Source organism: Phalacrocorax aristotelis, chromosome 3 (genome assembly GCF_949628215.1).
Source record: "Phalacrocorax aristotelis chromosome 3, bGulAri2.1, whole genome shotgun sequence".
NCBI lineage: Eukaryota > Metazoa > Chordata > Aves > Suliformes > Phalacrocoracidae > Phalacrocorax > Phalacrocorax aristotelis.
Window position 1 is genome coordinate 103,926,669 of NC_134278.1, and position 576,716 is coordinate 104,503,384.

General features: G+C 39.5%; 2 protein-coding genes and 2 long non-coding RNA genes across 37 annotated transcripts in view; 2 read left to right on the forward strand and 2 right to left on the reverse strand.

Annotated features, from left to right (window-relative positions):
* Positions 1 to 19,037: 19,037 nt before the first annotated feature.
* Positions 19,038 to 32,054, reverse strand: LOC142055227 (uncharacterized). Of its 4 annotated transcripts, XR_012659848.1 has the most exons (3): positions 31,571 to 31,914; positions 27,390 to 30,633; positions 19,038 to 25,710 (listed from the first exon to the last, which is right to left on the reverse strand). It is a non-coding gene; the product is annotated as an uncharacterized LOC142055227 (long non-coding RNA). The 4 variants fall into 4 exon arrangements; XR_012659849.1 differs by lacking the exon at positions 31,571 to 31,914 and adding an exon at positions 31,930 to 32,054 and having other exon boundaries at positions 19,038 to 30,633; XR_012659850.1 differs by lacking the exon at positions 27,390 to 30,633.
* On the forward strand, positions 32,028 to 436,987 carry ESRRG (estrogen related receptor gamma). 31 transcript variants are annotated; one of them, XM_075088873.1, is made up of 10 exons: positions 52,647 to 52,769; positions 85,691 to 85,736; positions 85,982 to 86,016; positions 201,191 to 201,344; positions 307,170 to 307,585; positions 319,811 to 319,927; positions 383,194 to 383,304; positions 387,763 to 387,924; positions 421,725 to 421,994; positions 433,261 to 436,987. In XM_075088873.1, exons 4-10 carry the CDS (start codon positions 201,310 to 201,312, stop codon positions 433,503 to 433,505), a joined length of 1,356 nt encoding a protein of 451 aa, XP_074944974.1. In that variant the 5' UTR covers positions 52,647 to 52,769; positions 85,691 to 85,736; positions 85,982 to 86,016; positions 201,191 to 201,309; the 3' UTR covers positions 433,506 to 436,987. The 31 variants fall into 31 exon arrangements, with proteins under 31 accessions (XP_074944980.1, XP_074944967.1, XP_074944965.1 ...); XM_075088883.1 differs by having other exon boundaries at positions 201,191 to 201,249; XM_075088866.1 differs by lacking the exons at positions 52,647 to 52,769; positions 201,191 to 201,344 and adding an exon at positions 32,042 to 32,118.
* LOC142055228 (uncharacterized) lies at positions 51,611 to 52,509 on the reverse strand. Its single transcript, XR_012659851.1, has 2 exons — positions 52,303 to 52,509; positions 51,611 to 52,094 (listed from the first exon to the last, which is right to left on the reverse strand). It is a non-coding gene; the product is annotated as an uncharacterized LOC142055228 (long non-coding RNA).
* Positions 436,988 to 466,286: 29,299 nt separating the features above from the next.
* USH2A (usherin) overlaps positions 466,287 to 576,716 on the forward strand; it is a 391,200-nt gene continuing 280,770 nt past the window's right edge. The window contains exons 1-20 of the mRNA XM_075088896.1: positions 466,287 to 466,771; positions 472,134 to 472,299; positions 500,996 to 501,131; positions 502,289 to 502,352; positions 504,709 to 505,003; positions 506,305 to 506,489; positions 509,581 to 509,802; positions 511,117 to 511,210; positions 520,023 to 520,218; positions 521,010 to 521,140; positions 532,642 to 532,837; positions 536,097 to 536,738; positions 542,381 to 542,564; positions 547,674 to 547,837; positions 551,923 to 552,081; positions 556,313 to 556,807; positions 558,512 to 558,784; positions 560,277 to 560,434; positions 561,692 to 561,836; positions 572,024 to 572,254. Coding sequence (XP_074944997.1) covers positions 466,287 to 466,771; positions 472,134 to 472,299; positions 500,996 to 501,131; positions 502,289 to 502,352; positions 504,709 to 505,003; positions 506,305 to 506,489; positions 509,581 to 509,802; positions 511,117 to 511,210; positions 520,023 to 520,218; positions 521,010 to 521,140; positions 532,642 to 532,837; positions 536,097 to 536,738; positions 542,381 to 542,564; positions 547,674 to 547,837; positions 551,923 to 552,081; positions 556,313 to 556,807; positions 558,512 to 558,784; positions 560,277 to 560,434; positions 561,692 to 561,836; positions 572,024 to 572,254 — 4,621 coding nt within the window. The remainder of the gene's footprint in view (positions 466,772 to 472,133; positions 472,300 to 500,995; positions 501,132 to 502,288; positions 502,353 to 504,708; positions 505,004 to 506,304; positions 506,490 to 509,580; positions 509,803 to 511,116; positions 511,211 to 520,022; positions 520,219 to 521,009; positions 521,141 to 532,641; positions 532,838 to 536,096; positions 536,739 to 542,380; positions 542,565 to 547,673; positions 547,838 to 551,922; positions 552,082 to 556,312; positions 556,808 to 558,511; positions 558,785 to 560,276; positions 560,435 to 561,691; positions 561,837 to 572,023; positions 572,255 to 576,716) is intronic.

Here is a 576,716-nt window from a genome sequence, read left to right on the forward strand (position 1 = left end):
TTGACTCTATTTGCAGCCTCTTATAAAAGCAAATAAAAATACACACATTAAAAAAAGTTGCCCCACCAGAAACTTAAACTTTAGGTGTCTCTGCAGTTACCTACAAAACAGATCTGGTTAACAGCTGTATGTTAGTTTCCTTATTTTTAAGGTAGGTCCCTGTCTTGGGGCCAGGATTTTTTTTGTGTTTATTTGCCAGCTCTTTTCTTTTTTTTCTCCTTCCCCTCGCCCCCCCCCCTTTTTTTTTTTTTCTTTTTTTTTTTTTTTCCTTTTTTTTACAATAAGTCTCCCTTTGGGACATGTCACTTGAAGCTTGTGTTTGTCATGCTCCTGGTGCAGGGCAAAAACACACACTAAATTCAATCTTTAAATTAAGCTGTAACCAAGCTTGTATATTCATTAGAGGAGAAAAATTCTCTTCTGAGAAGTTCAAATTGTTTATTGATTTTCATTTCTGTGTTCAAGTGAAGCTTGAGTAAGTCTGTCTCACTGCAGTCCCTCTGGGCAACACTGCCAACAAGTGCATCACACTTCAACCCAAGTGAGTAGTTAGCAACAAAAATCTAAGAATTCCTTTAAAACTATATTAATAAACAGTTAGAAGGTGAGATTTCCAGTCCAATATAGCTGGTTCTTTTGCAAAAGGAATAACAGGCTTGACTTGCAGCCTGGTAATGACAATCCTCTTGAAAAGCTTTAAAGTAAAATCAGGTGAGTGGAAAGTGCAGTAAGTGTGTGCTGTTTGGGGGGTCGGAGGAGCGGGGAAATACGGAGAGGAGGGGGCAGTTGCTACATTTTTCTTAAATTTTATAATTGACCAAATTCTGTCCAGCTGCAATCATCTTGTGAGTGTCTCAGCAAGGAGAAAAATACGCACAGTAGTAGTTACTGACACTTAATATCTCTCTCCTTTTAGTGCCTTCTTAAGAACATGTTTCAATGAACAAGCAACAACTTAGGAAAGCGTACAACTGGTATCACTTGGAGAAATCTAGAGCCCGTCTTGGAGGTGGACTTGAGTGACTGAGTCTTAGTTTTCATGGTACTGTTGTCTCTTACAAACCATGTAAATATCGCACTGCCTAGTAAAAAGTATGCTGAGCTATTTGTCTTCAGTTTCTCAAGGTTAATTTCAGTGAAGAAATCTAATTAAATGAATTTGAATTTATTAAACATGTCATCAGATTTTCACCAGGATGGGATTTTTTTTTACTCCTTTCCTTTCCAAGTTCCTATGTAGGTAGTAGGAGCTTTTATTTGAAAAATAACATTTGTACGTTCTGGTCTTGTCAGTGGTTAGGAACAGTTTGTGTCAGCAATGTGTGATAAGACAAGGAAAGATAATTCCAGCTTCTCTTCATAAAGATAAGCAAGCAGCATTTCATGCTAAACAGAGAAACATATTAATTCAAATACAAAGAGGATCTCCCTACTTTCTTTGACTAGACATGGGGCAAAACTGTGAATAAAATATTTGAAAATATTCCTGGTAGAAATTACCAGTCATGTTCTTCAAAATTCAGCAATTAATAGAGGATGTAGAAAAGAAGATGAAAAGCGTGGGAAATAAGCATCATCTGGGCATCTATTCGACTGCCTTGGATTTTGTGCAGGAGAGAAGGAAAATAATGACTGAAGTTTCTTTTTGAGTAAGGTTCATAGGTATCTGTGGGCATCTATTTCATCAGTTGTGCAGGCAGCTTATTAATGAAAAACTGGGGGGGAATCTAGCTTTATCCTACGATTTGTCCAGAGTAACCTCAACTTTTTATAAAACTCCTTTTCTGACTTTTTTGCACCGGATTCCACTGGCTCTGCTATGATGGGTTACCTCTATCATTGCTTTGCACAGCGTGCCTCAGCACATGCAGCTTTGGGCTGTATAGGCTCCAACTAGAGCTTATATTCCTGTGGTTACATACTGCTTTTCTTCCCTCTCCCACCTCCCATCACAGGCTGTGTGTATAAGTGGAGCCTGTGAAGCAATTCTTGGCCGATGGTAATGTAACAAATCAGCTGGCACAGAGGAAACTATGAGATGGTGTTTTAAAATATGGACTATGTGTTCAAACTTTCATAATTTCAAAGCATTCTGTGCTTCTTTTTTTCTCCTGAGATATTCATGTTGCATGTAGAATTTGAGGGTATGAAATATTCATTTCAAATGGCTGTTGATTAAATCATAATGGTAAAGTCATCTACTTCTGAAAGCTCTACTTCGGACAAGATTTATTCAAGAAAAATTAAAATAAGATTTTAAAAGTTGCTCTGAAGATTAATATTTTTTTGAAGAAGGGAACTTATGAAAAATGCCTGAGTGATGATTTTTAATTACTGAATGATTTTAAATGCCAAGTGATGGTTTTTAATTCCATTTAATTTTTCAGCCAAATTATTTAGGCATTTTTCAAAACCCTCAACTCCCCGTTGTTAATGCATAGGCCAGAAGAAGAAGCAGTTGGGCTGCTAGTACTGACTCCATGCCCATGGAGGCAGAGGCTCCGTTCCCAAGCTGAAGGAGATTCCCTCCTTCCTTTTATCCCACTCCTCCCTTTTACCCCAGCAGACAGACAGACTTTGGTCTGCCCGTTGGCTTCAGGTTCCATCTAGCTCCAACAGGGTTATTTCTTAGTCTGCTATCTTTGTTTCTTACTGACCCAGTGCTTCATCATTCTCTTGCATTGCTTTTTTTTTTTTTTTTCATGGATTGAGATGATTAAAAACCATGTGGACGCCCCTGCTTTCATATCTCTGCTGATGCTACAGCTACTGCTGGCTGCACTGGAGTTTCTTTCCATTCGATCTTTGGAGCTGTTCTGTTATATAAATATATACATATATGTGTGTGTATAAATGCTTCTTGGAAAAGACTGTTGAAAATATCTCCTACATCTTAAGTATTTGTCTGTTAGAATATTTGTTATAATGAAGAGTTGTGTATACACAAAAGATCAGCTGGGCTAATAGTTTGATGGTTATGGCTTTCAAGTAGTTTAGCCGAGGTACTTGCATGTTCCAGAAAATACTCCATATGTAAACACGGGGTGGTTCTGAAATAGCAAAGCTACACCCAAAGGAGCTGAAGGGGATGTTCAATCCCTCATCAGTCATTTGGGAACTTTGAAACTTTTCCAGGTAAAATGTTAGCCACAATGTTTACAGATCACCACGAACACTTCTGATAGGGGTAGCGTCTTACTTTCCAGTTCAAAACAAACAGCATTTTGCTGGAAAATTTCCAGAATAGGGCTAATTTTTTTCACAATGACAGACTGGTCAAATGAATCTGCAAATCCAAAAGTGAAGGAAAGAACTGAAATGAGACTGTGCATGTCCTCTATCTAGCAGGCAAAATAAAAAATTTCACTGAGGTGGTGACGATTGCTATAACTCGTTGTTTTATCTTTGTTGGTTATGACTTATTGGGCTCTGTATTTCTCTGCTCCTTTACATCAGTTGCCTGTCCCTTGATGTTTTTTACTTATTCCAGATCCTTCAGGTCTGTTGTTGGAACTCTTTGTTGATCTGCTGTAAATGTTGACATCTAAATTTTAAAGAATGTTATATGAACAAAGGCTCCAGTAACACTACTGCTTGTATCCAGCTTTAACGTGGGTTTTAAAAGTCCGGGCACAAGCATGCAGTATTACAAAGCACTAGTTCACTAAGCCTGAGGTCTCCTAAAGACACAGACTTCTCCAGAGGTTTTAAGAGAATCATGACTTGGAAAGAATGATCCAGATTGTTATCCCCTCCCTGCTGCTCCTTAATTTTCCTTATGGAACAAAATGTTCAGTGGCATTTTGGGCTCTCTTAGTTTGCTGCATACCAGAATTACTCTGCCAAGCTGGCCTATATCTGAAGGAAAACTTATAATTTCTTTAAATGGCAGGGTGGTTGGAATGGTAGATGGCCTGTTTAAACGAGATAATCCAACGTAGGAGGTAGCATATCCTTCCACTTTTTGGAACGATTGATCCAACCATATTAGGTGCACATGTGGAGAGTGTCAAATTACTCTTCTTTACATAAATGAAAACATTTATAGAAGAAGTTGCTTCTTTTTTTCCCTGAGTCCTCAAGAGAAGTGTTTCTTCTATCCACTTCGAGCAACGGCTTAGGTTCCACCAGCACATTAACACTCAGAGATGGAGCTTGGTGAGTGATGTTTTTCTCATAGGTCTCTCTTTCCTGTCCTTAACAGCCATTTTCTGCCATCAACCGGATGCTTCCAAACACCCCCAAAATCCTACAGCATCTGGTCCTTGGGCCAGACGCCATAAATACTAATTTGCGCTGGAGAGAGCCCCAAATCCAATTATTACTGCTTAAGGACAGATTTTTTTTTTTCCCCCTCCTCCAATGCTATTTGTTCCTTATGCTATGCTTTTTGGCCACATAAGACTAAACTGCTTTGAGTAACCTAGATGTGCAAAACACATCGGGGTTCACCCCACAGCACTTTGTTTAATGTTGTCAGTCAACTAGATGTAGGACTAGTGACCAAGATATAGGACATCTGGGTTTTCCTGTTGAATTGAGTGTTAAAAAATAATATCTGGATTCCTATTGTTTCATTTTGTTCTGGTCTTAGATGAGTAATGGATGGGTTTTGTTTATTTAGTGTAACTTAAAGTTTGCATTTTCCTGTTGAAGGGAAACATTTGTGCAACTCTGACTTCTGGATAATGATCTTTCAAAATATCTTATTGAAAGGCAGAGGACAAAAAGGGGAAGGAGAAGGATTCTGCTTAAAAGGCCTTTTCTGTGTTTCAGTAACTGGTTTCCAGATCCTCTGTTTCGAAGAACACCAGCTGACTTCTCTCTTTTATCACCTATGACTACTTTTTCAGTCCTTTTACATACATATGTCATTTAGTGTGGATGGCGGGGGGGGGGAAGTAATTTTATTCTCTCAGAATATTTAATTTTTTCTCCAAAACTTCTGTTCCTTTCAATGTATTGTCAATTGTCTTAGGAAAGTCTTGTGCTTATCTTTACTCATCCTCCTCATCAGCCCTGAACTTGTACGTGATGGTAATACTATCAAAGCACATTGTTCTTTGGTGCAAAGTACTGCACAATTCCCCACCTGCTGTCTGGTGTGTGAGGGCTTACTTGTCATTAAAAAGATTTTATTTTTTCAGAAATCAGTTTTTATAAGAGTCTGCCAGCCGAAAATTAATTCCATCACACACTGAAAACTCTTGCGCCTAATACTTGCTGATTTCCATGAAGGTTCTCTGATTTACACCCTGAGAGGTGAGACGAATCAGAATGCCAATATGGAATGTCTTTAATATTAGGGGAGTTACTGGGGATCTAGTTCCATCAATCTGAATTCTGCCAGGCAACTGTCTTGGAAGAAACTTTTTTTTAAAAAAAAAATAATAATTCTCAGAATCAAAGTCACCTTAGATTAGATGAAACCAGCAAGGATGTAAATTTTAAGTTTCCGTTTCCCAAGGAATCTTGTTTAGTTGCTTGGTATCAGAGGTTTCTAATTACTCTGGATATAAGTTTTTCACTGTTCCATACCTTAATACTTCTATTAGTACAAAAATCTGCAATATATTTTTACAGCAAACATGTTAATCTGAACACTGACCTTCACAGGATTGTCACTGGCTATGCTCAAAGCTGACTTTGTGGGAAGCGTTTTCATCAGTGGTGTCAAAAACCTTCAATAATTAAAGTTACTATCACATATGTACATTTTTTCTTTTCTTGTAATAAAAGAAGTCTCCTCTAGAGCAAACAAAGAGAGAAAAAATTAATTGATCTGACACTTGAGCTGAGAAGACATACTTTAAGGAATACCACTTAAAGGGAAAGGAAGTTTGGAGTCTCAAATAATTAAAATGAGAATTTGGCCAAGCAAATGAAAGCATTTTCTTTCAAATACTACTTCACATAGACTTGCAAAGTCTTTCCATATGTCTCATATTGCTGGACATAATTTCTGAACTTAAAAAAAGCAGGATTAAGCTCAGAGTACCTTTTTCTATGAGAGAGGCAATAAAAACACAATTAAAAACATGCAATTTTATTCAGGATGTGTGTGGTATAAAGACTTTTATTTCCACTTCAGCCTGCCTATGCTTGTCCTGTTTTCTGTAAATCTTTGGTGGACTTGGGTGCTACGCCGGTACCTTCTCATTTGCATCTTCAAAGTTAGATTGCCAATTACCAATACCTAAAATTCTTAATACAGCTCCTCCATAAGAGCAACCACTACATTGCCTAAGGAAATTATATGAATATGGGAGAATATATTCCAATAAATTAATAAACACTTAAGAAAATGCAGGTTAAGGGAAGAAAAAGGGGAGGGACAAAACAAAAAGCACCCTCTGCTTTGGCAATGGATTGACAGTGAAATGATGAAACCCTTGCTATTGAAACCTTTGGATATTCTTTTTATTTTTTTTAAAGTCCTAACTGATAGCAATTGTCTTTCTGAAAATTAAGACCCTAAAATACAGAGTTTGAGGTAATACGTGCTGTGTACATGATGTTGTGACAACGTGACAACAGTCACATTGTTCTAACAATTATTCTTATGTAGAAGGTATTTATATTCTTATTTCATCAGCTTGAAGCCCTTCATGTCCAGCTGTCAGTGGAGCATATTTCAAGGCCCCTGAAACTTTTTATAAAGGTAGAATAAGTCAACAATATTTAAGTAGGATTTTTTAGCTAAGCTCACAATTTTTTGAGTACCGTAAACTCCCTTTAAACAAATAAGACTTCTTGTCAATAAGAAACTACAAGATAAAGTATTTAACAGAGTATCATAGCCTGTCTTTATCTTTGCCCACAAGTTCCTTTGCAAGCAATGAAGTCATAGCAATATACTCTAACAATAGTGAATGTCGTCTTTGATTATATAAATAAATAAAACAAGACAGGCATATGAAACAAGATCACTCCAACAGTTTGTGGTGCTCCCATAAAAGGAATGGAGAAGACAAACATTTATAGGAAGGGAAGTTTCCTCCCTGTAACGGACACAATAAATATGTGTGGTGGAGAAAAACAAATGTGAGAGATGATGTGCACACCTGATGTTGAAGAAAAGACTGTTCATGCTTAATGTATTGAAGAAATTTTTCAAGAGCTGCTCATCCATGTTATAAAAAGAAATACTGCCCCTGTAATCCTGCCAAGGACAGTGAAACCTATTGTAGCTGACTAAATAAGTACTGGTTGTTCAAGCTGAAGTGTCATAGGGGCAGCTGTAATTTATACACCCAATTTTTCTAACACATCCAAAACATTTTTTTAAGAAACAGGCCAGATTCTTGGACAACATAAATTGGTACAGCTAATTAAAGCCAATGGGTCCATTCCAGGTTTTCTGAGCTGTGTCTCTTGTCTACCATGCATCACTTTGCCTATTTGCATGGGTCGTTCACTTCTAATTTTGCCTGAGATCTTGTGTGTTTAGATCTGCCAATTTTAAAAATCATGGCAGAGATTTGTTTAATTTTGAATAAGACTGGATTAAAAAAGTACTAGTCTCAACTTATATGAAAAGCTGAAATGCGTAAGAGGGTCACCAAGGGCAGGACAGAGCCTTTAGTCTGTGCAGGATTTATTGTGATTAGACAAGCTTTATGCCAATCACCATCATTATCAGGAATTGTATTGCGGGTCAGGAACCAACTTAGAAAGGAGATTGACCATATGGATGTGAACCTAATGGATTTGTGTTTTAATAAACAGGACAGGCTGACGTAAAAACAAACTTTTTTTTTTTTAAAGTGCAAATATACTTCATGATAAAGTACCTCATGCCAGCTCATAGGGCTCAGAAAAAAAAAAGAGGAGTTGTAAAAAAAAAAAAAAAAAAGTATGTTGGGGTGCAGAGGAGGAGGAAGGGAGATTCTGGCTGAAAAGGCATCAAGCCAAGAGAGAGCATATCAGGTCCACATCAGTAGATTGTGCAGGAGGGCTCTGCCAAGTAACTCTAGGTTTCAGCTGTAAAACCTGCCTGTCTAGGACTCTGGATGGCATGTGGGTCACTTTGCTTTTGCCTGCTCTCTACAGGGAGGCTGTCTCTCACCGTCTGATCCTGGTTAGCCCTGGGACAGCAAGCCATCAGATCAAGAAAGCAGTACCACAGCTTTTCTGCTACTCACCTATGCACTCTGGGTATCAGCACCTAACCTTATATTATGAATCATCTGCATTATAACAGCAACGGCAATTTAAATGATCCCTGTTCCCAACTGCTTTCCACCTTGCCAAAAAGTACTTCTGCCTCGTGTAAGCCTATTCAGGTGGCCTCTTTTTTTTGTGTGTGGGTCACAGTGTAAACCAGATCAAGAAAAATATACACTTTTAAAAACAAAATATTTTACCTTGATTATTCATTGTTTCCACAAAGCAGATGATGTAATCAATTTGGAGAAGGCGGCAGTAACTTATATGGGGAGGGAGTAAGTGATACAAGAAGACTGAAAGATCTCTTCATCACCAAAAAAAGTATAGCCTGGATCCAGAATTAAGACCTCGCAGCCTGGACTTGTTTGCAGAGGTCTGTATACGTCTCGGTGTCTGTAGTCGAGCAGATGTAGAAATCGGTCTAGAAACTCAGAGAAAGGAGCTGAGCTGAGGCATGTTGAACAATTAGGAGGAATTAGCAGGGAAGAAAAAAAAATCAGTTAAGTGATAGTTTTCTCATAGAAAGGCCCTCATTCAGGTTTTACTCTTTCACCTTTTAGACAAACTCCTATACAAAAGTCATGGGACTTGCATGTAAACATGAATAATTTTCTACCTGGCATCCCAGCTAGCAGAGTAAAGCCAAGTATCAGCCTTGGCTCCTGTGACTGAGCCAGAACCTAACAAGAACCAGCTACCTGCAGCTACCCCAGACCAGGGAGAGTAAGGGTAGGTCTGTCACAGATGTCAGAGATGCAAGGAGCTAATAAAGTCAAAAGAAGTAACATTTCTCTCCTTCAGTTTCTGAGGGTTAGACGTGGAAATGTTCAGCACTTTCCCTTGTGCCCTTTCATTGTCCCCTCTCTTAACTTGTTTAGGTCCCTTCCCTTTATTTTAAGACCAGTCTCCAAAGACTCGAGCAGAAAGGGGTGCTTCTGCTCTCATAATCACCAAATCCTTTTCTGTAATAGAAAAGTGTTAATACACAAAAGATCAATTCTGTACAGAAACTGGGGAAACACAGTTTACTCCCCATACTTTTCCAATCAAATAAATGTGAGTGCATCCACTTATCTAGTCAGCCAAACACAGAAAGTTTCCAGAACCTATATAACTGTTAGTAATGACAAAAAGGTTTCACATTATCTACCTCATCCACATTTCCTGAGATCAATATAGCTGAGCACGTCTTCTGCATACTTCCATAAGGAGACAAACACAAAACTTAGTTGCATCAAATCTATTTAGAGACCAGTTTTTAAATGGAAAAGAAGGGGGGGGGGAATCTAAAAGAATACCAATACAATGTTAGAATTACATTATTTGAAACAAGGATGAATGGGATAGTGCAAATTCAAAAGGATTAACTCAGCAACTTTCCAGAGGTGATAAATGATCTTTGTTAAAACGTGGTAGGCACAATGCATTTTGCTAACATGTAAAGTGTTTCAATTCGGTAATTTGAAAATGTCACAATGCTGAAATTCCTCAAATGTCTTTGCAGTGAGGGGAGGGAATATTAACACCTCATGCGGGATTTACTTTGCTAACTTCAGGCCAGTTTAGCCTCTTGAAGAGCCATAGTTATTTAGCAGATGTGGGCTTTCAGGGGTTTGCAGTAAGCACAGTAGGATTTCTGCCAATATCCTACAAGGTGGTTTTGTGGAGGTTTAGGACTGAAACTTCTGCAACTTCAGTTTAAAAGCCCTTTTGACCTTGAGCAAAATACTCTGTGGAAGAGGAACAGACCTCAAAACTACAAATAGATTTGGAGGCCCCAGGTGCCATTCACCTCCCTGGAAATGTACCCTGAGTTTCCTGGGTCTCAGTTCTCCCCTCTGCACACAGGGATTATAGCCCATCCCTACCATACAAGGGTACTGTGAGCCAGTTAATAATGTGTGACTTACTACAGTAACACTGCAGATGTTGCTTTTTGTTTCTGTGCAATCATGTATTTTCATGCCTATGAAATGGTGCTCATTTCTCTCTTCTCCTGCCTCACATTTAATATACAACTTGGGTCTATGTTCATTGACTGGTTTCAAGGCTATTGTAATAGCTGTGATCTGCACTGCCAAGCATCTTCATAGTCTTGCTGTGCTCAGCACCCTACTGAAGAGTTTAAAAGGTGGGATATGCAGGAACTATCTCCAGATAACCTCTGTCTTTACAAGCTGGGTTCATCTTATACATCCTCCATCACAAACAGTTCAGTTCTGTTTTGACCAGGCAGAGTTTGGTATATACTAAAGTACATAGGACAGCAAGAAATTCTGGTGCACAGAGAAATTGTGCCATGGCACATGTCTTGGTTTTTGCATGAGTAAGCACGTAAAGTTGAGCTGTTGAAAAAACCGCTGATCATTCTTCACAGCTTATCATCAAAATACTGTGAAAATTTCAGAGAATCTGCATTTTTCTATGCAAAGCAAGCAGTTAGCCCCCACCGCTATTGTTACTTGCATTTATTACATTACCTTAGCCTACTTTTGTCTGTGAGAGGTCATTCTGATATTAGTGCTCAGGCTGGCAACATATTGTCCCAAGGATCTCTATGACCAAAACCACATTCAAAGCCAGGGCAGCACTCAAGTTGATCTGCAGGATCCTACCTCTGTACTCCAGAGGCTACTAGCAAGCCTTTGTATTTGTTTCATATGCTAGTGCTAGTTTTGTTCATGGACTCCGGTAAGAACTTGTGACTCCATTTTTGAAGTTGCATTGTGGAGAGAGATGTCTAAATGTACCCTATGGTTGGTTAGCAATAGAGCTTTTAATTTAAAGCTATCTTTCCAAACCGTAACTGATATTGACTTCTGTGGACTCAGTTGTGGTATATTACCCAGCATAGTAGAACCTGGGCCAGAGTTATTAATGTCATGAGTTCACCTTGTCTACTCAGGCTGTTGCACATTTGTTGCTCCAAAGTCATGAGTATCTGTGCATACACGGAGGAGTAGTGAGAACCTTAACTGTCCCTTGGTTTGATTTTTTTTGTCCAGTGAGCAAAGTAAGCCACCAGGAACATATTGTTTTTCTACTGGACTACAGATGAGAGTAGTTGGATTATAAGGTCAAATGGGAGATACCAAACAACTGGGTGCCAACACTCTCACACACCTGCTACAGGAGATCTTCGCAGTGTGCTGTGAGCCAGCCACACTCTGCATGCCAGTCTTGCTATACTTGTCTGTGCTGTCCACTGTGTGTGATGCTTGCAGCATCCGATAGCTGACAGAGGAGAAAGCCTGGCGTGGATATCACATCAGGCTTCTCTTCCATTGGGTAATATTCCTCTTTCTGAACAACAAGCTGAGCCGTTGTACATGTGGACTGAATTAGTGTCTCTTGGAAAAAAAAGATGGATGAAAGAAAGCATTATGGTGCAATAAAAGGACTCGGGAATTTATCAGGTAGAAGATAAGGGAGCCCAGTGCCCCAAACACTATCGTAAGCTGCAGGCTCTACCACTAGATGAACTGGTCCATATCCATGCCCCTGAGAAAGAGTAGGTCACTTGGAAAACAGGGATTAATAAGGGAAATTATTTTTAAGATATAGTCCCCTGAAATTCACCTGAACATATTGTCCTGCAATGCTTAGTGCTATGGTGAAATTGTTCTGCTATCGGCCTCATAAGAGGCTCAAAATGTATCACCTGTCATGAAAAGTCTCTGCTGAGCTATAATAATTCCTTTCTTAAGAACCTCCTGAAGTAGTTACAAGCCTAAGCTATGTGTTAATTAGAGAAACGCTTCAGGAATCATATATCACTTTAAGTAAGAAACAAAACCAGAAGCCGTCTCTTGTAGCCATCTTCCAACCAATGTGTTTGGTGGGGTTGGGGTTTTCAAATTATTCTATATTTTCTCTATTTATAGCCACTAAGTTTTAAATATTGACATTCCTAAGTAGTACAAAAGACATTACACAGAATCAAAATAGTAAAACACCTTAAATCCCCAACATTTAAATCTCTACAGCCTCAGCTGACCCGTGTCCCCCTACCAGCCCACACAACATTGCAGAGCATACACAGAGTATGTTTTACCTATATGATTATCAGTCTGGTTTCCTGAAAAGGGAAGGAAGGTGCCCTCTCAACCAACCACCGAAGTAGGAGCAAACAGCACCGAAACCATGTAGCAGTAGACTCTCAAAATGCATTTCGTTAAAACTTCATTCATACAACAAATTCACATTGGGACAAAAGAAGGCTTGGAGTTTCTCCACGGTGCTCAAAGGAAAGCTCAAGAGCTCTTGTTGTCTACCAACTGCCCTAACCTCTCTGTAATACGTAAATGAAAGGAAATCATAGCAGGTTTGTTTCACTTCTTGAACTTGCAGCTACCAAGGGTACATATAAAATGAAAGTGGGAGTGCTTTATAGCCTCTGAAATAAATAAATTACTTGAAATAACAGGTGCAGGAATGTGAATCTTTCAGAACACAATGTGTCATTCTTCAGGCTACAAAACGTGTGGCCTCTTTATATTTATGGATGCCCTACCATTTATGATAATGGAGTGATGAGATAGAAGAGTAAAAGATTGCCCATTAACAGAAGAAAGTAATTTTTTAGCTATACTGCCTTTGTCTTCATGTCACAGTATGAAAATAACTAATAACATGATTTTTATGTATTGAAGTAAATGCATGGGCTTTTAAATATATTTCAGAAAGAAAAAAAAAATTATTTCCTATATCTTAGGAAATTAGTTTCAGTAAAGCCAAAATGACTTTTTGGACCCATTTCTGCCCCTCTCTGTGTTTTGATTTTTACAGGTTAAATGTGTCTTTAGAACAGGATAATCCCTGGAATGACTGTAAACAATGGAGCAGAAACTGACTCCTTATCTTATTTGTACAACATCCAGCACTACTGTAATAAAAATATTTAGTAATAGTAGCATGCATTCTCAGGAACACTCATGCAGCACAAGACTTTTCAATAAAGAGCAAAATATTAAATGTGAAACTTTTTTATCAACTTTGACTCGTCAAAGCAAAAACCCTTCATGAAAAGTGAATATTGATTAGATTTTCATTTACAGAGAATGTTCGAAACATTTTAGAACTGGTAGCTATCATGTTTTTGCCATGGCTTTTCATTTCACAGTGTGTGAATTCATAGTTAAAGAGAACTGAAAAAGAAAGAAAAAGTTTAAAAATAATTTAGAACTATCTAAATGAAACTGTATCATTTAGAGGTAGGGGAGGGATTGGGGTCTGTCAGTTCAATAAATCACTCTTGATTTTTAAGTTTACCTCCCTCCAAACCTGAGGAAAGTGTTAAAAATTTAATAATATACAGCTTAGGAAGAAATATTTTTTCTGTTTATATGCAGCGTGAAGAACTGTAGCAAAATAAGGCTTCAGTTGAAGTGAGCATACAATATATTGATTTTTACGAAGAAACCGTTTGATTTCTTTCTTTTAGGGAAATGCACTGTTAAGCTTAGTTAAAAGGGAGAGAAGTAAACCAAGTCCTGGGTTGTCTTTAATGCAGCTTTCTGAAAATGACTTTATAAAACCAGAAAGCCATTTTAAAGTGATTTGCAAGAAGGGTGTATAACTCTGCAGAAAAACCTTCATTTGGGTCGTTTGGATTTCTCTCTTTTTCCCTGGAAGCAGCTAGTCAAAACTGTCTGTATGCAACAGAAAGATAAAAATTTCAATTAGGTTGAGTGCTGTCATAAGCAGACTACATGAGAAGGCTTGAGATAATATGCATTACATATTGATGTCTATCAGCCCTGAGAACACAGCCATGTTTTATTCCATGCCCCTTTTGTAGGTTTGGCCGCAGTGGCACCCAATAAAGGCCTAATCATATTAATTTATGCCCCTATCAATTATGCATTCAGATTCCCCCGATAGCTTGTCAGTTTTTATTCACTATTTTCTGAAAAATACGCCTGTTACAGTTACTGAGCAAATAGGAGGACTGTCAGAAACTGAGGTTTAAAGAATATTACTTAAAAGGGGTGGGTTTCTTTAATTTATAAATCTTATATTACATGTCATGCATTTCTTAGTTTTAAAAGAGGTGACAGTGCAGGGACAGATGTCACATTAAGGACTTTCTGAAGACAAGGAGAGAAGTCTCCTTAAGAAAGCTCTGTGATTTATTCAACTTTTCTTGAAAGCAAAGTGTTCTGTGGTCTGTAGATGTAGTAAAAATGTATCAGCTTTGTTAGTTTAATATGAATTTGATTTTGTGTCTCTCAAATGATGTGTATCAATGAAGTACTTAATAAAAGTATTTTCCGTTTGTAAATTAGACTCTTTTCTGGTAGGGGAAACAGTTTCATATCCAGCAATATGTTGGTGCCTCAAACTGTGTTCTACATTCAGTGCCCACCTTAGAGCCATCATAAGCAGGATATAAGACAGATAAATAGATGTAGTGTGTGAAGTATATGAATTGCCCCGTTCAGTAACACCTACTGAGGAGCTGTGGAGTAGTCTGCACTAGCAGCTTAAAAATTACCTTGATGTTGATGTGGGACATTGAGGTAAGTCCAGCCTCCCTTTTTCAACCATGCTATACTGTTTGAATGTGCCTGTGAGAGTGCTTCGTTTAGGAGCAGAAGTGCTTTTTGGATGCAAGTCTCCCAGATTTCTCCACCTGCTGTGTTTGGTTCACTTCGCTGGGCGGTCTCGGAGATGACAGTCACGACTTTTTTCTGTGGGACTAACCTGGGAGATCCAAGCCGCAGGACAGGGCAACATTTTCCAACTAGTAATGGATGTTTAGAGCAGGATGATGGTAGAGGTGGTCTGGAGACAGAGCAGACTATTAGTCCTTTCCTTCCAAACCTGAAAAAAAGGACTGAAGTTTACCACCAAAAGTTGGAGGTCATGTCCAGATCACAGCCCACTCAAAGTCAGGCCATGCAACTTGTTTTGTCAGGTTTACTACAATACCAGAAGAATTACACCTAATGAAAAAATAGATCTTGGCACTACTTGTCCCAGTCCTCATTTCTTGATACTTGAAACCTGACTGCTGTTGTTTCACCCCCTCCCTGACACTGACCACTGCTCAGGAGAAGTCCCTTTTTTTTCCATCCTCTGGCTGCATCTCCCTCACCCGAAGAACATCCACTTCAGCTTCTCTTCTTCATTCAACTCGAGCCTCTCCCTCCTACTTTTAGAGCAGTTAACCTGATTTCACATCCTATCATACCACTCTCTATGCTACCAGGCTTCCCCTCACCCACCTTTTAAGAGTGCAGGGTTTTTTCACTAAGGCCCTAAGTATGGAAAAATACTTCACAGAAGGAAGTAAAAAAAACAAAGCGGGGGAAGAAAACCTCAGAAGTGCTAATGCTGCTCTATTATCTTATCTGATATTCTGTGTGTTGGATTTGCCTTTCTCCAGGTTAGCCCAGAAATGCATTCCTTCTGGTGTAAGTAGGGTTTAAAGACTTAAGGACATTGGTAGCAGGCCCAGAGCCTCCAGGCAGAGGTCTGGGGTCTCTTGCTTCTGACCTTACTGCAGATGAGTTCGATGTAGTCAACATACTAGGGGCTCTCTACTCAGAGACTTTACTGGGGCCCTTCTCTTTCACAGGCGTTTCAAGCCATCTCTCACCATGCCAGGACTACTTCTCCCCTGCTGGAAAGTTCCAGTCCTGGGGAGCCCTCAGAGCACCTCATGCTGTTTCAGAGAAGGGCATCTCCCATTTCTGTCAGGAGAGGAATGTCCAAACGAAGAGGATCTCTTTTGACAGTTGTGTTTTCACATTATATAGGAAACAGAAACAAACCCTCAGGTCTTACCTTGGCAAAGTCCTCCCTAGCTTCAATACAGGTGGGTACCTGAGGTTTTAGTTTTCTTCAGCCACTCCTGAGCACGTGTTGCTTTTCAGCTCTGCCCTATCACTTAAATAATTAATGAAGACTGAACTCTTGCCTATTAAACAAACTTGTTCTTCCTCCCCCACAAATTCACCCACCCTTTCAAAGTACTTTGGCTTTGCAATGGGTTGTACCTTCCCTTTCCTCTGGCTCTTTGAAGATTTTGCTCTTTGTTCAGTGAAGTTCCCTAGTTCCAGGAACATGTACCACATTACCTAAATCATCCCAGTGTTTATTTTAGCCTGACGGTGTTAATGAGGCTTAGCTATGTTACAGCGTTTAAAATCTTTGTAGTATCTTAAACATATTGTATCTTAAAATATCCCCTTCAGGTATGTAAGTATTATCCAAATCATATAAATGGAGAAGTAAAAACAAGTGTTTAGGGATTTGCCCAAGGCCATGCAATAATTCAAAGTCAGAGCCAAGAGTCAAATCCACCTATTTGTAGTGAGTCAGCCCAAGCTGGCATGATTTGGTGTGTTTCTACTATGGAAATCAGCCTGTTCATTGCGTGTAGCACTCATTTCCATCATTTCACAAACTGGCTCTAGCTGTTGCCTTCCCTTTAATAACAACTTTCCCAGAAATGCTTTTGCTTACTTAACTCCTTATACTTCCTACACATCTACGTAGGGAGTAGCGTATGGAATGTACAGCTTGCATAGCTGCTGGTTTGTCTTGTGTTCTGGGGTTTTTTTTTTTCTCAAAAAGGCCAGAAATTAAGCAGAACTAGAGGGGACTGTGTTCCTAAAGTGCTGGGAAGATTTCATGTGCCTGCCCTTGAAATTAAAAGGTATCTGGACACCCATTTACCTTGTGGGGTTGAAAAGTAGTTCACTCTCCATAATTTTCCTTTCCCTGCTCTTTAAGGATTCAGTAAGACTCTCAGGGAAGGAGGTGTGCATGAGAAAGGGAGAGAAACATACAGGCGGCAAATATGTTTGAGAACATTTATGCTGGGAATAGGTAATCCAAGAAGTGATGAAATAGTGAAGTGACAAGACCTGGCCTGAACACCTAAAACTTTGATCATGTTTGGCAGGGAAAATTAGACCAATTAAAGGGTGCCTCTGGGAAGCTTTACCTTACATGACCAGAGCTACACAACGTCTTGGTGCACTTGGCACTTTTACAGGAGTAATATTCATGTGAACATGAATGGTTTTGCCAGTATGTTAGTCATCTGCAGGATTTTAGTCCGCACTTGGTATGGCTGTGTTTCTGTATCACCTTTTGTCTCCTGGGCAGAACCTTGTGGGTAATGTGCAGTTCAGCTCAACCCTCTGCTATTGTCTCTGTTTCCCTTTTGCAGTATTTTGAGGTATTAGTGGAGTGAAGGATCCTCTCCTCACTTGCTTTCTCAAACTTCCCCATTTAAAACTGAAGTGCCGGGGGGACTATCGACTGGTGTTTAATAATGCTCTACACTAGCAGCTTTCTTTTCATTGTTACACTAGATTTTTAAACCTTAGTATATATGGCTCTTAAGTGCTTCCCTTGACCAGCAGCCTGAGCATTATAGAGTAGCAGTCATGAAAAAGAATAAAATTGGTATCTCTCTAAACTCCAGAGTCAAAGGCACAGAAAAACACTGTTGGGTGGTACTGAAATATTTTTTCCTCTTCCTGAAAAACAGTATAAACCAACCAGTAGCATGAAAGGACCTAGAAAGAATAGAAATGTAGTCAGATAATAAATTAATTAATCTGTTTGGAAAATGAAGCTGGTAATACCGCACTTGGGAGACAAAGACAAAAATTCAGCTCTTGGATGGGGAAAAAGAAATGCAGAGACCTCTTCAGACAGCCTCTCTACTGCGAGCCGTAAACTGTAGGGGGGAACAGAGCTTATTTGAGAGGCACTTGGAGAACTGCATGGTGAGACTGCAAAGCGATAGCGCCTCTGCCTATGATTTTAGAGTTGAGTCAGATTTTTTTTTCATACATCTCATCACCTAAATGGTTCAGGCACGAGGCATGGGTAAATTCAGAGATACTGATATGTGATACTGCAGTGGTTGATCATTTTGACCTATCTTAAGCTCACACCTTAAGGAGAAAAGCATTTGGAGAAGTTTAGAGGCTACAAACTTCACGCTGGAAACACACTTCATCTTCGTTTCTGGCTGATATGCACTGCTGCGTGTGCTGGCAGTCAGCTGTTTTTCCACATGACACTTGTTTTTAGGGAATCATATGAGTGCCTGACAGGCAAAGTCATCAGCATATTTTCAATTGATTACTTTTCTATTGCAAAACAGCATTTTGTATAAATGGAGATGCCGATGAAAAGACCTATTTCTATTCCACTTTCCATCCCCTTGAAAATTAAAAGCAATAATTAAAAAAAAAAAAAACAAAAGGGGGGTGGAATGGGAGTTCCTACGCACAGGTTTTGTCTGACAGGAAAGAATACACACAGGTAGTGTCATGTTCTATTATTGTCTTTATTGTTAATTTTATACAGTTGTTTTAGGGGACATAATTCCAAACCTGAATTACTCGAGAGGAATATTCATGATAACAATTCAAAGAGAGAAAAATGAAAAGAACTTATTAGAATGATGAAGAAAGTTAGCTGCTAGGAGAATCTGAAAAGTCTAAATATTTTCCAAAATATAATTAAAGAACACTTGGTAAGAATCTACAAATATCTGAAAACTTGAATTTCTGAAGGTTTAAAAACTAATGCAGCTTGGTGTCAAGGGGACAAAATTATATTAAATTAGAAGAGCTCATAGAAGTCTAAATTTCCTGAAACTCAACCCAAAATGTGCTTGAACAGTGAGACAGTTTCAAATATGAAATAATTTCTAAAAGAATTGGAGAAACTATATGGATTGCAGCACTTCTAAGAAAGAAAGTAGACTACCAGAATGAAGTATATTAAAGATGGTGAATGTACTATTCCTCATCTTTACACGCTGACCTTGTTTCTGTGTTCAGAAACCATATATAGAGTTGTTGAGTTGGTCAATAAACTAATCCAGCCATCAATAAAGCACACCTTCTTGTTTATTAATATGTGATTAAAAATGTATATGATAAAAAGATATTGACTGAGTAGAGTTTGGGTGACAAGAACAATTATAGCTTCAAGCCTAATCAGTACATGAGCTGTTGAACCCAGTGAAAGTCAATAGTCTATTTCTGAACAATTACACATTTTGTTTTAAATAAAGTATTTGGATTTTGCTAGTGCTCTCATTTTCTCTTCATGATTTAGATGTGTACACAGAAGCAGAAAAAAAAACAGCCACAAAATAAATCACCCAATACAATTCCACTTTATGGTCCCTGTATGATAAAGTTGTAAATATGCAGTGAATAGGGTTTGCGTTAATTATAACTTGCTAGCCACAAATAAATTAAACTCGGGATAAGTATGTCTCTCTTTTCAGTTGTATTACTAGTTGCACAGGTCTTAATATATCTACAACGTTCTACTTACATATTTCTGTTGTTGTTAAACAACAACCTAAAGTAATAATTTTACTGCATTCAAAGTGCTCCATCTTGATTTCATTAAGTAGTTTCTTAAATCTAATAAGAAATTATAACCAAAAGCCATTCAATTCCTCCCCGAGTGATCCTTAGTTTTTACAAATTTTTCTCACAGCTCAATGCACCTTCACTCCAAAGCAACAATATTCCACAGCGCTCGATATCTGATGAAAAGTCAATAGCACCACAGTAAAGTTTGTACAGGGTGCATCTTTAAACACCAAAATATTCCAGTATAGTGGACATTCAGTAGAAACTGGGAGCTGGTGAATGGTCAGACATTCCTGAGCAAGAACACAGGGTCACTGGCTTGTGCCCACAATGTTAAAAATTAACTGTGAGCCCAAAGCAAACAGCATCAAATGTCTGGGCTATCCACAAGCAGAACTTTTAGCATTTTTAGCACTGGTTTGTTGTGTCAACATTCAAGATTCTGTGAAATCAATGGTACTCCCCAAGATGTTTGCAAGTTGTAAATCTTTTAAGTGCAAGATCAGAAAGCTCCTTATGATCATTATACCTACGGAATAGATCAAACAGTTATAGTGACTAGCTTTTCCACAGATATTTTTCCTATCTGCTAATCATGTCATCTTCTTAATTCCTTTGCAGAATATAATGATAGAGACTTCAGAAACAAAATCTTTTGCATTAAAGCTAACACAATTCCGTCATTTATTTTCTCAAATTCATTTGTTTTAGGTGAATGTAAAATTCACCTTGTTGTTGATTACTAAATGACTGCTGTAGAAAGTTATTGTTTAATAAGGAAGAACAAATGAACTGAAAGAGAAATTTGCCGTTGCACTCACACAGTCTTGGAAGTTTTGGCTTCTTTGAAATCAATGTTGACACTATAAACACTCTTCTGATATTAATATACCAGTTCTGATCCAACAGTAAGTAAAAGTTGATCAGCTTTTCTTCCGACTGAAGCCAGAGTCACTGTTTGACGCTTAGAAACCAGAGTAAGTCCTCCAGGAGGTCATTTCCACTTGATTACAGTCTAGTTCCAACATTTTCATGGATATGTCTGATTCTGGCTAGTGCAAGAGGTGGCACACTGGTGTAGGTGCATCAACAGCATAATCCAGCATGGTATCTCCTGGTCAACAAGAAAAGTTTTCCTTTGGGCAGGGGAAAACATTCTCATGTCGTGTGAAAGAACACTCACAGGGTCGGCTTTGGTTTGTTTTGGATGGTGATGTCTGAAGCATAGAGAACATTTGTCCAGCAATTGAATTGTTCCCATTTAAAAAATGTCCTCTTTAAATAGATGGTACAGTCAGTGCCTCAGGAGTATGTGCAAGTACGCAGCAGCTGTGAGTAAAGGGATTGCCCCAGAAGACAAGTTGGGTCATCTAACGTAAGAGTCTTGCTCCAAGTTGCCTTCGGGAGAAGACAACTCTGAAGCTACAGAGTGGAGCTTAGGGAAGTCAGCCCTAGCAGCCTGACCATCCGGCAGGGCTTGCAGGTCGTAACATCTCCACAGGAGGAGCCAAGTACAGTAGGAAAGGTCTGAATCTCTTTTTATCTATGGCACTGATACACCTGGGCAATTTTGAATAGATCCTAATCTGAAGAAAGAGTTGCGTTTGATATCCATCTGTTTCAAGATAAATGAGAGTTTCTAAATCAAGGGTGGGGAAGGTATAAATATGCAGGCGAGAAAAATTATTCCTGAAGAGAGAACCCATTGCACTTTCCGCTTAAAAGGTGCAGCTCTCCCATCACAACAGCATACTGCCAAACAGTAAAAAGAGGCTGCGCAGCAGGTCCAAAATGTCTTCATCATCTTAAATTCACTTCCTCCGACAACTTTGCCTTTCACCTTCTATCTATTAGTGATACGGGTGAGTGAGTGGGGAGTTTTTGAGTGACAACTGTGACCAAGATGGACCAGACACTGTTAGCAGGAGGAGGCATCCTCACACCCAGAAAATATTAATAAACTTTTATTTTACTCTCCTCTCTAAATTTACGCTAGGACCATCCAAGTCAGTTATAACATCAGTGTATTTATGAATAAAACCTTTGCCTTTGAACATGTACCTATGAAATACTGCAGTGCTATCGCAATGAGCATTAAGCTTATACTCAAATGACTTACTGTGACCCCTACTGTTGTTTTGGAGCCTTCCGAGGTACACAGAGATACAGTCAGATTACTGTACATCAAAGTAGGTACATACTTTTATATAGTGATCTATTCATTCATGATTGAGATATAGTCACCTCAGGGGTGGGATGATACAGGATTATCATCACAAGCAATAGTAAAGCTGTATTGACATGAATACTAGATCTTTGACTTGGTCAGACACATTGAGAAAAGATTTTTTATTTTCCTATTCTATTATTGTTGGCCATGGTGAGAACAATCTAGCTCTGCAAAGACAATGTAGGGTATATAAGCGCAGCAGTGAATATACTGTTTTCCATCAACATGACTTTTGTACTACAGCCTGAAATTGTTTGCTTTGGTCTTATTAATGTTGCTCAATGGAGATGTAGATGTCACAGCTAAAACTTTTGTCTCTGATACAAAAACATTTGCTGTTATCTGGGTCAAAATCAGTTCCTAAGGAGCCAGATGGCCACCCTTGCATTGCATAATTGAGATTATATTACTTGTTCTGTCTTGTATATTGGTAGAAAAATTATGGACTTGGAAGCATACGTTGCTTTATTACTAAATATAAGCACAGCATCTAACACCAATGGGAAAAAGACAGAGGCTCTGTTCTCTAGCAGGTCAGTTTTGCTATGCTTGGTTTTGAAATAAGCTGTCTTTTTTATGCACTGGGTACTTCACGTATTTGAGGTCTCCAGACAGCATTAAGCAATTTACTCCGTAACGTTTCAATCAAGCTTGTGGTTTGTTAGAGAAGCAGAGAGTTAGGCTGTGGTGGCAAAAGCGATGCTGAAGTGGTCCTTGTCAGCGGAAATGGCACTTTATTTGTTACGAGTTACTACTCAAAGTAATGGTGAGCGCTGATTGCATCAGGACTCCTGAAGCTATCTTTATACTCTGCTGCCATACAGTCTCTGTGTTACTAAAAACTGGATCCATTTTCTCTTTTTACATTTGCATTTATTTATCCCATTTTTTCAAGTTATTACAGGTAGAATTCTACAATGCCACCATGGTTGTTTCTGGGCATAAAAACCGATGTTGAACTGCAGGTTTATTCTGGATGAGGATCTGCTGTGAAGCAAAGTGGGAGTAGCAAATTATTGTCTCACTTACCGTCTTGGATCAGTGGATGAATTTTAATCCCTGGCTAAGCAGACAGTTAATTTGGCTGTTTCAGTGAGTGAAGCCACTGCTTGACTCCAGGCCAAGGATCCTCCAACTGAGGTCAGGACCACATGCCTGGTGATGGCACTTCCTACCTCTAAAACGGAAAGGGACAGCGATTCTGGAGCTTCTCTGTGTTGTGACATAGAAAACAGAATTTTAAATGTTTAAGAGTCTTCTTTTTCCTGTCATTTGTTCAAATCCAGCCCCATGTAGAGCAATCTGGGTTGTTAATGTTAAATCCACCCACCTGAAATAATTTGAAGATTTTAGTCCAGTTCCCAACAGGTAGGTGCCAGTGTTACCAAATAAATAAGCAATTAATTACGTGCTAATTGAGAAAAAACGTCAGAGGGTACTTGGACTCTCTAGTTCAGTCATCCTTTTGCTTTTATGCTTGACTTCGGTAGGGCAGAGGTGTTACCTGTGTTGTACCTGATGAGCAGATGAGCTGAAATACTGCCTAAAAGCTATCAACCTCTCATAAGCACTCAAATCCCTAAAAATAAAAAACATTTGTTACAGTAAGTGAGATACCACTAAATACACCTAAACTTGCAGTGGGGCTGAATAAAATGAAAAATCAAGGAATCAGAATTGATAAGGAAAGAAAAATCAAAGAACCAATGCAAAAACCTGTATTTCAATGGAAATTAAAAAGAACAGCGGTAAATTAGGTACGGGATAAATCTTGCGTAGCCATATAATATTTTAGACGTACACAGGCACAACACAGTCAAATTAAACGAGCATTACAGACTCTATAAACATTTAAAGCCAGTAGGAGCAGTAGGAAGTGAGAGAATGGAAACTCATCACACCACTCAGTACCAATTCCTTGTGCAGATGCTTTATCATACAGCCTTTAATTACACCATCATGTACTTCGAGATGACCAAGAATTTTCCAGGAAAACTGTATTCCTCAAATTTCAGATCATATAATAGAAAAATGTGAGCTCTGACTGAAGCAACAGGGAGGACTTGAAAAAGCCAAGGGAAAGAGACTGTGCAGTAACCAAAGGCAAGTTGCTGTGGTGTATGCCTGAAATGGAAGTGTCCCAGATACCAATGCTTTCACAGGCAGAGACATGCGCTTTGGTCTTTTCTGGGGCAGCACCATACTTCCATGTTCTCTGATACCCTGGGCTTGTCCCGATGCTTTTTTCTTCCTCTCATTCCCCCCTTTTCAAGAGTAACTTTACAAAGCTTTTGTTTCATCTGTTCTCAGCACAATGGTGTATGAATGCAATTTGACAGGGCGGTGGGACTTTGGTGCTTGATCTCCTCCACAAGCACCCCTTTGGCATTCTGAGTAGTACGTGGGCAAAGCTTTCTTCAGGAGTTAGTTTCCACTGCCAAGCTTACCTGTGTGGGACTCTGCAGGTTTTATTTGGGGCACACAGCTTAAATCCTAATGTGAACCCAACACTGTTGGTTTTCTCTGTTCCTCTCCCCACCATGCAATAGTATCTGCGTGCTTAGAAAATGTCTTTTCTAACCTGAAACTGAAGCAATGAGATCATTCTATCCTTTTTAATAAATCTGTATTCCAAACAAATGAGATTAAAGTAAAAAATGCCTGCTGACTTGGGGTATCCAATAAGAGATACTGACTACTTGATATTTTCAATCTTCTTTGCACTCAGCATCACTTGGTGCAGTCAATGCACAGTCCCATGGATTTTGTCTGAGGCAGTGAGTGATTCACTTCAGCCTACCAGACCCCAAAATTTCAAGAAGGGCCCTCATAATACGAAAATGTCAGTGAATCATTACCTCTTGAGGCAACTTCCCCCACACTGTAGAAGCTTTGGGGTTAAAGGGGAATGGAAGCAAACTCAGCAGGCAAAATTCATCTATTGCCTTGCCACAAAGCCCTGCTTTCTCTTCTTGTGATTAGCTACCTCGTACATGAACCATCCCCAATTCTGTGACAAATTAGAGAGGAATCTAGTGAATAAAACCGACAAAGTTCTGATCTGTCCCCAGAGGAAGTGTACCTTGCAGGGCTTCATTTCTGCTTCAGGAAATTTGTGGAATAAGTGCTGCGTGGTTGTGTATCATAATGTATGGAGACTGCATCAAGGTGCTCTGAAACCCTCAGGTTAGTCATTTCCTTAACATCCCAGTGCCTGATGTTGCAGCTAGTGTTGACCATAGAACACATTTCCTTATTGTGGTGGCGACACACCAAAAAAAAATGTTTTGGATCAGCTCTGAAATACTTCTCTTTTGAAGGTCATTGAAGTCTTTTTTAGCATTAGAAAACAGATTCTATTCCAAATAAAAAACAATGATGATGCAGCCAAACTGCATCAGTTTAAAATACTGAAATAAAACATTTTGACTTTGAAAATCTCTACCATGTTTCAAATGAAATTCAGCCCAGCTACTCTGGACATTCTGCAATTAGGCTTCTTTGCTCTTGGCTGACGTTAGTCGGTTTTGCTATCCTTGCCCTCCTATCTCCCCTCCAGGCTCCTCAACCGAACGGTTTCTGTCGGCTTTCTCTGCACAACCTCTGTGTCTCCTTACCTAATCAGTCCCAGTCTCCTGCCTCCAAACACCAGTCCCAGTTTTCCTCTCTGGACTGCTTGGCTGCTTCTATCGCCTCCTCTGTCACAGGCTGGATGTTTTTTTCTCCCCATCATATTCGTGCAGAGACCTCATTCTTCTTGACACAACCTTCAAACCGTTCAGAGCTTAGAAGAGATAGGATTCCTACCTCTCAGATCCTGCGCCAAAGCTTGGGCTCACAGGGAAAATTTGGAGGTGGGGATTAAAGGGGAAATCTAGCCTCACCACTGTATCCTTAAGCTTCTCTTTGCAGCGAGGGCCAATCTTTAGCGATTCCTTTTTCCTGCTAGAATAAAAGAAATCATTCCTGAGAGTGTGTTCATCACAAAATTTCTAATATTTACAAGTTAGCCACATTTGGATAAATTTTCAGACAGGGAGGGAAAGGCATATTTTAAATAAAAAAAAAAAAGTCACATTTTGAGTCAGTGCTTCAAAGCCTGAGGGCAGCAGAGCATTTCAAAGGAAAAAGTTTCCATTTTTTTAGTATGAGCAAAACTGTTTATTTTTCCATAACCTTGTTCTTGGAAATGGACAAATTGTTTTGGCAGGTATTTTCAAAATAATCTGCCTGGTACAGACAGTCAGCATATCAGTTTTCAGCCTAAGTGATGATGTTTTTTCTAAAGCTACATGCAACAGAAAATATGGTCTCTGCTTAGAAATGTTTGCCAACCCCAACACAACGAATGGCAGCACATCCACCTTAGAATATGGTCACAGATTATGTCCTCTGAGGATTTCTGATTTTTTTCAGATGTCGACTGCCTCATGGAAAGGCAAGAGGGTCAGTGGCTATTACTTTCCTATTTTAGAGGAAGAGAAACTAAAATAGGAGGAAAGGAAGAAAAAATAAGGGATAGAATAAAAAAATCCTGGTCTGATTCTTAGTCCCCCATTTTTGTACCCATTGCTGCTGCCTCTGAGAGGCGTTACTTGTGCGATGGTCCTCTGGCCTGGAGTATTGCTGGTATTCATTATGCTACACAGGCCCTCACATCAGAGGTAACATCCCTTTTGTGTTTTCTAACTCTCTGTGATTGAAAGTTTTGGGGGGCTATGAGAGAGGGCACAGAAGGTGCAGGAGAGATCTGCAAATAAAAGTTTAATTCCGATCAGAACAAGCAGCCTCCCACATTCATCCCTGCGGCTTGTAGAAGTACATCTGTACAGTATTTAAAAAAAAAAAAACAAACCACAAAAATATCACATATTTCTGAGGTGCCTGATGCAACTCAGGGACAAGGCCCTGTGGAAAAGAGAAGTGTGAGGGGGAGAGCTGTGCTAGGGCTCTGCCGCAGACAGGGCAGTTCACTGGTGTGACCAGCTGGGTGATGGCCATTGCCTTTGCTGTTGCTCCAAGTACCCTGGCCAGGGTGAATCCCTGCAAAGGTGCGAGGTGGAGACGCCAAAGGCCTGAGGTGGACAAGCCGCATAGAAAAAGTTCATGCCACTGTCTGCCTCACTTAGGAGAGTAAGGAACACAGCTAAGTGTTAACAGTAAGTGATGAGCTAGCCCCATGCAGACAGAGAACCTCTTCTAAAAGCCACCCCAACAGCAATAACAAATTCCTTAGTGTAAACTGTGGTCCTCTTCAGAGAAAAAAAAAAAAAAAAGAAAGAATTGCCAAATCAAACTGCTGACTCCTTTTTTCTTATCAAAACACTGCAGCGTACAACTTAACAGCCCGAAGTAAATCAAATGCGGGACCAGCTGGAACTGGCCAGCTCCTGACCCTCCCTTGATATCAGGTGTGTGCCACACTTCTCTGGCAAGATTAATTTATGATCTCAAGCAACTGAGAGCCCCTAAAACTTTCCATACAGCTGTTAGGCCAAGGATGAAGGTTTTCTTTGGAAAGCATCACCACTAGAAAAAGTTGGAGGTCTTCCCGATCAACAGAGATACTCCCCTACTGATGGCAGTGACTTTGTTCCCTCTATATGTCTTATTTTTAAACTCACCCACAATGTGACTATGGGATGAAATTCAGCGGTATGGCCAAAGCCTGGATGTGTGCATCTGAGCGACTGTCAGTCCCCTTTTGCATGTGGAGCTTCCTCTTGAGGGGGGGATTTGGAAGCGTTCATAGAAATGCATTCCTGAAGAAACCTTTCAGTTAAAAAAAAAAGGGGGGGGGGAGGAAGGTCCAGGGGAGCGTGAGCGGAGCACACTGAATTGAGAGCAGCTCACAGGCAGCTCTACCTGCCGCATGTGATCGGCGGCGGCTCTGAGAGCGTGCCTGTGTGTGTGATCAATATAATCTATTGCAAAAGAAAGTCTCTGTGTTTCTGTGGGGGGAAGAGATTTAGAAAGGTCTTTAATTATTACCTGCGGACAAGTTAAACTATAACTCGGCAGTAACATACTCCAGTCCCTGGGGGCAGGGGAGGCAAGTCAGGCATCTAAACTGCCTGAAGTCTGTACTGGTATAAATTAAAAGAAAATTATTGAAAAAAATAAAATTAATTTTAAAAGGAGAGGAAAAAAAACCCCAAAGCTAGATATAAAGCATTGGCGAGGCAAAAGTAGAGAGAAAAGGAGTTAATATTTCAGGCCGCTGACCTCTCTTTGTGCTTGGCGGGGTGGGGGGTGGGGGCGCCGAACAGGCTCTGGAGCTGTAGCACCCACGCGTGAAGCTGTGTTCACCCCCCACTGGTGTTTATAACACACCTCCCGAAGAGCCCAAATCTTCCTCCTTGCTACCACGGCCATTTGCTCACACACGATGCTGAGCGACGCCGGCCACCCCCCTACCTCCCCATCCGCCCCCCCCGCCCGGGGTCGCCGCCGCCCGCGCATCTTGCGCGGGGGCCGCGGGGGGGGAGGGGGGGGCGCGCGGGCGCTTAAACCCAGCGCTACTTGCGCATCTCCTCGTCCCTTTCGGAAATCACCTGCCCCTAAAAATAAGGGGGGGAGGAGAGCCCTGGGGCTTCCAGGGTCACGCCGATCCGGCAATGTATGTAAAGGTATAAGGTATACCTGTATTTATTTATTTATTTTTAAAGGGAGTTTGCTTCTTCGGCAGGTCAACGTGTTAATTAAAAGTTAGTCCAGATGAGTTGCTTGCAGTCCCAGATGCGCGATTAACACATAAGGAAATTATTTTTAAAAAAATTTAAAGATATTAGAGTGTAAAAGCTCAGTTGAAAACCCCATTTCCTCCTTACTATTAACTAGTAGTCCGCGCAGAGGAAATCATTAGAGATATTATTAAATATGGGTCTATTTTTGAAGTGTCCTGCAAAATAGCCCCAAAATATTATGTAGTAATTTGATTTTTTTTTTTTTCCTTTGGCACTACAGGTGCTAGCTATGTTTTCCCTTCATTTCCCACACCATGTATATTAAACAGGGCGAGAACATCACTCCATTGTCGGTGATGACCCCAGACTTCGCCGGAATATTTTGCTTCTCGGTGTAAAATTGCGAAGCGGGTCTCTCTAAAATTCGCTATATTGGTTTTTATAATTACCTCGTGGTCTAAACATTTTCGCATGCCATTTCTTAAGGAAAAAAAAAAAAAAGAATATGAAAGGAAAAAGGAAAGACACTAACTCAGCTGTCACCGTATTAACATTTCTGTTTGTCTCAGTAACTTTGCCTGGATCGGGTCTGGTGTTTCTCTAGTCGCCCTGCTGAGGCATGCGTTTACCCCTGCCTGCAGCCTAGCCTGACACCGGCTCTTTGCAGGCCCCGGAGCGGCCGTTTGCAGCCGCTGACACCCCCACCCCCCGTGTCCGTCCCCCCCTCCCCGGGCCGGTCGCTGTCGCGCCGCGCCGCGTCCGGGCTCCGACCCCCGGTTCGCCGCAAGGCTCTTCCCCCCGCCGCATGGCACCGGGGAGCTTGTACTTCACACCCCGGGGTGCAATTTGTCAGATCTCAGTGGCCAACCAAATAACGCCTAATGTTATTTATTCCAGGGGGATAAAAAAAACAAACCACAACACACGGGCCGCGGCAGGCCGCCGTCCCCCCTCCTTTCATCTCCAAGATTTTATTCTTTTCTCCGGAATATTTTCTCCGCCTCCAGTCAAGCACAAACCACGGTGTTGCTTTGCCTCCTTACGAGGCTGACCCCCTCGGTGTCCCCCGCCGGGGCAGCAAGCGGCGGCGGGAGCGCAGCGGCGGCCGCACAAGCCCCGCGGAGGGGCGCGGAGCCCCCGCGGCCGCCAGCCCCGGGCCGGGCCCCCGCGGAGCGGCCGCCCCGCACGCCGAGGCGGCGGGAAGCCCTGCGGTTTAAACCCAGCCCGGCTCTCGTTGTCACCAGGAGCGTGGGGTTGTTTTTTTTTTTTTTTTTCCTCCTTTGTAGGATACAGAAGGTGAACAATGAAATCTCTTTGCTAATAGTTTATGAGCCATGAGATTGGAAATGTATATGGATAGACCAGCGCGCCAGGCTAAAAAAAAAAAAAAAAATCACCGAGAGGCTCCGGGAGCCGGGCGGAGCGCGGGGCAGCGAGGGGCTGCCGGGGCTCGCGTGGCTCCCTGCCGGGAGCGGGAGCCTTCACCGCGAGTGGGGCGGCGGGCGCACCCGGCGGGCTGCACCTATGTCCGCTATATGTCCGCGGCCTTGTGTCCGCCCCCCCGCCCCCGGCAGAGCTATACGAAGGGGAGCCGTGGAGCCCGCGAGGGGCTGCCGGTGGTGCACAAAGCGCGCCCACGCTGCCCGCGGCGCCGCTGTCTGCACGACAGGGGCACAAAGGCGGCGTGTCGCGCGTGGGGCCGGGCCGTGGGCCGGCCGGGGTGCCCGTCCGGCGTCCCGGGTGGGGCGGCTCAGCGACCGCCGCCTCCCCGGAGGGGAATGGGGGCGAGCGCGGAGCCACCTTTAGGGCCAGCTCGGGGGCAAGCGAGGCAACCGGCTGTAGAAAGGTGCTAAAATCCGCTTTCCTCGGCGCTTTTGCGGCAGGTCACGTATGCGTGGACGGGGCAGGAGCGGGCGCTGCCCCCCTGCCCTCTCGGCTCGTCTCGCCGCGGCACTCCCGCCTTCACAGGCGCGGACATTTCACGGAAAGTCCATGCCACGGGGAGCCTGAGGGCATCGCTACCTCCCTGCAGTAAAACAACTCATCAACTCCGCTCAGTGCATGCCAGCGAGAAAAGTCGCCACGGCGCGAACTGGCACCATCTGTCCTGCCATTCTGGGAGACAGAGATACATTTCTTTAGACAGGTCAGCAGTTCCTCCCCGGCCAGCCCTGTCAGGTACCTGTCAGGGGAGAAAACCTCTTCATAGTCACCGCGGTAGGACCCTGATCAGCGACAGTTCCTCTGCTGACAGGGACCCAGCCTTAAGCTTGCCGCAAATCCCTGTCCTCCAGAGAGAGGTAACTGCCGGGACGAGGGAAGGCCGAAAATCCCGACACCGCTCAGCCCGTTAACAAAAACCGGGGCGGGGGAGGACGTGGGGGACTCCCGGCCCCAAGAAGCCTGAGGGGCACTTTCCCAGGGGCTGCCCGGTGAGCGCCAGGCTGGGCCAGTGGCTCCCCCCGGCCCCCGTCGGGGACCGTCCTGGGGGCGGCCCTCCCGGCCGAGCCGTCGGACCGGCCCCGCCGCCGCTTCCGGTGGTGCCCACCGCGAAGGGCCGGGCCGGACGCCGCGGGAGGGGGCACTTGGCCCGGCTGCCCCCCCCAAAAAAAACCAAAAACAGAAGCAAAGCGCTGCTCTCCCTGCCCCGGCGGTGCTCGGGCCGGGCGCGCTCAAGGACGAGGCTCTTGCAACGCCCGCGCGTGCCCAGGCACCCACGCGTGCCCGGGGCTCCGCGGGGGCCGGGCGGGGAGCGGGGCTTGGGGCGGCCGCCGCCGTGGGGCCGCACGGCCGAAGCGCGGGAGCCCCACAGCCAAGTGTTCCTCGAGGCTTTCTCTCGAGTGGATCCATTGCTCCGTGGCTGACCCAGAGCTCCAGGCAAAGGTTTCCTCCCTACCAAAGGAACGCACCCGCCCCCCCAGTAACGCCGGCCTGTTGTCCTTCGGTTCCCCACTTGCTTTGAAAGTGGGGCACGTTCAGGGAAACCTGCCTGCCCGCCTCATTCACTTCCACCCGAGATCGCGTGGAGCCCCCCTATCCCACCCCCCACCCCTTACCCCACCCACCCCACCCCCCCAAAAAAAAAGGAGAACAAAAAAACACCCAAACCACAAACGCACCATATTTCCAGCTTGGAGTTAAAGTCGGTGCTAATCCGGGTCAGTTCTTGCCCCGGGCTGGGAAGGCAGGGAGGGAGGGAGGATGTAACGTATGGGGGGGGGGGGGGGGGGGGGGGAAGAAGAGGCCGATACGACAAAAACAAGCCCCAAAACAAACAAACAAACAAAAATCTAGCGCACAATCCCAATAAAGTGAAATTCCTTTCTACACACCCACAACTTCAGCTCTGTCCGCTGCCTGGGGGGTTTTAATCTTGCAAAGAGAAAGGGGGGCTCCCTGCGCAAAATTACGCCTTCTCCTCTCATTTGTTAGCTGATTCCATCAAAAAGTTCGCTATTTATAGGCTACACACACGAACCTGGAGTAATACAAACCCTCCCGTGTTGTTCCCCTCGCAAAGTGGCCGGTCCTGAAGCATCTGATCGGGTTTGTGTCTGTGTGAGTGAGAGAGAGACACACGCAGAGAGCGCTACCGTCAAAGAGGGGGAAAGAAGATCTCAAGCTGAGAGACTTATTAATTGCTAAGAGCTGCTCTGCCACCAGCCATGTGAGTACCTAACAACGATCACCTTTTGCACAGATGGTCAGCGATCAGGCACAGACACTTTCTGTCCTTTTCTTCCTCCCTCCCCTTCCTTAATTTTTTCCTTTGATTCCCCTCCTGCCTGCCTCCCACCCACCTTTGCTTTTTCTTTTTTCTTTTTTTTTTTTCTTTTTAGTTTGAGTTTGCACGGCTTATTCCTCCCGAAGAGGAGGAATGAAACGTGGGCGAGCGCGGGGGAGAAAATGTGCCGGAGAAGAGGAAGGAAGGAAGGAGTGGTGGAGGGAGAGGAGGAGGAGGAGGAGGAGGAGGAGGAGGAGGAGGAGGAGGAGGAGGAGGAGGAAGAGGAGGAGGGTTTGTTAAGCGATCGCCTTGTCCCCTGAGTCCGAGCCGGCTGGGAATTAGTAACAGGGAGATAACGGAGGTTGTATCCCTCCCTCTTCCTCCGTTTTTCTTTTCCTGGAGCGCTCATACCCCCTGACAGTTATTACCCCGGTATCAGCGCGGGTAACGAGCTGTGCGCATCGACCCTCACTTGGGGGAATTAAAAGAGAAATAAAAGAGAGCGCGCGGGGGGAAGGGGATTTGCTCGCCCCGCAGTGCCCGTCCGCCGGCTCCCAGCCTGCCGCACAGGAAGGTGGGAAGCGCTCGGGGGGCAGCCCGGTCCTTCGGGCTCTGCCCGCCGTTTTGGGGAGCTGGGGAGCGCCCCGGCCCCCGCCGCCCATTCCCCGGCGATGGCGCATCTACACCCGCGGGGTGCGAGGGTGGCTGCAGCGCGTCCCCCGCACGCCCGGCTCCTTCCCCCACGCGAGGTCTCGGTGCTTTGCAGGGCAGTTCCAGTCCTCGGCGTGGCACAAGTGTGTGAAATCAAGCCCCACGCAGCAGGCAGGGCACGGCACGTGGGTTTAGGAAATGGCACGGTTGATTCAAGGGGGGGGAATGCAATCTGTAATGGGAAGCGTGGCTCTCGAAAAGGTAGGTGTCCCGGGTTTGCGGAGGAATGCAGGGCTGGGAGACTCTTCGCGTGGGAAGGCGGGGTGTGGGCAGAGAAGGCGAATTTGCTTCCAGCATGGAGAGACGCTTTTCGAAACCAACACTTGAGCTCCAATCACACACTCTCAGGTTAGCGTAGCATTAAATTAACAGGGTCGGGGTTATCCAGGGCATTATACGGTGTGCCCGGGATATAACCTCTGCTCATTTATACACAAAGAAGAGGGAGAGACGGAGTTACACCTGGAAAGCCAAAGAGCGCGGTGAGTATCGGTATTTGTTCCTCTCTCCCTCACATGCCGGTGAACAAAGTTCAAAGGCAGGCGGTGCGTGTCCGGCCGTGGGTCCGCCGGAGCCCCTCGCTCCCGCCCCAAGGCCGCAGCGCAGCCGGGTCTGGCGCGGGGACCCCCGGCGCAGCCCCTCGGGGGAGGAGGGGGGCAGCCCGGGCAGAGCAGCAACAAGAACTTGTGGTTTCTTGGTTAGAACTTTGCTGCTTTACGTAGGGGGGAAAAAAACAGCCAGGAAAAAAAAAAAAGTGACTTGGATCCGGCGCTATTTATAGGTGGCAGTAAAGCCTCCTTTTCAGTAGGCAGCCGTGGAAAAGAAGCGTCGGAAAAACTGGCTGCTTTATTGATTCAAGGCGCCGGACGGTCACAGCCATGCTATAGCAGGGCTGGACCTCCGAAGTCACGGCTCCTCTCGGCTTAGGCAGCGACGAGTGGGATCCGTGTTTGCTGGCCCCTAGCTTGGACACGATCCCACTCCCAAGCGCAGGTACAGGGCACCAGGGTGTGAGATGGAAGACTTTCCCCTTTTCTTTCAGACACGCACACAATACAGGGCACCCGCAGGGCTGAAAGTGGGCCAGGGCTACACGGTAGGTATCAGATCACACAAAGCAGAGGAAAGAAACCCAGTTAAAAATACATTAGTTGAAATCAGAGGACGAGCTTGATTTTTTTTCCTTCCTTTTTAAATAAAGGTGCACGTTAGAACAAGCTGGAAGCACTTTGTGCCTGACGGTATCCCCCACGCCCACTGGAAATAAGGCGAGAAGCTTGCTCTTCCTTTGCATCTTTAAACCTTGTTTTAATTAGAATTCCTAAAGTAGGACAACCCGGTGGGAGATGTTTTCAAGTATCCACCTACCTCTCTGCTGTAAGCAGAATCGCTGCCTGCAAAATTGCTTGAAACGCAAAATTCTGCCCCACCCCCAGCTTGTTTTGGCACCTACTCACCCTTTCCCCCCAGAATTGCAATCGCTTATGAAGGGTTACTCCATTAGGAGGTAAAGAGAAACCCCAACCACCCAGCAGTAATGAGATGAGCTGGACTCCGAGAACCTCGCTTTGCTCAGTGCGGCACGAAAGGGTTTGGACAGAGAGCGTCCCTTAAAACTAATGCTGCTTTTTTTTTTTTTTTTTTTTTAAAAGTCCCAAACTGGGCGTATCCCTACCCTTCTCCTTTAATTTATTTGATTAAATCATAACAAAAACAGAGTCATCAGCTTCTTGTATTTCCTCACATGTAACCATACGCGAAACCTTTTATATGGAGGCAAGTAATTGGCTTTAGTTCACTACGGGCACAGGCTGCGCTGAAGTTGGGCTCCCGCTCCCAGGGCGGCGTTTCACGCAAACGCGCGTTACAGCTGCACTTCACGCTCCTCATTTGCGAACCCCGGGGCTTTTATTTTTTAAAACTGTTTATCTCATTCTCCATCTTTCTGTGATTTCCCTCACGAGGGCTGCTCCCGGCAGGGGCTTGCGGGACGCGGGTGGGTCTCTGACCCCCCGCGGGGTTTGGTGCGTGGCGAGGCCGGGGCAGGGCTGGGAGCGCTCCCCGTGGGCACCCACCTCCCGCCCCTGCACCGCGCTCGCCGCGTGCTTCCACCCCCGGGTTAGGGCGAGATTAATTTCGCCTTCAGGAAAGTGAGGTTCTGTTAGCTAACTTCTAGCTTAAATTAAAAAGAAAGGAAGAAAAAGAAAAGAACTCTGAAAGTTTCTCAGGTAAAGCTCGGAGTCCCTTTGGTTATTATTCAAATGAACAACCGCCTCAATTGACTCTTTAATTCAGAAATGCCTGCCCGAGAAGAATAAGGATAATTCCCCGGCCCCTCTAAAAGCTAGTCGCAGGACGGCGTTTGGTGCATGCGGTCCCCTGGTAACCCAATGACACAGTGACTCCCCCACCCCCCCCCCACCCCACCCCCCTCCTCGGCTCCTCTCTCAGGCTGGGCAGCGAGGCCGGGCACCGCGCACGGCTTCTGCAGGCGCTGCGCCTCCTGCCCCAACGCGCCCCCCGGGGTTTGCACCCCGGCTAAGGCTCTCACAGCCCGGTGCCGCCTGCCGCCGGCGCAGCGGGAGCGCCGTGCCAAAGGAATTACTGAATTACTAGCCGCCCCCGCCCCCCTAAAAGCGCAGGGGTCTGATAGCAACAGGTAACGAGGGCACCTGCAGCCCTTCGGGGGTGTTTAAGTGCTAATAGAGGGAGCAGGAGTTCTGCGAAAAGGATGGCATTCGGTAAGGGGGTGTGTGGGGGCAGAGGGCTATCTAAAAATAGGGCTTAGTGACACTTTAACAAAAGTTTAACGTTGCTGTGAGGCGAACGGGACCTCTGGAGCCAAGCGGAAAAGCTGCCTCGCCTTGGTTTCTTGCGGTCCCGAACAGCCCCGAGAGCCGCCCCGCAAAACCGCGGGTCTGGGGGTGGACACGTCTTGCTGTCCTGGGGGGCGGGGGTGTGGGTGTCCCCGTCCCGTCCCGTCCCCCCTCCGACCCCCCGCAGGCACCCGCCGAGGATGCTGCGGGGCCCGGGGCGGGGCCGGGGCGGGCGGAGAGGCGCGGCGCGGAGAGCGGGGCAGCCCCCCGCCCGCTCATTCCCCCCTTGCTCTCGGGGGGCACGGCGGGAGCGGCGCTTCGCCCTCGGCCGCAGGCCAGACCCCGAGCAAGCCCTCGCCGGGGTGTTGGGGGGGGTGTCTCATAGCCCGGGCAGGGCGCCCACGGCCACCTGGAGGCCCCCGCGGGGGTCCCCCACTGGGGACGCTGCCGGCCGGAGCGCCGTGGCGGGTGGGCCGGGCTGCCCCGGGGACGGCGGCGCCGGGAGGGGACCCCGGGCTGACCCGAAAGGGGGGAGCTGTCCCCTTCCCTCCCCTCCCTTCCTCTCCCCGCCCCGGCTCGGCTCTTTGTTCTTTGCCCCTTTGTTCTCCCTCTCCTCGGCGTTTGCCCTAAGTTTCCAGGGGGCTGGGGGTGCGGAGGAAAGTTGCTGAAAGCTGAGGGATTACAATACGTGAATGCCACGAGTCGGTGAAACGGGGCGGGGGTCCCTCCGCGGGGCTACGAGCCGCTCCCCAAATCCCGTCGCTTTGTCCGGCCTGCCCAAGGGATCGGTGCGTGGCGCCGGAGACGGGCCCCGCTCGCCCTGATGCGGAGGCAGGAGGGGGAGATGGGGCTCCCATGGCCCCAGCGCAGCCCTGAGGTACCCGGCGCCCCTTTTTCGCCATTTGAAAGCATTCTGGTGGACAACTGTCCTTTCTGGTGGAAAAGGGGGGGGGGGCGCGGAATAATAATCAGTGAACTTACTGTAATGAGATGAGGCGGCGGGTCACAGGGTTGAAGGATTTCTGAATGTTAGATTTTAGGGCACACGTACTCGTTTGAGTTGTGCAAACCCAGGACGGATTTGGCCTCATCGCTTTCTTTTCGGCGTTCTCCCTGCTTGCTTGACAGGACTATGGTAAAGCGTTGTCAGGAGTTAAACAAGTTGGCGCTTTCTTTCAAAGCAGACGGAGTATCCTCATGGAGCAACATCACAGCTTAAAAGACAGCTTCAGCATGGTTAATGGGAGATCATACAGCACGATTTGGTGTTGACAATAATAATAAGACGTTCTCGGAAACGGAAAACCTCTTTGCTCGGTACAGTGTGGTGTAGCCTTATCCTGCCTTGCTAATCATGATTAAATGCTAGAGAACTCCAAGCTTGTTTTACCTTGTGCTAAGAAATCACTAGTAACTTTGCAACTGTCAGTTATCACAGGATTCTTCCCTCTCCCCCGATATGTTACAGTAGGAAAACACTTTGTTTGGGTGAGTTAGGTATTAGGAAAGCTGATGTAAAAGGAAGTTTTAATAAGGTGTATTGGAGTAGGTCATAACAGGTTACGGACAGAGCCGGAGTTGAGCCCTGAACTCCAGGAGACTTCCCTAACAGCACTGTTATGCTCCCACCTTTATAACCAAGGATACAATGGACGAGCTAGGTTATATGCTCTATAGGCACGGAGAACATAATAGCTGTTTGGCGTTTCTTGAAAAGCTGCTTGAATGTAATTCTCATAGTTCTTGTAATCGAGAGAATGTCCATAAATATTTACAGCAGCATAACCTAAATCTACTATTTTTATATATGTAGAGATCCCAATAAATGATTTTTTTAAAAAAATTATTTTCACAGTACTTTTGTATTAAACAAAAAGGCTAAAATTGTCTATTAAGGTGAGAAAAATTTCCAGAATTTGTATACATTTTTCTGATATCAGACAAAACAAACAAAGTTTAGAAATAAGGTGAGATAAGATTGGAGTTGACTAAATAAACGTTTTAGATTGAGATTTTTTTAACATGCGTGTGCTAATAGGGATCATACCATCCTTCTGGCAGATGTTAAACCCCAGGATCAATTTTTTAAATTGAATGGATTTTGGTTTGAGGTGATGTGGGGCCTGTTCTGGCTTTGTTTTTTCCTGACGTTGAGGGGATACAGTCCCAGTGAGAAGTCTGGGAAACTCGCAACTGGAAAATCCAGCTTTAGGTATTTCAAGCTGGGAACTCAAACCCAGAAGCTGTCCTTGAAAACTTTGACCTTTATTATTTAGGACCGTGGTTCACAGCTGAACATAATGATTGGTCACTAGCAAAGGAGGGAAAGATACAGGCATGCTATCGGATGCTTTGGTGGTAGTTCGATTTTCTAGCTGAGCGTGTCTCCACACGCAAGTCTACTAGTTTATTGCTTAAATCCAGAGGCTGGCCACGTTACTTACTATTCTGTTTATATTCCATTGTTCTCAATGTGTTGTTGCAATATCCAGGTAAAAATGTTCAATGCCATCTACAACAAGGAGTCTGCCTTAAGCAATACTATAATCAGTAATAGCTATCGTTACCAAGAGCAACAGTTTCTGCAAATGACTTATCGCCACAGGAGTTTACAAAGGTATGGCTATAATTGTGTTCAAAAGCAAATAAAAGCAGACATCCAAGAAGGAGAATATAAATTTAATTGGAAAAATGGATCTTACAGAATGCTGTGTGTGATCAGTAACAGTTGCTTCTGTCTCGGTAATGACGACGATTAGAGGGCCAAGCAATGTTAGTGGGTACTTGTTCGAATAGAGGGTTTCTGCAGCAAGAGAAAAATTAATTTCTGGCTCAAAAGCATCCATGGAAGAAAGGGTGGTTGCACTTATTAATTAATCTTCCCTTTTTGCTCATGTTTTTTCCTGACGTACGTAGATTTCCTTTCAATAGATGAGAAATTTTTTTATATATATATATATTTAAAAAAAAAAAAAAAAAAAACTGACAACTCCCTAATACTTCCCTTGGAAACTCTGACATCGAATCCGAGTTACTAAATATCGTGCTGGATTTCAGAGGGCAAACCTAAATATGTAAGAATGGGTTGGGATTTTGTCATCCTGTTTTTTAGAGCAGGGGGAAAAGCTACTGAGTTGCAGTAGCTTGCTAAACTAAATGAGGTGTCAGGCAAGACCTTTTACCTCTGAATTTTTATTACCTTTATCTGTTGATAAACACTTGCAGCAAATGAGGGAAAAAATACATTGCTTTCATTTTTACTTGCTCTTTTTATATCGGAGCAGTTCCAAACAGCATCGGTGCAGAGGAATATGGCATAAAATCAGAATAAGGAGGAAATTAAAAATGAACACTGTATGCTTTATAATAGATACCTCTAGGTATAGGTGTGAATGAATATTGATTCATTCATACAGTTCTTAAGTGGAAAAGCCTGAAGTTTACAACAAAGGTAAACAGCATGCCGTACTGCATTTACCAGACGCTGGCATGCTAACTTTAGGAAAATGGAGAGCAGCCGTCCCCTTGACATCCCTGCAGAAAATTAGATCTTGCCAGAAGGGAAAGGAGAGTGTGTAGCTATAGGAGTTGTGTTAAGAATGGAGGGTTAACAACTTTAATATTGTATTTCTTTTCTTTCATTAGATTATCTCGGTCTTAACAAAATTAAAAGATTATTTTTTTCTTGTTAACGCCTGTGTTCTATTCTATCAGTATATAGTTAATAAAACTAAAAGAGTTTTCAGAATAATGCAGATCTTGGGCTTTCAAATGTTACAAAGGCCTCATGTGCTTACTACGTGTGTAAAATTGCCACTAACCGTGGTAAAGAGTGGTACATATTGGCTAAGATTCAGTTGCTGAATAAAAAGAAATTTAGATAATTATTTTTTTTTACGTCATGTATGGAAAGATCTGGAGCTCATTTCGTCATGCAGGTATACGATTATGCTTAGGATGTTGACTGAATGCGATAAATGCATTTGCAACAAAAACTGGTGATAATCACGTTTCCATCTAAGTATTTAATCTGTTTCAAAATTTGTCATTCCTCTTAAATAGAGGAGTAGTAGTCAACTTAGAAATTACTTCCCCATATTTATATTCTGTCACAAAAGACTTCTTATTCAAAGCACAAAAATAAGTATTCCTCTGTATTTTCTCAGTGACTCATGACCCTAAGGTACAGCGCTGGCATAATACATGCATTTTCCCTCCCTCAAAATACTTGCAAGAATAGTACATTATTGCCTGTGCATGGTTTTTTGGAACATACATCAGTAACGCATGAATGGCTCTGGCTTTTTGAGCACAGAGGGGAGAAAAGACGATAAATCAATATAAGTTCATTCTAAGTAACTGATTAAGATAAAGGCTTCGTTCTGTTTCCATTGTAGCTAACACCAAAACTCTCGTGACTTTGAACAGCTTCTTCTTACTGTTTGGATTGTGGAAAGGCTCAGAAATCCCAGCTAGCCTTTTGGTTTTGTTGTACAGAAATACATTGAAGTAGCATAATCTTCTTTGTTGAAAGCTATGGTTCCAGGCCTTAATTTTTACATAGACTTCTACTTAATATTTCTATATTTTTTATCATGTAGGAGGAGGTTTGCCCTCCACACCCTCCCCCACCCATGGAAACAGTTCTCATGTCCATGAGTGGCGTATTTGGTATTTTTGTGTTTAACTATTTCAAACCTTCATCCAAATACAGGATAACGATGATTTTTTTTTTTTCTTTTGTCACTTGTATCAGATACAAATCCTTACATTGATGCCAGTCTTGGGTAAGCTGCCAATGAACTGTTGCTAAGTTTAACATCCATTAATGACGACTGTTACAATGGAACGTACACATTTTCTTCCAGTTAGGAAAATGTTCAAGTAGAACTGAACTAGGTAATTCCATGCATATGCTTATCAGTCAATGCTTTCCGAACATATTATAGCATTATTTAACATCTTTTTTTAACCTTATTCTTTTGTATTTTTGCACTCACAAGAAAAGAGTGAGACATGTAAAATATGCTTGAAATTTATAATTAAAAATATAGATCTTTAACCAAGGAATGAAAATAGTGCAGACTCCTGGATTATGAATTAGTAAATATTTTTTCTGTTTCGAACTTGGGTTTTCCCTGTATAATTTTCTTCCCTCCTCTCTCTGTATCCATCTTGTCTACCTGAAAAATGTTGGAAGTAGTGTTTATTTTAGTAGGATACAGCGCAGTGACTCCTGCATGTTCAAAGGATACTTGGAGCTCTTCATATTATGTCTTTGCATCAGTAGAAACTGTTAAATGTTTTTTAGGCTGATTGAATATTTTACCTGTGGGGGAAAAAAATACAATAATCCAGTGATGGTTTCCAGTGACACATGGAAACCAAAAGATTTTGCAGCTGTACACATACGTACACTGCTGCTGACAGCAGGTACTTCTGGGGTAAGTGGTGGTGTATTCAGGGAAAAATAGAAATAAATGGAGCTTATACTTCTAACTTGGGTGATGCCAACTTCTCTTATACACTCAGTAGATAAATGTGTAATTTTTGTTTTTCTTTCTCTAGTCTGTAGTAAAATCTATCAAGTGGAAGAAGTGAGATAGATACAGATAGCTCTGACACATATAGATGGAGAGATGTGTGTGTGTATATATATATATGTATGTATCACATCACAGCCAGGGAAAAATTTACTCAAGGAGACAAACTTGCTTTAAAGGAAGTGCCACCTAAAAGAGGAACTTTATGGTTCTAAAGTTGTCAGTCTTAGTAGAAGGAAGAAATTCTTGAAACTGTGGCATCCCACCTTCCGTAAGCATAACTCCATTTATGTAAGGAAGGATCACCGATAATAGAACCATGTAAGTGAGAGTGACCATAGTGACTGAATTATTTCTCACTTCCTTTACCCATTACCTAGCAATAAATTTTTCATTAATATGTCAAAATTAAAATTCTCTAAGGGAAAAAACATGCAATGGATTCAACATTTAAATGCTGGGGTTTGGGGTTTCTCTGATTGTTTGTTTTGTAGCAAGCAGCATGCATCGAAAAATATTCAAAGTGGGGGGAAAATAACTGAGGGACTGTGATGGGACTGGCATAGATCTTTCCTGAACTAGTAGAAGATACAGACCAAGTCACTTGTCAGTGGAATGCTAATGTCTTTTGAATCACACTGAAGTTCATCTGATCTGTAAGTTTGGGATTGCACCTGTTGAAACCACTGAGATTCATGTTCCACAGTCTGGAACTTCTGCAACTGCGCCTAACTTTTATCAGTGGCTTATTTTGATATTATAGTTTAAAATGTGGGGGTAAACCAGAAATGGTAAACCTGTGATTGATTATGTTACTTGACATCTAATGAGTCAATTTGATCTATTCATCCAAGGGGTATCAAAGGCATAACCCTTGATTTCATGTAAGGAAACTGAGGCACAGAGAGAGAAGTAACTCTCAGAAGCCCAAGTTCCCAATGACGTGTTGGCGATGGATTTAGGAATGCGGAGCAGGTTGCAAACACCTGCTACATACATGGGGGTAGCTTCATAAAGCACATGCCTTTTGTGATGCTTTCACAAGCTCCTAAAACCTTGTTCCAACTGTTTCCTCAAGAGCTTTGTGACACTCTTTCTTTTCTTCATTCATCAAATGTTTTTAAAGCTTGTACCTTATGGTCACCTGTGTGAGACTGGAAGACCTGTTTGTCTTTCCAGTATGTTCTTGAATGTTAACTCCTGTATTTGTAAGTGTATCATCAGAATTACCTGAAATCAGTTGGAATTGCTCTTGCACAGCGATTTGTTGCACTGAGGCCATGGGGAGGAAAACTAGCACCCCACTATGCCACGAGGCATGGTGGAAAACAGTGAAGGGCCATTTTCATTGGGCTTGTACATAAAGAATTGTCCCAAGAAGCAGCATATATTGCTGGGATAGAAGAAACTGTTTCTGGATGTTAACTCTGGGTAGTATACCGCAATGGTAACTTAGACAGTAATGTGATATCCTATCCGCACAGGTAGAAATGTAGAGCAACAGTCTCCTAACAACTGGAAGTTAATATACCCATCTCTTAAAAAGTAATTATTTATACAACAGAGGCCAAAAAAAAAAATTGGTTTAGGCAAAATTGTGTATCCTGCTATGCATCTGGCTGTAACAAGGGTTAGGAACATTATTTTAATAGCTGTTAATATAAAACCATTGATTGTTGATTGTGGCAGTGTTTTTTCTTTTTCTGTAGTCTTAGCTGAACGCTCATGCCCCAGGGACTCAGAGCAGGGGCTGAGACTGTGCCTGTTCGGGTTGCACTCAAGCCTGATAAACACAGGGGGCCTAGTACAGGGATCACTAAAGCTCTCAGGATGGCTCCAGAGGGACTTGGATGGAGCATTCATGAGCTAGTGGCTCTTCTCAGCAGAACTTTAGTGGCAAAACATTATGATGAAGTCTCCTAACTAGTAAAAATTGCTCTAATGTAATGAACTGTACCATAGTATCCAGTTGTACAGTGCAAAAAATTGCCTAAGTAAAATTACCCTTGTTAAAATAAGTGAATAGAGAAAATAACGGATACATCTGAACTCTGGGCAGCGTATATAAAGAACAGTATTAGTCAGTTAGGAAAAGCTGCTTTGATATCAGAGTCAGTAATATCAGCCTCCCTGAGGTTTCTTTTAATTCGCCTGTAACTAAAATGAGAAGTGGCTTCAGTGTAAGGGATCTTCAAGAACATGCCCGGCAATGATGTTTTATGTACACCTTGTAGTGTGCTTGTGGATGCAGACTCTAATATACTCAACACCAGACTAAAAATTTTCAGCCAAATAAGAGGCATGCTTAGCCGACTCGTAGCAGAAGGCAAGTGGGGATAGAGAGGTGTTTGCAAGACAAGCAGTTCCCCAGCATCAGCTTCTCCATGCCTTCCCCCACGGAAGCCCGTTCGGAGGACATGCTCCAGCTCAGCAGCCTGGCTTGCGAGTTTTGCCGCACCTGACTGAACAGCAGCTCCCTCCTCCCCTGCTTGCTTCGTTCTGTGCAAGAAGGCAATGCCAGGTGGCTACGTCTGTCTTCTTTTCTTGTCTTTTTTTGGTCAGAGCTGCCATCTGAGCAGAGGGGTAACATGGGGAAGGCTGATCCCTTTCATGACCTGTTCGGGGCTATGATTGTCTTGCCCAAAATTGAAAAGACAGGACTCTGCAGTGGGTCTCCTTGTTTTGGTGAAAATGGTTGAAACTCTGCCATCCAACTACAGAGCAGATTAAATGACTGGCACTATTTTGAAACATCTTTTTAATCTTTTCTATTTATTTATCTACAAGTAGATGTGTTCAGATTTGGGGACTATCCTTTATAATCCTTCCTGAATCTTCTAAGACGACAAAAACAAGACCAAAACTTATTGCTCCTTTACTAAACTTATTTTAAAATAAACAAACAAAACCACAAACACCACCCCTCCCCCACCCCTGTTAGATGACACATTTTCATAGAGATTTAGGTAAATTGGGACATATTGTCTTAGATATGACAAGGTTTCTAAAGCTTTATAAACCTCGTGTTTGTAAGCTATTAATGAACTGTGATTCTGTAATGCAATGGAAATACCATATCCAAAAAGGAAATAAACAACTTGCCTTCTTGGCAAAATTATCATTACCTTGTGTGTAGGAAAAGGCTCTGTAGCTGGCTGCCTTTGCTGCAATTACTGGTGTACTTCCCAGGATATCCCGTTGTTTGCTACACTCCCTCCGCAATCATTTTTGTAGGGCTTTTGGATGCAGGAACCTTATCTCACTAAATGTTTTGTCCAGCACCTAACAAAACTACCTTCTTACCCCGAACAATGCTACTGTGCTATAAATGCCTAATGAGAACACATCCCTGGTAGTGTAAACCTGAAGCAGTTACCCTAATTTTTACCCTAATTAGAAATTGTTCTGCATTGACATTGGGGCAACTCGGTTGGACCCGATGGCAGCAGGTCTCTTGCCCTGCCTTTTGTAGTTTGAGATAAGGACCTGGTATTTTGGGACTTATTTCTGCAAAAAGTTGAGCATCTGTAATCCTGCTAACATCAGCAGGAGATGAGAGAAGACAGCTCCTGGCAGCAGCAAGCCCCCCCTAATTTCTGTGCTGTCCAGAAATTAACCTCAAGAGTCCCCAAATTGTCATTAAAATTCAATTGTTTCCCTTCACATTTAGACATCCGCCCATGGAAAAACACCCACCGTGTAACTTCTCCCCCTCTCCCTGGGGGTGGCACCAGGCAATTAACTCACATAGAGGATGGGAAGGTTGCAGCCCTAATGGTGACTGAAAAGACTAAGGCAAGAAAACAAGCTTACCTTGCTGCCCTAAAATTAAGCAGTAATCCACGTGGCTCCAACACTGAAATATGTAATAATGTGGTTGTAGGATTTCATTGCTAAAGATTTTGCTTTGTTTCTGCTTCTGTCTTGACTATATAAAAACTCATAGTTTTATTGCTGTTGCTGTATAATAGACCAAAATATCACAGAAAAAAAATGCAGTTTCTCAATTTTTTATTAGAAGATCAGATCCCTGGCTGGTATAGATTGGTATGGCTCCACTGATTTCATGAGAGCTATGTCGGCTTTCACTGGCTGCATATCTGGTTTCTAGTTTGTGGCTCTTACCAGGTAACTACTGAATAAGACATCACCATACCATGACATTCATATGCAGTAATGGCATTCAGGGTTCTGACTGGGGTTAAGTAGTTAAATATAAGTAAATGCATTGGTCTGTGGAATAAGATCTTTTCACTTTTCTCATCATTTTCCATCCTGAACAACTAGATTAAAACTTGTGTCCTCTCGTTCCCACCAGCCTCCTGGCCACCTGCTAGAAGCCCGCAGGTGTAAGAGCAAGGATGGGTTCAGTATCAGCACATTTCACTCAGGGCTCTAGAAATGAGCATCTTTAATGCACATGAAATGAGCTAAATTACAGGGGAGTGTTTCCAGCCGGCATTCCAGGGCTGTGAATGCAGCCCTGGAACCCGTGGTCCAACAGGCTTTGTCACCCTGACCAATGCTAAGAAAGGCCTTCCTACAAGCTTCTGTACACCATTTTCTACCTATATCTATCACGTCTTTGCAAGCACAGCTTTTTATGTGTGCCTGGGGATGTACTGACACATTTTGAGAAGTCAGAAGACTCACTGAACTTTTAAAAGTGGATACTGTCAATGTCCTTCAAGCAGGGTCTAGATGGAGTTGAGGTAGTTGAGGTCCTTCAGTCCAAAATGGTTTAAGATCCAGTATTAACCTATTTATCTTTTGACTGCATATGCCAGGTGAAGTTCTGCAACCTCAGGGAAGGCTTAATCCGTACAGTGTTGGGTTTCTGTAATGGAGTCTCACAGGTGCTTTCTTCTCAACTGCAATAGTATCAGTTCCTCTGTCTTTATATAAAACATAACACTTAAGAGAATTCAGGTTCATCGATGAAGGGTTTCATGTTCCTCCTTCTTCCAGTCTATAAACTATTCTATGCGTAGGCTTCTGCTCTTCCTTTTGAAGCTCTGCCATCACTGTTTAAGGTTATTCAGGCCAGGGAAAAGGAGCAGCAGGGAGTATGACTGTAGCCTCCTGTAAGAACACTGAATTATGTGGGGTAATCCTGGATCTCTGGCTTCCAGGACTCCTTTAGCACTTACATATTAAGAATAAAATACATTAATGGGCTTTTGAGAATCCCCGAGATGTAACCTGAATCATAGACAGAGCCTGTCTGCCATTAAACCTTCTTGGCAGCCATTCCTCTTCTGCAGCCTTTGCCTTTGAGATCTGTTTTGGAGAGGCATTTTGGAACTCTTGTCGTCAGCACCTGTACACCCAGGAATCAGGCCCATCACATACTGTTTTGTACTGGTACTTTCCCCAGTATGTCGTGTATACTTCGCATATACAGCATGGTTGCTTAAGTGCAGACTGCTAATCACTGGTTATTTTAATATTTGTGTAGCGTGTGAAAGGGGAAAGGGCTTAGATTCTGTTTGTATTTTAAGTAACTGTCTTGGCAGTTACACAATCCATAGTGTTTATATTTTCGTGGAATGCAATATTTCTGACTGATGTTAAAATGAGAGGAGCAGATATCAGATATGGCCAAGCAGGCTCTAGAGTTGGTCCGGACCTTGTACCGCAGCCGGCTGTCAAGGGCATCGGGGAAAGGTGCCGCTTAGCACTGTAGTTTGTCTGCTATGTGTAAGCAATATTATTACTTGCTGATGGCATCTTGGCAACTTTGGTCTCCATCAGGCAAGCCAAATTCTGACCCCTTTACTACTTCACAGAGTTAGTTCAAATTCCTATGACACCAGGCTCAACTCTTGTTAGGGGCCAGACTGCAGAAGCTAAGAGGTGAGCTTGCTTATTCTGAGTAGACTTGGATCTCGTATTAGGTGAGGGCCCCACCTTTTTAACATTGCATTACCAATAGTGTACAAGGCAAATGTCTATACAGATATTTACATTCCAACAGCCAAATGGAAGCTCATTTTTTCTTCTGATTTATGTTGTTTTACAGACATGAGTAACCCATGTGGGATATCTTTCCCACAGAGTAAAACCAATGTAAATTCACATGACTCAGGGCTTTGTTTCGATGCTCATGTATAAACTCTCATTAGAAATGATTATGCTTGAAGATCAAAAGAAAAGTACACTTGCTTGTATTAATGTTTAATGCATAATTGAGATTGTTAGAACAAAAAAACAACAGTCGGTGGTTGTTATGACAAATGCTAAACATTGGCACTACTAACCAGTTCTCATAGAGGATCCTTCATTTCATATCATTGGCTGTGCACTGAGATTTCCTCTTGTGCATGTTGTGCCATCGTCTCGGAGATTTAAAGACACCTTCCTCACAGAATGAGTAATTTCCTGGTAATGACAGGAGTGGGGGAGAGCCAGGATACCCCACCACTGCTGGTGGCTTCAATGCTCAGAGACCTCTCGGTGGAAGCAGAGTGTAAAATAATCTAATCCAATTGTTTGTACAAGCGGAATTTCAGATCAGGCATGCTCCTATATGGGCCAAAACTCTCCTTGCCTTCAATCTTAGTCTAGTTTCAGCCTTAATATCAAGTCTAGGCCCATGGTCAAAGTTACCCAGCACGACAGAATTAAAGAATAACTTTATTTCTTGTTCTATGTTTACCTGTGTTTTACCTTCTTTATTCAATGCGAACTTTCTTACCAGAAAGCCTCTCACTCAGGTAAGCAGGTTTGGCATGAGGGACGTGTACATGAAATTCCCTATTCCCTATGTCCTCAACCAAGACCAGCACAGGTGAGCAAAGCCATGCTCATGATCACAGATTGAGCTTTGGAACAAGAATCCTATGCGTGGCATCATCTGTGGCCTGTTACACAGAGTATCAGGGCTACTTCAGCTGCATACGGGAAGACCCTGGGTACCCTGTGCCTTCCCACATTACAGCCTTTCAGACAAAGTAGGAGTTGGGGTTTTTTTTATCTTCATAGCTGTTATTGGCTTTTCCCATGCCAATGTTTGAAGGGTCAGCAGTTTGTACCATCTTGGTTTTATATTTATGCTTCTTTCCAAAAAATTGGCTGTTTTACTTGCTGAGCTTACATAATTTCTTTCTTGTCCCTCGTCCCCCGTCGTGTGTCGTCCCCCCCCCGAAAAAAAAAATCCCAAACCGCAATAAACTGGAGATGAAAGTTTAGGAGTTTTAATTCATGTCAGAGTCACCTCTCTTCCCATGGAGGTCTGTGGCACAGAATGAGACTGAATGACATTTGACAAACTTTCTGCTTGGCACAAAGTTGCAAAAAAACTTGTATGTTCTGATTATCATTTTGGTAACTTTCCTGTAGGCCAGTAGAGATACAATACACCTGATTCAGAGCAGAGTAGCTGCCTGAGTTTCAGGTAGGTTCTTCCTGATTCAGATCCTTGTAAGCAAACAATAAATTAGAGCTCTATTCTTAAGGTGCCTTCTGAAGGCCCTGTTGTTCTGCAAACCCTTTGTTTCAGGAACTTCCTCGTTCAGGAACTGATATTGTTGAATTAGAATGGGTGCTATTGCTTTGAATAGTATGCAGTCAAAGTACAAATAGGTCATGGGTGCTTAAGGGGACAGAGCAGAGCTTTGGTTTTTGTTTTCCTTTTGTTTATAACAACCCGCTCAAAATATTTATGATTGAGAAGCTGATATTTTCTCCAGTAAAGAGCCTATTGTCCACTTTAAAGCAGTTGAGAAAGTACTCAGAGTATATACTGGTTAAATTGTTTATTTTTAGTGGTGTACACATGGCAGTGCTATCCTGGAATTGATCATAAATACATAGCTGTTGTGGGAGTTTTGTTGAGAAAGAAAAACCTGTAATGAATTAAATATGCTTCACGAGGAAAGAAGTAGGTCAAACATTGGGCTACATTAACCTCATCTTATACAGAAAGACTGTTGTTTTCACCTGTGGGACTTTGGACTTGTCTACACACAAAATTATTCCGAAACACTTATTAGGTACGCTGCCGTAATTACTCTCGATTAAAACCATGTGTAGACAAATCTTATGCCAGTGTAAGAATTCACTTTCTTGAATTCTCTTAATCCACTTTGAAAGTGGATTAAGTGAAACCAGGAAACAACTCGGCCATTCCGGAGTGAATGAACTATTTGAACACTGTTCTGCTTTGCATTCACATCTGACCTTATTCCGGCATAATTCTCCTGGGCTGAGAGGCTCTTAGGATATATCTACATAGCAAATAAATGTGTGATTATAGACATACCAACCTCTCCTTTACTCTCACTGGTATGAGTAACAGCAGTAATGAAAGACGGTAGCAGAGACTTCAGTACAGCCTATTAACTGGAGCATACACGCAGTGGGGCTGGGCACTGCCTCTGCTGAAATACACTTCATCACACCCTCGCTTCAGATAGAACTCGCGTCCCTTGGACTAATACCGGGGTTGGGAGTGCCTCTCTGCACCTCTGGTGTGGACGCACACCAAAAATTGCATATGCGATAGGACCGAGCAGCTGAGCTATATGGAAAACAGGTGAATTTAACTTCAGAGGTTAATCACATTGGAGAAGAAGCATGGCTCACACATTTTTAATATACACACCTTTGACAACCAAATAAAGCGTCAGCCATGCAACTGCAGAGGCCAAATTAAATATGCTGTAGAGAAGCACAACTCAGTTGATTTCAGGGCTGATTATGGCTCCATAGGTGAGATCTTGCTTATTTGACTAATACTACTTTTGTTGACTATCTGCTCATTTATTTCAATGAAATTAACGCATTTTAACACCCCTTTAAGTGCATTCCAAAAATAGCAATTTGATTAACTAATTCACTTTTAAAAGTGTAACAATCACAAGTAAAAATCTCCCTGTTAGCTGAGGTATGGCACAATTCCAAGTAGCGTCTTGGGTAGCTCTGCCATACCCTTCATCCTTTTAAACAAACTTCCCACATCAATCAGAAGAGCCTCACTTAAAAATGAACGGTGAAAGACAGGCAACAATCAAGTTGTATGCAACTCTTTTCAAGTCTACCAAAAAAATTTATCAGTAATGTACTCTGCTGAGACAGTATACTTAAGGCAGGTATGAATTTAGTCTAAAAGCAGTTCAAAACAATTCCAAAACAGAAACATGAAACAAACTTGTCTTTCTAGCCCAGCCAGAAAGCACCTTGAGTAGCTTGGGTTTAAAAAAAAAAAAAGAGGCAAAAAGCGCTTTCAGTTTCAGGCTCCTTAAAATGATGCTTGGACTGTACTATATTCTGAGAAGGATTTCTTTTCCCCAAACTCTTTTTCCACTTGCAACAGATTATCTCACCATTTAAAATAAGGTGCTGTTAGACAGCACAGAGTCCAGCAACAGAAAAGGTTGTACACTAACTTCTCCCTGAGTTTATCTCCTTATAAAAACTGGAATAGCAAAACCTGCTTAGTAATATTAAGCAAAGGCAATTTTCCCTTTTATTGTATTTAAATGAGGAAAACGGAAGTGTTAACACTAATATTAAGGCTGAATTGAGGCAGCTGCAAAAAGTAATTTTGTTTCAGCCCTGCTAGCGTGTCCCTTCAGGAGTTCCACCGTGCTAGTTACCTGTGCATTGGCAGTGCTGTATCTTGTTATTAAAATAGGCGGTGCAAAACGCAGCATGGAACAGGTAAACTTGACTTTGGGTGCTGCTGGGACGCTCTGTGGTCGCTGTGCAGGTGCTGTGGTGTTTCAGCAGCTTGGGATACCAACAGTGCGTGTATAACAACTGATCTTTAGCTGAAGAGGCACTTAAATCTGAGCTACCACGGATAGTTTCTCTTTAAGCGAGGCCTAGCTCTGGAAATACTTTTGCATGCGAGTTAAATCCAGCATGTAAAAGGTCCCCTGAATTCAGCAGGGCCATTCATGTAGACTTACAGGGTTTGCCTTTTGAAAGTACAAAAATCAAGGCAAGCAGATGCAGGTGGCCTGCCAGCCCCTACCATTACTGCTAACAGCACTCACGGCGTGCACGGCGGTCACGCTGTCTTCGGTGGTGGCTGCAGGCCTAAGCGCGCTCCCTATTTTAACGTAAAAACGCCCTGCTTTCACAAATAGATGCTCCGCAACCTTAGCAGCAGAGGCAGGGAGGAGAGATGGTTCGAACACCCGTGATTACACCCCGCCGGGGTTTGCGGCAGCCTCCTGCTCTCCGTAGCAGCGACGCCATTGTGCTAGCCCATTTCCAAACTACCGCCCTGCCTCCTCCGGCCCCGCAGCCCACGGGGAGCACGGGTGCACCCCAAATTCAGCCCGCTGCCATACGGGTCTGGCCGTCGGGGCCCTCTCCCCCCACCCCCAGCCTTCCATTGCAGAGGCTTGGAGGAGATTTGGGGGGGGGCGGGGGGGGCGGCGCGGCGCCGGGCCTGCACGGCACCAGCGGCTGCACCGCCGGCAGCGTTACTGTCGCCTACCTTCCTCTTGCATTTCGGGTAGTTTGGGTTGGGTTTTTTTGCTTTTTTCTTTGATTATTTTTTTTCCTGGTGCCCCCCCCGTCCCGCCCCCCCTCCTCCCCCCCGCGGTGGCTCGGCTAATGGCCTGCTGGCGGCTGGCGGCGTGTGCGTGCCTCCGTGTGTCCCCGCATCCCCGGGGCGAGGTGTCCCGGCCGCCGCCGCAGGACCCGGCCGCCCGCATCCGGGCTGGGCTGCCGGGGGCCGGCACCCCCTCCCGGCACACCGTGTTCCCTAGTTTTCTTTTTTTTCTTCTTCTTTGTTTTTTGGTTTTTTTTTTGGGGGGGTGGGGGGGTTGGTTTTTTTCTTTCCAGGTGGGACTTGGCGGTGACCGGCGAGGCTCGCCTGGCACTGAATGTCACCCTGAAGGTAAAATGAAAGACAAAAAGATGAACGCATGCCTGCTCCCCTCGGCCCCGCCGCCGCTCCCCCGCGCCCGCCGGCGAGCGGCCGCCACCATCGCGGGGCGGCAGCCCCCGCCGCGCCCCGGATTTCCTGTCCCGGCTTTTTATTATTAAAAAAAAAAAAAATAAAAAAAAAAAACCCGCATGCAGAAGAAACGTGCACGTACCCGGTAACGAGCCCAGGAAAAACCCGGCCGCTTTCCCCCTTCTCCTGCCAAGTTATCATTGAGAAAACAGACAGGCGGCGTGACGTCCCGGGTCAGGCCGAGTGCGGACCGGCGCTACCAAGGCGGCAGGGAGGCCCGGGGAGGCCGCCGGGGCCGGGGACGCGGGCCCGAGCCCGCCGCTCCCCGCCCGCCGCCGCCGCCGCCCGCCCGCCGGGCCGCGCCCGCCGCCCCGCCACCCCCCGCGCCCCCCGCCCCGCCGCCGCCGCCCCCACCGGCCTGCAGCCCGCCGGCGGCTCCCCCCTCGCCGGCGGAGGTCGCGGGAGCCCAGTTAAAGGAGGCGTGTGTAAAGATTTTGCAATGTCCCTGCATGGTGTTGTAGACTTTCCTAGCAAAGAAACCGGCTTCGGCTTCTTTAAAATCCCCGACGACTCACCTGATTAACCTGCCTGCGGTTCTGAGCTGACCAGGTAAAGCGAGCCCCCCCCTCCCCACCCCGCACCTCTGCGAGCTGACATTGCATCGGGGGCATGTTTTTGCTTGGAGACGAGCCGCTGCCAGAAGCGCTCCCCCCCCCCTTCCACCTTCAGACCTTGCCAATTGCACTTGCTCAGAGTCATTCCCCTCCTCCCCCCCGAAAAAAAAAAAAACAGCTTCGTAAAAAGCCGCACAACAGCACCGGCCACCCGGGGTTTAGTGGTTCTCGTCTCTCGGGCAATTATTTAAAATTATTGGGCCGGGGGGGTGGGGGGAGGGAGAATGATTTTAAAAATTATTTTTTCTGCTGACAGCTCCTACCCCAGGAGGTGTTTTGTGTGTGTGTGTGTGTGTGTGTGTGTGTCCCCTTGCCCAGGGTCAGGAGTGCCGGGGAAGTGACGAGGCTGGAGCCAGCAAGAGTTTGGGGCCGGGGTCCCGGGGTGGCTCTGGCAGTTGCGAGCGGGGACGGGGGACCGGACTCTCCAAGCCGGTGCCGGGGCGCGTGTGATTGTCGCGACGGCTGCCCGTGTCGCCCTGCCTCCCCCGGGGTGCCCTTTCGGGAGCCCCGAAGTGTCCCGGCTGCGGCGCGGTACGGGCCGCCCCGGCCGGGGGGGGGGGGGGGGCTCGTCCTCGCCCCCGTCCCTCCCCCGCCGCCCTCTCTTTCCTGAAACACTTCTGCGGGAGGAGAGCAGGCCTGGTGGGAGCCCTGCACGCCGGGCGGGGGGCATCCCTCCTGTTCCTGCTCCTGCTCCTGCTCCTGCTCCTGGGTGGTTCTTTATCGCTGTCCCCGGGTGGCTGGAGCGGCGGCGTGGCCGCGCCACGCGGGACGCGCTTTGCTCTGCCGCCGCCGCCGCGGTGTCAGGACCCGCGGCCGGGCGCTGAGGGACACGCACGCACAAAGGCAGCGGGGCAGCTCGCACCCCAAATCAGGAGGGGCGAAGGAAAGTGTGGAAAGTCAACCTACTCCTTGCTCCTCCCGATACTTCACCCTCCCAGCTCCGGCCGTGAGGGGTTAAGAGAAGTGGTTGCACGTGGGGGTCTGAATGTGTGACCCGGCTGCCAGGAATATTTTTTTTTTTTTTCCCCTTTTTAATTTTTTTTTTTATTTTCCCTTGGGCCGTTCGTGCTATGAAGGAGCGAGTGGTCTGGAGGTATATTTTGAAGAGCTGCAGGGGAAGCGCTCCAAGTACTTGGTCTAGTTAATATGTTTCTTGCGATAGCAAAGAAGAAAGGACTGCATTTAGGAGATGACTAAATAATGGGGGAGGCAAGTAAAAATGAGTGGAATATAAAGGAGAGGAAAATGAAGGTGAATGGTAGTGTGGGAAGGCAGGCGCTGAGCAGCTTGGGTTTCTCTCCTGTAATCGCCCCCCCCTTCCAATCCTTTTCATACTATGAAGGAGACCCTAACAGCAAACGTAACCCAACGGAAAACCAGATGACTCTCCCCCCCTTCCCCCCCCCCCCCCCGCCCATCTTTGTGGCTGGGGAGGAAATCTGAATGCCCTTTGTGTAAAACCACCAAAGTTTTAAGCATTTCTTGGCCACCCTGTCTTAAATACAAAGTGTGAAACTTACCTGATACATTTTGGTGTTACTTCCCTGTTTTATTTCAGAGGACAAAACGTTCTGGTGTAGCGTACCTACCGTCACTTTCAGAACGGGAGTAGTTTACAATATAACCTACATTAGATTATACATGGTGCATGCGTTGCTTTTCCACTGAAAACAGCCAAAGACTTAGCATGATGAAGCGACTCATGTGGTTATGATCTTCCTTGTCTTGAGACCATCAAGGTAGCTGCAGTTCTGCATGCTGGGGGGGGGGGGGGGGGGGGGGGCTGCCTGTGGTTGTGAGGGGTTTCATGTCTGTATGGGAACCCTGGCCAGGCCTCCTTTTAGCGGACTTTATGGTTTAAAAGTGCCAGGGGCAGGAGAAGGTAAACATGACATTCGGTGTGCTCATTATCAAAATAAGGAAAACAAATCGATTGCATTAACTCTGTGCGCAGTATCAGAGTTATTCCACAGTATTTTGTCAGAAATTAAAAGGTTACCACTAGAGTACTATATCCCTATCTCGAGCCTGGCACCACTTATTACTGCGACGGTATTTCAATATTAAGTGATTCTAGAGATATTTCATCTTTCATTTTGAATCCTGAATTTGAATCAGCATTAGGATGTCAGGGCTGCGAGATAAGGTATAACAAACTAAGTAGACAGCTGAAGGGCTCCTGGTGAAGGTGTTGCTGAGAAGGATATCTTGGGCCGTTCGCAGTAACCTTGTTTACAGGGACGTTTCAATTGCAACCTGAATTTCAGCGAGAGGCTGCCTGGACTAATGCCTGCGTGTCTGAAACCCATCACGAGTGTCTTTTGCACTCTAAACCTTCTCTCTGCCTTCCTTGCAGACTCGCAAAAACTTTTCTGGAAGGTTACGATGATTTTCTGATATGAAAATTAAGATGTTTTCCTAAGAGGAATGCTGCTCTTTGAACTCGTGTACATTAACAACAAAGTATTCATGAGGTTTGATTTTTTTTTTTTGGTTCTCTGATGTGTCAGGATCAGTAGTTACACTAATCTTTTTAACTTCATGTATACGGCTTTGATTTATTATATTTAAGTCTCGGTGGTTTCGAATGTATTTTGCAGCACATGAAGTCGGTTCAAGTCAGAATGTGAAGAGATGCATATTGTAACAAGGAACAGTTTTGTAGTGAGCTGCTAATTTTTTGTTTTCTTTTCCTAAAGCTGTTCCAGGAAAATCACGTGCATTTAGTGAGTGGGTGCTAAATGCCAGCAGCCACATTGATGAAGAAAAATGCTGTTGAAATACTTTGGAATAATAAATAGGATACGTAATGGTCAACCACAAGATAAAAATTTTACACAGTCTTTTTATGGCTCTAAATTGGCTGCATTGTAAACCAAGCTTACTACTCTATTAAGTCATCAGAGTTTTCAATTATTTAAGATTTCTAGTCAAGCTATCTAATATAGCCTTCATCGTCCATATCAGAAAATTATACATAAGGTTGTAATTCCTTGTTGTTGGTATGTGAGGGCTTTGTTGTGGATAGGGGGGCTTAATTTTGACTTACCAGGACAAAAATTACAAAGCATGCACACATTAAAATGATACAGAAATAGCCCCAGTCCTACGGAATGGGGATAGTTACAGCACTGAAATGTACCTAATACAATTTGAGATCCACTCACTAAGAAACCTTGACAGTATCTGCCTTGCAGGTACCGTGCGTTTGGAAATACTATATCTCCGTTTAAATGCAGATCTTCAGTTTTCTCCAGGGGGCAGTTGGCGAATCTTTCGATTGAAGCACTGGTACTGGAAAAACTAACGGAAGATTTACCCAAGAACAAGAGACCCTTTCAAGTCTGCCTTTTTGAAATAATGATTATAAAATTTCTTAATATTGCGATTTTGTATTGATTTCGAATACCTTTTCAAAAGTCACACGAAAGGAATAGTGTCTTTTGCTCAAGGTAGGCCAACAGTTTGCATGCTTGTTTAGCAATCTTAAGAGGGATAACCATTACAAATAAGTTCTTTGTTTTTACATGGGTATTGTGTTTGTGTGTGAGTTTCCTCAAACGGACAGAGCAGTCTTGCTTTGATTTTGACCTAGATTCCTCCTGATTATTCCTATACAGCTAGTACCTGCTTATTTCCCGCTGTGAAAATAGGAGAACAACTGTTGATGCTATCTAGCTGGAGCTGCATGGGCAATTGGCACGCTCGTCCAGTAATCTCCCCTCCTCCTCCAAGGCTTCATTAGTAACAGATAAAATAGTGCTGCAGTCCAAAGAGGGTGCAAGCCAATATTTTCTCTTCTGTGAATTTTCGTTCTTTGAGGGTTTGATTCAAAGAACGACAGGAAAAAAAAAAATGGGTAGAATGAGTGAATTTATTTCTGTTTCCAGATTTGGCACCCAAATTTTGCACACTTGCAGGGATGAACAGGGCTATGTTTTATCTGAAACAAGTCTCAGATCCAGCTAACTCTGTACTTGCTTGAAACTCAGTGCCAGTAGTCAGTCAGTCCTTCCCAGAGGGGGTTGTCCGATCCAGTCCAGTTTTCTATAGTTTTTGCAGCTGTCTGGTTTGCAGTGCAACCCAAGGCACTAAAAACCCGGGACGCAGGGAGCGGGACCTCCCTGTTTGGGATGAAGGCGGCTCAAACTACCTGGTGCAGAGGAGACAAAAGATCCTGACCTTTCCTAAGCCGGGTGCCGCGAGCTGCACGCATTCCCAGCCGCTCCGGTCTCCCCACCATGGGCAATGGTGCTGCCCGGGGATGCTCCCCTTGGCCCTGTGCCAGAGCCGTGAGGCTGTGGAGATGTCATCCGTATTAGGCTCACCTGTTAATGGCATATAACCCATTGGCCTCAATACCCTGGAGAAAACATGCACTTCAGCCTCTGCGTGGAGTTCAGGCAGATATGCAAAGTCCAATCTTACGTGCACCAGCGTTGATGGCAGAGCTCCCATTCGGCTTAATTGATATTCCTATAAACATCTGCAGGTTTCTGTTTCTAGTGGAAGCTACAGCTGGGTGGACTTCTTAAATGAATGTTTTGCATATTGAGGTTGAAAGGAAAGTCGAGCCTGATACATTAACTTATCATCTGTGTCATCCTCTTGACATCACTTGGATTATTACAAGCATATATGACAAGGAGATTAGGTGCAAGATCTTCACACACACATGCTTTTGTTAGCATGTTTATCAGTGGAGATGTTACTTCTCTGAAAACCTTAGTCTAAGTCAAGTCTAGGCAAGTACAAACCTGCGCATGCATATACAAGTCGAGCAGGGCCTATCCTTTATAATACATTTTTTTTCCCTTAATATCTGAGCAAGATCTCTTATTATAACTCAGCCATTAGGGGAAAGAAAATGGAACTTTTCTCAAACAGCTTTTCTGTTGGGGAATCTAGTGGCAGTTGCTTTGAAGCATGTGTAATTGATTATCATACATTTATTTTAAAAAGGAGACATAACAAGGAATCTAACATGATGTTTTGGAATATATCTTCTCCCCACAACGTTCTTGAGGGAGATGTAAGGTTGCAGGCATCATTTCATGCCCTGTATGTTTTTGAACATAAATCAAAGAAATTGTTGGAGAGTTATAGATGTTCATAGCAACTGTAGCTATAATAAACACATGCAGTATATATTTTCCAAGCTATTTTGTATGGGTGAAAAGCTGAAGCTGGCATTTTGTACGAACAATTCAACTTAATCACTGAAAATTTATTTCCTAGTTAGGGTGGATTACCAGTGTAGCGTGAAGTTGTACACCTTGGTTTAAGTTCATCTGGCTATGAAGCCTCACTTAAAATTGGGAAAGAATTTAAGTTGGATCTAGACACCTTAAATTAATTATTCCAAATGTCAAATTTATTGTGATGCCTCCATGGCAATATTTACATCTGTGTTTCAAAGTACGCTGGATACTTAGAGAGCAAATAAAAGACAAGAACGGTATGAAAAAACTAAGCAATCTTAATTGTACACATAGCACAAAACGTGACCATAGTAAATACAACAGGAAGGAGAACACTGAACGATCAGGTAGTGCAGAGCTGCTGATGGGAACAACACCTAGCTGAGGCATACAAATTTCTTGATGATTGTATTAGTTTTGGTTTAAAGTCTTAATAGATGAAAAGGGAGAAGTTACTTTTATGGATTAATTTCAATGAGAAGAGCATATCCACATGGTGTGTGAGGATGAGGAAGGCGTTCTATACGTTAGTGAGGCTCCAAATGCATTAAAATGCTAAAAAGAAAATCCAGTAATCACAGTGAGTATGTATATGGATAGACTGGAGATAGGACACATTCAGGATCCGTGCAGAGATCAGACAGGTCTAGATGAACAGAGTTTCAGACTCAATATTTAAGCAAAATCCTAAGTGTCTGAATATAACAGGTGTTTCTTGGGAGTCTGGCCTTCCTGGTGCTTTCAGGTGTAGCTCTCATAACTCTGTGTACTCCTATTGGGTTCAGAGATTGATAAATAAACCCGGTACTGCTTACTGGAAATTTTAAGACTAGCTAAAAGGTGTGACTTTTAAGAGTGTCACTGTGCCTCTGCTGGACTTCTGTTTTATTGTCGTTACTTTCAATCATTCCTCTTTTATTACAAGAGCTAGAAATCCCTTTTTAAAAGAGAAAGCTGTTCTCTTATTGCTTGACTCTTGGAAACGGAATTTTAAAATGTACAACAAATATCCCGAGATTGATGCTAAAACTGAGAATTTGCTCTGTTTTACTTGTTTGTAGTATTAGCCTTAAATGACTTCCTCTTGATGATGCCTTGAATTTTAAGACCCTCATGCATTAAACAAGAAGCTGTCTAAACTGTTAAAACTGATGGAGGTCAGGAAGGCAGAGCACGGCCCACCTTGGGCACCAGTACTAGTTCAGACTTCAGAAGAGCAGGCAGTGGGGTTGGTTTCCAAGGGCTACCCTTTCCACTGGGGACGGGTGGAGGACAGGTGGAGACATACAGCTTCTGACATTGCGTAAGCTCAGGGTTGGTTTCCTCTTCTTCATTTCTCGCCTAGCTCTTGCTCTCTATCCTCTCTGTACATTTTTTGTGGCCTCTCCTGAGTAGCCAGGCTACTTTACTCCATCCTCTGAAGGTTGGAAAACGAACTTGGAATTGTAACTCTGCTCCCTGCCGTATACAATGCTGTGAAAACAGAATTCAGTGAGAAAATCGGCAAGGAGGGGAGAGGGCAGGCAGAGTGGCACAGGTTGAGGTACACCTGGGAAGACAGGGAAGAGAAAGATTTGGCAACTCCTGTGTGTCCCGTGGTTGGGATCCACGTATACTTTTACAAAAGAAGGGAGTTAAAGGATCTGTGTTCCTGGTCCATATTGACCCAGCTGTGATGGATGGGACATGATTATAGGGGAGAGGTAAGGAGGAGTGTAACCTGGAGCGGACGTCCTCTAGCCGGCTGGGTTGTGTGGTGTAGGACTGCTCAGTACGGTTGGGTTACTGCTTTCATGCTGCATTTGGGAGTCTCAGCCTTTTTGCGCAGACACTTGGGTATTTAGAGGCTCTTGAGGAGGAAACTTCATTCACCGAAATTCCTGCTTCCACAGGGATTTTTTTTTTTTACTTGTCTTAAATTAGTATCTTGAGTTCCACCTGACGAAAAGAGCTTGTTTTACTCTGTGCTGAATTTGTAACAGAAAAAAACCCTCTCCTGCCGTATTCCAGTCAAAAGAGAGCAGGTGGACAAGGGTTGAGAGGGAGGGATGTGGAGTCTGGGCAGCAGGCTGGGCGCTGGAGCACGGAGAGCAGGCGGTCCAAGGTCACAGCCCTTCTTATGGCACAGCTGGGAGCTGAATGCACAACCTCAGGTTTTAGCCTTTTACCTTCCTCCGACATGCAATCCCTGTCTCGCAGCTTGAGCAACAGAGGAACAGAAACTGTGCTTTTGCAACACGCGTTGAATGTGATGGTGCTGGTTTAGGCATGGAAAGGTGATGTGTCGGAGGTGATGCAGCCACTCAGTGAGCCCAGCCTCCTAGCCAGGGCTTTGATTCCCTGCCTTGCACTGTCTCTCCCAGGAGAACAGCAAGATTGAAGTGTGCCACCACATGCTTTCACTTCTCTGGTGTGAAATGGTCCAGGCTGGACAGGATCCTTCTCCCAAAGGAGAGAGACAAATTTAGGTGGAAGTTCATGTTGAATCAGTATGGTTACCCTGCTATAAATGGTGCCTACCTTTTGTAAAGATTATTTTTAATGTTTTACTGATCAGATTTTGCTTGGTTTTACTTTTTTTTTTTTAATCAAAGGGAAGTGAGGAGATGAGCTATGAGTATCTCTGAAAATTGGGCCACAAAACCTTATACTTGTTTGTGCTTGTGAGTGTGCCTGTGTGCAACGTGCAGATGCACACTTGAATGTTGTGTATGTACAGGATCTCAATTGCTTTGCTGTTTGAATCATAAAGCATGCTGCCTTGATGTACTGTCAGTTTTGGCTTCTGCCCTTTGGAATAAAGTTCAAAATATTAAAGAAATAACACGCAATGTACTAGTAACTAGAATAGTCATAGCGCCCGAGGGGAAAAGAGGGTGGTGAATAATCTGTCTTACAAATGCCCAGAAAAAAACTCCTCCTAACCAAACTCTGCAATGTTGCACTTTTAAAAGGGACTTTTCTAAATTTTGTGTCTGAGGTTTGCTGGTTATCCGGGAGAGAAAAGTAGGTCCTGTTTGGGAAGAAGCATGCAAGCTCTACCGCCACGCTCTGACCGTGTGTGGGGGAATGTATGGTCCCAGTTACTCTTTGGAGAATCACCCTGGGCTAAATGGTGAAACAACTAAATCCGAATTAATTATTGATAGTTCTTTAACAACAAATGTGAGGATGTGTTTGGAATATTGCTTCCCAGTTTAAGAGTTGAAATAGCGCTGGCAGATGTATTATTTTAAAATGTTGCTCTTCTGGTCTTATTAGTTTACTTGGATAGCAGTAAGAACCGCAGAAGCTGATGCAGGTTCTGCCTATCCCTGGCTGGTTCTGGAGGGCCAAGGCAGGAGCTAAGGGGACACTAACAGATATTTGGAGTCACACTGGGACTTTGGTCAGAATATCAAACTTTACCGAATTGGGGGTGTTGTGCTCCACGGTTTTGGTCCAACAGGGACCATGTTAAAAGGCTCTAGCTAAGATATTAAATGAAAGAACCAGCCCCCTCCCACTCACAAAATCTTTTGACGTGTGCTCTGTATCAGAAAAAAAAGCGCTGAGAAGTGTGTGACTGATGCAAGGCAGGCTCGGGATGAATTTAGGATAAACAGGATGCCTATTGCACTTAATTTAGCAATTCTAAGGCAGAAAATGCTTTTGAGCACAGATAACAGCTTCTCATCTGCGAATGCCACAATTGAGACAAAGCAAAATATATTGTGGCGAATTCTGCAGCTCACAGTCGTGACACAGTCAAAACCTCCTATTACAGTGAGGGAGACTTCTGCTTGTATCATGACTGCCTAGGATGCAGGATTTCAGAGCGGCGTTAATAAAAATAATACAGTAAATATACAGTTTCAAAAGTCCTGCAGGACATGCAGCAAATGCCAGTGATTCGAACTGGGTGAAGTTGTCAAAGGTTGCTTTGCTCTCCAGAGCCTGGCAGTAGCTCCACTGAAATGTGATGCCATTGGTTTTCAGCAAAGGTTTCTTTCTGCAGGGCTGCAAACAGAGATCAGCTGCTACTGTGTATACACAACTAGGGAGCAAATCAAGCAGCACATTTAAGCAGCCTTTTTAACCCTGAGACTTTCCAAGATTTCTTCTTCACGCAGGAAGTTTCCTTTATATTGTCAGCTGTAGCACTTTGCTCATGTAATGAGATCAGAGCTAGGATCACTGCTGCACAGTAGAAAGACTTCCTTAAGACATTTGTCCTTGAAACTGCACCAAACTCTTGGAAGAACCCAGAACCTGTAAGTATGTATGATATAGGCAACAATAGCACGGTGCAAAGCTGCAATCAACCGTTATACGCTATCCGATTAGCAGGGCAGGAGGGATTTCTTTTTTTTTTTTCGGATGTTATGTTACATTCATTTTCAATTTGTTCTAAGGAAACAAATCAATTCGGGCTTCTGATACAGTGACTTTGCAGTAGATGAGCTGGTAGTAATATGTTTGATTTAACTATTTGTTGCTCTCATGTAGCTTGTGGGACAATTATTGTAGCCATCGAACTATAGAGAACTTTTCTTATGTTTTTAGGCATTTTAAAGGATTTGGGGGTCCATCTTGCAAATAAGTTTTTGCTTTGCTTTTTGATTTTGGCAACCCCACCCTACACCAAACTATAAATAACAGGGCAAACGGAATTAGTGTATATTGTTCTTAGGTAGCAGTAAAATATATTTGTTTGCAGGCTTAATTTAGTCATTAACAACGTTGCACTGTTTGGGGTGGGTTTTGTCTTAATTGAATTCTACTCAAGGCTCTCTATTTTGTGTTTTACTATCTTGTCTGTGTCTAAGTTACTTTGCCGGGACTGCAGTCTGGTTAAACCTGTATTTAAGCACTATTTATATTCCGAGCACATTTCTGGTAAATTAAGTGTTTGAGATATCTTTTTTTAAAGCCTTAAACAGTATAGTTTTATTAGCAGTGAGCGCCAGAGAAGGCACAACATGGATGAATGTCAGACATAGACCACATAACCTAAGTCTTCTGTGCACTAAGTCCGATCCGAACATGTCCACTTCTGTGACTGCAACTAATAAAAGCCTTGAGTTCCCTTTCAATAAATTTTTCATACGCAATGATACTTCTGTTTATCAGATTAATTTCTCCCAGGTTAGCCTGATTGATAGCTGGATTGTGGTTTCTTAAGAGCTTTCTCCATGAAACCCCACCGAAGAGCTGCATTCCATTTAACCAGTGAATGTAAAAACTGGTAACCATGGATTCAGCCACCACTAACTGTCGAGAGCAATGACTTGTTGTAAACAATACAAATGAGCCAGGATAGCAGAAGCAACCAGACATGAAATGATTTTAATAGAAATTACGGTAAAGGTCATGTGATTCTGTATTGGCTTGAATTCAGTGTTAAAGGGAAAGTATTTCAGTTTTTCAGGTTTGATTTAAATTGCACATCTCCACTGGCTTCACGTTTGCGTAAGACCCCCAGAAGGGAAAATGAAGCAGTTCTTTGGAAATGCCTCTGCTTAATTGCATGTTGTGACTTAGGCCCTGATCCTGAAAATGTGGGAATTACTCTAATCAGTGGGATTATTCATGTACTTAAAATTTAGTATTTGTAATTGTTTGTAGGATCGAGGCCTTTCTAGGTAAGTTAGTAGGAAAAAAAATTATATTCTAAGGAAATAATAACCTGTCACTAAAGATAAATCATGGAAATGCAAGTTTTAGTACTGTTGTATGGTTTAGTTGGAGATTTTTGTTTGCTTGTTTCGATAACATGAAAACAAGTTATATTTATCCTTTCGTTTTTAAATGTTATGACTTTCATTTCTCATCTACCATTCCTCAAATCCTCTTCCTAATTTATAACCTCTCTTTTGGAGAACTGGTAAACCATAGTGTCAGCTATTATAATACAGTGTGATGATAGGCACATGCAGATCGCATGAGCAGTCGTGTGTCCTATCTCAGGAATTTCCATCCCTACAAAATCTTTGCTGACTCCCAGCTGTCACATGGCTGTCACTCACAAATTCTAACCATAACCAAATCCTCCTCCCTGGGCATGCGCTCACCAAACCTCTCTACCTACATGTAGACGCAGGCATAAATGTCCCTGCTTAAGCACTTTCTCTGCGTAAATGGGTCTCTCCCCCAAGCCTGCTGCATTCCACTGATGTTTCTCCCTTAATTTGTTCCTGGGTGCTACTTCCCTGCTGTGCCTGTGCTTTGTAAGGAGGAACCTGGAATGGGAACGGTAGTCAGTAAGAAAGGCAAAGAAAAATAACTTTGCACATTATTTAATATAACAATTTAAATCAGTGTGATTCTAAATTCAGAACCTTCATGGCCCCCTCAACCTCTCAAAACAAAAATTAACCCTTACTGTTCTGTAGACAGCACTGTCACCTTGCAGTATACTGACCTACTGTTTTGTATATTTGCTTGTCATAACATTTATATTATTTGGAAAACTTAGATAGATTATAAGAGTCCTAGACTGGAACTTTGGTTATTTCTGTATTTCTAGGTTATTTCTGTATTTCATAGATGTCACATACATCTATGTTTTTTATCAGTAATTACGATTTATATATTTTTCAACCAGAAGTATTTAAAACAATTTCTCATCAATCAGCCAACCAGTCTCTGCCAAGCACAGGTTGCAACTAAAATGTATAGGCAGATACAGGACAAATCCTGCTTTCTCTATTCTTCTGAGTTGCCTTGCCAGACAGAGAGGGCGATTGCTTGTGTGAGTCAGGGAGGTAAGATTTAGCTTATACATAGATTAACAGCAGGCAAAAATAGACTGACTTCTACTGAAAATAAATACTTTTGAAGAGTAAGAGGAAAGCACTTACACAGGAATATTTGGGGGGAAAAAAAAGCTGAATTGCAAAATATTTTCTGTTGCTTGTCTGTATCAGTGTTAAGAGTGTATTGGTATTCCTGTAAATCAGACCTATAAGTATATTTACCAAAAGGGAGGAGGTGGCTAGACAGAAAAGATACCACCTTGATATTGTGTCCCAGTTTCCTGGGACGAATCCAGCACTGGAAGTAAAATGCAGGTAGAAGCACAGTGAGACTCGAGATCAATATCCAAGTAAATTGGGGAAACCGCACTGGCCTCCTTACCATGAGCTTATTACGAAGTATTAGTAATTCCTACACCCCTTGAAAACCAGGTGGGGGGACGTCTGAATCGTTGTGCCTGAAGAAACCAAGTTTCAATCTGGAGAGATAATGCAGCGTTTGGAAAGGAAGGAGTGCACCGTGGTCCTATTGACTTCACTGGCATGGGACAACAGGCAGTTTTCCTTTACTCCAAGTACCTTTGGCATCTTTACGATCTGTGACATATGTGCTTGTCTACTCCTCTGTATTTTGCATCACATACTGACTTTGTAATGCAAAACTTGCAGGAGTTAGTGGGTAAGCTGCCAGAACTCTTTGCCCATCTGCAAATAGGAAGAACTGGGAGGCAAGTCCCCTTGTTCCTCTCCCAGTTTATAAAGTTCAGGTGCTGGCTGACGGGCAGGAGACTTAGACCAGAATTCTCATTTGAAGCAGAGCTCTGTGAAGATGTATTTGAATTCCCTAAGTGGAGACCTCAGTATTTTACCCATAGAGAAATCTCAGTGTATGTGCAGTAAGGCAAATGTTGCAGTGCATACTTAGGAACCAGCAGAAATATTTAACATTAAAGTAATTAGTAATAACTGATGATATCTCCTTTGTAAGCACAGTAATATACAATCAATTGGATATTTTTTGTATATGAAAATACCATATTGGCAGTCCTGTCAACTAAATTCAAGTAGCTTAAGTACAGTCACCTTCTATTAAAAAAAAAAAAAAAAGTGCAGTCTTGATATTGAGGTACCAGGTATAGGGAATATAGGGTAAACTGGTGTCCACATCTACTCACACTTTACTTCATGGTTGAGACAGTCAACAGCACTGCAGGTAAGTGCTGCAGTAAATCAGTAGCGGTTGTCAGATGGACTCCTGGCTATCAGGAACTGGACTGAAACTACTTAATTTCATGGAGCATGGCAAACTAGTGGGTCACTGAATGACAGAATATTGTTCTCTGAATTATTAACTCTATGTAACCATTGCAGTGTTTTATAAATTTCTGTTCCTTTCTAGTTTTACCTCTTAGCTTGTTTGGGTAAGCGAGGTTTTTTTTGAGGACTCCTATAGTCATTTAGTCTTTGAACATTTCCAAATCTACTTCTTTCCGTGGGCTATTGAAGACCCATGATTTATGGGTTATAACGTTCTCCAGGTCAGCAAAACTGTCGTGGGGTCTAAAGACAGGACTGTGATCTGTATCAGCTGCATTAACTTTCTGTGACTAGAACGCGCCTTTGATTATTCTGCATTATTCCTTTGTACAAAATAAGGTCATTCACTGTGTATTTTAGTTTCAACAGAACCAGACTGTCACTGACCATAAGCTTTTGCATGCATAGACTCTCTTCTTTCTGGCAAGGCTTTAGGCCCAGATCCACAAAAGGATTAGATGCCTTAAGTGGGACTTAAGTGGGATTTAGGCATTGAAAGCCCAAACTGAGATCCTCAATATCCCCACTGAACTACCACCTAACCTTAGAAGCTGCCTAACCTGTGTGAGTGCCTACGTTTTCAATATCCGGCTTTCCCAGGTGGCCAAAGATCTGCTTTGGATCTTCTCAAGCACTTCCATCCTGACAAGGTTGAGCCTCTGTGCTCCCATCTTTCCCCCCATGTCCTGGCAGACTTCAGAAAGCACGAGCTCCCCTTGCAAAAGGGTGGCTTTCTGTGTGTGATGTATCCCACTTTCTCCAGATTGCGTCCTTGAAGGCAAGGACCTTCCAGTAGGCTTCTTTCAGGAGCAGCCTGGGAACCTTGAAAAAGATGTCAAAACTGAGAAATTTGAGTATCACTGCTTAAACATGTAGGTCCTAGAGAAGAAGTGGGGCTTCAGATGTGTGTGACCTTCGTTGTCTCCTACTGGCAGTATTGGACTGTTCACTGCTTGGCAATGGCCGCTCGTCAATTTGCTGGCAGTGCACAAGACACGGGGGCAACTAACAGGGCTGAGGGTGCCATCGCACAGGCAGAGCACCTGAAAGTTGGGTACTGTGTTGCGAAATTATTATTGCCCCTAGAGGTTTTCTTGGAGAATCCAAGGCCTGGTGTTTTCTAACAGCAGTTTTGGGGGGAAACACTCGGGTGGAAGAACTCTTTTCTGCAAGAAGTCATTTAGGGTTTCACCTGACTTGCTGATATATGAAGGATGTTTTGTTTTTTGAAAGCCAGACTTATTGGAGTGTTCCATGTGTGCACTCAGAAATACTAATCACTTTTTCAGGGCTTCAGTCTCAAGAATTTCTGGAGCTGTGGCTGGATTGATAGCTGTCTCACTCTGCAGAGGCCAAAGCAAATAATGTCTTGTTAGTAGCTGAGTAAGTGGTCCTGTGCCATCACTTATTTCTCAGCTGTACTCGTGACATTTCGTGTGTTCTCAGCCATGTCTGCTGTTTGTTTAAATCCCGCTCAGTTCCTTGATTTATCAGTTTTCTGTAGACTTTTGTTCGAGTAGTCCCAAATGCTATCCTATTTCAAATAGATGCATCCTTATCAGCAAATAGTCTTTCATCAATAACTTTAACTCTTTCACGTAACTCTGCATATGTTCACTTTGACCTTCTATTTTTTAAAATACTGGATTTTGTTTTTTTTTTTTTTTTAATGGGGGCAGTATTTAGGAAATCTGTTAGAATTTCTCCTGAATCATTCCCTCTTTTTATGCAAAAGTCGTGCAGGCATTTTCCTTTTTTTTTTTTCCCCCCTCCTGAAAGAGAGAACTTTTTCTCAGGGAATGCCTGCCTCTGTAATTTGTCAAAAATCGCTAGGCTGCGTGCAACCTTAATATTATTTATCGCTGGTTTTGATTTATGTACATGTGTACAAGCCTGAAAACAACAATATAAAACATAAAACATATTTGTATAGAGGTATAGCCTAGAAACTATACAAGCACAAAAAACCCCTACACTCTTTGAAAATTTAGAAACTGCAATAATAAAAAGCATATATATAGTGAATGAACTTAACATGTAGTAACAAGTGCTATGTGTGTTCCTTACAAAACCTAGTTGTGTTTATGTTGAGGTAGCTAAAATTTCTAGGACTTTATATAATAATGAGATCTTAATAGCTAAGAATATTATTAATGTATTTTAAAAACTGACACATGGAGATCCGTAATTAAATCCGTTATTTAATTTATGTTATAAATTAACCTGTAACTTTCAGTCCACTAACTTTGTGTTTTCAGAATAGCATGCTTGAATTACTGTACATTTATTTTGGTATTTTAATATATACAAACATTGGCTCCTAAGCACATCTTTCATAATTTCATTTGTACTTTTGAATTATTTGTCACATAATCCCACTGTGGCATTTCAAGGACAAACAGTTTCATAACATTTGTTAGGGGCAGTCTTGCGGGTGTTCCTATCTTGCTGTTTTACCTGTTTTACTGCAGAAGAGCTGCTCCTGGGCTTCCATGAAGACACTAACATGTTATACAGAGTGATAAAACTGAGAACAAATTAGGTATAGCACAGTAAGGTGACGTCAAGAAACCCATTGCTGGACAGTTGCAGGAGGGAGCTGGTATTGTGAGTGTTAAAGCATCATAGATAATGAATGTATGACTATTGTATGGAACCAATTTTAGGTATAGGAAGTTCAGCAAATATTGTGCCTCAGTGGTTGCCAGGTCACTTGCGTGCTTGCTAAATCCTATATACCGTGCTTCCGTTTGCTGGGTTACTCATTGAGCTTTTAATAGTCAACTTAATTTTAGTTAAGGTTCAGTTTAGGAACTCTTGCAATTAGTGGGAAATACTGCCAGCATTCATCTGGTAAACCATATTACATATGACATGCACATGCATGGTACATGCAGAGGTAAAAGATACAAGATGTATTCTGATGGATCCCATCGTGACTAGGTTTTAAGGATAAATTACAGAATCTTTTAATTATTGGGGGTAACCTTGCAGAAAATTGAATCTTGAATTTGCACATAGGAGGAAGCTTGGTCTCCCTTGCTCACCATCGCTTCCCAATACTGACAGTGGCTCCATGCACTGGGGTCCCCGGCTACCTGTCAGGCTGTGGACTTCATGTGAGTGCCGGTGACACGCTGCTTCTGAGGTGGGCTTAGAGCTGTTGTAAAAGCAAGAGGTCTTATTTTTGGGGCAAGCTTCGTCCTGCTTATTTGCTTTCTCTTTCTGAAAGCAGCTGAGTTACAGGAGGTAAGTCTGCTGCTTGACTCTTTTAGGCATTTTTATGGGTTGTTTTATGGGTACAGGTAAAGGACTACAGGTGAGATTTTTTTGCCCAGATATAAAATGGAGGTATGACTTCAGCCAGCCAGATAGCGTCCTGTGAAATGAAATACCAGGGACAATAACCATAACTAAGGATTAACTTGGAAATAAAGGCAAAGGTACAACAGCCAAATGCAGCAAGAGTGTGGTGTTGTTTTTTTTTTGCTGAGTGAATATATTAAAATGTGTGTGTCTAGCTGGCATTGCTGGAGAATTAAGGCCTGTATGTTCCCACAGGACAGACACTACAAGGACAGTTAGAGCAGTGTCTTGCCCGGTCAATGGGGTTCATGTCTGAATAGGGTTTCTCAGATCCATAAATACCCAAAACGCAGGTGTCTCTGACAAAGCAAGTAGAAATTGCATAACAGAGGAGGCACAAGGGCATATGCTGCCTTTACTGTAATTGTGTCCCTTGCTCAGAAGTAAATGCTGGTTACTTCTGTATAGAGTGAAATTCAGGAGCACATGTGCTGATCCAGACCATTGGGCTACAAGTCACTGTCTTGAAACTGTTTTGTGCGTGCAGGTCCTACACCGGTGGGAAATACACTGATTTTAGTAAAGGTAATAATATTTTTTTTGCCATAGAAACCTGATGTAGGAAAGGTGAGACTGGCACTAGGCCCCTATCGGTTTGGGTGAAGAGCAAGCAGCAGAGAGCTCTGATTTGTAGGAGGATGTAGGTTAGTGAGGATATTTGCACATGAAATCATTGTCCAGCTGTATGGAAAAGCATATGGGATAAAGTCTTGGTTTCGCTGAAATCAGTGGGAACCAGTATTAACAGCGCTGTAGATTCTGTATGCTCTTGTGGTGCTCTTCTTGCCAGTGACAAAAGCCCCAGTACAGACTTCAGCAGAATCCTCACCATCGTGTTAGGTTTGATCTTTACAGGAGAAGTATCGCTGGTAGTAATATTGCGGAATAAAAAAATACTGCCAAAGACAGGGGTTTAAAAGCTTTCTATTTTATATTTTGACCTGGTTGTTTTGAGTGATACCAGCATAGAAATTGAAATGTCTGTGGGCTTTTTGCAAGGCAGGTCAAGAATGTTTTTTTCCCAGTTGTTCCAGGATCAAGATTTTAGATGCTAATCATAAGATACCTCAAAAGAGGAAAGAGAGCAATACCTACCTTGTAGGAATATTTGTTTCATTGTAAAGTATTTGAACTCCTTGACAGAAAGGAGCCATAAGAAATTCCAGGCAGTTATTCCTCTGTGACGGGAGCCTGTATTTAGGCTTCTGTTAGTCTCCGTTATTTATAACAAAACCTTTGAATATCATTTCCAAGATGTTCGGCTATCAGAAATGATGTGATAATGAGGACAGAGTATAGGTCACGAGTTTGCCAATATGTGTGAGGAGATGGTGAGCTTAACCTACCAGGTGAAAGAAAGGTTAGTATAGCAACTGCATGAACACTTCAAAGCATGCAGCTAGTTCGCTGCACTAACTTAATTATCTCTGCTATAGATACGTTTGACAAACATATCTATAGCCCAGATACTGTTACTTCTCAGTGGGAAATAGCAGAAGGCTTCTGTTTGGTTGCCAGTTGACCAAATCCTTCCTTCTACTTCCTTGCATTACTCTTTTCAAGGACTTTCCCTGCCTCTTCACTCATTTGGTGAACAAAAACGTACCCCTTTCTTTTTAAGGGTGAAAAACATTGTAAGATGGGGCATGATGCAGGCTGATGGGATGGGCGTAAAATTATTTTTAAGCAAGTCTGATGAGGATTTAATCCTGTTTAATCAAATACTGCCTGAGCCAACCAAAAATAAGCTTTTTATCGCTCATGCTGAATCAACCATATTCCGGTGTCAGCACTATTTCTCAGCAAGCATCTTGCATTCTCCATGTAATACTCCAGGGTGTTTTTGAGCATCCCAGTGTTGTTGACTTTCTCCACAAACAGCGTGATCGGAAATGTAAAGAGGCAGGATTACCCCTGCACTCCCATTGCACAGAAACGCGAGCCGGTGCCCTGTTCTTTGACACTAAAGCGTGGCCTGCTCTTGGCAAGCTGTGGACTTTAATAGGCAAAGACCATGGGGAACTCTTCAGCTTTTTAGCCTTTCTGCTTCTGTTAAGTCTGTTACGCAGGGAGGTACAGTTTTTAAATGTGGTCATTTTTAATTCCTGTCCCTGGAGCCTGGCTGACATTGGGAGTGCGGAGGATAGCAATGGGCTGAAAAAGCAGGCTGAAAACACAGGATGTATACATACATTAGATGGAGGAAAACAAAAACGAACTTAGGTTGAACACAGAGGGGATCTGTTTTAGGGCCACTCTTAACGCCTCTTTTAGATGGCCTGTGGTGAAAATCATTAGCTTAAAAAGATACTATTTATGTTTCCTCTGAACTGAGTTTATGCAAACTCACTCATTAGCCAGCAGTTCTAACTGGAGAGAATGGGATAACATTTTGGTAGTTTTTTTCCTATTTATTCTGAACAATAGTATTTTCATTGCAAACCTTAAAAAAGTACCTTTGACATGCGTTCTTTTTCATGCACAGTTTATATTAACTACCTCCCTTGTTCAGAAGCCCGTAGGCATTGATATATGCTAAATATAATTTGTTCAACAGACTTAAAAATCAGAAATGTGGTTTCATAGGTGTAAATCTGGAATTTATCTGCTCTCTTTTGAAGTGTTACTGTGGATTCCCACTTTTGTAGCAAGGATCAAAACTTGTTTGTTGACAGAGTAGTTTTCTGATTTGAGAATGCAGGTGGATATCAGTACGTTTTATTGACCAACTTTGCTCTCCATACTGATTTTGACAGGTCATGCTGAAAGTAACACTTTGAGCTTTCCAATTTTTTATTTGTTCTATGTCGGCCATTTGAATTTTGTTATGAAAATCTACTTCTGTGATAATTTCTGCAAGCTTGTCTCTTTTGGAGGAAAGTATTGACTTTTCCCTATTTCTAGCAAACTCTTCATGGTTTTCTCTTTGTTTCATCTATCGTAATAATTTTTATTTTGTCTTGATCATTGTTAAACCTATTTTTTACTTTATATATGGAAGAGAATACAAGTTTGAGAAGAGGCGTTTGTGGTTTGATTATTGTCTGCTTTCCTACTGTAACTGAAAGGAGGATTGCATTTAACATGAAGTATTACTTAAACATGTAGCCGTAGCTACAGTAGCATAGGTGCATTGTGAGCTATTATTTTTAAACACAAGAGTGTTTGGAACAAGGTACTGAAAGCAACTGGTGTGCAGAAAATTAAGGAAAAACTATTCCTTTGATGCACATATGCATCTTTCCATGTCAACTGTATGAGAAGTGTGCTCATATCTGGAGGTAGTGATGTAGCCAAAGGGAAAGAGCAAATGCCTGGGAGTCAGGGGGTGGGTTGCATTCTGGCTCTTCCCCAGTCTGTACACCTTTGTAAAATATTTTGAGATTTCTGGATGAAAAGCATTATAAAAGACCTAACTGTTATTTAAACCTGCTTAGTTAGACAGTAAGTTTTAGTCTGTGTTATTTTCTGGTTTGTGTGTTACATGAATAGAGTGCGAAACTGCTAGGAGAGCCTTTTGTTCTTGCACGCTGGCTCTTTCTTTTGGCCTCTTTTTCCGGCTTAATCACATGTTATTGGGTAGAAAAGCATACAGCAGCTACTGGTGCAATAAGGAGGTGCATAAATAACAACTATCGAACTGTGAATAAGAACTGTTTTTTTGGATGCCTCTGGAAGAGCACTGACCCTCTCGGTGTGTTACTGTGGGGACATGTCGGGTACTCACTGTCCCATGATTGTCCATGTAGCTGGTACTTCTTTGGTGTCCTGCTTTGTGCTCCCTATCCTGTTCTGATAAAAGGCCACTCTCTCCTTTCTGAACGATGACAGGAGTCTAATGGGTAGCTTCAGAGCCCCATCAATTACAGATCTGTATTTATGGCTTTAGTAGTATATGTGCCACTTAAAAACGTAACCTCTAGGGCAGGACTTCCAAACAGTCACCATCACAGAAAGATCTTTCCTGCTGTGCAATGCAATGGCTGCAGCAGATCCCTCTTCTCTGCTGGACTACACATAGAAGACCTGTATTCAAGCAGCACATGCTGCCCAAACACTTGTTTTGCCCTTTCTTCTGGGATGAGGGCAGCAGGCTGGATTTCTCCATATCAGTATTTAATAGCTCACTTAGTACCAGAAACATGCAATGTAGCTAGAGAACCTTGCTCTAAAAAAAAGTCTGTAACTGCAAGTGAAGATTTCTAAAAGCAGATTGCTAATCTGGAAAAATTGTATGTATTGTGTTAAAGGAAGTCTCTGAGCCACAAATAGATGGATGTTGGGAAGAGTAGTCCGGGGAATTGTCACTATACGCCTGCCCCATGACCTTCACTAAGCATTTGCTCTTTGCCACTGTCCCAAACAAGCCTATATGCGTAAGGCCCTTTGGTTTCACCTGTTGTGGCTGTTCTAGATACAGATGACTGTGAATATGTATGTGTGCACATGCATGTGGATAGCTGAGTGGGCATTCACTGCGGAATATATAGAAGTGGGGACATTAACTACATCTCTTCGTAATCCCTTTGCTGACAGTTTCTCTTAGTTTTTTTCTGGCAGTGTATGAAAATGCTGTTGACTGCCTTGTGTTCGAGAGTCAAGCAAATTCAACCAGCTTATTCTGTCGTGTTGCTTTTTGGATGTCTTCTGTAGCGAGAACTTGAACTCCTGCAATTCTAGCCCTGTATTGTAATTCAGTGTGTATGGTCACCAGAATGCCATGGGGTGGTTGTTGTTATTATTATTTTGTTTGATTTACTTCTTGGCTAGTCCACAACTGTAAAAATAAGGCCAGGCTGTGACAAAAAAAGATGACCTAAAACTGATGTTAAATAAATAGTCTCCTATTACATCAGAAGTAGAGGCTGGACCCTTGCAGCTTTAATGTATCATAGAGGGGAGATGACACTTCCCTTTGATGTGGAATGTGAATGGCAGAATATATTATCCTGTAACACAGTGATTTCACCTGCTTGCTTTTAAGGGACTGTCCCACCTCTGAAGCCTAGGAGCTTCTCCAAAATATTATTTAGTTAATTCAAAACCATAATTGTCTCTAAAATATTCTTGCCTAGAGTTTCTACAAAGTCTATACAGGCTTGATGCATGATGGATTTTTTTTTATCAAGCACCTGCTTTCTTTGCCTAGCTCAGTTATGCAGCAAGGTTGGTTTTAAAGTACTAAGAAGTGAGCAATATATTCCATATGCCACCAAGCTTTGTAAAGAATCCTGCTGATGACAATTTCACAGCTGCTGAGAAACAGGCCAAGCCTTCCCCATAAAGTGACAGCAAGGAAAAGAATATCTCTTCTGTTGGGATTGGCCATGTGTCCTCCCCAGCTTCTTCCCACTTGAAGGAAAATGGTAGCACTTCCAACCTATGTAACAACAGATGGTGGCAGAAGCCAATTTCCACTGCAAAGCCATTTGGTCAGGAAGTATCAGAAAATGTTTTGGAATTGTGAAAATGAATTCTTAGCTGCTGCTGTACCAGCAGCCTACTAGATATGAGACATGAAGCAACTGCTTAACAAACCCAAGGGCCTACTTGGTCCTGAAAGAAATGGCTTTCATCAAACATTTTAGAAATTAAAAATTTTACATATGTAGGGTCTAGACTTCAGAAGTGTTCTGTGTATTATGGGTGTTATAAAAATCAGGTTCTTAATTTCTGGACATCAATTGCTTGACCAACTACCAAGAAAGCAGCCTTCAGAATATGCAGAATGACCTCCAGCTGAGACAAGCTTAATATAGCTCCTGCTGGCCTAGTCAGGTGGAACCTTCCCTTTTGGCTCAGCCGATTTGCTGCCCACAGACCATGAAAGTCCCAGGGCTCTGGTAACATACAGGGACACAAAATTAATGCAGAAACAGCACAGGCCACTCTACTGATGGGTTACGTCTAGTAAGTTGTGCGTGTCTGTGAGTTGCTGGACACAGCAGGTTCTTTTGGTGATTTCTGTAGCTGACCAAATGTGCCTCTTCAGAGAGCCCTTTATGAAATACAACATGTTTCTTTTTAGAAGTGTGCCATAGATGGATGTCTGTGCCATAACTCTCTGAAATAAACAGCAACATGTTTTTTCCCTCCAGCATTTCCATTGCAAGTGTTAGCTGCTCATGTAGCGCTGTACATTTAAAATGGTTTGAGAGAACTTCCCATAGATGTGGGACATAAATGATACTTGCTGAGCCATCTTGTTTTATCTAGTCTGTTAGAAATGTATACCAAATTATACGGTAATGTCATGTCACCAGAAACACAGAGCAGATGGAAGTATCTTTCCACATATTGACTCATGTTACTCTGATGAAAGGAATTTGTTTCTCCCCTTCTGTCAAGCCTGCTAGCCTCTGGCAAAGGATGCAACCCTCAGCGAGGAGAACTTTACCAATAATGTTCAAGTGACCATCTGATTTAAATATACTATCATTGGCCGATGCAGTTAATCTGCATCACCAACTGTTTGGAGTAGCCAGTCCTATTTGCTATGTTTGTGTAAGGTAACTTAAACTAAGTAGTGTTGTTCCAGGTTGAGGAGTCCTCAGGGAATTAACCCTTAAGGAAGCAGATATTCAGCTTTTACAAGGAAACCTTCAAGGCTCCAATACTGGGCCCTTTGGAGAATAATCCTAATAAAGCAAGTGCCAGGTCTCTGACCTGCACTTTTATATAGAAAAGTGACACACCCCCAATATGTGTTGTAAGTGCTGTGTGTTACTTACCAAAAATCTGGTTTGCAAACCACCAGTGAAATCCTGACAAATAACTACCGATGTGTTGTGAGCAACTGAAGAGCAGAAACCCTCCTTATTTCTGTTTGTTGCGAGTGGTATTTGAGTTGATGAGAGTGCAGTTCTTGGATTCAAGACACGTGAAACTGAAGTCAAAAGGGAGTCAGTGTAATCATTAACTGACTCACCTTCTGGATGTGACAAGTAATGAACCAGTCTAAACTTGCCTGGAGCTTTCTTTGGGACAATACCCACAGGGGAAGCCCTCTTACGCTCAAGTGAAGCGTTATCAAATGGGCCCTCTATTTCCCCCAAATGCCAGCCCTTTTCTGTCTTGTCTCTAACCACCTGAGGACATATAACTGCTGATCTCAGCATCCCAGCCAGCATTTGCATCTCGGGGCTTAAGTACACGATAGTAAAATCCCCAACACAACCTTTTTTACAGAAATTGTGGATGCTTTTTATTTGTTTCTTTTTTTTCTTACTAGCCTGCTCCCACGACCAGGGAAACATTTTTTCTGCCCGCGCTGGGATTTTCACGTTTGCAAACCTCTTTAACCAGCATTTGGCTCTTTCCACTTTCTTACTTTGATTTGGATGACTGCCTGAAGCACCTGCTAATGGCCTGAAGCATTCAAGCCGAAATTTGCAGTTTGTGTCCCCCACACACTCAGACTGTTTGTTACCTGCCTTCTGGAGCACCTGCTACATGGTTTGGGCTTGAGAGCCTGCTCTCTACCCGCTGACAGCAGCACTCCTCACAACACTGGCTCTCCTCAGCTTTGTCCTGCTCTCTCTCCTGCTCTCCATAGCCCGTACTTCAGCTTTGCCTTGGACTTCAAGGTAACATTGATGTTGTCCTGCTTGTTCTAATGCTTGAGTGAAGTACGGGGTTTTCCCTGGTACTTAGGAGCAAAGGTGATGATGCCAAGGTAAATCAGTCATTGTGGTCTTCTTAAAACCTTCACCATGGCATTCACGAGCAGACTTTTAAAATTTTTTAAAAAAGGTTTTAAAGGGAAACTGTGCACCTGGGCGGCTTGCTGAAACCAGCCTGTAGATCAGTGGTGGTCAGAAGCCGAACGGCAATTTGGTGATCAGGGAATGTAGGACACAGTATTGCCACTTTACAGAGAAGGACCAAAAGAAACCTAAGAGAGCTGAGGAGTGCTCCTTCCTTTCTCCTGCTCCTGCTGCCTTCTGGGGATCTTTCATATGCTTTCCCATGTGGTTGCCCCTCATACCTAAACATAGGGAAGGCTGTCAGAATTAGCTCTACAGGCCGCATTTCATGCATTGCCCTGGCAAGGGGGAATGCTAGAGGAGGCTTTCAGAGGTAACAACTTCCAACAGGGAATTTTCTTTCCATTCTGCCGTGGGAAGCATTAGCTTTTCCCAGAGTCTTGGTCTGTGCTGAGTGTATAATTTACATGGACCTTCCCTTTCTGAAAAGGTGTTTGTTTTCTCTGTTAGAAGGATGCCGTTAACAGCTGCAGAAGCAGCTTACATGTTGGCTTCCCGCCTGGGTATTTACACCTACGTTGCCTGCCGGTCCCTTTACAGGCAGGATCATCCTCTTCCCCAGTGAGCTATATTCCTTAATACAGCCACACTGTGCCCTCTACCCGCCTTCCACGTTAGTGCCATGTGGGGTTTTCCCCAGGAACCAAAGCATCTCCCTACATGCCTGGGCTGCAAACTGGGGCTTGTCCACACCAGCAGCATCTGCTCTTGCAGAGCTGGGCAAGGCAAGGGCTGATTTTTTTCCTCCTCACTTTCCTTTGGTTGCCTCAAAATAACCCTAATTAATTTTGTGGAGAGTTTAGTTTGCTCCCATGATGGGATTGCTCTTTGTGCGGATCTCTTGCCTGCTATATTTAGGCATGGTTTTTGGAACACCATGTGACCCGAATCAGATAACTTCTGAACTACTAATCATGTCTTTGACACTGACTCCCTCCGTGGCTTTGGGACATTTTATGGTTGTTTTCTTACATACAGAATGAAAACGGATATACTCATCTGCCTTCTAAAAGCTGCTGCCAGGGTTAACAAATATTGGTTTAAGCTAAATTTAATTTTATAATTTCTATTGTAGTCATAGTTTTATTGTTTCTTAGATGTTTAACTTCAGAAAACAATTCTTTACCATCTTAGTTTTTCTTAATGGATGACCCTGTTTCACCATTTTAAAGGAAAGAAACAAGATTCTTCTGTGTTTGTAGATGAAAATAGGGCAAAGAGAAAAAACCTAAATGCCCTCATTTCCTGCCCCACACAAACTTTCTTCCTTTGTTTACTAGTTGGTTGATCCATGTAGATGAAAAGCCCAATACATTGACCTGAACTACTTCCCCTTGTGCTAGCTATGTCCTTTTTCTTAACAGGGGAAGTTAGTTATCTGCTTGTTTTTTTCCTGATTCTTCAAGTTATGCAGCCTGACTTGTATCCTGTCAGCATCCACTGCTCGAGGCCACTCAAGCCCTGGAGGAAGCTGAGCTCCCTTGGGCTCTGCATCCAGCATGGAAGGGGTTTGGAGCCTGTCATCCATTCCAAGGCATCATCTCTTTGTTGCTCGTGTCCGTAACTGCCGCTTTCCGTGTCTTGGCTACTTCTGCAGGGAGCTGTGGTACTGTCATTTCTTTTGGCTTCACCTTTTTTTGTCCTGACCCTTTAAGACCTTTTGGTACGTAACTGGATCAAAAGGCCTTTTTGGCCTTCAGTAGTTGGAAGGAAGCTTGGTTTGACCGGTTAGCTAGATAAAGACTAAGAGAAATTAGGGGACTACTTCTCATCCTTTAGGCAGTAGCGGACAGAGAGAAAGAGAATCCTTCCTTATTGTAAGGCAAATTTATTAAGTCTAATTATAAATAGTAGCTTTTCCCCCTTTTTTCTTTTTTTTTTTTTAAGAATTTCTTCAGAATTCAATCCTTTGCTCAAGTGCTTATTCTTTCCCTCCTGTAACAGCAGTAAAAAGCAAAATATATAACAAAAATCAGCTCTGAGAAAAAGGCAGATAATGAAATATCTGCCAAAGAATCTGCAGTATGTGTCTGTCAGAGGAAAAAAAAACATTCTTATATTTGAATCTCTGAAATGTAACTGTACCAGACTAGTTGGGGAAAATTTGTTTGAAGATGTATTACGTTCCACGATCAAATGGAAAAAATGGCACCTGTCATCATATTTAGAAAACAGCTGGGTAACATGGCCAAATGCCATAGTCTCCTTTCACATGGCCTTTATGCTGAAACCATCCAAGCTCCGTTCTCAGCAACTGGAGAAACCCTGTGCCTTTAAATGGTTACAGAAACATCTACTTAGGGGGCAGCTCTTATTGCAGCAAAGCCTGCTTCTGATGCTTCTAATTAGCAGTTAATGGATTATACTTTACTTTTATATCCAACCCAGCAGGCACTCTTCTATAGTATTTTCCAGCTATTTTTGGTAGAAGATATATGCAATTGCACTGCTCTTCATGCTTTCATTTTGAACATGCAGAAAATATTAGAAATAAAATGCTATCTGAGATTATTTAAGCACTCAAATGCTTAATTTAAGTCTTATTAAGAATTTCCTAAATGCATTTTCTTTTACCTAATGTCTTAGAAAAACTGGAACAGGTTAATTGCCCTATCTGATCTAGATTTTGATGCAGAATCTTCTATATACATACATATTGTTAACTAAAATATTTATATGCCCAGTGAAAAGCCTGTGTTTTTTAAATTTGCAAATGCAGTGCCAATATGTATTCATTAAGGAAAAAATGTTTCTCCAGCTGAACACAGTATAGGTACATGCAGAAGCTTAGATGCTTAACAAGTCAGATGGGTTTGTAGAAACTGTCAATTTTTATACTTACTTTGAATCAAATAGCAATGAGATTAGTAGCATTGAAGATTCGCAATGCTATATGTGGTGTGTGCACATGTCTAAGTATATACACAATATATATAGTGTATATGTATTAGAGTATGTATAGAAACCTGTGCATGTGCACATGTATCTATGCTTAATAAAGAAATAGCTTTAAATAGGTTTTAATTGGAAGATTATACTATTTCCCCCTCAGAGAATTAATTTTGGTGCAGGAAACCTCGCTCACTGATACTGCCTTTGAACCTGCTCTCTTCACGCAGGCTACGGCTTCCAGTAGGGCAAGGTCTAACATTGGTTAGACTGGAACAGGAGGGGGAGCTCTCACTGCACCAGCCAGGAAAGGGGAGAACAAGGTACCCAAGCCAAGGAAAAGAGGGGGAGCAACCACCAGCTGCTGTCAGAAGCAGGTGAGATGTGCCTCACTCTGCTCCCACTTACAGTGGTCCCTTCACCGAAGTGGAGAACTGGGTTCCTCCAGCCCTCACTCACGTCAGTAACAAAAAAAACCCAAAACCACAACAACCCAAACCTTTGGCTCAAGTGATAAGCAATTCCAGGTTATATCCACTTGCAAGGCGCCGAGTTTGAAAGCACGTTTGTATTCTCATCCTGATGCAGCAGTGCGCTTGCTAGCTATAAGATAGGCACTAAGCTGGTGAGGTCATGTTTGTTGAAGGTAGTGAGTTCCAAAATGCTGTCCAGAAAAAAAAATGGAAACTGCTATTATTTTTACACAGTTAATACTAAAAAGAAAATGAAAGGAAGAAAAAGGAAGGGATGGATAGTGGTTATTATGTGAACTAGCTCCCTCAGTGTGATGGGACGAGGGCAATTTACTTTCAGTCCTGGTTTTCTTGGGGTTTGGATTTTAACCCTGTCATATAGCATCCTGGTAGAGGAGGAGGCTGGCTGTGCAGGAGCCAAAAAGCTGTCGTTCCCTTGTCCCTCACAGACCCTGCCTGTGCTGTAGGTGTGGAGCTGAGGGATGTCTGCTGGGCCAGGCCAGTCCCACCTTGTTCTGGAAGCAGATACTCACTGTTTAATCCAATTCCCATTCCAGCTTTCTCAGGACAGTGCAGAAAGAGACAACCCTTTGCATGAAGTGAGAACATCGTCAAGCCTCTCTGAAATGATTTCATGTTTGCTCACTTGTAATCAATCGATGCTATTCTGACATGCTCAAATGTGCTGTTACATTTCCCTTAAGAAATAATGTGAAGATCAAGAGATTCCAGTATTAATCTTTTTTTTTTTTTTTCGAAGAAGAGAGCCATCTCCCCCTGAGTCTGGTAAAAGCTCTGCTTTCTCCCAAAGTTTCCGCAGAGCTAAAGTCCATCGTTTTGTCTGTACTGTCTCATTGTAGTGCTTTATAAACTCAATTTGGGGAGGTACAAGGGCTGCAGTAATAGCTTCCCTCCAACCTCTGTCTGATGTTCCAGTATGTGGCTCCTTGGAGTTACATTTGACCTTCACAGCAGAGTGGTAGAAGCAAGACTGAGACACCACCGGTTCAGTGACAGCATCCCAAGATCTGCATCAACCAGAGCTCCGAGATGACTTTTGCCCTCCCCAGTTTTATCCCTCAGCAGTTTGTGCCAGGGCAGGGTAAGCCAAGCTTTGCAGTAGGTGAGGTTATCAGGGTCAATGTCATCCAGAAGAGTAAGGCTCCTTCAAGCGGTTTGGTTTGAGTTCTCAGAAGGTCAGCATGGGAAGTTCCCCACAAAAACTGACCTTGATGTTGGCAACCAAGAAAGATTCAAAAGTTTTGGAAACATTTTTCTTCTTCTTAATGGTATGAAATGCAGGAGACCTGTGAATATGGTCTTTTTAGACTGCACGTTCAAATATACAGTATCATAGTATGACAGAAAATTAAAAGTCTTATCAAATCCTTATCTTTTTCTTTTTAAAGAAATGTACTGTAACTTACAGTGGAAAGTTTGATGAAGAGCAGTATGCCACCCCGCACAGAAATTCTGCTCTTGCGACTAAATTAAACATCACTGGTTGCTCTCATTTAGATGAACCCTTTTGGAAGTTCTTTTTTTAAAGCTAGCGGATTGGACTTCTAATTTTAACTCTTACGGTTTATAATTAGAAACATTTCCAAACTTGTTTACAAACACCTGCACTTGACAGCGTGTGTCTGCAATTTTAGAAGGACTCACTTGTTACTTCCAGTGGGGGTTGAGAGGGCATCTGAGTTCTTTGTGTTGGTACAGTTAGTTTCAGGACACTGGAACAAAAGTGCATTTTTTAAAATAAGGCTATAAGTATGTGATGTTTTGTGAGGGGGTTGCATGCACCTAATCAGCAAATAGGTCTTATTGACTAGCTGTGGATTATTTCAAAGTCAGGAGGGTTGTTAGTTAGTGGTCTTTTGGAACCAGACTCAAACTGGCACCCAAAGGAGAAATTCCAGAGCTAATTTTAGTAGTTTGGTCTCTCAATTGGAGGAGATGATTTACAGGTTTTCTGTATTTATTTCTTCTTCAAACATACTACTTTCTTGTCAGCTACCCTTCAGAAGTTGTTCAGAAAGAGTTTAAAATGACTTTTGAAGAAATAGTTTTTTCATACAAAGTTAGAAGTTGCTGAACATACAGTGATGCAACAGGGCATGGTTCCCTTCAAGCTTGAGTGAGGTGGGTGTGTTACCCGAGTCTATATGCAACTTGTTTGCAATAGGGTTAATATCATACTATGTTACTCCTTGGTCAAGTATTGAATCATATTAGAGGTAATCAAAATACATTATTAAAAAGAAATCCTTTGGCTCCTCGTTATGCTCTTTACACCTGATTTTTAGCTGCATCACATGGGTTAACAATGTTGCTTATCAATTTCTATTATAATAGGGAAGATTATCCTCACTAAAAATTGGTGCTGTGTGGGAGGGTGGCAGGAAGAACCCTCCAAATATGCTTCAAGGGTATGGCTGAACAAGAGGTAGACTTAAGCAGTAGTGGCATAAGGTGTCCTATTGATTGCTTTATGCTCTTGTTGTTACTAATTAGTATGAAAACCTCCGGTTAATTAGCTCAGCCTGTTTGGCTGTTGTGTCCTCTACTGGGAACCATGGTCAACCTTAGAGAAACTCCAATATAGGTGAGGAGAAGGAGGCCACGGAACAGAATGGTTTTTATTTTCTGATGTTTTGTTGTCCAGAAAAGCACAGGCCTGGATCCAGATGAGGAATCCATACTAATGTCAAAGGATCATGTCCTCAGAGGTGCTTGCTCTCTGCCAGTTTCACTGAGAGTTGTGTAAGTGGAATTAGGCACCTAGATACCTTTGCGTATGCATGTTCTTTGAAGTTGAACCTGAAGTCCACAGCCTGTACGTTGTGCTTGACCCGTCTGCAGAGCATGTGACATATATTCACTGGGGGGCTCTTCCAAAGCAATTGCTTATAAGTAAACAAACAGATAATTATATAAAGCTTTTGGAGTACAGCGTACAGGTCTGAAGAATTAGTTTTTTCCATCTGTAAAACAGCTGTGCCTCATAGCTGTATTTCTGAATTCCTTTATCGCAATATGATTTTAACAAGCATTCACTATCTATGGCAAACAGGCTTTTTTTAAAAAAATTTTTTTTTAAACAAGTAGCCTAGCCAAAATGATGATGTTACGTAGACAGTCCACAGCATAAGTTCTTAGCAAGTCCAGCTGCAATTAATAAATTGCGTTGCAACCGCTTTAGGCTGCTACCATCTTTGAAAATAGCTTCAAACACAGTTTGAAATGTTGTCAGGGTTCCAGTTGATCCGAGTTGGGAATACCTGACACCTTAGAAATTGCTCATGATTCAAATATGACCATAGGAATTAGGGTCAAGTAGAATTTAATACAATGTCTCACTTAACCAGAAACTTCTATTTTATTGTGAATTCTATCTGGAGATAGCACTTTCCCAGCTGATGTACTGAGGGCAATGTTGCTTCATGACAGTGTTATCAGTTTTCCTCTATTTTTGTTTGCTTGTGTCAGCTTTATGCCCGCTTTCCTAAGTGTTAATAGGTAGAAATCTTTCCAAAAGGTTAAGGGAGGCTCAAAAGCAAGAACTCTGCAAGTGTGGAAAGATCCACCTATCTAGCAGAGCCTCAAAAACATGCAAAAACCTCTTTGATGTCAGGAGTCTCAACTGACCGTGAAGTTAGTGACAAGCTTTTTCAGATGTATGTGATAAGACAGGAGGACCACTATATGGAATATTTGGGTAGTTATCTAACCTGCGTAAGCCTGACCAATTCTTTGGTGTGAATCTTTGGGTGGAGTGTATGATGTATCCGTGAAGTTCTCAGGATAATCTGCCTGGCTCCTTTAGGGAAAAATCTCTCTTTTGGTGCATTTAAAGGGATAATGTCTTCCTCAGAAAGTGGCAATTAAGATAAATGGAGGAGTTGTGGAAAGAAGGAAAAAGGGCTTTGGAGCTCTGCCTTATTTCTTTGCACGGTAACTCTCACGCCAGGTAAAACTGTTACTCCCTGCAAAGAGTCCCATAGTATGATTGAATAGTTTGAGCCACAGCATGCACGGTATACCAGAGTGATTTAAGAATTGAATTAATATCCAGGTAGCTGGGCATATGAAGGTATATCGTATACCATCGCATATCATGAGAGATGACGCTCTGGGAGACAATATCTGGTTGCAGTTAGAAATCAGCCATGGATGTAAGGTGACTGCTTGTATATTGCCAAAGGGACTTAACATAGATTCCCAACCCATGAAGTCCCAGCATTGAAGTTATAGCTGCGCCCCCAGGGCTGGAACACATTGCAGATCCCTGAGATGCAGATCCTTTGCCCGCTTCTCCCATGGTACGTAGCTATAAACCAGTTTTTAAAAGTCCATAAATAGGTGTAAAACATGCATTCTCCGTAGAAATAATGAAGGTAAAGGGGACTGTGATGACATATTGCAAATTATCTGTAACTTAAATTTTTGCAGTTTCTTATTACTGGTACATATGCTTTATGTGAGCAGCTGTTTGATAATTCTGAAATAATCCCATGCCATAAATATGTGGTTTCCTTCCCAAAGAAACTGTTACATGCCAGTTGTACCCCACCTGAAAGGACCTAGAACAAATGTGTGAAGTGAAGCTGCTTCAGGATAACTTGCCTTGGTTTAGGGGACAGTTGATGGTAAATTTATTTTCATGACCTGTCTGCCAAGTATTTGTACGCTAATTATGTCCTATTTTGAGGGCAGAGCACGTGAGCTTGTAAGAAACCCCTTGTATAGGATGGGAAAAGAAGGGGATTTTTGCCCCTCGTGAGTGCAAAATTCACCTTCTTTATGTAGGATTGCCTAAATGTGTGCATTATTTCTAAGTAGCATATGAATCCCTTGACTCATATGGAGGCACTTTTAAGTTGGCTCACGGGAGTAGCTGTAGGCAGCTAAGGTGCTCAGGAGTAGAGCACTGGGGAAGAAACTGAACTGACTCAAAGCATAATCGTAGTTTTTAACTTCATATAATGTCTTTCGCAATACAGTAGAAAATTACCTTTATGACTAGTGGCAGGACCTGTTGTATAAGTAATCCAGCCATGGCACTGGTTGGTATCTCACTTTTCACTTGAACCTCTCTGCGATGCAGGTCTTGGAGGAGTGAGTGCCTGGTGCAGTCTCTGCCTGGCTCCTTGGTAAGTCATTTGAGTCTATCTTTCTGTACAGTCACTTTACAAACTGCTGAGCAAAATTAAGGAAATTTTTCACAGAGTGTTTTAAAAGAGAGCTGCTAATCAATTTTTTTTATTATTTTATGCCCTGTGATTTTTACACCTCCCCCACCAGCTGGTTAATCATGCAAAAGCTGAACACTTCATTAGCCAGAACATGTTTGCCCATGGGCATTTCTGTAGTAAATTAGTTCTTTCTATTTATACAGGTAAGTCATGGCCAAAAGTCTTTAAGGTGCCAAAGGTAAGGGCTCGAATTAATTTTTTTCTGAGTTTTCAAGAGAACTAGGTTTAACTTTGTGTGCTGTTGATTTGAAATTACTTTTGAATTAAAGATAGCACGGATAAAAAAGCATACTCAGGGTGTTCTGAAATACATTGCATCTTTCTGGATCTCAAATTTGGCCTTTGTAGTATAGCCTGCCTTAAAAAAGAAACAAAACCAAAAACACATGCGTGCATCCACACATGTGTGCGTGTATATATACACAGACAGAGTATCTACGTCTGCATGCAGAGACTGCTTTTTTTGAGTGGCATGTGGCATATTGACCAGTGTTTTTCCTTTCTTACTCTATCCCTTTTAAACTATTAATTGAAAATATGTGGTTTGTAGATGCTTTTTTCCCTCAAATCAAATGGTGCCCTCTGAAAGCCTAGTTTAGCTCGACAATGAATATAGCTTTTAGGCTTTGGCCATTGCAATATTGTCTGAATGCCACCATTTCCTGCAATCAATGTAATTTTATATCTACTTGGAATAGAAAGTCAAGATGGTGATTGCCTTAATTTAACTCAGTGTTGTATTCATTAAGGAGCTGATCCCAAATTCCTTTCAGATCAAAGTCTGTCTTGATTTCAGTGGAATGTTTCGGCGCACAAGGTGTGCGGTAGCCTTCTAAAATGTTGTCATTGTGACTAGTGAATAAAAACTAAATGTGTTGCTAAATTTAGGCTGTTGCTCATGTCAGCTTCCTTTTCTAAATGACGGTAAGTGCATTCCATAAATAGTATGCCTCTTATGTTGTCATATCTCTTTGGCTTGCTTTGCAGTATTTTACAGGATATTTGCAAATGAATTTTGTGTTCAGTAGGCAGGGGATGAAAATAACACTACTCATTGGGACTCCATTAACCCACAGCTAATGAGGAACCATTTCAAGGGCTGGATGAGTGTAATTCAGATTAGCTTGCGTGCCAGGCTGCTCTGCTCCTGCTCAGGCTCACGCCGTGCCACGCTCTTGCCGCGGTCTGGAGGGACAGAGCCCGGTGTGGCACAGCTGGCACTCCAGCACGGACTTTTGTCGGTTCAGTTTTCTGTGCTTCAGTTCCCCTTTTGGAAGGTAGGAGAGAAGAGTGAGTGAGTGAGTGAGTGTGCGCGCACACGTGCACGCACGTAAATAGGTAACAGTGATCTTGACCTCCAGAGTCAAGTGTTCTGAGATGTAATGAAATACTCTACAAACACTATACTTGTGCTCGCTGGTTGATAGCATTGTTACTTGTAGAAAAGGGTACTACATGATGACAGTAAAGGTGGTCCAGACTGGCCCTTAATTAATTTTATTTTCAAAATCCATATTAGTGACTGTCACGAGGGCACCTGGGCACTTTACATCAATAAAATAATCAATTTAAAAAATGTGTAGACCAGAACTCTGTGTTCACTAACAAAACTCCTGTTCCCCGTTACGACTAAAGGTCAGTCCAAGGCTGGCCAAACAAGCAGGACTTGCATTTCTGTGCCTCGGTGCTTGCCAGACGCGGCTCTGGCGGAACACCACCGGCAGCAGCTTCCAGATGCCCCCAGTCCCTGCAGAGAACATCTTGCTGCTGGCCAATGACTTGTTAACCCCCTGCAAGTCTCAAATTTTTTTCAGAACTGATGGAAAAGGTGGAGAAAGAATAGCTCAGAGGCCAGTCCCAATTAAAAACGCAACTTTGCCAGTTGCGAGCAGCCCGCTGAAGTCCAGGAAACGGATTCAATGGAGCTGTGCTGCTGGAGTAGAGAGAGAATGAAGGAGACCTCCTTCTGAAGAACAGGCTAGAGGTCTCTTAACTGAAGAACCTTTATTGATGATAAATGTTACATTATGCAAACTTTGCAAATTATCTAGGAATATAATGCTTCCCAGTTTTTTCTTAACATGTATTAATAATTTATGATACCTGTACATTAGGTTCCTACAATGTTTAAGTGAGTTTGGGCTGCTAAATTGCCTTTATGGACTTTTAAAAAAAACACTGCTGGTCACTGTGGATTAGCTAAATTCCCAATATTGCTTAACATGCTGATGATATAGAATCAGTTTGTTTCTGTTTTTCATGCATTAAGTGAGCATATGTAATTAAATTAAATGTTGTTGCAAAGCTGCATTTTATTTATTTGTATTTGTACATTTGGGCCAATAATCCCACTTTAATACATATCTAATTGTGCGAACAACACTGAAACTAGGAATTCCTGGACAGTAATGTAATTTTTAAAATGTGAAATTATAATATATTTTGATGTCTTGAAATCCAATTGAACTCAAGCTGAGCTTAAAAATCCAAGATCTGATTCAGGAGAATTCAGTCCCATCTGGCGGGTGGGTAGCAGGTGTGCGGTGTGTGTAAGGGAGGGAGGTGATTGCAGGGAGTGAAACATTTCTCTGTTCCTGTAAAGCTTTAATTCCAGTTTAATGCTGTGGTCTGAGGCTCTCTGCAGTTTAAGTTCTTGCATAATTACCATCATCTATTGCTGGTCTCCATTTCTAGACAACATAATGGTGATGGTGAATGGCAGAAGCAAGTAAGCATACACCATTGTGGAGAAATATGGTTTCTAATTCTTAAAGATTTGATTTAGCTTCTGATTACACCCAAACCTCTTCGTATGGGAGAGTGCATTTTTTCACTTGATTTTGTCTGTATCGATTTTGCGATTGATACATACATGATCCTTGAAGACCAAATGAGAAAAGTTTCATTGTGGCATTTGGTATCAAGTTCTTTTTGAGAGCTGTTGCATGTTCCCAAAGCAACATAGAGGAGGTTTGTTTCATCTATTTATTTTTATAAAAGCAAAGAAAATGTATTATGGAATTTCTGTTTTCAGCAGGTGATAGACATGTTCTACTTTTTTATTACTGCAGTTTTAATGAAGGAGTGTTTTTTAATCTTTAAAAGTATTTTAGCAATCTATTGGTTACTTCAGACAACTCTACTGGTCCCACTTCATACCTTGTAACCTTCAGAAAGTTGTCCCAGCCATTCTTATTTTCCTCTTTCTCCTTCCCTTTCTTCATCTTTTGATCAGACACTGCCAGTTACCCTCTGCCTCTGCCTGGGAGCCTTTTACTTAGGAGGTTTAAGAACCTGCTCTTCCTTGACTTTTGGCATTAGCTGTCAAGTCGGCTCCCTTTTACACTCCTATCAACTCTCCCTCTTCCAACTTTTAAATATTTCCCATTCCTTTTATTTGTCTTCACTGCTCTATAACTTTGTGCTGGAAAGTCTTTCAGCACATGTGGTTTTTATGGGAGTTGGCACGCAAAGCGCTACTTAACAAAATAAGTAAGCAAGCAGTCATACTTCTTTTCTGGTTTTTAACTTCACGCTACTACAGTAGATGACACTTTGCTACTGTATTTCACAAGTTTTTTTCATGGTGAACTGACAATTTCTAAGAGAGTGGAGCTGGTGCTGTGTTGCCAAGGGAAGTCCATCTGACTTCATTTTGACATTGACTGATAACATTTTGACAGACAAAATGATAAGTGTTTCTCTGGATATCCCTGTAAAGATCTCCCTTTTATTTGTTTGCTTTATGAAGTTAAATGGAAGAGGTCACCCCCTTTGACAGAGCAAGTTCTTTTTTTCTAGCAATAGGGCTTTGCATGAAAACATTTTTTATTAAGCAAGTCATCCATACTGCACCGTAGGCTGTTTGAGTGTAACAGTATGTTACAGTCTGCAAAGTTAATGCAGTTAATATTCAACTGAACTTTTGGGGGGTTGCTAATCCCTTAGGCGGGCTTAGCAGAAAGGGCAAACATATTTATAGCACTTTGAATCAGACTGCAGTGAACAAGTAAGAGTATGTGTTATACCATGCAAATGTTATACAATTTCAGGAAAGCTCAGTGCATAATCATCTTTTAATAGTACTTAAGTTGGTGAAATATCTTGTCTGTAAGCAACAGAGTTGTTGGTTCATGGACAACAGGTCTGTTAAAATGAGACTCTCTGAAAGGTCTTGAGATTCCTGTTCTGGTGACAAATTCTGTAAGTTCTGAACAGATTTATGGGCTGTTTAATTAGGAGCTAACTGTATTCTTTAAGCTCTGTCATTTGTATTATTCCCTAATAGGATTTCATTGGACTTTGTCACATATCTGACTATGACTGAGTGTGTGCAGGGTTGTCAGTAGCCTATTTCTTATAGACCGTGGTCTATTACTGTCTTTGTAGAAATAAAAAGATCTTGCCTGAATGATCTTTTTTCCGGAGTGGAAGTGTGACACTGCGTAGTGTTTGCTTTGGTTAGAGCTGTGGGCGCACTGGGGAAAAGAAACACGAGTTAAGTCACAAGTTGTGGGAAGTTCGTACAGAAGCTGAAGCGCTCAGACTGAGAATATGCAACAAGAAGGATCATGTTTCTGTGAGACAGAAACTCTCTGTATTTATGTCATGCACAAAACTTGCGTTGAGTGTAAGGTTATATGGGAAAGCACATGAAGGCCCTGTAACGCTACCAACCCATCAGGAGCCAGAGGAAAAGAAATTATGATCTTGGATTTTCCACAGAATTTGATTGTGTGGAGTTTTTTGTCTAATAAATAAGAGGTTCATCAACCGGTAGTCAACAACTTTTTATCCATAGTAAATGCCTAACTTCACAGAGGGTGTTAGTGAAGGTGTGCTGAATCTTAGCTATGCATCCTGCAGCCATCTTGAAGCTTAGAAATAAATGAAACCATCCGCAGGTTTATTGGGAAAACAAAGAGTTAACACCCCGGTGATGTTAATTGTGATAAAAGGTGTGGGTGTGGGAGCGTGGGTGTGTTACTGTGCTGTACTCCATACATTTATGAGCTCTTTTTATAGTAGCATTCCCAGCAGCATTCCCAGGAGCAGTCCAGGTCCAATCAGACCTGGTATGCCATTGTGCAAGGTGTTGTTCTAATTCATGTGTAAATGTGGAGTGGTTGCTAGCCTGGGGATATTACAGTGAAATTACAAACAGGATAAAAAATAGTAGGAGATGTGGAGAAGAAGGAGGGCCGCTGAAGAGAGGTGCACTTGTCTCATCAGGGTTGCGGTACGTACAGCCTGATACCCAGTGATGGGCGTTTTATTTATTTATAAGTCTGCTGCCTTCAAAACAATTAGCCTCATTGTCTTTCATTTGTGTCATAGCTATTTCAACAGAAATGTAGAAAGTATGAAATGAATCACTCCTGAGATCCTTCTAGCCTCCTGTTCTGTCTCTAGCAATGACCAACCTCAGGCGCCTCAAGGAAAGTTATAAGAGCCTCACAATCGGCAGACATGGGATAATCTTCTCTCTACACGTTCTCATCCTAATCTTTCATTATTAGGGATTAATTTAAGCTTTGAAGCATGAGGTTTAAAAAAAGTATATTTGTTGTTCCCCCTCCTCCATTGTCAACCTCGTTTAAAGTATGAAATATCCTCCCAAGCCTGTGATCTGAGCTGTTCTTGGGGTAATCCTGCCTGCTCCTTCGTGTGCTGACCAAATTTGCAGCTTGGGAACTACTGTGGTGGTTTTGCTTCCTGTGATGCCAGAAGGCACTGGTAGAGCCTTTTCTGCAGGGAGGTGGGCAAAGGCAGAAGCATCTTGAGCAGTTATGGCCTGGGTGTTCCCATGTCACTGTATGCCATAGCTGTGGTGCTGCGGCTGGATCTCGCCCCTTTCTTATAATATTTTAGTGGCTAATTTGCAGTAAAGCACAATAGGAAATAACCATAAATAAATCTGGGAACCTTTGTATTAATTTCTTTCGCTAGCTGTGTACATATGAGCAGCTTGCCATTTGCATATGTGAATCTTGTCATAACAATTTCGGGAAGTGATTTGTTAATAATCAAGTTCTCAGAACAGCTCTAAATCAGTAATTGATGTAGGTCTGGATAAAGCAAGCCTTCCGCCTGCCTATTTTGTGGAGCATTTTTGGCAAGTTTCAAGCTAGCGTGAAAACTAGCCATCAGAATAAAATTTAGGACAGCTGGGATGCTTTGCAGTGAAGACTTTTGGCTCCACAGTTCAAATAATCACAATAGCAGCTCAATTTAGCCTTTGGCTGGATAGGTTTGGCAGGGCACAATGAAAAATAATTATTTCATGGCCTGCTTATTTGTCCCTTAACAAATAAACTCTCTGACCTATGCAGTCTTATGTAAATATGCTGCCGTATGTGGGGTTGTAGTACACTGTCCTGTCCCCATTTGGAAATACGTTTTATTTCACCCTCATGTTACGAAGTTTTTTTTAGAGTTCTGTTTGGGAAGCAAAGAAAGGGATAGGAGGTATTGGATACTGAAGCCCAGACAGCCAGGCACAGAGTCTAAAAAGCCATCTAACAGTCTTCTTTCTGAAAACACATCCATTAGTATGCAGTGTTTTCACTGCTGTAATAATAAGAGCAATCATGATACGAACAAGTCCATCTCTTCACAGCCTTCCCACGCGGGATGGAGAATGACAGCTCCTAAAGCATTTGGATATTTGCCTGAATGTATGCTGCTTAGCTAACCACGGTTCAACTTGCTCTCCATCTTATGGCTTCCTGGATATCCTTCTCAATTGTTTCAGTGACAGCTTAAAATGTGAGACTTGGAGGGGGGAGATAAAAGCTTAGTGAAAGGCTTTTTGTGTGTGTATTTAAGGGGAAGTTTTATTACACTTGATGATGGAGAGATGTGCCACACTATTTTCTGTTCCTACGATTTTAGTATTTTCACTTTCTGTTGTACTGGCAGCAGCCAATCCATAACATTGTCTTTCTGTTTCCCACTCCGGAGGGGGAAAATACACAGAAGAATACAGATTGATGGTTTTGTCTTCTGCCACTACCATTTTGGTTCTGAAACAGTAAAAAGAAAAACCTTTCTCCCTATGATCCGAAAGATCTCTCTGGAACATCTGCCTTAACACACTCATGCACATACGCGCGCACACACGTGCATGCACACATGCACAGGCTCTTGCTAAGGTGGCTATGATCTGTTTTTAATAGTGGCACTTCTTCTCAAAGTGTCATTTAAAAAAACATCAGCAGTCATGTCATGCATCGGGATGAATTTCTAAATGTAAATGAGATTCTCTCAGTAATTTATTTACATTTGTTTTCAGCACAACAAATGAGACATCACGTAGCTTCATAATTTCCCATGACCGAGTCACCAGCATGAGGTGTGTAATTTACCCTGATTTAAGATGCTTATCTAGAGGTTCTTGCAACAATACCTGGTGGGCTTTTTTATGCTACTTTTTGCTGGCTTTTAACCCATCCACTTCACCACCTTCTCTGCTTTTTGGTTGAAAGAGAAGTATAAATATGTCTGCTTCCTGAGGCCTTTTTCACTAGAGCTAAGAGGCATGGCTTTGTTGCCTTGTTTTGTATATTATTTTCCCTGCCATTTCTTTCTCATTTGATAAAAATCGTAGGAGGCTTCCAGGACATATCTTGATTTACAGTCTGATCAAGCAGGAAGGAAATGTTGATTGTGGACATTTCTGATGGAAAAATGTTTGTCCAGATATGAAGCATGAATGGGAAGCATCCTGCAGTCATTGCGTCTCCCGTTTTTTCAGCTGAAGTAGTAAATCTTAGGCCTGGTCTTGGCTCTGCTACTGACTTCGAGTTTCTGATCTGCCTGTAGCTGAAGTGATACTTATGTCAAGAGGGGATGTGAACGCCAATTTTCAAATAATGTGGACACAGTCATGTACTACAAAACTCATTTATTTTAAGCCTGTAGTTGGAACATTTAGATGTCTAACTACCTGCTTGAGTATTTCAGGTAGGTAGATGATTAAAGGTGCAATGTACCATGCATACAATTTTGTACCTCTTATCTTGCAGTCTCAGTTAAGGCTTGACTAAAACTCAGGGCAACAGCTTTTGCTATTTTACAAGGGAACAACACAGGAGAACTGTGAGACTTGATGAAAGTTACTGGTAGTTCAGCAGCAGTACAAAATGCTATGCTATATAATTATGCTGTGGCAGTTGTTTGGGATGTTATTGTGCAAAAATACTGTACATCTTTACGGAGGTCTGCAGGGTTAACTGTATGTGGGTGCTCTTTTCCTCACTGACAGAAAGCATGACATTTCTTTGTGTTCATTCCCAAAGCAAAATTCAATGTCTTCCTTTAAACTGCATAAGCAGATTTCAAAAGAATAGATTTGGAGTGGTTTTTAATGGGCCTTGTACATACTAGGACCCGATTCAGATTTAAGTTTTGGCCTCCTGGCCATTTCTTTAATGTTGCATGGATCTAGCACCAAATTATGCTGATGGCCTGTCTATCACCAAATTATTTACAGAACTGCAGTTAAATTATAGAAGTCTTCCAGACAAGCAGTGCTCTGGGCAAATTATTTCATCAACGTTATTTTCCATGGTTTACTTAAGCAAAAGCTTACAGGAACAACATGAATCTTTTTTTGGTATGTGATTACGCATATGTGGTAACAGCCCCCTTTTTAGAAATAGCTAGCTTTCTACCTCGGAAAACAGAAGGAAACCATGATATGAAAATTAGTGATCTCTGTGTTTTCCTCAGTTTGAAGCAAAAGTTTTATGTTATGGAAGTGCAAGACTCGGACCAGCAGTAGGATGGCCTTTTCTGCACACTGACAGCTTGTTCCAGGTCTTGGGATGTTTTTTTTTCCATAGGCTTATAACTGCACACCTCTGTGCACTTGTAAAATCAGGTACTGCACAAGCACATCAGCCAGCTTTACTACTTCTTGGTCACATCTAGGCCCAGTGGTCACTGTCAGCTTTTACAGGGAAGTGTACTTGCATATCTGAAGGCTGTATAGGCTTTTACTGTGTTACCCCCACCTAGTAAAATTTGAGCTGCTGTATGATTATGGAATGTGCAAAGAGAATATAAATCCTAAAAGCAGCCCTAACTCCCTATTATAATTGGCATCCTTTCAAACTCTGTTCCAGGGTTTAGAAATATAGTCAGAGTAGAACATCTATATTTGGGTTTATATGTAATGGTCATACCTACCGGTTCACTTGGAAAAAAGTTGGCATAGATCACTATTTAAGGACTCTGGATTCAGTGTTTATGTTTAGCTCAGTGTTTTTTATCACTGCATATTTTCTTTTAGTATTCCATTTTAACACGTTTGCACTGTGAGGCAAGAATGCCTTCCTAGCCTCTGCATGGTTGTGTGCTTTTCGTCTAATGGATATAGAAATTCAGGTTTTAAACTGACTCCCATGCATAAATTCTACTGGGAACAGAGGTGCTTAAAATCTATGTTTTCCAGACCTCTTTCCACCCGTGTTTTCAGGGTAAAACCCAGCCACATGTAGATGGCAGACTCAAATGGGAGCTCCGCACTCAGAGCCCAGATGTTGAAAACTTTACACATGTGAGGAAGGACGGCAGGCCCAGAAACATGTGAGAGCTAACGGTCTTTGCAAACTGAACTTCCGATGTAACCTAATTTCCATCCGGCATTGGGCTGTGTTTGTTGTTATGCGAGGACTGTGCAGGGCATTGGGGCCAGACCTGGGGAACCCACGCTGCAGCTCAGCTGGGTGGACTCAATCCAGGCACACAAGTGTTGGGACTGCAAAAGCTGGAGTTTCATTACATTGTCTGAGGAATGTTTTTTTTTTTATTGGCAGGATGCAAATGTATTTGAAAGTTGGATCTCCTTTACTCATGATCCTTAGCATATGCAAGTCTGATTAAGAGCCCCCTTAATTTAGAAATGATCTTTAAGACAGGAAGATACTTAAAAAATGGCTTTGCCAACAAAATGGAGGAGCTATGCTCTTGGGGGCCGTTAACAGTGGTGCCAAGATGGCCACTGCTGCACAAATACTGGGAATTAAGTTTCTAAAAAACCCAAGAAGCTCTAAATTGTATATCTCACAAGTTCTGTACTTCCCCAGTTGTAATCCATATCTCACTTATTGCTAGAGTCAACAGTCTAATAGTAACAAAAAATACAACCTTTCATCATCTATTGATTTCCAGTCTTTAAAAACTGACAATAAGCTATTTTTTGTCCAATTTCTCAATAAATAGGAACATCTATTGGTTTTTCAGTTTTATTGTCCTACATTAGAATGTATTTTACTGCATATAGTTGTTAATGTAGCATCAGGAGACATGTTTACGTTCAGCAAGTAACTTTTGAAACTGCATAGCTCAACTGAGATATGTAAACAAATTTGTAATACTAGTTTAATTTAGATTACAAGGCAGAATACTCAGGCTTGAGCTCATTTTTCTATTTATTCCATTATGATCCTCTAACTAATGGAGGAGAATTGCCATAAAAAATAATTACAGTAGAACATCAGTAAAGGTGAAGATATACCTTCTTCCCTATCTGACGGAGAGGGAGGAGTTTTATAGTTAAGCAAGCGTCCCAATATCTGGGTTTATTTCCTAGAAATGTGCTACGTACAATGTTGTACAGGTTGGGCAAGTCATAAATTCTGTTTGATACTGTGTGTCAAATGATGCGGCATGAGCATCATCTTTGTCAGTGATCTCTGTTACCTTCTCTGTCCTTTTTAAAAAGGAGGCAAACTGGAATATGCTTTAGCCATGGTAGACCTTGCGATGTCGATCCCAAGTTGCCTCCCCACTGCCACCTGCCTTCGCAGTGGAAGATTACCTGGTGGGTTTTTTCCTTTCCAGAACCTGTCAGAAGACACTGAAAATCAAAAGTTGCCTCTCGCTTACTCTTGTGATGAGAAATGTCAATTTGACAATTTTTTTTTTAATTAAGAAGCAGTAAATTTTTTTTCTTGTGACATTCGGCCCCAGAGCCAAAGACAGTAAGGTCTCAGTTGTTTCAGTCCTACCACCAGAAAACCTGGGGTGGAGGTGCCGTTGCTGGGGTGGGGATGTACGAAACCACCTCTGATTTAAACCAGCTGTGCCGCTGCGCCTCCAGTACCAGCCTTTGTGGACCCAAGTGGTTCTCCTGCTTTGAGGCTCTCAGAGTGATCATCCTGACAGGCTTCTCAAATGAAAAATTTCACCTAGGTCATGAAACATTTTCCTGTGTGCTCTGAAGACAGAGATAGTTCTGGCTTGTGTTTCATAACCATTGCGCAGTAAGTGGAGAGAGAACCTTTTGGGCAGAAGACTTCATTTTTGGTGAATTGGGTGCAATTCTGCAAGGCATGGGCTCTTGCTCATAAGCTGCTGTGGACCTTGCTGTCATCTCTGCCTCATAAGATCTGACACACAAGGAGTTAATAGATACCCAATGGCCAAAGCCATTTATATTTCTCTTTGTGTACAGAAGTGAAGTGGAGCATGTAAAATTGGAAAGCAGAACCAAACCCGAAATTCTTTAACTTTATGACTTGTGTGTGTGTGTGTTATTTTCCCATGATCTTTAATTACATTCTTTTCTGGAGGGGGGGAGAGGAGGGTTGCTAATCTAGTGCACCAACTGGGAGAAAAACTAACTGTTTTATAGCGGGAGTCTAGATGACAGAACACAGCAAATGCAAAATTTGACATTCATATGAAAGTGAGCTAAGCAAGACCATTAGAAGAGAGCCAAAGTGACTGCAGCAAGAGCAATACAAGTGCTTTAAGGAAATGATGGTTTCTCTGCTTATTGAAATACCACAGCCAACCTTTAAGGTGGTGGTGATACAATATAGATTTTGTAGGGCAGCACCAAGAGAGATGGCTGTTATAAAGGGAATGCACGATTGAATTCAGGTTCATGAGAAGCTAGGTTTAGAAGAGGATTGCCCTTCCCTCTTTGAACATACAGTATAGTGGGGTACGTCTCATTGCACTGAATGAAACGATGCTATTTTCAGGACTGCTTTTGCTGTGCTTGCTAATGAATTTCCAAGGGGTGTTTGAGCCTGGGTATTTACTGTAGAGATGCTTGCAGTCAGTTGGAAGAGATGTGACTGAATTTGAAGCTTAGTTTTGTGTACATACAATCCTGCTCTCTGTGATTCTGCCTTAAGCTGTATATTCAATATCAGTCTGCGATAGTGAATAATTTGTAGGAGTCCAGCTGTGACTTAAGGCTTCTCTACAAACAGCACCCAGGGTGCAAAGTCATGTGATACCCTTTTTCCTCACTCACTGGATAAATTAGCCTTAAAAAAACTATTCCCACTTCCAGTCAAAACATTAAAGCCAATGAACTGCGTGGACATTTTTGCTGGGGTAGAGCAAAAATGACCTCTGTCCTGTTCTTGGGTTCTGATGTCATCTTCGTTCCCATGGCTGAGAGGTGGGTCACAGCGCAGAGCTGTGCTCTCCTACACTGCGAGGGCTGAGTTTCTGAGCAGCAGTGAACGACTTTACTAAACAGCTTGACTTAGCTGTACTATATGCTTGCAAGGTGTAACTATTTATTGGACAAAGGGGTGAGCAGGCTGTTTAAAAACAGAATGGCCAGTGCGTTCTAGCATCATGCTTGAAAGGCAACAGAGAGTCTTACCTAAAGGTATCCTGTGTAAATAAGAGTTTAGGCACAGGTCTTACCTTGGCTTTCCACTCTTCACACTCACACACACCCACACACACCCACACCCCCTCCCTGTTCATGTTCATTAGTCTACTGTTCGAATACCAGTGGCAAGTTTTGTCATGGTGGATAGCATGTTCCAAAGGCCCGAAGTTCTCCTCTGGCAGGAGGACCAGGGCAACTATGATGTGTGCCAGTTTAACACCTTTGAGTTGCGTGTGAGGACATCTCTCCTGCTCCGCAACAGCGCCAACCTGTGAATCATATAATCACGGAGCCAACAGGGCAGTATGTCTTCTACCTCTGTGTGCCAGCTGTGACTGGTGTGGATCCCTGGGGTGATATTGAGGGTGGAATGAACTCTTGTGTGCTCAGGTGTGTTGATTATGAGCAGATCATCACTCGACACCCACGTTGTCATCACATTCTGGGCAGTTTACCTCTATCCCCAGGAACAGTTATAACAGCGAGCTTTAATCTGGATTCCAATTTTAAATCTAACTTTTACATGAACCCTTAGAAAAAAAAGTTAAATTGTGCTTTGAAAAAGAAAATAGGTGAAAGGTGGAATGAGAGGGTACAGAATAATCATGATGCTTTTTTCTCTTTGGTAGATGCTAGGAAAGAAAAAGAACATACTGTGGATCCTCTCCTCTCACTCATTGTTTTTTGATCCAGCCCATTACACACACTGGTCCCAATACCTTCAATCATCTTCTATCAGCTCTGTTGCTCAGTGGCCAGACTTCACACCCATACCTTTTAGCACTGCACTGGCTCGGAGTGTTCCCGTGGGGCATCCTCTACAGTTGCTACTTCTTACCACTCTCAGCTGGAGAAAGCACACTGCACTGCACAAAGGCCACTTTAGATCATTTACATTTTTCATTAGCCTTCTAAAGTAGTTGCTCAAAAGGTACAGTGGCTTTCCTAGCTGTTTGAACTCCTTTGGAAGGCTGTCATTTTGGATCACTAGTCCACTAGTGGCCTATAATTGCTATGCAAAATGTTGCACAAACATAACATAACTAATTGTACAATTAAGATTGCTTTCTCTTCATCATCCCAGTCATCATACTCCTCATCCACACCTATAGTCAGCATCTGGCATTAACAAAGGCCATATTTGTCCCATTAATAGATTCCTTTTGTAGTGAAAATGCCTTTTGTATATCTCTTTGTTACTTAAGGGTCCCATCAACGTGTTCAGTAAGCCTGAAAATGGTGTTTAGAAAGCCTTGTAGTGGATATCTCTTTTTCAGATGTTTAATGGGAGTGTAATGCAGTGGTACTCCAAGATACAAACGTGGCAACTCTCAGAGGTCAGAAAAGGGACTTAATACAGATCAGCAAAAGACCCCCTCCTTTTCTTAACAATGTTGAAGTAAGTAATACAGTGTTTTGCTACTTTTTAAAATCTGAGGCACATAACGCAGGATAGCTTTTCTTCACAGTGGACATTTCAGGGTCATCAGTCCTGTTAGCCTGACATAAGATGCATAATCAGTTCATTCTGATAGTCCATACCAGAACCAAACAAACCAAACCCATGGTGAAAAGTGCAGGGGGTAGCAGGAAAAAGTCCAAGAATGTGAAGCAAAACATGAGAAACTGCCTGGTACCCTTACTTCCAGACCTAGGCAGAAGGTTTTGCGCTTGAAGGTATTGAGGCTGTGTTTGCCACTCATGTAAGGACAGGGTGAGAGTGTCTTGGGTTGGAAGCCTAGGGAGGGTGGCAGCACCATAATTCTTCTTGGGAAAAGGAAATGATGTAAGTTTCTACTTCTGGAATCTTTCCCCACAACTCTATAAATTTAAAGAAATAAAATACAAACAGAAAATTGATTTTTGAATGACAGTGAATTATTGTCATTAGAGGATATGTAGTTTTGTGTCAAGGGAAAAAAAAAACTCGCTGTGCTATGTGCTACTTTCTGAAGCATTACTTAATGTACCAGTCATTGCTGGGAACATGGAGTCCTTTTAATGCTAGTCAGGTAATATGTCATTCTCTCTACAGAAACTCTGTGCAGCAGAGACATGAGTTATATACTGATGTAGTTATCAGAAGATCATGTGGTAGCACTAATGTGAGTCACTACACCGGAGTTTGCTCTGTCTGAAATTTTTACATAATTAAATATAAGTGAGTCATTGTCCAAATTCTGCCAAAGTGCAGATGTCTTTAATTTAACATATGCAATTCAGCTTGCATATGCCTTCCATAGGGTGAGCATCTTTTCCTTTGTACGCAACTCCAGGTTAACTCTGGTCTTGGAGCCGCTTCCTTTCACCATTCAGCGTGCAACGCTCCCATTGAAATCTGTGGCAGCTTCGGTAAAAACAGCTGGAACACCCAGACCTTAAATAGACCTCTCTGCTTCATTTTATCTTCTGCTGGTAATTCTTGAAATACACATAGTTAGATCAAAACAAGCATATTTTTGTTTCTGTCATAACAAAGGATGTGGCCTATATATCCCGGTGAAATACGTTCCGTTTCCTTCTACAACATCTGTCTCTGTACCAAGGCAAAGACCAGACAGAGGATTAGAAAGGTAAGGCAAGTTTCTTTAAGGGAAAGCAACCTGGAGATGCTTACATAAATACTGGACTTTTTAAATTATAAAATTCAAGATGGTGGATGGCTTACTACTCAGGGGGAGTTAAACCAGGTTGTGTGACCTGAGATTAAAACCACCCTCCATGCAGTTAGCTACATCATCGACATTTCTGAAGATTTCACAAATCATTTGGTTTCTTAGGTCTGAAGATGATGATGTACCGTCTCTGAGTCATTTGGCTGAAGAGGCTGCTTTTCTTTCTTTCCTTTCTTTCTTTTCTTTCTTTTCTTTCTCTCTCTTTCTCTCTCTCTTTCTCTCTTTCTCTCTTTCTCTCTCTCTCTCTCTTTCTCTTTCTCTCTCTCTCTTTCTTTCTCTCTCTCCCTCCCTCTCTTTCTCCCTTCCTTCGTCTCTTTCTCCCTCCCCTCCCTCCCCTCCCTTCTTTCCTCCCTCCCCTCCCTTCTTTCCTCCCTCCCCTCCCTTCCTTCCTCCCTTCCCTCCCTCCCTTCCCTCCCTTCCTTCCTTTCCCTTCCTTCCCTTCCGTCCCTTCCGTCCCTTCCTTCCCTTCCTTCCCTTCCTTCCCTTCCCTCCCTTTCTTTCCTTCTCCCCCTCCCCCTTTTTCTCAGCTGCAAATCTAATTGTTCTCCATCTATTGCTGAAATGTAACAAAAATGTGATTAACCATCACATTCAGAAGTAGCTTGTAGTTTTGCTGGCCACAGAAGGAAAGAATAGGCATATATGGAAATGTTGGGAAAATGTCTGATTAACTCCTGAGAGATAATGAAAATGACTAAGGCTGCTCTGCTAATTTCTGAGTCACTGAGTAGATGCTGTTTTTTCTTATTTGTCAACGTCTCCCTTAACAGGGACATTAAATAATGTTTAATACTGTAAATTCTTTCCCAGGAAGGGAAGAGTTGGATTTAAATCCATTTCAGTTTCACCTGCAAGTTGGTCTGGATCATGTACCAAGTGTTTGATGAACTTGCACTGATTTTGAGATTCATTGCCAGGCAAGTTTTGCGTGCATTACTGATTTACATCAGATGTTTAGCACAAACTGTAAAGGGGGTGACTAGTTCATTTCTTTGGGAGTTTCGGCCTTTCTCTACAAGCTCTATACTTATAGCAATATTAGTAATATATGTAGGATCCTGTTCTTGAAAGGTAACCTTTGAGTCTTATGCCCACACTTTTCCTTCTGGAATATGAAATGGTGTGCTACCTGTCTCTGGAGCTCAGAATAGGAGGCAGTGTTATAGGAGAAACTTGTAGATTTTATTTAAAAAGGCAGTTCTCTTATAGAAAGACTGCAGCTTTACGCAAGAGGGCAGCACGTATGCTAGCCCATCCGGAGACTACCCAGCCAAAGGGGTATATGTTTCAAACACCCTCTGAGAGTCCTGAAAGCTGCCTTAGTAATTTATTGATGACAGAGATGAGAAATAAATTCCTCCTCTAGTCTGTCTCTGCACACTGCTCAGTTAATACTGCCAGCAAAGGAAGAAGGAAGTTCCCACACCTTCACCTTCACCTGCTGCAGAGAAAGGATTACGCAGATAAGCAGTCCTGCGTGCCAGGTAAATAAATAGTCAGACTCAGGAGCACGTGATTTTTGACACCCTCAGTGTCTACCCCCTATTTCTGTTATATGTAAGTGTTCTGCCTTGTTCATGATCTCTGAGCTTGTTCCTGTTAACTTTTTTCCCCCTCCCCAGTAAAAATCTTTGTTGCAAAAAATAAAGCTGCACAGATGTGCCTGAATAGTGAAGCACAGTGTCCTAAATGAGGTAACTCAGGTTTTGGGAGCAGGATAATTGCAGTAGTGTGAGGCTTCTTTTAGAATAATTAGTCTTGCTGAGAATCAGGGTATAAAAGCTTGTGCAGAGCACAGTAATAATGCAGTTACACCATTTCCAGTATTTGTGTGCCCCTGCATAGCACTGCAGATCAGAGCAGGCATGCCCACAATGATGGTCAAGGAATGATTTCATCGTAGCAGCCCTGTGCCAGGACTGTGATACAAAATACGTGGGATTCATTCTAAAGAAAACAGTGGCACTCATCTTCCATACTAAACCAGGAGGCCTTTGAGATGATTAAGAATCACTTTTACAAAGGAGAGGTTTATGTTTCCGTTCATGGAGCCAAAGCCTGTTCTCATGCCCTGTTACTACCTGGCACTTGCCCATCCAGGAGTGAACTCTACTTCAGCTGCATGCACTTGCAGATGTTGGGATTTCCATTTCAAAGTACAAACATTTCTAATATTAAAAAGGCTATTTCCCCAGTGGGAATATGGGCTGCATGAGCTTCTTGACTTTTCTTCCTCGTCTTTTGATCGTATATGATAACATCTTCAGATCTCTCTATCAACTTTTTTTTGTCAGCATCACAGTGGACAAAATGTCAGTAGAAGTTAAAGTGGAAAGCGTCCTTAGAGAGATGAAGGTTCTCTTCCACAGCCTGCTATGTGGTTGACTCTGCTGCTCTTTTCTGTTGGGGTTTAGTTTGCTGGGGCACTTCATTGCTTAACTTAAATTGACTTATCTGTTACATAACTAAGGGATACTCTTGGCCGTTAAGTAAATCTACTGGTGGAGGGAAGAGGGACTTTCTAGAGCGCCTGTGTGCCTTTCTGAGACACAGAGTTCAAAAACATCTGATAAGGTAACCTTCAGCAGGTTTTCTGCAATGACTTTTATCAATGAGCCCTAGAAGCATTGATATTTTCAGACATTACAGCTGGAAGAAAACTGCAATGTCCTTGAACTACCCACTAGCCAAAGGAATGAGATCGCCAAACTCAGCAGGTGAATTCCCATGTACCGTCACACGTAACTTTTGCCTTCCTCTCTGAGATGTCCAGCTGGTACCAGGACCTTGGCTCTACCCAGTATGCAACACTAGGTTATACCTCTCTCAGGTGCTGCCTGGATTTGCTGTTGCCCTCAGACTGTCTGTTCCTATATTGTATAGTGAGGATAATCCTTTGTTTAATTTTTTTTAACATTTTGAAATGAAAATAGGGGTCTCATTCAGGTCTTTCCATTTTTGCATGATAGTACAGTTGAACAACGTGTACATGTGTTAATTAAACATCCCGTCTTATCACTGTTTTGGTAAGTGTCCTGTAAATTTAATCACTACGACACCTCTGTACACATTGCAATCCTTTTAAAGATCTAGAGAAAAATCCTGGTGGATTATTCAAAGCACTAAATCACACAGAATTACAGTAGTTATTAGAGGCATTAAAACCTGTGATAAGAAGCTTTATCATGCATTTTTGGGGAGGCTTAGTCTTTATCAGAGATGACTGTAAATAGAAGTGAACAGTAAAAAAACTTGCTAACAGTTTATTTTACAGTATATCAGTAATCAGGTGCTGTAATTACAGTATAATTACATTATAATTATTGCATAGTAGGTAACTACAGTATATTAGTTTTCTTGGTTTTCTATTATCGCAACTACCTGCAAGACATGAGCCAACAAGGGGCCTTACTCTACTCCCCCTTACCCTGGGTTTACACACACATGCATACACACACATATTTACATTATATATGTGTTTCGACTGACTTCAGAGGAGATGAACCTGTTTACATTCAGGAGGAACAGGCAGTGTGACATGCTAAAGTAGATATGATCTCTTCCACATACACATTTATGTAGACTCAGGACTATAAAAGAAGGGAATCGGATTTTAGCTGTGGTTATATTTAGCTACCTAATTTATTTTTCCCCCCTTTTTGGCAGTGGAAAAGTTGTGGTATTCTTAATCACTTAGATAAACCTCTCAGTTACAGAACTACTCAGTGTGTGGGTGTTTATATTATATTTGTAGATTATTTATCTCTGTACATCCGCATCTGAACACAGATTAGATTAAGTCTCTGTTAATTGTACTTGGACTCTGTGCATGCCTGTGTTTACATATTTCCGGTAGTAACCCTGAAATGTTCTGTCATTTTGGGGTGTAGGCTAAGTGAAGATAACCAATTAAGTATGACTTCTTCTAATTTAATGCTGTCTACAATGTTAAAGGTTCCAGTTAATTAAGAATAGTTGTGAAGCTGGCAGAAGAAATGTTCATGTTGAAATTAAGAGCTTTTCTTGATAGCAAGTGCTGAAGATGTAATACAAAATACAGTCTGTAAGGAGTATGTGATGACTTCTGCTCCTCACAGCTTTGGTAAGAGCTCAGCTGTACCTCTAAGCACAGACTTGGGCAATGTATCCCAAATACGCTACAGAGAGTTTGGAGAAAGTCCAAAGGAAAAGCAATGAGGGTGATAAGAGAGCGAGGAAATGTGACCTGTCAGGAAATACTGACGATATTGGGGGTGTTTGGCCTGAAAAAGAGATGTCTGAGAGAGGACGTGGTGACAGGCTGTAAGAATACAAAAGACGGGTGGAAAAGAAAGTCATTAATTTATTCTCCATCTCCATGGTGAGAAATGGGAGGGTAGGGGAAGTGATTTGTTAAACAGAACCAAACAAAATTCAGATTAGGTATTAGGAATGACCTTCTAAGATGGATAAAACAAAACACCAGAAAAAGGCAACTCGGGATGTTGTGGCATTTCTTTTGTTGGAAATTTTTCAGTAACAGGTGAAGAGGTTCTGCCCAGAGTCAGAGAGGAGACAAAAGGCATCAAGACATCTTAGCAACACCCCTAGCCCCGCTTTCTGTGACTTGATTATGATCTGTTTAAGAATCATGCCTGTGAGAAGGTGGCATGTTCCCAGTTTGCTTACCAGTGGGTCAAAAGAAAAACAGATGGATTGCTCATCGGAAGTAAAAAATCTATGCAGTAAAAGGCTTTGGAAAGAATCAACATCCACATGGGTTTGGTGAACTATTGAAACTTAATTTCTATCAAGATTTGAGGGCAGATGTGACACTGGCCGAAGCTGGTGGCAAAACTTCCCCTGGCAGTAGTGGAACCAATGTTAATTTATACCATAAAATCCCTGTGTTTTGCTCATCGTTTTGAACTAGTGATTGCGCATGCCAGGTGTGGTTTATACTGTTTAACAATAAATTATACAGTGAGAATAATTGCATTTCCAAAAGTAATGACCCTACTGTTACCTGGAACTGCATAACCACCATGCAATTGCCATATCTAAAATTTAGTAGCAAGTGTAAATGTAGAGTTAACATACTCTAATTTCCTTTTCTCATTCTTTGGACTGAGTAAAATGTCAGGTAATATATTTACTATCCAATACTTGTCAATTAGGGGAGTCCATGTTTAATTTTTGGGTGAAATAACTTAGATTTTTTTTTCTCTTTCTTGTGTGAAACAACTCTTATTGAGATATTGGTATAACTTTTATAATGCTTCCTGTTTTTTTCTAGAAGAAATCTTGGTTTTATTTCTATAGTAGCTGACGTTTCTAGTAAACACTGAGAGGCAATGATCCAGTTGGAGAGCGCTTTGCTTGATACACCAAAAATTCTTCCTGCAGAAATTGATGGTACTGGGTTTTATTTAGGCTGGGTTTGTACAGTTCAGTACAGAGAGGTAGTTTTTTGTTTTCCTTGTTTTTTTGAACATATGACTGGTGAGTAAGTGCTGTATTTACAACTTTCTAACTGTACTACAAGAGGACCATGCTCTTGGGAACATGGAAATTATGTTGCATTAAGTGGTTCTCCTAAACCTGCAGATACTTCCCCTCTGGGAAATCCTTCAGACTGAGGTTTTTTGAAATTATAACTCCCTTTTAGGTACAGGTGATGCTCATAGCTCCTCTTCCACCGAGCCTATGATCAAATGATATGCAAAATTCCAAACTGATAAGTAACATGGAAGCGCTGCACTACTGGGACAGAAAGGTTCAAATTTTAAGGACTAATTTGGAGGTTGTTGGTTCCTTTGCAAGTATTTAGCAGGAAACATGAACGGAAAGATGCTGAGTTTGCTGTTTATGGCTGAGACCACTTTCATGCAGTCCACTGAGTGTATTTACAGTGCTCGTTATACTGCTGTGGGGTTTGGTCTCCATTTCAGAGAGAAAGGGGTCCCCAGTGATTATCGGAGCACAATGAAGGAAGGACTTTCTAAATTTCTTTTTAGATTCCCAGTATTTCTAATGCTTAGGATTGTAAGGATGTGGATTTCTAAAATTTTGTTCTAGTTTAGAAAACATTCTTTTTACAGAGGCACATTAGAGAGGAAAGGTTAGAATTATTTAAGGGAGGGGAATTAATCGTTTCAGTTCTGTGGGCATTAGGCAAATTGCCTTGCTTGGAGTTAAGAGGCAGCATGGGAGTATTTAAGTATAGGGTACCTGCAATGCACTCTATGATAGTCTTAGCTTACGACCTTATATCATTTTATTTCTCTATTAAAGCAAGACGTTCCACACTGAGACTTCGATTGTGCACGGTGCGGTAGTTAGCACCTCATGTCCTGAAGACAACGTGGCGTACTGTGATAAAACAGTGAAGGAAATGTTGGGTACTCAAGAAGTTTGTATGAAAATCCGAGAAATAAAAGGTGATATCTGATATGTGGTAGGACGGAAGATACGTAAATGAGATGGAAAATGTCTAACTCAGAATTATGTTCTGTGTGTTTTACCCATAAACTTATTTTAAATGGTACAGCAGATGCCACAGTAAAGAGAATAACTTAGAAAGTAATTGTGGGCCACCCAGAAATACTAGACCAAGTCCCTGACTCCAGAGGTAGTAAAGACCTTACAGGTCAGTCCAGGGATGGTGCTTAGCATTTATGCGCTAATTTGGCATTTCACAGAGGAGCGCTCAGATATTTAGAAACAGACTGTGCTGAGTGGGAGCAGCCTCCTGCCTTGGGGAGGAGGGAGAGCAACTAATGAAAGATATTGTTTCTGAGTTTTATTTTACATGAAATAAGTTCTCACAGGAGGAGGAAGAGGATGCCTTTGGACACTAGCAGTACTGAGTTGTTTTCTGCATGGGAGCAAATTCTGACCCTGCTGATGAGTGCTTGCTTTAGTCTGACACCATGGATATTGCTGCTCTAGGGTCTTAGGCAGAGGTAGTTTATGGCTGCTAGATAGGTTTTGGTGCATATTACATGGTCCAGTCTTTTGCAGAGAGATAATCTGGGCTCCGAGTAGAGGTGCAGGTCTAAGGGTCTGTGGACCTTCAAGTCAAAATTTAAAAGCATGTCCAGTTTAGACATTTTCAGGGTTGGGGAGCCACCGGATTCTTAAGATTACTGTTTATAACAGATGAATAAATTCTTCTCCAACTTTTAGGTATATAGATGCTTCCTTTGACTCCAGCCAAATCCTATGTTTTGTGGGATGGGTATTTCAAGTACAGGTGCCTTTGAATGAGAACAAAGCTATCATTGGTATTGTACTGCAAACCAAGCAGGGGCTCTTGAATAGACAACTTTGTGGAGCCAGCTGTTTTTCACAGTAAAGCTGTGGCATGTTCATGCAACAGCTAGGCCTATTGTCTCTATATGGAATAGTACAACAGCACTTTTTCCTCAGTAAGTTCTCCTTCACAAGAATTTAGAGCTTTGCGTAAGTGATGTAACATGAGGCCTAAGGTGACAAAGAGGTACAGGTCACCAAGGCTTTGTGTATTTTAGGCTACTTGGTGCGGTGAGATTCACCACTCTAAGATGTGCTTTTGGAAAGGTGTTACTGCCTCACTTCATCTAAATGGACATTGAGTTGCCTACCAGTGATGAGCCTTTATTTGTCAAGCTTGCTAATTATCTTTGTGATCAAAGTTATGTATAAAAGGAGAGGGAGGAAAGTCAAAAGGTCTTTATGAAAAGCTGCAAAGTCCAATGCAAGTAACAGCCAATATTTTTACAACAAACAGGAACGAACTGGGCTGTATGTCCATGCACATTCATTAAATTGGTAAAAGGCAAAGGCCAAGGAGACTGGCAAAGCTGAGGGTGGCATCAGGAGCCTCCAATGGGAGAGCCAAGCTCCCTAAGGCCAAAAGCAGGCAAGAGTCAGCCAAGCAAGAGCAGCCCAGCAGAGCCCATGGGTGTATGCATCCCTCTCTATAGGGCAGCTGAGGCAGGGAGCTAGAGAGGTTTTTAAACCACCTGTGCCTGCTTTTTTGTGAGTGGTGTGGAATGGATTTCCAATACATGGGATTTCCAGGATGAGTCTCTCTTTAATGGGACAGCTGATGCGTAACAACTGGTGCCCGCAGTTTGGCATGACTGTGAGCCCAATCTTGGTCTTGTCCCTGGAGCTGCATGGATGACTGTGCAGAGCAGGAGGTGGCGACACAGATATTGTGACCTGTGTCCCCTTTGTGGCAGCTATGTTAACACGTACACATTTTATGGGCATGAACTGTAGCTGGAAGAATGGCAGAGAGGGTCTTAGCACAGCCTGCAATGTGTGCAAACAAACAGCAAAAAAAAAAGGAACACTGGTTGGCATAGCTGAAATGTCCCTATGTGTGATTAGAAATTTATATCTTCGTTTGTTTTTCCTCATGCAGCCAAAGCATAGTAAAAGGAGTATCCCTGCTCAGGCACCCAGAGTTTCTTCCAGGAAGGTCAGCTCCCAGAAATGAAATGGAAAAATAAATTAGGTAAGAGTGATGACTGAGGAAAAAAGTGAACTTTATAACAAAACACCAAGAGTGAGATCTCAACGTATGAGATCTTTCTGCAGCACAGGATTCAACAAGTAGTAAGTTGTTAAGTTATCGTAGAAGAGGACACCATCTAAATATGTAGATATGTTAAAAAATGTTTCATTTCCTTCTCTCAACAGTAGCTGCTCTGTGGTTTTTGTTGTTACGACTTTTTACAAACATTGTTTACACAAAAATCACATTATTCTCCCGCTACTGACAGAGTTGATGACCTAAATGCACCTGCCCAGGACCTGTTCCTCAGAGAGGCAGAGCACGCAGGGTGCTCTGATCGACTCGGGTGGGTTGGCAGCTCTTGATGCCAGGATTTTGGGACCGGCTGCCTTTGTGTCGAGTTCTCTGAGCTCTGTCATGGGAAATGAGATTTGGTACTCAAGGAAAAAGGACCTCATTTGAGAACCACGGTGCAGGGTATATCTCCCATTTCCTTAAGCAAAGCATTGCGTACACTCTTTTCTGAAAAGAAGTACACTTCTTTGAGTGATAGTCAAGGAGGCTGCCTGGCAGGATGCAGAATATGGAAGCAAATTAAGCCTATCTCTGCCTTTAGCAAAAATATTACTTTCCCAGGCAGCGCCTACAATGCATGTCTGTTTGTTTGGGTTTTTTTAAGTGACATTAAACTATCTTCAAGGTAGATCTCTTGCAAAATCCATTCCAGACAGAGAAGAGGGATCGTGTGAAAGAAGCCGGCGGCAGCAGGACGGGCTAAATGCACGCTTCTCACGAGCAATGAGTGTTGCTCCAAGTAAGACATCAGGGAAGGACTTTGCGCAGGAAAATAATGAAAGCACTGACAGGATGAGACCACATGCAGAAAAGGGAAAGCTTATTTCCTTAAGAGGCACGATCATGCTTTGTTAAAAGAGCATTGTAAGGAAACAAATAAGATTTTTTTTAAATGACCTCTTGTAGAAGCAATAGAAAAGGAATTTCTCATAGGAAAGGAAGGCTAACTGAAGTGTTTTCATGAAATAAAAACATTCCAGTGTTGTGCCTGCAGCCTGTGAGGGAAAGGGAAAGAAAGAACTTGAAACTAACTGGGAACAGCTCAAACTAGCTTCACTGTATGGGCTGAGAGAAATGAGAGATTAAGAAACTAATTCAATTAATGGTGCATTAGATAACTTTATAAGTGTTTATATTAACGTGGAAAACATTTGTTCTTGTGTGTGTGAATGCAGCCTTTCTTTCTTTTTCCTCAGTTTTAATCTGCCTTACTTCTAACGGCAGGTTCTACTTCTAATGGTGGTTTGATCTGTTCTCAGCAGAGGAGACAGCCCACCAAGACCACCCATTTGTTACACACGTAGCTGGAGATTTTGGCAGATCTAGGTGTAAGGCCAGCGAAGCAGAATTTATACTATAGCTCTGCATTTCATTTCTAACACTTATTTGCTGGTTCTGAGCAAAGGTTCTGTATTTAGCCTTGTGCCAAAAATGGTTAGTGTTAAACCCATACCAGGCATTAAGCCTCTGGGCTAAGGGATGCAGATTTGCTACTTAATTTTTTTTCTCTCCTCCAACTGCTTTGTTGTGGCTTTCTAGTCTGTAGCTGTTTGTCCCAGCGATCTGAGTAATCTTTGTCCTTCCTGTGGCTCTTAAGTGTCCATGTTTTCATCAGGAAATGCGTAGTTCATTCCATCCTATACACAGGTAGTGGCAAAGAGCAAGAGCGTGGGTAGTGGGATGTGAGCTGGGACAGTATATTGGGGAAGATTCAATAAGATTAATAACACAAAACTTATGCAAGAGGGAGAGGAGAAGTCCTGACCCAGTGCCGAGTTCAGCCCACATGTTGTTTTCTGAGAGACAGTGGGGTGGAAGAGAACATGCCCAGCAGCACGTGGCGCGGAGACGCTGTCTCCAGCACGTCGCTGCGTGCCAAACGTAGCCGCAGGGAAGCAGACTTTGCTAGCAGCTTCTCACAGCTATGGCCATCCACTAGGTAACCTGTTCATGACTACCACAGTTTACCATGGTGTAGGTATAGATTGAATGGCCCCGGTTTTCGATTTGTTTAGGTGTGACTCAGTGGGCTGTAGGAGATGTACTTTTGATATGAAATGGCAGAAGTGGAGGTCTATGAGAGCCAAAATATAAAATGGTATAATTTGGGTCACATTTGGGTCTCTTGTATTGTCTCAGTGCCCAGGGACAACTTAGGCCATAACACCCATTAGCAATGTGGGAAGATAGGTGTGTAGTTCTCACTTTGGAGGAAAATACTTTCCTTAGTGTCCATGTGCCAGCTGCATCGACTCAGAACACTGTAAGGAGCTCCATTAAGTTCTATTGGGTCCATAATCTGCACATTAAGAAAAATTTACATGATAGATGGAGCTGTTAAAGTCTAATTGGGTAATCAAAAATTAGTTAATGTGCCAAAATATGTATTTAGCTGATAAACTCAAATGGTTCCAAAGGGTTCTAGTATTAATAGAAGGCATGCTTGCACATTAAGGAGTTGAGAGTACGATATTGCTTTTCTAACACTTGTTTCAAATAAAGATCCCAAAGCACTTGACAGATATTAAATCACTTATTGATTTGATTTTTCCAAAATATGTCCATCCAAGGCTCTGGGGGAATAGATGTTAACAATAATGTCAAATTTGCACATAAATAATAAATTATAATTTGCCCCCACTTCCCAAGTCTATCAAGTGCAATAATCACTCCTGCCCTCAAACCCAGTTAAAATCTCTCTAGGCTAGGTCTTCTTTAATTGAACCGTATTATGTCCCTGTGATATACTGTATCCACTTGAGTGATAAATGAGGTGAACCCCAGTGAAATGAACTGGTTTGAAAATGGTTAGAGGTAAAGTCAGTGGCAGTGTCAGAAAAAGAACATGGCATTGCTGGTTACTTCTCCTTTACCCTGCAGAGCAACCAACACAGCATTTGTGTCTTCACAGAGCCAAAAGGATGTTCTGGCATTCTGCAAATAGTTTCCTTACCTATTTGTTCAAATTTCATTCTTTTTTAAATGGAGGAAATGAATAAGAATTTAAAAATAACTCTTCTGCTTAATAGTTTCAAAATGTGTCCTAATGTATTATTAATAGTACGCCACTCCCACGTTATAATAGCGTGTGGTTCTGTGTTTGTACAGCATCTAGTGTAATAGGGACCTCATCCAAGAGACTTTTGTAGGCTCTTCTACAGTTCAAAGAGATAATGATAGCTTTATTTAACATGGAAAAAGGTTACCCTTGTTTTATGGAGGAAATGGAGGCAGAAAGGTAAAACCTGTCACAGAAGTAGAACTAGACTCCAGACTCAGATGCTGCTTTGCTGCTCTGACTATTGGACCACAGCACAGAGGCATTCCTAAACTTTCGCCTGTTAAAAACAACTTATGCTTTGCTTTATATATAATGTGCCTTTATTTCTTTATGGGTTTAATAACAATAACTATGCTGAGTGTATGGGACCTATTGTGATCTAAAAAAGCCTCTGGATGTCTGGAAGCGCCAGACAAATGGCCAAAGTCCCTTCTGTCGACTAGGCATGACATTGAGGAAGGAAAGAGAACATCTCCAAGAAAACTCAAACTTAGGGTAGCCTAATCCTATCTCCATACCATGTAAATATTTAAAGACAAAATGCAACAGCCACATTGTTGAATTTCCTGCTTTGGATGACTGTCACATTTTTAATGATAGTTGAATAGTTTTGTATTTTATTTATGTGGTGTCATTTGTTTTGCTGGGTAATATGAATTGAACGCTTTCCTTGCTTCTGAATTTGAAAATGTATTTTCCCAATATCATTAGTTGAAGGATGTTAGACAACTGCATGTTTTCTCTTCCACATAAATAAATAAATAAGCCAAGTGTTATGATTGTTTGCTGTCTAATATAGGTAGATCCAAATGTATACTGAAATGCTGTTCGAAACAGATGTGTCAGTGCGACATTTTCTGACATCTGCCTAGAAAGAGAGGAAAAAAAAACCCTCACAGAGAGAGAAAAAACAGGAACAGTCACTTGGCTTTTTCGGGAAGCTCTGGCCTGAGAAAGGAAGAAAAAAAAAAAGGTGGGGAATAATGAATTCATCAAGCTGAAAATGCACAGGCCAATGGAGCGCTTAGATTTCAATAGAAGGCAAATGGAAAGAGAACCCCCATTACTGTTGAGATGCACCGACACGGCTCCACTAATCGCTTGGTCATGCTTGGTAGACAGTAAGTCATCACGGGCCATGACATGGTGAGAACAGGTGCCAGGGTTTGTTGTAAGAAAAAAATTGTTTATTTAACATCGGCAACCAAGATCGTCCCCCTCCTTTACCTTGCATCCTTGTGCCCAAATCCAACCCTCCCTGCAGGGGAAGTGTACACCAGGCAGCGCGGTCGGGCTCCTGCTGCAGAGCAGACCTGGGCAACTGATATCAACGAGGGAGCGTTTTTGGCAGGGTGCGACTGAGGGGGCGACAGACGAAACTGGCCTATAGTGACATTAAGCATTGAGCATGGTAATGAGAGACGATGCTGCTGTGGTCTCTGTGGGATGAGCTGGTCGGTTCAGGTGTGGTTGTGCCACCTGGAGAAGGAGGGTTGGAGTACTTAATAGTTTTAGCGCAGGTAGCATGAGCGTGAAAATAAGCAGGGTGGTACTTCAAGAGCAGAACTGAAGTAAATTGCTGGATGTTTGTCCTCTGCTTCAGCCGTTGTTGTAAAATGTATTATGGGCCCCTTCAGCAGAGCTTCCTGTCCATTCACAACACTGCCATGCCAGACGAGCAGCTAGGTGTATTGCAGAGGCACTAATAAAAGTCCCCTATTTAATATAAATCAGGATTTACATCGGACAGGTCTTGAAATACTTGGCACCTTACGGGTGCACAGACCGAGATATCTAAGAGGCTGCTAGGGTATTTGGGTCATGAATTCATTTTTGAAAATAAAGGATTTAAATAGCATTTTTTCTAGATTTTGAACAGTCTGTCTCACCAAATTTGTCACCCCTTTGAACAAAATCTGTAGTACTTACTAGCTTCAAAATTCATAAAATTGTCGACATTGCTTTTATGTGAGATATGCCCCCTCCTTTTTAAAAAAAAAAACAAAAACCAACAAACCCCAAACTAAAATCTCTTAGGCTTTCTCTTTGAAAACTGACCATTTAATCTGAACGAAAGGAAAGATACTGAATTGAGTGATGCTGGGCTTGGAAAATAACAGTCTCTGGAAACTTGCTATCATAACATTGAGGAAAGTCTCCTCAGAGCCAGTAGGTAAGTTTTGTTACAGTTGTGCTCATTGATTAATGCAGTGGATTGGAGCTTGGACGAGCTGGGCTCTATTCTTGGCTTCTGCCACAGACTTCCTATGTGCTGCTGAACAAGTCTTTTAGACCAATGCTTTTTCTTTGTGAGAATTTCCTTGCATTTTAAATCTGTGGGGAATTAAATGGAACGGACATTTAGATTCACTTCCCCACCTCCTCCAGTAATAGATGAAATGGAGAGGATATAGAAACACGTTTAAAAGATCAAATCAATGCACTTATTTTGTAACCAGGAACTAAAGGGAACAAGCTGTTGTTTTTTTAAAAATATAAAACTGCTTTTTTCCCCCAACCTCCCTCTGAGACAAATCAAAATCAGTCTTTGAAAGATTAATTGAGGAGTCCATATCACAAAAATATAGCCAATGACTAGAAAAAAGGCATTGCGTTGACTAATAAAACTGTCTAGCTATACAAACCCTTAAAAACAAGAAATTGCTTGTCCACATGTTTTTTTCTGCCACATATCTTAATTAGCTCCACAACTAACACTACCTACTTTCACTTTCCCATCTATTAATTAGTCCCATACTACTGTGAAGTGAGCACTGAGAAAATAGCCATTCTTTGTTCTTTGTGTTATAATACGGGACATTACCTTCATTCTGACCTGAGGAGAAAGGAAGGCTCTTTATGAGACCATGGCTATCTCGTAAGGCCCCTGAATTAATTTACAGATTTGCATTATTTCTGTTTAAGAAAGAATTTAATGTTCTGAACACACACACACACACATTCACACAAAATTAGTAAATCTAGAATACTGAACTGTGATCTGCTCTAGGGTGTTCCTCTATGATTAAACTAATATTAGGGAAAGAAAGAGACTGGGAGACCAGAAGACAATTAAAAAAAAAAAATCTCATGCACTTAAGGGCAGAAATAAAGAGCTGAGTTTTTTTTGTCTGATTTCTCTTTCTCTGGTCAAAAAGGAGAAATAGCAATGAAGAAAGAAACACTAAATTGAACTCAGCCTGCTCTTTAAGAGCAACACCCAAAATTCCTTAAGTTAAAAATGGGTCAGGATAAGTAGCAGATTCATCTACAAAATCACCATTGTTCCTTCAGTCCTTATTCAGATAAGATAAGCTCTTTTTCTGATAAGGCATGCGTGTGAGCTTGTTAGCTGAAGCCATAACTAACAGACCTCTAACATCTAGAGCCCCAGCTACCTTGAAGTTGTAATATCTTGAGGGTGCTGACCTGTGAAAGCAGAGGTTTCAAAGGGTATTGCTCAAGCTTGTAAGCTTTCCGAGTGGCCGGGGTAACAAATATAGTTTGGATATTTTCTAGTCAGGTGAAAACTGTCTAACCTAGGATCAAAATTTCTGTTATTAGTGGCTTTAGTTTTATTCTTTGCAAACCATCTCCAAGGTGAGGGTATTGAGCTGAGACTGATGGACTTTCCTACTGTCTAAGTGTTTTCTACCACCAGAAGACTGCACACCACCTTGTTGTGAAAGGCAGTGTGCGTTCACAACAAAGCAGTTTGAAGGTGCTGGAAAAGTAAGAATTTACGGCATGGCATCAAAGTGCAGGTAGGTAACTGTGGCCATACCCACTCTGTAGAAAAATGTGATCCTGTGTAGTCCTGAGTTTCCACAAATCTAACTTCTTACGATATCGGTTATTCAACATCTCTCCAGTGCATAAAAATTCAGTCTGAGGATCTATTCATTGTTTCATCTTGATGAGGAAAAAATTACTGAGTTTAGGCCAGGCATAGTTAATTTATCTTAATATAGATGAAGCCTGTGTACCCCTCTTCAAGTTTAGATCATGTTTCCCATTGTGATATCTGAAAGTCTTTAATTATCTATCATGAGAACTTTCAGTTCCTCACTTAAAAAGGAATAATTAGAGAATTCAGTATGTCAATTTTATCTGATTAAAAAAGTATACCCTCTTCCCCCGTAGTTTGTCAAGCTTTACCCAACCAAAGTTGGGTAAAAAGATAGGTCATTCAAAGAAGACTATGTGGTGTAGTATGAAGGTTGTTCTTTCAGGTTCATAAAGTGATCTGATTTCATTTTGAGTTCCCAATTGATGTTTGTTTTTATTTAAAATGTCTGTAAAGTTAACTGTTCAGAATGTACTATCCAGGATAATAGCATTAACTGGCATGGCTGCAGAATCAATAATAGTAACAAAAATATACCTCTACTGATTGAGAGTGACACAAAATAAATTTGTTAACTAAAATGGATGTAGTCAACAGTTTAAACACGTGTCTTAAATACTGCAGTTCATAGTTCTTATTTTAACTTTTAGATAATTTTTTTAAAAAGAACTTTGAAAATGTGTGTTGTGTTTCTCTCCTTATAGAAAGGCAAGCAATACTAACCTCGATAGTATTTTGCTCCCTCTGTTAGAGCCCCCACCTGCAAAAATAAGCCTGATAACAAAACTGTAGTGGACTTCACCTGAAGAAAGTAATTGAAAATGGTAATTCAAAACCATAGACTTGCTTTGAAGGACAGGTCTTTGTCATCAGGCTTCATGAGAAACAGCAGAGCAGGAATAAAAATAGATCTTTGACCAAAAATATCCTTTTCTGGCTGGGTCATTTAAAGAACTGTCTTTTTTTAATCATACATACAGCTGATTCCAAAACTACCCCAAAAAGGGGTCTAACTCCAAGGTCAAACACTCCGGAGGGTTTTGTTGTTGTTTGCCTGCTGTGGATTTTTTTGAGAGCAAGAGTAGTTACAGGGGTGAAGAGGAGTGATTTGCAAAAATATGAAGCCTGGAATAGAGTCTTTGGGGTCAGGTATGCAAGTGTACGTTCATTGAGCTGTGACCAGCGCTGGGGCACGTGCATCCCAGTCATGTCACTTCCAAACCCAATAGATTCCTACTGCAGTTCTTTGAGGTATTCTCTGCACTGACTCATGGGTTTTGGACTTGGCATAGAAATCCAGATGCATGGGCCACATATGGGGATGGCACTGTGTTATCTGACCAAAGTTGATTATTAGTGTCCTTTGCAAAAGAAACCCAAAGGCTTCTGGGCACTGACTGGGAACACTGGGCACCCAACGTAGCATCATCATAAAGATCATCACAGGTCAACAGTGTGACAAGTTCATTTTTACCTTATTTTGAGGGAAAAATGAGGACACTTAGACATTAATTGCTTAGACATTAAGCTGTCTGAAGTTTGCTATTTGGAGACGCTGCAGTTGCAGTCAGATTCTTATATATCAGGGTTTTGTTGTGATATATATATGGTTGTGAAAGTCATGGAAATGCACTATCGATTATTTTTGTTTTCCATTTAACTGTGGGGATAAGACAGGTAAAAAGTACCTCTTCCCCATGTGGGTAGAGAATGCGCTGAGGAAGTGATTTTCACAGTGCAAGGGCAGCAAGAAGGCTGGAGGCTGGCAGTAAGGCTCCTCGGGTGCTGCGCAGGTATGTGTCACACGACTTCCTTGTATCTCAGTATGTCAAAAAAGGCTGAGGAGCAGAAGGATGAGTGGCATGCTCGACGGCAGACCTGCAACAGGGATTCACCAGCCACCCCTTGAATGTAATCAGAGGATTGAAAGGGGCTCCACTGCACTTCTGCACCTGTAGGAGGGGATTCCCCATGGTGTGCACTCTGATGTGCAGCTCCAAGCAAGGCACCGCGTGCACTGACTGCAGCTCTGCGGTGCTTTGTGCAGTGCCAAGGAAGCCTGACAAAAGCCTGATGTCTGAGCTAACTAGTTTAAAGTTATCTGTTGCAGTGTGAGTGCTCTGGCATTCGCAGAAGTCTCACCCTTTGAGACAGATCTTCAACTCTATAAACAATTTTTGCTCAAGTGGGTACCATCATTTCATACCAGCTACTTATTTTTGCTGCCAGCTAAAATGAAAGTTTGGCAAAGCTTTGCTTGCATCCCCTTCATGCAGTGGCATTTCACAGGAGAGACACGTTTGGGAGACTACTGTAGACACTTCAGACACTGTGTAAAGTGTTTATTCATCCTAGCTCTTCATTTTAATACATAAGCACAGCTTGAAGCAGAGATATAAAATAAAACTGAGTATTGACAGGAGATGCAAAAATATGAAGATTCTAGTTCAGGACTATCAGAGATAATGATACCTAAACACCTTAACCTCAAACTCATTAGTCTCACATATCTCAATCAATATGGATTCCTCAGAAATCAATTTTCAGCAGCAAATATGATTGTTAAATAATTCAGAAGTTACAGGCCTTTGGGCAAGACGAGGTTAGGAAGCAGAGGGAAAGTGGTGATCTCGACCTGAGATGTGATTTCAATTAAAAGAAGAGAGCATCTGTAAAACATAGTTTTATGTTCAAGGTGTCAAACTGTTTAAAGAAAAGAGGATTATAAATGTAAATTACAGTCTTAAGCAGTGTGGTATTTAAAACATGTTTGTATTTTTTGTATATCAGCAGAAAGAATCTGTTTGATTGATCAGAAAGGAATGTGTTGTTTTAAAAATCCCGGCCAGTGCTACTGCCATAATTTCTTTTGTTTATTTACTTTTGGCTTTTCCCTGTCTGTATTACACAGCTGATTTATTCTGAAGTCTCAGCGAAAGGCAGAAGTGGTACAAAACTTCAGGAGATTCTCTCAAATTATTTGAATATTTCTGACCAAAGGCATTAGAATTTATGCCTATTGTTAATTTTACTTTCTCATGTCTGCTTGGTTCCATACCCATATTTTCATAGTGACAGTGATGACAGTTCTTAGCAGAAACATTATTTTAGGGATAGAAGGGTCAAGCTGGGAGAAGTCTTATGAGGTGGGATGATGGTACTAGCGCTCCAGTACCTTTCTCAGGGCCTTATCATACCTACTGCAGCCCAGGGAAAGATTTGTATTGATCTGCTGGATCTTGGATCTGGCTCTAATTACGCTTGTGTAAATTTGGAATTACATCACTGAAGTTAATGGTATAATAACTATATTAGATTAATGCAAATATTCATATTCAGGCCCTGAATTCTTCAGAGGTGTAGTTTTGTTGTGATGTCCATAGATGCAAGTTGTAGTTTTAACACAATTTAAGGATCGTAATTTAATTAAAAATATTTACTAACCTAATTATTTCTATACCAGACATCTCATTGAAGTAATTATAATGAAACATTTTAATCTGATGTTATCTATATTCTGCCAGGGATTTTTCAATGGGCATAATTTGGATAAATATCAAGCACTCCAAATGCATTTGAATTCAGCCCAGGTCAATAATGGTATTACTGTCTGAAGGCCCTCAATGGGTTTAGTCAGATGAGCTGGTGAGCTTATTCCAGTTTTGATAGCACTTAGATGCTCTGATGTCAGATGCCAGTGTAACAATTCAAGCAGATGGAAGAGTTGCAGTGAAAAGGTACCTTTAACGAGGCACAGCCAAGGCTTTGGACAAAGACCTAACTACATTCCTAGTCTTTGAAGTGGTCTGAGCTAAGGCTCATTGGTTTGGGGTTACCATGCGTATGGCAAAACTTGAGTCCCACCCATGTTTTTAGTTTCTTTCCAGGGCACTCCATCCTTCATGGCTGGCTAGCAGCCTTTCACCTGCACAAAGTTTCAATTACATCGAAACTGGAAAAAAACAACCCAGAAATCCCAACAAAAAACCTCTCCCTCCAGAACTTAGAAACACCATGTAAGTTCACCATCTCTAAGATTGTTCAAAACATGGGAAAAAAAAACATTTAAAAAGACTTCTACTTTCTCTAAAATTACTTAAAACTTCTTCTCTGTTAGGAGACTAGAAGAGCCTTGGTTTTCTCAACTGTGAATAGTAACTGAATTGTGATCAGAAGTGAAAGGCAGCACCTGGCTACTGGTGAGAAGAGGGACAATACTAAGGAAGATCATAGAAATAGTTTTGTTGTGTAGTGATGGGAGAGTGGACTTGATCTTCTTTTCTGTTGTGGCTTACTGTGAAACAGAAAATCTGTATCTGTGAATAGGGTCACAGTATGAGCCCATGTCCCAGGAAAGCAAAAGAGGGGCAAGGGAGAGTGTTTATGTTTACTAGTATGGATTTACAGCTAACCATGTTAAAAATTATTTCAGTCAAAAATGGGATAAAGTAAGTGTAATAGGTGTAATATATGCCTATGGTACTCTTTTTCTAAACCTGGTTTTGTATTGAATGAACTTTGTTTTTAAAAATATATTTTGAAATGTGATTAGTGGTGAATGTCACAGAAATTTATTGTACTATTAAAATCCTATTGGGTCTTTGTTTATGAAATGTATTTTCCTGTATTTGAGGTTTAGGGAGGCTTGATAATGAGGCTGTGAAGATTCATGGCCCCTTTTCTGCAGCTTAATTTAGGCTCTATATCAAATATGTAAAAGAACATTATATCTTCCTGCAGCCTGTGTGTGAGATACATTTTTGTATTATTTCCCTGCCAATGTTATTTCTTTTACAAATGCAGAGCTGGAAAATGGTGACAAACTGACAAGCTTAGCTTTCTGTTATTTTCTAGGCTAGGAAGAGTAAATCTGAAAGGTGATGAGATTGTGTCCATGGCCACACATTCACCAAAGATCACATTATTCTTGATTTAAAGTAAATAATGGACAGCCAGCAGTGAAATTTGTGAGGAGGTGTTACAGAGGCCCGCTGTCTCCACTGCTGGCTGCGAACTTCCACCTTCCACTGTAGGGTACCTAAAGAGAAACGTTCCTGTTAGAAAGCAGCGTGGTGCCCCCATCCATATGCCAGTGACCTGGCAGTGAGCTTTAGCTTTAGAGATGTAGTTGCGGGACACTCTTGTCCTTAGCTGTAATGAACTTCAGAGGATTGTGATTAGAGCGGAAAGGTGTTATTTTGATTTTTACAGAGCTGGTCTGATCTCCTCCTTGATTCTGCTGGTGATCAGTGGCTGTGATCCATCAGTGCAGAGAGGCACGGGTATGGTAGAATTGGTCCCTGGGTGGTTTCAGTCTCTTGCTCCAACATGGTGTATCTCTTCCAGAGGTGTGTTACAGTGTGTGACTTAGGGGAGACAAAATGTATTGCTCTTTTCTGTAATTTAGGAAGATTCTTTCATTCCTGTCTTGTTTTGTACCATGGATTATTTACATATCCATGTTCAAATCCTCCCTGAGATCCCGGTTCACTGAGAGTGGTACATGGGTGTCTCTGGGCACAGTTGCTCTCAGTTCTGCAAATGTCCTTATTGCCAACTTGGTCAAATGGCTGCCTCCAACCACGGGCCGGAGAGAGATTTCTGGAGGATGGAGATACAGGAAGAATAAGGTACGGTGTTCCCATTTGTTATAGGTGTATCCTTAAGTACGAGAGAAGGGCATTTTTTCCCATGTATGTTGGCGTAATTGGAATTAGAACCCTGCCCCTGCAGTCTGTATGGAAACTGATAAAAGATCAATTTTGTTACCTTACCGAAACCTGAAATATCAGCAAATTGATCTCCTCTTGCTTATACTGATATAAACCCCAAGTAATCCCACTGAAGGCTGGGGAATGACATGTGTAAAACTCTTGTTCTCTGATCAAGCCCCAAAGTCTTTGGCAGCAAAAGCTTTTTGTTTGCTGGCGTCTTTCGGATTGGTAGGAGTGGTTGGGGAATGAAACCACTGGATCCACCTCTTAAGATCTCTACGAGCAGTACATCCCTGGTTTGAATTGTTCTGAGTAGTGTCTTTGAATCCTACCTCTGCTGTGTTCAAGACGTAGTTTAGCCAGAAAAACAAATCTTTAGGGCCAGGCTTTCCTTTCAGATGTGCCCTGGAATGTCAAGAGAACAAAGCTCTGTTAATTGTTCCTTGTTCAAGATGCGTAGCATGGTATTATAATACTCAAACAATATTCATTAGGCAAAACAATTGCAATAATTATCTTATAAAAAGTCAGGCAGGGTGATTTCTTTTAAAATGAGGATAATCTCCAGAGGAGGTTCTGCTCCAGTTTTGTTTTTGTTTGTTTATTTTTGGCTGAATGGTTTTTAATAGAAATTACTGAGGTGTCAATGACCTCTGGGTTCAATTGAATTAAGACATTTAAATGAAGTTTAAGCAATATTTGTATTTGCTGGGAGGTAGAAAATTGTGCCTGTGAAACATACTGTAAAAATGCCACCTACATAAATTTCATTTTGAAGCCATGGCTAAAAATCAGGTGGTAGAGGGTTTTTAGGTGTTTTTGTAAAGCCCTTAAAATGTGGAAGACCAGATCTCATCGTTAACCATCCTCAGGATGTTCTGGTTTTTGATGCTTTGAGACATGACTGCTTTTTGTGTGTGTCTATGGGGACTCATACAGGGGGTGAAAAATAGTAATAGCATTCCTTCTCTTGAATTTTCTTTTGCTTCTCAGCTCCTATGTTATTCCTGAGTATTAGCAAGACCCTGGACCTGGGTAGTATGCTTGATTGGCACAGAGGAGGAACATGCCAATAGCTAAGTATTTCAAAAATCAAGTAGTCATTTTTACTGGACACTGTGATAATTATCCATCAAAAATTAGGACTGTTTCTAGCAAGCCAAGATTCTCCTCCTTTGGATTCAGTACTCTAGTTTCCAGAAGATGCCAATAGTACTGTGAGATTAATTCAATACTAGGATGCATTTGCATTGATCTTTCTGATGTCATTGCCCTAAATTATTATAGGATACAACTAAAAAACAGGTCTAGAATACATATGAGCAAGGATGTTATCCAGGAGTATTAATTCTCATTCTAATAATGAGGTAGTACACCAAATCTTTACTCTGAGACATCCAAATGCATTTTAGTTTTCCTAAGATTTTTGGTTTTTTTTTTTTATTATTTTTAAAATCTGAAAAGGGAGCTGTAGCAAGAAGATTGATCACTGGCAGAGAAGGCTAGAAGCTGATCCTATACTCTTATTCAAATACATGAATAATTTTCACTTGTACGAATTGCCCGTTGAAGTCTGTAGTGCTTCTTATGAGAGACAGGATCACTCGTGCAAATAAAGGTTTACAGGACGAGGATCTAGGATGTGTTATTACAGGATCGTTTCCTGATGGTGTCTTGGCTTTTTTTACTTCTTAGTCACTGATTTTATAGGTTCTATTCTGCCAGAAGAGGTTTGTTACATCATAAATAATGGAGCTTATGATTGCTTTTAATATATGAATTATTATGAAAAAGCTTAAAGGTGTATTCACTTCCTTAGGAGCATTAAAATTAAAAGATGCTAGAGTCTTTTAGTTATACTATGTATAATTTTAAAATAATTTTGGCATTTTTCCCCCTCTGGCAACTGAAGCCTTTAACCTTATGGGACTCTGATTTACAGCGACACCACGGTATTTTCAAAGGCAACATTATTATGTCACCGATACTGAAATGGTACCATCAGAAATAAGCAGAAAGTAATTAAGGGACAAAATTATTGCAGTGGAGCAGACTTGACCCAGAGACCAAGGGCCATATCCTGCTTGCTTGACTCGAACAAATAGTCCCATTGCATCTCATTCAGATGTGCAGCACTAGCATAAACCCAGAAAAAAGCTCACATGAAGTCACCACTGTAACTGAGATTAGAATCTAACTGAGACAGAATTATGCATGTATGTGTAGAGGGAGGAAGAGATTGTCCAAAATATTCATTTAATTTGAATATGTATAGGAAGGGAATGAAAGTGTTGGGCCAAATCCTGCTCTCATTTACATTAATGCAGCCCCACGAAGTCTGTTGAGGGTAGAATTTGATGTGACATTAGCACAAACTAACTTTTACATTTGCCAGGTTCTTATTTGCTCACAGCATGTGGCCGGCCAGAAATATAAATAAATCAAATTTGTTTCTAGGAAGAATCCAACAATCCTTTGAAACTTTCCTCTTTGCATTACAAGAAAAGAAGGGGTAGAAAAAAGGGGAGAGGATGGAGGGTTACATAAATGAGAGCAGGTGCGGTCGTGCAGAAGTAACTATTCAGCATATGTAAGTGCAGTTGGAAAATCATTGTCTTGCAGAGAATACTTGAAATTGGTCCCTAATGGCCTTGGTTTTTGTCATATGGTCTTGATTATCAGGCTAAAATTGCATTGCCGATGCCTTTAGTGTGAACGAGATGGATGAATAATTATTACGTGCGCTGAATACCTTTCTGTAAGGAGGAACCAGGACATCCCCTGGTCACTGCAGCTACTATTTTCACCTTGCTGTCAAGAAAACTGCAAGTGGCCAATTCATCACTTCCTTACTGTTCTTAAAATATATGTTTATAATAATAAACGCTCATACCTGCACCAAGAATGGGCAATGCAAAACCTCAGCGATGTGAAGAATAATTGCGAGACCCAGTTATTTCTGGGACTAAGGGGGTGCAAACCCTAAGTGTCTTATCCTGTTTCTAAAGACCTTGCTTTATCTTTGTATTCATGCAGATCTCCATTACTACATTAAGGAGCAAAATGAGTTTCTAGTAAACAAAATAAGTACATACAAAATGTGCCAAACTAGTTTTGGCCTCTGTTCAGAAATGAATTACCATCTTTTTCCTTTTTAGCAGTTAAAAAAGGGCTCGCACGCTGCCTTACTTCCTTCTGCCTACCTTTGTCTCCATTGCCAGTTACCAATACAGTAACAAAAGTAGCAGTACTGAGGTTAACAAAAATCTTTTCGGTAGCACTAAGAATAAGTCTCTGTGGTATTGAAAAGATCACTCTAGCCCTCATCAGTGCCTCCACAGAAAGGAAAATGTGATGGTAAGGTTCAGAACCCCTCCACGATCCATGACCATGACCACACTGCTCGTTCGTCACCTAAATGTTTACATTAAATCATGGCTGGGCGTGACTGCCGCTTACTCTCTGTGCAATCCTTTGCAATACTGGCAATTAGTTACGGGATCCACCAGTTCCTAAGTGATGCAGGTTGAGCTTCCTTGTAGCCACAAATAGAGCACAACAGCCTGTGCTTACTCTTGGCATGTGATCAGAAGGATTGCATGTGTGCAGGGTACAAGTGTTTCAGGACAAGATTTTCAGTGTCTGCAGGTTTTTCTAATTAATTGCTTGATGCCAGTTGCCATTAAAACCCTAATGAAGTGCCTAAAACCAGTTTTGATTAAATAATCAGACAATCACCCCCAACTATTCAGGTGTACTGATTATCTTTTAGCAGTTGTTTTAGCAGTGACTGCCCGTTATGGACCTTAAAAGGTATATTTGTACATCTTAAATTTGAAGAAAAGAAAGACAAGGTAATAAAAAAATCACATTTAAGAGAACGTGTTTTAACCACATTTTAGTATCTTCCATCAAATTCTCCAAATATTCTTCCTGCATGAGTAAATTAATTGTTGTGAAATATTTCCCTTGAACTTAGGTATTGTTTTATACCTATTTTACAGATGGCTACACTGAAGCACACTGTATCTCTACACTCAAAACAAAACATGTAGCTAAGTCAGGTCAAATACGATCCTCTGGTCTGGGTGGTGACTGATCAAATTAACAATTGAAGTTAAACCTGAAGAGAAGCCTAAAATGAAGCACAAACTGCTAGTCTCAATTCTCAGTTTTCTCTTGTTAGCTCTCCCAGCTTATCTGGCTCAAAGTAAGGCAGCTTTCTTTTCCCTCAGAGTACCAAAGGTACCTAAGGAAAAGCCAGATGACCAAAAGTAAGTGCCAGAACAGGATGTGAGGATTCGGACTTCACCCAAGCTCCTGGGTAACCCATGAGTGCGCTTGTGGTAAAATTTGGGTAGCAGCCTGGCCCAGCTTGTCTTTTTAAACCCAATATGATAGGCATCACTCCAGTGCAACCAAACCATTGACTAATCAAATCACCTGAAGGAAAATCTGGTGGTGGACACTAGATGTTCTGTATTTTTTTGGAGACATAGTCTATATACTTAGGTAAGACTCAAGTGATCTGAATCTCCCCTGTAGTGCTTCATTCATTTCTGTTGATACTGTTTTGCATTGGAGCAGCCTCTGGCTTTTTTGAAGTACCCTTTTAAAAGGCTTAATCTGTTCAAATAGCGGACATTGGTCTTAATACGGGACTGTGGTGGGCTTCTTTGTGATTGGACTTTTTTGGATCTCACAAAGGTCTCGGACCCCCTTCTGTAAAACTCAGTGTTGTAAAAGGTCACGTATGTGTTTTTACCTTTCTCCGCTGCAATGACAGAGCTGCTGCAGGGTGTTGCCAAAGTTCGCAGCTACGAGGGCACAAAGAGTTACAGCCTTTCCATGCGTGTTGCTTCGTGATGAATGGTCTTTGGTAAATTCATACTGTGCCTCTTAGTAAAAATTAATGGAGTCATCTTGCTATGAATAAAATTCTAACTGAGACGTCAGGGATATTATCATGTAAAAGGATGCTATTGATATTAAGAAAACAAACAAACAAACAAAAAACCTAGAGGCTAAAATTCAGTAGTTTATCATGTCCTAGAGTTTTCTTTTAACTTTCTTTTCTAATTGAAAAAGCTAAATTGATTGAATCGTTTGAGCCCTGATTTATCTTTTAAAAAAAAGAAGCAAAAGCTAAAAATGGCTCAGCGAAGCAACTGAAATGCTATCACAAGCTAGTGAGATCGATAAGCTAGAAAAAAAAAGGAAGAAAAGTTTTTGAGTGACAGTGTAAAAATGGGAAATTTAAATACATCTGTATTGTTGCATTTTGCTCCATTGTGTATTGCATAAAATACACTTGGCACTGTGTTTCCGTGCAATCTAGGAGGTGATTTATTAGGAACACTGGGTTTATGTTTATGTTCCAAACTGTAAACTACATTTATAGCAATATTTCTGTATTAAGGTATTAATGCTAGAAGTGCTACCTAAGCTTAACTTTACCGATATAACTCAAAATGTAGTTTATAGTGCTATAAATAGTAACATTGTTATTGACACTTACAGCAGCATCTAAGTCCCTGGAAAGCTGTTTCTGATGCTGAGGGAAAATGCAGGGAGCTGACAGTGTGTTTATACATACCAGGGAGTACAAATATCACTTCATAGTTCTCATTGTTGAGGTTCCTTTGTGCTAAAAGAGTATTTAAATATTTAGTGGCGTTGCCAAATGTTCCAATTTAAAAGCCAATGTTTGCATGTGCTATTAGAGACATATTATTGTTCATAATAATCATGCTAACCTCATGCATAAAAATATTAAACAACAGGAATAATGCCTGTTACTTCTTGTTGGGGACTGATCATTCATGATGGTCTTTCACTTTGTTCCTTGCCTGTTTTTTCAGTCTTCTGGGTTTTCACTAGAGGTCTTCTCACATCTCTGAAACATCTGGAAATTACAGCCATGACTGTTGACTTCCACAAACCCTCCTTTAATTGAGGGTCTGTGATAGGGAGCTACTTAATGGCTTCGTCTCTCCTCCCGCAATACACATAGCAAACGTTGTACGCATAACTTTATATTGTTTAAAGAAAGGAGGAGTGAAGGGGGATCATCAGTTTGCCAAAACCTGATTATGACTATTCTGAAAGTATTAATCCAAACTTCTCCATACTTTTAATTTAGAAGAACATCTGACAGGTTAGGTATTTTTAAAAGCTTGTGATTGACTGTCGCTCCATTTTAGGCAGTAGCTCTAAGCACTCACTCATCAGAAACATAAATCCAATTCCTTTTGCTTTCTTGGATGTCTTGAGCTCCGTTCTCAAGAGAAGGCCCTGCGCACTGTGTGTCTGGAAAGGAACATTTCTGAGGGTTGCGTATAACAATCTGTCCAACATTCGACTGCTAAAAAAATTATCTGCTGAACTGCAAAATGAATTATTCTCACAGCCTTTCACGCTGACATTTTTACTTGCAGCTTGTGGCATAAAAGCGTTTATGTAATTTTTGGCTATATTACACATGCTGAGTATGGCAAGGATGATGTTTTGTGGTTTAGACTGCCAGGTTTTATTCTCAGTGCTCCTAGAGAATCACTGTTCAAGTATGAACAAGTTTATTTCCTGCCTTGTTTTCCTCATTTCTAAATTAAATATGATTGCTTCCTTTAATGAGTCCTTACACAAGTATTGTATATTTTGGATGACTGTGGGCATCATGAAAGGTGCTCAAAAGCATAAACTATTTTATCTAAGGTGGATATGTCTATTATGTGTATATGATGTGAATGTGTGCATATATGTATGGTTTGTATTAGAATCATATATGTATTATACATTCTTCTAGGTTTATGATGCATGAATACTATAGTGAAGAGTACCAAATGAAATGCCCTTACTTGGATAATGACTATCATGCATTAATATTCCCTTTTAAAAGGGTATTCTGTCCTCTTTAACTGAAGTTGAAGCTATTCATTATGTGGGCCGAATTATACCTTCATATACTATTTAGTGCTCATGTCAAACTGACTTGATGATTTTCTCAAACAAGTTTTGGTCCTTAGCGTATTTATTCCCTGGAAATGGGTTAGAATGGAAGGATCTGAATGTCCCGTGTAGACCTGAAAGGCATAGGTCTTTCAGGCCTATGATAAAGATTAAGAAAGGTGAGAGGATCCACTCTCTGTAGACCTCCTTAAGTTCTTGCACTTGACTTTTAAGCTCTTCTGCTCCTGCCAGAGCATGTTTTTAGCTGGGGAGCAATGGGGATGACTCAGTGGGGATGCTGCATATGAGCAAGACAGTGAAGGTGAACATGAGTGATCTAGCACAAAGATCAGGAAACAGCTGTGAAATCAGGGCTAGGAGCACATGTGGGTTTTTTTTTTTTCCAGTGCTGTGGTTGTGTCCAAATCCCCAAAGTCTCACTGAAGCCTACCCAGTTCACTTCTTTCTTTTGGCAAAACTTTTAAAACTTTTGGCTTTTTTTCTTCGTAAGAAGTTTTGAAGGAGTAGTAAGTAACTGGTTTTATCAAGCCTGATTCCTCACAATACATCTATCAGGAGATTGGCAGCTGCCATTGTAAAAAGAGTTTAGAGCAAACATTGCCTTTCTGCAGACTGGGTGAAAATGACAGGTGAGGTGTCAGTTTCATGATCTTTCATGGTTTCTAGCTGTTGGTATCTGCGATTCTAATTCAGTGCTTTATATTCTGGAATTAACTTCTCAGTTCAGTCCACCATAGCCCACGTTTGCTGTGTCTTGCCCAATGTAAGTTGTGGCTTTCTTAGGCTTTTTCCCAAGAAGGTGACTACAGGTTGGTAGATTTTTGTCTATTTTGGACACCAGTCAGTATACTTTATGCTGTGTTGGAACAGTATGTTAAAACAAACAGAAAGGTGGTCTGTAGTTTTTGTAGCTCTGTGCCTTTATCTGTCCAGGAAATAACAGATTAGTGTATTACAACAAGCTCTGAGAATGCACACTGGTTTTAGAGTATTGCACTTCGGCTTTGCGTTTCATTTAAAATACCTTTTAAAACCATTTCATACTGTATTCAAGAAACATCCTAGCAAATTCTCTCCCAACAAGACCAAGATCTTTCAGAAAGGTTAAGAATGTGCTTTTCAGATTATTATCTTGGGTTTATTTATTAATAATTTTTTATTTTCTTTTTTTTTTCTTTTCCTTTGTTCTGTATTCCCGAATTTAATTAGATGCTTCCTCCTCCTTTTCCCTCAGGATCCTTTATTTCTTTCTGTAGCAATTTGTGATTTACTGGCTCATTTGAACTCTAGTTTTCTTTACAGTTAAAAAAAAAACCCATGTATATTCAGATTTGTGACTGTGTGTTTAGTGTATGGGAGATAAGGCGGGAATATAAAACTAAAAAAGCAAGAGAAGAAGACTGGTCCCAGTATATATGGCAACTGTGTCATAGCTCTTTTATTTATTCGTCTGAATAACGGACAAATGGCAAAACTCACATTGATTTCAGTAGGAGCAGAAGTTAACTCAAAATGAGCAGCTTTCCTACATGTCTAATATTCTGAGGACTCAGGTGTTAATTTGCAAAGAAAGATCAACACAGATGGGAAAAGTTATAGCTTGTGGAAGAATAGCTGGTTGAAATGCAGATCCACACAGTAAGGGCCTAATCTGCTTGATGCCACATACTGACTCCAATAAAAACCAGGGCCCTTGCAGGAATCCAAGCTAAATGAAAGTAAAGAATCTAGATGGAGGCTAGACAAAGTCCCTCACTGGTGTGAAATCATGTGTGCATATAACCTTCCACATACAGATTTGTACGTATGTTTCCTTAGAATAAAACATTAATAAAAGGAAAATGGCATCCAGGAAGACAAAGCATCCAAGGCAACCCATCTGCACTCTTGTCATGTGATAGACTTGGACAAACCTAAAGCTGCCAATACAACTGCTCAAGAAGTATGCCAAGGGAGCAGATGCTACCTCTGCAAGGATATTTTCCAAACTTTGGCATTCAGGATCTTGTGATTACCATCCAGAGAGGAAGAGGTGAGGAAGAGAAGTGGAATGATGTTGCCTTGGCACCTCCCAGTGTCAGCTTGCCTTTCACAGTCACTTGAGTTAGGTCTTTTCAGTTCCTTCTTCTTCTGCCTAAGAGAGGCATCTGGTGTGGAAGTTAAAAAGGAAAACAGCTATGTATGAAAGTAGAATACTGTGAAACTTGATGCTACCTTTAAAATATTTATTCAAAGGCAAATTCATGAATGTATTTAGATTCATGATGCATAATCATGTTTGGGTTAGCAAAAGGCCCACAGAGGTACTGAATAAATCTATGAGATCAGAAGCCAGCAGGGTTTTTTGTGAACTCAAGTGGCTGGAATAGAAGATTGTTATGATTTTTAGAGAACAGCCTGAAAGCGATGCCTTTTGGAGAGGAGCAGGTCCTGCAGCACCTTTGTTCCTTCAGAAGGCTGGGGCATCTGTTCAGAGCACTGCATGGATCCTGCATGAGCCAGTGTGAGTACGGCAGGTACAGCGCACATCTGAGAACAAGGAACTGCTTATGTGCAAACTCTTGCACACCAGCAAGGCGAGGCCATCACAGTGAGCCGTCGCAGCATGTGCAGAGGCTCCTGTGGGACACAGTGTGAGAAGTGGGGAGAAGCCATCGCTAGCACCCGGTTTGGTAAGCTGGGATTAGTGTTCTGCCCCTGTGCTCGGGACCACACACAACCAAATATAGATATTTTCTTAAAAAAAAAAATAAAAAAATTATAGAATTGTTTAAATATTTATCATTGTTTTCATTCCCTCTATATTACTAATTGTAAAGGGGTAATGTGGCAGCCAGCAGGCCTGTGTTTAGGCTCTTGGCTTTTCCAGTGACCTTCAGCATCCATGTTGTTATGCCTGACACTAGGCTGTATCTGTGAAAACGTCCCTTCTCCGAGTTAATACAAGGAAACACAAACATATCCAGCCAGTAATAGTCTCTGTTTCCAAAGGTTTATGGTTTCATTCAGGCTCGTGCTGATAAATAATGTTCCAGTGATTTCTTTATCATGAGAAATTACTCCTTGAGGCCATGCTCACAGTTCTTGCCAAACTTATTTGGCTTTTGGACCAAGTACGCTTTTAATCGAACCCTACCAGCACAGCACAGGAACTAGTAAGTGATGACCATCTTTTTTGTTTTGGGGTTGGAAGAGGGGGAGAAAGAGGCAGGCTAAGACCCAACTCCTGAGGCTCATCCCTGCTGAGCCGTGACCACCCTGAGCTCTCCCTGTGCCGTGGAGAGTGTCTGAACCTTTGTTCCCAGCCCCTCTGAGGAGAAGAGGAGCAAGTGAGGGAGGCTCAGCCGAGCTTCCCAGCAGCTGGCGGCCATCCCAAGGAAGAGGGGAAGGAGCCCCAGCATCAGGAGGAGGGCCATGCCTTTCCTGCCCCGTCGAGCTCACACAAACTCGGTGTTTTCATAAAGCGGCGTTTGCCCTTTCCTGCTGCTGGGCACCACAAAAGGTCACCCGAAATGATCTAAATGCATTTCCGTGGTGTGAACGATGCAGTAGGGAACCTTTGAATGAAGGCGGTGCTTTTTTTTTGGTCCTGCGAGCATTGCCTTTGCTGTTATAGTTCCTGCAGAAGAGTATTGTCACCTGAGTTGAAATCAGCCTGACTGCTTTCTGTCCATGCAGCAGCCTCCCATGAGGCCGGGACCCTTGCTCACAGCCCTGGAGTGACTGTCTCAGGTGTGAATTGTCTGTCTTACCAGGTGCAGACCCAGGGAGTGAGACCTTGGTCTCACTGGCTCTATACATCCCTGGAGCGTCACAGAAACCCCAACCGACAGTCCGCCAAGAAAGAGGTTTTATACTGGTTTTGGCAGCATTTGTCTGACAGGGGGTTAGCAGTGTCCTGAGCAGAAAACCACAGTGCATGAATCTCATTTGCTAGGATTGAAATATAGCAGCCAAGGCAGATCATCCTGTCTCGCTGTTTTTATGTGTCCCTGAGTCTAAAGTCATTTTTAAAATGTGAGTGATGCAATTTCTTGCATCTTTCATTTAATATGCTGCTTGGTAAACAGTGTTTTAGATTAGTATATTTGTAATTTAAATGAAGACAATACATCAAGTCAAGTCAGAAAAGAAGGAAGAAGTTTAAGGGATGATTGATGCCTCTTTCAGCATTATGCCCTCTTCAAAAAGAAAAAAAAAAAAAACATAAGGAGAGGGAAGAGGTGGGATTGTTGCGGATCTAGTAGTGTAAGGGAGAAAGACAGAAACTATTGTTCATGAGCAGAAATACACTATTTTTAAAACCACAGTCAGCTCTCATAGCTGAATCTGTTTTCTTCAAGCGCACTAATAAATTCTGCCTAATTCATTTTTTATTCTCTCTTGGGGTCTGCTTGCAGATTCGCCTCAACAAAGGAAGCATCATGTTACTTCTTTTAAATAATTGATGGCTCATGGTCCAAGCCAGCTTGAAGGAAATTCAAAAATAGGTACTGATTGAGTAAATACCCTGCCTCCCCCCCGCCTGCCTCCCCATCCCTTATTTATTTTTGCTGCCTGGGTGACTGGCAGTTGCCGGTGATGTCATTGAAGCTTTGGGTACACCCAGCACTTAGCAGCTCTGATTTCATTTATGTATTTATTTATATTTAAGAAAAGGAGAAGCTGTTAATTGTAAACTGTCTGATGGAGCTAAGAGCTCTTAATAAATCATCAGCAGTCTTGCGCCGTAACAACCAGGCTTGGACTTTAACAGGCTGCGGTTGGAACGAGTACCAAGAAAGGTATTGGGGAGACTTGCATATATACACTCGTCTCTTCACTGGGGGATGTGGCCTTCTCAGGGTACCCGTGGGTCAGTGGTTTCCATTGTCTTGGTTGTTTGCAGGCTTTGTCATGCCGCCTCTGGCAGCAGCACTGTTTCCATGGGGTAAGTCATTTCACTGGGCAGCAAAGATTTGCCGAAGCTCTGTGATGTCAGTTTTAAAGACACACCCTTTTAAAATTTGCCCTTTAAATTGTTCAAAACTAGAGTGGCCTCAATTAACAACAACAAAACCCAGCAATAATTTTTTGTCATTTTTCTTTTTTAGCTAGCCTTGGAGAAGCAGCATGGTCTTTTTCTGCTGTCTTTACAACAAATATTGGCACAGTAACAGTTTTGGTCTAAAATACTGCGTAGAAGAAAACAGTGGAGGAGGTTGGATCTAGTGAATTTCAAATTCATACTCTGATTTGTAGTCCACCTGACTTCATGAATCCCCAGTTTTGATAGCAGTGAGCTAAAGGACCAAAGGAAAGTTAATGGAAGGTGGCTTCTGTGTGAAATTGTTATTCCTCTTAGGCTTTCTTTGTAAGGTATATCTTTTTCGAATGTTACTTACACAATGTTGCCGACGTAAGTGATGCTTAACCATAAAAGGGGCTGATGTTTGTGGAAGAAAATGGGGAGATTTTTCTTTCCCCCCAAACAGGCGAGTACTACAGTTCATCTCGATAAAATACTTTTATGCATGAAACCAGCACTCACCTAGCAAATAAGATAAGGTCTTTTTGACCTTGCAGCATTACGTGGGCACACATGCCATTCAGCTGAACTACTCTAATGTCCAATACATTGGAGAAATTGTCAAGTATTTCCTCTGATGCCATGCTTGTGTCACCCACGCTTGCTTGGTGTTCCTCTCTGCCTGCTAACGGCGCTCGGGCCATGGAGCAGTTTGAGAGCCGACAGCCATAGCGGGATCAGGCTGGGCCTTTCCAGCTGGGAGAGCAGAGCGCTGTCAGGGGCATGTCCACATGAGTAGGTGCAGATGGACCAGAGCGGACTGAACGTGGTTTGGCCTTGGTCTGGAAGCCATGGAGCTATTTAATGCGATGCTGTCATTGGACTAATACTCTTGTTGTGTATTATTGGTATGGCATTAGATCTAGAAGCTCCAGTATGAAGACTGATCTGTCAGTAATATGCCATATATTTTGCATATTTATTGTCCTCTCTTATCTCCCGTAAATTGAGTATCCTCTTCGGTAAAGTAAGCAGTGTAATGGCAGACAATCTGATTTTCAAAGAAAGCTTTAAGAAATGGAGCGATGGAGCTCGTTCTGTGTATTTCTCCTCTCCCCCTCCAGAAATGGACCTCTGGGGTCTGTGTTAGGGAAACCGTAGCGTTTAGGGAGGCAACGCAGAGACGTGAGCTCATTGTTTCTGAGGCATTACAATGTAGGCAGCAAGAGGACAATGCAAGAATGAAACTTGGAACAATAATACCAAAAAATGCCTGCCAAAGTGAGGCATACGATTGCATATTTGGAAATCTACAGTGTGTCACGTACTCTGAGTAGTTCTTCTGACCAGTGTGGTGCACACTGGTGCACAGCAATGTCTAAGAGGTTTTTCAAGTGATTGTGAATGCATACGTATTTTTATATACCTACTGCAGTATTTGGAAACTTTTCTTTTGTGTGGTGCAAGGTTAGCAAGCAGAATTTAGAGATTGTTCAAATTGTCTCTTTATCTGCCAGAACAGGTGAAAAATTAATTTGGTGATGGGAAAAGCTTAAAACCAGCATGCTAGCTCACTTTGCGTGTTAATACAGTCTTTTGTCACAGAGGGAAATCAAAGACTTGCTGAAGGCACAGCATACTAAGGTATTAGTGTGTGCTTAACTCTGTTGCCTGGGAGCTTTTATTAAATGCAATGGCCAGGAAAATTGACCTCACATTTTGGTTTTTTTTTTTTTTTCCTTTTGGGGTTGGATCCCAACTCACATCACATACATTTATAAAGCTGGCAATTTACTGATTTATTGATGAAAAAACCACTTAGTTAGAAAAAAGGGGAAAACCTTGTAAGAACATCACTGGCCTTTGAAATATAAGCTGCATCAGAAGATATGAGTATGTTACTGGCTGTAATAAGGACCCTTCAATGCGTGAACGTAATGCCATATAACAAATATCCTGAGACAAAGTAAAACCAGTTTCTCTGATGGCTGAACTTTCTGGTTATAAAATGCTATTGCAAGCATTTTGTTTAGGAAGGGAAGTTAAAGCCTCTCAAGGGTTTGTAAAAATGCTGATCCTGAATGTATAAATGGACACATTTTAATCCTTAAGTTATTAATTATTACTCATGATTAATTGTAATTATTTTATTACTCCAAACCCTTGGGTCAAATTGCACACCGAAGTCAGTGGGAAGTTTGCTGAAGAATCTCTAGATTTGGTATGTTATCATTATTATATTGAATATTGGACATTATCAGTTGCACTAAAAAGACCAACTGCTATCATGCCATCAAATTACAGGATATATTTGGGTTGCAGGCGTAACTCCATTTCTTTCAGTGTCATCAGATATAACTGTAAATTTAATGCACAAAGGGAAGGGGAAATAATCTCTTCACCCACGAAGACATAAATTAAATGTTACCCCACGCTAAAAAATGTAACCCTAAATGAACCTTACGTTCAGGAAAGTTCAGTGCATACATTCAATACATACGCTTTGCTCAAGGGGATGGCAAGTTCTTTCAGATTAGTCTGTTTTATTGAGGACTGTCCAGTGGAAAAGCTTGGCACCCCCCTCCCTCTGGTGGGCCCTACCTTCTGACTGCCTCTCTCTCCTCAAGTAACCAGAAGAATCTTTTTCTTCTGAACATATAGCTTGTAATATACATAAAAGCAGAGTTTGCTTTGATCCTGACAGCGAAACGTTTATTTTTAAACTCAAACTGGGCTGTTGTCCAGCAATGCTCTTTCCTTTGCATCATGCCCTGGGTTTCAGCTCTGCAGCCTGCCTGGGTGCAGCTGGACCTGCTGCAAGAGGGACCTGGCTTGATGGGTCCTGCTGAGCTCCCTCCCTCTCCCCCATTCCTCCTTCTCCTCTGGTTTTGAAATTCAAATTGAATGCAATTTTCAGCTCATTTGAGCCAGAATATACTCTTGCTGAGCTTCAGTGGCTCTTAAATTCAAACTAGCTGAAGAAAACAGATATCATCTGTCACTGAGGGTGGGAAAGGGTGTCCTCCCCACATTTTATTCATGGGAGGCAGGGCTGCACTGACTAATTCCAGTCTTTCTGACTAATCACTCACTGCCAAACTAATCAGCTAATCGATGTGACTGGTTTCTTGTAGTTTGGTCTTTTTTTTCAGGTTTTTTTTTTTATTTCTCCGGCCTGTTTAGTATTTCTATTTAATGTCCTAGAAGTGCCCTAGCTGGAGTGCCTGTGTTCGCATTTGACTGTATCTGCTCGTTTCTGGTCTCGTCTCCATCACAGACTATTCCCTTTAAAGAACTACAGATGGAAATGCCCAAAATCAGATAGTTGGCAGAGGAGAGGCGAGGGGAGGAAGATTTTCAAAAGAAGCTTAAAAAAGGGAAAGGGGTAAAGGAAGAAAATGCGTTAAATGCATTAGTTGCTATGTCAGCAGGTTTAGGACCGTCTACATCTATGGGGTACATACCGTAGCTCCTTACTCCATAAAATCTGTGTTGTATTAACACATGTGCCAATATCTCATGAGCCACCTTACGGGAGGTGGGAGTCCTGCTTGAAAGTAAAGAAGAAATGCAACTCCCTATGTCGCCTTACTGCTTTTTTTTAAAATACTATTTTTTAAATATAAAAAGACTCTTGCAAAGAGGACCAGCTCCTGCTTTTACTGCACTTCTTTACAAACCCCGCTTTCATTTGGTGAAAATAGCATTGGTTTGGAGATTGGCAGACTACCTTCAAAGGGAAATAATGCAAGAAACAGCAATTTGGTAGGTGTAAGGGCAAAACTAAAGTACAATCTGTGCTAGTAGAGAAAATAGGTTACTTAATCTGACAGCATGATAGCATTTTAATGCTGCTCTGAGCAACATCAGCTTGTTACTGGCAAAAATCCACAACCTGAATTTTTGTTGTCACAAAATCTACATGCCATAAAGGATGTCAGAAATAGATGGGACATCTGCAAATGGTGAGAACATATTAAAGTCAGACTGGAAATAATATCAAACACCAGGCTGGTCCCTCAATTGTTTTATATGGTCCAAAGCCTTAACTTATTACTAAACCTGGCTTACAGTTGGAAACCTGGTACTCTGCAGCTTTCTTGGTGCATGTTCTTTGTTCCATGTACCGGACAAGGGTTTGCATACAATTTGGGCCCAATCCTGCAAACGGTGTTGTATTTGGTATGCTAATGTCACCCAGGGAAAAGAAGCTGTAATTCCATCATTACTTTATCAGATGCTTGAGGATTTTTTCTGCTAGCACATTCCTTCCTTCTGTCTGATGGCATAAAACATTACTCAGCAAAATAAAGATGCTTAATAACCTTGTTACAAATAAACTGAAATGAAACTTTGTGCAATATTCAGTTGTCACTGTGGGTATATTAAATAATACCAATTTTAGTGTCTTGTAACCCTTAAAAAAATACATTTTTGACAAGGTCTTAGTCAAAGCAATGATGCTGGCCTGTGCAGTCAGCTGGCCAATTCACAATAGCCAGAGACAGAACACAGCACGCTGTTACAGCAGAACTTGTGTATTTTATATCAGTCAGTCACGGGCAAAAAGCAGGGATGAGAAAAGAGGGCACCATTAGTGCATGTTTGGAGTAGCCCAAGCTCACCTTTGGGGCTGGGACCTTCACAACACAGGCAGTGTTTAGGGACCTGAGTCTGGATCACCATGGGGTTTAGAGAGGTGACAGGCACATGACTGCCAGGGTAGCAGGAATTGATTTCCAGTGGCCTTTATCGTCCTAAATGTTAGCCCTGATGCATTTACAGTTTCTGAAGCGGGGGATTTTGGAATCTCTTTTTTAATTAGGTAATTAAATTCAGGTTAAGCCCCATTTTAGGCACCTCAGTGCCTCCCTGAATCTTCCCCTTTGTCTCCAGTGGCTCTGTTAGACATTGACACTGACCTGCAAAGCTGGTACTACAAGTCCTTATAAAGAAAGCTGATATTCCTGTGGAAGTTATGATGATGTATGTAAATCAGCTGCCATATCCACAGTCACCTCTTTGGCTGAAAAAGAAGGGCAAATCATGTCGTTGGTAGCTGCTGAAACCATCAGCTGCACTGTCATTAATACTCTACCCTCTTTCCTGGAAACTCAATATGTCAGCTACCTGATGTACCCTTCCTCTTCCAAGAATATATCTCTCCATTCCTTCAAATTCTTCTTGAGCTGGGACCTCCCATCTGTCAGTTTATTGTTCTTCCTCTGGCCCATTAGTTTTTCCTCCTGTTATTTTTTCATAGCCTCATGTGTTTTTGATAGAGTTTTATCCTGTGCTAATGACCAGAGTATCTGAGCTCCCTCCAGGAGCATATAAAGCGATGTGTCCAACTGCTATTATGCCTTTTTCTTTCCTCTTCTTTCTTGTGGGGAGAACAGTGTGGGGTAAAGCATTATGTTTTGAATTTTTTTATATTGCTGTGATATATACACCTACACTGTCACAACCCTGGTCACCCTCTGCCTGTAAAGCATCCTCTGGACTACCCTGTTTGGACTTTGGTGCTGGATCTGTTCCTCAGGGAAGTGCCCAGACTTATTTTGCTGTTCTCTGGGAAAAGACTGTCCATGTGGTATCACTTTTCTGAAGTAGGTCTTCCCGGTCCCTCTCCATAAATGCCATTGCTGAGCTTTCTTGTTACGTACCCCCTACTCTGTCTTGCTGCTTAACCCTGACGGTCCCAGAGATCTTCCATCATCAGTCCCCTCATCCATGATTTATCCTTCAGGGGCCACACAGCAGCTGAAGCACTTGCACACAAACTTCATGCTGGGGTTTGTATAATAAAAAGTATTTTGCTTTGCAGCACTACAAAAGCCGTAGAAATCTAGGTGAAATAAGAAGTGCCTACCTACTTGCTTTGTTGAATCTCCTGGATCTTGCCCCTCTCTGGCACTTGCTCTCCTTTCAGCCCACAGCTATGTGTCTTGATTTGTGCTTGGCCCATGTGAGAAGCTTTCCGTTGCAGAAGGAAGTAAAACTCAGGCTGATGTCCGTGGACATTGTCATGAATGGGCTTTTTACTTAAAATAAGTCTCTGCAACTTGCCTTTTTGTTGCAGTAGATATTCATGTACAACTGTCGTATTACTAAAAAGTAGCAGTTGCACCTCTAAGTTTTCCATGTGAGTAGATTTTTGTGCACCTGAGGAATCCTATTAAAGATAGAGATTTCCGTGTAAGGAAGAAATGACTGGACTGCGAATCACAAAACTCCTAAAATTGTTGTCCTGTCCTATTAAAAAGCTGTTGCTCTGTCTTTGTGAGTTTTGCATATGTAGATGTGTATCCACAGAGAAAGATATACGTTTTATGATGTTTCCTAAATAGCAGATTACTTGTTGCTATTGAGAGGTCACTGGGTGACCTGCAATTCCTGCTTGGTTATAACATGCTCAACAGAGACCACAGTTTCAAATGAATAAATAACTGCCAACAAAACTATGAGTGTTTGTGGTACTGAACCTATAAGCATGTTTTTGCATTTTATTTTCATATCTACTTTTAATATGACATATGTTAATCCTTCTGATTGGTGGTTGTTATTCTTCATCATTCTCTTTTTTTTTTTTTTCTTTCTTTATGGTGCTTTGAGAAATTTAGTAGTGTGGGATCAGAACTCTTCTCTTTGAAATTATCTTTAAAACTACTATTGACTTTCAGAGGATTAGTCGTCATGTTAGGGAGCCTGAGAAAGTGGTCTTACAGCACACGCAGCATCTGATGCCTAAATAACAAGTCTCGCCAAGCCAACTATTTCCCGAGTCATGTTTTGTTCCATCCTGGCACAAACTGGACTGGGACGACAAATTATATCATCAAAGAAGCCTTGCGTATATTTTCACTGGCCTTTGTATTGCCATGGCAACAATACTTTTAATTATGGAAAGCCAAAATGATAACTTGTATATCAGATGGGGCTCAGGTTTCCCTGTGGACAAAACTCTGATTAGCTATTGGAGAAGAGCTTTGTATCTCAGTTTTCCTCCCAGGCTGGATTTTATTCTCTGCTTTAACAGGCAGCTGTTGTGCTCACGGTCTGAACTTTGAGGGGCTGTAGCCAGCTGGAGGGCTGCTGGTCAGTGGCCTGGCGGGAGATGAACTGACCCTCCTGTCTCAGGGGCAGCCTGGCACTGTGGTGGTTCGTGTGCTTAAGAACAGTTCTCTCACTAAAGGACTGCTCTTGGCTTCCCTTTAAACCACTGAGGATCTGCATATTTGGAAAAGCCTGGTGTGAAGTGATGTCTAATAATCGGCCTTGACAATGTTCAAGATTGTGCTTGGGGGACAAACAAGAAGCTCCACTTCAGCAGTAGGCATGAAAATTCGCAAAGCAGATCCACATCCACATCCGGCTGTGACGTGGAAATAAATATGTCTGCGTGGTAGGATGCAGGTGAGGAGTAGCTTTCTTCACAGTGGCAAAGGTGGTGTTCAAGTCACTTTTCCAAGACAGGGAGTGTGAGAGCAGTGACCAAAAATGTGCACGTTACACAGGGAACTCACACTGAGAAAGAAAAAAATTGGTCGATGTAAATCAATGTCTTTTTGGTTTTTTTTAATATAATCAATTACAAGGACTTCTAATGCATTCATCTCCTATTTTGGATGAATGGTGGCCCTTGGTGGTTGTGGTAAGGCTGGCTCTGGGTTTGTGAACTTTCTGGCACTGTCTGAAGAGCAGAGAGGTCAGTGAGGAGATGGGACATCATGTAAGTTATGGGACAATATGTAACTTCCTCTGGATCTTCTCTGACACGCTGACATTCCTGCTGTATGAGTTCCTGATTGCAGGTCTGAGGCAGCGTCATCAGGAGATTATGGCCAGAGATCATGAAATCACTGAGAATAAGAGTTGTAAGATCACACTGTTAACTAGAAATTCAATTATTCAAATGTGGTTCCAGAATGCAGGGGGCTCAGCAAGCATGTAGGCTAATATTTAGGCTTGCTGAATCTCTAATCTCACTCCTTACAGTGTTACAACAGCTTTTTTTCACAACGCAACCCCCTGAGCAAGTATTTCACTGGTAATTGTACTGCTGATTCACTTATACTTTCTGAAATTTAAGAAGTCCTGCCTCTAAGATTGTGATTTTGGAATTTGGGATCATAAATTAAGCCCTCTTATGAAAGAAAATAAGAAGTTTGCCGTTGTTTTTAATAAGATTTTATGGTAAGTATGGCAACGGTAAGTCTGTCAGTCCCAGCTTTGCTGCACATGTGTAGCTCTGTGCTTTGAGACCCTTGAAATGTCTGTTTTTAGGACATCAGCAGGGGGCTAATGAAAAGGCTTTGTTGATTTTAACGAATTGCAAGCCACTGTAGCCAAAATAAATATAATCTGCTTTTTGGATTAGTTGTCACACATGATTTTACCTACTAACAGTGATTAAAGAACCCTGGTGGACCAGAAGCATAGTTGCTCTCTGGTGACTCTTGCTAAAATAGCAATAAGCAGAAGTAAATAAAGACTTAGGGCATTAGTTATCTTTAATAAACAGTGACACTGCGTATAATGTTGGGGGAAGACTTCAAAAACCTGCGTGGTGTACAGCAGTGTCACTCTTTCTGGCACAGAGAGTGTTGGTCATGTTAGGTGTCTGGAAATGATGGCATCACCGACCCGCTTTACTTGCATTACTGACTTGCAGTCCCTCATTGAGAGCTGCTGACCCAACTGAACACCTTGTGGAGACCGTCATCGCTCAGCCATTTTCACCCAGCAGCAGACATTGGAAACAAAGTTGAAAATGTCCGAAACTAGAGGGATTACAAGGGAAAAATGAAGGGAGCGTTAATTGCTTGTGTAATTATGCAACCTCCGAACCACTGTAATTCCATCCGGTTAATGAACGGAGGGCTGGGTGCTGGTCTCTCCTACCTTAGTCTTTGTAAGCTGATAAAAAGAATTACTTGCCCCTGCTGACATCATTTATCCCTGATATTTTCCCAGTAATCAAGGGTGGGTGTGTTTCCTGATCCCCTTCACGTTTGTTGTGAGAGGCAACAATTACAGTTGATGGTATCGTACTACTCCTTTGGACTCACTGTTTCTTTTAATCAGTGGGTAGAAGAAACAAAATAAATGAAAGCATGTTCTCTTTTCTGAGAGGGAATTATTGCTACAGTACTGAACGTGGGGAACAATTCTAGGCTCTGTAGTAGGTGGAAAAATCCTTTCTGGGAGTGGCAGGGAATGGAGGAGTTTCTCAACAGGAACACAGGAAGTTCAGGCTTTGTAAATTAAAAAAATCAGGGGATGGCAAAACATGAGAAAGATTACTTCAGGGAAAAATTTTACCTGAACAGGGAGAGGGTCTGAGCTTTCTAATGAGTCCTCAACTTGTATTCATCTATCCCTAATTGTAGACCCCTGGAAGGCACATGGCACTGTTTTAAGGGTTTATCCTTTACATGACAGCTAAAAATCTCCAGCTCTTTATTTAGAATTGTACAACTGTCTTTGATTCATGGAGTTAAATCTTGTTTGGTGTTTTTGGTGAAGTTGTGCAGCCGTTACAATACACTTCTTACTTTACAGTCTATGGAAAAAATACTTTGATATCATCTCAGGAAGGGAGTAAGACCCACCAAGGACCCATCCTTCTCTTGGCTGGCAGTCATTAGGAGTTTGGAGACTTGCCCGATGGTGTAATTCAAGTCTTGACTGCATATCTTATTGGTTAAAAATAGGAGCCAACTCCAGCTCATCAGTTTTGCTAAGAAACTATTGATTGTGATTAGCAAGCTTAAAAATAATTACCTTGTGTGTTCATTGCTATCTTTGGGCATACTCTCATATTCCTACTCTTATAGAATTTATTGAGCAGCACAATAGGTGATCTGATGACTAAGGTATTACATTGTGTGTGCAGGAGAAAAGTATTGAGCACTTCTTAATCGTTCCATCTCCTGGTGATTAAACAAACACACAACACCTATACAGGGGAGAAAACCCACTGGCTGTATTGAAGGGTACAAAATGAGCCATCCACCAGGGACTCGGCCACCTATCCAGTCCTTCACAGTTTCTGTCATCACTGTCACCACTCAGGTCTTCTTTGGCAGGAGCCACAAGCCCACCCAGCACCACAGGTGCTGAACCCGCGGGTGGGGCGGGGGAGTAAAACACTGATTTGCTTTAGCACTGGGGAAGGGGGATGAGTTGCACCTGGGTTTAAACACCTAATTTAAAAGCCTGATGGTGGTGATTTATCCCTGGTAGTGAGTTGACCCTGAATGACCGACTGACTCAGTTAACAATGCCTGAAAGTGTGTCTGTTTCTGGAAGTTGTTGTACCAGTAACAGGGACAGTTGCAGTAAGGAGCTGAATTTTGTTACTTACAGTACTATGTATTAAAGTGAACCAGCATCCGCATCTGTCTGCTCAAGCCCAGGCTGCCTGCTGAGCGTGTGAGAAGACTTACCTATACCTGTCAGACCTAATGCAGGTCAGCAGCCACTTCAGGGGGTCACCTCCCCCAGGCTTTAACTCTTGAGGACCCTTGGAAAAGCTGATTTTTTTTTTTTTTTTTTTTTCCTTGTTGCTTTTCTCTGTTGAGAGAGCCTAGGAAGAGTAACTTTTCCATTTACATTTGGTGTCAGAAGTTGGATGATGAGAATGCTATTGCAAGATACTATGCCTGCAGGATCTCCTCACTTTGCTCTTTAGGTTTCGTATCCCCGATAAATGCGTCAGTAATTTCAAATCATAATAATCCCTATTGCCTAGTTTGGTTTTGCATTTTGAATTTATATTTTCCTGTTGTATTGGTTTGGTGCATACCAGGGTTACCCTCAGTAAGCACCTGATCTGCTGGCAGGGATATGCACAAAAACATGGGTTTGAGTATAAAATATATAGGTGTTTTGCAACCATGGATGCTGCTTGTGGGGCTGTGCATATCAAAGTGAAGTCTCATTGCACAACCAGATAGAGATAGGTGGGTAGGGTGTGGGCAAGCTCTTCACGCCACTCCTAAGTCATGTGAAACTGAGTTTGTGTGTCCAGGAGAGGGATTTGTCCCAGTTTTTTGTCTGTTAATGGCAGCTTTTGAAATTCTGAGTTGGAATTTACTGGGGTGGGGAGGAAATCACTTCTTAAAGTATTTGCCTGTGTAGTGGTCTTCATGTCAGCACAGGTGGAAGAGGCAATTGCTGGGTCATACCAGCATTACAATGCCTCATGTAGGCTTTGGGTTTTGTGTTGTTTCAAGAATGTAGAAACAACAAAATGCGAAGCTTCAGTACATTAGCAAGGAAACTGTGGGCATGTTTGCTTTCCTTTGTGCCCTGGTCTGTGTCAGAAGAGGAGATGCAGATGGACTGCAGCTGCAGCTCTGAGCAGAAATGGGGCTGGAACAGGAGCCCTGTGGGGGTGGCTGAGGAGCCTGTGAACCTGGTGGGAAGGTGCAACTCTTCCTCTCACTGCCCTGCAAGGGATGCTACAACAGCCCCAAAGAAGGTCTGGGCTGCATGGACAGAGAGCAGGTGATGGTACGGGATAAAACTTCACTGACAGGAGTTTCTGACAGCGGCTTTACGCCCTAAAGGTATTGTCATATGCTTTTTAAGACTTTTTAAGTGACTCTAAACCTGTATACTGCGGTAGTTTCTCTATAAATACTTGTGTAAACTCTCAATGGGCTCATACATATAAGCCATGTATTTCCAAACAATTTGCTTCAAATATATTTGGGCTGAGTGAGAAATAATACTGGAAGAGCTTTTTTCCCCCCCTTGTATTAAAAGGGGCTTGAGTCCTTAAATTCAGCATCCTTTATTAGCATGATTCCAGGATCCGCAAAGACTTAAATAAATGTTTAAAACATTTACAATATTTTTCACATCTAAAAGCAAATGATACAACTGTAGAATTTTATCTATTGGGCTGTACCAGAGCTAGAAGTGAGTGTTGTCTCATTTCCCCATGGTTTGAGTACCTTCTCCTTCACCCAAGAGGCTGCAGCATATTTTTTCGTACTTGGCTGTCTCGGTCTCAGATACTTACATGGTTGCAGCTACTGCGGTTTCTGAATGTTTCACAACACTTCTGGGAGAATATTATTACCTTTAAACATATGACTGGCTCCTGAATACTGAGTGCCTTTCTTTAGCACTGATGAACTTTGACAAGGCTTTCGGTACTTTTTGGAAAGAAGGGCATGTTTTGGAGGAAGCTTGCTAACAAATATAACAAGAGCGACTGCAGATTTAGCACACCAACAGGCAACACTGGGCTGAAACCCGTCAGGTCTTGGCCATGGAGAAGCTGAGCTAGTCAGAAGTCCCTCATTTACTTTATTTGCCAGGTGAATATAACTGTTATACAGCCTGTTGGCTAAGCAAGCAACTTGTGATCTTACATAACCACTTTCTGCATTACCTTTAACTCTTTTCTTGACAGAAGCAGTGAGAAACACGGAGAAATACTGCTTGTGTGTAGTTGATGGCTCAGAGTCAACTAGCCTGGTAATAATATGAATTATTGCAAACACATGGGGAGAGGAAAAAGGAGGATGTTGGGGGGGGGAAAACCCACACTCAAGGGAGGTTTTTTGAGAATAATTTTATTAAAAGTTCATGTTTGAAGTGATGTCATCCTTTTAATTCTCTGTATTCAATTGCCTTTCTGAAGCTTGGCATAGCTATTCTGATGTGCAGCAAAAATATTACATGAAAGGTGAACGTTTGAATCCTGGCTGAAAAATAAAAAAAGAGGGCGGTGGGACATAGAGCAGGGGGGAAATAACCCCCAAATGACTCAGAGTTCTTAAAAGTAAAACACAAAAGAAAATAATCATTTTTTTCCCTTGACAAATAGTTCAAAAAGTAGCCAACAGTTTGGATCTGGTATGTCACATTGCATACAAATGAAGAAACTGTCACCATCAGTTTCCTTTGAAAGCTTTTGATCTTATCTTCTGTAGTAAAGGGCATGTGACTTGATCAGGGCTTCTCCTCTCTGATACATAGTCAGAGTCCTGATGTACTGAAATATCTGTGACAGGTTTCTCCATTCAATTGGTACGATTTTTTTTTTCCTTTCTCTTTGGTGCCTTTGTCTGCAGTGGGTAAGGTTCACCTTTCCCTCTCCATCCAGGAAAACCAGATTCCTAATGTGGCAATTTCCACCTAATCCTGTATATTACGGCTTAGTCAGTAGTAGTCTTATACCTGTTTTCTCTCCATTTGCGAGGCTGACTCTTTTTTTTGTAGTAGGAACAGGAAAGTGGAATTACAGTATTTTGTAAAGACATACTAGACACACAATTCTTCTGAAAAGTCAAGGGAAATATATTCTGATAATTAATTAAGGATTGTTTTGTTACAGAGCACCTTTAAATGGATGATTTGAATACACATGGTCAGTAGTGTCAGGAAAAGATGTTTTTTTTTTTAAACAGACCTCTAACACACTTAATCTTTAAAAAGCACTGTTTCTGTGATGAGTTTATATTTTTAATATGAGCTTTAGTTGATTGATGTTTTGGTTGAGAACTAGTGAAGTTGAGGAAACTTCTCCCAAAGGGCTAAATTCTGCTACTGTGGCAATGAATGGCAAAACTGGCTTTGACTTCTCTCCTGTGAGACTGTGCTGTGAGGGAGAGTTGAAGTAGGAACTCAGCCCCAGGAGGTCTTGCTGGGCTCCTTTTCACAGAGTAAAGGTCAGAATAAAATAACCTTGGGTCCACGTATTGTCGCCACTAGGCCTTGCTGTGGAGCTCCTGGTGGAGGACACTCTTGCTGGTGGTTTCTGCCCCTGTCAGGACCTTGCAGCTGGAGGAACTAGTTTGCAAAATTTGCGAGGCTTGCAGCAGAGACAAAGGAAGCTTACACTGATTTTTCTTTTTTCGTCTGTTTTTCTGAGGAAGGTAAGCAGTGATTGAGGTGTCTAGGAATCCTCTACCCAAACTTGCTAATTAATAGAAGTGCTTGAGTTACTGAGTGCAAAGCAGCATTTAAATGGGTGAAAGTTAATGGCCAGTGTTTGCACAGGAGGTTGGACTGGGTGATCTCTTTTAGCCTGCAGCCAATTAACCTGTGAGTATGTGATGCTGCCTTGCCCTGCAGCCGGGGAGTTGCCTAAGAGAAGCCCAAAGGTTTCCCGGTCTGTAGGAGTGACCAGCCTGGTTGCAGGCTGCCCGCCCGAGCGGGCTCTGCTCCGTTTGCTTCTCTGCTTAGCTTCTGCCACCGGTGTAGCCCTGTTATGAGTAATGAGCTGATAGAGACTGGAAGAAAGCCTGAAGTGTACCAGTTCGTCTGGGAGGTGCAGCTGGTTAAAGTGCAGCAGCAAGTCATTTGCATTGCTGGTTCTGAAAGCTGTTTCATAGAGCAATTTTGTTCTTCAGTGATTTTAACGCTGCTAGCAATTAGATGTTTTTACACGGTAAGTGTCCCTCTACATGCTAAGTTGGCTTGTGTGTGCTCTCCTTCAGAGCTGGGAAAAGGTGGTTGTTGGGCTGCTTGTACAGAAGGGTCTCCTCCAATCTTTCATCGTGTGAAAATTTTTTGGGAGAACCAGAATATGTGGGACCGGTCCAGCAGCATGCTTTGTTGCTGAAGTCCCTCAGCTCTTAACTCCTGGTTTAGCAGAGTAGGAGAGCATGTCAGGATGTCCTGCTGGGGCCCACGTATGTGCTTAGGATGTTTTGCTTCTTGACTAGCAAGAAAAGTTAGCAAAGCTAACTTGACTTTGTTTCATCTGAAGAATTTGGCTTTTCCTGTGTCTGTGCTTTTCCCCCTTATGTCATCTGTTGTGTGAGGAGAGCTGGCGCTGAATTAGTGGTGCCTGAAAAGCAATGGGTTGCGTTGCTGAGCGGAGCTGAGGGCCCTACTATTGGGATCTTTTAATGCAAATGGCATCCAAATCGAAATGGATTTACCTTTTGTCTGTTAACACAAAAATGCAGGTCAGATGTCTTAACTGTCAACATGGGTGAAAACTCAGCCTCCCTGATGCTCCACAGGACTATCAGTTCAATAAATTCTGGATGCTTCAGCCCTGGAGTGTAAATGGCCAGGGACAGAAACATCAGGGGATTGCTTCCTTCTGCACCATCTGGAGATGTTTGCCATCTCCCCAGCACCGTTCATCTGGATGGGGTAGGCAGCAGCCAGCTGCCAAGCAAGGAGGGCTGCTGGTGGTGCTGAGGGCTGGAAGAAAGACTCAGGTGTGGCTGGAGGTAACGGGCTGTCATTGTGAAATGCGACCCCTGCCCTCCCCTGGCTGGTGGGATGAGGACGGTGGGCACCTGACAGACTCACCATTTCCCCATTGAGGAGTGAGGATGTGGGGGAATGTGATGCTTAACCCTTGGTGGCAGGGCTTAGGAGATCCAGAAAACCACCCATTTGCTTTCACGGTTTTCTCTGCAATCAGCATAACTTCTCATGAGGAGGGGATTTTACTGTAGAACAGAAGGTTAGGGAATGGGGTGTTTGCAAAGGGAAAAATAATTATATTTATGGACTGGAAGTCTAAGACCTTTTTGGACCCAATCACCTATATCTGTCTGCTTTGCATACAGGAGGCAAGTTATTGGATAGTTTAAAATGTTGGCTATTTTATAATAATAATAACAACAATTTAAAGATTTTTCCCAGCTGTTGGAGGATGCAATTTTACTTTCATAGGCCATTATGTATGCAAGACCAATTGGTAAACTGCAATGTACTGTTCTGTAATTATTCTCCCCTGTAGCTTTAATGAGGAGATCTGCGTGCAGTTTGATGGGAGAATATACTCTGCCGACAGCTACACCGAAAATCAAGACAGGTGTAATCTGCTTACTGTAGTCTGTGAATCCTCACCATGTGGCTGTTATCTCTAGTGCATGTTTATAGAAAGATGCTTGTAAAAGGATTTAATTTAATGGAATAATGGTAACTGACACTATGAAAATGAAGGGGATCAAATAATATGGTGAGCAGATTCATATAAATACTGAAGTAGATGATTAAAAAATTGTGATATTACGTCTTTCAGTTAACATTTTATGAAAGGAAAATACGAATCAAGCCACGTTGTGTACTAAAAGAAAATGGATTCTTTATTACTACCCTGGTCTTAAAACAGACTTCAGAGAAAATATATCATTTTGCAGTAGGCACGTACAGATACGTGCCCAGTCCTGCAGTTGCACTTTTGTGGGCAGATGTGCATGGCTATCACTGGAGCTATGCATGGGCGCATTTCCAGGACTGGAGTCCTAAGAGCAGAATATCTTTTAGAAGGCAGATACTCTGCTGAGCCGTAGCCAAAAGCTGCAGCTTTCTCTCAGGTGGAAGAATAGTTGTGTGATGAAAGGACTGGTTCAGACCTTGTTTAGGAATCCACTCTGTTTCTGTTGGAGAGTCTTCATCAAGGCACTTACGCATGATGTGCCTCTGTTTCCTTACTTGTGCAGTGATCATAATAATAAACTATTTGTAGGAAAGCGGCCCAAATAACTTATTGTTTTGAAGCTTATTGACAAAACACAGCGTGTCCTTGCAAGCAGCAGTTACACAGGATTGTTCATTTGGAAAGATAAAATTATTTAGGAAGAACTGTGAATCTAGTTCTTCTTTTCAGAGGCTGAAAGAAGTAATACCTACTCACTCTCCATGGATGTGATTTATTAATTATCAGTCATTCTTAATCACCTAATACTGACATATATCTAACACACTGGAAAGTTTAATATCTGAAAGAATTCTTACCATGATTTTTCTCAACAGTGCATTGTTAAGCGCTGGGGAGGTAATGTGGTGCCAGTACTTTGGTATTTGGTTTCTGATCCTGTATGACTTCTGTCCTTGAACGTGGAGTGTGAGTAAACAGAGAATGGCAAAAAGAGCTATGTGAAGTGTTGCCATGGCCCTCACGGAATTACTTGTTGAATTGATGGTTGGACTTGATAATCCTAGGGGTCTTTTTCAATTAGAATAGAATCATTAAGGTTGGAAGCCTTTGCCTTACAGAATTTGGACATCTCGTGACACTTAAGTGTGTGTATGTGTGTGTATATATATATTTTTTTTTTTTTACTGTTTAACCTTTTTGGTGTTAAGGTAAATGGATCTGATGGTTTATCCATACCAAGTATAATGAAAGTGCATGATCTGACATATTATGTTACTGCATCAGGCAAAATGTATTTTAAAAAAATAATACTGAAAAGCACTTCTGTTGGGGAAAGATGGGGGCTGGATGGGAGTTGGGCATCGCTGTTAATTATCCTTATTATGCTGATCTTGCTCAGATTTTGAGTCTGGTGATTGCACTGACAAAGGAGCAGCCTTGATTTCTGCACATATGTTATAGTTACTTGTAAAACCGGGCTCACAGATTGCTCTGAAGCTTTTACCGTTCCTGCAGAACATTTCCGTAGTTCCAGCAGTTTGATCACAAATGCAGCATCTCTCTCCTAATGCTGTGTGCAGGTTGATAAAACAGTTGCCGAGCTGGAGTCCCTAAAGAAATTATTAATTATCTGGTTAATGTGCATCAGGCTGTGGGAGTGTGAGATTAATCACCAGTGCTGGGATGAGTTGCTGAAGCGGATTTTGGTTTTTCGTCTCCTGTCACTCGGTAATGGCTTTTCCTTCCTTCACCATCAGGTGAACAGGTGCGGAGATGCTGTATTTTCATTTTCCTGTAGTCGGTAACAGCCGGTGACCAGGAGATGCCTTTTTCTCAGTCCTGCTGCATGAGCAGTTTACAACATGGAGTGCTACCTGCTTTGGATGTTCCAGCTGCGGGAGATGCCCCTACAGCACAGGACTGACCTGAGCCTTCGCAGATAAACACATTTGAACACATGCACTTGGGAAGGGGTGCCAGGGAGGAGCGCTGAGTTGAGCTGGGGCTGGCTCTTCTGTATTCCCCAGGTATCAAAGGGGTTGACTTATATTTGGATGTGGAATCGCAACTTGACTCCTATTTTTGAACATATAGTACTCAGAATTTTTCAGTAAGTGAACACTCAGCATGTCTCCTTTGTTTAACCTTTGTTTAACGTAACAAAAGAAAAAAATGTGCTCCTTTATTGGAAAGATACAGAAGAAGGTGGTTCTATCTCAGTCTTTAGTAGTACCATCCTTAAAGCCAGTGGACTGCACAAAGATTCAGCCATGGGAGAATGAGTCAGACTCCTTTCCAGTGGAGGTGGATCAGTCAGGGCATTCAGGTGCAATACTGCAGCGTTTGTCCTGTCCCGTTAACTGCTGTTAATCATAATCAGCTGCATCAGAAATTGTTCAGTGAGGCCCTGATGTTCTCCCAGAGGTCCCTACTGGATTACACACACTCGCACCACCCAGTGCACTGATGAAAAAACTGAGTAATTTTGTCTTTTAAATTTTACAGTTGTGTTGCTACGTGGATCTTTTTGTATATGAAGCCATAACAGCTCTGCCTCAGGGTTAGGACCATTGGCTGGAAAAGTCTTTTGTTTTAGTGACTGCTAGTGAGGAGAGGAAGGAAGATGAGATGGAAGGAGCTATGTTGTATGCATCTAAAGCAGACGGTTTGCCTGAGGCCAGGGGAGCACCTTCCAGTTAAGAAGGGAAGAAGCTGTAGACAGCAAAACAACAATCATTCCAGTAATATGTGCTGAGGCAAATAAGTAGAGTGTGAACCTCTCCTTTTGTAAAGTCTAGTCATTTGGATTGCCCTGTCATCTCTAACACAAGTGTTGTTTCTCCCTGAGGAAGTTCTGTAAATGACCACAGCTATTGAGACAGAGGTGCATGGCACCTGAGACTGGAGTCCTGTTTTTAACCTTCCGCTTGACTATCAGGCTTTTTGTTAATGATGTGAATGTGTAGGCATTGGCCTTCATCAGCTTACGGGTTTTGTTTCTCCTTTGCTGAACTAGTGGGGTTTTTTTGTCTCTGATGAACTGAAAGTTTTTTATTACCTTCACACTTCAAGCAGGCAGAGCCATACTTGGATTTGAGATTGAATTGCAGTACTCCATTGTTGAGCTTTTGCTGTCCATCATGTACTATCCCAAATCCCTCTTCAGCTAAAGATGTTGCCTTGGGACAGGAGGAGTGAGGTGTGCCGTTTTCAGAGAATTTGCTTTTCATAATAGCTATGTGCTCCAGCCTGGAATCCCTGAACAGCCCCATGATGGCATAAACATCCATTTGTTTGGCAGGGTGTGTTATAACTCCACATTAAATGTAGATGACCCATTTGTGTTTGAAACCCCCTAGCCAGCTAGTCAGCGTGGCAGCAGTGGGGTTTTAAACATTAAGCAGGCTTCAGGTTGAGTATTTGCATCAGAGTTGTTTGGGTTTCTGCTCCTTGCAGAGCTTCCTGAGCTCGTTGTGATAAGTAAAACCAAGTTTACTTTGTTAAGCTCAGCAGTTCCCGGCACTGAAGAGAAAACAGGAGATTAAAATAAGACCTTTAGGAGACAAGTAGTAAATTTCTGTCTGTATTGGGGATGCAGGTGTATGACTTTATTCGCTAGTGATATGCACATTTCTTTATGCATGGTTGTGTGACCATGCATGCAGGTGTGCTGGCCCACAGTGGTGTACGGAAGTGATGCAAAAGGAGTGTAAAACTTGGTAAATGTGTGAACTGTAAAGACAGTAACTCAATACACTTTTCTATAGCTGTTGATCTCTGGTACTTAAAAATAAGTAGAATAGCAGATTTTTCAGATGAGTAAATTGTGCAAATCCATGCCTAATTTACATGTACGATCACCTTGACTGCTTGTACAAATCAGGTAATTGTGCATGCAAATAGCTAATTAACACAATTAGCTGATCTGCTGATGCAGTCTCAGGATCTCTAAGTGTATACTAGTCATGTAGTTGTCTTGTATCTGTAACCCAATTGTATGAAAAAAAATCTAAGCCCTGATAACCATTAGCAGGTGTGGAGAGTTGCTTATTTTTTAATATCACAGTTTTTTGGGCTTTGGGGTGGAGAAGTGTCTGATGGGGATCACAACTGTTATTGCAGTTGGGACCCAAGATCACTTAGGCTTATTAGAAAAACTTCACTTAGAAGTCACAAGCTGGCGTTGCTGCCGAAGCACGCTCCCAGCAGTGTGACTCTGGCGCTGGCAGGCTAGCTGGTCTGGTGGCATGAAGGCTGCAGTTGTGCCCATCTCCTATAAATTGTTCCGTGTGAGCTCAGGGCCACGCTAGTTTTGCCCTATGGCCTCACAAAAGTACCTGTGAACAATGCTTGTTAAATACCTACTTATAACTATTTTTGGATAAGCAAAATATTTCAAATTTTAAAGCTGCCTGCCTCCTTCCACCTTGGTAGAAAAGAATTTACTCAGGAAAGATTTAAAGGGCGAGTCTCCTGGTTTTATCTGTTTCTCCAGCTTGGAGATCTCCTCTTTAGCATTTGACTGCTAAGCAAAAATAGGGAAGTTTAAACATGCAAATTGTCAAAGTGTTGCAAGTGCATCAATGAACGGTAAATATGAGTCCAGGGGTTTCAGAAATGCGTTTCTCCCATCTTTGTTTCTTATTATTTTTATAGCTGTTATGGGGGGGATGGAAGCCCTTCGTCAGAGACATTAGTTATACTTTCAAAGCAAATGTAATGTGAACTTGCAATCGGTTCCTACAAATAACATCAGCACTTGTGGCTTCAGGTTGAGTCTACATAAATGTAAGTAAAGCATAATCTTCTGAAGGCATGTATTTCTTGAACGACCTTCTTAAAAATGTTTCCTAGTTAGAAAATTTGAACCTGTGTATTAGATTTGTGACCTACCTAATACGACAGTTGCCCTCTGAATTTCCTTTCTTACAGGTGTAGTTTTATTTTAAAACAAAGATGAAATATGCCAATACCACATAACTGCCAGGAGTCAAATCCTAGCAAGAGGTTTGTGTCCAAGACAGCACTGCTGTATTATCTTTTATATGCTTACTTTTCTCACATATCTATTTGTGGTATGTAGCATTTTCCTTACCCAGAGGACTTCAAAACCTGTTGAAAAGCAATGAGTTAGAGCCTGATTGTGCAGGGATTGTGTTGGCAAAAGGAGCACCTTCTTACATGCTCCATGGTAGCGCTCTCATGTCCTTAAAATCTGTTCTGTGAAGGGAATTAAATGTCGCCAGGAAAGCTGGGATACGTCTTTAAAAGAAATAAATGCTGTGAAATGTTTTACTGGCCACCTAGATGACACCAGACAAAGACCGGAGGGACTTCAGTGTAAGACTGCGCGTGAAAAGTCCTATTTCTGGTAGAGCAGTATCCATCTAGTGGTAGCTGGGTGCAGAGTCGGGGGAAGAGAAGAATGTCAGCCCTGATGCCATCACAAAGTCTTTCCCTTGAGGGTCCGGGTGTTTCTAAGCAGGTACAGAGGAAACCCCTCAAACATGGACAGAAAAATCTAATTAAAGGTGCATTTTTAATACAGCAGAATGAAAAGCAAAGTAGTGGAGACTTCCACAGTTCTTGTCTGCAAAGTACACTGTGAAGAAGCATAAAACCGACAGAGCGCCTCCTTTCTTTATCAAGCTGTGTAGTGGCATTATTTGAGGTGGGAATTTAAAAAAAACAAAACTCAACAACAAAAAAACCCCCAAACACCAAAAAAACATCCCCAAAACAAAAAACCCCCAACCAACCAAGTCAAGGCTTGGATGCTAGTTAGCGCGCTGATACTCGAGAGCACATCCAGCTCACAGCTTGCTCTTACCAGCTTCAGTGCCTGAGCCCTGAGAAGAGCTGGGGCCTTGCTAGTGTGTGCACAGGCTCTTCCCCAGCTTCCAGTGTGTGCTTTGCAATTTAAAGATGCAAAATTTATTGAACGAGAAATGACGATTAGTGAGGAGCTGAGGCCTATCTGCTGCAAAAGGGAGCTGGGGAGGATGCATGCTGGCTTTATTTCTGGCCATGTCAGGCTTTCACCTTTGCTGCCCACTTATTCTTTAAAGGAACAGTTGTTCCTTCAAAGTTGTTGTTAAACATCTTATTTAAGACACTGTTTTGACAAAAGCAACAGCTTTTATGATTTTATAACTCATTATTTCTCAATCTTAAAACTAAAAAAAAAAATAAAAATTGGTTGTTAACATATTTTCCATCATCGATCAGCCAAATTTCCCCATTGACTGTACTGGTGACCTGGAATTGAAGACTAATGGGAAAAGAGAAGAAAGCAACAAGAAAAAAAGAAGAACAGGCTGTTTTTAAGGGCCAAACTGAATGAGACTGGGGGATGAACAAGACTGAAATCCCACTTTTACCAAAAAAAGCCAAACTGCTTGCAGAGTTGGGGCAAAAGGCTATATGCTTAAGTCTCTTATAGGCGTGCGGTGTTTTTCCTTCTGACTCGACACTAGCAAGCCATTTATTGAGCTGTTTAGAAGTGGAAGGGCAGAGATTGTACTTAGTGATGGGGTGATGACGCTTACGCTTTCGGTTTGTTGAAATGCTGTTAATGAATACAGGCTTAAAGCCTTCTCTGAAACCTTAGGAATTACCTGTCTTTTATTTTAAGAGACAGCTCTTTTTTTTTTTTTAGATTGTTTATGCCCTCCTGGATTCAGTGGGAAAACTTCTAGCTGTGATGGGGTAAAATTCCCACTCCCTGCTATGTTTCTTTAAGGACAAAAGGAAAAGGCAGGGTTTATGTGCTCTAGAATGGCTTGTGTGCTTTTTTTCAGAAAGGATACACCTGCCAAGCAGTGAAGCAGCACCTCTGTTCCCAGGCCTCTCACTTGGATGGCCCTAAAAGTTGATGTTTTTTCTCGAGTTGCTCATAGACATTAAATAAACTGAAAACACAGCGTTGATGCAAGTGCCAAATTGCTGCAATATGCAGATGATTTCTGTGTCCTTTCCTGTCGAGGACTGTATTGCCAGTCGGTGAGGAGGCTGATTGCCTTTGCCTGATCAAGGGATGTTTGAGGAACAGCTGATGGCTTGAAATCCTCTAAAATAGAGTTCATGATTATGAAGAGGAGGAACGTGTGCTGAGAGTTGGTAGCCACTGTTTATCTAAAAATATGTGCCTGTAGTCACTCCCTCTAACCTGCAATTCAGGAGCCTGCTTGAAATCTCTCACATTGTGATGTCCACAAAACATCATCTCCATTATCTCTAGGTGATTAGAAGATAATATTCCCTTCTGGCAAAAGATGGCCTCTTCCTAGATATTTATGCCTTTGTCTTGCAGCCCATAGCCACTTGATGTCCCTGGACCTGAAGCCAGTAGCACTTAGGCTAATCTGTTTTGTACCACATGTAGGAGTATGCGGCCTCAGCAACGCAAGTCTCCATGAGCATCCTAGCCCTGGCTTCCAGGCAGTTTTAAATCCCATTTGAAATCCAGGGTGTTTATTTTTCAGTTTCTTTGTGATTGGGCCTTGCTTGGGTATTTTTATTAAAGCCCTGTGACAAAAACTGTGACAAGTGGCTTTGTGCCTCTAGCACAATGGAGTGCTCTGCAATAATGGTGTTAACTTTCCCACGCCCCCCAAAAAAATCTTCTAATGGAGTCATGGACAGCTATGCAGTGAGTTTAAGTGATAGTTTGTTCATCTCAGTCATTTCAGTTTTATTTGGACTCTGTCAATTGAAACCTGTCAAAATCCACTGCTCTGCAGCCAGCACAGAGTTAGTCTGTGCTCCAGGCAGGATTTTCTTGTGGCATGGTCTGAAAAGGTTACATGGACTTCCCCACAGCTTTCCAGTCACATGTCTGGTCTCGTGCACTGAGTGCATGTTTGGCTTCATTCTTGCCTTCCCTACCACAGCCACAGGGTCTCTGTTTACAATGCAAGCAAAATGCTGCTGGAGTTGTTTCCTTTGTGGGAGGGGATGAGAGAAGCAGTGACACGTGAGAGATGGTAATGATTCCTCATTATGATGGTACTGGGCACAATGTGGCGATACCCCCCCCCATCATTTCTTGACCCCTATTCCCATGAAATATAGGCTGTTACACCCTTCAGAAAGCAAAGGAAATGTGCCTTGGAACAAAGGAAAAAGAATTGTGTTTTGTGCCGCAGTGCCTTCATTTACAGAGTTTATCCTGGGAGCCTCAAGGCATCGCTAACTGTAACAGAAACTCGTACAGGGTGACTTAGTTTTCCTAGTGAATCAACAAGCATATTGTATTGACATTTAAGTTTTGAGGTCTTTGTATATCCCTGATGCAGGAACGAAGCTCCCAGATCAGCTGCTGCTGACGAGGAGACATAGATGCATTATTAGGGATAACTTGGTTTATCTCCTTTGACACTTTTCTGATATCTCTTGATCATTAAGGTCTGGATTAAGTGGGAAAAAACATTACTTGCACGGATGTTATGTAGCTTAGGCCTCAGATCTCTTATGAGAGAGTTTGGGTGCTTAATGTCTTTTAATTCAAAAAGAAAAATCAAAGTCTTGTGTACAGCTTCCTTCTGTCAGGTGTCTTGATGAGGGTTAGGTGAGCGCATAACAAACTTGGATATTTGAAAGTCACATTTCCAGCTGCATTTAATATGATTGTAGATAAAACACAGTGAAGAGGAAGGGATTGTTTGGGGGTGTTCTTGCATTTACTTAGTGGGTTTAATGAAGTTTAAGGTGTGCTACTCCGGGTTACTCTTGGGAGAGCTGTCACCTGTATCTTCTTTCCCATGAACTGACATCATGATGGTTTTTTGAAGCACTGCTGTGTCAGGAGCTTGCTGTACGTTCATCCCCGGCATCGGGAAGAGATGGCTCTCCGGCAGTGGCATCAGCAGTGTTGCACAGATGAGAGAAGGTGGTTGGCAGCTGGCAGGTATTGGTAGAGAGTAGGAAAAGTACGTCTTAATGTGTCTGACTGCCCCAAAAACATACTGATCTTTGGAGAAACGTGTTGGGTTTCAATATTTTGTTCCAAATTCCTACTCCACTGAAAACGTAGCTATTATTTATAATTAATAAATTAATGGCTTTCATCCTGAACCTGTAACAGAATGCAGAAATGAAATGTTTCTGTCTTTCAGCTTGGCAAGAAGTGCAGATTCATGTTTCACAGGAACTCAACAGGTGTTTCTGGTACTCCTGAGCTGATGAAAAATCAGGGAGTCTATCATATTGCTTCACTGTGATAGTAAAAACACCATGACAATATTGAAAGACCTGTTTGAGGCACTGATGTATTTAGCAGCCGGATGCCCCCTACCCATGGCAGTCCTTTATTTATCCTGGTTTGTTCCTTTTCAGTAGTTTTCATCTGAGCATTACGAAAAGTGGACTTCACCCTGTGAAGCTGTTACCATAACCATTTATGGATGGAGTACTGAGGCTCAGATAAATTGTGACTTTCCAAAGGTTACCTCGCATGCCGGTAGCACAAACAAGGGTCTGTGCATTGTTTCCCAGACTGCTACTTTTTCCATGCTTTCTTTAACCACGTGGGAAGAAATTAATCCCTACACAGGGTCTTGCACGACTTAGGTAAGAAAGGATCCCTTCAATTGTAAAGCGAGACCTTGTGCTGGTGCTGCACAGAGGGGTAAATTGGTCAAGAACTTTGTGGGCTGCTTTACAAAAGATAAATGACCAGGTGAAATTTGATTTGTGGAGAAGTCGCTTTCTCCTAGGAGAAAACAGAACTTCAGCATAAGCAGATCTTCAAACTAATGATGTAAAAATAACTTGGATAATAAAAAGCTGGTAAATAGACGTACGGCAGCAATCTGGATGTATGTGAGAGGCAAGCTAAACTGATCTGAGTCTGAAGGAACTTATTATCTTGCAAAGTTCCTCTGGTTTGACTCAGTCAGTGCTAGGTCACTTTTAGTTGAAGCAGGAAAGTATTTATTTGTAAAAGCCTGAAGTAATCTTCCTGTAAAACAATGCAAAAAAACTGCCCAACTGCAAGCTCAAGCTTGTTCAGAATAATCCAAATGTGTTTTGAAGGACTTTGGGGATATATTTCCTTCTGAAGATTCCCATTCTTCTGTATTTTCTTTGCCAAGTGAGTAATTAGTTATTCTTTGATTATTGCTTATCACTTTATACTTTTTCATGGAGGCAGCAAGGGACTGTGAGGCTGCTAATAGCTGTGCTCAGATCACCTTTCTTTCTCAAGCATGGTTTTGTTAGCTTAAAAATAACAGTGGGAGTAAAATATTTCTAAGTTCCTGTACATTTTTTTTTCTTACTGGTATCCTGAGTGCTATCCAGAGCATCCTCAGTGAATACCAGAAGTCTGTAGTCTCATCTTTCTTGCCTTGGATTGCTACACCCCAACAGTGTTGATCAACAGCATCGGACGTGAAAACTTGACTTAAGTGGTGTTAGTCTCTTCTTCATACCATAGTTGAGAATTTTCTTTCATCTTTTCAGATGTTTCTAAACATGGCAACAAGCGTGGCTCTGCAACAGATGCAATTCTTTCTAGGTCTCTAGGTAACATTTTAACCTGTGTAATGTTCACAGCATAGCATCGTAAGTAATATTCCAGGAAATACGCTGCCGCTTGTTAAAAAGGATAGGACCCCAGAGATGCCTTTAAATATGCCTGTAAAGTGAGAGGTGCCAAGAGAAAGATAATATGGCTGATTATAGTTATTTACCTTACATTTTCATTCGCCCTTAACTGGGTGTAATTTAGGGGCATGAAATCTCTTACTGGAAGTGTATTTGCATTAAACAGCTCTAAGCAACCATGAAAGTGCAGAAGCTGAAAAATTGACAGACTGGGTTCCTAGAATCCCAAAGTAGCATTTTTGTAATAGGCATACAAACAAATCAAATAAACATGTTTTGCTTCAACGATTTAAAGAATATGGTCTTTGGAGTAATTTGTCTCTCTTTTTTTTTTCTTTTTTTTTTTTTTTTTGAACTATCATTTCTAACCTTTTCATTGCCTATCTCTAGTTTGCAGCTCCTCCTAACAATCTGCAGCAATTTCCAACCCAGCTGTTGTGGTTGCAGAGCATTGCGCCTTTGTTTAGCTTTCCCTGAGCTATCAAATCGGCCTATAAAGGGGATTACCTGGCTGGTGGTGTTGCTTTTCAGGTCTGCACTTTTTAACAAATAATTGTTTCACAGTGGTTTCACCCCCACACCCCCCCCCCCAAAAAAAAGGCTCTGAAAACCAAACTTTACAGTTGGATGGAATCAAGTCTTGCAAACAGGTACTTTTTGGCTGGCTTTGATAATCCCCCTCTCTTCCTTTGCAAGTAATCATAAACAAGTTGAAACTAACTGCAAGGGTAGTGGATCTTTTCAATCAGGTCATGTTTTTGTAGCGAGACTTAAATTTTCCTGTGTGCTTTATTTTGAAAAATACCTTTTTCATCTACGTTGGTGTGTGCTAAGCCTGAGAAATCTATAATACAACTGTTTACTATTACATGGGTATGATCTTCCACCTCTACCTCCTAGTAGTCGGTCAGTTCTTTTATATCCATTGCCTCTCCCACAAGGCAGCTTAGCTGAAGTTTGTGAAATGTTGTGATCTTTGCATGAATGGAGTTATTGAAGTGAAAAGCATTTGCAATATTTATTTCAGCAGGTTGCGGAATTAATGACTAAGGAAGAAATACTGGTAAAACTTGCTTCTTATATGTACAATGGAGTCTTTAAGAAACTTAATTTGCATTTAAGAATGCAGACAGGTCTGAATTCATATTACAGTATGTATGCCCCGTATCATGCTGTGTTGAAAATTTTCTAATATATGTTATGAAAGATATTTTTAGTATTTTTTAGTGTTTTCTTATGTGGAGTGTTAAATGGAAGCTAGTGTCTGTCTTGCTCTGCTCAGTGCAAAAGATATATTTACCGTACTTGAGTGTCTTCAGTTTTGGTTCTCGTTTTGCAAACACAGTGCATTTTAATTAAGGCTTGTCACTCGACATCTAATGAATACATTTACTGTAATGTCTCCATCTTCAGGAGGTGAATTTGACTTAGAAATTGTCTCTCTCACAGAGGGGCTGATAATATCAGTTTAAAGATTTCTTCTTTTCCTGGGGAAGAGCAGTTCACGTGCTTTGTTTTGTTCTTGCTGGGTACTGGGTAGTAGCGCTTGCCTGAAGGATGGCAGAATGATACTTATTGCCAACATACAGACAGACAAGAAAAATCCCTAAAGACACACATGTACATTTAGCTCACAGAATGTACCTGCATGAGACTGTTTTTTTCCTTTTTTTTCTTTGACACAGTTTCAGAGGTGGTTTATTGATTATGTTTGGAAAGATTAAGAAACTCCTCTCCCCAAATCACACTTCTGTTAGCATATGAGAGGACTTTGATCAAATAAACAATGAATTGTCTAATACACACAGTAAAAAAAAAAAAAAATCCTATAGAAGCAGGTTTCAATCGACCTTTTACCTGTGCCTGTTTCTACCCTGGCGGGTGGGGTCTCTGCACAAGTAGGGTTGCTGTGCTCCTGTGTCTCCAACTCATGTTACCATTGGCGTTAAAACCCCTGCTTTTCATGTAAAATGAAAACCATAACTAATTTTACTGTCATGTAAATGCCATTTGATGTCCTGTTGTTGTTCAGGAGAGCACCAAACGTGAATTTGGAGTCTTCAAGAGGAAAAAAAACGAAGACTCCATTTTTTTGCTTTTCGGTGTTGCAGTATTTTGAACTGAAGTAATTTTCAGCTACTTAAATCAAGATTATATTATGGTGCTGTTTTCTGGTGTACTGTTATGAGGGAAAGGTTTTAGCCCCCAAGCTTCTTCTCCAGCCTCTTCTACCAGCAGCTTTTACTATCACCATATTCAAACTGTGTTATACCACCTTTGTTAGAAAATGCTGGGGTTTGCATGAAGGAAGGGCCCAGTGCAGAGTCAAGATAAAAGGGAGATGCTGGGGGGAACCCCCCAGGGCACAGGAAGGTGTCCTGCCCCAGCAGGGAGGCTACCCACCTCAGGGGTCTCCTCACCTTCCCAACCCTCTGCCAAGAGTGCCGAGCAGGGCTTTGTGCGACAGCGAAATGGCAGGGTCAGGCAGTGCTTGTGGCGTAAAGCGGTTGAGAACGGGACGTGCAGTAAGAGTGGGAGGAGGCTGGTGGGATCCCCTGAGAGCATCCCATGTGGTGTGCAGTGTGGGGATGCCCAAAAGAGAGGCTGACAGGGTGGCTGATTGCTCATTGTCCTCAGACATCCTGGTTGGGGACTGACTTGGCAGGTAGTATCTGATTCACTCGCAATCATCCAGTGCAAATGTTTGGAAAGTGCTATTGCATCTGTTTTGCGTGTGAGGAATCGCATCGTGCCGAGAGCAAAGACCAGATTTTCAGATGTACTTAGGCACTCATGCTCCGGTGTCCTCATCCAGGGTCCTGGAGGAGCTCGGTGATGGCAGGGGGAAGCGAGGCTGCCTCATCCACATCTCACCATGGGGCTTGTCCCTCCACCAGCCCACCCCTGACACAAAGGTGGTGGGAGCAGGTTGGCACCCAGATGCTCTGTCCTCTGGCTGCTGTGGAGGGGCAGGGAGTTAAGTGCTGTGAAGGGCCCTGAAAGGGCTGCCTGCAAGGTGCCAGGTTATGGCTAATGACAAACACGTGCCACTGATAGGTACATGCCTTTTTTGACCTGCCTTAATTCTTCTGGCCGGGCATTTAATTGCCAGGGAAAGGTATAGACAAATACAGTAAGAAAGCCAAACAAGTTGGAGATACAGCAAGGTTTACAAGGAAATACGTTTTAGAAAGATTTTTTTTTTTAATTAATCGGGATTTTGTTGTCAGGCTAAAACAGACTAAAAATAAACAGCTGTATAGTACTTCATTAAGCTGCCTGCTTGGAGTGATTTTCCCATTGATTAGTCTCAGGGCTAATGCTGGTTCATTCCTCATTTCATTGCTAATTAACATCAGCTCTGCTCCTGACCACTTGACCGCACTCTCTCCGTGAACATGTGCTGGTTTGGCAAGTAATAACTGCTCCCTCCTTCTTAAAAGAGAGAATTAAGGGAGAAAATAGCTATCGAGTGCAGATCTCTGGCTGCTCCTACTATAAGGAGAGCAAACTGTAAAACTGTATCGGCCTGTATGAAGGGTAATAAACATAGTTTACAGAGCGCAGGAGTTTGATTGAGGAACTATGTAAATACAGATGATGAGCTCAAGCTGCTGTATGAAACGACAGGCTTGGCTCCCCCCTCCATCAGCCGAGTTGATTCAGGCTCTTCTGGGATGCTTGCGGTGCAGATTACCTGACCCCAGGGTCTTACGGCCACCAACCATCAGGGAGAGAGCTGCTTTGGATGGGCAGCACTTACTTTTCCAAGTCTGCGGTGTTCTGGGAGTCCCAATAATGAAATGCATTGGCAATGGGTACTGCAAGAGCAGGAAACGTAACGCCACTATTATAGCTTTGTCAGGCCACTTCCACGCAAATGGAATATAGATGAAAATAGGGGAATGAAATACTAGAATTGGCATGGATGCACTCTGAGAAAATATCTAACAACGTTAATGAAATTAGCAGCCTCTGTTCTGGGTGAAAAGGTCAATTTTTCCATAAAACCCAAGTAAACTGGCATTTTGGAAAACATCTACTAAACTTGGCACAGAATAAATAACATTATCCCAAAGTCTTGGTTCAATTCCAGATCATAGCATTTTCTTTTAATTGAATTGGGTATCGCATTTCATTTTCAGAAAGTATTTTTTTTTATTCCTACATTTTGAAGCATTCATATCTCAGAACTAATTGGAAACTCAGCCTTATACAAATCTATCAATTGGGAACAGTCACTGGAGAGAGAGCTTGCCTGAGTGATAATCCTTTTTTACCTACTTTTGAGCAGAATCCTAATTCATTTGTTCATCAGTTATATACTTTGTATATTTCCACCGTTAATTTAATGGATTTAGGGCACAGTCTTGCAAACACTTCTGCACATGAGTAACTTTATTCATGCAAGCAGGCTGCTCATGTGAGTGAAATTAACCATGAGATATTTGTAGGATCAAGCTTTGCAGTTGTATGTATCCACACACAAAGCCACTGCCTTCCTCATTCCCCTTCTTTGAGCTGTAGTAACAAGAAGCATCTTTTACTCACATGAGTTAAAAAAAATAAATAAAATTTAGTAACTGTACTAATTATGATAAGAAAGATAGAGAAGTCACTCCTGTATTTAAGAAGGAAACCACTCTGGGTCAGGAAGGACTGCCTCCTCATTAAGTAATTACGTATTGTGTAATTGGTTACATCATGTAGCCTTCATGGATGGTTCTGGAATTGGCATCAGAGCAGAGACAGAAGTGTAGAAAATCCCATGTTATTGTCAACTAACTCTAGAGAAGGCTAAAACCTGATTGTGCGACAGACTCTTTGTTCAGCTGGAAAATGGTAAATGGAACCTTGCATCTTGTTCCCAAGATATATCCAGCATCTCCTCTTTTTAAAAAAAGATGCTTACAATATTTTTAACTCTTCTTATGATACTTCCATTTCCAGTCCTGGTGAAATACAAAACAGAACAACAAACAAATTTACATTAATAATAAAAATGAATAAACCCAAGAAAAAGATTTCCTTGGATGCTTCTGAACTATAAGGAGTCATGTTTGAGGACGTATCTTGGTTTGGTCTCTTTCTTTTGGTAGGTTGGTAGTTACACTCTCCTGCTTGCATTCAGGTATTTCATGTTTTGCTCTCCTGTGGGTAGGTATTAGGAGATGCTAAAATACCGGTTCATTGATAGCACAAAAATAACACCAAAGTTGTGTTTTCTTCCCTCTCATTTCTGTAGTGGAGTAAGCATATCCATGTAGTTATGCATGTATGTATTGGGAGCGAGCGTAGTTCTTCTGCAAGACAGTGTCAAAGCCACTTGCTGGTTGTCCCATGTTAAGCTGAGTTTTCTGGGCTGCTGTCCTGGGTGGCAGCTTCACAGGATGCATGATACAGGCTAACGCCTGTGGGCAGAATCCAGGGCACAGGAAGAGCTCTGGTGCCTTCCTTGCAGGGTTGGAGGGGACTCCAGTGGTGATGGGGAGAAAAGCAAGCAAATGAGCCAAGTGCTATGGGAAGGGCCATGGCTTGGAGGTGGTGAGTGCCTGGAGTATTGCAGTTTTGGCTAAAGCAGTAAATCTGTGGATGCTTCCTTACCTGGTACCAAAGTATTTAATAATGAAGTAGAAATCTGGATGTGTTCTGTTTTTTTTCTTCTCTGCCTCTTCATTCAAAAAATGTCAAAGGAAGGAACTAAGATGGCATATTTTAAATAAGATCTTAGTGGAGGCTGGTTTTGGGAGATTTTGTGATCCTGGCCTATTTAGGATCTAAGCCTTACAATAAAGATGCCTTTTCTGGAATATTTTCTTAAAAAGAAAACGACTCCTTGAGTTTTCAGATTTTAAAGTTACCATGAGGGCCTCAGTTGTTTGAACTGTAAGCTGGCATATCATATTAAACAAGCTTCAGTAGCTTCTTGAATCACTACAGGCTAGAGTTTGGTGAATAAAGTACGATTAATAGCTCTTTCAGACCTCTGGATGGACACCCAAAGGAGAAGAATAATACAGTTGCAGTATTACAAGTCAGCAGCATATTAAACATTTTTTTTTTCCTTAGGAAAGGATTTCCTGTAGAGGTCCTGAAGAAAAATAAGTTTCATTAGTCGAGCGTCGAGCAGAGATAGAGCAACAGGATTGATTGTAATAAGCCTCTCCTTTTTACCGAAATCCATTACTTTCTGAGCTATTAAGTGATGAAAGGGATTAAGAGAATAAAAAAACATAAGCGCGACTGTATTCGTAAATCTAATAAAGTTGATAACAGTAGAGCATTTTTGTGAAATTTGCAAGTGAATTTATAACATCCTAATCCATTGGCAGGCAGCGTTGTGCTGCAGAGGGAAGGGGGTGCACTGTGCATACAGGATAAAAATGCAAGAGCAGAATTTCTGGCCAAGAAACCTCTTTTTTTTTTTTTTTTTTCCATATGGATATCCATATGTTTTATCACAGATTCCATACTTGTGGTGCCAAGATCCATATGTTTAGCTTTTGCTCAAATAAAAGACTAAAATAATTCTTCATTATCTCTTTCTTCTTAGCTGGTGTTTTTGTAGACATAACCAAATGTGATGCTAGATGTTTGAGGAGTACCCATATAGGATGCAGTTGGATCTCATCAGAGGTATTTAAAACCAGTACCAAGGGTGTTCAAGGGGTGGATTATCTTCTAGGTATAATGCCCCTTGACATTACTCAAACAATGCAGGGGGTGCTGTCATCTGAATGCAAGATCCTGACAAGGCTTTTCCCCTATAAAAAAGAAGCTCCTTTGGGAGCAACAGTGAGAGTTTTCCTTTTTATTTTATTTAATTCTTGACCTGCACCTCTGCCTCTGTGCTTCTGCTGAGGGGTGTGTGATGCACAGCGATGACACAACAAAGCTTTATTTTGCTTCTGTCTTTTCTGCTTGCCCAAGGCCTACAGTTGGTATAATAGCAGCAGAATTTAGAAGTGCTGATATAGAGAATCTGGGGTTGGCGTAAGGATGGTGCATCCCCATCTCCTTGACATGACCCAGTCTGCTCTTTGCCAAGCAGATATCACTAACTGAGAATTGTGCCTAATAAGGTTTTATTTTTCCTTTTCTCTCTTCTCCCCCCTGCCTTTTGACAGAAAAGTTGATATAATGCTTGTAAAAGTGTAAAACTTAATTCAGTGTCCATGGTTAGCCCATGGAATAGGTGCCAAGTAACCATGAATAGTAAGAGCTGCATGTTGGCTCTCCAGTCGGATCCCAACCTCACTTGGTCTTCTAGTCCTTGACTCTGCTGGGACAGCACGCAGCAAAAAAGCAGCTCTGGGTGTGCGTTTACTTCTCTTGGCTGGTTGATTGCCTACCAGCAGGTTCTGGCTGTCCTATGGCTTTGGCACTTTTAACTTGTGTAAGGAATACACTGTAATTTTGAATAGGAGAAAATTAGGGTAGTCGTAACTGCAAACATTACAGCACACAGTTTCAGAATAAAGACAGCAATGTGAATATTTTATTCACAGTTCCTGCCTCTAGCCCGTGAAATGTAACCCTGAGGTAGACTTGGGGTTATGCTTTATCCTCTGCATTCCTGACAGTAATAGAAATTATTGTGAAAGGTTAATAACTCTTGTGCATCACAGATGTATTATCTTTCATGTGGAAGAAACAAAAGGCAGCTACCTCTCTGAATAAACCAAGCAGTAGCATCTTGACTTCAGAGAGGAGACAATCAATGCTGTAAGAGCCCCACAAAAGCAGCTACAACTTGGATAGCCTCATTATATTAATTTTCAAGCTAACCCCGTTCATCAGAGACAAAAGCAAAACTTAGCACTGATATCATTCAGAGCAGACATGGCTCCTGATATTATCTGTACATAAGCTGTAGAGTAACTTAACCTTTCTTTTGAGATATACTTGTAAAAGTATCATCCATTTGAGGTTGAATTTAGTTTGCATTTCAGTGGAAATAATCCATCAGTTCTCAGCTCTACCTTTGCTTCTTGGGGTTGTGGCTCTGGCAAGGTCCGTGGCAGCTTTGCAGTGAGTTGCCAGTTGTGAGCTACCTCATGGGTCTTGATTGACAGTGCAGTGAGCCACTAATCAAAAGAGATGGCTCGTGAGGCATGCCCCATGCATGGTGGCCTTCTGCGTGTGGCAGTTCCTGGGCACAATGGTCAGACATCCTAGTTCGACCTCCCTGGCCCATGTATGCCATCCCCACTGGAGATGTCTCAGTGTGAGGAGCTAGTATTTTCACCTTCAAGTTGGCAAGAGGTTGTCAGTCACTCGTTATATTCATACAGGGACCATAGACTCTAAATAAAATGTGCAACTCAAGCTAATTGTCCAGAGAAATTGAGTGACACCTTTCTTCCTTGCAGAAATTATTCTCTTGTGAAAATGCTGTGCTCTTTTTTTTTTTCCTTCTTTTCCTTCCCCCCTCCTCCTTCCCCCAGTGTTTGAATACCAGATTGAGCTAATTTTAAGATTCCTCAGGGCAGTGGCACTGCATTCCTTCCACTCCGCTATTCCTTACCACATTACCTCACTGCATCAGCACTTGTATCTCCTGCTGATGGCATCCAGTTTCCATTCCATTCACAGCAGCCAAGGATCATATCTCTGATCCACTTAGAAACACAATGATCTCTACCCCTGAGAATGCAAACGCTTTCTCAGTCAAATCTATTGATCTACAGGGCTCTATTTCTGGCTTTCCATTCACTCACTCGATGTTTGGGATGCTGCATATTCTTTCTGGGGAAAGAGTTAACTTGGCTACTAGGAACTCGGTGAAGAACATTTCTGCAGAATCCAAAGATAGATGTGATCTCTTATGTATTCTTGTGTCTGTACAAATACTACACTTCTTAACTGAGCAGAACGAAAACCTCCCAGCCAGCACTGTGACAATGATAGACCTGAGCGTGCAATCGCATTCTTATCTGAAGCTGATTCACTGGGCGTGCTAATGTTGAGTTGAGACAGGCAAGCACATGCTGACTTCTGCAAGGAAAGAGGTAAACAGTTTACATATGGTCTCCAGGCTAAGGGGACTTACAATCTAAAAAGAAAAGATGAGACCAACAGGCAAGAGCATTGGATGTGGAGAATGATGTGGTTTGACAAACACACAAAATCAGCGGAAGTACAGAAATTTTTCTGAAGAGCATTGCTGCTGAGGAGCTTGGCTCCGAAGGGCTTGACTCTGGGCGCTCTCAGAATTGTAATCATGAAGAAAAACATGGATTTGTGGGGTGAGTATTCTAGCTTCCCTGCTCAGATTATGTATTGAAATAGGCCCCTGCAGGAGGCGAGCCCAATGTATGCTTCAGATGGTCCTCAGGAAGTCCTTGTCTTCCATCACTGGTAGCACAGGCTATAAATACACCTATGTGCTTAACTTTGGCCTCATTGGTGTTCAGAAATGTTCACCATCACCCCCAGATGGGATTTAGGTTTTTAAAATGTAGGATTTTCAGGTATTTTTCAAGACTGACCTTGAACTCATGTTTAAAAGAAATCCAGGCACCATGATCTTGAGTGAGCTATGCCTCAGTTAATTTAATTATCTAAACCTTAGACAATTTTCAAAATATTACCCATAATTCATATCTTCCAGGTTCCAGCTGAGTGCCCAGTTTTTTCTTCTTGTACATGACAAATGAAACCACTGTTTCTGTGTCTTTTTTTTTTTTCCAAATCCAGGTGTTAGATTACCGCTTGGTCTAAGAGAAGACTTCTATTATTCAACACGTAGACTGCTGGGGGGCATAGTAGCTAACCTAGTTTGGCCTTGATTGTGTCACTGGCTCTATAGCTAAAGGTGTTCCCCACCTCTCATGGTGTTCAGTCTAACAACAGATCCTTTATATGTAAGTCAAACAGGCAGGGTGGGAAAAGTCCCAGATGAAATAATTCTGGGGTTGATAGCTGTGATTATATACAATGATAATCTTTCTTAGTATATCTGTGAAGAGTACTGGTGTATGAAAGAATTTGACTTGTGAAAGAGTATTACATTTTTACATGGAAACTTACACTGAAGTTAAACAGATACTGGATCCTGGTGTGCAGGATTAGTCTGCAGTCCAAGGTGAGCTACCTTACTTGACTTTCTCCTTTAGCCACAAAAGTTTTCTTCCGCTTCTTTTGTGAACTTTGCCTGCAAAGATGGGTAATAGGAAATAACTAGTGCACTTGGTAGCTTTTTCCCACGTAGTTAGCTCCTCTAACTGTTCAGCATGTTTGTCAGCATTTCCAAATTTAAACTGAGGGAGGGGCAGGAAATTTCTCTTTCCTAATCAAAAAATGCAGGAAGAATCGTATAAAAATATGAACACTGACATTAATATGCAATGAGATATAATGTCCTTGTCTGGACACTTCATTGCCTTGACAGTAATAATTTAATTTAATGATCTAAAACTTCAGGGGCATAATAGTGTATGGATGATCCTTCCCTGCTTACAGACATGAAATAGGCTTGTACACATACACGCCCCCACACACATGAAAGCTCTCCCTCTCTTCACCTTTCCAGCAGGTACAAACCATTGAACAACTTCAATTCCTGCAGAAATCGTGGGAGTGGGCGGGCATCTTTTAGGAAAAGCCCAGAGCTGCTTGCCCCAGTCTTTGATAAATCCAGTCCTCTTGACTCTAAATCCTGTACCTTAGCTGCCTTCTCTCACCAAATGATACAGATTGTAACTCTTTGGCATAAAATAAGAAAGACTAATTATAATTACTTTGAGGACTTTATTACTTTGATTTTCAGTCCTTGCTCCTAATACACTGTTTGCTAATCCCTTCCCCTCTGAAAGAAAAAACATGGAACCCTTTCCATCTACCTCCCTTCTCTGTATGTGCACGTAACACATCTATGCACACAGCACCCGTAGGTCTCACTAGGAGGGAATGTCTTCTCTAGCAGGTTATTGTGACATGCCTGCTGCCAAAAAGGTTTTTGTACAGGTCTGTGCAGCGGCTTTATAAGATTTCAAGCATCCTTCTTCCCACCCCCATCTCTCTCCCCTTTCCAAATAAAGAATTTCCAGCAGTGGCACATTTGCCCTCTGTAGACGTGTCACTACTGTTGTATTACAGGGTTTTGTTTTGTTTTTTTGCCAGCTACTTGACATTGTTTTACAGCTGGACTGTGTGGCTATTTCCAAAAGGCTCAGCTAATTCTGTTGTCCTTTTTTATCAAGGAAATTCTTGAGAAACCACAATAAAGCAGCTGTAACCCTGGCGATGGTTACAACTGCAGCCAAAAATAAAAATCGGTGCTTCATGCATTTTTCTTAATGAGGGTATAGGCTTTTTTTCAGTGTGGTCCTTGACACCTAGCCAAGTTAGGGCTTGGCTCTAAATGTTTAGAGCAAGTTTTATAAATAGCCCTAGATCGACGGGGCATTTCTCTTCCCAGCGGCGCACCCTCTCGGGGCTTGGCCCTTCTTGGGGCTGCTTGGAGCAACTGCTCTTGGGACATGATGGAATATCAGCAATGAGCCTCTTAGGCCACAGTAGCCAAATACTTGGCAGGAGGTGCTGATCACCTTGCGTTCCCATTGGCTTGGAGAAGGAGGCTCAGCATCTTGCAGAATTAGGCCCATAAGCTTTTGTTATTAATAACTGCATTTGTGTTCATTTTGCTTACAGACAGGATTTATTTGGCTTTTGACCGCCAGTGAAAGTGTCCCTATAACTGGATTTTTATGCTTTCTTTGTACAAATAGAAAACCTTGGTTTATTTGCCAACTCAAGAGTTTACAAATGTGATTTTTTTTTTTCTGTGGCACATAACATGACTAGTAAATGGGCATGAAACAGCTTGATGCTGGGATTTCACAATGTTCCCATAGGCAGAAGAGAGGGAGATGCGGGAAGATGAATTAAAACTTCGGGAAAGTTCAGTCAACAAAATAAGAAGTGCAGACACACTGATTTATAAAGATACTATAACTTTTCAACATGTACTTTCAAGCTGAAGGACTGCAGTAGGGATTTAAAATATGACTATTTAATTTTTTAAAATTACATAAATTAAGTGAACAGCCCATTAATGGGATGCCATCAGGATCACATGGCCAATTCAGTTCAAGTTATATTATCTTGCTGGCCGGATTTGAATAAGAATTAAGAAATTACTATTCAAAGTAGTATGGGACATTGATCCTCATTCACAATGAAATTCGTCACCATAACTACCTGGAATTCCACTGCTTTCACAGAGGTGTTCCACTGAATCTTCTTTATGGAGCAACTAGAAGGCAATTGTATTAGTCGGAGGAAAAAAGCTGCTAATTAGTTGTTCTGCCTACATACTAAATGAAGTCTCGTCTTGCAGAGAGTTCACAGATAAGCAGCGAGACATGTCTAATGAATGGTAACCCAGATCCAACAGACGGCGAACTTCCTCCAGTTGGTCCACCGCTTGACTAAAGGTTCACCTCAGGGGCTATTTATCTGTCCTAGTGAGAGCAGCTTGCCTCTTTTTAGCAGCTGATACTTCGTATTTGAACTTGGAAAATGGAAGCATGTGTGTTAGAGTTAATAAGCTAAGTGATGCACTTTAAGGATAAGTTGTTCTCGGTGAAATATCTTCCAGAGTCTCTGTTAACTGAATAATGAAAATTCACCATTACCTACAACTACTTAGTTATTTGTCACAATTTTGGAAATCTATTTGAAAACACCTAAAAATGCCAACTTAGTTCAGTGTTACACTACATCAAGAATGTGTAGAGAGTAAAACAAAAAGCTGCTATGAATAGTCAGGCAACACATGTTACAGTTTAAAGAAACAAAGTTAACATTATTAATCTTAACTATGTTCAGTTTATTTTATAAATATCAATTTTACCAAGCAACAGCATTTTTTCATTGACTTCACTGCAGTGCGTTTCGTCTAATTTCTGTGATAATTAAAATTTGATAATCAGAATGTAATTCTGCTTTTGCACCTTTTTTTTTTCCTCAAGTTTAACTCCATTGACTTGCTGCTAATTTACACTGCAAGACTGTTAGGCTTAGCGGGTCACCATGTTGAGATCAAAACCTTTTAAAACCTTTACTGACAGAGAACACTTGGAGTGGCAGATGCTGAGTATTTGCATTGTTAAGCATTTACAAAATGTGATAGTTGTATATAAATACTGAAAGGAACCAGTTAGTTATACGTCCGCACATCAATTGAAAAGAGCATTCTGGAGTTTGCAGTCCACAGAGAGAATTGCAGTAGATGGTCATGAATATTTGCGTTGCTGACTGTTACCTGATGTTTCATAAACTGGTACCGGTATCTGATGCAATACAGATGTGTTCCCTTCAAAAGACTGGCAAAAAAAATTTAACCATGTTATTTTTTTTATGAAGTCTTTTTAGCACCTGTGCTCCCCTAAGGTCACAAAACACTATCTTAGGCTTGTTTTCCTCTTTTTGCTTAAAATGAATAGCTACAGTAAGAGTGTGGTAGGAAGGAGTGATGTCAGGATGACTGTCGGTTTCAATAATCCATTTTAAATAATTGCAAACAAAACATAAAAAGTTTCTGTGTGATTAAGTTAAGCAAACTACCACTCACTGATGGTTACCTATGTTCTTAGATAAGAAATAAACCCACACTTTTTTCTTTTTTTATTCATTCTGTAGCATTTTCGCATATCTTTCACTGCCACCATCTCACCAGCAATGTAATGGGAAGGGTATTTCTCATAGGTTTCATAGCTATGACTAGAAGCAGAAGAGCCTGAAATCTCAGAGGAAAGGCTAGACTAGTAAGATCTGCATTCACATTTGCAGTCCTAGTTGGATCAGAGACACTTCTAGAGAAGCAGCTGGTGATGATCTGAATAACGATCTGAATTTGACCAAAATTCTAAACATTTTGATTTAGCTAATGTGCTGAAATTGATCTTGAATAATATTTGTTTTTGAAACACAATATTTAACTTCATTTTAGATGGTTACTTAGTATCAGTGTTCTGGTTTTGACATTTAAATTCCAAGTCAGTGAAGGTCGTAGATAAAGATGCCAACAAGGCTGTGCTCTGCTATCTTCAGAGGGTAATGAGAGAGGAAAATTATACTCTGAAAACTCACAGTTTTCCGATGGAGCATAAACTACAACCAAAGACTTAAAAAACAAACTTATTTTACTCATCTTTTTTGTAATCACTTAAGCTGTAAATGCAAGCTTGAATTTTACTTGATGAGCTGTTGCAGTACATGAATTGTTAATTCCTGTGCTGGCTGTACACTGGTATTGGTATATGCTTTGTGTGGTGGGACCCTGATTTGGAAAACCAGAACAAAATTATTTGGAAAGAAGCAAATCAAGGAGGATGATGTGGGAACTGACTATGAGCACAACATGCAATTATTTTTCGTGTGACTGTAAATGTTAGCTAGAGGAAATGAAATGCAGAGTCCATCGAGCTGGTCTTCTGACAGCAGCCTGGGACGATTTTTTCTTTTTAAAGGATATTGAAGTGCTATTTTGTGTAGTGTGGTAGCAAATACAGACTTCTGTCCCTTTGTTCTGAGCAAAATACAGGCATGTAACAAAATGACAGTTTCTACCACACAGTGACTCAGCTGAGACTGATTTTTAAAAGGAGGTTTTCTGAAATTCCCGTAGTTTGCTGCTCTGTTTTTTCTTCTTTAAAGGTTTCAGTTTTCACTGCCTTTTGAATACTTTTGCCCTGTCTACAGAGTTTTGTTCATCTGGCCAAGGAAGAGAAACCCTTCAGTGGGTTTTGTGTGGCTAAGGGCAATTAACCAACAAAATATGGAATAGATTTGTTGCAGGGTCAATAAAATTTATTTTACTTTATTAAAAATAAATCCAGCTAAAACTAAAGTAGTAAAAAACCCGAACAAACAAAAAACCCAACAAAACCAAAAACCCAGAAAAGGGGGCAAAGCACTTCGGGCAGGTGTGTGTTGGGGGATTTTTACAAACTAGCTGCTTAGAAGCTGGCTGGCAAGTCTTCTACCTGTGTGTCGGACCACTTTTTAATGGTTGTTTCATCTCCTTACTTGCCTCTCATTTTAATTTTGCTTGTCTAATGGAAACGTAAAATAAGTTTACATGACACCAGGATGGAAAACTTACGTAGTTCCCCAATTCACAAGTCTTCTGCTGCACATAGATCAAGGGGAGTACTTGACCTCCAGTGCCAGGAACTGTGAAAGGTCAAAAATTAGTATCTAAGCAAGGTGTGTGCTTTTGGTTTTTTGTGTTTGGTTGGATTTTTGTTTGCTTGTTCGTTGTTGTTTTGTCTGGTGTTTTTTCTTTTCTTCGTTTGGTTTAAATTCTTTTTCTTTTGAATACGCATAAATGCTTTTGTATGCAAGACCCATATTCATGCAACAATGGTGATTTGATCACAACTCCTGTTGAAAAATGCATAGTAAGCACCTCTTGTTTTGTTTTTTGTTTACTGCCAACCTGCATTGGATCACATAGCTCAGGAGAAGAAAAAATACTTTAATTGAAATTTGGCTTTGCATTTCTGTCTCTTCTGTTGTTTTGAGTTTTGGTTCAAGACAGTACTTCGGCTCATCCTTAGGGTGAGCTTGGTTCAGGCAGGCATGCAAGGCTATGCTCATCTTTAGTGCTACTCAGCAGGAGCTGAAATGTTGCCTAAATTCCAAGCATTTCCCTCCGGCATTGGCTGGGAGGGAAGCTGGGACCCTCCTTCCCAACCTACCTCCCATTTGCTGCAGAAGCTGGGGAAGAGTTGCAGCTCGGCCCCATTTTATTGCCCAGTAAAGCCTGTGGCAGGACTCCCAGTGCCTCGCTGGTGGTGGTGGTGTCATTGCAGGGGGAAGAAAGGGCCCGCAGTAAAAGAGGGATGGTGCCTTCCCTCTGCCGAGGCTGCATTAATGCAGCAGTGTAGCAGCAGCTGTCCTTTTTAAACAGCTTTATTTGTATTTTTTTTATCTCCCATAGAGTAAGCTGACCAGATTTGCAGTTTATAAAACTAGGACAGCCTAGCAGGGGATGGGGTTGTCCACGCACCATCTTCAGGGGATAATAATATCTGTCAGAGAATGACTGCCATGACAACTGCAGAGAAAGGTGAATTGCTGTGTGCGGGTACCCACAAAGCCCGCAACAAAACCAGTTTCCTTAATGAGAGAAAGATGGGGGAAGCTCCCAAATTAGGTGCTGGCTTTCGTTAGTGCTGGAGCAAAGCGTGTGCTGAACAGTTGAACTCATGACAATGTGCTCCTGTAAACTCTTCACCTCAGTATTGTTTAGAGAGAAGAAGGGTTGCAAGAAGTGGTTTAAATAAATAAACAGAGCTAGCAAGGATCCTTTCAAGCTCCAGGTTTGCAGCTAGAAGTAAAATATTGTGGATAACAGAAAGAAATTGCTCTCCTACAAGCAGTGTTTTTCTTCTTGCACTGTGGGTCTTTCTTTGTACCAGGCACCCAAGTGCGGCTCCTCCGATTTCCTCTGTCTCAGCTGTCAACTAACCCTGGCTCAGTGGGACGCTGGGGACACGCTCCAGGGGCTGCCTGTTTTATCTGGCTCTTCCCAAGGGGCTGAATTAGTGGGGTGCAGCAAGGGAAGGCAAAGCCATGGTACTGCGTTCGTTAATGTAGCTGCCGGACGAACAGCAACTGCTGGACAAACCTTCTGCTGGTTTGTACGCTCGCCTCAAGTTTTCAAGGGGAAAGATTTTTCCCTGTGTATTTTTAACTGATTTGTAGAGAAAATGAAACACAATTTGAAACAATCTTTGTTTCTTCTGTTCTGTCAGGGCCTCCAGGGCAAAGAAGAGCAAATAGCCCCAAGCTTACTCAGCGTGTTTGAAATCCAGCCGTGTTTAGAAACCTGCTGGTTCCACCAAGCCCTGTTTACTTGTTGCTTGCAGGACAGCTGATGCTCTGTTCCCTTACCTGGTTTGCTTGTTCCCAGAGGCATTAAAAGTAAGGATTACAAACTTGTGCATATAGAAGGGAGGACTGGATTACCTGGGGAAGATTCTAATAGCGTGGCTGTCACTTTTTCACTTTTTCTCAGCCTTTAAAACTGTAGTTTCAGTCTCACATCTTTGCTTCTGCAACAGTAGTATACGTACATGCATGTACATGCACATATACATATACACCTCTCTAACAGCCACCCAGACTTGGATTCTACTCTTTCAAAGTGCTTTCCAGTCTCTGAACTGAATCAGAGGTACTCAATAATATCCTTCGATTTGGTTGCTAATGCTGATTACCACCATGTACCCCTGGTGCTGCTACAAACCAAGCCATTTGGGTTTTTCCATCAACAATTAATGTTTCAAATAGTCAAATACAGACAAGTCACAGCTGTGTCATAACTTGGTGAATGTCACAAGGAGGTAGATTACTTAATCAGTATGTTTTAACCAAATCTTTTAAAGGAAACAGGAATATTTTTCTTTTTTTTTTTTTCTTCTTTTAATACAGCGATAGGACCAAATTTAATGAAAAACTGGGACAGTAACTCAGATGCTTTTTCCTCTTTAACTTGTAGAAGACAGAGAAGTGATAAAAGCAGGACGAAGATTGTATTTGTTAAAAGCCTCTGATATCTTGAAAGTGATATGCATCATTCCATTTCTTGGCTTTCACTTCTCTCTAAACAATTTAAAGACAAAAACTAGACCATCTGTTTTGTGTACACATGTGGTTATCTATTTACCCACACACATCAGTGTGTGCACATGTATATATAACCATGTACCTCACAGGTGTACTTTTGGAATGCTCCTTGGTGATTATGTTTTCTCCAACTCCTAGATTTCAGTGTTTGACCTCCTACTTCAAAAAACCAAGAGATTAAGCAGGACCCATTATTTTGACATCAGATGCAAGCCCTAAACGGTTGCTAGGATACAGGATGGTGCACTATGATATTACCTTTGTGTAAGGTTATATTGTCTTAAGTGTGGGGAGCGATTCATATTATAAATCTCAGTAAGTTGATAGAAGAGATAACGATTGCTGCTCTTACACTGTAATTAAAAGGAGAGGAATGTGTATAAAACAATTTGGTCATATGCTCTGCTTTTATTTGGACAGTAAGTGAAGCACTATCAATAAGCAATTTCATTACAGTCAGTACGGGTTTTGTCTACTTTCACTTTCCATCTACATTAATTTAGAGTAACTTTACGGGTTTATTATTGATTGACAGCAGTTTAAGCAGTGCTAAAATTTGGCTGTGATGTCAGACCTGTTAATTTTCTCTCTTTATTTTTCTTTTGTGATCATATTAATTGAAAGTTGGCTTCCAATTGCAATTCAGGGTTGTTATCTTACACTTTATATAGGGCTCAAATGAGCTGCAAACTTGGTATGTAGTGAATAAAAAAAGGTTGCCTTTTTTTTTTTTTTTGTAGACTTGGGAGAGTTGTATAATTGTCTCAGATGTCACATCTACATTGGCTCATATGCAGCATCTAAATGAGGCAAATCTAGTGCACGTGTGACTGTATGAAAAAGAAGTGGATGTTTTTATTACTTTTAATTTGTCTTCTGGGTGGGGGGGAGAAGGACAGAAAACCCTCCAGCAAAATTGATATTTTTAGATATTTTTTTTTAAAACGCCAGCAAGCTGTGTTGAGCAATGGCAGTGGTTTATATGCAGGCCCTGCACACAATTGCCACTCATAACGCAGCTGGCTCATGTGGAGTGAAAGCCTGCACTCTGCTGTAGAGCTGAAGTCTCTAACCCAGAGAAGAAAAGAAAGACCTTTGGCTACACAGGCAGCAGACAGGGGTAGGTGCAGGTGGGACATGAATGCAACGACCTCCTGGGTCGAGCTGTCCACTACGCGTGGAGTGGGCCAGATCAGCGCAGCAGCTTCTTCACTTATGAAAATTACCCAGTGATTCTTGGCTTTTTCACCAGCACCGGGGCAGACAGGTCGTAGGCTTCTCAGTAAGTCTTACTGAAATGCAAAAGGACCTTTCAGTGTACTTTAATGCAGGTGAGTTTGTCCTTATCACAAATGTGGAGTTGAAGGAACATCGCAGCTGGTAACTCAGAAAAACAGCGTAAGTTGGAGGATGACAGTAAGTGTGTTTATATGGGCCAAAGTAGTACGTGCTTGGATGGATCATAACCAACAAGCCACTGTGGGTCTAACTGGTGCAGTTAGAGAGGTTAGTGCCTTCACACAGAGAACGTGAGCTTTCCTGCTGTGTGAGTGGGCGCAGCGAGTGAAGCTGCTGAAGGTTGTACTGGAGCGCACTGGTAGTGCTCTTGTGAGCAGCTGGTGACGCCACACTGAGAGACCTCTGGTCAACAGCGGAGGACAACACCACCTTAAAGCAGCAGAGCTGCTTCTAGCACGTTTCTCTGTCCTTGTTCCCGCAGCTGCTGAGGTGCATCCAGTGGGAAGCACCACAGGCTTAATTCCTTGTGTTGCCAGAACAAAAAGCTGCCTTTTCCAGGAGTAACAGGCAAGGATAGTGTGCTCAGTGTTCACATAGTCCAGTCCACTGGTTAATGGCTAAGAAGGTATTTCAGGTTGTCTCACAGTTAATGATTTCAACGTCCTTGTAGTGTTGCACCACCTATACAAGATTGTGCTATTTGGTAGCAATTATTTTAGGGTAATTTTAGTCAAACGATGAAATACTTCCATACCTATTTAATCACATATGTGCGATTACTAGGTTAATTCTTGTGAAATCTTTTTCAAGATGTTAGCGTTATCTTCCCTGTGTTATGCATAAAGACATGTAGTTTCAGCCCCTAGGCTAAAAGACACTTGAAAAATCAGATTTCTGTGTCAGGTGTCTCCTAGTTCTCTGGTTTCAGGACACTGATTTTAGAAGTACAGCTATGAGCCTAATCAAAATGAAGTTGGATGTGCAACAACAGAAGTAGAAAATGGTCTACATATTTTGGCTATAAGAGCCTTCTCCAAGGTCAAAAAGAACCAGTATCAGAGCCAGGAATAGAACCGTTATCTCCCAGGCCTTTTTCTTTTGCTTCTGTCCCAAAAGACACTATGCAAGGTACAATATCCATTTGACAAATTGCACAGTTATGTGATGAATTGCATTTATAATGCACATTTTATGGCCTCTTTTGGCCACTTCCTACTAATCCATCTTTCCTGGGGTATGTTCTTAACACTCCACAGCTCTCAGTGGCTATTAAACAACAACAGAAAAACGTTCTTTTCTCCCAAATGTAGAATTTACTGCAACTTCTTTGGTCTGAAACAGGCCTGGAAATATTTAGGCCTGCTCAAGTGACAGGTTTAAAGCCTGACGTCCTTCACCCCAAGGCGGGGTGGGCAAAAGGGACATGGGAATTTCCCAATTTCCCATTAAGAATGTGAATTCCTTCTATCCCTGCACGTTTATAAGGTCTGATATTTGTACCTAATTCTATGTTTTGGTATTAAATGTAATTTGGACTTCTTTCATAAGACTTGTATTCTCCTGCCAAAGCTTTGCCTCTCGTTAGTCATGTCAAATCTGTATCAATCAGTAATTGCTTCTTAATCAACTGTAGTAACCACCAATTACTTCTTAATGTCATGTATGTAACCTGCACATACATACACTCGCTGACTTACCAGTAACATGAATATTTCAGAATATAAAATAGTTATTTATTGAGGTTTTAATTTCTTGAAGTTCTTGCGGTAACTATGTATGTACTGTGGTGTAGGATAAAGTGACTGGACCAGGGCCCAGGCTGCTGGGACATACACAGGCTTAGGCTGAGGAAGTACCTCTGATCAGGACAACTGGAATTGAATGAAAGCCAGCAGGACTTACAGGAGTCCTTGAAGTTAGGCAAGCAGGATCCTGAATAAGGATGCATCTTAAGAATATGCTTCAGCATTATGTTGAGCTGAAGAGTTGTCAAGGTTTCTGAGGCATCTTTGTGGTGACAGCTGAATTTTTGGAGCTGTACTTGTATTACTACCAGTAGTGCATCATTGTCTTGGAAACACCACTTAACCTTCTGTCACCTAGTATATATACCTGTAAAACAGGTATAAAAACACCTACTTGTCAAAGGTCTTGTGAGAATTAACGAATATCGAAGTGCCTTGAAACTTTTGGCTGAAAGTCATTTACAGAGGTACAAAGTAGTATAATTGTCCACGTCTGTATTATAGTTTCTAAATAAATGCATGTGGTTCAAAACCACAGTTCATTAGAAAAAAATACAGATGTGAATCTGAAAATATTGCTATAAACTTGAGTCTTAAGCTACATGACAGAGGGCATAAATGAAAACACCTTTAATAGAAGTTACCTTTATGCTAAATTAACATTGTGAATATACTTAATTTTCAGCAAACCTTATGACCCCTTTCACTCTCCATCCTTCTCCCCAGAAGACTGGGAGAAATAAACTTGTTCCTGCACAAGCTTTATCCTCCTGCCTTTGGCATTTTATGTTGTGTTTCAGAAAACATGGTGGGGGAGTGGGGAGGGGATTGTGCTTATTTTTAAATACAAAACTACGTGGACAATATTATTGTTGCATTTCTTGAAATGTGTCCAGTATTCAAACCTGGAGGCAATAGATGTGCAAGAGTGAAATTTGCCCTAGACAGTTAATAAATTCTGAGCAGAGATGCATAAATCAGCGAGGGTATTTTTCAAACTTTTTTTTTTTTTCTCCAAAGGGTGGGCATGGGGGAGGGAAACGTCTTTGGAGAATTGTTTTCTATCAGTTCAGAAAATAGAGAAAAGAATTCAGCAATACCCAGTGCTGGTTAGCAGATTGTCATTTTTGGGTTTGATGTTCCTAGGTTTAATTGTCTTTCATGTGAACAATGGCAGGAGCTCTCTAGTGTGCCATGTGAGCATGATAAAAGGGGGCCGTTCTTGCATAGCAATGCCTTTTTTTTATTATTAGCGTAAAAAATTAGCAAGCTGGAAGTCGTTAGAAGGAGTTCCATTGGCATTAATTGTAATGCAGCCTGAATTTGTTTGCAGACCGGTGCGGCAAGACAATAGCAGCAGGGAAAAAAAGCAATATTAATAGCCTTTTACTTATTGTATCATTTTAGTGAGCCTTAATAAGGTGTCTGCTGTCAACTGGAATTTATTAAAATAAAAAAAAGAAGACATGGTAATTGATGTATTGCAGTAAGTATGGATGAGGGCTCAACTTGATTAATGTATGAGTTGGCTTTTTAAGGCATTTTAAAAAGGCTTCTTAACTGGGTCTTAAGAGACTGGCACAAGCCCACTGTAAACTACCTCATCGCAGTTGGAAAACAGCCTGACAGCTGCTGATGTCTCCTGTGGCTTTGCTTTTTTTTCTGATCAGAGAAAACTGAAGTAATATAGTCCTCGTCAATAATTGCAGTGCTTAAAAATCTTATAAAGGGATTTCTATTCTTCCCTCCGGAGATAACTTTTCAAAGGTTAAATTAGTTTTACTTGTGTGTGCTTCAAATATCTCGGCTCCCAATAAGGATCAAGTTTTGTTTTAAAGAAACTGCTAGTTTGTGTGTTGCATTGGATTAGCACCTTGCTGAATGCCTTCTCTTTCCGTATGAGATGGACACTACAAAGCATTCGGTTTAAGTCTAGCTGCAGTCCCCCAAAAAAGCTTCAAGGTATTGACTCGCCTGGCTTGTTTAGTTCAGAGATGAGTACTCTGTTTGTACAGTTTTTTTCCTTGTTTCATACTGGTGAACTCCACTTGAATTCATCAGCTTTGCTGTGCCGTTTTACTACTCAACATAACTTTCAAGAAGTAGTGGTGGAAAGAATTGCATAGAGGCCTATGGGGAATTAGGGACCCTGATATCTTTTGACGTCTTCCTGAAACCAGGTGCACACTGGTTTCAGCCTAAATATTCTGTCTGTCTAGGTTTTTCTCATGCTGTCAAAATGCCAAAGGATATATCATAACAGGAAGGCCCTAACATATGTGAGGAGGCTGTTTTATGCAGATTATAAGGAAACAGTTTTGTAGGAGTACAGATTATAAAACAGTCGTATTTCTGCAACTATACATAGATTTTTGTCTTAAGCCACCTCTTTTGTCCCAGGTCAAACAAAAAATATTTGGCACATACATAGAGAAGTCGCTTGTGCTTACCTGGCATTTCAGTTGTATTTACCAGGTAGTCCGTGAGCACACAGGAAAATGCCCTGTGAAGAACAGATGGAGGTGTCACCTATAGAAATTTTTCAGTTAGCCTGCATAAATATATTCCGTATTTTCTGTTGGGTTCACCATGAGCCTAAGGTGTAAGGTGAAGCGACAGCATCTAGTTTTATTTAAAACTTCCAGATTTGTCTCCTAGGATAATAGGTGACTTTCTACTGGCTAGACAAATCAAGGTGGTTCTCTCCGTAACGTTGTCCCCATCAGTGCTGCAAATGTCATCCAAGTAGATATCAAAGTCAAAGGGAGAGAAACAGGCTTTTAATTTGTTACAGTACCATGTTGTCCTTTCTGATAGCTCCGGGCCTTTCCCAGAGGAAGTGCTCACGCTTCATTATGGATGTAAGCTTTATTAGTATAGACGTCATCAGGTTCAAGTGTTAGGAAAAGCCTCTGCTTGCTAACAAAGGCCGTGGCCTCGGATAATGCAACTGTTCTCCTTACTGAAGGTTGCAAGTCAGTGTGGATGATACTTTACTCCTTGTCATTTCATGGTTTTTTTGTTTGTTGTGGGGTTGTTTTTTTTTTTTAACATCCTGACCCTGCTTGGAGATCTTGTGTGATGCAATTATCCTTCCCTAAAGACTAAAAAGGAGAACTCAAGTGCTCTGTTTTCATACGTTCCTTTTGCTTTGGATCCAACCACTTACCAGAGGAAAAAAGCGTAGATTAAGCCATTTCAGAAATCTGTGTATCAACTCTAGTCAATTAATCCACAGACTACTGTATATGAATAATACTTCCTCCAAGATTTCTCCTTCGGGTTTCAGGTACCAGAAGTGCAGCAGCACAGTGTATGCACTTGTGAGATTCCCCCCCCCCCCCCCCGCCCCTTCTAGCAGGTTTGCTATTAAATGAAATTGTTGCATAGCACTAAATAAGAGTTTCAGCTTCTTTTACGCTCTGAACTTTAACTTCTTTATAGAAAGAAGGCTACGTTTTGCATGAGAGATAACAGCTGAGGGATGATTTTTCTAGGAACTTTCTTTGCCTGTCACCTTTATTTTATGCAACGACACCTCCTTCTCCAGTAGCTGTTAGGTAAAACCTTTCTTTCTCCTGTTCCCTGCCACCAGGTGAGAGGAAACTTGAATGCATCAATAGTGGTACAGCACTGCGTTAATTGCAGCTCCCTCCCCTTCTTCAGCCCGTTGGCTACTCAGGCTTTCCAGTTCCAAGCAATGCTCTAGTGGCTCTGATATGCCGTTGAGGATAACGTTTAAATATAGACATCTTAGATATTTACTCTTCTAGTTACACCGCTGTGGCAGATGCTGCAGTGGTCCAGCATTAATATCTCTGCAATCTATGCAAAAAAACATGCTGTCCCAATGGCTTCTTCATTTAGCCTAACTCACAGTTTACATAATAATTCACTTCAAGGTCTGATTCACCTCGAGTCATTTTCTCCTTCTTATTCCCTTCTCTCCTTCATTCTTAGGCATGGGCTCTCTAAAACCTGTTCCTGAATATACCCAAAGGTTGCAAGCATTTGAAAGCTAAGTGTGGATTCTGATCAAGATTTTACAAATGGTTTCCATTTTATTAAGGAGTCAGATTGAAGACCATTAATAAAATGGAAACTCTGCAGCTTAATCTAACCTTGATATATTTCCAGCCTAATGCATCTGCTTATAGCCCTGTCACCGCTGGATCTGAGCACCGAGAGCATTGTTGAATACATTTTCATACCTTTGCATTTCCTACCCCCCCTTTCCCAAGGTAGGCCAATTCTCAACTGTTCCAGACACCTTTCTCTCCCTGTCTTTGGCTAGGATTAGAAGAGCCATGCCAGCCTTTATCTGATACACTGTTTGCTGCTAAATGTACCATTTGTTTAGTAGAAGAAGAGTGATGCAGAAGGGAGGCTGAACTTGTTGCAGATTTTGGAGATAAATAAGACTGGGTGCTATGCAGCTTAATTATCTGCAAGAAATGCTATGCTGATGAGCAACCCCATAGCACAACCATATCCAAATAATAACTTGTGATGCTGACCATGCAGAAGTCGGTAGGCCTGACTCAAGATTTCACTTTCACAGAATTTGGGTTACCCATCACATTTAGCTCTGCTGAAACTTCTGCTTTACTATGAACTTTGTGTGGACCTTGTGCACCAGTGATGTTTCTTCTTAGCTCAAAAATTCACTTTCCTCAGTTGATGTATGGAGGTAACCTCATCTGCTTAGTTTGCAGGTCTGTTACTGATATGACTGAATGGATCTATCACTGAATTGTGGATTCCCCTGAGTGGTAACCACCACACAACTATAAAATATTATTAATTAATGTAATTATTTAATAGTTGTGATTAGAAGGTGGAGTTATGGGTGTTACAGAGCAGGTGTTTCTTTGGAAGTTCAAAACATGCTTCTCCCAGCTCTTAGACTGAAGCTGACCCAAGCAAATGGATTCAAAAACCGACTTTGCAACACGGATTAAAAATTTGGGGGTGATCATTAATTTCCGTGCACTCGCAATATTCAAGGTGCGTGCTTGAAAAAGCCCAGTTTCCTCTTTTGTTCAGGTACTCTTACAAAGCCTGGTGCAAACTTGTTTTGGTGGCAGTGAAAGAGGTCTCATCTCTCACCACATCAGAGCACAAATCTCAGATTCCCTCTTCTGAAAGTGGCCTCTAGTTATTGCATGAGTAAAAATACAGACGATCTCTGCCAGACACACACGGAGACTAGGTGTCTGTGCTGACACATCAATACAAAGGTCTGTTATCACAGGAAAATTTCTCCTTCTAAACCTGGGCTTAAACTAATATGAACAGACATATGAAGGCCCCGGTGGGTGACCTTTACTCACACGAGAATATGTCTGCTCAGGGATTTCTTAGTTCATGTTAATTGATTGCCTGATGGGATTGATTAACTAATTGATTTACTGTGGTTTGTGGTTTAATGCAAGGATTGGCCTAGGGTATACTTCAAAAGTTTTTGATGTGGAAGAGAAATTTGGGAAAAGCTGGCACTAGCAGTGATAGTCTGTTTTGAGTGTGACTCCAGCATCTTATGTTGGATGAATTCAATTGCTGAGAGTATTAGTAGTTAACATGAGTGACGCTTTATGGGCTGGGTTAGAGTGAGGTGAGCTGAGGATTGAATCAGCAGCGTTTTTGTTAACCCACAGTGATTTCGTGTAAGCCCATTTCAAGTGCATGTTAATAATGTCAGTGTGTGAGGTATCCATCTTCCCTCTTACCCTTTTGCAGGCACAGGGAGAGGGACTATAACAGGGTCTTTGCTCAAAATCATTGTCCCTTCCCTCTTTCTGCAGGAGTGGGCTCCTAATCGTCATTCTCTGTGTGCACCTACTCCCCCCACCTCCCGTGGTGCATGTATACTCGAGTGGTTCTTGCCATGGGGGTGCAGAGAAAGAAATTAAAACCCCTCACAAGAGACCAGCCTTTCAGCAAAGAGTACCCCCAGTTCTTTGGTTCGCACGTGTCTCTGCTTCCTGGCAAAGCATGCCATGTAGTGTGAGATACCAGAACCAAAATTCAGATCTGTATGACAATTTTGAAAGCATGTTCTAAGTGCCTGGAGGCTGCAGCTGAAACGGCTTTCCTGTTGCTTATATAAACTTGTTTGAAAGAAATCATGCTGTAGACCTACAGTGAGGGCGCAACAGACTTTCTGTTCACGCTCTTGGGTATTTCTTGGTACTTAGGAGACTCGAAAAAAACCCCATAAATTTCCTATTAACCTGTTTTGAAAATAGCCTTCCCATATCAAAGCATGTTTAAAAAGCAGATTGCATTTGATAGCAGTAACTAAAATGCAGTAAGAAGCAGCCTTTTGATCTGTTGCAAATAAACTCTTTTGCAGATAAATACGTTACAAGTGTATTTTTGTTCATTTGCTATCAAATTTAATAACAACCAGTGGAATTGAGTTCAACCAAAATGGTTTCATATCAGACTTCGAATACATACTTTTAAATATTAAAAGATAATGATTTGTATGGCATTGTTATATAATGCATTTCTTGTCTTCTCTTGTGTGCATGTGACGAATTCCAGTCGATAAGCCCAGGACTCTGGAGTCAGTTGTCTGGCTAGTTATTAAGATTAAGATAAGTACTGAGAAGGGAAAGATACAGCGCATTGTACTGCCCTGCTGGGACGGGGCCACCTCGGATTCCAAGTGTAAACAATGCATTAGTTCTCCCTGGCTTATTTCAAACCCGAGGTGTACACTGTAAATATTTGGGAAATATGATGGAAAGAGTGTGGAAAGACTTTTTAAATTTTTATCCTTTAAATTTTAGTACTAAAAATTGAACCTTAGCCCCACCCCCTCGGGTCCCAAATCATTACTCATCCGTACAAAGCCAAGACCAATTTCTGTTAATTACATATGAAAAATAACATTTTTTTTTTCCTTACCCAAGCCATAAAAAAGCAGACAGACATTTGGACGGCATTATCACCAAGCGCTTCGTGCTGAGTGTGCCACAACAATAACAACATAGTTAATGCCCGCACAGCAAAGCTCAATTAGGCTTTTTTGGGGAAAAGGGGGGGAATAGGACTGGAAGGCCTGAACTGTTGAATGCTGAAGCTAATGCAAAGTCTCCTGATGACTTCAGTAAACTTTGGATCAGGTCCAAAATGAAAGTTAGTGAGGTCAGTGCTTTCGGAGCATGTTATTGCTGGTGTCTCTGTGGTGGAGTCCTAAGGGCATCACGCTGTCTTTGTCAAAGAGAAAGGGGGAGAAAGTTTTCTGTTATTCCAAAGTATTACTGAGATATTTTTTTAAAACATTGTTTCCTGAAGTTCAGTTGTTGATTCCCACTAACTTTAATAAATACGCACTTTGCTACAAAGCGGTAGCCGACGCTTTCAAGACAGAAGTTTGACTTGTCTGTAGGATCACTGGAGGAGTGATAGAAAGCAGTAATTTAGAAAGTGTATTGAAGCTGCATGCTGTGCACTGTAGACCACTGGGTAGCAATTAATTTTTGTTAATGAAATCAAAGCTGGATGTATGGAAATGGTTATGTAAAATGTATACACTGCTAAACAGCTAACTAGTCCTTGGGGTTTGCATTTTCGTTATCTGTATGTAAATCATTTCAGCGAGCATGATCTAATGAGTCAAAAACTGCTCTGAAATTTGAATTGAGGTTTGCAAGACACTTTAAAATCCTCGTGCCCTGCTTCATGATATGGCCCTTACAGTGAAGCTGTGTCTATGCTCTGATTAATCGCATCTTATGTGGAGATAGTTTGTAGGTTTTATTGTGTTTCAGAAGGGTTATTTCTAATCTCTGGGAATATCTTGCATTAGTGGGGATGTGAAATTAGGGAACATTCAAAACCATTCAAGAGAAACAAGGAGCACAGCTGAATGGTCCCCAGTGACCCCTACTAAATCTTATGTTTCTTATGTGGTAGGAAATAAATAAAAAAATAAAATTAAACATTTAACTGTAAAAGGCTGTCTGACAAAACGATGCAAACTGCTTTTTCCTGAGTGTCAGAAAGTTCTATTACTGAATTAGAAACTGTCTCTTTCCTTCATATGCCAGTTAAATCATTGTGCTTCCTTAGCTCCCCTAAGGTATACGCTACGATTTCCTCTTAACCAGCAATGAAGATAAATAGCTCCTGTATCTTTGCTGTTTACAGTTATCCTAAGCAAAACCAAAATTAAAGCAGAATCACTGTGGCATCGCAGTGTCTTACAGCATCCTGAATATCGGACAAAAAGTTGGGATACCTCAGAAAGGATATAGAACATATGAAATATAAAAATGTGTATGTGTGTATACTTGCATGCATATTTATACCTTCAATTACTAATAGACATCAAAAAACTGAGTAGTTAAAATGATATCTAAGCTTGATGTGCTGTAACCAGATAAATGAAATGTACAGAGTGGATTGGAATATTTGGAATACCACTTTCTGATTCCCAGCCCTTTTTTCACAGCGTGAGCATTATATCATGGTTGTGTACATTCCAGTTAGCTGCAAGTGAGAAATCACTGCCGAGGTCGCTGAAATGTCAGTGCCACATACGCTGAGGACAAAAATGCATGGAATTCCCTGTTATAACTCTAATTCTCAAAATTCATATGATACAGGAGGAAAATGCGTGTGTACTGCAGTCTAACAGAGACACTGGCTGGCTGAAAAGCCCTACAGACAAACCTGTGCCATAACCTATTTTAGGTTTTTAAACATTTAATACGCCAGGTGAGTAAGTTTAGTCTCTGGCACACGCATTCAGCTTTATGCTGTATATTCGCTGAATACTCTTGAAACCAGCTACATGTTTTTAAAGCTCTTTAGCTGAACCCTGTATGGTCTGAAATACCCAGGTAGTTAGCATTCCTGCCAATTTGATATGACTGAGACCTTTACTTGAACTGACCTCAGAAGGAATAGAAGACTAATTGAGGCAGCCCTAGTTCTAGCTCTCTAGAGGTGTAAAACACTGCAAATGGTATCTGGTGCATGCATAAAAAGGTTTACATAGTGGAAGAGGGATGTGGGAAGGAAAAGCAAGACTTTTCTTTCTCAGCCTCTCAGCAACCTTCTCCCTCCTCTCCCCAAAGCTTCAAGAAAAAAATGGTTTTATTCCTATCTTAATATCATTGTATCGTAAAATAATAAGAAAGGAAGAAAAAAAAGGAAATGTACCCAAACAATGCAGAAGGTAAAATTAGGACAGTACTTGTGTGCCTCAGGGCTGTAATTAAAGCTATCTAGATAAAAAGAGATATTCTGCCTCAGATTTATGTTCTGAGCAGGGGAAAAAAAAAAAGAAAAAGGCTGAAAGTGAAACACAGCAAAAGAAATTCGTAATTCCAATGTATTCAACTCGCCCATCAGAAGAAATGGCATTAATTCAGGTACCCAATTACTGTAATGTGGTTCAGAGCACCTCAATAGGTGTTTCAATCTCAAGCCAGGACTAACATTTGTAATCCTTTAAATGCACTTAAGAAATTGATGTTACAGCCCCACAATCTGTTAGGGGCCTTGCTTCCTGGCTGATTGCAAAGTATCCCACCATTAATTGGATCATCAGAATGTGATCCGCGTTCTGGTCCCCGGATTATGTAAGACTGACTTTGCTCTGACGCGCTGAACCAGAGGCTTCTTTTGCTGGATATTTTGACCCTTAATGTAGATAAGTGGTATTTTTCATCAATCTTAGCTTGCATTAAAAAAGGGAAATGTCAATTCAATGTGGGGCGTTTAACTTAATTCAACATCTTTTAATTTAATACCTTGGAAAAGTTAGTCCGTCTCCGACCTGCCGGAGACTTCTGCTGATGGAATGGTTTGCAGAGTGGGACTGGAGGCACGTCGTTCCCTCTCCATAACACGGTCAGGTCCCAAATGCCTCTTCATGCTTCATCCCTGTATGAAAGGGAAAGATAGAAAAACCAAACGGTCCCCTGACCATGCTTTGCCGTACCGGTAGTTTCTTAAGCTCCTTTGGACTGTTCCCTAACGACTGCTCTGTGTGCCTGAGGGAGAAGAGACAGACCAAAAAAAAAAAAAAGAAAAAGAAAAGAATTCAGTGTTTACTGCTCTGCTTTCGTCTTGGACTTCAGGTTTTCTTGATTTTATTTATTTATTAATTTATTTATTTATTTATTTATTTATTTTTAAGTTTGTGAATCAGGGTGCTTTGATTTACTCAATATTCTTAACGTGTTTTGGTGCTACAATAACAGATGGTTTGAAAATAGGGGACATCCTTTCTAAAAGAAGGAGGCTTTACCTGAAAAAAATTTATTACCAGAATAGGTATAGGACATGTCATAACACCTTTTTCCTTTTTTTTTTTTTTTTCTTTCTCTCCTTTTTTCTTGTACTGCGTCATAAAAGCCCTCCTAGTGCTTCTCTTCCTGATACTGAATGCATTTGTCCCAGTGGTACAGACAGAAGTTCAAAGGCAACTCCAAAAAAGAAATGTGGGTTGTTTTTTTTTCCAATGAAAATAGTAAGCTTCTCAGTTTTCTGGGCATTGTAATGAGCACCAGATTAATTTGGGTCTTATAATGGGAAAACCATTATATGGTATGTTGTCTCTTGTCCTCCTGGTTATATTAAGAGTGAAGATGGTGAGGTGAGAATAACATTAGGTTTCATGACCAAAGCTTGATGTTTTTTCTGGAACTGGTGGTTACTAATCCTGGGTATGGCAATGATTTCAGTGAAGTAGTACCTGCTACCTACATATACATGTACGTCAAAAATCACTGGCAGGATCTGATTTTTTTTTGTTTTTGGTGTCTCAGAGAAAGAGCAAGCTCTTTTCACATGTTGTCACACAGAGGCAGAAGCTTATAGAAATCATTTTGCAGCTGAGGCTGGCTGACTTAGGTATCCTTTCTTTTGATTTCTGCAAAGACCTTGGTCTTATTTTTCCAACTCTCCCCTTTCCCCCCCGCCCTTTGTCAAGTCATTCAAAAATAGTGCCATACTGTGGGCAGGAAAAACTGCCAAGGCACAAGCGATGGTGAGGGGGTGGTTGGACATCATGTTTCACTGCCATCTTCTAGGCTGTGGAGGTGTTTTCTGAGATGTCTTTAGAACATTACAGGTTGAGGAAAAACAAGCTTTTGAGGCAGCATCTTTGTTTCATGAGAAATGTTCGCTCCCAAGGATCGAACAGAAGAGGGCGGTTCTTGCATTTCTCCCACTCCTCTGCTGGCCAGGACCAATTCAAAGTCTGCCATGTAGGAGGAAAAAGGTTAAAACTTTGAGGCAGGGAGTTTTAATAGGAGGTTTGGGACAGTCTCATTACATGTCTCATCCATACAGGTTTTGCAGCTGCTTAGGATGACACCTTGTGAGCTTTCTCAGTGTGTCAGAGAACATAGCTGTGCATGTCTTCGGTCCACATTAATTAGGTTTTGTATATTAGCAGACCACCTAGGTTTGCCTTCTCGCTGGATTTACAGACACGATAAACACAGATGCACAAAATGGCTTTTGGTGGGAGATATTATTGTGATCCTGAACACAGATAGGAAAAGAACTGGTCTGGTGTTTGGAGTGAGCTGGCAGTTTATTAAGAAATAACTGTGGACTGATCAGGAGGAAGCAGAGTTTCTGTTGCTGGGTTGGGGTCTGTGTGACGCTGCTGTTACTCATAGAAGGTAAGTGGCTCATACATAAATGCCTGACCTTGCTTTTTTTTTTTTTTCCTTCTCCTTTTTTTTCTTTCTCCCTTCTCCCTGATATGAATTGAATAGGCAGGTAGATATATACCGTTCTGGTCAGCCTAATTGGCGCTAGAGGTGATATGGTGCTACACTAGGACAGGATAACCTTTAGGTTTAGGCTCCTGGCTGGAGCACAAAGAACATGCATTCAACTCCCAGCGGTTCTCTGACTGGTCTCTTTACATTGCAGTGTGTGTTGGTCATGGTGGTCTTCTCTCTTTGCACTCGTTCAGCTCCTGGTGCAGGAGGATCTCACCTGGAACAATAGATACTGCTGAACTGTAAATAAGAGCCCTGGCTAGAGAATCCTATAAGCAGGTGACCAGCTTACAAAAATATAATACTTTTCTACCAAGCATATTTCATTTTACAGTATTTGAATCTCTGTGTTTTCCTTGAAACTGCCCCCATGGATGAAGAATGTTTGTGCTGACCAGTTACATACTTGCTATTCTAACATGCAAAGAGGTATGCTTATGAGGGAATTACACCTACTTAAGCTTAAATATTTTATCAGGCAGTGCTGAAGGAAGCTTGTTTGGCCATGTTCAGACCTGGTATAAACAGCGTAAACCTTTCCTGAAGTGACTGCAGCTGTATGTACTTCGGCCAGACTTAAGTTTAGCTGGAAGACTTCCAGATAAGTACTAGTCTCACAACTCTGCTCATTCAACACCAATACAAAGCTCTTTTATGAAAGGAAAAACATAAAGTAATATAGGTAAGCCTATAACGATTTTGGCCAGAGAACAAACATATTGTTTCTTCCTGCTTGGAAGGGCCTAACCTTCTGTAGGGAGAGTAGGATCTGTGATATCTCTGGTATTGATAGCATTCCTACAGGAACTGCATTTTCCAGCAAGCTTTGTAATAGCCTAAGATGCTTCTGAGTTATTCCACTATATCAAGGGGAAAGGAAACCTTTTGTAGCTTGTGGCTGTGCCTTCCTGGGCAATTGATTGTAAACGCAGACAGTGTATCTCAGGGTATTTTGCTGTATGGAGTTGCATTGGAAGTGCGTCACTTCCAATCTGTTTTAATTGGAGTGTTGGGTGACACTTCTCTGCTGCTTTATCCCCGGATAGAAAGCTGATCTACGTTTTTAGCTTTAAGTACACTACAAGGTTGGAAAGTAAAGTTGAGTTTGCAATGAAGCAGATATATTGGCTTCCCATGTTTTGAAGACAAATGGAGTCTCATCCATCGCTGCTATACCAGTATGCTGGTGCTGTTTCAGGCTGCTTTGGGTTAGGATTTCAGTTTGCCCTTCCTTCCTAATGGGGTCCCTTGGTGGAGAATGCCATCCAAACGCAGGATGGATGAGATGCCCTAAGGACCTGTATCAGGCTTGCCTTTTTTAAGCAGTGCCTTGCTGAACTGTGAACTGGGCTTTTCTTGGAGTGCTGCGTGAGGATATGAATTCAACTTTGAGACCAAAAAAAAAAGAGAAGGGAATAAACACCACACACAGCAGCCTATGTCAGCCTGAAAGCACACAATATTTGGTGGCAGTATTAATCCGCATCTAAAATGATTTTCTTGTGGTGTCTTAAGTACTTCCCAGGGGCTCCTTTCTTTGTTCTAACTCCCTGTGGACAGGGCAGAGAAAAATGGCTGGTGCATTTGCTTCGGCCACTGTCAGCGACAGGCTCGCAGCAGAATTAATTCTGTCCTCTCTAATGACCGTCAGTTACCTCATTGCCAGGGAAATAGCCCCTTCCGTCTACGGGATCATAGCAACTAAGTTTCGTTACGCAGGACAACACACTTCTCTCCTCCAGGCTGCCCACAAAGGCTGAAACATTTCCGCTTGCCTGTACGGCCAAGTGGCGCAGGCTTCTCTGTTTAGTAACACTTACCTGTCCCAGGGTAGGCTGTCTATTGACAGCTTGCATGCCCACTGCTTGGTATGTTACTGGTCTTGGCTTTTCTCTGAAAAGTAGACCCTGTGTCTCCTTCATGTTGGGGGGGTGGAGGGGAAGATTTAAAAGAAGTGGGCAAGATGAAACAAACCCACACGCTGTATCCCTCATGACCATATCCTCACCTGGGCTTCTTGATTCCCTGGGAATACGTGTGTTTAAATGCAAGACCAGATGGATGTGTATAAATACTGAACGTTTTTTGCATCAGGATGTATACTTTTTTGGACTTGGACTCCTGCTGGAATTCATGAGTCCACCTTTCACACAAGCCCAACTGCACAAAATGTGAATACTTTTCAAGGCAATGTTGATGAATTCAGCAAATTCAGACCGTCCTACACAGTGGTGCAAAACAAATGCCCTGTTTCTGTTTCCCAAACTTGCACTTGCTATGAAATTTACCTGTGCAATTAGTTGGATGCTGTTACTAAAAATGTAGGACAGAAGTGTCCTATAAGGGAGCACTAGTCAGCATATTTTGATATATTGTGAGTGATAGCTCCCACATACTAGGGTGTGAAGCTGAGCAAGTGTCTCTTAAATGGTTGATTTGGGTTTCAGTGTTGAGCCCAGCTGTTCCTTGAAACACTCTGTACAGTCCAGTGATTTAGCGTGTAATGGTCTTGCATAAGGAGGCAAATGTGAATCACAGGTGAACTACTTCTGAATGATGGCAAGGGTGTGAGCACTCTCCCTGCCTTTGTCTTTCCCTTCCCAGTCTCTCATTCTCCCGTATATATATATATATTTTTTTTTTTTTTCTTTCTTTCTTCTCACTGCCTCTTTGCAACACAGGTAGGCACATTCCGGTGTGACTCTGAGCCTGCTGTGTACTGGTTAATCTGGTTCTTGTGTTTGATTTTAATGTCTTTTTTCACCTTGCCTACTCTAAGAAGCCCATACTGTCTCAAGTAGCTTTGAACGTACCAATAAGTATTTGCTATACAGTGAGAAGTGAAATGGAGAACGTGTCTTCACCCAAGATCTGGAAGTAGTAGGAAATGACCTTTTACACTACTTTTGCTTTTTAGATCTTTAAGCCCTAAGCCACCCTAAATCTACTGTCCTTATAAAAAGCTGCATTTTAAAAGGCTTTAGGAGGCTTGCTGACCTTGCAACCTACTTTGTAAGGAGTCTGCACCCACAGCTATTAAACAAAATTAATTTCAGCACTTTTAAATTGTTAATCTTGCAAAAGACAACTTGCTTGCTCTCCAGTGATCCCACAGGTCATCATTCTGTGAGCTGTAAGCCATCACTAGGGTTCATGGCTCTGAACATCATCAGTCTGCTTGTGGTCTCCCAACTGCCTTGGAAAATTAATTCCTCTGCCCTCCACTTTTCCTCCCCAGCAGCTCTTTGAGATCTGGGTGCTTGGTGAGCTCTGTGTGTGGCAGCTATTCACCAGTAGCCATGCCACAGATTATTCTGATTTTAAGGTTACTCTATCCTAAATCAGTGATTCCAATCCTTAACTCATGGTAATGAACCTTAGGCAGCAGGACGTGAATTCAGGAAATGACAGTTTTAGCCTTCAGAGTGTTAGGGTTTCTACTGAAAGGGCTACATCTCTTCTAAGTTAAGTTTCCTCATACCCATGGGGCAGATGCTTTACCAGGTACTCATTTATTTTGAATCTTCTTCAGTGTATTTTTTCTGCCTGGCCATGAAACTCGGAAATGTTGCCTTTTTCCTTCCAGGTAGGGATATATGTGAATGCACGAGGGGTGGGGGAGAAAGTGTGTGCTGTATCTGCTATTATCATGCCTGGTTGTCCCTGCTCCTTCCGCCTCTTTTGTCTCTGCCACTCAAGCCAATTTCAGCCATCCGCTGACTCTCGTTTGGGATAATAGCCTCTCTTTTTACTGTTGTCTTGTCATGTTTGATTCGGCAGCACAAGGGTTTTAAATTAGCCAAAACGTTTGCATGCTGGGCTTACTCCACTGCCACTACCAGTTGTAGAGCCACTAAACCACTTGATGCTGAAATTGATGATTGCTCGGAAGGAATAAGAAATTGTTGGTGGCTACCGGGAAGATTCATTCACGCCGAGCCCCTTTTAAGAAACGTAGGGGGGAGGGAGAGAGAGATTTCCTTCATTTTCCTGCCGCCTGGCTGGTGGTTGTGTTGTGCTTCTGCCAGGTTCCTGCTGAGTGATTACAGCCTTGCTAGGCTGTGTAGTTCCTGTGATTTCAACATAAAAACAGAAGAAGAAAAACACAGAGGGAAAGGAAGGTGGGGATAAAGCTCCAGAGACTTGCAGTTCAATTCACTAATGTAGAATTGTGATGTTTTAACTCGCTGCTCACTTTAATTTATTTAATCTAGTTTATTTCCCCTGGACAGAAGTTTACCGGTTAGAAGTTTTACCCAGTAGAAGGCTCTCTGTATCGGCCTGCCTGAGTTGGTGATGCTAAACCACAGCTAGACTCTAAGCAGTTTTTAATATTCTCCGGATTAAAAATAACCCATCATTAAGGGGATCTGGGATCACTAAGAAACTACAGAATTTCTAATAATACCCCCACATCCTCCCCAAAATGCCTTGTTTGTATTCCTGTTTAAAGATACGGAGGGCCAGTATATATAAGGGAAAAGAAAATGACAGCGCTTGAGAAACTGTACAAAGAGAAAACAAATGAAGCCATAGAATTAAATGTGAATGACTAGGGTTGTACGAGGGATATAATTGTATTTCAGAACTATATGCAATCACATATGCAAAGTAAGAGAGGCATCGTTTATTTCCATAGAGTGGATTTGGTTTCTTTTTGGAGAGAGTGTATGTTTTGGCACTGTTTTGTTGTGGTTGGTTGGTTGGTTTGTTTGTTTTTTGTTTTGTGGTTTAGGTTTTTTTTATATATATATTCTAGCACTAGCTTCTGGGTTATGGTGATGTTAGTAGTCAAATGGTCAGAAAAGGTCAGTAAGAGTCCCATGTACCATAGCTCAGGATTTCCAAGTCCAAAGAAAAGCACTATCTAACAGAGGGTTGTGGAAAATGTGATTTAAAAACAAAACAAACAACCAATCAAACCAATCCAAACCCTCTATTAGCCACATATATAGGTTCCCAGACAGTTAGAAGCATGGGTTCAGAGGTACAATTCATTATACACTGTCACAAATAAGACCCTAAATATAACACAGGTGGTAATACGATTGCATAGCATCTGAGCCAAGAAAGATGTTCTCATTTGATCGAATATTGCTAACATTATTATTAGCAATGTTCTAGCACTTTTTTCCTGATTACTAAGCCACATGTTCTCTTGCATAAGATGCCCTTTTTCTGCTAAAAAAGAAAAAAAAAAAAACAAAACCTTGTGAATGTGATGGTGTTGGCATCCAACTTTATTTCTCTCTTGTATGTAATAAATCGTGAAGAAAAAATGTGAATGACTAAAGCTCTAAAAATACAAATCTAACTAAGAGGCCAAATCTCTAGGGCCCGGCAGTGCTGTTGTGCAAGTCTAGCTCTAAGGACTTCCGTCTGTGCCAATTAACAGTAGATTGGAAAGCCAGGCGACCATGATGGGTTTAGTCCTGTTATCTGTCTCTAACTGCTGCACTGTTCAGAATTGCTGATTTCTCTGCAAAATCACGACTGATGTATTACAGGAAAATGTATTGGTCGAGTAGCTAGTGAGAGTTAATGCAAAGGATAATAAGTAGCTAAGGCTATGTCCTCCAGCAGACTTTGATGTGGTTTGATAATATATGGGATGGGTCAACCTGCCCTATTAGCAAATGTAGCCAGTTTATGCTCTACATACAAACTAGAGATTTGATAAAGCACTAAATTAGTTTTCACAAGGTATTAGATGTTAGATACTTAATGGGATCATCATGCTTTTGCTACACTTGGTTAAGATGTATTCTGTAACAGAAACATGTGGCAGCACGACATTTCACCAGGAAAGGAAGCCTGTCTTGTGACTGAATCACAAGTCTGGGAATTATAACGTCCAGGCATTGCTTGGCTTCCGAGTTACCGTCTGCCTGATTTACCAGAGAGGTTTCTCTTTTCACATCTGCAGAACGGGACCATGTCCTTCCCTTTTCTCTTTGCCTTCTTGTGAAGCTTAAGCCACCAATGCTTGTAAAGTGTAGTTTGGTTGGTGGGGGGTTTTGGGGTTGGTTGGTTGGTTTGTTTTTAATCCTTGGATGCAAAGGGTACAAGTAATGATAATTCTGTGAAGCTTCGGTTGGATGAGACTAAGACTGTCCCACTCAGTAGGTGTCAGGAAATTCCCTAAACTTGAGAGCTGAGAATTTACAGGTTCAAGCAAATTTAAATAAGAAACCTTATTAGAGTGTGAAAGGAGAAGCTCCAGGTTTTGACATAGTGCTCCACAACGGTGCTCTGCACTCACTTTGTGCCAGTGTTCAACTAGTATTTGAACGGTGAATTAAAACCGATAGCTCAGTGAAGCTAGTAAAATTTCTGTACAGCCAAAAATCCATTGGTAAGATATGTTACATGGGGACAACATCCTTGCCTTCACACACTTGCCCCTATTCTACCGGAGGGGAACGTGGGCGAAGAAAGTGACCTTCCCGGGACTGTACAGCAAGTCAGTCTCCAAAAGGGGACCTTGGTGTGAGCATTCCCATTATATGAGCTGATGTTTGGTCCACTAAAGCAGGCTGCTGCTTTCTTTGGTTAGCTGGCAACGCTTTAAAAAGCTTGTTTCTTTGCTATCAAAGAAAGGGCTGTAAAATTACTCTTTTTTTTTTTTTTTTTTAGGTTCCGTGTTTTTGTCTTGTTAAATAAAAATCTAAAACTGCTGCCAGCAGTGTATGCCCACAGCTACCTTCAGAAAACTATGCTTGAAAACCCATTAACCATTTTGTATTTCTCACATGAATCTAATTTTTGCTAATGTTATTTTTCCTTGTGTTTACATATACTGTTCTTAATTACATTTGAAATGCATAATTTTATTTTCTCTAACATCTTACTACTTACGCAAGTAGCCAGTCCTGAATGACCACAGCCAGGCTTTGCACTTCTCCTAGCGCTAGGGAGACATTCCTACCTTTTCGTGAAATGCAGCAAGAGTGTCATGGATAAAATGATCCTGTTTGAAAGGATAGAAGCCGCATCCCAATATAGATCACAGTGGAAAATGACTCAAAATTACATGACAGCTTCTCCCCCGTCTGCCCCCCTCCTTCCCTTTCTCAGCCTGTTTCCCTGTCAGGCCGCAGTAAGAAATGCGTTGTGTATTGTGACATTTTAGTTTACTGTTACTAATAATCCCTTTGCATCTTTCATTAGCGTGTTATTTATAGGATCGCGAAAGGGCATCGGTACCACTCAGTCTCTGAGGTGGCGCTGCCGGTGTCCCAAGGACTGAAATGGTTTTTAAAAGCACTGGGCTGCACCCTGGCCTCAGCAGCAGGCTTGTCTAGCTCTGTTAGAAGCCTGTGCCACGCTTTGGGCTGAAATCCCGCATTTTAAAACCCGCTGAGGTCAGCATGGACTTCAGATGCTTGTATAAACAAGAAGACTTTGCCTCACAACTCCTCCTAAGCCTGCACCTGATGAGCCGCTCGGAGCTGGAGGGCTGTGTTTTCCCTAATAAATTCCTTTTTTTGAACCCACTTGTTAGTCAAGCGTTGTGCACACTAACTACAGCGAGGGCCCTGGGCATAAATTACTCTCGCGTGGCACTGTCTCCGAGCAGCCCCCCAGTTATGGATTACTTTGTTCTCGACTTGACAGGAACATAATTAGAACTGTTGATGAAATCTACCAAATTGTTCCTCCGTGGCCTCAATGGTCAGGAAATTTGGCTGAGTCGTATTTGTCACCGACGTAAAGGCTCTAAACACTTCATATTAACTATGTTATTAATGTGCCCTCTAATCTGTCCGTGAATTGGTAACACTTGGAGTGAGCTTGTGCTCTAATAGCACCTTGTGATGAATACATTGTAATGCTGTTAAAAAGTTTCTGGAAGGTGGAGAAAAAAACCTCACACCTTCACAAAAAGTGAACGTTTCTAGGCTGTTTATTTTCTCTGTATGCACATTTTTATGTTACACGGTTTTGTTTTGTTTAATTGGAGATTCATTTAGGCTTTACATTGACAGACCGTTTTCTGTTCTATAGGATTTGCTGACATTTGGGCTGTTTCATTGCCAGAGGAGGCTTTGTGTGTCCCAAAGGAAGTGAGTGATCTGGCCATAACAAATCCTGCCAAAATATTTTAACACCGTTACGATTTTCTAATGCAATGCATAGTGAATGTGACTAGAAAAGGATGGTGAGTCCATGAAGGGGGTTTGCTCCCTCTCCTCTGCGATTTGTCTGGTGGAACGAGCACACAGGAGCTGCCGGGGGTGGTGGGGGATCGCAGCCAGCAGTGGGGGGGTTGCTTTGCCTCCTGAAGTGTATCACTTCAGACACAGCAATGGCTCACGCTTCATCTTTAAGCCAACCTTTCAAATTTTGGTCCTGCTTGTGAACTTTCTGCGAGTCCAAGGTGTTCAGATACACTGTTTTATTTATGCTAAATAAGCACATTTTGGCTGTTGTAATTGCTCAGTAAGTTAAAACATGGGAATGTGTGCTAGGCACAGATGAGAGAGAAGGCTGAAGGTCCTAGAAGTTGACAAACTGCTGTCTTGGTAAAACTTAACTCTTACCTTCAAAACAAGGGGCAATCTCGTACTCAGTATGGTTTTGAAGAACGCTGAGGTGGCTTTTAAGTATATAAGCGACTGTGCTTAGGTAAAGTGTTAGAACACAAAAATAAGAGTTTTCATATGTAGCGTTCAGGGGATGAAGGCAATTCTGACAACGTAATGTTTAGCATAGAGCTGGAAGTATGGGAAAATAGTAATTCAGATCCCAGAGTTATTCTCTAAAGCAACAGGTAAATTAGTTGCCGTTTTTCTAATACCTTGGTGATTTGCTTATATTAAATTTAATACCACCCCCATGCCCCCCCCCCAAAATAAACCACGGCTAAAGTTAGTATTAAGTAAATACTTTAAAACCTAAAACCAGCAATCAGCTCAAAATATGCTGACTGCAGAATATCAGCCGTCATCTCTTGTGCCCAACATACACCATGTTGAATTACTCTGACAATTAGCTTCTGTAAGAGGGTAAACTTATTTTGTATTTACATACTCGAGAATAAACAAAGTAACTGACCGTCTGTACCAGCAAATTTTGCTGAAGGGAGGAAAGCTAGTGAGGAATAGAGAAGTTGAGCATGACTGCAGCTTTGGAAGTAGCTCCACATGAGCAGATCCTTCCGCTTCTACTGAACAGCCCCGAGTTTCTGACTGGGTTGAGCTATTTGCCCCTGACCTGTGTTGTCAGGTGCTCAGATGGGCATAAAGAAAGTCAGGCCTTCCACTATTGATGGGTGTTTCCCCCTTAGATGTTTCTCTATTTGTCTTTGAATACTGAACAAATTGCAAGTTCTCACACTCATCTCCTAAGCCCTCATTGAGTTTTTGCTGGGCTCACTCAAACTGCCTCTTCCCTGTGGGCACTCTGTGCCATCTCCTGGGTCCCAGGGGCAATGATGCTGTTACCAACAGGAGGGGAGTGTTAACCTGGGAGTTAAGCCTGACTTTGAGGCTTCATTTTATGATCTTAGTATTTGTAAATTAAATGGAAATCTAACTGCACCCTTCTCATGCAAATCAATCTATTTCTAGTAATGAGCAATTTAAGTGTGTATATATATTTTTTTTTCAATATGTAGTTGCCACCTCTGGAAATCAGGACCAGAATTCAGGATGTTCAAATTAGGTGTTAGTGCATACAGATATTCTGTTGATGACTCTATTATTAGCATAAAGTAGACCAGTACTTTCCCTGGATCTGTTTCTTTTCACTGCTTTTGTCTCTTTCTCTTTCAGTTAATCTCATCTATGTTTTTAATCTACTTTTAATTTCACCCTTTAATTCATTCCTACTGAAGCCACAGGATCTTGGAGAGCTTTCTAAATAATTAGATATTGTTATTTATTTGCAGTATGGTCAAAGCTGAATTACATTTGCTTTTGTTCATAGTATTGTTTTATCGCTGTTCTAAAATGGGACATCATTAGGGGCATTCTTACCCAAAAGCATGCTTTATGCTGTCCTGGCTGTACTTCATCTGTCTTTCTAATATGCATTCGCTACTAAAAAATTTTCTTGAAGTGAATGACTATTGTATTATCCTTGAATGTTACTAGGTTTCTGGGTTTCGTTTCTTTTTTTTTTTTCCAGTGGGAATGTCATGATATGCATCCTGTACATACAAAACTAACTTGTGTCATTCAGTAAAACAAAATGCATCATAAGCAGAGCTTAATCCTGTTTTCACTTTAAGAGTAGGAAGTAAAATTATTTCTGTAGAAACCAAGGCACTTACTCAAGGGGGAGGTTAATATATAAGTGGGGTTTGAATATCAGAATTGGGCCCTAGAATATTGATTTGATAAAACTGTATGATCTTACCATGTGAGCTGTGGAGAGCCTATGCAAGTAGGTGCTTGTGTTTGAAATCAGGATTCATAGTTAATCATTCTAAGAAATAGACTTATCACTTCATAAACTCTAGGAAAGACTGTTTTCTTTTCCAAACGTTTAAATTACTCAGCCGTTTTATACATTAAAAGCCAATTATAACTTACAGGGCATTTCGAAGAATTTTCAAAGCTATTTATTTTAGGAGCTGTACACAGAGAGAGGCTTTAGCGCTGAGTAGTTCGTATTCTCAACTGCATCTATTGTTTTTTTCCTAGCAAAATACGGTTTCAAGAATGTTCATTACCAGACTAGTGACTACAAAACCCAAACAGCCAATACCACTTTCAGAACATGCAACATGTCCCTTAAAACTAGCTAATGAGCTCCAGAATATAGCTTACAAATACTTTATTTCCTTTCTCTGAGAAGGTAATGACCAGGTTAAAGTAAAGGTTTATTCTTTCACCTCTCTTCTGCCACATTACACAGACTGCATGCAAAACACATTCAGAGAGAAAAATGTGCTGCAGGATTTTAGGGAATGAGCTGTACCTGCTCCTGAATGGTATAGATGAGCTTGTTTTAAGCACCACCTTCTTGGTTCTCAGGGCCAGCTTAATACTTGAGCTGGACTGGCATACATCAGTGGCATTCTCCTCCTGAAAACTGCCTTTCCTAGAGATGCATAAATCTGTCTTGTTTCTCAGAGCATACAGCAAACCTGATTTGACAGAGTCCAGCTATGAAGTTGTATGTTACTTGACACATGTGAAATCATGTTTCCAAAAAATATACTGTCTAAAGCTACAGACTAATCTTTCAGATTATTCATTTGGATATTTGGATGCTGATTTCTCAGCAGGAAGGTATATGTGAAACAGAGCACACCAATCTAGGTCAGGAAATGACTGGTGTAGTTGTATATAGTGCAGTAGCTAGGGAGTGCATGTAAGTATGAAGACCTAAAAGATGCACGTGACACTAGTGCCGTTACAAGGCTACCTAACAAAGGCACCCTTTTCCTGAGCATAGCAAGCTGTCCCCACGGCATTATTCACCTGTTGGGAATTAATAGGGTGGTGTAGGGTGGTAAACGTTGTATTCCCAAATCAAGGCTTAGCTACCCATGGATTGCAAGGAGTTGAAAAGAAGGTTCATAAGATGGAAAAATCCTACTTTTAAGGCCTAATAAGAGTGAGAATAAGATTTCAAAATCAGAGCCTGCTTTCTAAAGACTACCGTGGGCCCAGGATCCCCATAGAGGTAAAAAAAGCCGTTTGCTTTAACAAAACGAAATAAAAGGGGGTGAAGTGATTGCTCACCCCCCTCGCTCTGTATCTTGCAGTAGAGCTGAAGTTCAGCTAAGAGCCTGGTGCTTCTCTTCATGAAAAGACTGTATGAATGAAAGGTTGCAAAGATATTAGGCTTTACTAAGTCAAGTCATACTTGTCAATAGCTTCTCTTGCTAGATATTTAAAGTTCAAGTGCTTGTTTGCTTTAGTTAAGTGCTCTGAAGTGCTTTAAAAAACATTGGCCCATTTATATAAACAAATAGAGAAACTCACTGATAGTCTTCCCAGTCAGAGTGTGTTACCCAATATTTGGATATCCTTCCTTGGGTCTGAAAAAGGTTTGCACTAGCAACTTCTAATACATGTGAGTCTTTGTTAATGGAGTATTGTATTATATCATATTATTCGATCATAGACACTGTCTGTGCTGAAACACAGTTTCTCTGTTGCACACAACCATGAGGAAATACAGGGGAGTCAGTAGCTCAGAAACTTATTTATCCAGAGCTTAAGTGTGACTTGATAGGAAGAATAAGCCAGAAACCTGATTTCCTTTTGGAATATTTGCAGTAGAGAATTAATCCTTACACCTCTCCCATATTTTTCTTCCTCTTACTCAGCTATCCTAACTCAGGAATCTCTTCTAGTGCTGAGAGTCAGGCAACCAAATTTAAACGCATCCTCAAACCATGGGAGAATCCTGTTCACACACACGTGACCACTCACAGAAAGAAAGGAAACTACCAACATTAATTGGTGGTGAAGGTGAAGATTGGGGTAGTATTTACATGCTTCCCCACAGTGTTCCCTGCCAATGTTGTAGTGCTTCCCTGCCAGTTGTCCTCATGGTAACAGCTGTACCATCACAACATTGCTCTTCTGAAGTAACTGTTGTGATGCTGAAAGCCCAGGAATGTCATAAAATTGAGTATTGAAAGTTATCCTCTTTTCTATGTATAAAGAAATAAGCATTATTTGGAAGAATCACTGGGCATACACGTTATCTAGTAAGGTCACGGCAGTTAACTCCAGAAGAAAAAGTAGCTAAATACCATCAGCATCTAACCCCCCAAAATACAACATAATATGAGCTGTTGTAACTGGGTGCTATCTTAAAACTAAAGTAGCATCCTTCATTTTAAAGAAAAAAAAGAAAAAAAAAAAAGAGATAGTTCGTCCTAATAATTTTGATCTGCGTGTGTTTTCTTTTTACCTACCTCATCTCACGTACTGTCTGTGAGATTCAGGGGAGTGTCATAAGCAGGTGGATTTAGAGCTGTTGCTAATTTAAACTGCATTTAATAAAACACAAGTTTGGGATATCTTACAAATCAGTGAATGTGGCATAGTTTGAAGATTGCTTTTGTCAAGATTGATTAGCTCAAAGAGAAACCTTTTCTAAATATTGGTTGTGAGATTAATCAGGCAATGTAAGACCTTGAATTATTCCTCATCACAGGAAAACAATGTAATGTATTATCTCATTTGATGATGGGGAAAATGTAACTTCTGAGGATTTAAAATTTGTGTTTTAAAGATTGGACCCAAGGAAAAACTGTCAGACTGGTTGTTTTTTTTTTAAACTGACTTGTAATTTTCCATATTATACCTCACTTTCTATAACATATTCCCATATTACAAGCCGATAATACCAACATCATTACATTGAAGGATGTTCTCATTATTGACTCCATTCTCAATTAATTATAAGTTTGTCATGTTTTAATGAGTAGGATTAAACTTTCATATTCCAAATATATGTCTCGCTTTGCTTGCTTAGAAATTTTCTAAAGAAGGTGGTTGAACCATTTCTCTGAATTAGTACAAGGAAACAAAAATATTCCTTGTGCACATTAAAAAGAATTTACCGTATTTACAAACACTTACAGAAAAGCTTTAGCAGCTCTGTGCTTTGGAACAAAGCATTGAAATTTGGGCAAAAGCCTTCCTGTTTTTTTCTAGCCTTCTCTATGGCAAACAGTTGTTGTCTTGCCTATACAAGTCTTTATTTTAGTGATGTGTTATGTCCTGTAAAATACAGGATAGAAGAAGCACTAATGTATTTCAGGTGTACCCTAAGTTTCACCGGGGTACTCTTTATTCTTCTTTAATAAATCACTGCTTCCTTCTATAGCCTTTTTTTTTTCTCTCCCCACAAAATTAAATGATACTTTGTACTTTTACTTAATTGCCCTGTCTTTTGAAACCGTGGTACGTTTGCAGCAACGCTGCTGCCACCTGTGCCTTTCAGATTCGGATTTGGTCCAATGCAGCTCTGCAGGGCATCTTGTCAGGCTTTCTCTTCAAAGGTCAGTGTGCATTAATAGACCCTGTTTATTCATCATATTTTCTAGCAGAAGTTTGATGTTTGTTTGTCTTTTATTTCCCTATACAACTTAACACCTTTCTCACTAGTACACATCAAATCCTTTCAAAGAATGGTGTTCTTTTGCTTATGGGCCTGCAAAATATACAAACCGGATGGATGTGTTCTAGTCCTGTTGTTGCTGGACTGTTCCTGCTGATTTCAGTACGGTTATGATTCCCCCCCATCTGTCAATAATAATTAGATACCTGTAAGCAATAAGCACCAATAACTTTGGACTCTGTGTCAGTAGATGGGCATCACAATATGGGGAGGTACTGGTGTTTTGGCTGCATAAATCACAGCAGGTTCTTACCAAAGAAAAGCAGGCTCCTTACCAAAAAGAAAATCTTTCATTAAATATGCTTTACATTGCTTGTTTAGTCTGTATTGAATTAAAAGAGTAACCTTGCAATTCGAATAGCAATGTCAACTGATATTACAGTTTGGGTAATAACGTATGAGCATGATTTGAAGGAGGTTGGATCAGCATGTCCCTCACCACGTACAAACCCAAAGTCGTGGTAAATGCTCAGCAGCAATCTACACCCTGGGCTGTTTCTCATGAGACCTGTTACTACAAATAGCATGTAGTTGCGTTTGGGTATTCAGGTTTCGACAGGATGTGGCTGCTCTTTCTCACTTACCAGATGGCTTTCCATGTACCATCACCTGTCCTAGTGCTCCTCCGCCTCACTAACAGAGTTGTGACAAGAGCTGTTGTGAAAGCTGCTTTCTGCATGTGGCCACCATAATTATCACAGATAGGCACCTTTATTTAGCAAGTCCACGTACATATTACTGTTGCAAATGTCTTATGCTTGGGTACGTTCATTTTGTATCTGTGGTGTTGATGTTCGGCAGCCTAATCACAGAGTTAAACCTGTGCAAGACCTGCTTGATCTCAGGATAAGGCTTCGTACGTCTGTATGATATGGTGTGAATTTCTTCATACTCCTGTTTGGAGGAACATCTATAACTTAGCTGTAGCTTTGTGTTACTTGAAAGTAATTCAGTAATCTCATGCATGGCAAGGGAAGTTTTATACTGCAACTCCCCATCACCCATCCTCATGCACATTTTCTACGTGTATCATTATTACCATCAGCATCTGTCTTCTGAGTGATGATTTATTCGTCTCTAGGTCTCTGTCCCTTTATACAATACTAGATCTAAAATTACATCTGTCTACAAAGAAATGCATGGTCTAAAAGATTTAATACTGGTTTCAAAATTTTATTGCCTATAACCAAATGTTGAAATTGCTTTAAATTAACAAGTAATTATTTAGAAAGAAGTAGGAAAGAGTTAAAAAAAATTAAAGTTAAAAAAAAAAAAAAATCCCTTTCCCAGGCAAACTGGACCCCCTTCTTCCAACAAAGCTGTTGCCGGAGGTTTCAGTGGTATGAATAAATGTATTTCTTTTAACACTTTTGTTGTTTAAAATGCTATTGTTTCATCTGAGGTGTGAGGAGATGTGCTAACCTTGTCAATGTGGGTGCAGTAGAGCAGAAATGATAACTGTATATACTTTTTTTTTTTAACAAAAATATTGAGTGAATGTGTGTGTGTGTGTGTGAGAGAGAGAGAGAGAGAGACAACTTATTTAAATCCTGAATACAGTTCAGACCTCATATGCATTGTTAAAAAAAAGCCCTAAAGAATTGCATATGGATTAGGGGGATGAATATTCTATTATTTCAGTCTGTTCTGCTGATCTTCTTATTGTGACTTTGCGCTTCAGAAATCTGCCAGGAATTTGGCTTTGCTGTACTAGGCAGTAATTTTAAATGTGTATCAAGCACTTGATAGTGTATGATTTGCGTGCTGTTGCATTCCCATTCCCTAAATTTTCCACCAATTTATTACTTTTTTCATACTGTTTTAATATTTCAGGATGATGAATATATACAGCATCATTAAAGGTAAATAAAAAATGCATGAAATTAAAAAATGGAATATTAGATGTTTCTTTGCTGTAATCCCTAGGTCCAATAGGAATGAAATGTCTCTGTTCTGTCAAGTAATCCCTAAACATGATTAGGGACCTTGTAGTTTCCACATAGCCCACATAATATTTGTATCATATAAGCCTATTTATGTAAGGTTTGAGTAAAAGTTGTTATTAGAAGACCTATAAACCTATTTTACAATTCCAAAAGATATGCTTGCCTCTTAATCTCCCCACTTTTATTATTTTGCTGGAGATGACAATACGTCCTTAATTCATTTTTCAGAATTCTGTTACATCTTTGGGGTACTTATATCGTGCATTAACAATCGCAATGAAATGTATTTTTAAGACAGAGGACTGAGTTCAACAGTTCATCCACTTGTGTAGTGTCTCCTTAAATCTGTGCTGGTAGGGACGTGCACCTCTTTCTAGGTCTCTTCTTCGATGTCCGGGCTTAATCTGAACTGGGGGTCAGGAGATGTAGGGATTGTTTTTCTGATTTTGGGGAAGGGGAGATGGAAAGAGAGCGAATGGATTAATTTTGTCTTTAAATCGTGTGATAATATATTATCAGTGATGTAGGTGCTTCTGGCAGCATCACAGGAAGTTTTAGAAATCGGCTTCTGATTTGATCAGCCAATAGCACAGGTTTAGGGAGAAAAAGCTGGAAAGAAGGAAAATGGGGGGAGAGTTTTGAATGACAAGGTTGTAAGGTGGGCGAGACAGTAGCTGTTTCCAGTTCAGTTTCATTATTTCCCCCTGTGACACAGTAGAGCTGGGGATGCAACAAGCCAGCAGTTCCCATTCCCTGCCTCAGCCTCTTGCCTGGGCAGCAGAGGCGCTCGTAGTTCCATCCTGTATGTTGTTAGGCTGAATTCATTAATGGTCAGAGGTGTTCAAGTTCTGTGGACTCACAAGGAAGATAAATAAATAAATAAAACCAGTAACATATATGGTTTGAGTAGACATTCACTAAGAAAAGATTTTCAAATGATAGCTGGGGACAGCAGTGGCAATTCTGTATTTCCCATAAGGAAATTTGAGCTTATATTAACCTTGGGCTATCTACTCTAAAAAAACCCTGCGGAAATACACCTGTATTGCTTCCACACTGCACTGAAATTTTACTTTTATTTCATTTTTGGCAGTTAGTATGGCATTTGAGCAATAGCTCTATTCTTGTATTTATGAACTGAGAGAAGCAAAACCACTCACTGCTGAGCCTAGGGATCCTCTTCCAGGAAAACTGAGATCAATAACTGTTATCAAGTCTTCATTTACAGGGAGTGTTAAATGACCACAAAGTCCTGATGTTCATCAATTAATAGGGTGCGCTTAAAACCAGTCTGTCTGGCCTCCCCACCCTACCGTACTCAGAACTGTTGATCTTTGCTATCATTTTAAACAGTCACTTTCAGTTATTCAAATTTCTTTTTAACTGGACATTCTGTATTACAGCGGTGCCAGTAAGTTAAAGGTAAGCCATGTTTTCCCTCACCAGCCTCCTCCTTCCTGCTAGCAGTGGAAGGCAGGAATGAGATGATGACACCTGAGGCTTGTTTTATAATCCAAAGCAGGGAATTGCAAAAATAAGCATTTTGGTACTCGGCAAGAAGGCAAATGCACACCCCAACTGGAGCAGAACACACCCTGAAAACTGAAAATAAAAACCTGATGCGCAGAAGCATTTTGGCATGCCTTTATTGCCTCAGTTTAAGTGGAAAAGAGGGATTTGGAAAAGAGAGAGCTTAATTTAACAAAACAATATTATACTTTCGATCCTTAAAGTGAATGAATTATTTGGATACTTAGTGGTATAATGTCTTTGAATAGTGCTGGTACTTAAGATAGAAAAAAATGATATTACGAATGTGCTGTGTTTGCCTCTTATGATGTTTTTACCAATTTGGCATTTATGGGAAGCAATATCATTGTTGCAAAGTTTCCAAATTGCTTTTTACACAAATCCGTAGAAATTAAATCTCCTCCTTGTTATGAAAATGAAGTGATGTCTTGAGACACTGGTATATTAGCACAAATCTGTAGAGACAATAAGCCCAATTCTGCTTGCGGTTATTGTGTGTCCACTTTTAATAGCTCCGAGAAGCTACGTTAGGTGTTAGGCTATTGCACAACAAAGTAAATAAGCACATGCTTAAGTGTAGCATGTGAGCAATAGCAGAGATGTCCCATAGGACCTCTTGTGCTTTAAGTTAAGCCCACACCTGACTGCTTTCATGGCAAAAATTTAGCCCACAACGTGGAGTAGTGTGTGATGCAGGAATAATGGCAAATTATGTAAATTGTGAGCCTTCAGAGAGAAAGAACATCACAAATCAATTTCAACCTCAAAGGAAACAACGTGACTACAGATCAGTGTAGGCCGTGTGAAGATTTTGGGAGACAGCATACCGTGTGGTGCAATGCAGCTTGGGCCAATTGTGGAGCTCTTCAGCAAAAGCCTGCTAGCGTTGTTCAGGTTTCTACTCAGAACAGCTGCAGGAAAGGCCACACACTTCTTCTGAGAGGTGGGAAAATATAGTGGTACAGGTTGTACCGCTGCCAAAAAACCCCTAAAAGATATTTAGTAGAAACGTATTTTGAATAGTAGTAATGCTGAGCTCTGAACGAAGGCGCTAGGTGAGAACTGTGCCTGGCCAGTGAGCGTTTTGCTGGGTCTTCCCCAAAACCCTGCTCGGCCATAGCTGCTGACAAAGGCAGTGTCAGCAGCGCTGACTCCAGGAGCAACGCTTGCGTGTCTGAGGGGCTTTGCCTCATTAGTAAGAGGCAGTCTAACATCCCAGACCCTTCCCCTGTCCCCTTGGACTGCACAGCTCAACACGTGTAAGAAGGGTACAGACACAACGTGGATTGGAAGAGAGACCAGGTCATGGACAGTCCAGGTGACTGGCATCACTTACAGGCGAGCCACCGTTTAGCAGGGCATGATGCAGAATTATTTTTAACTCAGAACCATAATGGGCCTTCACAGATAAATGTAAACTACATAAAAGTGCTGTATATGATGCATTTAAATTTACTGACAGAATTAAGGCAAGACTAAGGCAAACGCATGATTGATTTTTACAAATGAAAATGAATCTAATAGATGGAGTAAAGCAAGATGGATCAAATTTTAAGACCTGGGAGCTGATTTACCTACATCAGATGTTTAATGGGATGCTTAATTTGATTGCGTCTCCAAAAACTACTCACAATAGTCAAGCCACTGACTAAATGTCTGTGTAATCAAGGCCTCTGTGTGCATCTACATCTTGATTTCCATGTACAAATAACCAGCAATTAATGCCGCTGATTGACTGTAGGGGACACTTTGAGGTTCAAAATGGCAACTCCAGGGTTTTGAGGGTCTTTTAGCATTGTTTCACTATGTTTTTAGAAGTAAGTATAGTCAGACTTATGCAAGACTATGTAAACAAAAGCATTTCAGCTCAAGTTGCAGAAGGTTCTTTATGGCTATAGCTAGAAAACATCTCTCTTCAGCAAGGTTAGTCACTTTATTGAGAGAGTTACGCTCTTTGTATTAAAACCAACATATTAGCCTACGTCTGTGTAGCCTAAGGGTCCCATCAGGTGGGTTTATATTTCCATATTTTAAAAAAAATCGGGAAAGGTGTTTGAATGGAAGGACGAGAGCAGCTGTATACATTTTGTAGCAATCACAAGGCACTGTATACTTTCTTTCTCAGGATTGAATGCATTTCTGAGTGGAAAGTCAGCAGTCACTATTTGGCACCGTTTTTAATTTTTTTTTTTTTTTAATCAGTCTCATTGTAACGTATATGAAGGACATCAGAATACCGGAGTGAGATTCTTGAAAATACTGGTGCTTCCTCTTTATTTTTACTGTAGTATTTCTACAGTAGTGAATTATCAATGGCATTAAGTCTTTTTATTTCCCACGGCACAGCTACAATGACTAAAATTAAGGGTGTTATGCTCACAGTCCCTTGCACCACTCATTCTACTATGGGCAAACTTTTGCTTTTTTCTCGTAGTAACCTTTACAATGCAACCGATAAACATTATTCCTGTTTTAATGACTCCCAAATAATGTCATATTTAAATGAAATGCAGTTTGCCTCAGCAGGGTTCTTTGAATTTATGAGTATTTTTGTCCCATATCCTACAATAATGTGACAAATATTATTTGCATTTTTACTGTTTTCTTGAATACTTTTAAACACCCATTTTTAGGAGACTTCAGATTGCTTTTGAACATATTTGAATGCATTTTTAGCTATCACCAAGCTTAAAATAGGAACCCTTTTTTCAGCTTATCTTTATTAAACACCTGTAAAAATCAGTGGTATTTCTTTTTTCTTATAAAGCTTTCTTCCCTTAATGAATGCCAGAAATGCTGCACAGTTTATTCTAGTATGGGCTTCTTTTCTTGGTGGTAATGGGCAGTAAATGGTCTGGTAATGTTTGTGCCATACACACAGACATTTACCTAACAGGATGTCATAAATAGTAACTTGAAATTGTAATGTAATGCATCTGATCTTTATCTATAATCAATTAATATTAGAACCTTTGGGCAACTTTCAGAAAAATATTATCCAGCATAAAGTCTTAGAAATTGATCATTCTGTACATATGATCATGCTCACAATGAACCTGTGATCTAAAGAGTAGGTGGCCAGGCATGATAGTGACCAATTAATTGTATTTTCTTATGGAACATTAACTTTGCATTTTTTTAAAACAAAATGTTTTAAAGTGGTTGGGGGGTAGGGAGGGGCAGTGTTGTTTGGGGTTTTTTTCGAACGACACTTACTTTAAAAAGCAATTTTATTATTCAGCACCTTTATAACCTAGAGGTGGACTAGCAGCTTAATCTTGCTGTTAAAGGCAGATGTTCCAGTGATTTCACACAGTTTTTCATCATGGCTTGGTTAAGTTTTGTTTTCCTTTGTTTGGGTTTTTTGTTTATTTGTTTTGATTGGGGTTTGGGTTTGGTTTTTTTTGAATGAAAATTGTCCTATCATTTCTAAGGCAATGTTTCATGTGCTGAATTAAATAAAAAAAAAAAAAATCAAAGTAATTCTTGTATCTCTATACAATCATACTAAGACCTCTCTAACATTCACAGAAGTCAGTGGGAAGGTTTCTTTCTTGTTGTTACACTGCAAAAATAACTTCTGTGTATGTTTTTGTGGTCAAAAAAACCAAACAAACACCCTGTACAGAATTTTGCAAGTGATACCAAATCATTCAAAATAAGATTGCGGTCACTCACCAGTCTCCATTTGAGCACTGTGCTAGACGCCAGTTAAAATTAGACCTCCTTAATGGACTAATGAGGGAAGGCAGGAGCAGAAACAAGAAAAAGATGACAAAAGTAAATATGCTTGTAAATAAGGAAATGACATGTTTGCTTTTGTGGCCTTTGATCAAGCCCAGGAGTTTATTTTCAAAGGAAATTGAGGGATGCTTGGGAAAGGAACAGCTGCCCAGAGTAATTGGAAAGGGGGAAAGTCTGTAGCACGCTGGCTACTGCTGCTCCTGCCTCTCTGATAAGATTGTAAGAGTTGCCAATATCAGTATTCAGTCTTGAAGCGTGTCAGGGCGCTTTCATGTGAACCGAACTGAACTGTCTGCGCGCTCCCTCCTGCTCTTCTTCCCGGCGCTCGTTGTTGCATTGAAGTCAGGGGAGAGGAAAAAAAAGATTTGAGGATCGCCCAATTTGTTCTGACATAAAGAGATGTTTAGCTCTGTGAAAGGTGGTGGAGGCAGAGTGCCTGACTGACATTTCAACAGGCTGTCTGCTGGGATTGCTCACTTCATGTCCCTTCATATTCCTGCTGTCCTGCGCGAGTGCTCTTGTCTAATCTTCGCAGCGAGAGCACCAAGAGTCCCCTGGGCTTCGGTGCTCAACACCTTGTTAGATGGGGCGTACGGTGCTGTAGTTCCTGCTTTTGTACTCGCTTTTGCTCTAATCTTTCAGGCTTGTTTCAACTCCAAATAATTATTTTTAAGGGATTTGCTAAAATAACTGTGTGTATCTCCTAATTGCCTTGTTCTTCTCTCGGCAATGCTAGATTTGGGTGATACCACGTAGAAAGACACAGGCAGAAAGAAAATAAAAGACCCCAGTAAGTCAAATGTTTAAGCAGCATTCTGTGCTTTTGTTTCTAAATGAAGATGCATTGACCTGCTTTGGCTGGTTTAGAAAACAGAGGACAGAAAATACTCGTTGAACAACCAATGGAAAGTATAACATGTTGATAATAAGGCTAAGAGTGTCTGATCAGGCATGCTGAACTCCATACCAGGGGCTGCAGGGAAGTTTAGTTGTTGAGGGTTTGCTTTTATGATTCCGATCACGTTGTGATGCATTCTGGCGTGCCACATCCTGTTACATCATGTCAGGTCAGCCTGTGATGCTGAAAAACACTAAGAACGTGAATTAATGAGAGCTAATGTTCACCTCTTATTGTGGGAGCATTATCAGGTATTTTGTTAGCCACAGTTCCTATACAGATTCAGTCCTCCTAAAGCAGACCTGATATTAAAGATACATATATTACGTTTTTAACAGATAGATATGTTATTTTTCATTAGCCTTCTCAAAATACATATTAATTATTGGATGTGGTTTAATCCTTGTTAAGCCATTAAGAATAATCCATGTACTGTGCTCATGGTCCTCCTTTACATCTTTTTAAAGGCACTTTGTTTCTTCGAGTGCAACAAAAAGCAGAATGGTATTGTCCTCTTTGCTTCCTATAGATTTTGGGTCCCTCGTGTTATCCGGGAAACACATTGCATGGATTCCGTAACACATAGTTGCTCATGAATGGTTGCCACTGTTCAAATTTCCCCTCAATTTCAGATTTTGAGTAAATATCTCTTAATATAAGTCTCATCCTGAGGTGGAGTCATGTGTCTCACCAGGTAAAAGATTTCTAATGTAAACTGGTATTCTCAAACAAACTTTTCCAACTCGGTGCCTAAAGCTGAACCCTCCTCCCTCCCAAAATGCAAGGACAGCTACACAAAAACACTGATCATTAATATCTATGTGGTTTCCTTCAGTCAGTGGGACATCTAGTCACTCGTTCCGTTTGCAAGGGATCGGCAAGGACTTCTTTTCCTGCTGTGACTGACAGGTGGATGTTAAAACAAACTTCTCTTCATTTCTGTAGCACCTATAGCACAGAAGACCTAAAATTAGGTTAGTGCACTGTCACAATTAGAGGATGTTGTAGAGATGCCGTAGAGGTCTCACCAGGGTCCAAGCTATTTAGAAGACCAAATTCCAGTTCTCAGAAATTAAAAGAACTAGGGAATTAATGAGTAAGCTTTTTGCTGTAGGGTAAGGGCCAGATGCCATCAAACAGTTTTAAAAGTGGTTTGGTGAGTCTTGGACACTGAGGACGAGACTCACACATGTGTAAGGATCAGATCTTTTTATCTCTTATCCAGCATGACTCAACTGGGCCCATGCTGTAGCAGATACAATTGATGCCTGGATCATATTTATGTAAGAGCTGCTGTCATGCTTCATTCCCACTTCAACGTGTCTGTCTTCATTTTGCTTGTGAGTTGGAGTCAGCGCAAGCAATCATTAGCATCCCTTAAAATACATACAAAGGAATCACGATGTCTGACATTTTCACTGGGAGATCATTATGGGTGTATTCTGGCACGTATAGCCTGACTTTGTCAGCTACTGAGATGATAGTTGGTGTATGTACTGTGCAAATTCGTAGGAGAAAAGACTTCTTTGCAGGAGGCCCAGGCAGGTGGAGGGGGCATCTCATCATAGGGCATTTGGGAAAGAGGGTATCACGGACATAGTGCCCATTGTGCCCATCTTAATTGGTCAGGTATTCCAAACTGCTGCAGACATTTCACTACAAAGAAGCGTGCTGGCAAAACGTCTCTGTACTTCCGGCTGTGGTCCAGCAGTTTGTGATATCTGTCTAATTTAAACACGTGAAAAATCCAAGTGATGCTCGTGGACAAGTCGTGTAGCATTACACACGTTTAGTGATTTACTGGATTAAACGCTAAGCAAAAGCTGTTTGCTCCCCAGGAAGTAGGTAGCCAGTGCATGTGAGGTGTTCAGAGGTACACACAGGCAAAATTGCGTTTGCCCGCGTGCCTACAGGCTTTCTCTTGTCCTATTTGCTTTTGTGCACACACACATATTATATAATATTTCATCTGTGTCAAGAATTTAATTGTTTTATAGGACTTGTAGCTGCCTGTACAAGTGCAGCAGTACAAGCCTGCACTGTTAACTCAGGTTGATTGTTTCCAAACAGCTGGTTACAGAAGTTACCGTCAACTTAACGGAAGTTGCATTTATTTAAAAATTTACTTAAAAGACAGTAAATTACTCAATGACTCATTAAAGCAATTTAAAAATTAACTTAAAGTACAGTAGGTGACTCAATATATTAAGCTATAGAAAGACACCCAATAAAAAGAAGAAAAAAAAAAAAACTGACAGGAAGTTGTAGCTTAGTATCCTGATTTATTTTTGTTCAGAATAAAATGGTCTGATTACCAAAAGTGCATGCAAGGACATCTACCTGAGTATTACAAAATAGTCAGGTAGCAAAACCACCACTGTAAAGCAGGAGGCCAAGTGTCACTGAAATATTTCCCTGATTTTTGTACCAATAAATGAAGTTTACAATAATGCTTTAGCTGGGAGGTGTTTAGTTGCGTACCTGGGTGCTATTAATTTACTATTATTGCGTAACTATTATATACGTCCCTAGATTTGTTGAACATAATGTCTATATGTTAAACAGTTTTCTATGGTATTTAAAAATTGACATTTCAAAGAGTGTAATAGCATAATGAAATGTAAACTGAAAACAGGAATGAGTTAATTAGACTAATGATCCCTTGACTCCTTTATTAGCCAGCTCTTTAGAAATTGGGATTAGCTTTGTTTTCTCTGCTGAATAAAGACAGGAAGGATGATGTTGATTCTAGTAAATGACAGCACCAGAAGAAATTAGTGTTCTCCTGTTCGTTAGAGGTTTCATCATTTACGATAAAAATTTAGCCATCCTGCACACGTACCTAATTTTATTATACCTTGAGTTCAGCTCAGATTGGAAGAGAGAAATTGGGGAAAATAATTTAGGAATGCCTACTGGTTTTAAAGGTGATCCACTCTGTGTCATTTCTGGACTTGAAACTTTACGATTCTTTGTGTGAACCAGCCGTAGACTGGGTTTGAATTTAAACGAAGTCTTCAGAAAAGGCAAGCTTGACAACTTTTTGATCTAGGTTTTGAACACTTAATTTCTCCTCTCTGTAAGAGTGATTTACACATCTCTTGCTTTTAAGAGCTATCAAGAAGCATGAGAATTATCTCTATAGCGGTTCAAACCAAGCACGCACAGAGAAACAAAATCATTTTTACGACAAATAGGAGGATTCATAAGTCGGCAGCTGTTAGCGAAACAACATCATTAAAACTTCCAGCGATTCCAGACCTTGCTCTCAGGAGTCGCTTAGGCCAAGCAAAACCTTAGATAAGGTGCTGAATTATAGGCAGGAAAAAGAAAACCAGAATTTAAATTGGTAGGAATTAGCAATGATTCACGAAGCTAATTTCTGCCCTCTGTTACCCTCGCGTGACAGCATTGAAGCACGTGGAGTGGAGCCAGGATAAGAGAGGGCAGCGTGGAAGCTGCTGACAGCCGCCTTTTAAGTTCGGATTCTTTTTGGTAGATCTTTATCCTGCAAAGTAATGAGCTCTTCAGCTTCCGCCAAAACCTATGGGTATAGAGGGCACCTAGAGCCCTGCAGGATCAGCTCTTCAACGAATGCCTGAGGAATACAGAATTTGTCACACAAATGAGGCGACGGAGAGGAGGTGGCAGCAGCTGAGTTATGAAGCTTTTTACTCACAAGCAGGGTTTGTTTGCTATCTCGTGCACCCTCATTAAGTGTTCTTTGAGCTCCATGCTGAAGCAGAAGTAATAATGTCATTTGTTTGTAGTTCAGGCTTTTCTGGAGGGTGCTTTTGAAGAGGTGTGGTGGAGCAGTTTGGGCTTGGCAGGGTGGCACTCAGCATGCTGGCACTCTCCTCCTTTCTTGAAAGGAGTATCTGGTACCCATTGAGTGCCATCAGTTGTTTCATAGGTGCTATTTGGTGGCTCTTTGGTGTGAGATCATCTTAGTGCTTAATTTCACTGCTCTCCAGGCAGAGGGTACAGCCCGTATGTCACACACAGAAGAGCTGAACGTTGCTTGTCGTCCAACACCGTGCCTGACCTTGCGGCTCAGTATTAATTTGAAGTAGTGGAATTAAAATTTTCCATTCTTTTGCATTGTCATGCCTCACATTGATAAGCACAAAGAAATGTAAATAAAAAAGACCTATTTCACAACCCTAGCTACAACCTTTTTGTTTTATGACAAAAGACAGTTAATTAGCATACTAGCAGTAAGCAGCCTTCCCAAACTCGTGCTAATTATGTATTCTGTTGACCGTGACTCCAGTCATAAGGTAATTGGCTTGCAGCAACATGAAATTTCAAATCATCTCTTGAAATTACATCAAAAAGCCAGCCTGTTTTGTTTTGATAGGGGAACAATCAATTTGATAAGTGGTAACACAGCTCATTGTTTCACATTAATTAGACTAATTGCAGCATGTTAGCCTCTGAAATAGACAGAACTTGGAGAAGACAAAGGCTGTGGCCTTTAGCATGCAGTGCATGTGGTGGTTCCACTTGCTTGCACATACTGTAGGCAGAAAACAGAGTTGTTAGGATTCAGCCTTGCGGGAGGCTGGGTGTTAACAGTAGTTTGATGTGTTATGCTTAATCCATTGGCTTTCAATTATAAGATCCAGGTTCAGAAATATCCTAGGGAAAGGAGGGGTAAAAAACCAAAGCCCTTTCAGTATTAATGGTGCCAAAGTTCTTGGTGATCTTCTGGTTTTCCATCTCCTGAAAGACGAAGCAGAGATATTGCTGCAGGATGTCTTAGATGTTTGTAGGCTGTAAGGCCTTTCTCTAAGAAGGCTTCATTTCCACTCTTGCTTTTCCTGCCCGTTCCCATCGACGTTCATTTCTTAGTATACCTTAGCTGGGCTATTTTTATTTTCAGTTTTATATTCATGTAAGAATAACATATACAAAAAAATACTTAGCGGATGGATTACTGAAGACAGATAGTAAAGCTACATAACCCACCCACACATTTCTAATTTAGAGCATCTTTGCCTGCTGTTGAGATTACCAATTGTACTTAGCTCTGTGGTGATTTTTATGATCAAGCTATGTCATCTGTAGATTGACATGACCAAGTGGATTTTGCTTGTGGCCTAATTGAAATGTAAACCAAAGTTTTAAGAGATGAAAAGTTTAAGGGGTTATCTCAGTCCACAGGCTAGACTAACTTCATTGCTGTTCACAGCTTGATACACTTTCTTGCACGTCAAACCCAACATCATGCCGCTGGATATGTAAAGGGTGTGTTCTTCGACAAATACGTTGCTGGTATGTTTGATAAATGGGGTCATAGTTAGCAACTTCTCCAAGACTGAAAAGCATTACAGACTAGATTCCAAAACTGTGAATATTAATTAAATCATATGCATGAGACCAACTCTGACTTCTCTTCTACAGCTCTCTCTTCCACCAGGGTTCAAACTGAAGTACCACCAGAGTATTTTAACTCTTTTAATTACGTCTATTCAACGAAAAGTATCCTCAGTTTAAAAAAATGAAAGAGAGACTGGGAGGGAAATTGTTAATAATCATGGAATTGCTTACACGAAAGCTGTAATTCTTCAGTTGCTCTCCATGGAAAATGAGATTTTCTTTTTTTTTTTTTTTTTTTTCAAGAGAGGCAAGGAGATTTAAATATCCACATTTCTGCTGGGCATAGACTTCACTTATACATTTTTTGTTTCTTTTACTCCCCCAATCATTGACTGGTTAGGCAGTAAAACCTTTGGGGCAGAGATTTTGTTAAATTCGCCTGTAGTCTATGTTTAGAGAAGTTTAATTTCGTTTAAATCAAAGAATTTGTTCCAACAGATTAAGATTATCATTGATCATGGAAGCTGTATTTTTATTAGTTTTGCTTATGCTTTATGTTGGCCCCTTAGCAAATGGTCATAAACTCTGTTTTAAATCCAGCTACCAGTGACTTCATACTGCTGATTTATTTCTATCATTTACTGGCAAGAATACATTTTTAAAAATGTATTCCAAGCAATTCATTCCTCTCCATCTCCTCTTTTCTGTGCCTCCCTTTGCTTTCTTCCTCCTTCAACATTTAAATTGCCTTTCATTGAGCTTAAAATTATGCCCGGATTAGCGATGTAACTACCCTAATGTGCTGCTCTTACTAAGAAGTCCTGGGTTTATAGAGGAGGTGAATTGGAAAGAAGCAGAAGATTGAAGCCTTTTAGCATTCACCTTAAGTGCTGGTTCCACTTGCCTGAGCACAAGCTGGAAGTGGCGTTGTTAGGATGCAAGCCTGTACCCTCGCTGTCACTGCTGGTCCTCGTGTAGTCAGGTTCCTGCTTGGAGCAGAGCAAATCTTTGCTCAGTTAAGCGAGCGTCAGTCACAGGCAAGCTTGGCTGCCAGCCCAGGGTTGTTAGACTTTTCCGTGCTCTACCTGAATGAGATATTGAAGAGACATGGCTACCTAAACAGAGGCGAGAAGCACGAGATAGAAAAAAAAAAAAAATTAAATTGTCACGGGGATGACAGAATAATTTTGAGACTATAGCTTGCACTTCCAGTGCTCACTTGGGAGGCTTGCAATAAGGAGCTTGCGTTGCTTGCTTGGTGACTGATCCTGTGCAATCTTGTTTAAATACCTTTGCTTTCTTGAAATCTAAGACTAGAAGGTAATGCTGACTTACAAGTAAGAAACAGGGGCACGGGCAAATCATAGCTTAGCAAGCTGAAACACACTGACACTATCCTGCAAGGTGCTGAGCTCTTTCAAAGGTGCTGTATTACTGCTTTCGGCTTACATCAATAGTGGGGACTCAGCTACTTGTAGGATTGTGCTTCTAAGTTGCTTGGTTATTATCCAGTCAAAAAAAATGGACAGGATCTTCTTCAAGTGGAAAAGGAATAGTGAGAAATAAAGTTGCAAGGTTTTGGGTTGCATGAAGAAGCTGGCAGTGGGAATTCTGCACAGAGAGTAGAGGAGAATCAGGGACAGGGTAAAAAGAAATAAAGTAGGAATAGTTTTTAAATAGGAATTGCTGGCAGAGCTATTAATCACACAGGCCTTTGAGCTCTAAGGATTGCATGAGTGGAGCTAATACGAAAGACGGGAGATACTTTGCTGATATCTTGAAATACACTATTAAAAGCAACAATCAAAATTAAAGGGAGATAATGTCTGAACAGATTAATGACGTGTAATAATAATTAAAAAATCCCCAAACCTACAGACAAAACCCAAGTACCTTCAAAAATCTGAATTCCCATGTGTGACTGTTGTTTTGCATGGGATAGCCCTTTAATAATCAATTTTGCAAGCTGCTAGTCTTGCATTACAGTCTCAGTTCCGAGCTCTCACTGATCTCCCACTAGTACAAATAAATCAACATTTCTGCTGTTCTTCTGGCTTTATGCTGCAACTATGACCAGCACGTGGACTCTGCTACAGTCTGTGGGTTTTTTTAGCAGGAAATTTCACAGTGTCTCTGAAATGGGTTGGAAAAGGAAGAGAAAAATACTTTTTTTCATTGCTATCTAAGGTAGGACACCGCCTGCTCTTTGCAGACTGCTAAGCTAAATAGGATCTTGATGCAGATAAAGGCTTTTTGTCTGAAAAGAGGAATCAAGCATCTGTGAATATATGAGAAAGACTTCAGATGTAACTTTCATTGTCATATTTCTTTTCAAAATCTATATCATCATCTTTGAAATGATGTCATCATTGCAGTTGATTCAGGACAAACTGAACACAGGCTCAGGAATTTGCAAAAGGGAATAATCTTTTCCTTACATAGGATACTTTTTTTAAAAAAAAAGTCATTTTCTTGCTGTTTCTATGACCTTCCACCCCTAATGCACAATCATACATGTTTAATGAAAGAAAACAAACCTAAATTTTGCACTGACCCGCACTTGCAAAACAACCAGGTTTTTCAGTGAAGCCTTCATAAGCTATAAATCAGTGCGAAATTTAGCTCATATTGCATTCTCATTGAAAATGGGTTATATGATAATTTATGTTGAGCTGATCATAACTAAGCACCTTATAGTAGTGTCCTTCAAAAAATTTTAATCAAGATTGTCTTTCTCCACCTCTCTTGGTGCAATTTCAAGAGGTTTATTTGCATGTCAATCTGCACGTGTTACTGAAGTTATTCCGCTGAAGCAAGTCCAGCATCTCAGCTGCGTACATGTTTTACAGCCGCATAATGTCAGGTGACTCTTCATTTCTGACTTGTGCTAGTGGCAGAGTCAGGCCCTTAATTCTCTTAAGCCCTGAAAACAGGAGTATTTCCAAGTGTCTGTCAGATCTGTTTTCCAAGTCTTTTCGTGTTTCACAGTGACTGCGCAATGAACAACGTAGGGGAAGAAACTGTTGATCCTATGAAAATCACTGAGATGGTCCAACTTCAAAATCTATGTCAAAAAGTGTTTCTAAGGATGTTTGACATCTACTTTCAGACGTGTTTTCTCTTGAGGTTTTCCCCCTGTTTGTACGCTGAGTAGCAAAGGGGTTCCAGAGAGATGTCTTGGGCAGCAAATACCAGGAGAGTCGTCCCCAGGGCAAACTTGCCAAAAGCTGTTTATATCAAGGACTGTCTTATTTCACAGTACTTACGCAATCGCTAATATGATGGGGTTCTGCAGTGAGGACAGCGTTGCTCCGTAATTGGTGATAATAAACACTTTCCCACCTAAGTACGTATAATCACAGCGAACAGGGTGGGGAGAGGTGTGCTGGTAAGAGCGGGTGTGTTGATTTCTGATGCAGACTTCTTTCTCTTTTTTCTTTTTCATAATTGAAGGCTTATGAAGTTACACATGGGTGGACTCCTGGTAGAACCCTAGAAAGGATAAACAAGCTTTAAACAGATTTGAATGGATATTGAAGACAAATATTATGAGCTGTGACCAGAGAAGTTTGACTCCAGAAGCCCAGAAGAGCATATTTTTAGTTAAACTAAAGCTTTAAGCTCACTACATGTCAATTTTGACAGCCAAGGTGTAAGTAGTATTCATGCCATCGTGAAGCTTTGGATTTGAAGGTGGGAGACTCAGGATTTGTTGAGAAATTACTGAAGTGGAGGAGTAGGAAAACCAAGGTACAGAAAACATACTCAGACAAGGGTAGCTGTAGTTGCAGCAGATGTAGTGAGCTAGGGGAAGCTGGGACAACTGATGTGGGACACTGTGAAGGTAGAGATGTTGGTTCTTTGGCAGACGCTTTGTAACTTGCTCTATATGAAAATGTCAGGAGATGCCCAGCCCCTAGATCCGGCTTAAATCAGCAGTCACTAGCAGATTTCAGGTTTCATAAGTCTCGTAAAATTAATGGAGATATTGCCACAAACCACTCTTTCTTCTCTCCCACCCTTTGCTACGTGTTGTCTCTTTTTTTTTTTCCTTTTTTCTCCTGACAATAAACATTAAAGATTGAGGTTGAGCTATTTCCAAATTATCTTTTCCTTCCCACCAGTTGTTTCTGGCTGTACTCTAAAGAGGGAAAGAAGATGCCAGGTTTTCATTGGTCACTTAATTGCGTATGTCCGTTGGTTTTTGAGACTTCCAAATTCATATTTTTGTGTGCTTAGGGGCTTTTGTGACAAGGTGCTAATGGGTTCCTGGCTGGGCAAGCACCTGTGTCAGAAAGTGTTTCATTGTGTCCCTTATTTTTCCAGCTCTGACTGCTTCTATTAGCTTGCATATATACCTTTATTGCAACCCCGATGCACTTTTGTTTGTGGCTTTTTTTTGTGGATCTATAATCTGCAGGTACAAAGGAAGCTATTATTCATGTGTGCAACAGAAGCTATTACTCTTAATACTGAAAGAAAATGGGGGTTTCAAACGAGAGCTCCACTTGTGCACGTGCCTGAGAGAAAAGAAATCTAAGAGCTATAGAAACAACTTGGATCACTGGCCTGTCCAGGGATTTTCACCATATGATCTGAGAAGTTCTGCAAGGTGGGTTGTGGGTAGCTAGGAGGTGTCATGCTGCTGGAAAATCTCATTTCCAGCTGTTAGGCTGCATGAAACAGTAGATAACAGTACCCTACATGGTTTCCTAATAAAGTGCTTCCAAATGAACTCTTGTTGTAGCTGCTCCAGCTTTATGATTGTGAAAGTGAAGAGAAATGGTGTCTGCGGCTTTAAAAGAGAAGCAAAGCATCCACAAGGTGATCTTTGTATTAGACTGTAATCTACGTGACGAAGAAGACCTTAAGTCCCCTCAGGATATTGTGTCTAAACCTGTGTGCTAGTTGCAGCAATGAATATCTTCTGCTTCTGAAAAAGACTATCTTTTCTTGCTTATTTTCCTGGTATTCCCTCTAATACAAGTTATTTATTGATGACCTGATGCATTTTGGGAAATAATGTTAGTTTCTCATCTTATGTCTATGCCATAATTTAGCCTTTTATTCTGGTCTAAATGTGGACAAAATCTGTTGCAGATTTTGGCTATTTTAGCACTACCAGTAATTAAATCTGGTCCACACTGTTATACAGTGTGCTGTCCCTCGTTTTAAGGAGCAGTTCCTACCTATAACATAGCTGTCATCAGCTCTTTTAATGGAAAATTATTAGACTTTTTTTATGCTTCCTAATTTGCTCTTGCACATTAGTTTGCCCTCTGCACTTCTCTAAAGTTAAAGATCTAGCTGATGAACTTCTGGGGGGCGGGGAAACCAAGGTATGGCAGATTTGGGGTTCACTAAAAATCAAATAGATTTAGAAATGTTACACAGTTATGTGTTAATAGACCTTCCAAAACTGAAAACCTATATGAATAGAACAAAGGCCTTAACTTTCAAATCTATAGGACAAGGTATGAACAATAAAGGGTCTCTTCAGACCCATAGAGTGTATCCTGGCATAAGTCTTAAAAGTAGTTCTTGTATATTAGTTTATACAGTCATGTTGTCAGAGAGAGGTGGCCAAGAATAGAGGAACAGGATATATAAATGAGATTTTTATGACCCAAATGTGCATATAAAATGTAGGACAGACTGGATTCAAAGGCAGTTCCCTATTGTGGAACCTGCCTTTAACATGGGACATGCAGTGTTTTCCATTGTGCTCCAAAGACAAAGACTATATCGTGCCTTCAAAAAATTATTGTCTAAGACTATATAAATTTAAATATAGCTATTATTTTCACTGCCTTTTCCAGACAGATTAGCAGAAACTATACTGTATCTGTTTATCCTTTCCAATTGATAGACGTCTTTCATTATTTTGTTTTAACTGATCTATAACCATTTTTCCTAAAACAAAGAATGTCCTGATACCTTAAAAAACAAATGTGTCTATGACCACTGCTGGTCTGGTGATGATGTAGAGAAGCTTTTATTTCCTCTGTACAAGGAAGAAGAGAGATTACTTTTCTTGGAATTTTCTGTCTCTGTGGGTTTTTTTTGCAAATGTGATTTCATTGGAGATTGGTTTTATAATTCAGCAGTGTATTGTAACGTTTGTCCGCTTAGAAGCCTTCCATCTACCCCCGGCTAATAACAATGACAATGAATTGGGAACTAATTTAACACATGGGCTTGACTGCAAGCTGTGCTCTCCCGTGCCACTGGGAGAGCAGCTGCCAAGGAGTCTTTTGAGACTCTTTGGACTGACTTGTCCTCCATCCCAGCTCTGCTGTACTTTGGAGCACCTTCAGGGCTACTCTGTATTTGTAGCTGGATATCCGTACATGATACCACAAAACCATTAAATTACAGGAAAAATCTGTTTCGGTGGCCACTGCCCAAACCCCAGCACTGTTCTGAGGAAGCAAGACAGCAGCTCTAAATCAGATGGATATTTGGGGTTTGAATCTTGCACCTTGAGTCCTCATTAATCCATTGTCCCCACAAACAAATTCACCTTCCAGATATGCTGCTGTGAGAATTTGAGTAATTCACTGTCATCAATTAAGTTATTCTAGAATTACTCCAGTGTAGCTGAGAACAAAATTAAGCCTCTAGCCTGTTCTGGGAAATTAGACAGATATGTTTTTTTCTAAGTGGTTTCTAATACATTTCATTAGGAAATTGTTTGATGAATGTCATTTAGGCATTGGGGATTGGTATAGTGTCTGGGGTTTGTACAGCGTGACAATCTGTAGCTGGCCAAAAGGAAAAGAAAGGCTGATATCTTCACAGAACACTTCAATATTTTTAATCTTCCTTTCTTGCCCCCCCCCCCCCCCCCCCCCCCCGCATTGAATACTTCAAATATGTCATGAAGACATGGAATAGGAGATTCATTCCTAAGGATCTGGGAGTGCTCCAACTTATTTTCCTAAAAGAGCTTGGTTATCTTAAAACTTAGTCCTCTCATGGTGTTAGTTCATATCTATGTTAGTCGTTGTAATTTTCACAAGTAAGCAGCCTGCAAGTGAGAGGCAGAGATTCAATTACACTTTTCTTAAACGGCATAAAAAAGAATCACCTAAATGTTGTTCTGCCATGACTTCACAGTTTCTAAGGTACCAGAAAAACTTTATGCTAAAGCTGATGCAATATTCTTGGCCACCGAACAATTTATCTGAGTTCACTGGAAACCTGAAGGGAGGTGAATCTGCCAAGGTCGGTGGCATGATTATATAACTTTTGCACTGTGAATAAACAGATGTTCATTTTCGTAAGTGTTCACACCTATAGTACTGGACATTAGGTGAAGTATCCCTGCCTACTGATGTATCTAAAACAGGTTTGTTGCTGCTGAAGACACAGAAAGCTTTTAAATCCTGTTGGATGCTGACATAAATGCTGAATATAATTCACTGTTGTTGACCTTCAATCCCATTTCACTCATGTTTGGAACAGAGGACTAGACCTGGCTCTTAGTTAAAATTACAGGCACTATTTGTTTGTTTGTTTTGATTAGTGGGGTACTTTGGATTTTTGCACAAACAAGTGAAATCTGGCCCACTGGACCTCTGTTGATTCCCCAAAGTAGGACTTTATTAAACATCATCATTAAAAATTACCTGCCATATATACAGGAAACAAAACAGCTACTCATCCAAGGAGTGGTCCTTGAATTGTGCTTTGGGCCATTTTTTCAGATAGTATTACTGTATATTAACTTAACCTTATTTTCCTACATCAAATTGATGTGTCAGATTTTCTCGTTTCTACAGTTATTCTGCATCACACTGATACAGAAAAAACCTATACCTATTTTGGCTGGTTAGGTGCCAACCAAAGTTGGCAGTTCGTCTTACACCATCAGAACAACGCTAAGCTGTTGAAGCGTACCTGTAACTTTGGCGTAATGAAGTCTTACTGCTTTTAATCATGGGCTCTTTCCTTATCTTTGATACTTCTGTTATTTCTTTTAACCTTCCTCATGTAACTTGACTCCTCTCTTCTGCCATTCTGTTCTCAGGTCTTGGACTAATTTCTCTCTTCTTACATGCGTGCCAGATAACTAGCTCTTCTTCCTTCATAAGCATATACCTTACGTTAGGCATGTTCATACCCATCTGCCAGAGAAATGAGAAGAGGGCTGGAAGAGGATCAGGTTAGGCAAAAAAAAGTTTGAAAGAGCATGTCAGTCAGTTTGTCTGTCCAGTCTTTGTCTTCTAGCCTAAACTGTATTGACTGTAATGTTGAACACAACTTGTTAAGCAGCACGAAGCGTTGTTTCAGCTGCATGCAGAACTGCACCTGCCAGGCCTCTTTGGTCGCTGTGTTATGATGACAGGGGCAGAGTCACAGTAAGAGAATTAACAAGAGATAAATGTGTGGAGGATCGTTTTCTGAGTATGAGATATTTTTATTTCTTTCTCTCAAGATGCAAATGTTAGCCTGACAGTGGTCAAAGGAAAATGCCAAGAAAAGAAATGGAGAAGTTGATAGTATTTATTGTGCTGGTATGTCAATCTCTTACACACCCTGTGTAAAGCCAAGAGAGTTCAAGCCTATTAACTGAAGACTTTAAATTGTATTAATAAATGCCAGTGTAATCCAGTATACTTAGAGTCTAACCACACCTGTACGAATATCTTCAGTTGTTTAATCCATTTCTTACACTAAAAACCCCACTCTTTGCATTTTTATTGAAACGCTTTGACTTACTCTGCCTTTAGTGTTCAGTCTCCGTGCTTTTGTGTAATTACTAATAGCACCTGGACAGTTGTGTGCAAGACCTTCTACTTAACGTTCACAGTGAGGTTTACCAAACAAAGTGGACACTCTGTGCTTAATAAAAAGCTTTTCTTAAATCTTAATGAGGCTTAACAACAGATATAAATTGGGGAATCACCTTTTCCTTTGCCTTCCTTTAAAAAAGTAGGAAAAGCAAAACCACTGTCCAGCTAGAACCTTTTTAGAAGTATGTCAGGGAGCTGCAGAAGGAAAAAATTAAGTGAGAAGAAAACTAATAGTATGTGATAGTCATAATGCTTGCATCAAGGAATCTAGATCCTTTTAGAAATATGTAATTGGTGAAATCCCAGTGAAACATGGAAAGATTGTTACCTTTGCTTTTATGGAGAGACCACTGGAGGGGCAGGCAGATTAAGGGACTTTGAACGGGACCCTGGAGTCACTCACTTGTAAAATCAAGAACAAAGAGGGAAAAATCCTCATATTCATCTTCTGTTCTGACCCATTTATTGTGTTGTTGTAAACAGATAGAGTGAAATAACTCTGTATGTGATATTTAAACCAATTTTGCTAGGGAGGAATGAGCCCAATGTAAAGCCAGCCATAGCTAAGTGAATTATTTCCTTTTTTTGATTATGACAGTTATCTTGAAATAGCCCTTTGATGAAATCCTCTCCTCTTTCAAGTCCTTGGAAAAAACTCCTACGACGAGATTCATTTCACCTAACTTTAGATATCTCTAGTGTAAACTTCTATATCTGAGCTCCCCATCCTCGACACTCTTTATAGCTCGTGGAGAGAAATGGGGCCTTCTAGGGTACGATTCATCTTCCTTGTTTCAGATAGCTACTTTAGAAGAGAGAAATTCAGCACTATAAGTACCTGCCTCTCTCTCTCTCAGCTTTAAAGAAATGACTGAGTTCGGTGGCATCATGCTCATCTAGTCAGAAGGAACCCACCTGTTGTGACTTCAGAGGGGATTTGGACGCCCACATTTTTCACTTGGGAAGACATCACTATCTGTATGTGGGAAACGCTGAGGTTCTTGCAGATTGGCAGTACATTTTGGTTATGCTCTCAGCTGCTTTCACACCTCTACCTGTAGTCTCAGAGTTCTGTTGCGTGAAAATACATTTAACTGTAGAAAATCTGCTGGAGTTATATGCAAGGTGTTTAAGCTTACTCTTAAAGGTACTGCTCTTCTGTACCTACAATGTCTTCATTCCTCTTCCTAAAACTGTAGGTAAATGCTGTGCATCTGTGGACTCAGTCATTCACCTCAAAACATTCTGGGAAAACTTTAAGAATCCATTCAGAGGAATGCTAAAAGAAAATAAGTTACTCTGATATCTTTTTCTCTTCTTGCACCAGTATTCTTTCCATTCCTAGCTTAAGACAGAGGTGAACCAAGGGAGAAATAGTCATGGGCCATAATGCAGAATGGAAACTTTAGGAAATCATGTGCAATTCCTACATGGAGATCAAGAATAACATTGAAAGCACGCTAAGCAGGAGTCAGTGTCTTCTGTTGAGCTTTATCACAGTGTCTTGTGAAACAAATTTGGCCGCTTAAAGGTGGGAAATAGCAGTTTGGCTTTTTTTTGTTGTGGAAAAAGTGACATACTGGCATAATACTGCAGATGCTGTTTAGGTGCTTTCACTTTTTGTGTTGTGATTAGCCCTTTTTTAGGATATGTTCCTTAGTAAAAGTTGTCTATGCAGGGATAGAATAAAATCAAGGTAAAAATCTCCTGTGTTTAAAATGGTCTGGTATGTTGTGACTTGCTGTTACATATGGTGAGGGGATTGGTGGCATAATTCTTTAATTCACTGGACTTTCTTCACTGGGGAGTGGGTATATTCCAGAGCCCGTTGTTTCCTTGCAGGCCAGGTGACTGCGTGGAGGAGGTGTTGGTCTCCCTGCCATGGTGGTCGCCTGGGCACTGAAGAGCTGCAATTAATACTAAAAACAACTGCTTTGGTCAACGGGACATCTCCTTGGCTTGGTGTACGTAAGTTAGGGTAGTGTGACTGATTTCAGGTCTTACGTGATCACTGACAGTGTAGCCTGCCATGTTTTGAACTAGTTTACTCTTCTGGATGTTAAGATGTCAGTATGGTTGACTTAAAAGAGCAGTTTCTTTGTAGCTGGAGTGCGTGCATGGAAGCAAGGAAACCTGTCGTGTCCATGGAAGGATTTGATGTGTGGGTGGGAAAGAAAAAAATGGAGCCATAAGAGGGTCATAACAAGACAGTGGCTGTAGGAGAAAAGCAGGAGAGAAGTTAGGCTGGCAAATGATGAAGGAAAAAAGTATTTAATTTGTCTATAACTCCTTGGAACCTCGGGGATGGAGGGTTGTTCTGCCCATTTACATACATATAATTCCAGAATAATTTAATTGCTCTGTCTTCTTGTTATACTGATGTGCGAATAGAGCCAATCAACTGGGGCAGATGTTGTTTTCTCCCTTGAAAAAGGAATACTCAGATCACTTTTCATCATGTTGTCACCGATCATATTGTTTTGGTGGGATCCAAAAGAAACTTCACCAAATCTGTCTTGTTTTAGTGGCACAATAATATGTCCTAAAAGAAGAGTCTTCTATACAGAGGAGGGAAAAAAAAAGACGCGGTGAAAATGACAGGTTCATGTGTTCTTGTATGTTTTCAAGGAAGTAATTTAATAAACTAGCTTTATTTTTTCCAGCTGTACATAATTAATTGTCTTTTTGGGGATACTTAACTGTAAAATATTTTAGCAATATTAGAAACTAAAAATGTGCTTCCCTGTTCTATCTGAAGCACTTTAGGATTTTCTCAAGATGAATTGTGTTACAGCAGCTTAAAACACTATGTTATCAGAACCCTGTGTGACACCGTTGTGTCCCTTCAGGTCTGTCAGCCTTCCCCCATTCTTTCTCACAGTATTTGTGTTTTTGTGTTTTTGCTTCAGTGGTGTTACTTAGCAATTTATTTCCTGTAATTAACACATCTGTACGTACCTGATTCAAAGGCAAGTGAAGATGAAGTAATGTTTTCCCTTCAGATCAGTGGATTTCAGATGTGACCCTCAACAGATGATTATCAGATGCTGAAATTCACATCTGAATAAAGGGGGCTGTGTGCAAGTATGCACGTAGAAATGCTTTCTTCAGCCTAAGGGATACCAGTCAATATAGAAAGTGAGGTGAAAACTGAATTTTTTGCAGAAGGGAGATTTCATTTTAACCAAGTTTTTTTTTCTCCTTTATTTTTCTCCTCTCTGTTTCAAAAAATGTTAAATACGTTGAGTCAGGGAGACATTCCTGTGCTGCATTAGAATAGCCATCAACGTCAGCCGAGACCATTTGGATCATGTCACTTGTCCTAAAGTGTGTAGCTGTTTTTAAAGAAAGAACATGTCATGTTCTGTACAGGGATCTTTAATGCATGAAACTTGTTTGAAGCAATAATAAATCAAGTCCTTGCTGCTAAAACCAGTGTCTGATTTTCCTTCATGACAATCTCTATCTTTCCATGTGTAAAAACTGAGACAATAGCAAGAACAATTCTGCACCCAGAAGTATTGCAAATAATTTTGATCACAAATAACTAACTACATAAATCTAGCAAAATAAAAAAACGATATATAAATGCTCTGTGCATTTGCCACAATGTTTAATAATGTAGCCTTTTTCTACAACCATCATTATAGGAGGTTGCAAGCTGTGTAGAGATATTTTCATTATTCATGCTCTATTGAGTAGGCAGTTCTGCAGACATTTTTCTCACCTCTCCTAAAAAAGTGGAATAATTAAGACCAAGTAGAGTGTTTGAGGCTTACTTGCCTATCATTTTCCACTCTTTTACGCAAGTAATATTTCTATTAGATTCAAGCCAGTTACTGTTGATGTAAAGAAAAATCAGGCTTTTGCATTTTTACTCTTTATTAATTACTCCTTTTGACTGTGCATGGCCATAACTAATACAAGTAAAGGAAATATAAATGCAAATCCATTTAAATTAATCTGGAGTAGTTTAGAATTGCAGGCTGTTTTAGCAGCATGACTTAATTTCAAAAGGCTTGTGAGAAGATGACAGAAATCTCAGTCCTGGCAAATGTTATTACTGTCTACAATGTATAGTAGTGTAATCGTAATTACGAATGGATGATTCTGAGATCCCCGTTTGGGCTTCAACAAGGGTCGAACCTTAATCGGACAAAGGGTTCAAAGGTCTGATTCTTTGCCACCTTGTAAAATGCCTTGCTCTTTCCTTCACTACAGATTCACTGGCTTTGGATTTGGGCAATAAATTATGAGTATGAAAATGTATTTTCGTATGAAATAAGCAGAAAAAATGTGAGGATTTTCCCCTTTATATACGGAAAGCAGAAAAAGCCCTCCAAACAAATTGGAGAAAGGTATCAAAGTGGCACCTGTAATAGGGGTGGACCATGACCTGAAGCGGAATCTGTCCAGGGCACCTCCTAAACTGGGCGAGCTGTCCCAGGGGTGCTCAGGGAGCGCTGAGTCGGTGCCCACTCACTCCTCCAGTGAGAATATTAACAAAGGTGCCAAGCAGTGCCAGCTGAAATCATGTTTGCTTCGTAAATATCTGTGGGCTCCAGTTCACTAGGGACCGCAGAGAGACCAGAAGTGCATTTTGCACAGGCTAGGATTTGAACAGCAGATTGTAATGACTTTGAGTTACATCAAGAGCAAACTTGATTTCCGCCGGTGACCTTGAGCTGAAAAACATTAGCTCGTTATCAGTGCCCCAAACCACGAAGTCACTTTGTATGGTTTTGAATGTTTTTGCTTATGTAGATTGGTTTATTTATTTTTTTAATCTGGTGCAGCGTAGTAGAGGTAACCATCAGTTTGTTATAAAACCGAGTGCACAGTTGACCTTTCTCCTTCCAGTCTGAGTGCAGTGGAAATCTGAGGTAGCCATCACTTGTTTGTTGTTCCACTCACTGGGCTGCTCGAGAACTTCTAGTTTCCAACAGCTCAGCTCTGAGGAACAAACTTGAGCGCGGAGGCACATGTGAAGTGTTGTGATTTGTTGCCATGATGACAGTGTCAACTTAACTACAGCTGACAAACAGTTTTTAAATAGAACATTTCAATTCATTATAGTATTCTCCATCTGTTTTTTTTCACTGTCTGCATACATGTAAAACATCTAAGAAATGCTACCACAATAGTTTAGTTTACTTATCGAGCCACTAACGTTAATTAGTTCTTGAGAGTGGTGGTTTAGGGGAGCAAGGAAAATAATGAAATTCCCCCCTCAGCAAAGGAAAGTGTTTTATTTGTTCAAGAAAAGATGCCCAATAGACCTGCTTCCACATTTAGAGAGAGTTTTTCTTTTTTTTTCTTTTTTTTTTTTTTTTCTTTTTGATCATAACTTCTGTATTGTTGGGGGGGCGGTGTACTACTTTGTTACCTCTTGCTTTTTGTCACATTTTGCTTCCTCCCCAAAAGCATCTGCCACTGCTATTTCCAGTGTGGAACTGGTAACAGAAGGGGAGCATCATTTTGTGATTAAATTGGGCTGCTGGGGTCAAATTTAGAGGGTTTTATTCATGGCTTTGCCACTGGCCCACTCTATGACCTTGAGCAAGTTGCGCATTGCTGTATCTCAGTTTACCTATAGGTAAACTAATATTGACTTCCCTTGAGGGGATATCATGAGGCTTAATTAAGCGTCTGCAAAGATCTGTGAGATAGACGACTGAAAGCTGCCATAGACATACAAATGATGATGATAATGATGATTTGTGCCCAATTGTACCACTTCCCACAGAACTGCCACCGTAGCTGCTGCGCGGATTAGTTGTCAGGTGAACTATGAATCTATCAATTCATCCATCATTCTCCCCCTTGTAGATTGAGCCCAGCTGGCTAGCTTTGCTTATTAGTAGCTTTTAATAAATCAAATCATATCTGCTGCTTTAATTGTATCTTAAAGGGTAGTGTGGCTCTTTGCTTTTAAATTAAAAACAGTGTGACAGTGTAGACATTAGAAGCTGTGCTGCTGCTGCTCCTGTATTCCGCTGCTCTCCAATAGTTGACATAAAACTGGGTTAAAAATATATATGTTCAAGGAACCTCATAGTTTTAAAACATGTAACTACTGGCAGAGGACTTTCTCTGGGTGCCCCTTCTGTAAAGTTTGGGCATGCTTGTTCGTAAATCCTCTCGGAGCACTGTCCCAGTAACCACATTTTTAATGTTATAATCTACTCCTCCATAGGAATCCAAGGTGAAAGTAGTTGAGGATTGCTGTTGGTTGACAGAAACAGCTGTATCTATATGGAAAAAAAAAAACAACCAAAATGATGTAAAACCAGATTAATGAATTATTCAATATATACTTCATTGTGAATTTTATTTTTAAGTAACACTGGCCAAAAAAGCAATGGGAATAACAAACTGACATGTTTTATTTCTAACCTATGGCCAAACTGTATCTAACAAATCTCATTAAAATGGAGTATATCCACTAAAACATTGATAACATAATTTCCTTTAAATTTGGTTCTCAGTCATACGAAAAGCAAAGGGCCTACATGGAAGTGGATGTTCTTAGAGGAATCCTTCTCATTGAAATCAATGTGAGTAGCTGGCTGCTTTTGCCCAATACTAATTTATAGTAAATCAAGGAATACTTTGTCTTTTAACATATCCTAAATGCCAAGTCATATACTAATTCCTCACCAAGTGCAGAAAAGGGTTAGGGTTAAAAACAGCAGGAATTTCCCATTGATTTCAGGTAAGCTTTTGCCCAATGTCTTATTGTATTTTAGATCATCAGCCTTGGAACTTTGTGGAATTTGCCTTTCCATCAGGTGCAACATTTGTTTGAAGGGGTCCTAGTAGGTAAAAGTGAAAAGGAACCATTTGACTCTTCAGTTGTCCAGACAAACTTCCCCATTTGTAACTTTACTGTTTCTAGCAGAATTGCGTAATGATGATAATTAATTCAAATGGCAAGCAAGAAAATCAACACAGCATGTGCAGTCAATAATTCCTAACTCCTGAGAAGAGATCAAAGACGAAGGCAGCAGGGAGGAGGAGTAGCTTTATATAAATGTAAAGGAAAAACTCTTAGTAACTGAGATAGCGCTACGAGGAGATAACAGAATTCAAAAAGATTTATTAAAAAAGCAAACAAAGTAGTTAACTGGAGAATTCAACTACGGGAACATAAACTGAGCTCACTAAGCAGAGCAGTAAGCTGGAGCAATATATTTTTGGACATGCTGGTCTTGTATTTGACCCAAACACCCCCTTTCACACCATAAAAGGGTGTGAAAAGCACAGACGGATTTGAAATGTTTACCATGATACAGTGGCGATAGGAGGAAGGATCTTGTAGGGGGACGGGCTTGGAATACATGCCGAAGCTGGGCATCCCAGCAGGAAATTGCACAGATTGCTGGGGATCCTCCTATCCAGGCCCTGCCTTCGCAGCTCATAACTGCCCTGTGGTCCCTCAGGGCCAGGACAGGACGCTGACAGGGTAAAACCCAAGCACACGCAGGGGTCTTTGCTGCCTGATGAATGTTGTGGAGGAAAGGCAGTATAACTGCTAGAGCCTCCAATATTCCTGTGGTGATGTCCGCAGCTGAGTGATGCAGGTTTCTTTAGAAGTAGCTTGGGCTAGTATTTTTCTCACCTACTTTTTTTTTTTAAAAAAGGTACAGCAGCAATGAAAAAGAGATGTTGCGAATAAGAATGGTATCTCGTGTGAAACAGTAGTGTGTACAAAGCATACAGCCACACTCAGTTTCTTTGGAGAAGACTGAGGGGGGATTTCATCAATACCTGTAAATATCTAAAGGGTAGGTGTCAGGATGATGGGACTAGGCTCTTTTTATTAGTGACCAATGACAGGACAAGGGGCAATGGGCACAAGCTGGAACACAGGAGGTTCCACCTCAATATGAGAAAAAACTTCTTTCCTGTGAGGGTGCCAGAGCAGTGGCACAGGCTGCCCAGGGAGGCTGTGGAGTCTCCTTCCCTGGAGACATTCAAAACCCGCCTGGACGCGGCCCTGTGCCCCCTGCTCTAGGTGTCCAGGTGTGGTTGGACAAGATGATCTCCAGAGATCCCTTCCAACCCCTACCATTCTGTGGTTCTGTGAAATCAGTCAGAACTGGGTTTGAACATTTGTCAGGGAGGTTCAAGAAACTGGAAAGGTGAAATTTAGTGAGAAAATGCATAAGAATTTAAGATAGTATTGAGGTAGGTTGGCAAAGGAGACATCAGTTTGGCTAAAGACACTTCTGTAAGGTGCAGAAGAAGCACACACTGAAGGCTGTTTGAGCTAATGAAGTACACAAGCACAGGAAAGCACAAGTAGAGTTATGGCAAGGGCTAGACATTCAAAGAATTTAGGCAGAATTTCTTTACAGCAGAATAAACTACAAAGGTCAGGAATCAGAGCAAGAGAATAGTATAAGGAAAATATTTTTGTCTATGTATTCATGCTCGTACACTTCCCCCCCTAAACACTACTAGTCCTTTATAAAAAGTATATATAATAATGTGTCTAGGGATGCGTTGTTTTCCTATCACCAGCTTGTAAATTGGAGGGGAGTGTTTTGTGTTGAAGTACCTCGTCTTTCCACTTACAGAAAATTTTCCTTTTGCTCCCTCCCTGACCTCTTTATTTTTTGTTTTCTAAACCTGAACAGTTGTTTGAAGTGACTTCATTCCGGGATCCCACAGTTGAATAAAAAAAAGGAAAATACAGAAAGATAATTTCTTAAAATCACTCTGGGCTCTCTTTAATGGTAATCATTAGCCCGGTTCTGAACTCTATTGACAAAATGCTGGAGTAGTCTTGAAAGCCAGGCGAGTGCTCTTTTAAAGGAAGAACTGGTTAATTAGAAGATCTAATGCAAGTGACCTAATCCTGCAGCTCAGTGCTAACTTTCCTAACACACAATAACATAAGGATTGGAAATGATACATATTGATTCATGTAAGTCAACAGTTGAAATCTTGATTGTAAAGTTAATTTCTCCATAGCTCTTTAAAATCATAATTTTCTTTCCAGACCAATACTAGGTATTTTTTGCCTGCAATTTGATAACCAGCATGGAGCTCATGCATTAATATGTACAATGAGCCACAGACACACAGAGAAGATACTTAATGGTCAAAGAATGAGGCAACCGTGCTGTTACTTGTAAGTGGCACAGCTCTGAGTTACTAAGTCATCTTGTAGCAAGTGCAAATGTTTTCTAAAAACTAAAAATGAATTTACTTTTAAGTGCTTACACAACTATTGTTGAGGATTGAAAGTTATTGCTAAGGGTATGTGAATGTTTTTACCATAAATCAGAGCATGTGAAATGTCATGGTATTTTTGTATTTAAATATGCCTCTTTTAAAGGCAAGACTATATTCTGTTCCCTCCACTCAGCTTCAAGTAGCAAAGGTGTGTAAAATAATTTTTTTCGCTGCAGGTGGATATTTTAGACATAACTCAACAGGATAGTATAAAATATCCCTCACTAGGCCTGTTAAGATTAACGTGTAATCTACCAGCATTGTCTGGTTTCCGTTTTCTCTAGATGGGATGCTGGTAAATTGTGATTCCTTACAATGCCTTGCTGTAGCATCTCATCTGAACTTCAGGAACAGTTGCACTTTTGTATGTTTACAAAGGTATGCTGCAAAGGAGGATCTTTGCATCCAACTTTAGAGGTCCAGTTAGGGTGTGCGAATAACCTTCTGGAGGACCTCCCCTCCATCCATTGACTATGTTTAGATGTCTGGCTCCTGTATGGAGGGGCTCTGAATCACACCTAGCCTACATGTCTATGGCATGGGGTCCAGAGGGCTTTCCTATCCATAATGTAACTGCTGCACATTCCTTTTCTAATTTCTGTGGGAGTTTTGTATGAGTAAGATATACAAGCTTTGTCCCAAAAGATAATGTATTTCAGCTATAATAGGGTGCACTGGTAGTGTATTCAGATATGGAAGTGCTAAGGTGGCAAAGGCTCCAAAGCATCGATATGTGGACGCTGAGAGGTCTGCAGATCTGGTAGCAGTAAGAATAATTCAAATTATTTTTATACCCAAAATGCCCTGTTTCAGAATAATCTATCCAGTGTTCTAGGCCCAGGAAAAGTCCTACAAAGTATTTATAAATAAAAATATGAGGTTCTCTCAATCTGACAGCCTCTCATTACTTTTATATTCAAATGTAATTGTGCTATGGAGTATTTACGTGCTCTCCTCAGAGCAACTTGTTTGTCTCTTGTGACAACTAAGAATGAAGATTTTTGGGGTCTTTTCATGAAAAACGTTGGGAATTAGGCTGTAGTCTAGACTAGTTCTTATTTCAGGCTGACTTAACGGTTTCATAGTGCAAAGGCCGAGCTATGGAGATAGTGACTGAGCAATGCAGAGAAATTAAGGCACGGGAAACTTTTTTTTTTAAATAAATCAGTGTCTTTGATGCTGTTAAAGACATTAAGAGTGCCTGTTCAAAGAGTTAATTTGTGGGGATTATACGTATCAAAGACAAGAGCTAGCTGATAAAAGAAGCTTTGAAAAAAATCTCAAAATAAATGGCAAAATTTATTTGATTCAGGTTTTTAGTCATAAGGAATTACTGTTGTATGAATACAGTGTAACTAACATTCAGCGTTGCTATTTGATGACTGCTTCATAGCTCAGACACTAGTGTAACATAGCCTGATGCTTGTCTGTGATATACACTGATGGTGTGACTTGGGTTAAGTCATTCCATCTACTTGATCCCTGGATTGTCGGCTATACTTTATTCTTGTCTTGTAACATATCAGCTGAGAGAATACCTTTTTGACTGAAACTGGAATAAGCTGTGGAACAAGCAGTGCACTGGTTTGTGATGAGAGATGGGACCAAATTCATATACATGAACGCTCCTCCACTAGGAGAGATTCAGACTGCTTTTGTTTTTAAGAATTCCAGTGTATTGAGTTATAATAACGAAACCAACTGAAGTAAAAATCCAGCACGCTGATTTCAGTAGAGTGTAGTCTCTTGCACAATATGGCAGCATTTACCTCTAATCAGTTTTAATTCAGCTCCTGTTTGTAGTAACTGCATTTCCAGATGATGGAGGCTTAGGCAGATGCTTACGTGAAGGGTTCGCTTGTATATAAATAATTCTCGCCTGTGTAATAAACTTTTCCCACCTAATTGGTATTTTCACAAGAGAAACTGACATTAGCTCTCCTGTACCTTCTCACCTCTGTAAGGCTTTATTTCTTGACAAGAGATAAGCCATGTTGATAATGTAAGGATGCTGTTGCATGTCTGTTTTTTTGGTTTGTTTTTTGCTGTAAGAATGAGCTCTGGGAAAATTTGCAGATATAAAATCGTTTAGTCAAACTTAGGTGAGAGTCTGCAAGGAAATTCTGAAGGAATTAACTGACTGCATAACAATACATGAAATTCATTGATGATAAATGCAAAGTAATAACCACTGGGATGGAAAAATTTTACTAATTGTCTGCCTAAAAATTTTACTCTTTGTCTAACTGGATTATAAAATGACTATAACAACTCAGGATAGAAACCCAGCCATCCATACTTGACAGTTCCTTGAAGACATCTGCTCAGCACACAGCTTCAGTCAAAAGACAGGTTTAGGTACAGGTTGAAGAAGGGATAAAGAATAATATGGAAAAAAACAGTAGTGCCATTATGCAAGTGGTACTGGTTTATCAAATGGGTGGTACCATCTCACAATCGTTATAGATTTACCAGGAGTTCAGAGTGTAGCAAGAAGAATGATCAGGTGCATGGGAAAGCTCTCAAATGAGGAGAGATTGAAAAGACTGGGATTGCAAACTTTGAGGGGGTGAATAAAAAAGAACATGATAAGACCCTGCCATTCATTATTTTGCATAGAGAAGGCACTTTGGGAACAGCTTTCCTCTTTATCTCATGATACAAGAACAAAGGAACACTCCAGCAAGGTGGCTGGTAAATAATTTTTCACTTGATATGCAATTAGGCGATGGACTACTTTGCTCTGGAAAGTTGCTAAGGAACTTAATGCATTTTAGGAAAAGGACTGGTGATTTATATGAATAAGAATATCCTGTTTTGTTATTATCTATGAAAAAAAAAAAGACTACTAAAAGAGATCTGAAACAATATGCTTTAGGTTTGCACTCTAATTGCGAGGAGACGTTGCAAGGACGCTTTCCTGGGGGATGGGTTATCCCAGATCTGCCTAGTGCAGAGATTTTTTGCATTTTCTGCTGACGCATCAGGTTCTGCTTATAGTTCTAGATGCAACTAGATTTGAGCCCATGTGGCAATTTCTGTGTTCCTGGCTGTTTCATTGTCAGGCTATTTCAGCGGCTGTTGATGCCAGCTCAAATTTACAGCCATATTACATTGTGCAAGCTACTTGTGGCATGAACTGTCCTTTTGTTTGGAACTTCTTCAGCAGTTACAAGACAGTGGGTCATGGTCTATGAGCACGGTTATAGGCACAGTGGTAATACAAACAACAAATAGTAATTGTCCATGTGAACGTTTAGAAAACATCCCAACTACAAAAATAAATTACTATTGGTAGTAGCAGTTATGCATCATATACAGGAATTGTTTATTATTGCAATCGTTACGCTTTCTTCTCTCTATGCAGGAAAGAGGTTACAGCAAGAGAGAAGATTAGTGAGTGAAACATTTCCCCTTGGAAACCAGTGTCCAACTCCACCTTGAGGTCTTTGCTAAAATGATGTTTGTTATTTTTGCCTAAACCCCACCTGGCAGGACTTTGCATTGCAAAAGCATCACAAGACCCACTTTACAATCTCAGCTCAGTATTTGAGTTAGTCAAGGAAAATGAACTACCTTTGGCCTTCAGAGTCTCTCAGGGCTATATCCTTCCCATGATACATGTAGCAGTTAACTGTACTACTACAGCATGCCCTGGAGAGGAGAATGTAGTCCTTACAATATTTGTCCCTTCACTAGGATCTGGTGATTGCTCGATTATAGAAAAGCAGCCTGTAGACTGTGTGTGCGCTCACAACGACATGGATGTACAAGTCTGTGTGTATATACAGACGTTTATATGTATGCTAATATATAGACAAACATGTAGATACATATGAAAATTTTTTGAAGCAGATGACCGCCTCCTGCTGTTGAAAATTCTTCATGGGAACTCAGTGCACCAGTGTGCAGTCCCAAAATAATGCACTGAAAATCTCAGTAATCCTATGAGGTTAATAAAGTTCACTGTTGCTTAAATTAAATCAGTGTAATTCACTGCATCTCTAGCGGAAATTAAATTTGTGTTTAAAACTAAAGAGCAAGCTAGCCACGTTCAGGAGCCTATTTGGGATGCAAAATACATTAGACCTATTGCAAGTTGGTTATTGCTTTTGGTGCCTTGAACTTCTCAGGTGAAAGTACTCAGAGGTATAAGAAGTTACTTGTGGTATTAAACATACCATTTATTATCTGAACTCCTTTTTTTTTTTTTTTTTAAATTATTTCCTCCCAACTCTTCCAAGAAAAAAGGAGGAGAAAAATCGGAGAACATTTTTTCAGTCTGTTCAATCCTTATGGCAAACTAATGGGCTACTAACCATCAAGCCCCCTCCTTCGTCCACATAGTTATCTGTATTGACAGCGTTTGCTGCGCTGCTTTGATTCTTACATATATACGCAAGAGAACCAAATGGGGTTGTTAAAACAGCCCATAAGTAGCAATCAAACTTTCCATCTATCTGACGCAAACCTGTGTTTTTGTTGTTTTCTGCAAACAGTGTAAGAGGTTTCTGCCACGTTCTGGAAAAGGAAAGATCCAATTGGATAAAATATCAGATTATATTTTAATACAATTACCATATTAAAAATATAATAGCATTCTGGTTCTAAGTACTGGCAGATTTTTTTGTTGCAGTGCTCCTCCCTGGTAGATTGCACTAGGAAGTTGGAGATGAAACTACTGTATGCAGACAAATCCATATTGTTTCTGTCTGCGTGCTTGCTGTGAAACTGCTCTACATCTATACAGTTTGAAAGCAGAATCTCATGAAAGTAAAATCAGCATAAAAGTCAGGTTTAGACTTCTATATTCATATTTATGAATTTGAAAAACCTCCACCATGATCTTATCTGGAGCTGTGGTAGGAGTTGACAACAAATGTGCCCTTGAGAAAACTGTGTATGGTAATGCAATGGAACTGTGGATATTCCTTCCTACTACTACTTGCTTGCATTGATCTTGTTACTAATAACAACACTGGTAATCATTATTAGAAGCTTGGGTGCCACAGAAGGTTTCTGATGGTCTGCAAGCATTGCTCAGCCAACTGGCTTTGAGTTTGTAATAACTACTGTGCAATGCATTTACCTTTGTCCTCTGTTCACAATGTGGGGCGACTCTGTTCTCCCAGACTGTTGTGTTTATGGGCTGCTGAAAATCAAGGTAATTAAATTTATTCTTCTAAAGTCCTCAGTTTATTGCACTACTGCTGTTCAAGCCGTACTCGTTTGTATCTATTTCTCAAACACTGAGACCCCACTCTCCCCCACCAGGTTTTTCTGTTGAGACATGATCATTTTAAATAAAACTCAGTCTATTAATAAACTAGAAATTAAAGTTCCTCTTGCCCCTTATTATTGGGATTCTGGTTTTCTGCAGTTTCTAATACTCTGTTGAGGCTTTTGAAGTGGTCAGGTAGAGAAGCCTTGCAGCGTGCTGCAATGTTTAGCAAAATCAGGCAGAAGTTGTTTGTTTGTTTTTTTTTTCTTTTTCTCAGTTACCAATTTGTTACCTGAAAAATGTTTTAATATAAAACTTGGCACAAGAGGCTACTTCAGGACTAATGGGCAGAACATGCCACGAAAGAACATGCTCCATAGCAAGTGTAAATACAGCAGTGTAAAATTAAGAAGAGATGATAAATCTCATTCTGATTCAACCTGGATATATTTTTAAGAGTCATTTAAAAGACATAGCATTGTGGTTTATGGGGTGAGTTCTCCAGTCTTAGGACAGAAACCTGTTAAATTCAGGCCTGATGACTGGAGAGTTTAAAACATACCAAGAGTAAGCAGAGACAGCTTTGGGAGATTATAGAAACAAAGTAGTAGTCAGGGAGGAGGAACATCTTCTATAACACTTTTAACAGTGTTTCTTATAATAATAATTGGGACTCCTAGTGAACAGCTTACGAAACCTTCTTTCCTATGGGAATTTCATTCATTGAAGGTGTTCAACTGATTAAGTAAACTGCCCAGAGTGCCAATTAAAAGGGGTAGACTTTACTTAAATTTTCCATATTTACAGTGCTCAGAAATCAAAGCCAGCCTGATCTGTATGGCCACCTTTGTTACAGAGTCCAAGTGTCTACGTTGTTTAAAGGGCTTGTATCTCATTGTTTAAATAGCCTTTTGATAAGTAACAGTATAATAGTGTGGGTGATTGCCTTCCGATTAGTCTATCAGGATGGCCTTTTAGGCTCTAGCCCTGAGTTTTTCTTTTTGCTTTGTACCCGTATTATTAATAAACAAAGCACATAGGTCTTTGAACTTGCAACCAGCACAAATGCCTGTGTGTTTGTATGCGTGGGGTCACGTGTGTGTGCCTGTGTGTGGCATTTTGGTTTGGGATTTTGTTTCTTCTCAAATGGAAGTGGTTGCTGAGTAGAGTATTAGGTCAAGGTTTTAAAAATTAAGCTTCTGTAATTCAAATTTAATTAAAATTATTGGTCAGGCAGGGAGGAAGCTGTAAAGGTAGAGAGGAAAAAGGACAGAGAGGAATGAATAGAGCAAAGTAAGGGGGGAATTAATATGTGAATAAGACAATAAGAAAAGAAGCGAAGAGGAGGAAGAGCAAGAACTAAGAAAAGGAAGATGAGAGATATTGGGAGGTGATTATCTGCAGAGATTATTTTATTTGCAGAGTTATTAATCCCAGTACTCTGAGTTGTTATGGGTTTAGCAGCATAGTGATGTTTTTGTTGAGAAGGAAGAGCATGGCATAAGTTTTCCAGGATGGGTGCAAGGATTTGTTTTGTTATCCAAATACAAATAAAAAAAAAAATCTGAAGCTTGTGGTGATCAAGGAATTTTTTCTGTTCCTTCTGCTGGGAATAGTCCTTTGGTTCCTTGTTGTAGTTCCCATCTGAACAAGGTCTTGACGGATGTGTTCATGTTGCTGAGAGAGGGGAATAACAGCATCACCCTGATGTTGTCTGCTCAAGTTTTGCTACCAGCTTCAGTAGCAGGCCTGCTGCCCTCCATTTATACCTGCTGGGGAAGATGAATCAGTGTCTGTGGTGGGAAAGGCAGTTGACAGGTGTGTGGGGTTAGTCTGTATGACAGCATTTGACATATCAAAAAAGAACGGAATAGACCTTGTTTCTGATCGGACTCTAAATAAGCTCTGAGTCTGGGAGTAGGTCTGCAAGATCTGCAGAGAATTTTTGGTTGAGTTTTTTCTTACCAGAATATATTTCATCTGACGTGGATTGGCCATTGAAAGTGGAAAGTCCGCCCTTCATAAGTATGGCTTCATTTTTACTGGCTCTTTCAACAATTGAGCATTACAACTGAGTACAAGTTCTTGATTATAAACTAGAAGATATTAACCTAATACATTGGTGCACTAGGAGAGGCACCTTTAAACAGTGACCTATGTTTTTTTAAATCTGTAAAGTATGGGGCACACCTGTAGCATGGTAAGCATAAAATACTGCTACAACAGTACTCACTCCACTTGTCTTGTTCGCTTATGGGACTATATAGGACAGGCACCACGATACATTTCTGTGAAAATATGGTTTGTAATATTAAATGACTCGTATAATCAGGAAATATTGAACGTTATGGAGCATTTAGTATTTGTGTTTGGATTGCTATAGACTTGAATACCTCTGATGCTCAGAAATAAATCTACTGAAGAAAAGAAGAAAAATGCTGGAACCAGTGTTGGTGGCTGGCACTAGGAGTAAATAGAAGTACAAACGTTTGTGTAACTGTTTCTTATAATCCAAAGATATTCTATCAGCCACTTATTTATAAACATGCTTCTTTCTCTTTGATAAAAGTACTTTTTCTTAAAGGATCAATTAATTGTCCAGTAAAATATATTAGAGATTAGGTTTTGTAACTATACAGATTTATAAGCCTCTTTGGCTTATACACCAAAATTTTGGTGTAGAGAGCCATTAGCAGTTATTTTTTATTCTTAGCAGTGCTTTGACAATTGATCTTCAGAAGAATTTTACTTAGGAATCAAGATTATTTTTGAACACAAGAGGGGATGTATACCTGCCAACATTTCTTCTCTCTGAAAAAAGATGTGTAGGACATGCATAAAGATACCCCTTCTGCCTTGCAGTGGAGAGCCTTCTGGAAGGGTGGGAGGCTGGAAAACTGGCAGTTAATTTTCCTCCAGAAAAAGAAAAGGAGGTTTTGAAAGTGACTTGCTTGCATGTGGTGTTGCTTTTCTTCCTTTTTTTTCTTTTTTTTTTTTCCCCCTCTTCCCCCCCCCCCCTTTTTTTTTTTTTGTTTTTCTTTTCTCCCCCCAACTTGAGATGGTTCTGTGGAATAATAGGCCTGGCCAGTTTGGGATCTGAACACAATCTCACTCACTCTCATGTTGTTTGGCACTTGAACAGGAGTGACAGGCTTTGGTTCCTTTATCAAATAATTCAGTGTATCTATTTTTGTAAGCCGTGTCATTGGCTGAAAAATGCAGGTCCCTCTACAATTATGGGGCATGACCAGGAGGAATACAGGCAGCCGGGCTTCTCCTGGACTCCTACCAGTTAATTGAAATTCTACTCCAGCCAGTTGAGATGGGAAGTGATATGAAGATGTGGAAAAACCTGAGTTGAATTGATTTTTCCTTCTCTCCTCCCCCTACCCCCAACCCCCTGTTTTTGTTTGGGTTTGTTTTGTTTAAAGAGAAAAGAAGATGGCAATTATTCGTGTTTATTAATGGAGCTGGATACAAGTGCTGAGGAACAGACCACAAGAAAGTGGGGACTCAAATCTATCGCTGGTTCGGGTTTTTTTTTATTTTCTAAATGAAGAGAGAGAAAAAATTTTGCATACTTTCACCACATTGACATATCTGTAGCCCAGTTTCCTAAGTTTAACCAGGGAAGGTATACATAAAATCTATAAACATTAGTATTGTGGCATTATACAATAAATTTTTGGTATATCTGCCCACCAATTTTTGCCTGCCACAACTTTTGTTTGCCCCTAAGAATTTTCAGAGGTAAACACTGATCCTACTTGACTTTTTAATTCTTTTTTCTTGGTGAACAAATGTTGCGTATTCTTCCCCTCTCAAGGTTTTTTCCCTCAGTTTATGGGCTGATGCATTATTAAGGCCAAAGAAATGCTTCGGGCTTTCCTAGAGCAGCAAAACTTTTATTCTGCACCCTTCCACCGTGTAAGCATTTGCCATCAGAGGTGCCTGTTACTAAAAACACTCATTTGGATTACCACCAGTTCAAAAGAAATTTTCTTCTTCTGACTTTGCAAGAACAGAAGTATGCATTTGTTCCAAATTTAGGACTTTGAAACCCGTGCTAGACTTGAGCAGATTTAAAAGAAGTGAGAAGAGAGTTAAAATGTACTGTATCCACATACATCATACATATTCTCTCTATGTTTTCACAAATACCCTTGTAAACAAACATTGTAATTTTCCTAAATATGTAAGCTCCCAAGATATGCCCACCCTTGTGCACCAGCTAAGGGTGTGGTAGCACTGAAAAGCGTATGGGAAAAAAAACTTCTCCTTTTTCTCAAGGAGGAATATGGTATGAGGCACTTGGGAAAAGTTACTGTGAAATTTTATTCAGCACTGGGTTTGGTGGTTGTCGATTTTTGTGTTGTGGGTGGGGTTTTTCTGTGTGTGTTTTTTTGTTTTTTGTTTTTTTAAAAAAAACCTGCTGCTGCTATAAAGTTGATCCCAGGAAGTGATGGGCAACCTTTGCTTCCACAAACATTAATGAAAGATTAGGGTCATTAATACCCCTTTGGACCGGGCCTTTGTATGAAAATTCTCAGTTATAAACACATGTACCATCATAGGCTTAATCTAGAATGAATTATTTTCCAGCACAATTAGGTAAATCTCCAAGTTATCAGCTCACCTGACTGATTAAGCTCATTGAAATACCCTTGTGCACTAACTGGGAAATAGTTTGACTTTGCTAATGTTGAAAAATAAGCATGAAATGGTATAAGCAATAAATAAATATGCCTTAGGCTTTGGCCACAATTTAAGGAGGAAAAATCTTCGGGAAAAGGCTGGAAGCATGATATTAACTGGGTTTGGTTTGATATTTGGACAAAGAAATCACTGCTCTGAGCTGAGCAGAGAGATAAGCGCCTTGACTTGCAATAGATTAAGAGCCCTGCATTGGTTAGAACAAACCATGTTTGAGACTCTCCCCAAGTGCCGCCACGTTTAGATTTAAGATTAACTGCAGCAGAATGGTGGAGCGGCTGTTTGTTTTATGAAACAATCACTAATGACATTAAACAGACGGTGCCCCTTCCAACACGATTGTTCATTTGCGATAAACTGAGAGAAGCCCACAAGAGATTGGAAAAGAAAACTCATAAGTGCTTCATTTTCAGGCTCTTACAATGTCCTATTGGAGGTGACAATTAGTGAAAGAGAAGAAGAATCTAACTCCTAACACATTTAGATTTTTTTTTCCCAAATTATTTGTAAATATTAGCTTTACTCTATCTTTATACCAAGGAGCTGCATGGTAATAATGTAATGACAAGGTTTTCTGTGCGGATTTTTTCCAACTCTCTCCCTCCCCTCGCTCCTGTCTGTGTGAAGCCCACACTAAGCATTAACAGTATTAAAAAGAGTGTTATCTATTAGTTCAATTAGACATCAGACATTTACTTTTCAATGTATTTGAAGACTGATTTGATTTGGGTCCAATAATTTAAAAATAAGAGAGCAGAGCTGTGTACAGAGCTGTGTACAGCTATCTGTAGCTCTGAAGTCTTAATTGCAAATTCAGATAAGGATTAGAAGGGGCTGTATCTCTGTAGACCAAAGGTATTTGCTAATACCTGAGATATAAAAGTGGTTAAATTCAATATTTACTAATTTAGGATTTCCACTTTGGATTTTGATTAAGCTTTTTGGTTGAAAACCCCACATTATTAAGCTGTGATGAGGGAAAAACCAACCCTTTCATAAGCCTCACTGTAACGCTTTATTTCAAATAATTTATTTTGGACCTCCTAAAAGCTGCTGCAGTACTGCATTTAGAGAAAGAGAAAACCAATAAAACAAACAAAAACATTGTCAAAGGCCTGTTGTAGCATTAAGCTTTTGTTTTGTACACAGAGAAATATATTAATAAAAAGTGTTTTTAAGTGCTTATTACCGAGATGGTTTGTTTTGAAACAGAGGCTTTTTCACAGCAGTTTTCACACTTCATTGTGTACTATGAAAGACACACTAAGTAGAGGTTGTCAGGTTCCCATCTGAAGTAGACTACTGCTGGGGAATGGAGCCATTTATGATGCCACTCAAGCAGGACTAATCTAGAGTAGATCTCTTATAAATAACCAGCCAACAAAAATACTAAATCATTCCCCGTTTCTGATTGAAGCGGGCAGAATTGCTGTTTTAAAGAGCAGGAGATGCTCCTTATGAAGACATACCGAAAGAATTAGAGAATCCGCTGCATATAGTTGCACATCAAAACTCAGCCTTTCTGGAGGAATCAAAGCATCGGTTTCATGTAGGGTAGATTTTTGAGAGCTATGCTTTGTTTTTCAGCACCTATCTATCTGTTTCATAGATAGGTTCTCTGCGGTTTTGTTTTTGTGTTATCGAGACTGGCTGTTGTAAATCTCCTGTTGTAAAACTTCACACTCTATGTTCTAACTTTCTGTAAGTGGTCTCCCCATGCAGTGTAAACACTGATTTACGAACCCTGCCTTCTCCGGCCAGGTCTCCTGAGATTGCACCCTCCTAGCAAGGGCTAGGCTAAAATTGCCTCTTGTGCTTTAAGATGTGTTTTGGCAACATGGTGCTCAGTCTTCCAGACCTTATTTACATGACTAGTCCCTCTTATGAATAATTGAACCTCTGTGTATTGCTTATGGAAAAGAAAAAAAAAAGCAAAACGACTTCAAAGTCATGTCCTCCCATTAGAAAATAGGTTCCTGCTTAAAAGGAAGGATATTCATAATTTTTTGAAGCTGGAGTGGCCTTTCGCTGTTTATGCTTAGGCATCAGAGTATGTAATTTTTAAGATAATAATTCTGCATTATTGACGTGAAGGACTGGGAGGGTGAGTCGGAGAATACTTTTGGCTCTAAGGATATACTCTGCAATTTGCTGATTAACTTGCCTCTTGTTTTGAAAAGTAACTATTGCTTTAGGGTTTCATGATTCATGAAACGTGAAATGTACTTACCTATTCCATGCTGTGAGTCTCACTGGTACCGAGAGTGGTGACGCCAGGCATCAGTAATGGCGCACCTTTGCGATGCAAATATCTACCCACCTTATTCCTTCTTTTCTCTTTTGGAGGTAAAGTCCGTGGCAAAAATTAATTTTAGGATGAATAACTACCCCTCGTGTCGTAAGGAGTAAGAGATATGCAGTGTTTACCTAGTTTTAAGGCTAGAGAAGCTTTCTTGACTTTACTTTTGTTTCCATCATCTTGGGTTTTTTTTTCTCCATTTACCAATTGGTTATTAATGTAGTCCCTTTTATTAAAGACCCAGGACAGAGATCAAATAATTAGTTGCAGAAAATCTGAATGGTGAATGTGAAGAAAATGCAAGAAACAGCTCTAGTATTTCCTGCAGTAACATTTAGTAGCTAATTCTTAGTATCTGGCTGTACTAGATTAAGTGTCTGAATTTGTTCCACGAAGATGGTCTAAAAATTCTGTAAAAATTATTATGTGGGTGATACATACACATTTTCTAGGACTTCAGATGTTTTCTTGAAGTTGCTAGTGCCTAAGCAGTTGTGCGTAACTGTGGTTTAGATATTTCCTAATGCATTTCCAAGCCATGTTGGTTATTGTTCCAGGCAGGTCAATAATAAAGGGAAACGAATAAAAATGACCTTGCTGGAATCATTGTTTGATAAAGGTCCTTTCTTATTTCATTAGTCTCTAGATTAGTTTTGTGCTGGTATGAGTCCATTCTAACTCTACTGAAGTAAATCCTTTCGAGTCCAGATTTAGTGATGTAACTAGTAATAAAATTTGGCCCAGTGCAGTTATAAGTACCCATTAAATAAAAACTGTGGATTAGGAACCAGTAAATTCTGATACCTATATTGAGATGGCATCTGGATCACTTTGCATACAGTATTGTCTAATGTGGAGAATGACAGGAAAATAATGTTGAGGCAGTGGCTGAGATGACAGGACAATCAGTATTTTGAGATGGTGGACAACACCTCGGGAAAAACATAGGCATGGGGTCAAGTAGGAGACACAATTCATACCATGTGTCCTTCAAAATACTTGGAATCTACAGTTTCATGTATCCAGCAGTTTTGTGATAAACTTACTTTTTAAGAATACTTATGACTCAGGGCAAAGAGGAACGCTAAAACCAGCATAGTTTCTGAGCTACGTAAGGGCCCCGAGCAATTACTGCAAGACAGCCAAGTGTGACATACAGGGTGATATTAGGGGTAGCGGTCATTGCTGAGCTGCTGAGGGCTAGACAAGGAAAATTTATTATGCATGGACAAGTGATAGAAACTTGAATTTTTATGCAATTTTTTTTTTTTTTTTTTTTTTTTTTTTGCCTATGGGCTTAACTTTTGTATAGAACTTCTAGGACAAAACAGAAATGAGTTGCTCAAAGTAATTCTTTAAAACATAGCCCATCAAAGGTTCCTGTCTTTATTCTATTTTTAAACGTTTCAACTTTTTCAGGTACTCTGCACAGGTCTTATCTGTCTGTGTATTTCTATGCCTGTTGGCCCACTGCAGTTTTATTGCATACAAAATGTCTTAGCATCCATGGCTCTGTCTCCTGTTTACGCTTTTAGCATAGGAATAAGCAAGAATTTGTCTGTCTCCATGGCCATAATATGCTTCCTTTTGTGTCGGGTGGCATCACAGATACTGTTTGTGTCTGTCTGTTACTTGTCTCTCAACATCGTCAGTAAGACACAACTGAGTGTCATTGGTGTGATAACACTTCATATAATATGCTGAATTGGAATTATAATCCATCATAGCATGGTTTGTATTTTACCTGTTAGTTTGCAATGTCTCTTATGACTGCTTGAAAGAAACGGAGAAATATGCAAAGGCCAGTTTTTTGAACGGCACAAAAAATAGAAATACAAAAGGTAGAATGCTTGTGTTAAGGTCATATTTAAAAAGAAAGGGAAAACAAAACAAACAAAAAACCCCAAGCCACACAAACCCCTTTGAAGTTAGGGAATAATCTTTTGACATCAGAAAACTCCAGTGAGGGTTGGATGAACAGTGTGTAGGCTTTTGACCTTTTCAGTGTAGTCAAATACTGAACGTCTAGTACTTGCATTGACTATCTCGGATCCATGGCCAAAAAGTCTTTAAAAGTTCCAGATCGGAAGGTGGAAACTCATTATATTCCATACTGACTCAGGACAGAAATTCGAGTTATTTTCTCTAATTGTGTGTATCTTGCCTTTGTAGTGGAAGTAACTTGAGTCCAGCTTTCAGATTTGAGCCTAGCTATTAACCTGGCCTTAAAGCTGTATCGTATCACTCTGATAAGTTGCTAATATCCTAAGAGCTGCTGGAGTTTGGTATCTTTGAAAAGCTGATGCATCGCTTCTGAAATGAAGCCATACAATTCATGAAGACTTTGCTGTCTGTGGTGTGTACAGGGACACATGTTTCATTTTTCATTTAAAATATGTACTGAAATTACCCCACCAGAATATTTGTATTTGATATGTTTCTCCAGATAACAGTTATTCTGAATTAATCAGAGTGCATTTATCAATTTTTCACGATGTTAGCAACAATCCATTAGTTGGTGTTCGGTATTTAAGTTTCTCTTGCCAAAGTTTCAATCTCCAAGGCTGAGAAGAAATCTGTTTCTCTGAATGGCCATGAAAGAGACTGGTAAGCGTTTAGAAAAGGTATACAGTGTTAGCAGTTCTAACTAAAAGGTTAGCAGTTCTAACAAAGTTTTTATCTTCTTGAGATTTTTTCTGGGAAAAGGCTGAATTGTTTTCTAAATGGTTGTTTTCAATGCTTATAGAGAAAAGGTAGTTTAAGGTGCAGAACCTTTCTAAAATACTTGCTCTGCATTTGCCTGTTATTGAGAGTACCACTTTCAGTAGCTGTATCTTTTCTGGGCTAAGTGAAACTGATTAAAATGCCTTAGTGGTATAAGATCCCATGATAAGCCCTTCTAACTTAGCGCCTTCATGTGGTACCCCAGTATCTCTCATTTGCTGATGTTTGTAGCCAATAATTCTACATTAGCTTGCCAGGCACATAGGTAACGCACATGTTAAGCATCCTTTGGCTTCTGCATTTGTCAGTGGCATTGCTTTACCTTGAACTACTGCACAGAGCTATAGGTAAACAGGGAAGAATGTGGTGAGAAGGTACACAGAAGAGGGATTTGTACGAGGAAAAGTTGCGTCTGCTTTGTTCAATGAACAAAAGAAAATAACACTTTGAAAGGCTGCAAGCATTAGCGTGTTATTATCCCATCCGACTTTCTGCAGGCAAAAAAAAGGAAGTTTAAAGGGCAAAGAGAACTTTTCAGAGAGACAGAAATCCTCTCTCTACTATCTACGTATTTAGCATAGATGATGTGGTTTGTGTGCTACAAGTACCATCGCTATTTTGTCTGTCTGGTGCGTGATGCGTTTGCCAGATTAGAAGCATTAGTGCCCTCTATTGTTCATCAGAGAACTGCAAATATTTTTACAGATTATGTTCCTTATTATCGCTCTCGGTATCAAACAGACCTTAACAAAGCACATGCAGATTATAAAGGCATATTTCTTTAAGCTAAACTGCTTCATCACGAAGAGTACGTACGTTTTTTCACTGTATCAACATTCTGCTACAATTTTTTTTCCTGTATGAAATGCAATAAAATAAATTCTAACCCCCATTAGGGGAAAATGCCTTGAAACACCATAGAAATAGATATTCTTTTTGCTCGCATACTTGCTGACAAGTTCACTTCTTTTTTCTGGGAGTAATTTTTTAGTAGTGAAGATATTTTAAATCAAACCATTCTCAAGTGTCTGAAAGGAAAGTGTTTGGAAATAAATATTTGATCCTTTGCTTCTTTTTTTTTTTTCCTCTCAAATTAATGTTTTAGTTTGATAAATCAGACGTCTGTTATTTTGATAGGCTAGCAGAAATATAAGGGAGTGCAACTTTTCAGAAGAACAATAGTAAAATAACATGGCCAAGCTGTGTTGTGTTTTTTTTTTTGTACTACATTAAAGTGAACTGCAAGAATGACAACTTCATTCAAGCAGATCATTTGGAATTACATTAAACAGCTGCTATTAAACAGCTGACAACAAAGGAGACCATTTTGATCTCGACAGCAGAGAGATTCTAGCAGCATGCTCCCTCAGTGATGTTATGAAGAACACATTGTGCTCTTGTATACCAACACACAGTGTACTCCCCACTGTGCTTGTTGCCAAACACCGTTTTTTTCAAATCACTTTGTATTCAGTCAGGGATCCGGGAAGTCCAAATCCAGCCAGACAAATGCAGAACAGCTTAGTTGAAGCGGCTTTAACAGGTGCCATCAGCACAGACTTGTCGAACCAGAGAGACAACACAAACAACTATGGAGTGGTGGTCAACAGGGTGTGGACTTGCCCCTTTGCATGCGATGGCACTGGGTACTAAACAGCTTTTTTGCCACAGAGACTGGTGAATGGCACTTTGGTAAAGGGGAAGGGATGTGACAAGGAAAATACGTGGTAGCTCCTTACAGACAGAGTCTGCTAGACTTTTATGTTCACATTAATTTGTTCTTCTCAGTCATTCCAGATGCCGAGTGGACCAGAATAAAATGAGCCTACCTGTAAAGGGATAAATGGAATGAACGTAGGATTGATTTAGGAGGGTGCTTCTGCTGCTTGAGAGAGTTGACTGAAGGATGAGGAATAAAATAAGAGTAGAGATAATTGGGTGGGTCATTGTCTTGTGCTGTCCTTGTCTTTCAGGGTATGAGAGGCATCCCTTCATTATATCATTGTAATCTGCCGTTGCTCGTAACATGCCATGTGTGTTGCCCGCTAAGTTAGTGTTAGCTGTTCCCAATGTGTAGTTATCCTGTGTTTTTTCTGCCTTTTCAGCCATAACCTTGACCCACTCCATGTTGTTGACCTTCTGTAGGCTTTTTTTTCCAGGTGGTGTAACAAAGACAAAAAATAAATTGCAGTTTTTAAAGCAATTGAATATTCTACTATTTTCATTAACTGAGGACTTTGAGCAGTGGTCTCTGAATAACATGAAGGGATATAGTTGATCAGAGGGCTAGAATATATTTTATTGCCTTCTAGCAAAAGAGGGAAATTCCAGCAAATGGTTTGTCTACACATTCAGATTTGAATTTCAAATTGCAACATAGTATTTACTACGTTGGAGAAATATGAAACTTTACTTCCCTGAGAAATTTTGCAAGGCGATAAACCAAACTTTTATGTAAGGCCTTTAGCTTTAGTTTTATATTTGTATTTACATGAATAGGCCCTCTAACTTCCACAGAAATTATGTGAAAAAAAGATGAGAAAAGTTGTTGGATGGGGCTCTGCCAGTCACAGAACCATTTTTTTAAAGAATGCATAATATTGGTAAGGAAAAAAGTTTAAACTGTGCATTAGATGATGCTTATCTGGGCCAGAAACTGGAGACTGTTTTACTGTAAGAAAAATACTAGCTTTATTATTGTTGTTGCACTAATGATGGGTAAAAATAGGAAGGTGTCTTGGACAGAAGTGTTAGAAACCTAGGATTGTAAGGGATGTCTGTCCTTAGTCCTTTGCCACATGGAATAAACAGTAGTGAATAGGGTTGATGTTGGACGCGTGCAATTCCAGTGCAGTAGTAGTAGTTTGAGTTTGAGCTTAAATGGGACTGTAGTGATTATCAAGCTTCACTGTATATCATGAGTGAAAAAACCTTTGGGAACTTCTATATTTGGCTCTATGCAAAACCAATTCAAACTACATCATATATCTCAAAAAGCACTAGTGCAACAAAAAACATTAAGTGGTCCAAAATCTACTACCACCCATAGTGATCTCAACGGTCAGTTCTCGCTCTTGTTTTGTTTTATCTCTAAACTGCATTTGTCTAAAGAGCTGTCTGGCCTGAAAACTGTGTCATATGTGCATTTTGTGAGTTTTCATCAAGTCAGCTCTCCGTCTTTGCTAAGCTAGCTTCTTACGATAGCGCAGTTATTCCTAGTACTCTGCAGTTTATGGTGAAGTGACATTTCATTGTACTAGAAATGCCGGAATAAAAAGTATTTTCAAAGAAGAAAACAAAACAAAACATACCCCCAAGCTCCCTCTGTCTCCAAGTCTAAAGCAAGAGCTGCAATTGGACTTGAGCATTTAATGCTGCAATTGTTTTTAATTGTCTGTATTGTGCTGAAGTATTGTATGTATGGGGAAGTTTCTCTCGGGTGGAACAGTGAATTAACCAGTTTTCCAGGATATGAATGTGGCTTGCTGTTCATTGTATGCTTGTGGAATTGAGTGTTGTCCTTAAAAACAATGGGTCTTGACTGGTAGAGGCACACAGGGCTCTTGCGCTCAGCCTTAGGCTGTGCCTCTTCCCTGCTCGGGACAGCGAAGGGGATGGGTGGAGTTTTGCTCTCAGTCTTTGCAGGAAGATGGCTATATGTTCCTGATTTAGTTTTAACTTCTGTTCTGCTGAGTCCAAGACATTTCTTTTTCTGCGCTGGATTACATTTGGTGAAACACAAGTCCATGTTGATGTGAAAAGAAGGCACTTACTGAAGTCAAGCATTAGGCATTCACATTTATGGAGGTCTGTGAGCATGTTATGTCCAGCATCTTGCAATGGCTTGTACACTTATTTTTTGCCTGTAAGTAAAAATGCTGTAGAGATGACCTAAAAACTCAGGTAATGAGAAATAAAAGGAAGAAAAACCTAGAAAGAGATCAGAGTGAGTCTGAAAACGCCTGGCTTTAAAGCAGCCTTGTTTCTTTATGTGCCCTTGTATTGGCTTAAAGTAATTTGTCTTTAACTGATACACATTCTTCTCAACATATAGCTTAGTGTTAAGGAGCTGACACTCAATGGCAAGCCACAAGAAGGCTGAAAAGGCAATATCATGAATAGTGAACTCTCTCTTGGTTTCCTTGACACCTGCATAGTGTATACTGCCAACTATGATAAATGGAGCAGAAACATAGACACTTACTAAAAAGATGGAGCAGAAGCTAAAGGCTGGAGCGAGAGACATAGAAAGATGTATGCTTGATCTCACTTGGAAAGAGAAACAAATGGGTAGGGGAGCAAGTGAAGTTGAATGACATCTTGAAGACAGGAAAGGACTGAGGCTGAAGTGGCAGGAGGCCAGCAAGAAGAGCAGATGGGAGGTGGGACAAGTTTATTACCAAAGAGGCCATTGGATAGTAACAGTGCACATACTGCTAGAGAAACAGATGAGGTGAGCTGATAATTTTTCTGAATTCTATCTGAACATGTCTTCTATTCAGATTCCTCATTTCTTGAAGTTGGTATACTTTCTGGGAAACTTCCCTGGCAGATGGAAGAAAATTGTGCCATGTGATGCTCTCAGAAAAGCGATCATCAGAAAGACAGCAGAGCGGGATGGGGGAACGGAGCTGCGTTCCATAATATTTTCTTAAATGGGAAATACTGTGTTCATAATTCTAAACTGTTGCCCACGGAGGAGCAAGGTAACGTTAGAGAAGCATATTTTGATAAAGCTGTTGACAGGTGAGCGAGTCTGACCTGATGCTGGAGGGGAAAAAAAAGAGAGCTGACCTTGTAAATGCCCCAAAGAGCAGAAGAAATGATGTTTTGCCTTCAGGGCTCATTAATTAGTTGAATTTCTCATCTAATCCTTCTGGGTCAGCTGCGTTGCTTACTCTGCTCCAGAAGGGGCAGGCTTGTAGAAACCATCACGATAGGTATCTTCAAGATGCAACACACAAGCGTAAACTACTTATGCAGTCAGCAAAGTGTAGTGTACAACTTCTGTCCTCGCATGTTTACGACAGGGCAGAGTTAAGGCATTGTTTTCGTTTGGGTAATGATTTAAGCCTGTTAGATGACGTGACTTGAGATGCAAGCAGACCTCGGACCAATCTCTGGAAAATGTTTTCCTTTGCTACTTTTCTTCTTGACTGTCCAGCTAGGGTAGCTCTCTCTCTTCCATCTGCACTAGTTGGGTTTTTTTTAATAAATCAACAGACAGAAGTAGCTCCAACAGTGCAGTAGTATGTGATGTCTCATTTATAACAGTACAGTCTGGAAAAATGTTTTAAAATATTGACAGGTTAGTAGAAATTTTTTTTCTATGTTTTTTTTAATCATAGCAAGTTTAAGGACTAAATTTTGCTCTGCAGTGCACCATATGCACACACCTTGTATGAAGTTTGTTCATGTGCCTGCACAGTTGATGGTAAAAGTGATCTGTCACCTTGACAGCATTTGAGGGATCTGCAGTGCTTTAGGAGGTATGATACCAGGACAATTGGTAGTTTCATACCTCCTCAGCAATAAAGCCATTTTCAGTGCTAAGGATAATAAAAGTTGGCTGTTCTCTCACTAGCACTTGAAGAGGCAGAAAGTACCCTAACCTCTTGATCCAACTCATGCAAAGGCAGCAACAACAGACAGCAGCTTTTGAAGAATCAGTACTAGTAAAATTAAAAACAACAGGCTGCTTTAAGGAGCTTCATGTTTCCTTTGAATCCACGTAACTGTTCTGCATTCCTCACTGTCTCTGTGCTTAACTGCCTTGTTTTTTGGCAATAATAATATCATTTTATGTTAACGTGATGATATTCATGCCTGTAAATCTTCAAAACTGTGTGAGTGAGAAAAAGATAGAGAATCACTGCTCATTGTAACCACCTCTGGGGAGAAATTCAGCATTTGTTCAACAGCAAAGAATAACCTTACCTGGAAGTTCAGGACAATTAAAGTATAAACTAGCATTGTAAAATTCAGTATGCTATGTAAAACGTATATTGTGCTTTAGGATATAAGTAGGACAAAAAGACAGATACCCTCCCACCCCCTCTCCATGCTTGCTACCCCAGATTACTTCCAGATTGTGTGCATAGCGCTTATTTTGTTGTCCTGAACATTTGAGAGCGAGGAAGATGGCCAAGAAAACAGATACAATGTGTACATATATATGTGTGTGTATATATATATACACACACACACGTATATAACGGAAAGCCAGGCTAAAGCCAAAGTATCTATAGAACTGTGTCACTGTATTTTTTTTTTTCTTGCTGTTTAAAGCCCTAGCCTGTTTTATAACTGGCTTAACTCCTGTCATAACACAAGTTTGATCTGGAGGTTTCAGCTTGTGCAGGTTTTTTTTTTTGTATGTGTGTAATTTCTAACTTTTAAATGAGACGATATTAATTTTGAAGGAATTAGCTGGAAATTTCCTCATACTGCAATGAAATGGCACGAGTTAGCCAGACTATCTGCTAAAGGTTTTCTAATGAAAACTAGGGTGATATGAAATTTGCCTGATAAAAGGATTTCTAGATCTCATCTGCTGTATTAAATACCGGCCTAAAAGGGACAGTGGGAGTCACAAATGGTTGACTAGATATTATCCACTTTTACGTTCCAGGGACGCTCCTTTACTTCTCTGTTATGGTCCAAACAAAGCCTGAAAATCATGATGGTTGGGACTATTTTCTTCCTTGAGGCTGGCAAGCTCCTTAAAAGTCTCGATAGCTTTAAAATTTATTTTATTTTATTTTTATTATTTTAACGGGTTCCTTTTCGGATGCCATGTGAGGGTTTCAGGTTTTGGTGTGGACAGGTGTTTGTGTGACTGCATTCCCCACAGGGCTTGGAGGAGGGGGGGGACACCGGGAGGTGTTGAGTGCTGAATGTTAAGCTCGTTCCTTTGTATGGCTTAGAAATCTCTGTTGTCCAGAATTGTACAGATAAGGCAGACCCATTTGCTTCATTGTCAGGCAATGTAGCTGAATAGAAATGCAAATGTGACATAAGGGGACTGCGCTGGGGAGGCGTTTGCTGTTACCTACTATAACAGTGCTCCTGGCTGTTGGAAAATTCCTGCAGAATGCAAGGAGGGGTTATTTTTTATATATATATAATTAGCTACAGGTTATAGGGAAGATTTTCCAAAAGAAAATGTATCTGTCTTGCAGATGCTTTTATTTTTATGCAGTGGAACGGCTCGGTTTTAACTCCCTTATCAAGAGCTGCATGCACTGCCCAGACTAAATTGGGAGCATCTCCACACTGTTTGACAAATAGATTTTTTGTAAACTGATTTAGCCTTTTCATTGTTTGCATTTCATTATATAGCAGACTTCATGTCACAAAATCGGTATTAATTCAAAATAGAGAATTTAGAGATAGGACTGTAGCCAGATAAAAAAATATTGCACAGGTCAGGTCTATTAACCATAGAATAATAGCAAGTCAGTGATCCAAGGGGTAGCCCTTCTGCAGGGAAGGGCTAACATAACTGAGGTCAGGAGTGAGACCTCAGGACTTCAAATGTGGCTGTTGCCAGATTTACAAGTAAATCTACTGGGAAAACAGGGAAAATGAAGGGACCTTGTAGGATAAGGAAAAAGAAAGTCAGCCCAGCTCTTTCATCTTAAATCTCGGGCTTCTCAGTGGATGAAGAATAAAAGTCTGATTTGCTTAAGTGCTTCACTTTATTCACAAATTCTGAGTTGCATCTTCCAAAGCATGATTCAAGGATCTAACTCAATCAGGTTTAGAGAATTTATTTAGAAAAATAACATTAAAAGAGAACTGATTCCGGTTTTGCTGCCAAATTCATTCTTGAATAAAGACCGTTAGCATTCTGAAAATACGTGTACCAAATGCAAACAGTGCTAAAGAATAGAGATATGGCCTTTAATAAGACTGGAGCAGTTTATGTTAATGCCTCAGGAGCAGATAATCTGAAGTTGGAGTAAACGGGTCAGTAGGAAGACTGAGTTGCAACTTTTCCTTTTGAGATTTTATTTCTAAAAGCCTTTCCAATTTTTTAAAGCTTATTGTTTCCCTGAAAGTATCAGAGAAATTCTTCCCTGTTTCTTAACAGCCACACTGTAACGGTTGCACGCAGAAATTGCCTTAGATTTTCTTACTATAACAGCTCCCTGCCATCATCCTCATGCTTACAAACTTCAGCTGTTTTGAACGTAGTCCTGGGCAGGTTCAAGGCAGGTAACAGCAAGGGTGTTCCCCTGGAACTCAGTAATGCATTGGATAGTATTGTTTGAACTCGTGTTCAGATAAGTTGTAACTGTATTATTCTGGGTTATCTGGTCAGCAGAGATACTGTACTGCAGTGTTAGTATTAGATCTGTTTTCTAGGTGCACAAAAATGGATGCGTTCTCAGGAAGTAGGTATTAGGAATCTGTTCTACAATGCTTTATTGGGGGGGAGTGCTACTCAGGTTAACATGAATTTGTCTGCAAAAGGGCTGTAAAATCTGGCTCTCAGGTGAGAAGTAGTAAGGCATGTAACACACTGTAACTTGGTGTGCTTCCACCTGGAAGCTCCTTAAGCAGGGACTTTGGAGGGACCAAATAGAGTTGCTTCTAACTAGAGTGAAACATAGGGCCGTTCACTTCTGCATACATGTGTTGCTTCAGCTAGCCTTTTTTACTGCCTATTTGTGTGTGTAAATATATGTAGATAACCAAGAGTCTGTAATATCAGATTTACGTTCGTGTTTGTGTAGGTATAGGTGCACATATATGTGCATCTACAGTAACTGAACCAAATGTTTTGTGGTACAAGTGTCAGACGTGTAGTAAGTCTAAAGGCTGTGCTTTCTGGATCAATTCACACCTTGAGTGAGTGCTTTAGCAGGAAAAAATTGGCTGGATCTGCTTAAAAGTCATACTGCTATTTTATTGCTTTATACAGCACACTTGAATCAAATAATTACAATTCTTGCTTTTCCTTTTTTATCTGTGAAAGAAAGAAATTTCTGTCATAGGCAAATTCAGCTGAACTTCTGAGCAGGTAACACCTGAAATGGAGGCAGAACTGGTGGAAGAAAAAAAACTAATACGAAAACCTTAGCTTTGCATGTTTCTTAAGATGGAAAGCAGAATATAAATCCAAATTTCCAAGCACGTGAATTAAGCTGGAAGAGTATATGCATAGTGTTTACACCTTAACCATTACACACAGAGCTAAATCTATTGATTTGAGATTGAATAATTGAACAGGGCTAACTGTCTGGTCAATAGGAGTGAAGCTGCTATAGGACAGAAACACAGGTGATAATAGAAGCCTTTAGCTGCAGGAGGATGTCATTACTTTTATATTGTCTCATTTAATCATATTTACTAATACAGTCAGAAAAGAACTTTTCAGTGTAATAACCACAACAAACAGACTTTTTTTTTTAATGTGTGACTCTTATGTATTGTATTAAAGATGTTAATATGATCCCGTTAAATGTTAGTGTACAAGCCTACTGGAGATAGCAGGGTTGTTACAAGTGTATTGCTGTAGGCTGACAGATTTTTGACTGGTGTTCTAGGCCTTCCACCTGCCACTAGCTGGGAAATTGATATAGGAGTGGTGAACAGCATCTTGGTGCACCCTGATATGTTCTCTAAAGGCTTCCTTTAAGACCATCCAATCTTTGATGTTCAGGTGGATGGAGCTGTAGGACCTGGGAAAAGAGCAATTGCTGGTGAATTCCCCATTTCCTTGGAATTGCTGGAACCGTATAGTTACCCATCTGGGAGCCGTACATCCGTGAAAACCTTTAAGACTCTTCATACTAGTGATTGGGGAAAAGAACAAGATGTTCTTAACACCTTCCAGTACTTGGTTTATATACTTGTGTGTCCAAGAAATATTTGACTTGGAGTCTAAATATGCATATATATATATATATATATAAAGTTTGAAACATTAAGGACTTAGTAGGTCAGCTAATATATGCATTAAAAAAAGCTGTATATGCAGAAAGAAAAATTAGATGTTACCACAGGGACAGATTTCAGTGGCCCTCAGTACGGAAATCTCTACCTGCTTTTAGATCTGAGGTGTCCGGGGATGAGTTGAGGGTAGCTAGTAGCTTATGGGGAGGGAGGATTTGTTTACTCTTGAGCACGTGAACTCAACCTTTGTTACCGGTTTCTTCTGACTGTTTCAGAGCTGTTAATTTCCTATGGTGAAAGCTCTGAATGACCAGCACAGTCAGGTTATCCTGAACTGAGGACATTTCATTAGTCCCATTTGTCTCCAGTATGAATTCTGCGCCATATTTTTGCTTCTCAGGTCAGTGAAATGTTAGAAGCTAGAGAATCCTACCCTGATCTTGGAGAGAACAGTTATATGCTTCTATATTACACTGAATTCTTCCCTAATAGTTATGGATAACAAAAATAGGATACCCATGCGGAAACTCCTTGCTTGATAAGATTGTTTTTTGGTTTTCAGTACTTAAAATAGATGCTTTTCTGCTTGTCGGTATTTATTGTAGCTAAACTGTGAATGATTATAATTTAGTCTTCCTCGCACCTTTAAAAAGTGCAGTCCCTTTAATCTATTGTTTTAAAAAGCATGCATTAGATGTCAGACAACATAAAGGCAGCATGTGGAGATAACCCTGATGTAAGTGATGGTTCCAGTCATCTAGTATATGGATAAAAGATTTCTGAGGCTATGTTACTTGGCAGTTCAACATGATCTGGCTGTTTGTTAATCAGAGGGCACGAGAAGAACAAAGGAGGGAGAACAAAAATGTTGAAAAAAGTGTTATATAGCTAGAAGATGTAGAGTGGGACAACTAATGCAGTGATAGGATTGGATAAAGCAGAATCATGGAAACGATGAGCCATGGGAGGGTAAAATTTGTTTCACTTTGTTTCATGTGACTTGAGTTTTTTGGTGAAGGGGATAACATTTTGTATTCAGTCAGAGAGCATGTTCTGTAAATCTCTTCAGTTACCCGTTCCCTGGGTGTCGCAATAGATTAAGTCGCTGTGTGATGATATGACACCGCCATCACTTGTCTTCCTGGGATATTGCTGGAGGCAACAACAAACCTGTGTCTTTGGCACATGTGAAGGAATTTAGTGCTTGAGGGGTTAAATTACACAGGCTCCCCTGTGGATCAGCTTATGCTTGGACAGTAATAATAGCAATAACATTAATAATAAAAATGCTGGAGCGAGGGGAGTGCAGGGGAAGCAGGGGGAGAAAAAGGAAGAAGAATGATGGAAGATGGGCTGGGACAGTCAGGGAGGGGGGAAGGCAGGCTGGAGAGAATGCACGCTATACTGCAGGTGTACTGGCTCCAAGTCAGATGTCGTAGGAGCCTCTGCGACGTGCACGTGCACAAATACACATTACAGGAGCTTTGAGGATGGTTGGTGGCTCTGTGCGTGTGAGTGCACTCTCGCTTCAAGCCATGATGTCCTAGGGCAGTGTAACAAGCAATTCATGTCAGCTCACAGTAAAGATTATTGGTGTTTTCACCGGGGAAATATTTACGCTTCATCATCTTCTATTTTTAGCGCTTTGAGCTTGCAGTCAGGTAGAAGGGCTGGTGGGGGAGTGGGAGAGAGACCCATTGAGGAACACGTCTCATCCCTCAATTAGATGGAGCTAAACCCCTAATCTTGCTTAGAAATAGCTGCTGATGCTAAGTTTTCTTCTCTCCCTTCTGGTTCAGTGGGATATTACATTTCACTGCAGTACAGGTGATTGAATAGGACGTCAACTAGAATGTTTTGGTTCTAACAGAAAGCACAAGCACTTTTTAAGGAAGATATTTTTACATGGGTGAGGCCTCAAAAAAAAAAAAACCAAAAGGTAATGTAAGGGCAGAATAACATGGATAGATTTTTATTTATTTATTTTTTTAAGAAAAGCCATCACAGAAAGGGACAGTGATTTATTGCGGGGGGGGGGGGGGGGGGGGGGGAGAAAAAAAAATCTGAATTTGTTCTCTTTCAGATTTGTTGTTTATCACAATAATCCTTCTAGTGAAAGGGCTAATTTACTCTTTCTATAGGAATATCTTAAGTGTGATTATCATAATATCACAGCTGCTGAAAAGGTCTAAAATAGGACATTGACCTTGAACATGTTCCTGTGTTTAGTATGTAGTGCTTAACATTCAAGAAACAATATAACTGCAACTCATTTATTAATGTATAATCTCAAAATGTTAACTCTTGCTCTGTAAATACATGCCACAAGGATTGTAGACAGCTTGCAGTATCCCATGAAGTACATGTGGTATTTTATCAGTGTAAATATGTATAAGATTTTCAAGATTTCTGCTGGGAATACTCCATAACTAAAGTAAGTTTTCCCTTTGGTACTGCACTAGTTTATGATTTAATTTTTACTGACATTCCACCAGTCATATTATTAGCTTCACAAAATGAAAGTGAAATAATCCTGTATTAATTAAACAGAGCAACTGAATTCCCTCAGTCATCTTATCCTTGGCTGTCTGAGACAGTAATGCACTTCAGCTTCTCTGAAGAAACTTACGCTAAAAAAAGAGCTTGGGGTAATAGTGAGATATCCATATTGAAGTGTGTGCCTGAATTATCTTCAGGGAGTAGACCTTTTTTGGTGGGTGACAGGCAATGTGCGCGCGGCTCCTTTTTCTTTTTTCCTGTTTTTTTTTTTCTCTTTCTTTTTGTCAGAGGCTTTGGAAAAGGTGTTTTGTCAAGAGAATAATTTTCATTTATAGCAATGTGAACGGTTTCTATTCCGTACTGGTGAAGGCAGTCATTTAAATACCCAAGCCTGTGCCCTTGAAAATAAAACAGGGAGAAAATATGGAGTATTTATTTGAGACCAGATGAATTGAATGTAGTTCGGTAACATGGTAAGGCAATTGCTGTTATTTCACTGAGACATTTTTTATATGCTGGAAATGAGTGTAGCAGCAAAAGCTAAAAGCCTTGCTCTGTGTATTTGTGAATGCACTGTGGAAAAGTTCTAAGGAGCATTTGGAGATAGTGTTATGTGAGCTTTTTTTCCTGAAGATCAAAACAAGGAGTAATTAATGCTAAATACAGACTGAAGCAGCAGATGGCTTTAAAGTAATAACCTGCTACAGTTTGTCCAACTATGTACAAACAGGTGAACAGAATTTGGAACTTTCATAGCATTAGGTTTTTTTAACTCATTAGCGGTATATCCAGGGATGCGCTGAGTGCCTTCCAGTGGGAAGCACAAAAGGCAAAAGACCGGTAGACAGCGATACTATTGTTCTAATGTTGATCTCACTGTAGCATCGCACATCTGACTTGTGTTTAATTAGTGACTGTGAATAAACAGAAAATCACATATTTGATGATACTTCAATATTTATTTCAAACTCTCAACAATATGATATTTTCCAGCTAGACTTTGAATAAGGTGCCATGGTGCATGGCAAACTTCCATCAAAAGTAACAGTATACTTGTTCTCAAATAAATTCTTAGCAGCTAATAGACTCACTCATGTTCTCGTTCCTTCCCAGATGGCTTGAGCTTGTTGCTCCTTCTGGTACATACATACTTGACACAATGCACAGTGTGGCTTCTGTGAAGTGCCGCTGAATCTTACTTCCTGAGTTGCCTTGCCTTGAGGTAGTTGTGTTTTAAGAATCTGGCTGTTTGGATGCCTTGAAATGTCTACAGCATTTACACACAAGGATGCTTACAGATGTCCTGTTCGGCACACAGGAAAAATTATTTGCGCAGAGAGGCATGGAAATGTAGGTGCTGCTCAGCAATGCCCCTTGAGTGGTACAGGCACTCGTGACAATTTTTTCCTTCCCCTCTCTGATTCCATTACCACTGCTTTGTATAGACTCCTTGTGGTAAGATTTCGCACTGTACGTTTTGATAAGTTAGCGCAGATATGTGTTTGCATGCATGTTCTTATTCTATATCCCCTGATAAAATTCAGTGAACTGATATGTTTTGCTTTTTTTCTTTCCCCCTATTACTATATTTATTTATTTCTACAGAAAAGCTTGAGAAAATGAAGCTATGCTTAGCCCCAGTTTATTGCCTGCTGTAATCTCCTCCTTTTTTTTCCCCTCCCCAAACTGATGGGTAACTGTGAAACCCAAGTTCAAGAATGTAGTTGGAATTCCAGGCCCCAGTCTGGTGGAGGTGACACTTTCAGTCCCCAGGGGGAAGAAGCCGACTGCTTTGTTTATCAACATGCAAAGTACAGCACTGTATTTCTGGTTCTCCAAGAAGCAGCACTGCCAGGGAAGAGAGCTGCTTGCTTGGGTGAAAGACGGTTGATAGGACGGCAGTGATGGTTCATAGGGGGAAAGGAAAAATGTATTATTTTGGGGTGTAGAGGACGACAAGCCCCACAAGGTAGTGGACACTACATGAACATGAAAAGGAGGGCTTGCAGGAAGACAGACCATGACAGAAGGAAAGAGACCATCATGTGTCAGCACCTGAATATATATAATCTTAGGAGAAAATGAACAAAAGTAGAAATCAAGCTAACCTGTGCTTTGCTAAGTTTCAGGATGGATTAGCTGTCATATTTTCAGGAGGGTGTATTCAGGGAACTTAATACAGAAAAGTGACCTTATCAAATTACTCCCGTATAGGGATTCTTTATGCGGGTAATTTTTAAATAAGAAAACACATACACATGAAATTATTTGAAGGATTCTTAGCATAAAAATATTGAAAATTAGCAATTTTGGGGATAAATGTATAATCAAACACTCAGAGACACACACAGTACAAATAATATATTTCTGTTTTCAGGCTTTGCCAATGTGCATGTGTAGATCAGTTTGTAGGAACTGTATTTTGGGTTTATACAGTAATACAGATTCCTATACATAAAGACATCATATTCAAGCTCTGACCAGATTCCAAAATCCAAATTTATCATATTTTTACTTAAAGAAGGTGGTCTAACACTGTAACATGATTAAATGTTTCTCATTTTAAAATTTGATAAACACTGATTTTTTTTTTTCTTTCTGATGTTTTTACCAGAGTGCTTAGATTTTACTCTACATTTCAGAGGTTTTTAATTCACTGCTCACAAGCAAATTTACATCTTAATTAGTGAGTTCACATTTAACAATATAGACAGCATAATGCTACTGGTAATTAGGCTTTTACCACCTGCTTTTATACAGTAGTCAGAACTGTAGTTTTGCTGTGTGAGTTCTGATTCCTAAACTTGCACGTATTTATATCAGGTTTGTAGGAAGCAGGCCCAATCTTCAGGTAAAGTTAAATACGTAACACTGGAATCTCTCTGTTTTAAACATATACAAACATGTTTATTGAATATATGTATTTGGAGTTGGGTTCTGCTGCTGTCTTTATTTGGTAAAATGCTGTGAAACAGATTGGGAGAGGGCATTTGCATTCCCATTTGTGAATGGTATTAATGCATTCTGAGGGTGTGCACTGATTTGTTTTGATCTAAAAAGATTGCTATTGCATCATGTTAGGGCTCCAGTCACAAAAGGTTTTGTAAGAGTTGAGCTGAATTACAAAAAATTATGGTCTTTCCAGGTTGTGTGTGGGTTTTGTTTTTGTTTGTTTTTTTTTCCTCCCTTGCCAGGAATAACCTTTATCTGTTTTCACTGGTAGGGGCAGAAATACTTTGAACCCGGAAAAGAAGTATGGTGTCTTAGTTGTACTATTAAGTAAAAATAGCAGCTTTTGAGAGAAAAAAATGCACCCCCAATTCATTACTGATCCTTTCAAAACAGGGTGTGTGTGTCTGTCTTTCAGTGCAAACAGTGTCTCTGAATCTGCGTACGGTCGTTTTCTGGGAACAAGTTTAATCAGGGACCTTTCATTCAACAGAGATGAGCAACTCTGAGCTGGCTTTAAGCAGTGGTTTGCTGGAATTGGGCTTGGTGATGTTTATGCAGGCATACATGCAGGGCTATGTGTTTATTTCCCTTCTAGTTTGGTAAAATTTACTTTACAAAAACCCAAATTCGCAAACACTGCGGAGGTCCGTGCATGCTCCCCGACTTACCAATGCAGACCTACTACAGTGCAGCCCTTACCTTGTTAAAATGAGGCAGGCTGAGTTAGTCCACTGTAATCCCCCCACAGTTACAGAAGAAATTGATCAGTTCTGGAGTTTTTCTTTCTCTTTACTAGATCTAAAGATATACATCTGAACATCTAAATATTCGCACAGGGGCATACACCTTAAATATACCCATGGCAAGAGGTACCTAACCTGTATATGGACACACATACCTGTATACGCTCCCAGTTGCTCCCGGGCTGTTAAAGAATGGATGTGTGAGAGCTAGTTTTGTTAGGAACGTCCTTTTTAAAATTAAAAGCCTCGGTTTGTACTTACTAAAAATAGACAATTACATTAAAATGTTTATAAATATATATATAATCTATTTATATGTATTTATATATATTATACATAACAAAATACCAGCCCGCCCCCCGCCCCAGCAACTCGGATGACAATGAAAAGTTGAGTTACCCAGAAGCTTCGGCAGGCTGCACTCGCTGTTATTATAATTTATTTTTTTTCCCCCGGCGCCCAGCAGTTCCAAAGGTTGGGGAAGCGGCGGTCGGGAGAGCACGCCGAGATCCGAGCCCGCCCGGCCCCGGCCCCCAGCCGCCACAGCCGGCAGCGCCGGGCAGCGCGCAAACTTCGTCCTCTACCTTGACGCGCGATCCTTCGCCACCTTAACCGGCAGCCTGCCGAGGTACCTGCCCGACTACGCTGGAAGTTGGAGCCGGCCTCCCCGCGGCCGGGATGGAGGGAGGGGAGGAGAAGGGAGCCCCCGGCGGGCCGCCGGCGCGGACATGTCTGCGGGCTCTGCCCCAACCGCCGCCGCCGCCTCAGGCCGCTCCCCCGGCCACACCCCTCTACCTGCCGCGCGGCCCGCGCGCCGGGCCGCCCCGGCGCCCCTGGCGCCTGATTGGCTGCCGCCCCACCAATCCGCCGTCCCCCCGGGCCGGGGGGACTGCATATGTAAAGCTCTACTTCATATTCATGAGCTCCGAGCGGGGCTTTAAGTCCTTGATTAGGCGCGCGGGCGAGCTTTTGGTCCCAACTGGCCGCGCCTGCCGCCGCCGCCGCCTCAGCCGGAGAGCACTCGTGCCAAGTGCGCGGCGCTCGGCCACGGAAACTTTGATTTACCGCGGGGGCGCACGAAGAATGGTCGCCGGGCGCACATGGATTCGGTAGAACTTTGCCTGCCGGAGCCGCTCTCCCTGCACTACGAGGAAGAGTAGGTACCGCTCCCCGCCCCCACCCCACCGCCGTCGCCTGCCCCAAAACATGACAGGCGCCTAGACGCCGCTGCAGGTAACGCTGTGCCGGCGCCGCGGGCGTCGGCCGTCGCGGGCGCGTCGGGCCCGGCCCGGCTCGGCTCGGGGCACTGCGCGGCGGCTGCGCGCCGGGGGCGGGCGGGAGGGAGGCGTCGGGGCGCTCCGCGGCGGGGAGGAGAGCGGCGCTGTCCGGGTGCGACCGGTCGGCCCCGCTGCCCGCCCCGGCGCTCGCAGGCTGACAGGTGCGACGGGCTCCTCCGCCGGCTCCGGCTGCGAGGAGGAGGAGGAAGAGGCGGCGGCGGCGGGCGGGAGCCCGCGCACGGCGCGGGTGAGGGTTGGGAGCGGCCGGCCGCCGCGCGCGCTGCCCTGAGGTAACGGCCGCCCTGCCGGGGGGCGCCGCGCCGGACGGGCAGCGCGAGCCACCGGCCGGCTGCTTTGTACTTTTGCAGGGGTCGGCGCCGCGCGCGCGGCCCTCCGCTCTCGCTTTTCCCCCTGCAAAAAGGCAGCAAAATACTTTTTTTCAACGAGCCGCAGTTCTTGGCCGGCACTTAGGAGCTACCTGGCGGAGTGGCTCCGGCCGCAAGCGTCGCGCCCAAACAAAACCAGGCGGTCTGGGGCTGGCGGGCGGCTCCTGAACTTGATTTCAGCCCACAGCCGGGATTAAATATTAGTATATCACGGGAGCTGTCAGCGATTCATTTTTCTTTATGTCGAGCCACTTACGTAGCTATGCCTTCGCATTACGCTTAGGGTGACAGCAACACCGAAGGAAAAAAAAAAAAAGAAAAACCACAAACCTAAGCCAATAGCCAGCATCGCCCTAGACGCAGTCTGTGGAAAGGCTGTATCGAGAGGTGACAGTGTATTATAGGTAGATGCCCACTAGCTGTCCTTACTGTCTGCATATTGCATTGCTATTTATAATTAAGCCAGAGATGAAAAGTGAATTGCGGTGAACGCGTATTGGTGAAATAATAGAAGAAGTAACAAATAGCCTGGCTCGCAGGAATACGGTTTGGGAAGGGAGGCAGGCAAACCCACTGTAACGGTCCGGGATGAAAAAAAGAAAATAAACAGAGGTAGGATGTCTCCTCAGATGTGGTTTATAAGTCAGTGCACTGTGAGCTGCTGTAGAGTATAAGATCGCTTCACAAATGTAAGAATGCAGTTTTTACAGCTTTTGCTAACAGTGACGTGTCTATAAAGTACATAAAAATACAATAAGTGTTTGGTTTTGGGTGGGGGTTTTTTTGTGGATGTTCTTCCCCCCCACCCCCCCAAGAAGCTTTCTTGAATTTACCTTCTTACAGCTAATTTGAATGATTAGTTTAGATAAGCCTCTTAGAGTAGATGCATTTAAATGAAATCGGGGCACATGTCTTTTTGGCTCTGGTGCAAGATTCAGACTAATTTTTTTCTTCCTCTTTGGCTCAATTAAAAGTCATCTGAAAACACTCCCAATATTCCGTCTGAGCGGAGGGTCTGAGGCATGTGTGGTTGAGTGGACGCAGAGATATAACGTTCGGAAACATATCTGCTTCTCTGTCTCAATAAGCCCCAGAGTTTTGCATGTTATTAATATTCATAGTAATTGTGTTTTGACTATTGACACATGCACATAGACGCATATGGACATGCAAAATAAATATAGTAGTTTCTGTAGTTCTTACGTTATGGATGAGGGCAGAGAGGATTCAAGCTAAAAATTGTCCGAACATTTTGGGAGTGCACAGACATCTGTCTGACCATCACTGGGTATGCTTTGATTTTTAGGCAGAGCATGTTAAAGAATGCAATAACTTAAAGCCAGCTGCAACCTTGGCTTTTTGCTTTTTCAGCAGTAACAATATCACTAATAATTACTAATAGTTAATAAGTTAACAGATGCAATAAATGTATCTGCTCATTTTGACATATGTGTCAGTTTAATCATTCTAAATGAATCAGTGCGTTCATAACGTGAAATCTCCTTCAACCTCTGATTAAAATGTAACGTTGACTAAAGGATTATAGAGCGGACTTAATTTTACTGACTGTTTTAACAGTTGTCACAGCTGTTGGAAGAAGGAAAGGCAATTGAAACGCTCCAAAAAAGGCGGGGGGGCGGGGGGAGTGCAGGACTAGTTTAGTAAATTTAAACATGATCTCTGAATACCAAACATAGAAAACTGAGGAGATTTGTAACTCCAGAAAGCTTCTGTACACTGTGGACGTTTGCCCTTTGTGGCTCTCTGTGTTTCATTAATTTGAACCCTCAGCAGTTTCTCTACTTTTTCCTGTTTAAAAATGTGCACCAGCGTTTAAATGTGAAACAAATCAAGCTGTTGCGGCATGCATAGATTTTCGTCTTACAGTGCAACAGATACAATACACCGATAACAACAAATAAAGATTGCGTAGAATGGCTGTAACATTTTAAAAAGTGGACGTAGTAGTCACATCGTGTGAACGCTTCAGGGCAGTGGTGGTCGGTATGTGCATTTTTTTTATTTTTTTAACCATTCTCATGTTGCAATGTTGGAATGGTCTGTAGAGTTAGCGTGTGAGTCTGGGTGATGTTTGTGTACGGGTGAATATGAGTGTGTGTTATACTCACATGCATCAGCACGTAAATATATATACATTTGTGTGTGTGTGTGTGTGCGCGCATGCGGGATATGATTATATGCTCAACATAAAAGAGTTTATGTCCGTTTCACTCCTCTTTAAAATATTTTGGTATAGCTTCTAATTCCCGAGGAATTTGTTTTAGAAGTGTCTTTCATTTGTAAAGGGAGGAAGGGGGTGGACTGACGAACACCCTTTGTGAAGGGAAGCAGCACTTCATTCCACTCCACGGTTCCTCCAGACTGTGGAGATCTTTAACCTCATGCATTTGTTGTATTAGGTAGCTTTTTAAAGTTGTTAAGAAATAAAAGCCAAAGTTAATATTAAAGTCAGAAGTCTCCAGGCCTTGGTAGACGTACCCAGTGTGTAATGTGGCACGCAGCTCTGTGCTTCAAGCCAGCCCCCAAGTGTGGGTGAGTGAACAGACTCTGCCTGGGTTTCCCCCTTGGGCAGCAGGCAGGCCTTGGTCCTTTCTTCCTTCTCTGCTGCCAGTTGTAGGTCTTTGCTTTTTTGGTTTTAATAGACTGCTGGCAAGTTTTTAAATCCTGCAGAAAGTATAAAGGGTTTGTGCTGAAATGCCCGTCTGACAGCTTTTCATTTACTGGGGCTTGCCCCTCTTTTAGTGATGGTTGCTCATTTTAATGTGTTTATGGTTGTGCTCTTTTATTTACTGAGCCTGGTGCGTTGCAGCGGTAATTAACCCGTGTTATTAGCAAAGCCCTTGTGGATATCCATTAATTCTCTTGAATGGTTGATCATTTTTTCTGTACTTCACCCCCCCCACCCCCCCACCCCGCCATTTTTTTCCTAAGGCACGCTGTCCTTTTTCTAACAGTCCTTAAGCTTTAACATTTCCTACAAATTTCTTTTTAAACCGAGGCAGGTAGAAGAGCACCATCCCCATAGTTCCGTAATAAAGAATAACTATTGTCTTAACAAACTGTTTTCAAAGATGCTAATGGGAAGCAAAACAACTGGGAGAATCTGTAGGGAACAATTTATTTAATTATTATTTTTCAAAACACATGCTTAATGATAAGAAAAGAGATAAAAATTTCCGTAGCCTTTTTTTTATCTTTTTTTTTTTTTGTGTAGCTGCGTTAGCTGTTGTGAATATTTTAGCGTTCATATTTTAATCAGATTTCAACTTAGTTAATAGCACTTTGGGCATTTAAAAAATATTGAGCCAGCAGAAAAATACTTGTGCTTGCACTGCTGAGAAAAGATAAGGGCCGCCTCATTAGCCAAACCTACTTTTGCAATTAATTTCAAATACATGGTGCTATTCATCAAATACAGAAGGTAACTTGTCCATGATAATATTTAACAATATTTCAAGCCTACTTTGCTTAGACTGTCTAAAAAGTATGATATGTCTATTCTCACAGATATGTCAGTCCATGTGCTGTGCTGCTGTTGCTGTATGTTAAGGAGCAAAATTATGATAGAAAAATTGTGGTATAAAAATATGAATAATTCATAAGTGGCATGATTATTCATTTTACTGAATGTTTTTAAAGGACCGACCCTTGACCTGCAGGGAGGTTGCTTGCACCCCTGTGGAAGTGTAAGTAGTAATGAAAAAAAACCCAACACTTATTTGAACCTTTCAGGGAAGTATCTCAAATAATTACCTTTTTGCTTAAGATAAGTGAAATGCATAGGATAAGTAGGAAGAAAAATGGGAGGAATTCTCTTGCTCCTATTGAACCTTAAAAGTAGCCTCTGTCCATAAGGTAAGCTTTGCTATGAAATCTTCATAGCAAATTCATGGAGGGAAGAAACAATAAAATGTTGATCTGTTACAAGTGCATATGAGCCTCATGCTACCAGGCTCTCTAGAGGAAATCTGTGATTATGCCAGGCCAGTTTGTTCAGTTTTTATCTCTTTTACATCCACTGGCCTTGTATTAAATTGTCATTGTCCTAAAGCACATGAGAGAGAAATGAATTGCATTTCTCGACATGCTCTGACAGTGAAATATTTAGCCTCTCTGTCTCCAGTCGTACTCATATGTATGTTTGATAGTGCAGGGATGACACCAACAGTCACTGCAGCTTGACATTCCACTTATTACATGTTCTTTTACATTTTGTGTATTCTCTTTTACTTTTAGGCTTGAGTTAGCTAATCATACGTGCAGTCATATCTGCAGAAGCACATATACATGTGGTTTGATGTTTTGTATATTTGCATTTTATGTGGAAATCCTCTGTCTATAAGCATAGCAAGTTTTGAGTTCAAATGCATACATAGCTATGCATGTCTCTGTGTGTCCAGGTATACAGTGTATTCCTTATGCCGCTTGTGCAGTGAACATCTATTATTGTGTGTACGCACACAGACATGTATACAGTAAGTGTATGCAGAGCTATATAACTCCCCCCTTTACAGTTGCTTGTCAAAAACCTGCTGCTTTTACATGTTTATTTTTTTCTTATCCATGGGAAGAGAGCTGGCCAGCAATGTAAATACAATATTTGCACCTGATTTTTATATCAGATTCTCCATGTAGTCTAGCATTTTCTGTATTTGTACTCAAGAGTTTTGCTTTTAAAAGATGCTGTATTTTTTAAAATAAAAATTTCCTCTTCTAAGAAATTTAAATGGCTAATATTTATTCATATTCCTGTAAGTTTTGGCTCCCAGTGAGAGAAATGTTTTTTTATTTTTTTTCAGCTACATGTGTCCTTGGACACACGGTTACGTTTACTCCTAAAGAATATAATTATTTTTAGGGGGGGAAGCCTCCTACATATGGTCATTCATATAAATCATTATGTCCTCAGACAAAAATATAAAATACACATTCTGTTTTAATGGTCCTTAGCCCTCACCAAAAATTCCATAGATTTTGTGTTATGGTTTGCTTGTCCAGAGGTAAAAATACTGTGAAACATTAAAGAAAAATATTAAAATGAATTACCTACTGCTATCTCAGATAGTATTGCTTAATCGTTATTTTTACGGGATTGTTTTGCCTTCACAGTAGCACTTAGGAGAGTAACTTCGATAGATACAGTAGAACATTGCCTTTTGACATGTATGTCTTGTGAAACAATTTATGTGTTTGCTATGTTACAGAAGCTGTAAATCTCTTGGGTTTGTTTACATAATGCTTGTAATGTTTTTCAATTAATTTGTATTTCCTTCAAACAATGAAGGGCTTTTCTCTTTGCTATTCCTTAATATAGCAGGTTTGCATTAAAGTGAATCTTGTCTAATTTCTAATTATCTTCCCCTTTTAAGGAGCATGGCTTTTTAATCAGAGTATCATTTCCCATTTCTTGTAAAATTAATTAATTTTTTTTTTTTTGCTTCAGCTTCCTAGACTTGCTAGGAAAAATCCCTGTTAACATCCTAATGAAAGTTAGGGCGATATAGGTACTTTTACGGAGTGTAAGACAAGCATATGCTGTTTTTCTCTACTGCTGAATGTCTAATTCTTACTGTGGGTCACCATTCTGAATTTGTATGAAAACTAGATGGAATTTTCTGATTTAGATCAAAATAATTTACGTGGCAAACAACAAAAAAATACAATTAGAAACATAAATCTCTCATCTTTCATGACACTAACACAGAACATTAAGCATGAAATTGGCAAAGGGTCTCCATGTAGTGCAGAAAGTTAGTATATCGGGGTATGGAGTAGAGGTTCTTTTTTTCTCGGTCTAATCAAGCCATTTATAATATCCTTATACAGAACTGTGCACATTTATTTATATGATAACCTGGAGAAATATGATGAGTTACCTCTGTGCACCTGAGAACAGTCTAAATAGATCCTTTTATCATGTATTGAAAATTATATTCCCTTTCCCTGAGTAAACCTCTTTGCAGATTTGAGCTGCAGTATTAATGTGGGAGGGCAGATTCTCCTAAAGGGTTGTGTTCTGAAACCAAACTTTAATGTAAAGTGATTTGAGGTTTTTTTAGGTTATTACTCTGTAGCATGGACGTCTCTTACTTCTCTGTATCTTTTCATGTTGCTGTAAGTGAAAAAAACCTGCACATCTCCTTTTCATCATTTTGATTGGAACTACATACCATATGTAATGTGTTTTGGCAGCACTTACCTAGCCAAAGAAAACAAATTAATATTAGCCATGCTGAGGGGTGTCAGAAGTATCACAGATGTGTCGATTTAGCTTTGCTCCATCACACAGTCTTTCCTTAAACAACTGGTCAAGCTGTCGCAAAATGTAGTGTTGGTTACAGTGAGATTCTAATAGGTGTGATCAGAGATTGATGGCTTCGGCAAGTTAGAATGAGAAGATGATGTGGAGTTGCTGTTGCTTGTTTTGAATGGCCTCAGAAAAAACCCAAACAAGAAAAAAAAAAGGAGAAATAAAAATAATAATAAAAAGTAAAAATATAATGAAAAAATTATAAGCCAGCCACCCCACCCCTCCCAGCCAGCTATGCATCAATTTAAGGTCCTGCAAATGTAGAGATACTGGCAAGTGTAATGAAAAAGTCTATCTAAAATGTAGTGCTAACTTGTTCCTGAGCATTTCTGAAATTCCTTCCCATATAAAGGTGCCAGGATGGGTGGGGAGAGGAAGAGGTCACTTGTTTTGTTCAGTCCACCCTTATCCATGATATTGCTCTTCTCTTTCCCTTTCCCCTATTTCTGGGTTTGTTTCTAGAGCTATTTTTGGAAGAAACACTTTTTTTTAATCTCAAATGTGAATATTTTTAAGGAAATACAAGATGGGAAAATCTAATAAAGAGCAATAGTTAACAAAATGGTGAAGTCATACTCCTTTATGTACCCTCAGCTGTACTCTTTGTATAGCCAGTTACTGGCAGTTTATGTAATTCTCCCTATATTAAAAATGCAACTGAGAGAAAGGATCAATCAATACAATTATGTATTCTTTATTACTTTTTAATTTTTTTTCTGTCTCCCAATTGGCTGCAGGATTTGGTTCCTGTCTTTTTGGAGGATGACTACGGGTGTCCTTTTATGTTTAAGTTGGTATTTTCTTGCTTAGATGAACTGTGATGTGCTTGGTTGACAAGTACTAATGCTCAAGTAGTTTTCAGATGAATTAATTTCAGAAAGTCTGTGAGATTTTCTTTAGCACAATTATTTTTCCTATTTTTTTAAAAAAAGGAGAAAAAAAATCTAGCAAAAATAAAAGCTAAAACTCATGTGTGTCTTAAAAAGCAACAGATTTAGAGTGTGTTTCCGAAAGCAAATGCACTTGAATTGCTAGCAAAATAATCTTCAGAGAATGGTAAAATTCTTCTGGCAAGATGTGGATTTTTTTTTTTTCAACCGTGGTAGTTTAATGTTCCGTGAATGCAAGATTTCCTCTCCTAAATTATATTCACTTTTCGAGCAGTGAAAGAATTCCCTGGCAATGTTCTTATAGCAGCCGTTATCGTAGTGGGATAGATTAGATGTTTTGCAGTGGCGTGAAAGGCTATGTCTTTGACCAACTGTTCCCATGAACGTTAAAGGGGTAAGAATCGGGTTCCCAATAACTGAGTAAAGCTCACGGGCACCCCATAGTTCCTCTAGCAGGGTGTGATTGGGCCCAGTCAGAGCTGGGTGATATTTAAAGACCTGAGCTGCCACTGACAGTGGCTGACATTAGTATGAATGACACCTGTCCCATCAGTCACCAGGCCGTGGTGTCACAGATGGAGAAACAACAATTGGCTGAATTACCCGGCACTGCACACTTGGCTTAATTCAGCTCATTGTTCTCCTACAAATCTAGAGGATGGCTCGTTCTGCGCCGGGAGTCCAGACAGAAGCACAAGATGGGCTCAGGTGGTGGCACGTGCCTGCCCTTTGCTGCTCCATCAGAGGTATTCAGCAAAAGGCTGTCAGTGGGTGGGGGCAGTGGGAAGGAGCGCTCCACACCAGGACTGAAGCTTCAGCTTCTAAAGAAGTCTGTAATTAATCAAGAGCTGAAACTCAGGATTTCTCCTGGCGATCCAGAACTGGTCATTTAGCTAGCCAAAAGCACCCAGCATACAGCCAGGTTACCGTTTAACTCTTCAAATACTGCATTGTAGCCGTCATTCTGAGAAGAACGAAGGGAGATTCTGCACTTATTTCCTATGGCTGTGCAGTAAGCAAAATCTTCAAAGCCGAGGCCCTTCTGAAGAAGTAGATCTTTTATTATTCCTCAGGAGTTAGCACTGAAAATTCAGTATCCAAGACACTGAATGAAAAGGAGAGTTGCTGAGAGGCTTATTTTGGGGGGGAGTGTTGTTTTTTCTTTTTGTGATGGGTCTTTTAATTTTAATGCCAGATGAAGGTTGGATGATGAGAAATCACAGTCTTCTTCCAGACAAAAACAGTAAAGGCATTTAAATGCTTTCAGACACTGTAACCATTTTCCTTGCTTGCTTGCTTGCTTTTTCTCATCCCTTGCAAATCAGAGACAGTTCCTAGAGGACAGGAGAATAAAATAAACAGAAAAGCAACGAGAAATTACTTCTCTGCACTTAAGTCCTGTTGCAGGTATGATTTCAATGCATTTGAATCCTGCTGCTTCCATAGTCTTTTTCAAGTATCATCAGGTAATACCTGTGAAATACTGAGATGGAAATGTTCGTTCTCACTTCATGTTTTTTTCTTTTTTTTTTTCTCCCTCCTCTTTTCTTTTTTGGTTCATTGGTGGTCCCCCCCATCTCTTTTGTCTTATGTGCTATATTTTTGTTGTAAGCTAATTCACTGCTGGTGTTTTTGTTACAACTAATGTCAAGCAGAAAACCTGTAGCATGCCAGAAACAGGCTACAATATATTGAAGACACAGGTTATGTTTGATTGTGTGTAAATACAGTTAGTTAGTTGGGTTTATCTGATAGCCTGGCAGAAAGAGAGAGGAGCAGTACAAACTGTTTTCAGTAACTATGCTGTTCATACACCTGATAAGATTGAGAGTGCTTTCGAACTACTGATATGCTTTGAATAAGAAAAGAATAATCACATCCACTGGCACCGGCTTATCAGGAATGAAGTAAAATGCCAGCACTTTTACATTAGCAAAAGTAAATGTTTTAGACACTTTGGGCCTTTTTTCCATTTAAATTAAATAGCAGGGTGCTTTTGAGTGTGCTCTAATGAATGGAAGGATTTATTACCTTGACAAAATTACAGGTGAATATGTTGAGAAAGGAGTCCTCAGCAACAATAACAGCTCTTTTGATAAGTGGCGACATCTGTTCATGCTTTTGGTACAGAAATTCAGTAATTTTATCCTCTCTTGCTCCTATGAAGTGCAGTGGCTAACTTAAAATGTGCAGTTCTTCAGTGTAACATACTTGTGCATTTTGTAATATACTGGCAAGACATTTGGAATTCAGCACTTAACACGATTGTTCATAAACTAATGCTTGATCATTTACTAGTGTGTTCTCTGCCTTCAGTTGCGGTGTATTTTTGTGTTCAAAAAAGAATATATCTCAGAGTCTTTGCTGGGAAGGCAAGGTATGATTCATCATTAACTTACGCCAGCAGGCGTGAAGCATGCTCAGATGCACTATTATCTTTTTGAAGTTTACTGATTTTTATTTTTGTACACACACCCCCCGGGTTCTTTTTCTTTCACATGCCTACAATTAATTTTGGGATATTCAAATTTGATGAATGACAGTGCAAGAGCAGATTTGATTGATTTTGGATTATTGATTACTGTCAATGAGATCACTGTGACACTCTGAAATCAATGGCATGTGATTAAACCAAGGCACCACTGTTCTGTACATTAGGCAGTAGTTGGGAGTTTAGGAACTGAATGTTCACAAGCTATAAATTGAGAAAATGTTCAGATTTAAATAGCCCTTTGTTTGGCACTCACCAAAATATGTTTCTTGGGAAAGTTAGTTTTCCCAAGTGCAGCGTTTCAGTAAAAGAAGGGTCATTGATTTAAGGTTTATTAAATTTAGGTAAAAACAACTGGCTCCATTTGGGTGTAAAATAATTTAAGTACTTACTGCAGGCAACCTTCATGCTTTTAGAGCTGTTGCTCAAAGGTTTCATTCTTCTATGAAGATGTCAACTGTAAATATAAAAATGCATCACTGAAGATGTAATGGTTTAAAGATTCAAACTGAAATAAAAATTCCTGCCTGGGGAAAACACTATAATCAAAATAAAAGTAGTCTTAACTTTTTTTCTGTGGAGGCCATACTTGAAAAGAGTGCTTGAAGGCAGCAGGTAGCAAGTTTGGTAGGGAGCGACTATTTATGTATTTATTTATTTATTTATTCTCCCCCACAGAGGATGATACCCTCACTTTGGAGTCAGCAACACCCTTTAGCCACTAATACTAGACAATATGTAAGCTGCTGCTGCTGCTTCTGAAATGCGGTATCTTGGCATTTAAGTCAACTTTATAATCTGGTGAAACCCCACCTGGCAATATTAAAATCCAGCTTCTGAAGCACTTCTATTTCTGAAAGCTTTTTATGTCTTTTTATCTCTTTTTAACATACATTAAATTCCTGAGGAGCAGTGGCCTGGATGACTGGGATGGGGCTTCTCCCCTCCCCCCCCCCCCCCTTTTTTTTTTTTTTTTTCTAACTTTGTAAAAATGTGTGATACTTGCACGTTAGGTAATGCTGGAGCAGGAATACTGCAGATGCAGCTGTTTGACAGAATTACTGTGGTGTTTTTGTACCATTGTTAGAAAAGTTAGCCGAGATTTTCCAAGGTATGAAGGACAGCCTGCTGCCAAGCTCTTGCATCTGTCTCAAGAAATCTTTCACCTTTACTGGTACTGGCCTGATTCAAAACTAAATGGAAAGAATACTGTTAATTTTAGTAGATTTTGGATCATTCTCTATAATTGATTTTTTAAAAAATGAATGATTTGGTAGTATTTTAAAAGAAATCAATGAAGAAATGGAACCTGTGTCCAAGGATTCACTGCCGGGATGTGAAATTTGCACCAGTATAGCATTGCCTAAAGGAGTGTGACCAGGAAATACGAAGATTGCCCAACAATATTTTCTTTGTGAGCTTAAAAGCAGTCTTGGCATTATGCCAACATCTTCAGTCTTGTGTTGACTAAAGAGGAGGTAGAAATCCTCGGAGATGGTAAGATGAAGTGAGACAGACCCCATTTTCCCTTGGTTTTACATCTGAATTGCAGGAGGGGTTGAAATGCTGAATTTATGTAAAGGTTGATTGATCTTGGTTTGTTTCTGCTGATGAATTTTGGATGAGAAGCTGTAACATGGAATACATACATCTGTCTGATGCATATTACCTTTTTATGTAGGCAGAAACACCTTAGTTTTCCTGTGCAGAATTAAAAAGTCACAAAGGATGGTCATGGTCATTCAGGACGTCTTTCTCTGTGAGACGCAAAATAAATTTTAATAGATGGAGAATTGCCTTGACTGGCCTCCAACCAACATCTTATTTATGAAGAGGTTCATACAGTGTTTAAGAGATATATGAACTTGGCTTTTGGACAGAAAGCATTTTTCTACTTTCTGGTTTGTAGAAGGAAATAGGCCAAGATGGCATAACAGGATAAAAGAGACAGAGTTCACTCTCTAAATTTTCTGATGCTTCTTTAAGTTGTTCTAGTCATATAAAGAGTACCTTAAAGAAGGTGTGAAAGTAGTATGCCCTGCCCTCCATTTCAGAGACTTTTCTAGTGCAGAACTTTGTTGTAGGTAACAGTGCCTACATCTGAGTCTCCGAGTTGGTAAAGTTGCATGGGATTTCTCTCCCTGATCTTGATGCACAATTTGCACCTGTGTGTTTGCCAAAGAAAGGGTTGCTATTGTAATTGATTTTCCTTTCCTTGTTTTTCTTTTTTCTCTGGATATGAGCACTATGTAATTCCAGGCTCATTCCTTTAATCACGGATCACTTTTTGTCTCTGGTGAAGCATACAAACTTCTGTACAAATGAAGGCATAGGTGTGTTTTATCGCTGGGATCAATGGGAGGAAGATCTGACTTTACGGTGTGGGGTTTTTTTAATTTCTTGAATGCTTCAATATGTAGATCAGCCTTGTGGTTAAAAAAAAAAAAGGCAAAAAAAAAAAAAAAAGCTGTTTTCCAGAACACATTTTCACGTGAAAATATGTTAAAGGAGGTTTCTTGGAAGATCTGCAAAAGCCTGTTTCTATAAAGGTTCACAAAAGGATGCTTTACCAACATTCAGTACTTCTGTTAGAGCAAAGCCTATTATTTTCTGAGGCACAAAGGAAAAGGTGAGTTACACAGCATATATTTATAAAGGTTGTGTCCATGACGTTTGCCTATAAGATTTGCTATCTGGAGGAGAACTCCTAGAAAAGCTAAGCGGGAGGACTAAACATAAGCATGTGCACTTAAAATCCCATGTTAAATTTTAATCAGTCAGAACTAGCAGAGTAAGGAAAAACGAGGCATGCATGTGAGTTCTTCCCTTTTATAGTTTTTGCATAGCAGTTGGGGTTTTGTTTCCACTTTACTGATTTTTTTTTTTTTTTTTTTTTTTTTTTTAAGCTGGTGAGGATTGTCTCAGAGCAGCACAAACCACAACCCATCAGCAGGCTGCTAGTCAGCAGCAGGTGTGAACAACATAAAACAGGATTAACACTGAACCAGAGTGTGCACTAAAAACAGAACCCCTGCCTTGGTTTTACAAGGGCAGTAAGATAGAAGCGCTCTTGTCGTGTTTACTAAACAGTGTTCAGTGGACTATGTAAATGGCTCTGCTCAGCTGCAGAGAAGTAAGTGCAAGAATTATTATGTATTTGAGATTTTTAAAGACACTTCTTTCTCCTTTAAGAGTAGACCTCTGCTAGTGTTGAACCAGAGGCATAGAGGCAAATGTCATGGTGTTCAAAGTGCTTCAGTTTTTGCAGCAGAGGGAGGGGAGGATGGAATGTCAGCATTCAGTGTTTCGTTTTTTTGGTCATTGACAGGGGAGCAGGTAGATTGTATTGTCTTATTGAAATTACGCTTTTACAATTTAGGGTTTAATGTCTGCTTATTTCTTATGTAGACACTTACTTTAAAAAGGCAGCTTTTCCATTCCTTGGCATTTGCGTATTTGAGAGCTTTTTAAAGCCATGTATTTATTATATCCTTTACATTCAGCATCAAATTCTGCCCTCACTTATGATCTGTATTAAAAGTTAGGGGGATACATTAGCAGTGGAAGCAGAATTGACTTGTTGTTTTATATTAGGATTGTTTATAAGCTACTCCCATTTCCCTGCCTCTATCAGTATATTACTTAACCAGAGAAATTTTCATGTTTTGGGTGAAGATGTGTTTATGGTGACATAATGTTTTTGTAAATATTGTGTGTAATTTTACTTACTGTTTGGGTGGGATTTCCACACACCCCCCCCCCCCCCCCCCATTATTCCTGGACCAGACTTTGAAAAGAGGGTAGTATCTATCAGGCTGCATTTGCTCAATATAGTTTGATTTGGGAAAAAAAAACAACACCCAAAAAACTCCCAAACAAAAGAAAAAAACCACCCGACCTCCCCCCCAAAACCCCAGCCCACAAAATCCACAACTTCTTTTTCCTGAAGCATTTTCAGAAGTCCTGCAACCTCAGCCCTAGGAAAACCTATCAGATCTTATTTGCAGAGCTCTAATGAAAATTTGATCCTTTTGGAAATCAACTTCATGGTATTTATATCAAGTCCAGTTTAAGTATAATTGTGTCTTCTTTCCTGTGATGCTCTAATGGGGTTGGGATTGACAATTACTTTCCTCATAGATCAGAATGAAGGGTTTCTTTTTATCATTCAGTGTTCTCATCAGCGATAACTCCTTGCAAATTATCAGATCATAGGTATGTATTTAGGCATGCACTTTTTTTTTTTACTGAAATGCCTTTATGAACAATAGCTGCTTTGTAGGGTCCAAATCCTGTCTTCACAGGCACCTGTGCATCTCGACTCCTTTCGCTGTCAAGATGTCCATGTACACTCTCTTTGGAGATATGGGTCTGATTTTTGAGGGGATACCTCAGGCTTCAGTTGATGAGGACTTTGCTGATGCATGTTGTACATATAGCAGTGGCAGGCATTACACAAGCAGGAAGATTGCATTCCAAGTTTAAATTTGAAGTTAAAGAAAATTGAATAAGGTTTGTTTGGGAGCAAAATATAGCCAAGAATTATTACATTTTCTGAAATACCTTGAATAGTTATATTACCCTATCAATTAGTGAAAATAATACCTAAATTGAAAATACCAGAAAGAACCTAGTATCAGTACTGTGGCCTTACAATATGAATTATTTCATTCTTTCTTCCCCTATTTTTTCCCCTACATATAGTTAAATACACAAAAAATTTAAATGCTAAGAATGTACATGACCACTTTCAACCATGAGTTTTGCTGATGAAAACAGAAGGCTTGGGGATTCTTAATTTTTCATTGTATTAACTTTTTATCTGTAGTGAAACAAGCTTACCAAGGTAATACATTTTTCAATCCAAGTTTAGTTCTATGTTTGCTGCTCCAATAGCATGTGTGTTCCTGTTGTGACAACCTGGCACTGGCTCAGAGATTTATTTTTAAAGAGGGTGTTCCTGCATGTTCAGAGTTCTGTTCAGATATTGTTGTTGAGAAAACAGCTTATATCATCACAGTGAAATCATGACTTGTGTTGTAGCATTTGTAAGCTGACTGTAAAGTGCACTGCTTTTACTGTCTCTGTGATGTTGTAAACTAGTTACTATAACTTGAAATGCATTTGTGGAGTTGCTGGTACCAAAATCTATTGCATAATTTTGTCAGTTAGCATGTATGATCCTGGATTCCATTGCCGCCTCCCCCCACCAGAGGTGGTAATATAAAACCTTCAAGTTCAGGATTTTCCGTTAGGACTCATAAGCGTACAGAAGTTGCGCTGCTTATCCAAAGTTTATCCGAAGTGCTTAACCTCTTTGGCCTCAAAATCAGCCTGGGCATCCCATGAAAGCAGTCTGTCCCTTGAGGTTTTCTGTAATTCCTGGCTTCTGCCAGCTAAGAAATAAATGAGAATAAACTTTTTAATAATACTGCTATGTCTTCTCCAGATGAAACTAGATGCTATATTATTATGTTTATTATTATTTGACTCCCTACTGAGTGTGCTTAAATCTCTGAAGAGATAAATTCCTGTTTGTTTCAGGCTTTAGTTGCCAGTTTGCACCAGTCCTTGTTTACCCATACAGGTTTATTTACAGTCAGTTTCTTTTTCCAGTTGTACCAGTAGGTTCAGAGGGAGCAGGGTCTAACACAGAACATGTCTTGACTTACACTTTTTCTTTTACCTTCAACAGCATGTAATTGCTTATTCTGATTTTTAAAAAAAGATATTTTGACTCAGTAGTTGAGTGTAATTGCAAATTAATTCCACATGATTTACCCTGTTATTATTCAGTATTTCTCTTATGGTCGTGTATAGAGGCCCCTGTCACGTTACTGTGGTATACAGAGTCTGTAAATATTAGGTAATAGTTAATAAGGTAGTTCCTATTAAAGAGCTTTGTGGACTACAAATACAAGCAATTAATGAAAGCTGCAGAAAAGGGCACAACATACTTTTTAATATGGCAAGTGCGACCATACTCTGTAGGTGTGCATAAATCTTTGCGTAAAATTTGTATGTGGTTTTGTGTTTTTAATTTAAAATAAAAGAACTAACTTCAGGCTAACAAGGAGGTATGGATTGGTTTTCTTTGTAGATCAGCAGAAATCTACCTGGGATTTCTGGGGAGAGGTGGGTGGAGACATGGGTGGTTTTCTCTGTGTTAGTGTTAATGAAAAGACATGGAATGAAAAGGAGACCGGCAGACCAGGGAGCAGCACAGGCTGCTGTCACTGACATAGCACAAGGGGTGGGAGAAGAGGTTGGAGAGACAAATCTGGATAGTATAGGATTGCATAGAGCATCTAACTGTCTGCTTACATGTAATACCTTTCTTCAATATGATTTTTAAAAATTGTCCTTGAAACAGTGATTTCAGTTCATATGCTGAATCAGTTGCCTGCTGATTTGACAAGAGTATGAAGTTAATCACTTCTGCTTATTTGGACAGCAATACATTTTGTATAAAAAGAGTAACTTCTGTGGTACGGTGATACTGATGCCAGTCAAACTCTGCCAGATGTGTCACCAGATTTATTTTTTTTCTCAGTTTCATGTGTTCTTGCTCAAAATGCATATTACAGTGTTTTCTTACTGTCATCTTCGCTGTGTTTTGCTGAGCATTCCAGAGAAGAAAGCAACACAGTAAAATGTTAAGTTGTGCGTCAAAGAAAGTCTTTTACTGCCTCAGCTTTTGTTTGTATTTTCCCTACAAGTATCAAATCTTTTGTAACAAACTATTAGTTTATATATCTCATGAAATGGAGAAGAAATTCAGTCAAGGAGTGTATTACACAGATGGGAGCTGAGGCTTTTCACTGTATGTATAATAGCTGTTAAGACTCAATCTGAAAACTGACCATAATCTGGAAGATATGTAGATTTCTATTAAAAAATTAGAACAGTTACCTGTGAAAGTGTAGATAGAGGTATTTGAACACTGAAGCTAAGTAAAAATTTTTGTGAAGTCATGAGTTTAAGATCTTTATAAGCTTTCAGGCATATTTTGGTTTATGCACACCACTTGGGCTTACTGGAGAATAGAGATGGACTTTTCTCCTTTAAGAGAAGAGGGGAAGTGCTGCTTACACACTCTAAGTAAATTGCATTTTGGTTTAAAAAGCAAACAAGCATCTGGTCATTTATTTAACTGATTCATATATTATTATATGTAAAGGGTTTTTTCCCCCTCTGCGCGCTGCTCTCTGCTACACTGATGATAATGTACCTGGAAGGAAAAGGCAGTCCAAGCTGAGGCAGCCAGCGTCAGACAGGGCGGTCTGCCATCTGTCCCACCTGCTGCATTCATGTGTCCATCTGGTTACTGCAATAGCTCATTGCAGGCTTCAACAGAGAACATTCAGGCTGAAAAGAAGGCAGTGTGAATTATTTAGGTAGCTAGTGTAAATAAAGAGAGGGGGAGAGGAGCAAAGGAGGGGGGTTGTGAGAAGGAGAAAGGCGCTCTCACTCCTAGATGCTTTGGAATGTGTTAATGCATGAGAGCATTTGATTTGCATATAGATTTAGATGTATAGATCATTGTGAAGATTACAACCCAATGAGTTTTATCTAGATTTAGATAGCTCTCAGCCTGGTTTGCACATAAAATATAGTCAGTTTCAGGAGGAGAATCTTTGGGGACTTTAAACCTAAGTGAAACTGATGAAATGTAATGCTTTTAGGTATTAATTTAGCAGAAATAAAATATTTCCTTTAAGGGCTTTCTGTGCCCTTTGTTAACCAAGAATTTATAACTACTTTGCATAGTCAGTGCTTTATACACACTGTGTGGTTTTGATTTGGTTATATAGTTAGTTGCATTTGTAGTCATCTGTACTTATATTCTAAGAGGAAAAGCAGTTGAAAAATGCTTTTCCTTTCCTCTCGTGTTTATCAGGTGAAGATTAAATCCAGTCATCAAACAAATAATTTTCCCTGCTTTCAGTGAATAAACTGTTATACAGAGAAAAATATGCTTTTGTGCCTATGTAAATGTACATAGAAAACTTAAATATTTTTAGATATTTTTAATGCGGGTGAGCAAGCAGAATTTCATATTGTTACAGTGGTCTTGAAAAAATGAATAAATTTATTTTATAGTTGCTTGTTTGAATTTCAAAATGACCACTATGGTGGATTATTTATTGCTAAAATTTAATTATTTTTTAAAAAGATAAAAATTGTTAGTGCTAGATTTGAACATAGTAAGTTAATCTGAATCAATTCTATTCCAAACATTTTAACAATAGTTGTGTCGTGTCAGAACTTTTTTTAAATGCAGGAAACATTACTCCAATGCTGTGTTTGAAAAGCAAAAGATTGGCTTCATATTTGGATATGTTTCCTGATGTAAGAGTCGTCTTGTTTTCTAATTTTAAATGTCAAACTTTCCTGGGCCAAAGAATAAAACCAGGATCATCTTAGGACGAATCCTTGAAATTGTGGGAGGGTTTTGTGTCATTGTTTTGCCTGGTTTTAGATCTGCGGAAGAAAGGGACACAGCATCTTGAAATCCCAACAGCCTGGCTACTTCTCTAAGATTTGCATGAAATTCAGCTGCAGCCTTCAAAGGGATTTGAGTGGATTGGATTCTTTAAGGTTAGTCCATGTCAAACCTATTATGTTCAATTCACATGCAAACCCCTTTTTACGTTTTTTTTTAAGCCAATAAGGCTCTAGCTACTGTTAAGGTGACATCGTGTACTTGTGGTAGAACGTCCATGGTAATGGATCACCCTGCTGGCACTTGTAACTAACCAATAATCCACTTTGTCATCTTTCACATTAAAAGGTTCTGTGTCCTGTATCTTGCTCAGATTGAAGAGCTTTTGTTTGCAAAAGTCGAGATCCTGGAGACTATTTTAAAGTATTAGAGTCAGTGTGAATATCCGTCTTCCACGTAAAATGTGATCCCCCCCATTAGATGAAGATTAATTTAACCTTTGAAAGTAACTTAAACTCTGTGTTCTTAACTTTCCAGGTCTTTGAGTTCTTGTTCTCCCTGTAGATTGACTCCAGTACAGTATATGTTCTGTGGTGAATCAGGAAACAATTGCAGGGGGAAAAAAACGATGAAAGTATTTTATGGTGTATAAAACGATTAGTGGCCATTTCAGAACTACAAGGACATGACTTTCAAAAGAAGAGTTTAATTTTTAATTTAAAGGCCAGCAGAAGGAATTCAATGCATCTCAAATATTTAGGCAAAAGCAGCTAAATGCCCTGTGCAGAATTTTTGTAGTCCATCAGCAGGCTGTGAAAGATGTACCAAATGGAGACACTTTGCCTCAGTTAGATATTGTCAGAATAAATGGTGGTTAGTAGGAATTTGGGTTAAATAAGGAACACCCAATGTTCTCTGAGGTTGCTTCTCATCCTGGAGCTTTCTACCCTACATGAGGACTGCAAGATTTGCCCTTATTTTGTGAATGGCTGTGTATTGTTATGCTTTGGTGTGAACATCGCGTAAGTTTTTATAAAGTGCTGGCCAGATCCTGTAACCAGGTGAGCGGAATCTTGAGAGCGATTGTGTGTTTACTGCACGGAATCGAATTCATCCACTTCCACAGTGGCTGCAGTGGCACATGCGTCTTCAGTATCTAGCAGAATCTGGATTTGAAGTTGTATTCCAATGTCACTGCAACTCACTGGATTTTGATCTATTTTAAAGATGTAAGTTAGGAGAAACTAGTATCTTCTCCCTGTACTTTTTCTCATCATGGAGTTTGAACTTCACACTTCAAGCTCAAGGAAAGGACTGCTTTCAGTTATGTTTAGATAAAAATGGTTGATTTGTGTGTACTCGTTAAAGACAGAATATATTCCACTGACTTAAGGTTCCAGCTGCTCCAAGTCTTTTAGAAATATGCGTTATTTCAGCATCCATTTAAAGATCTGAAATTGCTCTGTCCTATGGTTGGAATTCTTTGGTGTGTTTCATGAGCTCTAAGAGTAATTTTCTTTTCTTTTCTTTTGTAAAGTACCTAAACCAGGAATGTGTCAGCAGGTAAAATATACATGTAGGGTGTGGAATTTTGTATTTGTATGTCAATTCGTAATTGTTCATCTAAACATTCTTTATTGATAACACTTAACCCGTTCAGGGTTTTGCAGAGCTTGCAGCTTTTAATACTGATGACTTGTATTGATATGACTATTTACAGCATTATTAATTATATGGGCTAAGTAGCAAATACTAGCATTTATGTTGCTATTTGATAGTGTTTCATAAAGCACACTGTTTTCCTGCTTGTAGGTTAGTGAATTGTGTTGTTATATGTGGTTTCCATATGTTAGTATTTGGGAGGTAAAGTTAGTATTTGCTGAGGGAGTAAAGGGGATGAAAAGACTGTCTAGGTGTGTGAATTCTCTTTTCCTTGGCACCCACAACTTTGTTGTTGAGAATATTGTAAATATCTCATTGAAGAGTATAGTCATGTTGCAAGAATTATGTATCTGTGCTGTCTGGCGGGGTGGTTGTTCTGGCAAAAGGGTGATTTGCTATCATGTTTCTTTAGAGAGTTGGAATAAAGAAAAAAAGCCTGTATTGGTACTACTAACTCCAGGTAAAAGATAAAAAACCTGGCTAAAATTTTTCAGCTTTAACAACTTTAGATTCTGGAAACATAAACAGAAGTAGTCCTTCTTGTTCTTGTTTATACTTGTTGTTGGCAATCCCCGAATCAGAAGGAGAATGGGGGGAGCAGGGCAGAGGGAGAAGGGTTAAATGGCAGAGAGGTTAAATCGCTTCAGTGACAGATTCTCTCCAGAAAGGCATTGAGTTGTTTTAAGGATTAGTTTGGGAAAACCTGAATTGAACCCACTTCTCTACTGTTCATATATCGCATTGCTAATGTTGCCAGTCTAATATTTTGCATAAAACCAAAATTTACTTCACAAAATGAGTGGAGAACACTGGGGAAATTTTAAAAAGCCAAGGAAAAAAACGTAAGTTTCGTTGGCTGCAAAACTGGTTGGAGTTTCACCTGTGTTACTTCATTGTGAGATTCTTAAAACATTAGAGCAGATTATTAAAAATTATGGGTATTTTACTCTTGTATTATGATTGTTGCAAAACACCGGAGAAGTGTTGCAGAAATAGTTATCAGTGATCTAAGGGGAGGTGGAATCCCCCAGTTAAAGGCTATACCGACTTCTAAATGAGTCTGTGTTTATTCCTGATCGAGGTCCGTCATTGCAGCAGTGTAGTTCTTGCAGTAAGAATCTTGCATGCTTTCAGCTAGTCTTAAACATTTTCTTTTGGAAAAACCTCACCATATGAGCTGGGAGTCCAGGAGGATGTGTGCACAGTCACTCTTCAGAAAAATGCGCTCAATCTGTTTCAGACGAGTTCCCCGAAAGATGGGTTAAATCAACTGATTGAGCTGATTTTCTCTCTTGAGGTGATATTTTATTTATATGATAAAATGCTTGGAAAGTGATTAATTTGTCAGGGGAACATCTTGTTACTGTAAATTTGCCGAATGTGTAATAAAATTGCCATAACACAGATGGGAAAATGAAGATCTTTTAAAATGAAATAACTGAGCAGTCTGCCTACATTTTCAGCACTTAAAATTAACTTAGTTGAATTTCTTTGTTGTTTTTGCCCCGGAAGAATGAAGGCTGGGGAAGATTTGTGGCAAATGTGGTGTGGGTTTGTATGTCTGATGGGTGGAGGGAAGAGGAACAGGCGGTGTAGTTTTCCTTCTGCATCCGAAAGGACTGATAGGTTGATTAACTTTCTGCCAGTGTTCCTTGAGTGAATTTTAGAAATTAAAATATACAGGTTGGATACTCCTTCCCAGTAGCAGAGAATTTAAAAACAGGAGACATTTGTGGGCAAGTACCTCGAGTCAGTAAGATGCACGTGAAGTAGTGCTTTGGTACTAGTTTGTGCAGGATTGCTTCCAAATAACACCTAAATAGTGTAACATGCTTCTTAGTGTTTATAGCAATCTCTTATTGGATGGAATATAACTTGGAATACATAGGGGTATACTTGAAAAGTCAAAGGAAGGAATACCTTACCTGTCTGTGAGTTGCAGCTTGTAACAAGTGAAAATAGCATTAGTGAAGGAACAGTGCCTTTTATTCATACATTTTACTACTGCCTGTCCATCTGTCCACTGGAATGATCCACTTATCATGCTTCTGTGTTTTTCCCTTTCAACTTAAAGAATTATGAAAGGAATATTCAATTTTTCGTGTCCCTTTATGACAGGTAGACTGGAGACTGTGGTCGTTTGGATTAAAAACATATCCGTCACCACAAGCTGACAGGTTATTATTATGTCTTCTTTGAATATATGAATTTTATCCCCACATGTTGGAAGTCTAAGAATGGGAACTTTTTATATAAATAATTATCCTAGTAGTGATGTACTGCATACTGTTGCCATATTTTTTCACTTTTACAGCATTCTTGGCCTTATCACCCATAACATAAATCTTAGCCTCTCATATTTAATACAACCTGTAGGATAACCATGCCCGTATAATGTACAGTCAGCCAATCCCACATCATCATTTGGCGATCATTATTTGTTGTCCTGTGACGGATGTTTCAGCTGATGTCCTGTTTTGGATTTGACAGTATGTTTGATGCAGCTATGCAGGGGTAGATGAGAGTGGCCTTCTTTAGCTGTTCAGGCCGATCTCCACAAACACCCTCAGTTTATAAAGCTTCCAACTACAGGCAGTTAAAGTTTTGAGTATATTGGCGTTATTTTGGTTGCTCATAATTTATTTTTTAGAACTCCAGGCTATTCATCCTGTGAAGCAATGGTAATATAAAGACTCAGTTCCTCTCAGACCCTCTACTGTGTCAAGAACCAGTGAAGGAATGGAGCAGATTTGGTGTATATTCTAGGCAGATGCTTAGTGAAATGCAAGTGGATTTTTATTCTGGCCCTTAGTCCTATAGTGATGTAAAATGTAAAGCCCAATCTGGTAAAATTATCATTTAATGCATTCCCAGTAAGTGATCAGGGCTGATTCTCAGTTTGCTGAGCAGCCTGAACTTGTGCTGAAACTAGCGAGGCACAAAACTTCTCAGGATAAAACACGAGTTTTAATTTAGTTTAATGGTGGCAGGCAGTGCTCTCTTCAGGCCAGTCTGTCTTTTATTGCTTACCCAAGGACAGTCAGCTTAAGCAGAACTTTTAGATCTACAAGAAATAAATATTTGACCCAGACTTTATACTGATGAAATAATTGAAGCAATTCTGTCATTAGAATACAGCTGAAATTTGTGGTGTGCAATATGGAGTAGTTAATGCTGATCTGTTCATATAAAGCTTTTCTTGGACAAGCCTCTCTGACTTCTTAGAGAAGAGATGACTACAGGTTCAGTGTGTAATAATTGCAACATATTGATATGATTGCTTTATAATTACAAGTAGAACTTCCTTGTTCTGAATGTAATAATTGGGCTGGTACACACTTGTTACTTTCGACAATTCTTCTGGAATATGCTGAATTTCCTTCTTTTCTCCCTGTGACTCCTGCCAAAATAAAAGGCAAAAGATAAGAGCATAGAAACCATGTTAGGACTTTGTGAAAAGCTCATCCTGCAAACTTGCTGGAGTCATGCAAACGTTTTAAAAGTGAAAGCCATTACTTCCTGACCTTTGCTGGTTATATCCAGAGGCAAATCTCTGACATGTAAACCCAGTGGCATAAATAGGTTTGAATTACACATAGTAATATGTGAAGAACAAGGAACTGTGAAAAGCCAAAGGTTTGTTTATTTATTTGTAAAAATCTGTAATCACACATTAAAATCCAAGACAGACTAGAATAGACTTAAGCTGCATAGGTTTTGCTTCTGTAAATGCTCTGATTTCTCTCAGCATGTGATGAATTCAGTCATCAGTACCATACCCAAGTAGCATACTCAGCTATTTGTTTTGCCTGTTTTTAATTTCCAGTGCTTCCAGAATCAAGATAGATAAACAAAGACTAAGAATTCAAAGGAAGTTGTTCTTTTTTCTTACAGTTTTCATTTACAAATGGTGAGGGATTTTATGGTGTAGAAATTGAAATGTTGTGCATTAACGGGCAGGGCTCCTATCACTCAAATGCTTTAGTGTAAAAAACAAACAAAAAACCAAACCAACCAACCAACCAAACACCACCACCACCACCACCACCCCCAAATAAAATAAAATAAAATAACTCAAAAAACCAACACGCCCCTCCGCCCCATGCGTATATTTTTTTATGTATAGACTGCTATGCCCTCTGAGTCCTTTGATGTCTGTGTGGTTTTCCTTGGGTGCAGTGGGATATGGTAATCCATTTGTATCTTGCATATTGGAATATCAGGACCTTAGAACCTCTGAGATCACAGACTGGGTTAGGGAATAACACCATTAGCTACTATAAATTTGCAGAGCATCAGAGTTGCTGGGTCTATTCCCCTGTACCCCAGGTTTTGACCCACAATGAGTGGCAGATGTGTTGTATTTGGAACAAATTTGATTTTGGTTTTTTACTTACACTTCCTATTGAAATAACAAACCCAACACCGTTTATAAAATTACCCAGATTTAAGCAATTTGTGAATCAAGCAATGATATTGGAGTAGGAGACTTCTTCAGAATTCATGTTCCTCTTTAGAGCTGACATCTCTGTTCATGGATGTTTCACAGCAGTTACAAATTTGTAATCTTTTCTTTTGCCAGGAATTTGGTTATGCATGACTTTCATATAATGAAAGTTAGTACTCCTTTTTGTATTTTGTAGAATATTACTGTTCTATCAAAGTTTTTTTTTTTTCCCTGATATTGTCTGCCTCTTCTCTTTCAAATAGTTAAAAAAAAAAAAAAAAACAAACAAAAAACCTTGGGCTATTTGCAGCTACACATTGCTCACACATTACCCTGTGTGCTGGCTAAAGCTGTTCTTGCCGTCGGCTTTGTTTTTGGGAAGGCTACACACAAAGAAATTGGGATTACTTTAATGGAAAAATAAACATTTTAATGTTTTAATTTAGCCTTAAAATAAGTTTCCCGCTTAGAAAAAACTATATATTTAAAGTAACAAAGGTCTCATTTCTGGGAAGGCAAGGTCCCTTCTTAGAAATAAATGCTTAGACTTCTAAGGTATGCGTTCATCAAAGCCATGGAAGAAAAAAACACCTAAGAAATAGTGCAAAATATACTGGATTGTGATTCCCCAGAACCTTGGTTCTGTTCCATGCCATGTTGTTGGCCTGTGGAGCTGCGTTAGGCAACTCTTCACCTTTGTGTCTTGTTTTGTTCATATGTAAGATAGTGGTACTTCCTGGAAATGCAGTTTAAGATCTGTGTTAAAAATCAATAAATCAAAGATCAGCGTTATTAGTAAATAGTATGATAACATTAGTAATATTTGTCTAGCTCCCTTTTTTCTTTTTATGTTGATTTCAAGAGGACCTGGTCAAGGAGCTCTGGGTGGGAACCAAGAAGAAAGCTGAGTCACCCCTAGACCCAGTAGATGCCTGTCTGAAATAGGTTAGCCGCAGGAAAGGTGTGGTCCCTTACTTTGTTTCCAAGTCACAGAAATTATTAGGATTTTTGTCATCGTCACACAGCTAAGAGTAAGACTGTGGCCCTTGGTGAGATACTGGCACTCAGGACGCTCTTTTAAATCACTTACAGTTTTTGTCCCTACCTTTTTGGTTTCTTATGGATGTTTGCATTTCAGAATTTGAAAGAAATATTTTCTCCCTCATAGAATCTTACATTTCACTCCTTTTAGTTTCCTTAGCAAAAACACAGTTTGAAGCTTTCTATATGAGACCGTGACAAAGTGATTTTATAGCCAGTACTGAAAGTGACTAAACTTGACAACAATTGTGTTTTATGACAACCTCTGCTTTCATGTCCACAGCCTACATTCCTATTATCAGCTGTGATTCCTCCCCCCCCCTTCTCCCCTTCTTCTCCTCTCCACTGCTCCCCCCATGACTTTTTTCAAACACGAGCAATTCTGTATCTCTGCACTGACTGGAAACAAATCCTTTCACCAGGAGAGCATTTTAATGGACAGCATGCTTCACTTAAGTCACCAGAACCTGAACTGTATAATACTAAATTTTTTTACCAACCCAGAACCAAAGCTTTTTCTTGAGAGCAATGTTCATAAGAGTAGTGGAAGAATTAGTATTACAGAACTAAACCAGATTAGGAGGGAATGTGAATTAGATTTGGTAACAGATGGTGCCGTGGAAATTAAAGGTGCTTTGCGAATGGAAGCGACAGCAGCTTGCCTCTTTTCCTCTCCTGTCTCTCTCTTTCATGTGCTTGATAGACGGGTATAAATCACAACAATCCCGTCTTGACAGCCAATTTCGAGAATTTGATCTGGTTAAAGACATGGCTTTCCTGCTCCACTCACTGAAACCGGCTGCTATTTTATTTTTATACAGCACCTTGTCATATTTAGGAAAGTGGAATCACCTGCCTCCCTTTAATGAAATTTTCTTTAATTACAGTTTTAGCTCTTTAGTGTTAATTACTTTTCCATTCAGCCTGAGTTCTCAGGCTGTCTCATAGGAATGTATTGCTCTCCCCCACCCCACCTCCCTGCACTATTCATGCATATGCTTTCATTTTTCTGAAGATGCTTTTCGTTGTTGGAAGTTGTTGTCAGATCCATTATAATTAGATCCTAATTATCAAAATCATCGTTATTGTGTAGGAAGAGGAAGCATTGTAAACAACTGTTAAAGTTATAGGATCTTGTTTGACAGAGGAGAAGCCTTTCAGGATATACATGAATAATAAACAAGGAAACTGAAAGACTGTGGGAAGCATGTAAAGATCTGGGTAACAAATGCTGTCCTTGGAAGGAAAATCCACCCAGGTAATCTCTCCATACCGATTTCTCCAGTCTGTAATCCCACATTTTTTGGAAAAGATCAGAATAAAATTCCCCTGCTTCAGTTTGCTTATGTAAATACTCATCTTTGCACCTTTCACTCAGGTGTCCAGATGTAAAAATCACTTTCCTGATGGATCGACTTATAGTTGCTTTAATACAGTTACTTCTTTGTGTTTAAGGCAGTAAGTAAAAGCAAAGAGACTGCTATGATGCATGGAGACGTGTGGATGCTTCTACCGTAGACCGACAGTCCTCAGAGCGAAAGAGAAAAATAATGGGCTATATTTAAATGTAAAAAAAAAATAAATAAAAACCTCTCAAAGAAAGAGAAGATCCTTAGAGCTGGCAACTAACAGTTGGTAGAAATAAAGCTTCCTACTGGCAGTCAAATCAAATGTAGTAACAACTCAACGACTCCCTGCTGCTAGCTGACAGCATGGTGTAACACACTGGGACAAACATTCACTTAAACACTGATTGCAGGAAAACGTCATTTTCCAACTCTCCAAGTAGCTTTTTGGTTGCTTGTGCATGCGCACATGTATGTGTTGGGGGGATTTAAAACCGGTGGCGTGTGGCTGAGAGGACAGGACACACTCTGGAGCCAGCTGAGTGAGGGGGTGGGAGAAGGATCACTTGCTTTATAAGTTTTAGTCCTGAGTCTTTTAAGACGCTCACTCTCTGCTACTATTTCTGGTATGTTCTTTCTAATCGCTTCTCCAATTTAACAGAGCTTGGCTGGCAAACTGTAATTCTTCTGTTACAAATCTGCAGAAAATCAGTGAGGGAGCTGGATGGGGGGGCAGGTACACTGTGTGCACACACCTACACTCTGCCTTTCAGTGATGGAAGGAAATGGCTGCTAGAAATTGTGAAACATCTGATGATGCAAACTTCAACTCTCTCTTGAGACTGAAGGCATTTTTTTGGTCATCTTTTTCCTTTTGGAAAGTGATGAATGACAGCTCTGTCTCTTTCTCTAATCTGTAGTACTGGCTTTCTGACTGGTGCAAGTAACTGCTTTTGATGCTATAATCATTTCAAAATAATCCCTCTTCAGAAAGCCTGTTACGTTCTTGAATACATCTTTACTTATTTTTGTAGTTTTGTTTTCTCCCTTGACGTAGTTGAATGTAGCATTTTATTTTCTTTTGCTATTTCAATTGATTTCTCTTAATAAAAAGAATCCTCACAATTAATAGTTAGACAACTCCTTGACACTGACTGTGTCCTCTGGGGGCTAGAGACATCAGGTGGACTGCATCTGATACCACTGGAGTATAACCACAAGAAAAATGATGTTGCATCACAGAAAAACAGATAACTTCTTCACCAGAGATTTGCTGCCTTCCAACATGTGATGTAGATGAATTAAAAGTGTTAGACTGCAGTTTGAAAACAGATGAATAAAATCTTACTCTTCCTGATCAATATACTGATTTGCCTATGATGAAACTTGGCCGTCATTCTAGTAGTCATGTCATAGCTTTTTGGTTGCAACTGCTTGGGCATGGGAAGTCTCTTAGTATAAGTTGTGCAGCTCTCCAGGCACTGAAGAGCTGACTCGTTTGAGGCATATTAAGTACTGTAACAACAAAAAGTAGGTAACATTAGGCTAGAAACCAGTAAATGAGAGAAGGTAGGTCTTAAGTTTTCTGACAACATGGTTGTAACTCAACAGTCATGTTCTAACTTTGTAAAAATGTTAGAAATGCAGGAGAAACTTAAAAGTAGGAATATGAAGTGTTTAATGAGGTTTAAGTTGTACCAGAACCATAATATGTACACAAAATACAAAATCATACTTTTTATTTTTCATATAGAACTTTCAGGCATTCTGGAAATGATTTTCATTTAGAGTGCCATCTACTTCTGGTGTTGCCTTCTTTTCAGTATTTCCCCCCTCCCCCTTTTATTTTTTTTTTTTTTAAGTATTTGAAAACTGAATCATCACAGCATACCAAAAAGGTTTCTTGTCTACTTGAGGTACATAAAATCTGTAGAAGCAGGCAAGTGTTTTCTGGAGGAAACTTTCTGTGGTGATGGCCTGCTAGTAGTAGTGCGTAACATGGCTAATAGGATATTTCTTGTGCAAAACATGCAAAAGTAAAGGTCAGTTTTGTGATTTTTATATTGGCTTTATTTTTTGCCTTTCAGTTGGAGGTTTTTTTTGTTTTTGTTTGTTTTTGTGAGTGTGTTGCAGTGACATATATTGGATACACTTGGCCAAGTGCGTTACTGAGGGCTGGCACCTCTTCAGATGTCTGGTGTTTTGACTCAAAGGTGCAAGGTCTTTTTGAGTATTCTTCCCTGTTTACTTTTTGTTCCCAAAAGAGTACCTGATGTAAAGAATAATCATTTTGCAGTCTGAAAAGATTTAAATTCTGTTGGCTATAAATGCTTCAGCTTTTAAATTGGGAAGAGTAATGTTATGGTCTGTCAAACTATAGGATCTGTATGCTGCAGAGCTTGTACATGTCTAAGGATACATTTAATTAAACCAGCATTAGTGCATCTATACAGACTTATTAAAACACTTAGTTTGTCTCAATAGTATTGATTAAATAGCAGTAGTTTGTTTAATCTAAGTGTATTTTTGCTATTACTACATTACTTCCAAGTAATCAGGGTAATAGTCATCATCAGTGAAATATCACGTTAGTTATGAAGTAATGCCATAAGAATTGATTAAGACTTGGCAGGAAAGGAAGGCTTTCTGTCATATAGTGCCAAAGCCTGATTTGGATTATTAAAATGAGAGTTTTAAACATAATTTCTATTCATATAAACAGGGTATGTTTTATAGGCTTATAGGTTATTCCATACTCTGAGTATCCATTATATCGAGGAACACCTCAGACAGTTAATTATGCAAAACATCATGTAAGTAATTACACAGTATTATTATGCATTTAACAGTTTTATTGATTTGCCAGTTGCTCACTTACAGTATTTAGAGCTATAAACAAGAGATGCTCACCCTCAATTGAAATAGGTCCAAGGAAATGAGCTAAAGATAAATGACACTAGTATGCATTGTTGCATCAGATGTAATCCTTAAATGTAGAAGCTGTCAACAGTGATAATTTGCAACACATTGGGGTATCTCAGGATCATTTCCTTCTTGTTAACAAAGTTTATCAACCAGGAAGCACAGGGAATCAATGTGAAATAGAAAGGGAAGCAATAATGAATATTTATATACTGGAGGAGAGGGAGGGGAGGTTAAAATAATTTCCTCTCGTTTTGGAGGGTCTTCAAGCCAGCCACTTGAAAATTTTCCTTTTTAAAAGCAGTACAGAAGACAAAGAAAGTGCAGCCTCTCGGATTGGGTGCAAACGTGAAGGGCCTCAGATAATGGCTTGTTTTGTTAAACTGAAAATAACCACACAGTAGTGTAGCCTTCCACTGCCTTGTGTGTAGGAAGTGCTTTAGCAGAGCTTGGTAGATTGCATACAGAGCAATAATAACAGTTTGGGAAGCTGGATCCTCTGTCAGCAATCATCAGCTAACTCAGGCCACTGCTGGTAACAACAGGATGGCTTCAAGCATTGCCGCTTCTGTTGTGGCTGCTAGTGGCTATGACAGCTGCTCTGGAAGAAGTCGTTGGCTTGGTTTGCTTTCCCTTACCAAGGTGATGTGGTGAAGGTTTCAAGAAAACATAAAAGGAAGAAGAAATTACAAAAATCAAGAGAACATTCCACCTTTGTTAAAAAAAAAAGCTCAAACAAAAACCCCACCACAAACATTCTGTTTTGCACAGGGTACTATCTGCTACATGGTTGGACATGTGTGTTCATTAGTGAAGACCTAATGCATAATAGTTTTGTTTGTGTGAGTGGGGGAAAAGATTAGCAATCCTTTACAATTAATGATCTCATCTGCTAGGTTAACAAAGCAGGCCTTGCGATATTTCTTATTAAAAGAAGAAATCCTTTCTTTTCCTTCCCCCAACTAAGCCAGTGCACCTTTAATGCAATGATGATATGTTAGACCCAGCAGTTGTCAAAGCATCGTATTACTGTGATGCCATAATGACACCCTGTCTCTGTAAAGTAGTCATGTTTTCTCAAATCACACGTTGCACCGTTGATTTCTGACATGACACTTCATTCAGTCACTTTCCTTTTCTTTGGCATCTCCATTCTCTGACAATAGCAGCTGGTGCCCATTTTCCTACTAAGTGATTCACATTTTGCCACTCTACTAGAGTGCAATTAGCTGAAGGAGAAAAAAAATGCTCAGTGTAAAGCAGCTCGGCTGAAATTGTTACTCAGCTCTTTATCAGGACCCAGTGAAAGTCTTGAGGTGTTTTTGTGGGCGTCGGTGCAAGAAGCAACATTTTCACTTCTTTCCACACAAACACTTTTTCCCTCTTAGGTTCAGAGAAGCAGAGTATGAGAAATCACTGGAACATGGTGCACTGTTTTCTGTCTACTGATTTTGATGTAGACCTGTGAAATGATACTGAAAGTAAGCACTGTATTTGAAAGGAAATGTGGGCTTTATAGTCAAAGCAAGGAGCTGGCTTCCATTCCTGACTCTGCTACAGACTTACTGTGTCTCTTTCATTCATTGGTTTTCATAGTTGAAGTATGAGGATAACAAGTTAAGACCTTTTTGGTTGACATCCATGTGAGTTAGGGGAATGTATCGGAGGAAAATCAGATGGATTGTACTGTTAGCGTAAAAAGTACCTAGGTGTGCAAAGTAACACCTGCCTGGCTGATGCTCCCACGTAGTAGCTGTCATTAAAAATGTCAGCTGCTAACAACCTATTCTGACATTTATGGAAATAGGGTAATTCTCTCTTCAAGAAAAGAAAAACTTCATGTGCAGGTAAAAGTGGACATTTGTGTTGGTCTGTAATAAAGGTGCTCACTCTAATTATTGTGACTAATTATTACTGTCACTGAAACCATCAGCACAGCTCTGAAGTAGTGAATGATGCTATAAGCAGAGCTTTTCCTACTTGAAAACTGAGCATGACAGAAACATGTTCACAAATTATGAAGTATTGTCATGTTATTTTGACCTCCTTTGGGTATTGGTAATAAGGAAGATGAGGGAAAAGTAGCTTTCTGAACCAGTTGCATGTATGGATGGAATATAAGGAGCTCCCAGTGGCTCGAATGGGAAGGCTTTCCGTTTTAAGGCTATATACTGTAATCAGATGCAGTTAATTTTTGCACTCCACTTGTATATTGATACTGATTTAGCCAGTGTCAGCACTGTCAATATCATTAGTAATGTGGCAGGTAGATGGAAGTACGAGTGTGATTGCATTAATAAATTCTTAATATATTCAACCTTTCATAAGCACATAGCATTACAATTTATTTGCTATTGTTTAAGACCATTTTAAAGCAGGAGTTGCATATTGAAGTGCTCTGTCTTTGTACCTTTATGCCAGCAGACACTGGCTTCAGGTCTTAAACAAAGAAGTTGTGAAGCAAATTTAGTAGAGAGATGGAGAGTCATGCTATATATTGCATTTTACTCAAGGCTTGCATGTAGCTTCTTTTGTATACGAGCACGGAAATACTTCTAGAGCCAGTTAGTTACTTTAGGGAGTTACTGAAAGGAAGGTTTACCTGAGAGCTACCAGTTGTTAGAAAACTTACCTGAGAACAGTCCAGCACAAATGGAGTTGACGCTTATTTGACTTAAAATCTAGTAAAGAAAAAAAACAACCCCACCAAGGCTTTAAAATAAATACCATACATTTTTATATGACACACGTTATTTCTATTCATAAACCTTAACTAAATTTAGATTTTTATTAATCCAAAGTGACCTAAAATTTTTGCATTAACAGCACAACGTGGAATTGGGCTGATTCTCTTTGAATGCAGATAAAGCCATCATCTTGAAAATAGCTCTTTCTGACAAAAAGGTGTTCTTTTGAAATAAAGTCTTTTTCACTACATTCCTCTTAGAGTTAATGTGAATTTTAGTGCCTCTAATTTTAGATTGAAGTGAGGTCTAGAATAAAACCCACCAGCTGACAATTGAATTTATAGATAGTTGTGAATATTTCAGGCTTGAATAATAGAGCTGTAGAATTTCAGACACAGAGAGGAAGAGAGAATTAAGCTCCAACTCTAGTTTTAGACTATAATGCAATGGTGTCTAGGAATTCTTCAGTGTAACGAGCTAAGTAGTAATTAGGAAGGAACTGAGGGAGGAATTTTACAGATCTAGCTTAGGCATTATTCCAAATGTTCAGCATGATAATGTGGTGGTGGTCCCACCTGCCATCCATATAAGGTGGCTCTTGAATTACTTTCGTTCAGATGTGGTACAGTAACGAAGGAGTGAAAGCAGTAGGTGTCTGTTGCCCACCCACAGCTAGTACCCAGCCTTGTCTCTGGTTCACCTTCTTCGGGAGATTGAGAAAGTTTTTGTTCTCAGGGTCAGGTGCTGTTGTTTTCGCTTTTCCTTGGAATGGTTAATGTTTTAATTGCATTTGTACTTTGTCGGCATGCACCAATCTAGTCTGTACTGTTTAAGCTGTAGCCAAAAGCAGCTCTACCTTGGTTAGTACCAGAAACTGCTACTCCAGAAGCTTCAGCAGACTGGCTTTAGCCTAAGCAGCACTGGTGATCAGATTTTAATGCCTGTAGAAGTGAGGTTGTATTTTGGTTCTGACCGCTTGGAGTGGGAGATATCCACTTTTGCACTGGCTAAGACAACATGCATTTGGACAGCTAGTTAATTGCAAATGGTTTTTCTGGGAAGGGATGGGGTGACATTTGAGCTCATTATTGCACAAATTAGAAAAAAAAAATAGGCAGTGGGAGTCTTAGATAGGAATGTGCCATCAAGCTGGTTATGACAGACTGTAGGCAGTGGCAGGGGCTCTTCGTGCTGTATTTTGAGACTTCATGTGTGGAGTCTTAGCAGCAGGGAGATGAAAAGAAGACCAAGTATCTGTTTAGTGAATAAAAGGACCTGAATGTTAGTGTATAGAAAAACAATGTAAAAAATAAGTTGGTAGAATGTGAAAGTTAATTGATATTTTTAATTGTAGCTGTATAAAATTCAGTGTCAAAGAAAGGGAGAGAGAGACAGAGAGACACTATGTTTTAGTACCCTAATAACTTCTAACTCTAGTCTAAGATCATAATGTATGTGAGAGCGGTCCAGTAATTATAAGGTAATAAGTGGAGTGGTGGTGTAAAGTGCTCTAAATTAAAAGGAATTCGCAGAGCTGCTGTAAGTCAGTGCCGACCCGCTTTCTTTCAAACGTTGACTTGAGAAAAGTGCTTAGCCCAGAGTGCAAGTAGAGAGACAAGAGAGAGCTATCTATTAATTACAGCACTCATTAACAGTGACGGCTACAAGGCAGCAGATGCAGAAGAAAAGGCACATGCTACTGCAGGCTGGCAAGGGGATTTCCCCCCCTCCAGTTCTTGAGGAAAGGACAACACAAGCAGGTGGTCCAGTGCAATAAGATATTTTCATTGCTTTAACCTTCTGATTTCCTTGGGTTTTTTGCTGGCACCAGATAGCTTGCTTATCCCCCCTCCCCAAATAAGCACTGATTTTAAGTTTGGAGGGTAACATTTTTGCACATCAAGCTGTTTTCCAAATTCATGTGGTGTTTGTTTTCAACAGAATATTGCAGTAAAAATCATAACAATTGAGAAGTCCTAGATAAGATCCATGGGCACTGATTTTCGGGTAAATCTCTTCCTAAGCAGGTATTTTTAATGAAGGGTCAGGCTTTGATCTCAGTTACCCTCATTGGAAAGGTAGGCAACTCTCTGGATTTATGTCTGTTTTCCATTGATGATTTTGATTCCAGATCTTGAAGTAGAAACTTATTTTTATTTTTTAAAATATGAAAAGGTAAAAAAGTGAAGACAAAATTTCAGAAAATACTTTAGAAACTTAAGTCAGTTAAATTGTCTGGACTCATGTGTTTGCTTTGAAATTGTGAACCTATAGCTCTGGTGGGTGGCCTTATGGGGTAGTTGCTTTTCTGTTGAAAATGTTTCTAGAGAAGTGCTCATAACTGTCATCTGTACTTTGGCAGCTTCTGAGAGTACTGCCAGGAAAATGCTGGGTAGGCCATTTGCTACTGTGGTCTCATAATCACAGCTGTAGAGAATGAAGATAATATCTGATTTGGCGCTTACTAATTATTATTTTTGTCCCTTGTTCTCCCTAAAATATGTTTAAAAATAAAAACTTGAGGATGGAATAGACAAAGAAGATTCCCCCACCCCCCCACAGAAAGCACTAATTTGTCGGATCAAACGTTATATGGTTTTATTTGAGGTGCTTAATTCTGAAAACATGAGAACTGAGAAGACAGAATCTTACCTTCTGAAAGAGAGAACTTCTGTCTAAAATTTCCTGATATATATTTTTTTTAATCCAAGAACGAAACATGTAAAATGTGAGATCCTATAGAGGATAAAGGCTAGAAAAAAAATGCAGCCAGAGCTGATGAACCATTTCACTTAGATTTTGTGAAAATGGAGTCCAGCCTTAATTATTTGTTAGAGTTCCCAGTTGATGTGCTACTCTGTTACTAAATAGCTATATCTAAAATAAAGCAATATTAATAAAGGAAAAAAAAGATTGTGGGAGACTTGCTCTTCAATTCTGCAATCAGATCAGTAGATGATGGATACATGTTTTAGTCAAGTGTCTTGACAAATATTACTTACAGAGCAGAACATTCATGTGATCAAATTTGGAAATACTTGTTGCTGATAATGATGGAATTTACAGAAAGAAAGTACTGATGGAAAAAGGAAGACATTTAATAGCCAAGTCATCTAATAGCATTTTTGTTTTAATTTTTTTGACTTGCTAGATGACAGGTTCAGCATTTAGAGTTGATGTGAAGTTGACAAGTAGCCTAGAGGGCAGGTGGAGGGGACAACAGTCGGATTTGGTCTCTTTAAAGTTTTTGTTTACTGCCTGTCTGGAGCTTTGACAAAGCTCTGGCATGCCCTTATGCTGATTACCTTCATGTAGAACAAGAGGTATTGACTAATAAATGAATGATGTGCAGTCCCTAACCCTTCCAGGGCAGCCTTAAAGAGCACTGTCTTTAATACACAGATTCTTCTTTCTTTCTCTCCCCACTACAGGCTTCTCTGCAGAATGTCAAGCAAAGATCGACACATTGATTCTAGCTGTTCGTCGTACATCAAGACGGAACCGTCGAGCCCTGCCTCTCTGACGGACAGCATCAACCACCACAGCCCTGGTGGCTCCTCAGACGCCAGCGGGAGCTACAGTTCCACCATGAATGGACATCAGAACGGGCTGGACTCACCTCCCCTCTACCCTTCGGCCACAGGGCTTGGGGGCAACGGGCCGGTCAGGAAACGGTATGACGACTGCTCCAGTACCATTGCTGAAGATTCACAGACCAAGTGTGAATATATGCTGAACTCGATGCCCAAAAGACTGTGTTTGGTGTGTGGTGACATTGCATCAGGATACCACTATGGAGTGGCTTCCTGCGAGGCCTGCAAGGCTTTCTTCAAGAGGACAATTCAAGGTTGGTTATTCTTTAAACTTCTTTTCTTCCTTTTGCTCAAGGTGAAATAGTACAGTCCTTGACTAAATCCTGTTAGGACTTCAGACCGTACTTTTTCATTCCTCATAGTATTTGGTCCTACAGATGTTACTCATGAAGAATCCCCTTTGGGCTTCTTCGGTAGTTCTATCATGTTAAGCCCACTGCCACATTTATTTTGATTATGAAAAACAGAAAAACACTGGAGCCATCCGGTGCATGTTCAGATTTGTTTTCTGTATGAGTTTGTCATGGATTCCCATAAATAACTGTTGCAAAGAAAACTGATTATTTTCTGAAGGTTGGCATGGACGCCTCATGAACACACCTTGTAGCTGGCACACAGGGATCATGCCTGGGTTTTACGCCTAGTTACACCACTACCATACTCAAATTGTTACTGAAATCCGGTTTATTTTTGTTAAAGCACCAGCACATGCAAGATTGGAAGAAAATGCAGTGGTGTAGTGCTTTGTGCATATCATTTTATTAATAACGGGTCTTTCACCCATATGATACACAATGACCTTAAACAGGTTCAACAAGTATCTGTAAGATCACATTCCAAGGTAAGTTGGCAGCTTTTGGTCTTTACCCAGAACTTTGTACTAATCTGCACTTGATGCCTGTTACAAATACACCACATATTTTGGCATACATTAGTACGAACGGGATAATTTGCATGACCACTTGTTCTAGCTTCAGAACCAAAGAAGACAAAAAAACCCTTCTGCTTTGATTTAGATATTGTCCTTTCAAGTAAAATTGAAGGTGCTTTATTTAAAGAACATGAAGCCAAGCTTGGCCTCTACAGGAATATAGTGTCACATTAAATTAAATTCAAACTTCAGAGACTAAAATTAGGTTGCTAAGTCCAAATTTAAGCTCCTTGATAAAACCTGCTTGGTTTTCGTAGATATTGAGCACCTGGAATTCTCAGGAAAGACAATGCAATCTGGTGGTATACTTTCCTTTTTAGAAATGAGTTGTGTTAAGAAGCATAAAGTTAGTTTCAGTCTGTAATTTCACATAACCCAAAATTTGAAACATTTGGTCAAGATTTCTCAAATAGAGTGCTTCCATATTTAATGGAAAAATAAGAAGGAAAAATTAATGTTAGTTTAATTTTTTATTGCTGAGGCAATGGCCATTTTATTCTTCTCACATCCATTTTACTACTGAGGGATTTGTCCCATCTGCCAGCATGAAGTACCCATTTATGATGGCCATATAGCCACTAAAAAGAGATGTTAGACTTCAGTTGTTTAATGGAGCTGAGTGTTACAAAGTTAGAAACCAGTAAACAAACGTACCTGTGAAGATTCTTAGTGGACTGGGTTCCTATGTAAAATGAGTGCATATGCAGAAACAGTATGCTCATTTCAAGTCTTTATTTTGGAAAAAGTAAACAAAGAGGTAGGTAATTTCACTTGACCTTCAAGAACATTTTCAGAAAAGCTCAAAAAATGTTTCCACTGAAGCAGTTTGGTTTTTCTGGTTGCTAAACTTCAGGCACCAACTTCAACTAGCAACTCTGTTTTTATAAATGGTATTTAATTGCTGTGCAATAGCTGTTCTACAGAACTGAATTGATGCACGATTATTTTAGTTGTATTTTGAGCATGAAAGAATGCCACAGAAACATTAACTGATTGAAGTGTTGACTTCTGTCAGTAATTGGTAGCCTGCAATTTTACACCGCACCACAGACAGCAAGTTTCTGGGCTTGGAAGCACAAGACAGGGACGTCATTCTCCAGATTAGCAACCTGGACTTGGCCACACAGCTCAAGTTAGAACTGGCAGCTGTGCAGAAACTCTCAGTACGGTTAGAGCAATAGCTGCATCAGCAGGTGACTGCTGTAAAGACAAAAAAAAAAAAAAAATTGCAGTAAGGCAAAACCAAGCGTCGAATGGAAAAGCAATAATGAAGAAACTAAGAATAGGAAGTATGTTACCATCATAATGTCATGGTAGCATCTTCAGTAATGGTGCTGACTAAACTGGCACAACTACTAAGAGTTTTCGGATACCATCCAAAATAATGGGAGTTACTTTGGTGAATCAAACCATGGGTTGTGGTAGGTGGCCAGAAGTATATAAGAAAAAAAAAAAAGTATTCCTCATGTTTTGAATGGGCAAATTCTACCTTTAAGCTTGCATGAAGAATAGTTCTCCTGAGGTGTGTGTTGTTTGGGTGGTTTTTTTTTGTTGTTGTTGTTGTTTGTTTTTGCTTTAAATGGTAGAATTTAGTCCCAGTGTTCCTAGAGGTTGTTCTTCCCTGTGCCATTTAACTTCGTGGTCCACATCGCATTCATTCTCTGCTTGTTTTTAAGATGAGTTGATTATTGCATAACTGCAAATAAGAAAACAAGAAAACAGAAAAAACCCCAAGGAATTTATAAATACAGAACAGTAAACTAGACTACCTGAAGAGGCAAATATTGTAACTGTGCGTATGTAAGGATGACATACTTTGGCTCAAAGATTTGCTTATTTTAAATGCTAATAATTTAATTGTGATGGGTACTTAATTATAGATTCAGTGAAAAAGGATGTTTGACTTCCCAAACCTTTCTTGTTTATCATTCATGAGTTACTAAATTAGCTCAGACTTGTAGAATCTAAGCGCTACTCCTCTTGAAGCCACGAGCAAAACTGCCCTGACTTGAGTTGAGAGCAAGGCTGAGCTGATAAAGTTACATTATGAAGCACATCTTGTGTTCATGTCAGGCCTGATGTCCTTTCCACTAAGTCAATGGGAGTCTTTCCATTCTTTCCATTTCAAAGGAGTCTTGAAATCTCAGTAGGTGAAAGCTACAGGCAGCTGTTCAGAGAGCCAGCACAGTATCTGTACACCACCACCTTCTTACGTAAGGCAGAAGTGAAGTGCCTCACAGGATACCTGGTAGTCCCTTATGCGAGGCAAATTTCACTCTAATGTAGAGTATACACCTGTTTTTAAGGGTAAAGGAGATTGTCATTCCCCTTCAGATGACAGCAATTTAGTCTAAAAGATGCCCACTCCTGGATGATGGATTTCTCCTCCTCTTCTTCCTGCCTCTTGCAATCCCTCCTATTTTTCTTAAAAGTAAAGAGCTTAAATGAACCCTGTCTTGAATTATAGGTAGGAGTAATTTTGTCTTTTTTTAATATATATTCACAGAAATACAGTTGGGGCTGTGGTAAAGAGTGCATAGATTATGATAAAAATCAATAATAATATTAGAAAGAAATAGAAACAAGAAATTACCTGCCTAAAAAACTAAAACAAAACCTACCAAAAAACCAGCTCAATATATAAAATCAGTGTCTTCTTGGGTCATAGTAGAATCTAATGACATTCTGCCTCCTTTTGTGACGTATAAGGGATGGGAGAACTGGATGTTCTCTCTGCTCAGCCTAATACTCACTCAGCTGCAACTCTCAGTTTGCTTCTGGGATAATATACGTGGTGGCTGATTGCAAATGTCTCACAGAAACACATACACAGCCAAATCTCCCCAAAATTGGCTTAACATCAGGGATAGTAGAAAATAGCAATGTCTAAAAATAGTTACAGGTCCATTGATTTCTAGGGTATCTCCACAGTTGTTGCTGTGCACTGTATTATCTTGAAAACTCCAAGCTTTCATTAAAAGAGAGTAAAAAAGGTTTTTCAGTTGTCAGCTGGGTGCAAAGTCTTGTGTTCAGCACAGAAGTCTTCTACTTACTAGATATTTTGTAGTGAATTTTCAATGTAAATACATTTCTCCATTTTTATTTGCTCAGTTATCATAAAGACTGGTAAGTACACATTTTGCATTAATATGTAATCACTCAGTGCCTGTAACTTAAAAATTTCTGCAGATGGATTGAAATGGTATCCTTGCTTTCAGTAGAAGGATGATTCAAAGACAGTTTACCATTTTGTTTTATTTTAGCCTTCATCTTTCTAAAACAATGGCCTGCATCTAGACAACTTTTGTCCTCTCTCCTTCCAAATCTTCAGGACTATCCTCTTTGGACTCTTTAAACTAGTGTGAAAAGGCAGTGTGAAAAGCCTTGGTATTGATATGTTGCCTTCCTGGTAAGGGTTGTTGCAAAAGTGTCAGAGCTTGCTTACTTATTTCCTTGGACAGCATTTGAATTTTCCCCATAAAAGCTAAAATATTTTGCATTCAATAGTGCTTGTACTTCTTGAGCTTTGGTTTTCTGTTTATATGTTTATTTTTCAAGGAAAACCTGTTGGATGAACAGTATTGAGACAGCAGTCTTCTGTTTGTATGCAGGGTGAATAAAGCAATAGGTAGTAAGAAGCCCTGCAATCATACCCTTACTGTCTCATTTAAGAGGTTTATCCCTGAGAGTTGTCGCCTGTCCATGTCTCCTAACAGAAAAAATTCCATCCTGGGAATACTGTTGTCTTTTTGGTCATTACGTGAACTAGACCAAGTCTCCTATCTCATTTTATACTGATCACCTTAAGAGCTTTCAGCTCTACAGTTCTGCAGTAATGGAGTGCCTATGGTCTTCAAAGCCTGCCCAAACTAGGAGCTAGATTAAACCACTTTATACTTTGTTCACCCTTTTGGTTACTTCAGGTTGTTTTTAATCCCTTCAGTGTTCAGGTTTTTCAGCCCTAGAGTATTTACCCATTACTGACCCAATTTGATCTGTGAATGTATAAACACTTAGAGTAAATATGTTGTGGGGTTTTTTTTTGTTTTGTTTTAATCAGGAAGTTTTAATGAGGAAAGTTAGAACTAGCTATGTAACGTCAGATAAGGTGACATTTAAAATGGGCAACATAAAGTTAGGTTCGAAGTTGCACTTGACTGAAGTGGTTTCCAAAGGTTAATTTGCATCTCTCAAAGCTGACTCCTGTAATACTGCACATCATTTCTGTGGAGGAAATGAAAGCAAATTAAGTAAGATTTTATGGCTTTTCAGCATCTTTACTGGTAGCTAAGGTTATAGTTTTTTATCAAAAGATAGGGTGGCAGCTTGCATCTTGGTGCAATAGTCTGTGGGCCTTGGCTCTGGTGCAAAGATGGCAGTCCTCCAGTGAACCTAACACTAAATGTCACCTGAATCTATCATTACCTGATTAAATCATTCACCTTCCTTATATAAGTGAAAGTCTGCGCATCAGCATTTCTTTCAAAGAATATTTTAAGCAAGCAATGATAGATATCTTCCCTTTTCCCCTGATTTCTCTCTGCCTATGGGCCAACCAAACTAGGGAGCAAGTATTTTTAATTCCTTCCAACATGTCTTTTAATCCTGTCATAATGTCATTGTGTAACTATGGCAGCCAAACAAGATGACACAATAAAATATAAACACGCTGAAATCTGAGAACCAGAGAGAAGTTTAAAAGTGTACAGATGGTTTTATCCTTTTTATTATCTCTACTTTCCATACAGCCTTGTAAATTATATGCTGCTTTTAGATTATTAGGGAGTAAGAATGAGCATCCTGATTTGTGCATGGCTATTCTGAACCCATCAGAAAGACTCGGAGAGAGGTGTGGTTTACAAATAATACTCGTACAGTGATATGTATCAATGCCACTATAATTACATCTGGAATTCTATTTGTTATAAACATCTCTGAAAGCTTCCAGCCCACTTCTGAAGCTCTGTCTACTTTGAAACTAGAGATACGTGAAGTCTCAGCTAGCAAATGATTTATTTTAATGTTTCTGTAACTTTTTTAATGGCTTTTTTTTTTTTACTGCTGTGAAAGTCATTTGGTTTGCAACTTCACAGACTGAGATATTCTGTGTGCTCATACACAATGACAAATTTCCATGGTACGTTGGTAGGATGTATCAAAATCAAGTAGGGACAAAATGTAGATGGTTCACTCTTTCTAACTTGGACAACTCTTCAGTGACTCCAGGCTGCAGGGATCCATTGTATTTGTGTCTTCAAAGCATTGATTCTCTCTGAAGATGACCTAAATGCCCTTCATTTCTGTTGAAGATACAGAAGTTGACTCCAGTGGGAATCAGAGATAGTTGGGCCCTTACAGGTCTTATTGAACATCCCTAATGTCAGCCTCATATTGTAAATTATGGTGGTTTTTCTGATGCTGGAAACCCGTCTACATAAAGTTAGAGGCTGATGCAAAAATGTCATGCAGTCAGGCCAGCCAGCATCACCTTTACAGTTTCATTTTAAATCTCCATTCATGTTGCTTTCCAGGAGTAAAAGAAAAAGAAATAAAAAATACAGTTTAGGAGTTCTAAGTGCATTGTAGTTCAGTAATATAGTACCCTGGCTTCTATTAAGTAACTCGACATAGTGATTTAATTTAAAATGTACTTTTAAGCTGGCTGTGTCCCTCTGTCAAATAGCATCTTACACTGTAGAGTTATTTAAAAACTAGCTGCTTCTCTGGAGTTTCTTATTGTAGCAGGAAAGGCAACACAAGCAACAGAGGCGTAAGCATAATCCTTCATACGTGGTCCTATAATCTTAAAAAATTATTTGAGGTGTTTAGGAACCAAATTTTCAAACGTTCCATAACTCTGTGTGCAATATTGTTTCTGTAGTCATCTGGGTGAAAAACTGTGAATACAGTCAACTTCAGACTTAATCAGCTCTAGATGACATGTAGCAGAATTCATAGGTCTATAATTCATAGAGCTATCTACAGTACCAGCTGAATCAGTCTAAGGATTCGTCAGCCAAAACTGGATTCCGTTAGGTTCAAGTCCAACCTCATTGCAACCTGACCCAATTTCTGAAACCTTATGGATAATAGTACTTTCACTTGTGAAAATATTTACTCATACTTAAATTCAGTTGAGTCTGACTGCAAAGTAGAGAACAGAGTCTGCAAGAACTGAAACTTCAACCCAAGAGAAAATATTTTTACTTTCCTCAGTTCAGCTTCGCTAAGACCTATGAACATCAAATACGTTTTTAAGTCCACCTGGGACTTTTTCTCTATCCTTCTTTTCCTAAGTTAACCTGTTACTCTCTTATTTCTAACAGCACCTACTTCTCAGTTTCTCAGGAACATTTCTTTTCTGTTCTGGTTGGATTAAATATCACGGTGTGACCTAACGTAGCATAATTCACTCTCTGTGTTGGCTTAGATTCTCCTGCCTCTCTTTCTAAGGCTTCTTTTTTATTAATTCCCAGAAGACCTACAGCTGTAATCCTGGCTACTTTTCATTTTGCAGAGTTTTCATGCATGCCAGTCCACAGACAAGCAAGTGTATTCCTTTGGGTCTGTCACCCAGGAAAACAGGGAATAAAGGTGGTAACTGGGGCAAACTTTACTGCAGAAGGACTTAAATTCAGTGATACAGTAGCCTCTATTAAGAATAAAGAGAACACTTGCTTTTTAAATATGAGTTTTTGAAAAAAGGTATTGGGTTACAGAAGCTCAAAAAGAAAGTTTGGGAGAAAAATGGCACATTATTTGAATATAAATAGAGAGATACTGAAATACAATTTCATGAGCAGATTATAGCATAAAATCACTCACTACATTGATGAAATAATTAATTCTCACCTGTTGGTTTGCCTTTTTTTAAATTCTAGACCTCCATTCCTACACAGTAAAAGTTTCAATACTGATACCTTCAGCATTCCTCCTGCTTTTGTAAGTGGCTCATGGCTACTCTTTCCCAATACATTTTTACCCTGTATCTCAGTCATGTCTTTCACTTGTCCAAAGATCATCTGAGCATATTCCAATAGCTCATAGCAGTCCTTTTACATCTTCAGTGTTACAATATCAAATGTCACAGTGTGAAAAGGGATATAAACCTGCTGCTAAGAATTGCTGTCTGCAGCTTCTATTCTTGTCAGTATTTCTGGAAGAGAGACCCCTGTTTCAGCCTGTCCCACAGACTGGGGCCAGTTTCTAGAGCCAGATTTGCACTCTTGATATCTGTGAAGTTCTAAAGTTGTAACTCTTGATGACAGTAACTTCATTTGAGACAAGATGCCAAGGCATAAGGCCCAGTGCTTTCAGTGGCCTCTTCTTAGTCTTGGTTCCCACTCCTCCTCTTCTGTTACCTTGAGTGTTGCTGTCACTTCTGTGCAAGGGATGTCCAAAATGGTCTCAAGAATCTTGGCTAAGTCCAGTTGATTGCCTGGCTTGTAAAGCCATCGAGTAAGTCCGTGTACAGTTAAAACTGTACTATGAGTCTACAGCTCGTTCAGGTAACCTCCAAACCTCTTCTGTGAGATGAAAAAAGCTGTGTCTTGGCACACTTATCCTTGAGCTGTGTATAAAGGTCTGACATTCTGAAGCATCTAAAAACCAGAGAGCTGGTTACACAGGGTAAGTTTTAGCCGTTCACCTGCTATCTCAAGATCAAATGGCATCATATTTTTAGTGAGTCAGTTGCTCTTAATAGGCACAGTGTGTTAGAAACATTTTCTCATCTTTGGCTAAGATAATAAAATTTAACAAATTAGTAGAAAAAAGGAACTGTTTTTAAATAAACATTCCTCAGTGCATGAGGAGAGGAAAGGGACTCAGGCTGGCATAAATACCATTGTATTATTATAGCACAGGACAATGTGTTTGGGGAGTGAAGATCTGACATACATTTTTACGTCATACTAATTTACATTACTCAGCCCTTTAACTGCCAAACTGTAAAAGTCCATTACACCACTGAAAGGAATATAGAAATTATCCCCTGGCACTTCAGGCAGGAGTTTTGTGTATACACTGTTACTCTATCAGCCAGTTAGCTGCATGATTCTATTAAGGAGTAAGTGAGAAAATTACATTGCCTGCAAACTAATTGTACAAAAGACTCTGAAATAAGTAATCAGAGCCCAGTCCTTTCTGAAAACCAGCCAGGAGATATTATAAATTGCTCGATCGTTCTTGTCAGCCCAGTTTAAAGACTCAAAGCTGCCATGTTGATTTTGCTCACTCTATAACACAGCTACCTCTCCAACTGTTGACAGGACTGGGCAAACTCATCTTATACCCTTGCTAGCTGCTCAGTTTCAGCCTCTAGCATTGTGCAGTAGACAAGTAAATGGTAGAGCTTCCTTCTGAATCTTTCTCATTGAAATAAAATGCAGATCTGAGCATTCTGAAAGGATGTAGCGTACCTATGAAATTGTACAGATTCCCAAACACTTCTTAAAATAATCTGTTTCTTTATATTTAGTGTATAGAAGTAAATAAGAAATTATGAGAGCTCTGAGGACCTGCAATGTGCAGCAAATTTAGGTTTACCAAAAATATATCCACGTATACTTTGAGTGCTAGGTAAAACGCATTTTGAGTATGATACATATCCAGGTACATACCCATTACAAAATTCCATTGGGTTTTTTTCTTTAAGCAAAGCTCACTGACAGAAATGAACTTTATCTGTGGGAATATTTGCATTAATATGTGAAGTGGTGACAAAACGTTCATTTCCTTGAACTCTTACTGCAGTCTAGCCATATTCTAAAATGCTGAAACACTTTGGGAGAACCACCTATGGCCATTGGTAAGATACGGATTTTTGCTGCATCAACAAATCCAGTTACTGTGACTCTGCTGAGTTCATTGGAGAAGCTCTTTTCAACATCTTCCAAGTTTATTTTCTATCATCAAAAATTAAGGTTGAACATCTGCTGTAAAATATAATACATTAAAATAAAGCAGCTTAAATTGATAGGAGAAGATTCCCCCTCTAAGCGAACGTACTGGGATCTAAGTGACTAGAATAATAGTTCATTTCAGAGTTCTTTAGGTGGCAGGAATTTGCAGGAAAAATAAGTTACGTTGTCTGTGCATTGTGCACAAAACTGAAATACCACGGTATGGGTTAGAAATGTCTACTTAGGGAAAAAAGCAATCTTGCTTACATTTTTCTGGTTTTGAATACTACTTTTTGGTGTCAACATCTACACCTTTGTTATCTCTGCCTTTGCGTAAGGGCTCTGGCTCTAGTGGGAGCGCTCCACTTGCCTTGGTACAGAGCTTTGCTGCTTGAAGTTGTGTGTTGTATTCTCAGTCTTATTTTTGATCAAGATTGTTTCTGACCTTGTGCAAAGGTATCTTTGATCTTGTGCAAAGCATTTCTTATTCCGTGTTTTTGTTTTGTTTTGTTTTGTTTTTTAAATAGGGGTGGTAATACATTTATTCCTGTAATATGATGATGTTAATTATATAAAATTAATGAAAGGCTTTGAAGGTCTCCCCACGCAGTGGTGGTGCCTCACTAAGAATACCTTGTTAGACTATGAGAGGATAATGTGAATCTTTTTTTAAGCTTGCCCTTACCATCCTTTCCTAAGCATCCTTCCAGAAGTGTTATTTCCTAACTTTGCTAATGCATATCGGAAAGATGTTTTGCAGGAACAGTTGTGCTGCGTTTCCTACCCACCGTATCCTTCAGTTTCCTAAATACCTTTCTTCTCAGGAGCTAAGGAAGGGCATGAGGACTAAACTGAAGTTTGAGTTTTGTCAACAAGAACCATTAGCATTCAGCCATACCAAGATTTCTTTTATGCTCCAGAATTGCTAAGTCAGTCATGCAGCAATGTTCAGGAGGAAGAAAGCCCGCAAAGGCCTGAAAAGGTTGTGCAAAGTATGCTGGTTGTATTGGCAGAATATACATTCTACAATGCAGATGTCCTTTATCAGAAATACTTAACCAATTTTCAATAGATGTAAGTAGTTTAAGTATTACTTCCTCTTGAATTAGCAGTTGCTGAGCATTTGAGTCTTTGTGCAATCCTGCAATCCACTAATGTGATATTTAATGAGGAGACATCAGTCTGGAGAAAGGTAGTCAATATAAATCAGTGTTTACAAAGTGTGATTAACTCTGAAATATTTCATCAGTGCTGTGGTCCCAGGCAGGCTCTATGCTAATTATTAGAACCTGTGCATGTTTCAGGGGACTTTGACGGACCCTGAGTGCAGCAAACATGGAGCAGCAAAATTGCAATTATGCTCGGACTGTCTCTGATGACAATTTATGCATTTGGTGTGATGACCCTTGCTTCCCAAGAGGGCAATAAACAGAATGCATTTTCATTAAGATACTAATGCACTTAATCACAGGGGGAAGGGGTTAGAAAGTAAAGAAATACCTTTAAAGCAAGATGTGACAGGCTGATGGGGGAGATACTTTATTTAAAAGTCAGTTTCCTGGTGAAACTTCTGACTGCTACGAAGTCTGTCATACTGAATGTGGTCATGGGCAATAGGATGCATGGCTGGGCAGATGAATGAGCTGAGCTAAGCTGTTTTGTGAAAAGTGCAGTGGTACTAGGGCAAAAGAGAACAGATGTTCTCCGATTTGGACTTGGATACACAAAGATGTGATTCGAAAAAATGTAAAGAAAGTTACTCGTATGTATTTTACCCATTAATTTTCAGGGTTGGGTTTTTTTCTTATTTTTGAGGATAAATAAGATGTGCTAAGCAGTAACAAAAAAAATTGAGACACTGCTTTGCCCAGGAGGGCTCACATTTAAGGATCTAGCTTATTCTAGGCCTTAGGGAGAGTTGAGGGAGTCGGAGGCAAGCATCTCCCCAGTTTTTGTTATTCCGTCAGCTTGGTAGGAATGATCTTATTTCTGATGCCTCTCAGTACAACAACTCTGTCTATAGAGAGAAGGGGACATGTCCTGGCTGAGAGATCTGACCTGGCAGCTGTAGAATGTGCTAGATGTGGTGCAAGCAATGCCAGTGAGCCCTGCCTGAGACACTGTGCCTGCTGCTGTGGAAGGAGAAGGGTGAAGCTCTCTAGTACCTGTTACAGTAGATTGTGCAATAAAGCATGACAGTCTCCTTTTCATATTCTAGACAAAGAAAGACTGATGAAATTGGTGGGAAAAAAGGAAATGAAGAGTGCTCAGGCTAGAAGCCTAGGCATGTGGCTTGGTACAGACAGTAAATGACAAAATTTCCTCCTCCTACCAGAGGAATAACCTACATGAAGGATTTTGCTAGGGACTGTGTATGGAGCCAGACACAGACCCATGTTAATTGTAGGTTTGTATTTTTTTTTCCATATAGCTGTCTAGAGTTAAAGGATGAGCTTTTTGACTTTTTTTTTTTAACTTGGCTTTTTATTTTTACTTCAAGGTGTTCCCTTTCTATAGCACTGTGTTCTCTTCCTATATATTCCAAGATTAACCACAACAGCGATTGTATGAGTACTTTGTATGTCCATTGTGTTGGTTAGTCAGTGATTCTGAATACCTCTCTTTTCCTGTACTTTCTATTACAGGTAACATAGAATACAGCTGCCCAGCAACGAATGAATGTGAAATCACAAAGCGCAGACGCAAGTCCTGCCAAGCCTGCCGCTTCATGAAGTGTCTAAAAGTTGGCATGCTGAAAGAAGGTAAGACTGATCAAGTCAATATGTGTATCTCTGCAAATGCATGCGACAATTGTAAGGCAATCAGGAAAGACGAGAGATCGGTGAGTGCACTCATCAGTTATTGTAAAGGCAATTTTCATGTATACTTGCTCTTCCTGACAGTCTGTTTCTAAGGTATGGAATCACAGTGCATCTACATAGAGTACATCTTCTCTGGAATATTTCTAACTATGTGTAGTACAGCAAAATGTACCCCAGCATTCAGTCTCCTTCAGTAGGTAACTAATAGAATAATCTTCAGAATATATCCTCTCATTTTCCTTAACACTTTAACGTAATTAATTGTCACAGATTTATTTCCTCCATTCCTTATCCACTGTTAGTCTGTCCCATTTCTGGCAGAAACACACACTGCCTTCTTTTTCCAATTTTTACTCAGTCTTCATTTCATCAGGACAAACAGAATTACTTCTTAATTAAGCAAGTATAAATATTGAGTATGTCTACTGAAGTTACTGTAACTACACTGGAGCAAAAAATGGCATACAGAAGAGGAGAATCCACCTGCCTCTTTTTTTTATCTTTTTAAAGCATGTGAGAACCCCTGCCCTTTACTTGTAAGTATATGTTGAGTGTTTTAATTTATCCGTTACATTTTGAAGATATTGAAGAACAGGTAAATATAAGAAAACGCTTCTAAGAAACAGTACTATCTCACCTGGAACCTGATTCATCTATGTTACAGAAACAGGCAATTCCTTAAATCTTGGTCACCTGCTATGTGCTTCTCTTGCTGTTAATGTATATACAAAAATACACTTTTATGTGTGGGTATTACATATGTTATTATTGTAGTGCACTGTTACCACCAAGACAGAATAACAGATGATGTCATAGACTCCTGAGCTAGATAACATTTTAAAATAAAAACACTGTGAAATTTTCTAAATGTTGTCTCTAGTGGAGAGTACTTTGTGTTAAGCAACCACTTAGTCCTATGCAATTTTGCTTTGTCAGTGCCTAAAAAGTCAGCTTTAATAGATGGCTTATTTTTGCAAATTGTGTGATGGTAATTTAAAACAGGTTTAAGTATACAGCTATCAGGGTAAAATCCAAGAGCAACATAGACCAGTGGAAAGATGATGGACAAATTAGGCCTATCACGCACCTACAGACATATTCTTATTGGATTATACTTACTAAGAATAAACCTTGTTTCTGTGCAACTGCTTTGGCAGATGCTATGATCCTGTGAGCCAAATCCTGCTGTCCTTAGTCTTACTTGAGCAAAACTCCTGTCAGATTCAATGGGGATTTTGCCTCAGTAAGAACAGCAGGATTTGACCCTCTCCTCCAGTGGTGATGGGAGGGTTCTTTACCTGCCAAAATCCTCATATAACTGACCACTAGGGGCAGTTTCTTAAAGGTTAAATTGTGATGTGTGGATAAACTGTAGAAAGAAAGGAATGTCTTGAGTGTGGCACGTTTTGAAAGGGACTGTGCTTCTTAATATCTTTTTTTAGCAAGGTAAGACCCCGTATTGCTAGTAACCTAATACGCAGATACATTGAGCAACTTGTTTGGAAACAAAACAGTGATACCAAGAGTACATACGGGTGAATTGCTTTAGACCTTTTCTTCTAAATTTTGGGGGCACCATTGCTTGTCCATTAACATATATGTATTTAAAAATCTAATCCATGTGCAGCTTCTGGGACTGCATGAGGAAATTAAGTAACTCTTCTACAAATGAATAATAATCTCAGTTACCAAAATTGTGCAGATTTACTATGTTTCTGCACATGATTTTGATAACTGATATGATCTAGGCAGTTCAGAAGCACTTGGTGAATCAAATTATTTGCATGAATGATCATTGTCTGTGGATGCAAATCAATCCCACAAGTTTTCTTAGTCAAAATTTCATAAGCTGTCTAGCCTGAAAGTACATACCTTTTTCTGAAAGTTCTACAATGACAAAATAACTAATTCCTTTGAAATAAAGGTTCCTTTGTTAGCCCCAATTCTGGGCACATCATAGTTCTTCCATGCTTACTCTGTGAGTTTTTTCTGTCAAAACACAGTAAGATTTCCACTTACTTTTAATTACTGAGTCTTTTCTTCTAGGGGAGAGTTTGCTTATCTTCTTTTCAGGTATTGCTTACCTCCCACCTAATAAGACAACCTGAAAGAACCCATAAGGGCGTGTATTTTTTTGTGTCCTGCTTTAGTGGCCACTTTCATGTTTGAAACCATACTGATTCATAGTACACTTTTAGGACTGTACTGGGAGTGAAGGTTTTTCTTCTGTTCTTGTTGGAAGGTAGATTTGGAAGCAGGTGGTGTTGTTTTTACCTACGGGAAGGTCTGGAGACAAGTGTCTGGCTTTGGATTTGACCACATTCTTTATGCACAGAATGAAAAAAGATTATATACTTATTTCTTTCATGTGTAAAGTGGTGTAAATTTATTGATTAGCATGGACTTACACTGAGCTGAGATAATTCCTGCTGTATCTTAAATGTTTCTTTATGTACAGACAAGGATTTCAGTCCTATGCAGCATGTCAGAGATCATGCTGCAGTAAATCTATTCAAATGTAAACCTGTTCAATTCAATTACCAGTTTATAATAAAATTTGCTACTGCAGCCTCCACGTTTGTCACAGCAGTCTCTACATGCTGATGGCACAGCATGACTAGAAATTGACAGCCTAAATCTATTTACAAAAAAAATTTAGTTGTAGACCTCAAATAAAATCAAGTTTAAATAGCTTTGAGAGGAGCATCATATTCCTTACAAGAACTTCTGCACATCTGCCAGTGTGCATCTTCTCCAGAAATCTTATCCTGTTAGTGGGGAGTTTTCATCTAGAAATTTTCCTTAACAAACAGTTTTTAAATGTAATCTTAAGTGAAATAATTATCAGACATTGCACTTCCTTTCACATTTGGAAAGACTTTTTATTACATTGTCATTTTATGAATTGTCATAGAAAATTCATGATAAAAATCACAGTGCCTGGAAAAAGATCCTGGGTTTTATTTTAGCTTTCAGGGTAAGGTCTGAAAACCACTTACAGCAAATATATACAGTAGATTCTCTTATGACAGCTGCATGTTATATCATTTGTTGTGGGAAGATAATGGTGCTTTTCATCCAGCATCCAGTGTTGCTGCGAGAGACCTAGCATTAGAAATTTGGGGCCAGGTCTTGGCCCCAAGACCCTGGAAGGAAATTGGTTCTCTGGTCACAGGTAATGCAGGGTGGAGTGGGGAATTTCTAAACATACTCTCAAGGATGTCGATAGGGCATAGCCAGCAACACCTAGATCAAGACTCTTAACAATTTTATAAGTCGTGGGCCAGAAGCTAGAGAAGGCAGGGTAAAGCAATGTCGTACTGGGCTGAGCTGGCATGGGATTGAAGTCCTGCTTCCTATCTGCATCTCCTGTTGAGTAGCACAAGAAAGTTACTACAGACTGACGCAGAGGAACACTTTATTTTGGTTTAGCCCATGGACTGTTACTTGAAAATGTAAATCTAGGTGTATGCAGGTTTTTTGAGTATGTGTTATGCTTCCTGTTGAAGCATTCAGCAGATGCGGATGAGCTTTTAAGCAGATGACAGATATGAGGGTGTCATATTCTTCATGACTTTCCTAGGTAATGGTTATTAGCACCACAGCAGCATACACTTTACTCAAAGAAAAAGATTTACATTTTCCTAATTTTAATTCTCTGTGTAATATTATGAAAAATCAGATTTTCAAGGATCGCAGTTGGTTCTTCTCCTGAAATACAGTTTCTTTGACTGTGCTTATGTTTTGGTGGATTCCCTGAGATTCACAAGAAGAGATGAAGCAACATAAAAAATCTTGTGTAGCCTGGGGGAAACTAGTGATTTCTTTAAATAATACTGCCATTGCTAAAAGGGGGTAGGAAACAACCATCTGCCCTTTTTAAAAATGAATGCTTTAAGACATTCTCCAGTTTTCAGTTCTGTTGGTTTATAATTGTTCTTTTAAATTTGGCCTTTCAAACTCTTTGGAAGCTGGTGATTAATTGCTTCAGGTGGTGGAACTAAATCTATGTTCATGTGCAAGATTGGGTGTTTTAGCTATTTTCCTTTTTATAAGGCTAGTTGGAGTGAGAAAAAGGAGTTGCTTTTTTTTTTTTTTTCCCTAAGTGGGAGAAATGGCTGTAAAACTGCATAAGTTGATTTGGGAAATCATGCATAGATATCTGACTGGGTGTCTTTTCCCCATTGCTAGTCAGTCTGGTTAAATTCTACTTTTAGTCTTCCATCAGTACTATATACTTTTTAATACTATCTGTGAGACTATTTACTAGCATACGTATGTGACAGAAGCTATTATTACAAGTTTATTATACCACAGATCTTGCTCAGAATAGCTGCCCATGTGAAATAATTCCACTGGAGTAAAGATTCCAAAATAAAATTACTTTTTGTTTCAGGTTCAGCATTCATATAATTATTTTTTCAAGGGATTAGTCCGTGTGTTTCAGTTTTCCTCCATGGAGGCAAAGTCTTAGCCTCAGTTTTATCTGTCCCTATATCGTAGCAAGGTTAGAAATTACAGTTTAGAGGGGAACTCCTTGAGTGGCACTAACGCAGCTTTTAGACCATCTGAAATATTGTATCCTGTCTTAGCTCTTAGAGTTCTGAGCAGTGCTTCTTATGGGACTGTTGATACCAAAACATCTCCCATATATCTCTCATCTCTGAGACCTGGATGTTTTCAGATTTTTTTATGGGTTGTTTGCAGTGGCTGATCTGCATTGCTTGTTATTTCAGAAAGTGTAGTTCATAAGTGGGTGATACATAAAGAAACAAATTCACGTTTATTTGGAAAGTAAATTATACCATAATGAAATGGCAGAAAAATTGGGTTGCTTCACATAGGAATGTTTGAATTTTCCTTGTGAATGGATGGAATTTACAAATGAGCATCAACCACTTTGTGCCCAGTTAGAATAGACAGAATGACAGAATCCCAGCTTAATTAGTACAGCTATTAATAATGGGAGGCCAGATCCTCACCTAGTATTAATGGAAGCTGGTGGAGCTATGTTAGATTGCTGTTCATTTGGCAGGTTTAGCAATCTGTGCTGTGGGGAAGACAGCAATATACCTTTTTGTGTCTGTGAATCTTTACTGTTGCTAGTATGTTAGCAGTCATGCAGGCTCTACAAATGAATAGAAACTCTCCAAGCTCATGACCTGGCAACAAAGACTTCAGTGTAACCCTTCCCATCGTAGTAGTGCAGATAGCATGTTGTGCTTAACGCTCCTCACCGAGTAGCCCTTAACACTTCTTATTTGTTAGTTTGCTTGGGTTTTTTTAAAAGGTTTCATACAGTCCCTCAAAGTGACTTCAGCATCCCTAGGGCAGTGTTCAGGCAGTGGTCAGAATCTGCCATGTGTGTAAAGAAATTTTGTATTTTAAGCTTTTTGCTTCAGCACTGATCTGAATAAAAACAATTATTGACAGTTTTTTAAATGCTTGAGCATTTTTAGATGGTCACAGTACTGTAATGAACCAGGAGATAAACTTTTTCTTAACATGCTAAAATTGGGGGTTTCTAAAGTATTTTTGCTTCATACTTTGAGAGATTTCATTAATTCAAATACAAGAACAGATTTTTTTTAAACAGGTATGTGTATTTTTAAAGCATAAATTACTGAGTTTATTATACAAAGATTACCATATTAACATCCTTGGCTTGTGTTAAACAGCAGATCGGATTAAATTATCATATTGATCCTTTCTGGTTTTGACAATCTATGGAAATGAATCCAGTACAGCAAGGAGAATAGGCAGCTCGAGTTTTCTCGTACATAAAGAGATGCATGATATGCACAGAAGCAGATTAATGGATTCTCTTTCAAAATAATAACTAAAACTAAGCAATCCTCTTTATAACTAAAATTATGTTATCACCTATGTTTTGAGGCTAGTAAAAAAGCCTGCTTAATAGGATTCCTCCTAACAGCATCTCCTTTGAAAAGACCTGTGCATAAGGCATTGCCAAGGTAAATTTCTCTCACAAGTCTAATACCATTAGTCTGCCAAGAAGAAAGCAGAAATTATTGTGGAGGAAGTTTTAGTTTCTGCTGCCTTCAGAAATTAGAACAAAGGCAAGGAGAAAGCATTAATGGTATTCAAAGAAAATATTTCTGTACAGGATGACAGTTAATAGAGCAGCGTTGACCTCAGCGATATTTCTTACGCTCTCTATTGTAATATTACACTTAAGGAGCTCCTTCATTAATGCAGGATATTAAACAAAGCTCCAGTGTAACAACATCAAGAGATAACACAGTGCGTCTTCTGTTGAAGTGTCTTCTGAATATCAATCCTTTTCTGTGTTTCAATGTATTATGAGGGAGTTTTCTTTCTAGTGCAGATATTTTTTTGGAAGTGTCTCTTCCCCCTTTCTTCCTCCCTTCTTTCCCCTTTTCCCTTTCTTCCCCCCTTTCCCCTTTTTCCCTGTTTCCCCCTTCCACCTCTTTCCCCCTTTTCTGCCCACCATCTCCCTTTCCCACTTTCAATTTCGCCCTTCCCCTCCCTTTTATTTCCTCTGTTCCACCCCCAACCCTTTTCTTTCCCCCTTCCCCCTTGCTCTCCTTTTCTTTCTTTCATTCAACCTGTGCTTGGTTTAATATATACTGGGACCTGTTAAATCTCCTTGGAAACAATAGAAACTAATCTCTAAGTGGTGTTGGTGTTCATAAGTAGGCCTCTCTCCTCCTAACCAAAATGTGGCCTGATAGCCCAGTTCACACATTAGAACTGACAGCCCAATTTGTCTGACCTAAAACATGGCTCATGACTATCCACTCTCTGTAACTGATGAGGAAGGACAAGCTATTCAAGTTCAGGTTAGTGTTTATAGTGAGCTCAAGCAACTAGTATTTCTGTTCATCCATTAAAAAATGCTCAAGAAAAAGCAAATATTGGAGGTTTGGTTATTCTTTCTGGGCTTAGAAATCACATGAAAGTACCTACAGCTAAGAACAGCTGTCAGCCTTCTGAGAAGTTCTCACGGTGCTTGTGTTGCAGTGTTGTGCCAGTCTGGTTTATGTTCTGCCTCTGAGCATTTTTGATTCCCATAATCTCATTTGGAATGAAGCAGAGAAGTCCCAGCAATTCACTGGACTCAGTCTTTAAACAAAATTTCTCTCTTTCTAGATACAATTTGGTTTTGCAGTGCGCCTTTATACAAAAACTCCACTTTAATAAAAGAGGTGGTATGAAGTGAATGTAGAGAAAGCAGTACCATTTATATGTCTGTGTTTGAGAACTATTTACGTTTCTTGGATTTCCACAGATTTGTGGATGTACTTCTCTTGATGTTAGCATCTGCAGATCTGGAGTTAAAGCTGTTTGCTGGCCCACTCATCTGCAGCTTCCTTGGGGTTGGATATTAGGTTTGATTCTGCTCCCACAGTTGTCACTGGTGAGAATCCCAGTGACTGCAGTTGTTCGCAGCGTCAGGCAAGCGTCGGCAGAGACTGCATTAGGCCTATAGTTAGTTTGTAGTTTTGCTATTAAAAATAGTGAGTTTGAAAGATTTTGAATGGGGTTAAAAGCTATGGTATTTTTCTTAGTGCACATATCTTACCTATTACTTCCTTAGAATTAGAAGGATTCTGCAGATTCACTAGTCTACTTGAATTGTAATACTGTTAGAAATAAAGTGATTAATGATGAGAAAATATTAGTACAGTGTGAGGTTGTTAACCGAACATCCTCATTTGTCGTATTTCTTCTTTTGATCCTAGAATAAGGAAGCAATATTTTTCTAATTTTGTAGAAAGTATTATTCCATTTTTTAAAAACATTCAGTGGATTTAGCCCCTGTGAACATTTGCTTATGCACTGGAAGTACAGTGACAGCAATGTAAGTGATAAGGGAAGGTAGAGACAAGCCTGAAGGATGTAGGACTGTGTATGATATGGCATCTTTTCCCATGAGCTCCCAGACAAATAGCTGCCTGCCTTTCTTGGTCTCTGCCACCCATAAACACATACATCAATATGGCACTGCCATTTATTGCAGAGTGCTTGAATTCTTATACATGGGTCCTGCCCTATATTAAATAGGGGTCATTTTGTAAAGAGTGTCATTAATGTTATTTGTATTTTTCACTTTTCTGTTTCTGCTTGAGGAGGGAATAGGTTTTAGCATCTCAGGTAGAAGGTGCATTTAGCAGTGATGCATATGCATATCTCCAAAATACCACTTTGGAACCAACCCTTTCCTGTATTTTGCTTAGCCCCCTTACTTGGGCAGCACTGGTATCTCCTCAGTAAGGCTGTGACTGTATAAAACCTTAGTAGAATCAACAGGACATATGGTAAGATTATTTGGGGTGAAGTGCTGAAATGATGTGGGTGCTGCTAAATAGAATCCGTGTGACACATATACAGGCAGACTTTTGCTGCTTGCGATGGATTGGCACCAAAAAGCTTGGACGTTGAGGAACTGTCTTGGCCTCTTCACTTAGCCAAAGCAATGGAAGTGTTGAGAAGCACTAAAATTACATCCACAGTTGTTACCTCTGACCTCCTATAGTGCTATCCCTCAAATATTTCACGCTTCTAAATCTCTGCTGTCCTACAGAAAAAGAAGAGTTCAAATCAACACGGTTTATTGGGACATTAATGTAATTAAGCCACAGTCTTCCCTCTGGTCAGTCATTGTCCGTTTTTAAGCTGGAGGTGTTTTTACCACTGGTGAGTCTTTGTCACTTCTATTCACCAAGTCACTATGCGAGGCTAGAATATTATTTCATTTGCAGTTTGTAATGTGGCTTTTGTGGTTGAAAGTCAACAGCCTGAAATCTGAAACAAATGTCAGCTTCAGCAGTGAATTATCATTATGACAAATTTTGCCATGCTCACTAGCTATTTTAGTAATAGGACTCACCTAAGCAGGCTTTCTTTTCTTCCTTTTTTCTTCTTTTTCTTTCTTTCTATTTTTCTTTGGGTATTTATATGACAGTAAAGGGAAGCCATGGGGGGAATCTGTTTCCCTCACAAATGTGACCTAATATAGCTATTAATCTTTATAAGTGAAAAATATAACTTTATTTTAAGCCTCAGTAGTCTTTTATTACATTAATGATTCTAGAGAAAGTAAAACACAAGCTATGTTAAATATATTCACTTACTGAATAATATCAATATTTTCCTGTTTGCTCTTTATTATTCCAACAAAGTTAGTATTTTTCTCTCTTTTTCTCTTCTTAAGCATCTGGTTTTAGTTCTTGGGGTCATCAGGTATAAGATAAGATGTCAATTTGATTTGTGGTTCTAGTGCAGCAGATCCAAAATCAACACTCGGTACAACTTGTTTGCATAGGATCTTACTGCAGTCCACATTAACACAGTTAATTATTAAAAAAGTTAATTTAGAAAAATTAACACACTTTCTAAAAGAAGGTCCATGTGATACTGTTCTATAATCAGCTTAACTCCAGTCTGTGCCCTCAGCGGCAGAATTGTTAGTATGCAGCAAACGTGCAGCAAAACTGCTTGACTAACAAGAGAAAATGTTGATAACTTGCTGTGTACTGAGCACACACAGACCCAAGGAATCAACAGATAATACAAGACCATCATCCTTGTCTTTCGTCTCCTTTTCTTTCCTTTTTTCTGGCCAAGAGGTAGTCCATACAGCAGTGCTGTTTTTGTAATTTTCAGTCAGCCATATAAAAATTACTTATTGCATCACCATTGACCTTTGTCTCTTTCTAATACTCCTTTCCAGTCCTGTGGGTGGCTGACTGAAGAAAGGCTTTCCAGACAGGCCATGTCTTTCATCCTAGTCTGAATCAATCAACAGATCGGTCTCATATAATTTCTTAAACCGTGGTACAGCCACATGTTGCTTTTCATGACAGCCTGCCAGATTGGGTGTACAATGGTGTCCAGTGTCTACATTTGCTAAATTCTATCTCACTTTTGTATTTTCTGTAATTCAATGCAAGCTTAAGAAATGAGCACCTGAGATTCCATTGCATGGCCAGTCCCAAGGGTTATCCACTGAAATGTGTGAAGAGGAACATATTTGTCATAAGTCACCAGAAGTACTGCATTTCTGGATAAGGTTTGTGGAATCAGTTAAGATAAGATGACTTAAGAGATGACATAAATACATGTTAGATCCAGATTGAGAGTACCTGCCCATGATGATTGAATGTTAAGAGAGGTCTTGCTCTGAACTGATCTCTAAGTTCACAGGCCACTTGCTGGTTTCCCTGTCCAACTTTCAATGAAAACTATTCAGCTTCCAATTTCAAGACAGGTAAATATCTAATTTAGCTAATTAATCTAATAAAAACAGCTAAATAAGAGACTGCTAAATATTGAAATAGGAAAACGAATGTTTACCTTAAAAAGTAGAAAGCTGTTTTAAAATACCAGTTTAAATGTATTGCTTTCATGAATTCTCTTTCAAGAGAATTACTAGAAAGGTTTCTGCTGATTTATACCTCAGGTGAAGGATCAGGCTAGGAAGGGAAGCTCTAAGTGTAATGGTCTTATTATAAAGGGACTGAATAGGCTCCTCCTTTTCAACAGCCCTCAAGAGCATCACCCCAAAATAGAAATCTCTGACTGTATTCCAGACAAAAGGAGAAGTTGGAACACCTTTGAGTCTGGTGTGTACATTCGTAGTCTTTGCTGATGCTTTTCATCTGACAGAGCATGCCACATGCCCCATTGCTTGGTCTGTGTGGGTTGTAAAGGAATGCAGTAATCAGAGAACAAAGCCACAGACTAGCTAAGATGACATAAGATTCTTCTTTCTTCTCTTTCTATCCTCTCTCATTTTCGTGATTTTATATTCTTTTTCCTCTTCATACCACAATTGTATCAGAAGAATGCTGATGAGAAAATAGTTGCTGCAAGCATATATCCTCCAGGCAGTCTTTTTCTGGCCAGGTGGAAGAGAGAATCATTAATTTCCTGAGGTTCTTGTTACCTGACCAGCGCTATTTTGTGAGTACTAGTTAGGGTGAATGACTGTATTTCCTCCTGGGCATGCTGGTATTGCTGGAGATACCCATACTGGCAAGATACTTCAGCTCATCTCTAATTAAAATACTTGTTATGAAGTATTCTTAAACACGGCTGCTTAATGAAGTTAAAAGAAGCATTTGGATGCAGAGTGTGAAGGTTTCAAACATTGGAGTTCCTCTCCAGGGAGATGCGTGCAATCAGAAAGCATTTTGAATGCTAGCAATCCGCCCCATTTTGTTCTCATTTGTTTTCTCTAATTTCCTGCCTTCTTTAGTGCTGGTTAGCTGAAATAAGCCCTCTTTCCCTCCTCTCCACAGTTCCCTTCCCCTTTATGGAATAGCCCATGACACGTGCCTGTAAAGTGGCTTCTTTGGAATTTGCAAGTCTTTCAATGTGTTATCTGATTAAAGGGATGTATGTGTCTTTAATTCTCATCTGCAGTTCCACCTTTGACCCCATCTGTTAAAGTGGAAAGGAGTTCCGAGTCAGCAAAGTCCAGATTCAACACAGATAACCTGCAGCGTGCGCATTTAAATGCTTTAACTCTTTGGTTGCCCCTGAAAGCTACATACTTAATTAAGTGACAGGTTTGATTGGAAAATGTGGCAGGTCTGATACGAGGCAGGTGAATTGTTTATTTTGTTGATATGCTTAAGGTAGGATAATGCAGTTCTGGTTTCACCTTACATATTAAAGAATGAATGAAAATATAGTTGTGTGACAAACAGGTGTAATATCCTGTTTGTGCGTGTGTGATTTTTTTTTTTTTCTTTTTTAATAGACCAGCCTCTTTCTTACAGAACAGGAGGAAATGTGCAAACCCCCGTGTCTATTACACATACTTCCTTTTTTGAATAGGAAGCTGAATTACACGGTTGGAAATTATGTTACAATTTTGGATGGGATTTTTAGATACGCCTGAATAACAGAGAAGAACTCATTCCAACGAAAGATTAAAAAAATAGATGACACAAGTGTAATTTTCATTTTATTTTGCTAATATTATGCACTTTCTGCAAAAAAATGCGATTGTGACATTTCCTATGCTTTGCAGATGCATGATATAAGTGACTAGAATACCCCGATACCTGTGGATGTTTCCATCCTTCCTCAGGTCATTTTCTTCCCTAGCTTTCAAACACTTTTAGAACACTGAAAGGATTTTCAGTATCCTGGATCTATCCTGTTCTCTGAAAGCTAGAGCCAAATTCTTCCCCCACTTACATCTGTTCAACTCTGGTGGTTTCACTTATGCTGCGTGGCTGTAACAATGCAGAATTTGTCCTAATCTGCCCTTTCTTTTTTGGTGGAGAATATGCACATGAAAAGTGAACGTAAACACAGGAAGTTGAACTGCAAATAGAAAAAAAAAAAATCTATTTTGTGTGTGTGTATACACGAATAGAGAGAGATAAATAGCACACGATAGGTTTGATAGTATATCTACTGTACATAATATTGTAAATGGTATCTTGCTGTGCTGAAATCTAGGCAATATGAGTTCAGTACTAAAGTGTTCAGGTTGCACCTGAGCTAGCTGGAGCCTGCCAGCCTCTGCAAGCCCACTGAGAGCATCTGTCTCGCCACCACCTTGCTCACGCTGTGTCCTCTGCAGGCTCTCCGATTCTTCCGACTATGAGCATAAATCATCCACCTGTCAGGAGCTCTAGCTGCCTGGATTATGCAATGCCTGCCTTCATTTGGAGATGGTGTGAGCGGAAGATTGCGGCAAATGGTTTGCATTCATTTTAATGCCATTCCAGCATCTCTTCAGCTTTAATGAGGGTTCAGGGTGGTGACGACTCCCTGAGACAATGAAAGTCCTAGAGACCCAAGCTTGCTTTGTATGTTTGTATGGCCTAGTTCAGATTTTTTTTCTTTTCTTTTTTCCTTTCTTTCCCCACCCCCCACCCCCCCACCCCCAAAGAAATGAATGGCTTGAAAATTGGGGCAGAGGACTGGTACTGCACAAAGCCAGCTGTCCACAGCTCTGGTTTTTGGCCTTGTAATACTTCCCTCCAGCTGAGCAATGAAGAATTTAAAAATCAGTCATGTTTAATGTTGATTGTCCATTCATGCTGCCTAAAGCTGCGTAATGGTTAGATGCCTTCAGTTAACTGTTTAAACATCCTGTCTTTGCAATTTATTCAGTTACAGGTATGTTGGATTACACTCTCAAGTGTGGAATACCATGTTATATAACCCAAATTTAAAATACAGTTCCTCTGTATAAAGTTCTTCTTTTACCAATAACAAAAAATTGACTGTCAGTGAAATTGTCTTGTTTCAGCTTTAGACCTGAATTAATCAAATTCCTTACTCACAATTTTAATAATGAATTATAGGCAGAATAAATATGGGTATTATATTTGTTCATATGTGTAACCAGAAGAAAAACAGAAGAAAACACAAAAGCAGTGCAGGTCCTTTCAAAGGCAAATGTTGAAGGTGATGAAGGTTAGTTGCACTTTCATGCCTGTAGTATCTGTTTGTCTCTAACCTCAAACAAATTCCACCAGATTCTTGCAGGTACAGTCTTTAGACTGTAGCCTTATATGTGCATTAACTTCACGCTCTTACTTGCCTGAAAAACACTAGGTAGTGCTAATAGTAAAACAGTTAGTTAGCAGAGGAAATCCAAATATTTGGTACCTTAACACTACAGGTTCCCTGTTTTTTTCACAACTATTTAAGGAAACAAACTTGTTTGCTAACTTTGAAAAACATTGGGCTTGTGCAACAAGATTTTTCTGTAGTGAATGCGTCATGAGCTTGTCAACAATTTTTTCAGAGAGTATTTATTTTAAGTTTTAGAGCACTCCAGTGATGCAGGCAGTAATATCCCCATTTTACAGTATTTAACCTAAGCCAAACAGGACAAGAGTTGCTTAGTGAAAATCACATGTGGTGTTAGAGGCACAGCAAGAAATGGAACTTCTGCTCTGAGGTTAATGTGTCATTCAGCCTGGGACTTCAAAGTCCAGCTGTTGCCGCCCCTTTCTCACCCAATGACTGAAAGAGAAAAAGCTTTATTGCTTGTTGGTTTGGGGTTTTATATTTCTCTTTATAACGCTTCCCTTTATATGTGGATTCCTCAATCAGCTACTGATGAAAAGAATACTAAAAGGTGAAGTGAAATTAAGGCCAGCTTTTGTCAACAGGAAAAATAAAGCACTATTTCAATGCACCTGTATATTTCCTGTTGATATTAATGGAGGATGCTTACACACATGCAAAGGAGCCTGTGTTGCCAGCATATTTTAAGTTTTCCTCTCAGTGAAAATTTCTACAGCTGACCAGTACCACCGGTGGCAGCTGAATGTGGAATACATAGTGCGGCAGTCTGTACAACAGCCTTGAATCACAAGAATACTTGAGAGCTCTGCCTGTGTCTATGTTCTCCCCCCGTGGTCTGAAAGCCAGAGCATTTCATGCAGCCTGGTCATACTTAACTAGGACCACACAGAGCAAGGGAGATTTTTTTAATAGGCTGTTTGGGAAAGAGTGAAGACCCTACGGAATGAAGTATGTAGACTTTGAGATCTTTACTGTGAGCCTTATTTGCTTCTGGTAACAAGCTAACCTCCCATGCCATTCCCTCCCCCCTCCAGTTTTAATTTGATGGAAAGCCAGCAGTACTGCAGTTTTATGCAAAGCCTCCAGTGAACTCAAAAAAGATTATTATTTCTCACTTTGTCTTTACAGATAACTTTAAAATTTTATGCATCAGAACGCAGGATTATCTGAAGACACAAACGCAACACAACACTGACAAAATCAGATGAAAAATCTCACTCTTTTAGCTATGAAGAAATTAGATTTATCATCAGAAAAGCATTCTCTTTTCATTTTCTGAAAGGTGCTTTTTGACAGACCCTTTGCAGTGGACGTCATGCTCACAAAACATGCTGTCACAGGGCTATTTGAATATGGTGACAGGCTCATTATCATGTTGAAGACAACTGACAACACTGCAGACTAGAAATGGACAGGCTTGCCAATCAGCTGTTGAAAGGATTGCAGTTGAAATAGAGGTTTTTTTTGTTCTGAGAACAGTAGTACAAATTGACTACATTAATTCTTTTTATTATAGTTGCATACACTGTAGTTAAGGGTCCGTCACTGTTTCCATTATAAATCCCTGTTTTCAAGGGTTTATTAGTAGACCATAAAAAATGGTTCCTGTTGAAATTTTGCATTAAAAATATATATTACCCTAACAGAACAAAATTTCTGTGGTAACTGTGGAGGAGGGAAGGGCAGAGAAGAGGGATTGACTGATTTTTAGCTGAAAATTGCATAAAACTGAATACATTATTATTTTTATAGCACCTTAGATGTCCAAGAGTTTTATAGACAGGTTTGTGCCTCAGGAGTTTACAATTTTAGGATGCAGTACTGCCAACACTTATTATGGAATGGGATTTTCCTGGTAGCTTCGTTGGAATTAGTGAAGCAGCAAACATTATCTCCAGTAGTAGGTATTTGCAGGTTCAGGTTGAGTAGTCAAACAGTCCTGAACAGTTATTTTTCTTTTCTTGTAACTTAAAAATGGCTAGGATGACTTTTGTTTTGTTTTGTATCACTTTAATATTGAATCTGGAATGTTAAATGATAACCTGAGATTAAGGGAATTTGGCATATATAAGCAGGAAATCAGCAGGGAATTTTGCATATTTAACAATAATCCAATTTGAAATGATGCTGGATTCCACCAAGATACTCTAGTTACGTGAAGTAGGGAGGTTAGGTGGAGTTTATCTGCTTTAATCCAAAGTGGCAGTCCTGGGAAATCCTACTCGTCTTCTAACAGTGGAATTTCCTGATGTACCCAGGTGTTGGAGTTTGTGCCACTGGAGTTTCTGTATGGCTCTTAAAATGTCTGTAGTCATCTACAGTGGCATACATCTGTGCAAACACAGAAATGTCAGTGTTTTGATGGGTCTGAATAGCTTACTAGTTATCTTCTGTTTAACTCTAGAACCAATGAAGTTCCTCTGAGTCCCCTGAGAGCTCTATCTGGCAGGCATTCTCAGAGCACGCCTCCGCACCTCAGTACACCAATACAAAATATAGTGTTGTGCTGGTTTTGGCTGGGGTAGAGTTAATTTTCTTCACAGTAGCTAGTATGGGGCTACGTTTTGGATTCGTACTGGAAACAGTGTGGATAACGCAGAGATGTTTTTATTATTGCTGAGCAGGGCTTGTACAGAGCCAAGGCCTTTTCTGCCTCTCACCCCACCCCACCAGCGAGCAGGCTGGGGGGGTACAAGAAGCTGGGAGGGGACAAAGTTGGGACACCTGACCCCAACTGACCAAAAGCATATCCCATACTGTCTTTATCTCAACCCATGAGTTTTCTTTTACTCTTCTGATTCTCTCCCCCATCCCACCGGGGGGCAGTGAGCGAACAGCTGGGTGGTGCTGAGTTGCGAGCTGGGGTTAAACCACGACAAGTGTCTGTGGTTACTTTCTTCTGTAACGCAGTATGATCCCACTGCTATGCCTCAGCAACTTAAGGCAGGCCACCAGGATGTGGAAAGGAAGAGATGCGGTTTCTGCATCCAGGATGTTTTCTCTGTTTTGTCCAACAGCCTTACTGTAACAGTTAAAGAGCACTTTTTTCCCAGGAGCTGGGATACCTTTTCATTCCTTCAGACAGAGGAGGGCATTAAATCTGTGTAAGTGCTCTAAACTTGAAAGAACTGATGTTACTATATTTTCTAAGAGAAGAAATCCAGGTTTGCTGGAGAAAAGGCATGGTGGCCTACCTTCCTGTAGAGACAGGAATGAGGCTATGAATCCTGATTGGAGCAAGGTGTTGCCAGCAAGCCTGGAGGGACAGGTCTGAAAGTTCCAAGTAAATTGACCATATAACGAGATGTAGGTGACAGCAGTGTGTGTACTCATTATGCTCATTTATATGAGTATAATTTATATGCTCATTTATATTCTGCCCTGACATGCCTAACTTCTCCCATGCTCTGTACAAGGAGCCTGGTTCTCTCAGTTCAGGTTCCAGCTCCGTTAGGTGGGTCAGATGGAAGAAGCTTGGCATTGTGGTACTTAGGATGTATATAACCTTTTCTTGGATTTGATTGTTAAGTGTAAAGTGAGATATTGTAATAGAAAAAAACTATGTATAGACCCGTCAGGTATCGAGTTCATGTATCACACAGTCTGAATCTTTGATATATTCCCTAAATATTTGTTGTGAGGCTGATCTGTAAAATGACACAGCTTTGCCTAGTGTATTTTGCTGAGAGCTTTGCAAGGAAAAATAATTTTACTTAGTTCTGTGGCTTCAAAACATTTGCAGGCTTAATTGATGCTCATTTGATTACTTGATTTCAAAGCACAATCAATTACCTTAATGCATATCACTGTTCTCACAACTACGGTGATTACAAAATTGTGAATGTAAAAATGGAAGTCACTTCTGAAAATTAAGTCTGCAGTCCTATTTGCAAAGTCAGAACTGTGACTCGCATGAATTACAGCACTACAGAGCAGAGGGTTATATTGTCATATTGTCAGTGCTATTATAATATATCAGGTCAATTGTATGCATACTTAAAAACTTTAAAACACTGCTTCTCTGGTGAAATCAGTTGTCTGTTTCTAGGACGAAACTTAGTGAAGATACATCATAGTGCAGGATGTTGAACCTAAAAAGTAATGTTCAGTTACAAATTATTAAGGAAGATTTTTTTTGTCTGTCTTTTCATGAAATCATGGCTCCATTGAAGTCAGTGACAAAGCTGCTGTTGATCTCAGGGCAGCCAGCTTTTCATGGAGAGAGTAATTCTAGTGGTTAAATCAGAGGTTTGGAATCAAGACCAATTTCTATTCCAGAACAAGTCACTTTGTGTGCCTCCAGGAAAAATATAATAGATAAAATAATATGGAGCTATCTCACCGGCCTGTTATGAGGCTTATTGAATTAATATTTATGGAACGCTTCAAGATTCTTTGATAGAAGGTGCTATATAGCTGCATTCTATTACAATAAAATCCTGAAAAGCAAATCAATCTGGAGTTAGTCTTATCTCACCCAGTTATAACGAACTACTGGAGCTGCCTATCATGTTAAAGAAAAAATCAAAACTAGAAACAGATTCTAAGTAAAAGTCCCACAATTGTACGGAAAACTCTGGGCTTAATCTTTCAACTAACTTCTAGGGTTTATGGTGATGGGTCCTTACCAAGCGTAACATAGGAACTTTATGTGATTTGGGAGAGTAAATCAGTATTTTCTTCTTATGCTGTAAATTGCTTCACAGAACACACATTCTGCACCTAGCCTACTAGACAAGTAAATAGCATTGTCTTTGTATCATTGGTTCCTGTTATTCTTTGTATGAACAGGTATTATTGATTCATTGATACAGGGGGTTTTGTTGGCTTCCTTTTTTCATGTTTGCTTTTGAAAAGACAACAAATATTATTACCATTAAAAGCTGCATTGATTTGAAATGAGCTGCACATGAGGGTGGACTAATTACCTAATTTTTCTTCTCATCAGTCAAACTTTCATTACCTTAAACATCTCTCTGAAAAGTTACCAGAAAGTCCTGAACAGCAGTCTTTAACAATGCTGGACAGAAAAAAACCCACCCAAAAATGTGTATGTACTGAAGAGACACTGGTTGAGTAAAGTTATTCATATTGTGCAAACAAAGCAGCTTATCAAGCGTTAACTTAATCTATCACTGAGTTCAGGAAGAAAACTCTGAAATCTAGGCTATGAAGCCTGGAGGATATCGATGTTTTAGCAAAACAGCGCAGGCATGGAATATTCTTTTTCCCCAGGACTGACCTAGTAAATTGTGCAAGCACCAGGAGAAATTTTGCCACCTGTCCGTTATAATCAAGGCCTGTCCCTTACTTAGTCTCATTTCAGTGATATAATTAAATGACACCATTTTCCCATTTATGTTGCGTGAGCATGCTGCCAGAATCCTATAGTCTTATCCAGGTACCCAGGAATGTGACTTAATTTGTTTCATCTAAAGCCAAAAAAATAATCATTTGAACATGGTCCCTTGCCCTAATAGCTAACCCAGCATGGTGTATTAGAATACTATTGTTGCAGCATTCATTGCAAAAATCAATAATCCACTAGATGGAGCAGAATGGAAGTGTAAAAACTGAGTTAAGTCTGGTATTTTAAGAAACAGAATTGAGTTTCAAAGTGGCAGGACTCAGACAAAACAGCAGAAAAATGCAATGGTAGTATTTTTGCAGTGCATAGTTCTAGAAAATCAGCCAGCTTTATAGTTGTTCATAGATCAACATTACAGTCCGTTGGTCCCTGTTTTTCTGTAAGTGGCAAAAGGAGGATTCATCTCTGCTCTAGAAAAGACGATGATGATTAGAAAATTTTGGGGAGCAAAGTTTGTTCTTGGAAGGAGAATTAATTTTTTTCCTTCCCCAAAACAAAGCCAGCTTTTCTGTGGAGGAGCAAGATGAAATAATAAGACAGAGAAAGGAATCATACAATTGGGAACCAGGTAAATGAAAGAAGGGAAAAGAAGTTCTTCAAACATAGTGAAGTTCATGTTATTTGTTTTGAATTCAAATTATGCTATCACTTCCAGCCTGGCTAGCAATACGAGTCTTTTCATGAAAGACAAACATGTTTCTAGAGTCATAGAAAATTCAGCATGGCATGCAGATAATGTTCTATAAAAATATGTAAAAATTCACTTAGGGTTTTTTTTTATGGTTTGTTGTTGGTGAATTGTGAAATGTGGACAGCAGTGCTTTGGTTTTTGGTTTTGGTTTGCTTTGGTTTTTTTTTTTTGTTTTTTTTTTTTTTAGTTTCTGCAACATTCTGAAGTCATAATCCCTACAAAGTGTTAGTGTTAACATAACTTGCTATATTTTTTATTTACTGACATTCTTTTATCCCTATCTATCCATCTATAGCAAAGTCAAATTGCAAATTTTACTGAAACCCTCAGGTCGTATGCTGAAAAGAAAGAGATACAAACTCCAGTTTTAGGATTTGATGTGTCTTTGAATGTTTAGAAGGAAGAGGGAGAAGAAGTGAAGAGAAGGGTGAGTCCAATTGATTGTCTTCTGAATAAACAAGTCTACAAGGATAATGTTTTTCAAGTTCTGCACTGTATGAAAAGTCCAAGCACTGCATGGGTGTTTGTATACAACTAAGATCTTCCTTCAGGTGTGTTTGGTCAGCTGAGAGTCCCTTAAATTTGAAGCTGTTTGAAACTGGTTTTGCCAGCAGCAAACATCTATGTATTGTGGTTATTTTCCAGAAGCTGTTACTCGTTATTTCGTGGATAAGGTGAATTACCACGTACACAGAGATTTTGGGTGCAGAATCACAATCTTTTCCATATAAATAATCCTTACATTAATATCCCCTTAAAAGATGCACAGGTGACATGATGTTGATGGCAATCGTGTCAGCAACTAGATTGATGAAGATGTCAGAAAAGGCTGCAGCAGCACAGTTCAGCCAGTTTCTGCACCTGATGTACCTTAGGCATGACCTAAAGCCTCCTTATTCTGCCGTAGGTCTCTTATGAAAAGGGGTGGGCCAATTATGCTAACATGAAGTGGTTGGTTGATAGAAACGCATATGGGAGAGATTGCTCTTACTGCTGGAGTTATATATTTTGCAAACACAAGGAAAGATACAGTCAGTGTTTCAGGGAAATAGCTATCAAATTTGGTTTGCTGACATCTGTAAATGTGTTGCTTTGTTGTCTGAGCAAGGCTTTGAACCCAGGTCTCCAGAGATGAATGCCTCAGGCATTAACCAATTGCAGTATCTCACCCTCGGCTTTGTATTTAATAAAATGCTTTAGATAGATGTGGGTGAACTTTATTTGCTTAATATTGATTGCTTTGCCTTCTTTGAACACAGAATTGTAGGAACTTTGATAAATTAATTTAAAAGTTGTTCAGTTCCATAGTATCTTCTGCATATTTCTGTGTATATGTATGAAGCTGCGTTCTTGAAATTACAGCAGGTGGGCTTCCCACAGAATAAATGTGGTGATGATATGTTCTTTTCTTTTTTGTTTAACGGGAGCTTAGAACAATTAAAAGCTTCCCATTCTCAGTTCTCTAACTGTCCCCCAACACTTTGGTGTATTATGGCAGTGCAGTGGGAAGTGTTTTCTTTCTCTGGAAAGGATTCTTATATGAAATTCTAATTTTGATGGTGTAAAGTATTCCTGCTACTTCCTGTCCTAAACTACTACACATCACTGTGAGCTATCTGCTGGATTTCTTCCCATGCTTATTCTCTTTTTTCAAAATATGACGGATTTGTGAAATACTTTGGGATTTGCTGTTGCTACAAAAATAGCAGGTGTTAACATTTGTAGTTGTGCACACACTTTGGGAAAAGAATAGCTTGAACTTCTTGCATTACGAGGTGTCTTTTCTCTCTCCTCCTTTCTCTTCTTCTCCTTCTCCCTTTCCTCTTACAAGTATTCGTTTTGTCCATCAACAGATAATATTTATCTTTATTTCAGCTGAGTGTTCACATACACATTTAATTTAAGTATGTATAGAATGAATATAACTTTTCTCTGAAAAGTTGATTTTAGTCAGAATGGCTCATAATCAATTTTTCTTAAAACTGTAAAGCTGTTCTGCTTCACTTCGTTTGAACCGATGCATCGTCATGAGCCCTTGGATTACAGTCCACAAAGGTCTTTGTGTAATACAGTCTTAAGTTAGTGCTTCTCTCTTGTTCCCTATGTTGACCACACACGAAGAACCTCCAGGGATCATGGTGGGACAGGATCTCCAAGTGAGCCAGGAGCTGTGCAGAAGAGTTGTCTGTGTGCTTTTAAAAAAATAAATGTCATCTTGGTGCACGCTAGTTGTCACATAGTCTACAAGTAATCTATCTCTATTCAACTAGTTTTTTCCCTTATTCTTGTGTTACAAAAATTAGTACGTGAGCCTGAACTCTTTTCTTAATAAATATTTCTCCTTCCCTTCTCTCCTTTCCCAAGAACGTCTGTACTAGGACACTGCTTCTTCAGAACCTGTGAACGCCCACAAACTAGTCCCATGTTAATGAAATACAGAAGGCATCCATTCTCAGCATGTCTGACAAAAAGGAATGTTAATCTCAATTTTAACCTTTCTCTTCTCTGTTTGACAGTTTCGATGCACGCAGAGGGCTAAGATCCATGAGTGGAAAGTTCTGCTGGGTGTTACTGGGGCTGGGCTGAAGATAATTATGAAGATCATTGGCTGTAGCAAGCTTGGGTCCTAAATAAACCACTGGTTTTGTGAAGGGGTGGAGTGTGGAAGGGGCATAAAGTCCTCTCATCTCTTTTTTCCTCTGTGTTGGGCAGGGAAGAAAAGGTTTTGCCTGTATTGAGGGAAGAGTAGAGAAAAGAGAGAATTCTTTGTCTGAAGAACAACAGGGCAATAACCAGTTAGTCACTTTTATGTCATTAGTTTGAAGTGTTTATTGCTGAACCGGGGAGTTTTACCTATTGTCTACTGTGTGATAAAGTAGGTTGCAGATGGCTTTGTCACACCCAGGCTTGGGAAAGAGCAAATGAATTTCAGTAAAATTAATTTGCGTCTTGTCCTCAGTTTGCAGAACAAAGTTGTGAATTCAGTCACAACTGATGATCTAAGGCGGATTCAGCTCTTTGCAAGCTTACACATTTGCTACAGTATGTAAAGGAAGACATGGAAGTGTAAGCACATAATTCTATAGTACCGGGGAATATGTTTTAATCTAGTGTCAAGGTATACACTGAAGTACAGAAAAGGCTCAGTCTGGTGTCCTTTGTTTACAAGTGCTCACACAACAACTTTCATTGGCGTTTGCAAGATATGCAGGTGAAGGGGACTCATCCTATTTTTTGCACAGAGCATCAGGAATGAACAAAGCAGTGGCAGCAAAACAAACAGACAAACAAAAACAAAAAATACCCCCCCAAAAAAAACCCCAACCACCACCACCAAAAAACCCAGAAAAAGCTATATGTTGAAGCAGATTTGATTTGTAGGAATACAGGATATAAACTTGTTTAGGATGTTTCCCTACATTTAATTAGAGAAAAATTTCCTAATCATTTCCATTTGGTTCTCAGGAAAGGTTTATTTTTTTAAGTAGTTAAACATTTTGTGAAAGAACAGTTTTAACCAGTCGTTAAAAAGAAACAAACAAATAAACAACAACAAAAAAAATCCAACAAACTCAAATAGGAACAATGTTAAAAAGAGGAAAATCAAAAACTTGAAAAGATGATGATGAGACTGAATGTTCTGATGGGATTGTTCCAACAAAATGGAAACTGCCTAATTTGGAAAGATGTTTTGTAAAAGTATGCCATTTCACACTGAATTCTGTAATATTGTTTTGTGGTTTTATGTGTGTAATTGCATGTGGTTTATTAGCTCTTCAGTGCTTGAAAGTCCTGCTCAGGATTATCTTGTTAGAAGAGAGTTTTAAATTTCAAAACTAATAGACCCCATAGAAGAAGTAGGTCTTAAATAAAAGCCGACTTGCTCTCAAAGGGAGAGTGTGGAAAAAGAGGAGTATACAAAAGAAGCATTTCCAGATAAATATTTATTTGCATATTAATAGTTATGTGCAAGCAATCAAAGAGGAATTAAAAATAAAATATGTGTGGCAAATAAGCTACCCTGTGCAACTTGTTTGAGGGTCCTGTGCTTAGAAAACTGTTTTGGAGAAACAAGTCTCCATGAGTGTTTCTTGAGATGTTAAATTTTTCATAAGCACGAGCACTTCATCTATTGTGTTGTCAATGTGTACTGATAAACAAAACCCCAAGGCTTGATTTCAGTGATGTTTAATTTTAGTCCCACGTTAAATGCAAACTTAGTTTTACTAAACTACACATATGATGGGCAAAATAGCAGTAGGAACAGTAGTAGGTAATCTTTTTTTTTAAATGATTTTAATGATTATTATTCTAATACCTTGACTTGGCCATCAAATGTTAATGGCTATTGTCTCTTACAACAGTAGCTGTGGTGCAAAATAATATGTACATTAATTTTTGCATCATGTTTTAACAATGTGAACTTTAAAATCAAAATAGGAAATTATCAATGCCATTAAACAGCAGTATTGATTTACTATGCAAACTTAGTTATACATTAGGCCTGATCCATAGTCCATGGAACACTTGCTAAAATCTTGAGACTTCTGTGGCTGGACCTGCTAAACGAGAGAGACATTTTCTCACGTTTTTCTTTTGATTAATTTTAACTGCTATACACCTGTGTTCAAGTACTGGCATTTTCACACAGAGCTGTGATATCTTTGGATTTTTGTTTTGTTTGCTTTTACTGAGTTTAGCATCGGAAAGCATAGGCTACCCCACCAACACGAGAACTAGAAATTAAATAGATGTGTCTTTATTCATCCCTCAGCTAGAAGGAACAAGCAGTAAGCTAGCAGTACACTTGCCAAAATAAAAGACAAATACAGTTTTTTCAGTAGGAATAGAAATTGTTAGTTACACAACTAATGACAGAAATAGCATTGTTTGCATTTAAAATACACAAAAAGCAAACCCTTATTCTAATTGGACATTATCTCCTTAATTTCCTCAATTTCCCCCTTTCACTCATCCACGTCACTTTTGATAATAAGGCTTCACCTTGCCCAGTAGAAGTTAAGAAACTGTTTTGTTCTCCGCTGAAATATTTCTGCAGTGATGTGCAAGGTACTAATGCCACTGCTTATGACAGGCATTCTTACACTTTGCTACATAGGCATCGTGCAGTTGGGACCCAGATGGTTTGCCCAAGCAATGCGTTTGTAGGCTGTTGCTAAAAACAATTTAACTCCGAGACCATTGGACTTTTTACAGTCTAATTTTGGCCATATATGAGGGTTACTTAAATACAGAGATAACATTAATCTTTCAGTAGCAACAAGTGCTGGCTGTGGTTAAGACCAGGAGCTTAGCATTCCTGTAATCAAAATTTGTTGCTGGACATGAGTAATACAGTATGTGATCATTTCTGAACATTAAATCTAACCTGGATTGGGTTCAGCTCTGCTACACGATACCATGTTGCCTCACATGGCACTGTTCTACCCCTTTGGTCCTTGAAGATAGAGGACAGTAATTAGCAAGTACCTCATTTAATTGGCAGGAGTTCATGTAATACCAGTCCGTGCCCTCATGATGCTTGCGTAAATAAGTGTTTCTATTTCTGTAGACAGTAGGCATTTGGATTATTTTTTTTTAACAATATAACTGCTCAGGCTTAGTGTTACAAATCATGAAACATTTTGTTTATGCATTATAAATAGTGATATCTATTTATAAATCAAAGGCACTGTGTTCTCGCGCTATTCCTAGGAGGCCTTTGGTTGTGTTAGCATTACCCACACACGTGCTTCCATTTTGTTGCCCGGGAAGCTAAATAGAAATATATGACTCTTAGCTGGCCTCATTAATGAAACAATAGATAGGGGTTGGGTGCAGAATCCAACACAGTCACTGAAATAATAAGCAGTGAGGGGAAAAAACCCAACCCCAACAAACTGAACATATTCTAAATTATTAAGAAATGTTATTCATGGGAAGCAACACACAGTTTTCTTTAGGGAGATGGAAGGAAAACCCTGAGGTGGCAGAGGATTCCTAAAAGGTGGAGAACAGTTTATCTCTATCCCGCATAGTCATGTGGGGACAATTTATTCTCATCTTGGAGGAACAGGAAATATTTTAAAGTTAATAATGTTTCTGCCACCTTTCTCTCCCCTCCTATCATGGTTACAGTCAAAGGTGAAAGCCTACCCTACATCCCCTGTGACTGGTAGAGAATCTACATCAGAAGCAGAGATGAGGGAAGGAAGAAGAGTGGAATGAGATCAGCTCTGTGGTTTGCGACAGCCTATAAAACTAGAAAAGCCTTTACAAAAACCGGAGCCAGATAGAACTCATAAAAAGCCAGTAATCTCCTCTAAACATGGGCCAGTTGGCAATCCTGTGCTGTGGTTGTTTGTCATTACAATAGGGTATCTTGCTGAAAATCAACAGATGATTTCTAATGCAGCGTATATACAAACAGTAGAGAAACATTTGTTGCTTGTGGACTGGATTTATCACTGTGCAACTATCCCTGCCCCAGTGATCTTGCAGTTTGAAAGAAACTGCAGATTATAGTGCAAAGAAGTTGCTGGAGTAGCTGGTATTGATTAACTGTTTTTTTATGCTCCCCCCCTCGTTGATAACCTGGCATCTCTTCTGCTCCAAGTACCATCAGCATTTACCTTGTTCATCTGGGTACTGTAGTGTTAATCCTAATACTGAATTTGAAGTAGTTCCCCTAGATAGTTAGTTAATAGCAAGAAAAGCGGTGTAGTAAGCAGAAACACTGCGCTCACTTTGTTCCATTACAGCTTTATTTCTGAGCCGACTGTTTTATAGGTATTTTTCTACATACCGTGTCCCTGCTGGCACGCTATAGTGTACACTTCCTTACCGAGAGCACGTGCTATTGCCCAGCGCAGCTGTAGGCATAAGCTATTGCAGACGCCTCTGCACTCCTGACATAATAGACCTGATGACCCTGGGGCCTTGCAGTGCTCTGTTTAGGGTGAAGTGCCATTTTGCTGCCTATGTAAACTATATATGTGACTGTGTGACTGGCTCCCCCCGCCTATCGTCAGACAGCTGCAGAGACCCTGCCTTTAATAGGCAAGGTTAGAAGGATAGAGTGTGGCACATGGGCTGAGTCTTCCTTTTTATAAATCGGTAACAATAGGGTGTTGACAGGCCTTGAAGCCTAGACGGGCTACAAGGGTCATCACGATAAGGAAGGATTAGCGTATATAATTTGCCAAATATGGGGCCAGCCACTAGCTGGGTTTTTCTGTACATGGCAGATTATCTACAGTAGCTTCATGGCATGTACCTTAGCTGCTGGCTATATTTATTAGCAAATTTAGTGCTGCTTCCAGTTTAAGAGCTATATGCTAAACAGGGTATGTATGCAAATGTGATGAAAGAAGTTTCGGTTTACATTTTGACTGAAGAATAAAAACGGAGTGTGCTGTATATGCCATAAGTATAAATACTTCTCAGTGTACCGTATCTGTTTTTCCCCTAAGATTTTCACTTGAGAGATTTTGTATGCGTCTTCATTCTTTGTAAATAAAGCTGTTTCTAACTTAACTCCCTGGAGGGCATAGTTATCCAGCCTAAAGATCAATGGTTAACAGAAAATATAAAGAGCCCCTAGATCAGATCTTTGACTGCTTTGTGGTAGATAGCTAAACTGCCCACCTTAAAACGCTAAGAGAACGATAAATGCTGTAAATTCTTGGCTGTGGTGAAAAAGAACTTGTTAACCCCAAAGTTACTGGAAATAGATATGGTCAGAATCTAACAACATTGCTGTGTTGTAAACTGCATTTATTCCTTAAAAGAAAAAGAAGAATACAGGGATTTAGTAAATTCTTGCAAGTGTTCTTCAAATCAGATTTTCACTGACTGTGTTAGTTTGCAGTTTGGGGCAGAGTTCATACATTTGATCTTCCAAGTGATATGATGCCAATTTATGGCAATCTGTATAAATTTTTAAAAATTAATACACATGCAGTTGCTTTTATCTTTGTTGACTTGATGGTTGAATTTATTAGTGTGACAGCTTCTTTAAAGTAAGATGCCACAGTCCCTTGGTGCTTCCTTCCTCAGTACTTTGATAAGCTCACCCATTAAACAAAAGACCCAGTGTAAATAAAATTTTGCAAGTCATTTGAGGATGCAGCAAAAGACATAATTGACTTTTTAGTCCATTTTTAGAACAGACTCTCTCAAGGCCTTTTTTTTCCTCACAGGAACACTTCCCACTTCCACTGCACTGGAAGTGACAAGACTGTATGCATTACTTTATTTTGATACTGACATTTAAACAATAAAATAAAGCCATTTAAAACAAATAGTGGTGCTTTAAGTGTCTGAGCTGTCAAGATATCAAATTATATAACTTGGAAAAAATCAGAATTCATTGTTAATGGTATGCACTTAACACAAAGGGTCGCTGGAGTACTAACCAGATATATATTCAGCTACCATGTTGGAGCTAACAGGCTATATTCCTTTAGATAGAATTGACTATATTCGCTTAAATGGACTTGACTCTAGTACAATCACTGTATTCAAATGTCAAAAAAAAGAGAAAGAGGATGTCACGTAGGGTCACAAATTATGTTGGATTTTGACAGATTGTAGCCTTGCTTTACAAGAGCAGTAACATCTCATTTGTCACCGTTTGATCTGTAAGTGCGGGAATGAGAGCGGAAGGCCCTCCATCTCCACCGCAATTTAATCGCTCTGAGGCCGACAGTGGCAGCTAAAGCCACCTGCCCATGCACTGTACTGCTGATCTGTTTTAATTTAATCGTCCGTCAGCTGGGATGAAAGCATAAATCGTCTCCCTTTGATCTGCAAACGGTGTGGTTTTTTTGTAAAGCATGGTGCAGAATCAGGGAGACAGTTTTCACATTTAGTGCAACATAGACAACATCGGCTTGAAAAGCTTGTAAGTGATATTTCACTGTAGTAGTAAAGTGAGAAGTTGCTCTTTTTGTAAATTGATATGAAATAGGGTACTTTTTAAAAAAAGTGGGTCATAGGGGAGGTTATTATTTCATAATGTATTAATTATTCAAGATTGAAAAGCCAACCATTACCCTTAAATAACTTAAACATCTTTGAAACTCTGAAGAACCTTAAAAACACCTTGTTTACAAAGGGAGAATAAGAAAAATTATTTTATCGTAACTCTGGATCATTCTTTGAACTGTTAACTGTATACTGGGCATGCTATTTAGTTATATTATTGAATGTAAATGAAAAATGGAGGTTCTCTCTTAAAAAAAAACCCTCCTTTCTCCAGTGGAAAATTTTGCCCTTTCCGGTGCTGTTGGAAGTTTTGATTAAGGCCAGAAAGTTAATGTTATTTGCACATCAGATATGGTTGGTAAGCCAAATCCTCCTTTTGGATGTACTAATTGAAATCTTATACCCTTCCATAGAAAGGACCAGAATTCATACAGTTGAAAGTGAAATAGTAAAATTTGGGCAAAATCTTTCCCATTGTTGTGTTTTCATACAGAGTAGCTGGTGAGCAAGAAATTCTGATCTCTACATCACGCTTCTCCCCCTCAACCCCTTCTCCCAGCCCTTTACAGCTTCCTTTTTCAGGCTTGTGCTTTTTTAGATTTCGCACTTGGTCTCTCTCATGAGGTATGTCATTCATAATTTTGATGTTGTCCATTTGTGACGAGAATCGCCTCCTTTAGCTCTTTGTCAATCCAAGCCGTGTATTCCACTGCTTCAGTCGTTAAATGTTGTGAAGAAACACAGCAGTGGAAGCCTCACCCCTCAGCTGTGAGAATTTTGACTGACCTCATAAACCTTTAAAGGCACCATCTTCTCTCCCTTTCATATGATAGCTTTAAGGACTGTACTCCCAGTTCAAATTCTTGGTTGCCAGTATGAAAATCAAAGTCTCACAAGCTCTTCCCAAAATTCATACAAACCTGAAGTGTTGTACATATTCTCTGTAATGTCATTTTTCTGACTGGGATTGGAGGTGTGAACTGCCCAGTGAGATCATTGAATATCTTTCCATTAGTTCTGGGACTAGCCCATAACTTCCCTGTTGGGAGAAGATTTTTGTTTGGTCAGATGTCAAAACTGGGAAGTTCCCTTCCTAGTAACAAATGCAGTGTGTTTTCTTGACTTCTCAGAGAGCACAGAACACAAACCAGAGTTTGGAAGAACCCTCCCTTTTTGAGTGATTAAACATCTTTTATTTGCCAAACAATCTTGCAGCATTTTATTTGAAAAGGTTTTCCATCTCCATTATTTGTAGCAGGATTTTTTTATTTGGCAAAGGATTCTGTCTTGGAATAAAGAAGTGTTTATGCTTTGTCTTGTAAAATTCCACTCAGCCTATGCTGGAATACAAATAGTGAAAAATTGCCTTTGTCCTTCTTTTCCTTTCATTCCTCATGAAAATTTTGTCAGGCTGACAATATAATAAATAATTATGGAGTTGCTGTGGCCCTGGAGTGGGGAGGGAGAGAGAACCAGGCTGCTGTCTCCCACCGCGGATTCAGCTTATGTACCAACCAGGCCCTGACCACTTTGAGAGCACTGGTTTCATCTAAACCCCACAAACCCTTTTTCTTGAGGAAAGGAGGAGAGAGAGAACAGGTAAAAAACTTATTCTTATCCCCAAAACTGACCTCTGGAAGTGGCCTGGTGATCTTTGGGGCATGAGCTCACACAGCATGAGACCAAGGAAAGACAAATGGGCCAGACTGTTTGTAGCCCTATAACTGACCCTTGTCATGTAGCTGAGTTTTCTGCTACAAGCTAAGGTAGTAGGGATCCTCTGATAGCAAATAGTGGTGCTGTTCTGAAATTTAAGTTTAAAAGGTTGCTAATAAAGTATGTGAAAGCGAAAGACTTCTGTACTTGCAAATGTTACCAATTCTTTTATCTTTCTCATTTTCAAAGATGCATCTGGAATATTGTATATATACAGTCTAGTAACAACATACAGCAAAAGAATATTAATTTGCAAAGTTGAGCGCTTTTTGCCTAATTTTCTGTATACACTCTGATGCAAGAGAAAGCAGAAATTAAGGTTGGATGAGCTATCATTTCTGATGTTTTCTAACTTCTGACTTCTTGCCTTTGCAGGCCAAATCTGGGGATGGCTATGCAATGTTTGTAACTGTAAGCGGTTTTAGATGGAATAATGAAGCGCATAGATGCATGCACCCTGCGTAGCGTAAATGATGGTGACAGTTATCTTAAGTCATGTGTAGGTAATGATAACACAAATAGCAATAAATGTCATACAGCCTTATACTGAACTATCATCTAATCAGTCTGAGGAAGGTTTATTTAAATAAAAGCAATTTAAACTAGCAAAAGATGACAAATGAATTTTCATGCTAAATTTTTACCTGAGATAAAATTATTTTGCAAATTTGAATAACTTATTGTCCCTAAAGATAAAAGATTTCTACCAAATTTTAGTCTTTCTGATGATGCTTAATGTGGAGCAGTGGGGTGTTGCTCCACTGAATTTATAATTGAGCTGATAAATAAACTCTTCATCTTTGAGTACTGATAAACAAAAGGCACGTTTTCTAATCCCATTGCAGCAACTGGCAACACTGTCACTGAGCTACTGAATACAGGATGAACCTCTTAGTATGAAACTGTAACATCCTGAAAGATGTTTCCAACAAGTCTGACTTTTAAATTCCAGCTTTATGAAAGACGATGTCAGTCTAGTGTTCTATCCTCTTCAAACATCCAGTCCTTTTCCCTCTTACTAATTTAGGTATTTTTTATTAGCTTTTCTCTTGGAATCCTGAACTCCATCACACTGCAGTCACATAAGTACAGATATAAACCACACCATGCCGCTATCAATATGGTCCTCTCTTAACACTACAGCACATACAAAGCAGATAACTCTCTCCTGATAATGTCCTTGTATCTACTTAGACTAAGTAGTGTAATGAAAGCGAAGGCAAAGACACAAATGGTATACAACATATGATAGGTTTGTGGAAAGTGCAGTAACAACTAATGAGTAGGGAGAAAAGTATTCAAGAGCATTGCTAGTTATTTATAGGCTCTCACTACTCCATTCATTTGCTTTTGCATTTGTGATGTTTGTATTATTTTTGCCAGGGTTTGTTCTTGCGTTCATTCAGACTCTCCATTCTTCTGTGTCAACGTCGCTTTCGACAGCAGTCACCAGAAATCCCCTCTATTGCAAAGAGCGGAAGCAATAATAGAAGGACAGGGCCATGATACCCTGATGGCAATGTGGTGATAACATATAGATGATAGTTAGCGCTTCTGTCTTTATTTTTCTTTATATATTTTGGTGTTTTGTTTACAGCTTGAGGTATAGGCCTTATGTCCATTTACATAGTCTTCAATGTGGGTGTAGTTCAGTGTACATCGTGAGCTGTGATGGCACCATTATATACTGATTTCTCTATGTACATGTACACATACACAGGTCAAACCACCTGCTGTCTACTTGTGGCACAGTTACAGCTGTAGCTTTTGATCTTATAGGACTGTGTTATATAGTATTGGGAAACCTGTTTTGTTCCATGGTATGAGTTGGAGCAGAGATTAGATCCTCTGATCCACTTAAACAAGGTATTTATTTCTATGGTTGCTTACTGTTATGGAGGACAGGATTCAATGACTGAAGTGGTTCAGTCCTACACTTAAAAGGGCAGTTGTTTAATAGCTGGAAGATTAGAGAAACTCTTTTTACTTCTTTACTAATACTTTTCTTAATGGTTTGTAAAGTGGACACATGCATTTGCGTATGTCTGTCACAAAAAATCATGAATTAGATGTTCAGGAGGTCTCCATAATCTAAATGGCAGTATTAAATATTTACCATAACTGTATAGACCATGGCAGCCAGAAATCTATTATGGGTACAAATAATTTTGCAGCCTGTCTGTTTTTAAGACAAAAGCAGTAAAGCAAGATATTATTTAAATTGATAAAAGATGCAAACACAGCTTCACCGGGCTTCTGGATTCGTGTTAAAAGAATAAATGTCTCATCAGTGATGCTAATTAAAGATTGGTCAAAGATTTATTCATGTCAGTACTGCAAATACCTATCAGACCTGATTAAGTAAAGTAGCAGTTGTAGTATTGCCCACTACTTGAAAAAAAATTTTCTATGTAGCCACTTCACCAGGTAATGATTGTTTTATTAGTCTTTGTTTAGTGGGTGTTACCCAGAAATTCAAGGAGCTAGTTTCTGGTAGAAAAATCAATAAGAATTCATTTTTTAAAAGGCAGGTCTTTGCAATGACAAATATTGTATCAGAGGAAAGCTGTTGGAAAACTACTGGTTTACTAATTAATTTCCATGTGGATGATGGCTATACACCAAGGAACGGAAATAGCTAAAGATCTCAATAGGACAGGCAAAAATTAAGTAAAGCCTAATTATAATATCTTATGTCCCTTTTTTCTAACATCCGATTGAAAAAAACAGAGCCAAGAAATATATTTTTGTAGTGCCACTTTCTAAATTAGAAATCTGGGATTTCCCTTATTTGATCAAGTTGCAAATCTGTCATTCTGATATGTTGTTTCCATCGGAGACATAATAACCGATCCTTTCAAGACAAGCATTCAAGTAATTAACTTTGTTATGCAGATAATATTTGGAGAGTGGGTGAATATTTTTTCCAAATGTTCTTGAATTCTCTGGCAAGTCGATAAGGTGTATTCCACTGTTGTACCTACCAAGTCTTAATTCTGGTCCTTCTTTCTGCAAGTTGTCTAAATCTGCCAGGCTAGTTGAATGCCAGTTTTGCCCCAGAAAGTGTTGAGGTCAGGTAGTAGCTTGGAAAAAAGCTGCAAGTGCTGTTTCTGTCTCCTTATGTATGTGTCTGGAAATCTTTTGTATGTCCTGTTTTTCTTACTCAGACTTAAGATTTTTTTATATCAACTTTAACTGAATTGTTTATTTTAGAACCCAAATAGTAAATATAATGCCTGAAGATGTTTCTGGCTGTGAGAATGTGTTTTGTTTTCAATATTTTTTATTTTTCAGTGTTAGTAAAAATTCTTTAGTTTTAATAAGAGCAATATAGCCACTCTGGTTGGTATATTAATGAAGAATTTGGTTTTGAAAATTTTTTCTTCAAGAGACCCAAGAAGATACACAGGTTAGTCCTGGAATTATCTAAAAATAAGTTACTCTTCTCTGTTACGGGGAAGAAGATTCAGAAGTCATGTAAAGCCTCTGCTTCTTCGAATGGTTTATTCAGTGTATACTTATTTTATACTGTTTCCTTAATGAAAATACTGAATAACTGTTAGTTTAAACCATGTCTTTAGTGACCTACACAAACTAGGTACCTGCATGTGTTCATCATATGCTCTCTGTCTCACTTGCTTTTTGTTACCTACTAGGTACATTAAAATTCACATTTAAATTTCAAATGAGCTAAATAAACCATTTCTTTCAGATAAATGGCTGATTTTTGTTCCTCTCATGTTATATTAATATTATGGAGTCTTCTGTACCCTTGCTTTACTTCCTGACTATCTGGTAATTGGGTTGGCAGAGTATACCTGGGGTCATCTTGTTTAGCTTATCTGCACAAGAGAAAGAGTGGCAAATAATAAGGGAAAGCAGCAATAAAATAGTGAAAAAATTGAAAGGAAGATTTAATCTTTGACCAATTTGAAACATATCCTACAGAATCCATGGAGAAAAAGATAAAGTGTGACTATGAGTAAGTTAACTAAACACATTACAGTGTGTGAGAGCAAATGGAGTTAGTCCATTGTACATGTTTAATTTCCTATTAGTCTCTGGCGTTTACTACTCTGGTCTGAGTTGGGGCATCTGTAAATTCAGTTAAATACAGTGCATTGTCTAAACATATCACAGCTCCAATCAGTCACCCAGGCTGCTGATAAGAAGCCTCTTGTATTATTGAATCTACAATAGGGAGGCTCTGCAGGCACAAAGATAACAGCTAGGTATTTCACTTTAAGTATGAGAAAAAAGTGACTCGCCTTCGCTGCTACAGCTCTGACATTTATTACTACTCCCTGATTTGTTTTATACTACTGATGTGAATTTGGTTTCAGGTGCTTTATATCTCTTCTTATTCCTAACTTAAGACCTCTATCTGGAAACAGTAAGGAAAAGCAAGTAAACCAAAATGAACTTCCATAGCATTACGCAGGTAGCAACAACTTGAGCACTTCCTAGTGCTTTAAGAATGTTTTACTGCTTTCATCTCTAAAGGACAAAATCAAGGCTTTTGTTTATTGTTTCACCATTTTGTTATTTTTGAATTAAAAAGATGTCAGTGATGTCTCTTCAGAAATACAGTTACTCTAGAGGATATGTGAATCTGGCTGTAATAGTTTGGGGGAGTGGGGCTTAGACTTTTCCACTGTTTTAATAGATTAAAAATGAGGCATTTTTGTGATCTTTTCATAAAGCCCTTGAGTTTGAAAGAAAATAATAACAAGTTCTATCAGCAAATATCAATGCAGATAGAAATGCTACTGCAGCATGTTCAGAGTATGTTACAATCAGAAAGACACTGCGGATAAATACGGGATTGGTAGGGACCATCTTTCAGGGTCCTTTATGTTTCTCAATTTAACAAGTGTCTGTTTAGTCATAAAATTTTGGCAAACTCTAAGTGTTTTAGGATAAAATTTCCTCTGCCCAAATATACTACTCAAGCTGTTTTGGTTTTTGATTTGGGGCTTTTTTTTGAGTTTTTTGTTTGTTTGTTTTAAATAAGACTTTTTTTTGATAGAAAACTTTATGCTTTATTGCAAAGAGCAGCAATTATGGAGGGAGAGGTGATTGTCAAAACGTGTGCCTTTTGCTTTCCCCAGAGAAATCAGTTCAACTTTGGCCAACACTGTTGGCCAATTTAATGTCACTTTGAACAAGAATACATTGTTCAGTGAGTATAAGCTTATATAACTTATTTTCCACAGCATATGTATATGTATTAATAGTGATAATCTGACACTATTAATACACCAAGCACTTATACACACACAGGTCTCTATATAGTAGAGAGTATCTGTATATATCATACAATATATTATGTAACATTTATAGATTATTTATTTACTCATAAGCTATATTACATTTAAAATTCAGGAATTCTGATCCTGAAATGTCATTGCGGATAGTTTCCCATTGTTTCTGTCTCCTAGAAATATGCCTATTTGATACTGTAGTTAATATATTTGATATTCTTAATTCATGGGTGATTTTATAGGTTTTATTTCTGGTTTGATACATTTCTGAGAGACTATAGTTAATTGTTCAGTGACTTTGCAATAGAATAGAAAGTTCGGAGCTTCTCAAACATTCATAATTTATTTCCTAAGCCGCCTTTTGTTGTATACATATGTTGAATTACACTGTATTTCTTGAAGTAGCTTACATGAGTTTGTTTTGTCTGAGCCCTCAGTTATAACTAAGTTTTTGTTCTGCTGCCATCTGAGTGGTGACTGCATAAAGTTCAGTTTACTACTTGATGCTACACAAAAATTCCTAAAGGAAATACCCCAAAGATCAAAATAACCCCAAACCCCTCAGCAAGGTCCCTAGTAAATGCAAAACCAAGGCAAAGAAAATGCTAAGATCCATCTGTCTTTTGCAACAAGGCATTGCAGTACATTATGTAGGTGCAGGTTCTGAAGCAAGTTCATGCTCTGTTCTGCTGTGTGAAAAACAGGTCTGATTAAGCATTCAGCATCTTGTCTCTTTGCTCATAGCAGAGTTCTTAGTAACAAATATATTGTGGCTGTCTATGTAACTGAGATTCAGCAAAAATTCAGCAAATTTAAGGCTGTTTTTAACTTGCTACATAAGCTTAAATCCTTTTTGGTGTTCAGTCGGACACAAATAAAAGGCACTCTTGATTTGGTCTGTATGATTCAAGAATGTCAACTGACGGGCTTCTAAAGAAATACCATGTAGTCTTCCACTGTAGAGAGACAGTCACAGCAATGTGTATCCTGGAGGACAGAAGGGCTATGAAGGACTCATTTTTACTAGGAAACAAAAATTTAGTAAAAAGGTGTGTGATATTGTAGATTTTTTCCCCCTTGCTTTGAAAGAAAATGCTTGCAATTATTGCGATATTTTTTGGTCTGTACCGCGAATTATTTGCAAAGCTGGTGCTCATTCGCGTTTGTACAATCACAGTGCTGGGCTTTATTGTTTCCGATACAGTGAGCATCAAAGGTATGGCTAACATGGCAGGCTAGCACACCTGTTCATAGCATTAAAGGTATGCCTAGTGTAAGAGTGAGGCTTTATGCAGCCAAAGATAGACATAAGAAGAAGAAAGCAGCTAAAGGAGATGGCAGATAGGAAGACTGTGAAGGGGAAAGAGCTACCAGTTGATGATAAAAACAAAGTCAAAGGTGGTGATTAGGCTGCAGAAAAACAGTATGTACATAGATACTGCAATGTGAAATTGCTTCCAGTAGACAAAAATTCAAGGTGTTGCAATGCCTTTGCGAAAACGTGCTCATTTCATAGAAAAAAATGTAAATCACTTATATACATGGATACAGCCTCTAGTGCACACCAATAGGAATCAGCAGGGATCTCTATACTAGTGAGATTTGTGGGGACCGAGGAGAGATTGCATTTACTCTAATCGAAGGTTGAAATTACCAGGGAAAGCCAAGGTAGATGTTTGTTTCATGAGAATTAATGAAAGCCAAATATCTGAATGGCTAGAGTTTGGACGGGTAAAAAGCATCATGAATTGAGACAGTGACCTAACATGAAATATTCCAATCTAGCAAAGCCAAAGTTGATTAGAATGCTGTTTTATACAAAACCACGTTCATTTCCAACTTCTTGGTAAGGATTAGTAATACAGAAATACATTTTCCATCACAGTTTTCTTGGTATTTACAAAACACAGCTACCAGGACAATTCTAGCATTTGTAGGAGAAATACTTCAGTAAAGTTTCATCAGTGTAAGTATTCAATTTTGTAATGATTATGATTGTTTTGGTGTATTTTCAGGTCATCTGTTGTTATTCCTGTAACATAGATGTTCGTATTAGGAGAGATTAGTTGCACTCCAGGTTAATTTGGTGTTGTCTTAAGTGGAAACCAAGGTTCAGCAGTGATTTACATAACAGAAATTAAATATTGCTGCTCCTGCCCAGCCTGTTTGGAGTCTGTTCACATCACCAAACCAGCATCCAGATTGGCATAGCTTGAAATACTGGCATCAACTGTGCCAGGTTTTCATTATCCGGTGTGTTACAGGTTGGTTACAAATGCATGTCAGGATTGTTTGGAAACCTTCTGAAATGTCTGTCTGGATGGGCCTCCAGTTTCTTTCATCAGGTAACTCCTGAATTCTGAGAAACATCTATGCATTTGGCCTTGCTATTGGGGTTGTCCCTGGCTCAAAGCAATGGAATAGGACAGTGTTTCCTGAGGGTCAGAAAAATAAGACATCTGTGTCACATAGATACATACTGAGGCTTGATCCAGAAAAAAACCCATACTACTCTACCCCTCTACTTCTGTATGGTTACTCTATACGGTTACAAATACGACTGTGAAACAACCTTGATGCAAGTGTTGAAACTGCAGTAGGATGAAACTGCTAAGCAGAAATTTCCTAGCATCTTCCTTGCCATCGTGAAGTGGAATAGCACCAGTCTCTGTGCTTTGGCCCAATTCAAAATGAATGTTATGTGTTACAATTTTTAATTGAACATTTCATCAGTAAATTTGTAATTAAAATGAAATATTATTAATTTGTCAATATAAATGGTGGCTACTTTTACTAGTTGGTAAGCACCGAAACCTGAAAAATACGTAGAATAATAATTTTTTTTAGAAGATGTTTTTGTGAGAACAAAGTTAATGGTAGGGGTACAAGAAGGGGGTACAAAACCTCATTTTTCCTTTTGTGAGCAAATCAAGGGTCTAATGGGTTGGACATCTCTTCCTGTACAAAACAGTATATGTGATGATCTGAGTAACCAGCTTTTCTTCAGTTAATAGAGGTGACTTTTTGTTTTCCCTAAAGCCCAAGATGTTTCTCTTCCCTAGTAGACAGCCTGTAACTAGGTATTAGCAGTTTTGGGAAGGTTAAATTGCTCTTTCATAGATTAGGATTTGTTAACAGATGTGGTTATTGGTACTCTGTGCTTTCCTAATCCCTCTTCAGTATTGGTGCATCTCCAACCTTACCAGTTTAATTAACATTGAAATTCTCACATTATTTTGCTGTGCTGATTACAGGCAAAGACTAAGTGGAAGTCAGTTAGGCATCCCGAGACTTCAGTGTTAACAATGCAGAAAGGGGTTTTTTTTTTTTCCCTTTCTCCCCCTTCATGAACTCCAGATAAGCAGTAGGCCTCAGCTAGATTTCATTACTATCACACACTCTTCATGGTCATCTTTTAATATTTGAAAGGATCATTTGTTAACTGGAAATGGTCAATTTTTTTTTCTTTGGCTTTTGAAATATAATTTTCAATTTTTAATTTGATTCATTTAGATGAAATCATTAATCAGGGTTGAAACTGAGTTAATTTTCTGGAAAATAAATGAGGTTGTTAGAGTGAACGTTATTAAGTGGCCTCTTTGCAAGAAAGGGATAATAGCTGAAAATATGGAAGACTTTGAGAACTATAGCATTTGAGGGATAAAAACAGAAAGGTTTTTTTTTCCTAAGTGCAGTAATTTTTTAAAGAAAGCTAGGCATAGGAGAGATATTTCAGATCAATCATTATTAAAGTAAGAGTTATAGAGTAAATACTCTTACTAAATATATATGTAACTTAAAATGCTGCAGAGCCAGAATATAGTGATTTTTAAAAATGCTTTTATATTTTCACAAAAAATGCATTTCTCTTAGAGCTCAGTATTTGCGATTCCAAGCAATGCCCACTTGATTTTTGAGACATGGTATTCTTAGTAATTGAGCAGAGGTACAGCCATCCAGGTAGAAAGCTTCAGTAGACAGAGTGTGCAGGCCACAAACCCATTTTTTTCAGTCTGACCCAAATTCAGCTACTGGCCTTGAGAGGATTCTGTTTTGCTTATTCTCTGGAGTTCACCGCATGATACAAAGTGATTAAGATAGCCAGCAAAATCTCTTATAAACACTAGCCAAAGAAGAAGGGATTGGACTAGACAGGCAACATCCTAGATTTACCATTCAAGTTTATTTCAGTTAACTACAAAATTTGTTTTGCATTGTTTCCTAATGTCATCGACTTCCTGCTAATCTCCTGTTTAAAACAGTGGTGGCTTTTTTTCCCCCCGCTAGAAGATAGGGCTGCCTGCTCTGTTCTGATAGGAAAGAATTTTTTCCCTTCAAGTGTTCCAGTCTTTGCTCAAGAGATATCATAGCATTAAGCACTTAGTGGCCTTAGGTCAAAATTTTTGATGGAGCACTACAGCTCTGTTTAGGTTTTCTTTAATGCCCATTGTGCTTGTTAAGGACCATTTCAAAGTCTGTTACTGTGAATGAATGGTGGAAATTGTAGGTGTCTTATCCAACAAGATACTTCCTTGTAGGTGTTTTTTAACTGTCCTGTACAACAAGATATTAAATACTCTCAACTACCTGTAGCTGCAGAGGGGAACAGGAGTGTGTGCCACACTTAAAAATAATTCCCAAATGGAGGAGGGTGGAGGAGTTTCTGCTGTGGAGCAGAATGTCATATGGAAATGGAAATTATTTTGGACTGTAGTTGCTTTCCTTTTGTGGTGTACTTTTCCGTGATAAAAGAAGAGAGACAGTAATAATCTAACTTGGGTTAAGCTTGAAATATTTTTCTGTTAAAAATTTAAATCTCAGGGAGCACGAGTTCAGTTTTCCTTTGCGTTAGAAAAGGGACAAACAGCAGCAACCAAATCTGAACCCTGGCAGACACAAAAGTTGAGTTTGTACATCCTCACTGTTAACAACGTTAACTAAAGGGATGATAATTACAGGCTTTTCAATGTCCGAAATAGTAATTTGAAAGATGGTTATTTTGAGACAGGGCAGAACAAATGTTGATTTACAATTTCATTTTCAGTTACATCATCATGATGTAATGAATCACAGTGATGTAACAGCCTCAGGTAAATAGAGTATAACACGTTAATCCAAAATGAGAGCTGTGTAGTATGAATATTCTTGGGCAATGCTAACTGGTTTTGAGCTACATGAAGCAAGTACTTCTTCTGGGAGTGGCAAAAGTACCTCTCTTCTGCAATAAGAGGAGGTCCTGAAGTCCCTCCACATGATTAAGATCAGTCACTTGTCATCAATTAGTCAATTGCAATTAGTTACTACTAATGGTTTTTGTATCCAGCCCGCATTATAGACTCTACATGCTACTAGGAACAGATTAGTGCCTTGGCAAGGGAGGCCAGAGGTCCCAGTTCCTAATAATATAATTTATTATTAAGAATAGTAGGTTTATGGTTTATATCTCGGTAATGTAGTCCTGTGCCTTTGAAGTTAATAGGCTTTTAAAACTGCTGTAAGTACCAGAAGCAAGATCAGGCCAATGCTGTGCATGAACCTGTTTTTAGATCTATCCTGCATACACCCCTTTGGGTTTGATGGTATTGTTTTCAATATGCAGTGTAGTTTGGTATGCAGAAGCTATTTCTCACAGAATGTATTGACAGAACTTCTTAAAATCGCTCAAATTTTAAGTCAGGTTTTAAATGTTCACATTGAGAAAACATTTGTTGTTGTTTCTGCATGACTTAATTTTGCTACTTGATTTGGTTATTACAATGGCTGCTTTTGTCCCAACTCTATGAAACGTTCACAGAGTTGTGGTTCCTCCCATAGTCAGAGCCGCTTCAGGCTTTTACACTCAGAAGTGAGTCAGGGTTATGATGTTTACATAAAGTTGTTTCCTAGTCAGGCTGTTCCCAGACTTTGCTGCGTTTGATACTCAGGAGTATCAAATAGCTTGTGATGGGGAAAGGCACCAGGGAGCTTGAAGAGGGGATCAAGGCAAAAAGATGACAAGGACTGCCTAGTTGGGTGTGTAGAGAAGGACCCACTTGTCAAGCTAAGCATGTATGGTGTGGTTACTAAACAGCACTTTGCTGCTTGCTGGAAGCCATTTCTAACAGCTGGCTTGGTTACTGGCTGTGATTTCAGAAGTTGGTTCTTTTAAACCTAATCAAACCATCTCCCAAACCCACTTTCCTCTTTATGGTGTAGGAAGCCCATTTCTGTCAAGCTTCCTTTTCACGTTTTCTTTGGTGTTCAGTCCTGGCCAGCTTTGTATTGGCTGGTAGTGTTTTGTTGTATCTTTGGACACAAACATTTCTAATGCTTTCTTTCTCCAACAAGTTTCCTAAAGGGAAGATTGCATTGCACTTTTCTTATTTAAAAGAATGTTAACAGCAAATTCCTGTAATTTTTCCATAGAGATTCTGCCCTCCAAATGTTGTTTGCAGTTTCTGGGTAACCTTCAGTGTTTGTCTTATGACAGTATTAAAAAAGTCAGGACTCCATGACATACTTATTCACATTAAAAGTCCTTCCAGTCTGGAAAGGCTGTTTTGCTTCCTTCTGCTCTGTTATTGACTCTGTTTTCAAACTGTGCCATTAAAACTCTTAAACACTGGGGAATTTGCTATATAGAGCAGTCCAATATGTTCCAGCAGTGGACAGCAGTACTGGGCCTCTGAAGATGATGAATCTAGAAATAGCAGTGGTAGTAAGATGGTAAGAGTAGATTTTCAGTGTCTTGAAGACTGACACCATATAAAGAGCACCTTGAGGGAAACCTCTGTATCTAAAACTTCTCAAGGATTTTTCAAAACGACCACTCCTTACTCCCATATATCTTTCCTTTAAATCCATGCTTCTGGTAAGTTTTAACTGCAGACATCTGTACTAGCTGGGGCTTTGTCTTGAGCTGAACAAGGCATACTACTTCTTTGGTGCACTCCTAATATGGACAGATTAGTAATATGAGATGAGCAAACGGTTTTTATTTGAGTGGGTTTTGATCTAGTTGTGATATGGTAGGAATACCTGTGTCCTGAGTGGCTGCTCACTTGGTTCTCCAACTGGCCAACTACAGCTGATATGGAAGCAAAGTGTTTTAAAGAGGTATATAGCTAAATTTGCTTTGCTCCTAAGGACATGTTTTATGTAAGCTTTTAAAAACATAACAGATTTTTGTAGACACTAGACAGTAAATAGCTATCTGGTGAAACAAATTTCATGTATAAAATGTAGCAGCAGCGGAAGTCTTTGTAATAGTTTGTTTTTCCTTCATGTCTCCTTACTGTGCAGCAAACAGTGCTAGGAATTGGATGTTCATACAGTTCTTAGGATGTCACTGAATGAAACATGTCAATTCAGATTTGGCCCAAGTCATTCTGTACCCAGATGCAAACATATGCCACTGATTGCAAAAACCTTCAATTTGTTTGCTGTTTGGATAAGGAAGCTGAAGCTGCGGTTCACATGTTTTTGAACTGAGTGCACTGGGATGGGATGACCATCTGTCCTGTAAGTGAGATGCTCAGCTACATACAGCTATTGATAGTAACATGGGTTACTGGCTAGCAGTGTTATCTAAGCAGTCACCAAAGGTTTAAGAGTACACAAATAAAATGTCTTAAAATGATCATTTTTAAGGGGCTTCTGAAGCTTTTAAAGAAAAGCAGGGTTTGTGAGTGCAATAGTCCTGCTTCAAGTTTCTTATTTCAAGCCAAGCTTACCCGTTTAATTTTAATCCCTTTCAAATGCCTTGGTTGTGCTTTGAAGATAGAAAACCACCCCCTCAAGCTCTGAAGCTGAGCAATAGCCCTTTTTGTTTCCACAAGCCGAAAATAAAATGTTCGCATGAGCTCATTTACAGAGAGTAGAGTTGGCAGCCTTATCAGGAGAGGAGAAAGGAGCTCTGAAGATGAAAAGCTATCGCTGTGACAGAAGTCTTTATTAGGTTGGGCAGTAATGGAGCATGGTGTACATGGGATAAAGTGACGGCTACCTAGAGCATTTAGGGAAAACCAGAAGAGTAATAATGTTTCATGTTGTTGTTAGGCTGGCTTCTTTGGTGATCCCTCTGGCCCAAGGATGCTTGGAGTGAAAAAGGGGACTATGTAAACAGCATAGTGTCCCAACTTTGCTTGGTGTTTCAGCCTCTGCTGATCACAAAAAAGAGTGAGTCAGAAAAAGGTAGAGTAAAGATGAGTCATTATGTATTTTCATAATTACTCAGCATTTGCTGTTGTGCCAACCCTCTACTATAGAGCTTGCTAGGAGACAGGCTTTGATTGAAAACCCCTTTATCCAGTTTCATACATACGACAAATCCCATTTAAAACAAATACTTCTGTTGTTGAAATTCAGGTTTCTCAGGATAATTTTTTTGTATAATAGAGATGCTAAATGTCTATTTCATTAAGAATACTTTAGTATTATAAATAGATATAATCTATATAATATCTAATCAGCATGAGAGTAAAACATTTGATTTTTTTCAGCTTGCTCCAGTGAGTTATTTCTTTTGCATTCAAGGTGAGGTGGCACTTTTCTTTCCATTTCTGCAACAGATCTTTGTATCATTGTTGAAAGTTTCGTTGTAGTGATTAAAAAGACTTTGTACAACAAATAACTAATCACTCAAGCCCATTGAAGTTAATGGAATTTTTGTCATTCACTTTTCTTACCGTGGATTGTGACTGTAATGTGTGACATGTACAGTGTAACCATTAGATACGCCCTCTGATGCCTTCTTACCTTACAGTTAGCAAGACTATGAATTTCCCAGAGCTCATCTCAAGTCTTTGCCAAGGATGTGCAGAACATCCTGTTTATCGTAGTGGGCAATAGTGTCGCATGGACCTGTATCCTACAAGTGTTACTTAACCCACCCTGTGCTCCTGTTCTCTAGGACTGAGAGGAGTAAAATGGCATTTACGACTGATTCCTGCAAAAAGCAACACATGCCTGAGAAACAGCTTGTTACTTGGGTGTACAAGCACAGCATGGTGTATATGCATACATCCATGAAGAGAGGAAGGATTCCCTGAAAGCCACTTCACTCAGCAACTGCTAATTACAGTTTGGACATACAATCTATAACTGGGGCTAGTCTTATCCTTTTAAGATTTATTCCTGTGACTTCAAAATGGGGTGTTAATGCTGTTTCAAGGGCTTAAGGAGTTTTACCTAGTGCAGATGTCTTTGTTGGCTCTTTGTGTACTTATTTTGCCTATGTTAACCAACTGATCTGAATTTGGCCTGATGGGCTTTTTTGAATCAGAGGGCTCTTTTCGTTCCAGCTGAATTCAGTGGCAAAACTTCTGCTGACTTTAATGGAAATACGACTGGAACTGACTGTCATCGTATAAAAGATCAGCTTTATATTGATAATAAAGAGTATAATTCTGCTAATTTTCCCTGTCATTGATAGCCTGTATGGCTTTTTGTTGTTGTTTTTACTTCAGATTTTTTCCTGTTGGCTTTTTTAATTTCCACCTTTATTAAGGATTCTGTCTTCTTGCTAGCCCAAGATTAAAGTCACAGCAACATTTTGTAGGTAACAATGTCTTCACAACCCAAACCCTCTAGAACTAGTCATACTTTGGCTAAAAGAAAAAATGGATAGCTAATTGTTTCTGTGGTTCTTGTAAATTTCACAGCTGCTGTGAAATTCAAATAGAGACTTGCATTGCTTTTATAGGCATCTCTACCCCTCAGTAAAAACAAAAAGGCTTTACGTCAAGTTTTGAATTGCCTTCTTTAATGCCTTTAAACAATAGACCTATTTCTTCATTTAATTAAAACAGTAAAAGTTGTGCCTCAACCATACAGATTGACAGAGGACGGTAATTGATTTGGCTCATTTCTTTTTTTTTATCACAATTAACAGTAAAATGCAGTGCATTTTGCTGGAGAAGTAACTGAGGAAAAAACAATGAAAAAGAAAGATAAATGGCAGTAATACTGCTTACATTAATTAGGAGGGTATGTTGAATATTATTCATGCTGGAAAAAGTCTGCAATTGGGATTTTAGTGGCATGGGAGTTTCAGTCGGGGTTTTGTCCGAGTAAGGACTGCAGGCATTTGTTTGTCAAGAAAATTGTATAAAATCACCTGATTTTAATAACAGATCTTTGTGCAGCGGAACATGCCACTGATCTTTAGGCATGTCCTCAGGTAAACTGCACCTTATTAACGAATAAAGTGTGATGGAAAGCCTTCTCTTGAAAGGCAGAGTTACCCATTTTTTTCCGTGGGCTGTGTTAAGATCCCATATTTAGGAGGAAAAAAAGCACCAATTTTAATTGATCCTACATCCAAATGAAACTTTTCAAGTTTTGCTAACGGTTGTTCATCAAAACTGAAAGTTGGGGAGGACATGTCCGCAGGCCAGCCGGTTTTTTTTAAATGATGATTTGCATCTTTACAGTAGTTTTGTTCCTTTGCAATGCTTACTTTCTTGCAAAACAGTATTTAGTCTGGTTCTTCACATTAGTAATATAAATTGAAACTAGCACTAAATAATCCACCCAATTTTTTGTGGTATCTGTTGATGAATGAGAAGGATGTAAAGAAATACTTCGTCTCTCCTTACCTCTTCTCAGTGGAGGAATTACTAGCCTAACCATTGATCTTTGCCATTGGCAGAATGGACTGTGTTGCAATTGCATGTAATAAGATATGTTTTCTGTTCTAATTTCTAAACTGACTTAGTTTTACACTTAAAATCAAATAATATGCATTAACCAGTTTTGGCATTATACATTGGAATTGCCATTGGAAGTGCGTGGTATGTGAGAACTATCTAGAAAACATCTGATTATGGCCTAGTTCAGTAGCAACAGTCTGAGGTGACCAGGTAAGTGTCCGTTCACTTCATTATGCGTTGCATTGGCCCACATAACTGAAGTTGAACCCTTTTCGATCTCTGCCAGCACAGGCAGAATTTCTTACTGATACTTCAGACCTAACATGCATAATTGTTAACCTGTTTGTTTGTTTAATGTTGTGAAGTACATTCGTAATAGAAACTTTTTTTTTCAATTTCCCTTTAAAGCTCAGCACATGGAGCCTTTCTTTCTTATGCATATGCTGCCAAAGGAGGATTTTCTCTCGATAGATTATGCCCTCTCTTTCTTAAACAAGATTTAAGAGCCTCTCTGGCTGTTAAGTATAGTATCTAGCACTTGAAATCCCAGTCTGTTTAGTTCACTGTGATAACTGCCAACTGTGTAGAGTTTTGACAAGGATTGTATACCTTAGTGCCAGAGTGTACTTCATGGCTTAAGAAATGTGAAGTATAGAGTGCATTTCTGTATGTTTAGTACAAAGACAAAAAGTGCATTCCTTGGAGTAGAAGCAATAGAATAGAATGAGACAAATGAAAAACAAGCATACAAAAAGCTTTCTTTCTCTATCTTACATATTTATATAACTAGGAGAACTTCCCTGCCTTTTAATTAGGTCATTTTAAAAATGAAGAAGTCCATGTGGAGGATTTTCAACTTTGTTTTAGTGCTGTTCAGTGAAAATGGCTTTAAATAAAAAAAAAAAAGGACCACACCATTCAGGATGTAGGGAAGGTACCAATCAAAATCACATAACTCTGGCTCTGAATTTATTTGATCTTTAGGAAGTTTTTGATGTGGAATTTTAGTAATCTTTGGTCTGTGGAAGTTGTACTAAAATTCACTCTGGATGTGACGAGGTGAAAGGACTGGACAAAGATAAGATTCTCAATTTAAATTTTGCAGTATATTCTCATTTTTGGTTTTTGCTCATAATCTTAATTTAAAGGTTTGGTTATCACTAGAACTCTGCTGGGTTGATGTGTTTAGGATATTTGGCCAGGTTTCCTACTGATCTAGTGCTTAACTGCAGGTTAACATGTTTTCAAGAAATATGTAAGTACCATCACTGAGAGAACAACAGACCCCACACAAACTTGGCACAAAGTAGAGAAGTTTTCTGTACTTCCACTCTTCGTGGGTATTTTGAAAAGAAGATCACTGAGCAATCTAAAAGGAAAAGCACAAGCTGGAGAGAATAATAAAGAGGTATCAATCCACCGTACCACACCATCTCTGACACAATGGCATGACAAGTGGAAAATAACTTAACTCTGTAAAATGGGGAAAAGGCAGTAAAAAATGAATTGTGTTACAGTTTCTAAAACCTGCCTCAATTCAAGAAACAAATGCCCCTGAGCATTGCCAAGGTGTACGATGCTCGCATAAATCTCCCATGTCAGCAAATGGGAAACATGTAAAACCTTAAGAAACAGTATCAGAAAACACGAGATTTGTTAAGACCATTGAGATCACTGATTAAAAAAGGTCCCATATTCCATCCCAAAGGCCTTTCTCATTGGATCCATTCTCAGTGCCATCTGTTTTGATTTTCTCCAATAAACGATATGGCTGACTATTCCCAGCAAACATACTGATGTTTCCTATAATGGATGCACAATTTTGCTGGACATATGCATACCTACAGGCATGTTTTTCAATGGTCAGTTCCTTTCTTTCCTGCAAGTTGACTAAGTTAAAGCTTCAAGGGAAAATGTTTGAATCAGTTTCCTTTGAAAACACAGGCAAAATCTTGTTCCTCTTATGTTGTTATAGTAATACAATGAGCAGCGCTCTCTGGTTCAGAAGCCCCTGCATGTCTTTATATCATTCTTCTGAATATATCTAGTCCAAATTAAAAGTAGTAAGAAAAAACTTGAACATCTGAAAATGGATCCAAATTTGACCTTGCGATCAAAATCCCTTGTGGAACAAACAAAGCACATTGCAGAGGGAGGTTCCAATCCAAAGAGAAAGTTGTAACGTCAAAGAGGGAAAAGATGAAGAGGAAGAAACAGGCTTGTTTTGCTTAAAGGACAGTCCTAGGTGTAATTTTGAACCTTATGGGAGGTGTGGGGATGGATAAAATCTAAATGCTGAAAACTGAACTACACAAAGACTTTATTTGCCAACAGCTCTCAAGATCTTTACTTGTTTGTTTCTCCTGTATTTATATTGAAGGATTGCCTATGTAAGGCAGGGTAAAAGAATGAGTAAGGTATTTTGACTCTTAGCTTTTATTAATCATTAAGCAGCTCAGTGTAATTTGTTTGAGTTACACTGTGATGTCCAAAGCACACACAGCCTTTGGTGATCATTCTCTCGAGAGTTCTTGCTGGAGAAAGAGAACTGTATTCACTACAGCACGTTGTGGATCATGTCATCTCCTTTTCCTTAAAGCCTGTGTCTGTTTTCCTGTTAACAGAGGTGACAGCAATTATACTTTTTCATGGGAGAACTCACAGGACCCAGCAAACTCAGCTATATTCAAGAACAATTTGACTGCCCTTTGTATCTAGTTTAGAAGTTAGAACTTACATATATGTGTATCTCTTTCTTTTGTGCTTTCTTTGGTCAGTTCAAGAAGAATGGATTAGTAATAAAAACAAATTCTATGTGTCTTTCCTTTTAGATTTTAGTTTCATAATCTGACTTTCAAAGGAACTAAAGAAGGCTTAATAATAAATTATGATTATACTAACAGCATTTCTGATAGTCTTGGCAATAGTGTCAAGTAAATATTTTTCATGTGTTTTATTTCCACTTTGCATGAATATTTAAAGCTGTGATTGTCCTCTCTTGACCTAAGAATTTTCATGTCTTTAATAGCAAATTTATATAAATGTTTCAAGTAAAATCTTATGTGGACTAGCCTGTACACTTTGACTATATAGACCGGAAAAGTATAAAAAACCAAAACAAAAACAAAGTAGAAAGTGAACTTAAAATTGCAGAACAATGTTAGGAAAACTTCTGTTGAAATGATGGCTTCTGAAGGCAAAAGAAAAGTATTCCTAATAATTCAAATTAATTAATGTTTCAATCGAAACAAACAAGCAAAAAGAAGAGCTAAAAGAATCCCCTGTTTAAATATGGCAGGAGTAACATATACAGTAATAGGTGAAAGGGCACTACCTGTTTCATGGAACGGGACATGGGAAAAGGTGTTTCATAATATGTCCAAGATTTTTTCTGCGAGGAATTTGGGGGTTCTGATGAAGATCAAATACAATTCAGTTATTACTGGGTTTTATGGTGAACTAGTATGGTAAGTCGGTCGTCATCATCATTGTACTCTTAGTATGATGATAAGAGACTTGGATGTTGCAGTGGATGTCTCAAGCACAATTTTGGATTGACTTGTATGTACATTTCATGGTTAAATTGCTCAAAAACTATACTTGTGAGAGGATTATATGCATTTATTTGTTTTGTGGGTGCTAGTTAGACATATCCTGAAATATTCCTTTAGGCTTCTGATTGTGACTTCGTTTAAATATTGTACATAACCTGTCATCTTTTTTACCAGTAAATTCTGCTCGTTTTAGCCTTAATGTCTTTTAAACTGGATGTCACAGACCATAGGAATGAAATCCAGGTAGAAATATATAGTTATATGTTTAAAAGAAAAAGAAAGAATGAGCCCAATGTATGTGTTTTAAGGGGGGAGAGGGGGGCAGGAAACAGTGGGGGGAGAGCGAAATAGCAGAAAACTTGGAAAGGGACACAGTATTTGGAAAAAATACGAAGTCCATGAAATTGAATTGTTTGCTTTTCCTGCCATTAGAAGTAACTCTGGAGAAATGTACAGACTTCAGTAGAATTATGCTAGATTTGCAATGCATTGAGTGAGAAGACCTTGGTCTCCTCTTTGGCAAATATTCTTTTTATGGTCCCTAGAAAAGTAAAATATATGTGTGTTTAACATTACACACAGTGAATATTCTCATCGAGATCTGCATTTGGTAGAGGAAGCATGTGTCAATTTAAATAGACTGCACTTGTCAGGAATTATTGACTTAAAACTATTTTTTTAAAAATTCTGCATCTGTTAAAGTTCTGTATGAAAAAAATTCCTGGGGATGAAGAAATTTTATGCTTTATTTCCTCTTTTAGATAATGTTTATGTAATTATGTCACCCAGTTACTTGTATTAACGTACCCTTGTACACTTTCTATGGTTTTTCTTCAGAGTGGTTGCCATTACAGTTTAAACAACAAATAGTGTCCTCAGACAAACATCTTTCATATAAAGGCATTTTTAACAGGGTGGAGTTGTTTCTTGTGGAAAAGAATAATTCTCATGACAACAACTCTTGACCTTTTTTCTTTTCTTTTTGTTTTGTTCATTTAGTCTGGCTAAAATTACATACATATTCATGTATTTTAATAAGAACAGAGCATTACTCTTGGATATTTTCCATAAATTTGTTCTCATAAGCAATTTGATAGACATCTACTATAACTGTAATGGGGGAAGTTTGCAGTAAATCAGTCTGCCTCGTTTAGAAAACTAGAATTTATTAACCCATTTCCCAAAGACCCAACATTACCTATGAGATTAGAAGAAATTTGTCACTGTTTTCTGTTTTAGAGCAGGGGCATTTTATAATCAGAGTATATTGTCTAATTGTTTAAAAATTTATTGTGTTTTATTAAAGCAAAATCAATTTACCTCATAGTATTAATTGTGCGTAACATTATGGACAGTCAAAAAAGCTGGATAACACTGAGCACATTACAAATACATTTTTCAACTGGGATTTTCTGCATTAACTCTGATCCACTCATAGTGCTAACTAGGAAAGAATAGTTGATATGCAGGCTAACCATAATACTTTTGTATGGAAAGCTTCTAGCAGTGGTATCAATAAAGTGGTACCACTAATAAACTTTCCATTAATTGCTCAAGTATTACCTCACGATGAGATGCAGAGGCCACAACAGCATAACCTGTCACTCCCAACGTGCTAGGCAGTATGTCAGGTTATGAGGCTAGCAGGATATATGAGCTAATGTGTAAATCAGTTACACTCTGGGCATGAACAAAGTGTTAAATGTGTTCAGGAGAATACTTAAAATTCAAAATGGAGAGTTACTTAGATTTTTTTCATTTATGTCCACAGAACTTTGCCTGTACCTGTTAACTCCTGGTGTTTAATTTTCTTTTCCATTGCTTTACCAAGATGAAACACAGAATATATACACTTGTTATATGAACTGTAAAAATTTAATCTGGTGCCCTTTTCAGGCTTTAGCTGGTAAAGCCAGATATTACATTAGGATTTTTATAAATATGTATATACAGGAGTATTCCGGTCCTTTTTGTGTTAAGGGAAAAGACGTGAACTTTAGAAGATTCGAAAAACAGTATGCATTTTTTTAATCACTAAATCGGATAATCTGATACTTCATACTCTACAGATATGCCTATATAATTTAATTGAAGGACTGGAGCCTTCTCCTATAAAACTAAATAATTTTAAAAATGTATTCCCTGTTTTGCTCCTCACTTACCCTTAGCATCAGAACTTTTTTCTGCTCAGTTTCACTTTCTAATTCTCATGTATGCACAATTCTTTGATGCTGGTATTAATGGAATAACAGGGGGAAGGTTATATAAAGACAAAGGAAAAGGCATTTTTGAAATGTTTGTTTCAATAATGTTATGTAAATATGCAAATATCTATTTAAAATGTAAAGGCTTTAATTGAGTTGACAGCATCCCTTCAACCAGATCTTCCACTGGAACCTGCAAGTATTCTTAGTACTCTGGAAAATGTTGGGGCAAATGTTTGTACACTCTGATACTTCATATAAAATAGAAATACTTATTTCTTGAGAAGAGTTCTGTGGATGGGACTGTGAGCCTTAGTAAAGGCCATTTATAAAATCCCTTCCTGGCAAGGTCATTTTGTGTGGACCACTCACAAGTTCAAAATCAGGTGATTTTTAATCAAACACACACTGGGAATTTAATATTACAACATTTTGATTTTATGCACCTGTTGAGTCGGTGACTTTGAACGCTTCTCATATATGTAAGAATGTGTATCAGACACAAATACACTTGCACAATGAAGAGCTACGATAAAGAACTGGTGTGTCAGAAATACTCTCATCTTCCTTTGTTTTCAGAAACTTTGCAGACAGATTTTTAATTCTGAACTAAAAATTAGTTTGCTGCATTTAGCCTCTGAGTAAAAATTTGAAATTAATATTAAGGAGACATCAATTACATTCCTTGATACCAGGGGAGTAGTGGGGGCAGAAGAAAGTTTCAGATTAATTGTAGCACGTTGTAGGTGAAACGATCCTGTACTAATGCTCTTACAGGACTTCCCGAAGCTGTTACTGTCGTGACCAGAAATTACAGAGCACTATTTGTAAAGGGTTTGTCTAATTAATTTATTTTTCTGTTGGTTACTGAATACAATTTTGTGAGTAAATTATCGGGGTTTTTTACAGACTCTACCATTGTACTTACCATTAGATACACTACTACCCAACTTTGCTTGAAGAAGAGGCAAATATTTTCTTCCTGAGTGCTTTTTTCCCCCTGCGTTTGTTAAGCTGCACACATTGGAAGGCTTTTACCTGCCGCCTCCAGAAACCGTAATACATGCAGAGAACATATCTCCCTTCGTTTCCACCTTTCAACACAATGGTACGAGATAACACCAATAGGAAGCAATTCCTCCATATTGACATTTTACATTATTTTCTTTATTTTACTATGCTATGTCTTGATTTGATGGATGCCCATCTAGCGACTTCATTTTGAAGTTTTAGTTTTGTTGTTGAACAATCATCACTTTAACCCACTGCAAATAGTGAAACAAAAAAAAATGTACATTTATTCCTCTGCATTAACTCTGAGATTTTCAGGCAGGAGCAACACTGCACAGGAAGATGCTGTGATGTGGTATGTCAGTGGCTTCCAGTCTGAACATACTAACCTAGATCACTGGTTTTTTCCTACCTAAGTAGCAGATAAAGATTCCCCCTTTAAAATAAGCAACTGCTCAGAGAAGTCAGAAGGGGAGTGGAAACCAGGAATTTCAAATTCCTCACAGTCATAAAGATGTGGTCGTCTGTACTGTGAACTCATATAAGCCACTGTTGAACTTCACTCCTGTAGCAGCTAGTATTTTAAGAAAGTTACAGTACATGGACAGGAAGAGCAAAGTACGGAAAACCCATGTCATTTGCCAAAGACACCTGAAACTAGTCATATAAGATCTTCTTTTATCTTGAAGCTAGAATTATCCAGTAATTGTACTGCATGAGCACTCTGCTACCCCACATGAAACCCGGTTGTGTAACTCCTGTGCAATCCTGAAAAAAATTTGCAAACAGAATAACAATACAAAAGACAAAATTCTCATATTTTGGCTGCAAAAGTAAAGCCAAAAATGTAAGAATATCTGTCTCATTTTCCAAGCCCTCATTTTCTTATAAGGTTGATGCTTAAGTTTATAAGTACCCTAATTTTTTTTTAGCATCAGGCTGGCATGCACTCACTAAGTTACTTTAGATATCCTAGCTTCCAATACATTCTTCTGAGACTTCACTATATATTATACTTAGACTATAAATGATCATAAAATATAATGCTCCTAAAGATGCGTTAGCCCCAGCCAGAGGCTGAGACACGGTGTAAGCTTCTTGGGCCGTTTTCCCATTGTGCTACCTGGTCTGGATTTTGCAGTGCCATAAAATCACATGCAGAAGGAAGAGGGCATAAGTTCTGAATTCTGCTGTACCTTTTGAGGAAGCTTGAAGGATGAAGTGTGAAATTGATGAGGTTCCACAAATTATGTTCTTACTCTTTAAATGAATAAAAAAAACCAGGGAAGAATTGCATAGTGCTTCACCAACTAAAGTGTCATTCGTAATTACTCAATAGATGAGAAAGGTTGCAGAGATAGTTAGTATTGTTATGGGTGTGCTAAGAGAAGAGACAATGTCAAAATGGGGTTTCCATGAATCGCCTCGGAGCAGTCCAAAATTCTATGAGAACACATATTTTTGCACTAAGGCCAATTTAGACTCAACTGGCAATATAAAGGCACCTTAAGTGAAAAGGTAGGTCTCTCTTACTTTGCCAGATGAGTGCGATTTGGAAACTAAATTTTGCTCATCTTAATCCTGTACAGGTCAGCACAGACAGGCTACTCCTTGGGGAATATGAGAAAGATTTTGTCCCAAAGGGGAAAAAAAAAACCAAAAAGAGAGGAGGATAATAAAACAGAAAAGAAAAAACTTAGGGAACATCTTTGTTAGGGTAAAGAACTTTTTAATATTTCAGTGAATTGTACATTGGTTTTAAAGCTCTAGTATGGTGAGAGTGATCTTTTGTTTTCTCTGGTTCTGTTCCAGCAAAATGAAATCACTTCCTGTAGATAGAAATCTTAATTCTGTAGGTATGCTTGCTAATAGCAAGCTGTTTCTTAGTCCCAGTAGCACTGATATGATTTTATATAACTGTTTCAATTCACACTATTAAGAACTTTCCTGTGACTTCTGGATCTCAGATTAATTCCAGAATACCCCATCATCCAAGTCACTAACTGAAATATTGTGAAACTGCACATTATTGTATCTGAAAAGGGTATTGAGATCTTGATTCATGCTACTGGTACTTCACAGTCCGATTATTATAATGCATTTCGTTTCGATCTTCCTATCTCTCTTGAGAGTCGCCAGCAAATGGTCCAGAACTTCAGTTAGACTTCTTTTCTATTAGAGCTGTCACTAGCATAGCTCTTGAATTCTTTATAAGCTTTGGTGATGGGATCTAGAATAAAGGCCTGCTTTTGACCTTCAGTCATTGGTATGGCCTTGCTCAAACTTACTTTTTGACTTTTCTGTCTCCTGGCGTTCCATGCCCTCTCCGTGGATCATCAGCCAAGCTGACTTCCCCAGTCTGCGCTTGTCACCTTAAAGTAATGGTTACAAGCGTATTGATGCGGTAATGACTTTACAGCCCAGCAAGCTCCACTTCATTAAATTGGTTGTAATTTGAACTCTGAAACAAGATAGCATCTTGTGTAACTATATTTAAATAAATTAAGGTAAGAACTGTAGTATTTAGTTAGTGATAGATTGCCTTTATTTATTCTTATACTTTGTCCCGAGACGTCGTATGCATGATTAAAAAAACAAGGCATATAGTATGGTTATGATATATAAACACATCAACATGAAATTTAATGGTGCAATTAGAAACAGTATTTTCTGTGTTATTCATAAAAGCTTTTGCAGTTTTTTACGCTGCTTCCGAGTTAATAGTATATTAGTAATCCAGGTGATATGGAGAGAAGTATTAATGTGATGGTAACTGTTTCATTTCAGAAACATCAGGGCTTTTTATATTCACAGTTTTAGTTCTGCATTGCTTTTCCTTCACAGTTTACAAATATGCACATTTTGCTGCAACATAAGCTCTTCTTCCTCACTTTGGAAGAGTGAAGGAAATGAAGTGGAAGTTTTGTAACAAGCCTGTATTTGGTGGCTAATTTCAGTCTCTCTAAAATCAGCATGAGTCTAGCATAATTCTGATGAAGTTCTGGTAGTATAGCACTCAGAAAAGATCAAATTTAGGCACTGGGAACATGGAGCGTACCTCTCCAGAAAAGAAACAGATTATTTGGCAAGTTCTTATGTGACGTATAGAAGGTATTCTTTTGTAATATTTGAAAGCTAATAATAGGTATTGCATGTTTAATGCCACAGAGTAGCTGTCCTGTTTTTCTTTTAATTTTTTCTTTCTTTCTGCACATTCACCTCTACTTGAACAGAAATAAAAGGTTCAAGGCTTGTCAGCATCAGTTTATAGATAGCTGTTTAAAAATAATGAGATATTGGGTATTGTAAGGCTCAGGGCTGTCTTGCCAGACTCATTTATTTCCATTCACCTTTTGTCAGAATTGCAGACAGAAGACATTCAATTAAAACTTGTCACCTGTTGCGTGTGACCTAATTTGTATTTGTGAGTGTCACAGATTAGGATCCTTAGCTTCATGTGGAACCATTAAAAATATAAAGCAACGGTAGTACTCTTAAACATTTTATGCCACATTTTCTTCATGTGAACACCTTTGTTTATGGACCATTCTTCAATGGAAATCGCTTGTGCTAAGAAATAGAATTTATTTACACAAAGTCTCATTTGCATGGGAAAACTAAGTGGATTTTATGCATTTTTTAATGTTTTAATGCATAAATGACAGTGCACAAAAATTCAGCATGTAGATGATTAGTTCATGCAAAGTTAATGTTCCTTTCAAGAGAGGTTGAGTACTGAGCTGTGCAAGTAACTCATTTATCAGTTCTTTTGTCAAACTGGAAGAAAAAATCTCTGGGCTTTAACCAAAGAGAAATTTTTTTTTTCAGTTCCTTTGCCAAAATCCAGTCTTTTCATCCCCTCCTCCCAGGAAAAAAATTGATTTTCCAATATGTTACTTATATTTTATTGCTCAGAAACGTTTTTAATTATTAAACATGAGCAAAATCTGAAACGAAACATTAGTTTGAAACACTTGGTTTAGTGAAGGAATATTTTTCTCTCTTGATTTTTCAACCTGGAAAAATTCACTAAATAATTTAATTGGTCTAATAATACTTTTGGGTGGGTTTTTTGGGGGGTTGGTTTTTTTCCCCCAGTAATGAACTGTTTGTTTCAAATCTTTGTCAAAGGAACAGATAAATTAAGCAACTTACAGTCACTGAGCAAGTTGGATATTAAAGTAATAAACACTGTTTTGTCTTTCCGTCCATTATATGGCCAGGTTCCTGAACTAAATTGTTTTATAGGCACCTCTTGAGGACAGCCAATTTTATCCTATATTAGCAAATTCTTTTTGGTAGTGACGGAGTGTAAAATAGGAGGATGATTTTTAGACTTCCTATGCTACACTAAACAGTGTAATTTAATAGTGCAGACAGCTATCAGAAGACAAAACACTAAAGCCTTCCCTTGCTAATTGATAATTCAGCTGTGGATCAGCAAAGCTTTAATATGAGTCATAGCTTTTATCTTCTTTGATGACTTAGGACTCTGTTTTCAAAATGCTATCAGCCTAATGGACATATATTTTACATCTCTAGCTGAATTTTTACCTGCACATGGTGTTATCCAAATACTTCGTAAACTGATTTTAGAAGCTCTCTGGCATCATTATAATTCAGCACATAAATATGCAGATCCAGAAGAAAAGATAGCTCATATTATCTTTTTTCTTCACGCTGTGTTACTTCCTGCATGTTTCTACTATATTGAGAGAGGTCTTTTGTGGTTTAAAGTGGAAGTATTTTTTGCACTATGAATCTTTCAGACTGTCGGATTAATGCACTGGCCTCACACTTCTCTAAACCCAAACTATAGAGATTACTGAATGGTCTAAAGAGTTACTAGATGACCATGCATTCTTATCTCTAAATACATTCTGTCTGTGTTCATGGGGGAAAAATCAACTGGTTTTCTGGTTCTATGTGAAGAAACGCAAAACCCAGGGCTTATAATATTCCCCCGAGCTTACCTAGCAATCTTACAAATAAACATAGTATGTTCAAGTGAACCGGAACACTATCAATATTTGTCCCAAAGGGGAACCACATCAGACTGTGCCATTAAAATTCCTTTTACTCTTTCCGGTTTTACTGTTAATCTGTTTTTTGCCTGTGCTACTGATGTTCATCTAAAGCTTGGCAAGATGCAGTTATGTGGGTATCCATTTGTACTGGTTTCCCTGTAAAATTTAAGACAATGCTGGGATTCTTACAGACATCTGTAGCAAAAGGATCATGCCCAGTTACATTTCTCAAACATTGAGATAGGAATATGTTTAGTATCTGTAGAACGGTGTGTTAGAAGTGGAGCTTGGCAGAAAGGCATCCGTGTAGAATGTGTCTGCTTGCTGTAAACCTCTCACGTAGGGGGGACAGAAAGGGAGCAGAATTTGAAATTCCCGTAGGAATTAAAAATTGTGGGTTTGATTCTGATCTCAAACCTGTTCTTTACTGATGTACTGGAAGGAAGAGAGGGATTTTTGATTTATTCAGATATTAGTGCATATTTAAGTAAATCAGATTTTTTTTTTTTGCAAAATGAAAAGCTGTCCCATATTGTAGGTACTAAGCAATTTCTTGTAGGCGGTCTTGGTATTGGTAGGTCTTGATTTGAAGGACTGGGCAAATGCCTCCCAGGTTAGCTGGAGGATTTCCTGTGGGTATTAGTATCATTATATTTCCTCCATGGAAAGGACGAGAACGTTTGTGGGACAAGTGGACAAGTGAACACTGGAGACTTTTAGCTGAGGTAGGGAGGAGGGGATGGAAGAGAGGTAGATTAAAAAAGGGTAAATAGTATATTTTGGATATGGCTTGGGTCTGTGTGGAAAAAGAGATAATGCTGTTAAATGTGGTTATCGTACTGAGGACCTGAATTCCAAAAAGAACGATACACAGGGTAGTGGCAATCTTTTCATAATACCTAGCACCAGGCACAGTGGTTACCTGTCCCACACAAGGGCTTCAAGGCAGTCTGAGAGAAGGACTATGGAATAGAAATAATAATTTGTGACTGTTGATGAGGTAGGAACAGATGAGGAAAAACAGAAGAAATGGGGAGTTCAGGTCTGCCTATGTTAAGTTTCTTTAGACTGAAGTACCTGGGGGGTAGGTCATTGTGTACATCAGCTCTAGTCTTCAGTTATTTCAGTGCAAGACTATGTGGACACTTTCACTTTAGAGCAAATGCCCAATATAATTTTGTTGTGTGTAGGTAAGATTTGATAGAAATCATGCAGAGATTGCGTGAGGAACCAGGAGGTGAACTTTTTTTGTAGAAACTTGTATAGTAACTGTGAGACGATTTTTTTTCCTTAGGGCCAGCTGGAGAAATTTTTATGTTGTATTAGTATGTGTAATTTCCTTCTTTTAAAAAAGTAGCAATTGTATTGATTTACATAGTTTCCATCTCTCCATATATTACAATTGTAGTCTTATCCTTATCTTCTGAGCTTTGTAAATCATGTCAAAACCCATCACTTCTGAACAGATGAGCTCATGAGTTGTGCCTGTCCTAAGATGTGAAGTGAATGTGTTGCATTTGGCTGTTGAAGGTATCATAACTGGTAGCATCCCTGTTCTTCATGTTTGTATCCTGTGGTCATCCCTGTTCTTCTCATTTGGCCTTTTCTTTTTGTCTTTTTGTTGAACTATTTTAAATGAGACTCAGGGTTGGGGAGTGTGGAGAATCAACTTGCTTGTCCTCAGTGGAGCTTTGGTCAGTGACGTTAGTGGATGTTTGGACCCTGAAAAGCTGTGATGATAATACATACAGTGCAATTCATTTGAAGATGTGCATAAGTTTGTACAGGAGGGGTGGATAGCCGTCTTTTCACTTTATGGCTGAGGATTGATAGGGTGAGTGAACAGAGTTGCTGAAGACTGGCAAACCACATGCCCAACAGACCTAAAGCAGAGATCCACTTAACTTCTCCCTGTACACTACCTAGACGCCACAATATCCCCTTTAATAGTCTGAGTACAGAGCATGTGTTGAATTATAGCGATTACTTCTGTGATCAAGATGTTAAGGCCCCCTCCCAATGAAGATCTTTGTGGACAGAATTGTTTTTCTTTCTTCCCTTTGTTTTTCTAACAAAGAAGGCATCAGCTGTTACTGTCTTGAGAGCAGATAAATATATCTTTATGTAATGAATTCTCTCATACAGACTGTAGGAGTTGCAGGGGAAAATGTATTCATATACACAGGAATATCTGGATTTCAGTTTGCTACCTGCCAAACTCCAACAGTTTTTATGCAATATCAGACGGGTGTACTTTCTTAAGTGGTGCCTTGCATTGTATTTGCTTCTATAAGGACTCTAGGGAAGTAAAATACCACCTAGGGTGTGTATGGTTATGGGAAACTGAAACAAAGATAGCTACTTCATAATGGTACTATGAGTGAGAAAGGCTTAGGAGCTAAAATGATGGTAAACTCTGTATCAGTTTAATGAAAGGTGTATAAACCTCTAATTTATATTCTGTTGATACTATGTTATCAAAAGTGTTTTCACATTAGAATCAGAATTAGTTATATTATAGATTTAAGTAATTTTAAAATGTGAATTACCATTACTCCCTAGTTATTTAGAATTATAGTTTTTTTCCTTTTTAAAAAAAAAGTTGCTATATTTATAGGTATAGCTATGTATAATAGGTGAGTACATGGACCTATGCATAATTTTGCTGTTGTGACATTCGCCTGTATTTCCTTCCACTGAGTGTGTGAATGGCTTGAATGTGTAGCTTGGCAAATATAAAGGAGGTAAAAAAATTGTTCATCTTGGTAGATTTATATTATTTTAATTTAAGCTTCAGTTCCATTACTTTTTGATTAAACATACTTCTGTCTGATGCTATCCATCTTTTATCACTATGAAATCTTCTCCCAAGCAGAAAGAAGGATGGCATCTGAATTATGCAGAAATAATTTTCTATCTATTTTTCTTCAAATGCTGGGCAGTCTTTTTCATAATCCCACCAATATCGCATGTGGCTTGTTCTAATCCTCTTCCTATTTCTGAATATTCAACTGTCAAACCTTGGTCTTTTGTTTTGGTTTGGTTTGGTTTTTTTTATGGCAGTGTATTATCCTGGATGTCATTTGCTTCAGGTGTAGCTCAAACTCCTGATTCAAGGGTGGAGAACACTGAGTTATCATTAGCTCTGAAAAGCTTTTGACTATCAGTTTTTAAAGTGGTCTTGTAGTTCATGCATTTCTACATATAACTTCAAAAACAAACAAAAAAATAACCATGGCTTGTTGATTGAATCACCATGAATTTTATCAAGTAACGTAGGCCACAAATCAATCAGTCACAAGTTTGGTAGTGATATGGGTAAATACCATAAATAAGATTTCATTCATAATTATATACTGACCTGTTCAGGTATGTGGTTGATTAATTTTTTTAGTTCTATAATGTGATTCACAAAAGTATAAGTGTTAACATACAATAAGAACTGTACTTCTTGAGTTGGGGGGAGTGAAATACACAGTCTTCTGCCATAAAAGGAATGAAATTTCACTATTAAATACAGGTGATAGTTACCCACTTTCCTGGTGAGCAGAAGTATTGAGCACTGCTGCGTACGATTCACTGCATTATAGTTACAGGCATTGGTTGTGACCTTAAGCCAAGTATCTCCTGTGCTACTAACCTTTATGGATATCAGCAGCCCATCTGGGTGAATGAGAGCCCCATGCATGCAAATGCCAGAAGAGTACAGACTTGGATCTGTACACTGCCACCTTCCTTGGTTCAGCTAGCGAGTGTTCTGGTGTTTCATGCTAGCTTGGAGAGTAGAATAGGAAAATAAAAAATCAAGAAATTTGAAAGAAAAAGAAACAAAAACAAAAGGACAAGAGTTGGCCTTGGATTCCTGGGTATTTGGCAAAATATCTTTCCTTTACCAAAACCCAGTCAGTCGTCTTTGGATGAAAGAGGACTGACAGATGTTTCCTGGTAACGACACTGTGCTACCAGTGCAGGTTCATGGGCAGCATGTAACCTCTGTGCTGTATTCTTCTTGCTGTGCACATAAATTGTAACTACTTTGGTGGTGGCTTCTCTCCAGTCCAGAAGCCAGTTCTGGAGGTATTTCCTGCAAGGGAGAGAACAGGGAGATGGGAAGTAGTGGAGCAGGGCACAATAATGGCAATAGAAAAGATAAATAGAGGGTTAAGAGCTAAAATAGACAATGAAAAGTGAGAAAGTGATCTGTGCTTTATTACATCGCTCACAGGGTTCATTGATACGTAATGTGTCCTTGCATTCTTCTCTAGTTAAATCCGTGTCATCAGGGACAAATTTTGCACTTGGTATTACTTGTCCTGTTGCCCTGCATATGTGCCGAGTTTTTCAACTTCAGCGTTTTGTTACTACTTGGTTATACTAACATTTATCCTGGTTGTCTGGAAACCTGCCTGGGTGACTCAGGAGGAAATAAAAATACTTCATTGTTTTATAGGACTTACCATCTTATTTCCCCCCTCCTTTTTTCATTTTGTCTATAAGACCAGCTGTAGCTTGTTTCAGGAAAGTAAACTCCTATATATCCATACAAAATAGGTAGCAGAATGTTTTATTGAAGCAATGAACAATTTGGAGGTAGAACACAAAAGTTAATTCACCATTGGTGACATCTAAATGAACAACCCTACAAGTGCTTTCAAACCCTCATGAACCATTTCTAGTCTTTAAGCCACATACATGTTCTTATTTTATTAAGGATACTTACTTTGTGTCCTCTGGCCATGTTAATCCATGTTAATGAAAAGCACCAGTTTTGACTGTCTAGACTGCATACAGCACCCATTGTTTCTAAAGTTCTAATCCTCTGTGCTTCTCTACTCATAATGTTAGCCTTGTGTATCCATGGTGTTTATTAGAGCTTTGAACTTCTGCTTCTGGCAAAGATGACTGAAGATCAGACTGTTTCAAATGGAAACTAAACTTGTTAGATGTTTTTAATAGTATGTAAAAATGAACAAATGGTTTTAAGTGAACAGGAAATTATGTGGTATATTTAGTCTTGCAAGTGTGAAAAACTAAACAGCTTGCAAATACTTGTAGTGCTGCTTTCCCTTGCTTTCTAAAATTAATCTTTTTAAATAAACATGCATTTTAAATAAATATTGGAAGGCAGGAGATAGAAGATTGTTACCCAAGAAGCATCCTCATAATATATTTAATTACATGTTTGCTTATTTTTCCCAACGTAGGTGTCCGCCTAGACAGAGTACGTGGAGGTCGCCAGAAGTACAAGCGCAGAATAGATGCAGAGAATAGCCCATACCTGAACCCTCAGCTAGTTCAGCCAGCAAAAAAGCCATGTGAGTACACCAGATATACAAAATTTCTCTTTGAATACAAGGTATTGACCCCGAGCCCTGTTCGCTAAGCTCGTTCCGACTGAGACAAGGGTTTGGTCAGAAGATATTACCATAAACTCTGTATCCATTTAGCTGTTAACATATTTTGCTTTAAATATGCTCATCTTTCTCAAGTCGAATTGAACAAAGAATATTTTTACAGGTTGAAGTGTATAAACGCATGGTTTATGCAGTGCAAATTTTCCATTTACAGGTTATCTTTATTTTCAGTGGTACATAAAATGGTTCATACTGTGATCATTAGTTCATTGAAGCTGCTAGTTTCAGATTCCACAAGAAAGTGATTTTTGTAGTTTTCACTAACTAAATGAGTTTGACTGCTCAACCTCCCAGTGAAAATACATTAAGAGCCTCATTAATTTATACCTATAGATTAATACACTACCTAGCATTAGATTAAAACAGCAATATGCCATACTAATAACAAGCATAGATTGGTAGTTTGGGCTCTAGTACCCTTATGGATTTTTTTGCTTTGTTTTGTTATGTTTTAATAATGTCCTTGATTGTATCTCGCCAGGCTGAAATTAAGAGAGAGAGAGAGAGAGAGCGCGAGAGGGAGCGAGCTGATCATCTCACTGCTAAAATACAAGTTCCATCCTCTTTGCGATTAACTAAAAATAGTTAGGGGTTTTGCTTTGCAGCTTATATAAACTCAAGCAGCGACTGTACTAATTCCATGAAGTAAATATAATAGCATTATAGCTGTAGTGTAAGAGGCTAGTGTATTTCCCTGCAAAGGCACACACGCTGTATTGAGTGTTGTAAACTCTTCTGAATTCAAATGAGAGTACACATGTGCATTTGCTCCTGCTGAGAAGGTTAATTTGCTTCTAAAATAGAGAAATAAGCCAGAGAAATAAGGAGGGCAAACTCCTCCTTGTCTCCCATTTGCCTCTGCCCCTATGCCTCTGACAACACACCTGTCAGTTTTAGGCTCTTGAAAATACCTGGCTGTATGGAAAACGGAATTTGTTTCCATTCGTGTCCCCCAGTAGGGGACAGTGCTGTGTACAATACGTTTGAGCATATGGGGATCTGGAGAGCAAATAAACAGTCTTTGAACTGTAAGTGAAAGGGCATTTTAGCTGTGTCAAAGAAAAAACAGCCAGTTTTACATAAAATTAAGGCTTAAGTGAACATATGGCATAGTTTCCTTTTGCCTTTCCAAAAAACATTATGCTGATTATATTCCTTCAATTGTCCAATCTGGCATCTTCTACTCAGCCTCCATAAGCTGTCCCACCGTTCTGTAAATACAATCTAGGACTGCACTAAGCAGATTTTGCACATTATAATAAAAACTTTCTGATAATACAATAAAATCTAATAAACTCTAATGCTTAATTTCATTAGGGGTTTAGTTTTCCTGGGTGCACAGATTGTCAGTTTTTCATTTACTTGATATTGTCATTGAGTAGAAATGTTGATAGCCTAGCATACCAAAAAGCCAAGACTAAACGTGCAGGGAAAAAAAAAATCCAACCCAAGCCCTCTAATATGAACAGAGGTTAACACTATTGTACTGAAACACAAGAATCTCTGTGTAAACCCAAGATTACTGCGAAGTAGTGCATTGCCTTACCTTTAAGATGAGAACTACACCAATTTCTGCAAGCTGCATTTGTCTGAGATAAACTAATGTCGTTATAAATCATTACTCATTATCTAAGTGCCTCCCTTCATTTTCCTTAGCTTGTCCCATTACAAACATTTTTGTAACAAACATTAACAAAACTTAATTTTCAAGTCCTTTCAGATAAAGTGTCAAGACGTGAAAAAGTTGAATCAGTTTTGTGTGGAAGTAGCCTGGGAGATTTTCTGGACCCTGACTGATAGTTTGTGTATAACAAAGGCACAGGAATGAAAATTGGGTTCTATTGATTCTAATTAGGGAAACATTAAATAAGATTTACCTAGAAACAGTGCTCATGGCTATTCAATTTCCTGAGTGATGGAGCTTTCTGAGTAGTTCAAAATTTTCCTATGGTCTATACTAATGCATGCTCCAATACAGGTAGCTTTTTCCCTGTATAGGGAAAGAACAGGTGTTTGAAAGATCTTTCCTACACCTACTTCTGGTCTGTGTTGTGTTTTCCAGCTTCATCATGGAATCTAATGGCCTGCCTGTAGATCTTGTTGATTGCAAAAAAACAAAAAGAATGTGAGATTTTGTGAGTCCTGAGTCAAAATATACAATATTCCTGAGTCATCTACAAAAAGCCATTGGTGAGGAACCTAATAAGAAAATGAAAGAGGTTCTTTGGCCATTTCTTCTGTTTGCAGGGAAAATAACCCAGACCTTGGGGATGTGAGTGTTTCTTCATTTATTCCTCCCAGGTGGAAAACCACAAAGTTGAAGCCCTCAGCTATATGTATTTTGACATTAAGAGACTCTATTTATCCTATTTCTCAATACTTATAAAAATATTGGAATTTGGGAAGGAGCAATGTTATCTTTTCTCACTTAAAAAGATTATGTTTTCTATGTGAAATTAAACAGGATATGTAAAGACTGTTTAAAAAATAAAAAAATATATGCAAAGGCTGTTTGCCAATATAAGTTAAAACTACCATCTGTCATCTTTAAATAAGAATAGAATTCCTCATTAATCAGTTTGATAATCAGTAGAATATTGAGCTCAAGAATTACTCAGTTGGCATGGTTCCTGTAGTTTATATAAAGCATTAATATATTCCCCTGTAAGCATGAATATATCCCCTGTAATAAAACATGCTCGATGTGATGGTTTCCAGTTGGCTCTTGCACTTACTTAATGAAGGGCTAATATATTTCGCAACTTCTGACACACAAATTTGGAGTAAGGCAAAAATTGTAGAGACAGTAGATCAGAATCAAGGAGTCTGTGTCACAAAAGAGCAGTAAAGTATCAGAAATCTGAATCAAGTGAGTAATTTAAGGAAATCTGTCAAGGGCTGGTAGCGAGCGTCTCTGACACTCCTGGGTAAGTCACGTCCCCATCAGCTTCCATTGCAGCACCCCCACATTGTGGTCCATCCCGTGACTTACATGCGGAAGGGGAAAATAATACTAATCCTGTCAGCTTTCTCTGCAGTCAGAAAATACTTCACACCTTCTCACAGTGGAATCCCATTTATATCAAGACCCATGACTCTTTATCCTAAGGAAGGGAATGGATTAGTGTAAATTCACTAAAGGGTGATATTTGGGCTTTAAGTTCTGGTGGTGCATTTGAGGTCACAGGATGTACCTACCATGAAAGGAAAAACCAATAATATACTGGGAGGCTTAATGAATCAGTCCTTTTCCCATTTTTCAGTACTGCCTTCTCAGAGTAACAAATCAGGCTCCTGTATAGAGAGAAGATACTTCCATTGTGCCTCCATGTGGATATAATGCTCATTTTATGTTTATCCTACTTACAGAATATAGAATAGCAACACTGAATGGTAAATCTTCCAGGCCCTTCTTCTCTTTTCCCCAACATTCTCCCCCCCACACACACTTTTCCATACTTTTCCTTATAACTTAAATGATTATTCCAAATAGAGTTCACAATTCATCTGCATGAAGAAGTAAATATTAAACACATGAGTGAAAATGCTATATAGATAAAAATAACCAGTGTGTGACTATGATAAAGTGTCATTTTTTGCACAGACCCAATTTTCTGATGTGGGGTCTCCATCTATTAGTACTTTCCTTAGTTTTACAGTCTTTATTCTCATTGATTTTAATAGTTATTCCTGACTGGCTCTTTTTTACTGAAAGAAGCTAGTTTTACACACAATTCTAAATTTGTGTGTTTCACGGGAAAGTGAATGTATGACAGCACCCTGCTTTTCTCACAGCATAGGCCCCAAGGAGTACAGATTCATTCTTAACATTTTAACAGGCAGGATACCCATAATATAAGATACAGGGGATAATAAGCACTGAGAAAGTCCTGAGACCGTTTCTGTCGCAACAGTTTAACAGTGACATCTAAAACAAAGAATGGTAGTTGTAATTGCTGACAGAAGTTACAGATTTCAGTGACTGACCAATGGTTTGCTGTATTTACTCCCTCAAAAACCTTTGGGGAGGGTTGCAGGTAATTAGAGGAAGGCAAAACTTTTATATTGGCACAGTACGAAATACATTATAATACATGAATATTTTTCTACAAAGTTGGTATTCCAATATTAGAAGGTGATCATGTGTTTCTACATTAAATTTACTTTCTTAAGAACATTGTAATGGATCAGATTTGCTTGTGCCGTAACTGCTTGTAGAAGCCTGTGAAGTTACAATAAAGTTTAATTAGGCCCAGTATCTTAAGAGAAATTTTTGTGCTCTTTGAAATATGAGCCATCTGTTTGAAAAGTAGAATGATGCTACGGGTGATCTTGTGCTGTTCTGGACCATTTTTACAGATAACAAGATTGTCTCCCATTTGCTGGTGGCTGAACCAGAGAAGATCTATGCTATGCCTGACCCTACTGTTCCAGACAGTGACATCAAAGCGCTTACCACTCTTTGTGACCTGGCAGACAGAGAACTGGTGGTGATCATTGGATGGGCTAAGCATATTCCAGGTACATACAGCATTTATTGCAAATAGATGACATACAGAAATCATCACATGGGTTATTCAGTTCTGGTAAAAAATATGACTTGTTCTCTCACTACAATGCATGCAGTTTTCTTAAGACTCCAGATTATTCACATAGGATGTAGGTTAGATGATAATATATCTTACCTTGGAAATAGTAGTGTTGTTGCCATGAGTGTTACTACATTAATAAGTTTTACATGCAGCTCAGTTAACCAATTTTTTTCATGTATTACTTTTATTAAGATAAACTTGCCTTGCTATCCAGAGCATCAGCCTGGTATGAAGGGTGGTGTAAGTGCTTTCCTCTGTACTCCTCTGATTCAGTGGCAGTTAAATATAAGTCTGGTTCCTCTATTCCGTAAAGGCAGCACTATCTTATGCTGACCACAGGGGGTGCAAAAATTCAGTTATATTTTGGCATGGCACAAAGGAATTGTTCTCTTCATTGAATGAACTCCTGTGAGAACTGAATTGTACCAGCAGTTCAGCAGAAAAAACTGAATTGTACCAAAAGGTTTCCTCTTACAGCTTATTAGTTCCTTGGTCTGCGTGAAGTGGACTGCAGTCTACATCATGTAACTGCGTTGATATTATAAAAGCTGACTTGTTAGCAAAAGAAGTGGGGGTCATCAAAAGCACTTTCTCAGAAGATTAGTGATTTCTTCAGATACCATTTTAGGTATATTTTACTTCCCCCTGTTGCTGAGGTATTGGTGCTTGCTTTGCAGGCTAGCAGACAAGCTTACAGAGTCTCTCCAGGGTTCTCAGTCTGTCACCTTTCAGAAATGGTAAAGTCACATAAAAAAACCTGGCTTTTTTGCTTGTTTCTTAAGGTATTTTTCTAGTCCAGCAAATGAGTGAGCATGTTGGTATGTTTTCATCAGCTTTTTAGTTTTCTAATTTTGATACTGGAGCCTTATTGAACATAAGAATGGATAACCTTTCATTCCTCTGAGTAGTATATAGTCTTGATTTTGGATGTGATTCTGGGATACCTTAATAACAGAATAAATAATTCAGTCAGTTGTTTGTTTATCAAAGTTAAATATATTTTATTTCTAGTATCAAAAGAAATCACAAAGAAATAAAAAGAAATAGTCTTCCTGGGATTTTTCCCCTTGTGCTAACCAGCACAGGGCCTCAGTTCTTCTGGTAGGTGCTTCTGAGTCATCTTTGATAAATACAAACACTTAACAAAGAGTAGTAATAAAATACTTTGTACATTTATGGAATGTTATTTTACTTTAGATGAGCAACAACAACGTACAGACTCTAAAATAGTCAGTATGTGACACAGTTGAAATTCAGTCATTCTCTGTGCCACAAATGGTGTATAAACAAGCTTTCGTATCACAAGTAATGTTTTTCTGGTACAGTTAACTTATTTCTGTCTCCTTAAACTAGTTTGTCTTTATGCTTTGAATGCTACAGTAATTTCTTTAATCAAATTGATGGAAGTCCCTTTCCCAGCCCACACTGAAACCAATTTATTGGTCATGATACGCCAGCTATGTTGCTAACAGTCGTAACGAACTGTCAGGCAATATCGCAGTGAAGCTAATTTGAAGTCATTAGGTGTGCAGCGTTCAGGCAACAATTTGTTACAGTGGTTAGGAACACAGCTGACATTTCTGAATGGCTTTGTTCAGAGCAGTTCTAGATGAGACCAAGCAAATTGTAAACTAATTTAAACATCACTCTATATTATACTAGCTACTTTGTCTTACACTGGTTGTTAATAAAGCACCCCAAATTAAGTCAAAATGAGTTAAATAAGTGAGTTTGAGTTTCATCTTTGAAGATACCTAGATCACCTTAACCAAAAGAGTAGTTTTCAAATAAGTCAGCCATGGTCCATAGTAGTTGCAGCGGCACTTTCGTCAGTTTGATTTGTGAATATGTTCTGTAGCTTTGATTTGGCTGGAGAGGTCAGAAGAGCAGAGGGATGAGACTGAGCAGCCTTTAAAATGATGGCTTTGGTTAGCATGGAAAAGGTATTGGATGCTGTGAACTGGCCTTGAAAATTTAAAGTCTGCGATCTGAACCAGTTGAGGAACATTTCTGCCGTGAGGCAGCCTTTTATTACGCGGTAAACTCAGAAACACACCTGCCATGGTAAAGCCACACAAGCTAAGTTTACTCACCTGACTCCATTTAGGAATGAGAAGGGGGGGAAAAAGGGAAATAAAGACAATCTTTTTATAAACCTTCTGGTAACAGAGGGCAGTGATAAAGCCTGTGCTTGTTGTCTGGCATTTGATCACAAATATCAAAATGCAAAAGGGATTGACAGGCTAAAGGGCAAATGTGATGAGCTTTTGTAGCTTGGTTTTGAATGATGGGGTACTGCTGAACCTGGACTGCTGTGCTCACGTCTGGCACAAAACAACGTGTAGAAGAGCCTGAATTGGTGCTGACTGTTTTCTAAGCTAACAACTGTTACTGTAGGCAGAAACATAACAGAATTAGAAAGAGGATGAGTTAGAAAAAGAGTGCAAATTGCTTGAAAGTTTGCTGTAGCTTAGCAGACTAAGGAAATCCTTGGCGTAAATCTCTTGGAATCGATTAATTATACCAGTAGTGAATTTGTGCCTAGCACAGCAAAGCAGCAATCAGCAAATCTTTCTCTACTACAGTGATTCTTAAGGTTCAGTATAATTAAAGGCCCTTATATATCAGGTGCTTAATAACTAATAAAGATCTCAGCTGTAAAGCATTGTAACTCAAAGTAAAATTTGTCTTTGTAGAAGAAACCAAAATAATGTTTTTGCTATTCTAACAAAAAGTCTTTTAATGAGATTATCTGTAAAAAGGTAACAATGCAATATGCATTCTGCCCTGGCCAACTGTTTCCCATTGCAGTCATGGTCTAAAAAATGTTTTAAAATTATACAAAGTTCAAATGCTTTCATAAAATCATTAGTATTTTTGTGCTATTGGAAACATTTCAATACTTGTTTTGACTGAACAAAAAGTCTATGCCATCTACAAAAGGAAATATTGAAAGAAAATATTGAAAGAAAATATATATGGAAAGCCTTTATCAGTAAATAGAATTAGTCTCCTTGCATTTATAAATCAAATAAATGGAAAGTGTGTTGTTATGAAACATGACCATGTCTTATCTGAAGAAGGAAAAGATCACAATGGCATTAGGAAATGCTTGACTTTAGTTAGAGGAGCGTAAGGGCACAAGAACAGATGATGGTGCCCTAATAGCCCTTTTTAAGAATGACAGGGCCCCGCCATTAGCATCCTTTTATATCCTTGGAAATTGCTCATGCCTCGCTTTTCTGGTTCCTATCTGCCTGACTCTTTTTTATTTCTCTTTCAATTTCATCCGCGCTCGGATAAGCGCATGCTAACACAATATGATTGAGCTGTAAAATGGAACGCTGTCGCCTCTAATCTCTTTTATGTAGATATGGAGGTACTTCCACACTCCACTTCATTCTCTCTCCATTGTTGGCCTTTTTAGAATGTGTTGCCGAGTAATGGAGGCTCAGTCAAATATTAGAGCTAGGTTTCACAGGGTGTGATAAGAAGATTATCAGCCCAGCAGTCAGATCTATTGTTGTTCTTTGTGTCAGATTAAAATATTCCGATGTGCTGTAACTTTGTTAGTAAAATACTGAAGGTGCTTAGGAAGAGGCCGATGCTGCTTCGTCTCCTGCCTGGTGAGACAAAAACCCTATTAACTGACTAAATAAATTCTAAATATATTTATGAAGCCTCTGCAAGACTTTTCTATTTTATTTTATTTTAATATTTTAAATAAGAGAGCCGTGCTTATTTCAATATTAACTGGGGGTTGAGTTTCCTACCCTTTGCATTGTATTTTGGGGAGGCTTCATTTTATATTGGTTGCATTATATTAATTAAACTCTTTTCCAGTATGGGATGGAATTCTGCTGATACCTAGTCACAGTATCAGAGTCATTTAGGCATGATTTCTGTAATGTAACTATCTCATTGACATTCAGCAAAAATGTGCAATGTTCTTTCGTATTAAGTGGAGGCAGAAAACATGAAGCTCTTAAAAAATGTGCATAACAGGAAGCTAAAGACAAAATGTTCTCTAAAAAATTTGCATGCATGAAAAAACATCAACCAGACCATAGAAATCAACTTTTTGCACTTAAAATGAAAAATTTGTTTGGAAACAGTAAATCAGACTAATACATCAAAAATAACTAGTTACATTATTTAGTAAAATAAGCCTGCTTGTCTTCAACTGTGTCCCTGCTTTGCTAGCAGTAACAGTGTTCAGGAAAGGGAATATTTAGAAATTGATACTGCCACTGGTGCTAGTATTTAAAAAGAAGAAAAAAAAAAAAAAAGGAAAGCATGATTTTGATGGAGCAAATCCAAGGATGTTTTGAATATTTTTGTGTTAATGTTAATGTTTTATGAAACATTATTGTTCCGGCATACTCTTTGTGGAGGACAATATTTAAGCTTTCCTTTCCAAAGCAGCTCTCAGGAGTATAATTTAACATTCTAATACTGGACAAGAACATGACTTGCTGCAGAGTTGTCATTTCTAAAATGCCCTTTTCTGATCATCTGTTTCAGAAATATCACGCCATGTAGGGAAAAGCACAGAGAAAAAGTTGACCATAATCACCTTTGGAAAGATAATGTTAAAGAAAGCATGAGAGCATGCATATATGGTACATCTCATGCATGTAGTTATGTATCTACATCGTAGTGGGCGTACAGCATGTGTTTAAATGACAGGGAAAAAATCCTGAATGTTCCTTCATGGTACTGTTCACATTGGTAGGACTTTGAAGACAGACTGAAATCAGACATTGGAACTACCTGGTGTATATAGGCACATATGTTATAGCTATAGCCAGCATCCTGCCCAGATCTTTCTCTGGATTGTTTTTGGAGCAGCTAATACAGAATCTCAGTTCTGCAAGGGGAATAGACGTCTTCCTGTACGTCTCTACCATGCTGCTTGCTCCTGTAAAATTTGTTGTTTCTGCTAAGGTTGAGGCCTTCTCTAGTCTCTTGTGCTGCTAGCTGAACTCAGGACCATTTCAGACAATGTGATGACTCCTGCAGCTGTCTTAGAGCCCCTATCACAGGGTGCCTGTCACTCCACAGACAGGTGGACGTGTAAATGTAGTGTTTACTGCTCGTGTAACATGGAATGGAGTATGAGCTGTTTCGTGCTAAGATGTTTGTAGTGATAATAACTTGAGCCTCACGGGGAATCGGGACAGCCTGCCCTTTACCAATGTGCTCAATCTTGGACCCTTTGCAAGTGTTTTTAGCCTTCTGTTTATCAAAAGTGTGCTACCTGCTCTTCTTTTAACTCCTACAAACATGCACTGATTGGGGAAATCAGGCATGCTTTTCCTGTGATGGAAATGTTCTTGAACTCACAACTTGTATTACATACGTGATCTGAGGCAGACCGTTTCCTGGGAATCTTACAGGTAGAGATTCCAGCCAAAAAGTTTCTCAAAAACTACTGACTTCCTTGACCTCTGTCACTAAAGTGTACAATATGGGAAATCGGCAATTGACTGTCGGTTTTATTTTTGAGTGTTAGCATAGATTGACCGCCCGACACTGCCAGTGTGTAGATCACCATGTTGATTCAAGCTACTCTGAGCAGAATGGAACAGCAGTGTGCTTAAAATGCCAGCAGTTCATCTATCTCACTGTTTGCATCAATATTCTTAACATCATTTGAAGTGCTAGGAACGGTGGCTTTTTCTATTTTTCTCATTCTTTGAAAATAGTATCACAGAGAAGGTGTGTTTTTGCAAGGCTGGGAGGAGGTGGGATTTCCAGGAAAATGTATGAATAAACATGTCAACACTCTCTTAGCTTTTTCAAAACAAAACAGCAATCTGCAGTGTGGTAAAAGGTAGTTACAGAAAGATCCATTTGTTTATTTTAAAATTATTTCATATGTGCACCTGAGATATGATAGCAGACTGTTCTTAGTGGATCCATTACTGAAGTCAGTGGCAAAATTCTGGCTGATTTCAGTACAAAAGAGTAGGCTCTATGTGCAACTACAGATGTACACACTCTTAGTGTGTCTGCTAATCAGAAAAGATGGGTTCCAGTTCAGAACTGAGACAGACAGCAATGGAGAGGTGAGGAGCTTTCTGTAACACTGGACATAGATGTCCTGGGGTAAAAAGAGCACTTTATTTGCCAGGGTAGTCACTTTTGGCATTTTTTACTAGCATAAATTAACTGGTGGGAAAAAATAATATAATCCCTGGCATATAAACATCTCATCACCTGCAAATTATACATGAATATAGTTGCTAGTTTTGACTTTAAAATACCTATCTATTTGTTGAAAAAGCTTGTTTAAGAATAATCATCACTGAAAGCAGAACAAAACCAAAAACATGAATTAACAGGTAACAAAAGAACTTGGCTCAATTCTTAGATTTAACTTAAAAAAAATCCTTCATTAAAATCATCTTCTCTCAATATCAGAATTAAACAGTGACTTTTTGTCTCTATTAAGTTCATCTTTTATTCACATACAAGTACTCACCTCTTCCTTTCAAGTGACTGTCTCATTTTGGTGTGGTTTGTTGGTTTTTTTGTTTTTGTTTTTTTTTATAACACTCCTCTCCCTCTACCCATACCCCAACATACACACTACACTGTCTGGCTGTTGCACTTCTCCCGCCCCCCCCTGCCCCCCCCAGTGTCCCCCTTTATCTGCCTCAACCAATCTCCAAATGAATGCATGTCTATCATGGCCTTAGCTTTGACACTCTGGATATATTGATTAATAGTTGCCCTAAGCTCCTTTTAGCAAATCAAATTTTCACTTTTAGCAAGGATTTCGCCTCTGATTTATTCAGCAAAGTGAAATGCACTAAATTGACTTTGACATTCAGGGAAAATGGCTGAAAAACAAAGAGGGGAGGAAAGAGATATAAATTGTGTGGCAGCTGGAGACTTCAAGCATAAAAGAGGGAGTTTTCTATAGAATATCACTGGTTAATTTGGAAACATGCATTTAAACAGGAGTGGAAATTATTTTATTAAAATTAGATGTTTTTTAGACTGAGGATTTGGGATATAATAAGGTTTACTTAGCAAAATGCAATATATTCAACCCAAATTCATCACTTGCTAATCATGGTGCAAGTGTGGGATCCACTTTTGTTGCCACTAATAATTATTATGTTAAACGAGAGACAAAGAGGTTTCTGAGTAGTTTTATAATGAGGTGCTAAATTGGTAAATATCTTCCTACCATTGCATTATGTTGTTCACTCAGGTGGCCCTTTAAAAATAAGAAATGATTAATAAAAAGAGAGCAAATCAACAGTAATGAATGCCAGTGCTTTTCATTTTCTTTCTGTAAACAAAAATGGCTATTATTTGATTCTTAAATGCAAGAGATGTACCAGCCATTCCCTATTATTCTTCTAGCAAAATCAAGAGTGTTGTGTTACCCTGGATGACTTGTAGCCTGACTTCCACAGCCTGCTTCCTTACTTGCAAACGTATTACTGCAGTACCATGAGGCCAAAAATACACCATTGCATATTTAAAGGTGTTCAAAGGTGATGCTGAATAGAACAAAGGAGAGAAAAAAACCAAAAGGAATATTAGTCCATTCCGTTAGCACATCTGGGTTGTTTTTTTTAACAAGGGGGAGGGTATGAAGATGCAAAATAAAAACACAGGAAACGTTTTTGTCTTACTCAGCAATCAGGCATTACAACGAGGATTTGTAGAAGCAAATATATATGGTAGTTTGCCCAGTTAATCTGTAAAGACAGACGAAGAGCCTTCGGTGGGATCAGTTGTCATGGGTATACAAGTCAAATGTGCTACGCCAGCCTCTGTTGTTTAAGGATCTGGCCCCGAAGGGATAAACCCACATCAGTAGTCAGTATATCAGTGGGAGCTGAGAGCTTTCTTTGTCCCCTGTGTGTACTCACCACCTCAAACTCTCTGCAGCAACGTGCAGAATCCAGCTTTAAGCAAGTATTTCCACTTACAGACAATACTCACCTTTGTACCCACTTCTTGTGTGACAAACGGGTTTACTAGATTAGGTCTGTGTAAATTGCAGATGGCTTAGTAGCAGTTTTTCTTCTTCTGAGCCAACAAGGAATTAATCTTATTACCAGAGGGTAGGAAGTCTAAATGTATCTTAACCTTTTTAATTTTACTGTAGTCTCCGTTCTCTTTTTTTCTGTGAGCAATCTGAATTTGAGACTTCAGCAATAATGGTCTTTTGCAAATGGGACAGCATCTGGATTGCCATACAGGAGATAGCTGGGCACATTAGGTTTTCAGGCATGTTACCTCTTTAACGTCATTCCACCTCCACCCCTCATAATTTAGTTCAACTGCCAACCCTATTAAAAGACTGCCAGTTAGAAGCATACTATATGAAACTATTTAAACTTCCAAAATAATCTTTGAGGGGGCATCCTTTTCCAAACTTTCCCTAATTGTACAATTGATACCTCAAGGGTGGCCAACTTCTTACAAGTACCATGTGGTCACAAGGCAGGAAGATGCCTTGCTCAGAAACACAGTAAGAAAGTTGGAACATTATTCCTTAGTTTGACTCCTTCCCTCAAGAAAAACAAGGGTTTTTTCACCCAGATTCAGAGTGTAAAGAACATCCAAAAAAAAGAATTTTTTTTTTCTTGGTTTTAAAGTTCCTGAAGGCTTTGTTGGAAATAAGATCATGGATGTTACATGTCATTTAAATTGGCCTGTGAAAGGTTCATAGTATATGCTGGGAATGCAGAAGTAAAATTAGAGCAACATGGCCCTCTTATGGTAACCACTCAGTCTGTTTTAAGTTAAACAGGTGACTTACTCATCTAACTTAGCCTCCAACAAAAATATATTTACTTTATTCTGGGTAGGGAGAAAAGAGCGGCTTTTCAGTCATGTGTGTTGATACTGTAAATTCAGGATGGGAGGAGGGAGGGGAAAAGAAGCTGATTGCTCAGACTGGATTTAGAGCAGACAGGCCTTCACCTGTATGACTGGGTCAGCGGCACAGGATGGTCTGCTTTCCTAAAGTCAGCTGAGACTGGTTAAATAGTGTAATTCTAAGGATACCTCTACTTTCTCTCTGGATGAGTTTGGCTTCACACCTGCTTAACCTACATTAGAATAGGATTAATTACCTGAATTGCAAGGCCCCCTTAGCCAGTCAGCACGTTTCTGGCAGAGCACATGGTGACCTGGGCCTGATTATATATAGTAGAGGGATAGCAGGTGAGCACCTGGGTTGCAAGGCTCGATCCAGTCTAATAACAAAATCAGCAGTTTTCAAAAATGAGTCTGCAGTAATCACCTTGTGCATCAGCTGGATCTTACAAGAGCTTTATGAACTCATGTTTTCACTGCTAGTAAGCTTTTTTATTGTGCAATGCTCAATTTATGCATACGCATTTATACACACACACACACACACGTCTGGTGAAGGAATCCCAAGAAACACAGGAGACAGAGTCAAAAGAATGCAGATACTAAATGCTCCTGTATTTAATTACTTAGATGGAACACTTACTTGGCTGTAACTTTTAAGCCAGTTTCCTGTGTTATTTTAATTCATTGCCTCCGAGTTTCATACTATATAGCAGGCAGGAATATTTGGGTAATTTTCCATGCAAGAAAAAAACCACAGAACCTTCTTTTCATTTGAAAACATGTTCTATAAAGAGAAAGTTCTCTGACAGTACGTTGGTCTGCCCAAGGGATTTTCCACCCCAAACTCCTGAGGCATGTATTATAGACAAGTGGAAATTTCACAGTATAGCTCTGAAGCTTCTCCCCCAAATGTTTTCATCTGCCATGTTGTGCACCATCAATTTCAATCAGCTGCATTAACAGTTGAGGTGAAATCAAATATTGAAATGAGATGCAACTACAGACACAGAAGGCTCCAAGTTCAATGTAAATGGCACTTGAAAAGTAGGGTCAGCTAACTTATCAGGTCCTGACGTGTTACGCATGAGAACACTATGGCAAAGGGTTGTGATGAGAGTGGAGAAGAGGCGGGGGCAACTCTGCGGTTTGCGTGCATCTAGCTGTTGGGAGAGATCAGGATGAACCGTTTAGCATGTAATGGCTGCTGCTCATATCCTTGTCCAAAGAAGGAGCTGCACTTACTGGCATAAATATATCATGACATTAGCAGGCTGCAGGTTGTATATCTCGGCAGAGATTTTCTTATAACTGTGCTATAGCATGGTGCCTGCCTTGATGAACCGGCATTAGGCTCCAGACTTGCTACGATTCAAGCTATATCCGGTAGAAGTTACCGTGACCCTTGTGTCTTTCATTATTAACTGCACTTGCAGTGAGAAGAATTTTGAGTCCTTCCCCCTATTGGTCTCTTGTAGAAAGCCATTCTTGTCTGTGATCTGTTCTTCACTTGTTACTACTTTGAAGTTTCCCAGAGATAAAGTTAACCATTGTGTAGATTCAGGAGCGCATTGCTTAGTGTCAGTGAATCTTCAGCTGCAGATTTAACATGCAATATGCGTTGCGAATTCCAGATGATCTTCATTCACTGAAATTGGTAACAGTCTATTTTGAAGAGTTTCTTTGCATTTTGAGTTACTGAACGTTTTCCAGACACCATTAGTGACTTGTGCTGAATACTTTGCCTAATATATTCAGCACAAATTTGGAGTTCACAGTGATGGCAGCATTGTGCCTAGCACTTCAACGGTGATGAGTAACTTATTTTGTGGTATAATCCTCATATATGAACCATACCATGGTTTCTGTAATCAACAGGCCACTGGGAAATAGGGTGCTTCAGAAAGGCACTGGGCGAGGAATGCAGGTAGAGTTGGGGGCGGGCAGTGCACATGCTGTGCAGGCTAATTCCAGCACTGTCACAGACCTACAGAGGGCAGTGTCTGACAAGAGGCTTAGATGGGCATTTCAGGTGATAAAAGTCAAGAGAAGAGGGTGTCGATGGGGAATAATTGCATACGCATAACTGTAATCAGCCAGCGTCAATGACAGGAAAAAACCACACCTAAAATGAGTTTATGACAGGGGGAGACAGGGGCACGGGCTGCTGTGGGTCTCCCGAGTTCCAGTGCTACAGCCGACACAGGTGAACTAGAATTTGCTATCGATAGCTACGTGGACAAGTGTACTGTCTCCATGGTAGAAAGTGGTGGCTATTTATATACTGAATGGCAACACTAAACAATTTAGGAGAAGCAGTGAAGTGTGTCCTATCCAATTAAAAATGCAGTGAGAATTTTAGGTAGGCAAAATGTAATTATTTAATTGGAATTTGACTGGGCTGCTTTTCCACTGTTAAAATAAGTATAAATTACATGAGCTGTAAAACTTCAAGTTATGAAAATATTTTGAGGTTTTTGAGCATGGTAATTGGAGCTATATATTCAACTTTGTTTTTAACCTGACACTTCATAATAGCTGTTCCCTAAAGCAAGTTTGTTGTTGGTTTTTTTTTGTAACATTATCGAATATCCCTTAGTGAGGCAAATTAGCAATCAGTCTGGAAAATATTTAAGTAGTACAATCACATTATTTACACAGATACTTCCATTGCGCAGAGTTCTCTGTGTTCCCAAATATTTGTAGGATCACTTCCTCAGCTGTCAACATTCACACTCAAACCTCCCTCTTTAGTAAAGCTCTATATGAAAATCCATTTAAGCCAAGAGAAGGACTTGCCTTGATTTCACTGTGCTTTGGATCAATCCCAAAATATGCAGGTCAATCTGAAACCTGTGTCGACCTCAGAGCTTTATTATTTGCCTTCTGCTTGACTCACCACTTTTGTTTAAATGGGGGAGGGGGACTTGGTGCAATTCCTTGCACAAAGCTTTTTTTTAAATTATTAGTAAGAAGGAAGAGAATCATAATGTGGAGAATTAGGGTCATTTACTGTAAGCAGAATAAGAATCTGCTCTTATCTAGAACCATATTTCAGCCCTTACGGAAACATCAGCATCTGGCCAGAATGATAGAATGTTTATTGTGAAATATATTATTTAACTGTTTATGTTATCAGTATGGTGCAGATAAAAATCTACAGAAAGCTTTCATTTAGTATTTGGGAGGATTTTAAAATACTACAGCATGCCTCTGGAAACAGGTTCTCTGGTGCTGTGGCTACAGACAGTGATTCCAATTGCTTTGAGTAATATTGTCCAAAACACACTCCCCAAATAACTTCCCATTAGGTGGAGGAATTCCAGGCGTTTATTCTGTAACTTTTGTGCTGTTGAGGAGTGTTCTCCTGGGTTTCCTAAATTAAAACTGCTTCTGTTTTCTTAAAAAGTTTTTTCCCCCTCACCCAGTAAAGGCTTTTTTATAATTGAGTTTGGCTTCTTGCTCATTTCTTTTTAAGAACTGAAGGCAAGTCCTGTCCTGGTGCTCCCATTGATAACAGTTGTACAGTGCTGAGGTACAGCCTCCATGTTACATCCATACTTGGCTCGTTATCCTCTTATCAAGCTCTTTGCATCCCTTTGTTTATTTGAGGAGACAGGAAGACTGTGTGAAGGCTGCTTAGTCAGGGATATCAGCGTTGTTGGCAGGGGAGTGATTGCCAGTTGAAAAACAAGGCATTATTGCTCATTTTTTCCCTCTTATTAGTTTGATTACATTTGCAAATCAAATCAATCCATCAGACATGATCAGGCCTCGTCCGCATTTTAAGGAATAGTAATCTCCGTCTAATAAGATGCAAATGTGTCACATCGGTAAGTAACCAATAAATCATCGTCTTGTCTTTGGCAATCATTAAATATCAGAACCAACAGTCAATTTTTAGTATTTTCAATTTGCGATATGCCGCTGGAATATAAAGATAGATGGACGTAATTACACAAACCAAACACTATTTCAGTTCATTCCAGACAGCAAATTTAGTGGAAGGTATAACTGGCTTGTCATCACACTACATTATTCCTGGCGGTTCATGCAAAGTTCACAGACAAGCTTCAAATGGACACTGCTTTTTTTACTTCCCTTAACAACATTCCCACTACCACCACCAAACTTCAATAAATGACTTGAAATGCTGTAGGACATCACTTCCATCAGTGCACAAAAAGGCACATTGCCCCTTTTCCCAGTGCAGGTACCTTGTGCATGTATGACTGAAATCTAGAAGCTTCCTAGTACTTGCTCCATTCTTCCTTTCTCTTTCTCTTTCTTTCATTCTTAGACATTTTAATCTGAAACTTTAGTTTTTCCACTGACACAGAATATGTTTTTCACAAATTTTGCAGGTTAGCTCACATTTAGTAATTTTGGAACATAGTGAAGACAATGAGTAAGATTGGCACACAGGCGTCCCCCTCTCTCCTCCTCCCATCCCCATCTTTTTAAAGGAGTGGAAATTCAAATTGTTTTTCTTTATCCTTTTTTTTTAAATTGATTTGGGATTTGGGAAAATTGATTGCCTCATGTGCATCACAGGGATTAATTGATATGTCTATTTTCTGATTCGCAATGTCTTGCTTTCCATTAATGACTCTATTTGTATACGACAATTTACATGCTTTTCAAGAGAGAAAAAGATATAAGCTTATATCCTGGCAGCACTAGGGGCAAAAGAAACCCAAACCTTGTCTTAAACAGCATAGCTTTTACCCTGATATTTTAGGCTGTTTTGACAGTATAGGGTACAGACCATAAAAGTGCAGACCTACAGGCAGATTGCTAATTTCAACAAGAGTTTGGGCCTATTGGAAATTATATTACTGGGCCTTCGTACCATGCTGAGTGACCTGAGAGAGTGCAAAATACTGTCTCTCTGCTATGACACAAGTAGTTATGTGGAAATAAGAGGATTGTGTAGGCTTGTGCTGACTTATGTAGGTTTCCAGCGCACCAAAGCCAGACCGTGGGCTTACCATATTTGACCTTAAGAAACTTCTTGCCGTGAGCCGTATGCCCTGGGTGGACCTGCTGTTGCAGCATCCTGCCAGTTATGTTTGTTTCAGCTAACCAGCTTCGAGAAGCTGAACCTCAGGTGCTTTGGAGTGACTTTTGGAGAGATCCTTTTTAGCATCCTCCCTGAGAAAATAATTTTCACAGTAGCAGTTTGATTTTATTTGACAAATGAATTAAATGGAAATTAGGGAAGAAGCTTGCTTGTGAGCACACCTACTTACTTTGGGTTCCCCATCGTGTTGAGCTCCTGTGGGAGAGGGTGGGGAGAGTGATTTTGCAAACGTGAACGTGTAAAATCCTGGATGGTCACCACACGTTATGCATTCTTGGCATCAAAACTGTTGTTCTTTGGTGAGGGAAAATTGCAAAGAAATACTTGTGAGCTGCACATGGTGTTGATTCCACGTGCCAGAGGTTTAGGCAACTTAAAATGTACCATCAATGAACAAGTATTTCTTCTTGCTATTTTGAAACAAAAGATATTACCCGTTTTTACCTATTTTTATCCTCAAACTGGTGTAATTCTGTAGCAGCTTCGTGAAAACAAGAGGTTTATTCCAGATTTAAAATAAAGTAACTAGGCAACTTTAGTTCTGTTGTCTTAAAGTTTGAGCTTCCTGACACTTTTTTCCAAAGATCTCTTTACATTAACGTATTCCTGGACGTTTCATACCTCAGCTGCTAGACTAATGCTGCCTAGGTCTCCCCTGTTCCTGTAATCTCCAGAGACTTTGGTGAGTAAAAGCTGCATGCAGAGGCCATGTGCCTAAGAAGCTCAGTACCAGAACCTTATGTTCTGTCTAACCAATTTACATACTACCATGGTATGTTTAATTTGCTTTTTCATCAAATCAATAATGGGTCTAATTGAAAAAATTGGCAGAACTACATACAACCTGACTACCAATGTCAGTGTTTTCAGGAAATCAGAGATGTTGCACAGCTATGCAAGTGATGCCTGTGTTAGTGATGCACCTCTGTTATGAATGTGTACAGAAACAAGCATTACTCAGGTGTGGCATCTGTACCAGTCTATCACTATGCTATCAGAATTAAGCACCTGTTATTCAGCTCGGAATAAAATTTACTTCTTAATGTATGACATTTATTCCAGCACATACACGCACTACTGAAAATGGTACTTTACTCTCTTGTTTGCAAGTGTGTATCTGTTTTTGTAGGCAAAGCCTAGCAATTCTTCTTAGCAAAATCCCAAACACGGGATGGCTGCTTTGGTTAAGTTACGTCCTTTCAAAGACAAACTCACACAGGGCTGAGTAATAAAATAGATTTTGTTCCCAGAGTTACATGTCTCAAATCCTGCCCTCGCTTTCACAAGAAAAAAGGATTTTTCAGGATCTTTAGTGCTCTGTAGAAACCTGCGTGAAAATAAATAAATAAACAAGTAAAGTTTGGCACTGTCCAAGATTGGCAGGCCTTCACCAAGATGGTCCAGCAGTGTTGCAGGTGCGTTGGCTAGCAGTGTGGAGAAGCTTGTGTGAGAACCACACAAAGCTGCAGCACGTGCTTTCAGTTCCTCACTAACAGGAGTGCTCAGTTAGCGCTGTGGCTCCGAATGGAGCCGTGCTTTATGCAGAGTCTGGTCGGTGTCTGTGGGGCTGGCAGAAAGATTCAGGCCAGGTGCACCAACTGCAAGATGAGAATTATAGAATATTAATTTTAAAAGAAAGCAATGTGGATTTCAACTTTATCTTCTGTATAATTGCAGAGCTAGCAGGATTTTAAAATATGGCAAAGCCTTAGTCATTAGCATAGGGTAATCACCTTTGCTGTTTAAAAACAAAATAATAACAATAGAAAAGGTATTGTACATTGACACATGGAAATTTAATGCTTTTCAGAGAAGTTTTGTAGGGATTTTTTATTTTGTGGCTAATTACATATTTACATGTAATGGCACTAGCAGAGCCATTATAGTCCATTGGGTAAATAATATGCATTTTAAAAACCATTTATAAATATGTATTTATTTGATGGACCAGAACGTTTTTTTGAAGTCATTCTCATCTACTGAGTAAATAATATATGGATTGCTTTTAAAAATAAATATGTATTTCTCCAATAGACATTCCAGGCAATTGGGTAAATAATATGCATTTTTCAAATATTTTTAAAAAATGCATACAAATGTGTAGAAATCTGGACTAAACATGCATCTTCCTGAGAGATCAAAATTACTCAAAAGGTGTCAGGCATAGCTTTGAAATGTCTGTTTTGAACTGGCAGTCTGTGTCACAACTGAGAGTTAATTAAATATATTTTATGCATTTTCATACATACAGGATAATATCAATGTCTGTTTACAGTTTTATAACACTAGTGCACTTGACCCTCTTACTCAGTGTTACGGAGTCAGCACAACGTGGTTAAGATTCTGGTTTTACTTTGTGTTCATCTTAATACAATGCAAAACACATTCATTCTGTGGGCATAGTCCTGCATCCATAGAAATACATGGAGAAAACCTGGTGGCCTTAGTAGAAGCCATCTCAAAACTCTGTTGTACTGCTCGATTTAAACTTCCTCTTTATGTTCTCATATTTTTCTGATGATTGGCTAGCGGGCAAAGTAAGAGGAAACATGAGACTCTTTCATTATGTGGGCTTGATTCAGAGCTTATTGATGTGAGCAGGAATCTTTCCAGTGGCCTCAGAGGGCTTTAGTTCAAGCCAGACATAAAGATCTGCCATAATCCATAGAAACAGCCCAACACTAGAAGCTGAAGACTAAGTCCCTTTTTGACTCTGACACTGACTTACCTTATGACCTTGGGCAAATCATTTAACTTCCTCATGGTGAAACCATGATTTATACCTCCAATTTTGGGAGTCCTTTGAGAGCCATAGATTTAAAACATTAAATATGATTTACAGCATGCTAGAATTGAAAGATGTGAGCACAATGCATCACCGGTTTACTACTTTTATATTCTGTGGGCTAAAGCTTATTCACCCCTTTTCTAAACATTTTAGCCACTTTATCCCTTCATCCATTTCATACGCTTTTCAAGAATGTTGAATATACATTGAAGACCCTTTTTTTGTGAAAATATTTGTTGTCGTTTGCAAACGTTAAATGAATAAAACAGCACAGCAGCGCTGTGAATTAATATACATATCCACAGCTTGTGCAGAAAGACTGCGAGATGGGAATTAAGTGACTCCAACAGAATCACAGAGAAAGTCAGTGGTAGATTTTGGGGGACTAAATTTTCTTTCATGTATTCTTCCTGTATACATGTACCTCACACTTCATGCTTCCAACATCATCTGTGATGCACTACTGAAAACTGCTGATTTTATTAAATTAACTGTCTGACAAGGGTGTATTTGGCAAGTGCCAACTATAAATTATGTGTGCCCTGTTCAGTCAGGGTAGCTAACTGGGATCTGTTGTCAATCTGATTGTTGCTTTGATACTGAAGGAATGAAAATATAAATATATAGTGAGAATGTTTTAACTGGAGCTCTATTACAAAGCCAATCACAGCAGCAGTGAATTATTACAAACGAGGTTTTGGAGCCATTTCTCATGGCTATTCTTGCACAAACATCACTGGGTCGGTGCCGATTTGGCCTTGATACCCAACATTGCCTGAGAGCCCAGCAAACATGATGTTTTGACAGAACACGTGAGGAAATTCTCACCTCCTTTCTTTTCAGATCAATGATAAGAGTAGACAAAGTACATAAGGAAAGCCATAGTGAGTGGCTGGTCACCATAAAGAAGGATCAGGTAGAAACAGGTATTTGAAAGCAAATCATGGGACAAGAAGAAAGCCAAAGAAACAAAAAAGATCTAGCAGCATTAGCACATTAAAATTACGTTTCAGACCTCTCTAATGGCACATCCACACAAATCACAGCTGTGCTTTCTCTGTAATTTCTAAAACTACTGACAAATGCGTCCAAATCGCAGATGGTAGAGCCCAGCACTTTGTGGTTGCAAGAATGTAGAACATAGGGTGAGTGATGCAAGAGAAAGCCCAACTCTCATGTCATAATCAAAGTAAAGCTTTCCAGAGCACCAAGAGCTGCATAGTGAAAAAAAAAAAACCATGTAGGTAAATTAACATACACCAGTTAAGGACAGGGCATCACTGGTGACACTTTAAATTGACCTACTGGTGCCCAAAAGGAATAAGAGGGCCTGACAGAAGAAGAATGCAAAGAAAGGGAAGGCTGAAAGCAATGGTAAGAGAAATGTGGATATGTGAAGTAGCTCTGAGCATACCTAATGCTTCTCTTATAAAGTACAGAAGTAACTGAGATTTTATTGACTGCCTGCCTGGTCCTTATCAGTCACCAGTTTGCTAAGATATAGCAGTGGGAGTAGCTCGTCACATTGAACATGAAGGAAGAGAGAGAAGGTAGCGATATTAAAGATCAGCTAGGGAAGGGTATCTGTCATTAAAAGATGTGAGTCTTGAAATAAAATGTGAAGATGCTGAGGGATGACACAACTGTAAAAGCAAGTAAAAAACTGTAAAAGAAAGAGTTTGTATCTTAGTCACTCTGTGGCCATATTGAATACAACTTTTCAATGAATATTGAAAGTTCTCTGTATAATCAAGAGAGATAGGATCATTCATACATTCTGTTGCAAATTGATATGATCTTTTTTTGTCAGTGATCTGAATAAGATTGTACTATAGTTTTTAATTTAGCAGATTAAGAAGCACAATTAAAATATCATGAAAAAGATCATAATCTAAACCTCTGGGTTTTTTTTGCTTATCCCTGCCAAGTTGATAACAAGAAGCCAGTGTACGTAGCAATTACCTCCACTACTGTAAATTTACTCTAGTTTGTGGGCTGAAGTGTTAATAAATACCTTGCAGTATTCCAGAGGGAGAAGCTTTCCATCTAATTAATAAAACTGGGAAGAATACCCAGGACACTGAACCATATCTTTCTTATTAGTGTTGGCTTCTACAAAGGAGAATCCCTGAATCTCAACGCATTAGTAAATGTCATAGTCCTGGGTTGCAGAGAGACCTCTTGAAAAACTGCTGATTTGCTGTAGAAAAAAATCACCATAGACTTTAGAAACAGTTCAGCTAGGGAATACCAAGTGTAGAAAATCAGTGTAAAGCATGGCATGCATTATAGCAGCTACAGATGCGTGCCACATTTGGTGAATCTTAAAAGAGAAAACATACAATTATACCCCCATTTCACTTCCATTTTTGGTCTGTACTTATGCTAATATATTTCTCTGTGTCCAAGTATGGTCTTACTGCAGAAAAGTTTTTTAGAGACTTAGCAAAAACTCTCCTTTACATGTTCTCTAAAACAGGTTTCATAAAAACATCTTAGACTGATACATAAGCTGCATGTAACTGTTTATTAAATGAAAAAAAAAAAAAGGATCCCTTGAGGAAGGAAAATGTTTTAAGCCCAATACTGAAATGAAAGTCTTTCACGAAATATGTAATGCTGATTCCCTTTTCCTTTGCAGTAATCCATATATGGCAAAAATACACTTTGTCTCACTATGCCTGAGCCAGTTCTGTTTCAAGGCAGTTTGCAGTAAACCACAAATTAACAGCCTAACTTTCTGACCAGCATATAGTTCTTTGCTGTACTTTCTTAAAATCATAGCAGTAATCTTACATTATGGAACACTGATAAGCATTCTTTGACAGGCTGGACATTTACCAAAGTGAGTAAAAATTCATGTAGCTCTTTCGCAGAATAAAAATGGTAGGGTGGTATATATGTGTTTTGTCACATTACTATCATTCTGTTGGGACTGATGTAGCAAACTGGTATTACTGCCTCCAATAGAAATAACATCTTTGCATTTACTTCGTTCTTGAAATTTTTGCACTGAAAAATGCTCCTGCTGAGTATATTTGTATCTGCTTTTCATCCTACTGATATGAGTGATTGGGAGGATATAAAGAGGTAAAGCTACAGAGCTTATCTGTGGGGTTGATGCTAATTTGGCTAAATACGGGTCAACTGGATGGCAAGCAGAGGACATAAAAGATCTGCCAGGTTTTTTGTCTACATCCACTCTTCTGAATTTTCATAAGTCTGTGTTTCAGTTGAGGTCTTCACTGAATTCTGCTAACGTAATAGTGCATAAGAAGGCAATTTAAAATGCTGTCCAGGAATCAGTGTCCAGCGGTGTCTGTATAGTCCAGTATTTTAGATGTTCTAATGTACTATAATGCTTAAACCTTTTGATTTGGGTTTGGTGGGGTTTTTTTTCCCCATTAAGAATGTTTATGGTGCTTCCACATACACTGGAAAGAACAGATCAATTCACACCCTGTACAGTGAATACCCGCCATACGTGCAGTTTCAATAAAGCATGTTAACAGCAGATACTGGTCCTTAAAAGACCATATATCAAGCATCCTTAGCATTATGCTGGAAGAGCCTGAATCACACATTCCCTTGCCTGTCTTCAGTTACAGCTTTATTGACCAGTGATCCTTTGTGACTCTCTTCCCTGTTTCAGGAAATACTTCTCTGATCTGACCTGGGTGATCACATTAATTATTTTGTCCTTCAGCAAGACAGTTTCTTATATTGAAAAAATACGTCTTTAATAAGCAAAGAATACAAGTTAATGAATAGGTGATCCTTACTTGTTTTGGTAGCTTTTAGAATACCCTGAGTTTGCTTAGTACAAATGCATGCGTACACAGGCCTATGGAAACACATGCTTCTACATACACCTGGCTGCTTTTTGGATATATGGTAATATTGTGGCTCTTCTGTATCCATTATTTTTGTCTTTATACAGTAGCAGCTCAAGAGTGAGAACTCAGTTGCTGTGATTTTGAAATTCTTTGCCTGGGGCACATCTCTCTAAGCTCTTCTGTTCTGAACTCTAATTGTAGGAGTAGGCTCCAAACACCTCAAAGAAAGGCAGCCCAAATTCTGAGGCTTCAGTTTTTAGGAAGCTAGGAACTGAATGCTAGGTCATCAACACACACTCTACTGTCTTCAGCAGTGATCAGCCTTGGGGGAAAAGACATGGACCGCATAGTAGGCAGAAGCCTGAGAAAAAACTGTTTCTAATTCCTTATGCTTAGAGATTAGACTAAAGGAAGGAAAATATCCTTGTCCTTTTAGTTTGGATTTGGAGTATTATACCTGGAGCTATTCTGGCTGTCCACGTAAACATCAGCTCCCTCTCTAAGATCTTGGCTTCAGTGACATCCTTTGGCAAGTTGTTCTCCAGTCCAGCTACTCAGTGAATGAAGAGTTTCCCTCCTTCCTTCCATTTTGAATTTCCTGCATTTCACTGTAATGTTGCTTGTTCTATGTTATGAGACAAGGAGAGTAAAAACTTTAGACCTACTTTCATATATTTAATTTTTATATACTTTTACTGCATTCTCTGATACATCACTATCTTGAAGAAAACAATTCCGGCTTTCTGAGTCTCTTTTCATAAGAATTTTCCCAGGTACGTTGTTCTGCTTTACTTTTTCTGAACCTCCTCCAAATCTGTCATACTTTCTTTAGAAAGGGCTGAGCCATTCTGTCATTAACTGTTGATATTTTCCTTTTAACTTTTCTTGTCTTCTGAGGTGTTTTTAGCCTCAGCCATGAGCATGACATCAGCTTCACAACTAACCTGGGGCTACTGGAAGGGGTTCTGATAGATGCAGTTTTCAAGCTAATGTCTTCACACTCTTCCCTGGACTCTTTCAGAGTTGGTCAGGATGTTACAGCTCTCCATCTCTTTTTCTCACCTAGGGATCATTTAGTCAGCCTTGTCTCACTCTGGAGGGACTAACAATACATTCTTGGAAGCCCTTCTGTCTTAAATGAAAGAGGGCATTGATGGAGGTCACCTTCATAAAGAACATTTTGGTAATGCAGGTTCCAAGATCATATCTAATCCCCTTGTTCCTTTAACTTGCACTGAATTTTGAGAAGTATTTTCATTTTCAAACTGCAAATAAAATAATGTAGGACAAAGTTGCATGAAATTGCATCTCCAGTGCTGCCTCCAGCGAAAGCCTATCACCTAACTTCACCTCTGTGCATCTGCTCAGGATAATGCATTTAGAAATCAGAGATGTTTTGCTTCTTTCAGTCTTGGAAGCAAGTTATCTGGATTCACTTTTAAGAATATAATTTGCAAACTTGTTGACTAGGATTCTCATTTGGAAGATGAGTTGATTTGTCCATATAAATCCCCTTTGTCAAAATTAATAGGTGGATAAAATGACCCCATGCCTTCCGTAGAAAAATATATAGTCCTTAAAAAATACATAATTTTTTTTTGAGAAGCATGGGAGGGTTTTTACATCCTTAAGAAACCAGACAAATTCCAAACTGAATAAGAAAGACAGAGAGAGAAGGTTGCCTTTCTGCAAGCTGCCAGCTTTCCCAAGTGTCTCATCCTCTCCCCTCTGTCATCCTGAGGCAACGTGCCTGCATTTGTGTGTAGATTTATAGTTTATCTTTATCTATGGCTTCATCTGTAGGTAGCTATTATAGCCGCCTTGCCTGGATATTGTTTGGGCCTGATAGATCTGTCTGTAGTTCATCAAAGGGGAGCTGAGTGGCTAAAAGCCATTGGGTCCAGCTGAGGATGAAATACGAGCCATCAGCCTTGGTAATGGCTGTAAAATTTCATAATTACACGGCCTTTATTACATTGCATAATGATCCTGAAGCAGTATGGAACAATTAATTAAGATTTTCAACCGTGGCTCTTTCAGAAATTAAAAGGTGCTAGTGGCTGAGAAATGGGGAAGTGTCTTGTCCTAAAAGCATTAGGGATGCTTAAGAAGTACTTCCTGGGTACTTAAAAAAAAAAAAGGGGGGGGGGGGGGAGAGAGAAAAAGAAGTGAAGAAAAAAGACGAGAAAAAGAAGATCAACTAGTTAAGCAGCTAATGTCAGAGTAACGTTTTTGTACTTTACTGCTAATTCTTAATGTCAAAGCTGGTTCTAAAACTCCTGCAACAGTCACTGCCATAAAGCTGTTTCTTTTCTGTTCTGTAAAAATTTTCATGCCTTTTTTCCCCCGTGTTCTGTTCTAGCCATTTGTCACATTTATAGAAGTTGAGCTCTGCAGATTATTAAATAAATGCATGCCATGACTTAGGAGGGTCACTTAGCTGCGTATTGGGGTGTACTGACCAAGGATTTTCTCTTACTCATGTCTGAGGCCATTGAAATTCTTTGAAGATCTCTGCAATTTGACAGACATCCCCAAGGAAGACTTTTTTTTCTTTACTGTTTTGATATTTTTCTTCCTTCCTTTTCTTCCTTGTAAATGCAGTATGTCAGATGTAATATAATATTTTCCATGAGATTGACCTCAGACCTGATCAGAAGTAATTAGATTCCTAAGGTGCTGTAAAGGTATCTCACGGGTTTCTGATGTATGTACTGAAAGAAAAAGTGTTTATGTATGTGCGAGGAAAATGCAGGCAAGGGAGGCCTGAACCCATGCATGTACACGGTACCTGTTGTGATCAGTCTCTGGGTGTAATTCGGAAGGCCAGCAAATTGTGATCCAGATGGGGTGTGGAGTATTCACTGTGCCAATGGTAGTAAAACTGATGAAAAGACAGCAAAAATAACCGTTACATTCTCCATGTATCATCAAAACTTTCAGGTCTTACGGGAAGGAATCTCCTTTTCACTAAATGCACCCTCTTCACCCCCCCCCCCCCAAACTATTTGGATTCATACAAACTCTCAATATAACTCCTAGATAGGATAAGCATTGAGTATTATTGTTTTTAAATTGACCGGTCATCATGTAAGGTCCTATCGTTCTAAATATTTTATGAGAAGCTAAGGTTTCCCCGAGGCACCTCTAATAATAAACTTTGTGCAGAAAATTTAGAAAGGATTATGTGTTTCAAGGAGGAGCCGGCTGCTTGAAGTAAATTCTCTTGTTGAGTCATTTATTCCCTTAATAGGAATTTTCTGATCTGCTGTCATTCTTGTTCACACACTGGGTGTCACTGCCTCTAAAACACTTGTCATTCTTTAATGGAAACAAAATAGTCATTGCAGTCAGAGCCGCAATGTCATTCTACTACCCCTTGCTGCGTCGGCAATAGTGAAAATGACAGAGCGGCTCTCAGTAGGGGTAATTAAAATGTAAATATTGATATTTTATTATTTGAAATTACTTTCCAGTGCGGCATTTAATATCTCTCCATCTGTGCGGCTCTGTTTAGCGGTCACTTTAGTGCAGCTCTGGGATGCCAAGCGGCGGCTTGATCCCCGTTATGTCAAAATGCTTGTTGCTGCTTAATTTTGATATCTAATTAAGTGGAAAAGTACAGTCCACACTGTAATCCATGGCATCTTAACCAGCTGCTTGGGTATATTTAGAATTAATCTCCACTATGGAATCATCCTAATGTATGCAATTAAGAGTCTGCCGATGGCTAATTAGGTGTATTAGAATCAGGCAGCTTCGCTTCCCCCCCCCCCCTTTCTTTTTCTCTCTTTTTTTTCCTCTGTGTGGACTGTTGTAGACTTAAGACACAGCCTCCAGAGATGGTCTTAATGATACGTACACACTCAACTAGGTAAACTAGAATTTTCACATTAATGTAGAGTATGTGTGACTCTCTTCCCCCAAACTGGGGAGGCTATAAACATCATTTGAAATTTCTGGCATCTGCAGCACATTAAGAAAACCAACTAACCAGTAGAAAAGTTTGAAAAACTGGATGGAAGACGGAAGATGTGTAGGACAGTGTTCTGAGCTGTCATTTTCCTGCCAGAGGGCAAAAGGATATATTTACCTAAACTTTTGCAACCTGAAGTTTTTGCTTTGGCTATGGAAAGATATTTTAGCTAGCTCAGCACATACAGGGTTAACATAGGTACGTTGATTGGATCGTAAACATGGTTGTCTCCATATGCTAATACATTCCAGTATTGGATTCATATTATTAAGATGGTCGGGGAATTCCTGGAAACCTGGTTTTGCCTGATGGGAAGATGGAGGGAGCAGGGATTGCCACAGCTCTCAGTGTGGAAATGACTGGTGGCTTCCCCAGGGGAGCAAAAGGCAAGCAGCAGTGACCCAGCACTCTTTGAGGAAAAGTGCTCTCGAAGCAGATCCGTAGAGGTTATTAATAAAAGGCAGCATGTACTAAATGCACAAGAAATTCCTCCTTTCTGTGGAGGAAAAAAAAAGAAAAACAAAACAAAACACAAAACCCTGTAATAAAATAATCCGACAAACTTGGTTTTGAAGCCTAACCTGTACCAGGCTGAAGGCGCTTGAACTCTCAATGTCTTGATATTCCCAGTCTGTGTGTGCAATGGCTGGGAGGATGATGCATACAAAGATCGAAGTGAGCGGTGCCTGAACTAATGCTGATTGTTGTTACTGGCTTAGTTAGGTTCCTCTCTCAAGCTCGTGTTCTTTGTTTTCGTTTGTTTTTTTTGTGTAGTTCAGGAAAAAATAGAAAAAAGGGAGAAGGGTAGGCTCTGTGTTTAGTTACGTGTGATTGTAGTTTCATTTCTGCTAGCTGAACTCTGAAGGATTTAGGTAAGGCATACCACACACAGGATATGGATGAATAGTGATACACACTTCTAGGCTGAATATATATGCTTGTATAGCTTCTACATTCTTCTAAGCTGACCTATATTACCATTTTCTGGATTGGACTTTGAAAGAGATTCAGCCCTATTCATGATACTTCTTGTTTTTTACCTACAGTCACTTTACTAATGACAGAATGTAGTTTTTGTTTCTTCACCCACAAATCTGGCTTTAGTGTACCCATATTCAAATACATACGTCCACAACAGATTGAAGGAAAACTTGTGTGAAATCAATATTTATGTTGAAAATATGACTGGTCTTTTTTTATATAGGCTCAGTGAAAGAAAGCAGTCAGGGTCATAAATACAGTCCTGCTCCATTTTCTCCCATACAAATGTCTGGATGCACAGGTGATACCTCAAAATATGCCAGGCATTTTAGAAAGCAAACTTCATATAAAACGCTCTACCCCAGCCACAGACTTTTCAAGTCTAGGGGCAAAGACGGTTTTAGGAGCACACCATGTCGTGTCAATAAGAGGACAAAAAAAGCCCCATAGCCTAACCAAACCATGTTCGAAGGTTACAATTTAAAGAACTGCGAGAGTTAACTTTAAATAAGCAGATCAGATCAGATATGTAGTGCATTAGAAAGATTACCCTCAGGAATCTGCAAGTTCATATTGCTGACCTTAAAGAGACCTACAGCTACATTGGGCCATATTGGACTGCTAGTCTGAATTTTAAAACTTTCGTTCTCCACATCTTAGAATTCAAAACCTCACTGCAGAGAAGGTAATGCCCAAGGAGTGCCAGGTGTCTAACATACAGGGGGGAAAAAAAAAGCACTTTACTATTTATCAGGTCTTCCTCTGTTCTCAGAGCATCTAGTGATAAATCAAAATATCAACATATACATGTTTGGCCTCGCTTCTTTTTATATAAGGTTGATATGAGTTTGGAGTAAAGCTGTTGAAAATTATGGAAGTTCCAGTGGTAAAACCAGCCCAAAGGGAAAATAAAGTATTAATCTGCTTAAATATACTGTCTTGTATTTTCCTTTTTCTCAGTAAATACTGGAATAATAAGGTGTGAAATGAAAATTATTGGAAATAAAGAGTACAGTACGTCAAACCTTACGTTTCCAGAAATGCCGTTATAAAGTGCTCCATACATGGAGATCTTTACCAAATCTGTCCTGAAGCAAGGGTGTCTTACCAGGTTTTTTCATCTTTAATGTTTCACTGCAGAGTATTAGCAACTGAAGGCGGCTGTGTGAAGTCAGGGAGACATTCTCAATCAGTCACATTTTCTAGCTCCTTTCCATTACTATTGCTAAAGAAGCAGCTCACAAGAACTTGTGCTGTAACTAGAAATAAGAAATTTGAAAGTAGCCGCCTAGAAATATTCAGATGGTTTGAGTGCAGGGTCTCTGATTCAAGTTCTGAAATCAATTCGAACTATAGTGAGTTACCTCTCACTATATGCATCTTACCCTGGGAAGTAATGACAAGATTAAATTGCTCATGTTTAGCATTATCATGTAAGGTTTCACAGGGTAAAAGACAAACCAGAAATATTTCTAACTGTTATTTAAATTACATTAACACCTTTTTGTATAGCTTGAGTGAAAGGTCATGCTAGACAAGCAGCACCTTCACTGTTTGTAAATGTCTAATTTGCTGCTTTTAAATTGCTGTGAACTTCACTTACTTAGTCCTGCTGAATGAATCCAGTGTTGCAAATACTTCTGACAAGCGAATATTTGCTTAGTGAGAATCCATTGTTCGTAATGGATTGAGAGGGACATGCACTGTGAACGCATTTTTATTACCATGCCATCTCTCTGCTGTTGTTTCAGTGAGATGAAAGTAGCATCGTGATAAAAGCACCAGGTTTCTTAGTGCTCTGTGTGGCATTTCGCGTCTTATTGGTAGGTGCTAGTGAAAAAGTGCTTATCATAGGCATTTTTTCATGTTATAAAATAGAAAAAATATGTATATTTTATAAGAACTTGGACAGCAAGAGTTAAGAATCCAAACACACTTGAATAACACCCAAGAAAGTGCACAGGTTTGGCTGAAGACACCTTAGTGCTCTCTGAGTGCATTTTCCTTTTTGTACTCGACTCAGAGTAATTCTTGGGCACCTCCGTGTAGGCAATCTGATCTTCCCTCTCCCGTGGCCGCACAGTTAACAGATGGCAGTCACAACTCTGTAGCACAGAGAGCGCTGCTCACAACACAGCCCCGGTGCTGCTTTTGCAGTGCACTGCTACAGGGGCAGCAGGAGATGCTATATAGCAAAGCATCGCTTGGAAAAGGCGGTGGTTTTACTGTGCAGAAGTTGTTGGATGAAACTAATTTCTAAACATAACTTTGTTCTAAATAATCAGTTCTAAAGAGCTTGGAAGCTGAATCCAGCAAATAGCATAAATTGAGCCTTTGGCTGTATTTCTGATCAATTGTAGTTTGTGCTTTGGGACTTGATTTTTTATTTTCAAGTTCGGGCAAGTACTTGTGCTTTTTGTTTTGTGAGCTGACACCTTTCACATGAAAATCCTCAGTTGTACTTAAATTTCAGCTTTCTGTGGCATCACGTGAAGTTATTAGCCCTTTAACCAGGGGCTCCAAGAGCAAATGGGTATTAAAAAGAAAAAAAAAAAAGAGAAGAAGAAAACCTGAAATAATAGGCTCACCCTGGCATAATGAGTTGTATCAGTTTCTGTTCCAGCTTTCACCAAATTTCATCCATAATCTGTGAAATATGTTTGATGATTAGTGAGAGCACTCTCCTTCTGTTTCATGGTTTTCATAACAGCTGAAATGTTTGTGGATCTTGATATGTATTTTTAGACCATGCGCTATTTTGAAATGCAATTAAATCTGTTTTTTCTTGGCTTAATGTAATAAAAGGACCTCTTAATTCAGATCTGTGTGGAAGATTCAGCTCTAGATGTACCCTAAAAAAATGAATCGTGCCATCCTCGTCCTTGGATTTCTGAGAGAATAATAATAAGTGGCAGTCAGGCTATGAAGGTTTCCTTCAGCAAATACCATGATAATGTACAGAAAACATTATGTAGCCCTAGCAGAAATTTCACTGCTGAAATTTCCCTGGCCTTTGTTTACATCCCTGGAAGCTAGCTGAAGTTGTGCGAGGGATCTGGGCAAGCGCTGAGTGTGTGCCAAGAAGGGAGAGAAGGGCAGAGTGACAGCTGTACGTCCGAGAGCGTACTGGGACTGAGTCTGATCTTGAAATGGAGTGGGGTTTCTTTACATTCACTTCTCTGCAGCCAGGATGAGCCTTTGGCCCACTGTTTGTCATTTGACCATGAGGTCACGTGCTCTCTAAATAATCTGGGCTGAAAGAAAATGGTTTTTTAGGAGTGTTTACAATATCAGTTTGTTCTTTTGACAGAGGTGACTCTACATAATTTTTGAGATATGGAAGTAGCGCTGGAAGCATCAGTACCCATAAAACATTTAGAAGGACGTTAATCTATCAAAACTAAGTGTAAATAATTTTTAAAAATCCATCTCTGATATTTCAACTGTATAAATATATTGAATCTGCAACATACTAGTGATCATGTCATTTTCAAGCACAGCTTTGATCATAAAAAATGTAAATTTAGGTATTTGAGGAACAAAACTGGGGCGAGCAAGAGGAATACTTTACTCATAAAACTAACAATCACAAAAACAACTGGTAAGATAAATGGGAGGTGATTATCAGAAAAGCAACTCCCAGATTTACCAGCAATTTCATACCTGCTTTGATGAAATACTTGGATTTCTAAACACGTAACAGAGAGGGAGGGAAGTTCATTCCCACCAAAGCGAAATATACTAGGATTTGAGTCAGAGTAGCCTGATTTAGGCATTACATCAAATGTTTAAGGCTGAAAATAATAGTAGGGTTATGTCCAGGCACTGTCTTTTTCTGTCCAGTAGTTCTCAGAGTGCTGTGTGCAAGGCACAGATCTTACTTTGGCACTTGACCATCTGCAGCTGCTTCACTCTAGCCCCTAGTGAGTTAGTGTCCATGAAGTCCATCTTAATGAAGTAGAGGAAAGGGTCTTCAGGAATATAAAAGATTTACCCTGCTTAGCATGGAGCTGTGTACAATGTGAAATAGAGAGCAAGTGGTGCATGTGCTGATCTTTGAAAAGATCTGTGGTTTAAACAGCCGCGTCTAAGAGACTGCGAACTGTGTTTGGAGCTGACTTGGAGTGCTGAGCGCTGCAGAGCGCGGTCAGCTCGCCGCCGTTGTTCCTATGATAAAAATGCTAAGGCCTTTTTACCTATTAATTTCTGCTTCCTTTGAGCTTTGGGTTTACTGGTATGCGAGGTGGGGGGGGACGACAAATCCAAGCATATGTTCAGTTGCTCAATCAACCTTTTCTCAATCCACACTCGGTGATCTCAGTGAGTCATTACGGCATAATTACAATTTGAGTGTGATACGCTGTTTGTAGAAAAGTATCTATTTTTAGCTGAAGAAACACTACAGACCCTGAAAGGAGGAGAAAGAAAGAAAAAAAGGAAGGAAGAAAATCCGTAACTAGCAAATCAGTGCTATTGTTAACTGATATTACGAGACACCCTGTAGATTTACAGTGCTTGTGTTCAGCCACATAAAAACTGCACTCAAAAGAATGCCTACCAGGGGTTAAATTCATATGCCTGCGCTGCAGCCTATTTCTGTCAACACTCAGCTCAGGAAATAAACATTTATGCTTTCTGAAATGAAAGTGTATTTTTGAAGACTAGCCGTCAGATATTTTTTGCCCTTCACACTTTCAAATGCTTAGCCTTTTTTGTAAGTTGACTGCAAAGTGCATCAGTTTGCTAGGCAAAAAGAAAAAAAAAAAACCTTGACAAGTGCCCATGGCATCATTGTCAAGCACACAAGCGTCTAGTAGAAGATGGCAGCAGGATTGGCACAAAACATGCTTCCTTCAAGCTTCTTACCTCAGGGGTACCTGACTCTTGAGAAGCCTTTCAATCCTTCCAAATGACGTTATTGCAAACTGTCATCTGGTTTATTTGGAGTGCGCTGTATCGCAGATAAACATGCTATTTAACTACAGGTCAAGGTACAGAGTCATTCTGCTAGCAAATGCCTGAGATACATTAAATGGCATTGACTTGGGGAGGGAGATGGAAAGAGATCAAAGTTGTCACCAATATGGTACACGCTGAAGGGGGAAAAGGTACACAAGACTGTATGTTTAAAAGCCATTATGCAGTTCTACATTTAAAACATTGACCTGCAAGACTCTTCAGGATTAAGGAGCCACCCAATGCACGACAAAGTTCAAAGCCACGCCGTCATGCAGCGTCTCAGGGCAGTTTGGAAAGAGCTTACAGTTGTGACTGCAAAAGCTACTACTGGTCCAGAAAGCTGGAAGTGTGTTTTGTCTAATTTGGAGACTTTTTAAAAAAATAGTTCCATTTTAAAGTAGTACATGTCCACTTGTCACAGAACGTGGTTGATCTAGGGAGTTCATATAACAAAAGCTCAGAGAACCAGAGCACAGTTTGGCATGAAATAAGTGCAGCCGCCTCCAAACAATTAAAAATAAATCTCCGTATGTAAATACATGTGCCTGTGTAATCTATTCTTTTAACTGAGGCTTGCTGAACATTGGTGTGATACAAGAGACATGCTGCTTTCACATTTTCTGAAAAATCAAAACAAAACAAAACCAGATTAATTACAACTTGATGCAGCTTTACATTGCCACAAGGGATGCCTTTAAAAGTTAAAACATGCTTTCACTGAGCAGGCTTTCAAGGGGAAGTTACTTCGATCAGGAAGAAAATAATCATGTTTGTTTGATTTATTGTTGGAGAGCAGAACAGTGTGGTTTATATTTGCCATTATTTCTATAATGTAAAAAATTTCTTTTGATTTTTTGTGTCATATAAAAACAATTAGTATATTTACTGCACTAGAATGCAGATTTTTTCAAGAGTGCAGTACAATAAATTATAGGCAGCATCCCATTTTTCTCCCTCACAGGGCATATTTAATTTCCTTTGACTGTGGTACACAATAAATGTTACTGAAACATAGCATTATTTATTTTTTTAAAACCCAAACAAACCTCTACTAAAATAGATAAGTAAATAAAAGGAGGAATTTGAGAGTCTTCAGGATAAAAAGCATGGAGAGAATCTGCAGGCTAAACTTTCCTTAATCAAAACTGATTTTATTGCTTTTTGCTTAATTAAACTCCTCAGAAGTGTGTGAAACATTGTTATAGCTGAAAAATTGTTAATTTGTAAATCACAGGGACAAAAGGGCTCCACTGCAACTTTAAAGTTTCTACGCACGTAAATGTCAATAGAGTGCCTTCTCCATCATCAGCACTAAATTCACATTGATGCCTCTTTTCTTCTCTGTATTGATCCTTCCATGAGAACGTAGATTTGTATCTGTTAATTAATGCGTCCTGAAACAGCGTTTGTATTAATCAGGCAGATAAGAAAAATTGGATGCCTGCACCCTCATGACAACCGTAAAAGTGCTGGCCCTGATAAAATCGTGGATGGACCTCAATAAAAAAGTTCCTCCTTCCACTCAATAAACTAATCATCCTGCTTTTAATTATTCGGCAGAAAGATGTGTGGAGATTGGAGAATGTGTAAATCTATTTACTAACAGCAGTGTCTGGGAGGGCGAATGGGGCTGTCACAGGACGGTGCTGCAGGCTACGTTCTCTGTCCATCTGCTACTGCAGAAAAACTGGTTCTTGAAAGACGGGAAGGAACAGAAATGTTGAAGCTAATTGAAATCATGAATTCCTCCCTATAACCTTTCAAATGATTATTTCTTCTCCATTTCCCTCTTATTTATTTTAATCGCAGATGTGTTATTTTCCATTGTCACCTCTTCAAGGGTTTCCTGTTGTTGTTGGCTCAGTTTTTGTTGGCGTTTTTGAAGACAGAGAGCTACAGTTCTATCACAAGACTCAAAAGACACTAAGAGAAAATGAAAACAAATAAGAAGGGGGAAAAAATGAGAGAGAGCGCGCATGCAGCCAGTTTTATGTTTCATTTTTTATGGATGCCTGGTGGTTTGGAGGAGGGGGGTCTTTTTTATTGTATTAGCTTTGCTGCTTAGTGCTTATAGATAAAATCTTGTTTGGTGTAGATGCCTTGCAGATTTGCTAGTTTATGATATATTCCTGCTTGTCTGTAACTCTCGACTTTCAAAACAGAAAAATGCATTTAAGTGTAATTGGACGCCAAAAACAATGTCCTTACAGTGGGAACCCTGTCAAAGGACATGTAAGCAGCTCCATAAACAACTAAATGAAAGCCTTAGACATGTCTTAAGACCCTTTAAGAAAAGCTTGACTAATCCCCTTTGATGATTTTATTAAGTACTTGTGGTTGATGGTGCCAACTGGCAAACTACTGCATTTCTCCAACAGGCCAGGAAAATCACTTCCTTTCCCATATTGTTTTGTAGCTTCTAATGCGATTGGGATATTAGCAGTTTGATATAATAAATTAACAGGTACTGTAAACAAGAGTCTGAAAAGGTAAGACAGTAAAGATGTTTGCCCTTAGTGATCCTGTTAGGAAAGACAGCAGAAAAAAAAAGAGCAAAAGTTAAATTCATTAAGAGGCATTTATTACATTTTCACTTGCCCTCAGAAAAAGGATGCGTGACTGCTGTTCGCTTGGCACTTTAATATGCCACCCTGTTACTTCAACAAGTGTAGTAGAGGCGGGAGCCATTACAGAAGTAATTAGCATCTTTTCTGCGGAGGGTAGGTGTTACTTCTCTTTACCCTGAGGTTAAAGTTCAAAGAGAATTTTCCTCTTTATGACAAGCACCTTAATTCTATAAAAACATCAAATCTTCCCTTTTAAAAAGGTGGTGTGTTTTTTTTTTTTCTCTCCTAAATCATCCTTCTTGGTTTATGGTAACGAACAGAGTCATCAGCTTCCTGTTTCACGGCATCAGGTTTTAGAACTAAGCATGAGTATTTCAGAACAAAGAAGGCATCATACAAATTGCAGGCTTATCACTGCAAGACTCCCCAAATTAACAGGATTCTTACAGAATGAGCCTGCAAATTCCAACTTGTTTATAACTTCGTACATTGATTAGAAAATGTTTGGGTTTATATTGATTTACTTTTCTGTAGTAGGACGGGGAGGAGAGGCACAAAAGCAGAAGGGAGAATAATAAAGTACGTACATGTTTTATCACAACGTATATAAAAATAAATAAAAAAGAGGAGCAGGTTTCTGACAAATCCAAACGTGCTTAATATTTTTCCTGTATTTTTTTCCTATTCAGGATTCTCCACTTTGTCTCTCGCTGACCAGATGAGCCTTCTGCAGAGTGCTTGGATGGAGATTTTGATTCTCGGTGTTGTATACCGGTCACTTTCTTTTGAGGATGAGCTTGTATATGCTGAAGATTATATTATGGATGAAGACCAATCCAAATTGGCAGGCCTTCTTGACCTTAACAATGCCATACTGCAGCTGGTAAAGAAATACAAGAGCATGAAGCTGGAGAAAGAAGAGTTTGTCACCCTCAAAGCTATAGCACTTGCTAATTCAGGTTGGCAGAGTGGCATGACGGTTGCTACATTTTTCATATGTCACTTTTTCTCCATAATACTTTCTGCATGCTTGTTTTAAACATGGTTTTAGAATAAGAAATTGCTAATCAGACCTTAGTCTAACGGGCAGCAAACTAAGAGGAGCTTTCTGGTTCTATATAATTGTGGAATATGGTCCTAAGGGAGTGGAGAATACTGCACTGTATGATTTGGAGAGTATTTTACAGGCAAAGATCCTTTCAAATGAATATAGATGTTGTTCTCCTAAATCCATTCCATAATCCAGGCAAGTCTAATCATTGCAGTTAAAATTACCAGAAAGGGTGCATGAGAATATGCTACATACGTTCTTTTTAAAGGCAGCTACCCATTTGTTTGATGGGGTGAATTCAGGGTATGGGAGGAGGGAGGAAGTTCTTATTTAATCTCACAAGGACCACACCTTACCTTACGGATCCTCTGCATTTATGGGAATGCTCCTGCAAAAATTATTACCTGTGCAGCAAGGGTTAAAAAACTCAGAAAGAATTTTTTTCCTGGATTTGAATTTAAAAGTGCTGAAGCAGTGAATACTGTCAGATAAGTAAAAATCGTTTGTGCTTTGTTGTTTTTCCTTTTGTGTCTCCTTAATGCTTTATTGTGGTCTTAAGTCCCTTTTAGCATTTGCATAAAGTTCACGATAGATCCCTCTTTAATGACGTGCCGATCATTAGATACCTGTGTGTCAATAACATGCTCTGATGCTATGTTCCATTGACAGTCACACCGTGCCCCTCCATCTGCTTTTGTTTTGACCCTATCTTTGAACTTTATCTTGGTTGCTGGCCAGTAGTTTTCCCTTTAATTACAAGAAGGAAACTGTCAATAAAATCTGTTAAATGGGATGCAATGAGTGGCTTGAATGGGCGGACGGCTATTTGTTCAAATTCTGCAGCATTCAAGGTATTGACAGTTTGTTTTCTGGGGCCATATGTGACGATCAATCTCAGGCTGGGCTCAGCCGCGCTGAAAAATGAAAAACCAGATTGCTTTTGCTTACTTGTGGATGACGACTTGTGATTTGGCGCGGTCCTAGTGAGATGAGACCTTCTGCCCAAATTGCCCCCCTGAGAGCCAGGACGCGTGACTGTTTTTAGAAATAATTTTTTAATTGATTTTGTAATTAACAGTTCATCTACAATATTGATGCATGAATCCTCAGATTGATAGGAGGGAAATTGTTTTCAACAATGAAGTTGTACTTTCCTATTTGTCTTTGTAATGCGATTTAGCACTCTGCATTTTTAATTGGAAATATAATTCAAAAACATGCAAAGCCAAAATGCTTATTAGTTTCCTCGTAAAATATTCTCCATCCCACTAACTCTGCCCTTAGTTTTAGGATATTCTCTTATTTCCAGAATAACAAAAATGGTGAAATGCCTCTCAAAGATGAAAATTATTTTTAAGAGAAGATCTGTTTATAATTTTTGGCCACTGTAAGTAGACACTTGAGGATGCTTTGCAGCTACGAGAAGGATTTTTCTCAAAATTGGTCATACTTAATGAACACAGCAAGAAAGTTATCTGAAATTAGGAGACTAAATTGAGAAGAGTTTTTTGTGGTTATTTTGATTCTGTAACTCAGAGACTGAATTAGAAATATTTCTATAGTTTACTTGATAAAAAGGATAAGGGGATAGAACATAGGGATATGATGTTAAATACTATTCATGCCTTTCTTTTTTTCTGCAAAAAAGACATGCAGTGTTTAAGTAATAACAAAAGATAGTGCTGCCAAAAAAAGTTTAGTCATTCATTGTGCATAGATCCTGTCAAAATCATCTGTAGCTTTATTAATTTTGCTGGGAATTACAACCAGGATGATGCAAGAGGTAAATACAATTCAGCATACTAAAATTCAGGATGCACTTAGGTGAAAGAATTTCCTTCCCTCATCTTAAAAGAAATAAAATTGCTATTCTAAAATCAAACTATTGCAAGGAGGAGTTAAATAGCAGCCCAGCCACTCAACTTCCCTTTCAACAGAATGTTTTGGCTCCTAATATTCAAAATTTCAGCTTCAGGTTGTACGTGCAGCAGGTAACAAACTTCTATCAGCTGTAGTCACACTAACCTGTAGGTGTAAAATAGCACCTGCAGAATTACTGGCCATCAAAGAATATCAGACCACTAGAGTTTTAATTTACAAATCCTACTAAAATGTAAGTAAAATTAAAGTAAAATTTTAAAAGCTTTTGTCTTTTTTTACAGACAAAACCCGAAATAGCTTATTTTCACATAACTGTGAACCTGATTAATGTAAATGCAGCTATATTGGAAGGAAAATAAATAAAAAGCCATTATAAAATCAATCAGTTAGCAATTGACATTTTAATATATTTTGTCGCTACCTCTGCTTTCTTCCAAAACTTCCACTATTTATTTTTTCTGGTTTAAAATACATTAGCCTTTTTATAGCAGTAGAGAGAATGCATGAAGTAGAATAACAAATCTTAGGCGTTTCAGACATTTTTGCCATATCCACACTGTCTAGAAAGAATCCCAGGTTGACTCTACTGTAAACAGTAGACAAAGATGGTTTTATAGCTCTGTATCTGTGTTAGTGATTTATGATACAGTGTCATAGTACTTTCCCAGCTGGCGTATAGAAGCAGGAAAAAGAAATTGTAGCTTGTCTTCATATTGATTGTATTTTGTTTGAATAAATACCACAAGCTTTGTTTTGGCCAACAAATCTCAGTATTGTGAGCATTAAAACACCCCAATTGCTAACTTTTCTTCAGGTCTACAGAGTCTAGCTGTGCAGTACTTGATCTGAGATAATCCTGCCATTTGCTTTCTGAAAGGTGGGGAGGAGGAGCTGTTTTTCAGGGAGATTCTCTGACAGCTGTTATCAAATGTTCTCTTTTTAGGGTTGGCCAATGCCACACTGCTTCTGTAAATTTCCAGAAATATAAGAGGTATCAACCTTGTAGCTTGTCACTGATTTCAAATGGAGCACATATAGTGTCTGAAAAGTTGAAATACATGTATAAGAGCACAAGCCTGGAATGTACAGACATTTCATTCCTGTGTACGTTAAAGTCTATACCGGCATGATTTCAACAGTTACATTTAATATGTAGTGCTTGAGATGGAATTTATCAGGTTAGTTTTAAACATCTGCACTGATTCAGTAGTAATTAATACAGCCTTTATGCTTGAACTCCAGAGAAGTCCCCCTCACCACGGCATTGCCCTTGTCCTGTCAGCATCACAAGTTCCTTCCGTCTTTCTCTACCCTCTCTACACAAAAGCAAGTAGGTACCCTGAAGCTGCAGGATGCAACTACCCTGCGTTCCGCCTCACACCGCCCAAATGAAGCAAGCTGGCACCAATGAGCACTTTGTTTACCCACGCAGAAAATCAACTTTGAATGGTTTCCAAAACATGCATGTACCAATTACTTCCTCGTGTGTAAGGGAAGGTGAAATATTTACAAAATTTGTTTGAAGTGTACACAAGTGCACACACGCACACGTGAACACTCAGACACAGAAAAGATGAGCTGCTCATCTCTCTTGTACTAGAAAATGCTTTCATGTATCGATTGGGTAACACTAAACAGGGAGTTGCAGGTGAGCAGTTTTTTGAAATTGCCTAATCAGTAAGGACTAAATCGTGCCTCCAGGCCAAATGCTGCAGAAGAGTTTAGGAGTCACAACTGAGACCAGATTTTTAAGAGAAGCTCAGTTCCCATCTAAGACCTAACATAAGGAGCTAGAGTGTCAAAATACATTAGCACACTGGAAAATCAGATCCGTGTGTATCTGCCTAATAGGCTGCTGGCATCTTGAAAAATCTGACCCAAATGTGGATGCTAGGCACTTAAGAGTATAAACCTGTGCACTGTTGAAAATTTAATCTTAAATGCTAATACTAGCTGTCTAGCCTCTACCACAAGAAGGAGAAAAGGACCTCCACTCACCATCACAATCTCTGGTCACTATTATTAACTCTCCAAAAAAAGAAAAAAAAAAACCCAGCACACTTTCAGTACTGAAGGAGTGAGAACCAAGAAGTATCTTGTGCATTTTAGCATCATGAAGCACAGATCAACACTGATGCCGGTAAAGTTGCACGATCATCTATCCTGGTAAAAAAATTAGTTTGTTCTTACAACTCATTTAGCTTTCCAGCCACAAGAAAAGTGTACTCGGAGCACTAGGCTATCACCATTAAATAATATTCTAATAATAAAAATTAATTTGTAGAACCCTGTAAATCACTTATTCCACTGGACATCATCTTTATTCCCAGTATAGACTGTAGCTTATCTTTTGTCACAACATACTATATTTAGTTTCTAATAATGTCCAGTTTTTCATTTTATTTATTTAGTCGTCTTGTTAGAATTCATTATTAAAATGTGTCTGTCATGAATAGGCATACATAAAAAATATATATGCACCTGTGTGTTAGTGGTGTGTTACCAATGTTTATTTTGCCAAATATAAACAGCGAGGTGTGTTAACTCTTTTATGTGATTTTGATAGAGAGTGGTACAGCACAGAAATACTTTAGAAAAGGAAGTTGCCACTATAGTCATAGTTTTTGTGTTGCTTGAACACAGTTTCTTTTTCATATTCCATTTTCATGTCATCAAATAGATGGCACCCACAATTCTTAGAGAAAATAAATAACTGCTACCATTTGCTTAATGATGGCATTAAGCAAATGGTAGTGGACTTAATTAATGGTTTAATTTCTTTTTTCTTTTTCTGGTAGTTGGTCTAGTAACTGAGTAACTGAGATATCCCTCACTTAGTTATGAAGTAGGCAGATATTATTTACGTGTTAGCATCCTGAGACTCACGAAGGGCAAGAAGCGAGGCCAGCCCAGTGGCCGGCGGGAGGCCGGAGCCCCGGGTTCCTTTGTGCTGGAGCAGGGCTGGAAGGGGAGCGCAGTGCTGTGTCTGCCAAGGGCCAGCTCCATGCTGGCAGGCGGATTTTCTGGGTAAGAAAGCAATGGTATGAACCACTGTGTCACCAGTGCAATTGCTAGTCTTCACTGTTATTCGTCCTGCTTTTCCACAGCACTAAACTAGTGGCTCTCAGTGGTAATTATGGCAATTACTTATATCTTGTAGGGGATAAAAAGGATTTTGAAGCATTCATTCAACGTTTTCTTTTAGTTGGTATCTTATCCCGCAGCTCTATCTTTCTAATTCCCCTGTTCCAGAGTTTTAGTAGCCCTATGGAGTAGGTACTCGAACCAGTTCATAGTATGCAATTTATTCTGCATTGCGGAAAAATTCCTTTATTTATTGCCCTCACTGCCTACCCTAGTGGAAAGTAAGCCATTTGAGGAATAGAATAAAGGTGGTTTACTATGTTTTAACTTACCTTATGCCTGTGGTTTTAGTTCACTGCTAATCCAGTTAGCCCCTGAAATAAATAGGCGTGTTCTGTGAAACAATGTCTTTTCTTACTACGTCTTCATTTCCTACTGAGTCTTAAAAGCTGTTTTGAGGCTTCAGTTTTCCTGTCTCTCTTTAAAAGTAGGCCGATCCAGTGCAATCCAGACTAAGACCTTGTTCACTAAAATCAATAGTACAAGCCTTTGTTTTACTTTTTTAGTTCCCACTGCCTATAATTTCTATGGACAAGGAATTCTTAATTTATTCCTCTTCAGTTTCCAACATACATTCCGACTGAAGTGTCTGTTTCCAATAGAATAATCCAGATGTCAGATCATTTGTGCCGTACTCTTTCTCAAGGGAAGATACTCTATTTGTCTATGTGCTTGTCTCAGCCTAACCATGCAGACCCCAGCAAATAGCTCTGTTCAGGAAAGACAGGCAAATAGGTGGTCAAAATTAAGTTTATTTGTTGATCCTACACAGGGAGGACCAAAGTAAGTATCATCTGGGGCAATTTCAGTTCTAGACTGGAAGAGGATGTGAATTCTTGCTGGGTGAGGGAACCAGGAACCTCGTTTGATTTGCTATCCACCATTTCCGTGCGTTGCTTCCATCTTAAGCAATATGCTTTTCAAAATGTCACTGTGTTGTCTTTCTCATAAAAAATATACAGAATCACAGTGGGGGCAAGCACTCTGCAAAAATGCAAGTTTCCGTGTGTAAATCTGGCGTACGTTTGAGGCAGGAGGGGAAGGGGTTCTGTAATTCCGAGAACAGTTCACCCGCCAACGAATGCTGACTGCAGTGGTTTTTGTGGGGTTTCTGGATTGGCAATACAATCTAGATAATAAATTCCTCTTACTTGAGGCATAATCCAGATTAGGATTTTGTTGTCCTTACATAGAGCAAAAACCATTTTGCCTGCTCTTCTTACTCTTCGTCCCATCCAGTTCTTCCAGGATCCTGCAACTTTCTAACCCGATTCATCTGGTTTGGATGTGCGAACTGCTCAGCCATAAGGAGTGACAAAAATCACAGCGATTACTGTCTTTCAAGTACTTGTTGATATTTGCCTCTCTGATGTGCTTTATCAGCATCTTAATGTGTGTTTGCTGCTGCATACTCCCTGCTGCTTGATTCGCTATAATAATTTCTTCCTTTATGCCGCCCGAGTTTTCTGACATGAAGAAATACTTCATTTGAGACCCCTGGGTTTCTACCACTTTGTAGTGACATTATATACAAAATACATACATACCAGCCTTTAACTCTCCTCAGAGCAGTGTTTTGAGAGGTCTCCTTGCCCTCAGTTCAGGTGCTTTCCAATCTTTAGCTAGTTGTCACCTCTTGTGGTATGTTCTAATCTGGATGGCTGGATGTTTGTTTGCTGCATCTCAAGACAAAGCTCGAATTTTAAACAAGGTAGAATGTAATCTGAATTTCTCTCTGGATCTTGTGGTATTTTTCTTTGACGAGAACTCTAGTTTTCTCCCATTTCTGCACACTGATATGATCGATTGGCTGTTCAGAAGAGTTACAATTCTATTTTTTCCATCCTGTGATGGTGAAAGAAGTTATTTGCAAGGATAGAACGAGATTCGCGTAGCAGACCCCAATGAGTCGATGTCCTCATTTGTTGATATCTCTCTTACACATCGCGGCACTGACCAGAAACAACTTTTCCCCCTTCTAGACTGAAATCCCATGTTCTCAGCAGTGCATCATATCAACAAGTCTTGCATTTGTCTGTTGAGGTCTTAAGTTTCACCAGCTTGGGATCCTTTTTTTGCAGGGCACTTGTGATCAAATTCTGCTTGCTTTCAAATGACAACACTTTTAAATTACCCTCTTTAATTTCATTCTTTATATAGGCACTGATTTTTAAGTGTATTACATCTGAGTTTACATTTCCTCTGGATATTTCCTATGTAGGATGTAATTGTAAATTATCCAGACGGTCTACAAAGCCACTTTGAAAAAAAAAAAATTTCTAGGGTTCTTCTTGGTATAGGAAGAACATTCAAAATCTTTGTACCTGACTTATAATTCAATTTTATATTGTCTGTGGAATTATTTCTTTGTTTCTGGATTGTCACACAGACTCTGTGTTTCCTTAAATTATAGTGGTTCTTGTTGACATTGCCCTCTCTTACTTGAGAGGATTGGGTTTATCAGCAGTAAGTTAACCTGCTCTGAATTCACTTCAACATCTGCCAGTCTGTAGTTACTGAAAAGATTCCTCTTTTATTTTGCCTCCTCTTTTCCCCTTGGCTAGTTCAGCATTTTCAACCATTTCCCTTATTTTCAAAGGCTTACACCTGAGGGATTAAGATCTGCATTCGTTTAATATCAGGAATAAAGTGGAAGATCCAAACTGCAAGGCTAAAACTTGAAGAAGGATCTTTGTAGAGATTAATATTTTCCTGAGCAATCTGCGAGCTGAATCATGGTCTAATTAAATAGCTCAGGTTTAGTGAGTTTGCATTTAAACACTAGCAGACCCTAGAATGGGTAAGGCTGAAATGAGTTCGAATCTTTTCTGTAAACGGGAAGTTAAATTATCATAGTAATTTAATTAAATCATTTTTAAATCTTCCAAGCTAAATCGCCATTTTAAAAGAAGAGTTCGAAGTCTGAATCACTGTTTGGAAGTGTCCCTCCCTCTGCTGTTTTTCCTTGCCTCATATCCTGTGACAAATTCTGTTTCCCAAAGCGCAGCTTCTTCAGCTCTGCTCCATGAATGTTGGGCAGCGGAGCGCTTGCATCAGGCCAGCAGAGAGCTGGCTGGTCACGTTCTTCCCAGCTGCTAAATTGATTTCAAAGACAGCAACAAATGCATTAACTGCTTTACTGCTATTACTTTCCCGTGCAAGCAATTGCTCTGTTTACTGGAGGGATGGTATACAGTCACCCCTGCAAGGAGAGGATAAGATCCCTTTTTTTAAGATGTTGTCCACACAGTGGAAGAGTTTGAGAGCGTGGGGTGTAATAGCTGTATCAGAGGGCAGGTTTTGATTCACGTTCCATTCTTGTGTTTTCTAGAGGTGTTCTTTTCCTCTTTTCTCTCCTCATTCAGCTTCTGTGAAAGAAATACGTGGAACATATATATATTCCTAACGCTGCAGACCAAATTGCTATCCAAGCTGCAGAGCTAAAGATCTCAGGCAAGTTTCATCCCTGTGCAAAAAATACCTTAGTCCAGACTGCATCCATGAATTTGCAGATTCAATAATGGTCACAGTTACAAATGCTGATTCTGGGAAGAATCAAACCAGTTTTGTCAAGGCTTAAAAACCAAACATTTATAGTCAGGTTCTCCAGAAAGACGTGTGTCTCTATGCAGTATGGTGTAAAACAAAAAATACACAAGAACTTGGCGAGACTTTGACTTGCCAGGCATTTTATTGCTGCTAAAATGAGCCTATCTCGTTCCCCAGCGAATTTGGCCCTGGCACGGTGGGTCTGGGGAGAGTAGGAAAAGATGTGTAATTTCTGCGCAAACTCTGCGTGCTTTATAGAAAAATTATTTGGAGTAGCACATCGTGTGTTCTGTAGCACACCAGTGAATACCCAAGGACTTGCTAAAGAGTCAGGGAGTGAAGACGACAGTTTGGTTGGAGTTTGCATGCCAAATTAAGCCCGGTGGTTGGACACTATGCTTAAGACATCACTCACGTTTGTGTGTGTGTTAGCATGTCTGTATCGATAACGTCTGTTTGTAGGACACAGGATTCAGGGATTTTCTCTTATTGATACAGAATTATTTAATAGAATTGCCATATTAGAAAACTATCAAAAATGTATGGATTTGGGGAAGGGTCTTACATTAATTAGAACTAGATTTTGCCAGAGGTAATATTTCCCTGTCATCTTTTTTAAAATGTTGTAGCTTTCTTTTTCCCTAAGAGAGAGATTTTTGCGTTTCTCTGCTTTCAGCACAGTGCACCTTGATGTGCAGGATCGCATCCCTGCAGCGTATGTCTTAACTGCGTGCTTCTTAGAGCATGTATTCGCTAAGACTCAGAATTATTAAACATGTAAAATCCCCATAGGACTCCATTATGTGTAATTAACAGATAAACTGTCATCAAAATCAATAAAACGTGCTAAATGATCCAAACTTGTATATAATTAAGTGGCTGTTTTAGAGCGGGAGCTGTAACTTTTTTTTTTTTTTTTTCTTTTCAATTTGCACATTTGTTTTGACAATAGAAGCTGCAACATTTTTGTTAACCTGTTACTTACTGGTTTGTGTTTTGGTTTACATGTTTGTGTTGGAAGAGAGAGATGTATTTACTATCTGGCCTAATTATCTGAGGAAATAGTTGCACGTCAGCTTTTAGGAAATGAATCTTAGATGCATCTTAATTCTCTGAAGGTAAATCTGGTATTTGAAGCACGTGCAAAATTTGATGTTGTTATCATCAGCGGGGTAAAACATGAGGCTCTGTCGAAATACTGATCCAGGGCATCAGACCGCTTAATACGGGGCTTGGAAACTATAATAGAAGTGGGCTCTGCACCATCCAACTCCTCAGTCGTTATTCTTCCTGGGAACAGGGGCTTTATACCAAACCCAAAAATTAAGATGCAAAGCCGCGTTGTACTAACTAGAGTTTTCAGTGGTATACTTCAATAATGCCAAGTCCCACTTTCACCCTGAGTTAAGCTTGCACAGTGTAGCCCATCCCTAGGACTCACACCCCCTCACAGGAGTTATATTTTCACGTGGTGTTTTATTGGCTCTGTAAGTCTGTCGACCACCCAAATTTTGGTAGGGGGCTGTCTGGTGGTCTCTTTGACTTATGACTGTTCTTCCGTACTTACATTCACCTCACTTTGAACCACATCAAGTTTTTTTTTGGCATTTACGACTACATAAAAGTCAGAGAATTAGGGCTGCTCATCTGAACTCATCTCAGCATGGTGCAGTAACTGTGTGTTCTCAGGGACATCTTCCCTTTCTGTATCTATGCTGTTGAGGATTTTACAGTTATTTCAGTAAGGTCTTTCTTTTTGTTTCACACTTCCATTGCTTTCATCTTTCCGGGTCACGTAGCAGTTTAGTTTAGTTCCTGGTGTGTGTTGTGTTTTCACCCAATACTTAAACCACCAAAGCATCTCACCTGGAAAGGTACAGGGCAAAGTGCTTGCTTTGAGTGATTTAGAAAAAGTGCAAAACCCCAACAGTAGCAAGATAACCCCACCCCACCCCCAGGTGGGTGGGAGGGAAGGATTGCACCTTGTAGGAGATGTTAGCTTCACAGAACAAAAGCTGTTCAGGAACACATCCTAAGTGTTGCCTGTCTGTCTGAATGTGCCCGAGGGAGAAAAAAATTGCTAAACCTATCAGGAAGTCACATCAAACCCGCTTTTCCCTTGTGGCAGTGCAGTGGTCCTAATCCCACGATTAGTGTCTCTGAGCGCTGGGTAACGACCATGGCTTCCCACTCCACAGCCTTGCAGCCCGACCCAGAATTTTACCCAGCTTTTCAAAGCAGGGCAGTCATTCTTGCTTCCCTGAAAAAACCCCAGGCCTCTATTCATACAGCCCTTTGGTGCTCTCGATTTCTTCAAAGCGTGAACTGTAAGAAATGGTTTATGGAGCAGCAAGGGTGACTGCTCTACTCGATAGAGGAGGATGAGGAGAAGGATTACTTACGCAAGGGTTAATTATACATTTGTAGTTCCGCGGCAGTTCCAGATATTTTCCTGAAGGTCAATACAGAAATTAGCGGGTAATTATCTTCCTCCTTTGTGAAAGAGGATGGACAGAACCAGTGAAAGTGTTGTGCAACGTAGCGTAATCTGACTTTTGGCTCGCCAAACTGAAGCCTCCTGTTGCTCCTTTGTTTTGCAGACTCAATGCACATAGAGGATGTTGAGGCAGTGCAGAAACTTCAGGACGTCTTACATGAGGCTCTGCAGGATTATGAGGCCGGGCAGCACATGGAAGACCCCCGCCGCGCAGGCAAGATGTTGATGACTCTCCCGCTCCTGAGGCAAACCTCCACCAAGGCTGTGCAGCATTTCTACAACATCAAACTGGAAGGCAAAGTCCCCATGCACAAACTTTTTTTGGAAATGCTGGAGGCCAAGGTCTGACTAAAGCATCATGGGCTTCCCCATCATGCACGTTTTAAACAAACAAACAAAACAAAAGAAAAAAATTAAAAAAAAAAAAAGGGAAAATAAACAGGATAATAATGGCAAAGAAACTTAGTGTTTAATTAAGGAAAACATGACTGCACTGATATTTAGCAGCAAGACTGTGAAGCAGCTTTCAACTTTTTCTTCTGTGTCTTTCTGATGCAGTTTTTCTTTTCCTTTCCTTTTCTCTCTTTTCCTTTCTGTTCTTTCCTTTCCTTTTTCCTTCTCTCTTTTTTCTTTGCTGCTGAACTTTTTAAAAGAGGTCTCTAATTGAAGAGAGATGGAAGCCAGGCCTGCCAAAGGATGGAAATCCATAATATGGATGCCAGTGAACTTATTATGAACCATAATGTCCCCAATGACAAAGGAATCAAAGAGAGAACCACCGTACCTAGCAGTACAGTACAACACGATGAACTGACTGAATGCAGTATTAGATTTCATAGGAGCAGTCTCTAATTAGACGACTAAGCGACGATGCATCGGCTGCTTCTTATCATTGCATTTTCCATCTAGATCAGTTACAGCCATTTGATTCCTTAATTGTTTTTTCAAGTCTTCCAGATATTTCTTAGGTTAGCTACAATGTAACTTTTTCAGGGAATAGTTTAAGCTTTATTCATTCATGCAATACTAAAGAGAAAGAAATACTGCATTTTTGTGCTGGCTTGAACAATGATGAACAATAATGAAGGACAAATGAATCCTGAAGGAAGATTTTTTTAAATGTTTTGTTTCTTCTTACTAACGGAGATTTTTTTGTACCAGCTTTACCAGTTTTCAGCCATTTATTAATGTGGGAATTTATCTTACTAAAGCAATAGTTGAAGGGAAGGTGCATATTATCACGGATGCAATTTATGTTGTGTGCCAGTCTGGTCCAAAACATCCAGTTTCTTAACATGAGCTCCAGTTTATAACTAAATGTTCACTGACTCAAAGGATTAGATTACACCTACAGTATATCCGAGTAGTCTAACATACAAATACTCCATGTCAAATACCAATCTGTAACGGTGTTAGGAGACAGCGACTGTACAAAGGTATAGTTGCTACGTGATTTCTAACTGCTTCAGTTGCAAATGAACGAGATACTGCCTGTTTGCAAAATTATAACCTCACACGCAGAAAAACCCTATGAACCAATAGTAGCTTAGAGGCAATAAGGCAAATGCCGACGTTTGCGAAATCGAGAAATCAGAGTAGTAGACTTCTGACCAAATTGAAGAATTTAACACTTCTGTACCTTATTTATTGATTTAGATTTTACTTTGTAAATGGCAATCTTTAACAAGTAGCTAAACCAGTATATGTGCTTTTCAACCAGTATTGTCACAGCATGAAAGTCAGTCAGTTTCAAGACTGTTACGAGGTGTAATCTAATGTATAAACCGATTAGATGCCCCCAGAAAACTACAGTCGCTAAATAACCAATAAACAATAACCTCCATCAAATGCTATACCAATGTACCAGTGTTAGTAGCTGCTCCCTGTACTATGTGAACATCCTTATTCTATGTACACAGATGTAATTAAAATTGTAATCCTAACAAACAAAAGAAATGTAGTTCAGCTTTTCAATGTTTCATGTTTGCTGTGCTTTTCTGAATTTTTATGTTGCATTCAAAGACTGTTGTCTTGTTCTTCTTGTGGTGTTTGGATTCTTGTGGTGTGTGCTTATAGACACAGGGTAGAATTAGAGACAATATTGGATGTACAATTCCTCAGGAGATTACAGTAGTATATTCTATTCCGTACCGGTAATAAGGTTCTTCCTAGTAATAATTAAGAGATCGAAACTCCAAACAAATACTCGTTATGAACAGATACACACTGAAATCATGATATTTTCAAAACAAGGGATAATTTCTGTAACAGTTTATTATAGAATACCAATGTATAGCTTAGAAATAAAACTTTGAATATTTCAAGATTATAGATAAGTCTAATTTTTAAACGCTGTAAATATAGCTTTTATTCAATCATCTCTCAGATGTTGTTATTAACTCGCTCTGTGTTGTTGCAAAACTTTTTTGGTGGGGACAAGTTTCCAAAACTATTGCTACGTTGTGTGCTTTAAACAAAATAACAATGGGCTGATGCTCCATTGGCCTCGTGCTAGGAAAAAAAAAAAAACTGTGTATCTATCATTAGCTATATGGGACTATATCGTAGGTTGTGTTTTCTCAGTAGAGAAGTGACTGTAGTGTGATTCTAGGTAAATCATCATTAGCAATTCATTCAGATGGTCAATAACTTGAAATTTATAGCTGTGATAGGAGTTCAGAAATTGGCACATCCCTTTTGAAAAATGTCAAAAAAAAAAAAAATACAACTCCTGGGAAAAAGGTGCTGATTCTATAAGATTATTTATATATGTAAGAGTGCAAAAAAAAAAAAAAAGTTTATTTTCCAGAAAGTTTGTGCAGGGTTTAAGTTGCTACTGTTCAAGTACGCTATATATATATAAATATATAATATAAATATTGTTTTTGCTGTATCACATTAAAGAACTTGGGCTTCAGGGTCAAAAGCCAGTCGACTAGAAGTAAACAAAACCACACAGAAAATGGAGATGTGTTCAAGGCACACGGTGCAAACTTTAGTTTTCCTTTTCCGTAATTTTTTGGAGCTGCAAAAGAACAAGTATCTCAAGACTGTCAGAGCATTGCCTGAAACATAGCTAAAAGAACTGCACGGGCTTTATAACGTTGTTCATCTTAAACCTTGCTGGAGAAGAGTTCTTTCAAGACCACTTACTTAATGTGAAGTGTTGGGAAAATTTCAAAGGGTGTATGTTTTAGCCATAACGATTTAATTTCTATTTTTGCTTCATTTTTTAATTTTTTCTTATTTAAAGCAATATGATTGTGTGACTCCCAGAAGTTACACATTTGTTTCAATCAGATCAGATTGTTGTATTTATTCCACTATTTTGCATTTAAATGATAACATAAAAAGATATAAAAAATTAAAACTGCTATTTTTCTTATAGAAGAGAAAATGGGTGTTGGTGATTGTATTTTAATTATTTAAGCGTCTCTGTTTACCTGCCTAGGAAAACATTTTATGGCAGTCTTATCGTGCAAAGATCGCAAAAGGACAAAGAAAATTAAACTGCTTATAATAATCCAGGAGTTGCATAATAGCCAGTAGTTAAAAACCGAAACAAAACAACAAATAAAAACAAACATGTCTATAGCTGTAGATGGGCTTCACATCTGTATAGCAATCAACTGTATATTTTTGTGATGTGTATCATACCGTGTGCTCCAACCAATGTCCATTTGTGTAAATGTATTTATTTTATATTGTATATATTGTTAAATGCAAAAAGGAGATATGATTCTGTAACTCCAATCAGTTCAGATGTGTAACTCAAATTATTATGCCTTTCAGGATGATGGTAGAGCAATATTAAACAAGCTTCCACTTTTGATTGCTTTTATTTTATTTTTTGTGTTGTGGGGGTTTTTTGGTTTTATTTTCTTTTTCGGAGAAGGAAACCGAGCAATTAGCATTACCTTTTGTTACTTCCATTCAGAGAGGAGCCAGCGTTATCACTTCTCCCTTAAAGTACAATATGAATGTAAATAAATGCTATATAAAGCCGTGTCAGAATGAATTCCACTGTGGTGCAAGACATTTTGCATACTCTTAAATATGCAAAATGTCTCATAGCACATTAGAATTCAGGCTGGCAGGCCTTTATATAGCGCTTAGTTAATCTGAAAGCATCTTCGCATCAACCCGCATTACTCAAAATCATCGCCTCTCTGTCAATGTCATAAAAGAAAACTTTCCCACTATTTTAAGATCGCATTAATATCATCTAGAAGTACTTCTTTGCTCTCTCCAGCAACAACCGAGCCTATCGTTCATTTCCTACTGCAGGAATACCTCCTCCTTCCATGTGTTCTGGGTTAAAAAAAAGAAAAAGACAAAATCTGTGTTATTTGATCCTGCTTTTCCAAATGGAAGTAAGTAGCCACCGGAGCAATACTATAGATGGGCGTTAATGAAGAGCGCCGCGCGGCCGTCGGGACGCGGCGGGTCAGGCAGCACGCGCGCAGGCCGGCCGTAAGCGGCCTCTCGGCCTCCTCCCTCGGAAAGGCCGCGGCCCCCGTCGCCGGGGCTCAGCCCCTCTTTCCTGCGGACCCTTCTGGAACCGTCACAGGCGTGCTAACGTGTGCTTTTCTTGCTTTTTAGCCTATCTCGATAGCGTTTTGTCGTTGTGTTTGCCGACATGCTTCTCACCTTCGCTGCTGGCCGTTCTCTGGAGATTCTGGCTGATGGCACAAAGGCTACTGAACAGAACGATGATGCTCAGGGACGGGAGTTGCGTCGTATTTGCGCTGCCCCAGGAAAAGGCGGGGGGTGGGGGGGTGAGCGAGAGGACCAGCAGAACAATAGAAAGACGAATCCTGCGTGGGCTCGGCGAAGGAGGGCAGAACTGGTTTTTAGTGTCAACCCTGCTGTGTACGCAGGCGTACGTATGTACCCACATGCGTACATGCGCACAGAGCTGGCCTTCCCCCCTTTTTTTCAGTGCTCTGATTTGGAGTTATTGCAAAGTACCTCTTCAAAGGAAAACGCAATACTGCAGCGTAACTGCAAAGCGAAAAAAAGTAGTGTTACGAAGTTTCACCCACAAAGGGGAAAAAAAAATTAACCGGTGGTACTCCTCCTCTTCCTCAGCATGTGGTGGTCTCTAATCATCGGTCCAAGTTTTCACATACCATTAAAAAAATGGTAATTATTATTTCTGTACCATTTTTCATGAGAGGATCATGAAGCACCATGCAATCATAAACCGAGCATCACAGAGGAGAAAAATCCAGGGAATACTGACTCATAGCCACTTCTGCAGAGTTGTTTTGGTTTTTTCTTTCTGTCTTTCTGTCTTCTCCCTACATGTCTCTGCAGCGAAGCCAGGACGGGCGTGGAAATCCGTCGGAAACATTTCGGTAGGCAGAAATGTTTCAGTAGGTACCTGTGGAAAATTCAGCTAGGAGTGCAGACCTCTCTAAACTATGAAAATAGCTACTAAATCTTTAACGAAAAAAATTAAGGGGGCTTGGGGAGCCGGCATCCGTAGCTCCACCGACACATCCTGCTGCAGCCCCACTTAGCTGAAATAAGGAGATTGGCAAACAGGCAGAATCTTCCCGTTGTAGATCCAGCTTAGCTCAGCGAAACTAGATTTTGACTGACGTGGCTTACATCGCCCTTCCCCTCCCCTGCTCCCCCCCACCAATAAAAGCAGCCATCCCAGTGTAAGAGCAGGGTTTGCCACCGTGGGTGCTTGTTTGACAGCCTTCCACCCCTGCCACCGCGCCATCCTGGCCGCGGAGCGCTCCGCTCCTCCCACGCTGTTACGCTGGCACCCACGCCCGCTCGCAAGCTGGCCGATGCCGTCAGTATTGATGCAAAAGGAAAAACGCGCCGCTTGCTGAGCTGGCTACTAAGTGGCGTGGGGTTTCTGACGGGCTCCGAGTTTTCTTGGGAGCTTTGCATCCAAGTAGTTGTCTAACTTGATGGAATCTGGGCTTTGTTTGGTTGGCAGGGTTTTGTGACCTTGTGAGTTCACAGTGTGAAAAGGTCTGGCAAACACCAATAAAAAATAGTCTGGTGTGGTCCCTCCAGCTGATCCTTTCTTAGAGAAAGAAACGGCATGAAAATCACGCGCCAGTCAGTGCTACTACTCAGGCAGCTCTGCGTGCTTCTTCATACACGGTGCCAATGCTGCTGAAATACTGATAGAGGTCAAATATGTAAAATAAAACCCACAATACCACCAAAAACAAAACAGAAGAAAGATGGATTCTGGAATGTAACAGAGATGGGAATATTGTCGCTAGTAGGCCAAGCCCCGATGCTGTATGTCTGTAAGTGTCCTCCCGCAGCATCGCACGGTAATACCCTTCTGGGGAAAAAAAATTCCTAAGCACAAATACACCTGAGATTTTTTGTGTGCAGGCTTTTGCAGCTGGAAACACCTCTTTGGGGTTTGTTTTTTTTTTTTCTGAACGATACCTGTCCTGGCTCCTGCGCTAAACTCAAGAATGGGACAGTTTCCATCTGTTTTCTGATTTTTTTTTTTTCTACAGTCTTCCTTTATTTTCCTTAACAGCTTTTTCTACTTGCATCTTTCCATTACTTTGCATTTCGTCTCTCTTGTGTAATGTAGGTCTCCGATTTCACATGGCACTTTGCTAATTACTGTATCCTTCGTTATCCAGCCTGCCTGCTGTAGCTGCCTCGCAAGGCATGCGTTTGTTCCTGTCTGAGAAGATCCTGAGTCTGTCCGTATAGGTGGTCTTTAACATATAGATCAGACGCTTCCTCCTTGTGGTTGCTATTAAAGAAAAAAAAGTAACTGGAGAAAAGAATATGGGTGCATTTATTGGCTTTTAACATTTTTATTCACAAGTGCTCAAAAGAGTTTGCGTTGCCACATCCCGGCCACACTAATCGTTAGTATTCTGTTAAGATTAAAGGCCGCCCTCTCTCAGTGTTCAGATTCCCAAGCCCGGCTCCTTACAATCTCCGTTAATATAAAAAAGCAAGTGGCGGTAGATTGATTACACGCAGGCTCTTATTATTAAGCAGAACAGAAAAGAAAGGAATTTCAAAATATAATCCTCCGTTCCCAGGAGTATTTGTCTTGTTCTCCATGAAGTTAAAGGTCTGAAATAATGTGCCCATCAGGAGCTCAATGTTGCATGTCCATGCCAGTTGGTCCAAGGGCTTGTTATGATGGTAATGACCTGCTGAAACGTGAGCTTTGATGGCAACAATACAATTGCTACCAGCTCACCCGCTGGGAGAAATATTTTATTATTGTCAAATGCCCTCCGCAGAGATTTGTTTTGCCTGTTCCTGTTTAAATTAAATTCAGAGCAGAACTGCATTATTATTTCTCTAGAGTATATTTGAAATAAACAACTAGTCTCCAAATTTAGGATTCCTGGTTAGTTTAAATTTTCTTATTAGCAGAAAAATTACAATAGGTGACAACATAGCTGCAGGAATATTATTATGGCAGCCATACAAGAGATTTACACACTGAGAGCACGGCCTAAAAGCACAAGAACTCCCTTCTACTTTACAAATGCCAGCCAAATTAATAATTAACTGTCCCATAAATTCTCCAGCCTTCAGGAATGATGTCAATGCTCTTCTGTGTCACACTAGAGGAATTTTGTCATAAGACTAAGTGGGGTTCTTTATAAAGAGTGTTACTTATAAGTAGAAAGCTGCCCAAGAAAACAGCCCTTGCCACTCCGTATTACAGCAGCTCAGCGAACGAGTGACAGCAGGACTTCAGAGTCATTTACTGCTGCTTTCTCAAGGCAAAACTATCTCCTTACGCCTGTGAAACAGAGCAAATTTTGTTCCACATTAAATGGGCCAGATTATCTCTTCCACAAGCTAAAGAGACAACACTAAATCCCAGCTCATGTAATTTTCTTCAAAATTGTTCTGCTCGGGCTGGGTGTTCCCAGGAGCGCCACCAGCAGAATTATCCAGCGATTCAGCTGTACTTAAATTGGCAGATGTCGGAGATTTAAGACAGTCCTGAAGCCTTAACACAAATCCCCTACTTCTGTACTGCCTCGTGGCCGCTCCTCGCTTGTCAGCGGATGCCACCGTTGCTGCCCGCTGCCGAGCAGCTGATCCCGTGGACTGACAAGCTGCCGGGCAGTGCCGTGATTGCCTTGTTCAATCCAGCACCGAGGGCCAGGAGGGGGACAGACAACATGCTGCAGGTTTGCACCTCTGTCTTGCTAAAAACAGGCTGTAACCCTGCGTTTCTCTTTCATGGGGCCCGGTTGCCTGCTTGCTGTTTGCCTCTTCCCCGTCTCGTGAGTGCTCACGACGGTGAAAAGCTGCTCCATCTCGAGACTGGGTGATTTTTGTACCCTGCTTTGCCGAAAGATGCTTTACCCAGAGCGGCACGTGACCAGTGCAGGGCACACGCCTTAGCGTGGGCGAGGCGATACCTGTAAGCTAATGGTGCAAAGGCAGGTTATCTGCCCCACGTCAAAATGTCAGACATCTATTAGTGGAGCGACCACACTCCTGAAGAGGGAGGACCGTGTCCTGGGGAGGCGAGGGCTGCCGGGTATGCTTCCCCTCCAGTTCCCGGCCCCTTGCACAAGCTGCCAGCCACCCACACCAGCCGGGGGCTGACTGGCAGGGAGCGGGGGCCACTGCGGCCAGAGCCATGAGCCGGCGTGGCTGACGATGGCGGTCGGTGCAGGCTCTCCTCGCACGCAACACAGCCAAGGTTTGTAAACTACAGACGTTTGCCTGGCTGGGCACAGGGGAACCTGCTGCAGTAGCCCCTCAGCATGTTTTTAGAGAGAGAGCGTTAGAGTGTAAATGGCAAGTGAAAGGGGTTAAAAGAAAAAAAATTTGAACCGCAAGTGCTTTACAAATCATGCTCCTAACACTCTCCAGTTCAATCTACCATGTTCTAATTTCACAGCTTCATCGGGAATGTCCATGAGGTGAGGGACTGGCAATAAGAGGAAGTCAGTAAGGGCACAATTCTCATACCAGGCTGCGAAGGAGTCACAGAAGTGCCAGTATTACTTGCTCACTTGGGGTTAACTTGGGGTCTACAGGGTTCCTTGATGGTAATGAATGGAGAAACTCCACAACATCCTCAGTAGTTTCCTTCTTCACTGCTACACTGATTTAAATTTACAAAAAAATCCAACAAAACCAGGGTCTGAATCCCAGTGAGCATCTCTATACTCTGACACAGAAGTCCTTCAGACTTCCCGGGGGGCTGCAAGCCTACTGCCCCACTGACTTGCTGGGTCCACAGGTCTCTCTCCTTACCCACAGCTGAACCTTCACTGAATATTTTGACCTACATTAAAAAAAAACAAACAACAAACAAAACATCTTAATGAATCAGATGTATACAGCCCATCGAGGCTGAGCTGTACAGCTTAGTCACAGACATGGAATAACCTCTTCACGCAGGGGTTGAATCCCAAATCATGCCTATGGTTTCCACCTCAGTTAAATTTGCGGAGGGTTGTTTCCACTCTGCCATGAAAGCTCAGCATAATCGTACAGCAACTTTCCGTGATCACAAAAGAAGTGATAAGAAAGAAAATCCTCCTCCCAGCCAGCCTTTTCACTTCTCCTTCTTCCCCTCCAGGCTCCTCCTGCTCCTCCTCTCTGCAGGACCAGCACCGTGTTACCAAACACTGGATTTAAGGTAGGGGGGAATGATAATTTCCTTCAAGAAACTGTGCTTTCCCTGCCCTGCTGCCAGACACAGCTCTTGGCTCACAGCTCCGTGCTCAGGGCCCCGGCCCACGCTGTTATTTTCAGCCAAAAGAAGTACCTATAGTAGCAGCATAAAGTTTATTGGGGCCGGCCCTGGGGATGCCATGGAGCAGAGGTTACCTGTGTCCCCAAGGGTCCTGCAAGCGGTGCTTAGTGGGCAGTAGAGATGCTCCAAGCTCAGGCTTGAAACCAGGCATTTCAATCCAGAGCAGCCTCTTTACAAATGCAGAAAGCAGTCCTGCTTGTTAATAGTGAAAAAGGCAGGGGTCTGATACAACCTGATTCTCGTACTACAGTAAAACCTACAGGCTGCATTACCAAATTCACACTCCCCTCCCTGGGACAGAAAGAAGAAAGCAGGGGTTGGGAAAAAAACCAACACTGACTAGATACATGTCTTTATCCTTTCTGTCTGGCTGTCACTGTGGGCTCCATGTGACTTCCGTGCCAACAGCTTTCACTGAAAGGGCTCTTTCCCTAAAGGGGTGGCACTCTCCCACCTCCCCGTGCTGTGCTGTTGTGGTTTAAAGACACTTTTGGTTTTCCCCGCTCCCAGGTGACTGGCTCAGTGTCAGCCTATCCCTGGCACTCATATATTGCTCCGGAAGATTAAGACCAGCCATATTCTAGAGCATCCCGAGTTGGTTCCTTTCTTCTGCTCAAGGTACCCCAAAAGCTCTGGCACGAGCCTTGTACAACAGTGGCTGCTTCTGAGGAGTTTAAATCCGCCGAGTGCAACGTGACTAGTTTACGGCAGTGCCAGCAACCTGACTGTGAGCCTTTTGTAATGAGTAGCAATGGGCCGAAGGAATACCAATCCAGAATAACAAGTTTCTGTCTTCCTCTAGTTTGGTTTGTGAACTTGGACTGGCTCTTTTCCACGTAGCACCCGTTACATGGGACTGCATGTTCCCATGTAATACTGTGGGAAATAATGAATCAGTCCACGTATGTAGGCAAGGACCGATATTGCCTATGTATTCTACTCCTTACAGATGGATAAAATAAGTGGCTGTGGGAGGGAATAGGTCGCGTCTTGAGGCCAATTCCGCACATCGCAAGGCAACATCGAAGGACGCAGACAACTACAGCACTGCGCTGCTTTTGCTTTGCATCTCAGATCGGAGTAAAAGGAACAAGTTCTTCAATTTCTTTCCATGACTCTTCGTCCTCTCCCATTTATATCTTATCCTCTGACTACAGCAACAAAAAAAAAATTTGCCTTTGATATATTTGAGATTGAGGTACGTTGATGGATTTCAGGCAAATTGTTAAGATGGGCTTTGATAATACTGTAAGATGTAAACGTGCCTATACTTGCAATATATGAGGTTTTACATAGTTCCTACATTGATTCCCTTGCTCCTTTGTCACCTCAACGCAGAGACCCACTCACAAGGTGACCATGACAAAAGTGTACAATGGAGAGGGCGATCCCTTCCCCCTCCTTCCCTTGCTCCTTTACATTGACCAAATGTCTTTCTAAATGACTTGCTGAGCCAGGCTATTCTTATATCTTACATATAAATGGACTCTGTCTTACAACCAGAAGATTCAGGGGAAAAAAAATTCAGCTCCCAATGTGAAAAGATTAAGGTCAGCCACTTTACACTACAAAACCTTTTCACAAGAGTAGCATAACAAAAGGACCTGCAAGCCTATCCACAACGTGGTTTATAGCTCCAAGAAAAACAAGGGAGTCTACAACATCCTTTTAGGACTTGTACAGACTTTATAGACTTAACAACAGAAACAGCTGGGGAGAGGAAGGTGATACTCAATAGGAAGAAAAGCTAAATTGTCTCCCTACTTCCACATACTTACTGGTATTTTTTTATGGGGAGAACACCTGCAGCATCGCTGAACGTGCACGATTCATATAAAATGTATCACATTTGGATCACATTGGGCTGCACCGCAGTGAATGCAACGGTACCTGGTAACCAAATCCCTATGACGGGTGGCTCTGAGGCTTTATTCCTCTTTGTTTACTCCGTCAGTGTATAAAAGCAGGTGACAGAAGCTGTGTGACTCAATACCTGTGAAGCACAACGTGCTCCTTGGACTGAAGCAGTTTAGAAGTGCCATTCATGAAGTCAAATGATCTCAACAGATGTTCCAGCTTAAACATAAATTATTTGTATTTGGCACTGTGGCCCCGCCAAATCGCACTTCTTTCAGTAGACTTCTCTTTGGCAAAGCAATGAGTATCAGAAAGGGCTTACCAAATGCATAAAAAAAATCTATTTAAAATCTATAGACCATGACAACAGCAGTGAGGGTCTGGAGTAGAGGTTGGTTAATATAAATAGATCAGCGGTGGCCAGAAGGGGTAGCAAACAGTAGTCATCAAGCAAGCCCGCGGATATGGAAGAATCTGAAGATGAGAAGGTCACGTCCATGTTAGAACAAGGAGGCAAAATCTGCAGAAAGGAAAGGAGTCCTATATACAAAAGAAAATGCAGCTGTGCAGGGAGAGAGAGCCAAATATGGACAGGAGAGAAAGAATATATGTAGGAATGAAGTACACACCAGGGAAGAGGCTAAAAACTCCAGCTTTCCCTTTTGTTATGTGCATTACATAACAGCTTACCCCTTTTGGAGCCAATACAGTTATATTTATTATTATTGTTTTATTATTATTGTTATTGTTATTATTATTATTATTATTATTAAGTCAGTGTAGAATTTGAACTGGGCCCACAAGACTAACAAGGTAGCAGGCAGTTTCTGGGATAAAAAGGCATCTTAACAGAAAAATCAGAACATTGTTCTTTGATATTGTGACAGAGAGCGATAGATCTACCCTGTGTTTTGCTGAAGCAGCAGGACAATTCTGGGGGGTGTGGAGAGCTGTGTTTCCACCTTTGCCACTGCCCTGACCAAGGGGCGGTCTGAGCTGGGGTCCCCTCTGGAGAGGGTCTTTGCTTACACCTGTGCACAGCACAAGGCTTCCAGGTGCTTCACCCTAATTTGCTCTCAGCTGGCATGAGTTTAAGTGATGCCCTGGGACAATTAAGCCTGAGGAGCAGGAGGTCCTAATCCCTCAGTATTTAAGGCAAGAAGAGAGACATCAATCATGCTTGACTGAGTCAGATGTGTTTCAGAGCTTTGATACAAGATCTAGTCTGGGGTGAAACAGCTTCTTCCCTATCCTGCCTTGCCAGGCACTATCAAAGAGGAATGCTGGCGTTAGTAGGAGCTACTTCAAATACATCAGGTTTGTGCATTGCTTTAACTATGATTAAAAGCCTGGGCATACCGAAGCCCATGTAGGTTATCGCTGTTTGGACTGAGTGGGTGATGAAGCATTTTATCAGCATGTACAATGAATGTACTTCTGATCTGAAGGCCTTAGAAACTGAAGTATTGCATGGAAGGTAAAACATAATTAAGAAAAAAATGGTAGGTGGGTGGGCACAAATAGCAGTGAGAGGATCCTGCTCAGGTCACTGTGTACTGAGTGCTTAATCAAGTGTGAGGGCTTTCCTGTATCTGAGAGCCATAAAGTTTCATCCTGGTCAGTACGCAAACTGTTCTGTGCGCTTTGGCAACTGAAGTTGAAGTATGCGAAGGCAACTGAATGTCTGCGTTCCACCTTCTATATGAGCTGCTATTTCTGGAAGCTAATTACCTCTGTTTAGGAAGTCGGGTTAATGTGTATTTGTGGGACATGGGATTAGAAAGCAGAAGGTCTCAGCTTGTTGGAAATCAATTTTAATATCCCTATGGCTCTGGTAGTGTGTCAGTATACCGTATACATGTCTTACAGAGACTTCTCTTTTACACTTAAGCCACTTGATTTATTGCAGGTGTGACACTTGAACTGAAAGAGCTGGGGAGGAATTTTATTTTCAGGGAAAAAAGGGGAACCAATCATACTGTTCATAAACTACTCCTAAGCATAACTGCTTATTTCACTTATCATATGAATTCTTATCAAATGGTGAGTACATAGTTGTGCCTGAAAGATGGTCATTTGGAAAGGAGCGTATTTTTGCCTGTTCGGACTTTTGTCTGTATTTCACACTTGCGCTGTTGTTGCAGTGCAAAGCTTGCTGACTTCTGAACCATTAAAACATCAGCCCTCAAACTGGAGGGATGAATCTTTGTACTGGGATGAGGCATGTATCTTGAGGTGGACACAGAGACCTTAAAAGTAAGAAAATCTAGCTCTGTGTGTCTCTTCTGCAAAAAGTTCTCTCCTATTTGCCAGGCATATGGAAAGAATAATGTTGCTGTGCTTGATTTGTCTTGGATTGAAGTCTGTCCTGCACACGAATCAGTAGTGTGTAACTCTCTTAAATCCTGAATAAGGATAAAATTCTATACCCAACAGCAACCAGAAAACAAACTATTCCATATTATGTGAAGAAAGAGCACAACATTTGCAGCTCCCTCTAAGGAGAGCCCAGGTCACCCACTGAGGAGAGGGACCTGGGTGAGTGGGGAGAACATGCTCTCCGAGCAGCCTTGAGCAGATGACCTGGGGTATCAAGGATGGATGCTCCCGGTGTTACGAGTCCTTCACACTCTTTTTGTGGAGGGGAATTCTGGCTACGGAAATGTGAGCTGCTGGGGAATGGACAGAATAATTGCATTTATTAGGCTGAGTTGGGCAGAACTGGCATTGCTAGAGCCTGAATTGTAATTATTTTGTGGAGGGCAGAAGAGGGTAGGCAGGGCAGTGACGGGGGGGAAGAGAAGACAGTGTGTGTCTCCAAGGAGCTGGGGAAGGCTGGGTTAGGAAAGGGGTGTGTGTGTATATATCGGTGGAAGGGGTCCAGCTATCAAAGAAAACAATTAGCATTTAATCTGAAAACTGTTGAATAGGGGCTAGGGTTAGAATAAAAGCTGTGGGAGCACCCAATCTTGGGGCCAATTCTAGCTGCTGCCCAAGCAGGAGGAGGAAGGGAAACCCATGCGCAGGCAGGGCGGTTCAGGCTTCAGGCAGTGGCCGGCAGGAATTCTGCCGCTCTCGGGGATCATTTTGCGGGGACAGTGTTTCACTCCAGGCCTTCTAGGGACCGTGTTCAGTGTCCTTTCCTTCAGCCTCCAGCTTTCTCTGGAGACTTTAATGCAGGTATTAATTCTTTTTTTTAATTTTTTCTAAACTGATCTGCACTAGCACCTGCTCAGAATACAGGATTTTCTTAACAAGCACATATGCCCTTTTAACACTGGCTAAATGAGAAATTCTTGTGCAAAACATCTTCCATTTTGATTTTTTTTTTTAGAAATATATAAAACTTAAGTAGTTTTGAAACAGTCCTAGCAAACAAACCAAACTAGGTAGAACTAATCTGTGCAGATTAGTTTTGTTCTCCAGCCCCTGCCTATGGGGCAGCAATCTCGCCATGCTTATTGATTATCAGACAAGACTACTAATCCCCTTAAGGTCATTAAGTGTACTTAATTAAAGAGCAGTTAGCAAGCCTCTCTTTACCAAGTTAATAGTGGCTGTTAAAAGTGATTTGTACATTACCAATATGGTAGCCATTAATCTAAAAGTCAATTTGTCATTTATATTTTCCCAAACAAATACATTCAGTAGGCTGCAAAAAAGGCTAGAAAGCATTCAGCATCTGTTCTTGCAGTTTGCGTAAGGAAGAACTCTGCCTTGTTAAACTGTAAGGCTTAGGCTGTAGCAATTTCCACCTCCTCTCCTCTATGACCCACTGTCCTGTTCCACCCTGAATTGGCAGGGGGAGGATGAGAGGAGAAAAAAATGGAAAACAGGCATGACAATTTTCATGAAAGGTAACAGCAAGATGCTCAAATTAAAGTCGTCTCTGACAGAAAGTTTGAAGCTCAGTGTTACTTGCCTTGGCTCTTTGACTGGCAACTGGCATGCAAAAAGTTTCAGAGAGGCTCCTCGTTAAAGTCAAGGAAGGCGGCTGAAGGGATGGGCAGGGTGACCTAAAAGATACGGAAGGGGAAACCAGGGATATTGATGTTGAAAACGGAGGGTAGGGGAATGCAGTTCTGATATTCACAGAAAAAATTAAATCCAGGATTTCTACAGAATTATTTTTTTCATTACACTATGCAAATGTGAATACATAAGTATTAATATGATATTATATTTCAATATATTTATCGACTATTTCAAGATTAAATGTCTAATGAAATACAGAATGTTTTCTGGTCCTTATTGCATACATAATTTGTTTTGAGGCAGATGTTTACAGGTTGAATCTTCAATATAGATGTTGTTTCCCTAGCAGAAACCTATTGCTACAATTAAAGCAACAATTCTTCAGCAAAATACCAGGTGTCTGTCATGTACTCTGTTCTACAGACTTAAATATGTATCTTAAGACCAAAAGCAAATTTATCTAGAAAATTATGAACCTCAGCTGAGCTCCTTTTAGGGTAGGATGAGTGCTGTGCTGGGGATGGGGGTGTAGAGGTGGTGGTTGCTTAAGCAGAACGGCTGCTTCTGAGCAAACCAAGCTGAGCTCTGCCAGCAGGTACCTCTCAGCAGTGCGTAGTGGTTCTCTTTTAGAGAATCACCAGCTGCTGAGGAAGGTGGTTGCTTTCCCTGTTTGACCTGAGTAGGTAGCTTTCCGGGAGTGGAAATTTAAGTTCGGGGAGTAGAGAAGATCTCAAGGTAGAGGACCCTGTAGAGTATTTTGGACTTGAGAAACTTGCAAGGATAAAATGTCAGACACAAGTATTGTTTTAACCTGTATTAAGGCTTATTTGTCTCCAATATTTTTCTGCTGTATCTGATATATATGTATGTCTTTTACAAAGATAGACCCTATGTTGTGACTTTCTTTTCCCATTAAAAAATGGATTCTATATGTGCCAATAGGATAAAATTCTCATTTTGATCTCTAGATGCAAATATATCCATAAGCCAGGATAAAACATTATCTGTCCTGATCATACAGCCAGTGTCATTCTGGGATAATGCCTGCATTTGAGAACTTCTTTAATATATTATTTTTGCTTTACTAATCAAGCCTCTTTAGAAAGTTAGCAGGCACCTTGACTTATGGTGAAGGTCTGTCTTTCGCAGAAGTACTGCTTTAAATCTTTTGCCTGCTCTGAAATATCATCGGAGCTTTCAGTGATGATGCTGGAAACAAGACTAGGGAACTGACCTCGCTTAAAAAAACCACGCCAAAACAAACAACCAAATAAAACACACACGCACACCCCCAACGTGGCCAGAAAGTTCTGTTCTAAGTGAATCAGTTCTCCAATTAAGTTCAAGGTTTGGCTGCAAAAAAGCTAAGAAAACAAGGGGTGGAAACAAAAATGAAAGAGGAGAAAACTGGTGGAAGGGAGGAACCGATTTCTTTCATGCTGGTACTATTGCTGAAAAAAATGTATATGGGACTGTTCAGGCAAGGTGGAACAAATTGTGTGAAGTAGTGCAGCATCCACCTGGGAACAGAAACTTGCTACCTGTGTTTAATATGAACTGAACAGCACAACTTGGAGTTTTTTTAAACTATTCTTAAGGTCAAGCCCATTAGAAAACTAGATAACAACTACTATTTGTGTATAACAGAATGAGAACACCTTTTAGTTATGAGGCTCTTCCAAGTTCTATCAAAAGAGAAAGTTAACTCTGGGTGACTGAGGGCCAAACCAGCATCTCTCCTGAAAAATCCTTTGCTTCCCCCTTGGGTGCCGAGGAGAGGCTTTTTGCAGCAACAGGCTTGGGGCTCAGCTGGAGCACCTGTGCAGTCATCTTAATTTTGAAAATGTATATGCTGTTAAATGACAGAGCTCACCCCCCCAAATACATTTAATTTGGAAATTTCCAAGCAGCTTATCTGCTAACAATCTTTTAATATTCTATTTATTTATTTAATATTGTTGCTGGGGCTGCTCGTATAATCAGATAAAGGTCATTAAACCAAATTTATGATTAAATAGGATAAAACTATTTATTCTCTTTACTCAGCCTATTAATGTTATAGCTTATGCTGACTAGATGTCGATATTTCAAATGAAGTTACTACATTTTTCAAATATCATAATTATATGAAAAAGCTATATTATCTCATTGTGAGGATTACTTTCCACTACCTTATCTGCCATAATGTCTGCGCATATTGGCCTTCAGATTTCCTCGTGCTGCGAACTGCAGACGTTTCTCTGTCTCCCATCTGGTATCTGCATTAACCTTCACATAGTTTTATTTTGTTGTTTCATTCCTTAAGTCACTGTTCAGGATTTAAGAGACAGTTTCATCCATTAACCAGGCTTTGTGTTTTCAGGCTGGCTTGCAAACCAAAACATCAAGTGTTTTCTCCTTTAATTGCAGCTAAACTGTTTGTACTATGAGAATGTCAGTGTAAAGCAACTGCCCTGTGATTCTGGGGTGCACTAATGGAAGAGTAATCTTTCAACGATATAGTCACTGAAATGTACTTGATTTGAGCACCTACCTCAAAGCTACAGACTCTTGCAAGCTTTCTGTTTTGGGAGAAACAGACCTTAAGCTGTGTATTCTCTGTGCCAAGCTGGAAGAGACCACCCTAAGGCACACTGCATCTTGCATCTCCTTTTATTTTCAAAGCTCTGTGGTATTTAATGGTTTTTGAAAGCAAAGTTGCTGTAGTTTGAGCTGTTAGTCTTTTGCTAACCTTTTTTTCCTCTCTTAATTTTCTGTGACCTTGCCCTCAGAGAGGTTTAATTAGAAGCTCATAATGACCACAGCCAATTTGATGGGTTTTGTGTAAAGGCAGACTGCAAAACCTCAAAGCTGAGTTCCTCAGACAGTCCCTATTGTTGCAGAGAGCTGGCCAGTTAACTCCAATTTTTAAGATGCCTGACATATCTGAACCCATCCATGTGTGGTAGAGTCCTAAGCCTAGAAGGCAAGTGATGATGTGACCAGCCTACATGCAAATGACATCCTCCTAGTGTGGATGCTGAGACAGGTCTCCTTATGACAAACTGGTGACCACACGGCAGCAGAGTAGGTCTGGCTCCAGCAGCAAACTAAAAACATGGCAGAACTTTCCCCCAGATTTTACCCAGAAAATGTATTGTTATGGTCCATTTTGAAAAGTTCCCAAGTAGTTATAAAGCAGAAGCATAAACTAGATTTTAAAGATTTATTCACATTTTTTATGCTGAAAACTTCCAATAACCCAATTTAGAGTTCTTTTTAAGAATTAGTGTTAGTTCACCTCCAGATTGTCTGCTTTCTTGACTCTTTCCCTACAAAAATTGGACAATTGTCTCTTCACTGCTGACTCCTGTCTTCACTCTCATATTCCTCCAGGTTTTTCTGTTTCCTGTTCTCTCAACAGCTGGCCTCAATTTCATCATCGAAACTTCATTTCTCTAGGCAATCAGGCAAATGAATTGTCTTCATCCATGTTTAAAACAAATTCATTCTAAATTAGTCTGTGCCCCTTCAGCGTTAATTTTCCATGACTATTATAGTCATTGAGCTTTATAGCATGAACACAAGCAAATATTAAGTTTGAAGGCTTAAATGTTTCTCAGTGAATTTTAAATTGTGGGCTACATCTTCAGCTGTGATTTGAGTCAGTAGGAGTCTTCAAAGCCAAGGGATATGGCTTACGTGGTGTGGAGAGAACAGTAGCATTATGATGCTTTCGTGCTAGTTGAAGAGCTGGCCTGTAACTAGTCAAAATAAGTTGTTTCAAATTATGAATATTCAACAACTTTTAATACAAATTACTTAAATTACTCAACTGTGAAACCAAAAATGTTCAATATATCTAAGTATCACTTCAGGGTAGTCCAAAGTCGACGTAAATAAGCTGCTTGCTAATTTGGTCTGGGATAGTTGGCTGAAAACTACTTAATATTTATTACAGTAGTTAACACTTCAAAATTCTTCAGTGCATTTCATATTTCAGTTGATTCAGAGAACAGGGAAATCACATACAGCCATAAGGTTTTAGAATATTTCTTATCTCAGTAAGATATACCTCTGACATAATAGTATTTGTATAAGGAAATGAAGATACAAATCTTGGAGAGTTCAGTCAGGACCAGCAGTGGCTTGGCTCCTCCTTTGAACTATTCTCCAAAAGAAACTAATTTAGGTGGACTAAATTACCCCTCAGAAAAGCCCCTCTATGTGCACTCAGTATAAAAGGCATATAAACCTATTAGTCCTGTATTTAAAACTCTTACTATGTTATTCTATATGCAATCACTCCGTTGAGGGTTATTCCACAGTTCTTAACATTCTCCCCTCATGGATGAGGGTACTGGTAAACATGATCAAGTTATTTAACATTTAAAGCAAGGCTCAAGTGGAAAAGCAATGTATGAGAGCATTACTTCAGTCCTATGTATGTATTTTTTGCAATCTAATACTAAATGATGCAAATATTTCATTCCACGTCTGCTGATTCAACTTGATTCAGTTTGATTTGGTGACAACAAAGTTATGTGGTGCTTGTATGAAGGTAAATTTGACTCGAGGTATGTCAGGATGAGAGGCAATGTAAATATCCAAATACAGTAATTTCCACTGAACAGACCTACTCATCATAGAACATCTCCTAAAATCCCATTTAAAACATCCTAAGAGGAACAATGTCTCCTATAAGTCAGCACATGGTAGGTGGAAAGAATCTTAGTCTGAGATCTGGAACTTCTGTCAGCAGCTGATGGTGGTCTTGGTTGCCTGGCCAGTTTGGCTGAGTCACACTAATCTGTGAATCTGTCAAAAGTGAAAGAGCACATCTCCCAGACTGCACTCATCATTCTACTTTGACACTGAACACTTCAGTTCTGCAGCTGAAATGAAAAAACAGAGAAACAAGACTTAAGCTGGGTAACCTGAGCTGTCTTGTTTTGAGTCATGCTGGAGGTTCTGAGTCAATACACTGGGCCACCTCCAAACACCCTGAAGGCTCAAGTCAGCTTCAGAGTTTCCCAGATTCCACTTGTGTAATACCCCTGCTCTGAGTTCACCCTATCTTCCTGGATCATGACCTCCAAATGAAAATTTCTACAGAGCTGCTACAGATATTCATATCAATTTTGTCCCCCCTAAAAAAAAAAAAAACAACCTTCTGAGTAAGCTTTCTCACAGATTTTGATCGGGTTATTCATATAAGGCTTAAAGTTGGGACACACTTTGGTAATACCGAATTGTGAAGGACAAAACTTTCAGTCTCAAGTTCTATTTGTTGGATATCCAGGCAAACAATGGCTTTTTGGGGAGGATGGGGGGGGACCACAAAAAAAACCCAAACAAAAAAGCCAAAACAAAAACTACACCACAAAACCACACACAAAAAACACCTGCCCACAACCCACCCTGATAAGGATGAATCCTAACTATGAACTTTGTTTTAATATGCTAAATTATAATGGCTTGATAGGATAGTTCCTTCAACCAGTGCAGCAGGTTAAGGGCACATTTTGTGATGGAAAAATGTGATTTCAAAATGTACATGCCATAACTACGAACAGGGTGGCCTTAGTCTGTCCCACAGAGAGGAAATAGCATTAGAAGTGCAATTTAATGCTCTGCTCATGGTGACAGTGAGGTTCTAGTTTTGCTAGCCCTCAGAGAAACTATAGTAGTTACAAGTACTTTCACCAATATGACTAGCTATCAATCTTTTTGTAGTTCCAAAATGTTCTTGTCCTTTGCGTTCACTAAAAAAGAAGGTAAAAAACCACACCAAACCGAATAACCTTAAAATTGCTTTATATCTTGGTTCTGGATAAAACAGTTGAAAATTGTATATAGAGCCCAAATGGTACAAAAGGGTTAAAAGCCAGCAACAAATTTTGATGGCATTAGAAACTTTTAAAGCCTTTTCCTTAAACAGACAGATTTTGGCTGCAAGAATAATCATGGAAACTTCTGTCTGTTCTGAAATCACTTAGGTGTCTCCTTTTTATTTAAAGAGAAAAATTTCCCAGCAGAAGAGAAATGATGTGGCATAGGTGATCGACTCTCTGCCCACAAATAATGAACTGTCAAAGGTAAAAGAACCACCAACCTGTCATCTCTTCATCTGAACCCTGATGCCATTACTAGCTCTCCCGAAAAGTTAATAAGTCTCAACAGAAGATCAAAGTTCAGTCCTCACAGGATGGCTGGCAAGAGCAGAGCTACAGCTGGGATGGATCTTTGCGAACAAGCTTGTAAGCTGCAATGTATCCAAAAAAGTTTAGGGAATATCAAATTCTATTCTTTGAAGAATCTATCATCTCCAACTGAAACTAGGAAGGAGTATCACCAGCCATTTGTCATTCATAACAGATTTTTTTCCTAGGGAGGACTACTGAAGTCAGTAGGTTTTTTTTCTTCTAAATACAGAGCCTTATGCATGAAACTTTCAAACACTTGTTAACTTTTCCAGCTGTAGAAACACTAGATTGCTATGGAGATAACTAGATAAATTTCAAAATTAAAAATAATTTTAAAACTGAACATCATTTCAATGTTGAAATCATCTGGAATAGACACTGAAAGTGTCAAAAGGCTCGGAGGTACTGTGAAATGCATAGAATACAAACCATGAAGTATACATCGGTCATTTATATGACTGAGTTAATTTTTGGTAAGTTTTGAAAAAGTTTAAAGTGTATGTTTCAGGGTGTTTTGGTAGACAACTACTTGAATAATTTGTAAAGATGAATTGAAAAATAATTGCATTCTTCTGGAAATTAGTTCCAACAAACGATGTGTGTATTCAAAGGACTTCTGGAGTCTATTTTAGTGATTAGGAAGTAAATTTCACCTTTTGAATATGTAAATAAGGTGATTCATTAATAGTCATCTTGCCCCTGAACACTGCAGTGTTACTTGGTTACTCTCATGTTATGCTGATATAATGCTGGCATCTTTAGTGTTACTTGATAAAATTTATATAATAAATTAGATCATGTGTGTGGAAGATGACGATAATTACTTCTCTTTATCCCAAACATCCAAAAGCTGAAAGGCATAAATATAGACATTTGTGTGATTTTTGTCAAGGTGTCCTTGAATGAGAGGATTTAAACCTCAACGCTGTCGCTTGGGCCCAAGCCAAGTCCTGTGTCCTCATTGGTCTTGAGGCTTTTCCTGTGAATGCAGCTGTCACTCGCCTTTGCAGTGTATCCTAATGGGATGAGACTTCTTTGTCCAGCCCCTGCCTAAGACTATGGATGGGTAGCCGAGGCTGCAGGAACCCCTAGCTATGTAGCACCTCTCACTTGAGCTCAACGGTTTTTCATTGCTCTGAGACCAACTCTGCAAGAAAAAAAAAAATCTCTTAATTATGAGATTTATAAAATATGTATTAAGCAAATGAGCTTGATTAAAAATATATACATACATCATATTTAATATAAATTATGTGCTAAGTGCAAGGGGATCATTGCCTGCTATTTAAGCCTTCTCTATATGCATAGGCTGCATTGTTTTAGCAATATTGATAAAGCTAAAGTGGCACATTCCCCCGTCTTCAACTATATCAGTATAAGCATATTGATGCACATACAGTTTATTTCTCTTCCCTTTGGGAAACTGGGATATTAGGATTTACCTTTCCTCAGAGATTTCAGAGAGGAGTCAATTGGACTGTGGCTGTACTAAATTGTTTGCATTTTTTGCATACTCCTGATGAAAATTGCACTGACATTTGTGCATATTCATTAGGATGGTCATGAAAATGCAATGATAATGGTGTAAAGTAGTTCTGCCTCTCAAAAAAAAAAAAAAAAAAGAACACATTTTCCTATGCTTTTGTCTATTTAGTCTTGCCCTACACGCTGTTTCTCTTCCTCTGTTTTCTGACGTATCTGTTAAGATCCTGGGCATCATGTGCTGTGATGTTGTGCTCAAGGAGGTATGTGTCATTACAGGTAGGCTGAGTACAGCCAAGGAGAATGTATCACAGCTGAGTTCTGCCTCGTTTTCCATCAGTGGTATAACTAATTTAGATGTTCCTCTTTGACTTAGCTAGTAGATTTTGAGTGCCCCATAGACACTTTAAAATTCTTTGGGACCTCTTGCACTCTAAAGCTGCTGGGAAGGGGAAAGACACTAGGAAGCATGATGTCCTAGAAAGTCATGCCTCAGTCTACATAACTGGTTCAAAAACTGCTGCTAGTCCTGGCCTTGGAAGGAGACTTTAAGTATCAAATAAATATACAAATTGGGACATATTTCCTCACAGCAGACTGAGACCGTCTAAAAGCTTGCTGAGTTTAGAATGGGCGATCCTGTTCTTGCCAATACCGTAGCACCCAATTTTGGCACTCGCTTGACTCCTCCATGAGTGCATTTAATCTGTTAAATCCTCTGGGTGGAGCGGGACTGCCCGTTTGGGCTGCAGTCACCTGCTAGACTGGTTCTGCTGCATCCTCTAGCCATGCCCTTTCCCTCTGATTGTCCTGACAACTCCCTAGGCTGTGTCCTTATCTCCCGCCAGACTTGCTTATCACGCTTTCTAGATTGGGTTTATTGTTAAACTAGAATGAGTTTAAATCAACTTTTCTTCAAAGAGCTACTCCACTGGGAGTTTTGTGGAGAAAAACAAAGGGACTGTTTCCTCTGTGTGCTGTGACCGCCTGCAGTCGCCCAGCACTTTGAAGGACTTACCAGTCTTTCTCCTTTAGAACATCTTCACCAGTAGATACGCAAATCCATGACTCCTTGCTGTGACTATTAGATTGTATTTTCATGTCTTTGATCCTATTTCTATTTTAGCTGTTCATATAGGAAAGATTTATAAAGATGCAGGGTCCTACTATCAATTTTCCTTTGCCATGGGATATTAATTATCGACTGCCCTTTAGCATTTCACAAGACTGGTCTGTTGGAGAATTTGGCCATCATATGAAACTTGCATTTTTTTGCCTTTTAATCTTTTTGTTAGTAACTGAAACTAGATTTACTGCTAAGTTAAGCACTTTCCTGAACTTCTGAAAAAGGGTTTGTTTTGACATTTGACACTTATACTAAGAAATTTTACTACGCTTGGTAATTCTTTGGTATTTTGTTCCTTCCTGCACATTTCATAGTGCTTTGCTAAAGTGACTATCAATCTTCTCGATTTGTAGATAAGGAAACTAAGACACAGACATACACAACTACTCATTTCTGAACCCTGATTAGAATTTGGATTTTCTGATGCGTTTTTTTCTCTTCAGATAACCTCCCTTAATCTACCACCTGAATTTTATTATGAGAGCATGTCCATTTATTTTATTTAAATTTGCTTATACTTACCTTACAATTCTAGAAAAGTACAAAATCTTACAGCATATGCTAATGCTCCTCAGAATTTACAGTATAGAATAAAGTGCACAAAATGACTTTATGCAAAAATGTGTATGCAGTTACAGCAGATATAGTACTTGTTGAAGATAACTGGGAATAATGAACATCTCAAAGTTAGGATGATGAATAATGTTAATGTGTTTCACTCACAGGTGGAAGTGTAACAAGCTTAACTCAGTGGCTCCAGGGAGATGGCTGTCTCTTTAAATGCAACACGGTTTTTAAACGATTCTTGAAGAAAAGTGATGCCAGGAGCAGAGGAATCACTACTTTAAAGAAAAGCATGTGGCTTCTACAGGCACTGAGTGCATTTGAAAGATGGCACATAATGGCACAGGGGAACTTCGGAGCAAAATAGTACTGACACAAAGTTCTTGCTCTCTATCAGTCTGAAGTGGAGAGAGGACCTGAATTCAACTGCACTATGCTCCTGAGGCAGCCGTGTCCTTTCAGGGCTGGGGGGAGTAAACTGGCCCTGGTTGCTGGAAGTTATTTGAAGAGATAACTGTTACTTGAGAAGGCAATACTGCACTGTGCTGGCACAGGTGAGCTGTGAGGGGGTGGGAGGAAGGGAAGAAAAGAAGCCTACACCGAACTTGGTTTCTTCTTAGTTCCTCACGGAGGGACAGCAGCAACTCCTCCCCCAAGTCTCTTGCTCTTGCTGCTCATCAAAAATCTCGTTGGTGCAGCAGGAAGCGTTTAATTGCTCCTCCTGGCGTGGGGAGACCTTGAATGTGTCCTGTACAGGAAAGAAGGGCAGCGTGACTCTGCTCTTGGAGATGATGAAGGTACTCCTTCACCATTACTGGCTCTGCCACCTCAGCAGCTAGGAGAAGCACAGCAATAATAACCTTATGGCTCTGGAGTTTTTCCTCCAGGTTTCTCCTTTAGGATATATAGAATAGGGAGCCCTTGAGAAGAAAAGAGATTTACCACAAACTTTGGAGAACTTTGGAGTGAGGTGAGTTCAGGGTGGAAACTTTCAGAGGGAAGGGAAGCTGGATAGGAAGTGAGAGAGGAAAACTAAAAGTGGGAGAATTAGTGAGGACTGTGCTGTGAAGGAGATGGATATGTTGAAAAGCAGAAGAAACAACTGGTGGGAAATAAGAATTCTGATGGCAGAAGATAAAGGTTTGAGGGACCTGATACTGTTTGAAGAGTTGGTCTGAACAGAAAGTGATAAGATGCTTACAGGAGCAAACAGGAGGAAGCTTGTTTGGGGAAGGAGCATGCCCTTGGGAATGATAAATATGAGTGAATTTACTGTAGTGATTTGCGAGAAGCAACAGGAGAGGCTGTGAAATAAAAGTAAATTTAGAAGCTGAAGGAGAAGGATACAAATGCAGGGTTTTTGGTAAAAGAGACAATAAAGACAGGTGAATTATTCTGAGAACTGTGAAAGAAGAATTTTCAGGAAGAAAAAGCAGAAACTGAACATTTCTAGGAGGAAACAATTACATTCACGTTGTACGGTGCAGTCCTCAATTGAATACCCAGTTAATCTGTCTTCAGAAAATGGCCTAATTATACAAAACTTGGCCAAATCCTATTGTAAGTTTCCAGTCTGTCAACATGTATATGCCAAGTCAAAGTCCACCTCCTCTGCTGTTCCCCGAGGACTGTGCTGAAAACACTGACTGCAACTGAACCCAGAGATGAGGAGGCAGCTGTAGAGCTGGAAGATCCTCCTTTGGAATGCTAAGTTGGAATAAGATGTGGAACCATGTTTTGCTGAAAGAAGGCTTGGGGGTAAGGAAGGTGAGATCAGCTTGAATGCTCAAGGTTGAGCAGGATGCTTGTTGCTTAATGATGATAAAGCAGAAGAGGGTGGGAGGGGGTGCCTGGTAAAGCAGCTATGGATTAAGCAGCCATGAAGTAGGGGATTAAAGGAGAAGGTCTAAAGGAAACTGAAGAATAGGGGCGGGGATTTGACTGAGACTCTGGAGAAGGTGTTGATTATCAGTTGATGAAAACAGAGAATTGATTAAGGAAGTAGAGATAATGTACTGAAAGGTCTGAGGGCCAGAGGATGGATTAGAGAATGTTTTGTGGAGAATGGGCTAATAAATGAAAAGAGTAGCTGTTACTTGGACATAGAATCATGGAATCGTTAAGGTTAGAAGAGACCCTTAAGATCATCGAGTCCAAACAGTAAGCTATCACTGCCAAGGCAACCACTAAACCGTATCCTCAAGCACCACGTCTACCCTTCTTTTGAATACCTCCAGGGATGGAGATTCCACCACCTCCCTGGGCAGCCCGTTCCAATGTTTGACAACCCTTTTGGTGAAGAAGTTTTTCCTAATACCCAACCTAAACTTCCCCTGGCACAGCTTGAGGTCATTTCCTCTTGTCCTATTGCTTGTTACTAGGGAGAAGAGTCTGACCCCCGCCTCGATACAACCTCCCTTCAGATACTTGTAGAGAGTGATAAGGTCTCCCCTCAGCCTCCTCCAGACTAAACAACCAAACCTCCCTCAGCCGCTCCTCATATAGACCCTACGTGTCCTGTGCTGGGACCTGGCAGGAAAGCAGATGATGGATTGGGGTGGGGGAAGGTGTGGAGAAAATAACTGATGCTGCGGGCAGAGAAAAGGTCGATTATTAGAGCCCAAGTGGTTCAACTGTCTAGGATGGCCCCTCCTGCTTGGACAGGCCATTATTACAGCCTACCATGGTCACGCCAAAAAAAAAAAGGTGTAAAGAAGTCCTTGCAGAGGTTTCCTTTCATTGGATTTACCATGTGGAGATGTACAGTCTAGCTCAGTATTTTCAAGTGAAGGAACCTTGTAAAACTTGTTGCGTAAGAGTCTTTCATTTCTGCCTTTCTTGTAACAAAGAAAGTTTTTGGTGCTAAAATAAGCGATGTGATGTACTGTTCTTCTAAAGCTGTTAAAAGGCTCTTAACAGCTCTATAAAATACTTGCCGCCTCCTCCTGTGCTTTCAGAAAATTTTACTCTAATATTTATTTCACTGGCTTACACAGAATTTCCTCCCCTTTAAAACATAGGTTGTTAATTATTTCTGGGTTGTCACGATCAACTCCCCTCCAGCTACTAAAATATACTTGCATTGTAGTTTTATTATTACTTGCAAAATATTGGAAAAAATAATTTTACTAGGCAGCTAAATTTGAAATAAATATTGACTCAGCTATGCAAATGGATCTTTTATGTTAATTTCCTGCAAATATTCAAATGGTGTAGTTTTACAAGAAAAAGCACTCATAAAAACAAGTCTTTATGAATATTCACTGAAGGTGAATTTTGGATTGTACGCTTGAGCCTAATCTTTGGAAGTCATGCTGTGTGGGTTAGCCTACCTAGGTCACTTCACACAGTAGCAAAAACAGTAGCACACGACTAGTCAACACTGCACAAATACAAGCTAATATTGGTATAAGATGTCTGCAGAACATGATACAAATGGAAGCTTTGAAGATACCGCAAAATTATTCTGTTTTTCAGAACTCTTTATGAATAGAAGACAAGGCAAAATTGATGAACAAATTAGTTGTCAAGACTTTGCTCACCACTAATTAAAATATTATTTAAAAATAATTGTGAAGGTGGAGAACATCCCTGGTGTTTTGGGGAAAAAAAAATGGATTACCTGAAATTCTACCTCAATAGTTCCAGGAAATATGATTCTAAGGAATTATTTTAAGTTGGTATTGTGCTGTATAAAACACACGCACAATTGCACACACTTTGTGCAGACTAATTTTGTATCATTGGAGTTTTGATTGTGTGTATTGCTGTATTCCTTGTCTCCCTTCACCCTTTTTTTTTCTCCTACCAGATTATCATCGTTGCAAAGTCGAGAACACTGAAGCGAAATGGTGGTAATAAGTTTGCCCTGTATGCAAACTTAATTAGTCCCTGTGGTTTTACCATCTCCAACAAGATGCTCCACTGACCTCCACTGAGCATGTGCATATTGGTATTTTGAGGGGGCTTACAACTTCAATAGTGAAAGGTGACTTCTCATATCAAATCCCAGCTTCAGAGCATATAAACTTGAGATATGTGGTCTTCAGAATTATCCAGTCAAGGCACAGAATGCTGTATAGCAAACTAGGCTTTACGTTTTCTTTTCTTTCCTGCGCCAACCTCCTAGAGCAGTCAGTGGGTCCTGAGGCTCTGCTCACCATGGGTTAAGAAAACAGCTGGTATGGAAAGCTTTTTTGGGATTATGATACCTGCTATGGATAAGGTGCTGAATTATTAGGATCAGGCTCCCAGTTATGTCACAACTTTCTGACACAGGTCAGATTCTCCGATGGCATCTGGCACCCCAGTGGCTACTGAAAGCTTTCTTATCTGATGAGATGAAGAGTTGTTCAAGCTAACAAACTAAGCTAAAAGCTTGAAGCGTTCAAATTAGGTCATTTTCCCTGCACTGCAGTTCTAATTCTGTTAAATGGGCATAATGAATTCTTCATGAGAATTCACTGCATAATGCTAGCACACACTTTTTCGCCTGGTAGGATTCCCTGTTCTCATATATGTATATTAAAGAGCCTTCAAAACATTCCTGTGAAGAGGATCCGTAATTCCTGCAAAATGACTCTCAGATTTTTCGTTTGTGGTACAGTTTATTTTGCATGCTTGCTCCTGCCTGCAAAGGCCTTTGGATGCTTTCTCATATGTTTAACCTCCTGCATGTAGCTTATTCATTTTACTCCTGATGAACAATGGTGATCCTTGACAAAAACATGGTGATCCTTGACCTGGGTAATTGTGCTGTTGGCCTGCAATGTGGTTTTGCAAGGTTTGTACTATTGTCTTGTGTATTTGGATATGTAAAGGGAAAAATCGTGTTCTCTGCTGGGCTGGTTATCTTTGGGGATAGAGAGTGTAACATGAGTCAGGGCAGTTCTCCCAAACTGAGCACTGACTGTGAAAAATGCTATGGTGTACTTGAGGTGGTGGGGCTGTCAAGTGTTTGCAGAATATAACAGAAAGTGCATTTCGTGATGAATGTTCTCTGAATTTCCATTCAGATACCTGTTAGACCTGCAAGGATTCTTGGAGAAGGCCTTGCTGGTTGCTAGAAAGAGGTGGGACAGATCAAAACCTGATTTATATATTTCGAGAATGCCAAGAAATACGAGTCTCACAGCCTGGTATCTTTGGTCACTTGGTAATCTCCCATTTTTGTCAGGTGCGTGCTCCATGACTCATAGCTGTTCCCATCTTTTTTGATGTCCTGAGAATGGTAGCTAATGTCTGTGATTTTATTACTGCATTGTTTTCTGTCTGTTCTTTCCATCATGTTCTAAAAGACCTGGTTTCTTCCTGATGTGCAAACGGTATCACTGTTGTATTATTGATGGCACTTCTATAGTTAGCCTATGGTCTAGCTATATTAATCTAGAAATGCTTTATGTGCTGAGGTGTTGCACCATCCCTCAAACCAATGTTTTACCCCATCCCTTCTGTGGTAAACAAAGTCCTGTATATTTGAATACTTCTGGGAAGGTAATTCTGACAACAGAGCTACAATGTTTAATGACTACCAGAACATGAAAACACTGCAAAGTGACTGATAACACTTAGCAGGAATTGCTGTTTATCTTTTATGACCTTAGGAAAAAGATCCGTATTAAAGCAGAGATGTTCCAGGAACAGTCGAGGAGCTTGTTTGATGTGGGATGAAGGGCTTGTTAAAATGCATTGAGAGTTATGACAGAGGATGATTTCTTAGCAATTGTATATGTTGCCAAAGAATTTTGTCCCTATGTAGCTAGTAGGAGTCCAAACATGCTAAGGTGACAAGTTACTGGAGGCTATTTCAACAAAATTGTCAGGAAAGATACCAGCCAGGTTGCAGCTAATGCAACTTCCATAATAAAGATAAAATTTATAGATGCTTTATACATCCTCAGGGGAGGTATTAATTGGCGCTTCTCTGTCCAGAAATACATATAAACAACCTATTGTAGCTCATGCTCAGCTCACTGATGACAACTTCTCAGCTCGTTTGTTTGCTTTGCATAGCTGTACCAAAGAAATGAGGTGGTTGTCAAAAACATCTGAAGGTCCTGACAATGCTGCTGCTTTCCACTTTTTTTTTTTTTCTGTGGAAAGCGTACCTATGGCACTTATCTGCTCGTTTTTGCTCTTCTGTTGGTCCTCTGATTTCAAAGTCCCACCCTGGTTTCAGCGTGTAAAAGAAATTCACAGATTGGTAGGGGTTGGAAGGGACCTCTCAAGATCATCTTGTCCAATCCCCCTGCTTGAGCAGGGACACCTAGAGCAGGGGGCACAGGAACTTGTCCAGGTGGGGTTTGAATGGGGTTTGAATGGTGGGGGTTGAATGTCTCCAGGGAAGGAGACTCCACAGCCTCCCTGGGCAGCCGGTTCCACTGTTCTGTCACCCTCACAGTAAAGAAGTTTTTTTTTCATATTGAGGTGGAACTTCCCAACTTGTGCCCATTGCCCCTTGTCCTTTTGTTGGGCACCACTGAAAAGACCCTAGTCCCATCATCCTGACACCCACCCTTTGCATATTTATAGGTATTGATGAAATCCCCCTCTGAGTCTTCTCTTCTCCAGGCTGAACAAACCCAGGTCTCTCAGTCTTTCCTCATGAGGGAGATGCTCTGGTCCCCTGATTAGCTTGGTAGCTCTCTGCCGGACATATTCAGGCTGCTCCGTGTCTGTCTTGAACTGGGGGGCCCAGAACTGAATTAATCCCCTTTCTCTACCCAGTGGACGTCGGACCCTAAAACTTGAGAAAATCGTCCCTGAGACAACTAACGTGCTGCTTCCAAAACTTTACAAGGCAGACCTTGCCAAACGCACCTCTCAGATGGCCTCACGCCCCCCACAAAAGACGGCCTAACCCCCTGCCGAGGCCGAGCCACGGAGGGCCGCCCCGGGAGCCGGGGACTGAGAAGAGCCTCCTGGCTCCTTCTGAGGCGACGGGCGGCTGCCCGGCGCCGCGTGGAACATTTCACACCGCCCGCCCGAGCTGCTGCGAAATGGCTTCCCGCGGGCCGCCCTCCTGACCCCGGGAGAAGGGCGGGAGGAGGAAGGTCGGAGCCCTGCGCGCCGGTGAGCCGCCCGCTGCTGCTGCCGCTTTAACACCCGGCGGGCGGGGGCCGGGCGGCGGGGGCGGGGCGGAGGCCGCGGCGTTGCCGGGCGACGGCGGGTGGCGTTGCCGCGGGGAGCCGCCGGGCGCCGCGCTGCGCTCCTCGCTCCGCTCCTCTCCTCCTCTCCCAAGGCGGAGTAAATAACGGGAAATCAACTTCTTTATCGGCTGCCATCGCGCGGTTCGCCGCCTGCCCTTACCCAGCCTGGCGGTGAGCCCCGGCGCGGGCGTTCGCTGTTAGAAAGGTCCACACGGGACAGATGGGGAAGGTGGTTTTAATCAGCTTTGCCGAGCGCTGAAAGGAGCAGCGTGAGGTGGGCGGCGGGGTAAGGCACGAAACGGGCCGTCAACTTGAGGGAAGGATAGACACATCGGTGGGGGCCGAGGCCGCCGATCCCGCTGGCCAGCACCCAGGAGCGGGGGCAGGGGGGTGTCCCTCGGCATACCCTGAAATAGCGCGGTGGGATCGGTGCCGAGCAGCTCCTGGGTAGTGGTGTAACGCCCAGGTAAGCACCTGGGGGACTGTAAACGTGAGGTTCAACGAACTAGCTTGAAACCCCCAGGAAGGACGTTCGGACGCTGAAGTTGCGCGCCCTGGTTTGCTACCTTGTTCTGGACTCGTTACCTTAAAACATCAAGCTGAGCGTCGGCCTCGCGTGACGCAACGGATCTGGGATAAATTCCGCTCTGCTGTGAGCGTGTGTGGGCTCTGGTCGGCCTAGTCCTGTTGCCCTTAGACCCCTTGGCTGTGGCCAGCGAAGGTGCAGGTGAAACTGGTGGTTCCTGCTGGCAGAAATTTGGAAGGAGAATCCCCACTGGGGCATTGGCCGTCTTGGTACAAAAGGGCACCTTCTTCCCATGGACTCTGTTTTCTGTGGCTTGCAGATACTGGCTGTCACCCACGTGTGTTTTGCTGGCCAGAAGACATAGATGTCCCCTGCAACTTGAGTCCTTGCATGGGTGTTTTGAAGATGAAGTGCTACATACACTCTTAAAGTGTACCGTCTGAGGATATTGCTACTGACATGGACATCATTATTTATTTACAGATGCTTTAATCAGGAGGAGCTTTTTTGTAAACATGAATTGCTGGGCTCTTTCCTTGAGGTGTCGTTTCTTGTTTCATGCTATTGAAACATTAATCTTAACTTATTACTACTCCTTTGTGCTGGTCAGCTCTCAGGGACATTTCCCTAGGCTTGAAAATGTGGGAGCTTTCAAGAATGTATCAATCGTGCCAACTCAAGCCACTTGTGGGCTGCCAGACCGAAGTACTTTCTGTCATAGTTCAGTAGCTGTTGAAAGTATTATGTCCTGCACCCAGAGGTTTTGTATTCAGGAATGTCCGTACAGGTCGTCGCCTTCTTCCTACAAACTGCTTCTCTCAGAAGGCCTTGGTACCTGTGTCACGGAGGACAAAAGGGATTTCCGTCCTGGGTCCTTCAGCAATGCTTCTAGTTTTATTTTTCATAATCGCAAGGATTGCTTCTCCACTGCCCGCTCTCCAAGGCTTGCAGCTTCATTTACATTAACTGTATGGTTGAAACCTGAGCAAGAAGGTGTAATGTAAGTAGTATTGAAGGTGTTTACTTTCCTGGTGCTCTTAAAAAAATTGGTTGTTGTAGTCACGGTCGTTATTAGCAAGCTATTTAAAATTTTAAAAAGGTACAGCGAAGGAACTGTGACGTTTTAAAGCCGTATTTAGGTTGGGGTCTTCGTAAATGTCAAGACAAGTAGGTCGGGTTTCAGTGGTGTTGACTCAGATGGTAGTTCAATTGCTTTCAGTGGGAAAGCTGTAATGTACGTGTCTATTCTTAAAAATCTAAATTTGTATTTCTCATTCATGTTCCTTCTTCTAAAAGCTGCTAGAGAAACATGTCGGGTTTGTGCTGTTGCTGCTTTCATGATGGGAGAGCAATGATCTAAAATTTTAGGAATCCCCCAACACAAGTTTACTTCTTAAAAATGAACAAGGAAATGCCCCAGATCTTCCAAAATGAATGTTTCAGAGCTGTAGAAGAGAGGTCATAGTTTTTTGTGGAAGATCTGGGCAATGTTGATTGAATGGATGGTTTCACTAGGTGTTCATGAAATACACATGGCTAAGCATGCTCCCTCTCTTATTGGCCTACATGTCACGTTTTTAGCACATATTGCTGTCAAAAGTGTGACTTCAGCTTGGCTGGGCCTTACTATAATGAATAACTTGCTTTTTGAAAAATACGCTGCAATTCCTGCAAAAATGTTCCATTCATCTATCATAAAATGTGGAGCCTCCTACTCTTTTTTACCCTGGTTGTGCAGATCCTCTTTAAGGTGAAGCATACAAAAAGTATAGTATAATCCTTCAGAGAATAAGTCACAAATGCTTTTGTACTTATAAGTTACTCTTAGAATGAAAATAATGATCTGCTCTCTTGTAGCATCCTTGATACTTAGTTTACATGCAGCTGTGAAATAGTAAGTTGTCCAGAGGTGTGAAAATCATCAGAAACAATATAAATGTCTACATTGCAATGATATATGTAAACTTATAGTCTGCTTTATGCCAAGATAATTACCTTTAAAAAAAAAACAAACCTAGCCATAGAAATTGTGCTTGTGGAGGGGAAATAATTGAGGTCGGCAGAGCAAAAGTGACTTTAATTTGAGCTTAAATTAAATCAGCTCAGCTGAAGGCATGTGTAAAGGTGTCTCTGAAGCTTTGGCCTAGTGTGTTTTATAGACAGCATTTTCTACAGAATGTTTGAATCTCAAATACCAGAGAGTCTATACCCGGGGTTGTGCTATGCCATGCGTTCATGTCCACACACATGCGGGCCTATCAGAGTCTTTTTCAGCAGAGCATATGCCTAACTTGAAGCAGAAATGTCCTGCTAATTTCCGAGCAAGCTGCTGCAGTGATGTGTTGAATGACATCCGTGGAACTCTTTTGTCAATGGGATAGGCTTTTGCTTGCATGGAGCCTAAACCAATGAAATGTATGTCCTTAGTTTCAAATGATTAAGTGCTGTGCAGAACCCAGACTCTACCGATGTCTGATTATCCATGGACTAGTGTAAGACATTAGCCTCCGATTGCTACTGTGTTAATAACTACACAATGTACATATTCCTGTTCAGTGGGTTTTATAGATCACTTTAAAATCTAAATGTTTTTATTCAATTTTTGTAATAGATCACTTCATTCTTCTGCCCTGTGAGATTGCTGCTACTCAACATGTAGAAATGACAATGGTAGAGCCCAGTCCTGAAAATGGAAGTCCGACAACAATTATTCCAGTGGTCAGGATGACATGCTGCTGTCCAAACTATTTTTTCCCCCACTGTTCACAGAAAGAAGTGTGTTAATTTTCCTTTCTTCGTAAAAGGAACACAGAGCTCCAGTTGTGGTGAAACAGTAATTGCACACAAATAGCTGCGGAAGCTCAACTCATAAGGCATCCTACAAAAGAGAAATATTTTAACAGCAAACTAAGATGTTTTTCCTTTTATTATATTGGTTCAGTGAGTCCTTCAGGTTGGCAGAAGGAGCTTGACTTACCAGATGTCCTACATTTTGCAGTCCCTGATGGGGAATTGTCCCTGTTAGATGTCATCTGTGAGACCTTTTAAATCCCATTATCACAGCAGAGGGACTTCACAGAACTGGGGACTCATTCTAACAAAGTCTTTGCGCTGCCACCAAAACGCTGGGAAGATGAGCCAGAACCAGGTGCTCATTTTACCTCTAGAATAATTGAAAGTTTAACACAGTATTTTGTTTACTGGCAAGGTGTTCTTATGTCAAGTACAGCAGACCCATCGTTTTTGGACGTGCCATACGAACGTGTTTCTTCGTACTGGATGTTATATGTCCTGGCTGCTAGAGAACACTTAGGAAATAACCTAGGAGTGTTGCTGTATAGTATCCCATTGCATCCTTGTAAAGACTGTGACATTTCTCTGTCAGGTATGTGTCCACGTAAGACAACAGCAGGATTTTTCTGCTAGAAGATACTGTGCTGGCTGAAGTGAGAGATACTGATGCAAGGAGCCAAAGCCTGAAGGCCCCTCAGAGACTGTGGCATTCTGAGGGGAGCAAATACATGTGGATAATAAAAAAACACCAAGAATTTTCTTCATTAATTTCATATACTAAGTTTTCTTATGTGAATCTGGGAAAAAAATACACTTTCGTGAAAGAGAGGGGAAGGTCAGGTCATGTTACAGATTTATTTGAAGCCCTAATGTTCTAAGATGTATAGGTATGCTTTTAAGTCACTGGATATTGGAAATCTTTGAGAAAAGCAAGAGAATAGTGAGAAAAGCAAGAGAATAGTGAGAAAACACTGACATTTGTACTCCAGTCTTTAAATTTACTTTTCCTTTAGGCAGTAAGTGCAATAACTGACCAGAGCTCCTGTCCCTGAATTTTATTCCTTCCCCATGCTTCCTCTCCTACCGCATGTACTCATCATTTAATATAAATGCTTTTGGAATGCTTAAATGAATTATGTAGTCAGGAATTGGCTCGGTGGGACTGCAGGTTACCAGAAGTTGGAAACTTCACGAAGAACAGTGGTTTCACTCTGTAATCATGGCTGGAATACTGCATGTAATTATCAGTTAATATAAATGCTTTCAGGAAATTGTATGTGATTATAATCCTTTGTAATAGAATAGGATAAGAATATGAGTAGAAGCTTAACATATATGAGTAACCAGTACAGGGAGTTTATATGAATTTAGCGTGAACTGGGCTAACTGGAAGTTGGATGACCAGAAGATGTTGGTGGTGGGATAGAAATGAGCTGGGGCCTTTTACGTGCAAAAGGGTTGGGGGTATGGCCTGATTGTGAATCAGGCAGTAGATGTATTTTTTAAACTTTCTTAGATAAAGGACTAAAACAATATCCTATTACTTTATAGCCATTCAGACGTTTTACGATAGGAATTAGACTGAAAGGGGGAGTTGCCTCAGGATACCATATGTCTAATTTTGAACCTGTACAGATGTTCCCATTTGCAAGTGCTCCAGTTAATGTGTGGGGATCACCAGTGCAGCCGCGTTAGGTTCTCTAGAATATTTTTCTCTTTGAAAGCTGACCAAGCAGATTTGTGGTGTTAGCTTTTTCTCCCTCAACCCCACCATAGAGAATTATGTAGTCAGGAACTGACTCTGTGGGACTGCAGGTTACCAGAAGTTGGAAACTTCAGAAAGAACAGTGTTGTCTCTTTGTAATTGTGACTGGAATGGAAAATCATGCTCAGGGTCAGAAGTGATACTTTTGCCTGTTTCACCTATGTTACCACTAGTTGGGGCTTGTTTTTCTGCACACCCCCTCCCCTTGATTTTTCTCTTCAGTAGTGACTAACATTCACATTTGTTCTTTCCAGTTTTCAAAGTGATGTACATGAAGGTCGCTTTCCTTCTTAAAGTCATGACACCTTTGGGGATAAAAACAATGTGGGGATGTTTGTTTTAGATAACTAAAATAAACAAAAACCTGGATTATCCAATTATTGTTTATCCAGGAACTGGGTAAATCCAGTTCCTAAATATTTTGCTACTTAGCTGAGCCTTCCCTCATGCTTATTATCTAGCAAAACTAGCATGTTTACAAGCAAACAAAATATTGAAAAGACCAGTCGACAATATATTAAGAAATGTGTTTTCAGTAAGGTTTGGAAAACAGAAGTCTGCATTTTGCAAGTTGTTTTATTGTCAATAATTCCAGCAGGCTAAAATGGTAGCAGTTAAAATGAATTAATTTTCCTCTTAGATTTAAAGGTGATTTAGAGAATAACAGCAGTATCAAACAGCAGCCTTTTTGATACTATTCTTTTATAAATACATAGTAGGCAAAGACACTTATTGGTAGGTAAGTGGTAGTTTGGTTTTTTGCTTGGTCTCCGTCCCTGGCCACCCCTCCCCCCAGAATACATCTAAGTAAATCCTGGTCTCATACAAATTTTATATGCTTCTCTCTTGTGACTTAGTGCACTAATTTAGTCTGGTGTAACTGTTAAAATATTTGGCTTTTCATGGGTCAGTAAACTGGAGATTGGATTTCTCAAGCAGCTGAAATGGGAATGCAGAACTTTATAATTTTTGTTGTAGTGATGATTATCTTAATAAAATACATAGCTGTTTCACAAGCATATATAGCCTATGCAAGCATATATAACCTATGCAAACTCAGGACGTTTGACATCATGGCAATTGGGTTGGCAAAAATATTTCAGCATCTACATGTGCAACGTGGGTTGCTGTTGATGGTATCCTTTGTACCTTATATGTCAGTGCTGCATTTGATATTGATGTGAAATCTTTCGGGGGGACACACATGACCTAACAAGTGGCTGGATAGCCTTCTTGCCTTGCTCTGGTTCTCTTAGGTTAAGAAAGGCTGTGTCAAAGGGAGAGTGTAGGGGATGCTGGTGTTGTTGCTACCTTACCTGGACAGATTTGGTGGAAAGGTGGAAGACACATTTCCAGAACGTGTCATTCATACTGCTTTTTGTGGTTGTATTGCTTTTGTCTTGTTAGACTAAGAAAGATATAAGTGCCTCCACAGGATGTATTATGTTGCACAGCTTTGTACAAAGAACGCAGCAGGGACTTGAACAGTGCTGGCCAGCCACTGTCATGGAACCCTGAAGAGAGGGGGCAAACTGGACCCCTCTTCCACCTCAAGTGAACTGGGGCTGCATGCACGAAATTAAAAAAAAAATCTCACAGATTAAGACAGAGATATCTTTGTTAAAGTTCTTCTATACTTAGTATATCCTATGACTGTCACTGAGCATCTTCTCAAGAGCTGCGTTTTTTAACGTTTATTTTAATGCATTCTGGTTAGCATCACTTTACAGGATAGCACCTTGGCAAGAATGTGTATATGTGTGTGCCTCTGACCTTATGTTGTTTTTCTTGGTTATTTCCAAAGGTGTGTGATAGAAAAGGCTGTTGATGGGCAGACTGTGTTCAAACTCACAATCTCGGAGAAAGAGACCATGTTTTATTATCGCACAGTAAATGGTTTGCAGCCACCAATAAAAGTAATGACACTGGGGAGAATTCTTGTGAAGAAATGGATTCATCTTAGTGTGCAGGTGAGTAAAATAAAACCCATTTAATATTGGTTGAAATACAACATTTGTATGAGAACGGTATAATTGTATAAATATAGAAGGGTAAATGGGGGGATGTAAATGATAACTCTTGAGTCTAGTAGGTAGGGATCTTAATTTGGGAGCTCATTTTGAGGCAATTGCTAATTTCGCACTGGAAAGAAATGCTGTGCCCATTCTTCTGAACAAACAAGACTGAAAATTCTTACCCTCAAGAATACGAGTATTTGGGGTGAAGAAAAGAAGAAAAGCTGCTTATTTCTAATGTTACCAGTAAGTCTTGGGCCTGTGAGATTATTTCATGCAAAAAGAGAACGTCATCCTCATCTACACATGCTAACGTACTTATTTTACAGAGGTATGTCCCATTTAATTTAAAAAACTTGTGTGCATAAGTAAACATACACGAGTTGTGCAGGATCAGTCAAGCTAGTAAGTTACAGATCTATTACCTCGCATTTTAAAAGTATGATTCCGAATTGTTAAAACGCAGTCCTTGTGTTCTGAAAGTCTTCTGTTGACATAACTTTTTAATAAGTGTACAAATATCCATTGAGGATAAAACAAAATTGAGTTTGTTAAAATTTAAACTGTATGTACAAAAATCAGTAAACAAACACAGAAGAAATTAAAATTCACTTATTTGCATGTCTTGTAATTCCCAGCAGACACTCTAGTAAATTCTATTTGTAAGCCAAGTTCAACTAATAATTATAAAACACAATTATCAGGTATTGAAATGTTTATCTTTGGCTTCCTTCATTTCCTTTATCCGTTCTATTAAATTTCATTTGGTTTATAACACAATCAAGAACAGTTTTGCTGCTTTCTTGAAACTTGCTAAAAGGTATTGACTGTGATTTGGATTTTTAGTGCTGATCTTGTCACTTGTAAGAAGTATCTAAGCTGACATCTTGATTTTTTTGCAGTTTTCTTTTTTCCAGGATAACAGCATGGTAGTGCGAATACGATTTTGGCTGTTGGATTAAAAGAGTGACCTTAAGATAGAACTAATGAACTTTACACTTCAAACACTCCAAGGGTGCTATATTACTGCTGCTGCTGTCAGCCACATTTTATACTAGCCGCAGAAACTGCTAAAGCCTGGGATAGCAAAATAAAGAGTGAAATGCCTGAATTTAAATACGCACACACACCTTAAATAGTATCTCAAAGAACCCTCAAGCACTGTGTAGAGTTTGGCCCTTTGTTTCTTTGGGGAAAGTTGTTCAGTGCATAGCAGGAGTAAAGAAGTGTAGCTTCTAGACCCTTAAAGGACTGCAGGCTTAATACCTTTTCCAGGTTTCTGAGCTCAGGGTAGAACCTTACATTCTATGATTTATGGTATTGTAGGATTCAACTTCCCATTAAAGATGATAGTGGCTGCAGCAGCATGATCCATTTAGCACTAGGTCTGGCTATGAAACTTTAGGCAAAGCGTTGGGTTTTTATTTCCTTTTTTTAGCAGCTGTCCTAAAGCATTTTTTTCTATAAAGGGAGAAATAAACAGAAAATGAGAGTATGAGAGAGACCATACAAAAATATGCAAAAGTAACATTCTTGGGGAAGTGTCCGTGTCTTCAGACAATAGTAGTATTTGATGATGATATCTGTTTATATATCATGATGTTATATATTTGAATGTAGGTGTTTCCTTAAGCTGATGAAAAAATGTCTTCTGAAGGTAAAGCACTATGTAGTTTTATAGGCATTAGTAATTTCAGTTAAAGGTGGTGGGAGAGCCTGGAGCATACGCCTAAAAGTACAAAGCAGCTGATCTTGCCACAAGTGTGACTTTTGGCTTCTCTGACTGACCAGCTTTCTCCCCAGGCGATGCCCGTGCTGTAGGTATGGGCATCGCAGAGCAGAGGAGAGGCCCTTCTGTGGGCTGTAGGTGAGCTGCCTGGGGTAGAGGCAGCAGAGGGGGCTGAGTGTGATAATAGCCGCCTACTACTACGAGCTTTTCCAGGGAAGTCAGACCATGTAGACTTCCATGCTGTCTTGTTGAGGTGAAACTGCCTCTAATACCTGTAAAGGATTAGCAGTCTCAGTTCTGTGTCACTGTTGTAGGCATAACCTTTATTTTCTAGCAAAGAAGAGCCCTAAGACTGGGCTCCATGGCTAGTAAATTAGGAAAGTTTGCAGTCATCCTACAGCATGCTGATTTTGAAGCAGGTATGGTGTTATCTGTGTTTTTGCTACATAACCTCCTTCTACAGAAACAAAAAGGAAATTGTTATTGGATGTGAAATGTCATGTATGCGGCTGTGATGTTTAGCCAGAAGCTATTAGGTTTAACTAAACTAACAGTAGATTTATCACCTTTTCAGGCACTTCGCAGAATGTGGAACACTGCCATTCTTTTTGTTGGGGATCTAGCCAGAGCTGAGTGACATGTCCTGATGTAAAAAGAAAATAAAACCAAAACCAAAACCCAACTATTCAGACTTGTTTGACAGCTTACTTGATAATTGACAGTTTACTTGATATGCTTTTTGGACTAACAGAAAATAATGTTTGTGAATGTTCTTTTTATGGGGCAACTAAGTACTGTTCCTGATGAGACAGTTGAAAATGTGGAATGGATATTTTCATGCACATAATAAAACATGGAAAAAGTGTAATGAAAAAAAAAAAAAAGGACCAAGTAGCAGCATTGCCATATTTGGAGTTGTAGGACCCCTAAATCCTTGTCTGTGAATTTAAGATGGAGAGGGTTGGGATGCGATGCTCCAATGCTAAACAGACTTTTACATAAATTGTTTCATGCATAGAGAATATATAGTAGGTGCGAGCTATTCAGATTCTTTTTAAAAAAAGTATGTACTTTTACAATTTTTAGGTAATATAATTCAGATACTGATGGCAACAGCTGTTACTGCTAATGATAAATGTGTTAACAGCTCTTTTGTTTACTATGAAAAAGTTTTAAATTCACACCAGAGGTGTGGGCATCTAACCTATTGACAGTTGATTTGGTTTCCCAAAAATGTAAGTTAGAAGCATTAAATGCTGCAATTAATATCTCTGGCCTTCAATATGCATGGCTTTTCTGGTAGATGGAGCATATTTGTTTCTTGTTTATCCTGAGACTACAAAACTTAACAGTGTAGCTTTTCTCTTAAATTCTGTGGTGGTTTAGGTCTACGTAGGAAATGCAGGTGACGACAGCGGGTCAAAATAGTTACCTTGTAATTTATATTGGAGATAAACTTGACCAGATATTCTCCACAGCATATTGCAAAGTACTGTTTAAAGCTGTGCACAATATTGCATGTTTGACTGGTAGACAGGAAGGGGAAAAAGTTTTTGGTGTGATGCTTTGTTGCTCAGTGACTGCAGACCTAATTACAGATATGTCTAATTTGGGGTGAGTCTGATTCAGGGCAAAAGTTTTCTGCTGAATGCTAGCACTTAGATTTAGCAAGTAGGGGTGTCTAATGGGTCCTGCCCCTGAGAAAAGAGCAATACATCTTGAATTCCCTCACACGAAATTCATGCATCTTGTTTGTGACAGTGCATGGGTGAAGGACAGAGGTGGAATGGCTGGCACACCCAGTGGCTGCAGCCAAAGAGAGATTGAGGCTCAAGGCTTTGCGTGCCAGGTTGGTGACAGGAATGACAGCTAAGGGAGGCTATGGTCTTTGGCTTTGATAAGTGCTCATGGCAGATTGGTGAATTTTTGTGTGTCTTTTTTAGCAGGTTGGTTGTGGTATGTGAAGAGGGTGTGTGTGAGTGATGTAGCTGACTCTGAGTGAGACCGCTCTGCGAAGGAGCTAGAGTCCAAGTCCATCTCTGAACATGGGTGTGCCTAATATGAGACTGATTCAGGACAAAGGTCGTCAAAGCCAAGCAGCCAGTAGGAGCGGGAGGCTGCAAGCAGGGGGTTCCTGTTGTCAGTAAGAAAAACTGAAATACTTGTGCATAAATGCTAGGCAACAGACACCATGGCAGAGGAGTGTAAAGTACTAGTTGCAGATGTAAAACTGAGTTTAGAGAGAGCGGAAGTATGGTAGGATGACAGATATGTTTGGAATTCAGGTACAGGAGCATATGCCTATTCAGGAATGATAAAAATGAAAGCATCAAATAGTAATTAAATGATAAGAGGGAAGGAAAGAAGAAAGGACAGCACAGATTGAAAATAATTTCTGTGGAATAGAATAATTCTAGGGGAAGAGAAGGCTAGTAGATGAACTTCATTGAGGTAATCTAGGAATTTAAATCCTTGGGTTTGGATTTAGATGGGTAATTTGTTGGAGAGCGCTACTATTAAGAACTGTGTCATTGCAGAGACTTATTCTCCAGTTTAGAGCTGGGAAATTAAAGTTCTACTAACAAGAGCAGGGCCCACACATTCCTGTATGTTCTGCAGAAAAGGTTTCTTCATCAGCTAGTCACTGAAGCAGAAAGTCTGGATACCAGCTTTAAGTGATGAGGGCATTATTAGAGATGTGAGTGTCAAAAAGAATGTTGAGTATTCATAACTAAATTCAGGTGAAATAGAAGAATAAACAGTTCTTCGGTTCTGTAGGTACACTTTTGGATTTTAAAGAGAACAAACAAACAGGACTACTTTTGTAAAGCAAGGTGAACTGCAGAGCCAGAGATTGAATGGAAAAAAGGCCTGGAATTTATTAAAAATAAAAGTAACATAATTAAGAGGAATCTCTGTCCTTAACAAAGGAAAGAACTGGAGATGTAGTGCCCAGGTTTACCTGAGGGAATAAGCACCTTTGCAGTTAGAGATGGCAGAGTCTGCAAGCACTGGGGAATGGGGAAGCAAATTCACAGAGAATGCTCTGTAGGAATAGAAATAAAACTGTAAAGATGTCAAGCTGAATTAGACTTTGCAATGACTGTTAAATGGTAAAAAGTTCTTCAGAATTTTTTTGTGTAAGGAGGCAAGACCTGTGTATGGTGAAGGTGTGCTTGAGATTAAGGATGATTCGAGTAGGGTCCCCAAACTAAAAAAATACTTTGCTTCTGTTTTCAATAAGGATAATGATAACAGTCACAGAGCAAAACCAAGTTGGGTAGCAGAAATGAATTTGTGGGAACAGAAGTGATCATAAGGAGGTAGAAACAGGAATTTGCAAGCTTATTGTATATGTGCTGATGCAATCAGATGGTTTTTGTCCAAAAATTCTGAAAGAACCAGTACATGAAATCCTTTGACAATGAGATATTTTATGTAAATCTACCAAGTCAGAGGTGGAGGTATAATGCTTACGTTTAGGAAGAAGAATGGCATGCATTGATGCTGGCCAGCATCCAAGCACCTAGGCCCCCCTCATCCCTGCCAGTGGAACAGGGGAGAGAATAGGCAGTAGCAAAAGTGAAAAAACTTGGTCAAAATGAAGACAGTCTAACAGCTGAAGGAAAGGGAGTGAGAGGGGAACAAATGATGCAAAGGCTATTACTCGCCACCTCCCACAAGCAGACCACTGCCCAGCCAGTATCCAAGCAGCAGCCACCTTGGAAACAAAACTCCTATCTCACCAAAGTCCTCCTTCTACCCCAGTTTTTATTGCTAAGCATGAGGTTATACAGTATGGAATAACCCTTTGGTCACTTTGGGCCAGCTGTCCTGGCTATGTTCCTCCCAACTTCAGGCCCAGCTTACCACTGGGGTGGGATGGGGGGCAGAGTGGGAAAAGAGAAAGGCTTAACACTGATCAAGCACTCTTCAGCAACAGCCAAAATATCAGTGTGTTATCAATGCTGTTTTTGCTACAAATTCAGAAGAGAGCACCATACAGGGTGCTGTGAAGAAAGTCAGCTCCATTCCCAGGCAGAGCCTGTACAAAGAGGAAGGAAGAAAGATCTTGGCAATGCAGACTTATTTGTCTTGACACTGTGGCATGTGAGGATTTAGAAAAGATCTATGAAGGAATAGATAAAGATGTGGAGCTAAATGAGAAAGGGGGTAAAATGCAGCATGGATTTACTAAAGATAGCTCATCACTGTCCAACCTCTTAACTTTTTTTTGATGAGAAAACTGATTTTCAGGCAAAGTAAATGTGTCAGATTTCCTCTATCTGGAGTTCAGTTTAGCATTGATGTGACAACCTATGAGAAGTTGTAGGGTCAAAGGGAATACTCATGGGGAGGATTGCCAATAGATACTGCTCAAAGGAACTTGCGTGTAATCCCGGTGGAGGAGAGAGGCAAAAAAGCAATTGAATTCCTTGAGAATTAATCTTTGGACCAGCCTTGTGTTATATTTTCATTAATGATCTTGGTAGAAATATTAGGAGTGTACTGATAATACTAGCTGGTAACATAATGTGGAGAGGCATCATCAAGAAGAGGGACAGTAAAATGTCATACAGGAAGAATGGTATGACTGAAAAGACTAGGGTAACTGGCACAAAATAAATTTTGGTGTTACAAAATGCAAAGTAATGAACTTGAAAACCCTCACAAAATATTTTGCTAAGTAGTTAATAGCTAGAAAATCACCGAAGTGTAGTAGTCCCAGGTAGTGATGATGAGTTACTGGCATGATATTACTACAAAAAAGGCATGTGCTGGGGAAACGTATCAGGAGAGGCATGCCCAGAGAAAAGCATCGTTGCTGCTGCTCCAGACTCTGGTGAGATCTCCTGCAAAACGTTGGCTACAATTTCCATCGTTCATGTTTAAGGAATATAGTTCAGAACAGAGCTACTAAGCCTACGATGACAGTGAAAGGCTCTATGCAGGCCTTACAGAAGATGATTCGGATAACCTTCTTTTGGGAATTAACTATAGCGAAGAGCAGGAAGTCATACAGTTTTACTCTCTAAATCTGTTGGAGTGTAAACACCGGGCAGAAAAAGGGACTATTTAAGTTGGAAACGAAGTCTGTTCCATTGCAGCGGAGTGTTTCCCCTCCTTTTCCTGTGATATTACTGTAACAACCGCTGCCAGCAGGATGTTGGACATGAGTCACTAATAGTCTTGGGATCACTACTTGAGAGTAGATGCCATCAGTCTAAGAGTAACTTCATACTTTATAATATGCAGCCTGCTTAATATGCGGTATATGGCTGACAGGGCTATTGGCTATCCATTTCTTTGCTTTATATACCCAATAAACATTTGAGAAAAGTCATCCTTGAAAAGTTCTGCTGAGGTAGGTTGAAGTGGATTTGCAACAAAAGTGAATTTTGACCATTTTTTTTCTGCTCTCCAATTACTATGACTTATTTTTCTCCTGTGATGTCTGCCTGTATTTTCAACTGCCTATGATTTGTAAAGAAAATAATGTTTTTAGTTTTACAATTTCAAACCGTGGTTTTTGGTGTTTGTTTTTCTTTTTTTAAGGCCATAAATTATGGATCCTGTTTCCTTGAAATTACTGCCGCTATTCTATTTGATTTCAGTTGGTGAGGGTCAAGTCCTTCAGGCTCCTGAAAATTTTGAAGTTTTTCTATGTGTTTGATCTTGACTTAATGATATTTATCACTATATCTTTTTAGGTATATATGAGCAAAAACTTTGAAGGTACACAGTGGAATAAAGGATATATAGCTTTAACCTAAAAGAATCTGATATGCACTGAAGTGAAACGTCAGGAAAACTGTTTTCTTAAAAAATTAACTTTTAAAGAAATAAAAAATTTGAAAGCATAGCAATGCATATTTCAAGCCAATTGTGTACCTCATTATCTCTGCATAGTGATACTGATATCAGATTTGTGCCACTTAGTAACAGCAGCTCCCTTACATATTTTCTTTTTTGGATTCACTGGTAAGGGTCTCTCACTTTCCCTTTGATACTTCAGAATTTATTTAACCAATTAAGAAGAGTGGAATTTAAACATGAATTTTCAGATACAGCCAAGGCTGCTGAAACAGGAGCTTCTTTGAGAACATGTCAGGTTGATGTATTTGTTTCATATTTAGTGTCTGCAATTATAAAAATAATGTTTTTACTAGCCTTTATTTTGCCTGATCATATCTATGTAACTCTGCCATGTTTTGGCAGACTATAGCACATTAAAAGCTTTAGAAACTAAGTTTAAAATCTAAATGCAGAGAGGTAACCATGACTGAATTACTCTCCTGGGAGGAAAATGCTCTTAGAGTGCCTATTGAAATCAGCATTATCATTTCAATACATGTCAAATATGAGTCATTTCCTAGTTTAGGCAAAATTTCTTTATAAATCTTTAAATCTTCCAGTTCTTTCAAGAAAAGGTTAAAGTACTTATGATTTAATGAGACCGCTTTACATCATAACTGTTTGACTATCAAGAGAAAACTTGTCCTTTCCAATTTGTGAAATCCTTTTATTTTCTGCACAAGTTTTTGAATACTTTAAAATTAATATTAAAAGCAAAGAACCTGAGACTTAAAAGCAGAGAGGAAAACATTTACTCTATATGTTCTCTGTGTATGTATTACTAAATACAAAGTCTTTTTAAACTGTATAGTCCCCAAGTTTAGTAAGGACATGAGAAATCAAGGAAGCATTTTAATTTAACAAATCACTTTGATCTGCTCCAAGTAATCACTCGCTGTCTATTAGGAGTACTTTGTCAGTCCCAAGAAGGGAGGGGAGAATTTGCATCAATTCTATGTATTAGAACTTCTTGTGTATTAATTGCAGTTGTGTGTTGAAAATATTTAGGAGGATGCTGCCTGTCCATATGCCTGGCGCTACGCTCCCAACAGACGGCAGAAATAAAGCATGTTACAGTCTGTATAATGTATTTGAGAGTCTGTTTAGAGAAGTGTTCATAGAAACGATGCGCATAGCTCTCTTGGCAACCGGTTCATCATTTAGTCTGCCATTGTTGCAGGCCATACAGATACTGCTGCTGAACTTGCGGCCCTGGGGTTCTTTGATATTAGTAACTTGCTGTGCTGTGGTGCTTGACTCCTCTTCTCCTGGTCCATGGGTACTAGGATGTTGACTGTGTTGATTTGAAAGCCCTTTGTTGTTATAACTTCAGCTCCTTGGGAAACTGGGATATTTCCTATGTGCCTCTATATTCTCTTCACTTTCACTGTCTCTCGAACTACTTCCTTTCTTGCCTCAATATGAGTTCAGGCAAGTTCTTGCATGTTTGCAGATTTGGATTTACAGCCCAACAGAAGCCAAGGAGCTTCATCTGGGTCAAGATTTTCATTTCAGACAATCCCAGAAATACAGGTTTTGTCAATGCCATCTTGACTATGGTTCTGGAAATTGCGAATGCTTTTTTCAATTTCAAATTTGAATCCCACTGAGGTCTGCCCAGACTCTATGCTATATACGGTAGGAACGGATTTAAGCCTTTGTATAACTAATGCTGGGAGGAGGTAGTATTGAACAGTTTGCAGAAGCTATGCCTGATTTGTCTGGAGAGTTTCAGATGAGATTTGAAATTCATCAAGTTTCAATTTGTTTTACAAGCAGTTTGCTTCCTCATACGAAAATATGTGGCAGCCAATTAAATTGTATTTTTTGATAATGGTAGCACTATGTTAAGAATTGTTTGCTGATCCCCCCCAACCCCGAATCTTTAAATATCCTGCATTTCTTATGGTTGTATTTTTGGCACCTGGTGTGTTTTTGCTTTTTATTTAATTTTTAGATAAAATGAGTAAAGTAGAGATGAATAATGTTTTGTGTTACTTTAGAATTGGAGTGGGGGGAGGTTTTTTTTTTTAAATTAGAAAATAACTTTAAGTCTTCCTAGGCATAACATTATTTTTTCAGGATAATTAATAGCTGTGAATCAAACTTTTAGAGGTCATTGTAATATGCAATACATCTATTTCTGTCCTGTAGTTACAGTACATAAAATATAATTTGTAAGTATATTTTTGTTGGAAAAAAGTTATTTAATATTGTGGTGGCATATGAATCTAAAAGGTATGTCATACCACGCAGAAGTAGCTTGCCTACTCCTTAGAGGAGTACATTTTGAAAGGTAAAGAACAAAAGGTGTTCTTCAAGTGTTCAAATTCAATATTAAGAATAAGAATTGAATAGCTGGAGCTAGAAGAACTGAGATGTGCGTGCTGTTTAACAGCAACGTGTGAATTAAACTATGGTCATTGGAATCAACTGTTTTCAGTTTGCTAGAAATCTGGAGTTCTACTGGGAGAAACATAAGCAAAAAATATTGTTTAAACTAGATAGCCCTTGATTCTTAACTAATCTCTTAAATACACGTTTATGTACATTATCCGTGCTTTATAAGTGGGTTCCCAGATATGTATTGCTTGGTGTAAATTTAGGTGCACTTCTGCAGCTGCATGACTGCTCTTCTGTTTGTACGTTTGTGTGCCCTTGAGTTGTGTAGGGAGCAACTGGAGTCACTGGAAGTAGCTGCGTGTTTTTGATACCGCTGCTGGTGCAAAACATTAAGGTGACACTCACAGGGTACATCTATGTTACCAGTTTTGTGTACAGGAAGGGTTCCTTTTGATACAGGTTCGCCTTCTGTCTATTAGGAGTCTGGTGTTACTGAAGAGCACTGCTGATACGCTTGAATTTGATTCCTTTCTGTGGAGACCAAGCTTGAAGTTGTACACTGGAGTATCAGCATTTAGAGCATGCCATTTGCAATGTGGGCAGGAGGTCCTCCAGCAGGTAGTTCTTGGCTTGCACGGTGTGTGAGCAGAAAACTGGCAACTGCTTTGAACTTCTTTGCCGGTAAAGGTGGATCACAGCTATTGAACCATTGTCCTTCCCCGTTTATGCTGGTTGCTAAGTAGATGTTCTCACAAGATACTTGAAACTTTTTTGATAAGAGTCTAAAACCTTCATAAGTCGCCCAATTAGAGCAGCTTCTGCTTTTTCTGATTATTAAAAAAAAAATAAATAGTAATTACTACCTTTCATTCAGGTTTCTGTAGCTTAAAGTCAGAGAATGAAGTCAGAAGCCTGATCAAGAAATGGAAGATGAAACTTTCAGATTGTCCTTTATGCAACCTCAATTATTTGTGTGAACTCTCTCATGTACATCTTGCATTGTCACCTGCGCATGCAGCAAATGGAAGGTGACATAAATTACATGTGTAGATCCCATAGAATGCAAAAATCTGTATGTACTGGTGGCAGTCCACAGGAGGAATCTTCTGGTAAGTCTTCGTGTATCATTTTCTCATGGAAGCAAGGAATATTTCCTGGCACTGAACAACTTGTCAGCTTGGCTGGGAAGTGGTAACTTCTGTGATGGAGGAGGGGGAAAAACTCCACTTGTCCATGTATCTCATTCCAATACCTTAGCTCAATAATACCATAATTTTTGCACCATTTAAGAACCGCTGTGTTGGTTTGACAGTCTGTCTGGATAATCCGTCTTTGAGTATGAAAGCAGAGTAGATGCACAGAAACAGCTTGCTTTTAGATACATCACTGACCTGTTTTCTGACAGTCAGTGTTTTTGAAGCTTCTTAAACTAGACTGTATTGAATAGCCACTGACTAACCTACTTTTAGTGTAATAGTTTAGTTCTTTTTTACAATTTATATTTTGGTATTGCTGCTATCTGTGGCACTGAGTTCCTCATATGCAATTATGGCTATATGAAATTGTTCTTTATTTTAAATCTCCTGTCTGCTAATTTCTTTTAGCCAATTTCTTTTGTCAGTTGCTTTCTATTTATCATTCTCATGCTATCTCATATCTTGGTTATAGAACTTGATTGCATTTTATAATTGTTTATAAACTGGATCTCTCGTCATATTGAAGCCATTCTGCAGTTTGGTCATCCTCACTGATCTTTTCTGAAACTTTTGGGGTTATACTATTGCAATTTTGGGGATGCAAGGGTCAGAACTGTACTTGTTATTTCAGATACTTTGCACCATAAGTTTCTAAACAATGAAATTTAGTGGTTTTGTTCTTAATTTCTTTCCCAGTAAGGAATGTACTTCCTCTTTGCCATTGAGCATTTTGCTCATTAGTGGATGGCTATCTACAATAACTCCAAGATCACTTTTTCTGAGCAATGACACTTTAGAACTTAATGTTATGTTTACATAGTTAAGAATATTTTTCTCATGTCTGCTAGTTCATGGGTACCACATTTAGTCTGCTACTTTATTGCCTGTTCCTTGAGATCGTTTTGCAACTTTAAAGTAAGCTTTGACTTTTACTGTCTGGATGTATTAACTACATCCTTTTTCACCTCACTAACCGCTGTTTTCCAGTCTATACAAAATGTTGAATAGTAGAGATTGTTGGAGTTACCTACTGATAAACTTCTGTCTGGGTGAAATGTGGACATTTAATCTCTACTGAGTTTGAAGCCTTTCTGGAAAGCCAGTGTATTATATTGGTCAGTTCTTCCTTATCCTTATGCATCTTAACTACTTCAAAGAACTTTTGGATCTTGATTTCTTTCCACAAAAGCCACATTGCCTTTTCCACTATACAATATTTATCCATGTGCTTTTCCAACCAATTCACTCTGTATACTCTTGATTTGATGGCTTATCAGAAAAATTGCTCCAAGACCTGGTCACACATCATGTCTATAATTTTAATTTCTGCATTGTTCTTTGATCTGCACAAGGCTAACTGAGAATTGTATTTTCTGTTTCTGCTGCTCTTCTGATCTCCTGTTGAATCTGAAGGTGCTGGTTTTAATTTTTTATTTTGAAAAGTAGGCTAGAATACCAGCTTCTATAGTTTGTTTAAATACAATTAGCTCATTTATCTTGTCAAAATTTGAACTTTCTTTAAAGTACAGGAACACTTTTTTAGTGGTATGATCTATGTAACTCCTGACATTCAGGTTTAAACATCTTAGGCGTTAGTTTTCAAAGGCAGGCGTATTTTGTCACAGTCTACAGTCTGTATGAATGCTTAGTTAGGACTTCTTTTCAGATACTTTTAAGTTATTTTTGCCCTAAACTTTATTGGTTTCTTTCCTAATTTGCTAAAGAAGTGAACTGGCCCTATCTGGGTGTAGGAGAAGCTTACTCTTCTTTGATTCTATCTATTCCAGAAAAGTGTCTGGAATGGACCTAAATCTTTTTTCCACACACTGTTTGCTCGGTTGTGTGTGGAATCATGCAACCTTTCTTGTCTGACCCTTTGTGATACTGGCAGCATTTCAAAGAATGGCACTGGCTTTGATCTGCCTCCTGATTTAAAGCTAAAATATTTTCCTCTTGAACCTCTCCTCTCTCCCCTTCCAGTGGTATTTAGTTGTACCATTGCTATTGACTCTGATTGTAGATGGCCTATTTATCTTGTGGGGTTCACTGTTGTTGCACCTGTAGGCAAATCAGTGTGTGATACTCAGTGGCAGCATAGATTAAACTATCAATATTGCTCCTAATCTGACATTTCAGAACTGCAAGCTTCTGTTTCTTTCCACTGAAATTCTTACCTTAAAGATTTATCCTCAGTACTCAGACATATGTGCCTTTCTAGCTTGATGACCATGTCCCATGGGACTTCTGTGGTTCCTGGAGTTTCTCTAGGTGACCTGCTTGAGTCTTGATAGTAGATAATCTCATAACAACGCACGTTTTCTCTGTGCCCCCTCCATTTAAAATACAGCACAACCACTCTGTCTCTTCAAGTTACTACTTACTGGTGCCTTATGCATGTACCTCTTGGCTGTAAGGCAGGTAATTATGTATTTAACAGGTCAGTAAACTGGATTACTACTCTTCCACTGGACTTCTAAGAGCATTTTGTTATATTTGAAGGGCTTTTATCCTTTTCCTTCAACTGTGTTTATTGGTATCCACATCGTTGCTGTTGATCAGTAATCTCCCAGGCCTTTCCATTCCTTAACTTGAGGCCTGTATACTGAAGTGCACAGGAAACCACTATGAACTTTCTGAGCAGCCTCCCCTGGTCCATCTCCAACAAAATGTGGTTGCGGGAGGTGCCTCAAACTTGTAGCTTCTTCCAAAAATAAGCTACCAACAATAAGCTACCAAGACGTAGCTCTCCTGACTCAGGTTTGGGCTATGTTTAGTTAACAGCACAGTTCGTATCTACTGCAAAACTTTGCTGGCAAGATGTTTAGTAACTGGAGAAAAGCAGTTATTATTAAAAAATGAAAATTGAAGCTTACAGTGACTTGTCATCAAAAAGAGTGTTGGAGAGTTGCAGTACAAAGGAGTAGTTGAATGACTGTTTCTAAAGGAGTTTCTCATGGAAGGAAGAAAGAGGCGCACAGAGGAGGAGGGAAGGGCCTGAAGTAAGGTTGTTGGCAGGAATATGAAAGGAATCAAAGGCAGAATTTTGTGGATCCTTGACAATGAAGAGGAAACTAGGCCTTGAAAGAAAAGATGAGACTTTATTTGCAAAAATCCTTAACTGGATACATGGAACTTTTGTGGTGAGGCATTCAGAGGGCAAGAATAATTGCTTTCTTCTTATGTAAATCATCACAAAAAGAGACAGAGGGATGGATTTTTCAGCCTTCTAGTCCCAGCAGAGCTGTTCAGCTATTGTAGAACCAGTGTATTCTTGCATTAAATTTGGGAATGACTTACAAGTCCCAGTACTGAGCAGTGCAAAGTGGTGCAAAATTGCTCACATACAATCAATTCAAAACACTAGAATTTAATCTACAGCTGATAGTGTAATACGGGGTTAATAATTGTACATTAGTAACATCTCCCTTCATTTGTGTGGGTATCTGCTTATTCTTTGACTAGTGAAGCACAGAGACCTTATTCAGAAGGGATGTTTCATTTGACATCTACATCTCATCCCTAATTTACATGATTACAAGTAGTTCAGGAAAATTCAGAATCAGTGGTTGTGCTGTATTTTAAATGGAGGGGGCACAGAGAAAACGTGCATTGTTATGAGATGATCTAAAATGTACTTCAGACCTTTTGTTTCAATTAATTTTGGCAAATCTATTTTATGTAACTGTTTTAGCTGCTAAAAAGCAGCTTGTTGAATCCTTAACACTCGTCTCATTTCATGTTACTATAGTGATCATCGGATCTTGGATCTGATTTGTTCTGTGACTTGGGGAAAATAGGGTCATTATGCAGCAAGAAAGCAATTGTTCTCTATGTATTTTCAGATCTGATGACTAGAACCTCTTATTATGTTTTATTGTTTGGAACTCATTTGCAGCATGAGTCACTTGTTAAACCTTTCCTTGTAAAAAGCATGGAAATTGATCAATGGCTAAACCAGTAGTTAGAGTAAAGCTTATTTGTTAATTACTTTAGTATTTTACAGAATCTGTACTTGCAGTCTTGAGCTGTCGGGTTCCCTCTGCCTTTCCTCTGTCCAGATATGCTTATTCTGTCCTGAGGCATCAGTAATAGATTGATAGAGCTGTACTGACACAGACAATAAAGAATATTTTTCATTGGTACAGCGCTGGTTGGGGTAGAAAGTGGCAGAGCTGTAGTTAACCATTTTAATATTACTTCATAGTAGTGAAGTACTCGCCAACAAAAGATTAAATGAAAATTGCCAATCCATAATTGGAATGCATACTCTGTGGCAGAAGGATCACTAATCTCTGATGCAACTGTTTATTTTAAAACAATGTTTACTTATTTAAATACTAATTCTTTAAAAATACAGACCATTTACAAAGCTGTCTCTTTTTGCATCGATCTTTCTTTGTCTTCAGCCTTGTTTATCAGATAATTGACAGCGTGGGTTATATCACTCAATTTTTAACACAGTACTGAAATTACCCTTGTCCAAAAAAATTAATGGCATACATGATTCTTATTTTGGATCCTTCTGCTTGCTGTTACTTGCATTTTTGCATCTTAAAGGCCTTATTCATGAAATAGCTATTAGTTTGTCTTAAGCCCGTAAACCACCTTATGGATCGGTCTGTATTCCAGTTGCTTTCTGATTTTACTGTTTGGAGACAAATTTGTATTACTACACGGCTTGTTCTTGAACAGAGTTAATTGCTTCAGGAGCACTCCAGGGTTCCATCTCTTTCTTCCCCTTCCCCTGTCCTCGCCTTCTCTCTCTCTCTCTCTCTTTTTTTTTTTTTTTTTTTTTTAAAAAATTTGTGGTGTTCTTCAGGGAATTCAAACTGAACTAGTGGATCTATGCACAGAAAGAAAGACATGGACTGAAGAAAAACCATTTCCCGTTGAGAAGGGATTAACATTGTAGGAGATAGTGAAAAAGAAAAGGAGGGCAAAAAGAAAAGCTAAATATCTTTTATACAAATGCTAGGAGCATATGTAATAAGACTGCTGAATTGGAGTGACATGTTTTCAAGGATAAGAAAGATATTATTGGAATAAAAGAGACAACCAGGAAAATGAAGAGGGGTTTAAAATGCCAAGATACACAGTTTTAGTGAAGGGAGAGCTAATACAAAGCTGGAAGAGACATAACAATATTGCTGGGGGATGATACTCAATCTGCTCCCCTCCACTCCATGTTTTTTCCCTCTTTTTAAACTAAGTGCAGCGGTTTGCATACAAGGTAAGCACGATTTAATGATTTTATGTAGTTGTGATTCTTGGCTGTTGCACTGGTCTTGCAGGTGGCCAGAAAAAAAGCCCAAGCAATAAAAATATTTAAGACCTAAAACGGGTCCCTAAGAAAACCAGAACTTTGATTTGAGGAATGCTGGGGTATTGAGGAGGAGAGAGTAGGAAGAGAGATTGTTAGAGATCAGTTAGGCTATTGACTGTGTTAAAGCTACAAATGAGAGCATGTTTCCACTGTTGCTGTAAGGTTGTTACCTTTATACTGTTATTGAAACAGTATAGAATATTGTCACTGTTATTATGGAAAGACTGCAAATATAAATCTGTATATGTAGGTAAGAAACAAAATTAAATGATCATAGAATCATGAAATTTGAAATTATCATGGGGTCAGGGTATGTACTAGACAGGGGAAGCAGCCCTAAAGTTATTGATTTTAGCAAAGCTAACTTTGAAGGAAAGCAAAATGCTCCCGGGATTTTTGCCTGCAATCCTGTGATGAATGGGAAATCCACTCCACACAAGTAGAGAGTACACAGTGTATAAAACACGTAGAGAGGCTGCAATTAAAATTCATCCCAGTTAAGTCAAGAAAAGGAAAGGCCGATATGGGCCTGAGGCAAAAAAAGGAAAGGCAAAGAGACAACTTGCCCCTCCCGACCTTAGGCTTTTTCCTTCCCCTTTACTGTTCTTTACCATTTCTTCTACTGTCCCTTTGTCCTCTCAAGCCCTTCTGTTTTAAGACAGTTCTGTCATTGTGGTCCCCTCGTGGTCCCCTGATGAGGTTTCTTCCTCAAGTCTCTGATTTTTTTGTACACTGGATTTCTCAGAGCATGTGCATAACTGTTCAGGGTGCTCATAACATGGGCATGAGTCTCTCTCCCCCTTTCCCCCCAAAATACTTACACCATGCACCCCCTTAAACATGGTTGCAAGCTGTATGTAGTCGACATATTTCCTCTTCCCCAACTTCCTTTGTCTGTGGCTCTCAGATGATTTCAGTTCACTGTATGGTGAGGGAGAGAATGAGACAGAAGACAGCAAGCAAGTGGGTACGTAACAACTCATGTAGTTGGTGGGGCTATATGAAAATTTTTAGAAAGGGCACTGTGCTGTGCTGGAGCATCTACAAGTGAAATGGCAGGAGCTGTCTGAGAGAGAAGGGTCAAACAAGCACATAGATGATTGCAGGTGGTGTTGCTTTCTTTTGTGCAAAGTTAGGACACAAACTGGGTCTTCTTTTGGGACCCAGGATGCAAGATGCTTTATTGTCCAACACCCCACATACACCCATTATCAGACATCTTGTTTCAAGGTGTAAAGAATAGCTGTGAGGAAGAAAGTAAATTTAAACGTATTTGAGGTCTGAATCTTGGCAGGTGTAAAATGGTGTTGCTGAAGCTGAAGGCAGTTTATAGTAGCTGAAGATCTGACCCTTAACTAAAGCAAACAGTTTGAACATATTTTGATATGGCATTTTATTTTAAAAAAGGTGAACAAAGATGATAATGGCAAAAGTGGATTTCAGAGAGAGGTTTAATGGGACAGTGATGAAGGATGAAGTGGTCTTTTTCTGTCAGTGAATCTGTATTCTCTTTTTTTTTTTTTTTTTAAGTCACAGTGATTTGTTAACTGCAGAAATTGGCAACAGGCAGAGAGGATGACCATGTGGCCTTATGGCATCCAGCTGAGGACCAGTTTCTAAAGATGGTATGAAGGATCATAAAGTTTAGCTCCATGTGTATTGTGATGATAGTTGCATCTCTATTTAAAGCTTTCTGTCACTGAAGCACTCTTGGTGTTGTCAGATGTCTGTTGGACTGGATGAGCTGCAACTTCTTGCAATTGAGTGTCAATAAGACCAAAGCAATTTTGGTTGATTCACAGTGCCAGCTTAAGCATATTCACTTGCATGGTTTACATTTGACAGATAGTTACCTTCAGCTGAACTCTGTGGTTAGAAGCTTTGGTATACTCCTGACAGTGAGCTTAGAGCTGATGCCTTATGTTTATTTCATATCCTGTTTTGCCTTCCTAATACTGCAAGTGTATGTCCACATTTAAATAAATTCACAGCTGAAGTACTAGTCAGTCCACTTGTTATCTCTGGACAGAATGTTGTGACGAGTCAATTCCAGTATTTAAAAAATGGTGTTTTTTCCCGTTTAGGCAGTTTTCATTTCAAAAGCCATCTAATCGAGGATTTTTTTGATCTAGGAACTCCAAGAAAAGTGTCTGTCAAAGTCTAACAATGAGTAAAAGAAAGAATGAAGTAGAAGATAAAACCAAAGATTAAAAAGTGTTATTCCTTTTGGAATGTTTTGCTGGCATTCTACCAGATTTCTGGCCTGTAGGAGAATATATTCAACACAGGTGTTCTTACCCCTGTGAAAATTAATGTAGTGAAAATTAAAATCCTCTGGATTCTGCAACAGGATTATGCACAGTGTCATCAAATACTGATGTGTGTGCGCATCCCCTATAAATCTTGTAAAGAAAGGCATCTTTCCAGGTCTTTTCTTGTAATGGTTGTAAAATAGTCTGGGTTAAAATACAGCTTAATTCACTGATTTGGTTAGTTGATCCTGCTTTGAAACTTCATTTGCAGCATACTGAAGAAGAATTAACCCTTTGAATTATTTCAGAATGTTTCCCCATGTAGGCTCCTAACCAGCTTAAAGGACCATCCTGATTTTGAAGAAAAATTCAGTGGTCTAACACCAAATAGCTTGTGCGTGTACTCTTTCCACTCACTCACAACTTCGGTTCATATTTTTAAAGACCGAAGGTGATTTTCTTATAGAGCTTAAGGAGGTGCAAAAAGGAGAGTTTGGATTTTTTACTTCATTCTCTTAGTGAAGAATTGGAATGCAGGATCTGTTAATTTTGATATCAAAGAACAAAAAATAAAAATTAAAATACTTCTGTATTTTGGCTAGACTGGCATACTCTGAGAGGGCAGAGTTGACTTAATGTTTTTGGCTATGGTTAGATAATGAAGCTCAGCCTAGAACTAAGTTGGCTGGGCTTCCTTATAAAAATGACATGAACCGTTGGAAGTGAAGGAATCTCCCCTAACAATGAATGCTAACTTAAGCACTTTCTTTTTTAAAATTGTCATACTAAAGTCACTGACCATACTGTTACTTAAGTCAGTGGTTGCAATGAATGGCCCCAAGCCCTTTTAGTTTTCTTCCTGTAAAATGCTCTTTGGCTTCAGAACCAAAGATGTGTGAAAAGCATCACACTGAAACCTACATAGATGCCAGGGTTGCAGCTTGCCTCAATCTTCTTGTGCTGTTTTCATTCAAGCCTGCAGCCAAGTTGCTTCAAGGGCTTGAAATACAGAGGGATGGGGTAGTAGGTTTGGGTTTGTTCCGAGGTGCAGAGTTCTTGTAGCTTAAAAACTTCATTTTTTTGCCATGTGAGGGTAATATAGGATTTGAATATGGAAACAAAGGAATTAATAAATCTGAATAAGGTCACTTAATAATAGCAGGTAAAATAAATTTTATGATGTGCGTATCTTTTGCATTTGCTATAAGATAATGGGCAAGCAATCTAGAGACAGCATTGAAGATTTTAAGTAACTCTGATTGCTACATAGGGTAGTACTCCTTTTCTCCTGTACTTGGTAAGAAAGAGAAATACAATTCAAATTGAGCAGCGTTCTACCTGAAGCAGCACCAAGCTCACTGGCAAATTCATCAGGAGGTTCTTTTACTGCTCTAGAAGAAGCCATTCGTCTGTCAACTGTTAGGCAGATAGATTATCTGAGCTGGCTTGTCCTCCTAGATTTTATTCTTTAATTTCCATACCCCTCCCTCCTCCCATCCCCCTGTCCCTATTAACATGGTTATTAACATCTTTTTTGGTCTGTTTGAGAACAAGATCCCAGACAAATTCCTTCTGACATATTCTTGTTCTCATACGATTGCTACATAAATTCATTTTCTCTTGCCAAGCTTTAGATCTGCCAAGTTCCCTCTGTGTTGTCTCAATTTTCATTCCAAATAAAAAAAATTAAAATGCAAAGAGCAAAAGACTAAAAGTGAATTCATTTTATCTTAGGGTTGTAAGCTTTGTCACGGGGAGGGGGGGGAAACAACAAAAAAAAAAGCGTAGGGGATTTTGATGTGTGTAAGACACCGCCCAAACACCCCTAGCAATAATGTCATCACTGCCAAAATGTGCTTTCACTGCCAAAATGTACCATAGTCCTTGTTCCTGAATTATCCATTCAGCTAAGGTTTAAAATTTGGGCTAGGCTGCATGTGGTATGTTCTAAGGAGAGATAAGCAACATAAGAGCATACGAGCAGGCTGTGCACCAGTGTCTGTGACTGATGTGTGGAGTAGGAGGTGGTTGAGTGTGGCATGGAATCCTGACGCATCTGCAGAGGTTAAGCTGTGGAAACTACCGCACCTCTTTATTTTCTAAAGCAGTCATAAGGTGGCTGACAGAGAGATTACCTGAAGGCTTGGGAGGAGTAGAGGAATATTGGGATAAGCCATTTATTTTGTTCCGTTTGTATTAATGTTTCAGAAAAATAGTCCCTGAGGGCATGGAATCTGCTCCCACCTGTATTCACTGCATGTTTTGTGTTTAAAAAAAAAAAAAAGGTAACTGTAGTAGATTAAAAAGGAAAAATAAAAATTAGTAGATTAATGCAAAATAAGAAGAATAAGGCAGAACCTTTGGGGGTAGGAAAGGAGCCTTTGAGATAGATGTTCAAGGCATGTAAATTCTGCAATTTATTCAGTGAAGGATGGTATTGAATCGTGGCAGAAAGTTTTCTGCTGTTTCTGGTACATCAATTTAGGGGCACAGAGATGGCCAGATTTTTAAAAATACGTAAAATGCAGCAATGTGGTTTCTGGTCACTAGGTCTGCTTAAATCACAGCTGAAAGTAAACTTGGATTTGTGCTAATGGTTTCATTCTATTTTTTTCTCCAAAATTCCATTCATCCACTTTATGTTGCTTAAGTCTGTATCAATGACCTTTCCTCTTCACAGAAATTCACTTACAAACTATTAAAGCTGTGTGGAAGCCTTTGTAACTGCAGCTTCAGCAAGATTTGCAATTATGCAAGAAAATACCGAAATACATACCTGTGTGCATCTCATCTCTTTGATATGCAAAAGCCCTTTACTGTATCTTTTATTAACTGTTACGCTTCTGTTTCACACCTGCTTTTGCAGAGTAGAGACGTGAACCCACATGTCCCCCAGTTGTAGAATGTGCTGTATATCTTTATATGAGCATATTTAGACAGGCTGAAGGTGAAAAAGATTTTTATGCTCAAGTTTCTGATTAGACCATTATAGCAGCATCACTAATTCCCCTCCTTCCATCTATTGTCTTTCCTCATCTGTTGTCATCAGTGACCACTGTTGATTTGTTGACTCTATTAAAGTATTCAAGGAAGCCACAGGCCTGTCATTTTGGTCATAACCTTAATCTGTTTTTTCACCTTGGGAGAAAATGTGTTAATACACCGTCTGTTTCTATAGAATGAACTCATTGGAAAAGTTCCTGATGCAACAAATCTGCAATATGTTTAGAAGAAAAAGGGTTTTCTGAATCTTGGTTATTTTAACAGATAGCAAGCTATGGTTTGGTAGCAACTTTTATAAGAACCATACCAAATTAAGTGACGGTAAGCAATTATAACGGTAGGCAGTGTAGTAATTTTTGAGCTGGATGAGTCGCAGCTTCTCCTGATTTCTTGTGATCTCTGATTCTTCATTATTTCTGAATGATTAAGCAAATCATTTATGCTAACTTCTGCTTTCATTTAGATCTCTGTAAAGCGTGTGTAACTTTATTGATTCTGGAGTTGCTTTAGCTTTCATAGCAACTAAGGGGAGGAGTCATTTCTGCCAGTTTGCTGATCTGGAAAATAAATGGAAGATATATATATATTTTTTTTTAATGCCTCACAGGTAAATTGTATCGCTACCTAATTGCTCTTCTAAAGCCCTTTAAAGTTCTTCAGATTGTGAATCACCTTCTTTATAATAATAAAATTATTTATATTCGGGGAAACTTCTTGTGCAAACAGAGCTTATTTAAAGAACAAACTAATACAGACTTTTAAAAGTTTTCTTACACTTTATTTTTGTTCACTTATTTGGAGGAGAATTTGCTTGTTTTCTCACATTTGAAAAACAGGTTTTACGTTTTAGTATTGTGTTTGATTTTTAAATTTAGCTTGTATTTGCAGCTAGCTAAATCTGCATTTTAAAATTAAAAATCAGCTCACCTTTTTTTTTTTTTTTTTTTAATTCTGGTTTGCAGTTACCTGTATTTGGAAGAATCTTGTTTGCTGTCTGGTACATATCATAGATTCCTGAAGTACTTATTTTTCATCTTATTTGAAAAGAGTGATGTCCATTACATATACTGGAATGTATTCCATTTCCTAGTATTTATCTGAAGATGAATTTTTAGTCCTTGTCCTTGTTTTATATGTGTTGATCATTCCTGCCCCTGCCATCTGACACTTTCTTTGATGGTTTAAATAGCCTTAAGAGCTGAAGTTACAGTGTTTGCCATCACTAAGTTGGCTGGACAACTAAATAGGCCAGGGTTGGTATCGTTTGGCTTGAATGAGTGGAGAAGATTTTTTTTCTTTCATTTTTGGTGCCAGAGTTCTCTCTATTGTGGAACTCCTCATTTATGGCCTGCAAATCTGGGAAGAAATCCATCTGGTTGCTTCATCTGTCTTGCCAGACACTGTGATCTAGTTATTAGAACAATAGATAATGAGAAGAAACTTTAAGATTAAATTGTATTTTATGGTTACTAGAAGCTATGATGAATTAGAGTAAAAAGAATGTATATTTAACCAGTAGAAGAGATTAATGTTGTCTTGAAATAACTCCCCTTAATTTATCTGTAATATTTTAATAAATCTTTCCTGTGCCATTAAATATTGGCATAGGAAAGATAACCTAAAGGGAAAGGTTGTACTTACTGAAAAACAGGTATATCTCTGAAGCATATAATAATAAATTCTAAAATACGTGGGGAAGAGACTACTGCATCTGTTGGTTGTATGTCATTTAGTGCAGTGGAGTTTTGATCTCTGGTTAGTGATCTTGAGGTCTGCTATGACATATTTAGGCACTCTTTTTTTAATGGATGATAAAGGAATCTTTTCCATGTCTCTGCTATTTTATTTATGAGAAATAATTGTGCACAGGGTATGTGGGTAGTATTAATTTTGGGACTGATTTTTTAATGGAAAAATCTTACTGACGCAAAAAGATCATAGTGTCCACTGAAGAATTCACTTCATTTATTTTGGCTGAAATATGCAATTCAGTTCTCTGTGGAGGAGACTAAAATTGTCTCAGTTGCCTTGATATTTATGTAACAGGACGTTTTGATGACAGATGATTAATGTGTGTGAAGAAAAAGTGTATGTTGCTTAAATGTGCCAGATATCACACATGTATGTTGTGATGTTGTGTGTGTGTGTGTGTGTGTTATTACCTGAAAGCCAAAACTTTGTAGAATGGGGTCTCAGAATTCCCCCAAATTGACTTTGGCTGTTGTAGCTCAAAAAAGGGGAATAAATATAACTGTTTTTTACTTGATACCCAAAATGTGTTCTGCCTCTGTGTTAATGAAGAGGAATATTAGTCTTTTTCTGAAAAGCATATTGATAATTGTTATTGAAATACTAAATACTTTTATTATGTCTGTTTATTTATAGCTGTTACACTGTTTATGTAGTTATGCATTTATTATACCATTATACATTATACCAGTAGATAATAGTACAGTTCAAGGCTTTAAAAAAAAAAAAGGAGAGACAAAGAAAAAACATGGTATTCTTGAATCAATCTATACAGTGAGTGCCTTTGGGGGAAGTACAAGTTTTTGCATTCAGGGAGCAGCTATACCAAATCATGCTAAAGAAATTCATGGAAAGCTACTAAATGTATAGAAACCATGGCTGGCTGATGAAGTCTCTGAGCTGCCGGTGGTTTGAGGTTCAAAGAGTACTCGGGAGCAGCATCGTACATGCTTACCATGCTTCTGTATGCTCCCCTGCTCCTGTTTTTTGCTATAGTTAGTCCCTCGGTCTTAGCCAGTACAACTGCACTGAAGCACAGTATTTGGTTGTGATGCTTCTTTTTTGCCACACAGGTTACTGCAATATAGTGGAAGTTTCTGTTAGCAGTTAATACGTGAAAATACTGGCTTTTGTTTACATGACAGCTCTGCCTGATCCAAACCAAGTGGCAAAACTCATGTTAAATGTCATTGTTATGTTTTCATGGGTAGGGTCTGAGTAGCATCTTTAGATGAGAAAATAAACAGTTGTAATGCCTTTTCTGTCCCTGTCTCATTTTATAAGCGGTAGCTTGTCCTTCAGAGTGTCCTCATTCGTTCTACACTACAGTGACCTATAGGGTAGGGAATTTTTCCTAGGTAGGAAGTTGGTTGGATTTGGTATTGCTGACTCCGATGGGCAATTTGCTTGTGACAGAGGACCGCAAGAGCTTCATTTGGGATACACTGAACGAACTTGCCTCTCAGCTCATTGGCCCAGCACCTTTCATCTTTGAAACTCTTCTGAATCATAACAAGAATGCTATTAGAGGAAAGATTGTGAGTATCTTTCACCATCTCAGTTCACCATCAAATGGATTTTCCATTGCCTGGAATTGGTATTAGGCTCTGCACTGGCAGAGGCTAATGTAGTTGCAGAGTGAATTTATCTTGGTAACTAATCCTTGCCACCTCCCTGTGAGGTGATTTGCTAAGTATTTGACAGATGGGGAAGCACAGGAGGGAGAGATGGCTTTAGAGCTGGGATTAGAGTGCTGATGTCCATGGCTTCTGGTCCTGTGCTCTGCACAACCGTGAGGCCAGATTTCCCTATCCATCTCCTGTTACTCTCTTGAGGCAAATTCCTACAGAATGTTATTAATAAAGACAACAGGGGAATAATCCTATTGTCCTAGTCAGGAGTGAAATTCATCTTTTTATTTCTGTGGTACTGTATGCAATTTAATGCTGACGGTCAGGAGACCTTAAATAACCACATCAAACAGCCGATTTGGTGCCAGCCTTCCTTCTTATTTAGCTTAGTCTAAACTGACACCAAACTTTGAGACATTCCTCTCCTCCCACAGTGGAGAGCTGCTGGGATTTTTTTATACCACACATGGTTTCCCTCCTACATTTTCCTCCCATGTCAGATATTCATACCCCCTTTAATAACCAGCAGGGGGATCATTACATTGAGCTACTGCCAAATGCATAATGACTGCTGCCTTTGCCTTACACAGTCACTGCACTACTGATATCCAATTCAGCATTGTAAAGTGCTTAGGGCTACCTTGGGGATGTGCTATATTAAACCCAACTATTCTAAATCCTATTTAATACAAAGAGATTGGTGGTGGGGGAGGGAGATTTAAAATTGTCGTTAGTCACCTATTTTCAACAAGTAAAAATACCTGGTCATTTAGGGCCCAGTTCTGTCACTCTTAAGTCATAAATAGTCCCACTGATTTTAGGAGGGGTGCATGGAGGCCAGCATTCTGCTTACCATGGGGGGAGGCAGAACTAGGGCCTATAGAAGCTGCAGCTGAGATGGTAACTTTGCAAGGAACTGATGGGGGTGAGTGCACCCGTTTCTGAATTCCACTTACAAATGTTTTACAGTGAAAACAGGAAAGTGGAAACATGCTTCGTATCTGACTAAAAAAAAAAGGTACTCTTAAACTTGTAAAAGACAACATTTTTATTTGAATGATATGACAGAGCTGCCACAGGAGTGTTACCTGCTATAAAGAAAGCTTAAGAATTATTACCTTTATTAGACCAGTGACACTGAGCTTTAGCCATACATTTCTAACTTCTGTCCCTCTACAGAGACAATTTTCTTTTCTTAAATAAACTGTCATGCTAGTGTTAATATATTGTTGGCTCCCTCATACTCTGAGAATACTGCTGATATAAAACATGTATATGTTAGATTGGTAATAGTATCTTTAGTGTAGCTGACTAGAACAAATGTGTTTCCCTCATGGCTGTGCTAATGTGATAAAGGAAAATTGGCTGTTCATCAGCTTTTGGCTGGGTAAAGACAGTAGAGATGGAACCACATTCTTTTTTATGCATTAATACCACTGAGAACTTTTCACTAGTTATATTTCATGTGCAGACATGTTGTGCAAAGATGTTGTAAAACATGAGATAATGCTACAAATAACAAAGTAGAAAAGCCTGTATCTTTTATGATGATAACAGTCAAACACCAAATGACAGTAACAGGCTGTAAAAAATGTGATGCAGAAAAAAAAATGCAATGTAACCACCATATACACATATACTTAGGCTCTTGCAAATAGGGCATCAGATGTTATAGAGGGCTTTGAATTAAAATTAAATAAAAAACTGTTGTATTTAGGTCATTGATGTGTCAACACAAAAGATAATTTAAAATGGAGAGATCTATTTTGAGTGCTGAAACTCATATGCAATAACTTTTTGAACAAATCTCAGGGCTTAGTAATTATGATAATAGCCTTCAAATTTCCATCAGTGGAAGGGCAATAAATATTCCTGTCTAAATTTGGGAAATATTGACTGAATCTGGAAATGGCAATAAAGCTCAGCATGAATCTGTATGTTTGAAAGTGCAGTTTAAGGAGGAAAATTCATCTGTATAATTTTGTGTGAAGCCTAAATAAAAAAAAAATGCAAACAAAAATCTCCATCTCATTTCATATTTTGTTTCTTAAAATACAGACAGACTCATGCTGTCTGAGGCACTGATGGTGATCATCCGAGCTCATATTTATAGATAATTGTGTCTGTTTATCTTTGTCTGAAATTTGAAAGACTCTGTTGGTGGAATTGCATTGTGAGTGCTTATATTGTGGTTTTCAAACTGATAATTTTTCAGGTTCTGGCTTTCCTCTTTGCAACAAATTATTCTGGCTTGTAAACCTTCAGTTTGTCCTCAAAGATATATATTATTGTTATGGAAGCAATTATATCAGGTTTATTTTGTTTTGATTAGTGTGGGTATCAAGACAGGCTAAAGCACTCTAGTGTTACTTGGCCTCTGTAGACACAATTCACCAGGCATCCATACCTGCAAAATGGAAGTAATGCTCTGTAAATTGGCAACAACAAAACGATATTTCAAAGTCCGAAGGCTACCAAGCTGTCATGTGAAATAAGCCGTATGCAAGCTAATATTGTGAAAAATCAAGTAATTTCTGTTTTTCAAATAAATCACTTCCTGAAATAAATTAGGTTAAGTTTATTGAGTAAACTGTTCAACAGAGTTCAAAAGTTTTGAATAAGTTGAACTTAGTTTCTATAATTAACTTCATTAATGGGAAGCTGACTATAGCCATGGTGCCTCCAGTTTTCATTTTGTACGTGTCTGTAATTTTTAAATAAGTATTGAATTTCATAAAGTGTAAGGCTCAAAGGCACTCCCATATTATTAAAATTTTTCTAATTTTATGTAACCTAAACATGGGGATTTTTAATGCAAAAAATGTACTTTGTAAAAGCTCAGCATCTTTGACTTTGTGGAGCTGGGAGAATGCCATAAAGTATTTCTATGAACATTAGCTCAAATTTAAAATGAATTGGCAGGGAAGGGAACACTTGCAGAAAACAGTACCCTGGGGTGCTGGCTTTCCTAGCCAAGGGTTCCCTTGATGTAAGGGAATTACCCGCTGGGTGTAAAGCAGATGTGGCCAGTTCCTATACAGTTCCCTTCAGCCCTTGTAGAAAGAAACATGCTGGGGTTAGGGGGGCATTTTTGGAGGAGTGTTAGAGGCCTGGCTGAAATGTGCTGCATTTGGTTATCCTGAGTATGGTAGATAGCCCCTTGAGGCCTGTATGAGCTGATGTGTATGAGAAGAGCTCTGACAGCTATAACATGTGCCCATGGCCTGGAGTGGTGAAGTAGATGTAACCAGTCTCGTACCTTGTGAAACAGACCCTTCTCCTTTTCCTCTCTTTCCCCTCCCCACCAGGTCACTGAACCGTAGATCCTTCTTTGATTTAACCTCTGTAGAAATGTTACACTCTGGGCATCTGAGTGATGATCTTATTAACTGGATTGCTAATGGATGGATGGAAAAGAGGTATCTACTTTCAGCAGGCACCGAAAATAAAGACATGCAGTGAATATGTTGAAGTAATGTTAATGGTTAATCAGTGTAAGATGCGACGTATAGAGAAATCAGTGATTGCATAATGAAGCATGTGTTTGCCTGTTTGCATTGATTCTGTAGGTGCATCACAGCAGAATTAGTTTCTTCTTGAATGGCTGGGAAGACGACAACACACCTTTCGATTCAAGGATTCTTGTGGGAACAGTTGCAGATACTGACACTGATGGCACACTGCAAATTGGACAAAGTTTCACAGGTAAATCTTGTGTTTTAGTGGAATGCACTGGAATATTGAAAATAAGATGTGCACGATGTGGTTAAAAAGAGCGTGTGAGTCATTATCTATATGCTGAGTAGTAGTATGTTCCTGCAGGAGAAAATTCCCATTGTACAATTAGCTTTTTCAAGAGATTGGCTGAAAGATAGAAGTTTGGTAGGTGATCCTGTAGGTTCATAATCTGTTCTATGTGGTAGTGCATATAGCTAAGTTTTCCTGCATTCTCCAAAAGGCAGGTCTATAAAGTGACACATTCTATTAACTTAGGGTCATGGTTTTTCTGAGTTAAAATGTGAAACTATTTCAGAATGGGATTCTGCATGGCCACTAGACTACAACCCTCTCCAGAGCCAGGAATAGAGCTGTTCATGTTCTTCAGTTCTATCAATGCTCATATAAACCACTGGCAGAATGAGAACCCCTCAGCCCCTAGTAATGCCTGATAGCGTTACTCTTCATCCACATGTAGAATTCTGTGTGTACTACAGCATGATGTGATCGCTGCAGAGCAGGTGAGGAATTTTTTGTTGCTTTCCACAAATTCTTGGCTCTGTAGATGTAAGAACACTGACTTTTGCTCTTTAGAAACATGCAGAATTTGAAGCTACCTCCTAAGTATGACTATATGTCACGTAACTTTATTACACTCTTGGGCAAGAAAGTAATTCTGTGCCCCATTTCTTAAAGCATGTATTTGGAAATGTGTTGTGTTGTGATTTTGATTCTGAATATTGGATAACTAATAAAAGTACAAAAGAAAGGAATATTTTTAACTGCTTTTTATCTTTATTGTATAAATTGATAGGTACAGTTGTACCTACTGTATCTCTTCTCTAATTAGAGGTGGCACATGGACTGGCTCATTACTTCTGTCTAATGAGCCGATCCTTGTGCCACCTCTCTAATCAGAAAAGAGATAGGTACAAAATGTTCTTATAAAGTTGTTATAAATCATTCTTTTTCATAAAAAAAATTAAGTCACTGCCCTCTATAGTTTTGTCCAGGTCCAAGATGGTTTCATTCAGGAGGGGTAATCGTGCAAGAGAGATCTCTGAGTACTGAATTAAAGGTTCTCTCATGCAGTGCAAAGCTGCCTTCTGCTCAATAGATTACTTATTTATAGTATATTTTCTTAGGTTTAGAGCAATTTGTTGGAAGAATGCAAGACTTTCGATTGTACCCAGTGGCACTTACAAACAGGTAAAGAACCTTTATTTTTGGAAAAAAAAAAAGTGTGGTGAGAAGGAAGAATAGATAACAATATGCTTATTTCCCAAAGTATAGTGCTGTTCCGATGTCTCCTTCCGATGATTGATTATGATGATGTAGTTTACTGAACCTCATTTCAAAGATGATTTTTAGTCTAAAAAATCTTGAGTTAAAATAAATTCAACAACTTAATGTGTTTTGCTTTTGAACTGTTGCTTAAATATAGCTAGTATATGTTGCAGTATATGTAGTGGAACTCAATGCTCAGTAATAAATGTGTGCTTTTTTTGTTATTGTTGTCCGTGTTACAACCTGACTTAGTAAGTGTTCTTGCAGAGAGTAGATCCAGTTGATAGATTTCAATGCTTATAAAGCATCTAGGTGTTATCAACTCATCATAATTCTGACATAAAAGCGTGTGCCGATAAACTTAGTCCTGCTGGATGAGACTCACCAAGCTTTCCCAGATCTCTGTGTAAACTGTGGGGTGAGGAAGGGAGCACGGTGGGCCATTCAAGTCTAGACCACTTTAATACTAGTGATCCAAGTGAACAGGACAGGTACTCTGGCTGGTCAGCATGCTGGCTTTGTGGCTGTGAGCTTGGCTTCTGCGCTTAGCAGTTCCTTTCCTCTGGTTTCAGCTCCTCCATGGTATCAGACATCCATTTCAGGTATTCTTGATGCTCCCCCCACCTGACGCACATACCCCTACCCTGAGGTGCTATTGTCTTAAATGTTTATTGCTTTCTATATTAGATTGTCACCGTAAGACGCCAATGATCACACTAGGTCTGCCCACATAGCCCTTGGCAATTGCTTTGACTTCTTCCATCCCTGAGGCCAAATTACGGTTGCCACTGCAATTTCTGTTGCCCTCCAGCCTCCCTTCGTAGCACATTACAAAGAAATGTTACCTTTGTTATCCAGCTCATGCTGGATTAATCTAGGCAATTCAAGCTGGCCAGAAGTAGTCAGGTCCTATTTGTGTGGTGCTTCTGGGTGGGCTACACGCAATGACACTCTTGACTGTAGACCTTAAGGCTACTTAATGATAGTCTTTCAATAAGATGTAGAGCAGTTTCCTAGGAGCTCAGCTGTCTGCAGAATGTTACAATAAACTGAACTCCTGTCAATTTAAAGTATTAGTTTGAATCTGAATTTTAAGTTATATGAAAATCATGTTGGTTATATTCTTTCAGAGCAATGCTTGTCAAATCCTTTGAACTATAATTTAAGTCAGTGTAATGAATAAAGTTTAAAAATTGAAAGGTGAAGTATTTTATAAAGTGTTGTCACCTAATGATGTATTTGTAGATGTAGTATTATATCCACAAATAACTTGGTCCAAAATGTTTATCTGGGATAAAAAAGGAAAATCTTGCCTGCATATCAGTTAATTTAAGTCTATGACTATCTAGAACGTCCTGCAACTTCGGGTTCTGTGGAATTTGTAGTGGCAGCTAGCAAGTATTTATTTGCATAGAAAGTAGAGAAAAAAGTATATTCTTACTGATGAAGTAGGAAAATGGGGAAAGTAAGAGTTTTTAAATTTAAAGATTCAGTATCTTTTAGGCTCACAAAGTACTTTTTTTACACCAGAGATGAGCAGATAAAGGTTTAGGTAACCTGCCCATGTCATTCATATATCTATCTGCTTGCCTACCTACTTACCTGTCTGTTTTAGTTGCTGATGTCAGAGGGAATTAAAGTGATTCAGTGGCTTTGACATGGGCTGGAAGAAGCAGCTAGAGTGATTACAGACTGGGGCAGCTAGAAGAGTGGGAATTTGTATTAAAGTTAGTTGAAAGTGAAAATATTTCTATCCAGGTTTTCTAAGGTGCAATGTGATATTGCTCAAGCTGGTCTTTTTGGAGGATTTGAGTACAAACATTCAACTCACCTGTGGTTACAGGCAATATGCCAATGCTGTGGTGTGCTTAAGAACAGTGTTCAGATCACGGGTTGGAGTCAAGACATGATGCTGTAATAAAATGTCAAGAGTTCTCTTTGCTTCTACGGCTGGATTCATCCTATCTAGCTTTAGACATTCCAACAAAGAGCTAATTTCTCTTTGCTCCATATAAGTCTGTGAAGCAACGAAAACAACTCTAGAGTGCTTCTTCACAGACACCTTTGGAAGGTGCCTGCTGCTTACCACTGATTACGTAGGGACCCTGGGTGGTCTGATTCCTAGCTCATTGCCCCATTTATGTGAGATGAAACCAGGCCTTTGAGGCTTCTACTATAATCTAAGCTGAATTTTGTTTAATCGATGAGCCTAGAGGCACAAAGTGGCCCTTGTCCTTTTTTATCATGTATGTAATTACTTTTTTATATGCTGTGGCAGAGACATTTTGGAAGTATTCTCTGGAAAATTTCCTTATCTGCATACTCAGTCTGAGTGCCGCTGTCCTGGAAGTCATCCCCGGGTACACCCATTGATACAGAGGTACTGCATCCCTAATGGTGCAGATGATACCACTAACGACAGAGTACTGAGGTTGGATGCAGAAGCTCATCCTCTATACTACATCAATGACGATGACATTGGGACCACCTGGATTTCATCTGTGTTTGCTAATACTGCAGGTCTGGATCATGGTGTTTCTATCACGATAGATTTACAAAACGGACAGTATCAGGTAATAAGATTACATTTGCTATTTATTGAATTAAAACTAGGAAAAGCTTTTTGTAGACATTTCATTACAATTTTGAGGAAATTCAAACCTTTGTGCTTTAAGACATTATCCTTAGGGGACCAGGAAGAAAAACTTTATTTATCAGCATGAATCAATACAAAAGGCAACAGAAAGCATTACGGTTCTTGTCATTCTCTTTTGACGTGCCTCGGCTGTTGTGACAAACAGTAATCTAGAATACATATACCAGAGTGGATATCCTGTGTGAAGACGCCAATATCTAGAAATTGGTTGCTCCCTTTTAGCTCCACTTCTGTAAATTTCAACTTCAATTTTAATTTCTGATAAAACTTGCAGTGCTTGTGTTATACCTTCTGGTAGGAAGCTCACTGCAGTCAAATGGAATTTAACATGTCTGTGGCATGCTGGCATATCAGAGGACATTTCTTTTTTCGTACATGTTCGGCAGGTGGTAGTTTAGCCTCCTGAGGAATATGGAAGGAGAATACGACAAGCAGGCAAAGTTCCTGAAGAGGCCACATTGCACCTAACACTTCACTACGCTGTTGAAGAGTGTCAGGATGTCTTAGAAGGAGGGGCATATCAGTAGTGGAGCTATATTCACAATAAGGCCTCTACCAAAGTTCTGTGTATTCTTGTTAGCTTATCTTTTTTCTTTTTTGTCATAAATGGGGAGAAGGGAAAGAATATGATGGCAGGTTTTGGCTACATAAGTAAAAATTAGTCCTTCAGTTAAAAGCAAGTTCAAATGTCTGAAGTTCTAAGATGTGGTTTATTTGACACATGCATGTTTTTGCATAAGCAGTATGCTGGTTGAAGTGCTCTTTAATGCAACACAGAGTATTTGATGAGATTCCAAGCTAGAAGTAGGGAGATTCCTAAGGAAAAAAAAAAATTACCTGTTATCAGACAAACAACTCACCAAATACTTGGCAACACAAAGCTATGCCCTTCACTTTTGCCAAAATAATATTACTGTACCAAATCATGGACTTGACTTTGTAGTGCATTTTCAAATGGTCTTCAAGAAAAGGTGGAGTTCTGATGCAACAGCTGAGTTGTTGTGTAACAGTGTCTGAGAGATCAAAGAGCTTTTTTAACAAAAAAGGTTATCTTTGTTTTTAATTGGGAATATGTGGACTGAAATATTGGTTCTTTTTCTGTCTGTGAGTGGTAAAGCAGACTGTAGGGTCACATTGAAGAAAAAAGAAGGTTTATATTCTCATTATTTTACAACCTAGCCATTAATATAAGTTTATAAATTTGTTATATTCTCATAGGTATTCTATATTATACTGCAGTTCTTTAGCCCACACCCTGAAGCAATAAGAATTGAAAGGAAAAAAAGAGATGGTCTAAACTGGGAAGACTGGCAGTATTTTGCTAGAAATTGCAGTATTTTTGGAATGGAGAACAATGGATCTCTGGAAAACCCAGACTCTGTCAACTGTCTCCAGCTTCCTAGGTATGAGTGGGTATTATCTGCGTAATACAGATGCTTTGAACAGGTAACATCCTGACACAATTCATTTCTATGACCCAATGAGATAGAATCTTTTAATTTGGTATACTCATTTATTATGAGCTGCTGAGTATATAAAAGATCCCAAATCTGACCTTTTGACTGAAGATTGCCAAAAGGTCATCTGTCATTTTTATCAGATTTCAGACATTGAGGAATGTGACACAATTGATTTGTCTGTTGTTTTTGAGCTAGACTTCTGAAATTTTACATGCTTGTCTTTTGGGGGGCTATTGTCAGTAGAATTAAAGAACACTGAGATGAAGAGAGGAGGAAGATACTGATATAACAGATTGTTTAAAACAATCTGGTGAATGTGAAAGTATTCCTTATGATCTCTGAGAGTGCAACTTGTTCTGAAGCTTAGAAGAGAGGCCAAACTTCAGTACAAAAGCCAATCATTCAGCCTTACTACTAATCATGCAAAACAAAGAAGAAATGGGTTGAAAATTGTATCTTGAAGCTTCCTAATCTTTCTAAGCGAGAACTAAAATAAAACTGGAGGGGTGTGGGGTGGGCAGGGAGGGGCTGAGAAGGATCATGGCTTTTTTACTAGTCAGTTAGCATGTGCAAATTTAAAAATACATAATATATATACAATATACATTTCATAAAAATAGCATATAACATATATAGTAACTATATATTACAATTTTGTACACACGTGTATATCTGTGCATATATATATTTATAGCACTACATGTATTCAAATGCACTGTCTCTTGCGTGATTTCAGATGCCAGTCAGTATTAGGCTTGTTTAGTACTTGGCTGTAAATCAGTCAGAAAATACAGTACCAGGTGCTGCAGGCATTTTGCTTTTTTTTTGTTGTTTCCCTTTTGCTGCCTTCCTAAGACTTTTCAAGCGTCAGCATCTTTGTCTGTTCTCCAGGAGTTCAGTATTCTGAGGAGAGGAGCATAAGGTCATCTGAGTTACACCAGTTTTCAGCAAAGGACTTTAGCTTTATTGCTGATCCTTGGAGAGGATCCTTGGTTAGAGGAGAAGGGAAATCTCGTAAGCAAGCCAAACAATTTTGGATAAATAACCCAAATGAGATGTAATGCCCTTTTCATCCCAGAAATATATATTTGTATATTTTCTGAAAAGAACAGAGGAGTTAAGTATGAACTGTTTCCATAGATATTTTGTAAGTAGCACTGTTTTCTCCCTTTGATTACAATGTAAATGACGATAGGAAGTGATACGAATGAATGATTTTGGGTACAGCTTATATATAGAAAGCTTTTTTTTTTTTTAAAAAAAAAAAAAAGAAATATACCCATAATGGTGAGTATTCTCTGTACTCAGAGAAGTTACTGTTGGAAAAATGCTCCAGATTTGTGTCAGCAGTGTAGCAGAGCTCCCTGCTGAGTCTTTTTTAGGAGGGGAAGGTGATTTTATTGTAAACCAAAACTGGTTTCTCTCTCTCTCAGACCCACATACTGGTAAGTGCCAAGACGTGTCCAAATTGTCCGTCCAGGATTTAGACACAAGTGTGCTTGTATCCTGGTGACCTGGAATGCAAGTGACCTTGGCTTTGAAATCCTTACCATGGCTTGAAGGTTCTTGGTTTGGTAACTGCATGCTAGTACTGAATGGACCCTTTTGTGTCCTTTAGGAGATTAAAGTGACTAAGGTTTTTGTTTCTCCATCCTGTACCTCCTCTGTAAGTTAGGAGTTGCTCACTGGCCTTTATCCCCCCTCAGAGGCTTGAGTCTTTGCTTAGTCTGAGTATTGGCTGCCCCTTGTTTTAGGATCTTCTTTGTTTTCCTGGTTTCCTGAGAAGCTGTGTGTAGATGCTTTAAGATCTTGATGACCTGCTTATCCAGGTACCATCAGCCTTACGGTCCATCTGCTGTTTCTTGTGGTGCTTCCATACCAAGCTGGTGTCATTCATCTGCTATTTGTACTAGTCTTAATATTTCCATTACAGCTGTATGTGTCAAGGAAGAAAAATATTTAATTTAACTTTCTGCAGAGGGGAAGAGAGGTCAGTATCCCCCAGAGAAACATACAGATATATACCACTGAGATTTTTGTGAAGCACTGACCTGGATAGGGGCACAGAAAATTCAAAGATCCTTCATGAAGACAGAGGAATATGACTCAGCAGACCTAGTATAACTACGGATCTCATCTTTCAAAAGCTCAGAAATATTTTGAAGTGACGAGTATTACATCTTTTGAGTGTTTTATGTCAGGTGCCAGGTGATACCATGGGATTACCTGTTTTTAATGAGCCCACGTAGGTGTGCAAATAAGCAGGCATTCTTGTCTCTTGTGGAGGCAAGTTCTACTCATAGCTTAGCTCTGCTTAGTAAAAATATACCAACATGCAATATGATTCATACCAAATTGTCCAATATATATTTTGTATATATACTTGTTTGTTTGAATTCTCAGGAGTGTCCTTCCCCTTCTTGGGCTTAAATATACAGTTTTACTCTCAATCCTGCTGCATTCCACTAAATTTGCTTGCACTTCACTCACGGGAAGATGGCATGTGTTTCTAACTCTGCTCGCTCACTGAATTAGATGATACAGACTCTGGAATTCAGAATATAATTGTTCTGTATGTTTCTTATATGTGTTTAGCAGGTATATAATTAACAATGTGGGCATGTTAATTATCATGTTAGTCATCTGCTTGATTTCCTTATGTAGCTCAAGCATAGTTCATGTTTCTCAAAGACATTGTGTTAAACGTTTTGAAAACTTAGTGCAGATAACACTGTATCAGTCACACTTCATTCATATTTTGAAGTTGCCCTTTAGAGGCTTTACTTTAAATTGGAAACTTAGGGTCTGGAGAAGAACGTGGCAGTTTGGGGAAAACCAAACATTGAGGACATTTCTTTTCCTCTGCTTGAATTCTGGTAACTGGGAATCCACTGACGTAAGCATTTTCCCCAGACACCACATAACCCTATGCACAATTAAGTTGAGACTCTCTGCGGAAAAGTATAGTACGAGATACCATATGTAAAATACGTGATATTTTGGTTTTCATTTGTCATCTTCTCTATTTAAACAGCTTTACACCGTATTCCCGTGGTAATCTAACTTTTAGTGTTCTTACCCCGGAACCAAATCATCGACCTGGTTACAATGATTTTTACAATAGTCCGTCTCTCCAAGAATTCGTAAAAGCTACACAAGTGAGGATTCATCTCCATGGCCAGTATCATACTAATGAGTCTTGGGTAAATTTTAGGCACAGGTACTATGGAGTTAATGAAGTTACGGTCAGCGGAAGGTAGGTGTTATGGAACTCCTTCCCCACCCATCACTGCTTCTGACTATTACAGCCCATGCAAAGTGTATAATGACCTGCCTAAAATTTAATGAGGTGGTTCTGCTTTTACATTTATGAATGAGAAGGGAATTTGGTCTGAAGCAGTGCATCAACTTTGAAATGATTGGTGTACTGTTTTTTTTAAAACATTTGCTCACATGTTATTTTAAAATTAATTATACTTATTACACAAATCTGTCAAAAGCAGTCCTTTCCTTGGAATTCCCAGTTGCCTCTAAGCAAAGGCTTATGACTGAAACCATGGCTTGTGCTTTCCTCAGTAGCTCTTCCAAATTTCATTATAGATTCCCAGACATGGCAATTTTAACAGTCTGTAATGCAGAGCTCATTCTTTGTTTTAGCAGTAGTTTTCCTTTTAAAACTGGGCAGCTGTCAGTAAAAGTGTTACGTTATCTGTGACTGACAACTTTATTGTATGTGGTTAGTGTGCTGTCTTGTGAAAGGACTAATTATACCCTGTAAATAATATGCAAATTTGGCAATGAAGTAGTTTCCAAGAAGCATATGGTGCAGAATTTTGTTAATAAGTATTATTCCTGAAATCATTCTGGTAGTTCTCATTTTGAGAGAAAGCACCCCATTAGAGGTCACGTTTACCTTAAAATTTTCTACGCTATTAATATGTTTTGATTATTGATTTAAATGTGTAATGATAATGCTTTTACTTAAAACAGCTACAATCTTGGTAACTACGTAACAGTAAAATAATTTCAGCTGTAGTTTGCAAAGCTATGCCATGCCTCCAGAAGAGCAGCTGTTCAGGTAGTGGATGGTTATTACCTAGTAACTAATACTCTGTAAAGATTTTATTTTAGTAAGAAATGAATGTTTTAACGGAGTTCAAAATGGGTTAAACCAGAAAACTATGCTTATGAAAATGCTTGAGAAAAGATGAAAAACTACAGCTACATTGTAAGGCTTAATATTGATAAATAATTTCCATTAGTTAAATAAGTTTTACATATATACTGAAATATAGTATTAATTACATATTATATAAGGTAACAGTAGCTTTACTATATGCTGGATTTATTTGCTTGGAAAGTAATTATTGATACTTAAAAATATGTTGAGTGAAATAGTCTTTTGCAGGTTACTGCACGTGAAAACGTTATCTTTGGTGGTGTTTATTTGTTCTTAATAAAGGAACAGACTATGTAATACACAGAATTATCTTTGTGACCGTGTTATATATTGTTGGACAGATGTGTTTCCATGTTTTAATTTTTTCTTCACTACTCGTTGTTCTTTCAGGTGTAATTGTCATGGCCATGCTGATAATTGCGATGCAGCTGTGGAACCATATAGGTGCCTGTGTGTCAAGGAAAGTTATACAGAAGGAAATAACGTTAGTACCTCCTTTGTCTATCAACATCACCTATGAACAGCCTCAAAATTGGGATTTTAGTCCTGGGAAGGAGTGTGTGTATGTGTATTAGTGTTGTCCTAGCTTTTCTAGGGAAACTTTCCATAGCAGGGTTTGTATTAAATAAGGACACAAAAAAGGTTAAGTTTCTTGGAATTAAAACGCCACATTCTAAAATCTGGATACAATCCAGAAAATACTTTATCATTGTTTTGCTCTGCCCTTAATAACAGCATTTCTCAGTAAAGAGGGATTTTGTGAAGTGTAGGGTGTAGTTGAAACCTACCAAGTTGCAAAAAAACAATTTTCTTACTAGTTTTGTAATTCTCAGCCATGGGAGAACCAAAATGGGAATGTCTGGTATAAGTCAAGGTCTTCTAGAGAAACATGTAGAGGAGAGCATAGAATAATGGAAAAGATTCTGTCCCTAGATTACTTACTTATTTAAAAAAAAAAAAAAAAGAAAAAAAAAAAAAGAAGTTGAGGCTGAGAAAGAATGAGTTACATCGAAGAAACGAATCTCAGAGTCCCACTGAACATTAGACTGCTGTCATGAGTGTGTGTTGTATTCCTTTCTACATTTATGGCTCTTAGAAATAGGCTTTCTAAAAATTAAGAAGAGGTTACGGAATAGCAACACCAGTAGCGAAGGGGAGACTAATCTCACATCAAAAAAACCCCAAGCGGTCTATGCTTGCTAGAACAGAGCAAGAAGCATTAACCTGAGTGCATTCGATATTACGCTTAACGATCATGTGAAAGATCTTTGTAAAATTTCATAGGGGATCTAAGTTTTCTAGTTCTTTAAGCAGAAGTGTAGGATATACAGTCTAAATGGGATTTGAACAGAAATTTGAAGTTTTTAGATGGGTCAAATTAGAAAAAAAAATTAAAACTGACAATGTCCCTTTAATTAGAACACACATTGTGAAATGTTACTTTGTAAGGATTAATTATAAATATTTAATAAGATCTGGAAGTTCACCAAGCACTCTTGCAAGACTTACGCTACCTTGTGAAAACAAACCAAATACATTTTAATGATGTATCTGCCTTATCAGATATTTTCTGTCAATGTTAATGGGTTGTTCCAGTGAGTGTCATGTTTTTGATTTGGCATATATGCATTGTAACTATAATTGAAATGCTTGAATTAACTGTATTCATTCAGAGTAGAATAAGGATGGTATTTAATTATTTTCCTCATTCTTTAATGACCATGTCAGTATCTACTAAATATGAAATACAATAGAAGTAGTAATAAAATAGAAGTAATATTTGCAAATATATCACTAACTGCTTTGAATTTTATCAAGGATTTAAGTGAAATTGTACACGTGTAACAGTGTAAAGTTTTTGATTTTTTTTTTTTTGTAGGGCAAACACCTTAAATGCAAAGCCAAAATCCATCCTGATTTTTTACTGTCATTTGCATTGATAAAGCTTGATTCATCATTCAATGAAGCCCATGGAATTGGGCTTTTTTTTTGTTTTTGTTTTTTTTAAACTAATTTGGATTTGGTTAAGCATTTGATGAGGGAACTTCCCAAATATAATCTTTTTCTGGGGAGAAGGGGCAAAATTTTAGAAGAAATTGCACTGTCAACAAACAGTGTTTTTATGCTTCTGTCCTGTACTAGCAGTGAGTAAGTCACCCCAAATGAGGGTGTATAAGGAGCATTTTAGTTTTGGGGTTTTTTTGAGTATCATGGACCAGAAATCGAAGATCGCTTGACAAACTCTTAACATATGGCAGAGTATGTCCTTGTCACATTTACACTTAATACAACTAAAATACCCTTCTTGAATTTATCTGGCGTATACATCTGGATGGCTGTTGCACAGCAAAGCAATACCAGAAACTAAAAATTTAGGTAATTCACTTGGAATGGAAATCTTGGTTTAGTTGTTTGCATCACTATTTTATGGAATTTCTTTTTTTTTCTTTTTCCCCTCTGAGATCTGTTTTGATGGGGAAATATGTTGCTATGAAATTTGAGATGATGTGAAGAAGGGAATGCTTAAGAAGGACTTGCAGATGTTAAGCAGCCAGATTAAGAAAGAAGAAGAAATAAATCCTCACAGAACTTGTCTCTCATCTTACGAAAAAAATGTTCAGCTGCTTCATTTACAAATTGTTCTGTAAATGCCTTGTGTCCTGTTTTGAGAAATAGCTCTGCCTTTTACAAATGGAATCCGAGGCACCAAGAGTAGAGTTCAGATTTTGGTAATGTTTATATGCAACGACTAATTTATAGACATGAGTAATAGTATGTTCAAAAGCTTTGTGTGATGTCACGTGAAAAACTGGAAACGGCCCATGAAAAAAGACAATCAAACAAGGTCAGCCTTACCTTGCAACCCCAGAGCCTCCTTTAAATCAGTCATACAGAACTTAGTGAGAAAGGTAATAGCAAAATATACAGGAATAATTATAGAAATAATAATAGAAAATAGAATTTAAAATAAACAAAGCAACTCTGATAATCCCTTGAGAGGGTATGAATGGAAGTGAGAGAGTGACTAGGTACAAAACCAGCTTCAGGTCTTCAGAGTTTTTTGTGCAAATAATGGTCTTAAACATCTGCTATCTGAAAACTGGATATGGCATTGCTGATTTACCAAGAATTGGATAAACAAGGCTTTTTATGTTGTTACAGAAGAATCTGTCTAAATCTTAGTTAAATGTCAATCTGTATCATCATGTTAGATGTTAGAATTAATGTTACATAGTACCTGAGGAGCTGTAAATATTAACTGTCATAAGTGGTCACTTACTTAGTAACAAAGACTTCTAGCTTGCAGAAGCGAGCAAGCTAGCCAAAAAACCACTTTTTTGTAAGCTCTGTGCCATACTTTGTGTATTGAGAGGATAGGCCTAGGGGAAGGCTGACTATATCAGAATAAAAAGAAAGAAAATCAAGCACGTAGATGGTTGACTGGGGTTTCAGGACACAGCAAGCAGAAAGGTACCTAGTTCAGTAGTCTTACCTGCCTGAAAATTTGAGATAAGTTTTGACGTATCTGTGGAAGTTTGTCCATGAATCCATCCCTGGAAAACTGGTGTAATTTCACAGTGCAAAGACCCAGGTTTCTAAACCAATTTGTGTACAAGCATTGCTGAAATACTGAAAGCACTTGTTGCATTCTCAGATACCTTCCGATTTGTTGCAACGCTAATGACATGCTCAAGGAATTGTGAAGTGGTCATTATCCCTTAGGCATTTTGATCTGACATTTGTAAGTTTTACTTAAGAGGTAGGCAGATGGCAACTAGTGGTATGGTTGTCATTGGTACCTCTCAGAAGTTCAGGATGTTCTAGTCTGAAAATGGTTTTCAGTAGTTAACCCACTGTGCAGGATATTTATTTCATTTAATGTGAAAGAAAACTGAGGCACAACTGGGCTGGTGCAACAGTGGTTGTTGGAAGGAGCTGTTGTGAATCATAGTGCCACATATATTTATTGAATTTCTGTGACTTTTCATATATTTCATATAACTGCCCAAGTCATTAGCCAACTGTTTTTTTATTTTTACCCCAATAATGCTATTATTGAAATAAAAAATCCCATGCAATAGCTTCCTCAGAAGAGTGAAATTAGCCCTAGAATACCAAGTAACTGAGGCTACAGCACTCCATAATGTTACAGGAGAATGGAATTCAAAGGCTTATCCAAATAGACAAGGTAGAAAGAGGGACAAATAAACAAAAGATCTCTTACAATTTAATATCCTGAGCAAGTCAGAGCTTTGGAAAAACAGAACACATGCTGAAATCATCAGCTGCAAAACATACCTTCCCCTGTCTTGTATTTTTCGGAAGTCCTACGGGGTTGGAGTCTAAATGAGTTAGATGGAGTAGGTGTCTGATTTGAAAATAACTTTGAATTTTAATCCCGGGAATGTAAGTGCGAATTAATTTACTGAGCAACCTGATTGTCAGAATTGGTGTGGTTGCATACGCGCTGATTTTGTAGGACTTAGTGTGACTTCAAGTAACTTCACCAAAAAAAAGCATAAATGAAAGAGGAGTTCAGTAGAAGTATATCTTATGCTACCTGACAACATCTGTGCTAGTGTTTGAGATCTCAATTGTGTCTCATTATTAAAATCTGACATTCAGAATGGTAGATCATATGTTCTTTGCCAGTCAGGTTCTTTATCAGTCACTTTGCCAGTGCAAAGCAGCAGTAGTATCTTTTCTTAGAATGCTGTTTGGCATATGGTGTTTGTAAACCATCTGTTACATCTGTGTTTAGTTTCTAAAATTATGTTGCATCCTTTTAAGGTATGTGGAGTGTTACAATGGAACCCCATAAAATGCTCTTCATTTTGGTGGTTCTTCCTTAGTCACTGGAGTCACTTTGAGTGTCCTAGCTTTTTTTTTTTTTAATGTCTTCCCTAATAAAACCTGGCTTTTGAGTTTAAAAGTTCTTTGGTCTTTGGGGAGTTCACAAAAGGCAGACATGGTTCAAAGCTCTGCTAACATGTGGTCTTGATAGACAGTCAAATGGGGTAGTGAGGGTGCTGAGTTAAAGCCATGGAGAAAATAAGACGACTGTCTTTGGAGTCGGGCTAAGCTACACTGGCATAGATATTGCCTAGAAGCCATATTTATTTGGGTAATGAATCTAAATGGAATGAAAAGATACTGTCGATCTGGGTATAGACTGGGATCTTGTAGGAAGGAAGAAATAGTATGTGTTTATCCTATTATAGACAACACTTACAGGGCAGCATAAATACACATGGTTGGGCGATACAAATAATGGAATTTTTCAAAGACAAGACAACATTTCAAAATGTCTGATAAGGTGGCATTCTCATCTTGATATCACTTCAGCAGATTTCTAAATCTGTACTGTTAATGACATAGGTATATTATAGAATCTTATGAATAATATATGTATTATAGGTATATAGGTACACTGGTTATTGCAACTGAACTTTGACTGATGGGTGTGAGGTGGGAACTCCTGTGCAGGTTAGGAAAAGAAAAAAAAACAAGGAATAAATTCTACATAATAACACATTAAAATAAAAGGATGCCACCCAGAGGCAAGCAGCGGGATATTTAAAAAGTGTTGGAGCAGAAGGTTCTAGTTGATCATGACTTACTGCAAGTCTTAAAGTATTGTAACCATTGCCTTCCGAAGTATTTCTTTAAATATTTGTTGACTGTTTCTTAAGAGGCACTGTCCTCAGCATTCTTAGTGACTAATAAGGAACTTGGTACATAAAGGCTTAGGTTGAAGTCGCTGGTGATCTTTTCATAAGTGTGCTAGATTCAGGAATTTTAAGAAGGTAAGTTTTTAAGAATAATTTCAGTAAAAAAATTTCTGAATTCATTATTGGAAATAAGTTTTAATCATAATAGACTAATGAAGTGGGCCAAGATGATACCATATCAAAGATGAGCTAGGTATTTTGACCATCTGTCTCTGTGTAAAGTTTCCTCAAAAAACTGTTTTCACAGAAGGTAAGTTGTTCAGATAGTATATACCAAGAGGACATGTTTGTTATTGTACGTAGGGAAAGCCATCTATTTAATGTGCTTTCTGAAGGGCCTAGATGTAACTGAGAATAAGGACATCTGCATGTTTGTGGGTTTTATGGTTATGGACGAAGGCTTGTTTTGTCAAGGATTAACATTCTTTGTAAATCTACTGCTAGACCTTGTCCAGATTTGTCAAAGGCTTTTTGAGAATTTACCTATCCATTTTACATGTGGTAGCCAAGTATCAAAACCTGGATCTCTCAATACCTTTGAAAATCTCAATAATCATGCTTTGGACAAATGCAGAGTTTACATTTGGTGAATGAAGACCGGAAGATTGCCATATATGCCCCATCATGCTACCAAAAGTGAAAGTTAAATGAAGTAGGTCTGAAAGTTAAATGCAATTCTTAACCTACTAAAGGTGTGAACAAACTTGGCAGGATGAGGTAGGGCCCCAGCGCACATTTTTAGTGCATACAGGTGTGACAGCTGCTAGAACAGCAATTGTTTCACGGTTTTTGCCAACTTTTGAATGACACTTTTTTTGCCAAGGCTTTTAAAAAGTTTTGTCAAAGTTTTAAAAGTTACAGAACAAGAGACATGGTAGTTCAAAGAGGCTCTGTGCTGTGTAGTCACATGCCATCTTTTTCCTCTCTTACTCCTTAGTGCTTGTGTGTCACAGAGTTGCAGGTTGGAAGGGACCTCAGGGATCATCTAGGCCAACCTTTCTAGGAAGAGCACAGTCTAGACAAGATGGTCCAGCACCCTGTTCAGACAACTCTTGAAGGTGTCCAACATGGCTGAGTCAACCACTTCCCTGGGGAGATTATTCCAATGGTTCACTGTCCTCACTGTGAAAAATTTTCCTCTTGTGTCCAATCGGAATCTCCCCAAGAGCAACTTGTGTCCATTCACCCTTGTCCTCTCCACATGACTCTGTGCAAAAAGGGAGTCTCCATCTTCTTTGTAGCTACCCCTTAAGTAATGGTACATGGTGATGAGATCCCCCCTAAGCCTCCTTTTCTCAAGGCTGAACAAACACAGTTCTCCCAGCCTATCCTTATATGGCAGGCTTCCCAGTCCTTTGATCATTTAACAATCAGTGCAAGCACAGGTGTGCATAAGTAAATGATCTAAGATTAAATCTAAAATCAAATGACCAAATGTTCTCAGCTGCTGTGTGGCTGGTCGTGCACAAATGGGAATTCAGGGCTGGCAGGTTGGTAGCTATTCCTGTACTGTTTTCCTTTCAAGGAGGACATATTTCTGTAGATGAGCTGCGAGAAGGAAGCTGCATCATTGGGATGGTTTGGCTGGGAGCTCCCATTTCTTTCTTACCCTTCCCAAATTGTGCAATGGCTGAATGAACACTCTTTTTCTCATGTTGCTGAGTAATGCTGATTTTACTCAACGTAGAGACAAAAGAAGTGACTAGAGAGAGGAAAGACGAATGTGAATGAGGGAAGGACTTGAATAAGTTTAAGCTGTGAAACAGTTAGAGTCAAGGCGTTCCCCTTGGTCTACTTAAACTGGGCTAATCATAATTAAGTAGTGATTCTTCTGATAAGCAATGGTTAGAGTTCAAGGTCTCAAGTAAAGCCTTGCTAATTTTCATCCTGAAACCTTCTTTTTCTGTCACTGCGGTGGTGATGTGTTTTTTTGTTGTTTTGTTTTGAACAGATTGCAGAAAGGTGCAGTGACTATTATTATCTTCTCTCTTGATGTTACTTTTATTAAAACTAAATTTCAGCAGATAAATTCTTGGGCTTTCATTTTCTCTCCCAAGTTGCTTCTGTTATAAGTTGCAATTGTTCCGCAATTCTTGGACTATCTTAAACTTATGTTTTCTAATCCAGTTTCTCATTTTACCCAGAGTTCATGCTTTCCCAGCATCAGCTGTGAGTGAAACAGTTTAGAAACGTCAGTATAGCTTCCTAATGATCAGAGTCCAGGTGATGTAGGCACACTGGACCTAAATAATTTTAATAGTGCTTGGAATAGTACAGATGAAGAAAGATGAGCACACTTCTGGAACTTAAGAAGAAAGAAATTGCCCACACACTTTACAGAAGCGACTGAATTTTGAAACATTTCATTTCCTTCTGAAAGGTGGAAATTATAATTGCGATATATTTTGTTTCTTAGATCCAGCAAGCACCAGTATTTTGGGAATGGACTTTTAGTAATGCCAGTTAAATTAAAAAAATTCTTCTAAACAAACATCTCTCCAGTGCCACCATGTGCCATTCTTTGAGACAATTTAATAAAAACTGCTTGAATTTTTCACCAAAAAGAGAACGTAATTGTCCAAAAGGCTCTTCGTTCATTAACTTCAAGAAATCCAATTTGGCTTTAGTTATTGATGAACCAGTAGGCACAAGAAATTTCCTCCTTGAAGTTTTGTAGGGTCTTATGAACTGAAGGTTATTAGAATTAAACTTTCTTCACAAATCTCTACTTAAAAAGTTATGTTGTGAGTTCATCCGAATAAAAAATGAGCTTCTGAGATGCTGCTGAACTACTTTAAAATATTTTTACTGGTTTGGATTTAAGCTAATTAAGTACTTGAATATCATTAGTCTTTGTATCTAATAAATTTGAAAAGAATTGAAGAAAACAAGATGGTTTGTTTAGGTGTTTATTTAATCAATGTACCTGGTATCCTAGTATTGCATTGGTGTCATATTTAAAATATAACTTGGCAGAGTTGAATATGTGTAAATATTTGTGGTTATTGTTTAAAATTTCTTTCTTGAAAATTTTGTGAGATAAATGCACATTGAGAGTGCTGATATCTTGGATACTCTGTACAGCATCACATATTTGGCCAAACAAGGCCTTTTGTTTCACTCACAAGGTCAAATGGTAACTGTACAAACTAGTTACTACAATACTACAAACTACAATAACAGGCATTGTTTAAAATGCATCCAAATGCATACATTAGGTGAATATGTCTTTGATGCTTCAAACACAGTAGGCACAATTTTGTATCTTTAGAGGTTTAACTAAATCTGAATCTCAGGACGTTAGCTTGTGTTGGGTATCTAAATACTTGAAATTTTACTCTTCTGCCCACCTTCCTTGATTTTAATCTGCTGTTAAAGTAACTTAAAAAGATTAAAAAAAAGATTGTTTTGTTATTTCATCATATGCCTTCTCACTTCTTGTCTTAAAACAGTATTTTTAATATTTATATGGAGAAAAACATAGAACAAAACTTGAATATAGAGAGTATAATAGTGTTCTTGTAAGGTAGAGAAATGGTTGGGTTTTTTTTCTTTTCATTTCAGTGCGATAGCTGTTTGCCATTATACAATGACAAGCCTTTTCGTCCAGGTGACCAAGTTCATGCCTACAATTGCAAACCTTGTCAATGCTACAGCCATGCAGTAAGCTGCCACTATGACTTAGCAATGGACCCTTTTCCTCAGGAACACTACAGAGGTGGTGGTGGAGTGTGTGATAACTGTCAACACAACACAGCTGGTGAGTCACACAAAAGAGAATGGACTGTTTGGTTTACAATCACTTTTTGGCTAAGTCTCGTATCAGCTGAAATTAGTAATGTACGTTGGCTGACATACCAATAAATTATCATGTATATGTATTTTTAACCTATCCAGATAGTGCTGTAGTTACAATTACTTAAGCTACAGGAAAATACTGCTAAAATTTGATCCAATTTTGTATAAAATCTTCCATACAAAACACATTCTATTAAGTAATTAGAACGTGTAGTTTCAAAGCTGTTTCCATTACACATGCTAGAACATTTAAATCCAGAATATTGTCCTTCTAATTAAACCAGTTTAACAGGTAACGTATTTAAAATGTTGTCAAATTTTGCTCTATGTCAGTTTCTTGCTTACTGAGTAAAGGTTTCTATTCTGTGTAAGTAGTATATTTGAATACTTTTTTTAACAGTTCTCTTCTATTTCAGTTTTCTTGGCTTTGTCTAGTAAGGGGAAAAAAGAAAAGTTTCAGGTTCAATGATAATTTTTCCAAAAAATGTATAGGCATTTGCATGGCACAGCTTTTATATAAGTGTGGTATTATATAACAGATGGAAGTTTAATGGAGTAAAACATAGTTTGTAACAGGTTCATTGTTTCATATGCTCTGGATCACTAAATTGGCAGGTAGAGATGAAAGGTGCATTAAAATGGACATCCTGAAAATTATAGAATTCTCTCAAAGGAATAGAGTCTTTAATTTTGAATTATACAGCTAATTTTAATGAATTGGAAGCCATAATGCATAACCTTTCTTTCATGCAGGAAGGAACTGTGAGCTGTGCAAGGATTTCCATTACAGACAAGCAGGTGCAGATCTTTCAGCCATTGATGTTTGCAAACCCTGTGACTGTTATGCAACAGGCACCAAAAATAAGAGCCTCCTGTGTGATAATGTAAGTAGTCTCAACACAAAACATTTTAATCAGCTAGGTAGACAGCAGTAAGATCTCAAAAAGTTTATTTAGATGGTAACTACTTTATGAAAATGCTTAAGTTCAGCCTTTTCAAAACGATAATTGACTTACATCAGAGACTGAAAGCTGAAAAAACACAGAAAGCAGTTTGAGATGTAGTGTTGAAGAGTTCATCTAGGTCAGCAACAAACAGAAGATGGTGTATGAATTTTCAGAAGTGAACAGTAGTTTTGGGATACTGACAGGTACTTGTGCACTCAGTAATGTTAAAACATCCAGGTTTTGAGTATTTTTGAAGATCTTGATACTGTCTTAAAATTACTAACGTATTTTGAAAATTCAGGTAATAAGCTGAGCCTGAAATTGAACAAAAATGAAGCTAGTTTTCCCTGTAATAAGTCAAGGATTGATCTCCCTTTTTATTCATAAAGTTCATTTAAAAACCCCAAACCCAAACCCACCACAAAGTGAGGCTGAAAAGAGAACACCATCAGCTGTGCTTTTAAGCCTATGGACCTCACTGATGTGCAAGAGACAGTCTGATAATAAATCTAACTTTCAAAACACCCACGTCAAAAAGAAAAGCAGGAAAAGTGAGTGAAGGTTTGAACATATATTAAAGATTTGTTGTGGTTCATGTTCTATTCATGTATGTCCTGTCCATTGCCAGAATCCAAATTTTGTTAGGAATAGGAAAGAAGTAGCTTTTTTGTCTGAAATGTATTTTAAAAACATTTTAAAGGTAGAACTTGTTCTACGGGGAATTGAGGTAGAACTTCTTCAGCTTGTTACCACATTTCCCATCTCTTTTTTTCCAAACTTTTTTCATGAAACAATCTTTAGCATTTTTTATATGATGTCTCTTGTTATTGCATTTTATTGAACAGTAAGCTTTTGTGGATCCTGTTGTATTTTCATCCTTCGTTCTGTAGTGGTACAAATTCATGCCCAGTTTGTGACAGTGTACCTTCACAGGACTCGTGGATCGGTGCATATGCTGAGTGATATGCAAATTTAGCACAATGTGTTTTTTAAAATAATCCCCTGTAGTACAAATAAAAATTAATTTATAATTTTCTGTCTTCTGAAGATGATACTTTTTTGCCAACATCACAGAAATTAAAAAAACCCTTGAAAACCACAGATATGTCAGGGCTACTTTTTAAGATATAAGGAAAATGAAAGCAAATGCTGATTTGCATGTCCTGGTTTTCAGTGAAATGTTAACCTAAAACAACTTTAGCTGTGATTATTAATCGGAGGAAGAGTAGGTTACAGAAATCACTGCTTTATAGTAAGATACACAAAACACTGATGAAGCTTGATTATGAAAGTATGAACGTTGAGATAAAATGGAAAAAATGGGGGAGACTGGATTGCTCAGTAAGGCATCAGTTGACTGCTGCAGAAGAAGCAGAGCAGGGAAAGATGATTAAGAGTCATTAAAGAATAGATTAATAAGGCTGGGGACTAAAGGCTGAAATGAATTACATGACGTAGGAAGGCATAATTGAAGGAAGTGTTTCCAAATTTGACCTGTGGAAGATGGAATTGTAAGGAATAAGGACTCTACTCATGAAAATCATCACGTCACAATGATGATTTTCAAGGAAATATGCCAAAAATGGGGCAGAATACACTTTTATTGCATAACTTACCATTTTCTGCAGTTCATCAAGATTTTTTTCTTTCCCCAATGTGCCAGTTGTGCCACTAACTTCCAAGAGGTACAGAGTTCCAAAATTAATTCATAAAATCACAAATTAATCTGACAACTCACACAGAAAGAATATTTACTCATCAAATGAAGTATTATTAATGTAGATAGTTTACAGGATGGGTAGAAGAGCTTACTGAAACATGGTTACTCCCATCTCAGTTCTTTGGACTGATCATGAGAACTCTATGCCTCTTCCATTCACCTATTTCATGCTACCCTTGGTGAGAAAGGCATGTAGGTGTGTAACACTTCTGCCTTGCATAGGTTCTCAGTTCTCATACATCTGTCAATCATGCCCACTACAGATCAGTGTGTAACTTCATTTGTATTTTAAAGTGTGAACTAACATATTAAAAACTTCAGAATTATAACCTTATGGTTTATGGTAAGGAGTGGGATTTTAGAGTGGTGTAGCAGTGCATCCATGAGCAGTTCATCAGAACTTCTCTGCAGAAAGAGGTCTTCCCTTGAGACTGGTGGGTGCAAGAGAGAGAATTGCTACAGCCCGATAAAATTTGTCGACTCTTACTGGCATCTAACCGGTGTAGGAAAGATGCACGTTGGTTGCATCCACTTAGTGAACATTTGTCAGAAAATATTTCAAACAATCAGGAAGTCCAGATGAATTATTTGAGGTTCCTGAGTTTTATGAGGGTGAAAGAAGAATTGGCTGCCTTCTTCCCTTCTCCTGAACCGGTCACACATGAGGAAATTCTGCCAGAGTACTGCTCATGTGATCATTCTTGCTCTGTTTGGAGAGCTGGAGATTAATTTCTTCTGGCCTTTATACCACAATCCTTGACTCATTTTCCTGTGCTGCTTTTTGCCCAGACTGCTCTACAAATGCTTACATATTCAATCAGGCTCAGCAGTTTGTAGTCTTTTCATGATTCTATTATAATATGCCATATATAATGGTTTGAATAAAAGCACTCTTTTCCAGGGTATTTGTTTCTAGGCAAAGCTGAAAGTGATGCTATTGCTTCTACCTAGTCTTTGGAATTACCATTCTGGTCTCAGTGAATTTAGGCATCTTTACTCAGCTTTTGCTGATTTTGAAAAATTTACTCTGAACATGCAAATAAATATGTATCATATTGGTGCAAAGAAGCTGTACTTTACTGCAGAGAATATTGTTCAAAGTTGAAAAGACTTAATTGCCTTCTGTCGAGGTGGCAGCTGTATTGTCTCGCGTTGCAAGAAAACTCTTTCTAAGGCACTAAGATGAACAAAATGTTAGTTACTGTTTTTCTGAGGAGTCATTAAAACACATTCCAGTGCTGCCAAGTAAGCTTTTGAACAGGCTTCAGATTTCACCTTTCTGTACACTTCCTAAATATTGCTCTATTCAATTTATTTTTCTCTCAGAGTTTTGAACGTTTGATTTAATTTTTTATACATAATGGAAAACCTAGCTAGTAGAGTTGTGTATGCATATGTATTTTAAACCAAAGTAGAATATTTCTGATAATTTCAATTCTGAGTTGATAAACTCTTTTATATAAAATTAGAATGAGCTTTCCCCGTTCTCATTTTTCCACCTATCCAGTTTTCAACCCATTTATTGTGATTGTCGATAAATAAATAACTGGGATGTGTGTTACAAGGGAAGGAACATAGGTAAAGGAGTTAGCTAAGGGCATTTCAATCAACAGATACATCAAATAGAATAAGGAATATAAAGGATGCAAACATGTCAATGAAAAGCTCATGTCCATAATGGAGTCCCTTAAAAAATCATGGTATAAAACACTGTGTGTCTTTGGAATCCTGGATTTCCCTTCATGGAAGGCCCTTAATCTTATTGCTAAAATAAAGGGAAATGAGCTTTTTATGTTAAATAATTCCATGGCTTAATTTCTGATGGGTTTTGAAACATGGGAATGCTGATTTTCTGTGATAGCTTGTTGGGTTATTTTGGAGGTTTGGTCCATTCCCACCCTTTGGAGTGTGACGGGCAGAGGGTAAACGCTTCATTTTACATTTTGAGCAGAAGTAGTAGAAAGCTACTGACTTTTGAAAGTCATCATATGCGATGACAGGAAGAGATAGCAGGGGAGTGAATAGGAACTTCATTATTGCTGCTTATTCAATTTTCAGTTCCCAAAGCTGGCGTACTGAGAATACTCTCAGGTATTTGGTGGTCAGACCATTAACCTATGTTAAAAGTCCTCAACCCCCTTGCTGCTGCTCCCACTTCCTGAGATTGCTGTCAATTCGATGCTGGCATTCTTGCCAGATTTGCATCAGGTAAGATGGTAGTGAGAAGTATATGATTAGCGTTTATATCAAAAAGGCAGAACATCAAGTTCAGACTCAATCAATTGCAAAGCCAGCAATGGCAGGATGAACAGACAGAATTTCATCCAGGAACTAAATATGCTCATGGGTCTTAAAGTGTAAGTTTTAGGTCATTGCCAGCTGGTCAAAGGAAGGTGATACTGTCCTGGTGGAGAGTAAATAATTGAAATTAGTAATGACTCAGTCAATGGCAAAAGGGTTGTTTGTTTTTTTTTTTTTTGTCATGTGTTTTGGTCTTCAGAACCAGGAGTTAACTTTGGTAAAAAAATTAGAAAGTGTCAGCTTTAGTTTTTTTTATTTAATAGCATCAAGCCACATCTCATATTAATTCTCCAGAATTGGAGAGACTTTCTGATTATGTTTCTGGCAGTAAGTTTTTTCTATTACAAAAACCAAAGAATAGCTATTTGAAATTATAGGGCCATCCAAGGACAAAAAGATGGTTTTAACTTTCAGAAAGGCTGAAAGTTAGTTGGAAGATATATATTTCTGAGACGATGATATGTATTTGTTGAATATCTACTAGATGAGTGCTGTGGCTAAATGGTGGGCTGTACCCTAAACAATAATTAAGACAATTCTTTGGAGTATGTCGCCCTTTGTCCTGGGTACTTAAATATCTTCTTAAGCTGTCACACAAGTTTAGTAACTGGGCATTGGGAGCATCCCTGAACAGGCTCCTCTTTGAATTTGTGACTCTAAATGTAATGAGTTAGTGTCCCCCAGTTAAAGAGTGGTACCACTACGGTCTAAAGCAGTGCGAGCTGCTTGGTATATCTAAAATTCAGAAATCTCAAGTAGTCTGCTTCCTGATTAAGGGCAATGATGTTGTGCATCATTTGTGCAGGAGGAAATTGCATACTTTTTACAACTACTTACATTCAAGGATATGGGACTAGTGTGTATTTCATACGTAAATCATAAATGACACAAGGGATATATGCCAACTCAGCATCAGTGATTTTCTGTATCGAATAACAATTGTAATGATGAGGTCCCAAGATACACCACCGCTTGGTAGCAATACTCGGCTAGACTCATTTTCATAGTGAACAATCTAGACAGATATTTTCCATAAGTGATTTAGTACCGCGATGATCATGTTAATAGACAGGCTGTTTCTGTCTGCTTACTGTTTGGGTCAGAACCAGGCCTCTTAGGCATAAGCAACAGGAGAACAGATTGCTTTCTGCTCTTCTATAACCAGCATAATTAAAGTCTATTTCTTTAAATGACAGGTAGCATTTGGATCGGGGCGAGGAGGGGAAGGTTCAGTAATATCTCCAGTGCAAACCTGGTGAAATCCTGGTTAATAAAATCTTTAAACATTAATTGCCACCAGTATTCTCAATGATACCATTTTTTTCCAGGGTAAGCTAGATTTACAGAAATAATAATAGTAATAACAACAATCATTTTGCTTCATAATTCACTTAGATTTTTATGTAGTTATAGAAATTTTGTTCTACCCATTTTTATGTAGATTTCCATATTATAACCTATGGTACACTTATTTCTGCAACATTATAAACATTTGTCAGCTTGTACAACTTCTTTGTAACAGCACCCATTGCCAAGCATTTCACAGTGGTTCTGGATTATTTTGGTGCTTCTCTGTCTGTACAGCAAAATTAAAGATTTTTCTTTATTTCCCTTTTTGAAGACAAATTTTCCCCAAATTAAGCCCAATGATTAGTTTATTTCCTAAATTAATGCAGTAACTAATTCTCATATCAACTTGAGATTGCATATGTACCATAATTTTGCTTTTATCTTTTAGCTAAAATACCAGTTCTTTAACACTATTTTTTATTGCTTTTTACCCTACTTTTTCTAATTCTTGTGTTCTAATTCAACTATTTGAGCTAAAGCCTTGCCTTTCCTTCTCATGTCTTAAATATGAGATTCCTTTTTAGTACATCACAGAATGACATTTATGTGGTGTCATATTGTTTGTATTTAATCTGTGGATGCCCAGTATCACTTCCAGGCTATTTTCCACTTTATTGTTTCTTCACAATTTTTCTGTATTTTGTGTTTGATGTTTCCTTGCTATGTGCTGTGTTTTGAACTTCTGCATTTACTTAATCTTTACTGATTTTAGAATATTTGCGCAAAGAGTAAAAGTGATGTTGAAAATTAACCTGCTGAGTGTAATCCCAGCGCAGCAGTGCCCACCCTGACTGGGGCACAGTCCCGCAGCATCAGAACATGGCCAAGTGCTCATAACAGGGTCCACTGACAACCCCAGACAAGGCAATGTGATAAATCAGGTCCAGGGTGCATCCAGGGAGTCCCGTCTGGAGCCAGCAGGAGATGAGGCTGAAGACATGGCTGCAGCCTAAGTCCAAGGGATCCCTCCAGGAGGCAGGGGACAGGCACAACTGCAGCATAGCCTAGGCAAGGTGTGGATTCCCAGACTGGAGCTTGCCTGGAGCTCCTGGGCTGTGGGCAGGGTGTGTGAGTGGAGGCCCCAGGTGAAGATGCTCAGGGTCATTAAGGCTGGTTGGTGCCCTCAGGGTCCAGATAATGCTGGCTGTGCATCCTGAGCTGAGGTGATTTGTGAGGCTTGTAAGCATGTTCCTTCTTCTGTCTTCAGAGTCTGCTATTGAAAATCTTGAAGAGCTTAGCATGCAGGTTGGGCAATTACAGAACCCTACAAACCTTCCCAGTTTTACACGTACTTTTAACTACTCCCCCCCCTCCCCCCATCTACTATTTTTATCTGGAGCATATATCTCAACTTTTTATCTAAAAATCAGCACAGCTACTTGAAGTGTATGCAGTATATGAAAGATAAAAACCGTGTAATATGGAGTGCATTACAGTGGCATATTCCCTTTAGCTGATATTCATGTCTCTTCTAATGCCGTGCTTTCTATAGTAGGCAGGATTAAAATGGAGTTACAGAATTGAATTTGTTATTCTGTATTTTGGAGGCTAAACTTCAATAGATATCTTTCATTTTGATATCCTATATTGACAGAAAATGGCTGAAGAAGCAGAATGGAAATGTTTCTAGTCACCTATAGCTAAGACAAAACCAAAATAGTAATCTGTGAATACAGCCAGAGCTTCCTTTTTGTCTTGTCTATCGAATGTTTTTTTTTTTCTGCTTGACTTTTTTTCACAAGACTTTGAAATCAGTGTTATGGAAGAATGTCAGTGGAGAATTTGCAGATTCTCTAATCTGGTACATAGAAACCTATTTTCAGATCTGATAAGAAGCAATCTGATAAACCTACCTCTAACAAAAACTTTAGTTTCCCATACCTTCCTCTAAGTGCCATGAGAGTTTCCCTCTTTTTAGAACCAGGAAACCTGTTGCCACTTGTATTGATTACAGATGGAAAACTCTTTTCTGTGTGACAGAAAGGTAAGAGGAAACTTATATAGGGAGATCTCCAAATGGTTTCATTGCCTGGTTCCTGGAGAAAATTTGAATTGTATTCTTCAGTTGGTCGGATATTTCTCCCTGATTCTGAAGAGTTCTGTTTATTCTTCTGGAGTATATTTTTTACCCTATAAAGAGAAGGTTTGGGGACATACATTTTCTGCAACTGAATGGGATGGAAATTACTGCTGCTTGTAATAGGTTGATGCTTAAAATTATGCTGAAGATACTGGTGCTCTTTGCTTCTCTTAGCACTCAGTAATCTACACACTTCACTTGTTGCTTCAGGAAAGGGCTACCATCTGCTCACAATTAGACTTGGGTTTCCATGTATTTGTGATAAGAACAGCCATACGGGATGAAATGAGGCTTTCATCTACCACAGTATCCTCTCTAATAGTTAGCAGAAGCTGGTGTTAAGAAGCATGATCCTTCTGTGATATACTTTCCTAGATTGCAGTTATTTATGGTTTTGGGACTACCTAGGCCAAACTGATGGGTTTCATCTGAGTAGTTGTGTTTGGTGTCCACATATGGAATTAATCTAACTAATTTTTTTAATGCACTTCAAAAATAATAAAAAAGGTATGTTTTCTGTACACTTGAAGGGTATCGAAAAAGTACTTTTTCATTCTTTTAAGTCTGCTTTCTGATAATTTCCTGGGTGTTGTCTCCTCCTTATATTGTGAACAATAATGAATATTCTTTCTGTCAACCATTCATTATTTTACAGACGTGTATTCCCTTCATCTTAGTCATCTCTTTCCAAACTGTAAAGTCTTTCTTTTAGTCTCTTTTCATTTGTATCTTTGCTTATTCTATTCACTCTGCAACTTCTTTTATTGTAGAGAGGGTAACCAGATATACAAATTGTGCAAAATGTTGATAGACAATGGATTTTTACAACAGAATGACATTTTCTGTATAATTTTCAGGTCTTTTCCTAATAATTCCAGTATTCCTATTGCCTTTTTTAACTGCCTCAGAGCTTTCAAATGTTTTTTAGGAGGAATGCAGCAGCTTTAACAGCTCTTTCTTGAGTGATAGTAGCTAATTTTGGACTCATCACTGTCTACCTATAGTCAGCATTGGTTTTCCCCAGGTGTTAAGTTTGTACTTCTTGATGTGGAAATTATTTTAACTTCTTGATCATCCATTTGGTTCAGTATATGCAGTATTTCTAGATATTGCTGACTTACAGAAATGCAGAAGAATCATGAAACATGATTTTTCTTTGCAAAAAAGTACTAATCTCTTCCAATATATCAATCTCGTGTTTTAATTTCTATTACCTCGCTCTGTATAGAAAAAGGTTACTAGTCTGTAGATCTCAGAAGCTTCCTTACAGCCTTTTAAAGAGATTGATGTAACGTTTATAATGTTATTCCTCTTTAACTGAGGTTGATTTTAGCAATTAATAACTCAGTAATTTTATATTTCAGTTCATTTAGAACTCTTGACTTGTGTGTAGTCACTTTTCAACAGATGAGATTTTGCTAAAATGTTTTCCTTCTGACATTTCAGTTTGAAACCAGCTTGAAGCCTGAAAATTGTTCCTAATATAGAATGATAACACCTCTTCCATTGTTAACAGCTGTGCAATACTGTCTTTGCAACCTCTGTTGTGGTTTTACCTTTCCCGTATGCTACACAGAATTGTAGAAGCATTAGTTGGTCATCTGCTCCAGCTCAAAGCAGGATTGTTGTCAGTGCTAGATCCAGTCAGTCATGATTTTGTCTGGATGAGTCTTGATACTTCTGGGGATGGAGATTCCACATGCCCTCTGGGCAACCTGTTACAGATAGCGCACTTCCCTCTTAATGAAAAGTTCTGATGTCCAATCTGAATCTGCTAGTCATACCACTTAATTATGTATTGCCCTCACTGATTCTCTGGTAGTCTTTGTTTCTGACATTTGAAAAATATTGTTTTTTTCCTTCATGCCTTAAGCGTGTTGATCATTAAAAGCTGATTCTTGTACTGCCTTATTCTGGTTTTAAAATTTGGTGGTGGTTATCTGCTCTTATTTAACCTCCTTATTTTGATTTGATTTCCGTTTTTTGAAGACGACTTTTTGCATGTAGTGCTTTCCTTCATGTGGTAGCTTTTGGAGTAACTTTAAAGTTGTCTTGGGTATGCATTATGTGTTTGTTGAGTCTTAATGAAGTATCTTTATATAACACTTGCTATTGTGTAATCTGAGCATGCTGTGATCAGAAACACAAAATGTTTCTTTCACATTTATGTATTAAACTAGGTATTTTTCTTAATTTAGGATTAAACTCAAGAGTCGCTTTTCACATGCCAGTTCACTGATGAATAACTGTGATGCATGACTAGGTCTCTTATAATAAACTAAGTATCTAGATCCAATCCAGTCTAAATGGGAATAACCTGAAAACCCTTGTTGCTGTGTTTTCTGCTGTTGTGGTCTCTTAACTCTTACAAAAACCTTGCTGTTGTCTTGCTGTTTGTTTATCAAATAATGTTTTTTCTTTCCTTTTTAATATCTTCATCTTCCTGAAAAATGTGGCTGATACATCAGTAATAAATCTCTATTATGACAGCATATTGAAGAGGTTTTATTGGACGACAGAATCCTTTTATGAGGAAGGGGTAGGAATACACGCTTCTCTAACTTTCATTCAGTGTTTTCTGCACTGAGAATTTACCCTTACATGCTGAAATACTCTATTTTATCTCATATTAATAATGCTTAGAGCTTCACTGTAGGTTGGAGGGTGTCACGATAACATTTATTTTAAGTGGAGCTTCCATGTAACTTTGTCTCTAATGCCATAGGACTCTCCTGCTGTCTCAGCTTTGCCTGACTCATAGGTTTAAGATGAAAAAAACAACTGTTAAGAGAAATTTTTGTTCTGGTAGCTAATTAAAAGCAAAGTACATTGAACTACAGCTGTTGACATTGTAGATGAATAACTAGTTTTGAATCTGTACTTCTTCATACTTGTAAATATTTGCACTGTAAAAAATACACTGAGCCAAAGAAAACTGCTTGTAGCACAGAGTTTAATTGTTTGCTGCCACCTCTGCAGTCCCCAGACTTGAGTTAGAAGAGTTAGTTTTTGTTCCTTGATTATGAATCGTAAGCCTTTTGCCAGTTCACATCCTCTGCGTCTCTGGGTTGGTTTGACTCCCTGTTCTCATCTAGGCTGCGTATTGACTGATGTCTTCCATTAGTTTCCCCATCCCTGTGCCATTGCCCTTTCCCTGTGGTCAGTTTTCCCACTGTGTCGGAAAGTGATGAATATAGAGAGAACTTTCCAGGAGGCCTTTAATCTTGCACAAGATGTGGGACAAATACTCCCAGATCATGGCCCAGGCATAACAAAGGATGCCTCAGCTCCTTCCAAATAGCAATGCTACCCATTTAGGGTGTAGGAGAGAGGACCTTTATATCCCACCACTGAAGTGGAATGCTTGAAACCTGGCTGAACCAAGAAAATAGGGAGAGGGTTTCAGATACTGAGCTGTTGGGTAAGGAACAGCTGCTTTCTTCTGTAAAGGAAGAACAAATTTATCTTGGATGTGTAATCAGAAAGGAAATCTTTCAACTTTGCTTTGTTCTTATTTAACTAGCATTTTCACTAAAATAAGTAAGCATATGGACTGTACAAAAATAAATGCAAAACTTGACCTTTGAAAATGATAGCGTTTTGCAGTAATTGTGATTCAAAAAAGTACTGTTTGTTTTAATAGAAGTCACCTTTTATACAATGCAATTTTGTAATTATTCTTTGCAGTTTTCTCTTCCCAGATGGTAAATGTTGCCACATTGTTTACTCAATTCTTTTTTCCTTCTGTTTTGAAAGAACAGGACTTTTAAACTCTATTTAAAAATTGAATAGTTACACGCTGCGTAATATTTCTCTTTCTTCTGTCTCTCAACAAATTAGAAAGGTATGCGTTACACAGGCTTATTTTTTTCTGTTCCATTTTTAAGTTTTCTCCTCGCCGACTCATACTCCAATTCTTGTTGCTAATGAATGTATCATCTAAAAATAGATATGTACATCATTCTCTAATATTTTGTATCTTTCTAGATTGGAGGCCAGTGTAATTGTAAGAGACATGTGTCTGGCAGACAATGCAATCAGTGCCAGGAAGGATTCTACAGTCTACAACAGTCAAACCCTGATGGCTGCAGTCCTTGTAACTGTAATACCTCTGGGACAGTCAATGGAGATATTACCTGTCACCAAAATTCAGGCCAGTGCAAGTGCAAAGCAAATGTTATTGGTATGTGTAATGCAAGAGTTTGGATCCTTTTTTCTTGTTATCTCTGGAAATAAAACACACTTGATTTCTAAATGAAAAGTATAGTAAACTTCTTTGCTGAAGGCAGATTATAAAAATGAATGAAATTAACTGTTAAAAAATTATTAATTTAATAATTCTATCAAACTACAGCTTGAAGCTTAGTTTAATCAACCCTTTAGAAGTTTCTTTACGGCATAGCTACATTAGCTTACATAGCTCCATACTAATAAGTCACCGAAATAATGTAATTTGCTTACTGCATAGATGTTTCTTTTAGGAAATTAACACTTTTTCAAAATGTTTTATACTTAATGAGTTCTAAGGAAATCGTTTCCATGCTAGTTTTCTTAATAGACCAAAATAAATGGATTTTTTTCTTAAAATATTCTGTGCTACAGGGTCCTTTGTGATAAATCTATCCATTTTTTTCTATTATATTTCTTTGAACTGTTCCTATGAAATGCAAAATAAGTCAACATAATTCCACAGATCATGTACATAGCTAGGGTTAGTTATCAAGGGCCACATAATTTTAATTTTGTAATTCAATGCCAAACTGATTATAATAAACTGCTACCTTCTGTGTTATTTATCATTTTTTTTACAAGACGTGCTTTTTTGTTTGTTACTCCCACAGGTATTTTTCAGAAATTAGATTTGATTATAGCAATTTATTACTTCCAGCATATTTGAGGGGAGCCACAGCCACATAAGGACAAAATTTATCAAGTGCCCAAAATACACAGTATATATAATACACTTTGAAATGTTGATGTATGGGAATATTATGCAAGGAGAATTTCCTGATAAAGTGAGCCTTGCATGGTAACTGTACATGTCTCAGACTATACATATGTCTCAAAAAACCCCAGAAGAGATCCTTTTCTGCTTTGTTATTAATACAATTAGTAATCTATTTTTTCTTTAGCTAACCATGGTTGTGGGTTGTATTAGAAATATTCAGGTACATGTTAATTTATAAGTCTCACTGACTTGTGAATGTTGACTTACTTGTAATATTGTGAGTCTTTGTGTCTTCTTTCTTCTACTTTCCAAAAGCAAATACAAAATAACAACAAATAATGAAAATAACTCCAGACAGACATAAGCCTGACCAGTTTCTCTCCTCTTTCCTATGGAATGCCAAGCGCCTATGTTTGCCATATGATAAAAAAGGTGCTAAGAGTAAAAATAATCTCTGTGCATCTTAAACCCACTCTCTGTGTTTGACGAAAAGGGCTTCGGAGCATTCTTAATTATATATTCTTTGCCTACATTTCATGTCTGCATCTGTGAAAATCTTTCTTAACTCAGTGAGAGTTGGTATACAAGAAAAGCACAGTCTGGTTTTCAGGTATTTGATGCTCTGCATATTATTTTAAGTATTTTCTCCCTTTGATGAGAACAATAAGAATTATTATTTCTACTGAAATAGTAATACAAAAATGTGTAAACCTATGCTTTTTGCAAATTTAACTAACTATGGTGGGGGGCTGCAGTTATGCAAGTGTTTGTTTGCAGGATAAAGACCTAATTCTTTCCAGGATGGATTATCTTCTTTGTTTTCCAAACCAATTGTAAATAAGCTTCTGTACGTTGGAACGTGTGCAGCAAACTTTAACACAGAGCTTTCCTCTTTGGATTTCTAAATTGCTTTTTAGAGCAATCTGTCTATTGCCATTTTATCTATTTAAACAAGCATGGTAACAGAAAAATGCAACTATGGACTGTGGTGTTATGAAACATGAACTGTTAGAGTTAACACAACTGTTAAATCTTACTAATGATTCTATCACCAGTAAAATACATTAGCACCAATAATTTTATTAAAGTAGGTCATTCATCTAGAATAAAAAGGTAGAAGAATGTGAATTAAATGCCAAGCGTGCTAACTCCCCTGTACTTGTTAACATTGAATGTGATGCCCTGTAGGCCTTCCTCAGTATCGTTAGGAATAGATTACCTGTCAGGAATATGTATGGCATATTCAAATAAGCACTGCGCATATTTTTAAAACTGATATGATATGAATCCATGTAGACCAATTTTAATAGTTCAAAATGAGTCATAATTCTTGTTAACAATACAGTTATTTTTAAAATTTGCAGCAATAGTGGTCCTTTTTTATTTTCCTTATTGAAATTAAATGATATGCCTTAGGTGAGTCATTCATCACTGTTAAAGGAACTTGCCTTCTGTTGGAGTTTTTGAGTTTTTATCCATATGTATAATGCATTTCCTACCATTTTTAGTTTTATTTTTTTACATGTAAGTTGCTAGATGTATTTTTGTATGGTTTTGTATTTTTTAGAGTGATGACAGTATTTTGCTGGAACATTGTGTTTATATTTTTCTCTATGCAACAGTTAAGTGGTGGCATCATAGTGAAGGATTTTCCCATTGCAAGGGAAAATACATAACTGCGAATTTGCATTTTTCTTATAATAATCTAGTTTGCTTTCTTGTAATGTGTGTTTTATAAACTAAAATACAAATGCCATCCCTTGGGGCAGGGATAAAGCAAATGATGACTTTGAAAACAAAGCTAATAAAAATACAGGATGAAGTACAAAGAAAACAGTTTAGATTTTAATGTACTGCCCGAGTTAACTAAATCATACATTTAGATGAAAATATTTCATTCTGGATTATGGAAAACATTTGCTGCTTTCAGTAAGTGCTAACAATAAACACTAACATTCAAGGTAATCAGTGTTAAAACTGAAATACAGTGTTAAGTAAATTATTCATCGTAATTAGCCTAATTTGTGATGTCCTAGAGTATACTTAATGTTTTTAATATAATATATAAATCTGGTATCAGAACAGACTGAAAGTCCAGTGCAATTCCCTGTATACTGCATTTCTGTGTAGGTTGAAGAGTTCACGTAAGCATTGATTGTGCAACAGGTGCTGTTCTGGGGGACAGAGAGATTAATTCTGGTTTGTCTTAGAAATGTTACAAAGAATCTCTTGCAGAAGTATCTTAAATTGTATTGAGAAGCCAGCAGAAATGCATCTCTTCTGAAGCAAATTGGAAAAGTAAACAGATTTTTGGGATGCCACTGTTATTCAGTTGATTTGTGCAGCCCTGCCATTCCTGTTAATTATGCTGGTGAAGAATATTACTTTTCCTTTCTCCTTTTTTTCTTCCTCCAAGTGTAGCCTACTTACCCTTTCTTGAAATTGAAATTAATAGCTTTTCCGCTTTTTTAATTAATAACTTTTCTCTTTTCAGGTCTTAGGTGTGATAGTTGCAATTTTGGATTTAAAGCGCTCAGATATTCTAATGAAGATGGATGTGAACCTTGTTGGTGCAACAGCTATGGCTCAGTGAACCAATTCTGCAACCCTCTCTCTGGGCAGTGCAATTGTAAAGAGCGAGTGGAAGGGCTTCACTGTGATACCTGCATGGACAACTTTTATGGGCTGGATGTAACTGGTTGTAAGGCTTGCGAATGTAACGTTGCAGGGTCATTTTCTGGGACTGTGTGCGATGCGAAGACAGGGCAGTGTGCATGTAAACCAAATATCGGAGGAAGACAATGTGACGAATGCCTAGATGGCTACCACAAAGTACAGGAAAATCATTCCTTTGCCTGCCTGCCATGTGGCTGTGATAAGGCAGGTACAGTAAATGGCTCTCTGCTTTGTGACAAATCAACGGGACAGTGTCCTTGCAAGGCTGGTGTAACTGGCCTCCAGTGCAGTCAGTGCGTGCCTCATACATACAACCTCAGCATAAGCAACCTCCCTGGCTGCCAGCGTTGTGACTGTGATGCTCTGGGCACATTGGCAGGAACAGTTTGTGACCATGTTTCTGGACAGTGTGTCTGTTTGCCTCAGCGTCAGGGGAGAAGGTGTAATGAGTGTAAACCAGGTAAGAAAATTGGAAGACAATCTATTTGATGTAGTAAGTTTTGCTTTGTTGGATATCATCATAGTTCCTGCAGTTTTTAGTATGTGTTTAGACAGCTTCATGTCTGGCACGTCTCTGACTTACGTTATTAATTATTCTTCCATTTCTTCCTAACTGTGTGAATGAGAAGGAAGTATTAATGTCCTGATCACCATCAAATATTTATTCTATTGCCAGAGGCTGTGTAATTTGTGTTATTACTGCAGTTTCAAGATGTCCAAAATAAGGTTAGGATGAGTTCTAGGTATTGAGAAAATACATAAATCATCATGGCTCATTCACTGAATAAGAGGTAAACTAGCATAGTTTGATGAACAGGAGCTATCCTCGTAAGGAAAAATGTGGATGTGGAAGGCAGAGTGCAAGCCCTTCAGGAAGGGCACCTCATGCATAAAGCTGAGCATGGCGGCAGGTACCAAGATGGTTGCTTTAACTTTGAGGCTGGCAAGTGTGCCACTTGAAAAGCATTCCCCTGCTTTGCTGTGTTGAGGAGGCACTGGCTTTCATAAGGGCTGCTTCCAGTTTGGCCCTGCAAGTAGGGGATACTGCAGTTGCTATGTATCTGTTCAAGATTTTGTACCATATTATTGTAAATAGGGTTAAAAACATTTATTTAAAAACATAAGTGGAAAGCTCTATAATTATATTTTAATGTTTTTGTTTTAAAAAGTAGGTGGGTAAAGTAAAACTATAGATAATATTAACTTACCTTTAGGAATAATATTAAACAGATAGGTTTAGTTCAAGTTAAATACATATGCAATTTATTAAAGTAGCAGGTCACATTAAAAGGTACATTATAACTCCATTGGTTTTAATATGCCATTCAATAATTTGAACAGAGGTTAAAAAAGCTGCTTAACCTCCATTAAGTATTTTTAAAAATACTTTAATTTAAAATATCTTAGGTACATAGACTAATAAATAAGGCAGCATTCTGTTTTTCTTAGTTCCTCCTCCAGTGCTATTTGACCTGCTAACCCTCTACAGCAGCCACTTAATCAGAGATCGGCAGAGGAGTGATGTCAAGGCTTGCCGAGTCAGTGACCACCCTTGTCCTTGAAGAAGAAAGGCCAGGGTTTATGCAGAACTAAATGGTTTAAAAAGGTTTAATTGATAGTATGAACAGACTGGTTTGTAGAAAAGCTTACATGGCACTCAAAGGAATACTTCCACAGTAGTTCCTGTTAAAAAAAAAATAATCTTGCTGTAAGAATTATTTTAAATTTTCCACGTAATAAGTATGAGCATGTCTGTGCTGAATGCTGAGCTCTCTTCTGCAGGTGAAAGTGTAAGTACTTATTTTAAAAGCATCGTATTGCTCTTAGTGTAGCACAGCATACTATGGTATTTTCACTGACATCTTAGTGTTGATCCCAGTGTGAGCTCATTTAGAAACTTAATATGGCTAACTTTTATAGAATTATTCTTTGTTAGCACGTTCCAAAGGAGAGTTTTCTATAAAACGGGTGAATATAGCCTGCTAGTAATACTGGTATTAAATTGTAGAAGTTTAAATGTTTTCAAGTACTCTAAGTATGTCCTATGAGTTTGCTTTGGGACAAAGATAAGAAAACATACTACAAGTATATATGTAGCCAACACAGCCTAATGAGAAATACACAGTTAATTAGTTAAAACTGGCAGCCCTAAAACACACTGAGGACTTCATGGCTCGTTGGGACATTTCCACTGTGTGGTCTGAGTGGAATACATTGTATGTTGTCTGTCTTCTCCCCCCACCCCCCCATGTAATTATAAGTCTGTATTTGAAATAACATCCCAGTTGTAGTGCATCTTCACTGTGCTTTGTTAAAATTTGAGAGGTTTCCAAAAGTTACCAAAATCTTAATGCAAGAGGAGTTGCTAATGGAAAAAAAATCAAACTGGATGTGACTTTATTATTTTGTCATGAGATTTTTTTTTTAAAATCAACTCTGTCTGGAGCATTCAGGCACGTGTTTCATCTATTAGGCTATGTCCATGACCTGCCTCTTCCAGTCTGTTCTCATACAAGTACTATTTTTTGTGGATTTCTGTACTTCCTAATTTTTTTTATACTAGTGGTGTATGCAAAGAGAGGAACACTTGATTTTAACAGGAAACCAAATGAAAGAACAGTTTTACCTTGTAGATAAACCTGCTTTTGATATATCCTAGGTTGCAGTGGTGGAAAATGGATCTTTCCAGCCCCCAAATAGTTGTGAACAGTTGTCCCTGCCTCATTCTGTGACTGTGGTGCCACACTGACTGGGATTTATGCCATACAAATCCTGTTCAACTCAGGGATTCTGTTATGAGAGCAGCAAGGCTATGAAAAAAAAAAAAAAAAGCAAGCTTTTTTTAATAAGTTCTTTATTCAGTGGCCACAGATTTTTGTGTCGTGGTATGTAGTACAGAAAAGATGTAAGCCAGTACAGAAAAGATGTAAGCTAGCATGTACGATGTGTGGCCAGGCACCAATACTGGGTTTTTGTGTACATACTACCTCTCCTCTTGGCCAGAAAAATGTAAAGTATGTTGTGACAACGTTGTCAGTGTTCTTAATTGTGCATTTTGAAGCACAGACTGTGATTAAGAGGTGAGCATTACTGTCATAGTTGGTAAGCATGTAAAAGTGCTAAGGAATTGTTTGGGTTTTCCTTTTCCATGAGATATCCAGTGGGAGAAATAATAAGAGTATGATTAAAAAAGGAAGCTGAATACTTTGCTATGACTTTCATTCTTCCTTTTGAAGAGTATGTTTGATTGACAAATGTGATCAGTTATGGTTGAACTGGAAAAAAATCTGAAAAAGAATACGCATAATACTAGTTATATACTTAGATCTTGTAGAGATTTGCAGTCGCTGTCTTAAAATTGGAAATTGGCTCTATTATACAACAGTGGATCCTTCATAAAGCAAGTTTTATGAGCCCTTCTAACCTTGCTATAAATTAAGCTTGCATTAAGTTGTTTCTTACTCTTTCCTGCCAAGTTGTAGGTGGTGGAAGTAAATAATAATAATGGTTATGAAAAACAGTATGAATTTTTAATGCAGTCTTTCTTCTCTTTTTATCTACATTTAATCACATTAATTTACTTCTGAATTAGTTGATAGAAGGGCTTTCTCCCATCTTCCTATCTCTCACTTTTAATATTTTTTTGCTTTTACTTGCTACCTTTGAAAAAAATATTGTGGTGGTATCCAGAAACTTAGTTAAACTTTTAGAGCATTTCTAAAGGTTATTATCAAAAAGTACTATACCAAATCCTTCACTGCGCTACAGTGGTGTAGGCAATATGACATTAGGAGAGCCAGGATGTTTTACATTCATGTATAGATTCTTTATAACTATGAATTTCTCTGCTGTGACAAAACCAATATATTCTATAGTGATCAATCCTGCTCAGCACAGATTAATTTCTTTAGTAAAGATGTGTTTATTTACCCACTATAGTCTTTTCTTAGACGTTAGTTTAATGCAAAATTTCTAATGGACAAGGATGTGTTGTAGCCTGAGTGCATATCATTTACTGCAACTATAAACTGGGTCCTGAAGAAGTGCTTTGACCTTCTGCAGGAGTCCAAGCTTAAACTTGTTTCCTATCTTCCTGTTACGTTCTTTGAGTGAAGTCGTTCATTGTGCTCAAGAGTGACATTGCTGGGAAATGGTCTCCTCTATTTATGCACAGGATGGGCACTGTACTGCACAGACAACTGCAGTATGAGATAATACATGCTGCCTCACTAATAACTTCAAGCTATTCAGTCTCTGTGGTGGCTCAGCTCGGGGCCTCTCTGGAATAAAGTGCCAACAGCATGGTTTTTTATGATGCGAATGTATGTTAACTGGAGACTGATATCACTTCACTGTCCACCTGAGATTTATCTCACTGAGGACCAGAGGCTAAACTTGAACAAAGATTTGAGCAGTAAAATTCTAATGTTTTCAATTTGTTTAGTTCCTCTGCTATTTGGATATGAGCTCACAGTGCAACACTGCTGCGAAGACAGAGAATACCACCCTAGGGGTGTATATATAAAGCTATCTCATGTAAGAAAAAATAAATAATAAGGCCTTGGGTGATATGTTACAATACAATTTTGGGCTCTTTATAATAAAGCAGAACATCAGAAAGTTGCTGGACAGCAAAAAAGATTTGGTAACTGAGAACATGACTAAGAAGAAACCAATTGAACTAGAGAGAGGGGGAAGGTGTCTGAGAAGTCTGTGCAAATACTGTGTATCTGAGTAACGGTTGAAATTCTTCTATTGAATAATTAATAATAACCAGCTGGCAGAGACATAAACTCCTATCAATGGTTCTATCTTAGAACTGATGTTCAAAGATAGGTACTTGCAGTTGACAAGTGCCAGTTAATACTGCGTTACCATCATCGTTTGCAGAACTCATACAGGTATACATGTCGCTACGTTTTTAATCAAGAGTACCACTCAAAAAAACCCCAAACAAACAAACCCAGAGTGATTTGTGGGAAGAACCCAGTAAAATGTCCATTAGTAATCAGGTAAAAATAGAAAATAATTTTGGAAAATTATATCATAATATTTATTACTGGTATGCTGTTACTCGAATTGTCTTCTAATCAGACATATAGAAGTTAGTAGGAATAGAAGACCATAGTTAGCAAAATAGATTATGCAAGTGGTACAGCACCATTTAAAAAAAGTACTTAAGAGCTCTTTTGTTTGAAATTTCGGGTGAGGATATGAATAATAGATAAGTTCTTAAATGACCAGACTAGAGGTGTATAAACTCTATCTAACTGTGTTTATCAGTAACGTGTTAGAGACTTGCATAGGTAAAGATAGCTTGTGAGGACAATAGAATGAAGGATAATATAGTAGAACATACCAAATATACTGTGGGAAAGGTGAAATAAATGCCCCAGTTCATAGCTGGAAATAATACAGGAACAGAAGGATGGGATTCAGAATGAAAGCTTTTTTATAGCAGATAAGTAACTTCATCAGTGTATCAGCTTCTGTAAAAGTATTTGTGTAGGATACAAGCTATATGTTGAGGAGGAGTTAAATATAAATTTTACATAGACCTGGGAGCACTCATCAAATGTAGATTTTTTAGAAACATTTGTGTGTTTCAAGGGTTAAGCCAACCACTGCTTAAGAAAGATTAAGAGACTTTCTTCCGAAATATGGCCATTTTGCAACCGGCCATTGTCAAAGATGAGATCCCAGACTAGAATAGATAAATATCTGATCTTGTATGTTAATTTTTATGTCTCTACTTCTTGTAGTGTATTTGTTAGTACCTCTTGTGTCCCTGGGTCTTTACTTGCCCCATGGACACATTAATGTACTCCCTGTTTTGCACTCGTTCTGTCTAAAATAAAGTCTGAAGAGAGAGAATAAAAAATTGGAGTTGGCAACTGGAGGATGAATGATAGCTTTACAAAGTGCCAATGAGAAGATTTGGAAGCTCATCCCTGTGGGAGGACTGTATTGCTTTATTTGAGTTGGTGTGTGTGTTACCTAAGCTTTAGTTCTGTTGTTTCATCCCCAATTATACACAAGTTGTTAATAATCTGTGTTCACTTTTTGCATATTGTCTATTCTCAAAATCCCTTTCTTTTCCAGGTTTTTATTTTTCTCCATCCAGTGTTGCTGGCTGTCTGCCATGCCTGTGCCATGTAGCCGGTTCACTGAATCAGATCTGTGATAAACTAACCGGCCAATGTATTTGCCAAGATGCCTCTGTAACAGGACAGACGTGTGAACGTTGCAAAGAACTTTATTTTGGGTTTGACTCTGTCACAGGGAGGTGAGTGTTTCTTTTTCACAGGTCCCTTATAACCTCCTTGTTACATTTTTCTCATAGTAGCTCATTCAAAGGTTTACTGACAATGAAAAGATGTGCTCTAGTTACGTTAATCCTTTGAATTTGTGTGCAGTCTGATTTATATGTGGTACATTATACAACCCTCTGTGCTCCCATGAGCTGAAGGAAATGGAAGTTTTGCCTTCTTAAGTAGACTTAAGTAGAAACAACGTGAAAACTATATAAAGCTAATGCTGCCTACTGTCATAGCTACTTGGCAATTGTTTCCTCTGCATCTTCACTTAAGATGTTGTCAGTTTCTGAGGTGTTAATCATTGACTATTAAAATACAGGCAATGTGCCATTCTTATAACCGGTGAATACTTTTGAAGATTTCAGGAAGGCATTTTAATGGGAAAGAAAAAAATGTAAAAAATTAGATATCCTTGTCTTTCCAAATTTCTTTTAGCAGCAGCAGTTGAAATATACCACCTTTCCTCTTAAAAATCTGTTTTTTTGAAGCAGTGTATTCTTTTTCTGCATTTAGTTATGTGCCACAGGGTAAATTGTTTATCTGATATAGCCTGGGGCCTCTAGGTACACTGAATGTATATAGACATATTCCCTGGAATGTAAGGGGGAAAACGTAACTATAGGTATGCATTGTTATTCCAACTATTGCTCTATCTTTCTTTTCCAGGAGCATCTTGCTTAATCCCCACAATCTCAATTTCCTTTTAAATATTGTCTAGAAAGATTGCACAGCTCTAATGCTATCATGTTTTCATGCGGACTGATGGTGTTAAATTATTTAGTTATATTTTGTATTTTTGCCTTTAAAAAAACAACACAGGCAGAAGCAAAATCTGTACAACATTCCCCTCCCTATGCTCCCCAGCTAGTGTGGGGTGGACATGCTTTTAGGCAGTGATTATCAGTGTCGTCTTTCATATACTTTACATTACTCTGTAGATTTTTCACTTTAACTTCTATGTTACTGTCACTCATTAGGAGATTTTTAAAATTATTTTTTACTGTTGTGGGTCACAGAGGCATTTGCTAATGGCCATAAAGTAGTCTGTAGAAATAAGGGCTTCCTATTTTCACTTCCTGTAATTTCTAATGGTAAGGAATAAAATCTCTGTAATATTAAAGTTCCCTTTTAAATGTATTTTTGTTATTATTAACGATTTTTTTTAGTTATTTGGAACAGATTACACCCACACCCTCACACACCTTCCCCCCCCCAGTTTTAGCAGGTAATGTAGAAGCTTGTCAGCATCAAGCAACAGCTCTCCTGAAGTAGACATTGGCCTCCAACTACTTGCATTTTGAGCTGTCTTCTGATATTTAAATCATGGAAATATCTAGAATTATCTAGATCAACATCTTGTAAAGTTAGAAAGTTTTTACAGTTCTGGACTTTGAATCAGAGTTGGCTTTAATGCCTTAATACTACTTAATCCTCATGACAGTATTGAAGACTGCTCCAGTAGTACGTTAACATGGTTACTTGTGTTCCATATGCTTGGCTTCCTTTTGGTTAGTATCTGCTCGGGCAACGTACCTCAGTTCCTCAGGCAGAAACGTTTATCCACTGAAAATTATAATCCAGGTCTTTATAAACCTATTTTAATCCATTTCTTTAACTGTTAATATCTTCTTAAAAACAATGATGTGCTTTTCCTTTCTTTGTAAAGTTGCAAAGTCATTTAAACCATCCTTGCTCCAAGTGTCTTTTAAGGACTCTGTGGTTACAGAACAAAAAGATATGAGCTATCTGTAGTGGCAAAGACGTATCTGTCTTGGCACAACAGCAGAAAGAATCAAAAGTTGTGACACACAGAGATTGTGAGGCTTTAAAATTCTCCCACTCTGAGAGGAACGTATATGTGAGCTGATTTACTTTCTGATGTTTTTGAGATAAAACAGGAACTCCGTATTTTTTAATGCTTATGAAGCAGGAAAATTTCCTTGACAATTAAAGAGTTAGAGATACTGCATGTTTTCCGCGGTCTGAACAATCTGTAATGGTTGCGGGCATTGGTACACACTTGAAATGCTTTACCTCTACGTTGTTTACTATAATGAACTGGTCAATGAACATCACAAATTGTTTATATATATATATCTTGACGGATTACTGTTTATGAAATCCATTTAGCAAGTGAGGTTTTCCCATAAGGATGAAAAATGAAGATTTTAAACAGATTGCTGGAGAGGCTCTAACTGCACCTAGAGAGTCAATGTAATAAAGGTTTCTCTATATTAATATTACAAAAACCATTTATCCTCACAAAATCAATATTGCAATTCATCTTGGCCTGACATTCCTCTTTCCATGTTTTAAGTCTGTTTTCCTTGATTATTCTGTTTTACTAAAACTTGTATATATTTGACTCGGGGAATCTTGAAGAAATAACATTTAATGAGAATGCTGACAATATTTCTTACATGATTAAAAGTTTCAAAGAATTAGTTATTTTTAAAAAAATCCTTAATTGACAGAATCCTTAATCCTGACTGAAAAGCATGATCTATGCGTAACAGCAAAGCTAGTGCTAGTGTTCTGCAGTTTAAGAAAATAATGCATGTGATTACACAAACATAATGTGTAATCCTGTGGAAGAGAATATGATAACACGTATGCTGCAGTTCACAGGATCTGGAGCCTAATTCAGCATAGGTGGAGGTAGGGACCCTACATTTTTCCTAGAAGAAAATGCAACTATTTCAAGCATAAAGAAGCAGCCCCACCCTGCCAGGCACTGAAAACTCTGACTGTACGTGTATGTGAGTTTCATTGTCTCATGTGTGAATGATAATGAAAACTGGAATACGCAGGGGGCCTTTATTCATAGGAGGTGCAGTAATATACAGGAGAGCAGTAAAAGAAGCTTGACTTTTAGTGTTTACCTATTGAGACACTTTTGTTAACACCCCCCCTAACTATATGAATTAAATATCACCATGTAATGAAATTATGAAATAATAAATTACTGTCTTACTGAGCAAATAATTCTGCCTTCACTTCTTTTCTCGAACTGAACCTTTTTTTTTAACTCATGACATTTAAATAGTCTAAACAAAACCGCTATTTGACGGGGGATTTGGATGCACTGTCTACAGATGAAAAGACTTAATACAGTTTGAAAAAATTGCCCTTTTCTCTTGACTATAAAAGAGAGCAAACTACAGTATAGTGGTTTACAAGAGAGAATGTATTTTATTTATTCCCAAAAGGATATTAGTCCATAAAACAAATTTGCAGCTTATTTTGCAGCTTTAGCTTTTATCAGCCTTTTTAAGGGTGTTGAATGATTACCCAGGAGATCACACAGCACAAGCTGCTGTCGAGTAAAGAAGCTCTAATACAGAGAGCTCCGTGATGGGCAGAAAATATATGTGAAGAGTTTTCTTAAACTTGTTTAAAAATCTGTCACATTTAATGTCTATTTCACTGATTGTTGACCTGAACTTTAGTGTCCTAATGTGAAAACGGTTTCCCCCCCTTCCCTCCTCTCTCCTTTGCCTTAAAAATCCAATACCTAAAATATAACTGAACTCACTTTTGTTTCTGCCTTCACATAGATAAAAAGAGATAGACCAAGGTGATGGTGATGACTGGAAAAAATGGTGAAGAAACTTGTGTAAAGGCATCACCGCCTGTTTCCTTGGATCTGGTGAAACTGGCCAAGGAAAGAACAGCCAAATATAAATCAAGAACTCTTGTCTAGTCTTAGGGTTAGCAAAGCAAAGGGGACATGGCATGGCTGTCTCTCCCTTGGATTTCTCAGGGTCTTTTTGCTGCTTCATCTTCTTGGGATGTGGCATCTGGAGTAACTTAAAATTCCCTCTAGGCTGATGCTGCTTATGCCTGAGAATGGGACTTTTCCAGCTCAGGGCAAGAGGAGTGATGTGTAGGTTTCCCAGTGTGTTTTAGCTGCAGTGTACAGCCCTACATTTCTCCCAGTCCAAGTTTTTTCAAAACTCTTTAGTCTGCAGCAATTAAAATATAGTGAAATTAGAATCTAAAGTACAATGTTTTATTTGCTGTTGTTGACTTTCTGTTACGACTAACAACGGCAGTCTGCCTTGCAGTGGATAGTGTAACAGTATTTGCAGTAAGGAAAAAATTGCTTTGCTTAACTTCTGAGACATCCTGAGTCTTTGAATATTTGCATGATCTGACATTGGTATTCCTGCTATAAATGAGTGCAAGTGGGGAAATAGTATCTTCAGTGAAAAACAAATTGATCACGAGAGTTTTCACATGCAAAAGCCAAAGCGTAATTTAATCCTGAAAGTACTCTACTGATGCTAGATTTACAGAATTGAAATGTGGCATTGGCGTGATACCAATGCTTTTAAATTTTTTTTGTTCTTTTAAATGAAAAAATAATTCAATATACACATTTAATGAAATGTTCTTTTTATTTATTTTCAATTTTGTCCATCAGGCTGCAAAGAAAATGTGCTTTCTGTTATAATATTCATATTTCTGCTAGTTTGTTTTCTTTCACTGTTTTAATCTGAGGGGTTTTTCCTCCCAGTTTTTGTCTACGTTAATTCTTTATTCACAGCACATTATTTTTTTCAACTTCAAGTTGCTTTTGTGGACAAGAAATTAATTGATTTCTTTTTCAACAAAAGCCTAGTTTCCTCTAAGTTGGAAAGTTGCATATTTTGTGCAGAAGTCTATGAAACAGGTTGCACATGTTATCACCAAACTCTACAGCTCTGCAAGAAAGGTTGTGTGAGTAAGCGTTGCAGGACTGAGTGCATAATCTGGTTATTACCAAGCATCATTATCCTTTTTGTGTATGAATCAATATATATAAAAGCTCTTTGATTCTAAGCAGTTTTTCTCTAAATTAAAATATTATTCTGGTATTGAGATTTTTAATGTTTGGGTTTTTTTATAACGGGCAACTTTTTGTAAGTTACTTTTTATTATCAGGCTAATAGATTTTCTACTGTGTCTCAGGCCAATGAACTGTTTATGATTTTTTAAAATTATGTTACCCAAGAATCTTTCAAACAGAACCCTACTGTGCTTAACTGGAGTGTTAATGTGTTTTGATCACTTCCTTGATTTGTTTTTGTTTATAGATGTCAGCACTGTAATTGTCATCCTGCAGGAGCCATTAATGGGACTTGTCATCTTGTTACTGGACAGTGTGTTTGTAAACAATTTGTAACTGGCTTGAAATGTGACAACTGTGTTCCTGATGCTAGTAATTTGGATGTCCACAACCTATTTGGTTGCAGTAAAAGTAAGTGGATGTTAGGTCTTAAAAGCATGTCTTTCAAATTAGTGGGTTTTTTTATTGATTTAGTGAGTATCAAATTAGGTCAGCAATGTACTAAAACTGGATTTGACTCACCCCCCCACCCCCCCAAATTTCTGGTCCCTGAAGTTTGGGTGATTTTTCACTGTGAGTATCTTAGGAGTGTTTTCCAGAGAGATGTACAGAATGCTTTGTGTCATACACACAGCTTATGCTTGCAGTCTAACCCAGGGGAGAAGTAATGGCCCATAGCTCCCTTGCACTTCCCACCATGTTCTCTGTAGTGACCAATGTAGAGTTCACCTTTTAGTCACATGAACGCAATAGTATTTGTAAAATTTAGCCCTCTTTCCTGCCATTGACAGGGAGGCAGGAGACTTGTCTTCAGAAGGTCTGAAGAACAGGAGGTCTGTTGAAGACCTGCTCCTGGTGATTAATTAAAAATCTGCTCCTCAGTGCAATGTAGCTTTGCCTTTCGCCTCCCGGGGAGTTTTTCAGTCAGTTTGGGAAAATATGTGATGTGGTGTAACAGAGAGTTATAAATTGGCGTGTGTGAGATGGGGCTAGTGCTACGTTGACAATCAGATCGTGAATTGTAATAAAACACGTTGCAATGGAACATCGGCACTTCTGCCCTTGCAATAAGTCTGTATATGAAGAGAAGGCACAACTTTAACCATTGTTTGTCTCATAAGGAGTCAAAATTAAATGTTCGGATTTGCTCACCAGTGCAGTCTCTAAGATGGCAGGGATTTTAAAGGAGGAGAGGAAAAATAATATACATAATATGAAAAACTTAATTTTAAGTTGCCTTCAGTTCAATGTTCAGAAACAGGCTTTGAGGCCATTATGCCATGGAATGCCAAACTGTGTGGGTAGGACCTCAGCTTATTCTGAAAAAGTTGTGTTGCGTATTTGTGACACAGGTTACTGCCACATGCAGTTAACAGCCCAGTCTTGGAAGTTATGGAACCAGTTACTGAGGAACTCTGTAGATGATAATTGGTCGTTTCTGTCAGCAGACCTGATTAATAATTGCCAGATGGGTCTTACTACGAGAGTTAGCTCAGGTAGCCACGTGTAATGCAACAACAGGGTTAGACACTCCCAAGCGACATCTGGAGTATGTTTCTCGACCCTCCTTCAACAAAATATTTCTTTGTATATTTTGCATAGGTATTTACTCATCATTGTGATATGCCCACACTGTAGATTTGCAAGCAGAGACATACGTGCGCAAAGAGTTCGCTTACAAGGACAGACAGCTCTCACTTTGATTGCCATTTGTATTTCATTGTACATCAGTTTAAATTTCAAATTATATGCACTGCAGAATGCACAGTGCTATAAATGGGATAGAACAAATTAACTGGTTTGTTGCCTAAGATGTTTTTTTTTTTCCAAGTTTGGAAGTGCTTAGAAAGAGTTTGTTTTTGTTTTTCCCCATGCTCTTCTGTAGAAAGTGTAGTATCTACTCATTGTGCAGATAGGTGATTGGCTTATTGTTTCTTTAAAAAATGTAGGATGTTTCAACTGAATTTATAATAATAATAATACATGGCACTTTTATGATGCTGTTCATCTTCAAAGTGCTTTACAAACATAAACCAACCTACTTATTTATGTTGGGATATACATTGGATAAAGGTCAATGGCAATTCAGCTATAAAATTGATTAATAATGATATGACATAGATAAATAATATCATAGATTTTAGTTAGAAAAAAATACATCAGGCAGCATTCTAAATGACAAGCGGAGTCCTCTTCTGGACATAAGTGATATAGCAATTGCAGTCTTTTGGTTATTCATACCAAAATATTTTAACTTGTTGCACAGATAAGGAGCTTTGCCTAGCTTGATATTTGTGGTTATTTTAATTGCAGAACAGTATTTTGTTGACACATGCCATTACTGGTTATAAGTCTTTGCCAAGGGGAGCAAATGTAAGTTGCTGTCACTTTCCAACTAACATTCTTTAAGGAAAAGACCTATTTTCAATTTTTCTGCCCAACAATATCTTAGGTGCTCCATAGAAAAATCTGATATACAGTACTTTGCTTACACATCTAAAATGCAGAGCAGCAAACATGGAAGCAACGTGCAATAGTGTGAGATTGAGAACAGAGAATGAAGGTTGTGCCAGTAAATCTCTGATTGCTCGGGTCTTGTACACATGTATTACATGGAAAGAAACTTTCAAAAAATGCCAAAGGGATTTAGGAGCACTTACTTCCTTTGATTCTCAAACTTTACTCCTGTAGACCCTTTAGCATACATTCACTTCCTAATGCAGCTGAACTCAAAAACTCTAGACTGGCAGCCAAACCCCCCATGCTTTCTAATGGGAGATGGTGATTGTGTGTTCTGTTCAATCCAGTGAAATTCTAGAAACATTCTTTTCTATTTCTTGGCTGAGAGACTGCAGTAAGAGAAGGGCGTCTCATTATCTTACTCTAAATAAAGAGCTTCAACTCACATTTTAGATTTGTATTAAAAACCCATATGTAATGTGACCCACTGATGTTGGTGTAAGTCTCTACAACTATACTTGTGTGGCCTGAGGTCCTCATGTTGCTTTCTGTCTGCAACTTCACTCTTTGCTTCTTGTCCTCTGTTAGCTTGGCTGAACAGATTCTGATAATTAACTTCTGATGAATTGTGTATATTAAGCAAATACACGTGTAATGGAGATGATGATAGTTTATAAACAGAAAGAGAGTGAAAAAAAGTAATGAAAAGCCACATGTTTCTAATGTTGATATTTTCACATAATGCTTAATGTAAGGGAGAAATGCTTATCGGGTGTTTCTGGATCCAGCTTCCAGTAGCTTACTCCATATGCTGATTTCTGTAGTGCCCTTGCCTATTCTCATTCCTGGAGCAAAATGGTTTCCTCTAGACCCACACTTTCCTGGTTTTCCCTCCCTTGGTAAAGAGGGTAGGGTATGGCACAATCTACCTTTAAGTCAAGCTATAGCAATTACTAGCTGCCAAAACAGATATGGAGGGTCAGGAAGTAGTGCTTTCTAAGGAAAGTGTAACAGGCTGGCTGGAGGTCTTATAGCAGGATATGGATTCATGCTTGAATAATAACATAAATATAGAATCATGGAATCATTTGGGTTGGAAAAGCCCTTTAAGATCATTGAGTCCAACCGTAAAACTGTGTGTTTATGTGCACACCTGTGTATATGTGTATATTTACACATATAAAGTTTCATTTCTCAGTAACAGCCATTATCTTGGAAAGGACCATGATCATAGAGTTGGATTACAAGAGAGACATAGGAGGGGCTTTGCTCTTTCTGAAAATGTGAAAATTTTGGCTTGTGACCTTCAGGTTTGTTTTTCTCTTTATTGATGCTAGTGCAATTAAGTAGCACATTTTCCAAAGTTAATGGAGGTGATAGCAGAGTAGTATTTGGGTAAATAGAAATCTCAAACTGATTTCTTAAAATGTTAGACACCTCGCTTTCATTGGTTTAAGTTCAATTGGAAACAAATGGAAGTGAATTGCCTCAATAACCTTCAAAATTTGCCCCTTTATGCTTTTTGTCATTTAATTAAGTAGGCTTATTGTAACATTTCAGTAAAATTTGTAGTTAGTTAGACTTTTCACCTCTATTCTAATAGAGGAAGTTATGCCTGGCCTATGCTAAAATGGAATGAATCCTCTGGAAAAAATAAATTATAATCGAACTGTAGACTTCAATAATGTGACCAGATAAACATGTTCCTGTTTTATAGAGGTCTTGAAATACGTTAAAAAAAAAGTGTTTGGAAAAATGTGGTGTACTTGCTTTAATCTGGGGGGGAAAGGGGTATTAAGTTTATTTGTCATTCGTTTAAATGTATAAAGTTGTTTCATGTACTTGGATAAAAAGCTTTTTTGGAGAGCTTTTGGATGGATCAGTTTAGTCTATTAATGTCTTGCCTGAGTGACTGTATGTTTACTTGATGGTTTCTTCCAAGAAAAAACTTAGCATTTCCTTTGCATTTTTAACTGAATTTGTGTGATTATTGATTACCTTCATTTTTACATCCTCTGTTTTTGTCTATGTTTTAGCTCCATTCCAGCAACCTCCTCCTACAGGAGAAGTTCTCAATTCTTCTGTTATCAGTCTTTCATGGAGTCCCCCTGACTCTCCAAATTCTAACAGGCTTACTTACCTGCTGTATAGGGATGAGGCTGAGATTTATACAGCCAAGGACTACTACCCTTATAGTAAGTATTTATAGGGAGATGACATCAAAGGTTTTGTGTGTGTGTACATATCTATATATATGTGCAATTTTTCTTAATTATTTCTTGTTTCTGTTATCATCTGCTGTGAATTTGAATACATTATTTGTTTTCATTTAGTGAGTTACTGTTCTGTGTTATCAATTTTTTTTGAAAGACATGTATGCTTCAGTCTAAAATCTGGCAAACTGAGTCACCCAAAATATCTGATAATTTTTTACTTTTTAATCTGAAAAACTTTGACTCGCCAAAAGCATTCCCTGCAAATATACACAGGCTCCAAAATCTAAAAGAGGCAAAGTCCCAGAGAAAGAATTGGGGTGAATGGAAGAGACCATAATGTGCTTAAAGTTGCTTTTCTCATCCTCCCGGTTTTAAAACTGTTAACAGATTAGGAAAGCTTTTTGTGGTCTCTAACTTTTAGCACCTTCTGTTAAGCTATTAGTGTAGCTCCTGATTTGCCTTTAGCAGCGCCACTTCTCTCATGTTGAGGCTTGCAAAGGGATCCTCAGAAGGCATTCCTCAAGGATTCAACACTCTGTCCTAGCTGGAAAGGCCATTTTGTGCTCCTATTGATCCTCTTGCCAAAGAAAAGGAGATGGATTTGGATACTGTTTTTATGTATATATGGCACACAAGTGGTTTTTTAAGATGACAACTGTGGCTTAATGCCACTAAAGGTTGATTTCTGTTCTAGCAGCTTCTTTAGTTTGTCGCATTTTCATACCAATGCAGTATTAATATTTTGCAGAAGTCGAGTCTTTCTAATTATTGGCACGTACCCTGGAGGGGAAAAAACCCAAACCCTATTATTCAATGGAAGCACAGAGCCTTTGGAATGCCCCTAACATTTTTATGTCCTGGTACATGCTGCTGTGTTACAGTTGATTGATTACTCTGTGGCTTATGCTGTGAATTTGGACACTTGGCAGTACATACCATGAGAAAAGGTATGCAACCCATGTAAGCATGGGATTAAGTGATTGAGAGGAGAAAAAGGAACAATACAAAAAAGTTTGTAATAAGAAAGAGCTAACAGAAAATATTCCAGTTCCTTAATTTGGTATAAAAGCCTAACTTTAGTAAAAATCTGCATTAATTTCAAAAAAGCTATTATACTTTGTTGTCACAAATTTGTGCTTTGTAATGTACTTGAAACTGAGCACGTTCTTGAGGACACTATTTCATGACTGTACTATATACTTTGTAAAGAGTGAAAAACTCTGTATTTAGCTGTATAATGAGACATTAGCATGTTTCTATTCAACAAAACATTATTTTGTAAAAATGTAGATTTGGTTTCAAAAGATGTTTTTGACATTTCCTGCAGGACCCCTAATTAGTGATGTGAAGGCATCTTCTGGTGTTTGAATATCAAGAATACATTGTTAATGCTGTCAGAACTTCTGATAATGTTACTTTTTTCCCAGTATAGTATGGAATTTGTAATGCTTATGAAATGCCCCGAGAGTGTAACTACATGACATTATCTTATGACTAAATGACACTTTTATAGAAACACTGAATTTCCCAAGGAAAATTAAGAATAATTTTCTAAATCGACCTGGTGATCTGGCTGATGGTATTGCAGAATCCCCAATTAAAAGAGTGTTTTCTTAACTGCTCTGGGAATCCAGAGGATCAGGAGATACCAATCCTTGTCTTGAGGATAAAATTAAATACTTGCTTTAAAGTGAGAAAAATCACTGAAAATTACTTATGATTGTTACTCCAAATCACATTGGTTCTAATTATTTATAGATGTTGCTAAATATGTGGTGGAGTTGTTCACCTGAGGAATGTAGAACCTTCTACCTTTTGGCTTTATCCAATTTTATCTAGTCTGTATTCCTATTGAAATAAAGTTACCCTCTGGTGGTCAGCTGTTCATCAACATTGAATGAACGTTCTTGTAATGTTGAGATGGTGCTGATCTCTTCTCTGGAAGACAGTATCAGCATTCTGTGTGTTCTGCCTATTCCGATCCCTATACTTGAGAATGAGAAAGTAATGTGCTTGCTGTCGACAGTAGACCTAGAGGCCCCAGTCCCCTGGGGCCCTAGAGTCTGGGTTGGCCCTAGAGTCCAAGTCCATTCCAGAAGCCGGGTTTCAGGGGTTGGTTGCTTGTAGAGCTAGAGTGGTGTTGGTGCAGGTATGAATTCTGGGCATGGTGGCTTGGTGGGGAGGCAGTTCTAGATCAAGTTCTAGGTAACTGCTGGGTCTAGATCACTCATTGCTTCTAGATCGGGTTCTAGCTCACTCGATGGTTTAGATTGGAGTCCCAGTCACTTGCTGTTTCCGGAGTTGGGCCATGGTTTAGCTTGTTGTCTCAGGACTATGCTAGCTCACTGGTTTTCAGGACTGGTGGTTGGTTCTGGAGCAGATTCCAGCTCACTTGTTGCTTTTAGATCAGATTCTAGCTCGCTTGCTGGTTCCAGAGCATGTTCTCAATTGTGGGTTCTAGATCAGGTTCTAGCTTGCTTGTTGGTTTCAGAGCAGGTTCTAGCTTTCTTGTTGATTCTATGTCGAGTTCCAGATTAGCATATGGTTCTAGGGCAGGGTTGGGTTCTGAGGGCAGGGGAGAGGTCCTGGTCATCTCACAAGGATTTGCAGTACTTCCTGCTGATGATAGCAGTCATGCTGTTTTTTTTTTTCTTCTTTCTTCTTGCATGCTTTTTTCCTTTTTTGTGGCTCTTTTGAGTTGAAGGCCCATAGGATGGGGGTCCTATTGTCCCAAAAGTACAGCTGTCCCAAGTTTCTAGCATGCTGACTCACACTGTCTCTGAGGCCATTCTTTACTCTGGAGACAAAGTTGGAAACTGGACTCATGACAGGCTCCTACTTGCCAGTGTCCTTCACAGCAACTGGTTGCCATGCTCCTGCTCTGAGGATTCTTGCCAGCCTGTCCAAGAGTCTTGTCTAACACTTGCCAAATTGATTTTGGTACCCCACTCTAGCACCCAGGAGCACTTCGGCCAGGGAAGGTGTGTCCATACAGCTCAAAGGGCTCAACTATTCTAGAGTACACTTGAGTACTTGCACCTGCAGTTGCGAACTGCATACTAACCCAAAAGCTGAAAAAGAAACAGCTTAATCTCACCAGCTAGACTGAAATGTGCTGCATCCCTTGCCTGCTTACTACTAATGCAGAAGGATGTCGCAATAACTATTGCAGCTGCTGGGAGAGCCGTTCTGCAATCTTGCCTGAAGTACCAGGGCTTGAAAGGCATGAAGATGAGATTACCTGTTCTTATTGCTGGACTCCAGTGATAAGTTTGTTATTGCTAGAAGTAGTTGAAGTGCTGTAAGCACTTACTGACCTGACACTGCTGCTTTTATACTACAATGTCCAGGGTTGAATACCTAGCAATACTAATAATTTTATGGGCCGACTCTTTATGTTATACTTCGGGGCGGCTTGCCAATGCAGACATACAGAGAGGACTTAGAAATAGCTGTGTCCTCTGCCTTTGCTTTGAAAAAGTGTAAAGGTATCCATGCTCTGGCATGTAATACATTACTCAATGTTCACCCTTTCTTAAGGCAAAACAATGTCTGGTGGTATGGTTGTACATTAAATTTATACTGTGCTGTGATGACTGAGATGCATAACTGCTCCTCGGATATACCCAGGAGCTATCCATGGTCATGGCTGCTAAGAAGCTGCTAAAAAGTAGTACAGTAATGGAAAGTGGGGTGAGGAGGGTAAATATAGGCTTTGGGATATACCTTTTTAGCAATTACTTGCATGTCTGCATCACTTTTCATCCAAGATCAAATACTTTACAAAAGAACTATTAGGCACTATTTTAGAAGTGAGGAAGTGAAAGCACAAAAAGGTGAAATAATTGGTCTTATGCTATGAAAAGAATCAAAAACTAAAGTGTGAAAATTTACAGAATGGTTTGGGTATTTTTTCCCTAAATCAGATTCACTAATATCAAAGGAGGACTAAGAAGATAATTTTATTAATCTTGTTCATGATTAAAGGAGGAACAAGGAGAAATTCAGTGGAAAAATTATTTCTCCAGGGGAGGGGTTTTTTATGTTAACAAAATAAAAAAGTTGAGAAGTTACAATGTTCATAATGACCACAAGAAAAGCATGCAAAGAGGCATGAGCCTTGGATTAGGGCTAGAAAGACTTTAAGTATGTAAATTAAGATTATTTTTAATGTGTTAGACTGATACAGTTTTCTTCTCACCTCTTTTAGGTGTTCAGACCTTCACCGATACCTTGCTATCTCCATATACCTTCTATTCCTATTATGTCCAAGCCAGCAACGTTCATGGTTTTACAAGAAGTGCCTCAGTGACATATAGAACAAAAGCTGGGGTACCTACAGGAAGCTTGCATTTAAATCCTATCTTTCCTGTTAGTCACCGCTCTGTTTTACTTTACTGGACAAGCCTCTCCAATGACTCTGGGCCCATAGAGAAATACATTTTGACGTGTACTGGCTTGGTTGATCTTCAGCCTTGTGGTCAGTATGAAGGCCCAAAAACTTCAGCAATTATTTGGAATCTCATTCCATTTACAAAGTATGTTTTTTCTGTGCAAGCTTGTACTAGTGGAGGCTGCTTAAAGAGCCAGCCAGTAACAGTAATTACCGCACAAGCTCCTCCAGAAGGCCTACACCCACCGATGATAGAAACCATCAGCTCTACAGAACTGGCTGTGGAATGGTCACCACCTGAGAAACCAAATGGTAGGACATTGTATTTACCTTTGTACGTCAAATATTTTCAAAGAAAAAGCATTTTCTCAAATCTGGTTGGAATATCCTTCTCCATGTGACATAAGCTGAGAATGAAGTAAGGCATTGACTTAATTTGCCTGTCTGCCACTAAATGTATCCTCAGAGTCTGTTTTATTCTTTTGGAGTCCAGAACTCCAACTGAATGTGTTGCATCCAAGATTTAGCCCTTCGTGGCATCTGCTGCAGCAAAAATCACATTTATAATTAAACATTTACAGTAAAAGTAATTTTTTCCTAATTTGCCAGATCGCCTAGTTCAGACAGATGTGGTGATATTGCCTTACAAAGAATAAATAAGCAGATAAGAGTTATTGAAAAAAAAACACCCCACAACCCTAAGAATTAGCAGAGAAGTCTGTTTTTAAAACCATCCGTCATGTGTAGCAACTAATTCTATTACCAGTATAACTTTGTTAGGGATTAGGCGATTGCCAAGAGTTGCTGGTCTAACTTGAGTAATAATATTTTAGGTTTTTGAAATCGAGAACGCAGCTGTTGTAGGATACTTTTGTGATGCCACAGATTTTACTGGTAAATGCTTTATCTTTTAATGTATGTGCAATGGAGCTTTGTGAACTTGAACTTACATGCATAAATATTTGTGCAAGGGAAAACAAGTGTTTTGATCTGTTCACAAAATGGGCTTCTGTATATGGGAAGCTCAGCTTTCTCTTCGAACATCTTATTTGCTAGCTATTATCAGGTAAGACAGGAATAATGTCCACACAAGAATACCTGTACATATTTAGAGGGGCAGTTCATGATACTTGCTGTTAGTACTTGCCCCTCAACCTGTATGATATACTCTTCATAGTTTACTTCATAGCCATTACATGTGTGTAATTGCCAGCAAAGGCAGACTTAAGCAATGCTCTTTTTCCTTTTGATGCCTGGTCAGATTTCCTGGTCTTTCCAAAGAAAAAAGCTTTTCCTCCCAGGCCACCTCTCCAGTTCTGTGCATTAGTACAGCCCCAAATATATACATTATATGGTAATTAACTATCTCCTGTCTTAGCTGTGTGTCTAATCTTTTCCATTTGGGAAATCTTCAGTCAGCTTTCTTACACTCTATTCCTACAGTTAAACTGCTTCCATGATCCAACCTGGATCATGTATCACTTCACACCACAACACTGAAGCTAATTTTTTTTTCCCCAAAGTGGTGAGACCTTCCTGCGTACGTAATAGGTTTACACTGATGGAAAACTGATGCGCATGTATCTCCTATCCAGTAGTATGTTCTAAAAAGTTAGCATTAAACTGTCACTCAAAAATTCCATAACCATTCTGTTAAAAAAAAATAATAATTAAACCTTTGAAAATCAGAGGCCTGAAGTAATTTCTGGTAACGTTTGATCAGACCTTTTGGGATATCATCTTCCCGTGAGGATGGAAGAACTCATACTGTAATCCAGCCATTTGTTTTCAAATCCCAAAATTTTATGGAGGAGAAAATAAACAGTGTAATGCAAGAAATGCCAAAATAAGCATTTAGATGGAAATACCAGAAATGAGGAAATCATCTTATGCTATATTTTCTATGATGTTGATTGATTGGTTGTTAGCTCATTGAATATATTGGTGTTGGTATTTTAGTAGAACTCTAGTAATCGTTGAAATGCACTAATTTTTCTAGCTTCCTTTTTTCTCTAGGCATAATTATAAGATATGAACTTTACATGAGAAAAAAATTAAAATCAGCTGGGAACTTCCTTCCTCCTGAAATTCGTATTTTCCAAAGCAGTGGATGGCTCAGCCCTCAACCAGTTATGGAGTCTCCTAATGAAAATGCCCTGGCTCCACCACAAACCCGTACCACAGTCACTGATCTGGAGCCATTCACAGAGTATGAATTTTATGTGCTAGCCGTAAACATGGCGGGTAGCATATCTTCAGACTGGGTATCAGGACAAACAGGAGAGGCTGGTAAGTATTGGTTTGAATTTTTTTTTATACAAATGTAAGGAAAAACTAAATTACAATGCTTTTTTTTTGTTGTTGTTCAATAAAATGTGTCTAGAAGTGATTCAAATAGGGGCAAATTCTAATTTTTTAACTAAAGATAGGTTGGATTATCTCAGAACTTAGCATGTTAAGCAAAAACATTTTCTTCACCATAAAATCATATTGCTGAAGGAAATAATCCCTTCCGATTAAACCAAAATTTCAAAACTACAAGATTATTGCCAAATCTACCAAGCGGTGTTTAAATTCTCTGCTATTTTTGCATTTGTTATTTATATGTTCTTTAAAGGGAGAAAACATGAAAAAAGATTGGTGTGGTCACAAATGTATTAATAGTTGGTGTGAATCAGGAATGTTGTCCAAGGAGTTACGTATTTTCAGAAAGGGGGTTCAAATGAGGTTTCCTGAATTGAGGCTTTGATTGTTTAGAAAGCAGTTTTTTTGAGAGGGTTACCTTTTCAGGAGTACAGTGCTTGAAACTTTTCATATGCTTTTATGGAGGTCAAGTGTTGTAATATAGACCATTTTTTTCCAGAAGTTTAGCCAGTTCACAGCAGGTTATTATGACCCTTCTGTTCAGGTTTTTCAAAAGGGCTTGCCACTTGACATATTATTTGAAATAACAGCTATTTATTTCATTGCTTTCATTAGAAATCTAAGGGTTTTTTTGGCTGATAGAGCCTATGTTTTGCAATTAAACATCTCTGTTACATCACTGATGCTTTTGTTTGCTGTTAGCTGGAAAACCATATCCTCACTCATTTGCCTCTGCAAAACAGCAGGCTGAACTAATTCCCCTTTCAAAATGAGTCTTTGCGCTTATCTGTTCTTTAATACTATATGTTATAAAAGTGTTAAATTATATTTGGGAAGAGGTCCATTAGTGTGGTTGTTTGTACGTAGCAGAAGTGCTATGAGTTGGTAGCCTATTATTACAGAGTAATCAGGTGGGGATTTAACTGCAGTGCAAACAATCCTTTCACAGATTTACTATGGAAGACAGGGGAACTGTTTTGTAAGAAGTGAGAGACATGTTAATTTCAAACTGACCTAGCAAACAAAATTGCTTTTAAGATGCTGAAGTATTGAACACTTTTTGCTTTTATCAGTTTTTTCCCAGGTTGCATGAAGATTTTCTTCAAGACTTTTTCATTTTTATGTACTTTTCCTACCTGCTACAGGGGTTAGGACTTTAGTGCTGATTAGTATTTCTTTGAAGACGTAGGCAGAGTTTTATTTTGCATTCATGGCCAGAGTAGAAAATGAGAGAATGGTGGGTGAGGTACTTAATATGTGCTATGAAAATAATTTGAAAATTCCAGTTAAACTTGAAAATAAGGTTAAAAAAAGAAAAGACTGTCTGAGATGGTCTTTTACAAATACAGGGCGAAAGCTTGTGTTACAGACATTGCTCACTTATTGTATGAATGTTATTGTATTAATTTTATTTTAGCCCCAGTCTCCATGCCAACTCCATCAGTATTCCCTCTTTCACCATATTCCCTCAATGTGTCTTGGGAAAAACCTGAAGATAATTTAGCAAGAGGAGAAGTGATGGGCTACAGCATCAGTCTGATGACAGAACAAAGGTTCTTGCCACCCTTTTCCCAGGTATTACCGTTAGTCACATTAAGTTTTTCCTAACTGGTAATAATAAAATTGATAAAGTCTGATGTCCTCCTTGACATGTGATTAATTGTTTCCCTGATTTGCTCTATATCCTCTAATCTAACTTTTTCACCTATCAGTTTATCCTGAGCGCTCTGTAATGTCAGGTTTTAAGCTGTATTCCTAAGCTGACTTGTTTTCAGTAGTGGGTGAGATTCAAAACTGGGAGGGATGAGATTGAGAAACAACACTTAAATTCCCTTGATCTTTGCATGTTCTGATTCTGTCTTATTGCTGTATTTCCTGATATGCTTAAAGCCATGCTGTTTTGTAGGAATCTGCATTTTCTTTAAGAAGATACTTGTCTGGCTTCTGGGATAACAGACAAATCTTTGAAATGGGGAAACCTAAAATAGGAGAAAACCAACTTTATAAAGTCTAAATATGTGATTTTAAAATAGTGTTGTCATTTTTGAGGGACTGGGTTTGGCAAACAAGTGCTATGGCAGTAGCAGCAAGCTAAAAGCTTAGGAATGAGCAAAGAAATGTGATGGGTAATCAGAAGGTGGGTCTGGTGCTTTGTACATTCTATTCCTCATTTCAGAGCTGATGTTGTCCCACAGATGGGCCTCAGTTTGTCTACGAAGTGGGGATACCATTGCTCCTGGGGCTGTTGTAACAATACATAAATGTAAATTGCTTATTGTCACAGGCTTGCAAGACTTTTCTTTATTAGATGTTTATTTAGATGAAGTTATCTAAGGCACAACAGTTTATTCAGTTCCACTGTCTCTGACAACTTAAAGTAATGTTAAAGTAAAGCAGATTCACACATCTGTAGGTATTAGTTATTCCCCTCCCTCCTAATGCCTGTTAATCATGTTACTCATTCAATGGTGTTCAGATTTCACCACTTAATAGTGTCATCTTCGTCATCTGGATTGGAGCTGCACTGTTTGTAGTGATAACTGTACCACCACGCAGTTTTATGAGGCAATAACTTTGTTTCCTCATTTATCCACTCAGGAACTGGCTTATTGCCTCGTAAAACAGTGTGATGGGAAGTATTATCACCTAAATCCTAGCTTGTTCAGATTCTCCAAAATAAACCTCTCCCTCAGTTGGTCTTCTCAGGCTTTGCCACATCTAAATGAAGGAATCTGCAAATTCAGAGACAAGTTTCTTATTAGTGAATGTGTCCTCTATTAATAAGAATGAAAATATTATTAACCAACTGTCTTCTTCCAATCTGCTTTGCAGGTTTTGCATATAGCTGAGGCTCATGAGCTGTCCTATGTAGCAACGGGATTAAAACCGTACAGGACGTACAACTTTACTATTACTCTTTGCAATCAAATTGGTTGCGTAACCAGTGAGCCAGGCAAGGGGCAAACCTTGGCAGCTGGTAAGGAAACAATCTGTATCAAAGTGCAAAGCTGACACACAGTTTACTAATGAATACCATTAAGATGATCGTAGTTTGATGCACAGTGACAGGAGTAGGTGTTGTATTAATACAAAGTGACTTGCTTAATTATTATTTGTTTATCTTGACAGATTAGAAGCAAAATATTTTCAATGAAGGTTTAAGGTACACTATTATGACAATAGGATTTGTGTACCCCTCTCTCAATTGCAAGTTATGGATTTGTATATTTTTGTTCGTGTTTATTTAAATAGTAACTGTATGTAGCTGAACCTGTTAGTTCATTTATGATGGTAAGAAGTTGTTAATTTGTGGTTGGGGTTTTTTAGCGTGTGTCATGTTTGCATCATAAGGCACATAAAATGCACATGCTGTGCCAATGCCTTGCTTAACCCATGAAGGAGGAGCTGTGTGGTTTTTGTATTAAACTCTAACATATGTACACAGTGTATTTGTGTGTCTAAATCATAAGCAACACACATGGTTTGGGTCTGCTCTTTTGGAAATGTTTGTTTATTTAACCCCTGAGATTTATGAGATTTTGCTTTGTAGATATGTACACTCACACTTTCCTATGGAAAAAAATGCTTAAGAAACTGCATATATGTGCCTGTGCCCATTAATAAATTTTCAGTCTTGAATTTCAACCATATATGGCAAGGGCTTTACAGGTACTAACTCTACAAATTTAGGAGAAAAAAAACATCAGTACAGAACAGAGATGTTTTTGTTTTGAAGAAAAGACTGGCATGAACTCACCGCTAAGACATGAGAGGATCCAAGAGTGTTTTGAGAGAGAAATTTTTAGGAAAATCAGCTTCAGCTTTTTATTCATGGAACAAGGTGGTCAGTACAGCTCTTTTATACTATAAGCTCAAAACCCATGCTATGTGACAATAGTGGTGTTCACCTGCAGAGAGCTGACTACTAAATATTGTGGTTTCCTTTTGTATAGGCATTTAAAACATGTTAATTAAAATATTAGCAATTTCAGTTAAGCAATTAGTGGTGTTGTTATATGGATGTTGTGATGGTGATCTTTGAAATTACCTCTCTTATGTAATTTGGTCTCCCATAGGAAAAAAAATGAAAATTTCTACTGTGCAGTATGTTTTCCTAGGCTCTCTGGGCTGTTGCCTGAAATCCATCGAAGTTCCTCTGTGTAACCAGTGAAGAGATATAGGAGCTTACAGACAAGGGAATAAGGAGTTGCCCAAAACCAGTAAATAGGAAGCTTTATATACATGAACTGAACTGGAATCTAAGCTGTTGGGATATTACCTCTAGTCTGTCCTCTGTTCTTCATCTGTCTGTCTATTTAATTGCCTTTCCATTTGTTCTCAAGTGGAAGTTAGATGATTTGTTCCTTGATTCACCATATTGTTTTTGTGCTTCAGTGGGCAAAGGTTGTTCTGTTGGTCTTCTCTCTTGCTGAATTCCTGATTTCAAAATTGTTTTGTTTCCTCATACTGCCACCTCTTAAAGTTTCAAGCCGGCCATCTACAGAGCCTCCTACTTGTATGAGCATGACTTTATCCCATATCATGCAGCTGTGCAAGGAACAGTGTTCCAATCTGTGCTGATAACCATGGAAACAAATATGGCCTAAACGGCACATCTTATTACTACAAATGATCCACCTTTGCATTTATAAATTTATTAAAAGATTCAGAAACAATAGCTTAGTTATGCTTGACAGCTTGTTTATGACCATCTCTTCCCTGGTTGTGTTAATACTTGGAGACCTATCGCATTAGAGAAGACAGGAGAATACAAAATAGAATAACAGGCACATCCCCATTTATTAGCTGTTTTGCAGTGTAGCCTTTTCCTGCTTGCTGTTGTAAGCCTTGAAAGCAATGAATCAGTCCTGTATCACATTCCTTTTATGTTTTTAAAGCATGTTAATGCAATGCCTTGAATTTTGACAAACTGAAGAGTAGAACACTTAAATTTTGCATGAAATTTTATCTTCCACCATTCACATTTTTAATTTCTTCAGAAATTTTTTTAATAATCTCCATCCTGTTTTTTTCTGTGTGCATGTTCTATTTTGTGAGGTTCTATAAAACTGTTTTTCCAAAGAAATTTAAAAGAAATGCTACTTATGTGATGACTTTCAGATTAAAGCGAGTTCAAACTTGGAACATAGGAGAAACCAGTCCCAATCATTTGTACAAAGAGAAGATCAGGTCTTAGTCCATTAATATCCTTCTGTGTCATTGAATGGTGCAAAATGAAATTTAAATTGCCTTTCTAGGTCTGTTAGAGTTCTGTTTCATGAAGGAATGTCTCCCTGGCACAGAGACAGCCTCCCTGGCTGGATGCCAGTCCCCCTCCATGCCCTGGCAAAGGGAACTTTTTGGAGGAAGCCTCGACTGAAATGTGCTCCAGCATGATGGTTCCCTTGCATCATAACACATTCCAGGAGCTTTGAATTGTGTTCCAAGTTGGGCTAGAGGTTGTACTAAATTAGACTAATTCTTCTCCTCTGATCCTGAGGAGGATAATGGAAAACCATCTCCACTCCTTCCATGCGTGGAGTATACTGATTTATTACGTGGAGCATTTAAATCAGTGGGTATCTTAATGACTGTTATTTTGGTGTGTCCAGCTGATGTATATTAGCAAGGGGCCTGCTTTTGGAATTGTCAATGTCTTCTAAAATTTGCCACTAGAAGTCGCAAGTAATTTTAAAGCTTTGTTCATATCCATTAGGTTAATTTGAAGACTTGCTACAAAAAAAGATTCTCTTCAAACTCTATCATTCTATTTCTCTGGCAGCATGGATTTTTTTTATATGGCGTAACACAGCAATAAAAACAAGGGCAGAAACAAGGGCGTGAAATCATTAGAAACAAAAATGCCGAGGAAGAGAAGTAAGAGGTTTTGAGAGAGGATTTAAAAGACAGAGAAAAGAGAATTCTGCAGGCAGGGCAGAATTCAGCGGTAAGACCTGAGGGAGCAGAAGCATCAGAAACAGTCTGCTGATCTCTACATGAGAATTCTTTTGGAATATAACTTAAAATTAGTTAAACAATCCAGATGCAACCATAACTAGTAGATCCCTTCTAACCTGGTTCAGTATAGGCATCTGTACCGGGGATGTCTCGTGAGTAGCTTTGCAGGAGGAGAGTGAAAGAAAACTAAAATAAGCCTTATGTCCTTGCATCTTTCAGACTGGCAAAAAATCTCCTCACCAATATGTAGACCCACAATATTTGTAAATGGTAGTTAAAGAAGACAATTGAGCCAGAAGAATCTGAGTGAGGAAACAAAATTGAATTAATAAGAATTGAATTATTTTATAAAAGAGTTGAGTGGAAGCTGCCACAAATGCATATGAAACCAGGAAGAAGAAGAGGTATGATGAAAGAACTTGCACAGGTATGCCAGATGCATGACCATCTCTGAGAATGGTAAAAAGTATTGGAAGGTCAATGTTAGATGGTAATGCAGTACTGGGATGAAAGATCAAAGCAAGAGTGTCAAGGTAATGAAAGAAGAGAATTAACCCATGTCTGTTACTCGAAGAAAAGGTGACTGGATGGAAATAGAACCTCAGTTTGCTATTTTCAGTTACAAATACACAGATAGTTGGCTTTTAGAGACTTAAATAATTAAGAGGTGTTTCACACTTTTTCAATCAGTATTTTAAACGTCAGATAAGGATGCGCATTCCACAATCCATGTGGTATTTTAAATACTCTATGCACTGCAGTATTTGGCACATGCTATTGAAAACCTTGGCTGATAGATGAGGAAAGTTCATTTTTAATACCTTGCCAGAAACTTTGAAATCCAGTTTGAGCTTCGTTTTTTTGTCTTTGCTTTACCCCAAGATAATTGAGTGGAACTGCATATATGTAACTAGACAGTAACTATCTATTTTTTATCTCAACACCTAAAGCCACATTTTACTTTATTCCTTTCTCTAGGTTCTGCTGAGTTCAAATTCCTGTTTATTTTTGAGAACGGCATTTGGTCTGCTATTGTTACCAGGTCTTAGACTTCCCCCCCCCCCCCCCCCCAAAAAAAAAACCACTTCTTGCTTGGTGGTTTTATCTTGTGTAGGATTCTGAGCTGGTACCTTGGAATCTACACGACTCTACTGGCTGGTACCACTGAAAGGCCTGTTCCCTTAAAAGTGATTTCTGACAATGTGTTTGCATAAAATTATTACTTGCACTATTCTTTGCAGCATCTACCAAGACAAAACATGCACGTTCTCCAAATTTTTTCAGTCAGAGAAACATCTTCCTCCCCTACCCCCCCAGTAATTTCTGGCATTTCAATGGGATGGAATTAGCCATGTGAGTGCTTGGACTAGTATAATTGCTTATCCTACCCCCCCTCAAATCAGATAGTCAAAGGGTGCCTTAAACAATCTATACAGCTATGTTTCATTAACTACTGTGTGACTGAGCTTATTTCTTGTAATTAAGTTCGCCTTTCCTTTGCCCTTCTTAATTTTTTTTTTTAAATTTCATTTTAAAAGCATTTTTTAAGAGGCACCAAAGTATGGCTTTGTGATTGCTGCCATTTACCCCAGCGCATTGTATTCCTGATCCTTTGCTTTTGATGACAATTACAGGGTTCAGAAGCTAATTTGTAGAAGATATTCTTCCAGCACCAGCTGCATCTGGCTTCTTGGCAGACTTCTCAAGCAGTTGTATTGGTGGCTTTGGAGTCGCCTCTGGGTTTGCTGGGGTAATGATGCTGATGGGCTTTCTGGGCTGCCTTACACTCCTTGATGTCATTTTCTTTTTGATTACCCTTTTAGTCTGAGTAATTTGTCCATTTTTTCCATTCATGAATAAGGTCCGGTGCAAGCCCTTTTCAAAAGCCTCAACCCATTTGTCATGGCAATACAGCATTTGTTTATGCCTGTCATAGAGTGCTTTTCTACAAAATGCTATGCCTCAATTTTAAAATCACAAATACCCATTAAACAGGTAATAAGTAATGTATATTTTCCTTTGTTACAGAAGAGAAATACGAGGGCCATTTGCTGCTGGTCTGAAAACACAGATCGTTTTGCATGCATGTACATAAGTCTCTTCATTGTGAATAGGACCCAAAGTGATTAAACAAGCACTCTTAATATGTTAATTTATAATTTTAATTACAACAATCTTGTATATATAGTCATTAGTGAATACTAATATAAATATTTTTCTACCTTTTTATTCATAATGCATAAACCAATCATCCAGTTACTTCTCGGCAGTTGCCTGTTTCCGTTTCATAATACAATCTTTGTTCTTAGTTATGAATGCATTTTGTTCATTCCTGTCTTGAATAATCCCTCATTAAGCTAGTCACTTTCTGCTCCATGCTAAAAAGGAAAAATTATCATGCAAATGTGGCATGCCATATTAAAAAGCACATTACCAAACACTTTTGTTGCTGTCCTTCAATTAGTTTCCCTTCTTTGAATTTAATTTCATTTGTTGTTAAACTACTGACTTGATGTATGGACTCATGAATTTGAGGCTGCTGCCAAGAATGTAGCAGGGAAAAAAAAAAATCAAAGCCTCTTCAGAAAGCTGCAGAGGCAAAGCTGAAATGAATTTGCTTCACCTTTGACAAGAACACTTGAGCAGCATTGGAATCCTCTGATGATTCAGCTGGGCTAATTATCCAATTATTTATTTCAAGAACAAAGACACTGTTTTACAATTAGAAAAGTGTAAAGTAATCTGAGAAATTTCGTAATGACAGGTGACTTAAGTAACTTCTGAGATAAATAGTATCTGCTCAAACTTGTCTTGCCAAGTGTTCAAGCTGTGGTTAAACTACTCTTTGAGTTTCAGGAAATTACTAGGGACCCAAAAGTTATATGTTTCTTCTCCCCTACAAACCACATATTATACTTCAGAAAATAGCTCAGTTTGTTCTTTTCCCTCTATGTCAAATTTGCAAGTTTTTAAGCTATGTTTAAGTTGCATTCCTCTTGATTAAAAGCTTTTGGTTCAAAGCAATACTTTTTAATTGCCTAATGATATAAGTCAGTTCTTAGGAAAGAACCGTGCATTTAGGAGTTCATTTGCAATATAACTGAAAAATTCATTGCATGGCAGTAAAACAATTTACTGTTAATTACAAGGAGAAGAATTTGCTGTACCATGCTCACAGATTGCCATGAATCATGCAGCACTCCTAGAGATTTATAACAGATGTGTAAGTGGGATGAATTAGCAGGGTTTAATAACAGAGACACAAATCATGCAGACTTCAAGGAGCTTTAATTGATATACTAGAATGTGACGGGCATGAATCACTCAGCCATTCAACAGCACTGTAACATATGGTCAGCTCAATATGCTGCATCTTAAATCGGTTGGTGAGTCGTTGGTTGTCCCATATGGTGGAAGCAATATATTTTTCATGATTTTTAAAAAATACTGTGTATTACATCTATTTTTAAAGAAATATAGTTGTAACACACCCGTGTTATTAAATTTTCTTTTGATGCCCGTTATGGGTGGTTTTTATTCTTTTTGGGGGAGAAAGTTGAAAATGGACTCTAAAAAATCTTCTAAAAAAATCAAAATACTGTCAGAAGATAAGTATTATTTCTTGACTCGTTTACTGTTGAAATGACTGATAATATTGTAAAGTGCAAAGAAAGAAAAGATTATACCAGAAACGTTATGCTGATCTTGGGGTCCTCTGGACTAATAACTTGCAGCAGAAATGAAATGGATGACCAGTGGCGAGGGATATAATTTTACCTGCAAGGTAAACTCCAAGGTGAAAAAAGAAATAGATTTTAGTTAAGTTTTTGTCCTCAATTTTGCTGATCATTTCTGCTTTAATTTGTAGGTATGCATTTTGAATTCGACTGAACAATAATTAAAAACTGTATATTTTTTGTTACTGTTACCTTCCTGAACTATTCAGGGTGGCTGATTGAAGGCTTCTGTGGAAGGGTATGCAAATATCTGCCTACAGTATGCTGAGCAGTAGTTATTCAAACATATGTAAGCCTGTGAAATTTAGCCACAGTGTAAATATGTTATGCCTGCGACAAGAATCTGGCAGAGTATTGAAAAGCTTTAGCAGTCGTATTAGTAAACCTGACAGACTTGAGAAAGGAGTATTGTATCCTTAGAACCGTGGCTGCCAGAATTTAATGTCAACAATTAAAATTTATTTTGATCCTTACCTAGTGTTTATTACTGTTTGTATACACAACAGACCTTACTAATACAGAGATGCACTATTAGATGGAATTACCATCTGTTCAGAGTGAAATGCTGGCATCTGTCTTCGAGTCTAAAACTAAAATGATATTATTTCAAACAAAACAAAATTAACTGCTCTTTACTTACCAACTTCATTTTTGTGTACATGTGTGTGCATACACACATGGGAAAGGCTTATTTGTAATGACCTGTGTAGTAACATCTATATTTAGATATATGACTTCAGCATAAGCTGTATGGACCATCTGTCTTTATTGGTCTTTTTTGTGCCCTCTGCTACACAATGGCATGCAGCAATCATGGGCTTTTAAATACTGTTTTAGCTTTATAATATATTAAATATGTATTATATAGCAAGACATTAAAACTACATAATTAAAATACACAAAATGTGACTTTGAATCCACTAAAATGTACTATGCTCATTATTTTGACAGATGTGTCTTAACAGAACGTGACTAAAAAAAATTAAATAGGTAAAATTATAGCCGATTCATCTTTCAGAGAGTAGCTACAGGTACCACAGTGACACCTTTAGGAAAATATATACTGTATCTTTTAGTCTGGAATATTTTTAATTTCAGCATTTAGTATCCTGCTGGGTGGGTGCTACAGATTTATTTTCAGTCATGTCTGTTCCTGTGCAGAGTTTGGTTTTCTGTGGTTTTGTTTTTTTTTTGTGGTGGTTTTTTTGTTTGTTTTTTTTTTTTTGTTTTTTTTAACTTATGTAACCTAGTACCTACAGTCTTCCACTGTCTTGATGCACAAGAATTCTCAAGCATCAGTGAGACAGTAGTTTAAATACTACTGTTATAGTAAGGATGTTACTTTCTGAAAGGGTAGGCTTCTGTACCATATATCACAAAATAATAAATTGTGTCATGCCAGTGTTTAATGCGTGTACACAGTGCATTAACTGTAACTGTAGTACATTTATTTGTGCTAGAGGAGACTTGAAAATGATTAAAAAATCAATACTTCCCTGTCAGAGAAGCAAGTGTTACGATGCATTTAAGTAGTTAATTGCATAAGCCCCATAAAAGCTTCAGGTTTGGGTATCAGAGATGCCGTAATTATGGTCCAAGTAACTGCTGTTTATTAATACCAGACTTTAAAGGAAGATATAGTTATTTTCAGGAGAGTTAGTTAGCTGTATGTGTTTTAGAAAGAATGAATTTTAGCATTTCTGTTTTACCATCAGTAAGCTGAACCGGAGAGCTCAACCTCTTATGTTTGCATTTAAAATGCTGACGTACACTAGTTCCCTCCAAAGGTGAAGTTTTGATTGTTAAGCCATGTTTTCTATTTAAACTTGTACATTAATACCACAATTCATTAGTGCTGTGCCCTGCTTCTGCAGGAAAGCTTATGACCTCACGCTGCATTACTTCAATTTTGACATTGTAAATTTCTACCATAGTGTGAGATACTAATTGGATTGTGAAGTCATAAATGATGCCTAAGCAGGGATTTACAGCACATAGTGTCATTGGCAGTTTCCCAGTTCCCCCACTCCCTGCTTTCTCCAAGAAGAATATTTATCGGGGGGGGGGGGGGGGGGGGGGGGCGGGCAAAGAAAAGGAAAGAAAGAAAGAGTAGCAACACACTACAGGCAAATAGGAAAACTGAAAAATATGTTAATGATCTTGGAAATGCACTGATGTTTAAAAGGATGTTATTAATTCATTCTAAATGAAGCAATCTCTCTTCCTTTAAAGAACTCGCACTATGTACAATGCTGTGCTGTGAAGTAATATGTCAGATTTCAAAGGCCCATATTTTAATTCAGGTTTTATTGTTCTTGAAAGGCGTTTATTGCTCTTTACTGTGTCATTATGGGAACAAGTAATTTTTACAAGTTGTCATTGTATTTCACTTCCTGGGTACAAATGAAGTTTCTGTTGTTAAATCCTCCTTTATCAGGGAAAGAAGGTGAAGAAAAGAAGGCAAGATAAGATGGATATAGATTCTCTAGGTGGTAGAGAGTTCTTGTACTTTTCCAGGTGATGTCTTTTATTGTTTCAGTGATGGTCCATTTCTTTCCCACCTGTATGGCCATCATGCCATTATCCAAACAGGTCATGCTGCCCTCCAGTGGCTTACTGTACAGTATTAAAAAAAAAAATAAATTGTTCATAACTGATCTATAGAGTGACCAACTCTATCAGAATGTTTAAAAGAATATTTGAGTATTGGTTTTAATGGTAGGAGGATCACTGTAATAATATAAAAATATCTTATGCGGATACATTTGTGGAAATAATATTGTATGGAGTCTTACTGTGCACCGGTGTTGGTGAAGAAAAGTTAGAGAGGGTCACTTTCTTGAACTGAAAAATTATCTCAACATACACTAACGTCTTGTGTGCGCACTGTAAGGAAAACAACCTGATGGGCCTGTGGTATTGTGGATGGATCGCTGTTCTGCTCCTGTTGACAAGGATAAATTCAGTGATGAAAGACTTGTGTTGTCATGTACCATACTGCTGAGATGTAACGAGAGTTAATTAACTGTTCAGATTCTCCTTTGGTCTTTCACTCAAATCCGATGCTGAAAGTCATAGAGATACATGCCTACAGTGAGTGTGGCACGAGAGGCTAGTCAAGGAAGGAATACAAATATACTTTTTACAAAGACGATTCAGATTCTTAAAGATTGTGGAAGCAAAATGTTTTTTATATAATACTAGAGACATTTTTCCAAAGCCTGAATAAACAAATAAGGTATTAAGTGTGGAATTGAAAATAAGTCCTATAAAGGTTACAAATGTTTTGAGTTTGGGTTTGTTTTTTTTTTTTCCTAATTAAGCTTCTATGGATATCTGTGTGTATTCTTAAGATGATCAGAAACTGAAGCAGGATGTTTTGCAAAGGTTATATTATGTGCAGTAAATAATTTCCCAAGTATTATGGACAATGATGCCTAGATAATTTTTTGTTTTTTTTAATGCACAGCTCCAGGAAAACTTAGTGCCCCTCATGTTGAAGCAATAAACAGCACAATGGTAACAATAAAGTGGAGTGAACCTGAAGAACTTAATGGGCCTTCTCCCATCTACCAGGTGGAAAGGATGGATTCGTCTTTAGCTACACTGAGTACAGAAGTAATGAAAGGGATCCGTTTCCCAGGAAATGGGTATTACAAATTTGCTAGTTCCACTCTCCCCGCCAATACTTACTTTACAGGTAAATGAGTTTAAATGACTTAGAAAATGTACCAATTGTACTCAGCATTTGTTTTACCATTTATTTTACCATTTATTATCATCTATTATCCATTCTATGTAATTTTGATGGTAAAATCCATAGTTTTTAATTTACAAGCATAATGTGATTGTTAGTGATGTATGGGCTATTTTGAATCTCACAGAAAAAGCCTATGGGAAATGTTATTGGACACGTGGGATTTGTGTTCCCTTGCCTTTGGATATAGAGACTTACATGATGGTGAATGTTGGTGCATATTTAACTCATTTTCTAGTGGTAAATATGAGGTGGATTTTATTTATTCTTCTGGTATAAAAACTTTTGAATGAATTTTCGGTGAATACAAAGGCATGTTTTCTTTGGTATCTTTTTGAGGATTCCTGAGATTGCACGAGCATTCAAAGTGCTTCTGTGTTGAGAACATTTGTGTTGTGGTCCTGTTTGTTTTGTGAAGGAAAGAAAAAAAGCTGCCAATCTCACAGAAGTCTGCTGTTTCTGGGCCGCTGGGTATTATCTTCTCTCTTTTTAAAAATTATTTATTTATTTTGGAACTGGGCATTTTTCAGATTGAGGCAGACCAATTATCCTGTTTTGTGGTGCTCAAAATTTGCTGATGTCTTCACTTCTTGATAAAGCAAAGATATAAAGTGTATGTTTTTTGAGCAGATACCTAGACGAACCTGGTTGCATGCTTGAGATATACAGGACTGTAAGTGAAAATTACACTGGTGTGCATGAAGTATTAGTTTTTAAAAAGTACAAGAAGAAATGACAGCTGAAGGTTTTGAAAAAAAAATTTAAAGGTGTATGGAAGGGGGCGTGTGTGTATGTATATATAGGTATATTTGTGTGTGTGTATATATATAAAAAGTCATGAGACTGACAGCAGCAAGGGGAATCTAGGTAACAGTGAGAGCAAGCGTTAGATGGCATGCTGATAGTGCAAAGACAGATAAGGGCTGCAAAAAATATGCGACATTGTTGGCACCTGACTGAATGCCAAAGACTTGAGGAGGACTGAGTAGCTGACATCCCTTGTCTTCTGGGTCACCACAGGTAATTCTGGTGAGAATATGTGAGCACAAGATATCTAGGTACTTGCAAGTATGTGTGGGCAAATTCAGTTTTTGTTTAAAACAAAAATCAAGTTCTTGTCTATCATCAGCCAGTGAATCTGATTTAAAAGAAAAAAAGTTGAAGATCACTTCCTTTTTTTTCCTCCTAGGTGCTTACTTGACTGATAGTCAAATAATAATAATAAGTGATAATGTGTTAGTTAAATATTGACACCATGTTGACTTGCAAAATCTGTCTTTGTTCAGGAATCTGTAGGAACAGCTGTTGGGCTCCTTTCCTCATCCAAATTGCTCGATGCTTTCCCTGAGATCAGAGTTTGCATCATTTACTATATATTTACTAAAAGAAATCTTTGATGTATATCTTCTGTTGTCAGTTGTGATGATCTAAACACCAAAGGAATTGTGAGCTGCGGTTTTTTCTTACTGAAGTTCCAGTCAGCCCCATCACTGGGGTTTAGTTCAACAGTTTAATCAGACAGGCAAAGAATTATGAGTATTAGTGAATTTCCTGCTTCTAATCAGAAGTCTCTGAGAGTGTTGGGGATGAGGGTGTTGCACCATTGGGATTGTTAACATGCCTATTTGTAACCAGGCAAGCTCAACACTTATCTACCCAAGTACCGACTCAGTCTGGGCTTCAGTTATGTTCCAGAAGCTGAGACTGAGGCCTTGAATAAGGTTTATTGAGATGGCTGAGGTGATTTGAGAGAGTTTGGACAGGCAGGTTGGGAGATGATGTTAAAATAAAGCTCCCTTCATACTGGCACCTGATGGCTGATAATGCTGTGTGGATAAATAAAATTTATTATTGCTTTGGATTGCATTCTTTCTTTTTGATCAGCTATTAGTCTGAGTTTCTGGAGATGACGCAGAACAAAAACATGCTAGGCAATTTGTCCCTACATCTGCTGGCAATGACTGACAATCAGGTTAAATCGCCTGTTTGGTACTGTCCTGGTTTTGGCTAGGATAGAGTTAATTTTCCTCCCAGTAGCTGGTATAGTGCTGTGTTTTGGATTCAGTATGAATGTTGATAACACACTGATGTTTTAGTTGTTGCTAAGTAGTGCTTGTACTAGATGAAGGACTTTTCAGCTTCCCGTGCCCTACTGGGTGCACAAGAAGCTGGGGGGGGGGGCACAGTCAGGACATCTGGCCCAAACTGGCCAAAGGGTTATTCCATACCATATGATGTTGTGCGCAGTATATAAACTCAGGAGAGTTGGCCGGGGGTCAGCGATTGCTGCTCGGGGATGAGCGGGGCATTGGTCAGTGGGTGGTGAGCAGTTGCATCACTTGTTTTTCCTGGGTTTTGCTTCTCTCTCTCTCTCGCTTGTTGTTTTCCTTTTCATTACATCATCAACTTCATTTATTAAACTGACTTTATTTCAACCCACCAGAGTGATTTTCTCACTTTTGCTCTTCAGATTCTCTCCTCATCCCACCAGGGAGGGAGGGTGAGCAAGTGGCCATGTGGTGCTTAGTTGCTGACTGGAACTAAACCACAACAGGTACCTAAAAATGTGTAATTCAGGTACTTGACAACTTAGTAAAGTTTTTGAGAAATGTAAATCTGTTTTTTCTAAGTAGATCGTCAGTTCTTCTTCCAATACATGGTGGAAGGAAAATTATAGCAAATCTAGGAGAGTTTAGAAAGAAAGACACTTAAGGGAGTGAAGAATATTCTTTAATTGTACTTTGCACTTCTTTTGTTGTTGAGACCCTCTCTTATTACCCACCTCTGAAGACAAGCAGTTGGCAATTGTACTTTATAGATGGAACAACTTTAGTGTGCATGCAGCTGTGTACGTTTTTGACACAAAAGTGTGCCAGCTTGTATATGTCAGTCAGCAGACAGATACTTAGTGCGTCTGGGATCTCCCACTGCTAATCCAGAAAAAGATAGATCAGTTTATTCATTGCTAATAAATGCAGTTGTCCTCACTACCTCCCCAGCTGGCCTTACGCTCCGAGGTGCAAGTAATAGGGGCAGATGTATTATCTGGGAAATTTTCCAAATTCATCTTTAAAAAAAAATAAGTTAGGCAATAAACACTGGCTACAGTAAGCAGTGTCCTTCTGTCTGTAACAAAGCCTGCAGCTGCACAGGAAGATGTGCTCTGAGTACACATTAGATGAAAGGAAGTCAGGTAAAGAAAAGGATTGTTTCTGCCAGAACTGTCGACATGCAACTTCTCAGCTCTTCAAACTGTGAAGAAGTGTTTTAGGCATCTGTAATATCATTTCCCAAAAGATGCAGACTTGATTTTTAATACTTATTCGTATCCCTTGAAGTTCTTGGATACAACAGCATTCATTAGATCTATCAAAATACCACCAGGTGAAGGAACTGTTACTGGTCTTGTTTTAGCTAAGGAACTCATCCGTCTCCCGTCACTCTGAAGGTTGGGGTGTTCAGGTGTTTAGCTTCATATCTTCCCCATGAGACAGCAAAGTGCTATCATTCTGATTTAACAGATGGGGAGCTGAAGTTCAGATTCTACTTAATGCAGGAGTTTATAGTTAAACGGCCCTCTAGAAATGGCTAGAAGGTTTTACAAATTAATTATTTTCTGTCGTTTGCTTTATCAGTACAGCTTGTGTGATGGTGCAGCTGTTGGTCTGGAGTCAGAATGCTGCAGTAACACTGTTGTGTTTGTCTTTCAGGTTCTCCAGTAGTCAAGAGATGTACTGTCTATTTTATACAGGGTGTAGACAGGCAAGCTTGGAGTTCAAGTAACTATAAATAGCTGAGTGTCTGAATATCTTTAAAATCCAAATTATACTTGTATTATCTCTTTAGTGACTGAGTCTAATGGGTAGGTCCAGAAAAAGCCTAAGGATGAAGATATTGAACACGATGTCATGTTAACCTGGCTTTCACTGCTAAAAATGGGTGAGAATAGTTTGCTCTGCAGGGAAGTTAGGGTCTTCACGTACTTTCTAGCAAAGGCATACCAAGGCTTACAAGTAAGATCCTTTGAGATCATTGAACAAAATCCATGGAAAATACGCTGAACTGTTGAAGCGTGGGTGTGAATATCAACAAAAAGCCAACAGATAATAGTTACAAAAAGAGATTTTCCTCAATTCCTTTTTGCTCCTTGGTTGAGGGTTAGGGCTTGAGGTGCCTGAATGGATGAAAAAAAACATTGATGTATGAGTTTTGGTCTGCGTCAACGAGCCCTGCTTAGGATCAAGTTTGGTTCTAATTTGAGGCACTGTCTTCTGCTCAGGATTCATAACTTATAAATATCTCCTGAGAGTTAGGCAGCTTTAAATTTTTGTTTTATGGAGAGTGGGGGATCACATTTTTCTTTAGAAACATGACTCCCTGAGAAAGCACACATGCACCCTATTGA

Excerpts from the sequence above, each read along its gene's own strand:
- ESRRG (XM_075088861.1), top strand. The coding sequence starts at position 148,552 with ATGAGTAATGAGCTGATAGAGACTGGAAGAAAGCCTGAAGTGTACCAG. Across the intron at positions 148,732-289,669 it reads CAATTAGATGTTTTTACACG|ATCTGCGGAAGAAAGGGACA; the intron begins GTAAGTGTCCCT and ends GCCTGGTTTTAG. Across the intron at positions 387,925-421,724 it reads ATGGGCTAAGCATATTCCAG|GATTCTCCACTTTGTCTCTC; the intron begins GTACATACAGCA and ends TTTCCTATTCAG.